The sequence below is a fragment of the Ranitomeya variabilis genome, chromosome 5 (assembly GCF_051348905.1).
Source record: "Ranitomeya variabilis isolate aRanVar5 chromosome 5, aRanVar5.hap1, whole genome shotgun sequence".
Classification (NCBI taxonomy): domain Eukaryota; kingdom Metazoa; phylum Chordata; class Amphibia; order Anura; family Dendrobatidae; genus Ranitomeya; species Ranitomeya variabilis.
In genome coordinates, this window is record NC_135236.1 from 463127290 (window position 1) to 463704005 (window position 576716).

At 44.8% G+C, this 576716-nt stretch overlaps 4 protein-coding genes across 5 annotated transcripts; 2 read left to right on the forward strand and 2 right to left on the reverse strand.

Annotated features, from left to right (window-relative positions):
• Window positions 1-852: 852 nt before the first annotated feature.
• On the reverse strand, window positions 853-151284 carry TMTC3 (transmembrane O-mannosyltransferase targeting cadherins 3). 2 transcript variants are annotated; one of them, XM_077265452.1, is made up of 14 exons: window positions 151064-151284; window positions 95594-95813; window positions 87023-87241; window positions 78681-78780; window positions 68809-68924; window positions 66216-66388; window positions 64429-64681; window positions 53579-53727; window positions 46927-47050; window positions 44970-45081; window positions 13199-13302; window positions 7244-7413; window positions 2490-2716; window positions 853-1882 (listed from the first exon to the last, which is right to left on the reverse strand). In XM_077265452.1, exons 2-14 carry the CDS (start codon window positions 95780-95782, stop codon window positions 1047-1049), a joined length of 2772 nt encoding a protein of 923 aa, XP_077121567.1. In that variant the 5' UTR covers window positions 95783-95813; window positions 151064-151284; the 3' UTR covers window positions 853-1046. The 2 variants fall into 2 exon arrangements, with proteins under 2 accessions (XP_077121567.1, XP_077121568.1); XM_077265453.1 differs by having other exon boundaries at window positions 151053-151211.
• Window positions 151285-151425: 141 nt separating this feature from the next.
• CEP290 (centrosomal protein 290) lies at window positions 151426-436140 on the forward strand. The gene is made up of 53 exons (XM_077265451.1): window positions 151426-151688; window positions 160719-160836; window positions 167754-167831; window positions 169431-169500; window positions 171987-172033; window positions 192481-192624; window positions 194984-195037; window positions 195513-195662; window positions 197595-197777; window positions 208818-208907; window positions 208980-209102; window positions 209183-209306; window positions 209871-210043; window positions 210741-210903; window positions 216407-216507; window positions 216847-216934; window positions 219360-219448; window positions 229981-230065; window positions 231617-231759; window positions 234020-234184; window positions 234949-235098; window positions 250960-251075; window positions 251196-251298; window positions 268078-268308; window positions 268448-268621; window positions 270549-270660; window positions 275880-276085; window positions 291025-291176; window positions 292997-293108; window positions 299555-300010; window positions 305582-305746; window positions 312935-313042; window positions 313121-313255; window positions 314362-314628; window positions 329738-329845; window positions 331843-332042; window positions 342549-342762; window positions 352021-352158; window positions 355439-355660; window positions 365159-365284; window positions 366218-366363; window positions 374600-374755; window positions 385693-385816; window positions 389146-389280; window positions 391364-391450; window positions 394865-395029; window positions 403526-403648; window positions 407129-407301; window positions 421744-421885; window positions 425788-425861; window positions 431254-431333; window positions 433762-433868; window positions 435160-436140. The coding sequence occupies exons 2-53, from the start codon at window positions 160735-160737 to the stop codon at window positions 435334-435336; spliced, it is 7356 nt and encodes a 2451-aa protein (XP_077121566.1). The 5' UTR covers window positions 151426-151688; window positions 160719-160734; the 3' UTR covers window positions 435337-436140.
• Window positions 241778-243440, forward strand: LOC143773739 (uncharacterized). Its single transcript, XM_077261092.1, has 2 exons — window positions 241778-241926; window positions 242046-243440. Exons 1-2 carry the CDS (start codon window positions 241799-241801, stop codon window positions 243277-243279), a joined length of 1362 nt encoding a protein of 453 aa, XP_077117207.1. The 5' UTR covers window positions 241778-241798; the 3' UTR covers window positions 243280-243440.
• A 2082-nt stretch (window positions 436141-438222) lies between the features above and the next one.
• Window positions 438223-464995, reverse strand: RLIG1 (RNA 5'-phosphate and 3'-OH ligase 1). Its single transcript, XM_077265454.1, has 7 exons — window positions 464768-464995; window positions 461193-461310; window positions 458890-458985; window positions 457781-457897; window positions 456950-457147; window positions 447761-447930; window positions 438223-439668 (listed from the first exon to the last, which is right to left on the reverse strand). The coding sequence occupies exons 1-7, from the start codon at window positions 464852-464854 to the stop codon at window positions 439489-439491; spliced, it is 966 nt and encodes a 321-aa protein (XP_077121569.1). The 5' UTR covers window positions 464855-464995; the 3' UTR covers window positions 438223-439488.
• Window positions 464996-576716: the final 111721 nt, after the last annotated feature.

The following is a 576716-nucleotide window of genomic DNA, read 5'->3' on the forward strand; positions in this document are numbered from 1 at the left end:
CATTTGTTTTCCAGAGTGCCCTGCTCCCTTGCCTCCCCACTTCCTGCTTACCAGGAAAAGATGCACCCGGTGGACAAACTGGACCAGCATTTCCCTAAACTCCAGTCATCACGGCCCCCAACAAATCATGTTTTCAAGATTTTCTTGATGGAATTATTATCAAGCCAGAAACTGCCACTGGTTCTCTCCTGTGCAATAATAAGGAAATCCTGAAAACATGAGGTGTTGGGGGCCGTGAGGACTGGAGTTTGGGAAACACTGGTGTGGACCATTAACATGTTGCACTGCTGCCCCGAATTGTGCGCTCTTTTACACTGCAAGGAACATAGGGGCACTGAACATAATTACACGTTGTAGAAAAAGAGCTTATAAGCTGGCGCGCCTTGTCTAGGGGAATGGCCACCTGTAGTAGATTGCAGCAGAGGCTGGTCACTTTACCAACGAGAACTAAAGGATATACAAATAATTTTGTTCCTGAGAATGGAGAGAATTTTCTAATATCAAGTAAATTGCAAAGTTGCTTGGTTTTCTAAGAACTTTGCAAGTTCACTCATTCAATATAAATTAGAATACCACTTCAATCAAATCAGATGAGACGACAGGTCACCACGTAGCACAATCCCAGCACAATTCTGCTGTAAACCTAATGACTCAATGTGTTATTTCTGACCCACACACAACACTCCTTAAAAGATGTCGACAGCCTGTGAGCCCGTGGCCCATATATCAGTGCAACGGCCTTGCTGTAATGGCTACTTGTGTAGGCGCTCACATATCTGGTAGAATTTGGTGATATTGATGAGAAAGTAAAGACTTTTTTTTTTCAAGTACAAAAAGTATACCGTGCCTGTATGTTGTATAATATAAAACTGTATTTGGAGTAGTCAAGGTATTCTGCAATCCTGCTCAGTAGTGTTGAATACCTACAGTTATTTGCTTAACTTGCTTTCATGTTCACCCAGATGTGCTCCTAGCGCTGCAGCGGACAATACATGAAAAGTAAAGTTTTCACACACGCTATTTCAGTCTGACAGATGTTCCCCAGCCTAATCTCCACTCAGTATACGCTCTATCTCCTCTAAGCGCTTCAAAGCAGCAACTCTTTTATTTTCAATGTCTTTGATTTCTTTTGTGGATTTTTTCTTTGTTTCTTTGTCAGCATTTTGCTCTTGTTGACTTTTAGTCTTTACTTGTTCTTTGTTTTTTCTTTTTGTGGATGGATTAATTTTTGGTATATCTTTTTCTTCTTTCAATTTTTCAAACGGAGGTTTTTTTTTGCCTTTCGAGTCATTTTCCTGTCCTTGGGGCAACGACTGGGCATCTGCTTGTGGAGTGGTCTGCCCAGCGGCGTTGAGTGCCATAATCTTACTGCGCACTATGCTGAGATGGCGCTGAATATATTCCTCATGAGGAGCTAAGGCCAAGGTTTCAACAAGGCACCTCTCGGCTCTAAAAAGATCTCGCTCTTCAAAATAAACCACACAAAGGTTATGTTTTCCCTGCACGTTATTGGGATCCATTTCTAAAATTTTTTCAAAACATTTCTTGGCTCCTTTAGTGTCTTTCTTCTGATTCATAAGGATGTCTCCTTTTAGGATAAGGCCTTTAATATGGTCGGGATAGTAGCGCAGTAGCTCCTCCAATACTGGTAAAGCATCCAATTCTCTAGCCGTCTGCGAGTAGAGTAACGCCAGGTTGAACAGGGCACTCCGGAAACCATGCTGTAACTGTATTGCTTTTTTCATCCACTTTTCAGCTTCTAAATCCTTCTTCTCATCCATGGCCAACATGCCCAAATTAAAATACCCATTTGCATCATGTGGCTCCTCTTCAACGTAAGTCAAAAGTCTTCTCTTAGCCTCTGGTCGCAATTTGGGATTGCCTTAAGGAAAATAAAAAGGGTTATACATGATCATTTACATCTAGGAGATAAAAGTCAAGATTAATAGATTATTTAAATTCAGAGATCATGTCAAGTATCAACGTAAATAGTATATTACCATGTATAATAATTGTACAATAGTCTTATAAAAGCAAAAAAAAGTTTTTAAATTGCAACCTCACAGAGGAAAAATAAAGTTTGCTTAAAAAGAAAAACAAAACAATTTAAAATCAGATTGATGGATGTCATTTGAATGCTGCAAGAGAAAAAAAAAAAAAGAAGCAGCATAATGGAAACGTTTGAGACCACAGAAATCAAAATAATCATTAAAGTGTCCACAAAAGAAGTTAAACGACACCGATTTCAGTCATCATCCAAAACCACGGTATGAACAGCTTCATTATGGGATGGAATTTAACATCTGATGCCATACACTGAACATTGGGCAACACTCAAGGATCTTTTCTTTCCTTTTACACATGTACACATGATGACAATCCATTCTGACAGTAAGTGGGATATCCGGCTGCTACATTTATAAGACATTAAGCCAGCTACTGTACTAGTATCTGATTTTTCTAAAATTACAGTGAGACTAGACACATACCAGACTCCTGCATTAGCAGAGCGGAGTTAAACAACGCAAGTTTATGCCGGCGATTCAGTTCCAATGCTTGATTAAAGTTCCTCAAGGCTTCGTTTGGATCCTTTAGCTCAATATAAACTATTGCGAGATTGTACCACAAGTCTGCATTCATCCCATCGAGTTCCAATGCTCTGAGATAAGCTTCTTTAGCTTCTAAAGGTTTATTCATTTTCAGAAGTAACTCTCCCCTATATAACGAGAAACCAGAGATCAACTTTCCTAAATAGTTGCAAATAAGAAATGTATAGAAAACCTGGATAAAAAATAATGGTTCCTTGTAAATCGGTAATAAGCAGATGTCTGAAGAACAAATGCTGTAAGTTCTTGGTGTTGGGTTAAGCCTGAAAGGCAGGGGTGGGAAATCTCAGGCCCGCGTGCCATTTACCGCCCTCAATTACCTTTTATCCACACCCCGGGAAGATTCTCGTGGACTGCAGTGCTTGGGCCAACAGCTGTATTTTGATGGCCACCGGACCATTAACCTCTTCACCTAAGAAGCCTGTTTTCACCTTCATGACCAGGCCAAATTTTACAATTCTGACCAGTGTCACTTGCGTCAACAGATCCCACTTATTCGGAGAAAGTTTTTTTCTTGACATATTGTACTTCATGATAGTGTCAAAATTTGTTCAATATGACTTGTGTTGTGTTGAATTTTTAAAAGGGCTAATATGAAAAATGGACCTCTCGGTTTGTTATGCAAATTCTCCTGAGAACGCCAATACCCTACATGTAATCGGGCACTACTTTTGAGGCACAGTGCAAAACTCAGAAGGGAAGGAGCGCCGTAATTTAGTGCAGATTTTACTGTAATGGTTTGCGGGTGCCATGATCCACTGGGAGAGCTCCCCCATAAGTGACCTCATTTTACAACCTGCACCTCTCAATGAATTCATCTAAGGGTGCAATGATCATATTGACACGTGTCATAGAATTTTATACCATTGGGCAGTGAAGAAAATATAATTACATTTTTACCACACAAGTGTTGCTTTAAACCCAGATTTTACATTTTCACACAAGTGGTGTAAAAATGGCACCAAAATTTATCCCACAATTTTTGCTGAACTTGGAAACAACCCTTATGTGGCTGTACAGTACAGCTTAGACATACGGTTTCAGGAGGGATGGATCGCTATTTGACTCATGGAGCATAGATTTTCCTAGAATAGTTTGCTTAAAAAGAAAAACAATGCAATTTAATATTGGATTGATGGAAGTGATCTGAATGCTGCAGAAAAAAAAAATCAGTAGAGTAATGGAAACTTCTGTGACCACAGAAATTAAAGTAGCCCCAAAAGAAGTTAAATGACATCAATATCAATCATCATCCAAAACCACGGTATGATCAGATTCATTAAGGGATGGAATTTAAAATCTGATGCCATACACTGAACATTGGGCAACACTCAAGGATCTTTTCTCTTTTTTAACATATGTGGCAGTACAGTACTGCTTAGTCGCACGGCGAGACTCGGGAGGACCGGAGAGCTATTTGCCTCCTGGAGCGCAGATTTTCCTAGAATAGTTTGCAGACTCCATATACAAAGCTTTAAAGTGCTAGAAGATAATAATCCTCCTTCAAGTGACCCCATTTTGGAAATTATATCCCTTTGGGAATTTATCTACAGGTGTCGTGATTATTTTGACTCCATTGGTGTTTTCCAGATACAAGCAGCAGTGGATGCTGCTGAGTGAAAATAGCAAATCTGCTATTGTAGTGCACGTACACTGTGGTGCCCAGTACGTTATGCCCAGCTCGTGCTTCTGGAGACATGCATCCGTAAAATTATCGGGTTCTCATTGCTACCGAAATGTCAAACAAGTGGATGCTAAATGTGGTCTAGACACAATGTGGGGCTCAGAAGGGAGGGAGCTTTTGGATTTGGGAGTGGAGAATTTGGTGGATTTCTTTTTGGGGCAAGGAGTCAGAGTTTTTCCAGAGCCTATGTAAAACCAGTAACGGAAATATAGGGGGGCTCCTAAGATAACAGATGATGGACCTGAGTGGGGACTTGTGAGTTTTTTTGCACAGCGAGTTGAAGCTTTTATTAAGAACATTTTACATAACAATTGGGACACACCTTCTCATTTATTCAAGATTTTTCTGTATTTTCATGACTATGAAAATTGTAAATTCACACTGATGGCATCAAAACTATGAATTAACACATGTGGAATTATATACTTAACATAAAAGTGTGAAACAACTGAAAATATGTCTCATATTCTAGGTTCTTCAAAGTAGCCACCTTTTGCTTTGATGACTGCTTTGCACACTCTTGGCATTCTCTTGATGAGCTTAAAGAGATAGTCACCGGAAATGGTCTTCCAACAATCTTTAAGGAGTTCCCAGAGATGCTTAGCACTTGTTGGCCCTTTTGCCTTCACTCTGCGGTCCAGCTCACCCCAAACCATCTCGATTGGGTTCAGGTCTGGTGACTGTGGAGGCCAGGTCATCTGGCGTAGCACCCCATCACTCTCCTTCTTGGTCAAATAGCCCTTACACAGCCTGGAGGTGTTTTGGGGGTCATTGTCCTGTTGAAAAATAAATGATGGTAAAACTAAACGCAAACCGGATGGAATAGCATGCCTCTGCAAGATGCTGTGGTAGCCATGCTGGTTCAGTATGCCTTCAATTTTGAATAAATCCCCAACAGTATCACTAGCAAAGCACTTTCACACCATCACACCTCCTCCTCCATGCTTCACGGTGGGAACCAGACATGTAGAGTCCATCCGTTCACCTTTTCTGCGTTGCACAAAGACACGGTGGTTGGAACCAAAGATCTCAAATTTGGACTCATCAGACCAAAGCACAGATTTCCACTGGTCTAATGTCCATTCCTTGTGTTCTTTAGCCCAAACAAGTCTCTTCTGCTTGTTGCCTGTCCTTAGCAGTGGTTTCCTAGCAGCTATTTTACCATGAAGGCCTGCTGCACAAAGTCTCCTCTTAACAGTTGTTGTAGAGATGTGTCTGCTGCTAGAACTCTGTGTGACATTGACCTGGTCTCTAATCTGAGCTGCTGTTAACCTGCGATTTCTGAGGCTGGTGACTCGGATAAACTTATCCTCAGAAGCAGAGGTGATTCTTGGTCTTCCTTTCCTGGGGCTGTCCTCATGTGAGCCAGTTTCTTTGTAGCGCTTGATGGTTTTTGCATCTGCACTTGGGGTCACTTTCAAAGTTTTCACAATTCTTCGGACTGTCTGACCTTCATTTCTTAAAGTAATGATGGCCACTCGTTTTTCTTTACTTAGCTGCTTTTTTCTTGCCATAATACAAATTCAACAGTCTATTCAGTAGGACTATCAGCTGTGTATCCACCAGACTTCTGCTCAACACAACTGATGGTCCCAACCCCATTTATAAGGCAAGAAAAACCACTTATTAAACCTGACAGGGTACACCTGTGAAGTGAAAACCATTTCCGGTGACTACCTCTTGAAGCTCATCAAGAGAATGCCAAGAGCGTGCAAAGCAGTCATCAAAGCAAAAGGTGGCTACTTTGAAGAACCTAGAATATAAGACATATTTTCAGTTGTTTCACACTTTTTTGTTAAGTATATAATTCCATGTGTTATTTCATAGCTTTGATGCCTTCAGTGTGAATTTACAATTTTCATAGTTATGAAAATACAAAAAAAATCTTTAAATGAGAAGGTGTGTCCAAACTTTTTGGTCTGTACTGTATGTGCATACATACATATAGACACAGGCAGAATGGGGGCTCAGCGGTTATAAAGCCCTGGGGTCCTGGGTTTAAATCCCACCAAGGACAACATCTGTAAGGAGTTTGTATGTTAGCCCACGCAAACACAGGGAGATCTCTTGGGTCTCAGGTTTCCTCTCACACTTCAAAGAGATACAGATAGACAGAGAATCTCTAGATTGTGAGCCCCAATGGAGGCAGTACTGATGATGTCTGTAAAGTGCTGTTCAATTAATGGCGCTGTATAAGTCAATATATTTATTTTAAGAAGAATAAAATTCTGAAGGCAGTGTTTTAACTCTGACTGGAACACAGAGTCTGATACTTTGTAACACAAAGAAGTCGAATGGCCTTGAATTTTTTTTGCTCTATAGGGAACAGAAAAAAAAATGAATTGGAAACTCTGCCGACTGGAAATGTTTCAACATGCGCCAGTATAGACAAGTAGAAGGGAGTAGTAACCCCTATAAATCTTAAAATACTAGTAGCTGTTTTGATCACTGTGACCATTTTTCCTAAGTAAAATACCAGTAAAAAGTGTTAGATGAACATTTTCTGGCAATTACAGAACTTCATTAAAAATATTAAAGTAGCGCTCTAGCGCTTTTTTTTTCCTATATATAGTGCAGCAAAGGCGATTACGATAGAATTATATGGAGTGGCGTTGCACATTGCACTTGGTTTGCACTCAGTTCTATATGGTAGCAGCAAGTGATCGATCTTACAGGCAGAAGATAGAGGATAAAGCGGTGTCTTGTGCAGTGTGAAGAGGCAGCATGGGTCAGCAGAAGCTCAACTGCTAGATCATAATGACAAATTCAGAAAATATGAACACAGCCTATAAACGTTACACAGGTAGAACACTGCAGGTAAGCAAGCATTACATCTGCTACTTTTAGGCTATGTGCACACATCTGCGAAAAAAAAGTTAAAAATCCTGAACGTGTGCACACAGCCTTAGGATGGATCGATTAACTTATACAGTGTTTAAGAAACTATCAATACCTGCTAATGTATGCTTGCTTAAAATCTGGCCTCATACTTATTGCTTGTCTGTACAACTGATCAGCTTCCTCAAGACGAGATTCATTCGCGCGGATCAAGTTCGCAAGGTTTATGTAAACATTCAGGTGATTTGGAGCAACCCGAGCAGCGTATCTTTTTCCAGGAATCACCTTATAAATGGAAAGATAAAAACAAAAATAGAATCAGTTGTTAGCAGTAATTCTTCAAACAATGAAAAGGTGTAGTGCAAAATATGCTGGGGTTAGGTGTAAATTCACTGTATACATGTGCTACAATAAGATTCAGGGTTGAGCATGGGACGTGGAAAGCATCCGGCATGCCAAGCGTCCGATGCCCGGCAGGTATCATGCATGTATGCAGGTCGTTGGACGGTTATCAAGTGTCCACATCGGAGTGTAGCGGCGAAACTATACCGGATGTGAAAAAAGAGGCATTACACTTTATTTCTCACTATGGAACCCCCAATCTTCAGACAGTAGCTCACAGTTTTTGTATACTTGTTTTTAATCTATACTTTCCTATAGCTTTGCATTTTGTGAGGTTGATCCCTTAGACAACTGACAAAGGTTAGGAGCGATTTAGGAATAAATACAACACTATGGAAAAAAAAGGGGCGAACGTTGTCCCACTTTGATTGAAGCATCCTGTTTTAAGCTTTGTGCTACACTGCAAATCCACAGGGAACACAATACTCACACACACAAACCAGACATTCATAAAAACACAGAGTTGCTTAATAGCTAAGGTCTGCCAAGTCATTGTGTTAGGATGGAGCCTTCATAACGTGCTGAGCAGTTACTGGAGAATGCCTGAAGGCCTATACTTGTCACAGAGAGTGTGCTCTGCAAAACAAGGCATGCAGAATATACAGGTCCTTCTCAAAAAATTAGCATATAGTGTTAAATTTCATTATTTACCATAATGTAATGATTACAATTAAACTTTCATATATTATAGATTCATTATCCACCAACTGAAATTTGTCAGGTCTTTTATTGTTTTAATACTGATGATTTTGGCATACAACTCCTGATAACCCAAAAAACCTGTCTCAATAAATTAGCATATTTCACCCGTCCAATCAAATAAAAGTGTTTTTTAATAACAAACAAAAAAACCATCAAATAATAATGTTCAGTTATGCACTCAATACTTGGTCGGGAATCCTTTGGCAGAGATGACTGCTTCAATGCGGCGTGGCATGGAGGCAATCAGCCTGTGACACTGCTGAGATGTTATGGAGGCCCAGGATGCTTCAATAGCGGCCTTAAGCTCATCCAGAGTGTTGCGTCTCTCAACTTTCTCTTCACAATATCCCACAGATTCTCTATGGGGTTCAGGTCAGGAGAGTTGGCAGGCCAATTGAGCACAGTAATACCATGGTCAGTAAACCATTTACCAGTGGTTTTGGCACTGTGAGCAGGTGCCAGGTCGTGCTGAAAAATGAAATCTTCATCTCCATAAAGCATTTCAGCCGATGGAAGCATGAAGTGCTCCAAAATCTCCTGATAGCTAGCTGCATTGACCCTGCCCTTGATGAAACACAGTGGACCAACACCAGCAGCTGACATGGCACCCCACACCATCACTGACTGTGGGTACTTGACACTGGACTTCAGGCATTTTGGCATTTCCTTCTCCCCAGTCTTCCTCCAGACTCTGGCACCTTGATTTCCGAATGACATGCAAAATTTGCTTTCATCAGAAAAAAGTACTTGGGACCACTTAGCAACAGTCCAGTGCTGCTTCTCTGTAGCCCAGGTCAGGCGCTTCTGCCGCTGTTTATGGTTCAAAAGTGGCTTTACCTGGGCAATGCGGCACCTGTAGCCCATTTCCTGCACACGCCTGTGCACGGTGGCTCTGGATGTTTCCACACCAGACTCAGTCCACTGCTTCCTCAGGTTCCCCAAGGTCTGGAATCGGTCCTTCTCCACAATCTTCCTCAGGGTCCGGTCACCTCTTCTCGTTGTACAGCGTTTTCTGCCACATTGTTTCCTTCCAACAGACTTACCATTGAGGTGCCTTGATACAGCACTCTGGGAACAGCCTATTTGTTGAGAAATTTCTTTCTGGGTCTTACCCTCTTGCTTGAGGGTGTCAATGATGGCCTTCTTGACATCTGTCAGGTCGCTAGTCTTACCCATGATGGGGGTTTTGAGTAATGAACCAGGCAGGGAGTTTTTAAAAGCCTCAGGTATCTTTTGCATGTGTTTAGAGTTAATTAGTTGATTCAGAAGATTAGGGTAATAGGTCGTTTAGAGAACCTTTTCTTGATATGCTAATTTATTGAGACAGGTTGTTTGGGTTATCAGGAGTTGTATGCCAAAATCATCAGTATTAAAACAATAAAAGACCTGACAAATTTCAGTTGGTGGATAATGAATCTATAATATATGAAAGTTTAATTGTAATCATTACATTATGGTAAATAATGAAATTTAACACTATATGCTAATTTTTTGAGAAGGACCTGTACACCCCTGACACTACAGCAGTGTATGCATGTCACACTAAGGCCATGTCCACACGTTCTATCTGCCCAGTGCCTTACCTCAGCATTTGTAAGCCAAAACCAGGAGTGGGTGATAAATCCAGAAGTGGTGATGTGTGGCTATTACTCTTTTCCTCTGACTGTTCCACTCCTAGTTTTGGTTTACAAATCCTAAGGTAAAATACTGACCATGTGAATATAGCCTTAGAGGATTTCAAGTAGAGCCACTTATGGTTATTATTCCCTTTAGCATGAAAATGGCTGACTTTACATGGACATAGGTTTTGGAGCACTTGCACCTACAGGAGATTTTATGACTTCTCATTCTAAAACCGATAGGCATTAATATGGAGTTGGCTCCACTTTACAGCTAAAACAGCATTCACTTTTCTGGGAAGGTTTTGGGGTGTGTCTGTGGGACTTCTTGGGTAATAATCCAGATGATCATTTGTTAGGCCAGACAATGATGTTGAAGTAGAGGGTCAGGCTCACAATCTTTGTTCTAGTGTATCCAAAGTGTGTTTATGGCATGAGGTCAGGGCTCTTTGTGGTCTGTCTTGTTCTTCAAAACCAAATTCGCTCAAATTGTCTGGTGCTTGCGTTATGCACCACGGCACAGGGATGCTGGAGCAGAAGAAGTCTGCCCAAACTGCTCCCACAAAGTAGGAAGCATACATACAATTAACTAAAATATCTTGGTATGTTGAAATAGGAAGATTTTACATGACTGGAACAAGCCAACTCCTAAAAAACAAACCCATTGCATTGTGTCAACTGTAACGCTTGGTGGGGGGGAGGGGATGCTATCAAACATTACAGTGTTCCTGGCATTTATCAAATGAAAGCCCATCCATCAGACTACTAGGTTAAGAAGTGTGATCAGTCTCTTCACAGAACATGTTTGTACTGCTTTAAAATCTAATGGTGGTGCGCTTCGCACTACTCCATCTCACACTTGGCATTCTACTTGGGTTATGACTGAATCCTAACACTCACACAGGGACGAACAAACCAGTGGAGATGTTAAACCAGCACATCACTATATAGACTAGGCAATCCCTAACCTGACCAGATTTGTTCCTGTCTGAATACTGAGGTTGGCACCCTAAAACTTCACAAAAGCACCCACACTCAACAACGGCTGACCCCGAGAGTTCTTAACTGAACCCTCAAATATACACAGAGTGTAATCCAATACCACAGGAAATGACGGAGTTCATAAAGACAGAGAGAGGAATAAATATGTGTTCACACAGCCATAAATGAAAAATGGAAAGAAAAGAAAGCAAATCAAAAAGATCTTTGGTATACGTGAAAACCCCCAGACCCCGAATGTAATAAAATGGGAAGAGAGCCGAGAAGGGGAATATGTAAACAAAATGCAGGACAGACAGTACAAAAAACCTCAGCAAGATAATCCTCCACAGCTGGGACTCCGAATATCCATCTAACTTGGAATAAAGCCAGCAAACACTGCATGTGCCAGGAGAGTGTAAATATCCCCTCCCAAGATGTGATAGGACAAACCAAAATGAGGAAGTGAAAACACCTGCATAGAAGCAACAGGATAAAGCAAAGGCAAAAGCATAATCAGCAGTTGGACAGAGACAGCACAGGCTGTGGTCAAACAGAGGGAAATCAATCCACAGCAAGAGATCACCAGACGAGTCGAGACATGACAGCTTGGTAACCTAAGGCCTGCATGCAGCTGCTCTCTGCCATGAAACTCAGCCATAAAGTTCCCTGTACACAGTTTTGTGGTGATGTTAATCCTAGAGAAGGTTAGGATTCTGCAGTTATTGAGCCAACAGGGCATTAGCAACTTATTATGTACTATGTGCTTCGGCGCTTGTTGATCTTGGTCTGTAACGTCACATGGTCTGCCTCTATGTCCGAGTTGTTATGGTTCCTAAATGTGTCCACTTTCAATATTCTTACTCATAGTTGATTATTTAGGAGGGAAGCAATGTCATGAACTGACTTGTTACAATGGTGACATCCTATTACAGGACCACACTCAAATTCAGCGAACTCTTTAGAACAAGCCATTCTTTCACAAATGTTAGTAAAGGCAGACTGCACGGCTACGGGGTCGATTTTATATAATTGTGGGGAGGGGACTGAATCAAAAATGTATTCAATGATTAAAAGATGTGTCCCAATACTATTTATCAACATAGTATATTCTATGGTCAAAATCATTATCCAGCAGTATGTTGTATTCTGAGACATTATAAAGAATAAAGATGCAAATTGTATCTTCAGAGAGGAAGAGAACTAGAACTCTAGTGCCACCTATTGGAAGGTAGCAATCCTACAAGTCAATGTCGACCCTTTAACGAGCCTTGTCACATGACTTAGGATAATAGCCAAATCAATTTGCAGACACTGTTTTGTGGGTACAGCCCCTCGTTAGTGCAAAGTGGAGATCTGGTTTGGCTGTGTGAGGCGTCCGACCGATATCCAAGAAGTATTGTTTCAAACAAAATATAAGCCCTCAAATAGCTCTCTTCTCAGAAAAGTATTACATTTATGGATCTCCCAATATGGTAACACTAAAGTGAGTGATTTATTTTCAAAGTTTTTATTGCATAAGAGAAATATAATGTAAGTAAGAGACGTAACGTTGGTATTGCCATAGTTCTGCGGATCCACAGAAAAAAGTAATCACTTTGTTTGTGAAGGAAATAAAAAGCGTAAAATATATTTCCCATAAAGTTTTAAGTTAGTTATGAGGTTGTGTGTACATCAAAATGGTGCCAGTGACAAATACAATTAGTCTTGCATAATATAAGCCTTCATACAGCTACATACAGTATTTAATAACTTATTATTTGGAGGACTGCCGCAATGAGTTTCTGCAAACACTGTGCTAACATTTACATAGGTTTGTTTTACTATATTTGCACAATAAAAATTTAAGCTGGAGCTGCTCTTTTTTCAGACATCAAACGGGTTTTCCACTACTTATACAACCCCTTTTTGATCTAAATGTTTGGCCCTGATAAAGCTTATACTCCCCTCCCGTGTGGGCGCCGTCGGCACTCTCATTATTATTACACGTGACTCAATCAGCGCTGGTGTCAGTCCCCACCTTTTGTTCAATAGAACATGAAGAGGAAGTCCAGACTGCAGCTGATCCCTGACTTCCTCTTCATGTTCAATTCGACAGAAGGCAGGGACTGACACCAGCGCCAAAGTCACAACATCCACGCAGGACCCCTGCGGAGAGCGAAAGCCAACACCCCACGAACGGCGCCCGCACAGGAGGGAAGTACAGGCTTTTTTATTTTATTGGGGCCAAGCATGGTGTATGAGCAGGAGTTGTCCAAATATTGGACACCTTCTTCAACGTGATTTTCCATATGAGTGAGCACAAGATGAGCAGTGGATATAACATCTGGTCATATCTAACTAATGAAAACACTGTAGCATAAATTTACCTGTGGCATAAGGGACTTTGCAATTAAATACGACTCTTCGGCCTCTTTGCTTCTATTGAGATTCTTGTATGTTCTCCCAACGTTCATATGAGCACCTATGTCATCTGAAGGAGAGTACACATTACATCATCGCAACTATATCTGTAAGGTATAGACAGCTCCCATATGATGACTAGCTACGGTCAGGCATTAAAGTAATGTTAAACATGGCCAGTTTTTACCCATATATTAATCCCACAGCTATCATGAGTATTCTGTGTGTCTTCATGTGTGTGGGTTTTTGTGTGTGTGTGGGTCTTCGTGTGTGTTTGTGTGTATATACTGTATCTAACATATAAAGCTAAATTTGTGTGTGTGTGTGTGTATGTGTGGTATTGGCATCTGCACCATCGTAGCTACAGCCACAAAATTTTGCACAGTCACACGTCTGGACCCCGAGAGCGTCATAGGCTATGTTGTGAGGCGAAATTTTAACCCCGCGCGTTACAATTCACCAAACAATTTTGCCCCTATCTACATAATGGGGAAAAAGTGAAAGGAAAAGTGTTGGAGGCAAATTGACAGCTGCCAGATGTGAACAAGGGGGACTTAGAGAGTGAGAGCGATGGCGCCAAAGAGTATATACCGTACAGTTGCTAAGGTGGGGCCCCGACATGGGATACTCACCACACACGGGGATATGAACACACACACAAAATGCGCCACACACTACCACGTGCTTGAACACATATACCACCCTCAGCACACATTTCACCACACATACACCAACCTCGCCACATAAAAGTCGAAACACAAAAGTCGTCACATGCAAAACTAGGCTCACGCAAAACTCTCCACACGCGGAAAAATTGCCACATGCACAAAAGTTGCAACACATGCAAAAATTGCCTCACACAAAACTTGCACATACTCAAAATGCACCACTCCTAAAACTCGCCACGCGCAAAACTCGCCATGCGCATAACTTGCTGCACACAACTTGCTTCACTAACCTGTCACATGCAACTCGACACACAAAAAGTTGCTACACGCATGTTGCCACACAAAACTCATCTCACAAGTGTCGCTACATGCATGTCGCTACACGCAACTCAACACACACAACTTTACACATGAAACTCGCCCTAAAACACACACAAGTCTGGTATTATCCTTCAAAAATAAAAATCTGATTAATAAGCAGACAAAGTACAAAAGCAACAAATGTATCATTTGGGAAATACGGCAGCTGTCAGTCACATGACCTGTCTATTATTTGTATGTGTGAGCTAATATATACTGCCAGGGGGGAGGGCTTCCTGTTGGCTGGGGATTTATCAGGCTGCCAATAGCAACCAATCACAGCTCAGCTTCTATTTTGCTACAGTTAATTAATCTGAGCTCTGATTGGTTAATATAGGCAACAAAGGACATTCTCAGTATAACAAAGCTTGTGTGAGGTAATAGCATGTCAGTTAGGGTGTGTTGGTGGAAAGGCTGATGTCAGTCACATTACCTCTATGTGAGAGGATATAGAAACTGACAGTTACAGACTATTTTTACCACAATAATGCCTCATATGGCACGAATGTCAGCTGATGCGAAAAGAAAAGCTGCATTACGGGCCAATGATAAATGTGAAGACCGAGAAACAAGGCCGACACACATGAGAACAGCAGCTGCTTCCTCAAGAGCCAATGAACTTTCTGAGCAGAGGGAAGTGAGGCTTGCAGACAAGAGAACAAGAGCTGCTTCCTCAAGAGCCAATGTACTTTCTGAGGAGAGAGAAGCCAGGCTTACAGACATGAAAACAAGAGCTGCTTCCTCAAGAGCCAATGAACTTTCTGAGAGGGAAGCAAGGCTTGCAGACATGAAAACAAGAGTTGCTTCCTCAAGGGCTAATGAACTTTCTGAGGAGAGGGAAGTGAGGCTTGCAGACATGAAAACAAGAGCTGCTTCCTCAAGGGCCAATGAGTCATCTCAGCAGAGAGAAGGCCGACTTGCCACTAAGAGAATTGCTATTTCTTCCACCAGGGCACAGGAAATGGTTGGCGATTTGAAACATGCTGCCTTTTGTTACCAGTCAGACATAAACTATCAGGATAATCCTAAAGTTCAGATAGGAAAAATGGATGTGGTCTGCATGTACTGCAGTGCCCTGAAATGGAAAGATGAACCGCCAGGTTTATGCTGTGCAAATGGCAAGATAAAACTTCCACCTCTCCTGTCACCACCAGATCCCCTAAAGTCTCTGATGACAGATACCAGTACGATATCAAAGTATTTCTTGGACAACATCAGGAAGTACAACTCCTCCTTCCAAATGACAATTTGGTGCAACAAACGAAATGTTTACAACAGGATTTATGCCGACATTTAAAATTCAAGGACAGGTTTACCACTCAATTGGCTCACTGCTTTCATTACAAGGAGAAGAACCTCAATTTCTTCAACTCTTCTTCATGGGAAATGCAGAAGCAGAGGTTCAGCGGAGATGCTCTTTAATTCCTAACACTCGCCTTGATATTGTCACTATTTTGCAGCAGTTCCTTCACTCCAAAAATCCATATGTTCAACTTTTCAAGACTGCTCTTGAATGCATGCCAAATGACGATTACAAGGTTGTCATTCGAGCTGACAAAACACCACAAGGTGAACATCAGCGACGTTTCAATGCTCCCACATTTGGTGAGGTAGCCATCTTGATTGTAGGTAATGATTTTCAAAGCCGTGACTTTGTGCTTCAGAAAAGAAACAATAGTTTGCAACGAGTAGCAGAAACTCACAGGTCCTATGATGGTCTGCAATATCCAATCATCTTTTGGCAGGGACAGGATGGCTATCACTTTGGAATACCTCAGACAGATCCTACAACAGGCAACCCTTCAGGAAAAAAGTGTCTGCCATGTTTTTGCGCAAGCGGTTGACTATTGGAGATGGCAAGGCACCAGTAAACTCAACCACTGGACAGATCACCTTCCCAAGCAACTTTTGTTGCATTGTGACTTCCATTGAGGAGTTGAAAGCAAAGGTTTTTCCAAAGATTCAACTCCACTTCAAAAATTCTGGCTGGCTGTGTGAAAGGGCTATTCTAGCTCCCAAAAATGACAGCGTCAACAAGATCAACCTTCAAATTCTAAATCTCCTTCCAGGTGTGTGCACAACCTACAAGTCAGTGGATACAGTAATAGACCCTGCTCAAGCAATATTTTATCCAACTGAGTTCCTCAATTCCTTGGAGCCACAAGGACTTCCTCCTCACAACCTCTTTCTAAAACCTGGAGCACCTATTCTGCTATTGAGAAATTTGGATCCACCAAAGCTGTGTAATGGAACAAAACTCTTGATTAAGAACCTGTTTCCACATGCAATTGAGGCAACCATTTTGACAGGATGTGCCACTGGAAAAGATGTTTTCATTCCAACAATTCCTCTCATTCCATCTGATTTGCCTTTTGATTTTAAATGCCTCCAGTTTCCTGTTCGACTGGCATTTGCTATGCCCATCAACAAGGCCCAGGGACAGTCCTTGAAAGTAGTTGGAATCGATTTACAATCTTCATGCTTTTCTCATGGTCAACTTTATGTGGCCTGTTCAAGAGTTGGAACAGCCAAAAATCTGTTCGTCTTTGCACCTGAAGGAAAAACTAAGAATGTAGTTTATCAAAAGGCTCTTGAATAAGTAGTAGAAGATTACTTCAGATTACTTGGCCAATTTATTTAAATCTGTGTGGAATATCTCTGGTGTTCAAATATATATTGTGAAATGCTTTTATTAGCTTAGTTTTTGCCTTTTAATAATTACATTTCTATTTGTTTTGTGGCTTTTGCGTGCAGAATAAATTTTTGTTAACACATTCTACTTTGCTAACAGCAGTTATTAACCCGGGCGAAACAGGATAGTACAGTATATATATATATATATATATATATATATACACACACACACATATACAGAGTATATATATATATATATATATATATATATATATATATATATATATATATATATATATATACACATACATACAGTATATATGTGTGTATACACGGTGTTCCAAATTATTATGCAAATAATATTTCCTCATATTTTCTCTAAATTACCTATCTGAATTGCAGTTATTGTTATTTTCCAGTCATCTACTATTCTAGTATAATTGCAATGTTTTGGAACAAACTGCCTATGAAAACAGTATCTTTTAAAAAAAAAATAAACACTCAAAATGCATGTTCCAAATTATTATGCACAGCAGAGTTTTCAACCTTTTTTTTTTTTAATTTTGAACAAAAAAATGGTCAATTGTGAAGTTATAAGCATTATCAGCTTATTACAAAATGAAATCAAACAGTTTTCCAGTGAAAATTTTATTCTAGGTGATGTTACATTTGCACATAGGACCCCTTGTTCGAAAGAAGCTTCTGAACTCTCTCGTCCATTGAATTTGTCAGTTTTTGGATGGTTTCTGCTTCAATTGTTTTGCATGTGGACAGAATACCCTCCCAGAGCTGTTGCTTAGATGTGAACTGCCTCCCGTCATCATGGACACTCCTTTTGATGATGCTCCTGAGATTCTCAATGGGGTTGAGGTCAGGGGAAGATGGTGGCCACTAGGGTTGAGCGACCTTTACTTTTATAGGATCGGGTCGGGTTTCACGAAACCCGACTTTTTCAAAAGTCGGGTCGAGTGAAATCGGCCGATCCTATAAAAAAGTCGGGGTCGGCCGAAACTCGAAACCCAATGCAGTGCATTGGGTTTCCAATGGTTCCCAGGGTCTGAAGGAGCGGAAACTCTCCTTCAGGCCCTGGGATCCATATTTAAGTGTAAAATAAAGAATTAAAATAAAAAATATCGCTATACTTACCCTCTGACAGGCCCTGGTACTAACCGGGAACCTTCCTTCCTTAGAATCAGCCTTCCAGGACCTTGCGGTGACGTCGCGGCTTGTGATTGGTCGCGCGGCCGCCCATGTGACCGCTCGCGCGACCAATCACAAGCCGCGACGTCACCGAAGGTCCTGGAAGGGCTGATTCTTAGGAAGGAAGGCTGCCGGAAAGAAGCAGGGCGTGTCCGAGGGTGAGTATATACCTAATAGGAATATACTCACCCTCGGCTTCGTTCCGGCAGCCTTCCTTCCTAAGAATCAGCCCTTCCAGGGCCTTCGGTGACGTCGCGGCTTGTGATTGGTCGCGCGAGCGGTCACATGGGCGGCCGCGCGACCAATCACAAGCCGCGACGTCACCGCAAGGTCCTGGAAGGCTGATTCTAAGGAAGGAAGGTTCCCGCTTAGTACCAGGGCCCGTCAGAGGGTAAGTATAGCGATATTTTTTATTTTAATTCTTTATTTTACACTTAAATCTGAATTCCGATACCAATTCCCGATATCTTAAACATATCGGGAATCGGTATCGGAATTCCGATTCCAGATTCAGAAGATCGCCGACTTCATGGCCGACCCCACACAGGGGTCGGGTCGGGTTTCATGAAACCCGACTTTGCCAAAAGTCAGCGACTTCTGAAAATTGCCGACCCGTTTCGCTCAACCCTAGTGGCCACACCATAAGTTTGTCCTCTTTTATGCCCATAGCAGCCAGAGATGCAGATGTGTTTTTTGCAGCATGAGACGGTGCATTATCATGCATGAAAATGATCTTGCTGCGGAAAGCACGGTTCTTCCTCTTGAACCATGGCAGGAAGTGTTGTTTTAGAAACTCCACATAGATTATGGAGTTCATCTTTACCCTTTCAGGGTTCATAAAGGGGCCGACAATCTCTCTCCCCATGATTCCAGCCCAAAACATTATTCCACCTCCTCATTGTTGGCGCCTTAGCCGTGTTTTCATGGGGTGTCCATCAACCACCCATCCTCCACTCCATCCATCTGGACCATCGAGCGTTGCACGGCACTCATCAGTGAACAAAACAGTTTGGAAGTCAGTCTTCATGTATCGTTTGGAGCCGTTTCTGCTTGTGTGCAGTGGATAGAGGTGGTCGACAGGATGGCTTAAGCACAGCTGCAAACCTCTGAAGGACCCTGCATCTTGTTGTTCTGGGGATGTTGGAGGCACCAGCAGCTTCAAAAACTTGTCTGCTGCTATGAAAAGGCATTTTTGCAGCTGCTCTTTTAACCTTACGCAATTGCCTGTTGGAAAGAGTCCCCAATTTTTCCTTATCAGCACGCACACGTGTGTGCTGGGAATCAGCTACATACTTCTTGATTGTGCGATGATCACGATGAAGTGTCTTGCCAATGTTGATTGTAGTCATGCCTTGACCTAAATACTCCACAATTTGTTGCTTCTCAGGAGCCAACACATCCTTTTTCTTTCCCATTTTGGCAAAAAATGTAGGCTGCTTAATAATGTGGAACAGCCTTCTTAAGTAGTCTTGCCTTTATTTGGACACACCTGCCAAACTAATGTGCACAAGGTATCTGCAATTGCTTTCAGTGATATAAAGAGCCCTGACACACATCACCATCAATGAGTTTAAATAACAAACAAAAAAATTCTAACCTTATCACTCCTAAACTCTTTGTGAATAATAATTAGGAACACAGTGTATATACTGTATGTATGTGTATATATACGTGTGTGTATATATACTCTGTATATGTATATATATATATATACACGTATATGTATATACATATGTACATGTATATATATATATATATATATATATATATATATATATATATATATATATATATATATATATATATATATATATATACACACACACACACACACACATTCCGTATTTTTCGGACTATAAGACGCACCTGATTATAAGACGCACCCCCAAATTTGGTGAAGAAAAAGAGAAAAAAATAATTTTTTTATGTTAAATGGGGGTGTGTCTTAAAATGCCAGTGTCCGTCTTACAAATCATATGTCCCTCATCCTGGTATCTATATAACCCCCATCCTTGTGCTGGCACATGCCCCCCTGGTCACTATATGCCCCCCTGTGCTGCTGTCAGGCACATGCCCCCCTGGTCACTATATGCCCCCCTGTACTGCTGGCAGACACATGCCCCCCCTGGGTCACTATATGACCCCCTGAACTGCTGGCAGGCACATGTCCCCCAAGTCACAATATGCACCCTTGTGCTGGCAGGGACATGCCCCCCTGTGCTGCTGGTAGGCACATGCCCCCCCCAGTCACAATATGCCCCCCTGTACTGCTGACAGGTACAGCCCCTCGGTCACTATATGTCCCCCAGTGCTGCTGGCAGGTACAGGCCCCCCGGTCACTATATGCCCCCTGTGCTGCTGGCAGACACATGCCCCCCCCTGTGCTGCTGGCAGACACATGCCCCCCCTGTGCTGCTGGCAGACACATGCCCCCCCTGTGCTGCTGGCAGACACATGCCCCCCCCCTGTGCTGCTGGCAGACACATGCCCCCCCCCGTGCTGCTGGCAGACACATGCCCCCCCGTGCTGCTGGCAGACACATGCCCCCCTCTGCTGCTGGCAGACACATGCCCCCCTTTTGCTGCTGGCAGACACATGCCCCCCTGTGCTGCTGGCAAACACATGCCCCCCCTGTGCTGCTGGCAGACACATGCCCCCCAGTGCTGCTGGCAGACACATGCCACCCCCCCTGCTGCTGGCAGACACATGCCCTCCCTGTGCTGCTGGCAGACACATGCCCCCCCCTGTACTGCTGGCAGACACATGCCCCCCCCGTGCTGCTGGCAGGCACATGCCACCCCCCTGCTGCTGGCAGACACATGCCCTCTCTGTGCTGCTGGCAGGAAAATGCCCCCGTGCTGCTGGCAGGCACATGCCCCTCCCTGTGCTGCTGGCAGGCACATGCTCCCCCCCCCCATGCTGCTGGCAGGCACATGATAAAATAACAAACACTTAACTCACCTTTCCCTGATGGCTCCGTGCTCACAGCTCCTCAGTTGCGCTTCCTGTTTCCCAGGCATCGGATCATGTGACCTGGGCACACAGTGATGTCATCACTGTGCTGTCCGATCACATGATCGGATGTCAGCACAGTCACAGGAAGCAACCGAGGAGCTGTGAGCACGGAGCCATCAGGGGAAGGTGAGTTAAGTGTTGGTTATTTTATCATGTGCCTGCCAGCAGCACAGGGGGGGAAGCATGTGCCTGTCAGCAGCACAGGGGGGGCATATAAGAGTGACCGGGGGCCATATCCATGATGGGAGTGGGGGGGAGATGCAGGCACATGTAATATTCGCTGCTCCCCTGTGAATCAACTTGGCACAGGTTCAGCACCGAGGTCATGGACATCAGGTGCAGTGAATATTACATGAGGCTAATGAGCGGGAGCACAGAACCTCCTGCTGTCTCAGCAGCCCACAGCCAGCCCACCCCAGCCCCCTGACCACTCTAGAGCCGCCCCCCTCCTCTACAGCACATCACACAGATTCGGATTATAAGACGCACCCCCCACTTTCCCCCCAAATTTTGGGGAACAAAAGTGCTTCTTATAGTCCGAAAAATACGGTACATACAGTAAATACACACACACATATATACATACAATATATATATATACACACACATATATATAAGTATACAGTATATATACACACATACAGTATATACACACATACAGAATAAAATATATATATATATATATATATATATATATATATATATACTAGACTGTGGCCCGATTCTAATGCATCAGGTATTCTAGAATATGCATGTCCCCGTAGTATATGGACAATGATGATTCCAGAATTCACGGCAGACTGTGCCCGTCGCTGATTGGTCGAGGCAACCTTTATGACATCATCGTCGCCATGGCAACCATTATGACATCTACGTCGATACTGTGCCCGTCGCTGATTGGTCGAGGCGAATTCACGGCAGACTGTGCCCGTCACTGATTGGTCGAGGCAACCTTTATGACATCATCGTCGCCATGCTGTGCCCGTCTCTGATTGGTCGAGCAATCAGAGACGCGGGATTTCCAGGACAGACAGACAGACAGAAAGACAGACAGACAGACGGAAAAACCCTTAGACAATATATATATATATATATATATATATATATATATATATATATATATATATATAAAGTGTGAAACAACTGAAAATATGTCTTATATTCTAGGTTCTTCAAAGTAGCCACCTTTTGCTTAGATGACTGCTTTGCACACTCTTGGCATTCTCTTGATGAGCTTCAAGAGGTAGTCACCGGAAATGGTTTTCACTTCACAGGTGTGCCCTGTCAGGTTTAATAAGTGGGATTTCTTGTCTTATAAATGGGGTTGGGACCATCAGTTGTGTTGTGCAGAAGTCTGGTGGATACACAGCTGATAGTCCTACTGAATAGACTGTTAGAATTTGTATTATGACAAGAAAAAAGCAGCTAAGTAAAGAAAAACGAGTGGCCATCATTACTTTAAGAAATGAAGGTCAGTCAGTCCGAAAAATTGGGAAAACTCTGAAAGTGTCCCCTAGTGCAGTGGCAAATCATCAAGCACTACAAAGAAACTGGCTCACATGAGTTTATCCGAGTCACCAGCCTCAGAAATCACAGGTTAACAGCAGCTCAGATTAGAGACCAGGTCAATGCCACACAGAGTTCTAGCAGCAGACACATCTCTACAACAACTGTTAAGAGGAGACTTTGTGCAGCAGGCCTTCATGGTAAAATAGCTGCTAGGAAACCACTGCTAAGGACAGGCAACAAGCAGAAGAGACTTGTTTGGGCTAAAGAACACAAGGAATGGACATTAGACCAGTGGAAATCTGTGCTTTGGTCTGATGAGTCCAAATTTGAGATCTTTGGTTCCAACCACCGTGTCTTTGTGCAACGCAGAAAAGGTGAACGGATGGACTCTACATGTCTGGTTCCCAGGGCCGGCTCCAGGTTTTTGAGGGCCCCGGGTGAAAAAGTCTCAGTGGCCCCCCCCCCCCCCCTTTAACACAAACCACGATTCATGATGCACAGATACAGCAGAGAAATATAGGTGCAGTACAATGCCAGATTAATAGCCCATGTAGTATATAGCACAGCACACGTAGTATATAGCACAGCCCACATAGTATATAACAGCCCACGTAGTATATAACACCCCACGCAGTATATAACAGCCCACGCAGTATATAACACAGCCCACGTAGTATATAGCACAGCCACGTCCACGTAGTATATAGCACAGCCACATAGTATATAGCACAGCCTGCCACGTAGTATATATCAGCCCACGTAGTATATAGCACAGCCCACGTACTATATAGCACAGCCCACGTACTATATAGCACAGCCTGCCACGTAGTATATAACAGCCCACATAGTATATAGCAGCCCACATAGTAAATAGCACAGCCTGACACGTAGTATATAACAGCCCACATAGTATATAGCAGCCCACATAATATATAGCAGCCCCGTATTATATAGCACAGCCCACGTAGTATATAACAGCCCACATAGTATATAACAGCCCACATAGTATATAACAGCCCACATAGTATATAACAGCCCACATAGCATATAGCACAGCCACGTAGTATATAGCACAGCGCACGTAGTTTATAGCACAGCCCACGTACTATATAGCACAGCCCACATACTATATAGCACAGCCCACATACTATATAGCACAGCCCACATACTATATAGCACAGCCCACGTACTATATAGCACAGCCCACGTACTATATAGCATAGCCCACGTACTATATAGCACAGCCATGTAGTGTAGTATATACAGGCAGTAGTCTACTAGTCCCAGCATCACTCACTCAGATGCCATACTGTAGGTCTGCCTTTGCTCCAGGAAGGAAGACTGCTTCACTTTCACTGTCACGGACACCCACAGGTGCTGCACTGCTGCTCGTCTCTCTGCTTGGCGATGCGCGGCTCATGCTCTGGGCACTGGACGGTCAGACCCCGCGCGCCGCTGGACGATAAGGATTCCCAGGGCAGGACGGACCGCTCTGAGCTCTTAGGATGACGAGCTCGTCCTCACTCTCACCCGGAAGTGACGACACAGACCGGAAGTCACTTTGCATATCCATGGTGAGACTGCTAATCAACGGCGACGCGTCATGGCTCTCCAGCAGCTGCGAAACTCCCAGAGCTCTGGGCCGCCTGCTGCTGGCGATGTGCTCCGAGTCCTGGGAGTTGTACTGTGTATTACAGGGGATGTAGTCAGGCTGTGGGGGCCCCCCAGGAGCCTCAGTGTCATAATGCCCCCTCCCCCCATGGCCCCGGGCACTTGCCCGGGTATGCCTGGTGCTGATGCCGGCCCTGCTGGTTCCCACCGTGAAGTATGGAGGAGGAGGTGTGATGGTGTGGGGGTGTTTTGCTGGTGACACTGTTGGGGATTTATTCAAAATTGAAGGCATTCTGAACCAGCATGGCTACCACAGCATCTTGCAGCGGCATGCTATTCCATCCGGTTTGCGTTTAGTTGGACCATCATTTATTTTTCAACAGGACAATGACCCCAAACACACCTCCAGGCTGTGCAAGGGCTATTTGACCAAAAAGGAGAGTGATGGGGTGCTACGCCTGATGACCTGGCCTCCACAGTCACCAGACCTGAACCCAATCGAGATGGTTTGGGGTGAGCTGGACCTTAGAGTGAAGGCAAAAAGGCCAACAAGGGCTAATCATCTCTGGGAACTCCTTCAAGATTGTTGGAAGACCATTCCTGGTGACTACCTCTTGAAGCTCATCAAGAGAATGCCAAGAGTGTGCAAAGCAGTCATCAAAGCAATGTAGTATATTGCCCGCCACGTAGTATATTGCCCAGCGACGTAGTATATTGCCCAGTTACATTGTATATTGCCTAGTGACGTTGTATATTGCCCAGTAACGTAGTATATTGCCAAGTGACGTAGTATACAGCACAGAGCCACGTAGTATATTGCCCAGCGACGTAGTATATTGCCCAGTTACGTAGTATACAACACAGAGCCACGTAGTATATTGCCCAGCCACGTAGTATATTGGGCAGTCACGTAGTATATTGCCCAGCCACGTAGTATATTGGGCAGTCACGTAGTATATTGCCCAGCTACGTAGTATATTGCCCAGCCACCTATGTCACAGGTTAAAAAAATAAAAAAATAAACATATACTCACCTTCCGCAGGCGCGTTGTGGTTCTGTCGCCTGTGTGGGGTGCAGGCTGGCAGCTTCCGGTCCCAGGTTGTGATGACGTCGCGGTCACGTGACCGTGACGTAATGGCAGGTCCTTCTCGTGCAGGCGTGCAGGACCTGTGATGATGTCGCGGTCATATGACCATGACGTCACGGCAGGTCCTTCTCGCGCAGTACTTGTGATGACGTCGCGGTCACATGACCGTGACGTCATGGCAGGTCCTTCTCCCAGACCATCCTTGCCACCGGAACGTGCCGCTTCCATGGACCGGCCGGAGCATCGCGAGGAGCGGGAAAGGCGGCGGAAGGTGAGTATATAATGATTTTTGATTTTTTTTAAATTATTTTTAACATTAGATGCTTTTACTATTGATGCTGCATAGGCTGCGTCAATAGTAAAAACTTGGTCACACAGGGTTAATAGCGGCAGTAACGGAGTGCGTTACCCGCGGCATAACGCAGTCCGTTACTGCCGGCATTAACCCTGTGTGAGCGGTGACCGGAGCGGTGTATGCGGGCGCCGGGCACTGAGTGCGGGGAGTAAGGAGCGGCCATTTTCTTCCGGACTGTGCACGTCGCTGATTGGTCGTGGCAATGGTCGTGGGCGTTTTGCCACGACCAATCAGCGACTTGAATTCCATGACAGACAGAGGCCGCGACCAATGAATATCCGTGACAGAAAGACAGAAGGACAGAAAGACTGAAGTGACCCTTAGACAATTATATAGTAGATATACATATATATATACATACACATATATATATATATATATATATATATATATATATATATATATATATATATATATATATATACACACACACACACACACACTATATAATCGTCTAATTCTGTCTGTTTGTCTGTACTGGAAATCCCGCTTCGCTGACTGGTTGTGCCGGTCGCCAGCGACCAATCAGCGACAGACGCAGTCAAGCCGCGAATTGGCGCGGGATTTAACCCCCACTCACAGCACGACGTAGTTCACTCACGTTTACTGAACAAGTTCTGTCAGTCACAGTGTGATGTAGTTCAGTCAGGTTTACTGGACAAGTTCTGTCAGTCACAGTGCCACATAGTTCAGTCACGTTTACTGAACAAGTTCTGTCAGTCACAGTGCCACATAGTTCAGTCACGTTTACTTTGTGTGTGTGTGAACAGTGGGGGGAGATAAATATTTGATCCCTATCTGATTTTGTAAGTTTGTCCACTAATAAAGACATGAACAGTCTTATAAGTTTCAGGGCACGTTAATTTTATCACTGAGAGATGGAATATCAAATAATCACATTGTATAAATTATATAAATGTATTTGCATTTTGCAGTGAGAAATAAGTATTTGATCCCTCTGGCAAACAGGACTTACCGTATTTTCCGGCGTATAAGACGACTGGGCGTATAAGACGACCCCCCAACTTTACCAGTTAAAATATAAAATCTTCTTAAAAGTCGGGGGTCTTCTTATACACCCTATGTCGTCTTATAGGGCCGGTGAATATGTGCCTTTTGGGGGGGGGGGGGAGTGATCCTGATGACGAGGGGGCGTCTCACAGGAAAGTGAGTATCCCCCATTACCTTATCGTAGCGGTGCAGCGTGGGGGTCTCAGTGCTGGGAGTGGCGGCGGCGGCTGCTGTGCTCTGGTGCGGCGGCTCCTCTTCTGTGTGGGGCCTCTGTGCTGTGAGGTGGCGGTGGCGGCGGCATATCTTTATCCAGTTGGGGCTCCTCCGGCATCTCCTTAGCCCTGGAGGCCCCGCCGCAACTCCATCGGTGCAATGCAGCGGCCATTTTCCCGGAGGCAGCTCAATAGGTGCGATGCGGTGGCCTCCGGGAAAATGGCCGCTGCTCAGATTCAGATCTCGTCCCGAAATCTCGGGACACGAGATCTGAATCTGAGCAGCGGCCATTTTCCCGGAGGCCACCACATTGCACCGATGGAGTTGCGGCGGGGCCTCCAGGGCTAAGGAGATGCCGGAGGAGCCCCAACTGGATAAAGATACGCCGCTGCCGCCGCCACCTCACAGCACAGAGGCCCCACACAGAAGAGGAGCCGCCGCACCAGAACACAGCCGCTCCCAGCACTGACACCCCCACGCTGCACCGCTAGGATAAGGTAATGGGGATTACTCACTTTCCTGTGAGACGCCCCCTCGTCATCAGGATCACTCCCCCTCCCCACCCACCATATACACCGGCGTACAAGACGATTCCCGGCGTATAAGACGACCCCCGACTTTTAAGAAGATTTTCGGGGGTTAAAAAGTCGTCTTATACGCCGGAAAATACGGTAATACTTGGTGGCAAATCCCTTGTTGGCAAGCACAGCACTAAGACATTTTTTGTAGTTGATGAGATTTTGCACACATGTCAGGAGGAATTATGGTCCACTCCTTGCAGATCATTTCTTAACTAAATCATTAAGATTTTGAGGATGTCACTTGGCAACTCGGAGTTCAACTCCCTCCATCTCCTTCCATAAGTTTTCTATGGGATTAAGGGATGGACACTGGCTAGGCCACTCCATGACCTTAATGTGCTTCTTTTTGAGCCACTCCTTTGTTGCCTTGGCTGTAGGTTTTGGGTCATTGTCTTGCTGGAAGACCCAGCCACGACCCATTTTTGATGTACTGGCGGAGGGAAGTAGGTTGTCACTCAGGATTTTACAGAACATGGCTCCATCCATTCTCCCATTGATGTGGTGAAGTAGTCCTGTGCCCTTAGCAGAGAAACACCCCCAAAACATAATGTTTCCACCTCCATGCTTTACAGTGGGGACGAGTTAACTTAATGCCAAAGACCTTAATTTTTGTCTCATCTGACCACAGCATCTTCTCCCAGTCACTCACAAAATCATCCAGGTGATCATTGGCAAACTTCAGATGGGCATGTGCCTTCTTGAGCAGGGGGACCTTGCGGGCACTGCAGGATTTTAAACCTTTAGGGTACGTGCACACGTTCAGGATTTCTTGCAGAAATTTCCTGACAAAAACCAGACATTTCTGCCAGAAATCGGCATGCCTTTTTTTATGCTTTTTTTCTGTGTTTTTTTCCGGAGCTTTCCCAATGCATTAAATAGTGGGAAAAACACAAAAAATCCGCAAAATTAAAGAACATGCTGCTTTTTTTTACCGCAATGCGCTTCTTTCGCGGAAAAAAACTCATCATGTGCACAAAAATTGCAGAATGCATTCTAAAAGATAGGATGCATATGTATGCGTTTTTATAGCGAATAAAATGAGAAAAATCCTGAACGTCTGCACATACCCTTATGGTGTAATGTTTTACCAATGGTTTTCATGGTGACGGTGGTGCCAGATGCCTTGAGATCATTAACAAGTTTCCCCCATGTAGTTTTAGGCTGATCTCTCACCTTCCTCATGATTAAGGATACCCCACGAGGTGAGATTTTGCATGGTGCCCCAGATCGATGTCAATTGACAGTCATTTTGTATTTCTCCCATTTTCTTACTATTGCACCAACAGTTATCTCCTTCTCACCCACTCTCACTCTTACATATGGTTTTGTTGCCCATTCTAGCTTTGTGCAGGTCTATGATCTTGTCCCTGGCATCCTTATAAAGCTCTTTGGTCTTGCCCATGTTGTAGAGGATAGAGTCTGACTAATAGTCTGTGGACAGGAGTCTTTTATAAAGATGACTATATAATACAGCTGTCTTTAATGCAGGTTATGAGTTGACTAGGAGCGCCTAACTGGTTTGTAGGAGCCAGAACTCTTAATGGTCGGTAGGGGATCAAATACTTATTTCTCACTGCAATATGCAAATAAATGTATATAATTTATACAATCATGTTCTGGATTTTATTTTTGATATTTTATCTCAATGTTAAAATTAACCCACCCCTAAAATTATAGACTGTTCATGTCTGTCAGCTGGCAAACGTACAAAATCAGCAAGGGATCAAATAATTATTTCCTATACATATTTTATACACACACACACACACACACACACACACACACACGTACCTACACATACCTAACTGACTGAACATTCAGTGTCTCCCATTCAAACACCACCTCCTCACCTAGCCCCCTATCTGTCAGAGTCCCGCAAGGTTCAGTTCTAGGGCTCCTGCTCTTCTCCATTTACACCTTTGGCCTGGGACAGCTCATAGACTCTCACGGTTTTCAGTATCCCTATGCTGACAACACACAGATCTACATCTCTGGACCAGATATCACCACCCTACTGACTAGAATCCCTCAATGTCAATCCGCTATTTCATCCTTCTTCTCCGCTCGATTTCTAAAACTTAACATGGACAAAACAGAATTAATTGTCTTTCCCCCATCTCACGCGACCCCCCCCCCCCAACGAGCCTATCCATTACAGTAAACGGCTGCCCACTCTCACCAGTCCCAGAAGCTCGCTGTCTCGGGGTAATACTCGACACTGATCTCTCCTTCAAACCACATATCCAAGCCCTTTCCACTTCCTGCCGCCTTCAACTCAAAAATATTTCAAGGATCCGCACATTCCTAAACCAAGAATCTGCAAAAGCCCTAGTCCATGCCCTCATCATCTCCCGCCTCGACTACTGTAACCTCCTGCTCTGTGGCCTCCCCTCTAACACTCTCGCACCCCTCCAATCTATTCTAAACTCAGCTGCCCGACTAATCCACCTGTCCCCCTGCTATTCCCCGACCTCTCCCCTCTGTCAATCCCTTCACTGGCTCCCAATTACCCAGAGACTCCAGTACAAAAGCCTAACCATGACATACAAAGCCATCCACAACCTGTCTCCTCCATACATCTGTGACCTCGTCTCCCGGTACTTTCCTGCACGAAACCTCCGATCCTCACAAGATCTCCTTCTCTACTCCTCTCTTATCTCCTCTTCCCACAATCGCATACAAGATTTCTCTCGCACATCACCCCTACTCTGGAACTCTCTACCACAACATATTAGATTCTCACCTACCATCGAAACCCTCAAAAAGAACCTGAAGACCTACCTCTTCCGGCAAGCCTACAACCTGCAGTAACCACCGATTGACCAAACCAATGCACGACCAGCTCTACCCTCACCCATCCCTTGTAGATTGTGAGCCCTCGTGGGCAGGGTCCGCTCTCCTCCTGTACCAGTTGCGACTTGTATTGTTCAAGATTATTGTACCTGTCTTTATTAAGTATACCCCTCCTCACATGTAAAGCTCCATGGAATAAATGGCGCTATAATATATATATATGCACACACACACACACACACACACACACAGTATATATATGCATACATATATTATATATATATATATATATATATATATAGGAAAAAAAACCAATCAGCACTCCCAATGTGAACACGTGCAAGCTGCAAACTGCAACACATAGATAAAAAAAAGATCACATCAGCACATGTACATGAATCGGCCATGTGAAAACACAGACAAATATACATTTCTCAAAAAAATTTTCAAAAATTTTTTTTTCATAAAACTTAGTTAAAGATGAAATAGGGATTTTTGTGTACTCACCGTAAAATCCTTTTCTCCGAGCCACTCATTGGGGGACACAGGACCATGGGTGTTATGCTGCTGTCACTAGGAGGCTGACACTAAGTTGAGACAAAAAAAAGTTAGTTCCTCCCCTGCAGTATACACCCTCATGCTGGCTTCCAGAGACCCAGTTCAGTGCAAAAGCAGTAGGAGATTAATAACAATATAATACATGACCTTTTCTGACATGTTATACTCTAATGTTATGTATTATATTGTTATTAATCTCCTACTGCTTTTGCACTGAACTGGGTCTCTGGAAGCCAGCATGAGGGTGTATACTGCAGGGGAGGAACTAACCTTTTTTGTCTCAACTTAGTGTCAGCCTCCTAGTGACAGCAGCAAAACACCCATGGTCCTGTGTCCCCCAATGAGTGGCTCGGAGAAAAGGATTTTACGGTGAGTACACAAAAATCCCTATTTCTACTTCGCCACATTGGGGGACACAGAACCATGGGACGTCCCAAAGCAGTCCCTGGGTGGGTAACAATACAACCAAATAACTCTGTGTACCATCCGACTTATAAATGCACAACGGCCGCCTGCAGAATACGTCTGCCAAGGGCCGCATCCGCGGAAGAATGAGTGTGGACGTTGTAGTGCTTTGCGAAGGTATGCAGGCTAGACCATGTTGCGGCCTTGCAAACCTGCTCTACCGACGCCTGGTGCCGAATGGCCCAGGAGGCACCAACCGACCGAGTAGAGTGAGCCCTAACCCCCGCCGGGATGGGCCTGCCCCTGACCCGATAAACTTCTTGGATAGCCGATCGGATCCATCTGGCTATCGTAGCCTTGGATGCTGCTGAACCCTTCTTGTGACCCTCATGGAGGATAAAGAGGGAATCCGATTTACGGAAAGAGGCAGTCCTAGAGACGTACCTCCTGAGAGCCCGTACCACGTCCAAAGTGTGAAGGGCCTTCTCGACCCTATGTTTTGGCTGTGGGCAGAAGGAGGGAAGAATAATATCTTCGTTGAGGTGAAAAGATGACACCACCTTAGGGAGAAAAGCGGGAGATGGGCGTAAGACTACTTTGTCCTGGTGGAAGGAAAGGAAGGGTGCCCGGCAGGAAAGAGCGGCCAACTCCGAGACGCGCCTGATAGATGTTATTGCCACAAGGAAGGCCACCTTCCAAGAGAGAATAGATAGTGGGACGTCTTGTAGAGGTTCGAACGGAGGTTCCTGAAGGACGCTCAGGACCAAGTTGAGATCCCAGGTCTCTAGTGGCATTCTGTAGGGGGGAACCACGTGGGAGACCCCTTGAATGAAGGTCCTGACTTGCGAGTTAGTAGCGATCTTACGCTGGAACAATACCGATAGCACTGAAATCTGGCCCTTGAGGGAACTGAGGGCTAGGCAGGAATCCAAGCCGGACTGGAGAAATTCCAGAATGAAGGGAATGGAGAAAACGAGAGGGGGACGACCACGGAGTCTGCACCAAGAGAAGAAGGCTTTCCAGGTGCGGTGGTAGATGCGAGCAGAAGACATCTTGCGAGCTCTGATCATGGTGGAAATGACCTGCTGGGAGAAACCGGCTTGAGTTAGGATCCAGGTTTCAACAGCCACGCCGTTAAACGTAGGGCCCCTGAGCTCTGATGGTAAATCGGTCCTTGACGCAGTAGATCTGGGCGGTCTGGTAACCGCCAGGGAACGTCGGATACGAGATGCACTAGTTCCGCGTACCATGCGCGACGCGGCCAATCCAGGGCGATAAGGATCACCGGAATCCCCTCGATCTTGATTTTTCGGATCACCTTCGGTAACAGAGGAAGTGGAGGGAATAAATACGGGAATCGGAACCGGTGCCATGGGAATATCAGAGCATCCACCCCAACGGCCTGGGGATCCCGAGAACGCGTTATGAAGTTGGGGACTTTGGCGTTGAGCCTGGATGCCATCAGATCCACGTCCGGAGTCCCCCAGCGAAGGCAGATTTGATGAAAAACCTCTGGATGGAGCTCCCACTCTCCCGAGGTGAGACCCTGACGGCTGAGAAAGTCCGCCGCCCAGTTCTCGACACCCGGAATGTGTACCGCGGAAATGGTGGAGTGGTTGTCCTCGGCCCAACGGAGGATGTGTGTGACCTCCTGCATCGCTGCCCTGCTGCGAGTGCCCCCTTGGTGGTTTATGTACGCCACAGCTGTGATGTTGTCCGACTGTATTCGGACTGGGTGACCCGCTAGCAGAGGGTGAAAACGTCTCAGGGCAAACCTGATAGCGCGGATCTCCAGAATGTTTATGGGAAGTTTCGACTCCCGCATCGACCAATGCCCCTGGGCAGTGTGGTGGAGAAACACCGCACCCCAGCCGAGGAGACTGGCATCGGTGGTCACCACCAGCCAATGGATCGGAAGAAAAGACCTTCCCTGGTGGAGAGTTGAGTCCAAAGTCCACCACGCGAGCGCCTGCCTGGTCCGCGGGGACAGAGGGCATGGGCGGTCGAGGGTAAAGGGACTCCTGTCCCAGTTGTCCAGAAGAGCCTGTTGTAAAGGACGGAGATGCAGTTGGGCGAAGGGAATCGCCTCCATTGAGGCCACCATCATCCCCAGGATCTTCATGGCAAACCGAATGGACTGCGGGCGAGACAGCGTTCTGGCCCCCTGTTGAAGCGCTTGGGCCTTGGGCCGAGGAAGAAAGATCAGTCCCTTGGACGTGTCTAGGATCATGCCTAGGAAAGAGATCCTTCGAGCTGGAACAGGGGAGGATTTTTCCGGGTTGATTAACCAGCCAAGGTGCGAAAGGGAATCCAACGTAATGCGGACACTTGCTTCGCAGGCATGGAAAGATGGACCTTTGACCAGAAGATCGTCTAAGTATGGCAACACGACCACTCCTCGGGAGTGCAGGATGGCCATGACCGCCGCCATGACCTTCGTGAATACCCTGGGTGCTGTGGCAAGACCGAAGGGCAAGGCCGTGAACTGAAAATGGTCTTCTCGGATGGCGAAGCGGAGGAATCTTTGGTGTGGCGGAAAGATTGGGATGTGAAGATAAGCATCTCTGATGTCTATTGATGCTAGGAACTCGTCTCGCTCCAATGAGGAAATGACCGACCGAAGAGACTCCATCCGGAAGTGTCGTACCTTTACGTGCTTGTTTAGGAGTTTCAAGTCCAAGATGGGGCGCACGGACCCGTCCTTCTTCGGTACGACGAAGAGGTTTGAATAGAAACCTTTGAATCTCTCGTGTTCCGGAACCGGGACGATGACTCCGTTTTGGCGGAGGGAATCGATGGCGCAATGGAGAGCGCGTGACTGAGCTCTTGAACTTGGGAGACGAGAGGGAAAGAAGCGAGCTGGAGGAGAGACGGAAAATTCTATTTTGTAACCAGACGACACCAGGTCTCTGACCCATTCGTCGGGGATGACGGAAAGCCAGGCGTGACGAAAAAGAAGCAGGCGTCCGCCTACCTTGGTGGTGTCGACTGGAATACTCCCCGAGTCATTGTGAAGGGAATCTGGCAGGTCTAGAACCTCTGGTTCTGGGTTGTCTAGGTCTTCCTCTCCATGACGGATTTGGTTTGTAAGAAGGCCGAGAGTCCCCGTCTGTGCGTGTAGATCGTTCTGATCTAGACGATGCAGCGGAGTTGGACCACAAAGGGCCACCTCGAAAGGGGCGAAAACGAAAATACTGTTGGCGCTGAAAAGCAGCTTTTGGTCTGTGTTGAGGGAGGAACTTGCTTTTCCCCCCTGTAGCATCGGAAATAAGTTGGTCCAATTTTTCTCCAAATAGGCGTCCGCCCTGAAAGGGGAGAGAAATCAGAGACTTTTTAGAGGAGGAATCCGCCTGCCACTCTCTAAGCCAGATAGCTCTCCTGATGGTGACGGCGTTTGAAGCCGCTGTAGCCGCACAGTCTGCTGCGTCTAGAGATGCGTACATCACATAATCTGCTGCCATAGCAATTTGTTTGGCGAGGTCCGCCGCTTCAGCCGAATGTGCTAGAGTATCTGCCCAGGAAACCATAGCTTTGGCGACCCAGGCCGCAGCGAAGGAAGGGGATAGGGAGGAACCTGAGGCTTCATGCACTGATCGCGCCAGGGAATCCAACTGGCTCTCTGTGGGACTTTTAATTGATGCACCGTCAGGTACTGATAACAGCGTTTTGGTAGCCAAACGCGACACCGGAGGATCCACCAGCGGTGGCTCTGTCCAATCCTTTACCAGCTCTGAGGAAAAAGGATATTTAGATTCCAGAGCCTTTTTGCCCGTAAAGCGTTTATCCGGTCGCTCCCTGTGCCTCTTAACTATCTCTAGAAAATCCGGAAGGGAGGCGAACACCTTATGGGATCGCTTGTTTCTAGTAAAGGAAACTGCGCGATCCGGAGCTGAATTAGGGTCCTCATTAACCTTTAGCGCATGATTGACAGCCTCAATGAGGAAGTCAACAGTTGAACGGAACTCCGGAGAATCCGGGTCCATGGACGCCTCAGACTTGTACTCAGAGTCGTGATCGCTTCTGGCCCCTGGAGAGGGTGAGCGAGAAGTGGAGCTATTGGAGGCTGAATGGCGCGGTGAATGATCGGGAGAGGTAGTGCGGGCCAGGAGCACTGGGGTTGGTAGCGGTGGAGGGCTCCTGGGCACATTGGGCATCACAGGATGGGCAGAACGGGGAGCTCTGAGGCTTGGGAAAAGGAGCCTGGCAAGTGGTACAAGCGGAGAAAAAGGTGGTATGAACCTTATTGACCTTTTTACCCCTTGACTGGGACATGTTGTACCCCAATGTAATGCACAGGGCTGCTATGAGGAGACAGGGAAGCTGAGGGGTATCGCTGCAGGGAAGCAGATAGAGCCGTCTCCTTACCCTGTCCTGTGCCCCGCAATAGAGTGGAGAAGGAAGATCCTCCATGGGAGTGAGTGGGAAGGCCGGCCGGCGCTGCGTGCTGCAGGAAGATGGCTGCCGAGACCCTGAAGTGAAGTCTCGCAGGGAGCGAGAAGCGCCAGAAGCGTGGGCGGGGCCGTAGAAGTGATGCGTGGAGTGGGCGGAGTCTACCGGAGTGCGGCCTAGCAAGGGGCCGAAGCCGGGGACTAAATTTCTGGCCTCGGCCGGCGCGCACCCGCGCACCGCGGGGAAGAGAATCGCGGCGCTCCGTAATGGTTCTGCCGCTAAGGAGCCCCCAGAAAAGGTGACCGCCATAGAAAAAAAACGACCCCTATGGCCATACACAGTGGTAGGGGCGCACGCCGTCTGCACTTACCCCATAAATGTCAGGGATACAAGGGATGGTGCAGGGTTAGGGGAGCCTCCATCCACCATCCCCATGAAAGGGGGGTGGAGAGGAACCGTCCGCCTCCTTCCATCATCCGCTCTTTTTCAGTGGTGATGCAGTGGGGGCTGCACGGACGCCACAGTGGAATAGTGCCTCTGTACAGCCGAGGGTAAAACCTGGTGGGCAGGGCAGATGTCCGGCAATAAAAGGCCTGGCTGCAGAAGAGGATACTGGAGGAAAACACTAGTGCTCGTCTGTTAGTCGGGGGGAGATCGATGCCCGTGAAAGGGTCCCGTCGCCCAAAAACGTCAGCTCAGGCAGTGGCTTCCCACGTCGCAGGAGAGGATACGGAGAGGTGAAACTCCCGTGCTCGCCTGTTGTTGGTTCGGGGGAGATCAGAACATGAAAGAATCCATCGCCCCCTTCGTCCGGAATAGCAAGGTTTAAATCCAGTGTGCCTCCTACGGACACTAAGCTTGAACTGGGTCTCTGGAAGCCAGCATGAGGGTGTATACTGCAGGGGAGGAGCTAACCTTTTTTGTCTCAACTTAGTGTCAGCCTCCTAGTGACAGCAGCATAACACCCATGGTCCTGTGTCCCCCAATGTGGCGAAGGAGAAATGGAGATTCTTAGGGCATAAATTGACCAATTCATGTGTGCCCATCAACCACGGCAAGGTAATCTCCCCCTGATGGGTCCTACTCTACCATAGATGCCACTCTTGGGCCACCAGCCTACAACTCTGGACAAAACATGTCACTCTGGGCTAAACCTACAATTTATGGGCAGGTAGAGTTGATTACCGGTGGCGGTAATCAACTCTACCTGCCCATAAATTGTAGGTTTAGCCCAGAGTGACATGTTTTGTCCAGAGTTGTAGGCTGGTGGCCCAAGAGTGGCATCTATGGTAGAGTAGGACCCATCAGGGGGAGATCACCTTGCCGTGGTTGATGGGCAAACATGAACTGGCCAATTTATGCGCTAAGAATCTCCATTTTATCTTTAACTAAGTTTTATGAAGAAAATGTTTTTGAAAATTTTTTTATGAAAAAATATTTTTGAGAAATGTATATTTGTCTGTGTTTTCACATGGCTGATTCATGTACATGTGCTGCTGTGATCTTTTTATATATACAGTGGGGCAAAAAAGTATTTAGTCAGTCAGCAATAGTGCAAGTTCCACCACTTAAAAAGATGAGAGGCGTCTGTAATTTACATCATAGGTAGACCTCAACTATGGGAGACAAACTGAGAAAAAAAAATCCAGAAAATCACATTGTCTGTTTTTTTATCATTTTATTTGCATATTCTGGTGGAAAATAAGTATTTGGTCAGAAACAAACAATCAAGATTTCTGGCTCTCACAGACCTGTAACTTCTTCTTTAAGAGTCTCCTCTTTCCTCCACTCATTACCTGTAGTAATGGCACCTGTTTAAACTTGTTATCAGTATAAAAAGACACCTGTGCACACCCTCAAACAGTCTGACTCCAAACTCCACTATGGTGAAGACCAAAGAGATGTCAAAGGACACCAGAAACAAAATTGTAGCCCTGCACCAGGCTGGGAAGACTGAATCTGCAATAGCCAACCAGCTTGGAGTGAAGAAATCAACAGTGGGAGCAATAATTAGAAAATGGAAGACATTCAAGACCACTGATAATCTCCCTCGATCTGGGGCTCCACGCAAAATCCCACCCCGTGGGGTCAGAATGATCACACGAACGGTGAGCAAAAATCCCAGAACCACGCGGGGGGACCTAGTGAATGAACTGCAGAGAGCTGGGACCAATGTAACAAGGCCTACCATAAGTAACACAATACGCCACCATGGACTCAGATCCTGCAGTGCCAGACGTGTCCCACTGCTTAAGCCAGTACATGTCCGGGCCCGTCTGAAGTTTGCTAGAGAGCATTTGGATGATCCATAGGAGTTTTGGGAGAATGTCCTATGGTCTGATGAAACCAAACTGGAACTGTTTGGTAGAAACACAACTTGTCGTGTTGGAGGAAAAAGAATACTGAGTTGCATCCATCAAACACCATACCTACTGTAAAGCATGGTGGTGGAAACATCATGCTTTGGGGCTGTTTCTCTGCAAAGGGGCCAGGACGACTGATCCGGGTACATGAAAGAATGAATGGGGCCATGTATCGTGAGATAGATTTTGAGTGCAAACCTCCTTCCATCAGCAAGGGCATTGAAGATGAAACGTGGCTGGGTCTTTCAACATGACAATGATCCAAAGCACACCGCCAGGGCAACGAAGGAGTGGCTTCGTAAGAAGCATTTGAAAGGTCCTGGAGTGGCCTAGCCAGTCTCCAGATCTCAACCCTATAGAAAACCTTTGGAGGGAGTTGAAAGTCCGTGTTGCCAAGCGAAAAGCCAAAAACATCACTGCTCTAGAGGAGATCTGCATGGAGGAATGGGCCAACATACCAACAACAGTGTGTGGCAACCTTGTGAAGACTTACAGAAAACGTTTGACCTCTGTCATTGCCAACAAAGGATATATTACAAAGTATTGAGATGAAATTTTGTTTCTGACCAAATACTTATTTTCCACCAGAATATGCAAATAAAATGATAAAAAAACAGACAATGTGATTTTCTGGATTTTTTTTTCTCAGTTTGTCTCCCATAGTTGAGGTCTACCTATGATGTAAATTACAGACGCCTCTCATCTTTTTAAGTGGTGGAACTTGCACTATTGCTGAGTGACTAAATACTTTTTTGCCCCACTGTATGTATATATGTATATATATATATATATATATATATATATATATATATATATATATATATATATATATATATATACATACACACACATACATATACAGTATATATCATGAAAACTGAGGAATATACGCCAGACAGGTCAGGAAAAAAGTTGTGGAAAAGAGTAAAGCATGGTTAGGTTATGAAAAAAAATAGCCCAAGAGCTGAACATTTCAAGTATCACTCTTCAATTCATCATACAAAAATGGAAGAAATATGGCACAACTGCAAACCTACCAAGATATGGCTGTCCACCTAAGCATTCCAAGAAAGGAGATCACTAGTTAGAGAAGCTGCCGAGAAACACACGGTCACTCTAGAGGAGCTGCAGAGACCCATAGCTCAGGTGGGAGAATCTGTCCGCAGGATAGCTATTAGTTGTATACTCCACAAATCTGGCCTTTATGAAAGAGTGGCAAGAAGAAAGCCATTTTTGAAAGTTGTATTTGCATTTTGCAAAAAGCCATGTAAGAGACAAAGCTTGCATGTGGAAGAAGGCGCTCTGGCCAGATGAGAACAAAGATGAACTTTTAAGGCCAAATGCAAAACACTATGTGTGGCGGAAAACTGACACTGAACATCACCATGAATACACCTTCCCCACTGTCAAACATGATGGTAGCAGAATCTTACTGTGTGGAAGCTTTTCTTCATTAGGGACAGGGAAACTGTCCAGAATTGATGAGAAGATAAATGGAGCCAAGTACAGGACAATCCTGGAGGAAAACGTGTTAGAGGCTGCATACACACCAGGCACTGTCCTCCCTCCCCACTGCATCTAGTTCACTCTCTGACTTTGAACCAGTTACAGAAGAAGAAGTAAGCAGGCTCCTTGCATCTTCTCGCCCGACCACTTGCACCAGTGACCCCATTCCGTCACATCTCCTCCAGTCCCTTTCCACGGCTGTCACCTCTCACATAACAAAAATATTCAACCTTTCCCTCACTTCCGGTATTTTTCTCTCCTCATTTAAGCATGCCATCATACATCCATTACTTAAAAAACCCTCCCTCGACCAAAACTGTGCCGCTAATTATAGACCTGTCTCTAATCTTCCCTTCATCTCTAAACTCCTGGAACGCCTGGTCCACTCCCGTCTTACCCACTATCTCTCAGATAACTCTCTTCTCGACCCTCTTCAATCTGGCTTCCGCTCTTTACACTCTACTGAAACTGCCCTCACTAAATTCTCTAATTACCTACTAACAGCTAAATCTAATGGTCACTACTCCATGCTAATTCTCTTGGATCTTTCCGCAGCATTCGACACTGTGGATCATCAGCTCCTCCTCACTATGCTCCGCTCCATCGGCATCAAGGACACCGTTCTCTCTTGGTTCTCCTCCTATCTCTCTGACCGATCCTTCACTTTATGTTTTGCTGGTTCCTCCTCCTCTCCCCTTCCCCTTACTGTTGGGGTTCCTCAAGGATCAGTCCTAGGCCCCCTCCTCTTCTCTTTGTATACTGCCCCTATTGGACAAACAATCAGTAGATTTGGTTTCCAGTACCATCTCTATGCTGACGACACCCAATTATACACCTCTTCTCCTGCTTTTACTCCGACCTTCTTAGAAAACACCAGTGATTGTCTTACCGCTGTCTCTAACATCATGTCCTCCCTCTATCTGAAACTGAACCTGTCAAAAACTGAACTCCTCCTGTTCTCTCCCTCTACTAACCTACCTTTGCCTGACATTGCCATCTCCGTGTGCGGTTCCACCATTACTCCCAAGCAACATGCCCGCTGCCTTGGGGTCATCCTTGATTCCGAGCTTTCATTCACCCCCCACATCCGATCACTGGCTCGCTCTTCTTATCTGCATCTCAAAAATATTTCTAGAATTCGCCCGTTTCTTACTTTCGACTCTGCAAAAACTCTTACTGTCTCACTTATTCATTCTCGTCTGGACTATTGTAACTCTCTACTAATCGGCCTCCCTCTTACCAAACTCTCCCCGCTTCAATCTGTCCTGAATGCTGCTGCCAGGATCATATTCCTCACCAACCGTTACACCGATGCCTCTACCTTGTGCCAGTCATTACACTGGCTACCCATCCACTCCAGAATCCAGTACAAAACTACTACCCTCATCCACAAAGCACTCCATGGCTCAGCACCACCCTACATCTCCTCTCTGGTCTCAGTCTACCACCCTACCCATGCCCTCCGCTCCGCTAATGACCTCAGGTTAGCATCCTCAATAATCAGAACCTCCCATTCCCGTCTCCAAGACTTTACATGTGCTGCGCCGATTCTTTGGAATGCACTACCTAGGTTAATACGATTAATCCCCAATCCCCACAGTTTTAAGTGTGCCCTAAAAACGCATTTGTTCAGACTGGCCTACCGCCTCAACGCATTAACCTAACTATCCCTGTGTGGCCTAATGAAAAAAAAAAAAAAACAATCAGGTTCCTCTCATCATGTTCTCATACACTTTATGCAGTTAATAGCCCTCTGTCTGTACTGCTACATACTTAGGCTATTAGGTATGTAGTATGTATTTCATGCAGCTTTACATGAACACCCGAGCCTTACACTATGGCTGGTCCAAATAACTAAAGCAATTGTTACCATCCACCTCTCGTGTCTCCCCTTTTCCTCATAGTTTGTAAGCTTGCGAGCAGGGCCCTCATTCCTCCTGGTATCTGTTTTGAACTGTGATTTCTGTTATGCTGTAATGTCTATTGTCTGTACAAGTCCCCTCTATAAGTTGTAAAGCGCTGCGGAATATGTTGGCGCTATATAAATAAAATTATTATTATTATTATTAAAAGACTTGAGACTGAGGCATAGGCTCAACTTGAAGTAGAACAATAACCCTAAACATACTGCCAGAACTACAATGGGAATGGTTTAGATCATAGCACATTAATGTGTGGTATTGGCCCAGTCACAGACCAGACCTAAATCCCATTGGGAATCTGTGGCAAGAAGTAAAATTGCTGTTCACAGACGTCTCCATCCAATCTCGCTGAGCTAGAGCAGGTTTGCAGAGAAGAATGGGCAAAAATTTCAGCCACTAAATGTGCAAAGCTGGTAAAGACATACCCCAAAAAACTAGCAGCAGTATTTGCAGCGAAAGGTGGAACTACAAAGTATTGACTCGGACTGAATATACTGTAAATGCACGTCACAATTTTCAAATTTATATTTTTAAAATAATGATAAAACCACGTATCATTTCTGTGATGGTGTGATATGTTATGTGGGTATCATTTTGTGTATATTTATTCTTTACTGATTTTCATAGTGTTCTCTTGTTGCCCTGTATCAATCTATGTATTCCCCATATTGTCTAGAGTCTCAATTACCTTCCAAAAGGCTGATAATTGGATTAGCTCACTTAGGGTACCGTCACACAGTGCCATTTTCATCGCTACGACGGCACGATTCGTGACGTTGCAGCGTCGTATGATTATCGCTCCAACGTCGTAGACTGCGGTCACACGTTGCAATACACGGCACTGGAGCGATAATTTCATGACGTATTTGCGATGTAGAAGCCGTTGGTTACTGTGCGCACATCGTATACAACCTGTGTCACACGATGCAATCATGCCGCCACAGCAGGACACTAGACGACGAAAGAAAGTTTCAAACGATCTGCTACGACGTACGATTCTCAGCGTGGTTCCTGATCGCAGTAGCGTGTCAGACACAACGATATCGTAACTATATCGCTAGAACGTCACGAATCGTGCCGTCGTAGCGATGAAAATGGCACTGTGTGACGGTACCCTTAAGGTACCGTCACATTAAGCGACGCTGCAGCGATAACGACAACGATGCCGATCGCTGCAGCGTCGCTGTTTGATCGCTGGAGAGCTGTCACACAGACCGCTCTCCAGCGATCAACGATGCCGAGGTCCCCTGGTAACCAGGGTAAACATCGGGTAACTAAGCGCAGGGCCGCGCTTAGTAACCCGATGTTTACCCTGGTTACCAGCGTAAAATGTAAAAAAAACAAACAGCACATACTTACATTCACGTCCCCCTGCGTCCACTTCCTGACTGACTGAGCGCCGTACAGTGAGAGCAGAGCGGTGACGTCACCGCTGTGCTGCTTTCACTTTCACTTTGCGGCGCTGAGTCAGAGGAGGAAGCAGACTGCAGGGGGACGCAATGTGAGTATGTGCTGTTTGTTTTTTTTACATTTTACGCTGGTAACCAGGGTAAACATCGGGTTACTAAGCGCGGCCCCGCGCTTAGTTACCCGATGTTTACCCTGGTTACCAGTGTAAAATATCGCTGGTATCGTTGCATTTGGTGTCAAACACAACGATACACAGCGATCAAACGACCAAATAAAGTTCTGGACTTTATTCAGCGACCAGCGACATCACAGCAGGATCCTGATCGCTGCTGCGTGTCAAACTAAACGATATCGCTAGCGAGGACGCTGCAACGTCACGGATCGCTAGCGATATCGTTATAAAGTCGTTTAGTGTGACGGTACCTTTACTGTCTGCAGCCTGACTGTATCTATGCCTCTTGATGTACCCCCTGCAGTGCCTTAATGCCCAAGGCACCTTTATCAGGTCTGGGAGGCCTGAAAACCACCCCAACCTGTCTGACTACCCCTGGACATAAGGAGGGGGCTGGGGAGGACAGGAGCAGGGAAGTCCATTCCTGTGTGGTGAGGATTGTGTGAACACAGCATGTCAGAGAGAAAGGGAAGCATATGGATTTTTTATCCTCTGCTGGATTATTGGACTCATCTCCTTGGACATTTTATCCTGTTACTGAACTGCATTCGTGTTCTGGACTATTGTATCTTCAGTGTGGTGGATTCTTTATGGACCTTTTAGTTTTGCCTATAATAAAGGTCTTGGGATTGTTCACACTTCCCTCGTTCTGTTGATTGTGTGATGTCTAAGAAGAACCCCGTGACAATTTCCTTTACACTTTACAAATACTACTTTGCATTGGTATATCGTGTAACGTAAAAAAAAAATGTAGAAAGGTTCACGGGATATGAAAACGCCCTTTTACATACATTTTAAAGAATTTAACTGTTGCCAAGAACAACACTATAAATCCCACAAATTCTACTGACTAAACACAAAGAATTAAGTATTTTCAGAGTAAGCGCTCCTCTATGTTAAGAGCCAGATATGTCTTAAACAACAGAATGCCCTCAAGTTCAATGTATCTGTCATTTTGAGGTCTTTAGTTCACAACAAACAGCCACAATTTATAGAAAACCTTAAGCTTAGAAATATGACTGCTCCCACATTGTTGGTTTTGGGCATGCTGAATACATCTAGTGGTTATATTTATTGGCCAACAGTTAGAAAGTGAACTGAGGCCAGCCTGATCACATCAGACATTAAAGCCCAAGACTTTAAGGGTTATTGGAGATGACATAGCATTACTTTTCACTTCTAGCTAAAAATGACACTCCGTTTTAAAGGAGCCTTAAAAGGTAGCAACAATTTTGGGTCATGTATTAAAGGGGTTGTCCAGGTTTGAGAGTCACGTCTGCAGTCACCCTGCATGGGGGAGTAGGCATTGATCTGTGACAGCGTGTGGTGCACATACTACCATGATTCCTTGATGTTGCCGATGCACACAAGTGGTCATATGCAATTTGGAACCGTTTGCTAACATCGACAATACCGGGGAATCATGACAATGTGCATTGCAACCTGTTCTGATTCAGAAGTCTGCAGTCACAAATGGTGCTGTCAAATCTAGACAACCCCTTTATTCTGTACTTTATGTTCATTTATACATTTGAAACCATAACTCTACAGATAATGCACATCAGTCATAAGCTTACATGGTGCAGCTTCTGTACTGTGCGATCAGATGCAGCTGCCCCACATACACAGCCTGGTTCCTGCTGGTTCCTGCTGTAAATCGTAGAATTGGTGGTCTCGACGAACCTAGCAGTTTAACCCCCCTAATCAGTGTACAGTCACGTGTGTCCATCTTTACCATCAGTGTGTCATCAGTGTACGGTCTGTGTGCCTGTTTTACCATCATGGCGTCATCAGTATTTTTCACGGAAGGACAAATAAATTACAAAACTTTCTTACACTTTGCAATGTTAAATAAAGACAGCACATGGATGCCATACGCGTGCTGTACTTTTTTTTTTTTTTTTAAGGACCCATAGACTTCTATTGGTTCTTTTCATCTATGATACTGGAAAAAAAAAACCATACACCTATTACCTGGCTGCACATGCGTAGCTTGCTTAAAGAAGCTCAAAGCTTTCACATAATTCTTCTCATTCTCCAGAGCATGGCCAACATTATTCCAAAGCTTAGCATTGTTCTTATTCACCTAGTAAAAAGATGGTTAAACATTAACACGCTATTATTGCATTCTCTGCTGAGCCAATACTAAGTATACTACGTATGCTCACACTTAGTACTTTCTGGAAAAATCACAGGAGTTTTTCCCCCAGAAATGGCTAAAGAAGCAACAATCTTTGTTAAAATGTTTTTGTTATTGCCTTGTTTTTTTTAGGAGCCATCATATTTGGGGACTTTTAGAATATTTTAATATTTTACATAATTTCTCTTGCAAGAGATCACAAAAGAGATCTGGAAAACTTTTTTTTTCATTCATTGTTCATTTTTTTCTCATTAACTGGGGCATGTATTTAAGACACATTTACAGGGGGAATAAACCCCCAATATGCCAGACATCACTTGCATTGCTGGTCCGGGTCTGCTTTGCTGGCAGAAACCCGGCAATCATGCGATCTCTGGGTCCTACAGATGCATTGGCAGGGCTTCCGTCTTCTCCTTAGGTCCCCGGCCGGAGACTGGACCTGCTCCTGCAATACTGCAAGAGCGTGAACTGTACATTTACAATAGTGCGGTGTTAAATCACAGTGGCAATGCCTTTACCGGGTCACGGAGTAACCAAACTTATTCTTCTAATTGAGTGCTCTCACCCTTGGAAATAATCAGCTTAATAACCAAAAACATTTTTTTCCCACTATGCTTGTACCCAGGGCTGTGGAGTCGGAGCCCATTTTGGGGGAGTCGGAGTCATGAAAATCGAAGAGTCGGAGTCATAGGTTTGGTTTACTGACTCTACAGCACTGCTTGTACCAGTCAATATGATCAGATTATCCCACCTAAAAACTGCAATTAGTAGTTTTCCAATAAGTTTTTGCACGTGCTGTAGATTCTGCTACGTAAAGCAGGGAAGCTATTCTCCCACGAAGTTACAGCAGTACGTTGGGCAGAAATCGGCTATTCCAAGAGGTGGCAAAGAAACACTCTGCATCTTTTCAATTTTACTTTGAATATAGAGTAGGAGTATTCCCCCAGGTTCAGCCATAGCCCACCATACACCAAACACACCAAGAGAGCTTCCTTTTGTGCTGGGCTGGTACACCATCAAAGCTTTGTAATATTGAGAGTTCCTGCAGATGCTGGAGGATCAGCCGCTTAAGGTACCTTCACACTAAGTGACTTTACAACGAGAACGACAACGATCCGTGACGTTGCAGCGTCCTGGATAGCGATATCGTTGTGTTTGACACGCAGCAGCGATCAGGATCCCGCTGTGAGATCGCTGGTCGTTGCTGAAAGTCCAGAACTTTATTTCGTCGCTGGATCTCCCGCTGACATCGCTGAATCGGTGTGTGTGACACCGATCCAGCGATGTCTTCACTGGTAACCAGGGTAAACATCGGTTACTAAGCGCTGGGCCGCCACCATTGTAAATGTAAAAAAAAAAAACCACATACTCACATTCCGGTGCCCGGCGTCCGCTTCCCTGCACTCCTCCTGCATCCTGTGTAAGTGCCGGCCGTAAAGCAGAGCGGTGACGTCACCGCTCTGCTCTGTGGGAGATGCCGGAGATGTTCGGCGCTGACACAGGATGCAGGAGGAGTGCAGGGAAGCGGACGCCGGGCACCGGAATGTGAGTATGTGGTTTTTTTTTTACTTTTACAATGGTAACCAGGGTAAACATCAGGTTACTAAGCGCGGCCCTGCGCTTAGTAACCCGATGTTTACCCTGGTTACCAGGGGACTTCGGCATCGTTGTCTGTATCGCTGCAGCGTCGCCTAGTGTGAAGGTACCTTAAGTGACTCAGATTACGATGAGGCCGGTCATTTGTGTCTTGGGTACAATAACATATTAGTATAGCCGGAGCTATATACTAACCTTTAAGGCAGACATAAACAGAGTGTATTCCGATTTCCAGTCCCAGTTCCTGCTGAAGGTCTTCACAGAATGAGTGAACAGCACCAACGCCAAGAATATCCAGGATAGCTTTCTCAACCTATTGCTGCCAGAACCAAAAGACAAATAAAAAATTCTGTAAAAAAACGCAGCTATTTTATTACTGCATGTAATTGCAAATAACATTGTGGCTAAGCTTAAAGGGAATCTCTCAGCAGGTTTGTGCTACCAATCTAGGAGTAGCATGATGTAGGGGCAGAGACCCCGATTCCAGCAATGTGTCACTTACTGAGCTGCTTGCTGCTGTTTTGATAAAATCATGGTTTCATCTGTTGCAGATCTTCCAGTTCTCTGAATGCTGAGCTCTGTATAACCCCATCCACACCCCTGATTGGCAACTGTCTAACCTGTGCATAGGCAGAAAGCAGCAAATCAGTGTTGGAGGTGGGGTTATATGATCACATGAATCTGCAGAACTACCTGGCAGCAGGCTTACTAGTCCTCTAGTGATAATAGGCTGCTGATAAAACAGTGATTTTATTAAAACTACAGCAAGCCACCCAGTAAATGACATGGCTGGAATCAGGGTATCTGACCCAAAATCATGCTGCTCTCAGATTAGGTGGCAAAATGCACTCTGAAAGTAGAAACATACATAAAGGTGCTAATATTTTATTTTTTGTGAATGAACCAAGTGTAAAGGGAATGAAGCAATATGGAACACAATCAGACATTAACAAATGGAGTTGAGCAGAAGCAGGAACTAGAACGGAGATCAGTCCAAGCGTCTGGAAGTCGCAATCATACACCAACCACGCTGGGTAGAAAGGCATGCACCCTGCATTCCAGGCCCACCGCACACGTCCTCGAGGCCTGACAGTGACAACAACACAAGCCACAAACCCATGGCCCACCTAGTGTCAGAGCCAATGTACTGTGCAATCACAAATCACGTCTATGCACAACACAACTGCGGGGTTTTCTTTCTGAAACTGTCTTCTATGGTGGTAGGTTCCGTTTTATTTAAGTGGTGGAAAAAAAATGGCGCCATTTAACGAGACCTGTAGCGTCTTCATTTTTTGGGATCTGGGGCTGGGGGAGGGCTTATTCTTTTCACGCCGAACTGATGTTTTTTTTTGTGATTTCGGGGTAGATACGATCTTTAAATCACCAGTTATTGCAGTGTTGCGACAACCCAAAAAACGTAAATTCTGGAGTTTTGAATTTTTTTTTTTCTTGTTATGCCGTTTACCGATTGGATTAATTATTTTTGTACTTTGATAGATCGGGAGATTCTGAACGCAGCGATATCAAATATGTGTATTTTTTATTTATCGCTTTATTTTGCATGGGGCAAAAAGGGGGGGGTGATTAGAACTTTTATATTATTTAAGGATTTTTTAATTTTGCTTGATTCAATAGTTTCCATAGGAGGCTTGACGCTGTGGTCATCTGATCGCTTTAGCCTTGTGTAGAAGAATTGACCATCTGCTATAAACGTCGGCCATGGGGCAGCACTCATAGCAGATCGGCAATGACAACCACAGGGGTCTCCAGCAGACCCCAGGCTGTTATGCCAACATATCAGTGCCCCGCGGTCATGTGACAACGGCGTCATCGGGCGCAGCTAGTGGCACGGTTTAACATGCAGGTGTATTGCGATTGGGCAAGGTTAGCTTTCTGAGCTCTACTACGTTACATCTAAAAACTCAGCACCAGTAATTGAAGAGATACATCACTGGAATCAGGGTCTCTTCCTACATTCTGCTACTCAGATGAGGTAGCAAAAACCTGGCGACACATTCCCTTTCATAAATTTAGCACATCTTCTCAGGCATGTGGCTTCATGTGACTCGCCAGAAACGTTACTCAGTCAGGGACAGACATACCCCACTAAAGTAGCATAACCATATGATAGAGTAGGTGGATAGGCACTGACACCGGCATCCCGCCCATGCTCTACTCACTATATGGAGCCGGTCAGGACTGGTTCACATTGCGTTGAACCCTACGTTACACTGCGGCATAACGCGGTGTAACGTAGTCTGTTAACGCCGCCATTGACTCCAATGTCGGACGCATCACTAGCGCACGCCCACAATGGGCATGCGCTAGCCATGTGCCGTCATTGAGTGACGGACCCCGAGACGCGGGCTGCAGCGTTTCCGGGTCCGTCACTGCTAGCACAGATAGAGCGCTGCCATACCAGCACTTGCGTTTACAGCAGCCCGTTACCGTATGTGTTGAACGGGCTGCTGTAAACGCAATGTGAAACCAGAAAACTAAGTCATGTTGAGCAATACTTTTGCTATTATTTTATGCTATACTACAGAAAACTGGCGTAAACACTAATGAATGGATCCTAAAGTTAAAGAACTATAAAACCAGATGAGAGACAGTAATAGACTAATCCTGCTGCTTGGAAGGGGTTGGGACTGAGATGACAACATGGACGAGAAGGCAAGTTAATTTCTTTAAAGGGAATCTGTCACCCATGGGACATATATGACCTATTAATATGGGCATACAGGTAATAGAAATGGTACACTAGTCCTACCTGTATGCCTCATATTTATGGTCTTGTTGCTGAGAAAGGTTATAGAAATCCCTGCTCCCTGTCTTTATTGTAATACAACTCCCCTCCCATCAGCGGCAGTTACGGCCCGGAATCCTGCACTCCCTCAGAAATACATACCTCATCCTCCTTTCTATGGGCACTGCACTCAGGGATCTTCTGCGCAGGCGACTTCCGCTCCAGTGACCTCGGGTGAGCAGAAATAAGGTGCTCTCCCTACATAGTCATCGCCATGTACACATGGTTCCTAGCGATACCTGTGCAGGGAGGAAGTGGGGAGAACATCTTATCGGCAAGCACACAGGAGGTCACAGTGACTCGCCGGTGCCTGCGCAGAAGATCCCTGAATGCAGCCCCACAGAAAGGAGGATGAGGTATGTATTTCTGAGGCAGTGCTGGGCTCCCATCAGCAGCTGCCTGCTGTCGCTATCACTTGAATGTAACTTAACATTCTCCCCTGCTCATGCTGATCGCCGGCAGAGCAGCCGCGAATGATGAGAGAAGTGATCAGCACCCAGCAGCGGGGATCAGCGCTAACTGTATCCGTGTGTGTCATCCATATGCATGTGTGCAGGACGTTTTGCGGCTATGCTGTTAATAAACAGTTAGCGTGTATCTGGTACGTGTGAAAACTGTCACCACAATGTACCGGACACACGGACGTCTGAAAGAGGTCGAAGATTGACAAACCCTGACCGGTGAGACAGCACATACCAAGAAATCATTATATTTTCCACAGAAAAGTTTTTGCATGGTTTCAGAACTTTGCACATAACGGACTTCAATAATTAACATAAAAACGTATAACCGAAAATGCATCAGAAATGAAGCTTAATGAGCTCATCACCAAAGTGTTCTGAAAGTTTAAACACCGGTTTCCAGCTGAAAGGATGGACACAGGAAACCGATGAAATAATATTCATGTAAGTGGTGAACCATAGCATTTAGCAGGAGGACTGGGGCGGCAGGCGCTGCTGGCTGGAGTGTGTAAATGCATTGCTCAGTCTACTGTTCTCGGTTCTGCCTGATTAATTTTTAATCAAAATAGGAAATTAGTTTATGCTATCTATATAGTAATGATACAAAACAGACAGGATGTAATATTGTTCTTCTGAGCAGATTACATTACGATAACTGATTTATATTAATTAGCATTAGAAAGTTCTATACAGAAAAGTCTACAAATTGAATTTGGAGCTCCTTGTAAGACAGCTGGCCGGGACAAGACAGAAAGTCCTGGCTATAATGAAGACATTTCAGCCTTTTCACCCGCTGACCGGTAATTTCTCAATATAAATCTATCATTAATTCGCTAAGTAACCACAGTCATGCAACGAGCTGCTCAGTCACGCTTCCTTACATTGCTACATGCAGACCCCATCCCACATACAGCCATGGATCTAGGACATAAGCGCCATGTGTACATACGGTAGTATATACGACCCACAGGAGGCAAGAAAGGGAGCGACACATGCAGGAGACAGAATCCAGATTGCTTTACTGTGAAAACGGAGCAGTCATTTCTGCCCATGCTAGGACACTGCCCGTTTTGCTGATTCACTAGAGAAATGCTCAATTATTTGCACATTTCCTCTTTTAGGGTAAGAGACCATTTAGACAGTCGTTTAATGGCCTGTTCAGTGTGGATATAATGTCATGTTATCGACGGCACATAATCCAATTACTCAGGACGATGTGCTGCCGAGAACGATGACTTTTAAGCATGCTTAGAAAATCATCTCACCTGACGAGCAGGCATTTTTGCAATGAAAAGAGTAACATAGTAACATAGTTAGTAAGGCCGAAAAAAGACATTTGTCCATCCAGTTCAGCCTATATTCCTATATTCCATCATAATAAATCCCCAGATCTACATCCTTCTATAGAACCTAATAATTGTATGATACAATATTGTTCTGCTCCAGGAAGACATCCAGGCCTCTCTTGAACTCCTCGACTGAGTTCGCCATCACCACCTCCTCAGGCAAGCAATTCCAGATTCTCACTGCCCTAACAGTAAAGAATCCTCTTCTATGTTGGTGGAAAAACCTTCTTTCCTCCAGACGCAAAGAATGCCCCATTGTGCCCGTCACCTTCCTTGGTATAAATAGATCCTCAGCGAGATATTTGTATTGTCCCCTTATATACTTATACATGGTTATTAGATCGCCCCTCAGTCGTCTTTTTTCTAGACTAAATAATCCTAATTTCGCTAATCTATCTGGGTATTGTAGTTCTCCCATCCCCTTTATTAACTTTGTTGCCCTCCTTTGTACTCTCTCTAGTTCCATTATATCCTTCCTGAGCACCGGTGCCCAAAACTGGACACAGTACTCCATGTGCGGTCTAACTAGGGATTTGTACAGAGGCAGTATAATGCTCTCATCATGTGTATCCAGACCTCTTTTAATGCACCCCATGATCCTGTTTGCCTTGGCAGCTGCTGCCTGGCACTGGCTGCTCCAGATAAGTTTATCATTAACTAGGATCCCCAAGTCCTTCTCCCTGTCAGATTTACCCAGTGGTTTCCCGTTCAGTGTGTAATGGTGATATTGATTCCTTCTTCCCATGTGTATAACCTTACATTTATCATTATTAAACCTCATCTGCCACCTTTCAGCCCAAGTTTCCAACTTATCCAGATCCATCTGTAGCAGAATACTATCTTCTCTTGTATTAACTGCTTTACATAGTTTTGTATCATCTGCAAATATCAATATTTTACTGTGTAAACCTTCTACCAGATCATTAATGAATATGTTGAAGAGAACAGGTCCCAATACCGACCCCTGCGGTACCCCACTGGTCACAGCGACCCAGTTAGAGAAATGTGTAACGATGTACGCAGACGTAAATGCCACTGTGGATATTGTCGTGGGAGGTCTATAGTTATGTCTCATGCAGGGCTGTGGAGTTGGAGTCATAGCCCATTTTGGTGAAGCCAGAGTCAGTGTCATGGAATTTAAGGAGTCGGAGGTTTAGCTTACCGACTCCACAGCCCTATCAGGGTTGTTGAGTCGGAGTTGTGAAGTCGAAGTCGGAGCCCATTTTGGTGAAGTCGGAGTCATGGAAATTGAGGAGTAGGAATCGGAGGTTTGGCTTACTGACTCTACAGCCCTGCTCATGAGAACCTAGTCTTATATGGTAAAGACTCCATGAAAAAGTTGAGGTACCTAATCAAGTAGTGGATTCCTGCATCAAAACCCACATGTATTGCATGTTGTTGGAATATTAAACCCTATGCATTAAGGGTGAAGTCTGCATAAAGGAAATTGCACGCTGCGGATTTTAAAATGCACTCCACGGATACATTTCTGTGCAGAAATATCAGCAACACGTAGATAAGACTGTGAAAATCTCATTAATTTAGGTACTCCATACAAAAAAATCCACACCGTGTGCATTTACCTTTAAATGCTGTTTTGTATGTATTACCTCCGGGCTCCTCTGTGACATAACCATCATAACTTGTCACAAGGTCAGAAAGGGACTAAGGGGCCAGCTTTTGGAAATTCTCTCACTTTCAGACTCATCCAGTGACCATAGAATTATCGACAAGGGGATTGATGATGCCAACTCTATTCATTTCAAGATACATTTTCAGGGGTCACTATAAGGCGCGCCAGCATTTTAATTAATGGTAAGAATTCTTGTATTCCCAATAAAGAAAAGGGCTGGAGCGCCTTATCTTGGCTGCTATCTATAAAAAATAAAAATATATCAATTTTCAGGGACGTATGGCACTCTCACTAAGCACATCAATAAATAGGGCTCTTCCATTTGAAAAGCTATAAAAGTTACAAGCCAAATGGGGACAATAGAAAATACATGTGTTTCAGCTTAAGAAGACCTACAAATTTGTAGAGGAAAACATACATATTATTCTCAGACAATACAACAATATATGTGGGGGTCGAAAATCCATACATAGGATAAAGTAATGGAGCAGAGAGCTCTTAATAGTTAAACCCTCCCCCCCAAACACTGTTAAAAAGGTGGAAACAATGAGTGAATGGCACAACAGGGGGCCACAGAATGACATTTTCTGAAATGTCTTACCTTTTACTTGATAATTTCTTCCAGCCATGAGCTACAAGGATGCAGAATCCCATGCTAGGTACATATAATACTCTCTCTGCGACCACAAATCCAACAGGGAAGAAAAGGTTGGAGGCAGGAATAAAAGGCAGAACCATTAGGCACAGGCCCTGAGAGAAATGGAGAAGGACATGAAATGGTGGAGTCTCGCTTACAGAAAATGATAAAACCAGACCTAACAAATTACAGGAACAGGCAACACCCGCAAAAGTAACCTCATGGAAAGCCATTTCCCCACACTGGATTTTGACACCTCTGGACTGACATAAAAAGGACAATAAAAGGTGCTTAATGAGGAGGAAAACAAATATGGGAAATAGCGAGAAAGCTGCACCCACTCAGAACATACCGTATCACTCTGGAACATTTTCCTAGGTATTGCCACTCTACATAATGGGGGTTTACAATACAACTATTAATAGGTTCAGCACAGATTATGGCAGAAATCAACCTGCTTAAAGAGAATCTGTTAGCAGGTTTTAGCTACCTCATCTGAGAGCAGCCTGGTGTAGGCAAAGAGAAGCTGAATCCAACGATGTATCACTTAGTTTACTGGGTGCAGCCGTTCCGACACAATCAGAGCTTTTAGATTTAGCAATAGAGCAGAGCTGAGGAAGCTAGCCCCGCCCACACCAGGCTCTGTATATACAGTGTCCATAGACAGTGAAGCAGCCATCACAGGAAGTGGCGTGTCACACTAACATGTCCGAACTGCTGTGTCCCAGCAATGATAAGCTCTTGGTTCTAAAACAATCATTGCAAGCAAATAAACCACAGAGCTTGATAACAGAGGTATCACTGAAATCTGTGTTTTAACCTTTACAGCAGGCGGTCTGCAGATTACATAGCAAAGAACTGCTCACAGATTCCCTTTAAAAATAGCGATGTACGAACAAATTTTATTAAAAAGGGATCCCACTAATGGACAACCTCTCATGCAACAATTCAATGCCTCATATAAAATAAATACAATGTACACCCACCTCCCGCAGCAACATTATTCTAGCGATGTCAGCGCTGTTCCCAGTGGGTGTCGTGACATTGTTGTTTCATGTGACCGATGCAGCCTTTACTATTTTATCAGAGCAGACGTCCACTGACAGAATGTTGATGAACTGCCGCCGATCAGTGAGCACATGACAACAATAGTAGCATAAAACCTCTTTTAGGTATTAACACCTTAAGGTCCTGTTCTATTATACCCTTACAGAGGTATACTACTTCAAGAAAAAAATACTGCACAAACTTTTATACACCTAAAATAACAAAAAGTAGGTATTCCCTCTCCTTGAGTCCAGGGCACGCTCTCCACTACACATCACTGATGCAGCCAAGCACTGAACTCAGTGACTCTGCTCATGTATATTGGACAAGCTGCTGAGCTGAGTGATTGGCTGCAGCGGTGATGTCTGGTGGAAATGGACTAAGTTATAATTTTTTTTCTTATGAGCCAAACACTAACAGGCAGGTGGTTGCCAACAGGTTAGCAACTAACTGCTTGTTCAATCCGGCACCGACTCCGAGCTATCACTAACTGACCTTACCTTCGATTTAACTGCTCCACGTCGACAGAGCCGTTGTTCTTCCTGGCTGCTCTGTTGACGGGTGGTGACTGCCAACATCATACTGATTGGCAGCTGGTTTCCACTAGTTTTGACAAAAGCTGTCACACCCTGTCAGAGGTTGTTGCTCTGTTGATGCGACGTCGGTGGAAGCAGCATGATCGTCTGCAAGAGCGGTCAGTGACCATTCTGTGCCGGCAGAGATCTGTCCTAGGAAGAATAGGCAGGTACAGTCCTGCTCATCGTTTTTGGCACCCATAAGTACATAATGTTTCATATCTCCTCAAAAAAATCAACCATGTGAAACATTTTTTTTTTTGGTATAGAGAACTCGTGTTAAATACAAAACAGCAAATGATAAACAATAATTTAAAACAAAAACAATGGGAGGGAAAGATCAAAAAACCTAAAGCTTGCTGTCACCCTGGTATTGGCACCCTTTACATTAACCCCTTAAGCCCAGAGGGTGGTTTGCACGTTAATGACCGGGCCAATTTTTACAATTCTGACCACTGTCTCTTTATGAGGTTATAACTCTGGAACGCTTAAACGGATCTTGGCGATTCTGACATTGTTTTCTCGTGACATATTGTACTTCATGATAGTGGTAAAATTTATTCGATATAACTTGCGTTCATTTGTGAAAAAAATGGAAATTTGGCGAAAATTTTGCAATTTTCCAATGTTGAATTTTTATGCCCTTAAATCACAGAGATATGTCACACAAAATACTTAATAAGTAACATTTCCCACATGTCTACTTTACATCAGCACAATTTTGGAACCAAATTTTTTTTTTGTTAGGGAGTTATAAGGGTTAAAAGTTGACCAGCAATTTCTCATTTTTACAACACCATTTTTTTTTAGGGACCACATCTCATTTTAAGTCATGATAGAAAATACCCAAGTGTGACACCATTCTAAAAACTGCACCCCTCAAGGTGCTGAAAACCACATTCAAGAAGTTTATTAACCCTTCAGGTGTTTCACAGGAATTTTTGGAATGTTTAAATAAAAATCAACATTTAACTTTTTTTCACACAAAATTTATTTCAGCTCCAATTTGTTTTATTTTACCAAGGGTAACAGGAGAAAATGGACCCCAAAAGTTGTTGTGACACCATTTTGGAAAGTAGACCCCCTAAGGAACTTATCTAGATGTGTTTTGTGAGCTTTGAACCCCCAAGTGTTTCACTACAGTTTATAACGCAGAGCCGTGAAAATAACAATTCTTTTTTATTTTTCACAAAAATGATTTATTAGCCCCCAGTTTTGTATTTTCCCAAGGGTAACAGGAGAAATTGGACCCCAAAAGTTGTTGTCCAATTTGTCCTGAGTACGCTGATACCCCGTATGTGGGGGGGAACCACTGTTTGGGCGCATGGCACAGCTCGGAAGGGAAGGAGCGCCATTTGGAATGCAGACTTAGATGGATTGGTGTGCAGGCGTCACGTTGCATTTGCAGAGCCCCTGATGTACCCAAACAGTACAAACCCCCCACAAGTGGCCCCATATTGGAACTTATCTAGATATGTTGTGAGAACTTTGAACCCCCAAGTGTTTCACTACAGTTTACAACGCAGAGCCGTGAAAATAAAAAATCTTTTTTTTCCCACAAAAATGATTTTTAGCCCCCCAAATTTTTATTTTTCCAAGGATAACAAGAGAACTTGGACCCCAAAAGTTGTTGTCCAATTTGTCCTGAGTACGCTGATACCCCATATGTTGGGGTAAACCCCTGTTTGGGCGCACGGGAGAGCTCGGAAGGAGGACTGTTTTACTTTTTCAACGCAGAATTGGCTGGAATTGAGATCGGACGCCATGTCGCGTTTGGAGAGCCCCTGATGTGCCTGAACAGTGGAAACTCCCCAATTCTACCTGAAACCCTAATCCAAACACACCCCAACCCTAATCCCAACGGTAACCATAACCACACCCCTAACCCTGACACACCCCTAACCCTAATCCCAACCGTAAATGTAATCCAAACCCTAACCCTAACTTTAGCCCCAACCCTAACCCTAACTTTAGCCCCAACCCTAACCCTAACTTTAGCTCCAACCCTAGCCCCAACCCTAACCCTAACCCTAACGGGAAAATGGAAATAAATACATTTTTTTTATTTTATTATTTTTCCCTAACTAAGGGGGTGATGATTTACTTTTATAGCGTTTTTTTTATAGCGGATGTTTATGATTGGCAGCTTTCACATACTAAAAGACGCTTTTTATAGCAAAAAAGTTTTTGTGTCTCCACATTTTGAGACCTATAATTTTTCCATATTTTGGTCCACAGAGTCATGTGAGGTCTTGTTTTTTGCGGGACAAGTTGACGTTTTTATTGTTAACATTTTCGGGCACATTTTTTGATCGCTTTTTATTCTGATTTTTGTGAGGCAGAATGACCAAAAACCAGCTATTCATGAATTTCTTTTGGGGGTGGCGTTTATACCATTCCACGTTTGGTAAAATTGATAAAGCAGTTTTATTCGTCGGGTCAGTACGATTACAGCGATATCTCATTTATATTTTTTTTATGTTTTGGCGCTTTTTATACGATAAAAGTTATTTTATAGAAAAAATAATTATTTTGGCATCGCTTTATTCTGAGGACTAACTTTTTTATTTTTTTCCTTATGATGTTGTATGGCGGCTTGTTTTTTGCGGGACAAGATGACGTTTTCAGCGGTACCATGGTTATTTATATCCATCTTTTTGATCGCGTGTTATTCCACTTTTTGTTGAGCGGTATGATAATAAAGCGTTGTTTTTTGGCTCTTTTTTTTTTTTTCTTACGGTGTTCACTGAAGGGGTTAACTAGTGGGACAGTTTTATAGGTTGGGTCGTTATGGACGCGGCGATACTAAATATGTGTACTTTTATTGTTTTTTTTTTTATTTAGATAAAGAAATGTATTTGTGGGAATAATATATATATTTTTTTTCTTTATTTAGGAATTTTTTTTTTTTTTTTTACACGTGTGGAATTTTTTTTTTTTTACTTTTTTACTTTGTCCCAGGGGGGGACATCACAGATCGCTGATCTGACAGTTTGCACAGCACTCTGTCAGATCAGCGATCTGACTGACAGCGCTGCAGGCTTACCAGCGCCTGCACTGGACCCGGAAGAAATCCCTGCAGGACGCAGGCGCGAGCTCTAGGCTTGCTATGTGGATGACGCATCACATCAATCAAAGCAGGAGGACGTGATTAGGAGCAGAGAGGAGGGACGTACGCCACAGCAAAGACGCCCATCGGACCGGACCACTCTTATTTACATACAGCGCGGGAACATATCAAATGGTATTTTTGGGGGCATACACGGGGAGTCAGGAGCTGGCAGACATGTTTGTGGAATGCACCACAGGAGCAGTTAAAGGTAATGGCATTTGTTCATAGGCTCAAAAACTCGTGACAGGTTCCCTTAAATTAGACGGCTGGGGGTTGGTATTCTCAGGCTGGTAAGGGGCCATGGATATTGGCCACCTCCGGCCTAAAAATAGCAGCCCGCAGCTGCCCAGAAAAGTTGCATCTATTAGATGAGCCAATTCTGGCTCTTTTAGGCTATGTGCACACGTTGCGGATTTTGGTGCGTTTCTGGAAGCGAGGAATTGCATTATATCTGCAGGGTAGTGCACAAGCAATGTTAGTCAATGGGAAATTGAGAATTGTTGTCCACATGCTGCGAAAAAATCAGCGCGGATTTGCAGCGTTTTATTTTCCACAGCATGTCAATTCTTTTTGAAGATCTGCAGCGTTTCTGCACCCACTGACTACCACTGAGTCAGGCAAATCCGCAGGTTTAAAAAGATCTGCGGTTTGGCTGCGGAGTTGCGTGCGAGAAACGCTGCAGATCGGGAGGAGGAAGAGTGTGTGGGCGGAGACTGTGTGTGTGGGTGGAGACTTGTGTGTGCGGAAAAGATGTGCGTGGCGGTGTGGGGGTCTGTATGTAGGCAGGCATCGTCCAATGGGACTACTAGTCCCATCTGGCTATGCCTGCTACAGTGACAGCTACCAGATGATGGGACAGTAGTCCCATCATCCGGCTACTGTGTTCAAGTGTAAAAAAACAAAACAAAACACATATACAGTAAATAATCACCTAGTCCCGGACGCGCTAGATCACCTGTAAAAAAAATAAAATAAACCAACAGTATACTCCCTGTTGCGCCATAATCAATTTAATAACGAGTGTCCCACGATGATCTCCCGTGGAGAGCGGTCACATCGATAGACGGGCTCCGGTGAAACAATGACAGGAGATAATCCTCCGCACTGTATCCATCCACCGCCGTGAGTTCAGCAGAGTTCATAATGTCACTTGTGGCACTGCTGCGTGGGAAAATTCTCACGCATCATAAAGTGAGAGCATGAATTCATTGAATCATTGCCTCCTGTCAGTGTCACTGGAGGCCCTGTAGAGCGTTCACATCTCATGAAATGACAGCTCTATAGGGGAGATCGTCGTGGAACACTTGTTATTAAATGGACCACATCAGACAAGGAAATATGTGGTGGTTTATTATTATTATTTATTTTTTGCAGGAGATCGAGGGCATCGCAGGAATTAGGCCTAACAAAGATGGCAAACTGTGTAGTGTTTTATTTAATTAAAATACTTTATTATGGCTGTGTGTGTTATATAACATCTATAGGATTAGTAATGGATAGGTGTCTTATTGACGCCTCTCCATTACTAAGCCAGCTTGATGTCACCTTACAATTCAAAGGTGACATCAACCCCACAAATATTACCCCATATGCCACCGCTACAGGGCAGTGGGAAGAGAGAGGCTAAGGGCCGGAAATGGCGCATCTTAGAGATGGGCCATTTCTGGGGTGGCTGTGTGCTGGTGTTTGTAGCCGGGGGGCCCAATAACCATGATCCCTTCCTAGTCTATAATTATCAGCCCGCAGCTGTCTGCATAGCCTTTTCTGGCTATTAATTATAGGGGACCCCATGTCGTTTTTTTGGGGGGTCCCCCAATTTTAAAAGCCAGTAAAGGCTAAATATACAGCTGCAGGCTGATATTCATAGCCTGGAAGATCCATGGATATTAACCCCTTCTCAGGCTATAAACATCGACCCCAGTCGCTGGCTTTCCTTTTCTGGGGCAGAAAATTGCACAGGAGACCACGCCATTTTCTTTTTTAAATTAAACAGATATTGCATTTAAGGCTGGGGTCACACTTGCGACAAACTCGCACGAGTCTCACACCTCAATATCCGGCAGTGCCACCGGCACTCGAGACCTGAGTGCGCGGCTGCATGTTTTTCTATGCATCTGAAAGTTCCGGTCCCTAGTGGCGGCGGCAGTGCCAGGAACTGAGGCGAAAGACTGGTGCAAGTTTCTCGCAAGTGTGACACTGGCCTAACGCAGATTTTGTGTGTGCGTGTATGTCTTTATTTAACTCTCTATGTACCATTTTATTATGTTTATTACTAAACATCGGGCTTGGTATTATCTATCTATAGATATATCTATCAATATATCTATAAATAGATGGATAGGTATATCTATAGATAGATATATCTATATGTAGATAGCTAGTTCTATAGATAGATCGCTCTATAGAACTAGCTACCTATTGATATATCTATCTGTGTGTGTAAACATTATTCTTAAATGGAGTATGTAAATGAAGGGGTTGGACAAGAAATGACATTACAATTCTTTCGTTTTGTTAAATAAAAGATCTTTATTTAGGTTACAAAAACGCATACAAATACGCATGACAATCCGCATCAAAAACGCGTGGATTTTTACCTGCATTTTCTGCCAAGAGATGCAGAATCTGCGCAGAAAATTCCACAGGCAAATCTGCAACCTGTGCACATACCCTTACCGGTTCTTCCCACTTTCCCTGTAGCGGTTGCCAAGTGGGGTTAATATTTGTATTGTCGGGTGACATCAAGCCCCCAGATTAGTAATAGAGAGGAGTCTATAAGACACCTTTCCATAAGTAATCTTATAGTTGTATGGTAAGCAAAGACACAGTCAGAATAAAGTCCTTTATTTGAAATCAGACAAAAGGTGTTTTTACTTTTTTTTTTTTAAAAACTAACAAAGCACAGTTATACTCACCTAACGCCAATTCCATTGAATCTCTGGTCTCCTGTAATAAAACAAATTAAAAAACAACCATATTCCCCTCAACTGTCCGTCGTTCTGGCTCATGTCATAATCCATGTCTGAAGGAGAAACAGTTTTCAACCTTGACGGTATCAAGATGCGATCGTCCAAGCTGAAAACCAATGGGAAATGAGTGCAGCCTCAGTGACTAGCGGTGACGTCAGTGAGATCACCGATAGCTTAGTGAGAAAAAGTCTAACGGTGCAAAGGCCAGTTTACCACAGTTCAAACTCACCGCAGTGAAATTCTCCCGGTGAACGGCGGTGAACTTGTCTCTGCACCATGAGACTTTTTCTCACTGTGCCATTGGTGCTCTTACCGAGGTCAACACAGATCATTGGCCCAACTGGGAATGCAGCCTCAGTGACTGCCAGTAACCTCGATGACATTACCGCTAGTAACTGATGCTGTGCTTGCAGGAGCTCATTCAACAGTGGCTCTCCGCCTGGACGCATCTAGGCAGCATTCAGGTTGAAAACTGTTTATCCCCAGACATGGATTACGGTGTGGGACAGAACGACAGACAGGTATGTGTATGTTTTTTTATTTTAGTTTTATTACAGAAGATGAGGGCTTCGGTGGATTGGGCGTTAGGCGAGAATATCTGTGTTTGTTATTTTTAAATAAAAATGACAAAGTGTGTTTTGCTTTATTTCAAATAAAGGACTTTATACTTGCTGTGTCTTTATTTACAATACAGCTATAGGATTACTAATGGATAGGTGTCTTATAGACGCCTCTCCATCACTAATCCGTGGGCTTAATGTCACCGGACATACAAAGGTGACATCAACACCACAAATATGATCTCCACTTGCCACCGCTATAGGGCAAGTGGAAAGAGCCAGGCAAAGCGCCAGAACTGGCGCATCTAATAGATGTGCCTTTTCTGGGTGGCTGCAGGCTGCTATTTTTAAGCTGGGGGGGCCACCTGAGAATACCAGTCCCCAGCTGTCTGCTTCAGCAAGGCTGGTTGTCAAAAATGGGGGGGGGGGGGGGGGAAAGAGAACCCCGTGACGAAGTTTTTTTTTACAATATTTATTTAAATAATTTAAGAAATCGGAGTAGGGACCCCTCTACTCTTGATAACCCGCCTTGCTGAAGCTGACCGCTGAGGGTTGCAGCCCTCAGCTGTGAGTTTTGCCTGGTTGGTTATCAAAAATACAGGGGAACCCACGTCAGATTTTTTAAAATTATTTATTTATAGTGCCAGCTGATTAATACTCTCATCAGCAGCTCCTGCTTTTGCTGTGATTAGCAGCAGCAGGCATTGGCTAATGGGACCAAGAGGTAAACTTTATACCTCCGACCACATCTGCGCGTTCACTCTGTCTTTTGACAACGTGAGTGCGCAGCTGTTATTGGAGGTATAAAGTTTACATCCGCTCACTAGGAGGGAACTGTGGCTGTCTGACCGGCGGTGATTATTTTACCGCCGATCAAAAGCGGTATTTTCCATGCTATCATGAAGTGAATGGGGAACCGGGTTTGGGTACTGTTCTGGTACCCGAACTTTTTGCAACTGTTTGGCCGAACCCAAACATCGAGTTGTCCGCCAATCTCTATTTATAGGCGAAGGCCAAGAAAGAAACCTTTGCCAAGAAAAGAAATAAAAAGCAACAACTGAACTTAGCCAAAGAGTACCTTGACAAACCACAATCGTTGTCAGAAAATGTTCTGTGGACAGATGAAACAAAAATAAGAGTATTTTGGCAATGCAAAGGACGGCGCAATGAACCTTATAAGGAAAAGAACACCCTACCAAAAGTTAAGCATGGTGGAGGATCCATAATGCTGTGGGATTGCTATGCTGTGTATGGTACTGGAGGCCTTGACTGTATCAAAGGAATCATGAAATCAGAGAATTAAGAGATTTTAGAGCGAAATGTCCAACTCAGTGTAAGAAAACTTGGTTTGAGTTGAAGATCATGGGTTCTCCAGCAAGAAAATGACCCAAAACACACATGGACTGTTTTAAAATGGCCAGCAATGAGTGCTAATCTCAATCTCATTGAAAATCTTTGTGGTGAGCTGGAATCTGCCATTGGGAAAAAGAACCCTGCAAACATTCAAAAGCTTGAACAAACTGCAAAGGAAGAGTGGGAAAAAATAGCTGAGAAGTGAAAGAAGCTTATACATGGCTACAAGAAATGTTTGGAGGCTGTCATCAATGACAAAGATGTGCAACCAAGTATTAATTAGGGGCGCCTTTATTGCTGCACATGCTGTTTTTTCTGTTTCTTCTTTGAAATTGCAACATGTAAGTTGTAAAAGATTATTTTATTATTATTACTTTGGACCACTATTTTAAAAATCCTGAGGATGTAACTGATACATTTCCATTTATTTCTGAAGATATTGTAAAGTCTATGAAAAAAATGAAGGGGTGCCAATAATGGTGAGCAGTACTGTAGTTTACAGCTACCTGCTTGTTTTTTTAACTGTGGTAATAAAAACAAATATAGACTTGTACAACCTCTAAGTTTTTATAAAGTAGGGGAAAAAACAAACACACCCACACACAAACCGTGATCCAGCCATTGTTTTTCAGCTTTACATGTGGCGCTAACTTTACTCTGTGGTTCAGTACAGTTTATATCGCTGTGTAGAGCATATTTTTTACACGACAAGCTGCAGTTTTAGATACTTTGTCCCCCTTTTATGAGAGACAAAATGAATTAAAAAAATAAATAAATCAGAATTGCTTTTTTTCAGAAGTTAAAGCTTAATTTTTAGTTGAAAAGCGATAACTTTCTTACAAATATGTGTGGGAGGTCATCTATTGCCAAATGTTATTGGTGGCATTTTAGGATACATATACATTTTGGAGGCTGTGTTTAAAAAAATAAAATAAAATCAGGAACGCGTTATTGGACTGAATTTAATTTGGTTGTGAGTGGATTATTGCTTTTTTATTAAAAACACACACTTACAATTAAAGGAGTAATCTGGCTCTGCAGGAACATATACTCTAAACCTGTGGCTCGCAAGCTCATGGTGTGTGGCTCGCGGCTGTCTGCCAGTTTTATGAAAAAGTGCTACGATTAGCAATCAGCTATGAATTTTATCCACATTCATCATTTCAAAAAAGAAAAAGAAAATACATATAAAACTTACCATTAGCACAGTTTTGGATGAATCACCTGAATATCGTACGCTATAGATCACCAAATTTCCGAGAAAACAAAAAAATAACAGTGTAGCCAAATTCCTGGCATCGATGAAACTCTCAATTAGAGGAATAGTTCCCATGGTCCAGTCGCAGCAGAGCTCAGAAGGATTTAGCAGGAGCCAGGCATTGACGGGCAGGAGGTAATTGAAAGTCAGCTGTCTCGCAGGTGTCGCGCTGACGGCGGCGGGGTTGTCAAACCTAGCAAAGAGGAAATGCATTACGTCCAGACTGTTCAGCAGCTGGGCAACAGAAATGGACGTGAACACAAAAACTTGTAGTTTTAGCAGTCATGGAGACAGAACAGATGTACATGGATGTCACCTGCCGGGTGTGGATGTATGCACTGGCCTCAGTAGTGTAGCCTGCACCATACCCGACAGGCGCCAGCTGTGTTACACAGCTGACATCAGCCTCTAATATCAAAGCTCCATTTGCTGCTGTTAACCACTTCACCTTCAGTTAGTGGCGCCAAAATGCTTACACTATTAGTCGCATGCACCTCGCTGTGGCACGTGTAGTCAACACTGTGTCTCATCATCATGCACTAAAGGTTCAAAGGGATGGTCTCCTTTTAGAAAACCCCTGGAGAGCTATAAAACAATAAAATGAGCTTTACTCACCTACCCTGGGTCCAACACAGTCTTCGTCAATGCTTCCAGTTTCTGATAGCACCTGCAGTACTGATATCAAGTCAACAACGCGGCAGCCAATTACTGAGCTCAGCAGCTATGGTGGCAAAGACTGACTACCCGCTCAGATCCACTGAGCTCAGCGATTGGCTGCTGTGCTGTTCACGTGACATGGGCTATGCAGCTGTGATCAGGCACTGAGTGCAGTAGTGGAGGCACAGCGGTCGATTTAGTGACTGAGTATTGCACAGTTGTTCAGGGATTTTCGGAAAGTGTACAACTCCTTTTAAACACAGCTGTCAAACTCTGATGGTGGCAATTATAAAGAATGTCATTTACCTGCAGATAAATAGTGTTACCATGCTGCGAGGCTGGCTTACTGATAGTGTGGCTACCAGAAGAAACCTAACCGCATAGTAAGCAGAGCTGTGAAAGCCCCCAGTACGGAGAGGACTGTGGTAGCCATACTTTCAGGAAGGATGCCAGGCAGCGTGGTAACGATAATTACCACTTCTCAACCAACAGAAGGATGAAGCGGGAACAATAACTGTACACTATCCAGTGCAGATCCGCCCTGTTGGAGCATAATGTTAGCGTTCTGATAAATAATTTTATTATTTTTATTACTAATAATTTAGATCACAAAACACTGCCTATACTGGATACAACTGAATGTATATAAAGGGAGTCTGACAGCACAAAATGACTGTTCAAACCAAGCACAGGCAACAATGCGAGTCATGGTGTGGAAGCTCTGTGCATTTTCCCTCCTACTTTTCCATGAAAAATCAAGTAGGTGGGAAGGTGCGCTGAACTGCTCGGTCACGCCAAGGGTGCATTGAGAACCCATGCTTGGTTTGAACAGTCGTTGTGTGCTGACAGACTCCCCTAAACAGAGAACTATATAAAAATGAGCAACCTGTGAATGTAAATGAAATGGTCATCATTCACTGACAAATAAAATAGCATGAAAACGGAGAGAGCTGGAGTATATTAGAAAGTTGCAGGACTGTTCTTTCCTACGTTGATAATTCTTTATAAGGAGAGCCTTCTAACCGAACATTCTCTAAAATATGCTCCAGTGAGAACTTCAGACTTCTTACCTGGTGAAGACAGGAAGCTGCGACTGGATGACCTGTACACGAATGACAACCAGCAGCAAAGTGCTGAACATCAAAACCACAAGTTTTAGCAACGTCTGAAGTAAGGAATATGGTATGCTGCCTTTACCCAACAGTATCTGGACAGCCGTGTCCCATAACAGTGGTAATGTATACTGCAAAGAGAGCATATACACCGTATAAGCACAAACATTCGTGGTTAAACAAAGCACACAATGGATTGAATGGTAACTGCTCATGTCCAATAACACTATTAACCTGTAGATATATGGTTAATCTGCTGAGCTGGCTTTCAGTCATTGCTGGCCAGACTGCTCAGGCTATTTGAGGGAAGACTCTTCAGGATATGCGAGAGTTCCGATCCTTCTCACTACAGACTGGTCAGGCTATGCAAGAGACCCGATTCTTCCTACTACAGACTGGTCAGGCTATGCGAGAGGCCAGTTTCTACTCAATACAGACTGGTCAGGCTATGCGAGAGGCCAGTTTCTACTCAATACAGACTGGTCAGGCTATGAGAGAGACCCCATTCTTCCTACTACAGACTGGTCAGGCTATGCAAGAGACCAGTTTCTACTCACTACAGACTGGTCAGGCTATGAGAGAGACCCCATTCTTCCTACTACAGACTGGTCAGGCTATGCAAGAGACCAGTTTCTACTCACTACAGACTGGTCAGGCTATGCGAGAGACCCCATTCTTCCTAATACAGACTGGTCAGGCTATGCGAGAGACCAGGTTCTACTCAATACAGACTGGTCAGGATATGCGATAGTCCCAATTCTTCCTAATACAGATTGGTCAGGCTATGGGGAAAGTCCCAATTATTCCCTCAACAGACTGAGTCCAGATACTGGGCCTTGCTTTGGGTAATTTCTGTTACAAGTAGTAAGAGCTTGTACAACTACAGGGACCCTCCACCAGTTCCTCCACACAGAACAACAGAACATAAATCAGTATTCATTTTATCTGCACCACCAGAGAAGCATTACACAGAACCCATTGACCTCTACGGGCTGTTTATGTAATATATGGATGTAACGTGACCTCCACAGAGATGCTTTTCGTATCTGAACTTCAGTCTAACATAGGAAGTTCTGCCCTTGGGACAGGCGTTTTTTAAAGGGTTGGTCCCATCTTTATTCAGATGCGCACTGCTCTCCAGCCTCCTGGCTTCTTTATTGACATCAATTAATCATGAGTGAATGCCTCAGTTTTGCCTCAGCAGCACAGGAAGTGCTGTGGAAGTGAAGCTGGCCATGTTCAGGAGCTAACATCAGGCTCCAGCAATCCTGGGCAGCCGTAGCGCAATGTTAAGCCGTCGCTGCAGTCCTCTTGGCGACAAGAGGTAAACAAAATTAAAAAAGCAAATATTTGGGCAGATCTAGGCCAGATTTTAATGAGTACATTGCTTTTTTTTTTTTTTACAGAAACTTTCCAAATTTAACTTATGGAAATAACCTGTCACGGGGATGCCACGACAAAGTGGGGCCAGAAGATTGCGGCGTCTGTTTACATGTACATCTGTGCTGGTTAGAACTGCTTCTCCTTCCTATTAGGAGTTCAGATTTTTCTTGCTCTGTTCTTGCAAGGGTTAATTAGTCCTGCTTGTCTTAGCTGTTCTGAGTTCATCACTTCCCTCTGGTTTAAAAATACTCTCCTCTAAGCTTCATTTGTTGCTAGTGATAGCTTGCAACTACCTGGTTTGGAGCTGGAGGAGTGAGCTGAGAAAGGAGCAGGCGTTTGAAATGGTTTCAGCAAGAGATATATGCGTGTAGTTTGTTTGCGTGTGTGTCTCCCAATTTCTATTCCTGCCTCACCCTCTCCTTCCCCATAGCCCACTCGATTGTTTGGGAATATTTTTGTATGATTGTGGTTTTCTTTTATCCCTGTCCATTTCCCCTCTATACCTTTATGTTGGAGCAGGACTAGCGTTCCTGCTAGACTCACTAATCAGGATGTTAAGACAGGGATAGTGATTGCTGCATGGGGTGAAAGAACTTGTGTAGGGATGCAAGGAAGCTGAGTGTGGCGCAGGGCAAGTTTCAGGGGTGCCCCTTGTATCCTTCCCCTTCTGTCTTACCATGCACAGTCTTGCTTCGGGTAGAAGTGTGACTTAACTCTTTAATCATGTTCAGGTAAGAAGGTTCTTGAAAATAACCAAATCTATGGAAAATATGGAACGCCTAAAGGCATAACTAGAAAATAACTACATGCACGGGGAACAGTTTTGCCCCCTTCTGTGGGTATGCATTTCTTTACTGATCCTGAGTTACAGAATATATTATCGTCCAGACAAACTCTAGACAGCTACAAAACAAGGAACACATGCAATGATTCTAGATTACCCATGTAAACTGTATAATCTGTCTGAAAACTGAACATAGGATTTTAGTTGCATGGGCTTCGTTACACTCGAAATACAGTATTTCTCATTACTGCCCTAATTATGAGAGGGAAGAGGGGTCCAATCTCTGTAAACATCCCCCCCACTGAGAGCTCACTTTATACACACAATCGGATGACATTTCACATTTTTTCGCCCTGTAAAAGTAAATAAATCAAAGCTTCTTACCCCTTGAGCAATGAAGACTTCATAGACACAACAAATCCCAACAACAGTAATCCCTTGCTCTTTGCACAGAGTTGCAACCGCAACAAGGAACACAGCAGCAGCAATTGGAGTCCACACTATGAAAACAGAAGGAACGATAGAGTTTCACTGTCCATGCCAGTGCAAAGAAAGAATATGCTGGGTAAACACAGGCTCGCAAGCAGAATTACTGATACTGGCAGTGACCTTCCTTACAGCAAGAGCGCAATCTGATCTCAAAATGGAACACTCCGAAGGAACATTTAAAGGGGTTTTCCCAGGAACAAAGTTAATTTCAATCAACATTTTAATTAATAGATCTCTGAATAATATAAAGGTTCCACATTGGATGTGATTAAAAAAATGTTCTTGTGCTGAGAGAATATAATTATCAAAGCAGGGTGTGATTAATAATACAATAAAAATTAACTTTTAATAAATATTATTTAAAAATGGTAACCATTAGTAACCAAACAAAAAAGGGACTCACAAGAAAAAACATCCATAGGATTGCCTATATAAAACACAAACCTCCGAGATATAGTGAGTATATAATCAAAAGATCTCCGTCTTCGGGGAACCAGATCTCTCACCACATGAGATCTTTAGGTATACAATACCCTTCAGTCCTATATTCCATATCAGCAATATACCCAAATTGCAGGAATCACGACCGAAATATAAATTGGAACGATCTCACCTCTTTCTTTTTCCTTCAGTATGGATGAGATCACCTGGCATTGGCACTGTATCCGAGGGGGGGGGCAATTTTCGCCACACACTAACCCACGCTGCCAATGAAAAGATCAACCCCAAAATAGACCATGCATTTCCCTACGCGTTTCGTGTGTCAACTCATCAGGGGAAAAGAAGGGATACAAAAAGAAACCTCCCCAACTTTCTAGGAGGATTTAGCTGCGGGGTACAAAGAAGCTAAATCCTCCTAGAAAGTTGGGGAGGTTTCTTTTTGTATCCCTTCTTTTCCCCTGATGAGTTGACACACGAGGTGATCTCATCCATACTGAAGGAAAAAGAAAGAGGTGAGATCGTTCCAATTTATATTTCAGTCGTGATTCCTGCAATTTGGGTATATTGCTGATATGGAATATAGGACTGAAGGGTATTGTATACCTAAAGATCTCATGTGGTGAGAGATCTGGTTCCCCGAAGACGGAGATCTTTTTATTATATACTCTCTATATCTCGGGGGTTTGTGTTTTATATAGGCAATCCTATGGATGTTTTTTCTTGTGAGTCCCTTTTTTGTTTGGTTACTAATGGTTACCATTTTTAAATAATATTTATTAAAAGTTAATTTTTATTTTATTATTAATCACACCCTGCTTTGATAATTATATCCTATTGATTGGTGCTACTGTTATACTTTTCTTGTGCTGAGAGAATATTAAACATGTTTCCCTGTTATGTAATGTGTAATGGCTGTGCAGAAACATGGTCTGATCGTACCACAGCTACCGGGAGGAAGCAAAAGAGTATACAGTAAGGACAATATGAGATCACAGCCGATTTTTCCTTTAGAGATATAATATCGCTTAAAAAAAGGCAGAGAAGTGTTTTATTTCGCGCACACAAAAAATAAAAAAATATGAGATTTTTGTGTACTCACCGTAAAATCTCTGTCTTAGCCTCTAATTGGGGGGACACAGGACCATGGGTGTTATGCTGCTGTCCACTAGGAGGCGACACTATGCATAATCTGAAAAAGATTAACCGTGGCTCCTCCTCTGCAGTATACAACCCTGGACGGCGTCAGCCTTCTCCAATTTTGTGCAAAAGCAGTAGGAGGAAAGTAACATGAATAACATAGACATGCCTATAAGAAGGCCACTATGTACGAGCTCAGAGAACAATATGAGAACTCAACAGTAACAACGGCCCGAAAAGGGCAACAGGGTGGGAGCTGTGTCCCCCAATTAGAGGCTAAGAGAAAGATTTTACAGTGAGTACACAAAAATCTCCTTTACTCTGTCGCCTCATTGGGGGACACAGGACCATGGGACGTCCCAAAGCAGTCCCTGGGTGGGAAGCAATGGACGAATATTGTGCAGACAGGCCCCTATACTTGGGGCACCGCCGCCTGCAGAACACATCTACCCAGGCTCGCTCCGCTGAGGACTGGGTATGAACCCTGTAGTGTTTAGTAAATGAGTGTGGGCTAGACCACGTGGCCACCTTACACACCTGTTGTGCCGAAGCCTGGAGCCGAACGGCCCAGGAGTCCCCTACCGCCCGTGTAGAGTGTGCCGTAATACCGGTTGGAAGAGAATTCTTAAGGCGGTAGGCCTCTTGTATGGTGGATGTGATCTTCCTGGCAAGGGTAGCTTTGGAAGCTGGCAGACCCTTGCGGCCGCCTTCCGGAAGAAGGAAAAGGGATCAAACCTCCAGAAGGCCGCAGTCCTAGACACATATATACGCAATGCCCTGACAAGGTCAAGCGCATGCAGAGCCTTCTCCACTCTATGAACCGGGACCGGACAAAGGGAAGGCAGAGAAATTTCCTCATTGAGGTGGAAGTTGGACACAACCTTCGGAAGGAAGGATGGGACCGTACAGAGAACTACCTTGTCCTGGTGAAAAACCAGGAAGAGCCGTCTGCAGGGGAGTGCTGTCAGTTCAGACACCCTGCGTAGCGAGAAGATTGACACTAGGAAAAAAACACCTTCTGGGAGAGAAGGCGGAGCGGGAACTCAAGGTGTTCGAAGGGTGGTTCCTGCAATGCTGTCAGGACCAGGTTAAGGTCCCACGTTTCTAGTGGTCGTCTGTAGGGGGGAACCAATCGGGAAACCCCCTGAAGAAAAGTCCTTACTCGCGGCTTGGCAGCAATGCGCCTTTGTAAAAAAGCACTGAGAGGGCTGACACCTGGCTCTTAGGTGAGCCCAGGGACAGCCTGGCCTCCAGACCCGATTGGAGAAAAACCAGGTAGTTTGGGGAGGGAAGAAGGGAATTGGGTCTGGCCGCTATATTCGCACCATGTAAAGAGAACTTTCCAGGTACGGTCATAGAACTTGGCAGAGGTTGGCTTCCGTGCCCTGATCATGGTCCTAATGACGTCCGTCGAGAGCCCTGCCTGGGTTAGAACCCAGGTTTCAAGGGCCACGCCGTCAAATTGAGAGCCCCTGAGTTCTGGTGGTAGAGCAGGCCTTGTGATAGAAGATCCGGGTGGTCGGGGAGGCGCCAGGGGGCGTCTGCTGAAAGTTGTACGTCGGCGTACCATGTACGTCTGGGCCAGACCGGTGCGATTAAGATGGTTGGAACTCCATCTTGCTTGATCTTCCTCACCACTCTGGATAACAGGGGGAGAGATGGAAAAATGTACAGAAGCTGGAACTGGGCCAAGTTCTGAACCAGAGCGTCTGCTCCGAGCGACCGCGGATCGTGTGCTCTGGCCATGAAGTTGGAGACCTTGGCATTGAAGTGAGATGCCATTAGGTCAACATCTGGGGTCCCCCAGCGATGGCAGATCTGGCGAAAAATTTCAGCATGGAGAGACCACTCTCCCGAATCTATACCTTGTCGTCTGAGGAAGTCTGCTTCCCAGTTGTCCACACCCGGAATGTGGACCGCCGAGAGAACCGAGCCTGTGTCCTCCACCCAGTGGAGGATGTGTGACACTTCTCGCATCGCCTGGGTACTGTGGGTCCCCCCTTGGTGATTCACATATGCCACAGTTGTGGCATTGTCCGATTGTATTCTGATGTGAGAGGCTGCCAGTAAGTGATGGAAGGCCCTCAATGCCAGGAGGATGGCACGAATTTCCAGGATGTTGATGGGCATGGTCGCTTCCACTGGGGACCACTTGCCCTGTGGTGTAGGTGCACTGCACCCCAACCCGTCAGGCTCGCATTGGTGGTCAGAACCTTCCATTGTCCTGTGAGAAAGGATTTCCCCTTTGCTAGCGAGGTTGGCTTGAGCAACCAGTGCAGGGACCTCCTGGTTGACGACATTAGCTGGAATTCCCTATCAAGAGGAAAATGGATTCCTGTCCCAGGACTTGAGAATGGCTAGTTGGAGAGACCTGAGGTGAAACTGGGCCAAATGGGACCGCTTCTATTGCTGCCCCCAACCTGCCGAGGACTCTCATGGCAAACCGGAGATCGAGGGGGTTTGCGGAGGAGGATGCGAACTCCTAGGCGGAGAGCCAGTGCCTTGTCCCTGGGAAAGAGCATGAGAGAGACCCCTGGAGGTGTTGTATAGCATTCCCAGGAAGGTCAGAGACTGACTCAGGGTTGGTGATGACCTTTGTAGGTTGACTAACCAGCCCGTGCGACTCAGTGTCGGCTGTGATTGAGACGCTGAGCTCGCAATCCTTGAAGGTAGGAGTCTTGATGAGTAGATCGTCCAGGTATGGAACGACTACTATGCCTCTGGAGTGCAGGACGTCCATGGTGGCTGCCATGACCTTGGTAAACACTCTGGGAGCCGTGGCGAGTCCGAACGGGAGAGCCACGAACTGGTAGTGGTCCTGGTCGATTGCGAATCTGACAAAAAACTATGATGAGCAGGTGCAATCGGTATATGCAGGTATGCGTCTTGTATATCTATTAAGGCGAGATATTCTCCCTTCTCCATGGACGCAATGATGGACTGAAGGGACTCCAGCGGAAGTGTCAAACCCGTACGTATTTGTTGAGTTGTTTTAGGTCCAGTATGGGCCGTACTCTGCCTCCTTTCTTGGGGACTACGAATAGATTGGAGTAGAACCCTCGGAAGCACCCGGCCGCAGGAAACGGTACTATGACTCCTGCTTGAAGAAGCAAGGAAACCACTTGGTGGAAGGCACGAGCCTTGGCTGTCGGTTTTGGGGGAACAGAGAGGAAGAATCGGTTCGGTGGGTTGGAAGTTGAACTCTATCTTGTATCCGGAAGACACTAGTTCCCTGACCCACCTGTCTTCTGTAGTAGGCATCCAGACTTGCTGGAAAGAGCAAAGTCACCTACGGGTGGGATGTCTTCCGGGGTCCATGAGTCATGAGGAGGAAAAAAAGTCTGAGGTTTTCCTCCTTTGGGCTATGACTGGCCTGCTTTTAACTGCCAGGTCTTGTCCGACCTTTGCATCGACCGTGAGTTGTCCCTGTGTGGGAAACGGTTACGTGCTGGATGCGAGACGGACGAGCCCGAGGAATTCCGAAAGGATCGGAATCGGGTTTGTTACACTTCTTGTAAGTGCGTATAGGTTTCAGTTGAGGGAGAGAGGTACTCTTACCCCCGGTGGCGTTGGATATCATTGTGTCCAACTCTTCATCGAAAAAGTCACCCACTGAGATACGGGAGGTGCGTGAGGGACTTCTCTGAGGCTGCGTCCGCTTTCCATTTCGCAGCCAGAGGATATGCCGAATCGTGATGGCGTTTGATGCTATCCCCGCTACGCCCCTTGCTGAATCCAGAGCTGCATGAAGCATGTAATCTGCTACAACTGCTATTTGAACCGCTTGGTCAGACAGCTCTGGAGCAGATGCTTGGAGGCCAGCTTGTAAATTTTTGGCCCAAGCCAGGATGGCCTTGGCAGCCCAAACTGAAGCAAACGCGGGAGCCAGGGAGGCCCCTGCCGCCTAGAAAAATTGAGCGAGCCATGCTTTCTACCTGCCGGTCTGCTGCGTCCCTGAGGGTTGAGCTATCTGGCAGTGAAAAGAGGGTCTGTGCTGCTAGTCTAGAGACTGGGGGGGTCCACTTCGGGTGGATCTGTCCATTCCTTGGTGTCCTTCTGTGGGAAAAGGTACTTTGCCTCCAGATATTTGCTATTAGCGAATTTTTTCTCAGGCTGTGAGAGCTGCTTTTTAAAGGATCGCTTTAAACTCTGGGTGGTAAGAGAAAAACCTTAGGTGGCTTCAGAGGTCCTTCAAAGGAAATCTTGTTCGGGGGCCTCTGGTGGCAGACTAGAAATGTCCAGCGCCCGATGGATGGAAGAGATTATGTCCTCGACTAGCGCTGTATTGCTAGGGGGGATTGGGATCAGGGACCCCTCCATTTCCCTGTCTGAGTCGGAGTCACAGATGCCTTCCGAATCCTGTGTATCACTGAGGCGTCCCCTGCTGGGTGAGCTGGGGAGGCCTTCTCTGGTCGGGGATTGCAGAGATCTGCATTGTCTGCCCCTGGAAGGGGACGGTCTAGATGACCTGGAACTACGGTGTATCTCCCTAGAAGGGGATGACTGTGTGCTATGGGATGATGCAGATGGACTTGACCTATGGGTCCGCTTGCGTCCTGACCTGGACGTGGATGTGCCAGGTCATTCTGTTCCTGAGTCAAGCTCTCCCTTTACTGGGTAACGGTCATAGCCGAGGCATGACTCTGCAGAGCCCGAATCGGCTCTGAACCAGACCCCTCGGATTTAAAGGCAGGATATCGGTGGGGCTAAAAGCGGAAAGGGGGGCCCCCGTGAGGCAGTATAGAGCTGGTGCTGCCGCAGAGACAGGGGCGCAGGGAGCCCTGTGTCTGTATGTGCCATGCCTGCCTGTACTCCCCCCTGGCCCCGACAGGAGCCCTCAGCTAGGCTGGGGTCCCTGGATGCAGGCGCAGTGTGCTGGCCCATTGCTGGGAGCTGTAGAATGCTGCCTACAGGCCCTACCTGAGGTGTCTCTCAGCTTAATGCCCCCAGAGGGGGATTAGGGAGGGTGCTGTGTGACCATCAGGGGGCTTTATCCTCGCCTCGACCTCAACTCAGAAACCAAAAGGAATTGGGGAAGGAGGGGGGGTCTCGACTTCGAACCAGCACCCGAGGGACTGGGGAAGGAGCGACATGGGGAATAGCCATCTCTATTTCAACCAGGCACCCCGTAATAGGGGGCCGAGGAAGGAGCCATGCTGGGAGTCTCACAGGAGACCCACTTTTCTTCATCTGTAATCCGTCGGAAAAAAAAAATCTTAGGTGTGCCTCCTATGCGACACTAAGCAAAAACTGGAGGAGGCTGACGCCATCCAGGGGTGTATACTGCAGAGGAGGAGCCACGGTTAATCTTTTTCAGATTATGCATAGTGTCGCCTCCTAGTGGACAGCAGCATAAGGGTATGTGCACACGCTGCGGATCCGCAGCGGTTTCCCATGCATTTACAGTACCATGTTTTGCACTGCGGATTTATCAAAACCGCTGCGGAAAATTCCGCAATGGAATCCGCAGCGTGTGCACATGGCCTTACACCCATGGTCCTGTGTCCCCCAATGAGGAGACAGAGTAAAAAGAAATCAGCTGTGATCCCATGCTGTCCTGTCTGTATACTCTATTGCTTCCTCCCCTGCCCAGGAGCTGTGGTGTGTGCATTAATACACTCCCAGTGACAGTATTTCTGCCATTTCCAGTCTCTTCTTGCACCACATTTGTGACCTGCTGAATCACACAGTGTCTGTTATGTGGCGTGGACGTCACTTTTTATATTTTCTCGATGTACGTTTTTGAGACTCAGAACAAGGCAAGAGAGCCTCAGACTTGCACTGAGAAAGTATCCGTCACTGCACACCGAAAACACTGGGATTCGGCAAGTTAGAAATGCGGTCACATGGTGCTGGAACAAGCTGGAGGAAATGGCTGAAAGATTGCACCCGGTAAGTGTAATACTGCACTCATTACACACGATTGTTAACAACAGAGGGAAATAAGAAAAAAATAAACGTCCAAGTGCTCTTTTTAAGTGTTACAGTGCACTTTCTATAGCAACTGGACTTAATGTCTTGATCTGCTGGTCTGTAAGATATTTATTTATAAGCCCCCCCCCCCCCCGTATTTGCCAGAGATGTAGCAGAGCAAGGATATATCGTCCCAAATTTAAAGGTTATCAGAAAGCCTCGTTCAGAGGTCGGCCATTCAGAGAAGTCCCATAGACACTGAATGGAGTGGTGGTGCACATATTTGGCTTCCACTCCATTCAAAAGGAGCCTTGCAGAGCCCCATTCTCGAGCTCACTGAAGGTTCCTACGGTAGTAGTCAGCATGTTATCACCTATTCTAGTAGAGGAGATGATTTTCAATCTTCGGAGAGGGAAGGGGAAAAAATAGCTTTAAGGGGGTTATCCAAAATTGTTTACCCAAATCTAACAAAGGTATGAATAAACTAGAGTGTTACCTTACCGATGCTCCTGTGATGCCACTATTCTAGTCTCCCACCAGTAGAGTACAGCGAATGGCTGGAGTAGTCACATGCCAGTGTCAAGGCGTCATTGCTATTGCCCAGTATACAGAGATTGGTGGGAAATCCAGGAAATGGCTGCAAAAAACATTAGTGGCCTTTTCCCCACCCTGGAATGACAACTCTCCTTATATACGCATGCAAGGAGAGACTTGTCACTCAAGGGGAGTGGGTGGGAAGAACCCACCAGAGACCCGCCTATCCGACCAGTCTCTCCCATGTGGTTTGGTCACAGTCATGTTTTTCTCTGACACACCGCAGCATTTATGAGTCAAACATACCTGTCTGACATCATGCAGCCAGTGTCTGATACATGCTGTCCATAAATCTGCCAGCATGTAGCAGGCGTCCGGTTCACTTTTAAGACTGTATGTTCATGTTGAGTTTTTATGTGTTTCCGCCTCGTTTTTTGCCGCAGCGGAAACGCTTAAAAAACGCATTCGCATGCAATCCTATGGGATTCTGCAGTTGCTGTGCCCATGCTGCGGATTTTCCCACTGCGGAATTGCATAGTGGTAAAATCCCCAGCATGTTCATTATTTCTGCGGAATCCGGGCGATTCCGCCGCCATAGGTTTGCACTGAAACGCTCAGTTTACACACGTGCCTATGCCCACCATGCGTAAAGTGAGCGCTTCATGTGCAGATGGTACCCAGGGTTTGGAGTAGAGGAGACTCCCCTCCAGGCCCTGGGTACAATATTCCTGTAAAAATACAAGAATTAAAATAAAAAATAGGGATATACTTACCTTCTGATGGCCCCCGGAGTCCTCCCGCCTCTCAGCGGTGTACGCGGCGGCTTCCGTTCCCAGGGATGCATTGCGCAAATCACCCGAGATGATCTCGTGGTCACGTGACGTCACAAAGGTCCTTCGCGCAAAGCATCCCTGGGAATGGAACGTATCGGGAGCGCCGCTGAGGAGATCGGGGCAGTCGGAAGGTGAGAATAACTATATTTTTTATTATTTTTAACATTCTATCTTTTACTATTGATGATGCATAGGCAGCATCAATAGTAAAAAGTTGGTCACACTTGTCAAACACTATGCTAAGTGTGACCAACCTGTCAACCACTTTTCCAAGTGATGCTTCAAATCGCTTGGAAAACGCAAGCATTCTGCAAGCTAAAAACGCTTGTGTTTTGCGGGAAAATGCATGCGGAATTCCGCATGCGTTTTACCCACGGTAGGGAGTTGCGGAAATGCTGCGGACATTTCCGCAGCATTTCTGCAACGTGGGCACATAGCTTTAAACTTGGATTTTCAACATTAAAAGAAGTCCTATAATTATGCATTAAAAGTTTAATGTAACAGAACCAGTTTTTCTCCAGACGAAGAGTAAAAGTCTGACAGACTGGGGCTTAGCGCTTTGACCCTCCTGAAGCACTTAAGCCTTATTTGCATTTTTTTTTTTTTTAAAAGCTAATTTTCAGACAGGGGATAAGATTGCATCAGTAGTGTCAGTGACCTTTCAGAGAGCTACATGAACGTATCAACAGTTAAGTACTAGGTTATCTTCCAGAAAGACTCCCCTTAAGATGGTCAGTGGGGCTGCAGGAATCTAATACAGATGGGTACTAATGTGTAATAGAAAAAAAGTTGCGTTTCAAAGAGGACACACGACTACAAGACACTCTCCGTGTAATTATTGGCAAGACTTCACTGCTGGCATACCAGTTAACAATCACTTTAAAGACAAAATATCATATCTGTGGTTACCTATGGAGTTGTCCGAGCCCTTAGATTTGGTGTACGATAGAAATGCAGCCAACAGGAAGATGGAGGAAAGAAGTTCTGCCCGGCCAACAACTCCTGTGACCTATAGAGAGAAGCAGAGAGAACCTCAGGGAGCAGGCCAGAGAAGCATGGCTATGCAGATCTTTAGCATTGGGAATGGTCAGGGACACAGACTGTGCAAAGGATGTGGAGTGAACACTAGAAGCTTGTAACATAACAGAAAAGGCAAGAAAGCGGCTGTGGTGTCAGAGCAGGCAAACCCAGCTTTCATTGGAGGCATCTGCGGGTAGACAACTAGTGCTAGACCTCTAATAGCCAGACTTGAGGAAACCACGTCTACAACAGGTGAGACATGATGCAGAGTTTGTGTGTCTGGGCAGTCCTGAGGATTAGCAAGATGTGTCAGGACCTATCGCCTAATGAAGCCTCATTAATAAAGGCTTACGCTAATCGTTTCCAGACGGTCTCCAGGCACCCTCTGCTGGTGAATTCATGGACTAAATAAGCACTTGAAAACTACTGAACACATTTCCTGTATATCATTTACATACAGATTCTAAAAAAGAAAAAGAAACTCGGAATGATTTTGTATCAGTATTTTGACATTGCTTATTAAATTTAAATATGAAAATAATTAATAAATGTAAAACAAGTCATTTTTATAGTTCATTCCTTTTGGAAATTTGGTGTCCAAGTGAAGATTCCAAAATGCCTCTCTGAGGGCTAGCGATTTTTGCCAATTTACTCCACAAATCGGTTGGTTGACTTTTTCCAGTCCAAAAAACCCCCCCAAAATCTGATAAATTCCCTTTATGTATGAGGGTGAAGCATTTTCCTGCTCCGGAATATGTGCTGTTATTTTTTTTTATTTCCTGGTTGTGTATCCAATATACTTAAGGTTACATGCACGGCACTCAGTGCAATAGACAACGTGGTCGGAGTCGCAGTTGATGAATGTATACGTAGTGTGCACTGTGCCTTGTGGAAGGAAATGTTTTGTTCTTGTTTGAGGCAAATTCACGTGTTGCAGCGATCACCCGCACGTTCATAGAATCCTTTGCTGGATAGCCACGTTGGAGAAGATTGTGAGGATCTGGACATACTGGGAGCAAGTACATTTCCAAGTGACATTCCTCTTCTAGCCACACATCTGCAGCCATTGTTGAGAAAGTGGTGTAGTGTATTATCATGGTTTATTATTGGCATGTATGTTAAGAAGATTTTTTTTTATGTCAGTGAACTGTCTGCTGTATGGAGTAGAGAGCGTAATTGGGGCAGTGGAGTCATGCGAGTCAATGTTGTTATTGGTATTTCTGTGTAATAGACACCTCTCGATTTCTGCTTGGGGTCCATAAATGCTTGGTTGATGTTGAATCTCTTCTATCCCCTGTCCATAAGCCTTTTTTGTATGAGGATTCCTTCGAATTGGAAGGTTTCATCATTTGAACAAATCCATCTTGCTCGTGTAAATTCTCCATACGGGATAGCCGGTATTGTATGCTGCGGATGGGAAGATAATCAGATTGCTCCCTGTGTTGTCTTTTCTGTATAATGAGGTACCCACTGTGTGTGAGACAGGATTGCCTGATAGCTTGATGTCTAAAAAAATCATGTGGTTGGAGGGTGTGTTAAGTGCGAGTCACATATTATTGAAATTTATGTAATTTAAGAAGTCTGACACCGGTTTATTATCTCCCCTCCAAACTAACAACAAATCATACGCAAAGCGGCCATACCACATTATATGGGAAATAAATGGGTTGTTTTCAGTGAATATATAACGTTCCTCCCACTATGCCATAAATAATATCGCTAAAGTTCCAACAGGGCACCTTGTGTTTGTAAATAACATTTTTGATTGAAGGTGAAAAATAGGGATTTTGGTGTACTCACCGTAAAATCCTTTTCTCCGAGCCATTCATTGGGGGACACAGACCGTGGGTGTATGCTGCTGCCAATAGGAGGCTGACACTAAGTTATACAAAAAAAGTTAGCTCCTCTCCTGCAGTATACACCTTCCTGCCGGCTCTCAGCTAACCAGTTCGGTGCAAAAGCAGTAGGAGATCAATAACAACATATGAGCGTATAGCATGTAAAAATTATATATGAGAGTATAGCATGTCAAACTATAAAACAAGCAGAAGCTAATAACGGGGTGGGAGCTGTGTCCCCCAATGAATGGCTCGGAGAAAAGGATTTTACGGTGAGTACACAAAAATCCCTATTTCTCCTTCGCCTCATTGGGGGACACAGACCGTGGGACATCCCAAAGCAGTCCCTGGGTGGGTACAACATCAGATCAGGCCCTGTGTAACCGCTACTTACAAGAACACCACCGCGGCCTGCAGAGTCCGCCTGCCCAGACTCACATCTGCGGAAGTCTGGGAATTATAGTGCTTTAAGACTGCATGCGGACTGGACGAACGCGCAAGCTTGCAAGCGTTCTGTGCCGATGCCTGGTGCCTAGAATCCAAGAAACCTCGATCGACAGAGTGGAGTGGAATTAGGCTGACGTCTAACCCGGAAGGACTCCTGGATGGTGTAACGAATACACCAGGTTAACATGGCCGATGAAATGGCTAAACCCTTCCTGTAACCGTCACGAAGCCTCCTCTGACCGTCAGAAAGCCCAAATAAGGTGTCCAACCTTCGGAAGGACGCCGTGCACAACGTACCTACTCAGAGCACTCACTTCGTCCTGAATATAGAGAACCAATCCCGTTTTATGAACTGGTGCCGAAAGAGATGAGGGAAGAACGAAGCCCTCGTAACATTGGGAATACAATACCACCATGGTAACAAGGGACAGGGATGGCCTGAGGACAACCTTGCCCTTATGGTAATAAGGAAAAAAGTCTGAAAGAACAGAGCGTCTAGCCCCGAAGACTTGTCAGGATGACGAGATCGCAGAGAAAAAAGGGGCGACCTTCCCTGATACTAAAATCTGCCCGGATCAAAAGGAGTCTAGTGTAAGACTCCCAGGACCATTTTTTTTTCTTTTTTCGGGCATGCGCAATTTGCGCTGCCCTTCGAACTTACAGCGCAGGTGCCGGGGACCTTCATGAAGGAAATGGAGGCGATGCCTGGCGGCCCTGAGTGATGGCTGGGAGGTGTTTGTGTCAAGGGGGAAAGACATGCCCCCTGACAAATTAGAGGTATGAGGGACAAATTATAAAAACAATTATTTCAGTGTTGGCAGGGACACCAACTAAAAGTGCCACCTTGACAGAATGCAGCATTAGTGCAGCACAAGGTGGCTCCTTCATTTAAAAACTCCTGGGGGGGGTGACAGGTTCCCTTTAAGGTCCTAAACATCTAATAGTATGTGAAAGGGAAGGACCACATGTGAAAACTCCCTGCGAGAAAGTCCCTACTTGCAGTTTCGTTGCAATAAGACGGAAAAGAACTAGCTCACTAGCCACTGGGGCCCTTCCTACTTCCAAACGACTCTCGGAAGTAGGGGAAGGGGGGTTATGGAAACTGGTACCACGGAAGAACCAGTGCATTCACTGCAATGGCTTTTGGATCTTGAGGTCGAACCATGAACACGAGTACATTGGAGTTCAGTCTGGACGCCATCCAATCTACATCTGGAGTGCCCCAGTGAAGGCAGATCTGATGGAAGACTTCCGGGTGAAGTTCCCACTCACTTGAGGCGGGACCCTGATGGCTGAAGAAGTCTACCGCCCAGAGATCTACTTCTAGGATGTGAACTGCCGAGATCACCGAATGATAGATCTCGGACCATCAGAGAATGTGAGGTACCTCGTCCATGATGCCTGACCGTGGGTACCCGCTAGATGATTGACGTATGGCACAGTTGTGGCATTATCCAGTTGAATTCGGATGGGATGACCCGCCAGAAGTCAGAGGACCTGCTGTAGGACTAGCCGTATCGTTTGGATCCCTAGAACAAAGGTCAGGAGAAGAAGGCTGGCATCGGTAGTCACTAATAATCATTGAACCGGAAGGAACTCCCCTGGATTAGGAAGAAGCTCAGAGACTACCCTCTAAAAGCCTGTTTGACCTACAGAAAACAAGCTGAGAGAAGGAAACAGCTTCCATTGCTGTCACCATTTTTCCTCATGACCCTCCCAGCAAATCGAAAGGAATGAGTGATCAAGTGAGTTCTGAGTTGAAGGGCCACGGCCTTGTCTCAAGGGAGAAATACCAACCCTCTGGAAGTGTCCAGGATCATCCTCAAAAAGGATATCTGTTGGGCTGGAGAAGAGGAAAAACCTGTCTAGATGAAGCTGCCAGTCCATGAGAGAGAGGGTATAGCAATTGATATAGACGACTCAGCGTAGTCCTCGAAGAGCGGCTAGAAAGTCGACCGGATAGGGCAGGAAGACCACGCCTCTATGGTGCAAGGGAAACATGACAGCCGCCATGACCCTTGCGAACACTCAGGGTGCGGTAGCAAGGCCGAAGAACAAGGTCGTGACTTGAAAATGCGGTTTGTGAATGGAAAAGCGAAGGAATTTTTGAAGAGGGGAAAACAGGAATTGTGAAGGTAAGCATACTGAATATCGGTGGATGCCAGAAACTCCACCCTTTTTACGTTTAAGTAAAGGCTGAGAGGAGGAACTCCATCCGAAGAAGGAGGACCTTGTCCAGCTTAGTAACAGTTTGAGGTCCAGGATCGGTCTTACTTTTCGGTCCCCTTTTTGGAACCAAGATCCCTTAGATCTAGACCGTCCTGGACAATTCTTCCACTGCTGGTTGGGTCTATAGGGAACATGCAATCCTAGGGAGTGATGTCAGAGGCTTTTTGAACGCAGAGTACGCTTCCATACTCTGAGCTAAAATGCCCTTCTGGGTGTAATGGCATTTGCTGCTGACACTGCCGCGCAACTAGCTGCATCCGAGAGGCGTGAACCAGCTAGTCTCCCGCTCAAGAAATTTGATTGACCAGCTGTACTGTCTTCGGGAAAAGGTTACTGATGTGAATCAAAGTAGTTAAGGTCTCCTACCAGAAGACCATTGCTGTAGCAACTCATGCGGTGGCTAAGGAAAGGTAGAGCACTCAACCCGAGGCTGCAAGATGAAACAAACCAGATTTGCTATCTGACAGTCCATTGTAATTTTAATTGATGACCCATCGGGCAGAAATACTGGTAGACAAACCACAGGAGATTCTACCCGGTTAATCTGCCAAGAGGCAGAATGCGCGGCTGCATCCAGAAGGTAAGGAAAAGCCGTCTCTTGCTACCTCCGCTCTCTTTTGACAGTGCAGAGTTAAAATGATGAACCCTCGACCCACCACCCTCTTAACAGGGAAGTGGAGAGGGATCGTCCGCCTTCTTGCATTATCTGCTAAATAGTGGAGATGCAGAGAGGGGTGCTCGGACGCCAAAAAAAGGTGCCACTGTTCATCCACAGAGTTCAGGTCACCAGGTGGACAGGGCTGGTTCCAGAAGAGTATACATGGAGGCGACACTCCATGTGCTCTTCTATTGATGGTGTGGGGAAATCGGTGCCCTTTAAAAGGACCCGTTGCCTTTAAGAATCAGACTAGGCATGGCATCCCACGTCGTAGGGGGTATACGTGGAGGGGACACCCCACGTGTTAGCATATTGGCTGAAAAAGGATACTGCGCCTGCAGAGGCTTCTGTCCAGTGAATCGCTTATCCGGATGCTCCCTGTCCGGGTGAATGACAAATACTCTGCGAGGGAGTTTAGTCTCCTTATGAGGGACACTGCGTGATCTAGAGTAGAACCGTACCCCTCATCAATGTACAGAGATTGGTTGATGATATAAATAGGCGAATCCATCCTTTTCTGAAGCTCTGGCGAGTCCAGATCCAAGGCAGTATCCGATCCATATCAGAGTCTTGTTCTCAGCAAATCATTGGTGAGCGAGATTAGGAAAAGAGGCTTCCATTTTCTAGACGCCTGTACGTTTCTAGAATACTTGCGGCCCCTGCTAGCCGATGGCTCCCATGTAGGAGAGGAACCATATATATCGGTCCTGCGAGCACTCCGAGCCACAAAGGGTTCACGGAGGGCTTCAATCTCTTGATCAGAGAAGCCATGGGATGTGGCAGTGATGAAGCCCACTCAGGGGAACTAGGTACTCTGGGATAAGCTGGGATTGGCGGCAGAGGGTTCCTGAGTTCATTTAGGGTGACTGGCTTCGGACTGGTCATGTGCCTTTAAGACAAGGGAATACTAGCATGTGCCTTTAAGATCAGGTAATACTGGTCATGTGCCTTTAAGACCAGGGAATGCTAGTCAAATGCCTTTAAAACCAGGAAATGCTGGTCATGTGCCTTTTGATGTGATGTGGGTGGAGCCTCGTGACTTCAATGAATAGGCCCAAGCCGGGGCCTAAATTTCTGCAGCCGGCGGGAGCAATACCAGAGGTAGAATAGAGAGGCATTAGGCCAAGAAAAGTGAACGCTCCCGTGCCAGACAGAAAACGCCAGAAAAGATGTCGGAGCCGCCATAGTGCGGGCGCGACTTTCGGGATGCGGCCTACACATCGGCCGAAGCCGGGGGCTAAATTTTTGCAGCCGGCAGGAGCGTTACCTTAGTGAGGTGGGCCACAGGGAAGCCATGTTAATATCCCACTGCAGGAGACCATCGCCGACTAGATCCACTCACCACTGGTGCGCGTCCCGGCATTGGAGCCGCCGCAGATGACTGGGTTTCAGCCCGAGGAAAGCGCGCACAGTGCTGTTCTGCTTCAGGTCAGGTATTGCAGCGTGGACGGTGTAGGGATAAAGTGATAACCCTCAATCCACCATCCCTTTGTTAGGGAGGTGGAGAGGAACCGTCCGCCTCCTTGTGCCATCCGCTTTAACAGTGGTGGGACAGTGGGGGCTGCTCTGACGCCAAAGAGAAGGAGCTGCTGTACATCCACGGAGTTCAAGCCCCCAGGTGGACTGGGCAAGTTGTCCGGCAATAGGTCTGGCTCCAGGAGAGGATACATAGAGGCGACACTCCATGTGCCTCGCCCGTTGCTGGTGTGGGGAGATCGGGACCCGTAGGAACCGTCGCCCCTAAAGTGAGCTCAGGTATGGCTTCCCATGTCACAGGAGAGGGTACGGGGAGGCGACACTCCGCGTTCTAGCCTGTTAATGGTTCGGGGGAGATAGGAACCTTGAAAGGATCCGTCGCCCCCTTCACTCCGTTAATTAAAAAATAAAAAAATAAAATAAAAACGATGGGGTCTGAACCAGACCCATGTGCCTCCTACAGACATTAAGCAAGAACTGGTTAGCTGAGAGCCGGCAAAAAGGTGTATACTGCAGGGGAGGAGCTAACTTTTTTTTGTATAACTTCGTGTCAGCCTCCTATTGGCAGCAGCATACACCCACGGTCTGTGTCCCCAAATGAGGCGAAGGAGAAAAATTGTGATTAGAGTTGAGTGAATTTGTCACAGTCACAGCACATGCACGGAGAGCCAAGCAAACACGACTCATGAAGAAGACATTACGAAACGTGCGTTGGGGTGGAGGGAAGCACGGTCAGATCCCGCTATTACACGCTGGACTTCATACTGGGATTCCCCTCTCAATAGGTAATACTTGTTTTCATCTTCTCTTTACACTAGATAAAGATTGTTCGGCAGTTTCTTAATATTAAATTCGTTTGGGCACTTGTACCCTGTGTCCTAAGAGTCAAATTTGGATTTATTTGATATATGAACATATTGATATTTTAAATGGACATTGTACAGCATAAATCCACAAGGGTATCGCTATTATCTTCCTAATATACGTGCGGCTACATCTGGCAGGCCTCCCTTACACAAGAGGCATCTTGTTAACCTTTCTAATTAAAAAATATGTGTTTTAAGAATGTTTAATAAAGTTATGTAATTTTTACAACAAACATATTGTTCTGTAAGTGGTTATTTTTGTATGTTCCTATCAATATTATTGATGGACATTTTGATCTTTTTATATGACCACAATTAATTTTTGTTGGACTTTGCTTGATAACTGGATAGGTCATCAATGTCTAATTGGCCAGGGTCTGAAACCTGGCATCCCCGCCGATTAGCTGTTATGGGCGGTGTCTGCTGGCCGGAAACACTCACTTGCTTAGTACTGCACATATGCCTCCTATTCAAATTAATAGGAGGCCGAAGCCACCAATAACAACTGATCGGTGTGGTACCGGGTGTCAGACTCCCTGCCAAATATATATTGGGGACTCATCCTATGGATAGGTTAGCAATGAAAAAGTAGAGGACAACCTCTTTAAAAAGAAATATTTTTAAAGGGTATTATAGGTATCAGACAGCCTCCTTTAACACAAGCCTAAAACACCACTGACATTAACATGGAAAAGCTCATTTTCTTCTCATACTTACAGCCTCAGTATGTATTGGATGTACAGCAAATAGCAAGGCAGCGATCAGGCTGGTTCGGTTGTCCAGGAAAAGTTTGCAAACTTTAAGAAAAATCACACACACCACAGCATGGAGAAGAAGGTTTAGAAGATGGTAAGAAACTGCATTTAGCTCAGTGAACAGATAGTTGAAGCGAAACGTCAGGACTGTAAGAGGACGATAGGATTTATGACTTCTCTCCTAAAAAAGAAAAGAAACAATTAAATTGATGCCAAAAGAATTGTGTCATCCTGTACACACTACAGATAGTCAAGAAATATACAGTTCGCTTCATATATCTGATTTGGCAGGTGAAAGGTGGGGTAGATCGGTGGATTAGTGGGTTCATATCCCACCAAGGACAACATCTGCCAGGAGTTTGTGTGTTCTCCCCGTATTTGCATGGGTTTCCTCCGGGTACTCTGGTTTCCTCCCACACTCCAAAGACATACTGATAGGGAATGTAGATTGAGAGCCCCAATGGGGACAGCGATGATGACTGTAAAGTACTGTGGAATTAATGGTGTTGGAAAAGTGAAATAAAACATACGGTATATATACATATATATATATATACACACATATATATATATATATATATATATATATATATATATATATATATATATATATATATATATATATATATATATATATATATATATGTTTCAAGTAGAAATATCAACTACGTCCATAAACATATTAAAAGTTAGTATTAATGATACGTGGACGAGGGGTACAACAACAATCAGCTGACACGCCCAAAGATTAGATAATATAATATGAATATTTACTGACCAGTTCATAAAACAAAGGAATGGATGGTAGGTAATCAGTGTATAAGTAACATACAATGACAGCAGTTACTCTCTATAACACCGACTTAGTGTACGAACAAAATACAAAGATTAAACCATTCTATGCATAAATCAATAAAACGAAGTGTGTTGCCAGTACTTCAGTAATCGCCTACAAGGAGCAGTGTTCAAAGTGTCTCTTACAGAATAGGCCTTTTCTCCTATCTATAAGGCTATTTATATATGTGCATATATATTCAGATGTAAGATGGTACTGGTACATTCTGAAACTGAAGTAGAAGGGTCCTTGCTGGGCTGAGTACTGAATTATCAGAAAAGCCACCTTGAAGCTCTTAGGGAATGCCAATCTCTCCAACACAGGGCTTCCCTAAGGGTACTGTCACACTAAACGATTTACCAACGATCACGACCAGCGATACGACCTGGCCGTGATCGTTGGTAAGTGGTTGTGTGGTCGCTGGGGAGCTGTCACACAGACAGCTCTCCAGCGACCAACGATGCCGAAGTCCCCGGGTAACCAGGGTAAACATCGGGTTACTAAGCGCAGGGCCGCGCTTAGTAACCCGATGTTTACCGTGGTTACCAGCGTAACAGTAAAAAAAAAACAAACAGTACATACTCACATTCCGGTGTCTGTCCCCCGGCGTTCTGCTTCTCTGCACTGTGTCTGCCAGCCGGAAAGCACAGCGGTGACGTCACCGCTGTGCTCGCTTTCCGGCCGACGCTCACAGTGCAGAGAAGCAGAACGCCGGGGGACAGACACCGGAATGTGAGTAAGTACTGTTTGTTTTTTTTTTACTTTTACGCTGGTAACCACGGTAAACATCGGGTTACTAAGCGCGGCCCTGCGCTTAGTAACCCGATGTTTACCCTGGTTACAAGCGAACGCATCGCTGGATCGCTGTCACACACACCGATCCAGCGATGACAGCGGGAGATCCAGCGACGAAATAAAGTTCCAAACGATCTGCTACGACGTACGATTCTCAGCAGGATCCGATCGCTGCTGCGTGTCTGGCATAGCGATATCGTATGGATATCGCTGGAACGTCACGGATAGTACCGTCGTAGCGATCAAAGTGCCAATGTGTGACAGTACCCTTAGTCCTTAGAGATAAGGCCTCACGTGGCGCAGCCCAAGATGCAGTGTACTTAGTTGTCCTCATTGAGCTGGCTCATGGAAAGCCGAACAACGCTTCCCAGAGTCACCAACAACAGATCCAACTTCCTCCAAGGATACGCAGCTTCACTTCTCCCAACCACTATAAACCCCCACACTCTGAGTCCAGACTCTCACTGCTGCCATCTACTGGCCAGAGCAAATATTACCTCACAAATTTCCAACAATAGTAAAATGTGATTAACCCTTATATTAATGCTGAAGGCAAGAGGCAACAAGATTTTTTTTTTTTTTTTTTACAACCATGGTTTGAGAAGTCTGTACATGACAGAGATGGTAGAACAGCTACCAGAGAATCAGGGTATGTGAACTAACGGAATATATTAGGTTAAATAACCATGCTAGGGATCAAGCACAAATGGCATTACAAAGTATTAAAAGAATATTAGATTTGGCTAACCAAACAAACGTGTCCCATTTTAACATCTGAAACTGCTCTGTAAAGGTCAGAGGGTATGAGAATGTTGTCGAGCCCAAGTTCTTTACGAATCCTCTGGCTAGAAGAATTTGCCAATTTAAGTTTGCAGATTAAAGGTTTAATATTAAACATAGTCCCTATTGAGCAGAAATACCACTGAATTATTGTCACTTCATAAGAATTTTTGGGCTTCAAATTAGTCTTTAGTCCTTAAAAAATGAAAGTGTTCATTAAAGACAAGTATTAAATGTTTAATTGTTTATTTCATCCTACGCCACTAAATAAATCAATATAACTGAACAGGGCACCAAACAGGTAAAGGGTGGTAAAAACTAAGGAGAATTGTTCCATCAAGGTTTATTAAAGGGGTTGTCCACTACTTTCAATTAACCCCCCAATGTATCACCCGGGGCCCCTAATGAATTTTGTAAATACCTTCTGTTGCTGATACTGGCTGTGAGCGGTGCTATTCCGGCAGCTGATTGCGGGTCACATGAACCCCAGGCTGCGGGCTATGCCTGCTACATTATCAGTGAGTGACACATTAGCCTATTATGGGACAGTAGTAGTCCCATCATCCGGCTAATGTGGTGAATGTAAAAAAAACCCCCACCATACAGAACATACATATAACATACAACACAACATAGATTACATACTTACCAATCACTTAATTCCCTGAAGCCCTCGTCTCCTTTAATAAAAATAAAATGATAAACCAACCTATACTTACCTTTCCGCTGTAGTCCAATTAATAACGAGTGTCCCACGACGATCTCCCGTGTAAAACACTGACATCGGGTGATGTCAGTGCTCTACAGGGGCTCCAGCGATGAAATGACAGGCGGAGGATTACTCCGCTGTGTATCCCTCCGGTGCCGAGAAAGAGGTACCGTAACCCTAACCCTAATTATCACGCAGCATTGTTGTAAAGTGAGAGCCTGAACTCAGGTAACCTCAGTGATGCACTGGAGGAGCCATTGTCTCCTGTCAGTTCATCACTGGGAGGCCCTATAGAGCACGACAATTTCCCCTATAGAACAGTGATATTGTCACCTGATGTCACTGTTCTATAGGGGAAATCGTCGTGGGACACTCGTTATTAATTGGACTGCGTCAGACAGGGAGTATGTGGTTGGCTTATGTTTTTTACTTTTTATTATAGGAGACAGAGGGTGTCGCTTGGATCTGGGCGTGCAATAAAAATATGAAAACCGTGTTGTGTTTTATTTCATTAAAATACTTTAGTCTTAGGCTGCTGTCACACTAGCAGTATTTGGTCAGTATTTTACATCAGTAGTTGTAAGGCAAAACCAGGAGTGGGTGATAAATTCAGAAGTGGTGCATGTGTTTCTATTATACTTTTCCTCTATTTGTTCGACTCCTGGTTTTGGCTTACAAATACTGATATAAAATACTGACCAAATACTGCTAGTGTGACGGCAGCCTAAGACATTGACCCCTTATTACCCCATATTCCACCGCTACGAAGGAGTGGGAAGAGAAGGGCTAAGTGCCAGATTTGGCGCATTTTAGAGATGCGCCATTTCTGGGGTGGCTGCGGGCTGGTGATTGTAGCCAAAGGGGGGGGGCAATATCAGTGGATGGATATGGATATATCTATGGATATATGTACAGACAGATATATCTGTATGTATCTATCCATCCCATATCTATCTACTATCCCACCATGGTTGTGCAGTCCTTGAGCTTGTGACCCTGATGTGACCTCTCCCCATCAACCTAGGTGCTTGCAATGTGTTAAGATGCTTTATATTGAAGATAGAGGAAGGAGGGGTTTGGGTGTGTTTTGGAGTGGGTGTGCTAGGTGCTGGCTTACAGGCCAGTGCAATGCATCATGGAACTTAGACAACCTCCTTTCTCCTGACTTATTTTTCTCTATTAACCCATGAGAGCTGGAGCCAGAACTGAGGATGTGCTGCTACCGCATGAGGTAATATTGCTAAAATAAACGCAGTGGATGTTTTGAGTGGCACATAATAGCAAGATTTATGAAAATAAAGTTATAGTACTGGACAACTTCTTTAAGCCTTTTCCGACATAGTCAGTAATAATACGTCCATGCACCCTGGTACTTATTGACGCTTGACGAATTATTACGTCATTTTTTTAATGACAAAACCCCGATTCATCATTTTTTTCATCATTTTTTAACTGGACTCCTGTAGGCGCAGTTGAAACTACAAAGTTTTGGGGCATGGTCCTTCATGTGGGGATCCTGAAGAAGCTAGAACTTCGGCAATATTGGCGTGGTGATATATTATATAACATCCTACTGTTACGAATGGCCATAACCAGGAAACATTTTGAGGCCATCCACAAAATCCTGCATTATAATAATAATGCATTGTGTCCTCCCAGAGATGACCCCAACTTTGACCGTCTGTTCAAAGATCGGCCAGTCATCGAACACTTAAACAAAACGTTTGCTGAAGTGAACGTGTGCCAAAGTGACATCTGTGTGGAATCCATTTCAAGGGGAGGCTCGAATTCCGTCAGCACCTGCCCAGCAAGAGGGCCAAGTACAGACCTAAACTCTTTAAGCTGTGTGACAGTACCTCAGGGTACACTCACAGGTTTACAGTTTACAAAGGGAAGGAAACCAGGATTGAACCCCCTGTCCTGGGAGTGAGAGGGAAAATTGTGTGGGATTTGGTGCACCCACTGCTGGATCAAGGTCATAACCTCTATGTGGATAACTTATATACCAGCATCCCACTCTTCAAGTCCCTCTCTGCGCAAGATACCGCAGCCTGAGGTACTGTCAGCAAAAATCAGAGAGGCCTCCTGAAACCGCTAATTGGGCAAATATCCACAAGGGGTGACAGCAGAGCCCAATGTAGCGACCACCTGCTGGTCGTCAAGTACAAGAGGGATGTCTTTTTGTTGACCATCATACATGGTGATGGCAGCACCCTCAGCAATATACAGGGTACCTCTACACAGCTCTGCAAACCGGACTGTGAAATGGGGTACAACAAAAAACATGGGGGCCGTTGATCTTTCTGATCAAGTCCTTCAGCAGAAAGGCCAAGGTGTGGTACAAGAAGCTGGCAGTGCACATTGTACATATGGCAAGGCACAACGCTTTCCTGCTGTCACGATGGGCAGACCAGACCGCTATGTTGTACCTTCAGTTCCAGGAGGTAGTGATTAAGGCCCAGATATTTGGCACTCAGGAAGGAGCGGGCTCCAGTACTTCCGGAACTGAAGGTGCTCGTATCGTACCAGTTCAACGTTTCCTGGAGGAGGTCTATAAAGGAGCAAAAAAAGGTAAGTCGCAAAAGAGGTGCTGAACGTGTTACAGGGGAGTACGCAAGAGAACACTATTTATCAATGCAACATCTGCCCTGAAAAACCTGGCCTGTGTATGAAAGAATGCTTCAGACTGTACCACACGTCCATGGATCGCTAAATTCATTTCTGACTGACACAACTGACATAAGGCAACCTGACAAACACTATACAACTCACGTATGCCACTACATTATACACTTCACATACCAGGAAACAGTAGATCTGTTCCAAAATGGGGGCACATGTTGGGCACTGCCACTGTTTAGGTACATCAGGGGCTCTGCAAATGTGAAATGAAGCCCACAGACCATTTCAACGAAGTCTTCATTCCAAAACGCCACCCCTTCCCTTCTGAACCCTCCAGTGCGCCCAAACAATGGTTTTCTCCCACATATGGGGTGTCGGCATGCTCAGGAGAAATTGCACAACAACTTTTGGTGTCCAATTTCTCCTGTTACCCTTGTAAAAATAAAAAAATTGGGGCAAAACTATTTTTGTGCAAAATTTTTTTTTTCCTTTCACAGCTCAACCCTATAAAAGTTATGTGAAGAACCTGAGGGTTCAAGACGCACACGTCTAGATAAGTTCCTTAAGTTGTCTAGTTTCCAAAATGGGGTCACTTGTTGGGGGGGGGGGGGGGGGCGCACATCAGGGGCTCTCCAAACACAACATGGCGTCTGCTAATTATTCCAGGAAATTTTACATTAAAAAAGTCAAACTATGCTCCTTCCCTTACGAGATCTTCCGTGTGCCTAAACAGTGGTTTTCCCCACATATGGGGTATCGGGAGTATTCAGGAGAAATTGCGTTTCAAATTTTGAGGTTCATTTTATCCTGTTACCCTTAAAAAAAAAAGTCTAAAGTTACATTTTAGTGGAAAAAAAAGTTAAACACTTCACTCCAAAGCCTGCTTTCACATTCCTGACCAGGACAATTTTTACAATTCAGACCACTTTATGTAATAACTCTGGAATGTTTCAATGGATCTCATTGAGTGTTTTCTCATGACAATTAGTACTTCATAATAGTAGTAAAATTTCTTTGATATGACTTGCATTTATTTATGAAAAAACTTTAATTTGGTGAAAATGTTGCAATTTTCAAACTTTTAATTTTTAGGCCATTAAATCAGTCATATCACACAAAATAGTTAATAAACAACATTTCCCACATGTCTACTTTACATCAGTACAATTTTTTAAACAATAATTTTTTGTTAGGAAGTTATAAGGGTTAAAAGTTGACCAGCGATTTCTCATTTTTTACAACAAAATTTGCAAAACCATCTTTTTTAGGGACCACCTCACATTTGAAGTGACTTTGAGGGGCCTATATGACAGAAAATACCCAATAATAATAATATACGGGAATATATACAAATAAGAAAACAAAAAAAATTGTAATCAAAACACAGTGCAAATACTAATATGAGCACACATATATATCAATGTGTAGCTAATCAGAACATGTGTAAAACATAGAAAATGTAAAAATCAATAATAGAAGAAAAAATAAAATAAATTACATACAGTAACTGAAAAGATAAATAAGTGAATATATGTGCACATATTGCGAAGTAAAGTCCTTAGTGACATAGTAGTATGATTTGATGGGGAAAAAAAACCTGTGGTTTATTCAAAAAGGGCAAGCAAAGCCAATAAACAGTTATGTGGCCAAAAGAAACAAGATGAATAAACACAGGTAGTGTTATTGTGAATTGGGAGACACACACCCACTACATAAAGCTATAAGAATATGACACAGAGGAAGAGAGGGGATGTGAGAGTGGGTGAAGTGAAAGGGAGGAATACAATCAACTGATATAGTAAACCATATAGTAAACCATAATAACACCCACAGATGCCAGTGATGATGTGTCACTTACTGGGCTGTTTACTGTAGTTTTGTTAAAATCACTACATTATTAGCAGAAGATTAATTGATTACAAAAAATACGGAATGGGGACGCGCTGCTAACCAACTTTGCTGAGGGTTGCAGCACCTAGCTGTGAGTTTTGCGTGGTTGGTTATCAGAAATAAGGGCGAACCCACGCCAGTTTTTTATTCTTTATTTACAATTAAAAAGCTGGCTGAGGAATACTCCCATCAGCCGCTCCTGCTCTCGCTGTTATTAGTGGCAGCAGGTGTCGGATGATGGGAGCAGTAGTCCCATAAGCTGACACCAGAGACTGGAGGGAAAGTTTATACCTCCGATCACAGCTAAGCGCTCATGCTGTCTTGACAGTGTGGGAAAAGTGGCTCTCTGACTGGCGGTGATCATCTTACCGATGATCAGAAGAGGTGTTTGCTGCGCTGTCATACACATGACAACATGGCAAACACTGGATGTTGGGGCCCCCCATTCAAGTGAATGGGGTCGGGGTACTGTTCTGGTACCCAAACTTCTGTATCTTTTCGGCCGAACCAGCCGATGTCGAACATCCAGATGTCCACCCTTCTCTACTTAAACATTTATGATCTACACATTTTTCTCACAGATTACTAGACATGATAGAGTATTATGGAGATATTCTTCTGGAGGCATCACTTTATATCACACAGAAAGCCATAAGAGTCACTCAGCCCTGAGGCCTCATTCACAGTACTGCGACTAGCCATTAGTACATGGAACTTTACTTTGCCTCAACATCAGGCTCAGATTCTATATGGATCCAACTGATGATGGGTGGTAGAATCCTGTGGCATGAGCCATCAGATATCTAGTGAACGGAGTAACGGGTCATCTTATAGTGAAGACCTCGGGGTTGACATTCAGACACTTGACCAAGTATTTTAATGGGAAGTACATTCACACTAACCTCAGACATTGGTGTTCCCCAAAAGTCATTTTGGAAAAGCTTCTTAATGGGTGTAGTAGGATGCAAATCTTTATTGTCCAAAATTGCTGACACATCATCAAAGACAAATCCACAGAAGAGACTGTTCCAATAACATAATACGACAACACATGTCAACACTCCTATTTCTTTTAGGGTAATGTCAGCCATCTTCTTCAGAGCTTTCTTGAGACCCAAGTCACTAAAGGGGACATAAAAAAAACAACAAGTTATAAACCGTATTATCCATATAATTATTAAAACTTTTCAATTCAGAGTTCAAGGACTAATGCAACCTAAATTGTTGGGGGTCTGAATTGTGAAACTTCAACTGATCACTAGAACATGGGATCCTGCATCTTTTGTAAAGTCTAAAGTTAATTGTGGGTACAGAAACCCACAGGAATCACATCAAAAAGATGTCCGGCTACAGAAAAGAAGCAAGCGGCAAATTAACAGGCTGAAGAGTCATTACAGATGAGAAGGGACAAGTCATAAAGGGCCCGAAATCAGTTACGGGTTTAGTGTCTAAATGAGCTGATTACTGCCCAGTCACCATACATGTGTCAGCTAGCCTATTCACATACTAAGAGATGGAAAACTAATGATATATATGATATCAACAAGAATCCTGAACAAGCGTACGGGAAGTAGGCAGACTGTAGTGATGAAGCAAACCTTGGCAATTAGGAGTTAGGAAAAGTAATAATGTGCAGTATCCACCCCTACAAGCATTGCTTACAGCATGGTCCTCCCCCGTAGAGGAAGCACATGGACGGACTGCCACTACAGGCGCCATCTTACAGGAAATGATAGGTCTATACATGGTTGGCAAAGTCCACAAGAAGCTCTTTATAAATTTGATTATATAGTCATTAACAGGGCTGTGGAGTTGGAGTTGTGGAGTCGGAGCCCATTTTGGTGGACTTGGAGTTGGTGTCATAGAAATTGAGGAGTCGGAGGTTTGGCTTACCGACTCCACAGCCCTGGTAATTAAAAGGATTATCCCATGAAATGAATTACCATCAGCCTATCGGGGGTCCCACCCCTGAAACCCCCAATGAACATTAAAACATCACTGAGCACAGGTCTTGAAAGATTGGCTTGGATGACCTCTGGAGCTCCATTCAGTATCTATGGAACAGATGGCTACAGCAGAGTACAGCGCTCGGTTATGTAAGACCACCAGACACAACAGAGCAGTAGCGCTCATCTACAAGTATGCTATACATTCAATTCCGACCACAGCAATAGCAACCAAAAATATAAGGCAGACTGGGAACTTCCCAGGGGAGGGGTCAGATACTGGACAACACCAGCATTTCGGCACCCTCTATAGCACACACCTGGAAACAGTGGTCTACCTTTACATTAATGCAGTGGAGCCTGTCAAATTAAGTTGTATAGCAGAAGTTTTAACTCCTTAAGAATGATTAGTCCACCATACATCACTAAGGCTGGGTTCACATTACGTTATATTCATCCGTAAGGCTACGTTCACATTTGCGTTGTTGTGTGTTGCGTTGGCGACGCAACGCACAACGCATGCAAAACACATTGTTTTGTGACGCATGCGTCCTTTTTTTGCTTGATTTTGGACGCACAAAAAATGCAACTTGCTGCATCCTCTGCACCCTGACGCATGCGCCGCAGTGACGCATGCGTCACAAAACTCAAGTGCAACGCATGTCCATGCGCCCCCATGTTAAATATAGGGTCGCCCGACGCTGCGTCGCACGCTAATTTGAACGTAGCCTTAGACGGACTACGTTACACAGCGGCATAACGCGGTGTAACGTAGTCCGTTAACGCCGTCATTTAGTTCAATGTCGGACGCATCGCTAGCGCACGCCCACAATGGGCGTGCGCTAGCCATGTGCCGTCATTGAGTGACGGACCCTGAAACGCGGGCTGCAGCGTTTCCGGGTCCGTCACTGCTAGTGCAGATAGAGCTAGCAGATGCTCTATCTGCGCTAGCGCGCTGCCATACCGGCACTTGCGTTAACAGCAGCCCGTTAACGTATGTGTTGAACGGGCTGCTGTTAATGCAGTGTGAACCTAGCCTAAGGGGTTTATGCCAGAATTGTGGCGCAAAATACCTTAAGTCGTAAGGTTTTTGAACGACTCGAAAGTTGCTCAAAAATATTTGGCGTTTTCATATCAGTCTCAGCCTGCCTGTCAAAATCATTAAATACTATGCCACATTAGCAGGCTAACTTACTTGAGAAATGTACTTCATTTAGTGACTGGAGTATATTTCCAGCGAGGAGCACGCCAGTTACAGCGAGACTGATGCATTAAAGAGGTGACTTATCCTTAGAATAGATCATCAATGTGTGATCAGTAAGGGTCCAACCCCCGCCGATCAGCTGTTATCAGTGTGGAAGGCCAGAAATATGAACATGTAGTGGTTTAACGAGATGCAACTAGATTGAAGTCAGTAGGAGACGGAGTGCAGTACCCAGCCGCTGCCAGTGATGATCTCCTAGTGATAAAACCTTCATTGTATGTAAACACACAGCCTAATAAGTGACACATCACTGAAATCTGTGCCTCAGCCCTACCTCATGCTGTCTTCATATAGCAATCTGCTGACAGATTTGCTTTAATGAATTAAACACATCTTACTGCAGCAGCCCAGTTTATAAAGATTCGTGGGCATTCTTGTAGGGTACAGAAAAATGACTAATTGTCAGTCTTTTCATGTTTAGGTTGTGCAAAGTTCTCTCGGTAATGAATACAGAGGCTGTATTTTAGCATCATTTTCTAATAACTCTGTCTAATAATTTAGAGATATTGATTTTGTTCTACGTGTAAATTAAAGTTTTCCATGTGGGGACAAACCTTTTGTTAGACTGGAGAGTAAAGGTACCTTCACACTGAACAACTTTCCAACGAGAACGACAACGATCCGTGAAGTTGCAGCGTCCTGGATAGCGATCTCGTTGTGTTTGACACGCAGCAGCGATCTGGATCCCGCTGTGATATCGTTGGTCGGAGCTAGAAGGCCAGCACCTTATTTCGTCGTTAGGTCGGTGTGTATCGTTGTGTTTGACAGCAAAAGCAACAATGCCTGCAATGTTTTACAATGGTAACCAGGGTAAATATTGGGTTACTAAGCACAGGGCCGCGCTTAGTAACCCGATATTTACCCTGGTTACCATTGTAAAAGTAAAAAAAAAAACCACTACATACTCACCTTCTGATGTCTGTCACGTCCCCCGCCGGCGGCTTCCCTGCACTGAATGTGTCAGCGCTGGCCGGCCGTAAAGCAGAGCACAGCGGTGACGTCACCGCTGTTACTGCCGGCGCCGCTGACACATTCAGTGCAGGGAAGCCGCCGGCGGGGCACGTGACAGACATCAGAATGTGAGTATGTAGTGTTTTTTTTTTACTTTTACAATGGTAACCAGGGTAAATATCGGGTTACTAAGCGTGGCCCTGCACTTAGTAACCCGATGTTTACCCTGGTTACCCGGGTGCTGCAGGGGGACTTCGGCATCGTTGAAGACAGTTTCAACGATGCCGAAGTCGTTCCCCTGATCGTTGGTCGCTGGAGAGAGCTGTCTGTGTGACAGCTCCCCAGCGACCTAAACAGCGACGCTGCAGCGATCGGCTCGTTGTCTATATCGCTGCAGCGTCGCTGAGTGTGACGGTACCCTAAGGCTATGTGCGCACGTCGAGTATCTGCTTGCAGAAATTTCTGCATCTCTTGGCAGGAAAATCGCTATGGCAAAAATGCACGTTTTGCACAGCAATGAAGGTTTTTTTTTTTAGGTAAATAAAGATGTGTGTGTGTGTGTATATATATAGAATGTTTTTTAAAGTTTTGTAATGTAATTTCTTGGTACAACACCACCTTCTTCATGCTGAGGCAGTCCCATCAGGGTAATGGGATTAGGTATTGATGTAATCAGCCATCACTGACACCTAGCTCTGGGCTTAAGGCCCCGTCTCACATAGCGAGATCGCTAGCGAGATCGCTGCTGAGTCACAAGTTTTGTGACGCAACAGCGACCTCAGTAGAGATCTCGCTATGTGTGACACGTACCAGCGATCAGGCCCCTGCTGTGAGATCGCTGGTCGTGTCGGAATGGCCTGGACCTTTTTTTGGTCGTTGAGGTCCCGCTGACATCGCTGAATCGGTGTGTGTGACACCGATCCAGCGATGTCTTCACTGGTAACCAGGGTAAACATCGGGTTACTAAGCGCAGGGCCACGCTTAGTAACCCGATGTTTACCCTGCTTACCAGCGTAAATGTAAAAAAAAAAAAAAAACAGTACATACTCACCATCTGTTGCCCGTCAGGTCCCTTGGCGTCTGCTTCCTGCTCTGACTGAGCCGCCGTAAAGTGAGAGCACAGCGGTGACGTCACTGCTGTGATCTGCTCTCACTGTATGGCGGCTCAGTCAGAGCAGGAAGCAGACGGCAAGGGACCTGACGGGCAACAGATGGTGAGTATGTACTGTTTGTTTTTTTTTACATTTACGCTGGTAACCAGGGTAAACATCGGGTTACTAAGCGCGGCCCTGCGCTTAGTAACCCGATGTTTACCCTGGTTACCCGGGTGCTGCAGGGGGACTTCGGCATCGTTGAAGACAGTTTCAACGATGCCGAAGTCGTTCCCCTGATCGTTGGTCGCTGGAGAGAGCTGTCTGTGTGATAGCTCCCCAGCGACCACACAGCGACGCTGCAGCGATCAGCATCGTTGTCTGTATCGCTGCAGCGTCGCTGTGTGAGACGGGACCTTTAGTAATAAAAAGGTGTCAGCCCCACACCATCATTATTAAGCTGATAAGTAAACACAAACAGAGACACACACAGTGTCACCAGCCTATATAGGACAGTTAACAGAACAAACATACATAGGCTGTAAACAAACAGCAACTGTTCCATTTTAAAGGGAAAAAAAAAAGTGTGAGCTCCCGCGTAAATTTTAATATTTTAATAACCAGCAGGGGGAAAGCCAACGGCTGAGGGCTGATGTTTGTATTCAAGGAAGGAGACAAAAGCCATAAAGGTTCCCAGGCTATTAATATCAGCTCACAGGTGTTTGCTTAGCCTTTACTGGCTAGTTTACAGGTAGACCCAAGAAAATTTCTTTTACATAGGGTCCCCCTATAAAATTCTAACCAGCAAATACTAGGAAGACAGCTGCGGGCTTATATTAATAGCCTAGGAAGGGGTCATGGATACTGGTTCCTCCCAGACTAAAAACATCAGCTTTCAGCCACCCCAGAAAAGGCACATCTATAAGATGCACTAAATCTGGCGCTTAGCCTTGCTCTTCCCACTTGCCCTGTAGCGGTGGCAAGTGGAGTTCATAATTGTCGGATTGATGTCACCTTTGTATTGTCAGGTGACATCAAGACCACAGGAGAGAATCCTTTAAGACACCTATCCATTAGTAACCCCATAGTGATATTGTATATAATAAAACAAACAAAAAAAATACCACACGACACAGACTCCTATAATGAATCTTCATTAAACCATACTCACTGAATGCCTAATCCACCGAAGCCATCGTTTCCTGCAAAAATAAAATAATAAATCAAATATTCCTCACCTGTCCGCAGAGAAGATAATCAATACTGTCCCACGACGATCCTGATCACTTTGAGAGCAGTCACTGATGTGACTGCTCTCAATGACAGCCGGCGATGCACTGACAGGAGGCAATCGCTCCCGCAGTGTATCGCTGAGCTGCCGTGAGAGTTCACCGGAGTTCATCAGCTGATCAGCTCCGGTGATCTCCCTTACAGCACCACTGATGTGAGAGAGTTCTCACGCAGCAGTGCCGTAATTGAGACCACCGGAGCTAATGAACTCCGGTGAACTCTCACGGCAGCTCAGTGATACCCTGCGGGAGCGATTACCTCCTGTCAGTGTATCGCCGACAGCCGTGTACAGCGGTCACATCTCTCGATATTACTGTTCTACACGTGAGACCGCTGTGGGACACTCAAGATTATGTGCACTACAGCCTGCAGGTGATTATATGTTGGTTTATTATTTTACATTATTTCTAGGAGGCGAGGGAGTCGGGGATTGGGCGTTAACGTGAGTATAATAGGTTTTTATTTTTACTTGAATGTAATTATTTATTTTTAAACAGTGAGCACAGGTGCCGACAGATGAAACTACATCTCCCATCAGCGGCACCTGCTGTCACTGTTATCAGTGACAGCAGGCGAAGCCCGATGGGAGCAGTAGTTTCATCAGCCCACGTCTGCTGACCTGCTTCAAGCTTTTTACCGCAAGTCAGTCACAGCTGCGGGGTCATGCTGACATCATGACCCCGCAGCACTCTGACCGATGGCCTTACCGGCGGTAACATTACTGCCTTTAACTACCACACCGGTGTTTCCCACACTGTCACACAGATGACAATGTGGGAAACGCCATAGGAAGCCGGTAAAACGAAAACAAAAACTCAGCAAATCCGCAAACATTTTTTATACCTGCGGTTTTGCTGAGAATTTGACTGACTCAAATGAAGTCAATCGGTGAAGAACGCTGCAGAAACGTGCAAAGAATTGACATGCTGCAGAAAAAAACAAAACGCACTGCAAATACTCAAGGAAACTTACTGATCATGTGCACAACACTTCAAGATTGTCATTGAATTAGCTTGCATAAGGATTCCATAGAGGTCTTGGCCCATTTCCACGCGGAAAAAACGCACTGTGCGCACACAGCCTCAAAGTTACATATGTGAATATAGGAGTCATGGCAAAGAAAAACAAAACACACCAAGAAGATTGCTTTTAGAACTTTTTCCACCTTTAATGTCACCAATAATCTGTACTACGGAAATCTTTTTGGACGTATAAAGAAAAATAAAGAAGTAAAATAACGAGATTGTATAAATATGCACAGCAGTGAACTAATACTTTGTTGAAGTACTCTTTGAATTTATGACAGCATTCAGTTTTTTGTGTAGGAGTCTATCAGCATAGCAACACACATTTTCTATTGTATTCTGGTCTGGGTGCTAGCTGGGCCATTCCAAAACTTTGATCTTTTGGCAAAGGCATTCTTATGTGGCTTTGGTGGTTGGTTTAGTGCTGTGCTGAATTAATCTTCAGCTTTTTAGCAGATCTAAAAGGTTTTGTTGCAAAATTAACTGATATTTGAAATGGTTCATTATTCCGTCCACTTTGACTAACTCCCCAGTTACAGCTGCTGAGAAACAACCCCAAAACAAAATGCTGCCTCCACCATGCTTCACTGTGAATGTCAGGGCTGTGGAGTCGGTAAGCCAAACCTCCTACTCCTCAATTTCCCTGACTCCACAGCACTGCCTCACTACAGGAACAGAACAGACATTTATAGGACATTTTATAACTTTCCCACATTCTTATGAATACATTTACAGCACATCCTGCACTGAGCTACTGAACCCAATTTATTATACAGTACAGACCAAAAGTTTGGACACACCTCATTTAAAGATTTTTCTGCATTTTCATGACTATGAAAATTGTACATTCACGCTGAAGGCATCAAAACTATGAATTAACACATCTGGAATTATATACTTAACAAAAAAGTGTAAAAACAACTGAAATTATGTCTTATACTGTATTCTAGGTTCTTCAAAGTAGCCACCTTTTGATTTGATGACTGCTTTGCACACTCGTGGCATTCTCTTGATGAGCTTCAAGAGGTAGTTACCGGGAATGGTTTTCACTTCACAGGTGTGCCCTGTCAGGTTTAATAAGTGGGATTTCTTGCCTTATAAATGGTGTTGGGACCATCAGTTGTGTTGAGCAGAAGTCTGGTGGATACACAGCTGATAGTCCTACTGAATAGACTGTTAGAATTTGTATTACGGCAAGAAAAAAACAGCTAAGTAAAGAAAAACGAGTGGCTATCATAACTTTAAGAAATGAAGGTCAGTCAGCCTGAACAATTGGGAAAACTTTGAAAGTGTCCTCAAGTGCAGTGGCAAAAACCATCAAGCGCTACAAAGAAACTGGCTCACATGAGGACCGCTCCAGGAAAGGAAGACCAAGAGTCACCTCTGCTTCTGAGGATAAGTTTATCCGAGTCACCAGCCTCAGAAATCACAGGTTAACAGCAGCTCAGATGAGACCAGGTCAATGCCATACAGAGTTCTAGCAGCAGACCCATCTCTACAACAACTGTTAAGAGGAGACTTTGTGCAGCAGGCCTTCATGGTAAAATAGCCACTAGGAAACCACTGCTAAAGGACAGGCAACAAGCTGAAGAGACTTGTTTGGGCTAAAGAACACAAGGAATGGACATTAAACCAGTGGAAATCTTTGCTTTAGTCTGACGAGTCCAAATTTGAGATCTTTGGTTCCAACCACCGTGTCTTTGTGCAACGCAGAAAAGGTGAACGGATGGACTCTACATGCCTGGTTCCCACAGTGAAGCATGGTGGAGGAGGTGTGATGGTGTGGGGGTGCTTTGCTGGTGACACTGTTGGGGATTTATTCAAAATTGAAGGCATACTGAACGAGGATGGCTACCACAACATCTTGCAGTGGCATGCTATTCCATCCGGTTTGTGTTTAGTTGGACCATCATTTATTTTTCAACAGGACAATGACCCCAAACACACCTCCAGGCTGTGTAATGGCTATTTGACCAAGACGAAGAGTGATGGGGTGCTACGCCAGATGACCTGGCCTCCACAGTCACCAGACCTGAACCTAATCGAGATGGTTTGTGGTGAGCTGGACTACAGAGTGAAGGCAAAAGAGCCAACAAGTGCTAAGCATCTCTGGGAACTCCTTCAAGATTGTTGGAAGACCATTCCCGGTGACTACCTCTTGAAGCTTATCAAGAGACTGCCAAGAGTGTGCAAAGCAGTCATCAAAGCAAAAAGTGGCTACTTTGAAGAACCTACAATATGACATATTTTCAGTTGTTTCACACTTTTTTGTTAAGTATATAATTCCACATGTGTTAATTCATAGTTTTGATGCCTTCAGTGTGAATGTACAATTTTCATAGTCATGAAAATACAGAAAAATCTTTAAATGAGGTGTGTGCAAACTTTTGGTCTGTACTGTATATTTTAGGAGTCCGAGTCTGTCAATTTTATACCGACTCCATCAAAATGGGCACAGACTCCCAACTCCACAGCCCTGGTGGATGCTGTTTGCGACAATCATAGCATTGGCAAACCGCATCTAGACTTAAATGTTTTTCTTTGAAATAGGCATCAGTATTGACAACCTACCCCACAGGATAAACATATGAAGAATATGGAAGATTGTTGTCACATACAATACACAATCTGCTAGAAATTCTTGCAGCTCTTTTAGGGTAAGTTCACACAGGGCGTTTTTTATGCTAATTTTCAGCTGCTTTTTATAGTACCAGCAAAGCCTTTCAGAAATCTCATGCACACACTGTTTTTTTGTGATCAGTATTTTGTGCTTTGCAGCGTTTTTTTGACATAGGGCATGTCACTTCATTCAGCGATTTTCCACCAATTGACTTGAATGGGTGGTGAAAAAACGCCGCAAATACGCAAGGTTGACTTTTGTTGCAGCGTATTCGCTGCAGTAAAGTCAAGCACAGCCAGATGTAACCTCACTCTGCTCTCCTACATCTAGATGGCAGGCTGCATGATGCGTTCATGCAGCCTGTCAACTAGCAGAGCGGACCTGATCCCCATTCACTTGAATGAGGGGCCCGACGTTACAGTCTTTGACATGCTGTCATATCCATGACAGTGCGGCAAACACAGCTTCTGATCGGCGGAGAAATCCTCCCCGCCGGTCACAGAGCCGTGGTTCCCACGCTGTCAGAAGACAGGGGGAGCGCTCAGCTGTGATGGGAGGTGTAAACTTCACCTCCAATCACTGGTGTCAGCTGATGGGACTACTGATTCCATCATCTGACACCTACAACCGCTAATTAAAGTGAGTGCAGGAGCGGCGGATGGGAGTTTTCATCTGCTGCTCCTGCGCTATAAATAATTAAAAAAAATAAAAAAAACACCGGCTGCAACCCTCAGCTGTCAGCAAGGCTAGTTATCAAGAATAGAGAGGTTCTCACGCTTTTTTAAATTATTTAAATAATTAAAAAATAGATAATTAAAAAAAAAAAAAGTGCCCCCCCCCATTTTTGACAACCAGCCTTGCTAAAGCATTGATATAGGCTCCCCCAGCCTAAAAATAGCAGCCGCAGCTGCCCAGAAAAGGCACATTATTAGATGTGCCAATTTTGGCGCTTTGCCCAGCTATTCCCACGTGCCCTGTAGGGGTGGCAAGCTGGGTAATGAGGGGTTAATGTCACCTTCCTATTTTAAGGGCACATTAAGCCGGCTTAGTAATGGAGAGGCGTCAATAAGATACCTATCCATTACTAATCCTATAGTAATTAAAGGGTTAAACACACACACGCGCAGAAAAGTCTTTTAATGAAATAAAAACACAGGTTTTGACAATCTTTTTATTGTTCTGCCATTCCAAAAGGGACGCCATCGATCCTCTGTAATAAAAATAAAATAAAAAAGCAAAAGTATACTCCCTGATCCGTCGTAGTCCGATATAACGAGTGTCCCACGTAGTATCTGGGGGAGATAAAGCTTACAACTGGGAGTGCTGCTAATGCCACCGCTCCCGGCTGTAAGCGACTGGGGAATTAATGAGATGCAGCAGGCTCAGTAACTGCAAAGATGATCAGGTTTTGCAGCAGAAAAAAAAAAATGCAGCAATAACGCCCTGTGTGAACTTACCCTTAATGTTGCTGTAAGCCTGCCAGACCAATTTTCTTCCAATGTCCATCTCTAATGCGTGGAATTTTTTTGCACCCTTCTCTTAACTGAAGTTTTTTAAAAAAGATCCCTCTGCTGTGTTGTAAGCAGTTTATGATCATGGTATTTGCTTCAAAATGCAACTAAGAAAATGTCAGGAAAATCCTACTGGAACAGTTTAACCCCATATACAGTTTATCAGAATCAATGTAAATTATGATAGCTGTGTAATCACTTTTTAACAGGACTTTAAAAGCAGCTGGCTAGTTCTAAACACAACCACATCCCCAGTTATAAACTTATGCAACCAAACTATTTTAGTTTTGTTATTTTCCCCCTAAAAATAATATTTGTTACTCAGTGGAATTGTACAGATGACAAAGGTGGAGAAAGTTGTAAAATTATTCTTCTTGGTATGATTTATTTGCACTGTTTCTGAGCAGTGTGAGAGGAGGTAGAGAATACAATATGGCAACACTGTCCTACTATGGTCTGAAACTTCATGCCATTATGAATGGGTAATGCAAGATGGATTTCCTTGTATTATAAAGCAAGAGGAAACAGCAACTAAGGTTCATCCAGTCACAGCGTCTTGTGGGCCATCTGTGTGCAAAACGTAGAGACTCAAATTAACCTATGGAGGCAGCAGGTTAGCTCTTCACACAAAGCAACCCTTTTGAAACAACAGTGTCCTTGTCCTCGAATGGGGCTGCATGATACGCAGGGACATCTTATTACATGGTCGCTAAATAACATTCAGTAAAGTTTGAGTTTCGGGCAAAATGTGCAGAAAATCTTTGGAAAGTTTGTGTTTTGCAGATTCACTGCCATTCGGAATTATAGTGCTTTGTACTCACTCAGCTGCGGTTGAGGTAGGCACAGGAAGGGGTTTCATTAAAATGTCCAGACAGGTTTATTAAAACTCCATAAACCAGCTTAAGCAAACAAAAGATAGCCTTTTCCGGCACAGAGTGAAAACACAAAGCAAAAAGTCCATACAATATTGAAGGCTCGCCCGGTTCTTAAGGCCTTAGCACAGACCAACACACAAGAGAGCTACACATCTCCAGCTCCAGACACTGAATGACACTCGGCCTCCATTATATCTGCCAAACCATACTCCAGGTGTGGGGATACGTGAGCAGTCACTCCCACCCATCTCTTGACTGGTTGTAAAACCCTGGAATGATCTAATAACTCTTTCAGCACTATTTGTGACAGTCCCGAGCTCCCATCATAGAAGCTACTAACCTCAATGATACATATCTCCCCTCACAGACTTGTCCAGCGGACATCTTACAGAATGCACAGAAGAACTAATTCACCATGTTAGCAAACTGCAGCCTCTGTCATCTGCCGATTCTAAGGATAGGGTCTCTATAAAAACTTTGAATGTGTTATGAGATTTATGCAGGATACAGTGTGCTCTTTTAATTCTCCATGCCAATACACAGGAATGCTTTAAGGGTACAGCCCCTTTGTTTTTTCTCCAAGGCCAGTCTCACACGTCCAGATAATTCCGGTACCGGAAAAATCGGTACCGGAATTATCCGTGTCCCCGTGCGTCAGTGTGGCACGTCAGTGTGGCACGTCAGTGTGGCACACGTGTGCCGACTGGGTACCACACGCACCGTGCAGGAGACAGCGCTAGAGATAAGCGCTGCCCCCCCCCCACGTGGTGCTGAAGCCGCCATTCATATCTTCTCTGCAGCAGCGTTTGCTGTAGAGAAGATATGAATAATCCTTTTTTTTTTTTTCTTTGTTTGTTTCTGGTGTTTAACATATAGATCCATGTCCCCACCCCCTGTGCGCCCGCCCGCTGTTATTAAAATACTTACCCGGCTCCCTCGCTGGCGCTGCTTCCTGTCCTGGCCGCACCTTCTACTGTATGAGCGGTCACGTGGGGCCGCCGATTACAGTCATGAATATGCGGCTCCACCTCCCATAGGGGTGGAGCTGCATATTCATTTCTGTAATGGGCGGCCCCACGTGACCGCATACAGGAGAAGCTGCGGCCAGGACAGGACACTGCGAGGGAGGCGAGTATTTTAATAACAGCGGGGGGGGGGCGCACAGGGGGTGGGAGGGGGGTGGGGACATGGATCTTTATGTTAAACACGAGAAAAACAAAAAAAAGGATTATTCATATCTTCTCTACAGCAAACGCTGCTGCAGAGAAGATATGAATGGCGGCTTCAGCACCATGTGGGGGGGACAGCGCTTACTGTAGCGCTGTCTCCTGCACGGCACACGGACTGCACACGGACAACGTCCGTGTGCGGTACGTGTTTTACACGGACCCATTGACTTTAATGGGTCCGTGTAATACTTGCGCTCCCACGAACACTGACATGTCTCCGTGTTTGGCACACGGAGACACGGTCTGCAAAAAATCAATGACATCTGCACAGATGCATTGATTTCAATGTGTCCACGTGTGTCAGTGGCTCCGGTACGTGAGGAAACTGTCACCTCACATACCGGAGCCACTGACGTGTGAAACCGGCCTAAGACACAGTTGTATGAAAAAGTGTTTGCCCCTTCCCGATTTCTCATTCTTTTGCAGCTTTATCATACTTAACCCCTTCCCGACCTTTGACGCATACGCTGCGTCATGAAAGTCGGTGCCTTCCCGACCTGTGACGCAGCGTATGCGTCATGGAGGGATCGCGCTCCTGCAGATCGGGTGAAAGGGTTAACTCCAATTTCACCCGATTTCCAGGAACAGGGGGAGTGGTGCTTCAGCCCAGGGGGGGTGGCTTCACCCCCCCGTGGCTACGATCGCTCTGATTGGCTGTTGAAAGTGAAACTGCCAATCAGAGCGATTTGTAATATTTCACCCAAAAAAACGGTGAAATATTACAATCCAGCCATGGCCGATGCTGCAATATCATCGGCCATGGCTGGAAAACCTAATCTGCCCCCACCCCACCGATCGCCCCCCCAGTGCTCCGGTGCGCGGTCCGCCCCCCTAATTCGTTCTGTCCGCTCCTCCGTCCTCCTGTCCGCTGCCCCCGTGCTCCGGTGCCCCCTCCCTGTGCTCCGGTCCCCCCCCCTGTGCTCCGGTCCCCCCCCCGTGATCCGATCACCCCCCCTTCATACTTACCGGGCCTCCCGATGTCCGTCCGGCTTCTCCATGGGCGCCGCCATCTTCCAATATGGCGGGCGCATGCGCACTGCGCCCGCAGAGTCTGCCGGCTGGCAGATTCATTTCAGAAGTATTTTGATCACTGCGATATAGCCTATCGCAGTGATCAAAATGAAAAAAAAGTAAATGACCCCCCTTTATCACCCCCATAGGGACAATAATAAAAATAAATAAAATATATATTTTTTTTTTCTGCTAGGGTTAGGGTTAGAACTAGGGTTAGAATTAGGGTTAGAATTAGGGGTAGGGTTAGGGTTAGGGGTAGGGATAGGGCATGTGCACACAGTGCGGATTTGGCTGCGAATCCGCAGCGGATCGGCCGCGGATCCACCGCGGATTGGCCGCGGATCCGCAGCGGATTGGCCGCTGCGAATTCATAGCAGTTTTCCATCAGGTTTACAGTACCATGTACACCTATGGAAAACCAAATCTGCTGTGCCCATGGTGCGGAAAATACCGTGCGGAAACGCTGTGTATTTTCCGCAGCATGTCAATTTTGTGCGGATTCCGCAGCGTTTTACACCTGTTCCTCAATAGGAATCCGCAGGTGAAATCCGCACAAAAAAAACACTGGAAATCCGCTGTAAATCCGTAGGTAAAACGCAGTGCCTTTTACCTGCGGATTTTTCAAAAATGGTGCGGAAAAATCTCACACGAATCCGCAAAGTGGGCACATAGCCTTAGGGTTAGGGTTGGAATTAGAGTTAGGGTACCGTCTCACAGTGGCACTTTGATCGCTACGACGGTACGATCTGTGACGTTCCAGGGATATCCATACGATATCGCTGTGTCTGACACGCAGCAGCGATCAGGGACCCTGCTGAGAATCGTACGTCGTAGCAGATCGTTTGGAACTTTCTTTCGTCGCTGGATCTCCCGCTGTCATCGCTGGATCGTTGTGTGTGACAGCTATCCAGCGATGCGTTCACTTGTAACCAGGGTAAACATCGGGTTACTAAGCGCAGGGCCGCGCTTAGTAACTCGATGTTTACCGTGGTTACCAGCGTAAAAGTAAAAAAAAAAAAAAACGTACACACTCACATTTCGGTGTCCTTCAGGTCCCTTGCCGTCTGCTTCCCGCTCTGACTGTCTGTCGGCCGGCAAGTGAGAGCAGAGCGCAGCGGTGACGTCACCGCTGTGCTGTGCTCTCACTGTACGGCGGCGCTCAGTCAGAGCGGGAAGCAGACGGCAAGGGACCTGAAGGACACCAAAATGTGAGTATGTACGTTTTTTTTTTTTACTTTTACGCTGGTAACCACGGTAAACATCGGGTTACTAAGCGCGGCCCTGCGCTTAGTAACCCGATGTTTACCCTGGTTACCCGGGACCTTGGCATCGTTGGTCGCTGGAGAGCGGTCTGTGTGACAGCTCCCCAGCGACCACACAATGACTTTCCAACGATCACGGCCAGGTCGTATCGCTGGTCGTGATCGTTGGTAAATCGTTATGTGAGACGGTACCCTTAGGGTTGGAATTAGGGCTAGGGTTGGAAATAGGGTTAAGATTAGGCTTGTGGTTAGGGTTAAGGTTAGGGTTAGGGTTGTGTTGGGGTTACAGTTGTGGGTAGGGTTGGGATTAGGGTTAGGATTAGGGTTGGATTTAGGGTTACGGGTGTGTTGGGGTTAGGGTTGTGGTTAGGGGTGTGTTGGGGTTAGGGTTGTGATTAGGGTTATGGCTACAGTTGGGATTAGGGTTAGGGGTGTGTTGGGGTTAGTGTTGAAGTTAGAATTGAGGGGTTTCCACTGTTTAGGCACATCAGGGGTCTCCAAACGCAACATGGCGCCACCAATGATTCCAGCCAATCTTGCGTTTAAAAAGTCAAATGGTGCGCCCTCCCTTCCAAACCCCGACGTGCGCCCAAACAGTGGTTTACCCCCACATATGGGATACCAGCGTACTCAGGACAAACTGGGCAACAACTATTGGGGTCCAATTTCTCCTGTTACCCTTGCAAAAATAAAAAATTACTTGCTAAAACATAATTTTGAGGAAAGAATCTAGATAAGATCCTTTTGGGGTCTAGTTTCCAAAATGGGGTCACTTGTGGGGTGTTTCTACTGTTTAGGCACATCAGGGGCTCTGCAAATGCAACGTGACGCCCGCAGACCATTCCATCAAAGTCTGCATTCCAAATCGTCACTACTTCCCTTCCGAGCCCCGCCATGTGCCCAAACAGTGGTTTACCCCCACATATGGGGTATCAGCGTACTCAGGAGAAACTGGACAACAACTTTTGGGGTCAAATTTTTCCTGTTACCCTTGGGAAAATTAAAAAATTCTGGGCTAAAAAAATATTTTTGAGGAAAGAAAACACATTTTTTATTTTCACGTCTCTGCGTTATAAACTTCTGTGAAGCACTTGGGGGTTCAAAGTGCTCACCACACATCTAGATAAGTTCCCTTGGGGGTCTAGTTTCCAAAGTGGGGTCAATTGTGGGGAGTTCCTACTGTTTAGGCACATCAGGGGCTCTGCAAACGCAACGTGACGCCCGCAGAGAATTCCATTAAAGTCTGCATTTCAAAACGTCACTACTTCCCTTCCGCTCCCCGACGTGTGCCAAAACAGTGGTTTACCCCCACATATGGGGTATCAGCGTACTCAGGAGAAACTGCACAACGACTTTTGGGGTCCAATTTCTCCTGTTACCCTTGGGAAAATAAAAAATTGTGGGCTAAAAATCATTTTTGAGGAAAGAAAAATATTTTTTTATTTTCATGGCTCTGCGTTATAAACTTCTGTGAAGCACCTGGGGGTTTTAAGTGCTCACTATACATCTAGATTAGTTCCTTGGGGGGGTCTAGTTTCCAAAATGGGGTCACTTGTAGGGGAGCTCTAATGTTTAGGCACACAGGGGCTCTCCGAACGCAACATGGTGTCCACTAACGATTGGAGCTAATTTTCCATTGAAAAAGTCAAATGGCGCGCCTTCCCTTCCAAGCCTTGCCGTGCACCCAAACAGTGGTTTACCCCCACATATGAGGTATCGGCGTACTCAGGAGAAATTGCCCAACAAATTTTAGGATCCATTTTATCCTGTTGCCCATGTGAAAATGAAAAAATTGAGGCTAAAAAATTTTTTTTGTGAAAAAAAAGTACTTTTTCATTTTTTACGGATCAATTTGTGAAGCACCTGAGAGTTTAAAGTGCTCACTATGCATCTAGATAAGTTCCTTGGGGGGTCTAGTTTCCAAAATGGGGTCACATGTGGGGGAGCTTCAATGTTTAGGCACACAGGGTCTCTCCAAACGCGACATGGTGTCCGCTAACGATGGAGATAATTTTTCATTCAAAAAGTCAAATGGCGCGCCTTCCCTTCCGAGCCTTGCCGTGCACCCAAACAGTGGTTTACCCCCACATATGAGGTATCAACGTACTCAGGACAAATTGGACAACAACTTTTGTGGTCCAGTTTCTCCTTTTACCCTTGGGAAAATAAAAAAATTGTTGCTAAAAGATCATTTTTGTGACTAAAAAGTTAAATGTTCACTTTTTCCTTCAATGTTGCTTCTGCTGTTGTGAAACACCTGAAGGGTTAATAAACTTCTTGAATGTGGTTTTGAGCACCTTGAGGGGTGCAGTTTTTAGAATGGTGTCACTTTTGGGTATTTTCAGCCATATAGAACCCTCAAACTGACTTCAAATGTGAGGTGGTCCCTAAAAAAAATGGTTTTGTAAATTTTGTTGTAAAAATGAGAAATCACTGGTCAAATTTTAACCCTTATAACTTCCTAGCAAAAAAAAAATTTCTTTCCAAAATTGTGCTGATGTAAAGTAGACATGTGGGAAATGTTATTTATTAACTATTTTGTGTCACATAACTCTCTGGTTTAACAGAATAAAAATTCAAAATGTGAAAATTGCGAAATTTTCAAAATTTTCGCCAAATTTCCGTTTTTTTCACAAATAAACTCAGAAATTATCGACCTAAATTTACCACTAACATGAAGCCCAATATGTCACGAAAAAACAATCTCAGAACCGCAAGGATCCGTTGAAGCGTTCCTGAGTTATTACCTCATAAAGGGACACTGGTCAGAATTGCAAAAAATGGCAAGGTCATTAAGGCCAAAATAGGCTGGGTCATGAAGGGGTTAACACCTTAGTGACGGAGCCAAATTTTTGAAATCTGACCAGTGTTACTTTATGTGGTAATAACTCTGCAACGCTTCAACAAATCCCAGTGATTTTGAGACTGTTTTTTCGTGACACATTATACTTTATGATAATGGTAAATTTAGGTCAATATGTTTTGTGTTTATTTATAAAAAAAATCAAAAATTTGAGAAAAATGTAAAAAAATTAGCAATTTTCAAAATTTGAATGATTATCCCTTTAATCCAGATGGTCATACCACAGCAAACCATTAATAAATAACATTTCCCACATGTCTGCTTTACATCAGCATCATTCGTAAAATGTTATTTTATTTTGTTAGCATTTTAGGAGGTTTAAAAATGTAGCAGCAATTTTTCATTTTTTCAAGGAAATTTACAAACTTTATTTTTTTAGGGACTTATCCATGTTTGAAGTGACTTTAGAGGTCTCATATATTGGGAAAACCCCAAACATGATACCATTTTAAAAACAGCACCCCCTGACATATCGAAAACTGCTGTCAGGTAGTTTTTTAACCCTTCAGGTGCTTTACAGAAATTAATGCAAAGTGGTATGACAAATGAAAAAGTATTTTTACCACCTAAATACCTCTAACTTCTGAACAGATTACTACAGCCGTCAGACTCTAAGGGTACCGTCACACAGTGCCATTTTGATCGCTACGACGGCACGATCCGTGACGTCGCAGCGATCGTATGATTATCGCTCCAGCGTCGTAGACTGCGGTCACACGTTGCAATCACGGCGCTGGAGCGATGCCGAAGTCCCCGGGTAACCAGGGTAAACATCGGGTTACTAAGCGCAGGGCCGCGCTTAGTAACCCGATGTTTACCCTGGTTACCAGCGTAAACGTAAAAAAAAAACAAACAGTACATACTCACATTCCGGTGTCTGTCCTCCGGCGTCTCAGCTTCTCTGCACTGTGTAAGCATAGCGGCCGGAAAGGAGAGCGGTGACGTCAGACGTCACCGCTGTGCTCGCTTTCTGGCTGGCCGGCGCTCACAGTGCAGAGAAGCTGAGACGCCCCCTCATCAGGGGCTAACACCCCGAAACAGCTGTCTGTGGATGGATACCATGCTTGGCATAGGTGGTTTTCCTGTATTGGATGTTTTCCTTTATAGGATGCTGCCCTTCCCGTGGTTGTTCCTTCCCGGGGAAAGGTCTGGCTATTCACTGCTTGCGTTGAGAAACACGTGATGGTGTCTCCGCAGCTATCCTACATGCATTCAGCAAGGACGGCGCGAGGAGGGCGAGTATGACGGGGGAGCTCAGCCATGCATACAAGATGGGACAGGGGGAGCCATGCATACAGTGAGGGGACCGGGGGAGAAATGCATATGACGGGGAGCCATGCAGAGCAGGACAGGACGGGGGAACCACACATACCGGGACACGAATGAGGGGACAATACATACCCAGCTTATACTCAAGTCAATAAGTTTACCCAGTTATCCGTGGCAAAACTAGGTGCATCGGCTTATACTCGGGTCGGCTTATACTCGAGTATATACAGCAATTTAAATGAATTTAAATCTCCGAGTCCAGATGAATTACCTCCTAGGGTACTGAAAGAGTTAGCAGAGGAAATTGCAGAAACACTAGACAGAATCTTTGAAAAATCCTGGAGAATAGGAGAAGTACCAGAAGATTGGAGAAAGGCAAATGTTTTCCCCATCTTCAAAAAAAGGAAAAAACTGAGCCGGGGAATTACAGGCCAGTGAGCCTTACTTCTATACTAGGAAAGATCTATGAACAAATTATTAAACAACATGTACGTAAGTACTTGGATAATAATACAGTAATTAACCAGAGCCAGCATGGGTTTGTAGCCAACAAGTCATGCCAGACTAACTAATTTGCTTCTATGACGGAATCAATGACTGGGTACATCAGGGAAATGCGGTAGTTATAGTATATCTCGACTTCAGCAAAGCATTTGATTAAGTATCTCATACTATCCTTATTGAAAAAAATGACCAAGTATAAGATTAACAAACTATGGTTAGGTGGATTCATAACTGGCTTAGTGATAGTACTCAAAGAATGGTAATAAATGGTTGCACATCTAATTGGAAGACTGTTTCAAATGGGGGTACCACAAGGCCGTGTCATGGAGTAAGTTCAGAGAAGAGCTACAAGGATGGTGAGCAGAATGCAAACTATGTCCTACGAAGAATAGTTAAAGAATTTGGGAAAGTTTAGCTTGAAAAAAAGAAGGCCTAGAGGAGACTTCATAGCTGTCTACAAACACTGGTGCTTCTCACAAAATTAGAATATCATCAAAAAGTTAATTTATTTATTTTAGTTCTTTAATACAAAAAGTGAAACTCACTATGTAGAGTCATTACAAAGAGTGATCTATTTCAAGTGGTTATTTCTGTTAATGTTGATGATTATAACTTACAGACAATGAAAACCTAAAAGTCATTATGCCAGTAAATTAGAATAATTAACAAAAACACCTGCAAAGGCTTCCTAAGCACATAAAAAGGGCTCTTAGTCTGTTTCAGTAGGCTCCTCAATCATGGAGACAACAGCTGACTTGACAGATGTCCAGAAGGCAGTCAGTGACACACTCCACAAGGAGGGTAAGCCACAAAAGGTTATTGCTAAAGAAGCTGGCTGTTCATAGAGGGTTGCATCCAAGCATATTGATGGAAAGTTGAGTGGAAGGAAAATGTGTTGTAGAAAAAGGTGGCACAAGCAACTTGGATAACCCCAGCCTTGAAAGCATTGTTAAGAAAAATGTGGAGTCATTGCTTCAAGAGCCATCACACACAGACATATCCAGGACATGGGCTACAAATGTCACATTCCTAGTGTGAAGCCACTGATGACCAATAGACAATGCCAGAAGCATCTTACCTGCGCCAAGGAGAAAAAGAAATGAAAAGTTGCTCAGTGTTCCAAGGTGTTGTTTTCAGATGAAAGTAAATATTGCATTTCATTTGGAAATCAAGGTCCCAGAGTCTGGAGGAAGCGTGGAGAGGCACACGATCCAAGCTGCTTGAGATCTAGTGTGAAGTTTCCACAATCAGTTATGGTTTGGGGAGCCATGTCATCTGCTGGTGTAGGTCCGCTGTGTTTTATCAAGAGCAAACTTGGAGCTGTCGTCTACCAGGAAATTTTAGAGCACTTCATGCTTCCTCTGCCGACAAGCTTTTTGGAGATGGAAATTTCATTCTCCAGCAGGACTTGGCACCTGTCCACACTAGCAAAAGTATCAATACCTGGTTTAAAAACAACAGCATCACTGTGCTTGATTGGCCAGCAAACTCGCCTGACCTTAACCCCATAGAGAGTCTGTAGGGTATTGTCAAGAGGAAGATGAGACACCAGAGCCAACAATGCAGACGAGCTGAAGGCTGCTATCAAAGCAACCTGGGCTTCCATAACACCTCAGCAGTGCCACAGGCTGATCGCCTCCATGCCACGCTGCATTGATGCAGTAATTAAAGCAAAAGGAGCCCCAACCAAGTATTGAGTGCATTTACCGAACATACATTTCAGTAGGCCAACATTTCAGATTTTAAAATCATTTTTCAAGCTGGTGTTACAAAGTATCCTAATTTACTGAGATAATGACTATTGGGTTTTCATTGGCTGTAAGCCATAATCATCATCATTAACAGAAATAAACACTTGAAATATATAACTCTGAATCACTTTTTGTGTTAAAGAACTGAAATTAACTTTTTGATGATTTTATAATTTTGTGGTGAGAAGCACCGGTATCTGAAAGGATGTCACAGTGTAGAGGGATCATCTTTATTCTTATTTGCACATGGAAGCACGAGAAGCAATGGAATGAAACTGAAAGGGAGAAGATACAGATTAGGCTAGGTTCACATTGCGTTAGTGGGTGATCGCTAACGGACAGCGTTGCACGGTGAAAATGTCGCAATTAACGCCGTGCAACGGGTCCGTTAGCGCACCCATTGACAGCAATGTTGTTTCTGCCTGAAGCGCATCGCTAGCGCGTGCCTTTTTCGGCTCGCGCTTGCGATGTGCCGTTCTTTTGTGGCGCGCCTCGGACGCTGCTTGCAGCGTCCGCGGCGCGCCCGAGGTCCGTTCCCCGCTCTCGCAGATCGGGGATCTGCGAGAGCGGGGACGTTAACGCGACCCCTAAACACGACCCCTACAAATACATTGCGTTAGCGCAATCCGCTAGCGCTAAACGGATTGCCCTAACGCAATGTGAACCTAGCCTTAGATATTAAAAAAAACTGACAGTGAGGCTGGTCAATGAGTGGATATATGCTCAGCAATATTGTGAAAAATCAGATCACAGCAACAATGCTCTTGGGGTCACAGAATGAGTATAGCTAGGAGAGTATCCTTCAAATAAAACATAACTTTTACTATAACATTAAAATCAGGACAAAAACAAGACACAAATAAACCTGTGTATAAAGTGCTCGTGCATACAGTGCTCAATTTAAAAAATGGTTTGGTCTCACCATTGTAGAGGATATGCTTTCACATGGGGTCCATCAATTCCTGGGCATGGGAAGGACCTGACAGGGCAATGGTTTCTAACTCCCTGTCGTGCCCTTGCATAGCTCCTGTCCTTACAAGGACAGGCCCCAAGTGTGCCCTTCTATGGACATCCCACCATCCACAAATTGTGCTTCCCTACGCGTTTCCTCCCTGCTCCTGGGGACTCATTAGGGGAACAAATAGTTCTTGTGCAGAATTTTAACTGTCTATCCTCAATGTAGGGACCCGCAGTGGCAGGAGCTCCCTAGAGCCAGTATGGCCGTCTGTGTCAGCCTACATGGGGGCAATTAGCATAGGGGAGAGCCCTTTTCCGCTCCTTTTATATGTACATCTCTCCATTGAGGTACACACCCGGCATGTGACCTCTTCCTAATTGCCGTCCCCCCACGTTTGTACTCACATTTCATTGGGGGGGGGGGGGGGGTTTAAAATTTAGCGCTTTCACTCCTTTTCTTTTTTTTCCACATGTCTACCAAGATGGCCTGCCATTGCTTCAATGTCCGACCGGGGTCGGAGCCAGTGGACTCATTGTGTTCCAACTCATGGAGCGCACCCGGAAGTAGCCGCGAGCGTCATATCCTGTACTGAAGCCGGTAAATTCCTGAGTTCCACCCCGTGGAACGCAACCGGAAGTGGCCGCGTGCATCACTTCCGTTACCGTCGTACCACCACAGTGTGTAATTTGTTTTAGCAGTGAGACACAGAACAAGTCTAGGCTGCAGTTATTACCAGGACCGGACCATTATTCTGCTAATTTTTCTACTGGAATATTAACGCATTATCAGCCTTAACACATAACCCTTACTGGATTTCACCTTTAAAGGTATATATGTTACCTGCATTCAGGGGCCAAATTATATACCATCAAATGTGGGGGAGTTATTGTTCATATATATAGCTTATCTGCCCATCCTTATAGTCTTCAAATGTCCAATAGAAGGTGCCCCTGTATATAAATGGATCCCTGAATTTTTTTATCCCTAAATAGGGGACCAAGGTTATAATCTTTTCACAGGGCACCAGTGCGTATAGGGAATCAATGATCCCTTCCTTGGGATAAATTATCTATCATAGCAGACAGCCATTACTGTTTTCTTTGGCAGTCCCGTTTATAGTACCCGTCAACAAATCATGTATAAGGAAGGTGTTCTCTTGATGTAGTATGGAGAAAAAGAAGAGGAAAACGGGGCGTTAAATGAAGGAGGGAGAGGAGACAGTGAGTGACATAAGCCTTGTTGTTGAGATCCCTTGTGGGGTTATAATTGCATCTCCATCCCAATCAAGAGATACCTGGAGGTACCCTAGGGATTACAATAGGGGGTTAGTCTCTTATAAAAAAACATCCAAAGTTCAATTGCTCATTCAGTCCCTGGGGGTGGCAGGTGTCCGATCTAAATATCAATTTTGCTTCCCTTTGCAACAGCATCTTATCATAATGAGTGGAACAGGCTGCCACTAGAGGTGTTGAGCTCTCCCTCAATGGATGTTTTCAAACAGAGGCTGGACAGACATCTGTCTGAGATGGTTTAGTGCAGAGGTGTCAAACTGCATTCCTCGAGGGCCGCCAACAGGTCATGTTTTCAGGATTTCCTTGTATTGCACAGGTGATAATTTAATCACCTGCACAGAATGATTCCAGCACCTTGTGGAATGCTAAGGAAATCCTGAAAACATGACCTGTTGGCGGCCCTTGATGAATGCAGTTTGACACCTCTGGTTTAGAGAATCCTGCATTGAGCAGGGTGTTGGACACAATAACCCTTGCGGTCCCTTCCAACTCTTAACATTCTAGAATTTAATAAATCTATGATCTTTTGGTCCATTTCACTTTATCAGGCAGGTCCTATTTAAGTGTTTTCTTGATTGAGAACAGGTGCAGCAGTAAATCAGGCCTGCGTGTGGCTAGGGAATATGAATTCTGCCCTTTTTCACACAGGGCCCTGTAGGTCTGATTTATTTTTCCTTTAATAAAAGACTCATTTAATTTTGGTGATCTGAAACATTTAGTTGTGACAATCATGCAAAAGAAAAGGAGATCAAGAAAGGGCAAACACTTTTTCCACACAACTGTATATCATCCGTGTGTTTTCTTGGTAACCTAGGTACTGAAGAGGTTAAGTTAATTTCCATTGCTCATACTCAATGATTTCTAGCAGCCCCTTGGTCATCAAGTGTACCAATCAAGGTGTTCTATCTATTACAGTTCTCAAGGCCACTGAGAATATTGATGAAGAGGAGTTATCTACAGGGTGGGCATTTATATGGATACACCTAAAAAAAATGGGAATGATTGGTGATATCAACTTCCTGTTTGTGGCACATTAGTATATGGAAGGGAGAAAACTTTTAAAGATGGGCGGTGACCATGGCGGCCATTTTGAAGTCGGCCATTTTGGATGCAACATTCCAATGGGAAGAGGGTCATGTGACATCAAACTTATTGCGAATTTCACAAAAAAAACTAAAACAAATAAACAATGGTGTGCTTGGTTTTAAGGTAACTTTATCCTTTCATGAGTTATTTACAAGTTTATGACCACTTATAAAATGTGTTCAAAGTGCTGCCCATTGTGTTGGATTGTCAATGCAACCCTCTTGTCACACTCTTGACACACTGATATCAACACCACAGAAGAAATGCTAGCACAGGCTTCCAGTATCCGTTGTTCCAGATGACGCACATCTCGTATCTTCACAGCATACCCAATTGCCTTCACATGACCCCAAAGATAAAAGTCTAAGGGGGTCAGATCGGGAGACCTTGGTGACCATTCAACTGGCCCACGACGACCAATTCACTTTCCAGGAAACTGTTCATCTAGGAATGCTCGGACCTGACACCCAAAATGTGGTGGTGCACCATCTTGCTGGAAAAACTTAGGGAACGTGCCATCTTCAGTGCATAAAGAGGGCAACACATCATCATGATAGTCATCGTGGGCCAGTTGAATGACCACCAAGGTCTCCCGATGTGACTTTTATAAGTGGCCATAAACTTGCAAAATAACTCATGAAAGCATAAAGTTATGTTAAAACCAAGCACACCATTGTTTTTCATGTGCAATTCTCATTAAGTTTGATGTGTCACATGACCCTCTACCCATTAGAAAAATAGGCCAACTTCAAAATGGCCACCACCCATCTTGAAAAGTTTTCCCCCTCCCATATACTAATGTGCCACAAACAGAAGGTTCATATCAACAACCATTCCCATTTTATTTAGGTGTATCCATATAAATGGCCCACCCTTTATTCTATTTCAAGCATGGTATGGCAGCTGGCACTTTTACACTGTTTACGGGCTAAATTTTGAAGGCTCAAAAAAAAAAAAAAAAAGTTAGAATCATCTTTAAAAGGGTGGAAAGTCAGCTTGTGATAGGCATGATGCCACGGCAAAGCAAGATCTGTTCACGGAAACACAATGTGATAACCATTTGAGCCATTATTCGAAGTTCACCAATCAAAAACAAAGCACAGTGTAGTGTGCAAAGTTCGGCCAGTTGTTTTCTGAGTAAACTAGAATGCTATAAGGATGGAGGTTTTGCACATAGCCCTTGACGAAAGGGCCTATAGCCAGCGTCCAATGGTTGGTCCTCAGAAGCGACTCCCCCAGGGATTGCAAAAAGACTATGGCCAATTCACTCACCATAGACTTTGCTGCTATAACCCATGAGCCCGCACCTTTCTAGGCACATGACAGATGATCTATACAGCAGACATGTTCCCGAAACTGCCGCGGGTGGAATCACGATCCACACGCGGATGTTAACTAGTTAAATGCCGCTGTCCATCTCTGATAGTGCTGTTAATTCTGCCCAAAATGCCAGAATTATGTTTTTTTTTGGTCGCCACTACAGTGCAATAAAATGCAATAACAGGGGATGAAAAGAACGTATCCGCACCAAAATCATATCAATAAAAAAGTCATATCGGCGCACAAAAAATAAGCCCTCACCTAACCCAAGATCATGAAAAATGGAGACGTACAGGTCTCGGAAAATGGTGCATTTTTTTTTTTTAAACAAAGTTTGGAGTTTTTTTTCCACCACCTAAATATAGAAGAACCTAGACATGTTTGGTCTCTGAACTCGTAATGACCTGGAGTGGAGAATCATAATGGCAGGTCAGTTTTAGCATTTAATGAACATGGGGGAATAAAAAACAAACAAAAAAAACCCAAAAAACCACACAACACTGGGAATGCACCTTTTTGCAATTTTACCGCAATTGGAATTTTCTTCCCGTTTTCCAGTACACGATATGTTAAAAGCAACGGTGTTGTTCAAAAGTGCAACTCGTCCCACAAAAAAAAACAAAAAAAAAACCCACATGGCCATATTGATGGAAAAAAAAAAAGTTATAGCTCTCGGAAGAACAGGAGGAAAAAAACAGAAATAATAATAAAAAAAACCCCAAAAAACGGTTTACTTACCGGTAATACTCTTTTAAAGAGCCACGACAGCATCCACTTGAGAGGGGATCCACCCCTAGGAACAGGAAACCCTATGGAGAGATAAAAGGGGCGGTCCCCCTCACTCCCACAGTTGGGTTACAGAGAATGAGAGGAACCACCCACCAGTATTAGCAGGCAATCCAAATGTATTATTTATATTTAGTTAACTTAAATATGAGTAACTAAGAAACTATTCACCCTTAAAAGTGCAAAATAACTATTAGGGAGGGAAGTGAAGGGGTGCTGTCGTGTCTCTATAAAAGAGTATTACCGGTAAGTAATCCGTTTTTTTCTCTTCGCCACGACAGCACCCACTTGAGTGGGTGGAGTGTGCCTTTACGGTCTCAGGCGGATTCTCCCCTTTTGGTGAATAGGCCAGGCATATTGCATCCTGAATCCACCAAGATAATGTACCTTTCGTGACTCCAGATCCTTTCTTATGACCCTGGAAAGAAACAAAAGAGAGCCCTGCTCTTCCTCCAGAGGCTAGTTCTGTCTAGGTAAGCTATTCTGGCCCTTCTTACGTCTAATGTATGGTATTTTTCCTCTTCCTGATTTGCAGGGTTACTATAGAAGGAAGGAAGGAAAATTTCTTGAGATCTATGGAATTTGGTACATACCCACTTGTCTCCTGCAATATTGTGACTATATAAGGCTCCTAAGGCAGAAACCTGTACTTTCAAAGTACTGACTGATAGGCCTAAATCACGCCCCCTTTGGAGAAATTCTAAAATAGCGGAGATGGGAATTTCGTTTGACAGAGCTGTTGGGTAGAAACTTAGAAATTTCTTCCACACCCTTACATATATAGATGTGGTAGATCATTTCCTGCTTAGTAGAAGGGTATCAATTACTTTATCTGAAAAGCCTCTTAGTTTTAGAAGCTGCCTCTCAAATTCCAGGCTGTCAACCGTAGGCCCTTCACATGAGGGTGGTTGAAGGGACCCTGGAAGAGAAGATCCTGAACCTCTGGGAGAATCCATGGATCCGAGATTGACATGGCTCTGAGCCAGGAAAACTATGGTCTCTTGGGCTAAAACGAAGCTATTAGAATCACATTTGCTCTGTCCTCCCTCATCTTCCTGATCACGGTTGGAAGAAGTATCAATGGGGGAAAGGCATATGTGTCATGATCTCTGCAGGCAGAGATCATAGCAAGCCTATAGAGGGACAAGCTCTCGGAAGATGGAACTATACTGACCATGAACTAAGCCTGCCGCGCAACTAGAAATAGCCAGGTAGCATTTCCTATTTATCGCTAGATGCCCAGCTCTGGCCTAAGACCTAAATAGCTAGCAGAGGGAAATATAAGACCTGGCTCACCTCTAGAGAAATATTCCAAAGAAGACAGTAGCCCCCCACATATAATGACGGTGAGTTCAGATGAAACAACAAACGCAGCAGGAAAATAGTCTTAGCAAATTTGAGGTCCGCTTACTAGATAGCAGAAGACAGATAGTATACTTTCATGGTCAGCAGAAAAACACTAACAAAACACCATCCAGAGATTACCTTAAACTCTGGCATTAACTCATAACGCCAGAGTAGCAATCCCTGATCAACGAGAGCTTTCCAGACACAGTAACAAAACTTCAGCTGTGAACTGGAACAAATAGGCAAAACGAAACATGGACAAAAGTCCAACTTATCTAGTAGTTGTCTAGAAGCAGGAACAAGCACTGAGAGGCATCAGATAACATTGATGACCGGCAAGAAACCACCAGAGAAATGAGCTTAAATAGCGACACCCACTACTGATGGAACCAGGTGAAACAGGAAAGAGGATGACAAGTCCAATTCCACAAGCGGCCACCGGGGGAGCCCAGAATCCAAATTCACAACAGTACCCCCCCCTCAAGGAGGGGGCACCGAACCCTCACCAGATCCACCAGGGCGACCAGGATGAGCCCTATGGAAGGCACGAACAAGATCAGAAGCATGAACATCAGATGCATTGACCCAAGAATTATCCTCCTGGCCGTAACCCTTCCAGTTGACCAGATACTGGAGTCTCCGTCTGGAAACACGAGAGTCCAAAATTTTCTCCACAACGTACTCCAACTCACCCTCAACCAACACCGGAGCAGGAGGCTCAACTGAAGGTACAACAGGTACCTCATACCTGCGCAATAACGACCGATGAAAAACGTTATGAATGGAAAAGGACGCAGGGAGGTCCAAACGGAAAGAAACAGGATTAAGAATCTCCAATATTCTATAAGGGCCGATGAACCGAGGTTTAAACTTAGGAGAAGAGACCCTCATAGGGACAAAACGAGAAGACAACCACACCAAATCTCCAACACAAAGCCGAGAACCAACACGACGATGACGGTTGGCAAAACGCTGAGTCTTCTCCTGGGACAACTTCAAATTGTCCATAACCTGCCCCCAGATGTGATGCAATCTCTCCACCACCGCATCCACTCCAGGACAATCCGAGGATTCCACCTGACCGGAGGAAAATCGAGGGTGAAACCCCGAATTACAGAAAAACGGGGACACCAAGGTGGAAGAGCTGGCCCGATTATTGAGGGCGAACTCTGCCAATGGCAAAAAAGCAACCCAATCATCCTGGTCAGCAGAGACAAAACACCTCAGATATGTCTCCAGGGTCTGATTAGTCCGCTCGGTCTGGCCATTAGTCTGAGGGTGAAAAGCAGATGAAAAAGACAAATCTATGCCCATCCTAGCACAGAATGCCCGCCAAAATCTAGACACAAATTGGGTACCTCTGTCAGAAACAATATTCTCAGGAATACCGTGCAATCGGACAACATTCTGAAAAAACAGAGGAACCAACTCAGAAGAAGAAGGCAACTTGGGCAGAGGAACCAAATGGACCATTTTAGAGAAACGGTCACAGACCACCCAGATGACAGACATCTTCTGGGAAACAGGCAGATCTGAAATAAAATCCATCGAGATGTGTGTCCAAGGCCTCTTAGGAATAGGCAAGGGCAACAGCAGTCCGCTAGCCCGAGAACTACAAGACTTGGCCCGAGCACAAACGTCACATGACTGCACAAAGACTCGCACATCTCGTGACAGGGAAGGCCACCAGAAGGATCTTGCCACCAAATCCCTGGTACCAAAAATTCCGGGATGACCTGCCAATGCAGAAGAATGTACCTCAGAGATGACTCTGCTGGTCCAATCATCCGGAACAAACAGTCTATCAGGCGGACAACGATCCGGTCTATCCGCCTGAAACTCTTGCAAGGACCGCCGCAGATCAGGAGAAACGGCCGACAAAATTACTCCCTCCCTAAGGATACCTGTGGGTTCAGAATTACCAGGAGAGTCCGGGTCAAAACTCCTAGAAAGGGCATCTGCCTTAACATTCTTAGAACCCGGTAGGTATGACACCACAAAATTAAAGCGAGAAAAAAATAAAGACCAGCGCGCCTGTCTAGGATTCAGGCGTCTGGCAGTCTCAAGATAAATCAAATTTTTGTGGTCAGTCAATACCACCACCTGATGCCTAGCCCCCTCGAGCCAATGGCGCCACTCCTCAAACGCCCACTTCATGGCCAAAAGCTCCCGATTCCCAACATCATAATTCCGCTCTGCGGGCGAAAATTTGCGAGAAAAGAAGGCACAAGGCCTAATGACGGAGCAGTCGGAACCTTTCTGCGACAACACTGCCCCAGCTCCGATCTCCGAAGCGTCAACCTCAACCTGAAAAGGCAGATTCACATCAGGCTGACGCAACACAGGGGCAGAGGCAAAACGGCGCTTAAGCTCCTGAAAGGCCTCTACAGCATGAGGGGACCAATTAGCAACATCAGCGCCTTGTCTGGTCAAATCAGTCAGTGGTTTAACGACATCCGAAAAACCAGCAATAAATCGGCGGTAAAAGTTGGCAAAGCCCAAAAATCTCTGAAGACCCTTAAGAGAGGAGGGCTGAGTCCAGTCACAAATAGCTTGCACCTTGACGGGATCCATCTCAATGGAAGAGGGAGAAAAAATATACCCCAAAAAGGAAATTTTCTGGACCCCAAAAACGCACTTAGACCCCTTCACACATAAAGAATTAGACCGCAGAACCTGAAAAACTCTCCTGACCTGCTGGACATGAGAGTCCCAGTCATCAGAAAAAATCAGAATATCATCCAGATATATTATCATAAATTTATCCAGAAAATCGCGGAAAATATCATGCATAAAAGACTGGAAAACTGAAGGGGCATTAGAAAGACCAAAAGGCATGACCAAATACTCAAAGTGGCCCTCGGGCGTATTAAATGCGGTCTTCCACTCATCCCCCTGCCTGATCCGCACCAAATTATACGCCCCACGAAGATCAATTTTAGAGAACCACTTAGCACCCTCTATACGAGCAAACAAATCAGTAAGCAATGGCAATGGGTATTGATACTTAACAGTGATCTTATTCAGAAGCCGATAATCAATACATGGTCTCAAAGAGCCGTCTTTTTTTGAGACAAAGAAAAACCCAGCTCCCAAGGGAGAAGAAGATGGACGAATATGTCCCTTTTCCAAAGACTCCTTTATATATTCCCGCATAGCAGCATGTTCCGGCACAGACAGATTAAACAAACGACCCTTTGGATATTTACAACCCGGTATCAAATCTATGGCACAATCGCACTCACGGTGCGGAGGTAACGACCCAAGCTTGGGTTCGTCAAAGACGTCTTGATAATCAGAGAGGAACTCAGGGACTTCAGAGGGAATGGACGACGAAATAGAAACCAAAGGTAAGTCCCCATGAATACCCTTACATCCCCAGCTCAACACAGACATTGCTCTCCAGTCCAAGACTGGGTTGTGAGACTGCAACCATGGCAATCCCAGTACCAAATCGTCATGTAAATTATACAGCACCAGGAAACGAATAATCTCCTGGTGATCCGGATTGATACGCATGGTTACTTGTGTCCAGTATTGTGGTTTATTATTAGCCAATGGGGTGGAGTCAATCCCCTTCAGAGGAATAAGAGTCTCCAAAGGCTCTAAATCAAAACCACAACGATTGGCAAAGGACCAATCCATAAGACTCAGAGCGGCGCCAGAGTCAACATAGGCGTCCGTGGCAATGGATGACAAAGAGCAAATCAGGGTTACAGACAAAATAAACTTAGACTGAATGGTGCCAATGGAAACAGACTTATCAAGCTTCTTTGTACGCCTAGAGCATGCTGATATAACATGAGTAGAATCCCCACAATAGAAACACAATCCATTCTTCCGTCTAAAATTCTGTCGCTCGCTCCTGGACAGAATTCTATCACACTGCATACTTTCTGGCGTCTTTTCCATAGACACCGCCAGATGGTGCACCGGTTTGCGCTCCCGCAGGCGCCTATCAATCTGAATAGCCATTGTCATGGACTCATTCAGACCTGCAGGCACAGGGAACCCCACCATAACATCCTTAACGGCATCAGAGAGACCTTCTCTGAAAGTTGCCGCCAAGGCGCACTCATTCCACTGAGTAAGCACAGACCATTTACGGAATTTTTGGCAGAAAACTTCAGCTTCGTCTTGCCCCTGAGATAGTGCCATCAAAGTTTTTTCTGCCTGAAGTTCCAAATGAGGTTCCTCATAAAGCAAGCCCAAGGCCAGAAAAAACGCATCCACATCGCGTAACGCAGGATCCCCTGCTGGCAATGAGAAGGCCCAATCTTGAGGGTCACCCCTGAGCAAGGAAATCACAATCCTAACCTGCTGAGCAGGGTCTCCAGCTGAACGAGACTTCAGGGACAAATAAAGCTTACAATTATTTCGGAAATTCTGGAAGCTAGCTCTATTCCCTGTGAAGAACTCCGGCAAAGGAATTCTCGGGTCAGATACCGGAGCATGTACCACAAAATCTTGTAAATTTTGTACTTTCGTGATGAGATTATTCAAACCCGCAGTTACACTCTGGAGATCCATTATTGTCAGGTGCACACAGAGCCATACAGAGATTAGGAGGAGAGAGAGAAAAAAGACTGCAGCAAGGCAGACTGGAGGGAAAAAAAAAAAAAAAAAAAATTTCCAGCAGACTTCTTATAACTCTCCTTTCTCAACCTGGGTCTTTAACACTTTATTGGCCGGTCAAACTGTCATGATCTCTGCAGGCAGAGATCATAGCAAGCCTATAGAGGGACAAGCTCTCGGAAGATGGAACTATACTGACCATGAACTAAGCCTGCCGCGCAACTAGAAATAGCCAGGTAGCATTTCCTATTTATCGCTAGATGCCCAGCTCTGGCCTAAGACCTAAATAGCTAGCAGAGGGAAATATAAGACCTGGCTCACCTCTAGAGAAATATTCCAAAGAAGACAGTAGCCCCCCACATATAATGACGGTGAGTTCAGATGAAACAACAAACGCAGCAGGAAAATAGTCTTAGCAAATTTGAGGTCCGCTTACTAGATAGCAGAAGACAGATAGTATACTTTCATGGTCAGCAGAAAAACACTAACAAAACACCATCCAGAGATTACCTTAAACTCTGGCATTAACTCATAACGCCAGAGTAGCAATCCCTGATCAACGAGAGCTTTCCAGACACAGTAACAAAACTTCAGCTGTGAACTGGAACAAATAGGCAAAACGAAACATGGACAAAAGTCCAACTTATCTAGTAGTTGTCTAGAAGCAGGAACAAGCACTGAGAGGCATCAGATAACATTGATGACCGGCAAGAAACCACCAGAGAAATGAGCTTAAATAGCGACACCCACTACTGATGGAACCAGGTGAAACAGGAAAGAGGATGACAAGTCCAATTCCACAAGCGGCCACCGGGGGAGCCCAGAATCCAAATTCACAACACATATGCTTTTCGGAATGTCCAATGAACTTGGAGGGCATCGTAAATATTGGGATAGTCGGTCAAAAATAGTGAAGCAAAGTTTTTTACTTGTCTGCTTGTAGCAAAAAGATCCATTTCGGGTATGCCCCATTTCTCGGTTATCATTGAGAAGATATAACGGATGAGAACCCACTCTCCTGGGTGGAGGGTGTGACGGCTGAGAAAATCCGCCTTTGAATTCTCTACTCCTTTGACATGCAGTGCCGATAAGGATAGAAGATATTTCTCGGCCATAGCTAGGATGTCGTCGGCTAAAGACATGAGAGCTCCTGATCTTGTTCCTCCTTGATTTATGTATGCGACTGACGTCATGTTGTCTGACAATATTCTTGTATGTGTTCCGGGTAGCTGCGGAAGGAATTTACACAAGGCATGATAGATAGCTTTTAGCTCCCTTTCATTAGATGAATCGTTTGACTCCCTAATAGACCACTGACATTGGACTATCTGATCTCTAAGGTGTGCTCCCCAACCACTAGGACTAGCATCAGTAAAAAAAATTTTTTGAGGGTTTAACCACCCAGGGGACCCCACTGACAAGGAGATTCGGCTCTAGCCACCAGGTTAGGGATTGGATTACTTCTGTTTGTTGATAGGGATAATTAACCATCTAAATGACCCTGTAATCTTTCTTCTTCCTGTAAAATTGTATATTGTAATTGCAGAGTATGGAATGGAGTCCATGGGACAGCCGGAATGCATGATGTGAAAGAACCAAGAAGGGACATGCCTTCTCTTAGGGAAATTATGGGGTTATTAACCACCAGTTGTACTGTGTTTCTAATTGTTAACTGTTTAGATTCTGGATGAAAACATCTCTGGCTTACGGAGTCTAAGATAAGACTTAGGAATGTTTGGCGAGTTGTTGGAGACAATCTGGATTTTTCCCAATTAATTAACCACCCCAATTCCTGCAGGGATGAAATTATATCAAACAGGCGTTGCTGACACTGAAGGGGAATTTCCCACCACTAAGGCTACGTTCACATTTGCGTTGTGTGCCGCAGCGTCGGCGCCGCAACGCACAACACAAACAAAAACGCAGCAAAACGCATGCACAACGCTGCGTTTTGCGCCGCATGCGTCCTTTTTTTCATTGATTTTGGACGCAGCAAAAATGCAACTTGCTGCGTCCTCTGCGCCCGGACGTGTGCGCCGCAGTGACGCATGCGGCGCAAAACGCAAGTGCGACGCATGTCCATGCGCCCCCATGTTAAATATAGGGACGCATGCGGCGACGCTGCGGCGCCCGACGCTGCGGCGCAGACCGCAAATGTGAACGTAGACTAACAGGTTATCTAAGTATGGTACTATGAGGGTGTCTTTTAACCTTAAATATGACATTACTGCTAACATTAATTTGGTGAAGACTATGGGAGCTATTGACAGTCCAAAGGGCATTGCTGCATATTGAAAATGACGTACTTGTCCCTTCATTATGATCGCCACACGCAGATATTGCTGATGTTCGATAAAGATTGGTAGATGGTAATACGCATCTTTTAGGTCCTAAGACTGCCATAAAGCAATGGGGAAACAGAAGTTTTACAGTGGATCGGATAGACTCCATTTTGAAGGTTTGATTTTCTAAGAAGATATTTAATCTCTTAAGGTTTATTATAGTTCCGTATGACCCGTCTGGTTTTGGGACCAAAAATAAAGGGGGATAAAATCCCTTCCCTTCTGATGAAACGGGACTTCCACTAATACCCCTTTGGAAAGGAGATTTATTATTTCCTGCTCCAAAGCCTCCTGTTGAGATTGAGACTTTAAAGAAGTCAATGGAAATGAGTACTCGGGCAAATTATAATTTTAGGCCATAAGTTATGAGGCTAGTTGCTCAAGAGTTGGAAGTTATTATTTGCCATTGTCTGGAGAAAAAGACAATCTACCACCTACGGGTAGATCTGTTCTAACAGGGTTTGTCTTCTGTTTTAAATGGGCGCTTTCCAAAAAATGCACCTTTTTGTTTGGTGTCTCTACTGGCCCAGCAGTCCTGGTTTTTAAAATCCTTTCTTTTATTAAATACGGGCTTCTGGAATGCTCTCCTATAAGATGGAAAATTATTATTAGGGAATCCCTTTTTCCTCTCACCCGCTTTAGTTAGGATTTCATCTAATTTTGTACCAAACAGGTACTCACCCTGGCATGGAAGGCCAGAGTTTACATTTTGTTTGGGGATCTCCTTTCCAACCGTTAAAAGAGCTTGGCGTGCTGCGTTAGTCAGGCCAGCTGATTTAGCCGCTAACCGAACGGAGTCAGCAGATGAATCCGCCAAGAAGGCTGTAGCACCTCTGATAAAGGGTATAGAGATCAGTTTATCTCTGGAGAGCCCGCTTTTTAAACCCTCCTCTAGGTCGTTTAACCAGACTAACATGAATCTTGCCATACATGTAGCTGATATGGCCGATTTAAATGGCCCTGTACATGATTCCCATGCCCTCTTTAAGAGGGAGTCAACTTTACAGTCCAGTGGGTCTTGTAAAGAACCTGAATCCTCTACTGGCAGCAAGGTTTTTCTAGACGTGGATGCTACCGCCGCATCCACCTTTGGGGCTTTTGTCCATGTGGATATTTCTTCATCATTAAAGGGATAGCGTCTTTTTGATGATGATAGTAACCCTCTTTGCCCCTGGCTCTCCCATTCTTTTTTAACCAAATTTTTAATTGCTGCTATTACTGGAAAAGTTGGTCTTTTCCTTTCTGATAAGCCAGCAAACATTAGGTCCTGTGGCGTTTTAGGGTCTTTAGTGTCTTCAATGCCCATGGTGTTACAGACAGATTTAACAAGATTATCAATGCTTTCTGTCGGAAAGCACATGTCTTGTTCACCCCTCTGAGGAAATGTATTCCTGGGAAATGTAAATATCTCTATCCTCAACATCAGTAGACTGGTCAGATTTTGGCGAGTCATACTTCCTCCTATTTTTTACTTTCAGGAATACTCTCGGAACCTCGTAAGGCTCGTAACTCATCTCTATTCATTTTTCTAATGTCTTCCGACCTTACTGAGGATTCTTCACGTAAGGTGGATTCAATGCATGTGCGACACAATCTTTTTTATGAGTATCCTGGAGGGGCTAGGAACATAAAGCACATTGTTTGTGTTTCGTTTTTTCGGTTCTTTTGCCTAGGGTGCACAGAAGAAGAGGGAACAATAATCAACTTAATAGGATGGAATACATACTCACCCCAGTGAAGCTATATGCCAAGGTACCGGCTGAAGAGGAGGAGACGGAAACACAGGCTGAGGAAAAGATCGGTCCGATCTCTCATCCTTAGTACTCTTTGTGGAGGACCTGCTTTGTTTGGAGCATTCGCTGCTGCTCGTACGGCTGCCAGGCGTTTTTGCTGTGACTTCTAATAAAGGCACCACAGGGTCCTGAGGGGATGCCATGTTGGACGCCGAAGTATCAGCGCCGGTGTCCTTTTGATAATGGGGGCCGCAATCTTCTTTCTGTTACACCCGGAAGTCTTTGTCACTTCCGGATCACGGCCATACTGTGTGCACCTGCGCACTACCCCCAGTGCAGGCGCCGTCCACCCTCCTGGTTCACCCCGGAAGTTTTTGCTTCACTTCCAGGGGAAGATACACTGGGGCCCAACGCCGCTCGTGCGCCCGCCGAGGACACGCTTAGGCTTCTTTCACACTTCCGTCTTCCAAATCTGCACAGGATCCGTCAAGACGTTGAAATGACGGATCCTGTGTAGATTGTGGAAAACGTGTGCACTGGGCCCGTCTTTCTGACGGACCTGTCGAGCCTATGTGCACCTGTTGTGTAAGCATCTTCGCAGCGGTTTTCCGCTGCGAAAACGCATACACAACACAAACCAGGTAAAAAAAAATTAAACAATCATCGCAGTATTCTCACCTACCGACGTCCAGCGCAGCGATGCTACCGGCAGCTAGCTTTCCTAGTAATACACGAGATTTTGCAATGTATTACTAGGAACGCTAGCTGCTGGGAGCATCGGTGACGCTGCGCGGGAATGCCGCTAGGTGAGAATATTGCATTTTTTTTATTATTTTTAACATTATACAGTACAGACCAAAAGTTTGGACACACCTCATTTAAAGATTTTTCTGTATTTTCATGACTATGAAAATTGTACATTCACAATGAAAGCACCAAAACTATGAATTAACACATGTGGAATTATGTACTTAACAAAAAAGTGTGAAACAACTGAAATTATGTCTTATATTCCAGGTTCTTCAAAGTAGCCACCTTTTGCTTTTTTCACGTTTTCACTTCACAGGTGTGCCCTGTCAGGTTTAATAAGTGGGATTTCTTGCCTTATAAAAGGGGCTGGGACCATCAGTTGTGTTGTGCAGAAGTCTGGTGGATACACAGCTGATAGTCCTACTGAATAGACTGTTAGAATTTGTATTATGGCAAGAAAAAAGCAGCTAAGTAAAGAAAAACGAGTGGCCATCATTACTTTAAGAAATGAAGGTCAGTCAGTCTGAAAAATTGGGAAAACTTTGAAAGTGTCCCCAAATGCAGTGGCAAAAACCATCAAGCGCTACAAAGAAACTGGCTCACATGAGGACCTCCCCAGGAAAGGAAGACCAAGAGTCACCTCTGTTTCTGAGGATAAGTTTATCCGAGTCACCAGCCTCATCGCAGGTTAACAGCAGCTCTGATTAGAGACCAGGTCAATGCCACACAGAGTTCTAGCAGCAGACACATCTCTACAACAACTGTTAAGAGGAGACTTTGTGCAGCAGGCCTTCATGGTATAATAGCTGCTAGGAAACCACTGCTAAGGACAGGCAACAAGCAGAAGAGAATTTTTTTGGCTAAAGAACACAAGGAATGGACATTAGACGAGTGGAAATCTGTGCTTTGGTCTGATGAGTCCAAATTTGAGATCTTTGGTTCCAACCACCGTGTCTTTGTGCGACGCAGAAAAGGTGAACGGATGGACTCTACATGCCTGGTTCCCACAGTGAAGCATGGTAGAGGAGGTGTGATGGTGTGAAAGTGCTTTGCTAGTGATACTGTTGGGGATTGTTGACTGGGCAACAGTACGCGTCACATCCGGGGGCGTGTATGTCACATCCGGCCGCACGGTATCCACGCGGCGGCCGGTGACTATTTAACAGGAAGACCAGGGATGTGTGTATGTGCGGCCCCTTGAGAAAGGTGACCGAAACGCGCGTCGGGGCGGACGCGCTACCGCAGGATTGACAACAATTCCCCCACCATTTGGAGCAGGTAATTATGTGTGTTTAGGCATGTTTTGAGCTATTTAGCCGTGTGTATTATAACTATGGGGGTGTGGGGAACACGCTTGACTACAAGACTTAATGGATAGGAGGTCTGTTGTACGGATATATATATCCTACATGAGGTAGTGAGGTTCCCTGTGGGCTATGACCAGGTTTGACGTCATTATGGACGTATATTAGTGCCATTTGGCAGTGTGTATACCTGTATTGTCCCAATATACCACTGTATGTTGTCACATGTATCCTGTGGGTGTGCGTATTATGTATGATTGTTTCTTTTGGGTAGGTGTGCTTTCCCTGTATTTTACACCATGATCATATGCTTTTATGTGTATTATTGAATAAAGTTTGGTAATTTTTCATATTTTGGCCTTTTGATCATCCTTTTTTGTCTGCTATATAGTAATTGATGATAGGCTCTATTGTCCTATTAATGTTGGTATGGTATATGATTTGGTATCTAGTGATTTATTTTTGATGATTGTATTACCATGTCTATGTGTCATATTTATCTTTGCATATATTTCACTGTGTTCTGCACAGGTCATACATATGACATGGACTTTCAAGCCAAAGAAAAGAATTGGCTTTCGCATATTGACCAGGTGTTCGGGGGTAATGGATCCAACTGTCAGGTTGACAGTGATATGAAATGGGAGGAACAAACTACGGTATTACAACGGATGGTGGTCAAAAGGACTAAGTTATGGTGGAACCGTACATTCCTTGACAAATACCTTACCAAAAAAATGATCCCCAGAGGCCTTCGTGTGAGGGTGATTCCCACATTTCCGGTGGAGGACGGGGGTTTTGTTTCCCGGTGGGAGGAGGCGTGCAACGCATGTTCACAGACTTTTATGCAGCTCTTAAGTGAGCATAATCACAATGTAATCTCCCAATTGGATATTAATATTGGGAAAATGGAAGATGAACTAAAATCTTTAGGTACAATGGAGAAAGTAAATGCATTCCATAGTCAGTTGGATAAAACTTTGGAGGCAGTGGTCAAAAATATTCAGACCACCCAAATTAAGAAACTAAATAGAGATCGTAAAGACTATGAGAATCAGACAGTCTATTTATGGCGGAAATCCCAAACACAGGGCCCTCGTGTGGCCCGCACCCCATCATTGACATCCATGTCATCAGCGAGCGATGTATCTGAAGCGTCTGGGTCATCTATAGCCACCAGATCAGGATTTAACAGACAGAATCAGAGGGATCACATATTCCATCCATATAAACGTCGTGATCGGTCCCCGGTGGCTACCAGATACAAAAATAAGGTAATTAATCTGAGTAAACATAATTTCTCAGATATTGATTTAAATATCTTAGAAAAGGGCTTACGGTATCTTTCCCTCCAGCAGCTAGTTTTGATGCATTTGCTGCTGTAAAAGATTTGCATTTGTTCGCCCGCTCTTTAGTTTTTAAGAAACACTTCTTTGATGGCAACCTCTCCCAACGTTTTCCAACAGAAGAAGAACAAGTAGCGTTACGTATATTGGAGGAATTAGCCATTGAGCACAATACTCCGGAAGGAGGTAAAGTACCAACATCGATACGTATAAAATCTAAGAAATTTCCTCCTTTTTCTTCATGCTCTAACGTAGATCTGTTCGTTCAAATTGTTTCAAAGGAATTTATGAATATCCCACGATACGTGTATAAGGACAACCTTACCGGGGAGGAAAGGGGGCGTCTGCGCGTCCTTCAGGGATTAGAGGATGTGGTATACAAACCAGCTGATAAGGGGGGCAATGTGGTGGTTTGGCCAAAGGTACTCTATGAAAAGGAGGCCTTTCGCCAACTAAATAATACCACATGTTATAAAAAACTAACATTTAACCCATTGTCCTCCTTTACTACACAGCTGCATTTGATTATAAACCAAGCGAGGGAACAGGGTACCATAACCAAGGAATTGGCTACTGCATTGGTGGTGCCCGAACCAACTATCCCTACGCTTTATTTGTTACCGAAAATCCATAAGGATGCGCAGACTCCCCCTGGACGCCCAATTATTTCTGGAAGGGGTAATTATCTCGAACACGTAAATCGTTGGATAGATTCCAAGTTACAACCCATTGTGGAGGGGTTGCCATCATTTCTAAAAGATACGGGTGAACTGTTGAGGAGAGTAGATGGCCTACAGCTCAATGATGATATGGTGTTTGTGACTGGGGATGTTGAATCCTTATATACGAGCATTAGGCATGTGGATGGGATCCATGCCACGGAAGTCTTCCTCAGTATGTCCAATCTTCCAATGGACATCCAGAGATTGGTGGTTGAATTGTTAAAATTTACGTTGACACACAATTTTTTTGTGTTCAAGGGGTCTTTCTTCCTTCAGCTCCAGGGAACAGCCATGGGGGCGTCCTTTGCTCCGGCTTACGCCAACCTGTTCCTGGGGCTGTGGGAGAGGGACCTCTCCCTGCCGGATCAGTCGTCGCCGATGTGCCGTGTCCTCTCGTGGACGCGGTACATCGACGATATTTTGCTGATCTGGCAGGGGTCTACTGATGACTTGAAGAAGTTCATGTCATCATTAAATGATAATCAGTTGAACATATTTATCACGTATAAATACGATTCCAAAACCATTGAATTTCTGGATGTCCTACTCTCTAAAGATGTGAAGGGGGAGGTGCAAACAAGTATATATCGTAAGCCCACCTCTACGAACATGCTGTTGCATGCCACTTCCTCCCATCCGGGTCACATGATCCAGTCTGTTCCCACCGGACAATTTCTTCGCTTACGTAGACTGTGCTCAAATAATGAAGAATTTTATACACAAGCTGAAGATCTTAAGCGGAGACTACAGGAACGTGGGTTTAGTAACCGAATGATCAAGAAGGCCTATAATAGGGCTAAATATTCGTCTAGGGACGTATTATTGTATGGCCCTAAACAGATAAATAGGGAGGATCAGGATCGAGTTAGGTTTGTAACGGACTACCATTCTCAATTTGGTCGTATGAGAGAAATACTAAATAAATCTTGGCATATTTTGAAAGCGGACCCAGTGATCTCTAGATTTATACCTGAAAAGGCAGCGATAGCAGCTAGAAGATCAAGAAATTTGAGGGATCATCTGGTCCGCAGCCACTACACCGGACTACCCGGGAGCACGTTTTTGGATCAGGTCAGGGTACCGAATGGGTGTTTCCCATGTGGCCGGTGTGTAGCATGCATTAATATTGATCGAATTGACCATTTTGAGAATCAGGCAGGGTCACGAAGGTTCTCTATTAAAAAACGGATCACGTGTAATAGTAGATATGTGGTCTATTATGCAGTGTGCCCCTGCCAGAAAATATATGTGGGTATGACCACCAGACCATTAAAGATAAGGATCCGTGAGCACGTGTTAGGTATTACGGCGGCGGCTAGTGCGGAGGATGTCACGGCACTCAAAACGATCCCACGTCATTTCAGACAGTACCATGATTGTAATGGGGACCTCTTGAGGTGTAGGGGGATCGACATGCTAGATATGAATATTCGTGGTGGTGATATGACTAGGAGGTTGGCTCAGCTGGAGTCCAGGTGGATATGGACCCTTGACACGGTCCATCCATCTGGACTCAATGAAAATATTAGTTATGCCTGCTTCCTATAGCCACGATACCGCCGATACCCATTTGATACCATATTTTACATATTTTTAAAGGTATTTTAATATGTTTTATTCTATATATTTCAGTTTTGATCGCTCATGCACACTGTGGTGATCTATGCGGAAGTGGTGAGCAACACAAGTATTGGACATACACACTGGAGTATTCGCATCGGACAGATTATACATGCAACAATGGAGTTATATTGTATACCCTATGCGGCGTGATGTTCTTATTGGAGGACTCGTGTTGTTATGATTATTATGCATTGTCCTATTTGTCTATAAATATCTCCAGATATTATCTATGTTGTGTAGTATTGTGTTATGTTCTACCACAGTTGTTATTATTAATTTCACATGTTTGGTGAAGGTAGGGTAATTGGATGTGTGGCATGTTGCTTATCCCAAGTCCTCCCCCTGACGCGTGCTGTGTCCATTCGCCGCTACGCTTGCCTGCTTTCGGCGTCTCTACATGAGTGCCGGGTCCGTCCCGCCCCTCATGTGACGCCGACGCTGGCCGGCGTCGCTCGTTGACTGGGCAACAGTACGCGTCACATCCGGGGGCGTGTATGTCACATCCGGCCGCACGGTATCCACGCGGCGGCCGGTGACTATTTAACAGGAAGACCAGGGATGTGTGTATGTGCGGCCCCTTGAGAAAGGTGACCGAAACGCGCGTCGGGGCGGACGCGCTACCGCAGGATTGACAACAATTCCCCCACCATTTGGAGCAGGTAATTATGTGTGTTTAGGCATGTTTTGAGCTATTTAGCCGTGTGTATTATAACTATGGGGGTGTGGGGAACACGCTTGACTACAAGACTTAATGGATAGGAGGTCTGTTGTACGGATATATATATCCTACATGAGGTAGTGAGGTTCCCTGTGGGCTATGACCAGGTTTGACGTCATTATGGACGTATATTAGTGCCATTTGGCAGTGTGTATACCTGTATTGTCCCAATATACCACTGTATGTTGTCACATGTATCCTGTGGGTGCGCGTACTATGTATGATGGTTTCTTTTGGGTAGGTGTGCTTTCCCTGTATTTTACACCATGATCATATGCTTTTATGTGTATTATTGAATAAAGTTTGGTAATTTTTCATATTTTGGCCTTTTGATCATCCTTTTTTGTCTGCTATATAGTAATTGATGATAGGCTCAATTGTCCTATTAATGTTGGCATGGTATATGATTTGGTATCTAGTGATTTATTTTTGATGATTGTATTACCATGTCTATGTGTCATATTTATCTTTGCAGAAAAGGTGAACGGATGGACTCTACATGCCTGGTTCCCACAGTGAAGCATGGTGGAGGAGGTGTGATGGTGTGAAAGTGCTTTGCTAGTGATACTGTTGGGGATTTATTCAAAATTGAAGGCATACTGAACCAGCATGGCTACCACAGCATCTTGCAGCAGTATGCTATTCTATCCGGTTTGCGTTTAGGCTACGTTCACATTTGCGTTGTGCGCCGCAGCGTCGGCGCCGCAACGCACAACGCAAACAAAAACGCAGCAAAACGCATGCACAACGCTGCGTTTTGCGCCGCATGCGTCCTTTTTTTCATTGATTTTGGACGCAGCAAAAATGCAACTTGCTGCGTCCTCTGCGCCCGGACGCGGGCGCCGCAGGGACGCATGCGGCGCAAAACGCAAGTGCGACGCATGTCCATACGCCCCCATGTTAAATATAGGGGAGCATGACGCATGCGGCGACGCTGTGGCGCCCGACGCTGCGGCGCCGACCGCAAATGTGAACGTAGTTTTAGTTGGACCATCACTTATTATTAAACAGGACAATGACCCCAAACACACCTCCAGGCTGTATAAGGGCTATTTGACCACGAAGGAGAGTGATGGGGTGCTACGCCAGATGACCTGGCCTCCACAGTCACCAGACCTGAACCCAATCGAGATGGTTTGGGGTGAGCTGTACCGCAGAGTGAAGGAAAAAGGGACAACTCCTTCAAAATTGTTGGAAGACCATTCCCGGTGACTACCTCTTGAAGCTCATCAAGAGAATGCCAAGAGTGTGCAAAGCAGTCATCAAAGCAAAAGGCGGCTACTTTGAAGAACCTAGAATATAAGACATATTTTCAGTTGCTACACACTTTTTTGTTAAGTATATAATTCCATATGTGTTAATTCATATTTTGATGCCTTCAGTGTGAATGTACAATTTTCATAGTCATGAAAATACAGAAACACCAAGGTTACTTACTGGTAGCCGGTTTTTCCGGAACCCATGACGGCACACCTGAGAGAGGGGATCCGCCCAGCCAGGACAGGAAACCCTACTGAAAATAAAAGGGCGGTACCTCTCTGTCGCTTCAGTTGATTTTTAGAGCATGAGAGGCCCCCCCCCCTGGTTAGTACACATGGCAATCCAACACCCAAAACAATAGTGCACACCGAAGGGGTGATAAAGGGGGGGGAATATACGGGTGCCGTCATGGGTTCCGGAAAAACCGGCTACCAGTAAGTAACCTTGGTGTTTTCCCTTCCCCCATGACGGCACACCTGAGAGACTTTTGTAGAAAGAAAAACCCTTAGGGAGGGACCAACGCTTGGAGTACCCTTCTACCAAAGGTTAGGTCAGCAGAGGAGGAAAGGTCTAGCCAGTAGTGTTTGAAAAAAGTTGAGGGTGAGGACCAGGTAGCGGCCTTGCAAATTTGGTCAATCGATACCTCAGCCTTCTCTGCCCAGTAGGTAGCCACAGCTCTGGTGGAGTGAGCCTTGATGCCGTCAGGAACCGGAGTGCCACTTGCAGAATAGGACAGACTAATGGCCTCCCTGATACATCTAGCAATGGTACTTTTAGCTACCCCACATCCCTTTTTACTACCTTGAAAGGCTACAAATAGGGTTTGATCTTTCCTCCACTGACTAGTCATGGTTATATATTGTAACATGGATCTCCTTACATCTAGCATATGGAACTTTTGTTCCCCCGGATTTTTACAAAATGATGGTAATGTAATCTCCTGACTCCTATGAAATTTTTGGACTACTTTGGGGAGATACGCTGGATCTGGTCTTAAGATTATCCTGTCATCAAAAACCTGAGTGTAAGGAGGGCATATTGATAGAGCTTGTAAATCACCTACCCTACGGGCCAATGTTAGGGCTACTAGTAGGACTGTTTTCAGGGTGAGTAATTTAGGTGATAACTCCTGCAAAGGCTCAAAAGGATCTTTGGTTAAAGCCTCCAAAACTAGATTTAGATCCCAAGGAGGGATTTTGGGGATAATAACTGGTCTAGACCTGCCACAGGATTTTATAAATCGTGAAACCCATCTATTAGATGCTAGGTTGCAATTATATAGGGCCCCTAAGGCTGAAACTTGAACCTTAAGGGTGCTAGTTGCTAATCCTAGTTGCAAGCCTGCTTGTAGAAATTCTAGGATGGGACCCACTGGAGCAACATCCCCTAACGGTTCACCTAAGAAGTCTAAAAATTTCTTCCAGGTCCTACCGTAGATTCTAGATGTTATAGGCTTTCTGCTTTTTAACAGGGTGGAGACTAACCCTGGAGAGAATCCTTGGCGACTCAGTAGCACCAGGCTGCCAGATGGAAGCCCTTCACCTGAGAGTGGGTCACTGGCCCCTGGGTTAACAAGTCCGGCACATCTGGCAGAATCCATGGGTCTGTTAATGACATCTGCCTTAGAAGGGAGAACCATGGTCTTCTTGGCCAGAATGGAGCTATGAGTATTATTTTTGCTCGGTCTGCTCTGATTTTCCAGACAACAGTTGGAATCATCACAATCGGGGGAAATGAGTAAGCCAGAGAGAATTTCCATGGTATTAGTAGGGCATCTACTGCGAAAGGATGTTCCTTTGGGTTCAGTGAGCAAAATTCTCACTTTTTTGTTGTGTGAGGTGGCAAACAAGTCTATCTCTGGTGTACCCCAGGCCTGTATTATTCGCTGGAACACCTCGGGATTCAGTGATCATTCCCCTTGTCTCAGAGTTCTGCGACTCAGAAAGTCTGCCTGTGAGTTTCCAACACCTCTTATGTGTAGTGCTGTTAGGGAAGACAGGTGTTGTTCTGCCCAATGAAATAGTAAGTTTGACACCTCCATGAGGTTCCAAGACCTTGTCCCCCCCTGGTGATTGATATAGGCCACTACTGCTCGATTGTCCGTCATGACTCGAGCATGGCGGCCCTGGAGCAGGGGAAGAAAAGGTTTCAAGGACTTTACTACTGCCCATAGTTCTTTTACATTCGAGCCATAGCTCTTTTCTTGGGGGGGACCAAGTTCCTTGAATTGAATGGGATCTTAAGTGAGCTCCCCAACCTATGCTGCTTGCGTCAGTCGTGATGATGTCCTCGACCGGTTTCTTCCATTGGACTCCCATAGTGAGATGTTCCTCTACGGTCCACCAAATTAAGGAATTTCTTACATCCTGGGGAAGACAGATTTCCTTCCAAATGCCCTCTTAACAGTCTCTGAGCTGACAGAACTTCCCACTGCAGTTGTCTCAGGTGGAATTGTGTCCATCCTTACCACCGGAATGCAGGACGTTAATGAGCCTAGTAGGGACATCGCTTTCCTTAGGGTCATCGCTGGTTGATGTATCACTGCAGTGGTCAAGTTGATTATTTTGGCTACTTTGTTCTCCAGGAGGAGGCAGAGCTGACGTTCCGAATCTAGTATCAAATCCAGGAAGGACTGCACCTTTACTGGAACTAACTTCGATTTGGGGACATTAATTAACCAACCGAGCTCTATTAGAGTTGATATCACTACCGTTATCTGATGGGAGCAATTGGCCTCTGTCTTCCCTATCACAAGAAAATCGTCCAAGTATGGGACAATTACGATATTCCGGGAACGGAGATATGACATTACCTCTGCCATCACCTTGGTGAAGACCCTGGGAGCTGTAGATAGGCCGAATGGAAGGGCTGTGTATTGGTAATGTTTCACTTGGTTTTGTATGTAGAGTGCCACTCTCAAGTATCTCCAGTATTTGCGATGTATTGGAATATGGTAATATGCCTCTTTTAAAGTCTATTACTGCCATGAAGCAGTGAGGAAACAGAAGTTTTGTGGTTGCATTGATGGACTCCATCTTGAAGGAGTGGTTGTCTATTGAAAGGTTGAGTTTTCTTAGGTTGATTATGGTCCTCCAAGAGCCATCGGGTTTTTGTATTAGAAAGAGGGGGAGGAAAACCCCCTTCCTAACTCCTGAACCGGGACTTCTTGCAAGACATTTTTTTTAATCAGCCTGAGGACTTCCGTTTCTAGAGCTAATTGTTCCTGCCGGGCTTTCCTCCGGGGAGTTATTACGAAATTGTGCCCGGGTGGACGGATAAATTTTATTTTTAGGCCTTCTTTTATGATATTTAAAACCCAGATGCTCGGGGAGATGTTTATCCAGGCTGGATAGAAGAGGGAGAGCCTTCCTCCAACCTCTGATGTAATGTCATTGGGGGGACTTTTTGGCTGATGTAGAGGGCCCTTTGAACATATAGCCCGATTTCCTTTTATCTTTGAAGTCCCAATTTCTTCTATCTCCTGGAGGTCGGCCTCTGTTAAATCTCCTCCGATAAAAGGTTTTTTTAGGATCTTTCGGGAAGGTTGGAAAGGCTTTCTTTTTGTCTCCTGCCTGTTCCAAGATCTCCTCTAACTTTTTCCCAAAGAGGAGTTGACCGTTGTATGGGATGGAGAATAGCCTATGTTTAGATGGCAAATCTCCCGGACAACCTTTAAGCCATAGGGCTCTTCTGGCCGCATTGGACAGGCCCGCTGCTCTAGCTGTTAATCTCGCGGAGTCCACAGAGGAATCCGCCAGAAATGCTGCTGCCCCTTGAACTAGGGATATATTTGCAAGAATGTCATTCCTAGGGACTTTATCCCTTAGCTGGTCTTCTATCTGTTGTAACCAGACCATAAAGGCGCGAGCTGTACATGTCCCAGCTGTTTCAAGCCCCCTGCCGCTGCTTCCCAGATGTGCCTCAAAAACCCGTCTGCTTTTTTGTCCAGTGGATCTTTTAGGACCCCTGAATCTTCTAAAGGAAGGGATGATTTTTTCAAAGATTTGGCTACCGCACCATCAATCTTAGGGATTTTCTCCCAGGATTCGGAGTCTTTTTCTTCAAAAGGATATCTTCTTTTTGATGTAGAAGGTAAGGTACCCATTTTTTAGGGTTTTTTTCCCATTCTTTTTCGATCAATGCTTTAATTTTTGCATTGACCGGAAATGTCAGTTTTCTTTTTTTCCTCTAAACCGCCAAACATGACATCCTCAAGTGACCTAGGTGTCTTTTCCTCTTTAAGACCCATTGCAGTTCTGACTGCTTTGACTAACTTTTCTACGTCCTCAGTTGGGAAACACGGGCGACCCCCTGTATCACTATCTGAGGAGGAATCTGAGGACTGAATAGAGGCGGAGGAGGTAGAGGGAGAACGGGATGATTTTTTACTCTCCTGTTTCTGAGAGGCCTCCGAATCTGTAGACACTTTACGGCTTTTCCTCCCTGATTTTTTAAGGGCCAGTTTTAAGGAGTTTTTTTATTTCTGCCTGTATTATGGCTTTGAGGCTAGTGGGGAAATTAGGAGTCTCATCTTGTATGGTTTTTTGAATGCAGTCAGAGCAGAGGTCCTTCTGCCACTGAACTGCAAGCGGGGCTTTACAAAGGGCACATTCGCGGTTCTTTGTTTTGCCGCTAGATTTCCTCGGCCCCTAGTGATCAAACAGAAAAAATGGACCCTGTTACCATAAGGGTGACATTCACGAAGATCACTCACCACCGCCGACAGTCAAGGGTACCGGTTTTGGAGGCTGGACAGATGCACGGGCAGTGTCCCTTCTGGATGCTGAAGAGTCTTGCCGGACAGGACGGCTGCTGCTCCTACCACTTGAGCAACTGCTCCTGTGCTGGTGGCTCGGCAAGGCATCTGGCGAGAGCTCCTGACACTGCTGCTGCTGCGATGGCAGCGGCTGCTGCTCCGGTTGTCCCACTTCCATGCTGAAGCTTTTGGACATGAGCGCGTCTTCTGTGGTCAGGCACCCATTTATTGGGGACCACTGCACTCCCCGCCTCCTCCGGTGCCCAATAGTGGCCCCTCCTCTCCTCTGCCGCGCCGCCGGAGTCCTTTTCCACCGGCCGGCGTTACTTCACGGGCGCCGCCATCTTGGATCCGGAGCCCGCCCCCGACATCACGCTGGCACGCCCATTCCCAGCGTGCCTTGCGCGTGACGTCAGACGGGCGACCCGGAAGCGGCCACCGCACCTGGATGTCGGCAGAGGGAGGAGGGCGCGTGGCAGCCACGGAAGGAGCTGGGATATCCGACCGTGTTGCACCAACGCCCGCTTGGACGCAGAGACCCGGGGGACCTGCGGACGGCGCTTCCAGACTCCCGAGCACCGACGCACAGGCGCCGCCTGTTCTTCCATGCCGGGACGGGACCTGGGTAAGTGGAATCACTGCCGTGTTCAGCACGAGGGTCCCTGTCAGGACAGGAAACCCAACTGAAGCGACAGAGGTACCGCCCTTTTATTTTCAGTAGGGTTTCCTGTCCTGGCTGGGCGGATCCCCTCTCTCAGGTGTGCCTTCATGGGGGAAGGGAAAAAATCTTTAAATGAGAAGGTGTGTCCAAACTTTTGGTCTGTACTGTATCTTGTTACTATTGATGCTGCATAGGCCGCATCAAAAGTAAAAAGAGAGAGAGCGAGAGAGAATTTCCCTGATGTGAAATTCTTCCACGCATGCCCAGTTTGAAAAGACAGGACCTGTCGCTGGATTCCTGCTTTTCACAGTCAGCGATGCATCCTGCGCCCATAGGCTTCCATTGTAGCCAGTGACGGACAGCGCAGGATGCGTTGCTGACCGATTTTCCGACGTGCAGAAAAAACGTTCCTCTGAACGTTTTCTCTGCCCGACGGACCGTTTTTTTACGCAGGATCCAGTGCACGACGGATGAAACAGATTGCCATCCGTCACAATCCGTTGCTAATACAAGTCTATGAGAAAATGCAGGATCCTGCAAATTTTTTTTGCAGGATTCTGCATTCTCAAAAAAAAAAAAAAAAAAAAAAAAAAAAAAAAAAAAAAAAAAAAAAAAAAAAAATCGATGGATTGTGACGGGAGCTGAAAGACGGAAGTGTGAAAGAGGCCTTAGGCTACTTTCACACTAGTCCATCGGTACGGGCCGTCGCAAACCGTCGGCCTGACGGACAGTGTGTTAAGTAGCACAACGGGGGCAGCGGATACAGTTTTTCAACGCATCCGCTGCCCCATTGTAATGTCCGAGGAGGAGGGGGCGGAGTTTCGTCCGCGCATGCGCGGACGAAAATGGCGGACACGACGCACAAAAAAGTTACATGTAACGTTTTTTTGTGCCGACGGTCCGCCAAAACACGACGCAACAATCGCACGACGGTTGCGACGTGTGGCACTCCGTCGCTAATGAAAGTCTATGGAGAAAAAAAACACATCCTATGGGCAACTTTGCAGGATGCGTCTTTTCTACATGACGACGCATTGCGACGTGCGTCGAACGACGCTAATGTTAAAGTAGCCTTACCTGTGAGCGCTTTGCTCCCCGCAGGCCACGTGAAGATGATGAACCTCCGTGAGCCAGGCGATTCCCCCGGCCTGGCCTCACTGCGCCTGCCAGCAGAGGGGGGAGCTGACGAAAGGACCCCTGACTCTGCTTCCAGCTCTGGAGCCCTTGCCGCCCTCAAGGTAAACTGCGCAAGCGGCATCCAGGCTAGGCATCCTCCTCTCTCCATGAGTTCCCTTAGGAACAGGAAACCAACAGTGGGAGGGAGGGGGACCGCCCCTTTTATCTCTCCATAGGGTTTCCTGTTCTTAGGGGCGGATCCCCTCTCTCAAGTGGGTGATGTCGTGGCGAAGAGAAAAAATGAAATACTGCTGGTTATTAAGGGGTCAATATAAAAGATGACCTATTGTTTAATAGAGGATTTTGAGTAACACACATTTTAATTTGTGGTAATTTGTTTCCTTACTTATCACCATAATCTGTATGAAAATAGTGATCTTGCAATTTCATACTGGCCACAGAAGCTTTTTTTAGAAAAATGTTCTGTTTCAGGAAACAACACATGTATATAGCCACAATGGTCAGATCCCAACCCTATCTTTTGTATTGAATAGTCTAATGAGCAGGTGCGAAAGTCACTGTGAAGGGAGGGGGAGCTGTGACGTCACCTATTTTAATTAGTGGATTCATTGTTATCAGCTGTGTGTAGAGATGATTACTGAAAGTACATGAAGTATGAGTCTGAATAAGGCCAAGTTTTTATCACCGGTCTGGCTGTGATAATATGAGCCTAGCGCCAACCCCACTGCACATATGCCTGGTCTGGCGGTGATACTAGGAGCCCACTGCCCATATGCCCGGTCTGGCTGTGATACTAGGAGCCCCCTGCCCATATGCCCGGTGATACTAGGAGCCCCCTGCCCATATGCCCAGTCTGGCTGTGATACTAAGAGCCCCCTGCCCATATGCCCGGTCTGGCGGTGATACTAGGAGCCCCCTGCCCATATGCCCAGTCTGGCTGTGATACTAAGAGCCCCCTGCCCATATGCCTGGTCTGGCGGTGATACTAGGAGCCCCCTGCCCATATACCCGGTCTGGCTGTGATACTAGGAGCCCCCTGCCCATATGCCCGGTGATACTAGGAGCCCCCTGACCATATGCCCAGTCTGGCTGTGATACTAAGAGCCCCCTGCCCATATGCCCGGTCTGGCGGTGATACTAGGAGCCCCCTGCCCATATGCCCGGTCTGGCGGTGATACTAGGAGCCCACTGCCCATATGCCCCATCTGGCGGTGATACTAGGAGCCCACTGCCCATATGCCCGGTCTGGCGGTGATACTAGGAGCACATATGCCCGGTCTGGCGGTGATACTAGGAGCCCACCGCCCATATGCCCGGTCTGGCGGTGATACTAGGAGCCCACTGCCCATATGCCCGGTCTGGCGGTGATACTAGGAGCCCTTATGCCCGGTCTGGCGGTGATACTAGGAGCCCTTATGCCCGGTCTGGCGGTGATACTAGGAGCACATATGCCCGGTCTGGCGGTGATACTAGGAGCACATATGCCCGGTCTGGCGGTGATACTAGGAGCACATATGCCCGGTCTGGCGGTGATACTAGGAGCACATATGCCCGGTCTGGCGGTGATACTAGGAGCACATATGCCCGGTCTGGAAGTGATACTAGGAGCCCACTGCCCATATGCCCGGTCTGGCTGTGATACTAGGAGCCCCCTGCCCATATGCCTGGTCTGGTGGCGATACTAGGAGCCCCCTGCCCATATGCCCGGTCTGGCTGTGATACTAGGAGCCCCCTGCCCATATGCCTGGTCTGGTGGGGATACTAGGAGCCCCCTGCCCATATGCCCGGTCTGGCGGTGATACTAGGAGCCCCCTGCCCATATGCCCGGTCTGGCTGTGATACTAGGAGCCCCCTGCCCATATGCCCGGTCTGGCTGTGATACTAGGAGCCCACCGCCCATATGCCCGGTCTGGCGGTGATACTAGGAGCCCACCGCCCATATGCCCGGTCTGGCGGTGATACTAGGAGCCCACCGCCCATATGCCCGGTCTGGCGGTGATATTAGGAGCCCACTGCCCATATGCCCGGTCTGGCGGTGATACTAGGAGCCCATATGCCCGGTCTGGCGGTGATACTAGGAGCCCCCTGCCCATATGCCCGGTCTGGCGGTGATACTAGGAGCCCCCTGCCCATATGCCCGGTCTGGCTGTGATACTAGGAGCCCACCGCCCATATGCCCGGTCTGGCGGTGATACTAGGAGCCCACCGCCCATATGCCCGGTCTGGCGGTGATACTAGGAGCCCACCGCCCATATGCCCGGTCTGGCGGTGATATTAGGAGCCCACTGCCCATATGCCTGGTCTGGCGGTGATACTAGGAGCCCATATGCCCGGTCAGGCGGTGATATGAGCCCAGTACCAGCCTCACTGCCCATATGCCCGGTCTGGCGGTGATATTAGGAGCCCACTGCCCATATGCCCGGTCTGGCGGTGATACTAGGAGCCCACCGCCCATATGCCCGGTCTGGCGGTGATATTAGGAGCCCCCTGCCCATATGCCTGGTCTGGCGGTGATACTAGGAGCCCATATGCCCGGTCAGGCGGTGATATGAGCCCAGTACCAGCCTCACTGCCCATATGCCCGGTCTGGCGGTGATACTAGGAGCCCACTGCCCATATGCCCGGTCTGGCGGTGATACTAGGAGCCCACTGCCCATATGCCCGGTCTGGCGGTGATACTAGGAGCCCCCTGCCCATATGCCCGGTCTGGCGGTGATACTAGGAGCCCACCGCCCATATGCCCCGTCTGGCGGTGATACTAGGAGCCCACTGCCCATATGCCCGGTCTGGCGGTGATACTAGGAGCACATATGTCCGGTCTGGCGGTGATACTAGGAGCCCACCGCCCATATGCCCGGTCTGGCGGTGATACTAGGAGCCCACCGCCCATATGCCCGGTCTGGCGGTGATATTAGGAGCCCACTGCCCATATGCCCGGTCTGGCGGTGATACTAGGAGCCCATATGCCCGGTCTGGCGGTGATACTAGGAGCCCCCTGCCCATATGCCCGGTCTGGCGGTGATACTAGGAGCCCACCGCCCATATGCCCCGTCTGGCGGTGATACTAGGAGCCCACTGCCCATATGCCCGGTCTGGCGGTGATACTAGGAGCACATATGTCCGGTCTGGCGGTGATACTAGGAGCCCACCGCCCATATGCCCGGTCTGGCGGTGATACTAGGAGCCCACCGCCCATATGCCCGGTCTGGCGGTGATATTAGGAGCCCACTGCCCATATGCCCGGTCTGGCGGTGATACTAGGAGCCCATATGCCCGGTCTGGCGGTGATACTAGGAGCCCCCTGCCCATATGCCCGGTCTGGCGGTGATACTAGGAGCCCCCTGCCCATATGCCCGGTCTGGCTGTGATACTAGGAGCCCACCGCCCATATGCCCGGTCTGGCGGTGATACTAGGAGCCCACCGCCCATATGCCCGGTCTGGCGGTGATACTAGGAGCCCACCGCCCATATGCCCGGTCTGGCGGTGATACTAGGAGCCCACCGCCCATATGCCCGGTCTGGCGGTGATATTAGGAGCCCACTGCCCATATGCCTGGTCTGGCGGTGATACTAGGAGCCCATATGCCCGGTCAGGCGGTGATATGAGCCCAGTACCAGCCTCACTGCCCATATGCCCGGTCTGGCGGTGATATTAGGAGCCCACTGCCCATATGCCCGGTCTGGCGGTGATACTAGGAGCCCACCGCCCATATGCCCGGTCTGGCGGTGATATTAGGAGCCCCCTGCCCATATGCCTGGTCTGGCGGTGATACTAGGAGCCCATATGCCCGGTCAGGCGGTGATATGAGCCCAGTACCAGCCTCACTGCCCATATGCCCGGTCTGGCGGTGATACTAGGAGCCCCCTGCCCATATGCCCGGTCTGGCGGTGATACTAGGAGCCCACTGCCCATATGCCCGGTCTGGCGGTGATACTAGGAGCCCATATGCCCCGTCTGGCGGTGATATGAGCCCAGTACCAGCCTCACTGCCCATATGCCCGGTCTGGCGGTGATACTAGGAGCCCCCTGCCCATATGCCCGGTCTGGCGGTGATACTAGGAGCCCACTGCCCATATGCCCGGTCTGGCGGTGATACTAGGAGCCCATATGCCCCGTCTGGCGGTGATATGAGCCCAGTACCAGCCTCACTGCCCATATGCCCGCGGTGATCACACGCACCCGTCACTTACTCGCTCAGCACCCGCTATGGCCGCCGTGTCCGGGCTCCCTGCTGCAGTCGTTATCTGCACACACTGCTCGGTTCTGTCATACGCGGGAGCATCAATGGGTTTCTCTCCGAGCTGTGAGAGCCGCCATGACAGGGAAGGCCGGCAGCTCCACCCCGGGCTTCACACACCCGGAAGTGACCACATGGAGCTGCTATGGAAGCGGCACCGGAGCTGCTGGGAATACCGCCATGATTCACTAACCCTCGCCTTATAGACTGGTGCTGAGGGGAGCAGCACCGGGGCCAGAGGGAAATAGGGGTATTCACAAGACATAAGACCCCAGTCCCTTCCCTGAGGGCGTGGCTACAGAGCCATAACGAGGCGTGACACGCAGGCCGTCACCGTTAGCACGTAGGGGAGGGGCTCCTTGGAGTCTGCTGTTTAATGCGTCTCTTAGCAACGCGCGTCAGGCTTCTATTTTCCCGGCTTCCTCCGCGGTGACGCTCCAGGGCTGGATTAATGGTATAAGGGTCCCGCAGTGTTTAGGGGGATCCGCGCCCACAGTCACAGGCCAGGGGCCCAGTAACCATGGAGAAGTGACATGCCGGCGGCCATCTCTTCTTCTCGGGCGTAGGAGACACTATTGGTGAGTGCATGGGGCAGGATTGGGGCAGTGCGGTCACTGTGTAATCAGTGTGTGCAGACATGTTTCTCTGACCGGACAGCAGCGGAGGTATTCTGCCATTCTTGTCTTGTATGTCCCATTTATAGTCCTAGGGACCCCCCAAACCTCGGGGTGAGTGGTCTTGTCTCTTCACATTCGGCTCCTGCACTTGCACACAGGCTGTATCACTGGACCTACGGCGTGCCCTCCCCACAGCGTCCCCTATGTGCCCTCCCACTGTGTGCCCCCATACCATCCCCTGTATGGTGTCCTGTGGGGGGCTTGTCGCCCCTACACACCATGCTCAGCATGGACGGACAGAAGCCCCCTGTGCCCAGGCCACACTCTGACCAGCACACTGTGATAAGGGGCCGGCGGTCCAGCTTCTGGGTAACACGAACAATCTAATCCGCTCATGTAAAGCTCTATTCCATGCTGCACGAAGCAGAAAGACGGGGAGAATGTGCCCCGTTACTACCGCCGTCCTGTCCGGGCGTCATGTGAGCAGTTTCCCCCCCGCCCTATTATCCCGATGGACGGACCACATCATATACTACTTAAAGTGCAATTTTAAAAAGTAAGAAAATAAGAACAAAGTAAGAAAGTGAAACGGGAAAAACAAACAAAAAACAAACATAAGTAGTAAGTAAACCTGAGTTCTAGGAGCGGGTTATTGATCCATCAGGAAACCAAGATCCGAGATTGAAGATCCAGAAGGTTTCTCTTCCTCCCAGCCATCCCCTCGTGTCCCCTCCATGCCTGGGTCTGCCGACCAGTTAGAGTCCGAGTGCCTGAATAGAAGACGCTGGTGGCGAGAGATGAAGCGTTTACCGGCAGGAGCGATCCGTCTGTCGGCACTATTAATATTGGAAGTGATAAGGTGCTCAGTTATACGGACTCTTTGTTTACACAGAACACATCCAATATTATGGTTATCAGATAAGGTGCTGTCAATAATGTATATTATGTTTTGGGATTTACAATTAATATTGGTTATTATTATAAAACTGAGAATTATTCTGATTAGAAAGTCGAGTGCACTGACATGTATGTTTCAGGTTTTACAACATCCAGCCCTTTATGGCAAAGCCAGGTCATACTTCAATTATCCACAATATATTATTCAGTAAACTCATCTTGTTATCACACATAATATATTTGATGAAGTACAAAAAAGTCCTTTACAGCGTGAAAGGAGTCTCAATGGGCACAAACGTCTCTCGGTCTTTAGCCAATGTGGTCACGTTGTTTTGGAAAGGACAATGTCTATAGACAGTACACAATCCATCTTCTGAGTGCGTTATTTGGTGCAGCAGGTATATAGATGACTTGTTATTCATTTGGCGTGGTGAAGAATCCAATATTTCAGAGTTTAGTCAATACAATAACTCCAGTAGTTATAATTTGGAATTCACTACTTCTTATCATTCATCCATGATTCATTTTCTATAGTGACAGCTCACAGGCATTCCAGATGACATTGCCACCATGTCAGATCTTTTGGATCGAGAGGAAAGACGCGGAAGTGGCGGAGACACAGGTGGAGTGACAGTGACTGAAACACAGAGTGGACTGGATATGGCGGACGCCCAGGACAGACAGGGTATGGCGGAGACACAGGACGGGCAGGATATGGCGGACAGACTGGATATGGCGGAGACACTGGACAAGCAGGATATGGCGGACAGACTGGATATGGCGGAAACACAGGACAAGCAGGGTATGACGGAGACACTGGACAAGCAGGGTATGACGGAGACACTGGACAAGCAGGATATGGCGGACAGACTGGATATGGCGGAAACACAGGACAAGCAGGGTATGACGGAGACACTGGACAAGCAGGATATGACAGAGACACTGGACAAGCAGGATATGGCGAATGCCCAGGACATACTAGATATGGCAAGACACAGGACGGACAGGGTATGGCGGACAGTCTGGATATGGTGGAGACACTGAACAAGCAGGATATGGCGGATGGCCAGGACTGACAGGATAGGGCGTAGACACAGAACGGACAGAGTATCGCACTGGAGAGAACAAAGCACAGAGGGACCTGGGTCAAGTGAGGACAAATGGCAATCAGGCAAGGAGCAGAGGAAGGAGATACGTTAAATAGACCGAGTGCTGCAGAACTTCCGGGTCGAGATCCTCCAGAGTCAGAGAGAGGAGGAACGGAGCGTCTGCAGAGCAGAGGAAGCAAGTGCGTGTGCGCAGAAGGAGTTGGAGAGAGGAGTGCGCACGCGCACCCGACGGGAGCCTGGGACCGGCGGCGAGACTGGAGGAGTAGAGACCGGAAGGCGCGCCTACACCGCAGGAGCGCGCCGGGTAAGGTAAGTATGTCGGCGAACAGAAAGGTGAGTGGCAGGTGCGGCGGCAGAAGCGGCGGCGCGTAGAGGCGCCGTGACACACCACCTCCATGTAAGGAAACCACTTAAGGTAAATACTGTTAGCCATGCCTGAAGAAAAAAACAAAAAAAAAACCCTGGCAATTCCATAGCGGTTTTGTCTGTACAGTATAGCCCCCAATTCAATTCAGACAAATAATAAAAAATCACCTGTATTATGTGAAGATGATACTTAATTTTAGCTTCTGTATTAGTCGGGCTACAATATTGTGGCTACAAAAGCTCCGACCTTGTGAAATATCTGCTCCCCAAGTTTTGTTAGATCCTGTCATTGGAAAACAACCTGGCTTCGCCATAACTGTTTTTTTTTTATTGTAAAACCTGTAAGCATGCATTTCAATGTGCTCCATTTTCTAATTCTAATCATTCTTCGTTTTATATTAACCAGTACATTAATTGTAATTCCCAATCCGTAATATACCCTATTGTATGCTCCCTATCTCATAACATTATAAGGACAAACCGAGAGTCCATATAACTCAGCACCGTATCACTTCCAATATTAATAGTGCCGACAGACGGATCGCTCCTGCAGGTAAACGCTTCATCTCTCGCCAACAGCGACCGGCGTCTTCTATTCAGGCACTCGGACTCTAACTGATGGGCAGACCCAGGCATGGGGGGGATACAAGGAGACGGCTGGGAGGAAGAGAAACCTTCTGGATCTTCAATCTCAGAACTTGGTTTTCTGATGGATCAATAAACCCGCTCCAAGAAGTCAGGTTTCGTTACTAATCATGGTTTATTTGGTTTGTTTCTTGTTTGTTTTTCCTTTTTCCCATTCTTATTTCTTACTTTTTAATATTGTACTATATATAATTAGTATATCATGTGAGCCTTGTCCCCCTTTGGATTCATCCATCTGGAGAGTTAGGGCTGCTGGGAACATTTTCCCATCAAGCTTTGACAAAAAACAGAGGACAGTGTACAAAACACATCCTTTTTCTGCTTTGTGCATTATGGAATTGAGTTTTAAATGATCTAATACAATTGAACTTTTTAGCCAGAAGCTGGAACACCAACCTTTTTTGGGCATCGGGCATTTTTTTCAGTTGGAATTGTACTAATCTAGCATGCAAGCAGAGGGCATGTTCTCCCTGTGTTTGTGTGGGCTTCCTCCGGGGTCTCTGGTTTCCTCCAGCACTCCAAGACATACTGATTGGGAATATACCGGTAGATGGTGAGCCCCAATGGGGACAGTGATGATGTATGTAAAGCACTGTGGAATTAATGGCACTGTATAATTTAGCATAATACAGAAAACAATCTGTATTTGTCCATATGTAATATTATTGTTTTACTCAATTATATAGTGCCAGTAGTTCCACAGAACTTTACAGACATGGATATTGCTGTCCCCATAAGGATTTAGCTTGTGAGCCTCATAAGTATGTCTTTGGAGTGTGGGAGGAAACCGGAGTACCCGGAGGAAGCCCACACGCACGGGGAGAACATACAATCTCCTTGTACAGGAGATGTTGTCCTTAGTTGAATTTGAGCCCAGGAAGTTTATATTGGTCCAGAAAATGCCCCATTCCTGTCCTAGTACAGCTCTGTATAATCCGGACTTGTGAAATACTGACCAGAATGCTTCTATGTGACAAGTTTGTCCAACCCCATGAATTTTTCACTAACTCCTGCTATTGCTTAGGGTAGGTTCACACAACATTATACAAAAATTGTCAGTTTCATTCAGAACATCCAGAATTTTGTCCGACTCATTTTTTTGGGTTGTGTGTGAAATTTTGTCCAATTTGCCTTTGTTCATTTGTTTTTTTTTGTTGTTCTAATACACACAAAACGAGTGTGTGTGTATAACAAAATGTGTAATTGCAATAACTTAATTTTCTGGAACGATTTCAAGGGTGCCAACACTTTTGGCCATGACTGTAGGTAAATTGATTATCCATTATGTAATACAATCAGGGATGCATCTAAATGGCTACAAATATATTCTGCTTCAGGACAAAGGCCCGACATACAGCCAATGTCATTAAAGTGGTTGTCCCCATTCAATTACATTTCACCTGTGAGTGCAGTTTGTTTAACTCCCTAATGACCACCAGTACGTATTAAAATGGCGGCCGCTAAGGGGACTTATTCCCTCATCTAACGGGAATAAGGGTATAGCACCCCTCACAGTCCAGAAATCTTCGGGGTCTCAGCTAGGGGTGGTAGCTGAGACCCTGGAGAACACAATCACTGCTGGATTTTCCAGTCCCCTGTCACGTGATTGTCGTCAATCAGTGAATAATGGCAATCACGTAAAAATAAGTGTGCCCACTATTCAATACATTGCTCTCTCTTCTGACATGATATACCTTACATGTCAGAGGAGAGAGAAATGATGTCCCTAAGCTTCCCCCGGTACCTCCGCCAACCACCTGTCCCTCCTGCTCCGTCACCCGGCCCTCCACCTCCTCTTAGTGAAAGAAATGGCAGACTTATGCACAGTGCACCCACCAAGATCTGTCAGCCAGCACCCAGCAACAGATCCTATCACAGTGATCAAAAACCAATAAATTAGTATGTCATTCTCCCCCATGTCATCCACTAAGATTATTTTATCATTTTTATTTATTTCCGTCTTTGCCGTTAGGGTTGAGGGTTAGGGTTGGACTTATTGTTAGGGTTGTTTTTTTTTCAAAAGTTTAAACGGAATGACAACTAGTGTTCAGCGTAGTGTTGAGCGCAAGTGCTTACTACTCGAGTTTGCATTGTTGTTCTTGGGTGTGCACCAAGTATCACAGATGCTCAAGTTTCAGCCCGCATGTTTTTCTGCTGTTCGATAACCAAAAAACATGTTATACACATGCAATCCCTGCATTTTTTTTTGTGGGTGTCTAGCAGCCGCAAAACATCCGGGGTGGATAGTTGAGCATGTTGCTTGAGCATCCCGTGATACTTTGTTCATAGCCGAGCACCCAGTGCAAACTCGAGTAGCGAGCCGTTGCGCTCAACACTAATGACGACATATTCAATATGATGACCTAATGTTATTAAATTCTATGTTGTACTTTTGGGTTCAAATTCCTCACTATACCCCTGGATGAAATCTTCTAGGGCTGTAGTTTCCAAAATGCTCTCTATTCCAGCTTTTTTTGCGTTAAAGTCAAAAGGTGCTGTTTTCCTTTTGAGCCTTTCTGTGTGTCCAAACAGTAGTTTTCCCCCACTTATGGGGTATTTGCATTCTCAGGAGAAATTTCACAACAAATTTTGTGTCTCATTCTCTTCTGTTACCCTTGTGAAAGTAAAAAAATGTAGGGCTAAAGTAAAATTTTTATGAAAAAGGTATAATGTTCATTTTTTCCTTCCACATTGCATTAATTCTTGTGACGCACCTGATGGGTTAATAAACTTCTTGAATGTGGTTTTGAGGACTTTGGGGGTGCAGTTTTCAGAATGGTGTTACTTTTGGGTATTTTCTGTCATATAGGCCCCTCAAAGTCACTTAAAATGTGATGTGGTCCCTAAATAATTGGTTTTGTAAATTTTGTTGAAATTTTTTTTGAAATTGCTAATCAAATTTGAAACCTTATAACGGCCTAACGAAAAAAACAATTGTTTAATAAAATGATGGAGATGTAAAGTAGACATGTGGGAAATGTTGTTTATTAACTGTTTTGTGCACTGTATCTATCTGATTTAAGGGCATAAATCTTTGAAGTTTGAAAATTGCAAATTTAAAAAAAAATTGGCACATTTTCGATATTTTCATAAATACGGTATACGCAAATCATATAAACTTCAATTTACCACAAACATAAAATACAATATGTTATGAAAAAACAGTCTTGCAATCACTGGGGTCCGTTGAAGCGTTCCAGAGTTATTGACACATAAATTGACAGTAGTCAGAATTGTAAAATTTGGCCTGGTCATTAAGTTCAAAATTAGCTCCATTACTCAGGGGTTATAAAACAAACAAACCATGCTGTAGTGGCTTTCCTTGGGTTCACCAGCACTGAGTCTCTGCCGCTGTTTTTTTATTTTTCATAAACTTTGCTTCTTCAGAGATTTTAGATACCGTATTTTTTTTTTTTTTTTTTTGCAAATGTTTTTATGGTCACACAACAGCACAATTATAAGTGTTTTAAAAGTTTTTACACTTTCATCAAGTTTAAGTCTCAATATTTACAGTGTTGACCCTTATTTTTCAAGCCTTCTGCCACTTGCCCTGACATGCTTGATATCACAGGCCATATCCTGACTGAGGACACCCCTTTCTTGTCTTATCAGTGCTTGGAGTTCATCACGAGTTCTGTGTTTTTGTTTATCCATTGCTTTTTGAGGATTGACCACAGGTTCTCCATGGGATTGAGATCTGGGGAGTTACCTGGCCATAGCCAAAAGTTCAAAGTTTTGTTTACTAGGCCATTTGGTTATCACTTTTGCCTTGTGACGTGGTGCTCAATTTTGCTGGAAAAAGCATTGTTCTTTATCAGATTGCTCCTGTATGGTTGGGAGAAATTGTTCTTGGAGGATAATAAGATACCACTCTTTATTCATGGTAGTGTTCTTAGGCAAACTGTAAGTGAGCCCACTCCCTGGGAAGAAAACAACCTCACGTGAATGGACGAAGGATGCTTTACGGTGTACTGGTATTTCACAAGTCTCGTGGTAGAGCACACTTTTCGTTCTCTGATCAATAATTCTTCCAGATGGCCCAAGCAGCCTGAAGGGGCTTCATTAGAGGAAATAACTCTACCACAGCTCTCTGCAGTGCAATCTCTATACTTCCTGTAAAGTTATTTTCTGTGATGAAGCATGTCCGGGTGAAATACTGAAGTCTTGAAAAATTAGGGTCAACACTGTTTCTATATATTACTTGATGTATTTGTCAAACAAAGAATAAAAACGTATGAAATGCGGTAAATTGTACTTCAATAACCATCGAGACATGTGACTAGAATACTGAAGTAGCAAACTTTTTGTTTTATGGACTGACGTGGGTTGGAGTAGTGGTATTGCAACCACTAGCGGCAGCAATGGCATGTTGCATAGTCAGGAATAGCCAGAGGTTGGTAAACTGGATGAAGCTGTAGGTGAAAGGAAAGCTTGACTAAAGGCTGTGAGCTCAATAAGCTCGCAATGAAGGACGTGCAATTCCAGGTTTAAGTAGGGTGTTCAATCAGGAGATTATTTGTGAATTGCACAGGTAGTAGTATCTGGGTTAGCAAGGAACTGTCCAGCGAGCTGAAATAGCTCAAAGTGAAGAGTTGGGACCTGGTGCACCAGAGCTGCTGGGTTTGAGTTCTGACTTTGTGTTAAAGGGAATCTATCACCTTCTTGGACATGCCTAAGCTATTAATATGGGCATACAGGTACTAGAATACTTAACATAGTCATACCTGTATGCCTCATATCTGCGGTCTTGGCCGTCAGAAATCATCTTTTAATCCTTTATGATAATCCCTTTTTCCAGGCTTTGCGGCGTGTGGTGTCGGGAAGAAAACTCTGCCCCCTGTCTTCATTTGTCTTCATTTGCGTGCCTGTTGTTTCCCATCAGCATCACGGGGCCTTGTGACGTCTAGTGGTTGTCCCACGCTTGCGCCCTGAAGTAGCGATAGTCCGCCCTCGCTATTGTAGGGCGTAGGCGCGTGGAGCGCGGGATAACCACTAGTCGTCACAGGGATGTGTGACGCTGATGGGAGACGACAGGCATGGAAATGAAGACTGGAGGCAAAGTTTTCTTCCCAACACCATACGCCCCAAAGCCTGGAAGAACGGATTAACATAAAGGATTAAAAGATGATTTCTGAAAAACAAGACCGCAGATCTGAGGCATACAGGTATGACTATGTTAAGTATTCAAGTACCTGTTTGCCCATATTAATAGCTTAGGTGCATCCAAGGGGGTGACGGATTTCCTATAACCAAACTTTGTGTTCATCTTAAAACATTTGACCAGAATTGTACACTGGCTGGGCCGCTGATTTCACTGATTGCCCGCAGCAGTGTCGATATGATGTCAATGTCAGTGCCAGAGAGTGGGAGTAGAGGCGGAGATACTGGAAGGGGGGTACAGTGCAGTTTATTTTATACTAACTGTGTTCAGGGACAAAATTTACTTTCCCAAGTGTGAATGTTCTGTAAGTTTGAGCTACATTCCTTTTAGGGTGGCTATACACCTCAGCTGGCTGTCTTCAAAGGTCCTTTCAGCCAACAATTATTCTTCCTGACTACCTGAAGTACTATTATTCTAAGCCAAGAGTGCACTTTTTCTTAATAGTGAGGTTTCAGGCATTTGCATATTTCTCACAAGAACTGAGGGTCAGGCATGTTGAACATGTTCAACATGCACAATACTTCTTCCCCCTTACATCTGCCACTGGATGGCTGGCTGGTCCCACTCCGATCATTGGTTCTCGCCTATGTTCATTTGATGTGCATGATCACCTTTAGATGAGCACTAAAGTGATAGACTCTGAAAAGCACTGCCCCCCATCCCCCCTCATGTTCTTAGTATAAACAAAAATTACTTCAGGACATGTACAAATGCCACCTTCTGTCATTTATTAAAGTTGCCTTATTAACCTTTTGCTCCATCCTTTAGTCACATGATGATAATAAAATATGTAATGGTAATTATTTGTCATAGACATTAGCCTATCAAGATGGCACCAACTCTAGATTGGGGAAAGCTGATGAAGGTCGATCCTGACCGGCTTCCTAATGAAGAAAGGTTAGCAGAGAAGATGCAGAAGATGTTGGTTCAGGTAAGTGCCTCTTTCTCAGTCCCGTGTTTGACAAGTTGGCGGAATGCTTAGTTGGTGTAGTTCTTCCCTGTTGTGCTAGTATATTGATGCCCACATGTGTATTTCTGTCCAGTTATCTTGAAAGGGAATCTGACACCTGGGTTTTACTACCCCAACTGAGAGCAGCATGATGGAGAGGCAGAGACCCCATTCCAATGATATGTCACTTACTGGGATGCTTTCTGTAGTTTTGATGAAATCAGTTTTTTAATCTGTCTTCCATGTCAGCACCACAAGAGAGGGGATTCACCCTTCAAGGTCAGGAAACCTACAGACATAAAAGTGTGGCATCTCTCCCACGCACCAGTTGGTTTCCTGTCCTTGCCGGGTGAACCTCTTCAGACATACCTGTGAAGGTAAATGATTTATCGGATTCCCAGGCCCGGCCGGTCTGTTCAGGCAGCGGGGGTCCCCTGCCTCAGGAAAGTGTGGGGTCGTGGAAGCACCACAGTTGGTCCTGGGTGCACCGCACAATAGTGAGTGGATCAGGTGGAGCAGTGTCTGGGGAGGATTACCAGCTCCGGATGGTCGACGCCTGAAGACAGGTGAGTATACCTGGAGCTTGCCAGTGGTGTCTCCTGTGTGTGGTGCTCTGGAGCAACTGGCCCTGATGTCGTGCGGCAAGTCCTGTAGTACTTCCGGCCCGGTGGCATGTCCAGAGATGTTTGGGGCGGAGCTGCAGGGTGTGTCTGGTGCCATAGCCAGGGCGTGCCATGATGGCGCGGCTATAGGGTTCCGTGGTGACGTTGCCGGGGCACAGTGGTGTCGCATCTGGGGGCGGGCACTGTGGCGTAGCCAGGATGTCAGGATCCGTCGGCATAATGACCAGCGGTCTTCGGGGGGGCGGGGCACTCCGGGGGCACTACTGGTGAGCCCTGGGGAAGGGTTCCAAAATGGCGCTTTGGACCAGGGGACCTGCTGACCCCGGATTTCCGGGGGTATCGGATGGGGGATGTGCCCAGCATTTAAAAAGTGCACATGCACAGACCTCTGGGCCTAATCCTTGTTCTGAAAGGATGGCGTTAGGTGAGCTGCAGATCCTGTATAGTAGCAGCGGCTGCTCGGTCAGAAGCCCCGTGCATCCCGGCGACGACCCCGTGATGTGTGGGAAGTGGCCGTGTAAGTGAGAGTCTAGACTCTGCAGAAAGGTCCAGTCTGAAGAGCTCCAGCAGAGCGGACAATCGTGGACAGCAGCCTCCAAGGGAAAGTCCTTCGGCTGAGATGTGTCCCAACCTCCTTAATCCAGTACCTATTCATTTGATTTTCACTGGTAAGTGATCTTTGTGAAAGTTCACTTGGTGATGTAGTCTTCCCCTTTTTCTCCTGATTCTGCCAGGTAAAGAAGTGAACAAAATAATGTGCACTTTGCAGGTCTTCCCTCTATCCAAAGAGGTTATGTCAGTTTTTGTATCCAGCAGACGATAGCAGAGGAGACACCTAATTTTTGCTACAAGTCTAAGGGAAATTATTAGGACGGAGGTGTAGGAGTCCATGATGTCCCTGTCCCAAGGAGAGACCTATAAGGGGAAAGGAAAAAAGAAGGAAGACTAGGTACCCGGAATCGGACGCTGCTACTGACTTTATTAGGGGCTAGAATTCTACCAGGTCATCTTCACCATCGTCTTCTTCCATCGGAGGATGACTCTGGCTGCTTCAGTTTCCCCATAGATCGGGTGGATAAATTGGTGAAAGCGGTCAGAAATACTATGGGGATAGAGACAAAACCTGAGTGATCTGTTCAGGATGTTATGTTTGTGGGACTAGACCAGAGGAAGCGCAGATCCTTCCCCTTGAATGATAAAATCCACTCTCTGGTCCGACGGGAGTGGAAGAGACCAGAGAGATAAGGTCCCTTCCTCCAGCGTTTAAAAGCAGATATCCCTTTGGCGACCCAGTGTCAACTTCTTGGGATAAGTCCCCGAAACTTGATGCAGCCAAGGCCAAGGCATCAAAAAAAAATCCTCTCTACCCTTTGAGGACATGGGAACTTTAAAGGACCCGCTGGATAAAAAGGCAGACACCTTCCTTAAAGGCACCTGGGACATGTCGGCAGGAGCTCTAAGGCCAGCGGTAGCGTCTACATGTACGGCTAGGTCTATGATGATCATGAGTCATGAGTAAAACTGCCTAGTGCAGTCAAAACGCTTCGACTGGGTCATGTCAACCATGTAAATTTTTCTTATGTATGCACCATATTTTCTTTTGAAAAATAAATAGAAAAAGAAAAGGAAATTCAGTCCGGTTGAGCTGGACTCCAATTTTTTTCTATTTTCCTTGATGTGAAACCAGGGTGAAGCCGGTGTCTGAACCCCAGGTGGATAAGCATAGAGCAACTGGGTGAGCTGGAATCAAGTTTTTATAACTATGATGATCTGGTTGGATCAGTTAGAGACTCAATTGAAGATTAAGACTTCTAGAGAGACTATTCTGGATTAATTATCAATGATACAGGGTGCCGCAGCGTTCTTATTAGATGCCTCAACTGACTTGGTCAGGTTGGCAACAAAATCTGCGGCCCTCTCAAATGCAGCCAGGAGAGCATTGTGGCTGAAATGCTGGCCCGGGGACATTCAGGCCAGGTCTAAATTTTGCACTATACCATCCGAGGGGAGTACCTGTTTGGACTGGTCCTAAACGAGCCTCTTGGAGACGGCATGGGACGATAAAAAAGAAATTTCCCAGTCTGTCGATTCCCTCCTACAGGTGTCCATTCAGTAGGAGAAAATTTAACCGTGGAAAGCCTTCCAGGGATTGAGCCAAGTGGCATGATAGAAGGAGGAAAGATAGGGTTTGGGAGCTCCTCGTGGGAGCATAAAAATCCACCCCAATGATTTTCGACCTTCTACCCTGCCTAGAGTGGAATATCCAATAGTGACTGGGTTCGTTGCCTGATAACATCAGGGCTTAAGATAGTCTCTTTCAATCCCACTGGACAGATTCATGACAAACTCTTCTCGGTCTTCCTCCACGGAACAACAAGCCCTGGAAGCAGAGGTCCTGGAGCTGTTGCGTAAAGCTGTCCTGGCTGGGGTTCCCTTACCTGAAGGGGGTAAAGGGTTTTATTTCCCCCTTCTTCTGATTCGGAGGTCAGACGTCTCCTTTAGAACTATTATTAACCTGAAAGCTCTAAGTCAGTTCTTCAAGGTACGCCCCTTCAAAATGGAGTCAACTAGATCAGCAATAAAGCTTATCTTTGAAAACTGTTTCATAGTACGCATCCTTGAGATCCAATATCATGTGCCCGTACTTGTGGAACTGTGGAACACCAGTGTTTCCTCAGGGTGGCGGTGGTCATAGAAGGCACAATTAGGCCTTTTCAGTTCAGAGCTCTCCCCTTTGGTCTGGCCATTGCCCTTCGGGTCTTCACGAAAGTGGTAGCAGAGGTCATGGCTCATCTTTATGAAACCAATGCGTTGATTATTCCCTACCTGAATGATTTTCTTATTGCAGGTATGTCAGCTGATCATTGCTCGACGCAATTAAAAAAAAAAATAATAATGGCAACCTTGGAACGCTTGGGGTTGCTTTTGAACATTAAGAAATTGTGCCTAAAGCCCCTTAACGTGCATGAATTCCTAGGGCTAATTCTAGATTCAGAGATTCACGAGAGTTTTCTTCCATCCAGTAAATTAGATAACCTTCAACATCAGGGTCATCATGTCAGTCCTCCACGACAATCAAAGTGATGGTGGCCTACATCAGCCACCATGGGGGAATCTGGTCCAGACCCTTAATGGAGGTGGCAGATCGATTATTTCAAGTAGGGGAAAACTATTTTCTATCACTTACTGCTCTTCACATAAAAGAAAATATCAGAGCAGACTTTTTGAGCCGCAACCTATTCAGGCAGGGAGAGTAGGTACTGAATGGTTCTATCTTCGAGAAGATTGTGCGGATGTGGGATTGTCTGGACATAAACCTCTTCGACACCAAAAAGAACAGAAAGGTGAAGCATTTCTGTTCTCTCAAGCCCAGAGAAAAACCACTGGTGGTGAATGTCTTCCTGATCAGGTGGAACTTCGAGCTAGTTTAGGCTTTTCCCCCTTTCTTCTGTTGCCACAGGGTAGTGAGAAAGGTCAGAGAAGACAGGGCAAGGATTATTGTTGTTGCCCCGTTTTGCCCAGAAGGGCATGATTTTCATGGCTAATGACCATGTTGATCACCGAGCCTTGGGTGCTACTGGAGCTCCCGGATCTCCTCTCACCGTGGCCAGTCTGCATCCATGAGTGACGGGGCTTCAGCTGATGGCGTGGAATTTGAAAGGTCATTGCGGAGGAGGAAAAAGGGTTTTCTCCTAATTTGATAGCCACTCTTCTAAAGAGTAGGAAGGTGGTCACAACCAAAATATACACCAGAACCTGGAAAATGTTTTTGTCCACCTCAAATTGTGACATCGGGGGGAGGGTACTGATGGGTCAGATTTTAGAGTTCCGTTAGAAAGGACTTGAAATGTGTCTATCCACGAGTACTCTTAAAGTCCAGGTGTTAGCCCTGGGGGCCCTGTTTAGCTATGATCTCGCGGGGAGTTACTGGATAGCTAGATTTATTAAGGCATCAAGTAGATCTAGGTCCATCCTTAAAGGGAACCTGTCACCCCGTTTTTTCAATATGAGATAAAAATACCGTTAAATAGGGCCTGAGCTGTGCCTTACAATAGTGTATTTTTTGTCCCGATTCCCCACCTATGCTGCCGAAATACCTTGCTAAAGTCGCCGTTTTCCCTTTAAGGAGAAAATAATGCCGTGGGACCTGAACTTCGTCCTGACAGCTATGACAGGTTTCCCTTTGAGCCCATTAAATCTGCCCCAATAAAAGTGCTTTCCCTTAAAGTAGCTCTCCTGGTAGCATTAACATCTGCCGGAAGGGTGAGTGACATTCAGGCTCTTTCTAGGCTACCACCATATACCCAGTTCCTAAAGGATAGGGTTATCCTAAAGCTAGATCTATCTTAATTGCCAAAGGTAGCCTCCAAATTTCATAGACTGCAGGAAGTAGTTCTCCTTTCCTATTTTCCCTATCCTAAGAACTAAAAATAATTAAAGCTTCATACACTTGATGTTAGAAAGTGCCTGTTAGAGTATGTGTCAGTCACTCATCCTTGGAAAAAGGATAATTCCTTATTTATGTCCTTCCAGGGGGCTAGAAAGGGTCTTAGGGTGTCAAAAAGCACTTTATCTAGCTTAATTAGGGAGGCTGTATTGTTAGCTTATATGTCAAGTGACAAGACATTGCCAGGAGGTCTGAAGGCTCACTCCACACTGGCAATGGCAGCCTCCTTGGCGGAAAGATCGGAGGTCTCGATTGAGCAGATACATGGTCTTCCCTTTCCAACTTTTATAAGCATTATAGGCTGGATATGGGTGCCTCTTCCGATCTCACATTTGGGTTAAGGGTGCTTCAAGCTGTAGTCTCTCCCTGAATTTCTTACCTCTCTGTAATTCTCTCGTGGTGCTGTCATGGGAGACCAAATAAAGTCTTAGTTACTTACAGATAACGTTATTTTTCAGAGCCCATGACCACACTCCCTTCACGTGTGTGTGTGTGAGCACTTCTTCCCCTTTTTAAGTATTCACGATTGTGTAATCATCTGGTGTTAGGTGTATTGTATGCCAACAACCTTGGGAGGTCCTCTCGTGCTCTGTAATCCAACTGATGCGTGGTAGAGGTGCCGCCCTTTTATGTCTGTAGGTTTCCTGTCCTTGAAGGGTGGATCCCCTCTCTCGTGGTGCTGTCATGGGCTCTGAAAAACACTGTTACCGGTAAGTAACTAGGACTTTTCTGCTGCAGATCTTTCAGTGCTCAGCTCTGTATAATCCCGCCCACAGCACTGATTGTCATCTAGATAGAAGGGAGATGGGGACTATAGCTCTTCAATATACATACAATTATATCAATAGCAGCAGCTATCTCCTAACTCAGTAATGGGTGCGCCTGTCTTCACAGAATACAGATTTTTACCTCAGAATTGAAAATTTTGATAACGACGGATCAGTCCTGGCAGAGAAAGAAGCAGATGTCTTTGATAAGATATATTACAAAGTTGCTTATTTTCATGTGTAATATTTATGAAATAAAAATTAAAATGACAGTTACGCTTTAAAGCAGGGGTCCCCAACCTGTAGCTCGGGGGCCACATGTAGCTCGGGGTCCCATGAATTGTGGCTCGCGGCTGTCTGCCAGCTTGGTGCATTAGCTCCAGTTCTAGCAAACAGTTATGAAGAGCACATCTGAAAATGGTGAATTTTGTGATCAGCCCTGCACAGAAGAGCAGATCTGGATGAACATGTACTGGTCTTAGGGGTTTTGAGATGATTTAAGTATGGTACGCTGGAGACGAGTTGACACCACCTGTCAGAGGAGTTGCTTGAAGCTGGATGTGACTGTCTTGGGAGTGCTTTATAGGAGAATACTGAATGGGGGTATTGTAGGAACCCCTAGATCTTTGTAAACTGCTTTGGTGTGATTGATTTTTGTGGAAAAACTTTGGTTACCATTATGCCTGTATTGGGGGCTTTGGTTGCCACTAGTGTGAGGGGAGTGGGACCTGGATGTGGCTCGTGACCATCTCTCAAGGCTGGATGTGGCTCGCGACCTTCTCTCAGAGCTGAATGTGGCTCTCAAAGTCAGAAATGCCACCCAGTCGACAGAGCAGAATGGAAGAGAAGGAACTGCTCTATTGATGTGACGTTACAGGAAGCAGGAAAATCGTCATCAAGAACAGTCCACGACCGCTCTGAGCTAAAAGAAATTGCCGACAAACAGGACAGGCAGGTAGCTTACCTGAAAGTTCAAAGCCTCATAGATAAAAAAAAAAAAATAAATGTCCTGGATAAACCCTTTTAAGTATTACATATTCAATTTCCTTTGTCTTATTACAGGTAAACAGCAGCAATTTAAAAGGAGAAACCAATGAGAATTTGATCCAGCTTTTCCGAATCACACAGTCCTTAATGAAGGTTTGAAGACACCATTGTCCTGCCATGTACTATATTACACAACCACACATTCTTGCCACTTTTGGATTACACATTTAAATGGGGTTTTTGATTTTAGGTTAAGAAAGTTTAGCCATGAAAGTTCTGTAGGGTTTTTATTATACCTTCCGGTCCTCAGACGTTAGTAAGTGAATGAGAACACAAACATTTTTTATCATTTTATAAGCCAATGTATAGCTCTGACTACCTCATAGGCAGTAGACTACACTCTGTAGCACCATCTGCTTGAGGTCCTATTTTAATAATGTATTTGGAATAATAGCTATTTTCTCTGCGGTTAGGTTCAGATGGTGCAGGTGGAGGGATAGGTCACAACAATCACCAATGACTGTCACCAATCACTCAAGGTGGCGACATTTTCATGGTATTTGATGTCAATATGCCACTTAGTGTATTGGAAGCTTTAGCGTGGTTTCAGTGATTGCCCACAAATATTTTACTCTATTGTAAAAATGGGGCCCTCCTAGCTCCCGTCTTCTCAGGCTCTTGCTGCAAAAGTTATCTCCCAGTTTGAAACTGGACTAGATGGAAGCCACGCTACAAAAGGATCCATGCACACAATTTTCAGTACTCTCCGTGAACATCTTACTCTTGTCCAGAACCAAGTTGTTTGCATGCAGAGGCTGGACAGCGGTGTATAGCTTGCCCTACTCAGACTTGTCTGGATACAAATTTAGTTCTGAATAGTGGCCTAACTGGAATTTCCCCTGAGGAACAAGCTGTAAAACAGTGTTCCTACCTTTTGTAGACTTCATCATTGATGACTTTTCCTTAGGAGAGGTCATCAATGTCTGATAATTCAGGGTCCGACACCCGGCACCCCCGACCGATCTGCTGTTCTCGGTTGATTTGAATAGGAGGCGGATGTGCAGTACCCAGTCTCAGCCACTCAGAAGACAGAGCAGCTCTGCAATTGAGCGTTTACGGCCGGCGGCTGCCTACAGTGACAGCAGCTGATCTGCTGGGGTGTTGGGTGTCGGACCCTGACCAATCAGACAATGATGACCTAACTTAAAGATAGGTCAATGATAAAGTGGTGGGCAACCTCTTTAAAGCCTATTTGCAGATATATCTCATCCTCGAGACCCACATCCATCTCTAGAATAGGGTTCCTTCTTGTTTCTCTGTTTTTTGTGCTGAGACATCCTAGGTCCTGCTTGGCCACCTCTCCATTCACTCTTCGCCTGCATGTGGTGGCTGCTTCACCAGGTGGAACCAAGATGGCTACTATTTTCTCTTAAGATTCAGCCATATTAGATGAGTAGTCAAAGGGGCACCGAAATTTCATAGCAATGCTACTGCTATGTTCTAGTGATTAGTGAGGGTCCTAAAAATTAGAAAATATATCATGTTAATACAGAACTAATACTTATATACCATTTCGAGGGTCATCTATATGTAATAATACATATGCAATGTCCTCTCAATTCCGTCTTAAATCCTGTCCCCTTAACTTGCCTTCCTAAATCTAATATTTGCAAATCTGTGCTTTTTGCAATAACACAGTAATAGACATTTTTCCCTTTTTTTGTAATTTAATTTACTTTTTCTTTTCTATAGATAAAATCTCAGGAGGTTGAATTTGTATTAGAAGAAGCTGGAAAAGCAGCAGAGGAGCAAGCCAAGACCGGTAACTAGCCAGGGACTTGTATGTGTGTTTTCATAGTTCTGGGAAACGGAGAGTAAGAGCACAGGTTTAGCACATCTCCGTTCATGTTTAGGATTGGGGAGCTGTGAGGTCACAGAAAATGGACTCCTGATCTACCACTTATCACCTATTCAGTGTCATAGGGAAACTGTTAACTACTCTTCGCACAAACCTTAAGGCGCCGTCACACTAGCAGTATTTGGTCAGTTTTTTACATCAGTAGTTGTAAGGCAAAACCAGGAGTGGGTGATAAATACAGAAGTGGTGCATGTGTTTCTATTATACTTTTCCTCTATTTGTTCCACTCCTGGTTTTGGCTTACAAATACTGATGTAAAATACTGACCAAATACTGCTAGTGTGACGGCAGCCTAAAAGGGTAATCTGGTGGAAAACTGACAGCCAAAACCTCGCCCAGATATGGTGGCTAATGCCTGCACAATGTTGCTGGTAAAACTGTGGAATTACTTGCAAAATTGTTCTTTCATTGGTCACCGTGCACAGACAGTGCTTTGGATGTATGGATACTAAGGCCATGTTCACACTTTGCGGTTTTTACCGCGGAACCGCCGCGATTTTGATGCTGTGGGTCCGCAGCAGTTTCCATTAACATGTAAACCCTATGGAAACCGCAAACTGCTGTGCACATGCTGCAGGAAAAACCGTGCAGAAACGCAGCGGTTTACAACCCGCAGCATGTCACTTCTTTGTGCAGAATCGCTGCGATTCTGCACCCATAGGAATGCATTGAACCGCTTACTTCCCGCATGGGGCTGTGCCCACGTTGCGGGAAGTAAGCGGATAATGTGCGGGTGGTACCCGGGGTGGAGGAGAGGAGACTCTCCTCCAGGCCCTAGGAACCATATTTGGGTGTAAAAAAAAGAATTAAAATAAAAAATCATGTTATACTCACCTCTCAGCGCTGCCCACGGCGTCCGGTCTGGGTTGATGTGCGAATAGGACCTGCGGTGACGTCGCGGTCACATGACCGTGACGTCACGAAGGGTCCTTCTCGCACATCATCTTTGGAAGCGGACCGCCGAGTGCAGAGCCGAGGAGATCGAGACGTCAGAGGGTGAGTATAACCAATTTTTATTATTTTAACATTATACTATTGATGCTGCATATTGCTGCATATGCAGCATCAATAGTATAGGCGGAAACCCGCAGCGGAAACCGCGGAACAAGCCGCGATAAATCTGCAGGGATAACCGCAGCGGGTTTGCCCTGCAGATTTATCAATTCCGCTGCGGGAGAACCCACAGAGCACACCGCAAAGTGTGCACATAGCCTAAGCCTTGGGTTCAGGCTTCCATCTATACACTGGCTACAGTATTTGCTTTTTCAGTTAAAAGCCTCATGCCGGGTTTTTTTTTTTTTACAAAGTAAATAGTTTGTTTCAGTTTAATGTATAAAAAGAGGTAGGTTAGTAAAATTGATCCCGCAGGGTTTCCACAGTCTTGATCACCCAGGGCTGTTACAGCATAACCAGAGGTTTTTCCTGTGAATCATAGCAAAAATATGTGCTAGAAAATGTAGTTGGGCTTATTTCTATAACAGTATTTTCAGAATTGATGGGGGATAACATAGTGATACTGACCCAACCACTGAGACCCCAGTGATCTCCAGAAAGGGGCTCTGTGTCCCAATAAGGTGGCTCTGCAGAGGCCAATCCTGAATGGGGCACATGCTCCATTTCAGCTCTACTGTCAATCGCTTTTACAAAAAGCAGCGTTTTTAGTGGAGAAATAGTTTTCCATTATTTTTTCATATTTTTTTACGTAGTCTCTACTTGGAACTTTAACTTATTAGATCAGTGATCAGGTATTAGATCTGTCAGGTTTACACTGACACTTCACCGCATAGATCTTGCTTTAGGCCTCAGAGTCCAATTTTTCCATATACAGGTAAACCAGACCGATTATTCTGATCTTACTTTGGACTCATGCAGACATCTGTGCAAATCGGTCCGATCTTGGACCACAATGCAGAAACGCTGTGGAAAAATCAGCATAAAATACACAATGTGCAAACACAGCCTTAAAGGGGTTTTCTTCCCTTTTAAAAGGGTATCTTCCAGCAGACTTTTGTTATATAATGTGACAGCAGCATGAGGTAGGGTCTGAGACCGTGATTCCAGCGATGTATCACTTAGCTTACTGGGTGCAGTAATTGTGAAAATCATACCGTTTTCTCTGCTGCAGATTTAGCAGAGCTCAATTGTGCTGGGTTTAGCCTCACACACTAGTTCTTTTTAGAAAGAGGGGTTGCTTGTATGATAGAGGTGCAAAAAAGTCTGTACCATGAAATCCTGCCACTGCTTCTGATGGGCGGCTAATAGCTATTATACACATAAAGCGCATAACTTCAAAAAAGGTCAATGTTGGTAATCTATTATAGTGTCTACAGTGTATTCTGCAGATTACCAACGTCTTTACTTCACCCTGATACATTCTTTTCTTTTACTAGAAAACCAACTGAGAAATAAAATGAAACAACTGGAAAATGAAATGGAGGTAAGGTTCACGATTTATTTAACACTGTTTGCCTATTTGATTTTCTCAATTTTAGCAATATTGCTTCAACTTTTACTGCAGTAAATCTTTATCTTCTCATATATGTTCATGATGCATACCGTATTATTCAGACTATAAGACTCACTGGACCATAAGACATCCCTAGGTTTTACAGGAGGAAAAATAGAAAAAAATTGCAGCAAAAAATTGTGGTCATGACACAGTTATGGGGGAATCCTTTGCTGACACTGTTATAGGGGTAATGTCCCCCAATTCTGTACTAATGTCCACCATCCTGGTATACTGTATATGATCCCTACCTTGGTATATATTCTCCCCCATCTTGATATGTATGATCCCCATCCAATCCTGGTATACATGACCCCCTTTCCAGGTATACATGGCCCCTCATCCTGATATACATGGTCCCCCATCCTGGTATATATCACCCCCATCATGCTGTACACACAAAAAAAAATACAACTCAATTCTACTCGGTTTGCCTCCCCTCCCTCACAGTGCGGCATCCTGTTCTGATGCCGGTAGCTGACTTGAGCTTGTAAGTATCACATGATGTTACTGCCATACGCCCTCACACGCCGATGTCAGCTGCTGGAATATTCATTGCTTCCCAGTGGTGAGCAGTCTATATGTAACTCTCACAGTACCTGCAATCCAATGTGTCACCGGAGGTGCTCCTTACCCCTCCACCTTCCATCTGGGACATAACGTCACACATCATGGGGAGTTGCCTGGTCTGGCTTTTAGTACCAGCGAGCTCCCCTGATAATCTTCTTCACTGTAGACTGAGATGAGGGGGCATGGCCTGTTCCCACCTTCTAGTAGCAGCAACCCCCCTGATAATGTCGCCTTCACTGCAGTCTGAGATGAGGGGGCATGGCCTGTTTTTGCCTTTTAGTAGCAGCACTGTCCCTGATAATCTCTCCTTCGCTGCAGTCTGAGATGAAGGGGTATGGTGGGTGTATGGTCGGCTTCTAGTAGCGGCACTGTCCCTGATAATGTCTCTGTCATGTCGGACGCTGTTCACACTAGGGCGTCCGACAGACAGCGGTAATTCCACATACGTCCACTACACGCTCAGTGGCGTCTGCTAGACTTTATCCAGCTTGCTCGGGGTTAATCTAGCTGGTAATTTGGTTGGAGGCTGGGTCACGCCCACGGCCTTTAAATAGTCGTGCTGGACTTTGGGCGTTGCCGATTATAGCTTGTGCTTTGTGCCTAGTGATTCCGGTCTGGAGTGGTGGTCTTGTTGGAGGAATATCGTATCTGGTGGTGTATTATCCTTTGTCATATTCCTCCTTCCTATATTTGTATTTGTTTTGCCCTGTGCACACTATAGTGTATTCCTGTGTGTCTGTGGCGTGGTGCGTTTTTCAGTTTTCCCTGTCTGTGCTTTCTGTGGGGATTGGTGTGTGGTCTCTTCACTGGGTGGCGGGTGGTGGTTTCAGCTTAGGGCTGAAACAGGAGACAGGGTCAGGCCTGGTGGCCCAGACATGCACACCTTAAGTGTAACTTCTGGGAAAGGGACAGACAGGGTTTCCCTAGCCTAAGGGAAATCGCAGGGGCCCGGGTAACCAACCTTAGTCTACTCAGTACTCCCGTGACAGTCTCCTTCGCTGCAGTCTGAAATGAGGAGGCCTGTTCCCCCCTTTTAGTAGCAGCACTGCCCCTGATAATGTCTCCTTCTCTGCAGTCTGAGATGAGTGGGCATGGCCTGTTCCCCCCTTTTAGTAGCAGCACTCCCCTGATAATGTCTCCTTCGCTGCAGTCTGAGATGAGGAGGCCTGTTCCCCCCTTTTAGTAGCAGCACTGCCCCTGATAATGTCTCCTTCACTTCAGTCTGAGATGAGTGGGCATGGCCTGTTCCCGCCTTTTAGTAGCAGCACTGTCCCTGATAATGTCTCCTTCACTGCAGTCTGAGATGAGGGGGCATGGCCTGTTCCCGCCTTTTAGTAGCAGCACTGTCCCTGATAATGTCTCCTTCACTGCAGTCTGAGATGAGGGGGCATGGCCTGTTCCCGCCTTTTAGTAGCAGCACTGCCCCTGATAAGGTCTCCTTCACTGCAGTCTGAGATGAGGGGGCATGGCGGGTGTGTGGCCGGCTTCTAGTAGCAGCACTGCCCCTGATAATGTCTCCTTCACTGCAGTCTGAGATGAGGGGGCATGGCCTGTTCCCGCCTTTTAGTAGCAGCACTGCCCCTGATAATGTCTCCTTCGCTGCAGTCTGAGATGAGGGGGCATGGTGGGTGTGTGGCCGGCTTCTAGTAGCAGCGCTGCCCCTGATAATGTCTCCTTCACTGCAGTCTGAGATGAGGGGGCATGGCCTGTTCCCGCCTTTTAGTAGCAGCACTGCCCCTGATAATGTCTCCTTCGCTGCAGTCTGAGATGAGGGGGCATGGCGGGTGTGTGGCCGGCTTCTAGTAGCAGCACTGCCCCTGATAATGTCTCCTTCACTGCAGTCTGAGATGAGGGGGCATGGTGGGTGTGTGGCCGGCTTCTAGTAGCAGCGCTGCCCCTGATAATGTCTCCTTCACTGCAGTCTGAGATGAGGGGGCATGGCCTGTTCCCGCCTTTTAGTAGCAGCACTGCCCCTGATAATGTCTCCTTCACTGCAGTCTGAGATGAGGGGGCATGGTGGGTGTGTGGCCGGCTTCTAGTAGCAGCACTGCCCCTGATAATGTCTCCTTCACTGCAGTTTGAGATGAGCGGGCATGTTGAGGATTGGCTTGCTCCCTGCTAGTAACAGCCTGTCTATTTTTGCTCTGCCTATCCTTGCCTCTCTTTCCACTCCAGAACTATGCCTGTACACCTTCTTCATGATTATTTATGCTCCTGGGCATGTCATAAAGAAGTTGCAAAAATATGCTGTGATCCACTTCTGTACCAGCCAAGTTCTCTGATTTGACAGTCCAGGTCTCTGCTCTGAAACTTGGAAAATGCCTTTAAGGGGTTCTGACAAACCTAATCCCTTCCTTTTGATCACTTAGTTGTTTTGGTCACTGTTAACAGCGATCTCAAATAGTTAGATAGACCACGTGATGTGGGCACAGATGCAGTAGCGCTGACACTCTGATGGCACAATACGCCCATGAAAAAAGGATGGGAGAAAGCCACTTATATTTTTATTAAAATTATTTGTTTATATATCTACTATATAATTGTCTAAGGGTCACTTCCGTCTGTCTGTCTGTCCTTCTGTCCGTCTGTCTGTCATGGATATTCATTGGTCGCGGCCTCTGTCATGGAAATCCAAGTCGCTGATTGGTCGCGGCAAAACGGCCATGACCAATTAGCGACGGGCACAGTCCGGCGGCAAAATGGCGCTCCTTACTCCCCGAAGTCAGTGCCCTGCGCCCGCTCCATACTCCCCTCCAGTCACCGCTCACACAGGGTTAATGGCAGCGGTAACGGACCGCGTGATGCCGCGGGTAACGCACTCCGTTACCGCTGCTATTAACCCTGTGTGACCAACTTTGTACTATTGATGCTGCCTATGCGGAATCAATAGTAAAAAGATCTAATGTTAAAAATAATAAAAAACAGTTATATACTCACCGTCCGTCGGCCCCTCGAATCCAGAACCGGCCTTTCCCGCTCCTCGCGACGCTCCGGTGACCGCTCCATGCATTGCGGTCTCGCGAGATGATGACGTAGCGGTCTCGCGAGACCGCACGTCATCATCTCGCGAGACCGCAATGCACTCTTGGGACCGGAGCGCGCGAGGAGCATCGGTAAACACTTCGCCTGGATCCGGGGCCAACGGAAGGTGAGTATATAACTATTTTTTATTATAATTCTTTTTTTTAACAGGGATGCCCACATTGCTATATACTGCGTGGGCTGTGCAATGTACTATGTGGGCTGTGCAATGTACTGCGTGGACTGTGCTATATCCTACGTGGGCTGTGCAATATACTGCTTGGGCTGTGCAATGTACTGCGTGGGCTGTGCAATGTACTGCGTGAGCTGTGCAATGTACTGCGTGGGCTGTGCAATGTACTGTGTGGGCTGTGCAATATACTAAGTGGGCTGTGCAATATACTACGTGGGCGGTGCAATGTACTATGTAGGCTGTGCAATATACTGCGTGGGCTGTGTTATACACTACGTGGCCTGTGTTATACACTATGTGGCCTGTGTTATACACTATGTGGCCTGTGTTATACACTATGTGGCCTGTGTTATACACTACATGGGCTGTGCAATGTACTACGTGGGCTGTGCAATGTACTACGTGGGCTGTGCAATGTACTGCGTGGGCTGTGCAATGTACTGCGTGGGCTGTGCAATATACTGCGTGGGCTGTACTATATACTACGTGGGCTGTGCAATATACTACGTGGCCTGTGCAATATACTACGTGGCCTGTGTTATACACTACGTGGGCTGTGTTATACACTACGTGGGCTGTGTTATACCCTACGTGGGCTGTGTTACACCCTACGTGGCCTGGGTTATACACTACGTGGCCTGTGTTATACTTTACGTGGGATGTGTTATACATTACGTGGGCTGTGTTATATACTACGTGAGCTGTGTTATATGCTACGTGGGCTGTTATAAACTACGTGGCTGTGTTATATGCTATGTGGGCTGTTATACACTCCGTGGGCTGTGTTATATACTATGTGGCTGTGCTATATACTATGTGGCTGTGCTATATACTACGTGGCTGTGCTATATACTACGTGGCTGTGCAATATACTACGTGGCTGTGCTATTTACTATGTGGGCTGTTATACTACATGGCCGGCCGGTGTTGTGCATGCCAGTCTTAGTGAAGGACTCGCTGTAGTAACATATGCATGCCACTTAAGGGGTGGTTCAGTCTTAAGGTATAAGTCTGCAGTCATTCTATGTGACTGCAGACTTGTGAATCCTCGCAACGCTCTCTCTGTGAGGTTTAAGGATTCTCTGGTGTCGGGAGAGGACGGTCATGTGACCGAAAATATGTGATATGCATACTCCCGGCCACATTCCAACTAGACTGTGTCTGGTCTCACCAAATACACGGAGCGAGGCCACACCTATCTAGGTGCTGCATGTGATGTGAGGATTCACAAATCTGTAGGTACAGGGTGACTGCAGACTTGTAGTTTAAAACCGAACATCCCCTTTAATGATTTTTTTTTCTGTGGTGTTATTGATTGGAGTAGCATTTCTGTCATGAGAAACGCTGCCACTTTTAATGAATTTGACATGGGCTCCGTCCTGCCCTGGTTCCTCCCTAACACTGCCCATTTGGCAAAGCTAGTTACAATTTTAGTGAAAACGCCCCCAAAAAGTCACAACTAGGGTTGAGCGAAACGGGTCGATCATTTTCAAAAGTCGCCGACTTTTGGCTAAGTCGGCGTCTCATGAAACCCGATCCGACCCCTGTGCTTGTCGGCCATGCGGTACGCGACTTTCGCGCCAAAGTCGCGTTTCAATGACGCGAAAAGCGCCATTTCTCAGCCAATGAAGGTGAACGCAGAGTGTGGGCAGCGTGATGACATAGATCCTGGTCCCCACCATCTTAGAGAAGGGCATTGCAGTGATTGGCTTGCTGTCTGCGGCGTCACAGGGGCTATAAAGGGGCGTTCCCGCCGACCGCCATCTTACTGCTGCTGATCTGAGCTTAGGGACAGGTTGCTGCCGCTTCATCAGAAGCAGGGAGAGCGTTAGGCAGGGTCCACTAACCACCAAACCGCTTGTGCTGCAGCGATTTCCACTGTCCAACACCACCTTCGGTGTGCAGGAACAGTGGAAGCTATTTTTTTTTTTTTTTCCCCTCAGCGCTGTAGCTCATTGGGCTGCCCTAGAAGGCTCCGTGATAGCTGTATTGCTGTGTGTACGCCACTGTGGAAACCAACTGCTTTTTTCAAAGCACATATCCTCTTGTTCCTTCCTTTCTGCACAGCTATCTTTTTTGTTTGTCCACACTTTTTATTTAATTTGTGCATCAGTCCACTCCTATTGCTGCCTGCCATACCTGGCTTACATTACTGCAGGGAGATAGTAATTGTAGGACAGTTTTTTTTTTTTTTTTTGTTTTTTTTTTGTGGGAGATTAAGATTGGCATTTCTGCTACAGTGCCATCCCTGTGTGTGCCATCTCTCACTGAGTGGGCCATAGAAAGCCTATTTATTTTTTCCGTGATTTGTGTTCTAAAATCTACCTCAACACAGAAACACTACATCAATCAGTGGGAGAAAAATATTGGCCTCAGTCAGGGCTTGTGTGCCACTGCTGTGTGTGCGCTATCTCTCATTCAGTGGGCTATAGCAAGCCTATATTTTTTTTTTTTTTTTTTTTTTAATATTATTTGGTTTCAAAAGTCTCCCTGAAAAAAAAAAAAAACCTAAAAAAACAGTGGGAGAGTAATATTGCCCTTTCAGCTTGTGTGCCAGTCTTGACTCCTGGGTGTGCCACCTCTCTCCCTCTCATTCAGTGGGCCATAGAAAGCCTATTTATTTTTTTTTTTAAATATTATTGGGTTTCTAAAGTCTCCCTGAAAAAAACAAAAAATACATAAAAAAACAGTGGGAGAGTAATATTGCCCTTTCAGCTTGTGTGCCAGTCTTGACTCCTGGGTGTGCCACCTCTCTCCCTTTCATTCAGTGGGCCATAGAAAGCCTATTTTTTTTTTTTTAATATTATTTGGTTTCTAATTCTCCCTGAAAAAAAAAAAAAAACCTAAAAAAACAGTGGGAGAGTAATATTGCCCTTTCAGCTTGTGTGCCAGTCTTGACTCCTGGGTGTGCCACCTCTCTCCCTCTCATTCAGTGGGCCATAGAAAGCCTATTTATTTTTTTTTTTAAATATTATTGGGTTTCTAAAGTCTCCCTGAAAAAACAAAAAATACATAAAAAAACAGTGGGAGAGTAATATTGCCCTTTCAGCTTGTGTGCCAGTCTTGACTCCTGGGTGTGCCACCTCTCTCCCTTTCATTCAGTGGGCCATAGAAAGCCTATTTATTTTTTCCGTGATTTGTGTTCTAAATTCTACCTCAACACAAAAACACTACATCAATCAGTGGGAGAAAAATATTGGCCTCAGTAAGGGCTTGTGTGCCACTGCTGTGTGTGCTATCTCTCATTCAGTGGGCTATAGCAAGCCTATTTTTTTTTTTTTTTTTTTTTTTTTAATATTATTTGGTTTCTAAAGTCTCCCTGAAAAAAAAAAAAAACCTAAAAAAACAGTGGGAGAGTAATATTGCCCTTTCAGCTTGTGTGCCAGTCTTGACTCCTGGGTGTGCCACCTCTCTCCCTCTCATTCAGTGGGCCATAGAAAGCCTATTTATTTTTTTTTTAAAATATTATTGGGTTTCTAATTCTCCCTGAAAAAAAAAAAAAAACCTAAAAAAACAGTGGGAGAGTAATATTGCCCTTTCAGCTTGTGTGCCAGTCTTGACTCCTGGGTGTGTCACCTCTCTCCCTCTCATTCAGTGGGCCATAGAAAGCCTATTTATTTTTTTTTTTAAATATTATTGGGTTTCTAAAGTCTCCCTGAAAAAACAAAAAATACATAAAAAAACAGTGGGAGAGTAATATTGCCCTTTCAGCTTGTGTGCCAGTCTTGACTCCTGGGTGTGCCACCTCTCTCCCTTTCATTCAGTGGGCCATAGAAAGCCTATTTTTTTTTTTTTTAATATTATTTGGTTTCTAATTCTCCCTGAAAAAAAAAAAAAAACCTAAAAAAACAGTGGGAGAGTAATATTGCCCTTTCAGCTTGTGTGCCAGTCTTGACTCCTGGGTGTGCCACCTCTCTCCCTCTCATTCAGTGGGCCATAGAAAGCCTATTTATTTTTTTTTTTAAATATTATTGGGTTTCTAAAGTCTCCCTGAAAAAACAAAAAATACATAAAAAAACAGTGGGAGAGTAATATTGCCCTTTCAGCTTGTGTGCCAGTCTTGACTCCTGGGTGTGCCACCTCTCTCCCTTTCATTCAGTGGGCCATAGAAAGCCTATTTTTTTTTTTTTTTTAATATTATTTGGTTTCTAATTCTCCCTGAAAAAAAAAAAAAAACCTAAAAAAACAGTGGGAGAGTAATATTGCCCTTTCAGCTTGTGTGCCAGTCTTGACTCCTGGGTGTGTCACCTCTCTCCCTCTCATTCAGTGGGCCATAGAAAGCCTATTTATTTTTTTTTTTAAATATTATTGGGTTTCTAAAGTCTCCCTGAAAAAACAAAAAATACATAAAAAAACAGTGGGAGAGTAATATTGCCCTTTCAGCTTGTGTGCCAGTCTTGACTCCTGGGTGTGCCACCTCTCTCCCTCTCATTCAGTGGGCCATAGAAAGCCTTTTTTTTTTTTGGTTTTTTTAATATTATTTGGTTTCTAAAGTCTCCCTGAAAAAAACAAAAAAAACATAAAAAACAGTGGGAGAGTAATATTGCCCTTTCAGCTTGTGCGCCAGTCTTGACTCCTGGTTGTGCCACCTCTCTCTCTCTAATTGTGGGCCATAGAAAGCCTTTTTTTTTTTTTTTTTTAATATTATTTGGTTTCTAAAGTCTCCCTGAGAAAAAAAAAATAAATAAATTAGGTGGGAGATTAATATTGACATTAGTGCTTGAGTGACAGTCCTGCGTGTGTGTCATCTCTGTGATTTTGTGCCACAGAAAACAGAGTGTGTAACATTGTGCCTGATTTTCCTTGTGGTCTCACCAACCTGTTAAGGGATATTGAAATCATACTGAAGTTATAGCTCACCGTGTAAGTTGTTTGATAGCAACAAATAAAGTTACTTTGGTTAAGATTTTAAAACAATGAGGAAGTCTGGTGCAAGAGGTCGTCGTGGGCGTTCATTGTCAGCTGGTAATGATGGTAGTGGTAGTGGAGCATCAGGTGGTCGTGGGGATAAAAATATTCCACCTAAGTCTGGAGCTGTGGAGCCAGTTTCGTCGTCAGGCTACACAAGGCCTCGAACGCTCTCTTTTCTGGGAGTAGGAAAACCGCTTTTAAAGGCGGAGCAGCAACAGCAAGTTTTGGCTTACATTGCAGACTCAGCCTCTAGCTCTTTTGCCTCCTCTTCCGAAACTGGTAAATGTAAAAGCAGCGCGTCGCTTGTGGATGTTCACGGTCAGGGACAAGTCGCTTCCTTGTCCTCCTCAGCAAAAACTACAACAAGAGAGAAGGATGCAGCAGGCGACACAACGGGTCACTCCATGGAGCTCTTTACACATACCGTCCCTGGCTTAGAAAGTGAAACATTTAACAGGCCATGCCCATTACAAGTATATTCTGACATGGAGTGCACTGATGCACAGCCACAGCCAGAGTACTATGCTGCTCCTTTGACTCAGACCACCACATTGCCCTCTCAGGGTACAGATCCACAATCAGACCCTGATGAGACTATGTTGCCCCGCCACGAACGCTATACCACCGACCGACACAGTGACACAGACGAAGTTGCACACGAGCTCGAAGAGGAGGTAATAGATGACCCAGTTATTGACCCCGATTGGCAGCCATTGGGGGAACAGGGTGCAGGCGGCAGTAGTTCAGAAGCGGAGGTGGAGGAGGGGCCGCAGCAGGCATCAACATCGCAACAGGTTCCATCTGCCGGGCCCGTATCTGGACCAAAACGCGTGTCAAAGCCAAAACCTGTTGGAGCACAGCGTTGCCATCCGGTTAAAGCTCAGTCTGCAATCCCTGAAAAGGGATCAGAGTCTAGGAAGAGTGCAGTCTGGCATTTTTTTAAACAACATCCAACTGATCAGCGCAAAGTCATCTGTCAAAAATGTTCAACTAGCTTAAGCAGAGGTCAGAATCTGAAAAGTCTAAATACTAGTTGCATGCATAGACACTTAACCACCATGCATTCTCAAGCCTGGACTAACTACCAAACGTCCCTCAAGGTTGTAGCACCCTCGGCCAATGAAGCTAGTCAGCAACGCAACATCCCTTCCGTCACTGTAAGGCCACCATTTTCCGCACCACCGGCAGTATCTGTGCAGGTTTCTTTGCCAGCCAAAAGCAGTCAGGGTCAGGGAATCACCAGTTTTGTAGGAGGAAATATTGCATGTAGGGCACCGGCGGAAACAATACCGTCTCCAACCGTCTCTCAGTCTGCCATGTCCACCGGCACACCCGAAAGTTCCACGATCTACAGCTCTCCAGTCCAGCTCACCCTACATGAGACTCTGGTTAGAAAAAGGAAGTACTTATCCTCGCATCCGCGTACACAGGGTTTTAACGCCCACATAGCTAGACTAATCTCGTTAGAGATGATGCCCTACCGGTTAGTTGAAAGCGAAGCTTTCAAAGCCCTGATGGAGTACGCTGAACCACGATACGAGCTACCCAGTCGACACTTTTTTTCCAGAAAAGCCATCCCAGCCCTGCACCAGCATGTTAAACAGCGCATCGTCCATGCACTCAGGCAATCTGTGAGTACAAAGGTGCACCTGACTACAGATGCATGGACCAGTAGGCATGGCCAGGGACGTTATGTGTCCATCACGGCACACTGGGTGAATGTGGTGGATGCAGGGTCCACAGGCGACATCAATTTAGGGACAGTTGTGCCTAGCCCACGGTCTAGGAAACAGTTGGCTGTAGGCGTTCGCACCCCCTCCTCCTCCTCCTCGTCCTCCTGCAGAAGCTACAGCTCTTCCACAGAACGCAGTCGGCCAACCACTCCATCGGCAGATGACACTGTTGCACACCAGTTGTCCCATTATGGGCCAGCTACTGCCAAGCGTCAGCAGGCTGTATTGGCTATGAAGTGTTTGGGCGACAACAGACACACCGCGGAAGTTCTGTCCGAGTTCTTGCAACAAGAAACGCAGTCGTGGCTGGGCACAGTAGATCTTGAGGCAGGCAAGGTAGTGAGTGATAACGGAAGGAATTTCATGGCTGCCATCTCCCTTTCCCAACTGAAACACATTCCTTGCCTGGCTCACACCTTAAACCTGGTGGTGCAGTGCTTATTGAAAACTTATCCTGGGTTCTCCGACCTGCTCCTCAAAGTGCGTGCACTTTGCTCACATATCCGACGTTCGCCTGTACACGCCAGCCGTATGCAGACCTATCAGCGGTCTTTGAACCTTCCCCAGCATCGCCTAATCATAGACGTTGCAACAAGGTGGAACTCAACACTGCACATGCTTCAGAGACTGTGCGAACAGAGGCGTGCTGTTATTTATTTGTGGGAGGATACACGGGCAGGCAGTAGGATGGCAGACATGGAGTTGTCAGGTGTGCAGTGGTCGAAGATACAAGACATGTGTCAAGTCCTTCAGTGTTTTGAGGAATGCACACGGCTGGTTAGTGCAGACAACGCCGTAATAAGCATGAGCATCCCCCTAATGCGTCTGCTGATGCAAAGTTTGACGCACATAAAGGAGCAGGCGTCTGCACCAGAGGAAGAGGGAAGCCTTGATGACAGTCAGCCATTGTCTGGTCAGGGCAGTGTACAGGACGAGGTAGCGGGCGAAGAGGAGGTGGAGGACGAGGAGGATGATGGGGATGAGTATATTTTTAATGCGGAAACTTTCACGGGGGCACAGGAAATTGGTTGCGTGTCACGGCCGGGTTCTGGTTTTTTGAGGGACACAAGTGACGTAGATTTGCCTGCAACTGCCCCTCAACCAATCACAACCGGAGATTTGACAAGTGGAACTTTGGCCCACATGGCGGATTATGCCTTACGTATCCTACAAAGGGACACACGCATTACGAAAATGATGAACGATGACGATTACTGGTTGGCCTGCCTCCTTGATCCACGCTATAAAGGCAAATTGCAAAATATTATGCCACATGAGAACTTGGAACTAATATTAGCAACCAAACAATCAACTCTTGTTGACCGTTTGCTTCAGGCATTCCCAGCACACAGCGCACGTGATCGTTCTCACACGAGCTCCAGGGGGCAGCAGACTAGGAGTGTTAGGGGTGCACACATCAGAAGTGGCGTTGGACAGAGGGGTTTTCTGACCAGGTTGTGGAGTGATTTTGCTATGACCGCAGACAGGACAGGTACTGCTGCATCAATTGAAAGTGACAGGAGACAACATTTGTCCAGTATGGTTACTAACTATTTTTCATCCCTTATCGATGTTCTCCCTCAACCGTCATTCCCATTTGATTACTGGGCCTCCAAATTAGACACCTGGCCAGAATTGGCAGAATATGCATTGCAGGAGCTTGCTTGCCCGGCAGCAAGTGTCCTATCAGAAAGAGTATTCAGTGCTGCAGGGTCAATATTAACCGAAAAAAGGACTCGTCTGGCTACCCAAAATGTTGACGATCTAACATTCATTAAAATGAACCACAACTGGATTTCAAAATCTTTTGCCCCACCTTGCCCGGCCGACACCTAGCTTTCCTATGAAAAGCTCTTGCCTGTGAATTACTTTTCTAATGTCTAATTTGCTGCTGCAGATTGTACAGCATACGACATGTTTACACCTCCCTAAATGGCCAAACTCCCCACACGGGGCCGTGGTATCGCGACTTGGCGCAAGCACCCGTGAGACTGCTGTTTGTCTGAAGAGGTGGGTGTGCTCGCTTTTGGTTGACGGCATTGCTACTGGGTCCCTCATAGTACAATGTAGTGTCTCTGGCGGTGGTGGTGCGCACCCAACGTCAGACACACCGTTGTAACATGAGTGGCCCTGGGGCGGTCCCGCCGGCCTCAAGAGAGTTCCCCCCTACCCCAGCTCAAACTGGGCTCTACTACGTGCAAAATTATGTCGCACAGCTCCACCAATCTTTAGTCTATTCGCTGACATCATTCAATGTCTGGCACTGACAATACAAATTTGTAGACATCTATGATGCAACTTAAAGTAGTCTGTGTCTGTGTCCTATATTGGCACCATTAAATAGTTACTGCCAAATTACTATGTCAGAAACACAGCAGATGAGCCCACCCCTGTACCTAAGTATGCCATCTTTTTTTTTGTTTTGGTTGTTTTGCGAGACATTAACATCTATTTATATTTTGGGAGTACTGGGACAGACACTCCTTGCACTACTCCTCCACTCAGCACCAAGCTGCCTGCCCGTGTATCCATGTAACCGCTGTAAAACTGCCATGAGCCTATTGTTTGTTATTTTAGGCCTTTGATAGCCTGTCTGCGGTCCCTACTCCTCCACTGACCACCAAGCTGCCTGCCCGTGTATCCATGTAACCGCTGTAAAACTGCCATGAGCCTATTGTTTGTTATTTTAGGCCTTTGAAGCCTTTCTGCGCTCCCTCCTTCCACTAGTCCTCCACTGACCAGACCACTGCTGCCCGTGTACCCCTGGAACCAATTTTAAAGTGCCTACAGCCAGCCCATTTTATTGTGTTAGGCCTTCGAAGCCTGTCTGCGGTCCCTCCTTCCACTAGGCCTCCACTGACCAGACCACTGCTGCCCGTGTACCCCTGGAACCAATTTTAAAGTGCCTACAGCCAGCCCATTTTATTGTGTTAGGCCTTCGAAGCCTGTCTGCGGTCCATACTTCCACTAGTCCTCCACTGACCAGACCACTGCTGCCCGTGTACCCCTGGAACCAATTTTAAAGTGCCTACAGCCAGCCCATTTTATTGTGTTAGGCCTTCGAAGCCTGTCTGCGGTCCCTCCTTCCACTAGGCCTCCACTGACCAGACCACTGCTGCCCGTGTACCCCTGGAACCAATTTTAAAGTGCCTACAGCCAGCCCATTTTATTGTGTTAGGCCTTCGAAGCCTGTCTGCGGTCCATACTTCCACTAGGCCTCCACTGACCAGACCACTGCTGCCCGTGTACCCCTGGAACCAATTTTAAAGTGCCTACAGCCAGCCCATTTTATTGTGTTAGGCCTTCGAAGCCTGTCTGCGGTCCATACTTCCACTAGTCCTCCACTGACCAGACCACTGCTGCCCGTGTACCCCTGGAACCAATTTTAAAGTGCCTACAGTCAGCCCATTTTATTGTGTTAGGCCTTCGAAGCCTGTCTGCGGTCCATACTTCCACTAGGCCTCCACTGACCAGACCACTGCTGCCCGTGTACCCCTGGAACCAATTTTAAAGTGCCTACAGCCAGCCCATTTTATTGTGTTAGGCCTTCGAAGCCTGTCTGCGGTCCATACTTCCACTAGTCCTCCACTGACCAGACCACTGCTGCCCGTGTACCCCTGGAACCAATTTTAAAGTGCCTACAGCCAGCCCATTTTATTGTGTTAGGCCTTCGAAGCCTGTCTGCGGTCCATACTTCCACTAGGCCTCCACTGACCAGACCACTGCTGCCCGTGTACCCCTGGAACCAATTTTAAAGTGCCTACAGCCAGCCCATTTTATTGTGTTAGGCCTTCGAAGCCTGTCTGCGGTCCATACTTCCACTAGTCCTCCACTGACCAGACCACTGCTGCCCGTGTACCCCTGGAACCAATTTTAAAGTGCCTACAGCCAGCCCATTTTATTGTGTTAGGCCTTCGAAGCCTGTCTGCGGTCCATACTTCCACTAGGCCTCCACTGACCAGACCACTGCTGCCCGTGTACCCCTGGAACCAATTTTAAAGTGCCTACAGCCAGCCCATTTTATTGTGTTAGGCCTTCGAAGCCTGTCTGCGGTCCATACTTCCACTAGTCCTCCACTGACCAGACCACTGCTGCCCGTGTACCCCTGGAACCAATTTTAAAGTGCCTACAGCCAGCCCATTTTATTGTGTTAGGCCTTCGAAGCCTGTCTGCGGTCCATACTTCCACTAGGCCTCCACTGACCAGACCACTGCTGCCCGTGTACCCCTGGAACCAATTTTAAAGTGCCTACAGCCAGCCCATTTTATTGTGTTAGGCCTTCGAAGCCTGTCTGCGGTCCATACTTCCACTAGTCCTCCACTGACCAGACCACTGCTGCCCGTGTACCCCTGGAACCAATTTTAAAGTGCCTACAGCCAGCCCATTTTATTGTGTTAGGCCTTCGAAGCCTGTCTGCGGTCCATACTTCCACTAGGCCTCCACTGACCAGACCACTGCTGCCCGTGTACCCCTGGAACCAATTTTAAAGTGCCTACAGCCAGCCCATTTTATTGTGTTAGGCCTTCGAAGCCTGTCTGCGGTCCATACTTCCACTAGGCCTCCACTGACCAGACCACTGCTGCCCGTGTACCCCTGGAACCAATTTTAAAGTGCCTACAGCCAGCCCATTTTATTGTGTTAGGCCTTCGAAGCCTGTCTGCGGTCCCTCCTTCCACTAGGCCTCCACTGACCAGACCACTGCTGCCCGTGTACCCCTGGAACCAATTTTAAAGTGCCTACAGCCAGCCCATTTTATTGTGTTAGGCCTTCGAAGCCTGTCTGCGGTCCATACTTCCACTAGGCCTCCACTGACCAGACCACTGCTGCCCGTGTACCCCTGGAACCAATTTTAAAGTGCCTACAGCCAGCCCATTTTATTGTGTTAGGCCTTCGAAGCCTGTCTGCGGTCCATACTTTAAATACTCCTCCACTCACCACCAAGCTGCCTGCCCGTGTATCCATGTAACCGCTGTAAAACTGCCATGAGCCTATTGTTTGTTATGTTAGGCCTTTGATAGCCTGTCTGCGGTCCTTACTTTAAATACTCCTCCACTCACCACCTAGCTGCCTGTGTATCCATGTAACCGATGTAAAACTGCCATGACTGCCTACTGTTTGTTATTTTAGGCCTTTGATAGCCTGTCTGCGGCCCCTACTTGCAATACTCCTCCACTGACCACAATGCTGCCTGGAGTGCCTGCCTGTGTATCCATGTAACCGATGTAAAACTGCCATGACTGCCTACTGTTTGTTATTTTAGGCCTTTGATAGCCTGTCTGCGGCCCCTACTTGCAATACTCCTCCACTGAGCACAATGCTGCCTGGAGTGCCTGCCTGTGTATCCATGTAACCGATGTAAAACTGCCATGACTGCCTACTGTTTGTTATTTTAGGCCTTTGATAGCCTGTCTGCAGCCCCTACTTGCAATACTCCTCCACTGACCACACCAATGCTGCCCGTGTACCCCTGGAACCTATTTAAAAGTTCATAGAGCCTAGTTATATATTTTATTTACTATTAATAAGGCCATGATGGACTACGCTGTACCACGCTACAAGCTAACCAGTCGACACTTCTTTTGCGAGAAAAGCCATCCCAACCCTCCACCAGCATGTAGAAGACCGCATTGTCCATGCACTCTGGCAATCTGTGAGTACAAAGGTGCACCTGACAACAGACGCATGGACCTGTAGGCATGGCCACGGAAGATTACGTGTCCATTACGGCGCAATGGGTTAATGTGGTGGATGCATGGTCCACAGGGGACAGCCTACTAAGTCTGTCTGCAGTCCCTAATTCAAATTGTCCTCCACTGTCTAAATCGGAACTTCCACCTTCTGGCTTTCGGCCTATAGTATCAGAAATTAAACTGCATTTGGCCTTCAACTTTGGTTAGGGCCTACTAACGGCTTCTGCCCCTCCCTGGTGTTGCCCTCAACTAAATAAAGCTGAGCTTCAACCTTCCGGCTCTCATTATGTGGTTTTAAAAAAAAAAATGGTGGTTAGGGCCTACTAACGGCTTCTGCCCCTCCCTGGTGTTGTCCTCAACTAAATAAAGCTGAGCTTCAACCTTCCGGCTCTCATTAAGTGGTTTTTAAAAAAAAATGGTGGTTAGGGCCTACTAACGGCTTCTGCCCCTCCCTGGTGTTGTCCTCCACTAAATAAAGCTGAGCTTCAACCTTCCGGCTCTCATTAAGTGGTTTTAAAAAAAAAAAAATTGGTGGTTAGGGCCTACTAACGGCTTCTGCCCCTCCCTGGTGTTGTCCTCAACTAAATAAAGCTGAGCTTCAACCTTCCGGCTCTCATTATGTGGTTTAAAAAAAAAAAATGGTGGTTAGGGCCTACTAACGGCTTCTGCCCCTCCCTGGTGTTGTCCTCAACTAAATAAAGCTGAGCTTCAACCTTCCGGCTCTCATTAAGTGGTTTTAAAAAAAAAATGGTGGTTAGGGCCTACTAACGGCTTCTGCCCCTCCCTGGTGTTGTCCTCAACTAAATAAAGCTGAGCTTCAACCTTCCGGCTCTCATTAAGTGGTTTTAAAAAAATAATGGTGGTTAGGGCCTACTAACGGCTTCTGCCCCTCCCTGGTGTTGTCCTCAACTAAATAAAGCTGAGCTTCAACCTTCCGGCTCTCATTATGTGGTTTTAAAAAAAAAAAAAATGGTGGTTAGGGCCTACTAACGGCTTCTGCCCCTCCCTGGTGTTGTCCTCAACTAAATAAAGCTGAGCTTCAACCTTCCGGCTCTCATTAAGTGGTTTTAAAAAAAAAATGGTGGTTAGGGCCTACTAACGGCTTCTGCCCCTCCCTGGTGTTGTCCTCAACTAAATAAAGCTGAGCTTCAACCTTCCGGCTCTCATTATGTGGTTTTAAAAAAAAAATGGTGGTTAGGGCCTACTAACGGCTTCTGCCCCTCCCTGGTGTTGTCCTCAACTAAATAAAGCTGAGCTTCAACCTTCCGGCTCTCATTAAGTGGTTTTAAAAAAAAAAAAAATGGTGGTTAGGGCCTACTAACGGCTTCTGCCCCTCCCTGGTGTTGCCCTCAACTAAATAAAGCTGAGCTTCAACCTTCTGCTCCAAATTACCATTTTAAAAAATGCAATAGGCTTTTCCGGCCTACTAAAGGTGTCTGCCCCTCCCTGGTGTTGTCCTCAACTGAACAAAGCTGAGCTTCCACATTCTGGCTTTCGCCCTATACTATCAGATATTAAACTGCATTTGGCCTACTAGTGTGGTTAGGCCCTTGAAACAGTGTCTGCTGCTCTTGGGTTTGCTACTCCACTGAACAAAGCAATGCCGCCTGTTTAGTCCTGTTACCAATTTTGAACTGCATGTAGCCTACTTTATTCTTTGGCCCTATATCTGTTTCCTCCTCATCCTGCCCATTGCCCAGCCACTGCTAAATGAGTCTGCTGGTACATTGACCTAGACCACTACATTCCCCTTGTACTCTACACAGCCAGAATCTGTCCCTGCTGAAAGTAAGGTTCCCCTTCCCGCATGTTATACCACCTTACACAGGGACAAAGAGGAAGGTGCAGATGAAAGTGCAGGTTCCTTCATCAGGTGGGGGGGCATACTCGTTGGCGACGTCACTGGCACAGGGCCCCTCAGAGTACGCAAAAGTGTCGCTGCTGGTGGGAGGCGCCCCCGCCATGCAAACACACCGCCGTACTTTGAGGGGCCCTGTGCCAGTGGCAATGCGAACGAGTGGGCCCCCCCTGCTTGCTCAGGATCACAGCACTTGCAACTTTTAAATACTTACCTTTCCCTGCAACACCGCCGTGACGTAGTCCGCATTTCCTGGGCCCACGAAAAACTTGAGCCAGCCCTACTCCCCCCACAACTTTCCCCCAATTCCCTATGCCCAACTATTATTATACAGTTAATTAAGATTGGCAAGCTTCAGAAACAAGAATGGATGTTTTTGGCATTAAAATGGGCACTGTAGGTGTTTTCCTGGCCTCCACTCACTGCCGACTATGCTTCCCCATTGACTTGCATTGGGTTTCGTGTTTCGGTCGATCCCCGACTTTTAGCGATAATCGGCCGACTGCACTCGACTCGACTCTGGACAAAATCGGGTTTCCCAAAACCCTACTCGATCTTAAAAAAATGAAAGTCGCTCAACCCTAGTCACAACCTTTTTCTAGCATAAAAGCTTTGATGAATCGGCTCCTAGCACCGCATTTACACTAGCCGGATATTGTGAATGAATGGGGACATCATTTCCTGATAATCATTGGGGAACAATTTTTGTTGAGTAAGATTTTTCTTCTGATTTAAAAATTTAGTTTTCTTCTGTCACATCAGTTTTTTATCTACAGCTTCTCTTATTGTGATTTCTGTCAGCTGGATGGAGGGTAGCACTAGTAATCTATTGGGCGAGCGCGACCTCAAATGGGAAGGGGAGGAGGACACCGATGGCGACTGGCAACAGGTTGTTCTTTGTCTAGGCTGTTCAGTTACACGTGAGACACGAGGTTGTGTGCCGCTCTATATGGTGACACTTATTCCGAAAGTCTGTATACAAGGGGTTAGCAGAATTTATTTCTTTACACACTTAATTCCTTTCTTTTCGATCATGTCCGTCTGCTATTTCTTGCCATAAGTGCCTTTTGTTAGATCTGTGGCAGCTTCACTATTCCCAGACAAAGGCCGAACATCAGCGCATTAGTCTACTAGTTTGCGGCATGGTGCATGGGAGAATGACCTGAATCACGGACACATTATGGATTGAATTGAATCGGGCCAAACATTAGTTGGTAGAATTCTACTGTAGACAGAAGTTCCAGCTCATGTGGTGTATGTCGTACAGGCCAAGAGTACGTCTGGTATTTCAGCTCATTGCCTTTGAAGTGAGCAGAGCTGCTACTACATACAGGCAGTGGATAATTGTGGCAGTATGTCCATAAGTAGTAGGGTATGTGCACACGTTGTGTTTTTCCGCAGGTTTGTCACAAAGCCTGCGAGATTTCCTAGTACCAGTGAGATTTCTGAGCCTCATGCACACGCTGCCTATTTTTACTTTGCAGATTTATATCTGTAGGACATCAATTCTTTCAGTGATTTTATTGCAGATCTCACACATGCTAATGAGTTTGGAAAAATCTGCAGCAGAAAATGCAAGTAAAAATACGTGAGTGATTTATGCAGCGGTATTCCTGCTAACACATGAGGATTTGCAGCAGAATTTCGTGCTGTAAACCCTGAACATGTGCACATACTGTTAGTGTCAATATATGGACTCCCCTTATGTATATGTGGCATTGTATATGACCCCTAACGCGGACAGGGGTTACCGAAATCACACAGCGCACCACCCGCATTCCCAGAGCTTTTTTTCTTGGATTTTCTTTATTGGATTCTAGTGTGAATAGTTTTTCTGCTTACTGCTTTCTGGCCTCTCATAGCGAACAATGGGGTAAAATAATGAAATCACATGTAACTCACGTTCCTTGGTGATGTGATCGTCACCGCTGCAGCTAATCGCTGAGCTCAGCTGCTTGTGCCACCTACATCTGTATAGCCGCTGAGATCACTGATTGACTGCAGTGGTGAAGTGCACTCTAGTCTTGATGCCAACTCTGCAGCCTGTAACCATTAGAGGCCAGAAAGCTATAAATGTGAGACCTCATTAAGCTGCTATTGCTCTAAGTGAGTGTCGGCGCTCACAGTGGAAGAGGGGTTCGGCACTTTTTCCATGTGGGAGGATGGAGAATGTCCTGGCATGTATATTGAGAAGTTGCCGATAGTCTTTTATGCTGCAGCAACCTGACCGCAATGTCATTTCTCCGAACTATAAAGGAAACTATTAAAAAATGCATCCTGTTTAATGTTCATTCGTTTTCCAAATATTATGTAGATCTTTTTTCCCTGCACATCTTCACTTCTGGTTTCCACATTTCCCATCTGCTAACGTTCTGCCTCCCATGGCTTTCTATTGAATGCAGATGGCACAGCTGTCCACGGGTACCAGAGACTCACGTTTTTTACGGGAAGAAATTCGCCAGCTAGAAGAACAGCTGGGTCAGAAAGAGCGTGAACTGAAAGACACAAGAAAGGAGCTAGAAAAGGAGAAACAAGTGAACGAACGTGTAAGTGTCATGTCGGCCATTGTTGGCACAACTGATGAATTTCTCATGGCTTTTCCAGCTATATAATGTCTACAAGGACAAGGAGATCCCACCTGAATGTCTTTTCTTAGGGTAGGAAAACTGATTAGCCACATTTGATTTTCTTCTGCTTTTCCCCTCTCCGTCCAAATAGAAGTATGCTTAATAGCTTTATAAGGTGATAAATACTGGCTAAAGATCCGTCAACCAGTTCTCAAAAGTCTACTTTCTCGAATATGTATTGGTGACAAGTATGGCCTCACTTCCTGCTGTCACTTTTCCAAACATGGCCTTCACATCACAGCAGAAAACTGAGGTTGATGGCCCACGCAGGAGGTAGATCTTCTGAAATCCTGATGTTATAAGTGTCCTAAGAGAATTACCAGCCTGGGCATGAAACGACCTTGTATGAGTAAATATATGAAACAAACTTGGCACTCAATGTTTTCTGAAGAAGAATAGGGCAATTTATTTCACATCCTGACAAACAAATTAATTGCTGAACGTTTTCGGTCCAACACGGACCTTCCTCAGAGCAATAAAGTTTATCTTCAATGTATATAGTTAGCCAATTTGCCCTTCAAATCGCATATACGATAGCCCATAAATTGCTGTAACAACAGAATGGCTGTGTACAGGTGAAGGTTTGTGCCGCTATTGGATGCGGTCTGGATGCACTGTGCACGGTATGTAGCTGCGGCTCTGGTGGCGTCCTATGCCGCTGGGGAGAGCGCTACATTGCTTGTATGAGTAAAGCCCCAGTGTTGGGTAATTAGGTTTGTTTTGCTTGGAAACTTACATAGGGAAGTATGGTTTCCGCATTGTTCTTGCTAGTGTAAGGAGGTTGTAAAAAGCTAAAGCTTTCTCTGGCCAGCTTCACATCTGTATTGTCAATTTTGTTGTTCAGTTTCATCATAAAAATACTAACAAAAGAGGACATTTACGGAGTGCCAGACATGCTTCACAACAGACACCATGTGTGCCTGACTGACCCCATTATAAGTCATTGGGTTCCGTTGCAATTTCCATAAGTTTGACCGGAAGAATAGCGCTGCATTCTGTTAAAGAGGTTGATTCACAGAAGGCATTTTGAGCAAATCTGTAACCGAAACCATAGAAGTTTCACGTCTGTACGTGGACATGGCACATACATCGACTCTCTCCATTCATTGCTATGGGTGTTACCAGTAGAGCGGAGGCGGAATACATTTGTTCCCATAGTCATGAATAGACCAAGTCAGTACATGTCTTCACCTCTACGCTCAACGGTTGTTGGCTGGAACAGTGAATCGGGCCCCCCAATCTGTACATAGCTCTGGGTTCTAGATGTGGGACCTGGAGCCATCAGATCTTTATGGCATTGGCCATAAATGTCTTTCGTAAGACTATCCTTTTAAATATGATGGAATCTGCAATAGAAGCTGCTGGCAGATCCTCTGACTCAGATGTGAACAGAGTTCCTATTCTAGGGAATGTAGTGCCCTTACTTTGCTCCTTCAGTTAAACAGATACCCAAAGTAATACACTTAAAGACTCCCCCTTAGCAGTCTGCTTCTGTGCAGGCCCAAGTGCTCTCCTGGATGGAGGGGGAGGCTTCTGGTTTTATGCTTGTTCCCTCATATTTAAACTGTGATTTTGGCCTTACTTTCCATGTACGTTATGATGGGACTAAAGGTTTTGACGTACTAGTGATTATGCAAGTTTTACAGCAGTTATTGTCTATTTTAGCGATTCACGTGTTATTGGTTTATTGCAAAAGACCTATATATTTTGTCATTTTCGTGGCTCTACATGTTGCATATTGATATGGCCACTGATCTACATATTGTGTTTTATTAGGGAACCAGAAAAGACAGTCATGCTGCCTAAACCACGGGCAGTATAAATTAGACTCTGGCTGTGTTATTGCAACCTTGTGTGCTTTACTCTGCACATTGTGGCATCTCGGAGAAAACCTACTTTGACAAGCCGTTAGTGGACTGTGCATTTCATATGACTATATCCGATGCAGGTCCCCAGTGACTTCTCCTTGCCCCACTATCCTAGACTGATGGTTGTCTCTCAATATGTGTGTGCTTAGAGTCCTCTCAATCATGGGGATGGCAGGGAGAAGCCATTGGGGACTAGCCCTCTTGGACTAGTCACCAGAGATGCCTATCCCCAGCAGCTTTTCAGCAGTGTGCTTTTTCTGCGACACTGCAGTGTTTTCTGAGTAAAACCTACATGTCTGTAATAAAACCCAGTAACGCAGATGATGCCCATTGTTCAGGCAGCATTAATCTCCTGTCTGGTTCCATTTAATTTTAATAAATATTTATGCGTCTTTAATTATCTATTGTAGCTTGCACTCCGAAATGAAGAGACTGATAATGAAAACAGCAAGCTTCGGCGAGAGGTTGGTCTTAACCCCATTGTCTGTACATACCAAGGCTAACATGGCCGGTATTTTTCATCTCGTCATTTTCTAATCTTTTTTAATCCTAGCTGTTTTGTGAGGTCGTGTTCACATGATTTGGATTCTGCCTAGATTTAGGCACCTATTCTGAGCTATAGGGACAGAATCTGAATGTTTTCACTAGCACTGCGTGTGATTGTGGTATTTTCTGCTATAGCATTTTTATTTTTTTATGTTCTATTTTGTTGCTCTATTTTTCTCCTTCCTTCTCGTTACCATGTTGTATCATTCTTTCAGCTAATACTATATGTTGCTTTTCCCTTAACCATTTCTTAATTTTGGAGAAAAAAACACTTAAGAAAAAGGTGAGGTGTGTAGCAGTAATTAGGCGAAGTCTTACCGGCAGTGTTAATAAAGTAGATTAGAAATTGTCCTCGTCTTTGTAGACTAATGTCACATCTCTTTGGTAAAACAGAACGAACAACTGCGTCAAGATGTCATTGATTACCAGAGGCAGCTTGACTCCCAAAGAGAAACGCTTCTAACACGGGGCGAGGGGCAGGACTACAAGACTGTGCTATCAAAGAAGAACATGGAGCTGGTGCAATATCTTGATGAAATTCAGGTAAAGCTATCGTAGTCTTCTCCTCTCATCCCTAGGTTCCTCTCCCCAGCATGTCCTGGGATCCTGGAATTTTAAATTGCAAGAATAAAATAACGTATCCATAGAACATTGAAGTATAAATTACAGGGTTCTCTCAAGTTAAGTCAAGTGGCCTTAGAATACAATATTTTCAGGTTACAATGGTCTTTCCAGGTCTAATGTAACTCGAAACCACATCCTCATACACCAAAATGCCACAGGCAGTCCGGATCTACTGCACATACTGATACATGTATTACTGGAGCGTATGCTCTGATTGGCTGTCGACAATCACTTTTTACAGTACACTGCGGTACTGCAGGCTTTGTCCTGCTCTTTACCAGTACCGGGATGCTCCTCGGGACACTAAGTGATGGCTCCATGTCCTCATTACTGTATACAGTGTGCACTGTATGGGAATCTGCGGAAGCTCCTGTCCTCACCAAAAGTGATTTATAGTTTGGAGCCACACTTTGAAACTCTTCTTATATAAGAAATTTGTCCATATTATTGGTTATTTGCTTATTTTTCTTTAGGCTATGTGCACACGTCCGGAATTGCCGCGGAAATTTCCGTGGCAATTCCGGAACTCCCTGCCGTGGGAAAAACGCATGCATGAATTGGCGTGCGTTTTCCCGCTAAACACTAGCGTTTTACAAGCATAATTAGCTTGCAGAATGCTAGCATTTTACAAGCGATCTGTAGCATCGCTTGGAAAACTGACAGGTTGATCACACTTGTCAAACATAGTGTTTGACAAGTGTGACCAACTTTTTACTATTGATGCTGCCTAAGCAGCATCAATAGTAAAAGATAGAGTGTTAAAAATAATAAAAAAAATAAAAATAAAAAATCATGATATTCTCGCCTTCCGGCGTCCCCCGGCAGGCTTCACGCTCCTCGCGATGCTCCAGTCCCAGTAATGCTTTGCAGCATGACCCCAGATGATGCAGCGGTCTCGCAAGACTGCTACGTCATCACAGATCATTTTCGCAATGCATTACTGGGACCGGAGCGTATATATAGCAAAAAAAAGTGCAAAAATTCCTGAGCGTGTGCACACAGCCTTAGTGTTCGCTTTTTTTATTTTTTAAAGGTAATCTGTCAGCATAATTTCACACCTCAAACTATTTATATGCGCATGTAGCTCTGTCAAACACAGGTCCAGCAATACCTTTACATGTTCAGTGCATTCCTCAGTTACTGAGAAATCAGTGTTTGAATTGATATGCAAATGAAGCTGTAAATCTGAAGCTTCTGTCACTCCAGCTCTATTCCCTACCCATCTCCACGTCCTCCTACTTGAGTGACTGCTCCTTTGCCTGGAATCACACAGCATAGTGGCTTTCAATCAAGCAGAATGAGGCAGCGTTGAGCGAAGAATAGAGCTGGACTGACAGAGGCTTCAGATCTACAAATAGTTATTCAGCCTCATTTATATATCCATTCAAATGTTGATTTCTCAGTAATGGAGGAAGTTACTTTACTTTAACTTACAATGTTTGTTCCAGAATAAGTATTTTATTTTGAAACATAAATGGCCACTGCTGTCTCCTGTAGTGTCTCCTGTCTGCACTGAGAAGGGATTGGGCTGGTCACAATAGTGATTGGTGGGGACAACACCAATCAGAAATGTATCATCTAACCCAGTGTTTCCCAAACTCCAGTCCTCACGGACCCCACGGGTCATGTTTTCAGGATTTCCTTAGTATTGCGCAAGTAGTGGAAGTATCATCAAGGCATCGGGAATTGTCTCACCTGTGCAACACTATGGAAATCCTGAAAACATGACCCGTGGGGTCCATGAGGACTGGAGTTAAAATTTCACTTTAATTCCAGGCCAGTGTAGTAGTTTTGGAACACCTTATTATAGGTGCACACAGCTACATAGTACATATTTTTTTTCTAATGCAGAGCTTGAGTGAGGCTAATGAGAGGTTGGAAGCCCAGAACCTGGAAATGACAAAGAATCTGGAAGAATCTGTCCAGGAAATGGAGAAAATGACTGATGAGTACAGCAAAATGAAGCTTATGGTGCAGCACAGTGACAGTGCTATGGACCAGCTAAGGAAGGAGAAGGATCACTACAAACTTCAGGTGTGTTGTTCACATCTCTGACACTTTCCCTGTCAATTCAATGCACTATAATAATACTATTTTGTCCATTTGTAAAGTATTTTGTAATGCTTGGCTGCATATAATGAAATGAGTAGAGATGGGCGGACACCTGGATATTCGGATTTTGCCAAACAGTTACAAAATTTCAGGTACCAGAACTGTACCCGAACCCGGACCCCATTCACTTGAATGGGGGGCCCAAACATCCAGTGTTTGCCACGTTGTCATGTGCTTGACAGTGCAGCTAACACCGCTTCTGATCGGCGGTGAAATCATTGCCGCCGATCAGACAACCGTGGTTCCCACGCTGTCAAAAGACAGCGTGAGCCTGCAGCTGTGATCGGAGGTATAAAGTTTACCTCCGGTTACTGGACTACTGCTCCCATCAGCCGACGCCTTCTGCCGCGATAACAGTGAGGCCAGGAGCAGCTGATGGGAGTATTCAGCATCCGGCACCTGCACTGTAAATAAATAAATAAATGCGGCATGGGTTCCCCTGTATTTTTGATAACCAGCTAGGCAAAACTCACAGCTGGGGGCTGCAACCCTCAGCTGTCAGCTTCAGCAAGGCTGGTTATCAAGAACAGTGGTGTCCCCACGCCATATTTTTAAATTATTTAAGCAAATATTGATATGGATATGGATATTCCCTCCCGCCCAGCCTAAAAATAGCAACCTGCAGTCACCTATAAAAGGCACATCTATTAGATGCTCCAATCCTGTAGCTTTGCCAGACTCTTACCACTTGCCCTGTAGCGGTGGCAAGTGGGGCTCATATTTGTGGTGTTGATGTCACCATTGTATTGTCAGGTGACATCAAGCCCCGAGGTTAGTAATGGAGAGCCGTCAAAAAGACGCCCCCTTTACTATCCCCATAGTCAAACTATATGAAAACACAGACACCAAGAATAAAGTCCTTTGATTGAAAAAATGACAAACTCCTTTAATAATCTCAATTAAACCAATTAAACCATACTTCCGATCTCGCCTAATTCCTCTGAAGCCCTCATTCACCAAAAATAAAATACAATATTCCTCACCTGTCAGTCGTTTTGTCCCACACCGTAATCCATGTCTGGGGGGAAAAACAGTTTTCAGCCTGGACGCTGCCAATATGCGACCGTCCAGGCTGAGAACCACTGGTGACTAAACTGCTGCAAGTGGAGCATCAGTGACTGGAGGTGACGTCCTCAAGGTTACCTCCGGTCACTGAGGCTTTGTTTCCAGCCTATCTGAACTGCCGTGACCTCGGTGACATCCTCGCAAGCATCGTGAGTTATCAAGTTATTGTTGATAACTAGCCTAGCTGAAGCTGACAGCTGAGGGTTGCAGCCCCCAGCTGTGAGTTTTGCCTGGCTGGTTAACAAAAATACAGGGGGACCCACGCCATATATATATATATATATATTTTTTTTAATTATTTATTTACAGCATAGGAGTGGCTGATGAATACTCCCATCTGCTGCTCCTGCTCTCGCTGTTATTAGCGGCAGCAGGTGTCGGATGATGGGAGCAGTAGTCCCATCAGCTGACACCAGTGACCGGTGGTAAACGTTATACCTCTGATCACAGCTGAACGCTCACACTGTCTTTTGATCGCATGGAAACCGCAGCTTTCTGGCCGGGGATGGTTTCGCCGCTGATCTGAAGCGGTGTTTGTTGCGCTGTCATGCACATAACAGCGCAGCAAACACTGGATGTTCGGGTCCCCATTCAAGCGAATGGGGTCCGGGTTCGGGTCCAGCTACTGTTCTGGTACCTTAACCTGAACTTTTTGTAACTGTTCAGCCGAGCCCGCCGGACCCAAACATCCAGGTTTCCGCCCTTCTCTAGCAGTGGCGTCATCGAGGTCACTGCTGGTCACCGACCCAGTGGTCGGCTCTCATATCATGTGAGTAATTTTGCTATATGGAGGCGATCTGATCATCGCCCTCTATGTAGCAGAGGCGATCGGGTTGTGGCAGCTTCTAGTTTCCTATAGAGACTATTGAAGCATGGCAAATCTAAAAAAAAAAAAAAAAAAAAAAAAAATTAAAATATAAAAAAGATAAAGAAAATACAAAAGTTCCAATCACCCCCTTTCGCCCTATTCAAAATAAAACAATTAAAAAAAAAAGCAAACCTACACATATTTGGTATCCCCGCGTTCAGAATCGCCCGATCTATCAATAAAAAAAAGGATTAACCTGATCGCTTAACGGCATAACGAGAAAAAGTCAAAATGACAGAATTACTTTTTTTTTGGTTGCCGCAACATTGCATTAAAATGCAATAACGGGCGATCAAAAGATCATATCTACATCAAAATGGCTTCATTAAAAACATCAGCTCGGCACGCAAAAAATAAGCCCTCCCTCAACCCCAGATCACGAAAAATGGAGACACTACGGGGATCGGAAAATGATGCAATGTTTTTTCTCCAAAGTTTGAAATTTTTTTTCACCAACTACCGTATATACCCGAGTATAAGCCGACCCGAGTATAAGCCGACCCCCCTAATTTCGCCACAAAAAAACTGGGAAAACTTATTGACTCGAGTATAAGCCTAGGGTGGAAAATGCAGCAGCTACCGGTGAATTTCAAAAATAAAAATAGATGCTCCATACCGTTCATTATGGCCCCATAGATGCTCCATATAAAGCTGTGCCACATATAATGCTCTGCACCGTTCATTATGGCCCCATAGATGCTCCTTATAAAGCTGTACCATATATAATGCTCTGCACCATTCAGTATGGCCCCATAGATGCTTCACATAAAGCTGTGCCATATATAATGCTCTGCACTGTTCATTATGGCCCCATAGATGCTCCACATAAAGCTGTGCCATATATAATGCTCTGCACCGTTCATTATAGCCCCATAGATGCTCAATATAAAGCTGCCCCATATATAATGCTCTGCACCGTTCATTATGGCCCCATAGATGCTCCACATAAGGCTGTGCCATATATAATGCTCTGCACCGTTCAGTATGGCCCCATAGATGCTCCATATAAAGATGTGCCATATATAATGCTCTGCACTGTTCATTATGGCCCCATAGATGCTCCATAGAAAGCTGTGCCATATATAATGCTCTGCACCGTTCATTATGGCCCCATAGATGCTCCATATAAAGCTGTGCCATATATAATGCTCTGCACCGTTCATTATGGCCCCATAGATGCTCCATATAAAGCTGTGCCATATATAATGCTCTGCACCGTTCAGTATGGCCCCATAGATGCTCCATATAAAGATGTGCCATATACAGGTCCTTCTCAAAAAATTAGCATATAGTGTTAAATTTCATTATTTACCATAATGTAATGATTACAATTAAACTTTCATATATTATAGATTCATTATCCACCAACTGAAATTTGTCAGGTCTTTTATTGTTTTAATACTGATGATTTTGGCATACAACTCCTGATAACCTAAAAAACCTGTCTCAATAAATTAGCATATCAAGAAAAGGTTCTCTAAACCAGAGGTCCCCAACCTTTTTTGCACCAGGGACCGGCTTTAAGCAAGACCAGTTTTCCATGGCCCGGTGGGGGTGGGGCAGGGGCGGGGCTTTGGTCATATGGGGGTGGGGTTATGGAGGGATGGAGCTTAGTGCATACTTATCATATAATTATGACATTTATAATGAGAATGTGATTCAACTTACCATAGGTTCAGAATGAGTGGGAGCACCATGCTTGTTTCCCTGGTGCTTTGCACCATTATTGCCCCATAGCTGTGCCATATAGTGCTCTGCACCATTATTGCCCCATAGCTGTGCCATACAGTGCTCTGCACCGTTTATTATTGCCCCATAGCTGTGCCATACAGTGCTCTGCACCGTTCATAATTGCCCCATAGCTGTGCCATATAGTGCTCTGCACCGTTCATAATTGCCCCATAGCTGTGCCATATAGTGCTCTGCACCATTGCCCCATAGCTGTGCCATACAGTGCTCTGCACCATTCATAATTGCCCCATAGCTGTGCCATACAGTGCTCTGCACCATTATTGCCCCATAGCTGTGCCATATAGTGCTCTGCACCATTATTGCCCCATAGCTGTGCCATATAGTGCTCTGCACCATTGCCCCATAGCTGTGCCATACAGTGCTCTGCACCATTATTGCCCCATAGCTGTGCCATATAGTGCTCTGCACCATTATTGCCCCATAGCTGTGCCATATAGTGCTCTGCACCATTATTGCCCCATAGCTGTGCCATACAGTGCTCTGCACCATTGCCCCATAGCTGTGCCATATAGTGCTCTGCACCATTATTGCCCCATAGCTGTGCCATATAGTGCTCTGCACCATTGCCCCATAGCTGTGCCATACAGTGCTCTGCACCATTATTGCCCCATAGCTGTGCCATATAGTGCTCTGCACCATTATTGCCCCATAGCTGTGCCATATAGTGCTCTGCACCATTATTGCCCCATAGCTGTGCCATACAGTGCTCTGCACCATTGCCCCATAGCTGTGCCATATAGTGCTCTGCACCATTGCCCCATAGCTGTGCCATACAGTGCTCTGCACCATTGCCCCATAGCTGTGCCATATAGTGCTCTGCACCATTATTGCCCCATAGCTGTGCCATATAGTGCTCTGCACCATTATTGCCCCATAGCTGTGCCATACAGTGCTCTGCACCATTGCCCCATAGCTGTGCCATATAGTGCTCTGCACCATTATTGCCCCATAGCTGTGCCATATAGTGCTCTGCACCGTCCATTATTGCCCCATAGCTGTGCTGCTGCTGCTGCAATAAAAATAATAAAACACATACTCACCTGTCTTGCTTGCAGCTCCTCGGCGCCATCTTCCCGGCGTCTCTCTGCACTGACTGATCAGGCAGAGGGCGGCGCGCACACTATATGCGTCATCGCGCCCTCTGCCTGCAGTCAGTGAGGAGAGACGCCGGGAAGATGGAGACAGCGCCCGGCGTGTGGAACGAGGACACGTAAATATGCGATACTTACCTGCTCCCGGCGTCCCGCTCCTTCCCCCGGACAGCTGGTCTTCGGTGCCGCAGCCTCTTCCTCTGTCAGCGGTCACCGGCACCGCTGATTAGAGAAATGAATTATGCGGCTCCGCCCCTATGGGAGGTGGAGCCGCCTATTCATTTCTCTAATGAGCGGTCCCACGTGACCGCTGAACAGGGGCGCCGCGGACCGGCTGAAAAACCCCAACGGCCCGGTCCTGGTCCGCGGACCGGCGGTTGGGGACCTCTGCTCTAAACGACCTATTACCCTAATCTTCTGAATCAACTAATTAACTCTAAACACATGCAAAAGATACCTGAGGCTTTTAAAAGCTCCCTGCCTGGTTCATTACTCAAAACCCCCATCATGGGTAAGACTAGCGACCTGACAGATGTCAAGAAGGCCATCATTGACACCCTCAAGCAAGAGGGTAAGACCCAGAAAGAAATTTCTCAACAAATAGGCTGTTCCCAGAGTGCTGTATCAAGGCACCTCAATGGTAAGTCTGTTGGAAGGAAACAATGTGGCAGAAAACGCTGTACAACGAGAAGAGGTGACCGGACCCTGAGGAAGATTGTGGAGAAGGACCGATTCCAGACCTTGGGGAACCTGAGGAAGCAGTGGACTGAGTCTGGTGTGGAAACATCCAGAGCCACCGTGCATTCCCCAGGTAAAGCCACTTTTGAACCATAAACAGCGGCAGAAGCGCCTGACCTGGGCTACAGAGAAGCAGCACTGGACTGTTGCTAAGTGGTCCCAAGTACTTTTTTCTGATGAAAGCAAATTTTGCATATCATTCGGAAATCAAGGTGCCAGAGTCTGGAGGAAGACTGGGGAGAAGGAAATGCCAAAATGCCTGAAGTCCAGTGTCAAGTACCCACAGTCAGTGATGGTGTGGGGTGCCATGTCAGCTGCTGGTGTTGGTCCACTGTGTTTCATCAAGGGCAGGGTCAATGCAGCTAGCTATCAGGAGATTTTGGAGCACTTCATGCTTCCATCGGCTGAAATGCTTTATGGAGATGAAGATTTCATTTTTCAGCACGACCTGGCACCTGCTCACAGTGCCAAAACCACTGGTAAATGGTTTACTGACCATGGTATTACTGTGCTCAATTGGCCTGCCAACTCTCCTGACCTGAACCCCATAGAGAATCTGTGGGATATTGTGAAGAGAAAGTTGAGAGACGCAAGACCCAACACTCTGGATGAGCTTAAGGCCGCTATTGAAGCATCCTGGGCCTCCATAACATCTCAGCAGTGTCACAGGCTGATTGCCTCCATGCCACGCCGCACTGAAGCAGTCATTTCTGCCAAAGGATTCCCGACCAAGTATTGAGTGCATAACTGAACATTATTATTTGATGGTTTTTTTGTTTGTTATTAAAAAACACTTTTATTTGATTGGACGGGTGAAATATGCTAATTTATTGAGACAGGTTTTTTGGGTTATCAGGAGTTGTATGCCAAAATCATCAGTATTAAAACAATAAAAGACCTGACAAATTTCAGTTGGTGGATAATGAATCTATAATATATGAAAGTTTAATTGTAATCATTACATTATGGTAAATAATGAAATTTAACACTATATGCTAATTTTTTGAGAAGGACCTGTATAATGCTCTGCACTGTTCATTATGGCCCCATAGATGCTCCATAGAAAGCTGTGCCATATATAATGCTCTGCACCGTTCATTATGGCCCCATAGATGCTCCATAGAAAGCTGTGCCATATATAATGCTCTGCACTGTTCATTATGGCCCCATAGATGATCCATATATAGCTGTGCCATATATAATGCTCTGCACCGTTCAGTATGGCCCCATAGATGCTCCACATAAAGCTGTACCATATATAATGCTCTGCACCGTTCAGTATGGTCCCATAGATGCTCCTTATAAATTTGTACCATATATAATGCTCTGCACCGTTCAGTATGGCCCCATAGATGCTCCACATAAAGCTGTGCCATATATAATGCTCTGTACCGTTCAGTATGGTCCCATAGATGCTCCACATAAAGCTGTGCCACATATAATGCTCTGCACTGTTCATTATAGCCCCATAGATGCTCCACATAAAGCTGTGCCATATATAATGCTCTGCACCGTTCATTATGGTCCCATAGAAGCTCCACATAAAGCTGTGCCATATATAATGCTCTGCACCGTTCAATATGGCCCCATAGATGCTCCATATAAAGATTTGCCATATATAATGCTCTGCACTGTTCATTATGGCCCCATAGATGCTCCACACAAAGCTGTGCCATATAGAATGCTCTGCACCGTTCAGTATGGCCCCATAGATGCTCTACATAAAGCTGTACCATATATAATACTCTGCACCGTTCATTATGGCCCCATAGATGATCCATATAAAGCTGCGCCACATATATAATGCTCTGCACCGTTCATTATGGCCCCATATATGCTCCACATAAAGCTGTGCCATATATAATGCTCTGCACCGTTCAGTATGGCCCCATAGATGATCCATATATAGCTGTGCCATATATAATGCTCTGTGCCGTTCAGTATGGCCCCATAGATGATCCATATATAGCTGTGCCATATATAATGCTCTGCACCGTTCATTATGGCCCCATAGATGCTCCACATAAAGCTGTGCCATATATAATGCTCTGCACCGTTCAGTATGGCCCCATAGATGATCCATATATAGCTGTGCCATATATAATGCTCTGCGCCGTTCATTATGGCCCCATAGATGATCCATATATAGCTGTGCCATATATAATGCTCTGCACCGGTCATTATGGCCCCATAGATGCTCCTTATAAATTTGTACCATATATAATGCTCTGCACCGTTCAGTATGGCCCCATAGATGCTCCACATAAAGCTGTGCCATATATAATGCTCTGCACCGTTCATTATGGCCCCATAGATGCTCCTTATAAATTTGTACCATATATAATGCTCTGCACCGTTCAGTATGGCCCCATAGATGCTCCACATAAAGCTGTGCCATATATAATGCTCTGCACCGTTCAGTATGGCCCCAGAGATGCTCCACATAAAGCTGTGCCATATATAATGCTCTGCACCGTTCAGTATGGTCCCATAGATGCTCCTTATAAATTTGTACCATATATAATGCTCTGCACCATTCAGTATGGCCCCATAGATGCTCCACATAAAGCTGTGCCACATATAATGCTCTGCACCGTTCATTATGGTCCCATAGAAGCTCCACATAAAGATTTGCCATATATAATGCTCTGCACTGTTCATTATGGCCCCATAGATGCTCCACACAAAGCTGTGCCATATAGAATGCTCTGCACCGTTCAGTATGGCCCCATAGATGCTCTACATAAAGCTGTACCATATATAATACTCTGCACCGTTCATTATGGCCCCATAGATGATCCATATAAAGCTGCGCCACATATATAATGCTCTGCACCGTTCATTATGGCCCCATATATGCTCCACATAAAGCTGTGCCATATATAATGCTCTGCACCGTTCAGTATGGCCCCATAGATGATCCATATATAGCTGTGCCATATATAATGCTCTGCGCTGTTCAGTATGGCCCCATAGATGATCCATATATAGCTGTGCCATATATAATGCTCTGCACCGTTCATTATGGCCCCATAGATGCTCCACATAAAGCTGTGCCGTATATAATGCTCTGCACCGTTCATTATGGCCCCATAGATGATCCATATATAGCTGTGCCATATATAATGCTCTGCACCGTTCATTATGGCCCCATAGATGCTCCTTATAAATTTGTACCATATATAATGCTCTGCACCGTTCAGTATGGCCCCATAGATGCTCCACATAAAGCTGTACCATATATAATGCTCTGCACCGTTCAGTATGGCCCCATAGATGTTCCACATAAAGCTGTACCACATATAATGCTCTGCACCGTTCATTATGGTCCCATAGAAGCTCCACATAAAGCTGTGCCATATATAATGCTCTGCACCGTTCATTATGGTCCCATAGAAGCTCCACATAAAGCTGTGCCATATATAATGCTCTGCACTGTTCATTATAGCCCAATAGATGCTCCATATAAAGCTGCCCCATATATAATGCTCTGCACCGTTCATTATGGTCCCATAGATGCTCCACATAAAGCTGTGCCCCATATAGAATGCTCTGCACTGTTCAGTATGGACCCATAGATGCTCCATAGAAGGCTGTGCCATATATAATGCTCTGCACCGTTCATTATGGTCCCATAGATGCTCCACATAAAGCTGTGCCATATATAATGCTCTGCACCGTTCAGTATGGCCCTATAGATGATCCATATATAGCTGTGCCATATATAATGCTCTGCGCCGTTCATTATGGCCCCATAGATGATCCATATATAGCTGTGCCATATATAATGCTCTGCACCGTTCATTATGGTCCCATAGATGATCCATATATAGCTGTGCCATATATAATGCTCTGCATCGTTCAGTATGGCCCCATAGATGCTCCACATAAAGCTGTGCCATATATAATGCTCTGCACCGTTCAGTATGGCCCCATAGATGCTCCATAGAAAGCTGTGCCATATAGAATGCTCTGCACCGTTCAGTATGGCCCCATAGATGTTCCATAGAAAGCTGTGCCATATAGAATGCTCTGCACCGTTCATTATGGTCCCATAGATGCTCCATATAAAGCTGTGCCATATATAATGCTCTGCACCGTTCATTATGGTCCCATAGATGCTCCACATAAAGCTGTGCCACATATAATGCTCTGCACCGTTCAGTATGGCCCCATAGATGCTCCACATAAAGCTGTGCCATATAGAATGCTCTGCACCGTTCATTATTGCCCCATAGATGCTCCACATAAATCTGTGCAATATATAATGCTGCTGCTGCAATAAAAAAAAAATGACATACCTCTCTTGCCCGCAGCTCCTCAGCGTCCCGTCTCGGCGTCTCTCCGCACTGACTGTTCAGGCAGAGGGCGGCGCGCACAATAGTACGTCATCGCGCCCTCTGACCTGAACAGTCAGAGCAAGAGGACGCGAAGACAGAGCGGCGCCCGGCGGGTGGAATGTGGACAGGTGACTATGAGATACTTACCTGCTCCCGGCGTCCCTGGCTCCTTATCCCGGACAGATGATCTCCGGGTGCCACAGCCTCTTCCTCTGTCAGCTGTCACCGTTACCGCTCATTAGAGAAATTAATATGCGGCTCCACCCCTATGGGAGTGGAGTCCATATTCATAACTTTAATGAGCGGTACCATGTGACCGCTGAACAGGGGAAGAGCTGCCGCACCGAAGACCGTGGGACGGGCAGGGGGAGCGCCGGGACTAGGTGAGTATGCGACAGTCCTCTCTCCCCCTCACCCCCCGACCCCACCGCCGTCCGTGACTCGAGTATAAGCCGAGAGGGGCACTTTCAGCCCAAAAATTTTGGCTGAAAATCTCGGCTTATACTCGAGTATATACGGTAGATCAAAAAGAACCTAGACATGTTTTTCCCATTTTCTAGTACAAGACATGGTAAAACCAATGGTATCGTTCAAAAGTGCAACTCATCACGCAAAAAACAAGCCCTCACATGGCCATATTGACAGAAAAATAAAAAGTTATGGCTCTGGGAAGGAGGGGAGCGAAAAACGAAAACGCAAAACCGAGAAAAGCTCCAGGGATGAAGGGCAATACCAGTATATGAGTCAGGGTAGTTGACAACCTCTTATAAGTGTAAAAAGTCATGAAACATGTACAACCCCTTTTATGTATTCAAACAGCATTCTGTGTTATAAGGTAATGAGTTGCCGTTAACAGCTGCTGCATCTGCATTATATTTTTGCAATCTAATGAATAGGAGACCACTTTCTAAAAAATCTTAATTGTCGCTTTCTTTGGCTACCCATGCGATGGTTCGGTTCAGGCATGAGACTTTTCAGGCCTGTAATGCTTATAAAAAGTCTCTTTATTCAGCATAGCCGTCGAATGTGTGAGACTACACAAGGAGGTTCCAGTAAGCATTTTATGCGGTTTTGGATGTCACTGAGAATTGTTACATCTGTTATTCAGGTTACGGAGCTGACAGATCAGTTAAAAGCAAAAAATGAAGAAGATGACCCAGTTATGGTAGCAGTAAATCTGAAAGTGGAAGAATGGAAGGTATGGACAGGTGTATAAAGAATAGCTTGACGTTTCTTCTTGCGGGTTGTGTATTGACTCCTTGTCTTGTAGGGCATTCTGGCATCCAAGGATGAAGCGATGCTGGAGTACCAACAAATGGTGCACAACTTGAGAGAGAAACTAAAAGTTGCAGAGTTAGATGCAGATAAGAGCAGTGTATTGGCTCTCCAGCAGGTAAGTTCCCCCGAATACTGATCTTGTACAGTTTACCTTGTATTTTTGGTTTGTTTTCTTCCCTTTTTCCTGTATTTTAGGGCTTACAAGAGAGGGATAATCACATCAAGTTGTTAACCGAGCAATTGGAACAGCACACTAAAGACATGGAGTCCTATTCACTTCACATTGAAGATCTAAAACGGCAATTGCAGGCAGAAAAAGGTATATTAATTAATATTCGGCCATTTTGCCTACCTGGTTTGCTATTCACTTATTACAGGAATTATGGGTGCATTTTTCATACTCTGTGAATTCCAGTAATATAATATATACTACTTAAAGGGAATCTGTCAGGAGGATTTTTCTATGTAATCTGAAGGCATCAGGAGGTAGTGGATACAAACACAGATTTCAGCCATGTCTCGTTTATCAAGCTCTGAGGTTTTGTTTTCTTACAATGATTGTTTTAGCACCAGTAGATTATCATTGCTGTAACTAGCTGTTCACATGACCATAGTGTGACACGCCCTTCCTGTGATAAACAGCTCACTGTCTACGGACGTTTTATATACAGAGCCTGGTGTGGGAGGGGTTAGCTTCCTCAGCTCTGCTTCTTTGCTAAATCTAAAAGTTCTTATGGTGTCAGAACAGCTGCACCCAGTAAACTAAGTGATACATCATTGGATTCCTCTTTTCATTGCCTACGTCATGCTGTTCTCAGATGAGGTATCTGAAACCTAACAACAGAGTACCTTTTTAAATCATCTTGTAACCTGTCTACCGTAGGTGACTCAAGTTATGCACAGCATAATCGGGCTGAGAGGCTTGAAGCAGTGGTACAGCTCACTGAACAAAGACTTAGGGAGGCAGAACGTATTGCAGAATTGGCTGAGGATGATGCACGGCAAAAGGATAAGGACCTGATTGATGCTGTTAGGAGAATGAAAGAGTATGAGACGGTAAGCAGGGGCTCTTCATGGGATGCAAACTTTAAAGGGGATGAACAACTCCTTTTAAATGTCCACAATATACTGAAGTAAAAAAAAAAATCAACTTGCACCCCACTTTTCTGCTTTGAGCCATAAAGCCCACGACGATCTCATGACATGCACAATATCATCTAAGCGCTGCATCCCATCAGCAATCGCCCATCTAAAGATGATGGGTTGGAGGGATATCTGGGAAGAAGGTATTCGGGTGTTTGTTTGTTTTTTTTTCAATGTATATATTTTGAAGGGTTTTTGCAAATAAAAGTTTACCCTTATTTTACTATTGTACTGTTTAAGTACACAATTAATCCACACACAGAGTTGAGTAACTTTAATATACTTTGTATTTCATATTTGGAACTGCTTCTGAGATTCTGCCTGTATAATCTAAAGCTTCATTCATAATTCTGCAGGCTTCAAAGCTGGATTTTCTAAGCTTTATTGTAATGGCACCAAACATTATAGTAATAGCAAGCAGAAAAAAGAAAACCAGTATTAATGCTGTACAGGAAATCAGCTCGGCTATTGAGGATCTGTCTCTAGTTTTCTATCCCGACTGACAACTATAACATTTTGCTTTATTTTAATTTGTTTGTAAGATAGAATGTGCATGTATATGCGTATATTATATTCTTTATATAACTAATATTCCATGTGTTTGCTGAAGGGAATCTATGGTCTCGAGGAAGCAGTTGCTGAGATTAAAGAACTGAAGACCCATCTACAGATAAGAGATCATGAAATTGAGACACTTACAACAGATATTAACAAACTAGAGCTGAAAATAAATGATATTCTCGATGAAAATGAAGATCTCCGGGAACGTCTAGGTACAATTTTAATTATCAAAAACAAATGTATTTCACAAACGCCATAATCCCTAGAATGATAGAACAGTCAGTAATTGAGTACAGCAGAAAAAGCGTCCGTAAGGGTCACACCCTCTAATCAATGACCATGAGCATTGTAAGGATTCACTTCCTCTGGTAGGCATTAAGCCTTAGATAATGTTTACACAGATAATGCAGTTTTGGTCTAAACATGTGGAGTTTATATTGCTTTCCTCAGGTTGCACAGCACCAAAACAACAAAACCATAAACATAAATCCCTAGCCTGGTCCAGGAAAGATATAAAACTTTGTACCGTGTTAGCCAGTAGATAGAAAAATATTAAGATTTGAGAGTTCTCAGTATCTTTTTAATGGCTAACTGAAAAGATTGTAACAAATTGCAAGCTTTCGAGACTACTCGGGTCTCTTCTTCAAGCATGGAATAACACAAAATCTGAAGACTCGCATATTTAAGCACAACAGGGCACTGAAATAATGCAATAGATAAGACAAGTGACATGAAGCAGAACTATCTTTATAGGAGAGGGATAAACAGTTGTGGCTGTAAATATTAGAACAATTCATAGATAAGGACTGAACATTTTATTGTCCTGTGATTGAGGTCTGGTTCATCGTCCTGATGTCCCCTAAATGGTCTGAAAAGCACATTCATTAGTTGATGTAGAAAGACATAACGTAAATCCATGTGACACATTCATTCCAGCACTGAGTGTGTCAAAGGTTGCCATAAGTTTACACTACCAGACCCTTCTGTCTCTCTGATACTTGAAGTTACCTTTTTAGTACAAGTAATTGCATGTCCATGGTGCTGTGATCGGGATAAAAATATGTAAGATTTGAGAGTCCTCAGTCGTTGATACCTGATACTGGTGCACACGGCTTGTGCATACTCTTCTCAAAGAGAGAATGGCTTGTATCTCTCTTCAACTTCAAGACTCATCCAGTTTGCTCAGCCTCCCCAGCAGACTGACTTAGAAGAACACCTAGCCTGGTTATATGCAGAGCCAGCCAGGTGTAATCAAAGCCTGCAGAGCTAGGATTTAACCCTAACCCACCTGGCATTGCTACAGGATATAATGAAAAAATACTTTCTGCTCACTTAAAAAAACGACTGTTCTCCTAGCAAAACGCTATAATGCAATTAAACATGGATAACGAAAGAGGAACACAGACATTAATATCAAAACTGATACAGTTATTGTGCTTCTCTTGTATCCTCTCTGAGGGGGCTCATCATATGTATGATTTTGCAAAATGTTTATATTTTGTACTGATTACTATTTGCACGGCTGCATTATTATTATTATTATTATTATTATTATTATTTATATAACACCATTGATTCCATAGTGCTGTACATGAGAAGGGGTTACATGCAAATTACAGATATCACTTGCAGTAAGCAAACTAACAATGACAGACTGATACAGAGGGGCGAGGACACTGCCCTTGCGGGCTTACATTCTACAGGATGGTGTGGAAGGAGACAATAGGTTGAGGGTTGCAGGAGCTCCGGTGTTGGTGACGCGGTAGCTTCGGTAGTGGTGAGGAGACAGCGGGTTAGTGCAGCCTGTAGGCTTTCCTGAAGAGGTGGGTTTTCAGGTTCCGTCTGAAGGATCCGAATGTGGTTGATAGTCAGAAGTGTTGGGGCAAAGAATTCCAAAGGATGGGGATATTCGGGAGAAGTCTTGGAGGCGGTTGGATAAGGAGCGAATAAGTCTGGAGAGAAGGAGGTCTTGGGAGGACCGGAGATTACGTGAGGGAAGATATTGGGAGATTAGTTTAGAGATATATGGAGGAGACAGGTTATGGATGGTTTTGTAGGTTAGTATTAGTAATTTGAACTGGAACTGGATACCCTGAGGGAATGGGAGCCAGTGAAGAGATTTGCAGAGGGGGGAAACGGAGGAGTAGCGAGGAGAGAGGTGAATTAGTCGGGCAGCAGAGTTAAGGATGGACTGGAGAGGTGCAAGTCTGTTAGCAGGGAGGCCACAGAAAAGGATGTTGCAGTAGTCAAGGCGGGAGATGATGAGGGCATGCACAAGCATTTTAGTAGATTGACGGTTGAGAAAAGGACGGATTCTGGAGATATTTTTGAGCTGGAGGCGAAGGAAAGAGCTTGGATGTGTGGTTTGAAGGACAGGGCAGAGTCAAGGGTTACTCTGAGTCAGCGGACTTCCGGTACGGGGGAAAGCGTGATGTCGTTAATTGCGATAGATAGGTCAGGTGAGGAAGATCTATGAGATGGAGGAAAGATGATGAGTTCAGATTTGTCCACATTGAGTTTGAGAAAGCGAGAGGAGAAGAAGGTGGATATGGCTAATAGACACTCCGGGATTCTGGACAGCAGAGCAGTGACGTCTGGGCCAGAAAGGTAGATCTGAGTGTCATCAGCATAAAGGTGGTACTGGAATCCATGGGACTTTGAGTTGTCCCAGGCCAAGTGTATAGATTGAGAAGAGTAGTGGTCCTAGAACAGAGCCTTGGGGGGACTCCAACAGAGAAGGGGGTGGGATGAGGAGGTAGCGTGTGAGTGGGAGACGCTGAATGTGCGGTTGGAAAGGTATGAGGAGATCCAGGATAGGACGAGGTCTTTTATGCCAAAGGAGGAGAGGATCTGTATTAGGAGGCAGTGGTCAACTCTGTCGAAAGCAGAGGACAGGTCTAGAAGGAGGAGTACAGAGTATTGTCCGTTAGCTTTGGCAGTAAGTAGGTCATTAGTAATTTTGGTCAGGGCTGTCTCAGTTGAGTGATGGGGGTGGAAACCACATTGTAGATTGTCAAAGAGCAAGTTAGATGAGAGGTAGCAGGAAAGTTCAGCGTGGACGTGCTGCTCCAGGAGTTTGGAAGCGAATGGGAGCTGGACATAGCAGTTAGCTTTTTAAGGATAGGCGTGATTGTGGCATATTTGAAAGCAGAAGGGAAGGTGCCAGAAGTTAGTGAAAGGTTGAAGAGGTGGGTTAGGGATGGGATAAGAGTGGTGGTGAGTTTGGGGAGGAGGTGGGATGGGGTCATGCGCACAGGTGGTGAGGTGCGATTTGGAGACACTTAAGCCCCTCTTCAGTAATGTTGGATAGAGAGGTTATGGGGTTTGGGCATTGGTCTGGTGTACAAAGTTGTGGTGGTTGAACAATGAAGACTTTCCTTGTCTGGTCGATCTTATTTTTAAAGTGTGTGGCAAAGTCCTCAGCAGAGATGAGGGAGGTTGGAGGGGGCAGTGGGGGGCGGAGGAGGGAGTTAAAGGTTTTGAATAACTGTTTGGGGTTGTAGGACAGGGAAGATACGAGGGTTGTGAAGTAGGCCTGTTTAGCAGAGGTTAGAGCAGATTTAAAAGTGGGGGTTGCCTGTTTGAATGCAGTGAAGTCGTCTTGTGAATGTGTTTTCTTCCAATGCCGCTCTGCAGCACTGGACACTTGCCGGAGCTTTTTAGTGGTGTTAAAGCCAGGGTTTTCTATTGATACATCGCACTCTGCCATGAACGAGAGGTGCAACCGTGTCAATAGCTGATTCGAGAGTGGCATTGTAGAAAGCAGTGGCACTGTCTGTGTCGTGGAGTGAGGATATGGATGCCAGTGGTAGGATAGAGTCAGAGAGTGTGTGGGTGTCTAGGTGTTCAAAGTTTCTGCGGGGGTGCGCATGTTGCTGGACATGGGTGACCGGTGAGGGGGACAGGGACTAGAAAGTGAGCAGATGGTGGTTGGATAGAGGGAGAGGGGAGGTGGTGAAGATAGATAGAAAGCAGAGACGGGTGAAGACCAGACAATTTTTTCTTGTCGTTATACTCTGTACACCCCCCCATCCTCCTATTTCACCATTTTTGCTTTAATGCAAGACAATAAATTATGATGTTTAAATGTTGAGTATATTGAATATTTCAAAATCTTTTTTTTCTTTTAAATACCCGGTTAGTACATTTGGTGCTAACAAAGAGTATCTCACTGTGGCCCAAAGGCTGAACAGTGCATGAATCAAATCAATGTCACCCTCTTTAGAGTACACAGCATACCCTTCTAGGGTAGGAAAAGCAAGGCTGCTTTCTTTCACAAGCCTCGTCACTCTTGTCCACTGGTGATACACGACTTGAATCACAGCATCATGCCTTCTGATGGAGGCCAGCTACGATGTAAGACAACCAATGGACAGATGTAATGTTGTTTATGGGAGAAGGCAGACATGTTGTTTTGATGCTTAACAAAGTCAAAAGAATTACCGTATTTTTCCGGATTATAAAACGCACTTTTTCCCCAAAAATTTTTGGGGAAAATGAGGGTGCGTCTTATAATGCGGATACACCATACCGGTGCTGTTGCTGCAGGCTGGGATGAGGGGGTGTCCGGTGGTGCTGCGGTGGTGTCTCAGCTCTGAGATCTCATCTCCTGAGATCTTGGTGGCGAGATCTCCATCTCCTCATGCGCCGCCCCCGGCGGCTATTTTCCCGGAGTCCACTGCACAGGAAACCACGGAATTGCAGACACTCTGGCCTTTCACAAAATGTCAGCAGAGCTCCCGCAGCGCCAGACACTCGCAGCAGCACCACCGAACACCTGTAGCAGTGCGCCACACAACTGAACACCTCCTCATCCCCGCCTGCGGCCTGCAGCATCACCCCACTCCTGCCTCCTCCAGCAGCGACCCTGGAACCCTGCTTCACCTCAGCCACCACCCCCGGTAAGCAATAAGACGCATGGATTATAAGAAGCACCACCATTTTATTGAAAAATATATATTTTTTCCTATTTTTCTCCACAAAATTTGGGGTGCATCTTATAATCCGGAGCGTCTTATAATCCGAAAAATAAAGTAAGTGTAAAAAATAAAAGTGTAAAACTTCTATGCTATGATCATTTCAGCATTTTTTCCATTAAATAAATACATGCTATTTCAGAATAAGCTGTCTTGTGTGTGCTCATGAGAAATAGCACTATTTTTAGTCATTAAATTACTTGGCCCTTTTTCTTTTTTATACACCATTTTCTGAAGGCCCTATCTCTGATTTCAGTTGTCTATGTTGTTGGAGATTAGCTACTATGATGTCCCCAATACAGATTAATACAGAGAGATTCTTTATCTTTTATCCCTGAGCACACCTACAGAAGATGCTTTAAGGACATTATACAGCAGTACTAAGCGGTGTAACTGTGAACTCAGCACTGAAGTGAGATAAAAGCACTTGCTAGAAACTGCTGCACAAACTATGTGGCTGCCAGTGCCTTTTCCATTCCTATAAAGCATAATAGGAGGTTTAACCAGACTCCTCATTATATTGGCAGTTCATCTTGCTTTGACCATGATGAAGTTGAGCTGTTCTTTGAGAGTGGATGATGAGTTTAGTAGATGGGAGGAGGGGAAGTGGGCCATAAGTGGGGAAAGTATTTGGTTTCTTCTCCGATAGTTTCTTCTATCCCCCTGTATTATTCATTTATGCCAATTTTGTAGAAACATTAGTATTTGTTTGAGACGTATTCTGCATCTTGTATAACAGGACTTGACCCCAAAACTGTCATCGATCTGACTGAATTTAAAAATGTGAAGGCTCTCAAGCAGCAGCAGTACAGAGCCGAAAACCAGGTCCTTTTAAAGGAGGTAAGGCTTGTTTCTAAGATTCGATGTTAGTTTACGTCAGCCTTGATTTCTCTACCTTTACATTTTTCTGGTGGCGTAGGGGTAGATTTCATTATTTTCCTTTGTTTTTTGTTGTTTCACTGTGTTTGATTGTATGGACACCATAGAAATAATAGTAAGGATTTTAAGCAATATTGAGGCGGTCCAATATACCGATCGGTATACTTTAGCTTTGAATATGATTATCTGTAGTGTGTAGAGCAAGGTTCACAGAACATGTCTTCTTTTGGATCGCTCTGGTCGAAACAGATACACATTTCTGGGCTTGATAATAATAAAGTTTATGTTGTAACTATACAGATTGAGCGGCTAGAAGAGGAAAGACTTGAACTTAAAAAACAAGTTCGCAAGCTGGCTCAAGAAAAAGGGAAAAAGTCTGCAACTCTTGGTAAGAGACATTTTTATGTTTTGCTTTTTCATAGTTTTTGTTTTTTTTAACCACACTATGAGTTTACTGTATAAATCGCCGCTATTGAAAGGACTAGTTACACAAGCTTAAAACCATTGGCAAATGTAGGCTTGGGCTGTTTAACTCTGTCGGGAGGGAATCCCGTCACATATGTAGTACTCATAGCCCAGCATACAAGGTTTTTGCTGTCTACACTTATTTGGCATATTGTCCTTTGATGAATGGCCTTCTATTGGGAGGTATGCCAAATGGTATCTGTTGGTCTACTAGAGGTATGGATATATTCTGATTATACTATAAAGCGACAGTCTTTTGCTGACAAAACTATCACCTCTTTAATAACCACAAAACATTATTTTTTAACACATCCAATTGTGGAAATTATTATTATTCCAAGATCTATTCCATAAAATGTAATTTGCTCGTGGGAAAACTCTTGTAAGGAGCTGTTCTCAATGTCAGGCTACAGCTGCAAAAGCAAACAAGATTTTAGGGTGTATAAAAGAGAGATAAAATCGTATAATCCAAATGTATATTTCCCCTTTTATAACTCCCTTGTAAGGCCACATCTGGAATATGGCATCCAGTTTTAGAGGTCCACATTGTAGATAGGATATTTTTTTGTGTTATGCTTACTTACATAGCGCCATTAATTTCCACAGTTCTTTACAGATCATCACTGTCCCCATTGGGGCTCACAATCTAAATTGGGACATTAGAGTCACTTAAAAGGCAGGCAAGCAAGCAGATTATTATATGGGATAAGACCTTAGAAAAGTGGGACTTGTTTAGCTAAGAAAAGAGACGCCTCCGAGGAGATCTCATTTATAAGTATTAACACTGTGCGATCAGTACCAGGACTTGCACATGAATAATTTCTCTTAAGACATTGCAAAGGACGAGGAGACATTCATTATGATATTCCGGCATCTAAATGGAAATGGGTTCTTTACAGTTAGAGCAGTAAGCTAATGGAATGCCGACTACAAGAGGTAGTAATGGCAGTTAATATAACAGCATTTTAATAAGGACCAGATATTTTTCTCACAACAAATGGCATTGTGGGTTAGAAATAATGTAGTGACAGAGACTGTATAACTGGTTCACAGTGAACATTTCAATAGGCTAGGCTTACTAATGTCATACTGGTCCCACTCTGCAGTTCTGCTTACTCGGAAACCATTGGCTTCAACAGCCGTGTAACGTGAGAACATAGCATAGTGAGTGTAGCGCATGAATGATGCAACATTGATTACTAAGGTTTTTAAGACTTCTATAGAGCACCATATAATAGTTTTATTTTATATAGTGCTGACTTAAGCAGGGACATGTACAGACGTTAAATTCAATGCAAGAGTAGACAGTTTAACCCCTTTGTGACAGTGCCCTGGGCCTATTTGACCATCGATGGAATATTAAGTCATCGCGATCGGCCGCACACCCGGGGGTGTGCGGGCGATCGCCGCCGGGTGTCAGCTGATTCTGACAGCTGACACCTAGCACTAGGTGCCAGTAGCGGTCACAAACTGCTCCCGGCACTTTAAACTCCGAAATGCTGCAATTGAACACCATCGCAGCATTCTGGAACCGGACAAAGGGCTGACAGCCCCTCTGCCTTTGGATCAGAGACCCCGCGGCGTGACCTATGGGCCATGGGCCCGGCCGAGACTTCTCAGTTTTGCCCGGCCGAGACTTCTCAGTTGGGCCAGGCCGAGACTTTTCAGTTGGGCCCGGCCGAGACTTTTCAGTTGGGCCCGGCCGAGACTTTTCAGTTGGGCCCGGCCGAGACTTTTCAGTTGGGCCCGGCCGAGACTTTTCAGTTGGGCCCGGCCGAGACTTTTCAGTTGGGCCCGGCCGAGACTTCTCAGTTGGGCCCGGCCGAGACTTCTCAGTTGGGCCCGGCCGAGACTTCTCAGTTGGGCCCGGCCGAGACTTCTCAGTTGGGCCCGGCCGAGACTTCTCAGTTGGGCCCGGCCGAGACTTCTCAGTTGGGCCCGGCCGAGACTTCTCAGTTGGGCCCGGCCGAGACTTCTCAGTTGGGCCCGGCCGAGACTTCTCAGTTGGGCCCGGCCGAGACTTCTCAGTTGGGCCCGGCCGAGACTTGTCAGCTGGGCCTGGCTGAGACTTCTCAGACATCAATGAATCTCCAAGAAATGTAAATTCAACAGGCCGGATTCTTTTCTTCCCTGACATCATCTGAAAAGAGAAAGTCCGGAGGCCTTCATACACAGAAGACTGACTGTAGCCTAATGTGTATTGATTATATAAGTGCCATCCATTGTGGTCCTCTTCTTACTCAGAATTGATGGTGTTTAGTCTTTAGAGGACATACAGATATCATCTGAAATTACTGCCACTGGATTTAATTTCTTTTTTCCCTTTTGACACTCTGTTTGTGTTCCAGGATTGGTGGATGATGACCTGAATCAGAACACTCTCGGAGAATTGGCATCAAAACAGAAAGGTCCCAGTGCGGAAGAAATTAGGGGAAGGGTAAGAGGAATGGATCACTGTGATTATGCAGTGCATATTTCTGCAGCAATGGAAACTAGCATATTCATTTCGGTGGGAGATACAATCACAGTATCGCTCAGCCACACTTGGCTGTTTCCATGGCTCTGTGGTCGGAGCCTGAACAGTTATCGTGTCTCAGCCATGAAAAACTGACATGAAAATAAATTATACCTTTTCTGGTAAGGTCCAGATTTTTTATTTTTATAGTTGTTTATAGAAAGAATATGTAAAAGTTCATGAAATAAATATTCGATTTTTCTGTCCTTTTCTTAAAAAAAAAAAAAAAAAGTTCACAATAGGAACAGAATAGCTATATTATGTATCCATTGTTTAACCATTAGTGATTAGCGAATGTGATTGGATAAGGTGCTATCCGAGCATGCTCAGGTGCTAACTGAGTGACTTCGGTGTGCTCGAATAATATGTTCGAGTCCCCGCGACTGCATGTCTCGTGGTTGTTCGACAGTTGTGACACTTGCAATGATTGCCTGTTTGTTAGGAAATCCCTGCATGTGTTTTGGCGGTCGAACAGCTGCAAGACATGCAGTCGCCAGGACTCAAACATATTATTCGAGCACACCAAGTCACTGGATTAGCACCCGAGCATGCTCGGATAACACCTTATCCAAGGCGAGAGCATCGGAGGCGATATGCTAATTACATTTACCTCAAACTCTGCCTCGAGGGTGAGCCGAATGTCATGTCCTTTTACTGTGATCCGATCCTCTCGCATACAACCGTTTTCAACCTGGACAGTGCCAAGATGTGACTGTCCAGGCTGGGAACTGCTGGAGAATGATCTGCTGTGAGCGCAGCATCCATGACTAGTGTTGACCTCATTGAGGTTACTGCCGGTCGCTGAGGCTGCATTCCCAGCCGGGCTGATCTGCATTGAGCTCGGTGAGATCCCCGCTAGCACCGTGAGAAAGTCTGACAGCGCAGAAGCGAGTTCACCGCAGTTCATGTTCAATGCAGTGAAATTCTCCCGGTGAACTTCGGAGAAATTCACTGCATTGATTTTGAACTGCGGTGAACCTGCCTCTGCACTGTCAGACTCTCACGGTGCAAGCGGGGATGTCACTCCATATCGAACACCGCATTTAGAAGTGAGGGAGCTCCTCTCCCCTCCGATCGACATCGCGAGGACCCAATTGATGCCATGGTGACCCGAGGTCATCATGTGCAGAGCATGGTCTAAGGGGCTTGTGTCAGTGCAGCGCTTTGTTATAAACTATTACAATGCTTTAAAACAGCTATCAGGCTGCTGAAAATGAAATTCCCATAGAGGGAAAAAGTAGAAAAAAATTGCATAAACATTTTTAAAAAAAATCACAAAATAATGATAAAAAAATACAAAATACATTTGTATTTTTATGTAAAAAAAATAAAATAAAATACCCGTTTGGAATTGCTGCGTCCGGAACTCACCTCTCCATAAGGCTACTTTCACACTAGCGTCGGGCTCGGCCCGTCGCAGTGTGTCGGGCCGAGGTCACCGACGCTAACGTTGTCTCCGCCGCACAATGGGGGCAGCGGATGCATTTTTCCAGCGCATCCGCTGCCCAATTGTGAGGTGCGGGGAGGTGGGGGCGGAGTTCCGGCCGCGCATGCGCGGTCGGAAAAAGCGGACCGTTGGGAGCAAAAAACGTTACATGTAAACGTTTTTTGCTCCCGGTGGTCCGCCACAACATGGCGCTACGGTCTCACGACGGTTGCGACGTGTGGCAATCCGTCGCAATGCGTCGCTAATGTTAGTCAATGGAGAAAAAACGCATCCTGCAAGCACTTTTGCAGGATGCGTTTTTTCTGCAAAACGACGCATTGTGACGGATTGCAGTTAACGCTAGTGTGAAAGTAGCCTTAAACTGTCGCACTCCTTCAGTGAACACATTTTTTCGCTGCCATACAGCTCTTGTCTGCAGAAAAATAAAAAAAAGTTATAGTTGTCAGAATAAAGCTATGCAAAAATGATTTTTTTTATATAAAATATTTGTATTGTGCAAAAGCTAAAACATAAAAAATTATTATAAATGTGGTATCCCTGTAATCGTACTGACCTCAAAAATAAAGCTGCTGTATCAATGTTATCACACGCAGAACGGCATAAAAAAAAACCCCATAAAAATTTTGAATTGCGGGTTTTTGTTCATTCTGCCTCCCAAAAATTGGAATAGAAAGCGATCAAAAAACTTTGTGCCCAAAAATGGTACCAATGTCATCTCATCAAGCAAAAAATTGAGCCGCCACATGGCGCTTTTTTTAAAGCGTTTTTAGGGTATGACAGCAGCCTAACATAAAAACCCGATATAAAACTGTTCTCGGTGTTATCGCACATCCACAAAGAATAAAGTCGCCTAATCACTTATACCGCATGAGGAACGGCATAAAAAAATAAATGAAACCAATTCTTCACCTACGCTTTTGTTCATTCTGCCTCCCAAAGATTGCAGTAAGGCTCGGCGTACATTTATCCTGCATTCGACTTTGAGTGCTTACAGTGGGGTTTCCGTGTAAATCTCTGAATTACTTGATTCAGACAGGACCCCCAGCGGAAAATTCCCTATAATGGGTCAGGTGGGGTCACTGAACATGGTCTGGCCTGTGATCTGGCGGTGTCTGTCTTTTTAGCCGTGCATAAAAACGCTGTCCGCCACAGTTTTGTGCACTTCTGAAAAGGACACCGCTGAACAGAGGCCAGACGGAGTCCAGAGTAACTCTGCTGCCTCATTATAGTGAATGGATCCATCGGAGGTTTCATCTGAATCACGTCACTCAGAGATTTAGATGGATACCCCCAAAGTAAGCATTTTGTGTACATCGCAGGATAAATGTGATCCAAAATGTTATGTAAAATAATCGTAACAAAACCTTAAAGTCAATCCGCAAAAAAAACCAAGTCCTTACTCAGGTCCGTCATGTGTTAACGGAAATATAGGGGGCTTCCACGTTACTGGTAGCACAAAGGCTCTGGAAAAGGGAAATGGCTCCTCACCTGCCAAAAGAAATTCTGCACATTTTGTGCTCCCAAATCTCAATGCCCCTTCTCTTCTGAGCCCCAGTGTGCCTAAACCACATTTTGCGTCCACATGTTTGAGATTTCTGTAGCGATGAGAGTCCGTCTAATTTACAAGTTCATGTCTCCAAAAGCACAAGCTGGGCACTGCAACATACAGGTGACTACAACGTACTGGTCACTAGAATGGCAGTTTGCAATTTTCACTTGGCAAGATCCACTGCCCCTTGTTTCTGGAAAACACCCATGGAGTCAAAATCACTACAACTGAGCTAAATTCCCAAAGGGGTATAATTTTCAAAATTGGGTCCCTTGAAGGGTGGGTGGGGAGGGGTATTCTGCTCTTCTTGAACTTAAAGGCTCTGTATACGGAGTCCGTAAACTATTCTACAATAATTTGTTCTCCCAAGAATAGCGCTCCGGTCCTCCCAAATCTCTCCATATGGCTAAGCAGTACTGTACAGCCACAGTTTTGTGGGACACATTTTGGTGCCATTTCTCCCCATTTCTCAGTATGACAGTGTCAAATTTGTGGCAAACACACAATCTTGGTGGTAAATATGTATTTATTTTTTTGTAATTTTTTTTTCTCCTACGTATCATTGGGGGACACAGGACGAATGGGTGTTATGCTGCTGCCACCAGGAGGACACTAAGTTAAACACACACAAAAGATTAACTCCTCCCCTGCAGTATACACCCACGGGCTGGAGAATCCGGACCCAGTTCTTACTTAGTGTCTCAGGAGGCACTTGGGTCCTCAGGACCCCACCAATTTTTAATTTAACGGAGAGAAGGGGGCGACAGGCAAATTTTCAGCTCTGATCTCCCCCGCACCAACAACGGGCAAGTACATGGAGCGTTCCTCCTGTATCCTTTCCCGCGACGATGGATGCCAGCCCTGGCTCACTTTTCAGTGTGGCGACGGTTCCTTAGCGTTCCGATCTCCCTCCCTCCCTCTCAGGCGACCACGGGGACTAATCATCCACCTAAGTTTCCTGGAGCCAGGGCACAGCCGGACAGAATGACATGGCGTCCGTGCAGCCGCCCACTGCATCACCACTGAATATAGCGGACGACGCATGGCGGCAGAAGCTCTCCACCCTCTCCCTACCAAGGTGAAGGTGGATGGAGCATTGGTTCCATCGCACAGGGTAAGTGCGGGGGCCGACGAGCTGACAGGGGGGGGCCCCTTACTCTCTTACTAATGCGGCTCTGCAGCCGCGGGGCAGCGTTATAATTCTGAGGGGGCACGGCGGTCTTTCCGGCGCTCCGTTGGTGCGGTGGCACCTCGGCCCGGTCCGGACTCCAGCGCCCGCCTACATGCACGCCTACGTCCGCCCAAGACACGCCCCCTCCCTGGGCGCTTCTCGCTCCCGAGAAGCGCCCTTCTCACATCTCGGCGGCCATCTTGGACCAGGAAGTGCGCTGGCGGCTTTGCAGCAACGCAGTGCACAGGACATCAGGATCTCCCTGCCAGGCCACCGCAGAACTTTGGTGAGACGCACTCAGTAGGATTGTCTCCCCCCCTGCCAGTACGCTCACTTAATCACAAATATGTCACAGTCTAAGCAAAAACGGACTGGAAAGACCCACTCCGTTATTTTTGCTGTGTGCACCTCCTGCAAGGTATCTCTGCCCCGAGGTCACACTGACCCGCTGTGCACCGCCTGCGAAATGTCGGCGGCTCAGGTTACTCCGGCCTCTGACCCGGAATGTAGCGAGCCTAGTACCCCCGCATGGGCGTCCTCCCTCGCTCGATCTGTGGCATCCTTGGAAAGGACAATACAGTCTCTCCGTGAGCCGTCCCTTAGCCAGGGCACTTCCACGGATGATATAACGCGGTCTAAGAACCCCTCTCGGCCTAGAGGTCGTACCGTTTCCAGAAGCCCTCACTCATCCAAAAAGAGGTCCAGGGTAATATCTCCGGTCCGGGATCAGCCTTCCGGCTCATAGAGCGAAGTCTCTCGTCACTCATCCCCGACTCATAGCAGGGAATCCCTCCTGGACGACGCGTCCAACGCGTCCTGTTCCCCAGAGTATCATCACGATCAAGAGACTTTAGATTCTCTCATAGACTCTGTAAGTCAGACACTACAGTTAGAGGAGGAAACCCCGTCCAAGGCGGTTCATCCCGTATCATTCGGGCGAACCACAAAGGCTCATAAATTTTTTCCTACGCACCCTCAATTCAAGGACATAGTCGATCACCATAGAGTCCGTCCGGATAAACGTTTCTCAGGACAGAAGGCTATGCAATTGAAGTATCCGTTTGCTCAGGACCTAGCTAGGGACTGGTCTCAGTCACCCTCCGTGGACCCGCCAGTGTCGCGGCTAGCCACCAAGGCGGTTCTATCCTCCTCTGAGGGTGCGTCCATCAAGCATCCCACTGATAGACAAATTGAACAGATGGCTCGCTCGGCCTTTGAAGCCTCCTCGGCTTCTCTCTTTCCCTCTTTTGCCGTCACGTGGGTTGCAAAAGCTATGTCCCATTGGGCCGAGTCTTTATCCTCTACAGCACTACGTGCCGACTTACCCCCAGAAATTTCACACCTGGCCACTCAGATCGCTAGAGCGGGGGACTTCGTAGTTTCCGCATCCTTAGACGCGGCCAACTGTGCCTCACAGGCAGCGGCCAATGCTGTCACGATCCGCAGATCCCTTTGGCTCAGGGACTGGAAAGCGGACTCGGGATCCAAAAAATCCCTCACGTCTCTTCCATACCAGGGCGAATGCCTATTTGGGGACAAACTAGACAAAATAATTGCAGACTCCACAGGAGGAAAGAGCAAATTCCTTCCCCAGCAACGAACTTTTCGTCCCTTTCGCAACCAACAGGGCCGAGGCCAATATTTCCGTTTCGGCTCCAATTGGTCCAATCCCTCCTCCGCGCCACCCGGCGTCGGGAGAGGTCAGCGCAAGGACAGAGCCTCCCAGCCGTCTTACAAACCTTCTCCCACTTGGAGAGGCAGACCCAGACAACAGGGATTCCGAGGGTCCAGACCTAACAGGTCTCCACCTCAATGACTCTTGGCAAACGCCGAAGGACACCGACAGAGTAGGCGGCCGCCTACTCTTCTTTCGGGACGCGTGGCTCTCGGTAGTTCCCGACCGATGGGTCCGCGACCTAGTGTCCTCCGGTTACAAGATAGAGTTTGTCTCTCTTCCCCCATCTCGTTTCTTCCAGTCCCCTCCTCCCAGAGCAAGGGTCTGTCAGTACTTCCAGGCCATAAGGTCGCTATGGGAAGACGGGGTCATCATCCCGGTACCTCAGAACGAGAGGTACCAAGGTTTCTATTCCAATCTTTTCATCGTACCAAAAAAGGACGGCTCAGTACGTCCAATATTAGACCTCAAGCTTCTCAACAAGTACGTCCGCGTACATCGATTCCGTATGGAGTCCCTCCGCTCGGTAATTGCCTCTCTGGAAGAGGGCGAGTTCCTTGCATCTCTGGATGTTCAGGACGCTTACCTGCACATTCCCATCCTACCGTCTCATCAGCGTTTCCTCCGCTTCGCGGTCCAGGGGCACCATTTCCAGTTTGTCGCCCTACCCTTCGGGCTGGCCACCGCTCCTCGGGTATTCACCAAGGTCATGGCAGCTGCCGTGGCCATTCTCCATGCTCGAGGCATAGTGGTGTTGCCCTACTTGGACGACATTCTCATAAAAGGCTCCTCTTTTCGATCCTGCTCAGAAGCAGTAGACGTCACCATAAATACCTTTTTGCGCCTGGGTTGGAAAATCAACTTCAAGAAATCTTCCCCAGTCCCGGCTCAAACCATATCCTACCTGGGGATGATCCTAGACTCTTCTCAGGGTCTAGTACTCCTACCTCCGGAAAAGGTATCCACGCTACAGAGAGAAGTCCGAAAGCTTACCCAACCTCGCCCTCACTCCCTACGCTTCTCCATGAGGGTACTCGGCAGGATGGTGGCAGCAATGGAGGCAGTGCCTTTTGCTGTATTTCACCTCCGTCCCCTACAGCACGCCCTTCTAGCAGTATGGGACAGGAATCCTGCCTCGCTCGACCGCCGTCTCCTGCTCTCTCGCCCAATCAGGCAGTCCCTCAGGTGGTGGACCAAGAGGTCCTCCCTGACTCGGGGGAAGTCTTTCCTTCCGGTGCACTGGCTGGTTGTCACAACGGACGCCAGTCTCTTCGGCTGGGGTGCTGTGTTCCAGCGCCACTCGACTCAGGGTCGCTGGTCCCCGCAGGAATCCCAGCTGCCCATCAACATCCTAGAGATTCGGGCAATCAGACTGGCACTCCGCCATTTTCATCCGTTTCTTTCCGGCCGCGCGGTCAGAGTCCAGTCCGACAACGCCACTGCGGTAGCCTACATCAACCGCCAAGGGGGCACTCGCAGCAAAGCGGCCATGGTCGAGGTAACGCTCATTCTCCGCTGGGCCGAGACCAACCACTCCATACTCTCAGCAGTTTACATCCCAGGCGTGGAAAACTGGGAAGCGGACTTTCTCAGTCGCCACAGCCTCGATCCCGGAGAGTGGTCTCTTCATCCCGCAATCTTTCACCAGATATGCTCTCGATGGGGGACTCCGGACGTGGATCTAATGGCATCTCGCCTCAATTGCCAGGTTCCCGTCTTCATGGCCAGGTCTCACGACCCCTCAGCCTTCGGAGCCGATGCTCTCGTCCTCTCATGGCAGGGTTTCAGACTCCCATACATCTTTCCCCCAATTCCCCTTCTGGCAAAGGTAATCAGGAAGGTCAGGGCAGAACGGATTTCAGTAATTCTCATCGCTCCGGACTGGCCGCGCAGGACATGGTACGCCGAGATGGTGCAACTGGTCTCAGACGTACCTTGGAGGCTGCCGAGCCGCGCAGACCTCCTGTCTCAAGGGCCCATTTACCACCCGAACTCAGAGGCCCTGTGTTTAACGGCGTGGCCGTTGAGTCCTGGGTACTGAGGCAGAAGGGTCTGCCCCAGACGGTTATATCTACCATGCTCCGCGCACGCAAGTCTTCTTCCATGCGCATCTACCACCGCGCCTGGAAGGTATACTTCGCCTGGTGCAGGGATCGGGGACGTTTCCCCCTCCAATTTTCTATTCCTCACATTTTGGAATTCCTCCAATCAGGCGTAGACTTGGGCCTTGCCCTCAGTTCTCTTAAGGGCCAAATTTCTGCTCTCTCGGTTCTTTTCCAGAGAAGGATTGCAAACAGACTGCAAGTCAAGACTTTCATCCAGGGAGTTTCTCATATGGTTCCGCCTTACAGAATGCCCTTGGAACCATGGGACCTGAATCTGGTCCTCTGTGCTCTTCAAGAGCCCCCTTTTGAGCCCTTGCATGAGGTGTCCTTGCTGCTCTTGTCGTGGAAAGTTGCCTTCCTCGTGGCTGTCACGTCTATTAGACGTGTCTCTGAGCTGGCAGCTCTGTCTTGCCAACCTCCTTTCCTCGTGTTCCACCAGGACAAGGTAGTTCTACGGACATGTCCGTCTTTTCTTCCGAAGGTCGTTTCCTCCTTCCATCTTAATGAGGAGATTGTCCTTCCCTCACTGTGCCCTGCTCCTTCTCACCGCACGGAAAGGGCTCTCCACACTCTGGACTTAGTGAGGGGTCTCAGACGTTATGTCTCCAGAACTGCGTCTCTCCGTAGGTCAGACGCCTTGTTCGTTCTTCCGGAAGGGCCACGGAAGGGACTTCCCGCTTCCAAGGCCTCCATTGCCAAGTGGATTCGTTCCGCCATCCAAGAGTCCTACCGTGTCAAGGGTCACGCCGCACCTCCGGGGATCAAGGCTCATTCTACCCGGTCAGTCGGCGCGTCCTGGGCCATCCGGCACCAGGCATCGGCAGCGCAGGTCTGCAAGGCTGCTACATGGTCCAGCCTGCATACATTCACGAAGCACTACCATGTGCACTCTCAGGCCTCGGCAGACGCGTCCGTCGGTAGGCGAATCCTACAAGCGGCAGTGTCTCATCTGTAGCTCGTAGGCACGCACAGCATTTATAACTTCTTGTTCCCACCCAGGGACTGCTTTGGGACGTCCCATTCGTCCTGTGTCCCCCAATGATACGTAGGAGAAAAGGAGATTTTTGTGTACTCACCGTAAAATCTTTTTCTCCGAGTCAATCATTGGGGGACACAGCACCCTCCCTGTTAGCCTAGTTTGGCTCGGTTATTCTTTTCAGTCGGTGTTTTGACTGTAACATGTTTACTGTTATTATCTGGTTTACTCCTACTGCTTTGTTACCGAACTGGCTCCGGATTCTCCAGCCCGTGGGTGTATACTGCAGGGGAGGAGTTAATCTTTTGTGTGTGTTTAACTTAGTGTCCTCCTGGTGGCAGCAGCATAACACCCATTCGTCCTGTGTCCCCCAATGATTGACTCGGAGAAAAAGATTTTACGGTGAGTACACAAAAATCTCCTTTTTCCACTGCCCATTGCTATAAAATTCTGTGAGGCACATGTGCTGTTAATATATTCACTGCACCCCTAAATGAATTCATTGAGAGATGTAGTTTGTAAAATGGGGTCACCTTATCGGGGGTTCTGATGTTCTGACACCTCAGCAAATATGTTAATTTTTCCCTACCACATTGCTTCAGTTCCTGCGGAGCACCTGAAGGGTTAATAAACTTCTTGACTGTGGTTTTGAGCACCTTAAGGGGTGCAGTTTTTAGAATGGTGTCACTTTTGGGTATTTTCTGCCATATAGGCCTCTCAAAGTCACTTCAAATGTGATGTGGTCCCTAAAAAAATGGTTTTGTAAATTTTGTTTGAAAAATTGGAACTCACTGGTCAACTTTTAACCCTTATAACTTGGTAACAAAAAAAAATGTTTAAAAAATCGTGCTAATGTAAAGTATACATATGGGAAATGTTATTTATTAACTATTTTGTGACACCACTCTCTGATTTAAGGGCATAAAAATTAGAAGTTTGAAAATTGCAAAAGTTAAACAATTTTTGACAAATTTTCGATTCTTTTCACAAATAAACGCAAGTCATATCGAAGAAATGTTCCCACTACCACAAAGTACAATTTGTCAGGAAACACAATCTCAGAATCAGTGGGATCCGTTGAAGCGTTCCAGAGCTATAACCTTATAAAGTGACAGTGGTCAGAACAGGCTTGGAGACACAGGGGGTTAACATTATAGGACAGGCTTCTGCAAGTGTAACAAGGTGGCAGCCATTTTTATTCTTTTGTGAATAGCTCCCTAAAACAATTGTAATTTTTCATGGTATTTAGGAATTCATTTAAAATGACATTTTTTAGTTATATATTTTTTCTAATGCCAGAGAACCACTTAAAGTAGTCAAATCCATGTTGATCACGAAGGAATGGCTTACCCTAGTGATATGCCAGCACTTAAATTACTGGAAAAACTCCTTTAAGGCTTGAAATGTTCAAGTTTTAAAGTGGTTGATGATGTGTTTTGATTTTGTGTTTGTTTAATCAATCTACTAATGTTTCATTTCTGAAGATCAGATTTTGTATGCCATCCATTTTTTGTAATTTTTTTTTTTAAAGAATGAACATTTGTCAAGACAGTTGAATGACAAGGAGAGAGACCTGGAGCGAAACCGAACAGTTTTAGCAGAGTTAAAGTCTAAATGTAAGTGGTCCTCTCCATATTGTCTCTAAGTATTTTTCATGTTGTGTGCCCTAACCTGTTATTGATAATATCACCAATTCATTTTTTATGAATATTATCTGCATTTTTGCAGGACAGTACATCCATTGATATGGGGCCAATGTCTTGTCCGCCGAATGTATAGTCAGGTGTATATATAACAGATCAGGGCAAATAAATAAATAATACTTATCTGTGCATATTCTTCAAAATTAGCCTCAACGCATTTCCCCAGCAGGTTCGTCAGGAGGCCGATTCTCAGGTATGGTAGCGTTCCCAGCACGGTAGGCCTGACTGAGAAAATGTCCACGTTAAATAGCCCACCTTAATTGTTTGTACCACCCATCACTAACTAGATTACACTTAGTCCTTATAATGTGCAATGCATGTAGTGGACACTCAGTGTCTTTATTCCTATAGTGCGAACGCGCCCCAAAATAGCTAAAAATGGTATAAAATAGAGTGAATGAGGAGCTGGGGTGCCATTGTCGGCTACAAATACAGTGCCAACCTCTGCGGATAGGCAGCTAGCACTAACAAATACAACAAAAAGTGAAAAAAAAAAGTTTTTAAAACTATGAAAAAAAAAAATACAAAAGTTCAAATAACCTCCTTTTGCCCAAATAAAAGTAAGACAATTAAAAATACCAAATATGTGTATCCCTGTGTTCATAAAAGTCCATTCTATCAAAATATTATTTAAATAAATCCAATTGGTAAACTGCGTAATGAGAGGGGAAAAAAATCAAACCCCCAGAACTTTTGGGGGCTGCCGCAGCATTGCATTAAGAGGCGAATAAAACATGAGATCAGTAAAAACGTTATCCCTGACCCAGCCCCATAGCCTGAAAATTTAAACCGTTATGGGTCTCGAAAAACGGCGAAAAAGCAAATATTTTTATTGTTATGGTTTTTTTTGTTTTTTTTTTTACAAATTTGCGGATTTTTTTCACCACTTAAATTAAAAAAACAACAACCCAGTACCTGTTTGATATCCATGTGATCGTACTGACCTAGAGAATCATATTGGCAGGTCAGTTTTACATGGTAAATTGCACTTTTTTTTTGCATTTTTAGAGCATTTGTAAACATTTTTCCCACTTTTCAGTGCATCACATGATAAAATGAATGGTGCCATTCAAAAGTACAACTCGTCTAGCAAAAAGCAAACCTCATACTGCTAAACATTATGGTTCTTGGAAGAAAGATAGGAGAAAATGACAAAAAATAAAACCGGAAGATAACCCATTTATAAAGGGGATCAGTGGGCTGTTTGGAGGACATGATGTTTTTGTGATGACTGTAAAATTTAAAGCTCACAAAATAGACAACGCCTGTGTAATGTATACAAATGTCCTTTCTTTCTCTGTTTACTGTATTCATCTGTAATTAATTTCTCTACAACTGAAGGTAAAAATGAAGAAACTGCTTGCAGGCTAACGATTTTTTGGACTTTCTTTACCCACTGAGCAAAATTTACAGCAAGCGATAACATGACGGTAATTCGCCTTATATGATTTTTTTCCCCCTCAGTAAAGGGACTTTCTGAAGAAAATAAGCAGTTACAGCAAGGAATGGGAGAAATACTTCAAGCCATTAAGGATTCCCAGAAAGACTCCAACCTTAAAGGGAGTGAAGCAACTCTAATCATTCCTAGTCTGGAGAGACTGGTTCATGTGAGTTGATGGAAACTATGAGTCTGAGCAAAACGCTTTATGTTCACATATCAGATTCTTGTATCCATAAATAAGATTGCCAGAATTATCCAAAGGTGGTCATAGACATCTTTAGGGTTTTCATTAGTGCTATTTTGTGCTCCCTGATAATGTTAGGCTTAATCCAGGTCTTAAATTCTTTTCAAACCAAATTGGATTTTATGTTGTTTTGGTCCCAAAGCTGTGGAAATGTCATCAAAACAGAAATGGTCAAAATAAAAAGCTTAAGAGAGGTTGTCAACTACTAGGCCAACCCCTTCTCATTCTGAATGTTTGCTCCGGTTAAAATGAAAACAACCCTACTCCCCTCCCGTTCCAGCGGTGTCGGCACTTATTCCCTGGGCTCACGTGAGTCTGTTATGTCACGTGATCCCTGTGCCCAATTAGCGCTGGTGTCACTGTCCCCGCCTTCAGACGTATACGTAATCGAGAGGAAATGAGCGGCCAATCGCAGCTGTCATTTCCTCCTGATGACTCATAAGTCCGAAGGCGGGGACAGTGACACCAGCGCTAATTGGGCCCAGGGAATGCGGAGAAGGGAGGAGTTATCCTGGTAGTGGACAACCACTTTAAGGCTAAGTTCACAAGCTGCGCCTGTGCTGTGTGGTTTTTTTTTTTTTTTCACCCCAAGTGGTGATTGGCCAAATTCACAGTGTTTACAAGCTTCTCTCTTGAGCTTGTATGCACTGCAGTGATTGGCCAGATTCACAGTGTTTACAAGCTTCTCTATTGAGCTGGTAAGCACTGCAATGATGATTGGCCAGATTCACAGTGTTTACAAGCTTCTCTATTAAGCTTGTATGCACTGCAGTGATGATTGGCCAGATTCACAGTGTTTACAAGCTTCTCTATTGAGCTCGTAAGCACTGCAGTGGTGATTGGCCAGATTCACAGTGTTTACAAGCTTCTCTATTGAGCTTGTATGCACTGCAGTGATGATTGGCCAAATTCACAGTGTTTACAAGCTTCTCTATTGAGCTCGTAAGCACTGCAGTGGTGATTGGCCAGATTCGCAGTGTTTACAAGCTTCTCTATTGAGCTGGTAAGCACTGCAGTGGTGATTGGCCAGATTCACAGTGTTTACAAGCTTCTCTATTGAGCTTGTATGCACTGCAGTGATTATTGGCCAAATTCACAGTGTTTACAAGCTTCTCTATTGAGCTCGTAAGCACTGCAGTGGTGATTGGCCAGATCACTGTTGGCTCATGATCCCGGTCAGATTCATTGCTGATTCTAGAGAGGTAAGCCTGCCGCGTATGGCAACATTTGAGAGTGCACCGTTCAGGTCAGCGGTGCAACAATATTTCTGGTCCTCGGCAACCCGTGAAGCATTCATGATAAGAAATGATTAGACCTATGCTATTAGTCGAGTTCCACGCCAAGTAAAGTCTGACAGAGCAGGAAATAATACATGCACGTAGCGGGATGAGTTTTGGCTCCTGCTCTGCTGCCTTCACCGACAATTCTGTATGAGGAAATCTGGAGCTGGACCAGAGACAATGTATCCACCAGCTGAGATACCCTGTCCGCTCTAGCCGTCAGTGTAACATAGGTAGACGTATCAGGAGTGAGGAGGGCCAAGATGCAGGCTGCAGTGGGAGACATTTTCTAGCATTGTGTACTGTGTATAAAAGTATGGTTATATTATAAACCTGAATTAAATAATAATTAGTTTTATGATAATGTGGATGTTTTTGCCCTGAAACGCATCAGAGTGAGATAAGGAAACTTACATTGCCCTGCTAACCGAGTCAAAGGAAAATTCTGCTAAAAGGGGTTGTCCATACTTACAGTACAAGTCTGTGGTCACTCTATGTGCCTGCGGACTTGTGAATCCTCACATCGCGCTCACTGCACTCTGTGGGGATCCGCCAGGCCCAGGAGCAGTGAGCAATGTGACCACAAGTATGTGATTTACATACATGCTGTCGTGTGCAGACTAGACGTATGCGGCCTCGCTCACTACAAGCAATGCCAAGCACATGTATGCATGTAAATTGTATACCTCCGGCCACAGAACCGCCCGCTCCCAGCCCCAGAGAATCCCACGTAGAGTGACCGCGGACCTGTACTTGAAGGCCGGACAATCCATTTAAAAAGGCAGCATTTTGTATGTGAATGAATTCTAGTAGGTCGTTGTATGAAGCCTTTTCCCCCAGAAACGTACAATTAGGGTTCAGATCATCAGTATTATGATTGACAGCAAATTCTATGTGTTTAGGCCTTCGAGATGAAGAATACCACGGGCGCATTTGATGTTGGTGTACATCTGAAAGCCCAAGTTGATCAACTCACTGGCAGAAATGAGGAGTTAAGGCAAGAGCTGAAGGGATCAAGGAAAGAAGCTGCACATTTGTCAAGCCAAGTAGCTAAGGCTAATGAGAAGGTAGGTGCGCCTGTACACCGGAAGTAAAAAGCCGTAATGTTTAAAGGTTTATTGATGACCTATCCTCATCAGAGTGGTAGAGGGTCTGACACTCGACACCCTCACTGATCTGTTGTTACGTGGAGCTACATGTTGTACGAAGCCCACAGCACCTTCACTGTGTAGTGGACTCGTGGGTACCAAAGATCAGCTTTTTTATGTGAATGGAAGCTGAGCTGGGGGTGCCAGGTGTCAGATCCCCACTGAGCTGATAATAACGATGGTCCTAAGGATGGCTCCATTTCAGACAATCACTTTGAAGCCATGGGGTCTAAAGCTTTTATGTTTTATTTTCTATGGTACAGCTCAGTGTTTCTTAGGGAACCAAAGTGGTGTCCTGTTGTCACAGGAGAGTAATTTTAACTTCTAAAGTAGCGTTTTGTGTGTTTTCGTACTTTGTGTGATCGTAACCAAGAACATGATACAGTTACTTAATGCCTGCAAACTCATCAGATACACACAGGAGCTAATTATAAGCTTTACGGCTTAGAACACCTCACATTTTAGCAGAACTAACCATTTCGACTTTTTGTGTTTTTACACCAATCCTTTTAGAAATCTGTGGGGGCTTAGCATGAGATTTATTCGATTAGAATAAATCTTACAGTAATAGTGTTTTGATCAAGACCGGCTTGTGAGATTGCAACTTTTATGAATTCCCCTGTGTCATTTTGGAAAAAAAGTGTGCAATGTAGTGAAAGTCTGTTTTTTTTTTCCTTTCATAGATTACACACCTTGAAAAAGAAGTTTGTCTTTCCCGTCAGTCAGAAGGTGCAAACATCGTGTTTAAGGCTATAAACCTTCCTGAAGGAATGTCTCTGTCCAGCAGCAATCTCATCAACTCTATGAATGAGTATCTCTTGCATCTCCTGCAGGTATTCTGAATGTTTTGCACTGGTCTTTGTGTCTTTTTTTTAATAGAAAATGGGTGTAATATAGCTGTATCATGTGTGTAATATTTTGATTTCAGTTATACTTTTTAAAGAGAATCTGTCACCAAGTTTTCACAACTTAATCTGAAAGCAGCATGATGTACGAGAAAGAGAGCCTGATTCCAGCCATGTCTCACTTACTGAACTGCTTTTTGTAGTTTTGATAATCTCCTGCTGATAAAACAGGAATTTTTATTGCTGGAGGACTGGTAAAACTACTCCCATACAGTCCTCACAGTCTTGAGCTCTGTATAACTTTCACCTTCACCACTGACTGACAGCTTTCTTCCTATGCACAGCGTGAAAGGGATCAGTCCGTGAGGGTGTGGCTATAAAAAGCTCAGCAATCAGAGTCCTGATAGATCTGCAGTAGATATAACAGGCATTTTAACAAAGCTGCAACTCAGTAAATTACACACCACTGGAATCTGGTTCTGTGCCCCAACATCATGCCGCTCTCAGATGGGGTTAGCAAAATCCTGATGACAAATTCCATTTAAGAGAGAGTACAGCTGGAAATGGTTTGCTGTTATTTCATAGTTGTGAATTCGGTGTCCATTTTGGTGGAATTTATGCACTATCTTAGGGTTGTATTAGGACAGCTCTTTTTCTTAAAAGTAGCCAGATCAACATATTTTATAAATGTATTCCTCTGTTCAATCCTTTTGTTACTACTTTTTACTTTCTGAATGGCAGGTGGACATTTAACCTGTTTCCATGTCTGGGTTTGACAATTAATTTTCCCAATTTAATTGTTACCCCTTGCCGTAGATCGGCTCACTTGGCTCTACACAGAGGTAGAAATGCAACACTGTCTCTTTAAGAACATGTTTGGTTTATTAAGTGCAACATAAACCAAGCTGTAAAAAAGTAAACACGGTCCTCTGGGCAAAACAAAACCCAGTCCTTCTTCTAGTGGGGATCAGCCCGCTCAGAGTTAGCAAACAAAGGCACAAACACTTCCCTGTAGTGCTTCCTCTCCAGACACTGAGCACTGATGCCTTTGGAGGCCAGCTACTTAAGCCCCAGACCACATCCTGGGGTGGAGATAAGGTAGACATCCTCCCACCCGCTCTATGGATGTCCACATAACAAACAGCCCATTATGCAACTTGGCTTAACCTCTCACAACACTTAATGTGCTGGAGGAAAAACTCTAGGTTTTATATTACGGACGCCATTAGACGCAGTGAAACATATCCCCCTTCTATCACCTTATCAGTGACTTTGTCACACCCTCTATTAATAACTTGTGATGCCATATTTAGAATATGGGATCCAGTTTTGGGCTCCACATTTAAAAGTATATTAGTAAGTTAGGAGGGCACCTATATTATTAAGTCAGATTTATGTAAGCATATTAGAGGAATAAAATAAAACTTTCATTAATCCATTAAAATAGTTTGTATATACAAAAGTTTACATTAAAAAATAAATAAGCAACACGTGAACAGGTTGGGTATAAAGAAACTCTACAAACTATACACCATCACTGTTTGCAACTTCAGCAAGTGTATCAAATAAGCGACCGAACGGACAATCCCAGAAACTCCAAGATATAACTTATTAAGTTATAATCTAGTGTAAGTGCAGGTAATGAAAAGATACAGCATAGGTCAAAGGCTAACTACCCCCAAAAATGGATTCTTGTACTCTCGCTCTCCTAACCATCGGGAAAACCCCTGGTAACCTCACACCTCAAGTTTTTAAGGTTTTTTGATGCAAGGGTGCTGCTAAATAATACAAGCATAAAATTAATACTGACCCATGTAAAAAAAAAAAAACCTATGAAATGAATTGGTCTGTCATCTGTCAGATATCCTGCATCCAGCTAGGAGTCTGTCATATAATTAAGGAACAGTTTTCCCCTTTCACCGTGATTTTCTACTAGATCCATGGTCTTCGGTCACTCCATTGGGTAGTCATTGTTACATCTCAAGATGATGTTGTGGCTCCTCATGCCACCCTATGGACAGTTGTCAGATCTATAAAGTAGAAAGGCTGCCAATCTACTGTATCTACAAACGATGACTCTTTTATACTTCCTGCTCTGGTGTCACATTTGCCATGGCGTCTGACATCATATCCAGTCTGTGAGATGCATATCCGGCTACTGGCACGCAGGAAGAGATGGGCAGGCAGCACACTTCCTCATGGGGCCATGTGTGTAGGGATTCCCCAAATCACCGTACCGCGTAACTTACACCTGTAGGCCACGCAGGCAGATAGAGAGAATGTGCAGGGAATTCTCCCAGGTCATTAAAAATCAGAATTCTCAGGGAAGTACCGGACAGATCAGTCAGTCAATTATATTATGTAGGTTTATGGTAGAGGGTAAGATGGTGATATGTGTGACACATCGGGAGAGTTGGCCAAAAAGGAGGGGGGAATAGGTTTGGGTCAAAATAAGGGAAAGGAGAGGACCAAATTAACCATTTCTACTGGTATATCCCTGCCTAACAGCGGAGGTTGGCACCCTATAGACCTGCGTAATGGCGCCCCTACTCGACGATGACTAAAGGAACAGAATGACAATTGTTCATTTAAACCCAATGGAGAGATATTCAGACAAAATATCCATTTGAATTCAGTTTGAAAAATCCTTTTGTCCCAATCTCCTCCTCTGGGCGAGACCTCCATTTTGTCTATTCCCATAAATTTGACTAGATTAATGTGTCCTTGGTGTCCATCATTTACATGTTTTGCTATCGGTGTCTCTTGTTTGTCTCTCAGATGTTATTCAACTCATTTACAAAAGTCTCTTTTGTAATAAACAGTTTAATTTGGTATCTATTGCCTGTTACATTGCCAGTAAAATCTTTTCCTGATGTTACCGCATTGCAAAAACTGCAATTACCACATCTGTAGCTTCCCTTTATCCTTCTATTCTCAAGCCAAGTAGGCCACTTGCCTGCAGAGTAATGGCTGTGGACCAACCTCTCCCGGAGGGACCTGCATTTCTTGTATGTGATCCGAGGAAAAGTTTTAATCTGATCTCCGATGTCTTCATCCACTACTAGGATGGGCCAATGGTTTTTAAGAATATCAATAATCTCCTTGGTTCCATTAGAGTAGGTGGTGATAAATCGAAGTGAGGACTCACCTTCCTCCTTTGGTTTGTGGGTCAAGAGGAGACTGCGATTCTTCCTGATTGTCACCTTATATGCTTTAATCAATACTTTTTTTATCATTGCCTCTTTCTATAAATCTCTTTTTGAGGTTGTTGGCCTGTTTTTCAAAAGATTGAGAATGTGAACAATTTTGTGTGTTCCTAATGTATTGACATCCAAGAAAGGCAGGCCCTCCTGGATAGGTTGGTCCACAACCATTACTCTCCAGGCAAGGTGCCTACTTGGCTTGAGAGTAGAAGGATAAATGGAAGCTACAGATTTGGTAATTGCAGTTTTTGCAATGCGATCACACAAGGAAAAGAATTTACTAGCAATGTAACAGTCACTGCATGTCAAATAAACAGTTTATCAAAAAGAACTCATCCAGCACATGAATGGCAGCACTTCCCAGGACTCACATCCAAAGATGATGTTTTAAGTTTTTTTATTTGTTAGGAGGAGATACAACACGTTTCGGATACAGTATCTTCTTCAGGTATTAGTCTTCCACCAAGTGAGTGCAAGAAGTTGTGCACCTATCAAAGATTTTAACATTGTGTTTTAAGCACTTAGGGTGCCGCGATTTGTCTATTCTTCTCTCCCAAACAGGTTTTTTTTTTTTTTTGTAAATTAAAGGGCCACTGTCACCCCCCTCCAGCCGTTATAAACTAAAAGAGCCACCTTGTGCAGCAGTAATGCTGCATTCTAACAAGGTGGCTCTTTTAGTTTTAGGTTCAAGTATACCCCAAATATGTATTTTTTCCTTTTTCTTAGGTGGTTTTTTTTCTATTGGTTCTGTATTGATGTTTTTAACTCTCATGTTTTTATATAACTATTACTCACATAATATGTGCTGTTTGGATCTGTATTAATAAACTTTTTCTATGTATCATCATATATAGGGTGTTCCCCATGATTTGGTATGTCTCTTCTCTCTTGTTGGTTCATGTATTTGTTTGACATACCTTTGGGTAGATCCCCTAACTAATCTGGTCATTATGGTTGATGGTGCCCTCCTTTTCTGTTTGTAAATATACCCCAAATAAAGCGTTTTTATACTTAACCACAATTCCTGTCTCTAGCCAGGTAGGCGGGTCCTCACTCCCCAGCTTGGCCAGCTCCTCTGCCGTCACTCCAATCTTCCTGCGATTTCGGCGCCGCCCCCTCAGCGCTGTTATCGTTTCAAAACCAGCGCCTGCGCTGTGTACTGGTGTCCTGCGCAGACGCAGTAAGCTCTGGCCGTCTGACGTCCCAGCCAGGCTTGCACACTGCGCCTGCGAGGGCATTGCGGCCAGCCACCTTTGGAATCCCCGCCCCGCACTGTGTTATGCATTATGCACAGTGCGGGGCGGGGATTCCAAAGGTTCCACCTATACAGAATATTCCGTGTAATGGCTGATACCAGAGAACAAAAGACATCCACAGAACACCAGGATGGATCGCTGCACAGCAAATAGCTGTAGGACCTGCGATGACGTCACTGCCATGTGATTGCCCTAATCACATGGCAGTGATGTCATCGCAGGTCCTACAGCTATTTGCTGTGCAGCAGATCCATCCTGGTGTTCTGTGGATGTCTTTTGTTCTCTGGTATCAGCCATTACACGGAATATTCTGTATAGGTGAAACATAAATATATACTGATAAGAAGACGTTTTCCGGGGATTCCAAAGGTGGCTGGCCGGCGGCCGCAATGCCCGCGCAGGCGCAGTGTGCAAGCCTGGCTGGGACATCAGACGGCCAGAGCTTACTGCGTCTGCGCAGGACACCAGTGCACAGCGCAGGCGCCGGTTTTGAAACGATAACAGCGCTGAGGGAGCGGCGCCGAAAACGCAGGAAGATGTGAGTGACGGCAGAGGAGCTGGCCAAGCTGGGGAGTGAGGACCCGCCTACCTGGCTAGAGACAGGAATTGTGGCTAAGTATAAAAACGCTTTATTTGGGGTATACTTGAACCTAAAACTAAAAGAGCCACCTTGTTAGAATGCAGCATTACTGCTGCACATGGTGGCTCTTTTAGTTTATAACGGCTGGAGGGGGGTGACAGTGGCCCTTTAAGCAGTTTATTATTGGACGGTCAAAAGGCATTGTCTATAAGGCTACATGTATTTGGTGGGTAGAATATGTGGTAGAATATGTATGGAAGATGAAAAGTAGTTTTGTAAGGCTGGTTTCACATTTGCGTTTGTTGCCGCAGCGTTTGTACCGCATATAAACGCATGCGTCGTTTTTTCCTATATTTAACATTAAAAATGCATGCGTTTTTTTTTGTTTGCGTTTTGCCGCGTTTGACGACGCATGCGTCGTCTCGTCTTTTGCGGCTTCGCGCGCAAATGCAACATGTAGTAATTTCTAGAGGCGTCTATTTGCCGCCAGGAAACGCATGCGGTCGATTGCGCAAGGATTGCGACAAAAAAACACATGGCTGTCTATGTAAACGCATGCGTTTTTTTACACATGCGTTTGGTTGCGTTTTTGAACGCATGCGTTTCAATTGAGAAAAACATGTCTAGACACTGATAAGCCACCCCCCACCATCAAGGTGATAAAAGGGAGGGTGTGGACAGTTGCAGGTCACTTCTCAGCAGACAGCCAAGCAGAGCAGACGGACCACAGCACCTTGGAGCAAACAAGCCTCAGAACAATGTGAGTATATCCTAGCCAATGCCTTTATTTTCTATTTTCTATTTTCTGTCTCTACATGTCCTAATTTCTTGCATTTCCTTCTTTCTACATGCATCAGAATGTCTTCTTCGGATTCTTCTTCTGGTGAGGAGTTTCGGCCAGGACAGTCGGAAGTGGAGCATGTCAGTGAGGTGAGTACTTGCCTCGTCAGATTGGTACGTATTCACTGTCACATCGACACATGTGACAATTTTAATTTTTCTTTTAGAGCTCTTCTACTGCGGCAGAGACAGGGCAGGAGCAGCGGAGTCAAGGTCCAGTGGCAAGACGGCAGCGGGTACGTATACAAGGCTGACTGTCCTCCGTGTAATATTCTTGAATCTTCCTTTCTTTCCATTCTTATTTCTTTACTTTTTTCTTGTGGAATCCTTTTGTATGTTGACTTTACTTTTCATGCCATTTCTCAGCATCTTTTTTTCTTTCTTTTCCTTCTGTTAATTGAGCAAACTGTAATGACTTTCTTTAATTTTTAGGTTTCACAATGGGAGGATGATCTGATCGAGAATGACCTCCTCATCCCCCTGGTCCAGGAGAGAGTCCTGTTGTGGGACACCCGGGATCCACTGCACTCAAACAACGTCACGATCCGGCGGTTATGGAATGAGGTGGCCCAAGCGATGTGGGATGGCTGGAACAACGCCCCGACACGGGTCCGAGCTGCATTTGGTAAGTATTGCACTGCAGTGTGAAGCAGCAGAGACCTTGGCCGTGCTCACTTGACTGTGTGTGATGAAAGAAACTTTCTGGAGTTTCTCTCATCACACACAGTTGTGTGAGCACGGCCAAAAGTACTTTTTCTGACCAACATTTTTTTTAAACAGTATCCAAAGTCAAAACACGTTGGCGTTCGATGAAGGACCGCTTCAACAAGGACCTGCGTCAAGAGAGCTGTGTTCCCAGTGGTTCAGGAGCAAGGATCAGACGCTACAAATACCATCGCGTTCTGTCATTTTTAAGACCGGTCCTTGCCCAGAGAACGTAAGTATTTATCACGTGCATTAGGTTGTATTGTATTGCCATAATCTGTATTTTTACATTCCACAGGATTTTGCGTCTGTTAAATTTTTGATAGTAATTTCTTTTTCCTTTTTTCACAGCACATACAGCACTACTGTTGGCCCAGGTTCTGGAGCGGTTCTTCATCCGACAGCCACGGACCCGTCCCAGCCATCAAGCAGCGCAGCAGCAAGTGGGCCTTCCACACTAACTGGAGACCAGGGAGCTGGTCCATCAGGTCTTCCCCTTTCGCAGTCCTCTTCCACTGCCCCCCTTTTTTTGGGCTCCTCCCGGCAGCGGCAGAGGGCTTCGGACAGGTCACTCATGCCCGAGTTTTTGCACTTGAGCTCGGTTTTACACGAAGCAATCAAGGCTTTGGGTGACCGAATGGATGTTTCACATAGCCTCTTGAATGCACGTATCAAGGAGGTCAGCAAAAGCCTTGATCAAGTGAAAGCCGACCTCCAGAGGCCAGCACATCATTTTTTTAATCAAATTGAGCAGGGCATGTCGGAACACCTTACTCCTGATCTCCAGCTGAGTGTCATGCAGGCCTGCAATGCTGCTTACGTGCAGGCTATGCAGCAGAGTCGGTATTTCCAGCAGACAGTGGGGGCATATCCACCTGTGCCTTCACTGTCACGATTGTCCTCAATGCCGACTTCTGCTGCATCCCACTGCACGGCCACCTCAATTCCTTCCACAGCCGGACACCACTACAGCACCACCACCATGCCGAGTGCAGTTGGACATCCCACCGCCACCACCATGACAACCGCTGCAACTGCTTGGACCTCCTCCACTGACACCACGATGCAGCAGGACCCTGGCATGGCCTTTCGTACCGCCACCTCCACAATGCAGCAGGACCCTGGCATGGCCTTCCGTACCGCCACCTCCACGATGCAGCAGGACCCTGGCATGGCCTTCCGTACCGCCACCTCCACGATGCAGCAGGACCCTGGCATGGCCTTCCGTACCGCCACCTCCACGATGCAGCAGGACCCTGGCATGGCCTTCCGTACCGCCACCTCCACGATGCAGCAGGACCCTGGCATGGCCTTCCATACCGCCACCTCCACGATGCAGCACGACCCTGGCATGGCCTTCCGCTCTATAAGCGCTATGGACTCTGGCATGGCTGCACGCTCTACGAGCGCTATGGACTCTGGCATGGCTGCATGCTCTACGAGCACTATGGACTCTGACACAGTGCAGCCAGACCCTGACAGGTCACCCGCCACCACGCCACGCCATATGAGCCCACCAAGACCTCCCACAACCAGGCAAACCCAAAAAAACAACAGAAAAAAAAAAACAACAGAGGACTCTTAGCATTCCTCCCCCTTCACCTCCCAATGTGTCTGTAATGTCAGGTTTGTCTCACCCTTCCAGTGCGTCTGAAGCCTCTCATGTGCCAAGCCCCATCCCCGAACTTCCAGACCCTTCTAGTTTCATTGCCCCTTCTCCTGCCACCTCTGCGTCGTCCACGGTTAGCCAGGCCTCAGTTCTTCACACCCCCCGTTTACATTACTCTACCCCAAGCCGGCGCAGTAAAAAATAATTTTTTGAGTTGTTAACAAAATAAAGTTTGATTTGCCACAATTATGTTTGGTTTATTGTGTCTTCCGCCGCTGGCAACACAAACCGTGCGCCAACTAAGAAACTTTGCCACACACTTACTTTTTGGGCCACATCATATCTCCACTAGTTAAAAATAAAAAGACTGCAGCTTTGTGTGTCTTTAGTATACAGATATGAGGTGGCCCAAAAAATATTACATGTACCTCCATAATCTCTTTTTGTCTGTGCCTAGTGTGGCAGTCTGAAGAGAAAATCGTGGCAATACAGTGCAGACCTCTACTGAACAGGTCAGGTGTCAATAAACTCATTAGTTAGGACACCTGACCTGTTGAGTAGAGAACTGCCTTGTATAACCACCATTTTCTCTTCTTTATACATAATCTATTACACACAAATTGAGGGGACAATGGTGGTCACACACTACATATCTATGCTCACCTGCACAGGTGTCAGAAATGGTGAATTCATGAGCCTGTATATGTTTATCATGAATTCATTATTTCTGACACCTGACTTGATGAGTATAGATAGTGTGACAGTGATTGTCTTTTCAGTTTGTGTCCAATGGATACAGGAGAAGAGAATCATGACGCAATGACGTCAACAAGCTTACCAATAAAGCAACATGGCTGCCATTACTAGCAGTATGTGGCCAGCAGTTTCTGTAAGCCAAAACAAGGAGTGGAACAATTAGAGGTAAATTATTATATTAACATAATAACTAGCGCCTATGCTTTGATCACCCACTCCTGGTTTTGGATTACAAAACCTGATATTAAATACAGATCAAATACTGCCAGTTTTTGGACAGCCTTGGTTTGTAGAGGAAAAAGATAGGAGACAAGGTCAACACAACCAAAACTAAAGTTTATTAATGAGAAATATTATTATCATTGTAGAAAATTACTGGTACAGATGTAATTACAACAGGACATTTACACAACATTGTCCTGCCATGACACACGTCCAATATCTGAATCAAAAAAGGCAGCAAATTGGCCCCGCATGTGACCAACTGCTGCAGTTGACCGCAGCGGGTGATGCTGGAAATCGGGCAGTGGGTGTGCAACTGGTTCATCCAGTTCAATGTTGGGTTGCTCCTTAACCATTATATAATTGTGCAGAACCACACAGGCTTTGACCACCTCGTCGACTGTTTCCACTTTTACATTTATGGCTGATGCAAGAATGCGCCATTTAGCGACCAGAATGCCAAAGGTACACTCTACAGTTCTTCGGGCCCTGGTCAGTCTGTAGTTAAAGATCCTTCTAGTGTGGTTCAAGTCCCGACTGGAATAGGGCTTCAGTAGGTTTTCACACATCTGAAAGGCCTCATCCCCAACCATAACAAATGGCATCGGTGGACCTTGAGTGTTGGGGAGAGGTTGTGGCGGGGGAAAATTGAAATTGTTGCCATACACACGGCGGCCCATATCCGAGTTCTTGAAAGTCTGGGAATCGTTGCCACATTCAAAAAATCCAATGTCCATGGCGATGAAACGACAGTTCGCATCAGCTATTGCCATGAGCACAACAGAAAAATATTTTTTGTAATTGAAGTGCTCCGATCCTGTTCTGGCTGGTTTGATAATGCGGATGTGCTTTCCATCCACCTCTCCTAAACAGTTGGGGAAATCACACACACTCCAGAATTTCTCCGCAATTTCTAGCCACATGTCGACGGTGGGTAGGGGTATAAACTCATCCTGGAGTACATTCCACAAAGCCCGACAGGTGTCCACAACTATTCCGGACAGGGTGGATATTCCAAGCCGGTATTGGAAGTAGAGGGATGATAAACTCTCTCCGGTGGCCAGAAATCTGGAAGAAAAACAAACACAAAAAACATTACAATCTATTCCTTTTATGGTGTGGTTACGCTAAAGAAACAAAGGAAAATACCCAAAAAATACATGTCAGAAAACACTAAATTTGGACTGTCATTGGTGTAGATTTTGAACGTACCTTAATGTAACCAGCAGACGTTCCTCGGGTGGAATCGCTCTACGGAGCTGGGTGTCCTGTCGCCGTATGGCTCCTTGGACACGAGAAAGCAAATCCCGGAACGAGTCTTGCGACATTCGTGTGTATTCCTGGAATTTCTCCGGGTTGGCATTAAGCTCGGCATAGAGCGTGTGGTAGGCTCCACAGCTCTCACGTAGTTCGATAATGGGGTGCCTCCAAAAAGCCTACGTTGTCTCCTTCTCCATCTTTGGCGATTTCTGTCTTGCTCCCAAGCAAAAGCACAGGCAAGAAACAGTTTGAAGCTGAAATTCAGGTTGAAATAAAAGCGCTCCATGCGAAGATCCATCATGACACAGGATACAGTAGCAAACTGTTAAAATTTCAGTAGCCCTAGGGTCTATATATAGAGATTCCATAATACACACCCTCTGTAGTCCCATTGGCGTTGTCTGGTTATCTAGATTTTTCTCTTGTGAAATTTCTCATCATGCGCACCAAAAACGCAAACGCAGGAAAAAACGCATGTAAACGCGTACAATCGCGGTGTTTTTTTAACCACATGCGTAAAAAAACCGCCACGTTTGTACGCGTTTACATGCGTTTTTTCCACCACTTGCGGATGCGTTTTAAACGGTGCGGATTTAAACGCAAATGTGAAACTAGCCTAAACGAGTTGGAGAACATCTATGAGAGAAACAAAAGAGAGACACGAGTAGCAAAACCGTGTAAATGTTGTACACCGAGGAAACACCGTGTAATCAAATTTATGGGAGTAGACAAAATTGAGGTCTATTCCAGAGGAGGAGATTGGGACAAAGGGATTTTACAAACTGAATCCAAATGGATATTTCATCTGAACACCATCTTTCCATTGGGTTTAAACAAGCAATTGTCATTCTGATCTTTTTTTTGTAAGTGTAGGGCATTAATAGGATGCAGCTATTGGGAATAGTCAAGTGGGGGCGCCATTGCACAGGTCTATAGGGTGTCAACCTCCGCTGTTAGGCAGGGATGTACCAGTAGAAAGGCTTAATGCGGTCCCCTTCTCACCCCCCACCGCCCTTCCCTTATCTTGTCCCAAACGTATCCTCACCCTCCCTTTTGCTCTACCCTCAGGTTGTGTCAGGCTTATCACCTTTTACCCTCTACCATAAACCTACATAATATAATTGACTGACTGATCTGCCCAGTACTTCCCTGAGATTTATGATTTTTAATGACCTGGGAGAATTCCCTGACCATTCTCTTTAACTGACTGCGTGGCCTATAGGTTTAAGCTATGCAGTACATTATGGCAGCACGCTTCATTTTGGGAATCCCTATACATATGGCCACATGATGAAGCGTGCTGCTCGATATATGAAAAATATTTAGAATTGAGAGTCCTTAGTGGTTGATACCTTTTAATGACGAACTAAAAAGTTGGTAACAAATTGCAAGCTTTCGAGACTATTCAGGTCCCTTCATTAGGCATTAGCCATTAAAAGGTATCAACCACTGAGGACTTTCAATTCTAAATATTTTTCTATCCACTGGCTAACATGGCACCAAGATATATATGATTTCTGGCTCAATATATGAGCGTCATGTCACTGCACTAGCCTGCCTTCTCAGTAGTTAGGTTTCTGGTTTAAATGTCCCTCCTTCTTCCAAGAGATCGTGACGTCCCTTAGGCATATCTTACTGGATCCAGACTGGCAGGCCCCCAGAAGTTACGGACGTGTACCAAGGCCGTCTTCCTGCTTGCCAGTAGCCGGATATGTGTCTCACAGACCAGATATGACGTCAGACGCCATGGCATGTGTGACACCATAGCGGTAACTATTAAAGAGTAATCGTTTGTAGATAGATTGGCAGCCTTTTTACTTTATATGTCTGATAACTGTCCATAAGGGGGCATGATGAGCCACAACATCACTTTATCCTCCCCTGATGATTCTAGGAGATGAAATGTGTTGGGTGATAGAACATAAGGAACAATGACTACCCAACGGAGTGACCCAAGACAATGGATCTAGTAGAAAACCATGTTGAAAGGGTAAAACTGTTCTGTAACTATATGACTGAATCTTAGCTGGTTGCAGGATATCTGACAGATGACCGACCGATTTATTTCATAGCTGGGCTTTCTTCACATGGGTTAATATTAGGTTTATCCTTAGATTATTTAGTAGCACCATTGCACCCAAAAACCTTAAAAATTTAGTGTCAGGTTACCAGGCGTTTTCATAGTGGTTAGGAGTGCGAGATTACAAGAATCCATTTTGTTTGGTATTTAACCTTTGACTTAGGCTATATCCTTTCATTACCTTCACTTATAATCTAGTGTAACTTAATAAGTAATATTAAGTTTCTGGGATTGTCCGTTCGGTCACTTATTTGATATAATTGCTGAAATTGCCAAAGATGATGTATAGTTTGTAGCGTTGTTGGACTTGTTTAGCTTAGAAAAAAGATGCATCACAGGAGATCTCATTTACATGCATAAAATACATCTGTGGTCAATACAAAGGACTGGTACATGTCTTATTCCTTCCTAAAACCTTAGACAGCTCCATTTATTACATATCGAGGAAAGGTGATTCCTGCAGGTAAATGGGAAAGGATTCTTTACAGTTAGAGCAGTCAGACTGTGGAATGCCTTACCATAAGAGACTGTAATGGCAAACACTATAGCAGCAATTCTAAAAGAGCTGGATGCATTTCTCACAACAAATGGCATTGTGGGTTATAAATAATCTAGTGACAGAGCATGCATAACTGGTGGATAAAGATTAAACTTAATACACCTGTGGCTTTTTTCAACCGAAAAACTACATGCAAGGCGCTATATCAGAGATTGTCACTGTTGTGCAGTGTCGAACCATCAGGGTGTACTGGATTTTCTCAATATTATTATTATTAGTATTATTTAGTGACGTAACCGTCAAGTGGGTTCACCTTCTCCGAGATAAAAGGTCTAGTGTAGCCTGCTTGTAGCGCACAGTGAAGACTCTGGAAGCCATAAAACCAGGTGTCTGTGTCAGTTTATTTCTAATGGTTGCCCAGCACAGAAAAAAAAAACCATAAACACAAAATCCCTAGTCTTGTCCAGGCACTAACTAAACAATATGTCCCTGACTACTCTATTCTTACACATTCACACAGTATGCAATCTGACATACAGCATAAACCTACTCTGTCTCCCAAAAGAAGCAGACCGTTCTCTGTAGTCTAACTTGTTTATTTGTCAACCCATGGTTTTATAGAACTGAAATATATGTGAGGTAAAACTATAAGAATACAGTAACCGGTATAAGTATTGAGCTTAAACTATCACTTAACTATGACATTTACAATCAACAGTGAAAGCACACAGCAAGATGGAGCTTGTACATGTGAGCACATGACCTGGTAATGATCTCCATCTGATTTACCAACAGTTAGCAGTTCTGTATAACACAATGCCACAGAACAGAGATTGTTACTTTACCAGATATACTTTGCCCACAATAGTGGCGTTCTGTATCAAAAGGACCTTTAGCCAGCATGCTTAGGGCTTTCCCACAATGCAGCTTACTGCTTTACAGGAAAAAACATGTAATACAATTAAACATCCCCAGATGGTGCTTTAACAAATTAGACATCACTAACAGAGTATTACAGCTTATTAAAGTGACAACAGTAATTTACAGGTGATATCTGGGACTTTTAAAAAAACAAAAAAAGGTGCCTAAGCACTAACAGCTAGGTAATATTGCAGCTTACCTGCCTGTTGTGCACGGCATCGTTATTCCCTGCACAGAGCGGTCACAGACACTCCTGCCGGGGATCCAGAAGCCTCTGACGTTATGTCTACAGAGCGGAAGCTTCTTTTCCAGTAAGCAGCTTTGTATATGGCACATCAGTGGAATCGGAGTCTCTGCCTCTACATCATCTTGTTCTCGATTGGAATTTGTCATCAGATTTTTACAACCTAATCTAAGACTATTGGCTATCTGACACTGCTAATACATGTTACGGTAAGGCTTAACATGTTACCAATAGCAAGTAATCAAAAAATCATACCAAATGCTGCTATTTATAAAATGTATAAATTTTGCTGTTTGTTTTTCAACTCTAAGTATAAAGAAGTATTGAGGTACCTTGATCAACAGTTCCCCCACTCAGTATGATGCCCCCACTGCTCCATATACAGTATGATTCCCCCACACAGTATATTGACCCCCACAATCCTCACATGCACAAAGTATGGTGCTCCAAAAGCTCAACACAGAATACGATACCCTACTGCCCCTCACACACATTAGGACACTCCCTCTGCCCCCCACCCACACAGCTATATTATGCCCCCACAGCCCTTTCCCTTCTCCACCCGTATAGTATGGTATCCCCACAAGTACTGCCTGACAAAAAAAAAAAGCCTGTCTCTCCTGTAATGCCCTGCTCCACTCTGTGCAGTAGCTACGATTTATTAACCCTCCTGCACGGAGACTCTGACGCACGGACTGAATGGTGGACTAGGGAGCCAGTGTTTTCCTGTTCCACCATGGTGTTCAGCTGTGTTTACATACTGAGGCTGCAGATAAGGTGAAATCCAGACGCCAGGCATGTGGTTTGGGGTAGGGTATGTGGCCATATAGTTATGCCTTCGTATTCAGGACTTTTACTTAGCTGTTACTGCCCTTCCACAGACCGGACAAGGGGCAGATGTGGCCCATGAGCTGCAGTTTGCCCAGGTCTGCTCTCTGTGTATCCTGGGTAGTGGTTTCTGAAGTGCATCTCATACTTTATTATAGCACGTACAACTTCATAATGTAGGTGTTATCTCATGGCATATCTGCCACTATATTTCTAATCACGGACAGTAAGTAGTAAGTGGCACAAATTTTAGTTACAGAATAATTAAGCTTTATTAAAGAAGCACTCGAGTCAAAGTTTTTATCTTCTTAGTATATTGCAGTCATCATATTATATAGCACTGTGCTCTCACAATTGCTCATTTTGCCTTTCTACCCAGCTAATTCTTCTCCTTTTTCTATTATGTGTAAAAAATAGGAAATCTCTTGTTCCCTCCGTTGTCATTCACCTCCTGACCTAGCTGTCACATCGCCCTGCCAGGGACTGCAGTAATGACTCATGCAGTAAAAATTGACCTCCTGTTTCTACATAGAACTTGGAAGAATTCAGCTAGTCAGTTTTTAATCATGTGATGTCATACATCTAACAGAAGAGAATAATTAGCTGGGTAGAAAGGCAAAATGAGCAACTGTAAGTACACAGTGCCATATAACATGATGGCTGCAATTTATTAAGAGGTTAACAATTTTGACAGCAGTGCTTCTTTAAAACTGCAAAATTGCTGAAAGCGGCACGTGTTTTCCCTTGTATTTCTCATGTAACGCATGTTGCACCTGTATTACCACAAAATATAAAGAAATGCAGTGAACTACTTAGTATCCTGATACATGTATGTATATTTTTTAGGAGGTCGAGTCTAAAGAAAAGTCAGTTGTGACATTGGAAGAAGCACTAGAAGAACATAAGAGAAAGCTAGCAGTGCTGCGTCACCAGCAGGGGCTCATCTACAAGGAATATCAGAGGTAAGTGTAATATAATGCAACCCATGGAGCATGGTCGTGCTGTGTAACATCCATCCATGCATGTGTGCAAGTGTGTATATGGCTGTACTTTAAAATAATATATGTATATTTTTGGTGCAGTGATAGAGAGTCTTGGCAGATGGACATAAAAAGACTGAAGGAAGACATTTCTAAATTAGAAGGCGAAAAAGAACAGGATGCGGTACAAATAAAGGAATTTATGGTAAGTCTTGTTCTCTTCTGCTAATGTGCATTATCAATGATTTGTGACTGTAGTGGTTACAGTATGCATTCGTTATACCGACACGTCTCTTATCACTGCCACTATTTAAGGATCTGTGATGTACATTTCATATTTTAGGGAACATTCTTGTACAATATCAATGATGCGGTGTTAAAGGGAATCTGTCATTAGGACCCACCCTCCTAAGTTTATATGGGCATGTAGGTCATAGGAAGCTGATTAAAATCTTACTCTACTGAAATTTACATTTTTCTTTTATGTACACGAGTTCTTAAGATCTGTGGGCAGGACATAGATCTTCCTGAGAATCTACCTCCAAGACTTATTTTAAATAAAAGGAGACTAGTTCTGTAATCTTCCATTTTGTTTTCCTAAATACCCATAGGATAAGTCATCCGTATCAGATTAGTAGGGGTCCGCCAACCTGCTCCCCACTGATAAGCTGTTATTGCCACCAGTAGCATGCAGGTGTAAACAGACTACAGAGCGCAACACCACAGCTCCATCACACTGTAGTGGTTGCTGCCGGGTGCTGCAGATAAGCTTTGGTTTTTAGTCGCTGCTCATGCAATATTTTGCCAGTATTACTGTAATATTCTTCCAAACTATTTGTTTTAATTATTTAGAAAATTAAAAACAAATAGCAACATGGAAAACATGGCGTACATGGTACAGAATCGCCGTACATACGGTCATCGTTCACAGTTATGGTATGAGCCTCATTGCCTACTACAATAAATGTGTTTACTTGGAACCGTTAGTCTTAAGTCATGGAGAGAGGGTACATTTGGAGACAGACAAGATCTAGAACTTAGGGAATTTATGATGTCTTCTATTCTTTATGGCGATTCTTTTATACAACATGATCATATTATGGAACGCCAATTACAAGCCAAAGGCTCAACAGATCAGCAGGAAATTAACCTGTGTTCTCTGCAGGATGCCTACACCACTCTTGTTTTGTAGCAGATAAACACATACGTTAAAAACACTCAAAAAGCCAAATAGCTATCAAATATAAATCAGATAAACCCATTATAGAGATTACATCTGCGCTATCTGTCAGTTTGATAAACATTAGCACGTAATATGGCGTTAATAGAAGTACTTGGATAGGAAAGTGCTGGATGTTGAAAACTAGAATGAAAAGTGAAATAGCTCCCTAAATGGAAAGTAAACATGTCATGTCGGACGCTGTTCAGACTAGGTCGTCCGACAGACAGCGGTAATTCCGCTGTTGACCACTATTTGCTCATTGGCGTCTGCTAGATTTTGTCTAGCTGTTCTGGGGTTAATTTACCTGATCCTCGGATTGGAAGCTGGGCCATTCCCATGGCCTTTAAAGGGAACCTATCACCCCGTTTTTTTCGGTATGAGATAAAAATACTGTTAAATATGGCCTGAGCTGTGCATTACAATAGTGTAGTTTGTGGACCCCGATTCCCCACCTATGCTGCCGAAATACGTTACCAAAGTAGTCATTTTCGCCTGTCAATCAGGCTGGTCAGGTCGGATGGGCGTGGCTTCTTCCCCCAGATATTGCGTAGTTTTCCGTTGGTGGCGTAGTGGTGTGCGCATGTCCAACGTCCCCAATCCTGCACGGGGGGGGTGAAAATAGCAGCGATGTCCGTTATTCCATTGGTGGTCGGTGGGCGCGGCCATCTTCCTTTGGCCGCGCGTGCGCAGAAGCGGCGCTCTGCTGGCCGCGGCTTCAGGAAAATGGCCGTCGCGATCTCCATCTGCGCACGCGCGGCATCCCGCGGCCATTTTCCTGAAGCCGCGGCCAGCAGAGCGCCGCTTCTGCGCACGCGCGGCCAAAGGAAGATGGCCGCGCCCACCGACCACCAATGGAATAACGGACATCGCTGCTATTTTCACCCCCCCGTGCAGGATTGGGGACCTTGGACATGCGCACACCACTACGCCACCAACGGAAAACTACGCAATATCTGGGGGAAGAAGCCACGCCCATCCGACCTGACCAGCCTGATTGACAGGCGAAAATGACTACTTTGGTAACGTATTTCGGCAGCATAGGTGGGGAATCGGGGTCCACAAACTACACTATTGTAATGCACAGCTCAGGCCCTATTTAACAGTATTTTTATCTCATACCGAAAAAAACGGGGTGATAGGTTCCCTTTAAATAGTTCTCCTGTTCATTGGGCGTCGCCGATTATAGCTTCTGTCTTGTGCGTTGTTATCTCGGTCTGGAGTGGAGAGCTGGTTGTTGGAGAATCGTTGCTGGTGGTGTTTTTTCCTCTGTCTTATTTACTCCTTCCTATATTTGTATTTATTTTGCCCTGCACATTTATAGTGTATTCCTGAGTGACTGCGGCGTGGTGTATATTTTCCTTTATCCTTGTCTGTTCTATCTGTGGGTATTGGAATATTACCTCTTCACTGGGTGGAGGGCGGAGGTATCAGCCTAGGTTTATTACAGGAGTTAGGGTGAGGTTCGAGGCCTGGACATGCACACCATCAGTGTAAACTCCAGGTAGAGGGTCAGTCAGGATTTCCCTAGTCTGAGGGAAACTGCAGGGGCCCGGGTATTTAGCTCTCACTCACCTAGTCTTCCCGTGACATTATAATCGGCCCAACAACAACAAAAAAAAAGGGGGTCCTTTTTTTTTTTTTTTTTTTTGTCTCGTCATGGATCCCATGACTTCCATAACCCGCCAGTTGGAGGCGCTGTCCCTACAGGTCACTGAGTTGAGGGGGGCAGTGCAGCAACAGGGACTAGCAGTAGCTAATGTGCAGGCTGGAGCGACAGGAATAGTTGCTGAGCCTAAATTTCCTTTGCCTGAAAGATTTGCTGGGAAACGCAGTAAATTTGTTTCTTTTCGTGAAGCTTGCAAACTATATTTCCGCATGCGCCCGATCTCCTCGGGTAATGAGGCTCAGCGTGTGGGCCTGGTGTCATTGTTAAGCGGGGATCCCCAAGCGTGGGCGTTTTCTTTGCCATCTGATTCTGTTGCATTTGACTCTGTGGAGAGTTTTTTTTCTTCTCTTGGGACAGTCTACGATGAACCTGACAGAATGGCTCTAGCAGAATCTAAGATACGCACTATTCGCCAGGGGGAGCGAGTTGCAGAGGATTACTGTTCTGAATTTCGTCGCTGGGCGATCGATACACAGTGGAATGATCCAGCATTGCGGAGTCAGTTTATACATGGGATTTCTGGAAGGGTTAAAAAAGCCCTTCTGATGTACGAGACTCCTGCGTCTCTAGATTCCGCCATGAGTCTGGTTGTCCGCATAGATCGTCGTTTGCGTCAGGGGGAGCATGAGACGCCGCCTGTGGGAGAAGGTTTAGGTTCACGTGAGGTTGCTGCAGGTGAGCCCACGGAACCTATGCAAATCGCAGGGGTGTCACATGTCAAGCGTCAAGCTCCTGAGCTCAGGAAGCAGGGAGCCTGTTTTTACTGTGGTAAAACTGGTCATTTTATTAACATCTGTCCTCTGCTGACTAAGAAAAACGCAACGGCGGAAAACTGCTAGGCTCAGAGGGTGTGGAGAAGTCCAATCTGAGCTTATGTATATCCTCCATGGTGGTTTCTCAATGCATGCTCCCTGCTAAGGTTTTTATTGCTGGCAGTGAGCTGCCAATTACTGTTTTTGTGGATAGTGGTTCAGCCACAAATCTCATTGATGAGGAGTTTGCGCGCACAGCAGGTTTTAGGATTGAAAAACTGTCTCATCCTATCCGCGTGGTCACCATCAATGCTGCTCCTCTCAGGGGGAGATAACTGAATTTGTGGCTGAGGTGAAACTCCACATAGGAGTTCTACATTCCGAGCGGGTTACATGTAAGGTGCTCAGGAATCTTCCTGCTCAGGTGGTTTTGGGTTTTCCTTGGTTGTCTATGCACAACCCGGTAATTGACTGGAAAACTCAGGACATAATTCGGTGGAGCGAGTTCTGCCAGGAGAATTGCCTGGCAACATGTGTGGCTGCGGTGACTTCAAGCGTTCCGGAGTCACTTCTGGATTTTGTGGATGTGTTCTCTGAGAAGGGTTGTTCAGAGTTGCCGCCACATCGTCCCTATGACTGTTCTATCAGGTTTAAACCAGGGGCCAAATTGCCTAAAGCAAGGATGTTTAACATCTCCGGTCCGGAGAGACAAGCGTTAAAAGATTACATTGCTGAAAGCTTGAGCAAAGGGCACATCAGGCCGTCATCCTCGCCGGTGGCAGCAGGGTTCTTCTTCGTGAAGAAGAAAGATGGCGGATTACGCCCGTGTTTGGATTTCAGGGAGTTGAACCAGATTACGGTTCGTGATCCATACCCTATGCCTCTGATACCAGATTTGTTCAACCAGGTGGCAGGTGCTAAGTGGTTTACCAAGCTTGACCTCAGGGGGGCGTACAACCTCATAAGAGTCCGTCAAGGTGATGAGTGGAAGACGGCTTTTAATACCCCTGAGGGTCATTTTGAAAATTTGGTGATGCCGTTTGGGTTGACTAACGCACCTGCAGTGTTCCAACATTTCATCAATGATGTGTTCTCGCATGTTTTGGGGAAATTCGTTATCGTGTATCTAGATGACATTCTCATATATTCTTGCGACCGTGATGCTCATTTAGATCATGTCAGGCAGGTGTTACAGCTTCTGAGAGAGAATAAGCTGTATGCTAAACTTGAGAAATGTGTATTTTCTGTTCAAGAGTTGCCTTTCTTGGGTTATATTGTGTCTGCTTCTGGGTTTAAAATGGACGCCGCTAAGATGCAGGCGGTGTTGCATTGGGAACGTCCTGATAACCTGAAAGCACTTCAGCGGTTCCTTGGGTTTTCTAATTACTATAGGAAATTTATCAAGGATTTTTCCATCATTGCTAAACCGCTAACTGACATGACTAAAAAGGGTACCAATTTCTCCATTTGGCCTGAGGCTGCTGTGCGCGCATTTGAATTTCTTAAGAACAGTTTTGTTTCAGCCACCATTCTTGTGCAGCCAGATGTATCTAAACCCTTTGTTGTGGAAGTTGATGCGTCTGAGGTTGGTGTGGGGGCGGTACTATCTCTAGGCTCATCTTTGAGTGGTTTGCGTCCGTGCGCCTATTTCTCCAAGAAACTGTCGTCCGCCGAACGTAACTATGATATCGGCAACAGGGAGTTGTTGGCAATTAAGTTGGCCTTTGAGGAATGGCGACACTTCTTGGAGGGGTCGGTACATCAGGTTACTGTTATTACCGATCATAAGAATTTGCTGTATTTGGAGTCAGCCAAGCGTCTGTCCCCCAGGCAGGCTCGCTGGGCATTGTTTTTCACGCGGTTCAATTTTGTGGTCACGTACAGACCGGGGTCTAAAAACACTAAGGCGGATGCTCTGTCCAGGTGTTTTCCGGGGGAGAACCTCGGGAGGATCCAGTACCCATCGTCCAAAAGGGTGTTGTGGTTTCGGCTCTCGCTACCGAGGTTGAGGCTGAGATTGCCGAGGCTCAGGAGGAGGTACCATCTGAGCTTCCCGTCAACAAATCTTTTGTACCGCTTCATCTCCGCCTAAAGGTTTTGGCGGAGCATCATGATGCTGTCCTGGCTGGCCACCCAGGGGTTAGAGGTACCTTGGAGTTGGTGTCACGTCGGTTTTGGTGGCCCAAGATCCGACAGGACGTGGTCTCATATGTGTCAGCTTGTACCACGTGCGCTAGGGCTAAGACTCCTCGCTCCCGTCCTGTTGGCACACTACTTCCTTGGACGGAAATCTCCATGGATTTCATCACTGATTTGCCCTCATCAGCTGGGAACACGGTCATCTTGGTGATTGTTGATCGATTTTCAAAAATGTCGCACTTTGTGTCTTTGCCTTCGTTGCCTAACGCTAAAACTCTGGCTCAGGTATTTGTGCAGGAGGTGGTCAGACTTCATGGGGTTCCGTCTGACATTGTGTCTGATAGGGGGTCTCAGTTTGTGGCAAAATTTTGGAGATCATTTTGCGCACGTCTGGGGATCAAGTTATCTCATTCTTCGGCGTTTCATCCTCAGTCAAATGGTCAGACTGAGCGTATGAACCAAAATTTGGAACAGTACTTACGGTGTTTTGTCTCTGATAACCAGGAGGAGTGGTCTACCTTTCTTCCTTTGGCTGAGTTTGCCATCAATAATCACCGCCAGGAGTCATCTGGGGAGTCTCCGTTTTTTTGTCTTTACGGGCTACATCCTCAATTTTGTACCTTGAGTCAGAGGGGCTCTTCCGGCGTTCCGGAGGAGGACCAGTTGGGATCACAATTGTCATCAGTCTGGAGGAGAGTTAAGCCGCGCCTGTTGAGTGTAGGTGCTAGGTACAAGCGTGTGGCTGACAGTAGGCGTGTGCCAGGTCCGGACCTGAGTGTGGATGACTGGGTGTGGTTATCCACAAAAAACATAAGACTCAAAATACCATCCCTTAAATTGGGTCCACGGTTTATTGGTCCATTTATGGTCACCGCCGTCATTAACCCAGTAGCGTACCGATTGGAGCTCCCTACGGTGTATAAGATACACAACGTGTTCCACAGGTCTCTTCTAAAGAAGGTGGTGGGTTCTGTGGACGCGGCGCCTATGCCACCTCCAGTCTTGGTGGATGGTAATTTGGAGTTTGAAGTCTCCAAGGTGGTTGACTCTCGTGTAGTGCGTCGCACTTTACAGTACTTGGTACACTGGCGTGGTTATGGGCCTAAGGAGAGGTCCTGGGTACCAGCCTCGGACATTCATGCGGATCGGCTGGTCAGGTTTTTTCATCGTCGGCATCCAGACAAGCCGGGTACTATAAGCCGTGAGGGCCCTGGGGTCCCTCGTAGAAGGCGGGGTACTGTCATGTCGGACGCTGTTCAGACTAGGTCGTCCGACAGACAGCGGTAATTCCGCTGTTGACCACTATTTGCTCATTGGCGTCTGCTAGACTTTGTCTAGCTGTTTCGGGGTTAATTTACCTGATCCTCGGATTGGAAGCTGGGCCATTCCCATGGCCTTTAAATAGTTCTCCTGTTCATTGGGCGTCGCCGATTATAGCTTCTGTCTTGTGCATTGTTATCTCGGTCTGGAGTGGAGAGCTGGTTTGGAGATGCGTTGCTGGTGGTGTATTTTCCTCTGTCTTATTTACTCCTTCCTATATTTGTATTTATTTTGCCCTGCACATTTATAGTGTATTCCTGAGTGACTGCGGCGTGGTGTATATTTTCCTTTATCCTTGTCTGTTCTATCTGTGGGTATTGGAATATTACCTCTTCACTGGGTGGAGGGCGAAGGTATCAGCCTAGGGTTATTACAGGAGTTAAGGTGAGGTTCGAGGCCTGGACATGCACACCATCAGTGTAAACTCCAGGTAGAGGGTCAGTCAGGATTTCCCTAGTCTGAGGGAAATTGCAGGGGCCCGGGTATTTAGCTCTCGCTCACCTAGTTTCCCCGTTACAAAACAGGAGATACAAAGCAATGGTTTGGAAATTGCAACAACCATAACTATCAATAGAGAATAAATTAGCAGATGAAATAAAGTGCACCACAAACTATAAAAGGGTACTACTAAAGGAAAAAGATTGAAATCAAACCAAAGGAAGTACATAAAATACAAATAACCTTATAAAATAACGAGTAATACCTCCAGCACAACCAGAAAAAATCCAAGTCAGCAAATATAAAAAATAAAGCCTGCTGCAGAATCCTGTATTATGAAGAATGCATCAATAGGGGAACAAGAAACTTATCATATTGGGTATATAATTGTTAATTAATTTGTTACCAGTTATGGGAGATGACATCGTTGGAGTAGAGGTGTTTGCCCGCATCTGTAAGAACATGGGTCAATAAAGTTGAATGAAAGTAAATAGTGCTCATCGGAAGTAAAGGAACAGGTCTTACATTCCTGTAGTGGCGCTTTCGCAGAAATCAATTATAAATATTAAATATGCGCAAACACAGTCCTAGACGACGAACAGAGGATCGGCCTGACGAAAAGAGGCAGTTCTGGCGAGGTACATCCGGATAGCCCTGACCACATCCAACTTGTTTAGAGATTTCTCCAAGGGATGAACCGTTGAAGGGCAAAAGGAAGGGAGGACAATGTCCTCATTGATGTGAAAAGATGAGACTACCTTCGGTAAGAAGGAAGGAACCGGACGAAGAACCACTTCGTCCTGATGTAGGACTAGAAAGGGAGAACGACATGATAATGCCGCCAGCTCCGACACTCTTCTAATGGAGGTGATGGCGACCAAGAAGGCTACCTTCCAGGATAGAAGTGAGAAGGAAACGTCCTGAAGCGGTTCAAAAGGCGCACGCTGGAGGGTGTCTAAGACGAGGTTGAGATCCCAAGGCTCGACAGGAGAACGATAAGGGGGAGCTATATGAGCCACCCCCTGGATGAAGGTCCTCACCTGAGGCAGGGAGGCCAGGTCTCTTTGAAAAAGAAGGGATAGAGCGGAGATCTGACCCTTCAAGGTGCTAAGGGAAAGACCCGAATCTAGACCCGTTTGAAGGAAGCTGAGAAGGGAAGGAAGGGAAAAGGTCATAGGAAGCAGATTGTTGTTCTGACACCACCGGAAAAAGGCCTTCCAACATCTGTGGTAAATACGCGAGGAAGCCGGTTTTCTCGCTCTTATCATAGTCTGGATGACGCTATGAGAAAAACCCGCGTTCTTCAGGACCGCGGCCTCAACGGCCATACCGTTAAATTCAGAGACCGAGAATTCGGGTGGAAGAGAGGCCCCTTCGAAGGAAGGTCCGGAAGATCCGGAAGTCTCCACGGAACGTCCGATAGCATGTTCACCTGTTCCGCATACCAGGCCCTGCTAGGCCAATCTGGAGCTACCAAGAGTACAAAGACCACTTCTGTCTTGATCTTCTTTACGAGTCTTGGGATCAAGGGGAAAGGTGGGAACAGATAGGGCATCTGGAACTGGGCCCACGAGAGCGTCACATCCGGCGGCCATTGGATCCCGAGACCTGGAGACGTACTGGGGAACCTTGCGGTTTGCCCGGGAGGCCATCAAGTCGACGTCTGGAACGCCCCACCTCTGGCAAATCTGGCTGAAGATTGCGGGAAGAAACCACTCGCCTGCCACGATGCCCTGGCGACTTAGAAAGTCGGCTTCCCAATTGTCCACCCCTGGGATGTGGACGGCTGACAGAGAGGGAATGTGACTCTCCGCCCAACGGAGAATTTTTGCCACTTCCATCATGACTTGATCGCTGTGAGTCCCTCCCTGATGGTTTATGTATGCCACAGCCGTGGCGTTGTCCGACTGAATGCGAACCGGCTTTCCCGAGAGGAGAGACTCCCAGCGGATGAGGGCTAGGAAAATGGCTCTGATTTCCAAGAGGTTGATAGGGAGGCACGACTCCTGAGCAGTCCAGCGGCCCTGGGCTGTGAGATGGAGAAAGACCGCTCCCCAACCCTGAAGACTGGCATCGGTGGTGATCACCTGCCAGCGGGGAGGGAGAAATGACCTCCCGCGCAGAATGGAGGTGGACAACGTCCACCAAGAGAGACTGCTTCACCTTGGAAGAGAGGCGAAACGGACGGTACAGGGACAGGGGGTTCCTGTCCCAGGCAGACAGAAGGGCCAGCTGGAGGGGAAGAGAGTGGAACTGAGCATAGGGGACTGCTTCCATAGAAGCGACCATCTTCCCCAGAACCCTCATGGCGAGACGGAGGGACAGAGGGTTCGGACCTTTTAGCGCTCTGACACCCCGGTGAAGAGAAAGAAACTTCTCCTTGGGGAGGAAGACCTGAGCCCGAAAGGTGTCGAATTCCATGCCTAGGAACTCCAGACGCTGTGTTGGAATCAAGGAAGACTTCTGGTAGTTGATTATCCAGCCGAGGTGAACTAGCGTGTCCAGAGTAAGCTGGAGGCTCTGGCTGCAATCCCGACGGAATGAGCCCTTGATCAAGAGGTCGTCGAGGTATGGGATTACCAAAATCCCTTTTGAGCGGAGAATGGCCATGAACGCTGCCATGACCTTCGTAAAGACCCTGGGGGCGGACGCCAGCCCTAAAGGGAGGGCCGTGAAATGGTAATGGTGCTCTTGGATCTCGAACCGGAGGAACCTCTGATGCTGTACGCAAATCGGAACTTGAAGGTACGCATCCTGAATGTCCACGGAGCATAGAAACTCTCCCGGTTCCATGGACGCGATCACCGAGCGCAGAGATTCTATTCTGAAGTGCCGAATCCGTAGATGGCGGTTCAATGGCTTGAGATCCAAAATCGGATGGAGAGAGCCGTCCTTTTTTGGAACCACGAACAGGTTTGAGTAAAAACCCGAAAACTGCTTGCGAAAAGGCATCGGAACTACGACTCCCGAAGCGAGGAGCGAATCGACGGCCTGGAGAAGCCCTGGGAGATGGGAGGACTGTTTGGGAGGACTAGAGAGGAGGAAACGACTTCCTGGGGGCGAAGAAAATTCTATTTTGTAGCCTGACATAATGATCTCCCTGACCCAGGCGTCGTCGACTACTGAAAGCCAAGCCTCTGAGAACAGAAGAAGGCGGCCTCCCACCCTGGAAGGATTTCCAGGTGGGGGTGACCCGTCATTTATTAGAAAACCTGTGGCCCCGAGATCCAGACTATTTTGCGGGGTGGCTCTTAGCTCTCCAGCGTGGCGGAGGCCTGAAGGAAGGTTTTCTTCGGTCCCCTTGTGAGGAGGAACGGTCCTGGTTGTGGTTTCCTGAGGAGGTAAGGGACGAAAGGACTGGGGACCCCTCCTGTTGAAGGGACGTTTCGGCTTGGACTGGGGTAAGGAGGTACTCTTACCACCCGTAGCGTCCGAGACCATTTGATCTTGTTGCGTGCCGAAGAGTCTGGAACCCTGGAAGGGCAGACCAGTGAGTGATTTCTTAGAGGCGGGGTCAGCGTTCCACGCCTTTAGCCAGAGAATAAGGCGAATGGCCATAATGTTGCCGTTAGCCCTTGTGGAGCAGGCCGCCGCATCAAAGGAGGCATTCATGAGGTATTTTCCTGCCAGAGAAATCTGATCCGCCAAATCGGACAGTTCCTCAGCAGGAGCAGAAGCTAAAATGCCCCTGCGCAGGGTCTTGGCCCAGGCTGAAACAGCCTTGGCTACCCATGACGAGGCGAAAGTAGGGCAAAGGGAGGCTCCGGAAGCCTCAAATGCCGACTTTGCCAGAGCCTCGATCTTTCTGTCCGTGGGGTCCTTAAGGGAAGCCGCGTCCGGGATAGAAAGAACTGTCTGTGAGGATAGCCTGGACACAGGCGGGTCGAACTTAGGAGACTCGGACCATTTGGAGACCAGGTCAGAGTGAAAGGGGTATAACACGTCTAGCCGTTTCCTGCCAGGGAAACCGTTACCAGGGTTTTCCCAGTGAGTGGAGGTAGTGTTGTCAAACTCCCTGTGATTAGAAAAAACCCTAGAGGGGCGTTTAATCCGTTTAAACGCAACGGAGACGTCCTGAGATCTTGCCTCATCCTCCTTAAGATCAAGGGTCTGAATGATAGCTGTAATAAGGCTATCGACCATGTCCTGTGTTCCAGAAGTCTGATCTGCATCAGAGTCAGATTCTGACTGAGCGGTTACGTCAGACCCGAGGTCCGCCTGTGAGGAAGGGGAACGGGCAGCAAGGGGAATCCCGATGTAGTCTGGGGAACTGGAGGAGGATCTAGATAAGGTCCTTTTTCTGTCTCTTTTGTCCAGTCTGCCTCTGTGAGGGTCTTGGACAGGTGCGAGCGAATCGCCGTGTGAGGCATTCGTGGCACTGGTGGCATTAGAGAGAAGCGGGATACGTTCAAGTGCCTGGACCAGGGACTGAGACACCTTAGTCAGGTCAGACACTGATTGAGACATTGCAACAGCCCACTCCGGGGGAGGGGGTGTGCACTCATCCCGGGACCTAGGAGCTTCCAGGGGAGCTGACATAGTGGGAGGAACGCAGGACGGGCAGAAAGGGGAAGACTGACCTGAGGCCCACTTTTTCTTGCAGATGGCACAGGCGTAATGGATGGCCGTAGTGGCAAAGGCCGGAGTGGGGTCGGACATAGGTGGATATTACCTTGTCCAGAAGAGGAGGAATACTGCCGGGAGTAGAGCAGTACCGCTGAGCCGACAGCCTTATTCGCAGAAGTCTGTGATCCCCCGGGATTCTGTGTCCCCAGCGTGTGACAGGAAGCAGGAAGGCAGGAAAAAAGCGCAAAGACAGTGCGACGCTGTGAGCATATACAAGCGCTAAGGGGGAGAAGCCTAAGGAACGCCCCCAAGCGCTGAGTTCCCGGCCGCAATATTGCCGGCCGACACAGGAGGGCGCGCAAGTGCCGAATGCAGGAGAAGAAAGCCAGGAGAAACAGAAAAAAATGGCGGGCGTGCGTTCCCGCAGTTTGAATGGAGAGGAGGGAAATAGCCGGCGTCGCTGACCGTGATCCACGGCAATTGCCCCGAAAACTGTAGCCCCCTTCCTTATACATGGGACCTTTATAAGGGAATGAAACATCCAGCAGGGTAAGATCAGGGAAATCGGATTGCCGGGTGGGGTGGGGGGGACGATTATTGATTGAAGGCTCCCTACCTGGAGAAGAGGAACGCATCAGGATCCCTGGACAAGTAGAGGGTCCTGGAAGAAGTCCTCCTTCCCGCGCCGCTAGACTCGGCGCAGAAGACGGCGTTGGCCCCTAACCAGGGGGAGAGGGTCACTAGAAGTGACCGCCGTCTTCCTCTCAGCCCTCTCCGAGGAGAGGGATGAGGAGGGGAAACGGGCAGGACTGGCCACCGAGAAGAAGGTCACCCTGAACACCCGAAAGGGTGACAGGGGACAAAGTCCTGCCCAGCGGGTCCGAGAGGGTGCGATGTGGATGATACCACACTGCTCTCTCGGTCGCTCAAAGTGGGGAAAACAGGGTGAGAAAAACTGCACCCTGTTACCCTAAAGAAAGAGTCTGAAAAAGAAAGGGAAAAAGGTTAATACACACAGCAAATCCTTGTAAAAGAAAATGCGGATCTGGTGTTAGATCCAGGTCCGCCTCCTACAGACACTAAGCGAAAACTGAGTTGCCTGGTGGTGCCTGTCGGAGGGTGTATACTGCCGGGGAGGAGCTACTTCTTCTTATTTGCATAGTGTCAGCCTCCTAGTGACAGCAGCATACACCCATGGTTACCTGTGTCCCCCAATGAAGCGAGAAAGAAAAATACATGCAAGAGAATAATACATTGTGTGTGTGCGTGTGTGTGTGTGTGTGTGTGTGTGTGTATGTATGTATTATAATGTATGAGATCGCAAATGATCTTATCAAATGCTAACCAGACATTAGACATGGATTATACGCGACCTTTATAAATGGGGGTGCTATATAGCAGAGGCCCAGATAGACCCGAAAGTAGTTATTACACCCTACTTTGTATCCTCCTAGCCTTCCCTATATCTCTGGGAAGAAATCTAAGATGAGCATTGATCAGGAATGGACAATTAATTTTCCCAAGGAACAACGTCCGAGACCATGACTGCTGGGGGGGCCGAACCAATAGGCGTAAATTAATTCTGCAAAATTTTGATATTCACATTAAATATAATTGGTGTTTTATATTAATTGTATAGCTTGCAATTGCGTAGAATTAACCAGGGCTGTGGAGTCAGTAAGCCAAACCTCTGACCCCGACTCCTCAGCACTGATCACTACTGAGCCATGTACATCTCATCTCCACTAACAGCCCAGATCCTTAGATCAGGAACAGAACAGGCATTTATAGGACAGGACATTTTACACCTTTCCCAAATTATTATGAAAACCTGTGCAGCACCTACTGCAGTGTACACAATTTATTATATATTTTACGAGTCCGAGTCAGTCCATTTTATACTGACTCCAACTCCATCTCCAGCCTTGGAATTAACTATGCTGATGCAGCGCCCCAGAGTCCTGGTCGTTGCAGTACTGTCGCTCCGCCACTAAGGGGAGTGATGGTACGTCTGATGGCACTAAAGGAGTTCACCTGACCAGGTATCACAGTCACACACTACACTTCACACTCCGGCCACCAGGGGGAGCAAAGGGTTCTATGTATTAGGCCACTCCTCACACTTTGGTAAAACTGGGGGCTGGATAGGAAGTTAGGCAGAAAGCTGACTGGGTTTTGCCCAGGCAACACCTAGTGAGAGAAGAGGTTGCTTGGGAAGATTCAGGGGGGTCCCTGTCAGGGGTGGGATCCTGACAGTGGCCTAGCAAAGGACAGATCGTTATGGAGCCGCGCCTGCACTTCATTGCGGCGGTATCTTAAGAAAGGACAAGAAGCGAGGTTTATTGTGGAGAAGTGAGAAACGAGATCACAGCACAAAGGCGATAGAACCAGTAGGAGTCGTGCCCTGAGATCGGCAACATCCTGCTGAGGCGTGTAGCCGGTGGCTGGAACGCCGAGGAAGTATTGGGCTCCACGCATTACTTCAAACCAACGGCAGGGCAGTTAATTTTAGGTTGGCTGTCTCACCTAAATCACCTAATGAAGACAACGGAGGCAATTGTGGGAGAGGGGCGTCTCTAGGGTCCCAGAATAACTCCAGGCCTACCCCGTCATACGGGTGCGTCCTATCCATATCATCTGGGGGACGGAGAGAAAGAACAGAAACATACACGACATTTGTGAGGACTATCCCGTGGTGCTCAGCAGGGAAGTACTACAACACCCAGGCGCTAGTAGGTAGGCACTGATTTCCACCTGCAAAGGGAACTCTGGATGTGCCTTCGGACCGGCCGGTCTCAGCCAGCCCTGTTAGCAGTGCTCTGGATTGCGGATGCCGAAACCTTCAGTAAAGAGGTAAAGAGACTGCAACCTTGTGTCCTCGTCATTTACTGCGACCTACACCACCACCTACACCTTTTATTGGGCGCCCCTTAGCAGGACCACGGACCGGGTCAGGCCACGGTGACATCCCCAAAACAGAGAGACCCGGATCCGAGTACCCCGCTGCCCTGCGTCTGGGGGCCGCTCCACTGACACCCCCACTATATATAATATGAGCCTACACAAAGCCCCCAGTATATATTGTATGATCCCACACACGGCCCTCTCTATATACAGTATGAGCCCTCCTACAGCTCCCTCTATACACAGCATGTACCCCAGCCCTCCTCTAGAGCCCGCACACAGCCTTCCTATATAGTATGAGACCCTACACAGTCCCTCTATATACAGTAGGAGACCAAACACAGCCCCCTATATACTGCATGAGCCCCCGCACAGCCCATATATACAGTATGTGTAGTAAATCATAGCCCTCTATGTACAGAATGATCCACACACACTGGACCTGATATACAACATGAGCTCACACACAGGTCTCCCCCCTTATATGCAGTATGAGCCCATAGACATTCACACATATTAACCCCTTAATGAGGGTTAATACATACCTTAATACATTTTTTTACTGACCTGAGATATAAGAGAATAGCCTCCCCATACAGGTAACAATCCAGCAGCTGTCGGCTGTCCACTATAGCTGACAACTTGCTGAATCAGCCACAATCAGTGTTGTCACCGTCCATATCTGTTTAACCCCTTAGATGCTGCTGTCAATGGTGACTACACCATATAAATGGTTAACAGAGTGTGTGGGCTTCCTCTTTATCCCAATTGGTGCCCTCAGGTCATGATTGTGTGGTCCTGATGTTTGCCATGGCAATTCATGCCAAATAGCGGCCTCAGAGTCTGACAGCTGTTGTAACCTGTTCAGATGTTAGAGGCATTTAGGTGGTAAAAGTACACATTTTCATTTCTGTCATGGCACTTTGCATTAATTCCTGAAAAGCACCCAAAGGGTTAATAAACTACCTGACAGCAGTTTTCAATATGTTGAGGGGTGCTGTTTTTAAAATGGTATCACTTTTGAGGTTTTTCCAATGTATAGGACCCCCAAAGTCACTTCAAACCTGGATAGGTCACTCAAAAAAATACATTTTATAAAATGTCCTTGAAAAATTTAAAAATTGCTGCTACATTCTTAACACTCCAAAAATGCTAACAAAGTGAAATAACATTTTACAAATGGTGCTGATGTAAATCAGACATGTGGGAAATGTTATTTATTAATGTTTTTCTGTGGTATGACCATCTGGATTAACTGGATAATCAGTCAAAGTTTTGAAAATTGCTAATATTTTTACATTTCTGACAAATTTCTGGTATTTTTTTAATAAATAAATACTAAACATATCTCCCTAAATTTACCATTATCATAAATTATAATGTGCCACAAAAAAACAGTCTTCGAATCGGTCGGATTTGTTGAAGCGTTCCAGAGTTTTTCAGACAAAGAGACACTGGTCAGATTTAAAAAATTTGGCTTGGTCACTAAGTGGTTAAAAAAGCATAAAAAGCAAAAATTCACTTTGCTCACAATTTCCCGGTGCTCTACTCTGGTCTTTGCTTTGTGCTCTGGCGTTTTGCGCAGCAGACGCGATGTTCTGATGTAATTGCGCCTCCTGTCTTGGTCGCTTTATGCTGAATGGTGGAAGATGGAGCTGGCGGCTCACCCCCCCACCATTGTATTCTCCGCCATCTGTATCCATAGGAAGCAGACAGTGGTGAAACGAGACTCCGGCCTGAGAGCGCGGCCCCATGGTGCGACCCATGGTCCAGTGTGGGCCGGATGAGGAATGTGACATTCCCTCCTACCTCCTTTCTCAAAGGGTAAATCAAAGCTGAAACTCAGAATTTTAAAGTGGTAAAATCACAATGAACCATGAATCCCATCCTAATACAACAGGCTCATGGTTTTGTGTCCCACATTTTTTGGACAAAGAATCCATAAACTTAATAAGTTGCTTCTATTTTATGCTGCAGAATTTGGTAGAAACGCTCAAGATGTCGCCAGATGAAATAAAAAACCTTCTGTCAGAAAACTTCCGAAAAATGACTGTTCTGCGGGTGAATGAGAAGTCGCTGACCAGGAGGTACACTACGTTATTGGAAATGGAACAGCATTTGCGGAAAGAGAATGATAAACTGAGGAGTGAGGTGTCGGATATGGAGGTCGCTGTGGGAGAAAGGATTGGCTATCTGCAGAGATATAAGGTAATGAGCTCCACAGCCCGATGGCTTGCTCCCTTGTGCTTTCTTCAGATGTGAGGAAATAGTTGGGGGGGATGCATACTCCTGCCGATTACATTCTCCCACCGTGGGGATTTAGTAGCTTCTTCTCTCTCCCGTACAGGATATTGCTGCTTTTAAAGTGGCATCTTTACAGAAAGCTCTGGATGGCAGCATTCCTTTCTCCGAGCTGGAAACGGCCAACAAGCAATATAACGAGCTTACTGCCAAGTACCGGGACATGCTGCAGAAGGATAATTGGCTGGTGCAGCGGGCCGCCAACCTAGAGCACTTAGAGGTATAGTATATGGATGTGCTGTTGGAAGTCCGTCTCTGCAGGGAAAGAAAGCAAATGGTTTCTGGAAAAGCTTTGACATTACAATGATTTCTCTAAACATTGGAAATGAAGTTTAGAAATGCCGAGGTTTTGTGAACTATAGAAAAGCACATAAGTATTCTTTCCAGTTAAAAAAAACAAAACCTGATGGTCTCATTATAAATAAATAGGATAACATGGTAACATATAAAGGTTTTTTTAGAAAAAAGAAAACCTGTGCTTTACCCATCCTCCCCTCATCAAGCGCTGAGTCTCTGCTTCAGTTCCAGATGTCTTATTGTTTGCAGTGCTGAAGTCATACAACAGCGCTACAACCGTTCAGCTGCTCTTGCTCATCTGTCTATTCGGGCAGTGTCCCTGAGCTCGCTGATTGTCTGCAGTGCTAGCGAGATGACATAACCACTGCAGACAATAACCTCCACCATCTCCAATATGGGTTCTGTAAAAATCCAAGCCTTGTGCCAGTGGGAATAGCGCTTAAGCTTAATACTGACAAACCAGTGGATCTTGTATCACTTCAGTACATGAGCTTGTGACTGACTGCAGCTATGACTAGAGGGAGGATCTCTACTGAAAATGGATTTTCTTATTGAATTCATCATATCGTGCTCTTCTGTCCTCATCCAGACCTTTGCAATTATGTACAGTGGCACCAGGGGAAAACTGTATTTGGTAAAATGTCTGGTACATGGTCCTTTTTCAATAAATTCCTATGGCTGACGAATCCACGACCGTTAGTTAACCACATCCTTTGTGGACATTCACGACGTACGCATCTAATAAAAGGAAAAATTGGATGTGAAAAGAGCTCATCTGTATGACTGAAGGTTGGAAAGCAGAGGACTTGGAGCTTTGTATCCAAGACTGGCCACAAACCTTAAATAGACATTCTGCAGCCTCTCTGTATCATCTCAGACTGCCTAATTGTGACAGTCTGCCATGCACGTGTATTTGCAGCGAAGGTGCTCACTGCACACTGTCATGATTTGGTTACAGACTTGTCTAATCATAAAATCAGCATAGGATTTTGGACTGTGTTCACACTGGCTTTATGGCATCCATTTATAACAGAAACCACGGTTATTGTTTAGTTTTCACATGAATCCATACTGTCCTAAAAAATTATTTTATAGGTTTCCGTTTAATCCTCTGACAACGAAAAAGGATATGTTATTGCATTACTAAATTAATTCTTAGGAGTTGTCCATTTTAAAGATTTTCTGCACTTTAGGGCTGCAGAGATCTAAAATAACAAACTAAGGGGTAACTGATCCTTGTCCAACAGTTCCTCTCTGCTGCTGCTCCAGTCTTTGTTGATCAGCTGCAGTGGTGACATCTTGTCCACAGTGCTGAAGCCAATCAATTGGCTCTGTGGCTTGTGACATCTACCTGCCATCTCTGCTGAGTGCAGGGATTGTCTGCAGCAGATTTGAGCGGTGAAGATGTGATGTCATTGCTGCAGCAGATCAACAAAGATTGGAGCAGAGGAGGAGAGGCAACCTTATCATGGAAGAACATTGTTAAAGTGTCCATAAAGGGACAAAACGTTGTCAACCATTAAAAGCCTCATTGATAGTATGCCAAGGTGTGTAAGTGCAGGGATTTCCGCACATGACACTTACACTCGATACTAAATACATTGAGATGTTTAGACAGCTCTGTTTCCTTTTCTTCTCATCAGTTTTCTTGGTGTTGTAATTCTATGGTTGAGAAGTGTATATCCCTCTCTGTGGCCTACAAACCAAACATATACATTTCAGTGTAGCCGGCTAAGCACTTGTTACGTTACGTTTCAGGCAGGATGTGGAGTCAATTTAAATAAAAATGGCATATTTTGTAAAAATAAAAAATAATTATTTGTTTTTTTTCCGGCTATGCTATGAACTAGCTTGAGAATACGTCACTGAAATCGCAGATGACTTCTTATATGAAAGAACTGGAAATTGCTAAAGAAAAGCTTAACACTTTGGAGCAAGCCTGGGATCACATCGGTGCTTTAGGTAGGCACTGCTTTTTACAACCATGCATTACTGTGACCACATTCACAATTCCTGGGAAAGCTTTTGGCAGATGTATCCATAACCTATCATTGGGTTGGTATGTCTGTTGTAAAGATGGGTGACTTTTCTAAAAACTTGTTTCGGGCAGATTGGATTTAGTCCGATTCAAAATTGCCCCTATTGCCATGAGAGGACCCGAGTTATGTTCTCAGACCTCTCAAGACCCCAAAGCATAATAAACAGTGGCAAGAGAAGGAATTCAAAATAATATGATAAAAAAACATTATAGTCGCCCATCCTTATGCTGCCACCACCATAGCTCTCCGGTCATCCATGACATGCTTCGTCCCTCTTTTCTGATGCTGTGGCCAGTGATTGGCCTCCTTCACTCACTTGGAGGGCCTGCCACCGGATCAGTGTCAGAACGGTTAGGAGAAATATGAACAGAGCTTTTATTTGGTTATATCTGCAGTACTTAGAAGAAGCTTTTATCCTTTTCCAGATGGCCTGTAGCGTTATATGATCATTTCTTCTCTGCAATATGAGATAAAAGGAGCACAAAGCATAGTTTCAGTTATTGCTGCATTTCTAAGCAGTGGAGGTTGTGAAATACCCATAGATGCCATCTATGCGAAATTCATATTCTTAACCCATTCCTGCTTACGGAAGTTAGTGTAAAAATAAATACTCCATCCTGTAAGCCACAAGAAGCTCATCCTTAATAGGTAAACTTCAAGGATTTGTGACTATTGTCTTTAAAATCTAGCTATGGCTGAAGATGTTGGTGCAGGGGACAGGGATTTTTATTCTCCTCATTTTACAGCATCCAGTAAATCATAATAATAGGTACAAATCAGTTTTGAGAAATTTATTTTTTACTTAAATTATATAGTTGCAAGCAAAATTATTCACCCCATTGCAAATTTGTTTTACTAGTAAAACGTACACATTTTATTCTGTTTGCAATGAGTTAAACCAGAACAATTTATGTAGCTCACCACAACTGATAGAACTACTGGTTATCCCAAGTTCATCACAAAATGCCACATTTAATGATTAATGCACTCTTAGATTTATTTCCTCCCTTTATGACAACAGTCTTTAGGCTGTGTGCACACATCGCGTTTTTTTTTCGCATTTTTTCGCTATAAAAACGCATAAAAACCGCATACATATGCATCCCATCAATTAGAATGCATTCTGCAATTTTTGTGCACATGATGCTTTTTTTTCCACGAAAGAAACGCATCGTGGTAAAAAACGCAGCATGTTCATTAATTTTGCGGATTAATGAACGCACAAAAAACGCGTCAAAAACGCATGTGGATTTCTTGCAGAAAATGTCCAATTTTCTTCAGGAATTTTCTGCAAGAAATCCTGGCGTGTACACATACCTTAAGTGTTTAAAAAGAAGCACACAAATTGAGCTGGAGAGTGAGCTGGTATACACTCAACATATAAATGCATGTTCACATTAGCCATTAAACAGACAAAACTAACAAGAAATAAAATGAGCTTAAACCGTGCTGTAACTAAATACGGTAGGTAAAAAGCAAATGTGCATTTAAATACAGTGCCTTGCGAAAGTATTCGGCCCCCTGGAACATAAAGATACCAAATGTAAATTTTTGGTGAAGAATCAACAACAAGTGGAACACAATTGTGAAGTTGAACGAAATTTATTGGTTATTTAAAATTTTTGTGGAAATTCAAAAACTGAGAAGTGGAGCATGCAATATTATTTGGCCCCTTTACTTTCAGTGCAGCAAACTCACTCCAGAAGTTCATTGTGGATCTCTGAATGATCCAATGTTGTCCTAAATGCCGAATGATGATAATTATAATCCACCTGTGTGTAATCAAGTCTCCGTATAAATGCACAGAGAGCATCATGAAGACCAAGGAACACAACAGGCAGGTCCGTGATACTGTTGTGGAGAAGTTTAAAGCCGAATTTGGATACAAAATGATTTCCAAAACTTTAAACATCCCAAGGAGCACTGTGCAAGCGATCATATTGAAATGGAAGGAGTATCCTACCACTGCAGATCTACCACGACCCGGCCGTCCCTCTTAACTTTCATCTCAAAGAAGGAGAAGACTGATCAGAGATGCAGCCAAGAGGCCCATGATCACTCTGGATGAACTGCAGAGATCTACAGCTGAGGTGGGACATTTCTCGAAGATATCCATAAAAAGTGTCATTTAAAGTTTGCAACAAGCCACCTGGGAGACACACCAAACATGTGGAAGAAGATGCTCTGGTCAGATGAAACCAAAATCAAACTTTTTGGCAACAATGCCAAGCGATACATTTGGCGTAAAGGCAACGCAGCTCATCACCCTGAACACACCATCCCCACTGTCAAACATTGTGGTGGCAGCATCATGGTTTGGGCCTGTTTTTCTTCAGTATGGACAGGGAAGATGGTTAAAATTGATGGGAAGATGGATGGAGCCAAATACAGGACCATTCTTGAAGAAAACCTGTTGGACTCTGCAAAAGACCTGAGACTCTGCAAAAGACCTGAGACTCTGATGGAGATTTGTCTTCCAACAAGACAATGATCCCAAACATAAAGCAAAATCTACAATGGAATGGTTCACAAATAAACGTATCCAGGTGTTAGAATGGCCAAGTCAAAGTCCAGACCTCAATCCAATCGAGAATCTGTGGAAAGAGCTGAAAACTGCTGTTCACAAACGATCTCCATCAAACCTCACTGAGCTCGAGCTGTTTGCCAAGGAAGAATGGGCAAGAATTTCAGTCTCTCTATGTACAAAACGGATAGTGACATACCCCAAGCTACTTGCAGCTGTAATTGCAGCAAAAGGTGGCACAACAAAGTATTAAGTTAAAGGGGCCGAATAATATTGCACGCCCCACTTTTCAGTTTTTGAATTTCCGCAAAATTTTTAAATAAGCAATACATTTCGCTCAACTTCACAATTGTGTTCCACTTGTTGTTGATTCTTCACAAAAAATTTACATTTGGTATCTTTATGTTTGAAGCATGATATGTGGGAAAAGGTTGAAAAGTTCCAGGGGGCCGAATACTTTCGCAAGGTACTGTAACAAAGTTCTTGGTAACACTGTTTTTGATAAAAAATAAAAATAGAGCATAAAAGCAGTCCCACCATCCGCAAGGTGACCTTATTCGAGACGGTCCTACACTGTCTAATATTAAAACCTTTCCATGTGTTAGAAGTGACCTGTGTGAATAAGGGCAGACAAAGGCCTAGGTCCCAACCTCAGCCGTTGGGAAGCCTAATACAGTGTGGAAAATAATTATTTTATACACTGCTGATTTAGCAAATTTTCGCACCTACAAAGAATGGAGAGTTCTGTAATTTTATCGTAGGTACACTTCAACTGTGAGAGACAGAATCTAAAAATAAATAAACAAAAATCACATTGTCTGATTTTTAAATAATTAAATTGCATTTTATTGCATGAATTAAGTATTTAATCACCTACGAACCAGGAAGAATTCTGGCTCTCACAGACCTGTTAGTTTTTCTTTAAGAAGCCCTCCTACTCTGCACTCATTACCTGTATTAATTGCACCTGTTTGAACTCGTTACTTGTATGAAAGACACCTGTCTACACACTCGCTCACACTCCATCCTCCACCATGGCCAAGACCAAATAGCTAAGGACACCAGGGACAAAATTGTAGACCTGCACAAGGCTGAGATGGGCTACAGGACAATATGCCAAAAAAAATTGAGCTTGGGTTTAAGTCATTATACATGCAGCACATAAACACATGTTCACTTTGGCCATAAAGCATACAAAGCCTACAAGAAGAAAAATAAACAGAAACCCTGCCTTAACTAAATAAGTAAAAAGCAAAAGTGCGTTTAAATAATACAGGGTTCTTAGTAACACTGTTTTTGATCAAAAATAGCCTAAAATCCATCCCACCGTAGGCAAGGTGACCCTGATTGTCCCGGTCCTATGCTGTCTAATATTAAAAACCTTACCATGTTCAGAGTTGACCTCAGTGTGTGAACAGGGGCAGACCGGGTCCCGACCTGTGGACGCCAGCTTAGGGAAGCTTTTAAATGTAATTTCCAGCTCAAGGGAGGGAGGCCACACCCCGGCTTGTACAAAATGCAAAAATACAAAGAAAAAACACAAAAATTGAGCTTGGCTTAAGTAGGTATACATGCAGCACATAAACGCATCTTCACTTTGGTCATAAAGCGTAGAAAACCGACAAGAAGAAAAATTAATATAAACTCTACTGTAACAAAATAAATAAAAAATCAAAAGTGCATTTAAATAAGAGTTCTTTGTAATACTGTTTTTGATAAAAAATAGCATAAAAGCCATCCCACCGCGACAAGGTGAGGTCAACTCTGACACATGGTAAGGTTTTTAATATTAGACAGCAAAAGACCATCTCACTCAGGGTCACCTTGCCTACGGTGGGATGGCTTTTATGCTGTTTTTGGTCAAAAACAGTGTTACAGAGACCCCTGTGTTATTTAAAGTGAACCTGTCATTCGGCCATCACCTTTCAGGGACTGTATACAGCATTCTATAATGCGGTATATAAGCTCCCAACCCGACCTGGAAGAAGTGAAAAATAACTTCTATTATACTTACCTGCAGGGCGCTCCGGTCCGATGGGTGTCGCTGGTCTTGGTCCGGCGCCTCCCATCTTCTTATGATCACCAGCCTCCTGCTTGCTTCTTGTGGATGACGCTACCCTGCGTCATCCACACAGGCTCCCTGGCATCGTGCTCCTGCGCAGGTGTACTTCTCTGCCTTGGTGAGGGCAGAGCAAAGTACTGCAGTGTGCAGGTGCTAGAAAAGGTCAAAGAGCCCTGGCATCTGCGTACTGCAGTACTTTGCATATATGTATATTGATAGGATATGCAATACATGTTTCCTTCAGGTGATTCCATCCTCTCTAACCTCTAAGTAGAGGCTGCCTGAAGAATGGTCAGGTCACATCTTTTAGTTTCTTCATGGCTTTGAGAGCTTGAAGTGGTTAAAAGACAGAAAGTCGTTTTGACATTAGTGTTGACATGTTTATTTAATGTTTTATTGAGCTTTTTGGGGGATGATCCAAACGCAATCCATCTGAAATAGACGCCATGTGCATATTCCCAAAGACTGCTACTTTGTACAACATGTAAAATAAATATAGGAATTTTCAATGGTTGTTTTTATGAATAGACATTTGAACCTCTCTTTTTTAATCTAGGTGGTAACTCTGCAATGGACAAAGCTACAAAAGCCATAACAAATAACGAAATAATTTCCATTTCCAAAAAGATAACAATGTTGGAAATGAAAGAGCTAAATGAAAGACAAAGAGCTGAACATTCTCAGAAAATGTATGAACATTTACGAATCACATTGAAACAAGTAGAGGAAAGAAATTTTGAACTTGAGTCCAAGTTTGCTGAGGCAAGTATAAATGTTATATATGTGGATTTATTGATTTTTGAATTGACCTTATTCCTAACCTTATGTATTTGAAATGCCCTATACAACAACAGAGATTAATAGATGTAAGTTGCTGTTGGTTATTGCCCATCTCCAGTTAAAATGAATCTGTCGGTAGGATAAACCCTCCTAAGCCGTCTCTATGGGCCACATTTTTCTTATAAGTTAATGAGCTGTTCCAGGCTATAAGCCGGACACTTTTCTGCATGAGAATCTCCCCCCCGCAAGGCTTGCTTTACATGAATGGGTGGTTAAGTGTGATGGTTACCAGTGTGATGTGTCATGGCTACGCTCTGGAATAAGAGGAAGGGTTATATCTGTTTTACAGTGATTTTATTTAATTCCCGAAAGTCGAGGTACAGCAGCAATCCATCATATTTCTTTTTACCAAAAAAAAAAAAAACCCGCCGCCACAGGTGCCACAGAAGGCCTAATATGCCCCTTGTGGAGACTTTCGGAAATATAGTCCTTCATAGCTTGGCGCTCAGGCCCAGACAAATTAAACAGGCGAGCCTTGGGCAATTTGTCTCCTGGGATTAAATCAATGGCACAATGAAAAGGTCTATGTGGTGGAAGCGCATCTGCCTTGCTTTCGGAAAACACGTCTTCAAAGTCAGGTATTCTGGAATACCCTCCAGACCGACAGACGACACTGAAACAGATTTCACAGGAGTGATAGTAGATACTACATTACAACACAGGCTGTTAGCCTTAAGGCCCCGTCTCACATAGCGAGATCGCTAGCGAGATCGCTGCTGAGTCACAAGTTTTGTGACGCAACAGCGACCTCAGTAGCGATCTCGCTATGTGTGACACGTACCAGCGATCAGGCCCCTGCTGCGAGATCGCTGGTCGTGTCAGAATGGCCTGGACCTTTTTTTGGTCGTTGAGGTCCCGCTGACATCGCTGAATCGGTGTGTGTGACACCGATCCAGCGATGTCTTCACTGGTAACCAGGGTAAACATCGGGTTACTAAGCGCAGGGCCGCGCTTAGTAACCCGATGTTTACCCTGGTTACCAGCGTAAATGTAAAAAAAACCAAACACTACATACTCACCATCTGTTGCCCGTCAGGTCCCTTGGCGTCTGCTTCCTGCCTTGACTGAGCCGCCGTAAAGTGAGAGCACAGCAGTGCGCTCTGCTCTCACTGTACGGCGGCTCAGTCAGAGCAGGAAGCAGACGCCAAGGGACCTGACTGACATCAGATGGTGAGCATGTACCGTTTGTTTTTTTTTACATTTACGCTGGTAACCAGGGTAAACATCGGGTTACTAAGCGCGGCCCTGCGCTTAGTAACCCGATGTTTACCCTGGTTACCCGGGTGCTGCAGGGGGACTTCGGCATCGTTGAAGACAGTTTCAACGATGCCGAAGTCGTTCCCCTGATCGTTGGTCGCTGGAGAGAGCTGTCTGTGTGACAGCTCCCCAGCGACCACACAGCGACGCTGCAGCGATCAGCATCGTTGTCTGTATCGCTGCAGCGTCGCTGTGTGAGACGGGGCCTTTACATCCCCACCTGGTTATTTCTCCAGAAACCCAATCAATAATAGGGCTGTGACGTTGAAGCCAAGGCATCTCTAACAACAAACCTGCCGACAAATTATAGAAACATTTTAATCTTTCAACGTGAGCTGGACCCACCCTCAGGGAAAAAAACTAAGAAATGAAACAAATTCCACCTTTGGTGAGAGCAGAGGAGGCAATAGCCACTACCTTGACTGGAGTCCCAAGCTTGACTGTCCCTGTCTTAAGAGACACCACACGAGTGTCCATTAGATTGATAGTAGAACCACAGTCAACAAAAGCGGTAGTCACCACGGGACTACCAGAAAGATCCAACTCCACCTGGAGAAGGATCTTAGAGAGGGAGGACAAAAATACCTGGGAGTCTTGGCAACCTCCCTGATCGTTACCCAGACTTAGTCGTTTCCCGAAGTCTTCAACGATGACGGACTAGAAGGACAGTCTTTTCCAATGTCCAGATTCTCCACAATAGAAGCACAACTGCTTCTCACTTTGGCGTCTCCTTTCTTTTTCCTTAAGCGTGATGGCGTCAATCTCCATAGGCTCAGATGTAGGACTGGCTCCCCTTCCACTGGTTAACAACTGGGTCTCAAATTGCATCACCCCTCTCACCCGCAGCCTGTGATCCACCCGGACGGCCTGGGTTATGGCGTCCTCCAGAGAATCAGGTGGAGGGTGAAGTGCCAGGGCATCTTTCAGACGTTCAGACAGACCTCTACGGAACAATCCCCAGAGGGCGGCATCATTCCAAGATACCTCAGCGGTCCATCATCTGATTTCTGAATAGAACGACTCGGCCGAGTGCTTCACCTGACACACACTCGATCAGGCTCATCGTAGATATGCCCCAGGGCCTCAAAAAATGCATCCACAGTCACTCTCTCAGGGGCCGTAGAAGGAAGGGAAAAAGCCCAAGCCTGAGGGACTCCCCTAAGCAGAGACATAATGACTCCCACCCTCTGACTTTCATCCCCATAAGAGTGGGGTCTTAATGAGAAAAAAAAAGCTTACAACCCTCCTTAAAAACTTTAAATCCCTTTTTATCTCCGGAAAAGGTATCTGGTAGCTTAACCGGAGATTCGGGGGAAACTATTGTAACATCCCGAGACCCTGCCCCCCTGAGCACCAGACGACAAAGCCCCCTGCATAGTGTCAGCTATCCGCTGCTGGGATTGAGCCAGAGCTCATTGCTCCACGTTTAATTTCTCGAACATCTGAGTGAGGTGCTCAACCTGCTCAGAAAGAGCGTACATTGGATCCATAATAATGAAGGACCTACAAAATCCCCCCTTTGTTTTGGTCAGTTATAGTGTCATGCACTACACACGGTACTTACAGACTAGCGCGGTGCGAGTGCCCTGAATGGCAGATTCCGGGGTAGTTTAGGATCCCAGAAATGTGGAGCGGCGGTGGCAAAGAGATGTGCTTCAGGCGTGCAGGACTTGAAGCACGTGACCGCCGGAGGGAATGGCCGGGGGCGGAGACCACTGCTGGAGCTCCGGAGAGCTAGGCTGCGACGGGGAAAGAAGGAGAGCTGATAGACAGGCGGGGGTCACAACTAGGGAAAGACACAGTTACCAGAAGGGACAGTCAGTGATGTAATCAGGGCCAGGCCGGGGTCAGAACCATAGATATTGTCGCGGTACCAGAGGGGAAAGACAGAACGGGGAGTCAAAAAGTCAGGCAGGAGTCAATATGCCAAACAAACAAGCAAACCGTGCCGAGACAGAATATCATATCACAACAAAGGGACAAGCCGGGTAAGAGCCAAAAGAGCAGGCACAAAGCACAGGCACACGAGGGTCAGCACACTCAGCCAAGAGCGTAAGTATAACTGACAGGGAACCTAAGCCTGGTGTGGATATATATGTCCCTCCCAGATCCAAAAGGAGGCCAAAAACACTTAACCCTATGAGGACCGGGAGAGAACCCAGACCACAACCATGACAGATTGCTTTACATTTACCCTTAGCAATCTCCTGTCTGGCCCTAGGTTTACATAAGATCTAGCCTGCTCATCTTCCTCTGCTTACTGTCACTGAATGGAAACATTGATTCTTGAGGATGAAATGACGAGAAAGCAAATCACTAATAAAAGACAACAAGAAAATATCTAATAAAATACAACAATATCGACGCAACCTGTGCTCCGTGCTGGAAAAAGCTTCTATCTTTTAGAGATGTGGACTCCGCTCTACGTCCATTTGTTTTATAGTCTTTAGTAAGTGGCCATATGCTCACAGATGAGTAATCTAATCCTAAAAGATTTTTCTACTCTTTTTGTAAGTTTTATGTACCAAAGTAATGCAACTTTAACTGTTAAACTGTATGGACAAGTCATTAAATCCATAGAAAAAAAGTTAATACAAATATTTTAAATGTGTAGTTGATGTACTTATACAGTCATAAAGGTTTCGCAGAAGGTGCAAAGCCAGACCAATTGAGGATGGTCATCAATAGACCCCTGAAAGGCAACAAGTGGCTGTCCTCATTATTATCATTATTATGTGCTGCTGTCATCTGGTGGTGTGGAAAAGTGTAAGCTAAGCCAGGCTTTGTTAATTTTAAGAGAGTTAGTGTGTCTGCGTACTCTTTTGACAGGCAAAAACGCCTGTCTGTTATGACACCCCCCCCCCCCCCCGGTGGCACTGAAAACCTGCTCAGACAAGATGCTAATGGCAGGGCAGCACAACACCTCCAAGGTATAGAGGGACACCTCATGCCAGGTGTCCAGCTTTGAGAACCAATAGTTGAGATATGCAGAGGAATCAGGTAGTACGCTAGGTTTTGCTTGATCATCTTTAAAAACTTTTCCCTCCTTGTCAAAAATGCCTGGTCATCAGGTCATGGGCACTTGGCTGGTGTCATGAACTTGGCCCACGTCTTTGACAATGTGCCCCTGCCTCTGCTGTGTGTCTTCCTGGCCTCTCCTCCTTGGTTAGCCAAGGAAGCTTGCCCCCTGCAGCTAGCGTTTGTCTGATGGGAATTTTTTCAACATGTTTTGCATATGGCCTACTGGTATAGTACCATTTTTGAAGACCTCTCCACCTCAGGAAGAGGAGATGCAAAGTTTTCCTTGTATAGTGGGTTTAGCAGAGTGAACAACCAGTACTTTTTGGGGGGGCAAAAATGAATGAATGAATGAAACGCGAGGGTCACTGGAAACGCAGCAGTACATAAAGTCAGCCATATGTGCCAAGTTCCATACAGCCGATGGAAGAAAAAGAAAACAGAACATGCCCACAGAATGGGAACACCCGTAACAGGTAAAAGACATACTTTATTATCCCAAAAATTCACAATTCAAACAATTTTGAACAGGACACAGCAACAACAGTGTTAAAAACATTTAAAAACCATCAAAGATGCATGTGCTAGTCATGCCTTGTGGTAATGACAATGACAACCCACAAAACAACCCCTCACAGCATAATGATATAATATGGCTCACAAAAAGGATAGATTAGATGATAGCAATATAATGCTACGCAAATTTAAGGCACGGTCAAGTAAACATATGAAAAACCGTGCTTATTCACAGTACCATATTGGAAATAGAAAGGGGAGTTGCCATTCCTTTTCTGATAGTAAGAAAAAGAAAGAAACAGAAACCCAAATACTCAGACCAAAAGATATGGGAATCCTCAAGTCCTGGATGGAGCCATAGGAGCTGGGAGGGTAGAGAGTGTGGGATAGACAACATTTCCATGTCTCCACCATAATGAAGACTCTCCATCTCCTCCTCCCTCTCTTCCTCCTCATTCCCATCTTCAGCCTATCCACGTACGAGGGACAGGATGAAGGTTGTGTAGCTACTAGCCTCTGTTGCTCTAGCCGCCAGCCCCTGTTCCTCCTTTTCTTCCTCCCCAGCATCCACCTCATCATTGATACTCAATCCGCACTGAGCAGATGAGATGAGGCTGGGGTGGTTACAATCTCTTTGCGTTATGTGTTCCTCCATCCCCACCTTGTCCGCATGCAAAGCTTCATGTTTAATTGTGAGCAACAAAGGTTTAAGTAGTCACAGATGCCGGGTAGTTTGGCTGACTATGGCATCATCGCCGCTGAACATGTTTGTGGAGAACTCAGTCTTGGAGAACCACACAAATGTCAAACATCCCTGCCCACTCTTGAGGTTTTATGTGCGGAGGCTGACCAGAATACCGATGGGCATGTTGTAGCTGGTACTCAACCACTGGCCTCTTCTGCTCACAAAGCCTCGCCACCATGTGCAGTGTGTAGTTCCAGTGCATGGTGACGTAGCACACCAGTGGTTGAGCTGCACTTTCACATTGGTGATGGTGCTTTGACATTGCATTCTGTGTCCCAGTCGGGGCATACGTCCGAAATCCCACTCAAAACTAAGTCAGAAGACATGCGCCGATGGGGTCACAGACTAATGGTCCCCTCAGAGCGAACGTGAACTCTGCCAATTTTTCGAGAGTGAACACCTACAGAAGGTAGAAACTCAGTCGGTCACAGTCTACTACGTCTGAGTGTCCACCTCTTGCAGGCATACACTCTCGAAAATGATGCATGACAGAGCGTACGTTCGCTCTGCTGTCACTGTTACGGTCCTGTCGGCGAATGTGTCCAGACCCCGTTTTACGGGGGATTTCAGACATTTGCCCCAACGGGAAACAGCACAATGTGAAAGCGCCCTAAGGCTTCATACTAAATACTGACTGTATGGCCGAACTTCAAGACGTACACCTGTACTGACCCAAAACTAGAAGAAAAGTCAGCTCCAGTATAAACAAAACCATATAAATAAGCCGCAGAAGTTTTGGGATTCTGATTTGTAGAGATTAAACAAAATTGGAACTTTTCGGGCCTGTGTACCAGTGGTATGTCTGGAGGAGGAAACATGAAGCATTTTCTAAAAATGACACCCTGCCTACAGTAAGTCAATGCTGTGGCTCTGTGATGCTGTGGGACTGTTTTACTTCCTTTTGCACTGGAAACCTGCAGCATGTGGAGATAAATATATCATCAATTAAGTATCAGGAAATGCTAGGAGAAAACATGATGTCCTCTATGAAGAAACTGATGCTTGGGTGTAAATGGACCTGCCAACAGTGTAATAATCCCAAGCATGCCTCTCAGTCCACCAAGGCTTGCTTTTCAGAAGATATACTGAAAGAACCTGGAGTGTCCATCAGTCGAACCACCATAGGATTTGAAGAAGGCAGTATGCACATCCAAGAATATTAGTGAATTGGAAGCTATTGCCCATGAGGATTAGGCTAGGTTTCTTCAGAAACTCTGCCATAAACTGGTGTCTGGCTATGCATAATGTTTTCATCATGTCATAACAGCCAAAGGGTGCTTTACTATGTACTGAACACGTTTGTCATGAATGGGTTTAAGAATTCTGAGACTACAATGGACATTAACAGGAATCTGTGAGAAGGATCCACCCTCCTAATCCACCTACAGTGGGTATGGGAAGTATTCAGACCCCTTTAAATTTTTCAGTTTGTTTCATTGCAGCCATTTGGTAAAATGAAAAAAGTTTTTATTTTCTCATTAATGTACACTGCACCCCATCTTGACTGAAAAAAAACAAATGTAGAAATTTTTGCAAATTTATTAAAAAAGAAAAACTGAACTATCACATGGTCATAAGTATTCAGACCTTTTGCTCAGACACTCATATTTAAGTCACATGCTGTCCATTTCCTTGTGATCCTCCTTGAGATGGTTCTACTCCTTCATTGGAGTCTATCTGTGTTTAATTAAACTGATAGGATTTGATTTGGAAAGGCACACACCTGTCTATAGCAGACCTTACAGCTCACAGTGCATGCCAGACCAAATGAGAATCATGAACTCAAAGGAACTGGCCAAGGAGCTCAGAGACAGAGTTGTTGCAAGGCACAGCTCTGGCCAAGATTACAAAAGAATTTCTGCAGTACTCAAGGTTCCTAAGAGCACAGTGTCCTCCATAATCCTTAACTGGAAGAAGTTTGGGACCACCAGAAGTCTTCCGAGACCTGGCCGTCCAGCCAAAATGAGCAATCGTGGGAGAAGAGCCTTGTGAGAGAGGTGTTATGACCCCAATGGCGAGGGTCTCAGAGGAACGTGGAAGTCTGCAGAATACAAAAATCCAGCTCATAGGGTAGTGGTAACTGGGTTGACCATATATCTACTCCTAACGCCAACACTAGAAGTAGCCGGGGATCATTCCTACGTTGATTCTAGATGACACGCGCCAGCCGGAGAATCTAGCTACCCCTAGTAGAGGAAAACAAAGACCTTTCTTGCCTCCAGAGAAGGGGACCCCAAAGCTGGATAGAAGCCCCCCACAAATAATGACGGTGAGGTAAGAGGAAATGACAAACACAGAAATGAACCAGGTTTAGCACAGAGAGGCCCGCTTACTGATAGCAGAATAAAGAAAGGTAACTTATATGGTCAACAAAAACCCTATCAAAATCCACACTGGAAATTCAAGAACCCCCGAACCGTCTAACGGTCCGGGGGGAGAACACCAGCCCCCCTAGAGCTTCCAGCAAAGGTCAGGATATAGATTTGGAACAAGCTGGACAAAAATACAAAACCAAAACAAATAGCAAAAAGCAAAAGGCAGACTTAGCTGATATAACTGGAACCAGGATCAGTAGACAAGAGCACAGCAGACTAGCTCTGATAACTACGTTGCCAGGCATAGAACTGAAGGTCCAGGGAGCTTATATAGCAACACCCCTAACTAACGACCCAGGTGCGGATAAAAGGAATGACAGAAAAACCAGAGTCAAAAAACTAGTAACCACTAGAGGGAGCAAAAAGCAAATTCACAACAGTACCCCCCCCTTAGTGAGGGGTCACCGAACCCTCACCACGACCACCAGGGCGATCAGGATGAGCGGCATGAAAGGCACGAACTAAATCGGCCGCATGAACATCAGAGGCGACCACCCAGGAATTATCCTCCTGACCATAGCCCTTCCACTTGACCAGGTACTGAAGCCTCCGCCTGGAGAGGCGAGAATCCAAGATCTTCTCCACCACGTACTCCAACTCGCCCTCAACCAACACCGGAGCAGGAGGCTCAGCAGAAGGAAATACAGGCACAATGTACCGCCGCAACAAGGACCTATGAAATACATTGTGAATAGCAAACGACACAGGAAGATCCAGACGAAAAGATACAGGATTAAGGATTTCCAATATCTTGTAAGGCCCAATAAAACGAGGTTTAAATTTGGGAGAGGAGACCTTCATAGGAACAAAGCGGGAAGAAAGCCATACCAAATCCCCAACGCGTAGTCGGGGACCCACACCGCGGCGGCGGTTGGCAAAGCGCTGAGCCTTCTCCTGTGACAACTTCAAGTTGTCCACCACATGATTCCAGATCTGCTGCAACCTATCCACCACAGAATCCACCCCAGGACAGTCAGAAGGCTCCACATGACCCGAAGAAAAGCGAGGATGGAAACCAGAGTTGCAGAAAAAAGGCGAAACCAAGGTGGCGGAACTAGCCCGATTATTAAGGGCAAACTCAGCCAACGGCAAGAATGTCACCCAATCGTCCTGATCAGCAGAGACAAAACACCTCAAATAAGCCTCCAAAGTCTGATTGGTTCGCTCCGTCTGTCCATTAGTCTGAGGATGGAAAGCAGACGAAAACGACAAATCAATGCCCATCCTACTACAAAAGGATCGCCAGAACCTGGAAACGAACTGGGATCCTCTGTCTGACACAATATTCTCAGGGATGCCGTGCAAACGAACCACGTTCTGGAAAAACACAGGAACCAGATCGGAAGAGGAAGGCAGCTTAGGCAAAGGAACCAAATGGACCATCTTGGAGAAGCGATCACATATCACCCAGATAACGGACATGCCCTGAGATAGCGGAAGATCAGAAATGAAATCCATGGAGATATGTGTCCAAGGTCTCTTCGGGACAGGCAAGGGCAAGAGCAAACCGCTGGCACGAGAACAGCAAGGCTTAGCTCGAGCACAAGTCCCACAGGACTGCACAAATGACCGCACATCCCTTGACAAGGAAGGCCACCAAAAGGACCTGGCCACCAGATCTCTGGTGCCAAAAATTCCCGGGTGACCTGCCAACACCGAGGAATGAACCTCGGAAATGACTCTGCTGGTCCACTTATCCGGGACAAACAGTCTGTCAGGTGGACAAGACTCAGGCCTATCAGCCTGAAATCTCTGCAACACACGTCGCAGATCCGGAGAAATAGCTGACAAGATAACTCCATCTTTAAGAATACCAACAGGATCAGCGACTCCAGGAGCATCAGGCACAAAGCTCCTAGAAAGAGCATCGGCCTTCACATTCTTTGAACCTGGTAAATACGAGACAACAAAATCAAAGCGGGAGAAAAACAATGACCAGCGGGCCTGTCTCGGATTAAGGCGTTTAGCAGACTCGAGATACATCAGATTTTTGTGATCAGTCAAGACCACCACACGATGCTTAGCACCCTCGAGCCAATGACGCCACTCCTCAAATGCCCATTTCATGGCCAACAACTCCCGATTGCCCACATCATAATTTCGCTCGGCAGGCGAAAACTTCCTAGAGAAAAAGGCACAAGGCTTCATAACAGAGCAACCAGGGCCTCTCTGCGACAAAACGGCCCCTGCCCCAATCTCCGAAGCATCCACCTCAACCTGAAAGGGAAGTGAGACGTCAGGCTGGCACAAAACAGGCGCCGAAGTAAACCGGCGTTTCAACTCCTGGAAAGCCTCCACGGCAGCAGGAGCCCAGTTAGCTACATCGGAGCCCTTCTTGGTCATATCCGTCAAAGGTTTCACAATGCTAGAAAAGTTAGCGATAAAACGACGGTAGAAGTTAGCGAAGCCCAAGAACTTCTGAAGACTCTTAACTGACGAGGGCTGAGTCCAATCAAGAATAGCTCGGACCTTGACTGGGTCCATCTCCACAGCAGAAGGGGAAAAAATGAATCCCAAAAAGGGAACCTTCTGTACACCAAAGAGACACTTTGAGCCCTTGACAAACAAAGAATTTTCACGCAAAATTTTAAAGACCAACCTGACCTGCTCCACATGCGAATCCCAATTATCAGAAAAAAACAAAATATCATCCAGATAAACAATCAAAAATTTATCCAGATACTTCCGGAAAATGTCATGCATAAAGGACTGAAAAACTGAAGGCGCATTGGAGAGCCCAAAAGGCATCACCAAGTACTCAAAATGACCTTCGGGCGTATTGAATGCGGTTTTCCATTCATCACCCTGCTTAATGCGCACAAGGTTGTACGCACCACGAAGGTCTATCTTGGTGAACCACTTGGCACCCTTAATCCGGGCAAACAAGTCAGACAACAGCGGTAAAGGATACTGAAATTTGACAGTGATCTTATTTAAAAGCCGATAATCAATACAAGGTCTCAAAGATCCGTCCTTTTTTGCCACAAAAAAGAATCCCGCACCAAGAGGGGAAGAAGACGGACGAATATGTCCTTTCTCCAGAGACTCCTTGATATATGAACGCATAGCGGTATGTTCAGGTACCGACAGATTAAACAGTCTTCCCTTAGGAAATTTACTGCCTGGGATCAAATCTATAGCACAGTCACAGTCCCTATGAGGAGGCAGTGCACTGGACTCAGACTCACTGAAGACATCCTGATAATCAGACAAATACTCCGGAACTTCCGAAGGCGTAGAAGAAGCAATAGACACAGGCAGGGAATCCCCATGAATACCACGACAGCCCCAACTTGAGACTGACATAGCCTTCCAGTCCAGGACTGGATTATGGGTCTGTAACCATGGCAGCCCTAAAACAACCAAATCATGCATTTTATGTAAAACCAGGAAACGTATCACCTCGCGGTGTTCAGGAGTCATGCACATGGTAACCTGTGTCCAATACTGCGGTTTATTAGCTGCCAATGGTGTAGCATCAATACCCCTAAGAGGTATAGGATTTTCTAATGGTTCAAGAGTAAAACCACAGCGCTTAGCAAATGAGAGATCCATGAGACTCAGGGCAGCACCTGAATCTACAAACGCCATGACAGGATAAGATGACAGTGAGCAAATCAAAGTTACAGACAGAATAAATTTAGGTTGCAAATTACCAACGGTGACAGGACTAACAACCTTAGCTATACGTTTAGAGCATGCTGAGATAACATGTGTAGAATCACCACAGTAGTAGCACAAGCCATTCCGGCGTCTATGAATTTTCCGCTCATTTCTAGTCAGGATTCTATCACATTGCATTAAATCAGGTGTCTGTTCAGACAACACCATGAGGGAATTTGCGGTTTTGCGCTCCCGCAACCGCCGGTCAATTTGAATAGCCAGTGCCATAGTATCATTCAGACCTGTGGGAATGGGAAAACCCACCATAACATTCTTAATGGCTTCAGAAAGGCCATTTCTAAAATTAGCGGCCAGTGCACACTCGTTCCAATGTGTCAGCACGGACCATTTCCGAAATTTTTGGCAATACACTTCAGCCTCGTCCTGCCCCTGAGACATAGCCAGCAAGGCCTTTTCTGCCTGAATCTCAAGATTGGGTTCCTCATAAAGTAAACCGAGCGCCAGAAAAAACGCATCAAGATCAGCCAATGCCGGATCTCCTGGCGCCAGCGAAAAAGCCCAATCCTGAGGGTCGCCCCGTAAGAACGAAATAACAATTTTTACTTGCTGAGCAGAATCTCCAGATGAACAGGGTCTCAGGGACAAAAACAATTTACAATTATTCACGAAATTCCTAAACTTAAACCTGTCTCCGGAAAACAGTTCAGGAATAGGTATTTTAGGTTCTGACCTAGGATTTCTGATAACATAGTCTTGTATGCCCTGCACACGAGTAGCCAGCTGGTCCACACTTGTAATCAAGGTCTGGACATTCATGTCTGCAGCAAGCATAGCCACTCTGAGGTAAAGGGGAAAAAGAAAAAAAAAACTCAGAATCTTCTTTCTTATAATCCCTCTTCTGCAATGCATTAAACATTTAATATTGGCCTGGCAAACTGTTATGACCCCAATGGCGAGGGTCTCAGAGGAACGTGGAAGTCTGCAGAATACAAAAATCCAGCTCATAGGGTAGTGGTAACTGGGTTGACCATATATCTACTCCTAACGCCAACACTAGAAGTAGCCGGGGATCATTCCTACGTTGATTCTAGATGACACGCGCCAGCCGGAGAATCTAGCTACCCCTAGTAGAGGAAAACAAAGACCTTTCTTGCCTCCAGAGAAGGGGACCCCAAAGCTGGATAGAAGCCCCCCACAAATAATGACGGTGAGGTAAGAGGAAATGACAAACACAGAAATGAACCAGGTTTAGCACAGAGAGGCCCGCTTACTGATAGCAGAATAAAGAAAGGTAACTTATATGGTCAACAAAAACCCTATCAAAATCCACACTGGAAATTCAAGAACCCCCGAACCGTCTAACGGTCCGGGGGGAGAACACCAGCCCCCCTAGAGCTTCCAGCAAAGGTCAGGATATAGATTTGGAACAAGCTGGACAAAAATACAAAACCAAAACAAATAGCAAAAAGCAAAAGGCAGACTTAGCTGATATAACTGGAACCAGGATCAGTAGACAAGAGCACAGCAGACTAGCTCTGATAACTACGTTGCCAGGCATAGAACTGAAGGTCCAGGGAGCTTATATAGCAACACCCCTAACTAACGACCCAGGTGCGGATAAAAGGAATGACAGAAAAACCAGAGTCAAAAAACTAGTAACCACTAGAGGGAGCAAAAAGCAAATTCACAACAGAGAGGTAAAGAAGAACCCCAAGATCACTGTGGCTGAGCTCCAGAGATGCAGCAGGGAGATGGGAGAAAGTTCCACAAAGTCAACTATCACTGCAGCCCTCCACCAGTCGGGCCTTTATGGCAGAGTGGCCCAACAGAAACCTCTCCTCAGTGCAAGACATATGAAAGCCCGCATAGTTTGCTAAGAAACACATGAAGGACTCCCATGCTTTGAGAAATAAGATTCTCTGGTCTGATGAGTCAAAGATAGACGTTTTTGGTGATAATTGTAAGTGGTATGTGTGGAGAAAACCAGGCACTGCTCATCACCTGCCCAATACAATCCCAACAGTGAAACATGGTGATGGCAGCATCATGTTATGGGGGTGTTTTTCAGCTGCAGGGACAGGATGACGACTGGTTGCCATTGAAGGAAACATGAATGTGGCCAAGTACAGAGAGATCCTGGAAGAAAACCTTTTCTAGAGTGCTCTGGACCTCACACTTGGCCGAATGTTTACCTTCCAACAATACAGTGACCATAAGCATATAGCTAAAATGCAAAGGAGCGGCATCAGAACAAGTCTGTGACCATTCCTAACTGGTCCAGTCAGAGCCCTGACCTAAACCCAATTGATCATCTCTGGAGAGACCTCAAAATAGCTATTCACCAATGTTCACCATCCAACCTGACGGAACTGGAGAGGATCTGCAAGGAAGAATGGCAGAGGAACCCCACATGCAGGTGTGATAAACTTGTTGCATCATTCCCAAGACGACTCATGGCTGTACTAGCTCAAAAGGGTGCTTCTACTCAATACTGAGCAAAGGGTCTGAATACTTATCACCATGTGATATTTCTGATTTTCTTTTTTAATAAATTTTCAAAAATTTCTACATTTCTGTTTTTTTCAGTCACGTTGGGGTGCAGAGTGTACATTAATGAGAAAAGATGAACTTATTTGAATTTACCAAATGGTTGCAATGAAACAAAAAGTGAAAAATTTAAAGGGGTCTGAATACTTTCCGTACCCACTGTATGTAAGCATGTAGGTCATATGAAAATGAGCTGTTAAGATTTATGGGCTGAATACAGATCTCTGTGAGAATTTGCCTACAGCGCTTATTTTAAATGAAGTGGGGGCGTTAGCAGTGTGAGACATGTAGTGACTGACAGTCTGCTCTCCTGAGGTTACTGCTCTTCTTCAGTGTGAGGGGTTCATCTTAATAGCTCATTTATATATTAAGAAAAAAAGTGGATTTCTGTGGAATAAGACATCAGATCGCAGATATCAAGGTACCATTTTTGTCAGCTTCCTATGACCTAGATGCCAATATAAACGGCTTAGGAGGGTTGATCCTACTGACTAAATCCCTCTAAAAGTGGTATTTTATGTTGAATTTAGAAAAATGTATAGTATTTGCATTGAGCTATTTTTTCAAAATCTACCTAATTTACAAGGGGAGTGTCAATAATATTGTTTGCAATAGTACATGGACTTGTAGAGCTTTCAATAGCCACTTTATCATTGATTTGATTTCACTGTCTACGTATAGATGGATCCAGTAATAGGCTCTGCTGTTTTCTTTGACCTTGGCGTAAAATATTTCTATTTCCTTTATTGTCATATCAGTTATATGTTTTGCTTTCTCAGCTTACTAAAGTCAACCTTGAAGCACAAAAGGTAGAACAAGCATTAAGGGATGAGCTTGCAGACAGTGTAAGTAAAGAAGTGTCTGATGCCGATCGAAGAAGAATTATGGAACTGGAAAAAAGTGAAGCAGAGCTCGCAGTCGAAGTCTCAAAGTAAGTATGAGGTTAGCTGGATTATTGTGTGCTTTCAATCATTTATTACTTTGTTCTTATGTATCTTTCAATATTGTGCAATAATAAAATGTTATTGCACATGTACACCCCCTTCCTGGTATACATGGCCCCCTCCATCCGCATCCTGGTATACATGGCCCCCATCCCCATCCTGGTTTACATGGTCATCATCACACTGTACAGACAAAAAAATAAACAATTCTACTTACCTTCCCTCCACCCCCTCACAGCGGCGTCCTGTTCTGATGTCTGCAACGTGTAAGCAGCACATGTTGTCACCGTCTTGCACCCTCACATGCTGAGGTCATCTGCCAGAATATTCACTGCAGTATTTATATTATCAAATCTCATAGGACAAGATTACACAAGTTGTACACCACCAGTAGACTGTAAATATTAGATAGCGAAAGAAAGGCAATGTGTAAAACGCCGGCATACTGGCAAACGCACGTCAGGGACACATGTCCTGGTGCACAAGCCATAGAGTCTGTACAATTGGTTGACATAAGGAAAGGGAATCCTGGTGTGCCGCTACAGCTCAGCGCTGTGAGTCCGCTCCAACTCGTGTGATAGCCAGCTCACCCACCTACGTGTGGTCTGATGAGGGGACACGATGCTTCAATATATCAGCATGTGATCACCTCCGCCGCCTGTGCTCAATTACCTATTGACAGTGGCGCGTTCTGAGGAGCTATAGTAGCAACCTGTCATTTCATCTAAACCGCGTGTATCTACTTGAATTGGTGTGTCCTACATTTGATAATGCGAGACTATATGTGAAGGTGCCGCAATGGCAAGCAGTCATCTCTTATAACTGCACACACAAATCAAGTTGGTGTCCCTAGTGACAGTGTGTCTATCTACAAGCACTATTACTGATATACACACATCATATTGGTTAGAATATTATTATTAATATTGTTTCCTACCCAATTGTCCTAAAACTCGGCACCTTATACAATATGGGAATTAACTTGACTAATAAATTAAAGTGACAATGGTCAAGAATCCCAATTGATTCAATTTGATTTTTCTACATCTACCACTAACTGGGATTTAGTGGGTCCCACTGGTTGTAACATCACACTTTGACCCAACGTACATTCTTAAATTTGTATGGAATAATAGGTACATTTTAATTACACATTCCTTTTCTTTCTCTATAAAAAATTCACTGCTCTCCACGCCCCGAAATATCCTCAGGGACAAATATAAGGTAAATCCAGACAATATGACGTATCCCCTTATATAGTCTGAAAAATATGGTACTTTGTATGTAGTGGTTTTTACAGTATAGCCGCTGTAGTACTGAAAGAATATTCCTTTGAGCTTATCAATATAGTATATAATCATTGCAGAGAATACAGGCTGCAACAAATGCACCATTTCCTGATGTTTTTCATTGGACAACCATTTCAGAGCTTGTTGCTACCTTTCAGGACAGTCTCTGTAAAGAGATACACCCACGCAAACACAGGGAGAACATACAAACTCCTTGCAGATGTTGTCCTTGGTGGCATTTGAACCCAGGACCCCAGCGTTGCAAGGCTGCAGTGCAAACCACTGAGACATCGTGCTGCTCCATGAAGTAATACCATTTTACTTGTAGGTTAAAATAATCTTTATCTACAATGTCATCCATGATGTTAAAATTGGGGTATCCGATCATCTTCTAAACTATAGAAGCTTTATTAAAAGCCGCTTAGTATACTTTTGATAGTTTGTGACATCTGGCTTGATTAGAAATTCTGACCAAACCGTCCTTTTGATGATTTTTGTTGCTATCTTGTTTGCATTAGATTACGCAGTGTTTCTGACATAGCCAAAGCTCAAGTTTCAACACTAGTTTGTAGACAGCAGTCAAGAGAAAAAGAAGTGGAGTCCCTCCGGAAACAAGTTTTGGATTTTCAGGTGTGTAGTATAAATCATGTGCAACTTCTCCGTGAAGGGATTTCCCAAGTTCTGGTATATTCTGCACACAGGCACCATTACTGCTAAAACCAAGCAATATTCACCCTCCATTCCAATGTTGTATGTATACTATACAGCCCAAGTACACCGAGGCCAGTGATTGGCTGCAGATGTCACATGTGGTGTACAGGCGGTGATGCCTGCGGCCAATGTAAACTGCATACCGGCAGTACGATGTGCTAGATCAGACGTTAATTATTATTTTTTTGATTTATCCATAATGCTGCTTCAGTGCAGCATTTTCCATAACTTAGGAAACCTCTTTAAAACAGCTTATGTTAAGGTTTTTGGATTGGACTATTTCCCGAAAACTGTAACTCCTTTAACTTTGGTTCACTTTGTATTGACTTCTGCAGCTGTCTAATATTAGGGTGCTTTAAAACAGAATTTATGTTTCATAAAATCTGTGCAGTGCATTCTCACTTCATTGATTTGTGTTTTTTTATTGATACTCACCTCACATAGTTGGCAGACCATAAAAGCATGAAGATATGTGGAGCATTATTATATTTCCTATATTTACCATTTAATTACACTTCTTAAAAAGCAAAACATATCTCCTTTTACGATCTGATTAATGTGCAATAGATTAACAAGTACATGGCATCGATTCAATGCAAATAAAATGTGTTGTTTCCATAGATGGGCACGACAAAAGTTTATTATTTGAAAGAAGACGCCAGTTCTTATTATTATTAAGCGCCAAATAAATATAGCTCAGGTTTTACAGATTTTTTTTTTGTTTCTTACATAAACAGACAATCCTTTGTCTAAAGACAGATGCCCGGTGTGGTTATGGCGCCTGGGATGCCAGTGGCAGTAATATTTTATTCAGCCTTGCAATTACTTTTAATAACTTTGGTGCTATGTGATGGAGTGGGAGCTGCTTTTATTTAGCGGTTCCTCTCTCTTGACTGTAATAGTAATAGGGGGTCCAGTGTTAGAGACTGCCCTGCATCTGCTTCATTTTGTATGCAAAAGCTTTGCAGCTAAAAATGATCAATACTTTGAATCATAAAAAAATAACTAAACAAGGAATGGCTCTATGTAACTGATGATTATTTCTGTTTTCACATCTGCTTACTGGTTTCATATCCCGTCACTCCGTTGCGGGTTGAAGTAGGCACAGGAAGCGGTTTTCTTAAAAAAAAAAAAAAAAATGTCCAGTCAACTTTATTAGCTCCATAAACTTCCTTAAGCACAAGCAAACAGCCTAAATGAGACACTTGGTCTCCATTTTATCTGCCAAACCACGCCCCTGGGGTGGGGTTATGTGCGCAGTCATTCCCTCTCATCTCTTATGACTGCTTGTAAAACCCGGCCCTGGAATGCCCTAATAACTCTCTCTCAGCGCAATATGTGCAGGAGTGAGCTTGGAAAGCATGCATCACCGAAGTTACCAACCTCGATGACACATATCACCCTTCAAAGACCCTTCGGACTATAAGATGCACTTTTTTTCTCCAAAAAATTGGAGGAAAATGGGAAGTGTGTCTTATAGTCCAGATGTACCGGCTGTAGATGGAGAGGTGGGGGAGCGGCAGTGGCCGATGAGAGGGTCACAGGAGCAGGAGAGGCAAGTAGAATGTTTTGGATATTTTTATACATCATGCAACAATTCAGCTTGCCATCTAGCTGTAGCAGAGCCAGACCCGTCGTGGGCTTATTGGATTATTATCTTCCCGTCAGACAGGTGAGAGATATGGTTGTTAATTATTTTAATTCTTTTACAAAGGACATTGGCTTCAGTGGATTGGGCGTAAAGTGAGTATAAGCGATTTTAGTTAATATATAGTCAATAAAGGAGTATGTGGCATTTGTTCAAATAAAGAACTTTATTCTGGGTGTTTTTTGACAATTTGACTACTGGGTTAGTAGTGGGGACTTCTTATAGACTCCTTTTCAATTACTAACCCCTAGCTTGATGTCACCTGACAATAGAAAGGTGACATCAACCCAAATACTATCACCCCACTTGCCACCGCGCCAGGCAAGCAAGGCTAAGTGCCAGATATGGCACATCTTGAGGATGCTCAATTTCTGGGGTGACTGAGAGCTGATGGTTTTAGTCCGGGATGGGGCCAATATCCATGGCTATTAATATCAGCCCGCAGCTGTCTGCCTAACCTTTGCTGGTTATTAATCATAGGGAGACCCTACTTAATTTTTTTTGGGGGGGTTCCTGCATTTTAATGACCAGTAAAGGCATAGGCTATAAACATCAGCCCAAAGCTGTCCACTTTCCCTCTGCTGATTAATAAAATTTTGCGGGATCCAACGCCATATTTTTTCTGAAATTTTTTTAAGTAATAAAATGCCGTATATACTCGAGTATAAGCCGACCCCCCTAATTTTGCCACAAAAAAACTGGGAAAACTTAATGACTCGAGTATAAGCCTAGGGTGGGAAATGCAGCAGCTACCGGTAAATGTCAAAAGTAAAAATAGATACCAATAAAAGTAAAATTAATTGAGACATCAGTAGGTTAAGTGTTTTTGAATATCCATATTGAATCAGGAGCCCCATATAATGCTCCATAAAGTTTATGATGGCCCCATAAGATGCTCCATATTAAAATATGCCCCATATAATCCTGCATAAAGGTTAATAATGGCCCCATAAGATGCTCCATAGACAAATTTGCCCAATATAATGCTGCACAAACATTGATTATGGCTCCTTAAGATACTCCATACAGACATTTGCCCCCGTACAATGCTGCACAAACGTTAATTATGGCCCCATAAGATGCTCCATAAAGATATTTGCTCCATATAGTGCTGCACAAACGCTGATTATGGCCCCATAAGATGCTCCATACAGACACTTGCCCCGTTTGTTGTTGCTGCGATAAAAAAAAAAAAAATCACATACTCACCTCTCCGTCGCTCAGGCCCCCGGCACTTTCAATATTTACCTGCTCCACGTTCTGGCGCCACTCCATCTTCAGCGTCTTCTGCACTGACGTTCAGGCAGAGGGCACGCACTAACCACGTCACAGCGCCCTCTGACCTGAGCGTCACTGCAGAAGACGCTGAAGAAAGAGCGGCGCCCGGAACGAGGAGCAGGTGAATATCGTGCAGCGCTCCCCTCCCCATTATACTCACCTGCTCCTGGCGCTGTGCAGTCCCTGCTTCCCCGGCGCTGCAGCTTCTAACTGTACTGAGCGGTCACCGATACCGCGCATGACAGTAATGAATATGCGGCTCCACCCCTATGGGAGGTGGATCCGCATATTAATTACTGTAATGAGCGGTACCATGTGACTGCTCAGTACAGGAAGAAGCTGCGGCGCCGGGGAAGCAGGGACCGTGCCAGGAGCATGTGAGTATAATTAGACAGCCCCCGCTCCCCCTCTCCTGCCGACCCCTGGGAATGACTCTAGTATAAGCCGAGAGGGGGACTTTCAGCCCCAAAAAATGGGCTGAAAATCTCGGCTTATGCTCGAGTATATACGGTACATGTACAGTAAGCTACACAAGCACTATACTAATTATATATGTGACAGATCTTTAGATCTATGTATTCTATGTGTATATATCTATTCTATTCTGTTTGGTCATGCTGTGATTTTACTGTACTCGGCTGATGAAATTTTGGGTTTTCAAGAACATGGGTGTGTAAAAATTGGACGGCACTAGCATGGTTCTAGTGCTGTGCGATTATTTTTATTTATTTATTTTTTTTAATAAATATATCACACCTATTGACTTGCATTGGTGAGTCTTTTTGTCTTTTTCTTGTTTTGAGATACAAGGACAGTTAAAGCACGCTACGATTTTTTTTTCTCAGCCTGATCTGAGCTGAGAAAAAAATTGCAGGTGAGAAGGGAATCCTAGAATAACATTGGTCAGAGTGCACTGGGATTTTTTATCAGATTTGTTTTAAAATTAACTATTTATTGTTAAGTGAAATTAATTCACTGGTTGCTGCAACCCCAAATTTTCAATGTGTCACCTCATAAAATTCTATTTACCTGAATATATAGGGTTTTTCTGCAGGTTAATAACATTACAATACTATTATTATTATTATTATTATTATTATTATTATTAATATTTATTTATATAGCACCATTAATTCCACGGTGCTGTACATGAGAAAGGGGTTACATACAGGGTTAGAGATATCACTTACAGTAAACAGGTTTACAGTGACACACTGGTACAGAGGGGAGAGGACCATGTCCTTGCGGACTTACAGTCTATGGGATAGTGGGGAAGAGACAGAAGGTCGGGGTGAGGCGGCGGCGGCTCTGGCGGTGGTGAGGTGGCGGCTCGGTTATTGTAGGCTGTAGGCTTTCCTGAAGAGATGGGTTTTCAGGTTCCGTCTGAAGGATCCGAGGGTGGTGGATAATCGGACGTGTTGAGGCATGGAATTCCAGAGGATGGGGGATATTCGGGAGAAATCTTGGAGGCGGTTGTGTGAGGAACGAATAAGTGTGGAGGAGAGTAGGAGGTCTTGGGACCTACTACTCAGATACTGTATTGAAAGTGCAGCTGCCTGGAGAAAGTAATGTTCTTCTCATCTGGGAGCCACCTGTGTTCAGTCATGGAGGCTTGCACGGAGGAATTACAGCCACCACTCACAGCACATCCCAGCTCATTGACAAGCAACATTGCATAGATTCGCTGCAGCATGATCTGTGTGCTGGGGCGTTCTTACAGTGCACACCTGTATGACTGAAATCCGGCGGCTCCCAGGAAGATCAACGTTAGTTTTCTCCCCTTTGCCCCACTTTCAGTAAATTGGCTGGGCAGCATTGCAACACTATTTATCTGCAGATGAACTCTATATAAGCAGGGAAATGGGGGTTTTCGAGACGATAGGTTCCTTTTAACCCCTTCACGACCTTGGAATTTTCAGTTTTTGGCATTTTTGTTTTTTGTTTCTTCCCAGAGCCGTGACCTTTTTATTTTTCCGTCACTATGGCTGTGTGAAGGCTTGTTGTTTTTTTTTGTGGGATGAGTTGTGCTTTTGAACAACACCATTTACCTTACCATATAGTGTACTGAAAAACGAGAAAAAAATTCCAATTATGGTGAAATTGCCTAAAAAAAAAAAAAAAAAAAGGTCAGTTCTACATTTGTATTTTGGGTTTATTTACCATGTTCAATTAATTCTAAAACTGACCTGCCATTATTTCATTCCAGGTCATTACGAGTTCATGAATACCAAACATGTTTAGGTTCTTTTTTATCAAGTGGCGAAAGAAAAATGACGTTTCTTAAAAAAAACAAAAAAAAAAACGCCGTATTCAGAGACCCGTAGCGTCTCCATTTTTTTGCGATCTGGGGCTTGGTGAGGGCTTTATTGGTACCATTTTGGGGTAGTTACAGTGTTTTGATCAACTGTTATTGCATTTTATTCCAATGTTGCGGTGACCAAATAAATGTAATTCTGGCTCTTTGATTTTTTTTTTCTCTTAATGGCGTTTACCAACCAGATTAATTTAGTTTATATTTTGATACCAAATATATGTATTTATTTTTGGTTTCATTTTGAATGTGGCAAAAGGGGGGTGATTTGAACATATCTAAACAAATTTTTATTATTATTACTTTTTAAAAATTGTCATTTCAACTTTTTACTTGCTTCTATAGTTCCTTTTGGAGACTTGAAGCCTGATCGCTTGTGCTACTCACAGCAGGGCTTCGGCCCTGCTATGTACAGCGAAAAATAAAAATTTTTGTGATGCACTTCCAGCGCAATCGTGTTATATGCTGCTGTTAGAGATTGACAGCGGAATTTAACATGTTAACAGCCGCAGGTGGATCGCGATTCCACCCGCGGCTGTTAGGGGCTCAGGGCAGCTAATAAAATTAGCTGTCGTGCTGGAAAAGATATGGGCTCGACGCTGTCATCAAATGTCAGGACAGGAACTATGACATACCTATGCGTCTTAGTTCGTGAAAGGGGTTAATGTGAGGATGGCGGAATGCGGATAATGGAAATGTTATTATTAGATTCTTCTTTAATTTAGACTCTTTGTACTCTAAATAAAACATAATAGTATATTAAGCAGAATGGTGGCTCACACGCATGTTCGTGGCTAATAAAGCCACAGTGTGCTGTTTTATAATGACCACATGGCAATGGATGTAACTACATGCTGTCTCTCACCCACTGAGACGTAGGGAAAAACAAAGCTTACATTCAGCTTGTACTGATCCAAGGAGACCCAGTGAAAGTTCTGTCGCCATCATTGATTCCCATTAGGTGCACGCAAACCAGGATTTCCTTATGTTGGGATTGAAGAACAGTTTTTTTTGTTTTTGTGTATCTCTTTGTAATACACTGTAAAATCAGTGTACAACTACTTTGTCTTCTGCTCCGTTCTGCTTCATTTTACTCACTTCATTAATTTCTGTTTGCTTGATATGTAGGATCAGACTGATGAAAAAGCATTGATTGCGAAATTACACCAGCAGATTGTAGCTCTTCAGATCAGTGAATCTACAGCTGTAGCCAAGCTAGAAGCCACCACATGCAAACTCCAGAAAATGGAGGCCTACAGCTTACGTTTAGAGCAGAAGATTGACGATAAGGAGCAGGCGCTGTATTATGCCCGCTTGGAAGGAAGGAATCGGGCCAAACACCTCCGTCATACCATTCAGACCTTGAGGAGACAGTTCAGCGGGGCTCTCCCATTACCCCAGCAGGAGAAGTTTTCAAAGACACTGATGGAACTTCAGAAGGACAAGTTAAAGACAACCCAAGAAATGCAACTAGTTCAACAACAGCGCAAAGATACAGAAATCCGAGCCCTCGAGCTAGAGCTGAAACTGAAGGGTTTAGAGGAACTCATCAGTACTCTTAAGGATACCAGGGGAGCACAAAAGGTTGGTCAGATATGGTTTACTGTAAAAGTATGGATAGGAGAGCATGAAGAACTGTGTTCATATTTGTATGTGGACAGGGATTATGACGTTGTCATGGCTGAAATATTTATTGTTACCTTTGTAATTGCATTAGTACATTTATAGTGCATCTCCAACTGAATAGAGAAGCATAGGAACCGATTCATTATTACATTTGCGCTTCCTTTTTTGTTTTGTTTGCGTCAAATTCATCTTTCCTCTTTGTTTTTTTTAAGTACTGATTCATCATTTGGGACTTTGTGAAAGTCACAGAATTTGTAGCCTTTGTACTCTAGTGTCTCGGCCTGTCCACCCCAAGATCTGAGTCATTTTATGTTAGTCTGTTATTTTCATGTAGTTTCCTCCATTTGGCAAAAATTAAAAAAAAAAAGATAAAGCCAAAGAAATATTTTGTCAGTTTTGACTAATGAACTTTTGAAGACTTTGGCTCAAAAAAAGTCAACGAATACCTCAAGACAAAAAAAAGTGACATAAAACCCCCCACAAATGATTAATCGGGGTTATTGTGCTTTATCACCTAGTCTCTTGTGTCTATTTAGAACATAATGTGATTCCACAGCCCTGGCTGCCATATTGGTTACAAGACCTTGGGAGGACTATTCTAGTCCACACGCCTATTTTTTGTATACAAATGGAGTTTCTCCTAAAAGGGGTTGTGATAGCTTTCTGATAGCTGGGTATCTAACATTGGGACCCACAACATTGTTGGAATGAAGTACTTGTATACACATCACCGCTCGCTTTGTTGTCTATCAGTCTGCCAGAGAGGGCGGGGTACAGCACCACTTTTTCTGGCAATCCCATAGACAACGAAGTGAGTAGTGGTGCTCATGGCCATTGAGACATTCTAGTGGAGCATCATTTTCAGGATTGTTGGGAGTCCCAGAGGTCGGGCCCCCACCGTCCAGCAAGTTACCTCCTATCTTCTGGATGGGTGATACCTTTCTGAGTTGGGACTACCCTTCTCTTTAAGAGCAGTGTGAACTTGAATCCAGTAAATCCTGTGTTATTCCTGCAGCCATGTATTCCAATTCCTCTATCTTACCCCTCTTCTATTATCTGCGGATGGAAAAGAATAGTCCTAATGGAGTGGTATAACACATGACTAAGGGTAAGTTCACACTAGGTGTTTTTTCAGCATTTTTTTTTCCTGCAGCAAAACCTGACCTCTTTGAAGGAAAGAAGCTGCAGAAAAAAAAGCAGATTTTGCTTTATTTTTCTTGTGTTTTTTTGCTGTGTTTTTGGCATGCTAGATTTGTATCTTGTGCATGCAGTTTAGCGCAAAAAAAAATACAATTCTACAGAATTGGGTTTTGGCGCAAAAACCGCAGCAAAACATGATACCTGCATTTTTTGCTGCAAATTTTCAGCATTTTTTCACCACCCATTCATTTCAATGGGTGAAAATCGTTGATAAAAAAAATGAAAAACATGAAAGTGACATGGACTGTTGTGAAAAAAACATACAAAGCACAAGCACAAAGCTGTGTGCATGAGATTTCTGAAATCTCATTGACTTTGCTGGTACTGCAACCCCCCCCAAAAAAAACGCTGAAAAAAAGCCTAGTGTGAACTTACCCTAAAGGAACATACCCAAGGTCTGCAGCAACATCTGCTTAGGAGCTATGGACACAAAATCATACACTATTTTTAACCGAGTTCCCTCATTTTAAATTTTATTTTTAGTGCATCGGTGAATGAAAAAGTGATCGAAACATAAAGTTTATACTGAATGCCATATTTCCGAAGGCATTCCTAGCGCAGAACCATACATAGTTGATTCAATAGAGGGAATCCGTCACACCCAAAATGCTTAGCATTGATTAAGCGAGTGCTCCATCAGCGGCTCTGCACGGACCTTGCAGGCAGGCCAACATGGTGTTATTGCTGGCGCTCACCGCTCGCTACTAACGGTGGCCGCAGGAGCTCGTGATGAGAGCCGCCATGACACCGTGTGTGCGTGGCTGCAGTGTCCATGCTAAGCATCTGATCGCGTTTAGGCAGCGTTTGCTTGAGTGTCGCCAGTCTAGAGCCAAGGTATGACCGCGCTCTGTATGCAAACTGAGGGGGCATAATGGTGCACTGAATTCTTGGCCATGCCAAGGGTGCCCTGCAGCCCCCTCATTTACATGTCAGATAAATTATTTTATATGCGAACTTACCCACTGAAAGCTGTACTACCCACTGAAAGCTGTACTACCCACTGAAAGCTATACTACAGGTATGGGTTTTAGCTTGGCACATTTCCCTACATACCCGTAAAGGTGGTTTAGTTATCATTTTGGGGGTGACAGACTCAATTTAAATTGTAAAAATTGGCGCCAATCAGCTCTAGATAAAACCTACAAGCTCTTGGGGCAGTATACCAGGGCTAATCGATCGTTCCCTTGTATGGAAAGCTGTTTGGGGATTTATGGTAAAGAAAACGAATAGTTGTGATAGGATCTGAAGTGTTGGAACTCTATAGACTGTGCACATTGGTAAAATGATACAAGTGCTTCGCACAAAATTAGAATATCATCAAAAAGTTAATTTATTTCAGTTCTTCGATACAAAAAGTGACACACGTATTATATAGAGTCATTACAAGCAGAGTGATCTATTTTGTGTGTTTATTTCTGTTAATGTTGATGATTATGGCTTTCACTTGTATATCCCTAAAATCTGCAACACCGCCATGTCTTACTGATCACACACTCAAAGACTGTACAATTTTTTTTTTGTCCTTCAGGTATGTTTTTTTTCTTGTTTTTTGCTTTACAGTAAGAGTAAAGATGCGAACCACATGTGCCTCACATCATCGCACTTTACTGTGAGCTACAGATTCTGTGAGATAAAGACGTAATAGAAAACAGGTGTATTTCCTAGTACACCTTGTTCCTAGGAAATTGAAACCAGGGTCCACAGTGTATGTTTTGTTAACTGTCTACGGATTTCATGTTTCCCTTACAGCAACCCTGTATTATATGACTAGCTCAGGCAGGTTAGACAGTGCACTTTGGACACGAGTCCTAGTAACCTCTGTTATGGCCGTCTCTATGGGATGGTTGAAAGTGTCTCAAAGCCACTTCATCAGCACTGCTATAGTACTGCCTAAGAGTACTAATATATATATATATATGATCATATATTGCTACTTAAAATGGTATTCCCATCTCCAAGATCCTATTCCAGTATGTAAATCTAAAGGTGTGCTCAAAAGTTTACATACCCTGGCAGAATTTTTGCTTTCTTGGCCTTTTTTCAGAGAATATGAATGAGAACACCAATACCTTTTCTCCACTCATAGTGGTTGGGTGAAGCCATTTATTGTCAGATTACTGTGTTTTCTATTTTTAAATCCTAATGAAAACCCAAAACATCCAAATGAACCTGATCAAAAGTTCACATACCTCATTTCTTAATACCGTGTATTGCCCCCTCTAACATCAGTGACCGCTTGCAGTCTTTTGTGGTAGTTGTGGATAAGGTTCTTTGTTTTCTCAGATGCTAAAGCTGCCCACTCTTCTTGGCAAAAAGCCTCCAGTTCCTGTAAATTCCTGGGCTGTCTAGCATGAACTGCGCGCTTGAGATCTGCCCAGTGGCTCAATGATATTTAGGTCAGGAGACTGAGATGGCCACCCAGAACCTTCACTTTGTTCTGCTGTAGCCAAAGACAGGTTGACTTGGCCTTATGTTTTGGATGGTTGTCCTGTTGGAACGTCCAATTACATCCCATGCGCAGCTTCCAGGCTGATGAGTGCAAATTTGCCTCCAGTATTTGCTGATAACATGCTGCATTCATCTTTCCTTCAATTTTGATCAAGTTTCCTGTGCATTTGTAGCTCACACATCCCCAAAATATCAGCGATCCACCTCCGTGCTTTACAGTAGTAATGGTGTTCCTTTCATCATAGGCCTTGTTGACCTCTCTCCAAATTTAACGTTTATAGTTGTGGCCAAAAAGTTCGGTTTTGGTCGCATCACTCGAAATTACCTTGTTCCAGAAGTTTTGAGGCTTGTCTCTGTGCTGTTTTGCATACTATAGGTGAGATGCTTTGTGGCATTTGCGCAGAAATGGCTTTCTTCTGGCGACTCGACCATGAAGCCCATTTTTCTTCAAGGTCCTCCTTATTGTGTATCTTGAAACAGCCACACCGCTAGTTTTCATAGAGTCCAGTATTTCAGCTGATGTTATTTGTGGGTTTTTCTTTGCATCCCGAACAATTTTCCTGGCAGCTGTGGACAACATTTTTGTTGGTCTACCTGACCGTGGTTTTGTTTTTACAAAGCCCCTGATTTTCCATTTGTTAATCACAGTTTTAACACTGCTGACTGGCATTATCAATTCCTTGGATATCTTTTTGTATTCCTTTCCTGTTTTATACCATTCAACTACCTTTTCCCGTAGATCCGTTGACAATTCTTTTGCTTTCCCCATGACTCACAATCCAGAAACAACAGTGGCTGGATGAAAGATGCAAGAGTCTGTCTGGATCCCAGAAACTCACTCAGCTTTTATGCACACACACTGATTGCAAGAAAACAGTTCACAGGTGAGGATCTTACCTTTAGGAGCCATTCAAACCCATTTGTGTCAACTTCTGTGTATGTTATCAGGCCAAAATCACCAGAGTATGTAAACTTTTCATCAGGGTCATTTGGATGTTTTGGGTTGTCATAATGATTTAAAAAGAGAAAACACAGTAGTTTGACAATAAATGGCTTCACCCAACCACTAACCATGAGCGGAGATAACATTTTGGTATTATCATTCATATTCTCTGAAAAAAGGCCAAGGAAGCAAAAATTCTGCCGGGGTATGTAAACTTTTGAGCACAACTGTATCTCGCTAACCCCATGTGCAGGGCATTGCAATTTCTTAGGTATCTATGGTTATGACCACTAACAACTAACTGTCCCTATATGAGTGGTTGTAAGCATGGATACCTAAGCTACTGCATTGCCCTGCGCATACGGTGAGCGGCATAGCTTATCAAAAGAACTACACAATATTTCTAATTGGAGGTATTTGCTAATAGTATTTTTATACTACTACACATTGAGATAGGATTTTGGAGATGGGAATACCCCTTTAAGCAAGTACAGTTGTCAAAAGTGGATTTTTATTGGCAAAATGTTCACTGACCCACCACATGTGGGAAGCCTGGCGTCTGCTTTTTATTTTGGACACCTCATTAGTTGTGGTTTCCCTGTTTCTTCAGCCTATTAATGGTATAGCTGTAAATATTACTTGTCAAGTTTTTTTTACACAGTGCTACTCCAAACTTGGACTTTTTCTAGTTTTATTAGTAGTTCTCTTTTGTCATAATTGGGGAGGGAATAAGTATTATCCTAAGTGTATGTCTTTATTCCCCACAAGAGCTTGCCGATAAATTGTCAAGCCAAGATATTTTCATTTATCAATATGCAATGTCACTTTGATTTATGAATCGTCCTACTTTTAAGCTACAACTTGCGTAGTTTATATGAAAGTGTGTCCTTTAGGATCTAAGAAAATGTAATGAAATCGTCTAAATGAACTACTTGCAGGTAACAGAATGGCACCAGAAAATGGAAGAATTGCGTCTCCAGGACATGAAATTGACCCGTGAGTTAAACCAGAAGAAAGAAGAGATTAAGTATTTGAGTAACATCATCTCTGAACAGGAACGCACAATCAATAATCTGGAGGAAGAGCTCGTACAGCAACGCAAAGTTAGTATTAACAGACTCTGGCAATTATACTTTTGACAGCATGTAGATATCTGAATGAAATGGAAAACATGAAGGAACTATAAATCTCCATGATCTAGCTAGTAAACATTTTGAGTCTGTTAGTCCACAAATTGCCCAATAGAAAGAAATTTAAAAATAAATAGCCTCCACTGTGACAAATAGGAAAACAAATTTTTCCTTATTGGCAAAAGGGGGGTGATAGCCAGAAGAAAAGTTCCCAATTCAGTCCCTTGTCTTAAAGCTCTACAGAGAGTTGCTATACGCTATCTTGCTGATGTCTCTTACAGCTTCCATCCTTCCTCATGCATCTATACATATATTAAATGGGTATTCCCATCTTCAAGATCCTATCCCAAGATGTAGTAGATGTAATAATAATATCTTTATAACCTCATTGGGGGACACAGGCAACTATGGGTATATGCTGCTGTTGCTAGGAGGCTGACACTAGGCAAAAAATAATTAGCTCTTCTTCAGCAGTATACACCCACTAACCGGCACAAAGTTTGTCAGTTTAAGCTTAGTGTCTGTAGGAGACAGATCTGGATCTGATCCCAGATCTGTCTTTTCCTCTTTAGGTCATGTTGTGTCATATTTTTTCACTTTCTGTTTTAGGTTCTTCAAGGCCAGCAAGGTGTAATGTTTCTCCCTGCCATCCCACACATGAGCAACCAAGAGAACAGTGTGGTATCACCCACACTGTCCACGCTTGGCTCACCAGACATGACCTTATCCCCTGTAACTTTTAGTGCTCATGGTGATTTATGGTGGTCAGTCCTTTCCTTATTTCCCACCCCAGCCCCCTACTGGGAGCGAGTCGGGAGGAAGACGGTGGTCCCTGTCTCCTGTAACCTTCCCCCTTTCTTTAGGCGTCAACACAGTCTTCTGCACCGTCAAGGATCATGACAGTGCAGGAAGGAGGATGCCTTGTCAGTACCAGGAAGCTCCCCTTTTTCAAGGGGAGCCCCTGATGTCATCCTCAAAAGACTGTGAAGAAGGAATCGAGACTCTCTTCAAAAGTTACTGTCCCTTTTCTTCCACTCAGTTGCCCAGCCACGGGGGTGCATCAGTGATCCTTCCGATGCTCTGAGTACGGGCGCCATCTTCAAATGCCCCCTTGCTCAACCGCGGCATTTAGTGTGCCTTTTCCCATTTGGGCACGCTCTCCCTCCTGCTCAACTTTCTGCACGCTTCTTTTTAAATGTACCTATTAACGCTCAGATAACATTTCCCAGGCATCAGTGCACACACCCCGGCCAGACTGGCAATCGTCAGCAAGACTTCAACACGCCTCTTCTTCTCTTCCTCCTATTGTAGGTGTCGGCTCATACACTAACCATCTCGGCGCGGACTGCTCTTCCCTCCCCTTCCTCTTCCACGCTCTGTCCTGTCAGGCAGTTGGCAGGGTGCCAGTCTCGGCTACGGTCCTCTCCCTTTAGCACGCCTCTTAACTGCACCGACCAGGATCTTCTGTTTATCGCTCAGCCTGCAGAAGATTCACCCACAGCCCAAAACCTTTGACTACAGCATTTCTCTGCATGGTGCCGATTAAAGGACCACCTTAACAATGCTTCTCCAGGACCAGGTAGGCTCTGTTCAGGCTGTAGTTTTTTTTTCCTGCTAGGCGCCCTCAGCAGTATTCCCCAGGCCTTCACATATGCCCAGACCTAGGGAGCTGCTCTCCCGCCCCACCCCCCACTATTATTCATTACGCCTGCGCCATTTGTAAAATGAATTGGCCTTAAATTATGCAACTGAGGCGATGAAAACTATATCTCCGAGCAATAACAAATACTTGAAGGTCACCCGAACGTGCTTGGGAAAACCCGGGCAACGAGTACACTCGCTCATCACTAGTGTCTACACATTCTGACTTGTGTGCCGCATCAGAGATTCCTCAGATTTGCGGTTCAGGTAAGACACTATCAATTAACAGCTCTCCACTTTGGCCTGGGCTCTGCTCCCAGAGTGTTCACGAAGGTGATGTCATCGGTCATTGCCATTGTGAGATCCAAGGAGATTGTGATTATCCTTTATTTAGATGATCTTTTAATGATAGGGTCATCTTTGCGAGACTGTCGCCAGAGTCTTCAGTTCACCCTGGACACTCTTACCCATCTCGGCTGGATAGTCAACAAGCAAAGTCATCACTAATTCCAACTCAACAAAAGTTTGATACCTTCCATGCCAAGGTCTTTCTCCCTAAAGAGAAGGTCTTGGCTCTCCGCCTGGAGATCTGCTCTTTGAAACGCCCATCTTCTCATCCCCTTCGGCTCTGCATGACTGTGCTGGGTAAGGGGATTGCAGCCATGGGTGCCGTGCTCTTTTCCCAGTTGCATACACGTTCTCTTCATCTGGCCCTCTTGTCAGCATGGAGCAAGAAAATGTCATCCTTGAACCATCCCATTCTCCTACCTCCTTGAGTGCGGCAGTCAGAGTCCACCTCTTCCCTCCTTCATTCGTCTCGGGAGATCATTTCTTCCCCTCCATTGGAAAGTCATCACAACCAATGCCAGCCTTCTCGGATGGGGAGCGGTCTTCCTGCATCACAGCCTGGGGTTGCTGGAGCTGTTAAGAACTTAAACTGCCACTCAATTTTCTGGAGATCAGTTTGATCTACCTCTCCCATCTTCACTGTCAGGATCTCCTCTTAGGCCATCTGGTTCGCATTCAGTCAGACAATTCCATGGCTGTGGCGTACATAAACCACCAGGGCGGAACATGCAGCAGATCCGTTCTGGTGGAGGTCTCCAGGATACTAGTTTGGGCTGAGAAACACGTAACGGCAATCTCGGTGGTTCACATTCCAGGGGTGGAAAACTGGGCCGCCGACTTTCTAAGTCGACAGGTCCTCGCCTCGGGCGAGTGGTCACTCAAGTCCAACGTATTTAATCAGATTTGTCAGAGATGGGGCGCCCCGGACGTCGATCTGATGGGTTCTTAAATGAATGCCAAGGTGCCTCGCTTTGTAGCCATGTCCCGCAGCCCTCTGGCGATCAGTCAGGATGCCCTTGTCCTGTGTAGGTATCCTTTTCCCCTTCCATACCTCTTCCTGCCTCTCCCTTTGATTCTGAGAGTCGTCAAGAAGATCAAGTCAGAAGACGTCTTCTCACGTTTATCATTGAACCTGAAAGGCCTATTTTCGCTAGTGTGAGGACAATCGGTCTGCTCCCATGTCTTTTTCACTTCCATCAATTCTGGCTTTTCTCCAGTCTGGCCTCGATTCCAATCTTTCCCTCAGTGCTCTCAAGGGCCAGGTCCCCGCGCTCACAATTCTATTTCAAACAGATTTTTCTTCTCGACCCCAGGTCAAGACCTTCCTCAAGAGTGTTGCTCATCTGCCCCACTTTATCTCACTCCAGTATATCCTTGGGATCTTATCAGCAATCTGTTTGATCCCATCCACAACATTACTACTTCCGTTCTTTCCTGGAATGTTGCATTTTTAATGGCTATCCATTCTATTAGACGAGTCTCGGAACTAGTGCCTCTCTTGTCGTACTCCTTTTCTCGTTCTCCATCAGGACAAAGTGTGGTCCTCAGACCAGTTCCTTAGTTCCTCCCTAAGATGGTCTCCTCTTTCCACATCACTGAAGATATTGTTTTTCCTTCCTTTTGCCTTTCCCTGGAAAGTTCACTTCACAAGCTGGACCTAGTCAGAGCTCTTTGCTCCTACCTCTCTAGGACCTCTCCTTTCCAGCGCACTGACTCTTTGTTTGTCATCCCTGAGGGTCGTCGTAGGGGTCATCCTGCATCAACATCTACCATCGCTTGCTGGATTCGCTCAGCTATCATGGAAGCATATCTGCTTAAGGGCAAACCACCCCCTTGGGTGTAAAGGCTCACTCCACCCAGGCAGTGGGGGCCTCCTGGGCTGTTCATCACCAGGCTTTTCAATCTTGAATTTGCAATACAGCTAGCTGGTCTTCCCTTCATACTTTTGCAAGGTTTTACCGAATACATACCTGCGCTTCAGCTGATGCCACCCTGGGAAGAAAGGTTCTGCAGACAGCAGTCGTCCGCTGTCTGACCTGAATTCGCCCAGTTATTCTTTTCCCTCCCTTGGGACTGCTTTAGGACGTCCCATGGCTACCTATGTCCCTCAATGAAGCAATAAAGAAAAATGGATTGTTGGTACTCACTAAATCTCTTTCTTAGAGCCTTCATTGGGGTACGTAGCACCCTCACTGCTTTGTGCCTATGTGGGGGCTATGTGCCTTTAGTTGGGCCTGTACATAGTTGTGTTATTGTTTGCTTTTCCTACTGCTTTTTCTCTGACAAGCTTTATGCCCAACAGTGGGTGTATAGTGCCTCCTAGCGACAGCAGCATACACCCATGGTTACCTGTGTCCCCCAATGAAGGCTCCAAGAAAGATTTTACGGTGAGTACCAAAATTCCATCTACAACCCCTGGAAAAAAATATGAAGTCACCTGCCTTGGAGGATGTTCATTCAGTTGTTTAATTTTGTAGAAAAAAGCAGATCACAGACATGGCACAAAACTAAAGTCATTTCAAATGGTAACTTTCTGGCTTTAAGAAACAGTAAAAGAAATCAAGAACAAAAAATGTGGGAGTCAGTAATGGTTACTTTTTTTAACCAAGCATAGGGAAAAAAATTATGAAATCACTCAATTCTGAGGAAAAAATTATGGAATCATGAAAAATAAACATACAAAAAAAAAAAAACACTCCAACACATCACTAGTATTTTGTTGCACCACCTCTGGCTTTTATAACAGCTTTCAGTCTCTGAGGCATGGACTTAATGAGTGTCAAACAGTGCTCTTCATCAATCTGGCTCCAACTTTCTCTGATTGCTGTTGCCAGATCAGCTTTGCAGGTTGGAGCCTTGTCATGGACCATTTTCTTCAACTTCCACCAAAGATTTTCAATTGGATTGAGATCTGGACTATTTGCAGGCCATGACATTGACCTTATGTGTCTTTTTTCAAGGAATGTTTGCACAGTTTTTGCTCTATGGCAGGATGCATTATCATCTTGAAAAATGATTTCATCATCCCCAAACATCCTTTCAGTTGATGGGATAAGAAAAGTGTCCAAAATATCAACATAAACTTGTGCATTTATTGAAGATGTAGTGACAGCCATCTCCCCAATGCCTTTACCTGACATGCAGCCACATATCATCAATGACTGTGGAAATTTTCATGTTCTCTTCAGGCAGTCATCTTTATAAATCTCATTGGAACGGCTCCAAACAAAAGTTCCAGCATCATCACCTTGCCCAATGCAGATTCGCGATTCATCACTGAATATGACTTTCATCCAGTCATCCACAGTCCACGATTGCTTTTCCTTCGCCCATTGTAACCTTGTTTTTTTTCTGTTTAGGTGTTAATGATGGCTTTCGTTTAGCTTTTCTGTATGTAAATCCCATTTCCTTTAGGCGGTTTCTTACACTTTGGTCACAGACGTTGACTCCAGTTTCCACCCATTCATTTCTTATTTGTTTTGTTGTGCATTTCCAGTTTTGGAGACATATTGCTTTAAGTTTCCAGTCTTGACGCTTTGATGTCTTCCTTGGTCTACTAGTATGTTTGCCTTTAACAACCTTCCCATGTTGTTTGTATTTGGTCCAGATTTTAGACACAGCTGACTGTGAACAACAAACATCTTTTGCAACATTGTGTGATGATTTACCCTCTTTTAAGAATTTGATAATCCTCTCCTTTGTTTCAATTGACATCTCTCGTGTTGGAGCCATGATTCATGTCAGTCCACTTGGTGCAACATCTCTCCAAGGTGTGATCATTCCTTTTTAGATGCAGAGTAACGAGCAGATCTAATTTAATGCAGGTGTTATTTTGGGGTATGAAAATTTACAAGGTGATTCCATAATTTTTTTCCTCAAAATTGAGGGATTCCATATTTTTTTCCCTATGCTTGGTTAAAAAAGTAAGGATTACTGACTACCACATTTTTTGTTCTTGATTTCTTTTAGGCTATGTGCACACGTTCAGAATTTCTTGCAGAAATTTCCTGAGCAAAGCCGGACATTTTCTGCAAGAAATATGCATGCATATTTTTTTGCGTTTTTTGCACGGTTTTGACGCTTTTTTGCACGTTTTTTGTGCGTTTTTGACGCGTCTTTTTCCAGAGCTTCCCAATGCATTATATAGCGGGAAAAACGCAAAAAATCCGCAAAATTAATGAACATGCTGCGTTTTTTACCATGATGCTTTTTTTTTTGCGGAAAAAAAACGCATCATGTGCACAAAAATTGCGGAATGCATTCTAAATGATGGGATGCATAATGTATGCGTTTTTATAGCGAAAAAACACGAAAAAAACGCAACGTGTGCACACAGCCTTAGTGTTTCTTAAAGCCAGAAAGTTGCCATTTGAAATTACTTTAGCTTTGTGCCATGTCTGTGATCTGCTTTTTATCTCAAAATTAAACCACTGAATGAACATCCTCCAAGGCCGGTGATTCCATATTTTTTGCCAGGGGTTGTATTAGATAAAATCTCCAATTAGAAATGTATTATAGTTCTTCTGATTTGCTATGTCAGTGCATTGCAGTGCTTGGGTATCCATGGTTACGACCACTAAAAGCCCTGCATAGTGGGTAAGCGGCATATCAAATCAGAAGAACTATACTACATTTTTAATTGGAGGTATTTGCTAATATTATTAGTACACCTACTACATATTGGGATGGGCCACTGAGGATTGTCCTTTTTGACTAGTTATCTGTGCGACCCTGTTCCCGTGTTGCTTTTAATGTATGTTTTCTCTATGCTGCTTCTGGTTCGAGTAGGGGACACATGGAAGGCAGCTTGGCTGCGCTGACATGCTATTATTGGCTTTGCCAAGATACCAGGAAAGGTGGATTTGGTCTGCGCTGCTGATTGTTAGTCAAGGATTCAATGACTAAGCTGCAGCAGCGGATAATAAATGCCATATTGTGGTTGTGGCGGCATATATCTTCATGTTTACCTGTCCTGTATAACTGGAATAAGACCTTATTTGCGCTTTATGCTTCTTTTAGCATCATTCTATTGACGTTGATTCAACTAAAGTCTAGCAGATGGGAATCTATAAGGAATAGAAATCAAGCTTGTAGCGTTTGGGACTTGATGATTAAACAATGTGATGTGTTGCATGCTGTAACTCGCGCATTTTACATATGTCTATTTCACAGTTTCATGAAGATCGTCAAATGTCCTGGGATCAGAGAGAAGTAGAACTTGAACGCCAGCTGGATATGTACGAGCAGCAGCAACATGAAGTCCTCAGCACTGCTCGGAAGGTACGTGCGCACTTATTAGTAATGGGCTTTTATGTAACATGCAGCAACATAATCTATCAAAAAAATATTGAATTCTAGTTTGAAGAGGCCACTGGTGACGAGCCCGATGCCAGTCTACCATTACCTCAGCAGCTTGACATAGCACTGCGCAAAATAAAGGAACATGTGCGGACCATATTGGAAACTAAATCTATATGTAGGACACTGGAAGAGGTGAGTCTGGTTATTTAAATATAGAGGCTCAGACTGCAAAAATGACTACAGCCCCCATTCTGATGCTTACTTGGACCCTGCTTGTTTCTACTTTCTGGCCCTACATTGACACACTAGCTATTGCATGAATTGCCCTCTTAGCCAAGCACTGTCAGACAAATTGGTTCTGTGGTCACTGATTGCCCGAGTGGGCATTTTCGGCCATGTCTGGTGTGTAGAAGTCGTACCAGATAGTAGAAACTAGCAGGACCAGGAAAATGTCATGCTAGGGATTGGTAAAGGTGAGGATTACTACTTTTATTTTTTTTAAGCAGTTCGAGACTAGTGATGTGCGAGTGTACTTGTTGCTCTGATTTTCCAGAGCACGCTCGGGTGGTCTCCGAGTATTTGTAAGGCAGGGTTCACATTGCGTTAACAGCAGCTGGTTCAACACATACGTTAACGGGCTGCTGTTAACGCAAGTGCCGGTATGGCAGCGCGCTAGCGCAGATAGAGCATCTGCTAGCTCTATCTGCGCTAGCGGTGACGGACCCGGAAATGCTGCAGCCCGCGTCTCTGGGTCCGTCACTCAATGACGGCACATCGCTAGCGCATGCCCATTGTGGGCGTGCGCTAGCGATGCGTCCGATATTGGATTCAATGGCGGCGTTAACGGACTGCGTTACACCTCGTTATGCCGCGGTGTAACGTAGTCCGTCTAACGGACGGGTTTAACACAATGTGAACCCAGCGTAACTGCTCGGAGATGTCGTTTTTGTTGAGGAACCTGCATGATTTACAGCTGTTAGCCAGCCTGAGTACATGTGGGGGTTGCCTGGTTGCTAGGTAATCCCCACATGTAATCAAGCTGTCTATCAGCTGTAAATCATGCAGCTGAGGCAACGAAAACTAAATCTCCGAGCACTAACAAATACTCGGAGACCACCGGAGCGTGCTCGGGAAAACCCGAGCAATGAGTATATTCGCTCCTCACTATTCGAGACCTTTTAAAAAATATGCATCCGCTGGAAAATGCATTTAATATTTTCTATACTTCACCTATAATGTCCTTTTAAACAATTGAATTCAATAGTTGCTGCTATAATGGGTTTTTGTGTCTTCCATAGAAACTTAAAGAGAAGGAAAGTCTGCTCTGGACCACCAAGCAAAATGTGTTGAGCAGAGATAAAGTTATAAATGAGCTGAGACTTCGTTTACCTGCGGTTGTAGACAGAGAAAAACTAATGTCTGAGTTTAACCAAAGAGAAGAAGATTCAGAGATGAGACAAGCCTTGAAAGTAGCTCATCAGACAATTGAAAACATGCAAGCTCGCCTTAATCAAAAAGAAGACGTGGTGAAAAAATACCAACATCTCCTGGCCAAAGCAAGAGAGGTATCTCTAGTTATTCTAGGCCTTGAATGATATTGAATACCAAAGTTAGATGCTTTCCACTTACTCCTCTTGCCTACACATTATAGTTATGGCCATGTGTAGTCAGTGGGAAAGTGTTTTGTTTCGCTTTCGCTCTTGGCTACCTAGAGCTGCGATGGGCTAAGTTTCCACGAGTACTAGAAGTAAAGGTGAACATCAAATTGCTACCAAATGTTTTTTTGTCTTTTTCTAATGCTTTCATAAGAAGCCTTAACTGTTTTATATTGGAATGGAGCTGAAAATGTATTTTTTATTAACCCCTTAGTGACCTGGCCAAATTTTTTTAAAATCTGACCATTGTCAGTTTATGTGGTAATAACTCTGGAACACTTAAACATAGCTCAGTGATTTTGAAATTGTTTTTCTGTGACACATTATACTTTATGATCATGGTAAATTTAGGTCAATATGTTTTGTGTTTATTTATGAAAAAAAAATCAGAAATTTGACAAAACTATAAAAAAAAAATAGCAATTTTCAAACTTTGAATGATTATCTTTTTAATCCAGATAGTCATACCATAGGAAAACATTAAAGGGAACCTGTCACCCCCCCAGGCGTTTGTAACTAAAAGAGCCCCCTTGTGCAGCAGTAATGCTGCATTCTGATAAGGTGGCTCTTTTAGTTCTGGTCCCTGGCACTGCTGCAATAATCGCTTTTGAAATGTGTCCCTCATACCGTGAAATCGCCAGGGGGGCAGGTCTTTCCCCCCTAATCCAGATGCCTCACAGCCGTCAGTCATGGCCTCTGCGTGCCGGGCACCGCCTCCTCTTGCTTCATCAGCGTCCCCGGCGCCTGCGCTGTAAGTTCGAAGGGCAGCGCAACTGCGCATTCCCGAAAAAAAAAAAACAGCGCAGTCGCCTGGGACGTTAATGAAGGAAGCGGAGGCGGCGCCTGGCATGCAGAGGCCATGAGTGACGGCTGTGGTGCGTCTGGATTAGGGGAGAAAGACCTGCCCCCCTGGCGATTTCGAGGTATGAGGGTCAAATTTCAAAAGCGATTATTGCAGCAGTGCCAGGAACAAGAACGAAAAGAGCCACCTTGTCAGAATGCAGCATTACTGCTGCACAAGGGGGCTCTTTTAGTTACAAACGCCTGGGGGGGTGACAGGTTCCCTTTAATAAATAACATTTCCCTCATGTCTGCTTTACATCGGCACCATTTGTAAAATGTTATTTTATTTTGTTAGCATTTTAGGAGGTTTAAAAATGTAGCTGCAATTTTTCCTTTTTCCAAGGAAATGTACAAAAAATGTTTTTTAGTGACCTATCCAGGTTGTATGTGACTTTGGGGGTCCAATATATTGGAAACCCCCAAAAGTGATACCATTTTAAATACAGCACCCCTTGACATATTGAAAACTGTTGTCAGGTAGTTTATTAATGCAAAGTGACATGACAGGAATGAAAAAGTGTATTTTTAGCACCTAAATGTCACTGTCTGAACATGTTACTATATCCAGTAGACTCTAAGGACTCTATTTGGTCATGAATTGCCATGGCAAACATCAGGACCACACAATCATGATCTCAGGGTGCCAGTGGAGATAAAGAGGAAGCCCCCACACTTTGTTAATCATTTATATGATGTTCTGTATGTACTCGTGTACAAATAGATCCCAGTATAAGCCGAGGCACCTAATTTTGCCTCGAAAAACTGGGAAAATGTATTGACTCGAATATAAGCCGGGTATGCATTCTCCCCTAATCCCTATTCTGGCATGCATGGTTCCTTATTCCCATCCTTGTATGCATGGCTCCTTATTCCCATCCTTGTATGCATGGCTCCTTATCCCCATCCATGAGAAAAGCATTAAAAAAATCTTACTTACCTTCTCTGCGCGCCCTCGCAGCATCTTGCTCTGTTGCCAGCAGCTCTTGCGGCCGGGCAATCACATGTCACTGCTCATTAAGATAATTAATATTCACCTCTCCACTTCCATAGGCGTGGAGTGGAATGAATAATCATTCCCTTAATGAGCAGTGACAAATGATCGCCGGCCGCAGGAGCTGCTGGAAGCTTAAACGAGATGCTGCGAGGGCGAGCAGGGAAGGTAAGTAGGATGGGGTTTTTTTTGTTTTTTTTATACAGGAAGCCAGTGGCTGCGGATGTGTCTGTGCGCACTCTAAGATAAATGAATATTCATTGCCAGTGCAGTGAATATTCACTTATCTTTAGCAGCGGGCACAGGCTTTAGCCGCCGGCTCCTGCCTCCTGTGACCCGCCGCCCCCCCTCCCCTGCTGTAAACTGGGACAATGATACGTGTATAAGCCCGAAGGGGGCATTTTCAGCACAAAAAAATGTGCTGAAAAACTCGTCTTATACACAAGTAGATACGGTAATCACTATTGACAGCAGCATCTAAGGGGTTAAACAGATATGGACGGTGCCAACATTGATCGTGGTTAATGCAGCAAGTTGTCAGCTATAGTGTACAGCTGACAGCTGCTGGATTGTCACCTGTATGGGGATGCTGTTCTCTTATATCTCAGGTCAGTAAAAAGACGTATTGGCGGTCATTAAGGCGTTAAACGTAAAAAAAAAAAAATGTGAAAATGTTGGCATGTTTCTTTGAAACCTATTATAACTAATCTGAATTTTTTTTAAAAAAAATCAATGTCTCAAGAGAAACCATACTACAGTTCATTTATAATACATGAAAACTGAATGCCAAATACGCTGGAAGGTGTCCAGAAAGTACAGGATACAAGCTGGCTCTGTATGCTGTGAAATTTGCAGCTGCTCTACATACACTGTTAACTAGTGCGGCAGCTGTCACACATTTTACATATTCACTGTGATAAATGTATTAATAAGCTTGGCGTATCACATGGGATACCAGTAATGGAGCATTATGGCACTTTAGTAAGGAGAAGGCCTTATCGGCTACTCGCAAGTCTAACAGTCCATTTCAGTGTCAATGTAAATCTCTGTGAATGAGAAGCCTTTGTTCCTTTGAGAAGTACGGTATTGCACCAAGAAGCAAAGTGCAGCCACAACAAGAAACCTTACACATACAGAATTTCAGCTTGATCTACCCACAAACTGTTTTACATGGTCATGTTGATCTGTAAAGATAATGTTCATACCTTTGTTTCTGCAATTCCTAACTGTAAAATTGCAGCTTTAATTAATTTACAAGGCATGAGGGTTAACAATATTGGAGTATACCTGGTTTGTTATTTTTAAGTTTTTTGGTGAGGTTGGACTACCCTTTTAATGAGTGACAGACTGATCCCTTGGGATACAGGATTGCGTTAATAGGTCATCATTTACTAAGTCCTGAACAAACACTCTAACATCTCACACTTCATACAGCTCAAAGTTTGCTTAGAGAATATTGTAGAGAACTGTGTTAAGTCAAACAGTGCATTTTTTAACTCAACAATTTCGATTTCGGGCCATATTTTTCCTCATGGCTGTGAAGTCAGTAAGCCAAACCTTGCGCTCCTACTCCCTAGTTTCCCTGACTCCAACTCCCTCATACATGGCTTATGTTTAAGTGATAAATTTACTGTAATAAAATGGTAACATCAGGGTTTTCATCACCATTATAATTCAATAGTCAAGCTATGGACTTGCCTTAACCCCTTACCAACCTCCGCTGTACTAGTACTGCGGAGGTTGTACCTCTTCCTTTGATGCGGGCTCCGGCAGTGAGCCCGCATCAAAGCCGGGACATGTCAGCTGTTTTGAACATCGCGATCCACCCGCCGCTATTAACTAGCGCTTCCGGCCATCGGGCCAGAAATGAGTGCATCGCTGACCTCCGTCACGTGATCGGGAGTCAGCAATACATTGGCATAACAACCAGAGGTCTCCTTGAGACCTCTATGGTTGTTGATGCCGGATTGCTGTGAGCGCCACCTTGTGGTCGGCACTCATAGTAATGCAGTAAATCTACTACATAGGGGCAATCTGAGCTTCGCTCCTATGTAGCAGAGTCGATCGAGTTGTGCCAGCTTCTAGCCTCCCACGCAGGCTATTGAAGCATGGCAAAAGTAAAAAAAAAAAAAAAAAGTTTTAAAAACTAAAAAAAAATATAAAAGTTTAAATCACCCCCTTTTCGCCCCATTCAAAATAAAACAATAAAAAAAAGTCAAACCTACACATTTTTGGTATTGCCGCGTTCAGAATCACCCGATCTATCAATAAAAAAAGGATTAACCTGATCGCTAACGGTGTAGGGAGAAAAAAAATTTAAATGCCATTAAAATGCAATAACGGGTGATCAAAAGAACGTATCTGCACCAAAATGGTATAATTAAAAACATCAGCTCGGCACGCAAAAAATAAGCCCTCACTCAACCCGAGATCACGAAAAATGGAGACGCTACGGGTATCGGAAAATTGTGCAAATTTATTTTTCTCCGTCGCCACATTGGGGGACACAGGGGACCATGGGTGTTATGCTGCTGTCTCTAGGAGGCTGACACTAAGTTGAGACAAAAAAAGGTTAGCTCCTCCCCTGCAGTATACACCCTCATGCTGGCTTCCAGAGACCCAGTTCAAGCTTAGTGTCCGTAGGAGGCACACTGGATTTAAACCTTTTTCATATCCGGACGAAGGGGCGACGGATTCTTTCATGTTCCGATCTCCCCGAACCAACAACAGGCGAGCACGGGAGTTTTACCTCTCCGTACCCTCTCCTGCGACGTGGGATGCCACTGCCTGAGCTGATTTTAGGGGCGACGGGCCCCTTCAAGGGCACCGATCTCCCCCCTCCCTTTTCAGACGAGCACTGCAGTGTCACCTCCAGTATCCTCTTCTGCAGCCAGGCCTATTGCCGGACATTCTGCCCTGCCCACCAGGTTTTCCCTCGGCTGTTCAGAGGCACCTTGCATTGTGACGTCCGTGCAGCCCCCACTGCATCACCACTGAGAAAGCGGATGATGGAAGGAGACGGACGGTTCCTCTCCACCCCCCTTTTATGGGGATGGTGGATAGAGGCTTCCCCCAACCCTGCACCGTCCTAATTACCCCGGGCACAGCTCACCTGCAGCAAGCTTCTCTGCGTTCCCCCTCTATTCGGGGTAAGTGCCATAACATGTGGGGGGGGGGTCGGTCGTCCCAGCGGTTCCGGAGGGCTCCTTCACCTTTTTTTCAGGGTCTCCCCTAGGCGCCGGCGCTCTGCGGCCGCGCACCGGGCCGAAGCCGCAAATTTAGTCCCCGGCTTCGGCCTAGCACAGGCCGCATTCCGATAGGCTCCGCACCCTTTTCGCGTCATTCTGCGGCTCCGCCCCCCGGTCCTGGCGCTTCTCGCTCTCTGCGAGATTACCCTCCCAACCCCCGGCGGCCATATTTCTCCTCTCTGCACGCCGCAGCTCCAGCTCCTCCACGTGCAGCGCTCTGAACGCCGGCTGTCGCTCCTCCTGCACCGCCGCTGCTTCTCTCCCTCTCTCTGCGGTACACAGGACCACGGGTAAGGAGACCACATTAGGTTCTCCCTTGCAGCGTCGCCCTCGCTTCCATAGCCTTTAGACCCTGAGCACTATCTCTTACATTAGAGTACACCATGTCCCAGTCAAGGACCAAAAAGACCACCAAGGTGCATTCTACCTTTTTTACTGCGTGTACCACCTGCCAGGCTCCACTTCCTCGGCCTCAGAGTTCCCCCCTCTGCTCAGCCTGCGATGTCCCAGGTGCCCAGGAGCCCTCCGCCGCCACCGACCCCAGTGTATCTAGTCCCCCTGAGTGGGTCGCGTCACTGTCACAGTCCATGGATTCTTTAGCCAAAGCGATTAAATCCCTTCAGGACCCCTCTGGGGAGCGGGGCTCTCTTTTTCCTGGGTTAAGAGATCCCTCCGTAACAGGGGAATCGTCGGCCAGCAGGGGCCGCTCTCACCGGAAGGAGGCACTGTCATCCAGAAAACGGATCCGCACTACCTCCCCTGAGCACTCACCACGCCAGTCAGCCTCTGGTAGTTCCACTTCTCGCTCACCCTCTCTAGGGGCCCTTAGCGATCACGACTCTGAATATGAGTCTGATGCATCCTTAGACCCGGATGCTCCGGAGTTTAGGTCTACTGTCGACTCCCTCATCGAGGCAGTCAATCATGCACTAAAAGTGGACGATGACTCTAATTCTGCTCCGGACCATTCCGTTTCCTTTACGAGAAACAAGCGTTCCCATAAGACGTTCGCCTCTCACCCAGATTTCCTGGATATAGTCAGGTGACACAGGGAGCGTCCGGATAGGCGTTTTACGGGCAAAAAGGCCCTGGAATCGAAGTATCCCTTTTCCGCAGATCTTGTTGAAGATTGGACGGAATCTCCACTAGTAGATCCTCCGGTTTCACGCTTGGCAACCAAAACTCTCTTATCCGTTCCTGATGGTGCTTCAATTAAGAATCCCACTGAACGCCAGCTAGGTTCCCTAGCTCGCTCAGTGTACGAAGCCTCAGGTTCCTCTCTATCTCCCTCCTTCGCTGCGGCTTGGGTTGCCAAGGCAATGCTTTACTGGGCAGATGCCCTCGCGAAATCCATTCAGGAACAGGAACTTCCGTCTGAGGTGGCGGACCTGGCCAAACAAATTGCCATGGCTGGAGATTATGTGATGTATGCGTCCCTCGACGCAGCGGACTGTGCAGCAACTGCGGCTTCGAACGCCATCACCATTAGGAGAGCTATCTGGCTCAGAGTGGCGTGCAGATTCCGCCTCAAAAAAGTCTCTGATTTCCCTTCCTTTTCAGAGCGGGCGTCTTTTTGGAGAAAAGCTAGACCAGCTTATTTCCGACGCTACAGGAGGAAAGAGCAAGTTCCTCCCGCAACACAGGCCCAAAGCTGCTTTTCAGCGACAACAATATTTTCGCTTTCGGCCCTTTCGCAGTAGCCCATTCTGGTCCAATTCTGCCCCCTCATCCAGATCAGAACGATCCGCACGCTCAGACAGAGACTCTCGACCTTCTTTCAGGCCGAATCAGTCCTGGCTAGGAAAGCCTAGGCAACCCAGAACCAGAGGGTCCAGGCCTGCCAGATTCCCTTCGCAATGAATCGGGGACTATTCCAGTTGACACCTCCAAAGTAGGCGGACATCTGCTTCTTTTTCAACAAGTCTGGCTCTCCGTCGTCCACGACGAATGGGTCAGGGATCTTGTGTCTTCTGGCTACAAAATAGAATTCTCCGCCTCCCCTCCAGCATGGTTTTTTCCTTCTCATCTCCCGAGTTCGGGAGCTCAGTCTCGCGCCCTTCTCTGCGCCATCGAATCCCTCCGCCAAAGCGGGGTCATCGTTCCGGTTCCGGAACACGAGAGATTCAGAGGTTTCTACTCAAACCTCTTCGTCGTCCCAAAAAAGGATGGGACGGTTCGCCTCATCTTGGACCTGGAGCTCCTAAACAAGTACGTAAAAGTACGGCATTTCAGAATGGAATCTCTCCGTCAGTCATCTCTTCGATGGAGAGAGGGGAGTTCCTAGCATCGATTGACATCAAAGATGCTTACCTTCATATCCCAATCTTTCCGCCACATCAAAGGTTCCTCCGTTTTGCCATCCTAGAGGACCATTTTCAATTCATGGCCCTACCCTTCGGTCTTGCCACGGCGCCCAGGGTGTTCACAAAAGTCATGGCGGCTGTCATGGCCATTCTTCATTCTCGAGGAGTGGTCGTGTTGCCATACTTGGACGACCTCCTCATAAAAGGTTCGTCTTATCAGGCCTGCGAAGCAAGCGTCCGCATTACCTTGGATTCTCTTTCGCGCCTGCCCTGGTTAATCAACTCGGACAAGTCTTCTCCCATTCCTGCCCGACGGATCTCCTTCCTAGGCATGATCCTGGACACATCAAGGGGACTGGTCTTGCTTCCTCGGTCTAAGGCCCAAGAGCTTCAGCAGGGAGTTCGGACTCTGTCATCCTCGCCCACGGTCCATCTGGTTTGCCATGAAGATCCTGGGAAAGATGGTGGCCGCAATAGAAGCGGTCCCCTTCGCTCAACTCCATCTCCGCCCCTTACAACAGGCTCTGCTGGACAACTGGGACAGGAGTCCCTTATCCCTCGATCGGCCATGCCCTTTGCCCCCACGGATCAGGCAAGCCCTCACATAGTGGACTCTGGGATCATCTCTCCTCCAGGGGAAGTCTTTTCTCCCAAACCGCTGGCTAGTGGTAACTACCGATGCCAGTCTCCTCGGTTGGGGAGCGGTGTTTCTTCACCACTCTGCCCAGGGGCGGTGGACAATTTGGGAGTCGAGGCTCCCTATAAACATCCTGGAGATTTGTGCAATCAGACTCGCCCTGAGACGTTTTCACTCCCTGCTCGCGGGTCACCCAATTCGAGTCCAATCGGACGTCACAGCGGTGGCGTATATAAACCATCAGGGGGGTACCCGCAGCAGGGCGGCGTTGCAGGAGGTTTCCCACATTCTCCGTTGGGCCGAGGCCAACCACTCCACCATTTCCGCAGTGCACATTCAAGGCGTCGAGAACTGGGCGGCGGACTTTCTCAGCCGTCAAGGTCTTGCCTCGAGGGAGTGGGAACTTTATCCAGAGGTTTTCCGGCAAATCTGCATTCGCTTTGGAACCCCGGACGTGGATCTGATGGCGTCCAGACTGAACGCCAAAGTTCACAACTTCATGGCACGTTCTCGGGATCCCCAGGCCATCGGAGTGGACGCACTGATATCCCCGTGGCATCAGTTCCAACTCCCATATGTGTTTCCTCCACTTCCCTTACTGCCGAAAGTGATCCGGAAAATAAAGACGGAAGGGGTTCCGGTCATCCTTGTCGCCCCGGATTAGCCCCGTCGCGCATGGTATGCGGAGCTCGTTCAGCCCGTATCCGATGTTCCCTGGCGGTTACCAGATCGACCAGATCTGCTTCGCCAAGGGCCGATCTACCACCAGAACTCAGGGGCCCTACATTTAACGGCGTGGCTGTTGAAACCTGGATCCTAACTCGAGCTGGTTTCTCCCAGCAGGTAATTCCCACCATGATAAGCGCTCGCAAAGCGTCTTCCTCTTGCATCTATCACCGCACCTGGAAAACCTTCTTCTCATGGTGCAGGTTCCGAGGTCGCCCTCCGCTTGTTTTCTCAATTCCTACCATTTTGGATTTTCTCCAGTCCGGCTTGGACTCCGGCCTGGCACTCAGTTCCCTCAAGGGTCAGATCTCAGCGTTATCCGTGTTGTTCCAACGTAAGATTGCTGCCAACTTGCAAGTCAGGACCTTCATTCATGGGGTCTCCCATGTGGCACCCCCCTACAGAATGCCGTTAGAAACCTGGGATCTCAATTTGGTTCTCAGCGCTCTTCAGGAACCTCCATTTGAACCTCTTCAGGACGTTCCGCTAACTGTCCTCTCCTGGAAGGTTGCCTTCCTCGTAGCAGTGACGTCTATCAGACGGGTCTCAGAATTGGCCGCTTTATCCTGCCGGGCGCCCTTTCTTGCCTTCCACCAGGACAAGGTAGTCTTACGCCCATCTCCGGCTTTTCTCCCTAAGGTGGACTCATCTTTTCACCTTAATGAGGACATCATTCTTCCCTCTTTCTGCCTACAGCCAAAACACATGGTCGACAAGGCCCTTCATACCTTGGACGTGCTGCAGGCCCTTAGAAGGTACACTTCCAGAACTGCTCATTTCTGCAAATCGGACTCCCTCTTTGTTCTCCCGGTGGGTCACAGAAAGGGTTTGGCTGCGTCTAAGGCCACGATAGCCAGATGGATTTGATCTGCTATCCAAGAATCCTATCGGGTCAGGGGCAGTCCTATCCCGGCGGGGATTAGAGCACACTCCACTCGGTCGATGGGTGCTTCCTGGGCCATCCGACACCAGGCAACGGCGGAGCAGGTTTGCAAGGCCGCAACATGGTCCAGCCTGCATACTTTCACAAAGCACTACAATGTCCACATTCATTCTTCTGCGGATGCGGCCCTTGGCAGACGTATTCTGCAAGCGGCCGTCGTGCATTTATAGTCAGATGGTACACAGAGTTATTTGGTTGTATTGTTACCCACCCAGGGACTGCTTTGGGACGTCCCATGGTCCTGTGTCCCCCAATGTGGCGACGGAGAAATAGGGATTTTTGTGTACTCACCGTAAAATCCTTTTCTCCGAGGCACTCATTGGGGGACACAGCACCCACCCTGTTAGCCTGTTTCGGCTCGTTACCTTTTTCGGTTTTTGACTTTCTTTGACTTGTTATATTCTACTGTTACGTGATATATTATTGTTATTCTCCTACTGCTTTTTCACTGAACTGGGTCTCTGGAAGCCAGCATGAGGGTGTATACTGCAGGGGAGGAGCTAACCTTTATTTGCCTCAACTTAGTGTCAGCCTCCTAGAGACAGCAGCATAACACCCATGGTCCTGTGTCCCCCAATGAGTGGCTCGGAGAAAAGGATTTTACGGTGAGTACACAAAAATCCCTATATTTATTTATTTTTTAGCAAACTTTGGAATTTTTTTTTTACCACTTAGATAAAAGAATCCTAGACATGTTTGGTGTCTATGAACTAGTAATGGAGAATCAAAATGGCAGGCCAGTTTTAGTATCTAGTGAACCTAGCAAAAAAGCCAAACAAAAAACAAGTGTGGCATTGCACTTTTTTTGCAATTTCACGGCACTTGGAATTTTTTTCCCGTTTTCTAGTACACGACATGGTAAAACCAATGATGTCATTCAAAACTACAACTTGTCCTGCAAAAAACAAGCCCTCACATGGCCATATTGACAGAAAAATAAAAAAGTTATGACTCTGGGAAGGAGGGGAGCGAAAGACAAAAATGCAAAAATGGAAAAGGGCAAGGTCTTGAAAGGGGTTAATCCTGTATTCTGTTCACTCTAGCAGTTCTGAGATGAGTGTAGGGGTACAGGAATTCCTTCTCAGTGCCTTTTTCCTTATGGCCTGTAGAAGGAGGTTTACTACTGAGCATGTACATAAAGTGCAGCACAGATTCATCACCACTAACAGCCGAGATCCTTAGATCAGGAGCAGAACAGACATTTTTAAGACATTTCACAACTTTCCCAAATTTTTATGACACCACTAACCACATATACTACATTGTACTACTGTACCCAATTTGTTATATATTTTAGGATTCGAAGTTGGTCTTATTTATACTGACTCTACCAAAATGGACACCAGCTCCAAGATTCTGACTGCACAGCCCTGTTTTACCTATTGGATACTGTTAATAAAACAATTGTGGTAGTACTATTGCACACTGTGAATGGGGAACTTGTTTAAAATGAGTGGTCTATGTAAAAATGTTTATTTTTTTTGTTTTGTTTTTTAGCTTGGCTGTAAGAGCCTTTACTCGTACTATCCATGTGGGAGCACAGGACCATGGGTTATAGTTGGGTGCCACTAAGTATTTGCTCAATTTTTTAGTTAAGTGGTTTACTCCTCTGGCAGCCACTAAACTAATCAGTTTGTAAATTAGCAGTAGAATAAGCAATAGCACATTAAAGGGAACCTGTCACCAGGAATAGAGCTGTTAACCTGCAGATATTGGGTTAATCTGCAGGTTAACAGCATTAGGATGCTGTCCGGCGCTTGCACACAGCCGAAGTCAATGGGGAGAAAGTGATCTTTAGGGTAAGTTCACACAGGGCATTTTTGCTGCGTATTTTTGCTGGGGGTTTTTATGCTAATTTTCATCTGCTTTTTACAATACCAGCAAAGCCTATCTCTGAAATCTCATGCACACACATTGTTTTTTGTGTGATCAGTGTTTTGTGCTTTGCAGCATTTTTTGGACATAGGGCATGTCACTTCCTTCAGCGTTTTTCACCCATTGACTTGAATGGATGGTGAAAAAACGCTGCAAATATGCAGGTTGACTTTTCTTGCAGCGTATTTGCTGCAGAAAAGTCAAGGACAGCCGGATGTGACGTCACACTCTGCTCTCCTACATCTAGATGGCAGGCTGCATGATGCGTCCATACAGCAGAGCGGACCTGATCCCCATTCACTTGAATGAGGGGTCCAACATTACAGTGTTTGACACGGTGTCATATCCATGACAGTGCGGCAAACACAGCTTCTGATCGGCAGAGAAATCCTCCCCGCCGGTCAGAGAGCCGCGGCTCCCACGCTGTCAGAAGACAGGGGGAGCGCTCAGCTGTGATTGGAGGTGTAAACTTTACCTCCTGTCACTGGTGTCAGCTGATGGGACTACTGCTCCCATCATCTGACACCTACAACCGCTAATTACAGTGAGAGCAGGAGCAGCGGATGTTACTTTTCTCCTAATCTGTGGGAGATGAAGCTTACAACTGGTAGTGCTGCTAATGCGACTGCTCCCGGCTGTAAGCTACTGGGGAATGAATGACGCAGCGGGCACAGGCTCAGTAACTAGCAGTGACGTCACCGAGCCTGCGCCCCCTCACAGCCTCACCTGAGGTAACCTCTGGACCGTGGGAAAATGCCAGTGAAAAGGTTACCGCAGGTAATCTATCTATCTATTCTATCAATCTATTATTCTATTATCTATCTATTAATTCTATTTATTCATTCTATCTACACAAAGGTTTTTTTTTCTCTGGGGTCACTCAACTTTATTGGCATGCACAAAGAGAAAAAAAAACGCATGAAAAAAACACACCAAAAACGCGACGAAAAGCGCACCAAAAAAACGCACCTAAGCCTTGACGCAGCTTCTTTCCTGCCAAGAAGATCAGGTTTTGCTGCAGAAAAAAAAGCATCAAAAACGCCCTGAGTGAACTTACCCTTGTTATCCCCACCAGCATTCGGTATTCAGTCAAGGAGGTGGGGTCAGCGCTAGTTCAGTCACCGCTCTGAGTATACAGAGCGGCCGCTGTAACCGCACCCCGGCCCTGACTGACCCTGACAGCCGTCCCCAATGTAGGGCCAGTCAGGGCTGGGGGCACGGTTACATCGGCCACTGTATAATCAGAGCGGTGACTGAACTAGCGCTGAGCCCGCATCCATGACTGAACACCGTGTGCTGGCGGGGAGAATAAAGATCATTTTCTCCCCACTGCATGCAGGCATCGGAAAGCATCATAGCGCTGTTATCCTGCAGGTTAACAGCGTATATTCCTGGTGACAGCTCTCCTTTAATGGACAATATAAGCAACCTCAACTATTAAAGTTCTAGGGTAACACGGAAGCACTTGTAGAGCACGGTCACAACTGTAGAAATAAAGGATGCCATTGGGTTCATGGTGTGCATACCAGTGGACACTAGGAGAAAAGGCTTTTATGGGTAAGTAACAGACCATTTTCTCATTTGTGCCATTGGGAAGGCATAGGAGTATGAGACAGTACAGTGTGGTCTCTTGGAGTAGGACAACAATGAAAAAGAGGCCTAGTTTATTGATCTGCGGTCTACAGAACTTTTTTTTCCCAAGCATAGATTCTTTGAATGCAAAGATAATCACTTGTATGATTTGGCAAAAGCGTTAAGCAACAACCTTTTCCCCGTTTTTGAAATTTGTAGGACAGAAGCTTTGTGATGAATAGCCTGTGACTCGTTTAAGGTTGATCAGATGCAAAGGGTTATTTTTTGCTTTTGATGCAAGTAGACCTCACATTGCCCTCTGGAAGAATGAAAAATTGTGCACATCTATATGTACAAAAACTAATATTATTCATAAAACAACTAGTATTGTGACCAGGTGTAAATCCCATACAATTGGATAAAACAGGGGAAAAAGACCCTACTAAATATAGAAAACCATCATGAATGATATATAATAGCACAAATAAGGAGGGTCAGACCCTATATTGTTTGTCTCAAAATATAACATTCAAACACAATACAAAAATATGGAAATAGAGCCAAAATAATGACCAATGAAATAGTAGTGATAAAAAAAATTAGGCCAAATGCAAAATGTTATACGAAGAGGCTATAGCATAGTTATAAAAATAAGTCCTATACACCACATATACCAGTGCATGTAATAATGGTAATATATGTTATAGAAACTCTTAGAACCGTATAACCATGTATACAAAGGTCACAGTATGATAGAATAAAGTGCAAATGTAGATGCATTGTAAAAAAAATATATATATAAAAGAGAGAGAGAGGCAATATGGGAAGATAAATAAATAAAGGATATCGGACCATAAGATATGGAATCCAAACTCAGCTTGTATGTCACTGACATGATTTAGATGGAGCTCACAGGACTGGGGAGGTAGCAGAAACACTCCTGTGATAAAACAGACAGGGAAATGTATTATCTTACAAAGCAGCACCTGCAAGCCTCTGCTGTTTGATCAGTATACTCGCTTATCATAGGAGACTTGTGTTTCCTCCTAGCCAAGAGCTGTGGTATGTGCCAGCCATAAACTGGAGCAGCTCTACAGGGTCAGACACGGCCATTACACAGTACACAGCAGGGACACATGTATAAGATTATCTCAGCACAGGAACATTTTTTTTAACATATCCAATTGTGGAACTTATTTTTAAGATCTATTAGTTAAAATGTACTTTGTTCATGGCACAAACTCTTTAGTGAGTGTGGCCCGTGTTATTCCAGCGCACCTTAATATCAAGACTGGTGTACACAATACAAGTCTTGATGAATCAAGGCTTCTAGCTTCTAAATTATGAGTCCTTTAGTTATCTTGATCATTGAATATTTTTTACTATTGTCATGTAACTTTCATAAATGTTAGTAGTAGAATTATTACCGGTTTATTCTATTACTCTCATGTAATGAATGAAACCTTTTCATGTCTGCTATGAATAATATTCGGCTGCTCTGACGTGCTCAGTCACCTGCTGTCATCTGAATGGCAGATGTTCAGAGATCCACATAAAGCCGAATTACAAGTTTCTATAGAGACACCGCAAGTAAACACTTACGTGTGAAGAACAGTTCATCAGTCTCATTTGTGTTGGCAGAGCCGAGATGTCCCACTTCTAGAGGTGCCATGTGAGCACCAGATCCTCCATTCTCCCCTGATTGCCTTATTTGTGTCACTGTATAGAGCAGCAGTTTATGGATCACATCGTCTGATTTCTGCCTAATATCTCAAAAATCTCATTCAGCAGTTCAGTCACTGGGCAGACTCATTTTATCCCTTAATGTCTTTTAAAGTGTTTTCCTATATGTCACATTCTGTATTTATCTTCATTTTCCAGGAGCAGCAAGAGAGCGCCAAAAAGCATGCGGAGGATCTCCGAGCGTTACATCAGAAGTTGGATCTGCATTCAGATGCCTCCGTTACCAAATTTAAAGAAGCTGCTCTGGTTCGTAGGTTTTATTTGCCACTTTTGACCCCCAGTTTATTGTTCAGATTTGTATATTTGTCTAAGATAAGTGTAAGAGTATTAGATGGGGTTTTTCGGATGATGCACATTTATCATATATTCTAAAAATTGGGCATAAATGTCCTTATTTCTGGGCTCACTACCAAGAAGTATTGAATGTCACTGTGGTCGAGCATACATGGTGCCAGTTCATTCAAAGTCTATGGGAATGATCAAAAACCGCGGAGTACGTCGCTTGTAGCTCTGTAGACGTTGGCAGGGCACATGCTCAACTACAACTTCTATTAAGCTCCTGCTCCTGGGTTGTGCAGCGAGGAGGAACAAGGGGCCCTCAGATCTGAGCCGTTTATCACTTATGAATACCAATCGCGATGTTCCATCGTCCTGCAACATCTAGCGCCCTCACCATCCCATGAGTTCTTCAGACCGCGGCGGTGTGGAAAGACATTCACTACTTACAGAATTTTTTTTTGCTTTTCGTAAGGGAGAGACCCATCAAGAACGTCCTTTCATCTCCTTTCCTGCACTGATTATTGTGCTTCATGTACAGATCTCGGCATTACAAGTCTATATGAAGAATCTGACCGGTTTTCAGAAAGCACAGAAATTTGTCCGTGCTGCTCCAAGAACGTGGCCCTACCAGGACCTGTCAATCACGCAGCACTCTATTTGGGATTTTACTTGTGAGTAGAGATGAGCGAACTTGTCGGAAAACAGTTGCCAAATCCGAATGTGCCATATTTGTGCCGAATTTGTTTGGCGACATTTTCCGAACATATTCGCTCATGCAACTTGTGGACATTTTTCTTAGGCGTGTTAAAGGCAGTGGGTTCTTTTCTTTAAAGACTAACCATTGTTTTAATTCTAATTTCATATCTCATTAATACATATGAAAATAAGCAACTTTGTAATAAGTGTGAGAAATCTGCGTCTTTCTCTGCCAGGACGGATGATCATTACTCACATGGGAGATGGAAGGAGGGGAGGAGATGGAGGTAGAGCCCCTTCTCCCCTCCGGTTTACATAGACTCTCATTAGATGCAACCGTCCTCTCCCATGTGAGTAATGTAACCGTCTGTCTTCACTGAATACAGATTGTACTTGTGAATTTGGAACTTTGAAAATAAATGATCAGTCCTGGCAGAGAAAGAAGCAGATTTCTCTGATGATATATATTACAAAGTGTCTTATTTTCATTTGTGCTATTCATTTCTGAAAAAAAAAATTAAAACGGCGGTTACTCTTTAAGCTGTTTTCTTTTTCCAGTTAGTATTTACACATCACGGGGCAGCACAGATACTAAAGTGCATCCATATGTTCTCACCAGTCTAAGATGGTCACACTGTAGTAAGCCTGTTTTCAATACCTTTTGCTTTAAAAAAAAAAGTCTAATAATTTAATATCAAACATACATATTTTCAGTACCAATGGAACCTTCTATTTTTCAGTAGCATGTATTCTCAGTTGCTTTTAAAGGGAATATGTCACCAGGTTTTTCCGACCCCATCTGAGAGCATCATATTGTAGGGCCAGAGATCCTGATTCCAGCAATGTGTCGCTTATTGAGCTGCTTGCAGTCATTTTGATAAAATCCCAGTTTTTTCTGCTGCAGATCTAGCAGTTCTCTGAATTCTGAGCCCGTAAAACCCCGCCCACACCACTGATTGGCAGCTGTGTGTACAGTGTACACAGAAAGCTACCAATCAGTGGTGGGAGCGAGGTTGTATAGGCTCATGAATATGGAAGACCACCTAGCAGCAGGTTTACTAGTCCTCTAGTGATAATCTCCTGCTACTCATTTCATCAAAACTACACTAAGCAGCCCAGTAAGTGACACATCACTGGAATCCGGGTCTGTCTCTACATCATGCTGCTTGCAGATTAGGTGGCAAAATCCCAGTAAACAGATTTCCTTTAATAGAGTGGATTCTGTATGTTGACTTCTAATGTGGAATATTGATCCTGCTTTCTTCTAGGAGCTGATGAAGAAGCCCACTCTGCAAGTTGCACCCAGTGCACATCTAGTGCGTATGGCAGAGATGGAGCAGACAGTGGCCGAGCAAGACTCTACATTGTCTACTCTTACCAGCAAGCTGAAGAACGTAACTGCGGAACTGGAGAGGCAGAAGCATAGCCACGTGGTGAAAGTGAATGAGCTGGAAAACAGTAGGGCCAGGTAGATTAAACTTGCATTGCTTGTTGGTGTTATTATTTAACATTCAAAGGGGTATTCCAGCCAAAAGCATTCAACACGTAGCCAATATGTGATCGCCGCTAGTCACTGAGCCACAGAACCACAGCCGGAAGGCAGTAAAATGAAGCACTGGTCAAGCATGCACCTTGGCGCTTCAAGTCATGCTCTTTGTCACTGGTGGAGACAGCTGACTGTGGTTGGCATCTGCGGGGCACAGTAGGTTAGCCTGTGGGAAGGAGATCCGTATGGCAACCATCAATAAGTTTCTATGGCAGTTAGGTGTTTAATAAAGGCCTTGAAGCCTGCAGTGGCTTTATGTTTCAGTATCCTGAGTATACCAAAGCACTAGATCAGAAGATCGTTAAGTCCCCAAAAGGGGTCTATAACGATTAGGTTTAAAGGCTTTTTTCCTACTTGGCAAATCATCACCTATTCAAGGAATAGGTGAAAACTTACTGAGCTGGGGGTCCAACCAGGAGACATTCACACAACAGGAGAACTTGGCCTTGAGATGCCCATTAGGGTACCGTCACACAGTGCCATTTTGATCGCTACAACGGCACGATCCGTGACGTCACAGCGATCGTATGATTATCGCTCCAGCGTCGTAGACTGCGGTCACACGTTGCAATCACGGCGCTGGAGCGATGCCGAAGTCCCCGGGTAACCAGGGTAAACATCGGGTTACTAAGCGCAGGGCCGCGCTTAGTAACCCGATGTTTACCCTGGTTACCAGCGTAAACGTAAAAAAAACAAACAGTACATGCTTACATTCCGGTGTCTGTCCCCCGGCGTCTCAGCTTCTCTGCACTGTGTAAGCACAGCGGCCGGAAAGCACAGCGGTGACGTCAGACGTCACCGCTGTGCTCGCTTTCTGGCTGGCCGGCGCTCACAGTGCAGAGAAGCTGATGAGACGCCGGAGGACAGACACCGGAATGTGAGTATGTACTGTTTGTTTTTTTTACGTTTACGCTGGTAACCACGGTAAACATCGGGTTACTAAGCGCGGCCCTGCGCTTAGTTACCCGATGTTTACCCTGGTTACAAGCGAACACATCGCTGGATCGCTGTCACACACAACGATCCAGCGATGTCAGCGGGTGATCAAGCGACGAAAGAAAGTTCCATACGATCTGCTACGACGTACGATTCTCAGCAGGGTCCCTGATCGCTGCTGCGTGTCAGACACTGCGATATCGTATGGATATCGCTGGAACGTCACGGATCGTACCGTCGTAGCGATCAAAGTGTGACTGTTTGACAGTACCCTTACACTAGAGTGGTGGTCAAGCATGTGCCCCACTGCTCTCTTCATGGTCTTTGGGAGTATCCGATTACAGTGCTTATCCAGTAATCATTGTAGAGCCCCATTCTCCGTATCAGTAGGACCCTAGTGGTCAGGTTCCAACCATCAGCAACTTATCACGTATCCTGTAGGTACAGTTGCAATCAAAATTATTGGAACTTCCATTGCAAATTAGGTGTTTAGCCAAATTGAAAGCTTTCGGCTGTTTGCAAAAAAACAATGAAAGAAAAACAAATGAAATAGCTCAACACAACGAATATGACAAGTGGTTTCTCTAAACTAAATACAAAAAGCCACTTTTTAATCACTCCTGCAGTCTCATAATTATTCAACCCCTTCATGACAATCATCTTTAGTACTTAGTGTACCATCTTTGGCTGTTATGACTTTCTGCAGATGAAATGTATAAGCCAGACACCGGTTTCTGGCAGCAGTCCTAAGAAATCGTAGCCTAGTCCTCATGGGAAACCACCTCCAGTTCACTAATATTCTTAGCTTTTCATGCTTGGGGTCATTATCCTGTCGGAAGATCTCGTGACACCCTAGCTTCAGTTTCCTCAGGCATGATGTTTTCTTCTAGGACTTCCTGACATGAACTGAATCCCAAACCTCGTGTAGCTTTTGTACATATTTGAGCTGGCTTTTGGGTCACTAGAGGTGTAGATCTTCAAGTTTAGGCTTGGAGATCCTGAATGTTTAGTTTGCTCCTTATTGTGCAATGTGTAGGCTCGGCGCCTGCTGCCACCGTATCTTGCTGCAGGCCTTTTGCAGTCTCTTGAGGGGTTTTGACCACCTGCCTCTTCAGCAGTCTGGTGGCAGCCGGTGTTAGTTTCCTCTTTCAACTATCAGGTATTGTAACCTGTGTTCCTTTTGAACCCTTCCCTTTGTTTTTTTCTACCCCTTTTCCCAAGAGTGATATCATTGTAATTTTTTTCTTCAACTTTGTCAGACGAGTTCTTGTGTTTTGTGGGAATACCTATCTTCTATAATGTTTACTTTTAAGTGTTGCAAAGAAAATTTGGAATTTTTTTTGTCAATGGCACTGTATGAAATTTAATTTTTTGCATGGCAAGCTGACGTTATTATTGATACAATTTCTAGTGTAGACATGATGTTTTGACTGATACTTATTGCATTTTTTCGAGGAGGTGCAGTGACCCCCAAGAAAACCACAATTTTGTCTTTAACAATTTTTTGTTTTCTCTTTATGACTTTTACCATACAGGTTAAATAATTTTATAGATTGCGATAGCCTGCAGGGACGTACACTACTCACAAAAAGCTAGTGATATTTGGCTTTCGGGCGAAAGGTCACGCTACAGTGGTATTTTATCATGAAAGTAGGGCATTTAAGTAGAATCATGCAATGGTGATTTCCTCATCTCAAACAATTTATTGAAACACAAGGCAACAGCAGTGGTAGGTATACCCCCCAAAACTGTAAATGTCTCAATAACTTGTCATGTGGCTTTGAGCATCAGTTACAGCTTGACAACGACGTCTCATGCAGTTGACAAGTCGAGTTATTGTCTGCTGAGGCATGGCTTCCCACTTTTCTTGAAGGGTGACCCTTAGGTCATTGGGGTTCTGGGGTACAGGGTTAGGAGCCTCTACACGGTGACTCAGATGATCCCGTAGGTTTTCTGAGAGATTCAAGTCTGGATAAAGTGCAGGCCACTCCATTTGAGGTACCCCAGTCTCCAGCAGCCTTTCCCTATTGATGTGACCTCGATGTGCTGGGGAATTGTCGTCCATGAAGATGTAATTAGGCCTGTGTTGCTTGTGCAGAGGCATAATGACTGGATTAATGATGTTATTCAAGTGTTAGGGGCTTGTCATAAAGTGTAGGGAAGATCGGTATTGACTAAAGACACCTTCACTCACTGAAACACCACCAGTACTTAAATAAGGTTTGTCTGGTGACAACAGGACAACAGTGGCTGATGTACAGTGCTCTCCTTGGCATCTCCAAAATTTTTGGCAGCCATCAATCCTGCTCAGCATATATCAACTTTCATCAGTGAAAAGCACTGAGGCCCACTGGTCCCTCGTCCAGCGTAGATGCTCCCTGGACCGTGCAAGACGGTGACACCTGTGCCTGATGGTGTGGTCAGGTACTCTTGCAGGTCGTCTAGCACACAGACGACGTTGATGTAATCTGTTTTGAATGGCCTGATGTGACTCTTCGGTCCCTGTCGTCTCTTTTAAATGTGCCTTGAGTTGTGTGGCATTTATCATCTGGTTCTGAAGGGCATTGTTCACAATGAAGATGTCATCAGTGTGGGATGTGGCCAAAGGACGTCCACTTCTCTGCCTTTCTGTGACTCTTCCAGTCTCTCTGTTGCAACCTGCTGATGATACGCTGTGACACTAAGCCCAGTGGCCACTTCCATCTGAGAACATACTGCTTGAAGCCTCACAATGGCGAGGTACTGTTGATCAATTGTTAGGTATTGTCTTGGTTTCGTGAGGTCAAAATCTGAACAGCATGATGAGGAGGGCTGTTTAATTACCAATTATAAGTGAATCCTGAATTGTATTGGCCAATTCATGGATCAAGCATGTCTTGTGAATTTTGCCATTAAGCTTCTTGTTAGAGAGCAGCAAGTTGTGCAAAAAGTACTGAAACATTGGACAGATGGATATGAGCATCCAAATGTTTAGAGTTACATCAAGTTCAGGTGAAAAGGTGAGTGCATTTTGGGTTCATCCTGAATTTTCCCGGAAAAGCCAAATATTCCTTACTTTTTGTGAGTAGTGTGTATCCGCTCAGGACACCTTCCATGTCTTTAACATAGATCTTTCTTATGATTGGACATTTGGCATGATTTGGCAGCTAGGTATTAAAGGGAATCTGTCAGCAATATCCCCCCCCCCCCCCCAAGCTATTTATATGCGCATGTGGGTCCAGCAACATCTTTATCTAGCCATTCTGTTCCTCCATTACTGGGAAATCAGTGCTGCTTTATGCTTGACTGATAGCTCTTTTGCTATGTGACTTCAGGAAAAGAGACTGGCAATAAAGCAGGAGAAGGTGGCGGCGCTGGGTGGGGAATAGAGCTGGAGTGACAGAGGCTTGGGAAGAGCTTCTGTGTTCCAAAGGCACTTCAACCTCCTTTGCATCAGACACTGATTTTCATTAACGGAAGATCGACATGACCATGTAAAGGTATTGCTGGACTTGTCTTTGAAAGAGCTACATGCTAGTTTGATGGGTTAAATCCTGCTGATAGATTCCCTTTAAATGACTTCTTGATATAATTTCTGATGAATAGACTCTGGCTACATAAGTAATTTTCTTCTTGCTGCCTGACAGCTGTATTTTATAATGGCATATAAGCGCTATCCTTGATTATTTACTATTATTAATTACTGTGGCCTTATTGACCCCAATATAATGTTACATTTGACTATTTATTAATGCAAAAATACCCAGACTCGTATTGTTCAGTATGCCAAGCAATTAAGGCCTAGCTACTTACATACCACTCCATGATAATTATATTCAAAAAGGAGAAACACTGGAGTTTTTGGCAACATTTCTATAACAACCTTTATTGAAACAGACCATCAAACATATATTAACAAACAAGATTTAAAAGATATGATTAAAAAGGACACTAACACTGGCCGCACTCAGTACTGAATGTAATACTAAAGGGCTTCAATCAACATGATATTTCAAGGACCCCATCACCTACAATGTCCATCCACCTTCTCCCAAAGGAGGACATTAATCAATATAGCCCAGTGGCTGTTGTAGAATCTTCTCTGGGGATTCCTCTCCCATACTGCCCCCTTTAATACATATGGTCACAAAAATCAATTTATGCTAAGTTGAATAAAAGGGTCATCTTACCCAGACTGAGGCACACCGCTGGACGCACCGCGACGCATGTTTTGCCGCTCTATAGCCTTGCTTTCTCAAGGGGAGGTGTGTTAATGGTCTCCTACAGGACCTTTGATATCGATGGTAACCGGTCATGTGTGTATCACATGACCGGCCACCGCTGGACTGTGTATACACGGCGCATGTGGCCGCGGCCGGCCGCACCATACCCACGTGACCCAGCACATCGCCGTCCAACATCCGAGTCAGACGCTAGTGACAAATGAACGCCGGATGACGCGGGGCAGCAACGGACGGCAAGCCGGTGCACGCGCACCACAACCGCAGCGGTCAGATAGAAAAAACACATAACCCAATAAAGATATTGTAATGTGCATGCATCAAATAAATATTACAAAAATTTAGCAAAAATGTATTTATTTATTTATTTTTACATGCTTTTAAGATCATAACAACAATAGATGATAATACAAGAAATGGGATTTTTTCCATATCTTTGTGGTCCCATTCCGCAAAAGAATGATTTCTTCATAGGGCATTCCACGGAAGTAACGAGGTCAGCGATATGACAATCAGGTAAAGTCCATCATACCGCAGAAGAAAGACTAAAATTTAAAACTATACAAGAAAAAACAATAATTAAACTAAAATTCAAAACACACAAAATCCAGTTAAAACATATAGCCAGAAGGGATTGGATGCAGGAGAGATATGAATTATATATAAATCCTTTTACAATTTATAAAAACGTCGCAAAGTTCAAAGAGTCATTTAGCCCAAATGGTTTCATGGTCCCCAATGTAGCGATCCTCTTCAGTTCTTGTTGTGCCAACAATTTTTTAACATTGCCTCCCCTTATGCCTGTTTGGACAACATCAATCCCCCTTATCATAAGTCCTCTAGGGTCATAATTGTGAGCCAACCTAAAGTGCCGCGGGATTGTTTTTAATTCTGAAGGGTCCTCCACCGACCGGGCTGCGCCAATATCCCGCATGTGCACCCTCACTCTTATCCTTAGTTCTTTCGATGTCAACCCTATATAAACCAATGAGCAAGCTACATGTGGCATAATATATCACATTAACACTACCACAGTTGATATATTCTTTAATTTGGAATTGCTTTTTACCATCTACCGAACAGAACGAGGAGCTGCGGAGGGCATTGGCGCAAGCCACACAATGACCACAAGTGTAGCATCCTTTAATTGGTTTGGTTGCTCCAAATGGACTTTTACTCGGCGCTACATAATGACTTCCGATTAGGAGATTCTTCAAATTTTTTGCCCTACGGGAGGTCATAAGGGGACGGTCACTAAGATATGGTCCCAGGGAGGGTTCTGTGCTCAAAATCGGCCAATGTTTGGTCAAGATGGCCCTCATGCTTAAACACTGAAATAAATCGGATGCTTTCATCTCCCTTCTTTTTCCTTTTATTCTGATATAACAGCATGTTACGGGGGGTAGACTTGGCTCTATTATAGCCCAATTTCACGCTCCTTTTACTATAACCCCGCTGGTCAAACCGTGTTCTCAGATCTGCAGCTTGCATTTCAAATTTTTCCTCCATCGAGCAGATCCGCCTCATCCTCAGGAACTGTCCAACCGGGACGGCCCTCACGGTGGCTTGGCTGTGTGCAGTAGTGGCGTGAATTAAAGCATTCACTGCCGTCATTTTACGAAAGACATCAGTCTGGATGGTCGATGAAGCATCCACCTCCAGACTGATGTCCAAAAAGTCAATTTTAGTTAGATCATATCTATATGTTTATCTGATGTTGTAACAAATGAAATTCAACACAGCCATAAAATCCTCAAGCTGCTGCACCGTCCCACGGCAAAGTAAAAAAATATCTATATAACGCATCCAGCTTAGCACATGGTCTGCGGCTCCAGCTCCCGCGTCACCAAAAACCAACCTCTCCCAGTACCCTGGAAAGAGGTTGGCGTACGTGGGCGCACAGGCCGCACCCATCGAGAGAAACGGTATCGAGAGAAAATGGACCACAAAATTTGTTGGCAACAACTGACTTTTTGAACTCAAAATTGGCTGAAATTGATGGCGGGCACCATGTCGAGTTTAGAGAGCCCCTGATGTGGCTAAACAGTAGAAACCCCCCAATTCTAACTCCAACCCTAACACAGCCCTAACCCCAACACCGCCCTAACCCCAACACCGCCCTAACCCCAACACCGCCCTAACCCCAACACAGCCCTAACCTCAACATAACCCTAACCCTAAGCGCAACCCTACTCACAACCCTAACCCCAACCATAACACAACCCTAATCCCAACACCACAATCGTAACCCCAACATAACCGTAACCCAAACCCTAACATCACCCCCAACCCTAACCCTAGCCGCAAGCCTAACTAGCCCCAACCCTAACCCTAACTGCAAAGAATGTGAAAAACATTACATTTATCTCTCCTCTGCTATGCTAAATCATTTTTTTCGTGTGGAATCACATAACTGGGGACATTAAAAACTGACCCGAATCATGTTCTCCTGGGTCTCAGCTAGCCCCAGTAGTAGAGACCAAGTAGATTTTCCGATGCTGAGGGATGCTATACACTTAATTCTAATATGTAGTGCCAACTGTGTTGTTTATGCTGCATAAACTTACCAGCGTGACCTTATGTGTGGATTTTCCCAATAAATTGCATTAGAGGCAGAAAAGCTGTAGGTAAAAAACAAATATGCACTTTTAGGGCAAGTTCACACCACTAGGCGTTTTTTCAGCATGTTTTCCTTGCTTTTTTTAAAGTTTTTTTTTCATGCTTTTATTGTGCGTTTTTGATGCGGTTATGGCATGCTAGATTTCTCTCTTGTGAGAGAGCTATAGCCTCATAAAGTGACAGTGGTCAGAATAGTAAAAATTGGCTTGGTCACTAAGGGGTTAAAAGCCGCTTCTCCCCGCTTGCTGCCAGTGACTGGTTAGTCTCGCCCTATGCACACCTTCAGGGATAGACCTGTCACTCCAGGGTAGTGGGCAGGAGAAGTGCCATTTTGTCAACTCTCGTGCTCCCCACTAGTCTGACGCTCCTGAAGAAGGTAGATAGTTCAGTGCTCTGGTTCGGCTGCCACTGTATGACTACAGTTCTGCAAATCATTTTGCATAATTCTTTGACTTTTTTTGTTTAATGTTTGCATATTTGTCGTACTGACCATACAACTATTGCATATTTATTGGCCAATATATTTAGTTAAAGGCAGTGTATTTTGTGCATGGAACAATCTTGTGTTTGACCAAAGCTTCTTGTAGTTCTCCACTGTCTGGTTAGGTAGTAGGCCATCACTCATACCTCCTCCGTAACACACTTGTAGTAATGATATGTACTGTGAATTCTTTAGTTATGCCCTGGTGTATGTAATTTGCCATAGTTTGTCTCTTCCTGGGTAGTGGAGCGCTTTGTTAGAGCCTTTTCTAAGAAACCATTTTTCTGTTATCTAATTAAACTGTTAGGGACAACAGCATTCATCATGTGAATAAAGCCAGTGAGAACGGCTTTTGGAAAGGAAGGTAAATGAGCTGAGCAGACCCCCGCAGAAGCCCCTTACCACACTTTGTACTGGATTCTTTGCTCATAGCTTTCATGTGCGAGGCTGATGATTGTACCTCATGGGGCCTCCTATACATCTCACAAATGAGGAAATCGGCACTTTCATTTTCTCTTTTCTATCTCCCCTAATTCTCTGTGGGATACCATTAATAACTTTCCGGCATTACTGGCTCTGGACGTCTTTCGTTCGTTCATGGCTTCTTATCTAAAACGCAGAAAAAGAGAAATAATATTAAATTAGTGTCCTGGGGATGGATCCAAACTAACAGATATTGAACTGTAATATGTTTTGATTAAATACAGTGACGTTCATGAGACAGAAATGTTAGATATATTGGTGCACGCGATTATGAAGATTCCCGGAAACTTCCCCGCTGACACAGGTTGTCTGCTTCTCCATACACAAAATAATGGCTGCGGTTAATCCAGGCCTACATTGTGTTAGTTAAAGCCATGTCACAATGTGAGGCCTGTTTCACCCCACGTTTTTTGTCATTTTTAGCAGCCTCGGGTTTTTATATTGTAAGCAAATCATCTGTTGTAAATCAGATGCATTTCAAAGGGATTGTCCGGCCTTAGGCTACAAGTCTGCAGTCACTTCATGTTACTACAGACTTGTGAATCCTCACATTGCTCACACTGCACGATTTGAGGATTCTCCGGCGGTGGGCGCGAGGCCCCAACTTTGTGATATGCTACTAATGGTCACATGCCAACTAGATATGCGCGGTCTCTCTCAATTCATGTGTATTGAGTGAGGCCAGATACAGTCTAGTCGGAATGTGGCCACAAGTATGTAAATCCCATAGTTGTGGTCACATGACCGCCTGCTCCTGGTGCCAAAGAATAATCCCAGCAGGCAGAACGCGCAATGTGAGGATTCAGAAGTCTGCAGTCACAAGGAGTGACTGCAGACTAGTAGCCTAAGGCCAGACAACCCCTTTAAACAAAGTATATCCATATTTTTAACACTTATTATTATTATTATTATTATTTATTTTTTTTTTTTTATATATATAGGAAGAGAAAGCAAAACATTGCGTTTCTTTCATCCTGTAAAATAAAAAATGAACATGTGCACAAATGGATGTCCATTTAACATGCCTAGAAAACAGTAGGAAAATAAAGTAAATACAGGTTATCTATTTTAGTATGTTTTTTATGGTACGGATGTATACTACAAAAACGTGGTGTGAAAGAGGTCTAACAGGCCACATACTTTGTGGTGTACTTGTGTTTATCCTAAAGCATATTCAAACGGATACAATTTTAGTTTCATCTTAATATATACTTACCTTGTAATGTCTTCACATCCTGTTCCGTCCAGATGTGTCCGGATCCCAGAATTCCAAGCGGCGGGAGGTTCAGCAACCTCCATATTAGGACACCCAAGTGATGAGTGTCTCAATATGGAAACTGCTGGTGGTACCAGCCTCTTGCGCAGTACCACCAGCAGAACACCGTCGTATCACACACAAACATTTTATATGTTTTTGCTATAGGCCCAAAAACAGTCCTGGATAAGGTCTTTAATTTTTAGTATGCAGTGAATAACTCCTCTTTAGATAAACCAGAAACCACTTTGTTTTATTCAGTCCTCACCACTATACTATGAATATTAGTTGGATATTGCCTGGTCGGCTACACATTTGCTTTAGTAATTAACGTTTTGCCCTTGTAAATTGCCAGGAGAGGATAGTCATGTGGTGGTGGCTGGAGTATTCCGGGGACGGCCATACTCTGGGCTGATTTCTTTGATTTGACCTAGGCTTGAAGAGAATTCTGTGTTAGAAGTGAAGAGGCATAAGAGTGAAGCTGAGGAGCTGAGGGGTCGCCTCTCCGAGAAGGAAAAGGAACTAAATTATCTTAATGCTGAGCTTGAAGTGCAGAAAGAGGCAAACACCAGAGCTCCTACTGCAACTATGAAAAATCTGGTGGAACGACTGAAAGGCCAAGTATCCCACAAGGAAAAGCAGCAAAAGGTATTTTGTTTAATACTTGTTATATCAAAAAGATAAATTCTTTAATGGGAACATGTTTCTTAAGTGTATACTGAATAAACCCTGTGCACATCAAGGATGAGATGTTCTGCATTGCTGAATAGTCAGATCCTTCATGTACATGTATGTCGGATAGCTATGTACAGGTGAAAAAAAAGGTCATGTAATTCTTGGGACAAATCCTATTGATTGAACCCACTGCCTTAGAAAACTATCTCAAAATAAGTGTAGTGTATCCTATCGTCAGGATAGCTCATCGTTCTCAAACCATTGGGGTCCATTCCTTCATCCCAACAATCGGCATCAATCAGTTGTAGTGAGTGTAACTGGTGTTCACACCCTGAACAGCACATCTCCGTACATTGTGTAGCGGCCATTCTAGGGTACTGCTGTTCAGCTCCTAGTAACGTGAATATTAGCCGAGTTGCAGTCCTCTGGATGGGCAGGGTACGGAGCTGTGCTGTTCTGGCTCCATACACTCCTTATACTTGGCCTCAAATAGAGCTGAGAACAGCTGATTAGCGGGTTTGCTATCAGTATCAGTCTAGACAATCACTTTGAACGGAGGCCAATCATATAAAGGGGTGGTGCTACCATAAAAGATACATTTAAGTTAGCAGAAAATGTGTAAATAAATGTTTTTGCAATTTAAAATTATTAAAATCCCTAGTTAGACCGCACATGGAGTACTGTGTCCAGTTTTGGGCACCGGTGTTCAGAAAGGATATAATGGAACTAGAGAGAGTACAAAGGAGGGCAACAAAGTTAATAAAGGGGATGGGAGAACTACAATACCCAGATAGATTAGCGAAATTAGGATTATTTAGTCTAGAAAAAAGACGACTGAGGGGCGATCTAATAACCATGTATAAGTATATAAGGGGACAATGCAAATATCTCGCTGAGGATCTGTTTATACCAAGGAAGGTGACGGGCACAAGGGGGCATTCTTTGCGTCTGGAGGAGAGAAGGTTTTTCCACCAACATAGAAGAGGATTCTTTACTGTTAGGGCAGTGAGAATCTGGAATTGCTTGCCTGAGGAGGTGGTGATGGCGAACTCAGTCGAGGGGTTCAAGAGAGGCCTGGATGTCTTCCTGGAGCAGAACAATATTGTATCATACAATTATTAGGTTCTGTAGAAGGACGTAGATCTGGGGATTTATTATAATGGCACATAGGCTGAACTGGATGGACAAATGTCTTTTTTCGGCCTTACTAACTATGTTACTATGTTAAAGATGATGCTATGTTCAAAAAATAGGAAACTTTCATCTTCTGAAATGGTCCCCCTAGCGTTATTCCGTCTGCGAGCTTTATCCGTCCATCTCAATGGCCGATCAGCTAGCCGCGCTTGTGCAATTCGGCAAAATATGTGAGAAGCTCCCTGCGCTCACAGAATGCTGGGACGTGTGTGCAATGATTGCAGACAGACGCTCCCAATACTCACACAGGTCTGACAGTGCACGCAGGATGCAGAATGCTGGGACATGTGTGTGTAGTGATGGCAGACAGACGCTCCTTGTACTCACACAGGTCTGACAGTGCACGCAGGATGCAGAATGCTGGGACGTGTGTGTAGTGATGGCAGACAGACGCTCCTTGTACTCACACGGCTCTGACAGTGCACGCAGGATGCAGAATGCTGGGACGTGTGTGTGTAGTGATGGCAGAAAGACACTCCTTGTACTCACACAGGTCTGACAGTGCACGCAGGATGCAGAATGCTGGGACGTGTGTGTAATGATGGCAGACAGATGCTCCCAGTACTCACACAGGTCTGACAGTGCACGCAGGATGCAGAATGCTGGGACGTTTGTGCAGTGATTGCAGACAGATGCTCCTTGTACTCACACAGCTCTGACAGTGCACGCAGGATGCAGAATGCTGGGACGTGTGTGCAGTGATGGCAGACAGACGCTCCCCGCGCTCACACAGCTCTGACAGTGCACGCAGGATGCAGAATGCTGGGACGTGTGTGCAGTGATGGCAGACAGACGCTCCCCACGCTCTCACAGCTCTGACAGTGCACGCAGGATGCAGAATGCTGGGACGTGTGTGCAGTGATTGCAGACAGACGCTCCCCGCGCTCACACAGCTCTGACAGTGCACGCAGGATGCAGAATGCTGGGACGTGTGTGCAGTGATGGCAGACAGACGCTCCCCACGCTCACACAGCTCTGACAGTGCACGCAGGATGCAGAATGCTGGGGCGTGTGTGCAGTGATTGCAGACAGACGCTCCTTGTACTCACACAGCTCTGACAGTGCACGCAGGATGCAGAATGCTGGGACGTGTGTGCAGTGATGGCAGACAGATGCTCCCAGTACTCACACAGGTCTGACGGTGCACGCAGGATGCAGAATGCTGGGACGTGTGTGTAGTGATGGCAGACAGACGCTCCCCGCGCTCACACAGCTCTGACAGTGCACGCAGGATGCAGAATGCTGGGACGTGTGTGCAGTGATTTCAGACAGACGCTCCTTGTACTCACACAGCTCTGACAGTGCACGCAGGATGCAGAATGCTGGGACGTGTGTGCAGTGATGGCAGACAGATGCTCCCAGTACTCACACAGGTCTGACAGTGCACGCAGGATGCAGAATGCTGGGACGTGTGTGCAGTGATTGCAGACAGACGCTCCTTGTACTCACACAGCTCTGACAGTGCACGCAGGATGCAGAATGCTGGGATGTGTGTGCAGTGATTGCAGAAAGACACTCCTTGTACTCACACAGCTCTGACAGTGCACGCAGGATGCAGAATGCTGGGACGTGTGTGCAGTGATGGCAAACAGACGCTCCCCGCGCTCACACAGCTCTGACAGTGCACGCAGGATGCAGAATGCTGGGACGTGTGTGTAGTGATGGCAGACAGACGCTCCCCGCGCTCACACAGCTCTGACAGTGCACGCAGGATGCAGAATGCTGGGATGTGTGTGCAGTGATTGCAGAAAGACACTCCTTGTACTCACACAGCTCTGACAGTGCACGCAGGATGCAGAATGCTGGGACGTGTGTGCAGTGATGGCAGACAGACGCTCCCCACGCTCACACAGCTCTGACAGTGCACGCAGGATGCAGAATGCTGGGACGTGTGTGCAGTGATGGCAGACAGACGCTCCCCGCGCTCACACAGCTCTGACAGTGCACGCAGGATGCAGAATGCTGGGACGTGTGTGCAGTGATGGCAGACAGACGCTCCCCACGCTCTCACAGCTCTGACAGTGCACGCAGGATGCAGAATGCTGGGACGTGTGTGCAGTGATTGCAGACAGACGCTCCCCGCGCTCACACAGCTCTGACAGTGCACGCAGGATGCAGAATGCTGGGACGTGTGTGCAGTGATTGCAGACAGACGCTCCCCGCGCTCACACAGCTCTGACAGTGCACGCAGGATGCAGAATGCTGGGACGTGTGTGCAGTGATGACAGACAGACGCTCCCCACGCTCACACAGCTCTGACAGTGCACGCAGGATGCAGAATGCTGGGACGTGTGTGCAGTGATTGCAGACAGACGCTCCTTGTACTCACACAGCTCTGACAGTGCACGCAGGATGCAGAATGCTGGGACGTGTGTGCAGTGATGGCAGACAGATGCTCCCAGTACTCACACAGCTCTGACAGTGCACGCAGGATGCAGAATGCTGGGACGTGTGTGCAGTGATGGCAGACAGACGCTCCCCACGCTCTCACAGCTCTGACAGTGCACGCAGGATGCAGAATGCTGGGACGTGTGTGCAGTGATTGCAGACAGACGCTCCCCGCGCTCACACAGCTCTGACAGTGCACGCAGGATGCAGAATGCTGGGACGTGTGTGCAGTGATGGCAGACAGACGCTCCCCACGCTCACACAGCTCTGACAGTGCACGCAGGATGCAGAATGCTGGGACGTGTGTGCAGTGATTGCAGACAGACGCTCCTTGTACTCACACAGCTCTGACAGTGCACGCAGGATGCAGAATGCTGGGACGTGTGTGCAGTGATGGCAGACAGATGCTCCCAGTACTCACACAGGTCTGACAGTGCACGCAGGATGCAGAATGCTGGGACGTGTGTGCAGTGATGGCAGACAGACGCTCCCCGCGCTCACACAGCTCTGACAGCTGGGTGAGATCATTCAGCATTCTGTGAGCACAGGTAGCGTCTCACATACATTCTGCTGGAGGTGGAGGATTTTTTATTTGATGACGGGAACCGCACATGCGCGGCCAGCTGATTGGCCACTGGGATAGTCAGATACAGCTCTCAGACAGAATAGTGCCAGGGGCCCCATTTCAGAAGATGAAAGGTTCCGATCTTTTGAACAGAGCATAATTTTTAATAACTGTAGATTGCAAAAACATTTACATACACATTTCCTGCTAAATTAAATGTATCCTTTATGGTGACACAACCCCTTTGAATACACTTTAGCGCCTGCTTGGTTTCCATTTGTCTCCCCCTTCTCTGCCTCTGTGAAGCCAGAGCTGTCAATCAAAGAAGAGGTGGTGATGTAGATAAAGGGAAAATAAAGAGGTGGGAAGGTGTATTTAAATGATTGGCCCCACCGTGAAGCCCCGAGCAGCGAGACTTTGCCAGCACAGAATTTTAAGGGGGCTTTTCGACCTAATCTGAGAACAGGATAATGTAGAGATAAAGACCCTGATCCCAGCGATGTGTCGCTGACTGGGCTGCTTAGTGTAGTTTTCATATAATCGCGATTTTATCAACATTAGGACTAGTAAACCTACTTCCATGGAGTCCTCCATATTCATGAGCTCTGTATAACCATGCCCCCATCACTGATTGACCTCTTTCTGCCCATGCACAGTGTACACAGAAAGCTGCCAATCGGGTGTTGACGAGGTTTTATATAGCTCTGCAATCCGAGATCTGGTAGATCTGCAACAGATAAAACTGTGATTTTATCAAAACTGCAGCAAGCAACACAGTAATTGACACATCACTGGAAACCGGTTATCTGCCCCTACATCATGCTGCCCTCAGATGTGGTAGCAAAAACCTGGTGACAGATTCCCTTTTAGGCTATGTGCGCACGTTGCGGATTTGCTTGTGTAAAATTCTGCGCAGTTTCTGCCTCTCTTGGCAGATTTTCATGAGGATTTTCATGAGGATTTTCATGAGGATTTTCATGCGGATTTTCATACTTTTTGGTAAATCCATAGAGCTAAATAAAGATATATTATTAAAAAAAAAAAAAAAAAAGAAATTGTGATGTCATTTTTTTGTTCAACCTCTTCAGCCAGATACCCTCATTTATATTTAATAGAGACACATACACCAGCCTATGTAGGAGCATTAACTCAATTAACCTACATATGCTGTAACAAAAAAGCAACTGTCAGAAATATGCATGAAATGCAATATCTGTTAATTTTTCATAGAATTTAAAAAAATAATTGCGTGGGCTCCCGCATAATTTTAATAACCAACAGAGTGAAAGCCGACGGCTGAGGGCAAATATTAATATTCTTGGAAGGAGCCAATAGCCATAAAGGTTCCCCGGCTATTAATATCAGCTCACAGCTGTTTGCTTAGCCTTTACTGGCTAGTTCACAGGGGAACCCCAGAAAATAAATTTACATGGGGATTCCCCCTATAAAATCGAACCAGCAAAGGCTAGGCAGACAGCTGTGGGCTGATATTAATAGCTTGGGAAGGGGCCATGGATATTGGCACCCCCGCTGGCTAAAAAAATCAGTTCTCAGCCGTCCCAGAAATGGCGCATCTTTATAGATACACCAATTCTGGCACTCAGCCTTGCTCTTCCCACTTGCCCTGTACCTGTGGCAAGTGGGGTTCATATTTGTGGGGTTGATGTCACCTTTGTATTGTCAGGTGACATCAAGCCCACAGGTTAGTAATGGAGAGGTGTCTATAAGACGTCTATCCATTACTAACCCCATAGTTACATGGTAAATAAAGACACGGCCAGAATATAGTCCTTTAATTGAAATAATCACACAGACTCCTTTATTGAATCTTAAATTACCATAGTTACTGAATGCCTAATCCCCGACGCCCTAGTTTCCTGCAACAAAAATAAAATAATAAACCAACATATAATACTCCCTGTCTGACGTAGTCCATTACCGAGTGTCCCATGATTATCTCACATGTAGAGAAATTAGACGTGAGCACTATTCTTAAAGGGTGCATAGGTAGGTTCCCACACCGTGCGTACTAGATACAAAAGAACCTGACAGGTTCTTTTGTATCTATCTCACATGTAGAACATGTCACATCAGTTGAGACCGCTCTACCCAGCCTCTGGCGATACACTGACAGGAGATAATCGCTCCCGCAGTGTATCACTGAGAGTTCACCGGAGTTCATCAGCTCCGGTGCTGTCACTTACGGCACCACTGCTTGAGAATTTTCTCACGCTGCGGTGCCGCAAGTGAGAGCATCGGAGCTGATCAGCTGATGAACTCTGGTGAACTCTCGCGGCGAGTGATCTTCTCTACCGGAGGCCTGGTAAAGCGGTCACATTTCCCGATGTGACTGTTCTACACGTGAGATCACAGTGGGACACTCATTATTCAATGGACTGCGGCGGAAGGTAAGTATATGTTGGTTTATTATTTTTATTGCTTGAAGGAGACGAGGGCGTTGGGGATTAGTTGTTTTGTGAGTATGTATTGTGTATGTAAATGTTTTTTTTTGTTTGTTTGTTTTTTTACAATTGAACACAGGCGCCATCATCGGCTCATGGTGTCACTGTTATATGTGACAGCAGACATAGCCAGATGAGAGTAGTAGTCCCATCAGATGACGCCTGGGTATACACACACACACACACACACACACACACACACACACACACACACACACACACACACACACACGCAGACAGATACATACATACCCGAAGACACACACACACCCACAGACGCAGACAGATGCACACACAGACAACCGCAGACAGACACACATACACCGCAGACAGATGCACACACACCCGTAGACAGACACGCAGACACACACCCGCAGACAGACATGCACGTATTCTCCGCCCACACACACATTCTGCGCCCACACACTCTACTTGGCAGTGTTTACACTAGTCCTATGGGTAGGGTACCATTACAAACAACATAGCAGTGATTATACTAGTCCTGTGGGTAGGGTAGCAGCACAAACAGCATGGCAGTGATTATACTAGTCCTATGGGTAGGGTAGCAACACAAACAACATGGCAGTGATTATACTAATCCTATGGGTAGGGTAGCATCACAAACAACATGGCAGTGTTTACACTAGTCCTATGGGTAGGGTACCATTACAAACAACATAGCAGTGATTATACTAGTCCTATGGGTAGGGTAGCATCACAAACAACATGGCAGTGTTTACACTAGTCCTATGGGTAGGGTAACATCACAAGCAACATAGCAGTGATTATACTAGTCCTATGGGTAGGGTAACATCACAAGCAACATGGCAGTGATTATACTAGTGCTGTGGGTAGGGTAGCAACACAAACAACATGGCAGTGATTATACTAGTCCTATGGGTAGGGTAGCAACACAAACAACATGGCAGTGATTATACTAGTCCTATGGGTAGGGTAACATCACAAGCAACATGGCAGTGATTATACTAGTGCTGTGGGTAGGGTAGTAACACAAACAACATGGCAGTGATTATACTAGTCCTATGGGTAGGGTAGCAACACAAACAACATGGCAGTGATTATACTAGTCCTATGGGTAGGGTAGCAACACAAACAACATGGCAGTGATTATACTAGTCCTATGGGTAGGGTAGCATCACAAACAACATGGCAGTGATTATACTAGTCCTATGGGTAGGGTAGCAACACAAACAACATGGCAGTGATTATACTAGTCCTATGGGTAGGGTAGCATCACAATCAACATGGCAGTGATTATACTAGTCCTATGGGTAGGGTAGCATCACAAACAACATGGCAATGATTATACTAGTCCTATAGGTAGGGTAGCATCACAAACAACATGGCAGTGATTATACTAGTCCTATGGGTAGGGTAGCATCACAAACAACATGACAGTAATTATACTAGTCCTATGGGTAGGGTAGCATCACAAACAACATGGCAGTGATTATACTAGTCCTATGGGTAGGACAGCATCACAAACAACATGGCAGTGATTATACTAATCCTATGGGTAGGGTAGCAACACAAGCAACATGGCAGTGATTATACTAGTCCTATGGGTAGGGTAGCATCACAAACAACATGGCAGTGATTATACTAGTCCTATGGGTAGGACAGCATCACAAACAACATGGCAGTGATTATACTAATCCTATGGGTAGGGTAGCATCACAAACAACATGGCAGTGATTATACTAGTCCTATGGGTAGGACAGCATCACAAACAACATGGCAGTGATTATACTAATCCTATGGGTAGGGTAGCAACACAAGCAACATGGCAGTGATTATACTAGTCCTATGGGTAGGGTAGCATCACAAACAACATAGCAGTGATTATACTAGTCCTATGGGTAGGACAGCATCACAAACAACATGGCAGTGATTATACTAGTCCTATGGGTAGGGTAGCAACACAAACAACATGGCAGTGATTATACTAGTCCTATGGGTAGGGTAGCATCACAAACAACATGGCAGTGATTATACTAGTCCTATGGGTAGGACAGCATCACAAACAACATGGCAGTGATTATACTAGTCCCATGGGTAGGGTAGCATCACTACCAACATGGCAGTGATTATACTAGTCCTATGGGTAGGACAGCATCACAAACAACATGGCAGTGATTATACTAGTCCTATGGGTAGGGTAGCATCACAAACAACATGGCAGTGATTATACTAGTCCTATGGGTAGGGTAGCATCACTACCAACATGGCAGTGATTATACTAGTCCTATGGGTAGGGTAGCATCACAAACAACATGGCAGTGATTATACTAGTCCTATGGGTAGGGTAGCATCACTACCAACATGGCAGTGATTATACTAGTCCTATGGGTAGGGTAGCATCACAAACAACATGGCAGTGATTATACTAGATGTATGTGTATGGTAGCATCACAGACCCATGCATGTATTCAGTCCAGATACCCTTTTTGTGTTGCATGTGAAATGAAGAAAGCTTGCTCTGTTTTGCATATATCTTTTTGTGCATTACTTATACATACAGCCAATGTTTCTTCGTTAACCATGGAATCTCTCTAGAAGCAGAAGAATATTTTTTAAATGCTCCACATTGTATTTTCTCAGGCTTTAAGTAAAGCTCTGCTAGCTCTAAGGGCAGAAATGACCGCTCATGCCGAACAGCAGATTATTTCCGCAGCAGCACAAAAGGAGGAGAACTTAAACATTCAGCAAATTGTCGATAGACAGACCAAAGATTTAAAGGTGAGAATGTGACATTTTATGTCAGGGTTTTTTCTCATATCTGAGTAGCGTTGCAATATATATTACAAAATTCTGTTTTGTGTGTGTGTGTGTGTGTGTGTGTGTGTGTGTGTGTGTGTGTGTGTGTGTATACACTCCTCAACCTTGAAATTGCTACACCAAAAATGAAAATTATGGAAATTTCAGAATCAATAGTTAATTGTTAATGATATGCAAATGATTACTAATGGATACTTATTTTTCTAAACCTCTCTATTTCTTCATATCAAGTATGAGTGCAGAAATACTTACACGTACTCGCCTTGGCATGCTATCACTGAGGTCATTAATGGTTGTCTGAGCAAGGTTCTGCCACACAATTCGCTTGGTCACACAAAATCATCAAGATCCACTGCTGGTGGCTCACTTTGAAATAGCCAACCAATGATGTCTCAGATATTCTTGATGGAAGAAAAGTCTGGAGACGCTCTAGGTCAGGATAGCACATTCAGGACATGATAGCATGTTTACACCATGCAGGCTTCTTACAGTAGCACAAGAAACATGTAGCCTGGTGTTGTTGAGTTGAAAAATGCCTCCTGGGAAACTGTGGAGAAATGGTTGTACTGCTGATTCAACATCCAAATCAGTGTAACACCGAGCTGTTAGTGTACCTGGAATGAAGGCTAGAGGGTTCTGACTACTGTACATTATGCCACCGCACACCATAATCCTGGGAGTAGGACCAATGTGACGTTTCCTCATGAAGGCATCTTCATGGCGTTGCCAATGTGATCTCCAGCTACTCTGCATTCAAGACAAAAGCAGTAATCATCACTGAAGAAGATAGACTTCCATTCCAGTCTCCATTGCCCTATTCCAGCCTCCAATCTCAATCTGGAAACCACATGCAAAATCCCATGAAAAAGCCTTCACTGCTCCTATTCAATGGATGATGGTGTGGGGTAGCATAATGTCCGGAGCTGGACTCCTCAAGTTTTCATTCCAGGTACGCTTAGTTTGGTGTTACATTGTTAAGGTTGCAGAACCAGTGTTTTCGTCATTTCTCCTAAGTGTCCCAGGAGGTGGTTTTCAACATAACAATGCTAGGCCATATGTTGCTCACAGTGAACAGCCTGCATGGTCTAAATGTGCTAGCATGGCTGCAACGTCTCCGCACTTGTCTACTATTGAGCACATCTGCAACATCTTTGGTCAATAATTGCAAAGAGAGCTGCCAGCAGCGGATCTTGATTTGTGTGCCTAAATGAATCCAGCTTGGCAGCACCCAAGGCATGTAAGTGAATGTCTTTTTGCGTGTGCCTCTTATTCTCAGTACTGAATAAATTGACGTGTTTGGAAAATTCTGTTTCCATTTTTTCATCATATGCATATCATTAACATGTCTATTCATTCTGTGATTTCCATAATTCCATGCTTTTCCTTCTTAAAGGGAACCTGTCACCCCCAAAATCAAAATCGAAGGTGAGCTAAGCCCACCGGCATCAGGGGCTTATCTACAGCATTCTGGAATGCCATAGATAAGCCCTCGATGTATCCTGAAAGATGAGAAAAAGAGGTTAGATTATACTCACCTGGGCGGGTGGTCCCGGTCCGGTTCTGGTCTGATGGGTGCTGCGGTCCAGGGCCTCCCATCTTCTTACAATGATGTCCTCTTCTTGTCTTCTTGCTGCGGCTCCGGCGCAGGCGTACTTTGTCTGCCCTGTTGAAGGCAGAGCAAAGTACTGCAGTGCGCAGGCGCCGGGAAAGGTCAGAGAGGCCCAGCGCCTGCGCACGACAGTACTCTGCTCTACCCTCAACAGCTCAACAGGGCAAACAAAGTACGCCTGTGCCGGAGCCGCAGCATGAAGACAAGAAGAGGATATCACCGTAAGAAGATAGGAGGCCCCACACCGGACCGCGACGCCCATCGGATCGGACCGCCCGCCCACCCAGGTGAGTATAATCTAACCTCTTTTTCTTCTCTTTCAGGATACATCGGGGGCTTATCTACAGCATTACAGAATGCTGTAGATAAGCCCCTGATGACGGTGAGCTTTTATGTATGTGTGTGTGTGTGTGTGTGTGTGTGTGTGTGTGTGTGTGTGTGTGTGTGTGTGTGTGTGTGTGTGTGTGTGTATGTATTTGTGTATGTCTGCGTATTTATGTATTTGTGTGTACAGTATGTGTATGTATTTATGTGTCTGTATTTGTGTGTGTGTACAGTATGTGTATGTATTTGTGTATGTCTGCATATTTATGTATGTATTTGTGTACAGTATGTGTGTACAGTATGTATATGTATTTGTGTATGTCTGTGTATTTGTGTGTTCACAGTATGTGTATGTATTTTATGTATGTGCATTTATTTATGTATGTATATGTGTACAATATGTATGTATGTGTATTTATGTACAGATTTATGTATGGGTATGTATGTGTGTACAGTATTTGTATATGTATGTGTATTTATGTATGTGTGCCTGTATTTATGTCATGCAATACCTGTGCAAGCCTGCAGATGGCACTGTTATAGTAATTCTAACACTACAGCCTAGCTGCCAGATCCAGTGTTGTAATCAGACATTGGTGCACAGTTGTGTTAGTGTGTAGCGGTGTCTGCTGTATACAATGCCGTTATGTGTAGTGGCGTATATTTATCTGGAAACATTTAAAGCAAGTAGATCCAATTCTCCACTGCACAACTGCTTGTGGCTCTGTAGCTGGAGGATTGAGAGGGGAGATAGTTTGTTTTCTGTCTGTCATAGAGTCCCATATCAGGAAGGGTAAGAAACGAGTCCGTCCGCCATTGATCCTGCTCATGTGTTTCCATATAAATGTACAGTCCCAAGCGCTGGATTATTATTCTCTCTAACAAATTGTGTATTCATGGCACAAATCCTTTTTGGCATTGGCAGCTTAGGCACTTATGTCATAAAGCGACGTTGCATTTTTCCATGCTTTTGCTATCTGACATTGTATTGATCGCGGAGTCAATAAGGCAGACTGAGGTGAGTTAACACTGAAAACATTGCCGTAACCCCTGTTGTCTGGCTTGTTTTATTGATATTCCTTCCGTGGGTACTAGAGCTAAATAATTCATTTGAAGCAAATTCTCTCATTAAGCGTCTACTTGCAAATGACGTCCCCTGGTGCTCGGGTTGGTTGCAGATGCAAATTGTTACATTATCCTTTCTTAACTTAAAAGCTGATTACAGAGTTTTAATCCAGAGCCTAATTCATTAGTGGTATTTTAAGTAGGCAAATTTAATTGTGAAGAAACATGATATTATCGTTACAGGCGCGAAACGAAGATTTACATGAGCAGCTACTAAAGCTTAAAGAGACCCTGAGAAGTAGCAAGGCGAGGGAGAACAGCCTGACGGAGGACCTTGGAAACCTGAGCCAGGAGATGCGAGGAAAGCAGAAAATCCTTAATAAGCTTCACAAGGAGAAAGAGGAAGCCGATAAGGAGAATGAGGAGATGAAGAAAAGGCTGAAGCGGCTCGTGAGCAGTGCCCAGGTAAGAGGGATACGGCTGGCCTTCAGGAAAATGGGGCATACTGTCCTCACATGAAGAGGGATACAGACTGCTGACAATGTCTGCCAAATGTTACATCGCTTCATCACTTTATTCGCTCAGGTATCATAAGCCTGGACAACCCCTTAAAGGAAACCTGTCACCAGGTTTGGCCAATACAAGTTACGGCCACCGCCTTTCAGGGCTTATATAAAGCTGTATATCTGCCCCCAACCCGACCTGTAAGAGAAGAAAAATAACTTTCATTATACTCACCTGCGGGGCGGTCCGGTCCGAGGGGCGTCGCTGGTCTTCTTACGGTCCCCGTCCTCCTGCTTACTTCATGTGGATGACACGTCCCTCCATCATCCACACAGTCTACTCGCTCCTGCACAGGCGTAATTCTCTGCCCTGTTGAGGGCAGAGCAAAGTCCTGCAGTGCGCAGGCACCGGGAAAGGTCAGAGGCCCGGCGCACACATACACTCACACTCACACACATACACTCACACACATGCACTCACACACACGCACTCACACACACACACACATATATACACTCACACATACACACACATATATACACTCACATATACACACACATACACACACATATACACACACACACATATACATACACACACACACATATACACACACATACACTCACATACACACACACATATACATACACACACACACATGCACACACACATATATACACACACACACACACACACATATATACACACACATATACACATACACACACATATACATACACACACACATGCACACACACATATATACACACATACCCTCACACACACACACATATATACACACACATATACACATACACACACACATATATATATATATACTGTACACACACATATATATATACACACATATACACACACACACACACACACACATATATATATATACTGTACACACACATATATACATACACACACGTATACATACTGTAAGAATCATGTCGGTCTGGTAGTCGGGGGCAGGTATATCTCACCCAGGTATTTGTCCTATGTGAATTAGGCCGCTCAGTATCTTCAGGATAATGATGGGTTAATGAGTGCGGGAATAAAGGATGACCAGCTGAGGGTTTCCGGGGTCAGCCTGGGGCACACAGATTGCCTGTCTGTGTGAGACAAACGTGAGTGAGAGCTGTGCTCAAGGACTGTGTGTTGTTAGCTGGGAGGGAGAAGCCCCCCCAGTTGTTGAGATAGCAACGTATCTGTTAGTTAGTGCCGGACAGGCTAGGATTTATTTTTATGCTTTGTTTTTTCTATGTTACTTTCACGTTAATAAACCTGACCTGAAGTCAGCTTGCTAAGAAACCTGCTGTCGCCTCAGAATTCAATGCACAAACCACGTGACCTTTGACCCCAGCAAAGGCGATCCCGGAGTGTTTTGTCACATTGTGGTGGAGAACGCGGGCAATTACGTGGCACAGGCGACAGTATGGAAGACGTGGTGAAAGCCCTAGTACAGTCCACTGCCGTACAGCAGCAGGCCACTGCCGCACAGCATGAAGCTAATCGCTTGATGGCCGCACAGCTGAAGGAGTTAATGGACATGACGGTTGCAGACCGCCAGCTTCTCCAACAGGTGGCGCAGCGCCTGGTGAGCATGCCTGAGGCAGACCCGGAAACAGAGTCCAGAAGGATCCATGTGAGTCGATACTGGCAAAAGTTGACTGCAGAAGATGACGTTGAGGCATACCTGACAACGTTTGAGCGGACGGCATTGAGGGAGAAGTGGCCGAAGGCACGATGGGCCGATTTGATTGCTCCGTTTCTCTCCGGCGAGGCCCAAAAAGCTTACCATGACTTGGACCCGGAAGTCGCTCAGGACTTTGAGAAGCTGAAAGTTGAGATCCTGGCCCGGCTGGGTGTAACGACGGCTGTCCGTGCACAGAGGGTACACCAGTGGACATACCAGCAAGATAAACCGGCGCGGTCTCAGATGTTCGACCTGATCTGCTTGACAAAGAAATGGCTGCAACCCGAGGTACTGACAACACCCGAAATAATCCAGCGGATTGTCTTGGACAAGTACCTGAGAGTACTACCCCCAGCGCTGAAAAGGTGGGTAAGCCAAGGAAATCCCATGACACCGGATCAACTTGTGGAGCTGGTCGAGCGTTATTCCGTGGCAGAAGGACTTCCCGACGAAACCACTGGCACCCGGTCCGTGCCTCCTCCTCGTGGAACCGGTAAGACTGTTCCAGCGGCTACGGGTGAAGGAAAATTGCCAAAAACTGTGGGGGAGGAACACGGGACTGCTCGCACTCCGAGACCGAGAGTGTTGGACGGTGGTCTCAGTAGGGGGCCTGTTAGGTGTTTCCGCTGCAGTGAGAAGGGCCATATTTCTGCGAACTGTCCTGTTACCACTGAACCCATGCAGTGCGATGTTACAGACTCTAAGAAACGCATGTCTTTGGTTACTCGGCTAGTAAATGTGAATGCGGGTCAAAATGATATAGCGAAACACCTGTGTGAATTATCTGTGGATGGGAAAAATGTTGTGGCATTACTAGACTCTGGAAGTGTGGTGACTCTGGTGAAAGCTAGTCTGGTGACACTTCCATCTGGTTCGTCTGACAAATTTTCTGTAACATGTGTGCATGGTGACACCTGCTCGTACCTAACAGCGGTCATATCGATTTCCACTCCCTATGGGTCAGTGCAACACAAAGTGGGACACGTTCCCGCATTGTTACAGGATGTAATCCTGGGCAGGGATTTTCCCCATTTCTGGCAGTTGTGGGAGAATCAGTTGCTCCTTCACGGTAGCTGTGAGTCTTTTCCTATGCCATCTGGAGGTCCCGAACTCCTAGAGGAGGTCCCACAGGAAGACGTTGCTGGGGAGGTTATTGAAACTAACCTTCAGTTCCCCTTCTCAGTTCTGGCGGGGGAAACTGAGGAAACTCAGCGAGAGGCGGAGGCAGACAGCCATCCAGCACCCTGCCTGCCAGATTTGGGAGTCCAGTTGGATGACTTCCACAGCGAGCAAATGAAAGATCCTACCCTGACTTCGGCTAGGAAAAATGTAAAAATGATAGATGGGGTACCCGTAGAACCTGACACTAGGCTAGCGTACCCGTACATGGTTCTTGAAAATGATTTGCTCTACCAGGTAGAGAAAAAGGGAGAAGACACTGTGCAACAGTTAGTGGTACCCAAACCTTATCGGCGGAAGGTACTGGACCTGGCCCACGGACATATAATGGGGGGACATCTGGGGGTACAGAAAACCACAGAAAGGATATCGCATTGTTTTGTGTGGCCTGGAATACATAGTGATGTACGTAACTATTGTGAGTCCTGTCCAGAGTGCCAAATCTCTGCGCCTAAAACTCGGTTCTGTAGCCCTTTGGTACCCCTCCCTATCATTGGAGTCCCTTTTGAGAGAATTGGGATGGATCTGGTTGGGCCCCTTCCCCGGTCTGCACGTGGGCACCAACATATCCTCGTCATCATGGACTATGCCACTCGTTACCCAGAAGCCATCCCTTTGCGTAACACTGCTACCAAAACGATCGCCAAAGAGTTGGTACAAGTGTTTAGTCGGGTGGGAATTCCAAAACAGATACTCACCGACCAGGGGACTCCCTTTATGTCGAGGGTGATGAAGGAGCTCTGCAGACTCTTACAAATAGACCAGTTGCGTACGTCTGTCTACCACCCTCAAACAGATGGCCTGGTTGAGCGGTTCAACAAAACCTTAAAACAGATGCTCCGGAAGGCGATAGACAAAGATGGGAAGAACTGGGATTACTTGCTACCCTATTTGCTGTTTGCCATTAGGGAAGTTCCCCAGTCTTCCACAGGGTTTTCGCCTTTCGAACTGTCGTACGCCCGCCGTCCCCGGGGACTGTTGGACGTCGCAAAAGAAACCTGGGAAGGTCAAGTTACTCCCTTTAAAACGGTGATCGACCATGTAACACAAATGCAGGACCGTATTGCCGCGGTCATGCCCGTTGTTAGGGACCATATGTTACAGGCCCAGGGAGCCCAGAGGCAAAGTTATGATAGAGGTGCTAAGGTCCGTACGTTTGCATCCGGGGATAGGGTGTTGGTCCTAATCCCTACAGTGGATAGTAAATTTCTGGCGAAATGGCAGGGCCCCTTTGAGGTCAAGGAAAGAGTTGGTGAAGTGAACTATAAAGTGTACCAGCCCGGTAAGAGAAAACCAGAACAGATTTATCATGTGAATCTGATAAAACCCTGGAAAGACCGCTCTGCCCTAACGGCGGAGCTGCCTCGTCCGGTTTGCGCACCTACCGTACCGGAGGTGCAGATTGCCGAGACTCTCTCGGAACAACAAAAATCTGAGGTTAAGCAGTTTTTGTTACAGAACCGACAATTTTTCGCGGAAAAACCTGGCCGGACTAAGCTGGTGAAACATGAGATTGTTACAGAGCCTGGTGTCACAGTTCATGTGAAGCCATACCGGATTCCGGAAGCACGCCGTGAAGCCGTCTCCCGGGAGGTGGTGGCAATGTTGGACTTAGGAGTCATTGAGGAGTCACACAGCGCCTGGTCCAGTCCAATCGTGTTGATACCTAAGCTGGATGGCTCCATTCGGTTTTGTAATGACTTTAGGAAACTGAATGCGGCTTTTAAATTTGATGCGTACCCTATGCCTCGGGTCGATGAGTTAATCGACCGGCTGGGTAAAGCCCGATACATTATGACCCTGGATCTAACAAAGGGGTACTGGCAGATCCCCCTGGCCGAGGCGGCCAGGGAGAAGACGGCATTTGCTACACCGGAAGGTCTGTTCCAGTATGTCTACATGCCGTTTGGACTTCACGGAGCTCCAGCAACGTTCCAGAGGTTGATGGATCAAGTCTTGAGGCCCCACAGGCAGTACGCTTCGGCCTACCTGGATGACATCGTAATTTACAGCTTGGACTGGGAAACTCACCTCCGGAAGGTACAGGCGGTGATTGATGACCTACGAGATGCAGGCCTAACGGCAAACCCCAAGAAATGCCACATCGGGCTTGAAGAAGCCCGATACTTGGGATACGTGATTGGCAGAGGAGTGGTTAAACCACAGATTGACAAAATACAGGCCATTCAGGGCTGGCCGCAACCAGTGAACAAGAAACAAGTACAAGCTTTCCTGGGGATCGCCGGCTATTATCGCCGGTTCATACCCAATTTTGCAGCCATGGCTACCCCCTTGACGGATCTTACCAAAGGGAAGGGTTCCGTCATGGTAAAATGGACCTCAGCGGCTGGAGAGGCCTTCCACAGCCTGAAGCGAGCTTTGTGCTCTCAGCCCGTACTAGTGACTCCTGATTTCAGCAGCGAGTTTGTGGTCCAAACTGATGCTTCTGATACTGGGGTCGGAGCTGTACTTTCCCAGGTGAGGGACGGAGTTGAACACCCGGTCCTTTACCTCAGCCGGAAACTGAATGTACATGAGCAGAGGTATGCCGTGGTTGAAAAAGAGTGCCTAGCCATTAAATGGGCTCTCGACTCCCTCAAGTATTACCTGGCAGGTAGGAAGTTTAAGCTGGTCACGGACCATGCCCCTCTCAAGTGGATGCACCTCCACAAAGACCGTAATAGTCGGGTAACCCGGTGGTTCCTTGCCCTGCAGGCTTACTCTTTCACGGTGGAGCACCGCCCCGGGGTGCAGATGGGGAACGCTGATGCCCTGTTCCGAGTGCACTGTTTCGAGAGTGTTCTTGCTCGACCTGAGTGGTCTGAGCAGGGGGGGAGGATATGTAAGAATCATGTCGGTCTGGTAGTTGGGGGCAGGTATATCTCACCCAGGTATTTGTCCTATGTGAATTAGGCCGCTCAGTGTCTTCAGGATAATGATGGGTTAATGAGTGCGGGAATAAAGGATGACCAGCTGGAGGTTTCCATGGTCAGCCTGGGGCACACAGATTGCCTGTCTGTGTGAGACAAACGTGAGTGAGAGCTGTGCTCAAGGACTGTGTGTTAGCTGGGAGGGAGAAGCCCCCCCAGTTGTTGAGATAGCTACGTATCTGTTAGTTAGTGCCGGACAGGCTAGGATTTATTTTTATGCTTTGTTTTTTTCTATGTTACTTTCACATTAATAAACCTGACCTGAAGTCAGCTTGCTAAGAAACCTGCTGTCGCCTCAGAATTCAATGCACAAACCACGTGACCTTTGACCCCAGCAAAGGCGATCCCGGAGTGTTTTGTCACAATACATAAACACACCATTTTGCACTTTTTCCTCTATGCATTGTTAGGGATATACAGTGCTGGCTTGATCTTACTTTTATTCTAATTTGTGTGAATAGCTATGGTGGGGTGTCTCATTAGTCACATATAGAAATATAAATAAATATATATATATATATATATATATATATATATATATATATATATATATATATATATATATATATATATATATATATTCATCTGAGCTGGAGCTTCATTTTTGAGAACTTTCCTAAAGGTACCTTCACACGAAGCGACGCTGCAGCGATAGCGACAACGATGCCGATCGCTGCAGCGTCGCTGTTTGATCGCTGGAGAGCTGTCACACAGACCGCTCTCCAGCGACCAACGATGCCGAGGTCCCCGGGTAACCAGGGTAAACATCGGGTTGCTAAGCGCAGGGCCGCGCTTAGTGACCCGATGTTTACCCTGGTTACCAGCGTAAAAGTTAAAAAAACAAACAGCACATACTCACCAGCGCGTCCCCCAGCCTCTGCTTCCTGCACTGACTGAGCTCCGGCCCTAACAGCACAGCGGTGACGTCACCGCTGTGCTTTCACTTTCACTTTAGGGACCGGAGCTCAGTCAGTGTGATGAAGCAGACGCTGGAGGACGCATGTGAGTATGTACTGTTTGTTTTTTTTACTTTTACGCTGGTAACCAGGGTAAACATCGGGTTACTAAGCGCGGCCCTGCGCTTAGTAACCCGATGTTTACCCTGGTTACCAGTGTAAAACATCGCTGGTATCGTTGCTTTTGGTGTCAAACACAACGATACACGGCGATCGGACGACCAAATAAAGTTCTGGACTTTATTCAGCGACCAGCGACATCACAGCAGGATCCTGATCGCTGCTGCGTGTCAAACGAAACGATATCGCTAGCGAGGACGCTGCAACGTCACGGATTGCTAGCGATGTCGTTTCGTGTGAAGGTACCTTAACAAGTGTCATTTATGTCATATTGGTTAGATATTGCATAACTCATTGATTTTTTAGAGAGTGAAACCTAAAAATAATTCTCACTTCGGCCCTGTCCCCTGCAGCGGGTTTCCAGCATAGTGTTGTCACTGCCAACATCAAATAACAGTGCTTGTCATCATCACACTCCAAGGAACACAAAAATGGGGTGGGGTACAGGAGACAAGAGGCGGGGGATGGGGAAGAATCATTGGAAAGCTCATTTTTATGTTTAAAGCCCAGAATAAGATTGCTCAGATTCTCTGAAAACAACAATACAAGTGATTTGTTTTGGTCCAAAAAAAGCTGGTGAGAATGTTCTTGGCTCTAATTAGTTATACACCACATACAGTTTTACCTAATAATGTTCTATTTAAAGGGGTTGTCTCAAAGTGTGAATTGCAAAGTGCATGTAATGATAAGCAAATTTGCAATTTACTTGTAATTAATTATCCGCTCTTTTTTCAATGATGGAGGGATTTGTAATTTTATCCTGTAGACTACAAGCCCGCAAGGGCAGGGCCATCTGTCTGTACACGTCTGTCATTGTTATTTGTTCACCGTATTGTATGTAACCCCCTTGTCACGTCCAGCACCATGGAATCAATGGTGCTCTGAATAAAATAATTTTATAATTTATTGCTCAATGCCTAGGTTACCGGCCACCACTGCATTGTATCAGAGGTGTCGGACACCTAGCCAAGGGGCGCTGTGCTTGTAAGTACTGCTCTGAAGCTGGATCCTGACGGCTTCATTGACCCTGCGCTCCTCCGATCCTCCAAAGGTTAAGCGGTCATTGCTTACAGCATGGGAGAGATCAGGCCAGATGCTCAGTGGTCCACACTGTCAAGCATTCAGGAGGACAGTGATCCCACCCCACACCTCTCCCTCCGGCAAGAAGCTGGGAGCTGTGTGCTTCTCGAGATGTAGCTTAACTTGCAAGATATGTTATATATTCCCATGTCTGACTTGGTCAATAACCTTTAAAATTCCCTAAAATAGTTGTGTAGTAAAATAGAAAAATGTGATATTCTTCATCTATACAGTGCAGTAATATACCCAATCCCACTGTGACCCTATTGCTAGGCAGCACAGCTGATCAGAGCGGGTTTATTGCATAGCCTTTCATTCTGTCCCTTTGTGTAGAGCTACATTGTTCTGTTTTGACAGTCTTCCCCTCGCAGCACAACCACGTGCGCATTTGACTCGTGGTAATCTATTCATAAAACATTGGTTCACCTCTGACCGTCATCTAAGTACAGGCTCTGTGGGTAAAATAATACAATTTACCCTTTTAACTCTTAAAGATTGTTTTGATGGAGAAGAGCTAATTGCAGATGACACCCAATGTGAGCACTTAGAATCCAGAAAAAGAAAATCGTATGTACTTCCAATATTTTTAATGTACACTTATTTAAAGGTGCTATTAGTACATATCCTTGCAATAAATCTATGGATCCTCCGAACCTGATAGTCCCCTGGTGGTCAGGGTAGCTAAAAGTAGGTAATTTTCTTAGACAGGGTCAGATTTCTGAGATAAGCTTTTACTTCATTATTTTCTAGAAGTTAATAACCTTTTAAAGGGAATGTGTCAGCAGGATTGTGCTATGTTATCTGAATACAGCATGAGGTAGGGGTTAAAACATAGATTTCAGTGATGCCTCTGTTATCAAGCTTGTGGTTTTGTTTGGTTACAGTGATTAATTTAGCACCAGTGGCATAACATTGCTTTGACTAGCCTCCTGGTCTGACACGCCCCCTCCTGTGATAAGCAGCTCACTGTCTATGGACTTTATACATGGAGAGCCTTCTGTGGGCGGGGTTAGCTTCCTCAGCTCTGCTTCATTCTAAATCTAAAAGCTCTGATTGTGTCAGAACGGCTGCACCCAGTAATCTAAGTGATATATCATTGGATTCAGCTTCTCTTTGCCTAGACCAGGCTGCTCTCAGATGAGGTAGCATAAACCTGTTGACCGATTCCCGTTAAGCACACTACAGTGCTTTATACTTCTGTAATTGGACTAGTCCTTCAGAAAGAAAGCATATATTAGTGTTGCAGTGTTGTCTGTGACAATTAATGAGTCCTTCTCTACCAATTGATAAAATGGCTGACTCTTAATAGCTGCATGTTCATTTATTCAGTTGCATAAACAGCCCTTTGCCTACATAAAGTGCCTGTTCCAGCCTGTGCTGCGTTTTATGTACAGCCGTTCTCGAGGAGACATCAAACAAGTCTATTTCGTTTTTTAAGCTATCTCATGATGTTAATATTAAAGCTGGATTCCGAATATCTATTTTTCAGAGTAAGTCAGATGTGGAAAGTAAACAGAGCCTGATAGATGAACTTCACAGGAAAGTTAAAAGACTAGAAGTGGAGCTGGAGAAAAAGACCGAAGAAGCCGAGCGAAAGCCTGCACAGGAAGATAAGGTGTGATCACAACGTATGTTACTCTGGATATAGTGACTGCTGTAGGGTGTACGACTGAACCGCGCTGACCTCCGAATGAATATATATACAGTATAATATATATCTATATTATAAATAAATATAAATACATACATATAAATATAGAATTAGAGAATGTAGTCCATAAATCGGTTTTACAATTTAGATCTATATATTGTAAACCCAATTTTTGCAGTACATATGTCCTGGGCCAAAGCTTACGGATACTGTGTGGGGCGGGATAATCTAGTCTCTGAATGCAGGATGCATATTTTGTAATGTGCTCGGGGTCTAAATATATGACTGGTTCCTAACAGGGTATTCTGGTTTCACCAAATAAAAGTAAGATCTGTCTTGGTTAGGAAACGCATAGGCGCTGCTGCCATTATAAGACACCTCTCTGGTTCTTGTACTGTACTCCGACTGTAAGAAGCTGTGCATGTGTGTGTCCATCATGTAACATGGAGAGGTTTTTTAATGGTTTATTGCTACATGGATGCATAGTGACTGCTGCAGTTTTGACCCTCCCGAACAGGGCTTGGGAATTGAAAGATATTGTCTCACTAGAGACATTTATGACATATCCAAAAGATGGCTGCGAGTCCCACGTCTGGGACATGCCCATATCTCCAGAACGGGAATCCTCTGATCCGCCGTCTCTGCCAGTGTCGGAGCACCAGTGACTGGAGAGGTGGCTGCCCATGTCCCAGCTCTCCCTAATCATTGCGGTAGGAGTTCTAATTGCTCTCATAGCAGTAAATGGAGAGAGCCAGCACACTAGTTGTCCAACGTTAGCCAGGATGGAGGATCACGGTTGTGGAGATAGGTGCCAGTGCCACCTCTGGGACCCCCCATTATACGACCATCCAGAATTCCTTTTGTAACTACAGATTAATATTTATTTTTCTACTTTAGAGTGCCAAACAAGAAATCATAAGGTGGGAAGAAGGCAAAAAATGGCAAAGTAAGATAGAAGGAATTCGCGCCAAGCTTAGAGAAAAAGAGAAGGAAGTGGAGACTCTAACAAAACAGCTGACAACTCTCAAAGACCTCTACTCCAAGTGAGTTCTGGGGACAGGATTATTGCACTGCATATAGAAGGGCTGTGACAAAGTATCTCCCACTTTCCAAATTTCCTCCTTGTACAGTGCCTTGTGAAAGTATTCGGCTCCCTGGAGCTTTTCAACCTTTTCCCACATATCATGCTTCAAACATAAAGATACCAAATGTAAATTTTTGGTGAAGAATCAACAACAAGTGGAACACAATTGTGAAGTTGAACGAAATTGATTGTTTATTTTAAATTTTTGTGGAAATTCAAAAACTGAAAAGTGGGGCGTGCAATATTATACCCCGCCCCTTTACTTTCAGTGCAGCAAACTCACTCCAGAAGTTCATTGTGGATCTCTGAATGATCCAATGTTGTCCTAAATGCCTAATGGTGATAAATATAATCCGCCTGTGTGTAATCAAGTCTTCGTATAAATGCACCTGCTCTGTGATAGTCTCAGGGTTCTGTTTGAAGCACAGAGAACATCATGAAGACCAAGGAACACAACAGGCAGGTCTGTGATACTGTTGTGGAGAAGTTTAAAGCCGGATTTGGATACAAAATGAATTCCAAAACTTTAAACATCCCAAGGAGCACTGTACAAGCGATCATATTGAAATGGAAGGAGTATCATACCGCTGCAAATCTACCAAGACCCGGCCGTCCCTCTAAACTTTCATCTCAAACAAGGAGAAGACTGATCAGAGATGCAGCCAAGAGGCCCATGATCAGTCTGGATGAACTGCAGAGATCTACAGCTGAGGTGGGACAGTCTGTCCATAGGACAACAATCAGTTGTACACTGCACAAATCTGGCCTTTATGGAAGAGTGGCAAGAAGAAAGCTATTTCTCAAAGATATCCATAAAAAGTGTTGTTTAAAGTTTGCAACAAGCCACCTGGGAGACACACCAAACATGTGGAAGAAGGTGCTCTGGTCAGATGAAACCAAAATCGAACTTTTTGGCAACAATGCCAAACGATATGTTTGGCGTAAAGGCAACACCGCTCATCTCCCTGAACACGCCATCCCCACTGCCAATCATGGTGGTGGCAACATCATGGTTTGGGCCTACTTTTCTTCAGCAGGGACAGGGAAGATGGTTAAAATTGATGGGAAGATGGATGGAGCAAATACAGGACCATTCTTGAAGAAAACCTGTTGGAGTCTGCAAAAGACCTGAGACTGGGACGGAGATTTGTCTTCCAACAAGACAATGATCCCAAACATAAAGCAAAATCTACAATGGAATGGTTCACAAATAAACGTATCAAGGTGTTAGAATGGCCAAGTCAAAGTCCAGACCTCAATCCAATCGAGAATCTGTGGAAAGAGCTGAAAACTGCTCTTCACAAACGATCACCATCAAACCTCGCCGAGCTCGAGCTGTTTGCCAAGGAAGAATGGGCAAGAATTTCAGTCTCTCGATGTACAAAAGTGATAGTGACATACCCCAAACGACTTGCAGCTGTAATCGCAGCAAAAGGTGGCACAACAAAGTATTAAGGTAAAGGGGCCGAATAATATTGCACGCCCCACTTTTCAGTTTTTGAATTTCCACAAAAATGTAAAATAACGGATAAATTTCGTTCAACTTCACAATTGTGTTCCTCTTGTTGTTGATTCTTCAGCAAAAATTTACATTTAGTATCTTTATGTTTGAAGCATGATATGTGGGAAAAGGTTGAAAAGTTCCAGGGGGCCGAATACTTTCGCAAGGCACTGTATATGTCTCATACTGAACGGTTTATGCCATCTTGAAAAGAAATGCCAGCTTCTGAACACACCGTTTCCGCTTCATTCCTTTTACAAAGAAATCAGGCCAAGATGCACATTTTCTTACCAGCAGTTACATCAGTGCCTCAGTCAAGGGTTTCCGGAGTCAGTCATTCAGTCGGTGCACTAACACCAATTTTACTTTCCAGAAAACAAGTGATAGATGCCCTTACTTACAGGGTGTATTTCCCCTCTATAAACATCTCTGCAACATGGTTTTGTTTTGTTTTTCGCTCCAATATAAAATAATCTGTTGGAATGTGAGCCACATAAGCTAACCTATGTGCACCATGAGTGATCACTAAATCAAGAAGAAATGCAATACTCGCTAAAATACCAGTTCCCAGCAGAATGCAAACACGCATAATAATATATGTGGACGGTCGCATAATTACAAGATACTAATGAACACCCACATATATATGCCTACCGTTCATGAGAGGGTGGCAGCCAGGGCTGTGGAGTCGGTAAGCCAAACCTCCGACTCCTCAATTTCCATGACACTGACTCCACCAAAATGGGCTCCGACTCCACAGCCCAGGTGGCAGCTCAGTATTAGACTTGCACATAGATAAGGCTTCTATAGGTGTGCCTGTCACACAGTGACATTTAGTGCACCTTGCCAATTAACAGTATAATAGACATGCCCATTTTTAAATTAGGCAGTCTTCCTGACACCTCCTGCGGACATTCCACAAAGTGATGACACCCTGTTTTATCCCAACATTACAAGACCAATCTACATTTTGCAAAAAAATGATAATCATGAGGTATTAGCTGATATTGTGGCTAACATACACCAGCCGTAACACAAGTCAAGAGTCCTTATCGAATTGTGAGTCCCTACACTAAACTAAAAAGCAAATTAGTGAAGCATATTAGAGGAGAGAGAAATGTGATCCCCGAACCACCCCAATACCTCCACCATCCCCATACCCTCGTGCTCCGTCCCCCGGCCCTCCACGTCATCCTCCTGGAAGAAAATGGCAGGCGCATGCCAAAATCTGGCGGCTGGTACCCAGCAACAAAAGGAAATTTTTCCTATTACATACTATCACAGTGATCAATATAAAAAAATTGTCGTAAATTAAAGCCCTTAGTTACATAAAAATGATAAAATATATATAGTTTTTCCATTCTTTGCGGTTAGGGTTGGCTTTAGGGTTGTGTTAGGGTAAGGGTTGGGGTTAGGGTTGGAGTTAGAATTGGAGTTTTTTTCAAAAGTAAAAAAAATGAAGATATGACGGCTTGTATTGAGCGCAAGTACTCGCTACTCGTGTTTGCATCAGGTGCTGTGGTATGCAACGAGTATCGCAGATCTCCACATGTGTTTTTTGGGGGTGTCTAACAGCCATGAAACATGCAGGGCAGGGACTCGAGCAGAGCACCCAATGCAAACTGGAGTAGTGAGTACTTGCGCTCAACAGTAATGAAGACATATTCAATATGACAACCTAATGTTTGCAAATTCTTTGTAGTACTTGTGGGTTCAAAATGCTCACTATAACCCTGGATAAAATCCTTGAGGGGTGTTGTTTCCAAAATGGGGTCACTTATGGGGGGTTTCCATTGTTTAGGCACAATGGGGGCTCTCCAAACGCAACATAGTGCCCGCCATCGATTCCAGCCAATTTTGCATTCAAAAAGTTAAACGGTGCTCCTTCCCTTCCGAGCTCTGCCATGCGCCTAAATGGTAGTACTCCCCCACATATGGGGTATGTGCCTACTCAGGAGAAATTGCACATCAAATTTTTTGGTCCATTTTTTCCTGTTACCCTTGTGAAAAGTAAATTTTGTGAAAAAAGTAAAATGTTTGTTTTTTCCTTCCACATTGCTTCAATTCTCGTGAAGCACTTGAAGGGTTAACAACCTTCTTGAATGTGGTTTTAGCACCTTGAGGGGTGCAGTTTAGAATTGTGTCATGTTTGGGTATTTTCTGTCATATAGGCCTCTCAAAGTCACTCCAAATGTGAGGTAGTTTATAAAAAAAAAAAAATAGAGAATGTTTTTGTAAATTGTGCTGACGTAAAGTAGACATGTGGAAAATGTTAATTATTAACTATTCTGTGTGACATGACTCTCTGAGTTAAGGGCACAATAATTAAAAGTTTGAAAATTGCAAAATGTCAACATTTTTGACAAATTTTCATTTTTTTCATAAAAGCAAGTCATATCGAAGAAATTTTATCATTATCATGAAGTACAATATGTCACAAAAATCAATCTCAGAATCAGTGGGATCCGTTGAAGTGTTCCAGAGTTTTTACCATTTAAAGTGACAGTGGTCAGAATTGCAAAAATTGGCCTGGTCATTAATGTCAAAATTGGCTCAGTCACTAAGGGGTTAAATAAGTCAGTGCCCTTCTGCGATTATTTTCTCAACTTGAGTCGGACTGAGGAAAACATTGCATGTTGCTATAGTCTGTGAGAATAGGATCACACTCGCCAATGCAAGTCAGTGGGTGCAAGGAACAAATCGGATGGCCATGGACCATGCGTCTGCCATCCAAGTTTTACTCGCCTATCTCAAGGGAAACCTGATATTTCATCAACCAAGTACAGTAAATTCCCAGCTTGAGCTGTCATAATAGAATAGATAGAATATGTATATAGATAGATAGAAAGATGTCAGTGATATACTGTATATCACGGCAGCCATGGTGAGCGGTTACATTACTGTCCGTGCTCATCACAGCCTCCTGATGTAGCAGTCTGGGATGGCTGTGGGACATCCATATTATGTATTTACAGTGGACCTCTGTGGATTATTTTATTTTTTTTATGCTAATAAATGGGTAAGGCTTCTTTTACACTTGCCAGGTTTTAAGCGGGCCTTATCGCCGCAATTTTCACGGTCTGCCGCAATAACGGACCGCAAAAAACTTGCAGATCGCTGTTTTTCGGGTTTCCCATACTATGGAAAAAGTATTAGAAATAAAAACGGCGTTCTACAAAACCGGAAGTCACGGTGCACCACAAAAACAAGCTTCCGTAAGTCGTGAAAAAGATCGAGCAGGCTCGATCTTTTTTAACGTCCATAAATACAGCCATACGGCGCACGGCTCACTATGGAATTATTGCGCACCATTTTTGCGGCCCCATAGAAATGTATTGGGGATGCAAAAACGGGATGCAAAACCACGGTTACTGTATAAGAAGCCTAAAAGAGGGTAATTGTCAGGGAGTGCTTTTTACAATTAAAGTATTTTTCTGTGTGTGTGTTTCTCTTTTGACTATGCAGTTAGTAATGGGGATATCTGACAGACACCTGTTCATTACTAACATCTGGGCTTGATGTCAGCAGGCATTACACAGCTGACATCAACCCCCAAACCATTACCATGATTGCCACTGCATCCGGGCAAATGAGAAGAGCTTAGGCTAAATGCCAAAATTGGCGCATCTAATGTATGTGCCATTTCTGGGGCAGCTGAGGTCTGATGTTATTAGTGTGGGAAGAAGTCAATATCAATGGCCCCTTTCCAGCCTATTAATATCAGTCCGCAGCTGTCTGCTTAACCATTGTTGGCAGTGGTTACTAAAAATAGGGGGGACCCCATCTCATATTTTTGGGGGCTCTCCCCTTTTTAGTTACCAGCAAAAGGCTAAGCAGACAGCTGTGAGCTGATATTAATAGGCTGGGAAGCTCCATGGTTATTGTCCCCTTCCCAGAAAAATAACACCAGCTCCCAACTGTCTACTTTCCCTTAGCTGGTTATTAATTAAATTGGTCCCCACACCATTTATTTTCTTTTATTAGCTAAAAACAAACACAGGAAAGTACACACGCAAAGCACTGACTAAATATATCACTGCCATCTATCTACATGTATATAAGATTGTTTTATTAGTTAGAAAACTAGCTCCTTGAAATAACACAAAGAATTAAGGTACGGTATGTAAAAGATGTGAAAAACGCATTGCGTACAGTTTGCATAAGCATGTCATACGCATTCTAGCTGAGAAAAATCATATTGTAATCACATGACCCTCGTCCTACTTTTCTGGATCAACATCGGACTGATTTTTCTATACGCTAGTGTGACTCCAGCCTTTAGAGGTAGTTACCTTGGTATTATGGTTTCACACATAAGAATTGTAAAAGTTGCCAGTACACTGTACCTTGTAGTGCTCCATACTGACTAACAGCATATTTGTCAAGTTGATACTGCTAGATCAAGCAATCTGCCCAGTGCCTGATGAGTACATCCCACTAAGTACTGACTCCCTCATATAACATTGTGGCTAGTAAATGTTGCACCATGGTTACCCAACTACCAACAAAGCCTATGTTTAGTCTCGTGCATTAAGTTGTTACTCCTTTACTCCTGAGCACTGTAGAGGACCAGCACTCCCGAGCACTCAGAGCAGGTCAGTATTATTTCTCTGATATGCATTTTTTTTACAGAATCTTTAGTTTGCAGAGAAATGTCAGTGCGAGAAGCACAATGAAGTGGGAAAAGGAGAGACTGTGCAAGACAGGAAATATTCACTGAGCTCTGAACTTGCCTGTTTATCAGCAATCATAGAGAAACATCAGCAATACATTATAATTAGTGCATCATGGCCCTCTGCGGGAACAGACATCATGAAATACCTATTAAATCGAAAATGAAGCAATAACTGCAATACATGACATATACCTTATATATATATATATATATATATATATATATATATATATATATATATATATATATATATATATATATATATATTCTTGATGAAATAGAAGTGCTAATTGTTTATTTTAGTCAATTAACAAAATGGAAAGTGAAAAAAGAGAAATACAAGTCAAATCAATGTTTGATGTGCCCACACTTTGCCTTCGAAAGCAGCATCAATTCTTATAGGCACACTCGGCAGGGAGATTGTTTCAAACATCTTGAAGAACTTACGACAGATCTTTTGTGGACATGATGACAATTCCAGTTCACCGTTGGTATTCCCATTCGAAGCACGGACTCTGGCTCTGCCACGGCCCAGAAGATGCAAATACAAAGGGAAGGAGTCCAACTCAATGAACAGGTTCTTCTTTATTCAGATAAAATGTATACATAGGACATCTGGCAAGATGATGGCCAATGAATTAGCTCTAGGCTAGCTCTAATGTATTCGCCATCATCTTACCAGATGTCATTTGTATGAATTTTATCTGAATAAAGAACCACCTGTTTGTTGAGTTGGACTCCTTCCCTTTGTATTTGCATCTTCTGTCAGTGCAGGCTTGTTCAAGTCCTTCTGTCTCTCCCTGTGATCCTAGACAAACTTGATGATGTTGAGAACGGGGTTCTGTTGGGGCCAGATCATCACTTCCAGGTCTCCTTAATCTTACTGTTGCTGAATAACATTGGCTGTATGTTTGGGGTTGTTTCTCTTGGAGAATAAATTTGGAGCCAATCAGATGCCACCCTGATGGTATTGCCTGATGGATATGTATGTACCTGGATTTCTCCGCATTGATAATACTATTGATCCTGACCAAACTTCTCATTTCATTTGCTAAATTTCAGTCCAAAATGTTACTGTTGCCTGCATACACTCATTGTAGTGCTCAGCATCCCTTTAATAGTGAACAACTGCCATCTGTTACAGCTAAATATTTCACATTTTTACACGAGTCCAGTGCATCGGTTGACATTTTTCTGCACCCCAGTTCCTATTTTTTCCACACGTAGTTGAGTCACATGGACTTGTTTCCTTGTCGAGGGTATGGTTTTTGTGAAGTCCACTTCTGGCCAGACATCACCGACCAGTAGATGAGTGTAGCTGGGATTCACTGGTTACTGCCAGTTTTTAGCTGCAGATGACAGACATATCCTGCTTACTTCCCTTTAAAATCTGAAGATGTCCAGCAGTGCCAAGTTTCTTTGGCCAAACACGGCATCTACAGTCGTCAACATTGCCCATTTCCTGATGTCCTTGTGTCCTCAATACTGATACTGATCCATCGTGCAATAATAGCACTAGGAAGCATTTGATTGTTTCCAAATTTATTCTGCAGCAGAACAACGATCCCAAACATACAACCAATGTCATTAAGAACTATCTTCTGGGTAAATGTATTTTCTAAAAGATGTGATGCCGGCAATGGAACCATCAATTCCAGTGAACGGGGTCCACATCTCCCAATAGGTCTAGAAATATGAGCGTAGAGTGCAAGAACCACTGGTTGATGCAGTTAGCTGGCTATGGCAAATGACATTACTAAGGATGTTGTCACCTAGGGCTGCAGGTTGAGTTGATTAGATTTCTCTTTTCTTCATTCACTTTGCATTTTGTTTAGTGGTAAGTCCTGTTTTTGGAAGTTTTTTTTTCTTTTTCAGCACACCTGTCTAAAACTTTTGCACACTAATACATATTGATCTGTCTGTCAGTCTATGTAGATTTATATACTCATACACACAAACACACACTGTCTATATTTTTTCTTTTTAGTGCTGATAATTGTATGTCTTCTTTGTTTCTAGAGCTGACCAGGAGAAAATAGTTTTACAAAAGAAACTGAAATCTCGTGGTGTAACTGCGGACCAAGTAGTTGGAATAAGAGCTGTGGAGTCTGAAAAAGAAATTGAAGAACTCAGGAAAAAGAATACTGAATTAGAAAATGAGATCTCTTACATGAAGTATGGGCTATTTCTATTTCCAGACGTTTCAATAATTGATAATGGATAATCAAGTCCAGCAGTTATCTAGTTGATTTATTATTACATCAGCCGAGCTTTATATTCTCTATGAACTAGCCATGCAATTTTATATTGAGGATGTAAAATTCATACCGTACAATTAACTTTATACTCCTGTTTAATACCACCACGGTCTAGAATCAACACCCCACTTTCTCCCAGAAGAGACGATACATCACAAGACCACATGGCGCAAGAATAAATGTATTTAATTAAATATATATATACAATCATGGCCGAAAGTGTTGGCGCCCTTAAAATTATTCACTATAGCACATGTTATAGATATCTTTGAGGGAATATTAAAAATGTGTACGTTACCCTTAAAAACAATATGTGTATTAAATTTAAAAAGACACCAAGAAATACACCCCGTGCAAGGTAATAGGAACACTATGTCTGGATTTTCAAAGCTGTACAAACAGATAATCAGCAATATACATAATTAAAGCATCGATGAGACGGAGCTGCTTAAATAATTATTCAACCGTGTATTCAGACATAAATAGATTGTCGACCCCACAATAACCAGATAGTGTGTATATATATATATAAATCCCCTATTTACTGTATATAGGTTTGATACAAGTTGCCTACACAATAGGGGTACCACAGTATGATTATGGTTCAACAAACTATATCCCAGGTCATAACACAATGTGGCCTATGAGACCCTAGGATATCCGCTAGGCCATTTCTACCTAGCGGCGAACATTGGCACCCTAGATGTACAGGATTTGGGGCCCCCGCACCACGACGGCTCTCCCTCTGTCACCCTAGTTGTCCCTGTATACTATATTGATAATTAGGGATACTTCAATTCTATAGGGGAAGCTCAGACAAACAATCATGAACAGATACTGATAGCTTATCCTTTTAGTTCCCTTCTATAAGTCACTTGTCAGAATGAGTGCCTCTCCGCCTCAATGAGTTTCCCCATATGTAGGTTTATCAGGAGGCCCGGTTTCAAGTTCATCAGAGGTGAAATATCTGTACCGATAGAGGATAATTGTAAGCCCATTGTGGCATCTCTGACACATCGATGCTTTAATGATGTATATTGCTGAATATCTGTTTGAAAAGCTTTGAATATCAGGACATAGTGTTCTTATTACCTTGTATAGAGATCTTTTCTTTGTGTCTTTTTAAATTTAATATGAATCAATATTGTTTTTCAAGGTTACATGTTGTACACCCTTGAAATTGTTACAGAAAATGAAATATTTTTCCAGCAAAATTATTGGAATTACACATATTTTGTTACACATGTTAATTTCCTTTGTGTGTATTGGAACAACACCAAAATCTGAAAAAAGGCATATTGGACAAAATTTCACAAAAACAAAACAAAAATGTGTTGGGCAAAATTGTGGCACCCTCAACTTATTTGATTCCACATCCTTTGGAGTAAATACCGTATTTTTCGGACTATAAGACGCACTTTTTTCCTCCAAAAATGTGGAATAAAATATGGGGTGCATCTTATAGTCCGGATGTACCTGCTCTGGCTGAGGTGGGAAAGCGGCAGCAGTGGCGCAGCGGGTAACAGGAGGCAGGAGCTGGCGGCTGCAGCTTACTCACGTGCCTGCTGCTAAAGAGAAATTAATATTCACTGCATTCCATGCCCATGGGCGTCGAGGGCCGTGAATATTCATTCCTGTTTAATAGCATCCTGGTATGCATGGCCCCATCCTTATCTTAATATAATTGGCCACCATCCCCGTCCTGGTATGCATAGTGAAGTATATCGTGGCACTACTGTGTTGGTGCACAAGGTAGGTTCCCCAAACCAGTAGACGTAAATAAAGTAAAGAAACTTGGCACTCAACTTGGTTATGTAGGTAGTATTGAATATGCTTTTTATTTCAAATAGCAGTCCCAATATAATAAACGTTTCGGTCTGCCATAGACCTTCTTCAGTAGACCGACTGCTCAAGAGATAGGTGTGAGAGGTGTCTCAGGATATAGCGTAGATCCTTGTATGTAGGAATACTTGTGGATCAAAAAGAGGACTGTAATGGTCGCTCAGATTTAGTTTAGAGGATAGTATTGTTTATAGGTGATAGATTTCCAATTATGGTATGGCGTGGCTATTGGCAGTAACAATCTGTAGATTAATATGCGACAGGTTTATACATCTAATGTAGATGGAGTAGGATAGGGTAACCCTGAGGGTGAAGGCTTCACCATGTATAATGTATAAATTATGGCCACAAGATGAGATATGCATCAATAGTACTGCGATCCCCAGAATACTGTGGAGTATGAGTGGGACGTGCCATAAAGGAGGCGTACCTATGTGTTAGGAGTTGTGAACGCCACACAACGCGGTGTCCGCCGCTAGTTACGGCGGGCTATGCATGGCCCCATCGTTATCCTGGTATGATTGGCCACATCTCCATCCTGGTATGCAAGGCCCCATCATAAAAACATAAAAAAAAAATCAAACCATTACACTTATGTTCCTCCTCTCCCTCGCAGCGACTTGTTCCAGTGCCAGCAGCTACTTTATGCTTGTAAGCAGGGCATGGCAGGGACATCATGCGCTGCTTACAAGCTGAAGGACAGCTGCCGGAATACTCATTGCTCCCCATGCCGGGACTATGTGTGAGGAGGGCAGTGAGTGTTGTGAATTCTGTTCTGGAGCTCCCTCCTGTGGTTGCTAATGGTATTTTTGTGAGTTCTGCCCTTGGGCTCCCTCTGGTGGTTTCGAGTGGAACTGCTGCTCCTTTGGGTAGCTGTGGCAGCTGCCTTCACTAATCGCCTTGCCTGGGTTGTTATTTAAACCTGCTCTGGGCTTTAGTTCATGCCAGCTGTCAATGTCCTTGGCTTGGATTTGGTTCTCTCCTTGGATTTCTCATATGGCCTGTCCTTGTCAGCAAAAGATAAGTTTTTGCTAGTCCTTGTTTGTCCATTTGTTTGGACTCTATTGCTCTGCAAATTTCTCTTTTTGTCCAGCTTGTCACTATGTCATATTCAGGCTAGCTGGAAGCTTTGGGAAAGCAGATTTGCCCCTCCACAACGTGAGTCGGTGTGGAGTTCATTTTTGTAAACTCTGCGTGGATTTTGTAGTTTTTAATACTGACCGCACAGTATCCTTTTCTCTCTGTCTATCAAGTTTAGTGTTGGCCTCCTTTGCTGAAATCTGATTTCATTTCTGTGTACGTCATTTCCCTCTTCACTCACAGCCAATATTTGTGGGGGGCTATCTTTCCTTTTGGGGTTTTCTCTGAGGCAAGATAGCTTTCTATTTCCTTCTTTATGGGTAGTTAGTTCTTAGGCTGTGAAGAGGTGTCTAGGGAGAGTTAGGAACATCCCACGGCTATTACTAGTGTTGTTGTTAGGATTAGGGACTGCGGTCAGTAGAGATACCACCTTCTCAGAGCTCGTCCCATGTTGCGTTTTAGCCACCAGGTCATATCAGTGTGGCCTCTTAACCACCAGGTCATAACAGTACAGCTGGCCAGTAATGTGTTAAATCTCAAAAGAGGGAAAAGAAAGTTCTGAGACATTTTCTTTTCCTTTGCAGCTTGTTTTGTCTTTTTTTTCCCCTTAATCTCTGGGTGGTTCAGGATTTTGGTGCTGATATGGAGGTTCAGGGTCTGTCCTTGCGCGTGGATCAACTTGCTGCAAGGGTACAGAGTATCCAAGATTATGTTGTCCAGACTCCGGTATTAGAGCCTAGAATTCCTATTCCTGATTTGTTTTCTGGGGATAGATCTAAATTTTTGAATTTTAAAAATAATTGCAGTTTGTTTTTTGCTCTGAGACCCCGTTCCTCTGGTGACCCCATTCAGCAGGTGAAGATTGTTATTTCTTTGCTTCGTGGCGACCCGCAGGACTGGGCATTCTCCCTTGAGCCAGGAAATCCTGCATTGCTTAATATTGACGCATTTTTTCAAGCGCTCGGATTGCTGTATGACGAGCCTAATTCTGTGGATCAGGCAGAAAAAACTTTGCTGGCTCTGTCAGGGTCAGGAAGCAGCAGAAGTATACTGCCAGAGATTTAGAAAGTGGTCTGTGCTCACAAAATGGAATGAGTATGCCCTGGCAGCGATTTTTAGAAAGGGTCTTTCTGAAGCCCTTAAAGATGTTATGGTGGGGTTTCCTACGCCTGCTGGTCTGAATGAGTCAATGTCTTTGGCCATTCAGATTGATCGGCGCTTGCGCGAGCGCAAGGTTGTGCACCATATGGCAGTGTCCTCTGAGCAGAGTCCTGAGCCTATGCAATGTGATAGGATTTTGACTAGAGCAGAAAGGCAGAAATTCAGACGTCAGAATGGCCTGTGTTTTTACTGTGGTGATTCTGCTCATGCTATTTCTGATTGCCCTAAGCGTACTAAGAGGTCCCTAGGTCTGTTACCATTAGTACTGTACAGCCTAAATTTCTCTTGTCTGTTACCCTGATTTGCTCATTGTCGTCCTTTTCTGTTATGGCATTTGTGGACTCTGGCGCTGCCCTGAACTTAATGGACTTAGAATTTGCCAAATGCTGTGGTTTTTCCTTGGAGCCTTTGCAGAGTCTTATTCCCTTAAGGGGGATTGATGCTACGCCATTGGCCAAGAAAAAACCTCAGTACTGGACACAGTTAACCATGTACATGGCTCCAGCACATCAGGAAAATATTCGCTTTTTGGTGTTGCATAATTTGCATGATGTTGTTGTGCTGGGTTTTCCATGGTTACAGGTACATAATCCAGTGCTGGATTGGAGATCTATGTCTGTAACTGGTTGGGGTTGTCAGGGGATACATAGTGATATTCCTTTGATGTCCATTTCCTCGTCCCCTTCTTCTGAAGTTCCTGAGTTTTTGTCGGATTTCCAGGATATATTTGATGAGCCCAAGTCCAGTTCCCTGCCTCCTCATAGGGACTGCGATTGTGCCATTAATTTGATTCCTGGCTGTAAGTTCCCTAAGGGCCGACTTTTCAATCTGTCTGTGCCAGAGCATGCCGCTATGCGGAGTTATGTAAAGGAATCCTTGGAGAAGGGGCATATTCGCCCGTCTTCGTCACCATTGGGAGCGGGATTTTTTTTTGTTGCCAAGAAGGATGGCTCCTTGAGACCTTGTATAGATTATCGCCTTCTCAATAAGATCACTGTCAAGTTCTAGTACCCTTTACCTTTACTTTCTGATTTGTTTGCTCGGATTAAGGGTGCCAGTTGGTTTACTAAGATTGACCTTCGAGGGGCGTATAATCTCGTGTGTATTAAACAAGGTGATGAATGGAAAACAGCATTTAATACGCCCGAAGGCCATTTTGAATATCTTGTGATGCCATTCGGGCTTTCTAATGCTCCATCGGTATTTCAGTCCTTTATGCATGATATCTTCCGGAATTATCTGGATAAATTCATGATTGTGTATTTGGACGATATTTTGGTTTTCTCCGATGATTGGGAGTCTCATGTGAGGCAGGTTAGGATGGTATTTCAGGTCCTTCGTGCTAATGCGTTGTTTGTGAAGGGGTCTAAGTGCCTCTTTGGAGTTCAGAAGGTTTCTTCTTTGGGTTTCATTTTTTCTCCCTCGGCTATTGAAATGGACCCTGTTAAAGTCCAGGCCATTCATGATTGGACTCAACCTACATCTGTAAAGAGCCTTCAGAAATTTTTGGGCTTTGCCAATTTTTATCGCCGCTTTATTGCTAATTTTTCTAGTGTGGTGAAGCCTCTGACCGATTTGACGAGGAAGGGCGCTGATGTGATGAATTGGTCCTCTGCGGCTGTTGAAGCCTTTCAGGAGCTTAAACATCGTTTTACTTCTGCCCCTGTGTTGCGTCAGCCAGATGTTTCTCTCCCTTTTCAGGTTGAGGTTGATGCTTCTGAGATTGGGGCAGGGGCCGTTTTGTCTCAGAGAAATTCTGATGGCTCTTTGATGAAACCGTGTGCTTTCTTCTCCAGAAAGTTTTCGCCTGCTGAGCGTAATTATGATGTCGGCAATCGTGAGTTGTTGGCTATGAAGTGGGCATTTGAGGAGTGGCGACATTGGCTTGAGGGAGCCAAGCATCGCGTGGTGGTCTTGACTGATCATAAGAATCTGATTTACCTCGAGTCTGCTAAGCGGTTAAATCCTAGACAGGCTCGGTGGTCTCTGTTTTTCTCATGTTTTGATTTTGTGGTCTCGTATATTCCGGGATCTAAGAATGTGAAGGCTGATGCCCTTTCTAGGAGTTTTTTGCCTGATTCTCCGGGAGTTCTTGAGCCGGCTGGGATCCTCAAGGAGGGGGTGATTCTTTCTGCCATCTCCCCTGATTTGCGGCGGGTACTTCAGGAGTTTCAGGCTGATAAACCTGACCGCTGTCCTGTGGGGAAACGGTTTGTTCCTGATAGATGGACTAGCAGGGTAATTTCTGAGGTTCATTGTTCGGTGTTGGCTGGTCACCCTGGGATTTTCGGTACCAGAGATTTGGTGGCTAGGTCCTTTTGGTGGCCTTCCTTGTCGCGGGATGTGCGTTCGTTTGTGCAGTCCTGTGGGACCTGTGCTCGGGCTAAGCCTTGCTGTTCCCGTGCCAGTGGGTTGCTTTTGCCTTTGCCTATTCCTGAGAGGCCCTGGACGCATATTTCCATGGATTTTATTTCTGATCTTCCTGTTTCTCAGAAGATGTCTGTCATCTGGGTGGTTTGTGACCGGTTTTCTAAGATGGTCCATTTGGTACCGTTGCCTAAGTTGCCTTCCTCCTCTGATTTAGTTCCATTATTTTTTCAGCATGTGGTTCGTTTCCATGGTATTCCGGAGAATATTGTGTCTGACAGAGGTTCCCAGTTCGTTTCCAGGTTTTGGCGGTCCTTTTGTGCTAGAATGGGCATTGATTTGTCTTTTTCTTCAGCATTCCATCCTCAGACAAATGGCCAAACGGAGCGAACCAATCAGACCTTGGAAACCTATTTGAGATGCTTCGTGTCTGCTGATCAGGATGATTGGGTGACCTTTTTGCCGTTGGCCGAGTTTGCCCTTAATAATTGGGCTAGTTCAGCTACCTTGGTTTTGCCTTTCTTTTGTAATTTTGGTTTTCATCCTCGTTTTTCTTCAGGGCAGCTTGAGCTTTCTGACTGTCCTGGTGTGGATTCTGTGGTGGACAGGTTGCAGCAAATTTGGACTCATGTGGTGGACAATTTGACGTTGTCTCAGGAAAAGGCTCAACGTTTTGCTAACCGTCGTCGGTGTGTTGGTCCCCGGCTTCGTGTTGGGGATTTGGTCTGGTTGTCTTCTCGTCATGTTCTTATGAAGGTTTCTTCCCCTAAGTTCAAGCCTCGCTTTATTGGGCCTTATAAGATTTCTGAAATTATTAATCCTGTGTCTTTTCGTTTGGCCCTTCCAGCTTCCTTTTCCATTCATAATGTGTTCCATAGTTCCTTGTTGCGGAGATATGTGGTACCTACGGTTCCCTCCGTTGATCCTCCTGCTCCGGTGTTGGTTGAGGGGGAATTGGAATATGTGGTGGAGAAGATTTTGGATTCTCGTTTTTCGAGGCGGAAGCTTCAGTATCTGGTCAAGTGGAAGGGTTATGGCCAGGAGGATAATTCTTGGGTTGTGGCCTCCGATGTTCATGCTGCCGATTTGGTTCGTGCTTTCCATTTGGCTCGTCCTGATCGGCCTGGGAGCTCTGGTGAGGGTTCGGTGACCCCTCCTCAAGGGGGGGGGGGTACTGTTGTGAATTCCGTTCTGGAGCTCCCTCCTGTGGTTGCTAATGGTATTTTTGTGAGTTCTGCCCTTGGGCTCCCTCTGGTGGTTTCGAGTGGAACTGCTGCTCCTTTGGGTAGCTGTGGCAGCTGCCTTCACTAATCGCCTTGCCTGGGTTGTTATTTAAACCTGCTCTGGGCTTTAGTTCATGCCGGCTGTCAATGTCCTTGGCTTGGATTTGGTTCTCTCCTTGGATTTCTCATATGGCCTGTCCTTGTCAGCAAAAGATAAGTTTTTGCTAGTCCTTGTTTGTCCATTTGTTTGGACTCTATTGCTCTGCAAATTTCTCTTTTTGTCCAGCTTGTCACTATGTCATATTCAGGCTAGCTGGAAGCTCTGGGAAAGCAGATTTGCCCCTCCACAACGTGAGTCGGTGTGGAGTTCATTTTTGTAAACTCTGCGTGGATTTTGTAGTTTTTAATACTGACCGCACAGTATCCTTTTCTCTCTATCAAGTTTAGTGTTGGCCTCCTTTGCTGAAATCTGATTTCATTTCTGTGTACGTCATTTCCCTCTTCACTCACAGCCAATATTTGTGGGGGGCTATCTTTCCTTTTGGGGTTTTCTCTGAGGCAAGATAGCTTTCTATTTCCTTCTTTATGGGTAGTTAGTTCTTAGGCTGTGAAGAGGTGTCTTGGGAGAGTTAGGAACATCCCACGGCTATTACTAGTGTTGTTGTTAGGATTAGGGACTGCGGTCAGTAGAGATACCACCTTCTCAGAGCTCGTCCCATGTTGCGTTTTAGCCACCAGGTCATATCAGTGTGGCCTCTTAACCACCAGGTCATAACAAGTGAGTATTGATATTGTTGATATTGCCCGCACCTGTTACTTGCCACAGGTGAGTTTGAATGAGCATCACATGAAGGATTGTGCCTATAATGTCTTGTTGGCATTGCATTTTTCACCGCACACTAGGAATCTATTGTGAAAGGAGCATAAATATTTGTCCATATTGGCATCCATTAATCACTGGTTTGGGGCATTTTGTCTGTTAGTGGAAACCATCTGATACCCCTCATCAAAGTGCATCTGATATGGTCTCACATCCCTAACCATAAATGGCAGATGTGTACCAATGTTATATAATGAGAAGTTGTGATTTTCATAAACGGAATACATAAAGATAATAGGCGTCATCTGGAAATGCCATGACCTGTATGAAAGAGCATGGATTGCTACTTTGAACTTTTATATTCCTTGGTGCGTTGTATGATCTTTACATCTTACAGTAGACATGCATTACCCTACATATTTTTCCTTTTAATGAGCAATTGTACCAACGGAGAAGTATGGCGCAGGGCAGAGTTCATTCAGTCATTGAATGAAATCCACCACGATGACATTTGGAAATCTAGATGTAGATGTATCAGCGGTGTGCAATGGTTTTAGTCCCATTGTAAGTCTTTTCTCTAGTAACGCTCACATGCTCCTCTTGCAGATAGGAAGCACTTGCGAAGTCTGGATAAATTGGTCTCATTGAAAGTTTATTGTTTTTTTCTGGAATCTTGGCATCTTTCTAGGTGTTTTGCAGAAATGATTAATTTAAAAAATGTGTTTTCTAAAAGCTGTGGTAACATCAAGACCGGTAAACACGTGTCCGGGGCCAGTATCTCCCCACAATAGGTCTGGAAATGTCAGTGTATAGTCCAAGAGCCATTGATGTAGTTAGCTGGCTATAACAAGTGATATTGTCACCTGCGGCTACAGGGTCCAATGTAAAAAAATATATATATATATATATATTTTAGTAGACACCATAATATCCCTAATCTAGCGTGTATATTTCCCATCTAAAAGTGACAGTGAATTAAGTGTGTGATTATTGACCCTCCCATGAAGTCACTGCACACATTATACACATTGTAAAAAAAAATGTGGCTTTCTCCTTGTAATTGGTTTAGTAGTAACAGCTTCACTGCATCAGTGGAATTAATTTGCCAGGTTAATGTCTGAAGAATAGAGGGTACTGGAGACTCTCAAGATAATTAGAGGCATTACACATGGATGCACAATGTAATCATTTGGTTGGGAAGGCCTAACCTCTGCAGACAGGCAGGGAAATGTATTATTGCTAACCTTGTAGCAAAGGCTGAAGAAAAATAATGCTCAAGCAGGACTACAACGTTTCAAATGTGGATGGAGGGGTTTTTACATTTTATACATGGCTAAAGTTCATGAAGGTATTGAGCAAAGGCGAAAAACTGTCAGGAAACTAATGCAAAATAATGACTAGGGCTTGGATATTTCTTAGAAATAAAGAACTACTAAAACATTTTGGGTGAAAATTCTCTAAAAGTTGGTTCCACGATGTCTGTTCAGGAGCGGACCTCTCCCCAGCCAGCTGCCTTCCTGATTGCTGGGGGCAGTGCTCTCTTTCTTGATTGACAGTTTGGACCGGCGACATCATTTAGCTGTTGCCTCTGAAGCATTGGGAGCACAGTGGACTGTAAGTGGCCGAGCTCGGAAGCTAACAGTACGCTTCAGCAATACTCGACAGCTTCAGTTCAGTACAAGCTCTCTCGACAGCTTCAGTGCTTACAAGCTCTTTCCGTTGGAAAGAGCTTGTAAGCACTGTGCATTCTTGGCCACTACTGCTATATTGCAACAGTCAATAGTTAACCAGAAAAACACTCTGAAAAGTAAAATTCTAACTAGCAGGGAAATGGAGGGATATATATGTGTATATATATATATATATATATATATATATATATATATATATATATATATATATATATATATATATATATATATATATATATATATATATATATATATATATATATATATTTATATGGTATATATATATATATATATATATATATATATATATATATATATAGTTAAAAAAAAAAAAGGTAATACAAGCACTTTCCAACATACATAATAAAATAACATACCGTAAGACATATGTCCATCCAGTTCAGCCTGCATTCCATCAGAATAAATCCCCAGATCTACGTCCTTCTAAAGAACCGAATAACAATAATAACAGTACCATTTGATGAAGATGCAAATAACCTTTTAATGTGTTGATATATTCACCATTCTCTGTAATCCAATGTACAAATTATCATTTTGGTTTACAAAGAATAAAGTGTTAATCTTCTCTACCTTGATAACAGTTTGGATCTCATCTTTTATTCTCTTTCTTGTTATGTAAATTTTTTGAAAATGTATTTTTTTTTCATAGAACAAAGCAAGCTTTACCTCGAGATTCTGTGGTGGATGAACTGTACTTAAAAAATCAATATCTGCAAGAAAAGCTCCAGGTATTGGAACGGCAGCTTTCAAGGGACAACCTATCAAGGCCTTCTGTAAGTGCTGATACATATCACTTGAAACTGCTGTAATGGTTTAGATACTCCTTGGGAACTGTTTTGTTAAGTGTTTTCCATCTACTTTTGCTGAGCATGGGGTGATACTATAACGTCTGTGTATACCTGCTAGGAAAAAAATGTATGAGATTTATCAAACTTTGCTTAAAAGTGAAGTGAAGGCGTTGCCTGTAGTTTATCTATCTATCTATCTATCTATCTATCTATCTATCTATCTATCTATCTATCTATCTATCTATCTCAATCTATCCATCCCATATCTATCTATCTATTATTATTTATTATTATAGCGCCATTTATTCCGTGGTGCTTTTACATGTGAGGAGGGGTATACATAATAAAAACAAGTACAATAATCTTAATACAAGTCATGACTGGCACAGGAGGAAAGAGGACCCTGCCTGCGAGGGCTCACAATCTACAAGGGATGGGTGAGGATACAGGGAGAGTTGAGCTGGTTGTCCAGCGGTTTGGCGGTTACTGCAGGTTGTAGGCTTGCCGGAAGAGGTAGGTCTTCAGGTTCTTTTTGAAGGTTTCGATGGTAGGTGAGAGTCTGATGTGTTGTGGTAGAGGGTTCCAGAGTAGGGGTGATGCGCGAGAGAAATCTTGTATGCGATTGTGGGAAGAGGAGATAAGAGGGGAGTAGAGAAGGAGATCTTGTGAGGATCGGAGGTTGCGTGCAGGTAAGTACCGGGAGACGAGGTCACAGATGTATGGAGGAGACAGGGTGTGGATGGCTTTGTATGTCATGGTTAGGCTTTTGTACGGGAGTCTGTGGGTAATGGGGAGCCAGTGAAGGGATTGACAGAGAGGAGAGGCCGGGGAATAGCGGGGGGACAGGTGGATTAGTCGGGCAGCAGAGTTTAGGATAGATTGGAGGGGTGCGAGAGTGTTAGAGAGGAGGCCACAGAGCAGGATAGATATATATCTTTCCCATATCTATCTATCTAAAAAGCCAAGATGTGGTACAAGAAGCTGGCCGTGCACATAATTCAGATGGCAATGTACAATGCTTACATGCTATCACGATGCGCAGGCCAGACTGGTATGTACCTTCAGTTCCAGGAGGTAGTAATCAAGGCCTAATCTTTGGAGTTCAGGTAGGAGCGGCCCTCAGTATTTCTGGAACTGAAGGTGCTCGTATCGTACCAGGCCAACATTTCCCCGTGAAGGTCCCTCAAACCACAAAGAAAGGAAGGTCGCAAAAATGGTGCCAAGTGTGATACAGAAGGAGGACACCACTTACGAAATGCCACACCTGTCCTGACCATCCTGGACTGTGTATAAAAGAATGCTTCAAACTGTTCCACACGTCCATGAACTACTAAATTATTTTCTGACTTGCACAACTCACGTATGCCAACCTGACGTACACAAAGTCAAATGGCGCTCGTTTCCTAACAAGCCCTGCCATGCTCTCAAACAGTGGTTTTACCCCACATATTGTATATTGGCATGTTCAGGAGAAATTGGTTCTAAAGTTAAATTTTTTTGTGAAAAAAAAGTTAAATGTTCATTTTTTCCTTCCACATTGCTTTATTTCCTGTGAAACACCTGAAGGGTCAATAAACCTCTTGAATGTGGTTGTGAGTACCTTGAGGGGTGCAGTTTTTAGAATGGTGTCACTTTGGGGTATTTTCTGTCATATAGACCCCCTCAAAGTGACTTCAAATGTGAGATGGTCCCTAAAAAGAAATGGTTTTATACATTTTGTTGGCAAAATGAGAAATCGCTGGTCAATTTTTAACCCTTATAACTTCCTAACAAAAAAAAATATATGTTTCAAAAATTGTGCTGATGTAAAGTGCACATGTGGGAAATGTTATTTATTAACTATTTTGTGTGACATATCTCTCTCTGGTTTAAGGGCTTAAAAATTAAGTTTTAAAATTGCTAAATTTTCAACTTTTTCGCCAAATTTCTGAAGGGGTTAAAGGGAATGTGTTCTAAGGTTCTTGATACCACATCTTAGAGCAGCATGTTGTAGGGGCCAAGACCTGATTCTAATGATTTATCATTTACTGGACCTTTTGCTGCAATTTTGATAAAATCATTGTGAACAAATGTACTGCAATGAAACAGAAATGACACCGCATTGTAAACTGTACATTTTCTATACAATTAGCCATTGCTTCCCCAGCACCGCACAAGCCCACACATCACATGCCGTCATTAACCCAATCATTCTCATGGTAGATGCAGACAGCGAATATGGAGGCAAGCATCCTATCATGTCCATGTTCCTTAATCTCTCTTCTCTTTGTGCACTATGTTAATTTATGTCACACCCCAGAATATGGAGGAAGATCCAGAAAAGATTACTTTTTCAAGTAAAGCCAAAAGTGCAGTGTCTCCGATGACAAAGAGGAGCCTTTTTAAAAGAACAAAGGAGAAGAAAACGTTTATGTTAGAAGAGGATCTGGATGAGCATATGGAAATGTTGTCCTGCTATACAACACCGTACACAGAAACCATTGCGGAAGATAATGAGGATGTCCTGAATCATGGCCTCACCGTACCTGACCCAAATAATGCCACAGCAGGAAGTGAAACGGCATCCTATTTGGGCGATGAAGTGTGCCGAGCAGAAAACGCAACAAGTCCTGGAACCCCAGGGACAACCCCACCCGCCAGCAATACACCTTCACCAAGATCATGTGACGCATCGGTGTCCGCCAGTGTGGCACACTCTTCTAAACCGGGGGACATATCACTTCCAGTTAGCACAACAGCCACCCCTGGGCTGGGTGACGAATCTGTTGGAGGCACCCAAGCTATTGATGAGATTGGAGACGTGGATTGTCAGAATACCTTCACAACACCATACAGTAAACCCAGCAGGACAAGCCGCCATTGCAATGAAGGATGGTTGGGTACAAATGGAGGGATTGGGGAGAAAGGACTGATGGAGCCGAATTCTGGAAATCCAATAAGTTCTAATACCGACTGTCCCACTGCTTCAGATGATGGCCAGCAGAATTCTTACACCGACGCGCAGGAAAATAAATGCGATATGGGTGGAAAGGACGTATTTGAAAATGACTGTGCTAATAAATTGGATACGAGTTCAGACCTAAATCCTCTGTACCAGGTGTGAGCGTCTTACGTACCCAAGCCTCCCCTACATGATCCTGTTTTTTATTTAAAAAAAAAGTAGTTGTCGTCCTTAGTTTATCCTTTAGCAGTAGGTAGGACTTTAGCAATGCTTTACTAGGCTTGTCCGTAACATATCTCAACTCCAATGCATTATGTAGCTGCATAGTGAAAAAACAAATTTACTGTAAAATAGTTTCTTTTTTTCCCACTAGACATCAGGTGTCGGATCAGAGGATCCAACTAGCAGAGAAATAGAACTGCAGAAAGAGAATTTGAGACTATCGGCTGAAAATATTGAGCTACAGTTTCAACTGGAGCAGGCTAATAAAGATTTGCCACGCTTAAAGGTAGAATGGTTATTTTACAGTCGTGAATTAAGTGTATTCATGCTTATACTTGCATGATTTTATTTCTCTTTCATAACCCTTTTTTGTATAATATAAAGTAGATCTATCATTAGTTTACACAGTACTATTTAGTCAGGTACTTGAAAGTCTAGCCTTAATGAGGCTGGTGTATTTACTGTGAAAAAAAAAACATATATACATACACACGCGCGCACACATGTGCTTCTCACAAAATTAGAATATCATCAAAAAGTTTATTTATTTCAGAAATAAAAAGCTCATATATTATATAGAATCAATACAAACAGAGTGATCTATTTCAAGTGTTTATTTCTGTTAATGTTGATGATTATGGCTTACAGCTAATGTAAACCCAAAAATTATTTTAAAATCCGAAATGTTGGCCTACTGGAATGAATGTATGTTCAGTAAATGCACTCAATACTTGGTCGGGGCTTGTTTTGCATCAATGCGGCGTGGCATGGAGGCGATCAGCCTGTGACACTGCTGAGGTGTTATGGAAGGCCAGGTTGCTTTGATGGCAGCCTCTACTTGTCTGCATTGTTGGCTCTGGTGTCTCTCATCTTCCTCTTGACAATACCCTACAGATTCTCTATGGGGTTAAGGTCAGGCGAGTTTGCTGGCCAATCAAGCACAGTGATACTGTTGTTTTTAAACCAGGTATTGGTACTTTTGGCAGTGTGGACAGGTGCCAAGTCTTGCTGGAGAATGAAATTTCCATCTCCAAAAAGCTTGTCAGCAGAGGAAGCATAAAGTGCTCTAAAATTTCCTGGCAGATGACTGTGCTGACTTTGGTCTTGATAAAACACAGCGGACCTACACCAGCAGATGAGAAGGCTCCTCAAACCATCACTGATTGTGGAAACTTCACACTATAGATCTCAAGCAGCTTGGATTGTGTGCCTCTCCACTCTTCCTCCAGACTCTGGGACCTTGATTTCCAAATGAAATGCAAAATTTACTTTAATCTGAAAACAATACTTGGGCCACTGAGCAACAGTCCAGTTGTTTTTCTAATAGAGGAGAAAATCCAGCTTCCAAAAATATCAAAATTTATTAAAGATAAAATCCAAAGTCCAAAAACATGGTTCACAGGAGAAGAAATAGCAGCAAGCTACATGTTTCGAACAATAAGTTCTTTTTCAAAGCTCTGAAAAAGAACTTATTGTTCGAAACATGTAGCTTGCTGCTATTTCTTCTCCTGTGAACCATGTTTTTGGACTTTGGATTTTATCTTTAATAAATTTTGATATTTTTGGAAGCTGGATTTTCTCCTCTATTTGTTCTATTGCCTCACGTGAAGACTGCACGTCATCCGGGCTTCCCCACAACAAATGCCTAGTAGGTGAGCTGGTTTTGTCTCATTTTTTTTTTTTTCTTCAGTTGTTTTTCTCCTTGGCCCAGGTAAGACGCTTCTGGCGTTGACTATTGGTCATGAGTGGCTTGACACAAGGAATACAACACTTGTAGCCCATGTCCTGGATACGTCTGTGTGTGGTGGCTGTTGAAGCATTGACTTCAGCAGCAGTCCACTCCTTGTGAATCTCCCACAAATTTTTGAATGGCCTTTTCTTAACAATCCTTTCAAGGCTGCGGTTATCCCGGTTGCTTGTGCACCTTTTTCTACCACACTTTTTCCTTCCACTCAAGATTCCATTCATATGCTTGGATACAGCACTCTGTGAACAGCCAGCTTCTTTAGCAATGACCTTTTGTAACTGACCCTCCTTGTTCAGTGTGTCAATGGCTGCCTTCTGGACATGTGTCAAGTCAGCAGTCTTCCTCATGATTATGGAGTCTACTGAAACAGACTAAGGGACCTTTTTAAACTCTTAGGAAGCCTTTACAGGTGTTTTTTGTTAATTTATTGAGATAATGACTTTTGAGTTTTCATTGGCTGTAAGCCATAATCATCAACATTAACAGAAATAAACACTTGAAATACATCAGTCTGTTTGTAATGACTATGTAATATATGATCTTCACTTTTGAAAATTTAAAATACAAACTTGTTGCGCACTATTCTGATGCAGTGTATGTACATTTTCCACTTTTCTATTAGGATCAAATAGCCAACTTAAAAGAAATGTGTGATCTTCTCAGAAAAGATAAACTGGAAGCAGAACGTAAACTTGGAAATGTCAGAGGGGTGAGTGCCGATGCCTTGTGTAATTCTGTGAAAAAAGTATTGGTCCCTTTTGATTATAGAAGGCATTTACTTTACTCGTTTATATAGCGCTATCATATTTCACAGCGCTTTACAGACCTTATCATCACTGTCCCCGACGATGCTCACAATCTAAATTCCCTATCAGTAGGTCTTTGGAGTATGGGGGGAAACCGGAGAACCTGGATGTAAAACAAACAGATGGAGAAGAAGCATACTTTTTGCAGTTGTTGTTTTTGTGCTGCAAAACTACAGTGGTAACCACTGAGCCACTATGCTGCTGACGGATGAGTTTAAACCCTTCAGGTCATTAACACACTCTAGTGATAAGCGAATATACTCGTTACTCGAGATTTCCTGAGCACGCTCGGGTGTCCTCCTAGTATTTTTTAGTGCTCGGAGATTTAGTTTTTCTTGCCGCAGCTGAATGATTTACATCTGATAGCCAGCATAAGTACTTGTGGGGGTTGCCTGGTTGCTAGGGAATCCCCACATGTTCTTATGCTGGCTAACAGATGTAAATCATTCAGCTGCGGCAAGAAAAACTAAATCTCTGAGTACTAAAAATACTCGGAGGACGCCCGAGCATGCTCGAGAAATCTCGAGTAACGAGTATATTCACTCATCACTACACATTACCCAATTACCATCACACCAAATAATTTATTCTTAAAGGGAACCTGTCATATATGGTTTGGGGGAAGAGGGGAGTGAATAAACGATTCTGACTGTGTAGCCCTTTTAGAAGAGAAGTAAGTCGATCCCTTTGTTGATCCGAAAGTGCTGCTCCAGCAGCGAGAAATTGAGTTTTGAAGTTCTATATCCATGAATGTAGAAGTGCATTGGGGCATGATGATGCACGTGCAGCTCCTCAGCGTCACGCTGTACTCTTTGCCTAGCAATGACCTCCTCTCTTTATTATGTCGTTTGCTAATGTACCAGAGCCAATGAAGCGTCAATTAACCAGTGCTGTGCAGAGAATGGAGCACAATGCCATGGAGTTGTTGTACTGTTTTATTGTGTTTTTGTTTTTTCTTCTTCATCCAAGGCCCATAAGTGTTTTCGTTTTCTGACCTTGAAGCCACGTGAAGAGTTGTTTCTTTGCTGGCGTAGTTGTACTTTTGAACTCTCAGTTTGTTACCATCCAATGTGCTGAAAAAATAGGTAAAAAAAAATTCCAAGTGAAATTGCACAAAAAAATCCCATTATTCTGTAATAGTTTTTTAGCGTTTTGTTTTTATGCTGCAAATTACGTAACAATATCATTCTTCAGGTGAGTGCAATTATGGGGATACAAAACAATTTTTTTGTTTTTTGTTTTTCAGTGGTAAAAAAATTTTTAGGGAAATTTAGTTAAAAAAAATTAAAATAAAACCTGTTTCTCCATTTTCTGAAATCCGTAATGTTTAAATTTTTTGAGCACTGGAGGAGGGCTTGTTTTTTGCAATCTGATGTTTTTATTGACACCATTTTATTATGATGTTTTTATTGCTTAGTATTGCATTTTTTACAGTGTTGTGATGACCAGAAAACACACCAATTTTTTTGGGGTTTACTGCATTTACTGATCAGGATAATTCATTTTATAATTAGTTCGGACTTTTATGGCTATATATTATGGCTATATGACTTTTATAGCACATATGTTTTTTTTTTTGTTTGTTTGTTTTTTTTAAATAAGGGAAAATGATGAATTAAGTTTTTATTATTGTAGTTATTCTCTGTATTTGTAATAATATTTAATATATTATAGTTATTTTTTTTTGCTTTATTTTTCAATATCTTCAGTGGAATTTAACCTGCGATCAACCACTTGCTTACACTGTATACTGCAATACCAAAGTACCGCAGTATATAATTAAAATCACGGTCTCCTATCAATGCCATCCATAGGCAGGAGCACCGTCATGGCAAGCGGTTCAGCAGACTCCTATTTGTCATGGCAATGTGATTGCAGGGTGCTGATGGGCTCGTGGGACACAGTGTCCCTCGGACCACAGTGTTTTAATGTCACTGTCGAGATTGACATAGGCATGTAAAGAGTTAACAGCAGTGAGCAGAGCTCCGCTCCACTCACTGCTGTTAGAGGTCGATGCTGACTGTGTAACACAACTAGCATGCAGCACTAAACATGCAGCCTCAGCTCCTGGGCATGCGTCAAAAATGCGGACCTAACATATGTTGGGAATTAGTTGAAAAAAAATATTCACAGGAAACCCGGGCAGCAACAAAGTAGGGAATACCTGGGCTTAATAAACTGTCCGCAAAGTGTAGTTATCTAAGCCTCATAAGAAAAATATGTTTAATATTTATTGTTTAGTGTGCCTGATGTGGCACATTTTGAGATTTCTGTACTATTCTACCTTTAATAATATGAAAAACTTCATCTCATACTTTATAAAGCATCCCACAGTGAGGAAAGATTATTGAAAATAACAATTTCAATAATTTATGAACGCTACAATAAAGAAAAGCCTCACTAGCTTTTGTATCGATGTGTCTGCCACCCACATACATAGCAGGCTTGTTCTCTGCAGTTTTTTAGATCAATACATTTATCATTAATGCCAAAAAATGAACATTTCTGATAATAATCGTCATCTATTTACACAATAGCTATTGTATGCCTATATCATCAAAGGGAACAGAACTTACCATGATAAACTGTGCCACTTCTCTGCAGGGTATAGCTCTCCTGTGGACACTGGGCGCTTCTTTACGCTCCCCTCCTTCTTACTGAAAGAGTAAACTTGGCAATTGTTCTGAGTTGAAACATAGGGGACTCCTATCAGTGGGAAGTATTCCTAGGAGAGAAGTACCCGTGTGTTGCTCCTTATATTTAGAGTTGGTAAATGTAAAGGGTTTTTTTCAGTAATAAATCTAATAATAATGTTTACTAGTATATGTATATGTGGGTTTCCTCCGGGTTCTCCGGTTTCCTCCAGCACTCCAAAGACCTACTGATAGGGAATTTAGATTGTGATCCCTAATGGGGCAATATCTTCAAAGCATTGTGGCATATGATGGCGCTATATAAGTGAGTAAAATTAATAACTGTCTTATTGTGGTGTCACCAATGACAGAACGTGAAATATACTTAGTATAGTAAAAATTGGAGGACTTTAATTTCATGCCTTCAAAGGTCCAACTGTTGGATATTTTTAGGTATGACTGTTGTCTATTACATTCTGATCTATGACCTTTTGAAAACTTGTAATGTATACATACATTATACTGTATAATAGTCTTATATCTGACTGATACTGCCTTGTAGTTTGGAAGGGGTATCGCTTTTCTTGCATTGCATGTAAAGTAATCTATACGTTGGGTCGCGGACAACTCTTGATCATAACCATCTGCTATTAAACTTCTACATGTTCATAAATGGTTGTACAGTCTGGAAGGAGTGGAAAGACTGTTCCAGAACTGGAGAAGACGATAGGGCTGATGAAACGAGTGGTTGAACGAGTTCAGAGAGAAAATGAGGAACTTAAGAAAGCTCCAGGAGTAGTGGCTAATGAAAAGATATCCAACCTGGAACTGCAAAATGAAAAGCTTAAGGTAAGCCTTTACCTTGGTGCGGATGAGAAGATGGGTGAAAGCTCCTTGCTCTTGGACATCATTATTATGCTCCTGAATGGCTTTGTTGTCTGCCATCTTGCACTGCCCAGAATAGTCTGATATATTACCCTTGACCAGTTTACTGTTTGGCAGAACCTGAGAGCAGGGGACATGGAACATTCATTGAGCATCACTTGGATGATTTTTGATGGACGAGACAATTGTACATCTTACATTTAAACCTGGCATCTCCAAGCAGTTATTCTACCTATAGGACAAGTAGGGGCATTTTCTTATTTTGATTTGCTCCAATTATTTTGTGACCAGTGACGTAGTTAAATAAATATACTGCCAATTTTACATCATAGGTCATTTTATTGGTTGAAGTTACAGATACAAATCCTAGGCATCTCTATTGGGATTCTTCATTAATAGCTAGAATATCCTATCTAGTTGGAATGGCGGCAGTGATGAGCTGTTTATGTGTCTAGCAACATCAGTGTATTTGGTTATTTGAAACCTCAGTCTCTGTGACATTTCATGTTCCGGATTCTGAAGGGGACTTGTTGCCATCAGCATCTTTCAGTAGTGCATTCTCAGACTCAAAGCCTAAGATACAATGATAACATAAGACACAATGATAACATAAGACACGGAGTCTGATGTCTTCATTCATCAAAACTGTCCAACAGTTTGACTGTCTTTATTTCCCAAAGCAACCAATCGGAGCTCAGCGTTCTGTTTTTCCAGAGAAGTTTGAGAAATGAAAGCTGAATGTTGATTGGCTGTTAGTAGGCAACTAGGACCATCTTACGGTTATAGAAAAAAGGAAATGGCTTCACAGGAGCACCAAGCTGGTGTTAGGGGTGGTTAAACGGAAGATACGCTGCAGCTCCAGCCGGATGCCTCGCAGGAGGCTCAAACAAGAAGGGACAAAAAAACGGTCATAGGAGCACATGCGAGATGGTGAGTTGATATAAAATCTTCATTTATTAGTTTCCACAACACGTTTCAACGGATTTGCTCCGTCTTCCTCAGGTGGCAGTTATCTGCGCTCCTATGACCGTTTTTTGTCCTTTCTCATCTTATGGTTATGGCTTATTTATCAAAACTGACAGAAAAAACATAGAATGACATCTAAGGCTATGTATATATCATATTTAGTGTATATGCTTGGACATACAGAGCAATTGGATGCCTCCGTCACATACCACACATACTCAAAGGAATCCATTGTAAAGCAGCCTATATGTATAAGGTGTAGCAAAGCCAGGTAGGCTAGAGTAAGTCCTAGCTCTGCAGGCTCTGCTCAGGTGCACCTGGCCGGCTCTGCATATAACCAGGCTAGGTGATCATCTTAGTCAGTCTGCTGGGGAGGCTGACCAGAGTGGATGGTGTTGGCGCTAAAGAGTGAGACAAGCCAGAATCTCTCTGAGAAGAAACTACACAGGCCATGTGCACCAAACTGCAAGCATCAGTTGTTACGATGGACTAGCTCAACCTTGTCTGAAGTAGCCAGGGTCTATATTATTTAACTAGTGTCTGGACAAGGCTAGGGATTTATGTTTATGGTTCTGTTTGGTTTGTGCAACCAGTTACAGTGTACAACCAGTTACAGTGTATCCAGTGCCTGTGTGAACAGTAGGTGGGGTGCAGGTGCAGACGGCCGTTTTCTCCACATCCGAGAAAATCGGTCCAATTTATGCTGATCAACTTGTGATCAGCGTGTGATCCAGTTGTAAGGAAGGTGGAAAAGGAAAAAAAAAATTCCCACCTTCTTTATAATGTCTGTGAAAAGCGGACTGTGCTCGGATGTCGACGTTTGTTTGTTTGTTTGTTTGTTTTTTCCCACGGACCCATAGAGTAGAATGGGCGAGTGTCATCCAATTCTCAGAGACAAATGACGTATGCTGTGTTTTTTTTCCTCGGATTGACTTAGTCCGAGGAAAAAATCAGACATATGCATTGCCCCATAGAATAACATGGGATTGAGTGCTATGTATCAAAATGACGGGTAGCACTTTTCCACGTTATACGGTTGTCTGCACTAGTCCTACCTTATAGGATTTTTTTTCTGGGATACTTTTCATTGGAGTAACACAACATTTACTAAAGAACTGTAAAACGCATTCGTTAAATGCACTCAGGATTCTTAGTGTGATGGATGGCACTGTGTTGCATCTGTTTAACGCATGCATCTGTGTATATATGATAAAAATAAGTGTTAAATGTGATGTGTGAACAGCTTAAACGCACTAGTTTGAGTCTTATAGTTTATGTACGATGTTGTGTATTTGTGATTTACCATTACTATTTTTTCCAAAATAGTAATGTTTCCCTATAAAAATGAAGTGCTATTCAAAGAAGGTAAAGGAGGTTCTCGATTTGTTTTGTCATTGAATAAAAAAAATAAAGTATGACAATAAGACCTGCAACCACATTGTACAAAGTGCTTTTTTATGTTTAAAGGGCTTGTCCACTATATGTTGTTACAACTGTATTGAGGAGATGATTTTGTGACTCTAATATGTTGTCTCCCCTATTTCCTTATAGAGTGTAAGCTTGCGAGCAGGGCCCTCATTCCCCTTGGCATCTGTTGCTTAGGTGATTATTGTTATGCTGTAATGTCTTATTGTCTGTACAAGTCCCCTATAAAATGTAAAGTGCTGCGGAATATGTTGGTGCTATAGAAATAAAATTATTGTTATTATTTAGGATATGTGCACTCAAACATCTTTTTCAGGTGGGTCCTCATCTAAACTCCCCTTGAAAAATCGCTCAGGAAGCATTCAAAAGAATGAACATATATACATTGCTATGTAAAAACAACTTGCTGTTTATATGTTCAGTTCAGCCTTTTCAGCGTTTTTTAACCGTTTCCAAAGACACCAAGCGGTTAACCTCTTCATGACTTTTGACATACCTATACATCATGGTCAGGAAAGAGTTTCCGACCCGTGACATATAGGTACGTCATGGTGTTTGTACGCGGAGTTGTAGCCACTAGATCACCGTCGGAAGCTCAACTTACGTGATAGCCGAGCCCAGGCTGTCACAGCCAGGAATGGTGCCTGCACCGTCCTCCGCTGTTTAACCCTCTAAATGCCGCAATCTATCTTGATCGCAGCATTTGGGAGACTGAGAGGAAGAGTGCTCCCTCTCCCACCCAGTCGACACTCCACATCAAGTGACCAAAAACTATGCTTTTTCATCATACTGCTGAATAAAAAGTGGAATATAACGGCATGAAAAAGTTTAATGTAAACAGGAATGAAAACGTCATCTCGTCCTGCAAAAAACAAGACACCATACAGCTCAGTCAGATGATAAATAACAAAAATGTAGCTTTCAGATTACAGCGTTTCAAAAACAATAATTTTTTCTATAATTTTTTTTTTTATGTAAAAGCACCAAAACATGAAGAAAAAAAAGGAGAGAAATGTGGTATCACTGTAATCGTACTAGCCACAAGAAGAAAGCCATATTATTACTTTTACCACAGGGTAAACAGCATAAAGAAACCCTTCCCCCAAAAAAAAAAACTGTTCCTGAATTGCTGGTTTTTGTTCATCCTACCTCCAAAAAATCTGAATAGAAAGCGATCAAAAACTGGTATGTGCCTAAAAATGGTACCAATAAAAACATCAACTTGTCGCGCAAAAAACACGCCCCTATGTGATTCTGTCAGCAGAAATATAGAAAAATTATAGCTCTCAAAATATGGAGATCCAAAAACTTTTCTTTTTTTTATTGCAAAAAAATAGTGTATGATAGCAGCCAAACATTAAAAAAATATAAATCTGGTATTGCTGTAATCGCACCTACCCGAAGAATAAAGCCATCTATTCAGTTGTACCGCATGAGGAATGGCATAAAAAATACATTAAAGAAATTCTTGACTTGATGTTTATTGCAGTAAGGCTCGGCTCACATTTATCCTGCTCTCTGCAGTGAGCGCTTCGACCTGGGTTTCCATGTAAATTTCTGAAATACATGTTTCAGACCGAACCACGATGGAAGATTCCCTATGAGACAGATGGAGGCATTGTGGACACTGTCTGTTGTCCGCGCTGTTATGCATGCCTAAAAAGATGGTCAACCACAGTTTTGTGCTCCTCTAAAAAGAAGGACCCTGCTGAATAGAGGCTAGACAGAGTCCAGAGTAACTCTGCTGCCTTATTATAGTGAATGGATCCATTGGAAGTTTCATCTGAGTAAAGTAATTTGGATATTTAGATTGAAACTCCGATGTAAGTGCTCAGCTTAGAGCGCAGGATAACCGTAATCCAAAATGTTATATAAAATATTCCCAATAGCTGCTTGAACTCCGTCCCCCAAGAAACTAAGTCCCCACTCGGTCCGTCATCTGTTATCTGTTATATAAGAGGCTTTGTTGTTACTGGTAGCACAGAGGGCTCTGTAAAAGTGCAATTGCTCGTCGTCCCCTCCCCAACAGAAAAAAGTTAAACTCTAGCGAATTTTGCGCTCCGAAATTCAAATGCTCCTCTCCCTTTTGAGCCCCCAGTTAGGATCTATGTTTAGCATTTCTGTAGCTATGAGAGCCCATCTAATTTACGGGTGCGTGTCTCCAGAAGCACGAGCTGGACATTATGTACTGGCACTACAATGTGCTGGGCACTACACTGTCGGATTTGCAGTTTTCACGGCTTCTGGTTTCTGGAAAACACCCATGGAGTCAAAATTGTCACTACACCTGTAGACAAATTCCCAGAGGTAGGATTCTGCTCTTCTGTCACTTAGGGGCTCTGTTTATGGAGTCCGCTAACTATTCTAGATTTTGTTCTCCAAAAGTCAGATAGCGCTCCTTCCCTCCCAGGTGTCGTCATGTGGCTAAGCAGTGCTTGTACAGCCACATATGGGGTATTGCCACGTTCAGCAGATATTGTGTGACAAATTTTGGTGCCATTTTGTACGCATCGCCCCGTGTAACAATGTAAAATCTGGGGCTAAAACTAATTTTTTATGATAAAAATGTAATTATTATTCTCCACTGCCCAGTAGTATAACATTTTGTGGCATTTTTTCCTATTAGCAATCACAAAAAATAAAAATTTGGGGCTAAAACAACATTTTAGTGTTTAAATAAATTAATCATTCATTTTTCAGCAATGGCATAAAATCCTGTAACATGCTTACTGCGCTGCTTCCCTTCTGAGCTTCCCACTGTGCCTGAACAGTTGTTTTTTACCATATATAGGGTATCTGCGTGCTCAAGAGAAATTGAAAACTTAAGAGGTCAAATCAACATTTTAATAGAAAAAATAGTAATTTTCCAATGACTCAGCCCAATGTTATACAATTCTGTGACTCACCTGAAGTTTAAAATGCTCTCTACACCCATAGATGAATTCCTCAAGAAGTGGGGTTTCCAAAACTAGGTCACTTGAGGGAATTCCTGCTGATTTAGGATGTTAGAGGTGTCCGCTATCTATCCAGCCAATTTTGTGCTCCAAAAGTCAATTCCCAGCCCTGCGGTGCACAGTAGTTTTCCACAACATATGGGGTATTCGGTGTACTCAAAAGAAATCACAGAACAAATTGTACTGTCCATGTTCTCCCCTCTCCTGACCTGAGCATGGAAATACATGGTGCCACACACAGGTCTGGAGAGCTGACGGCCAGTCCGAGCATTGCGATGCGATTATCACACTAGGAATTCGTCCGTCTTACTGCGCCCACAATAAAAATGCCAGTATTTCCAGAAGCATCTTCCTTCAGAAAAAATTAGAATCTGTTGTGTGCACATACCCTTATGCATTTTCTCATCCTGAATATTATTAGCACAGCCTTTCTTATAGTACAGCTCTCCTGTCCACAGAATGGCTTCTGATGGATGAACATGTGACTAGACCTGTTCATCAGCCTCCACGAATTGAAAAACACTACTCAAGAGGAAGCTGCTTTTCTATTGGAGGAGGCTGATGGACTGATTTGGCCACATGTTCCTCCATCAGCAGCCATTTTGTGGACATGTGACGGGCTATGCAGTCTGTGAGGAAGGTTGTACAACGTATTGGGGACCTTTAATACTCCTGTCACTATCAAAAAATCATGTCCACAGCAAATAGGTTAATATAAGGTTTATGAGAATCTGTCAATACAAAATGACCGTAGTATTCAAACAAAGTACAGGCGCCTGGTGCACCCTAGGTGTGGCCAACCAGCTCAGTGTACCTTTTTCATATATCTCTGACCCTTCTCTGGCTCCTAAGAAGTCAGAGCTCTCAAAGAGGAGTGAAGGGGGCAACTAGGTAGGATGGTAAACTGAGCTGCTTGGCCACACTGAGGGTACACCGAGCTCCTGTGCTTGTTTTTAACAGTAACTTTATGCTGACATATTCTCTTTAAAGGGAAGGTACCGCGTTTGTAGATCATTAATAAATCACTGTAATGTAGCATAACATGCTGCTATATCCACGTTTTAAATGCATGTGAAACAGGTTTCGTGTGTTATATGAGTTTAAAGAAGGCACTGGGGGCTGACATCTTGGTTTCACAGCAGTAGCAGGACACTATCACTGTCATTTTACGGCACCCCATGGACATAGGGTCAGCGCCGGTCTATTATCTCCTATCTCTTAACATTGCAGCAGCATTAGCAGTGAGCTGGGCACAACTCTGTGGGCTGCACAATTCACTGCTGTAGGTGTGACTGGCTGCCATTTTATTATAGCCCAGTGCTATCTGCCGAGCTCCACTTACTCTCTATCACAGGAGAGAAGCTGCTCCATACATACACACCACATGTCTTCACTCTTCCTCCAGTCCACCATGCTGCTGAGCCCACTGTGTTCTGCTCTTCTGTAAACTCTGTAGCTGTGTTTCTGATGCAGTAACTGCTGGTGATAGCAGATCACAGAACAGTCACACACAAAATGGCGCTGCCCTGTGATGCTGCTCTTCATTCTGCCCCAGGGATACTAGACCACCCAAAAGGGAAGGGAAATGGAAATGTCAGCAGTTACTGCCCCAATTTTCCAGCTAACAGTAAAGCTGGTAAGTCTCACTATAGCTGCTTGAGGTCTAAAACGGAAAATGCTCCCCCTAGTGGTCAATATATATATTTGTAAGAAAATAAATAATATTTTTCATATAGAAATGTTTGCAAACAGTGCAAACATTGCATTAATACATTTTATTTACTATTTTAAGCTTAATTTCACAAAAAACAAACTACAAAAAAACTGGTGGCACCTTCCCTTTAAAGAGGCACTTCCATCAAAGTTTTTAACCTCTTAATAGATTGCAGTCATCATGTTATATAGCACTGTGCACTTACAATTGCTCATTTTGCCTTTCTACCCAGCTAATTCTTCTCTTTTCCATTAGGGCTATGACATCAAATGATTAAAAACTGACTAGCTGGATCCTTCTAAGCTCTATGTAGAACCAGGAGGTCAATTTTCACTGCATCAGTCATGAGTGACTGCTAAAGTCTATGGCAGGGGAGAAGCTGTGCAGCTGTGTCAGGAGGTGAATAGAGGGATAAATACAGGGACACGAGACTTTTCTTTTCTGTGCACTATGTAGAAACTGGGAGAATTAGTTGGGTAGAAAGGCAAAATGAGCAATTATAAGTGCACAGTGCTATAACATGTGATGACTGCAATATATTAAGAGGATAACATATTTGATGGGAGGAGTGCTTCTTTAAGGGCATGTGCATGCAATGTTTTTTCAGGCAGTTGCACCTGAAAAAGCACAAAAAAAAAAAAAACCTCCTACAAGAATGAACAAATTCACATCAATGTTCTATCTTTTGTAACTTCTTTTAACCCGCTTCAGACTTTGAAAGCCATTAAGTGGCTGAAAGGAGTGACCCATCCATGCTTCTGGTGGCTTCCACTTGGAACTCGCCACCATCTTATCTTATATATGAACATTTTTTTTTTAAATCCAGCAGGACATCAGATAAGATTCGCTGGTGGCATTTTCCAGAAGCGTTTTCTGCTCAAAAATAGATCACCGTCTAAAAGATGCCGTGTGCATATACCCAATAACGGATACCCATGTATCCTGCAAGTGTTGATTGCACAAATGAAGCAAGTAGAGAAATTGTGCAGGATTAGCTGGCGGCCATTCTTATGGACGACTGTCCTCGTAACTCGTGTGTGCCGTGGCGTGTGCTGGTGTTCCTCTAGTGAGGCTCAGCGGGAGAGGTCGCACCCCAGGGCCCCCGATACGCATCTGTATCCCTAATAGGGATGGAGTAAAGCTCTTCCTGCCCAGATAAAGCAGGAAGACTATTTGAGGAATTGGCTATTTACAACCTTTTCCCACAAACTACAGAGTCCTTGTCATATGGCCGGGGACACGCAGTGATCATATTCTTCTCCTTTTAGGTAAGGCGCATTCATTGTGAAGTACAACTCTGCATTATTCTCGCCTCGCTTCTGTTCAGAGCCACATTAATACAAGTCTGCGTGTTGTAAGAGATCGGTACTTCATAATCATTTTTCTTTATTGCCCACCTAGTCAGAACTTGAAAAGCTGCAGCTGCATGTGGGTGGACAGCTAAGTATGAGATATGAAGCAAAGACAAAAGGCCTGGAGAAAGTAATTGCTGAAAATGAGAGACTTCGGAAAGAACTCAAGTCGGTAAGAAAAGAATAGCCATGCTCGGCATCACTTTAGAAGCGCAGCCATCATGTATGATTAAACCAATCAGACAGTGTGCAGTGTAAACATCGTTTTCCAGGATCCCATGACGGCTAACTCTGCCGGTGCTGATTGGATGTAATTGCTGGATTATTATATTCTCCCACACTTTCCCTGTTTGTAATGGGAAAATGGTTTCTTTCTCAGATGATCTGCGCATTTCTACTCCTGGGGAACCTTTTAGTCTATAACCACCTTTTCTACAAACGTAATTGTCTCTTTTGCTATCTGTACAAAAATTTGTGTTGCTTTTTGTATGCAAAAATCTTTTCTTTTTCCTATGGTGCCGATTTGATGGCAAGCATGAAGGAGAACATAACGTTAGAAGAGAGGAAAAAAGGCAATTATTTTTACTCTGTAACTGATCACCATAAAGTTACATGTCTTTTCCTATTATTCTTTTTATCAGTACGATGTTTGTTTTGTCTTCTTTCATATGAAGCTCTACTGTAGTGATGATATGACAAAGGTTGACAGCCATTCTCCTGGGCAATGGCTGGGATCAAAGAAGGCTCTGATCCTGGCTGTATAACCCTGAAACTGCTGCCGGGCACATGATGCATCTCATACATTGGCATTTCTAAAGTCACAATATTATTCCAGTGTCCTACTTGGCTGAGCGTCTGATTTCTCGGATACTGCTATTGCACACACCATACAGAATTTACATGTATGGCCAACTTTAATGTGCACGTTCACCTTCACAGTATGTGTACATAAGTCGTATGAGCTGCAGAAAGAGCAGTGACAAAAAATGCTGCAAATTGGAAAATCTGCTACATACAGTGGGTACGGAAAGTATTCAGACCCCTTTACATTTTTTCACTCTTTGTTTCATTGCAGCCATTTGGTAAATTCAAAAAAGTTTTTTTTTTTCTCATTAATGTACACTCTGCACCCCATCTTGTCTGAAAAAAACAGAAATGTAGTAATTTTCCAGAAGGATGGAACTGGAGAGGATCTGCAAGGAAGAATGGCAGAGGATCCCCAAATCCAGGTGTGAAAACTTGTTACATCATTCCCAAGAAGACTCATGGCTGTACTAGCTCAAAAGGGTGCTTCTACTCAACACTGAGCAAAGGGTCTGAATAGTTATCACCATGTGATATTTCAGTTTTTCTTTTTTATTAAATTTGCAAAAATGTCTACATTTCTGTTCTTTTTCAGTCAAGATGGGGTGCAGAGTGTACATTAATGTTGAAAAAGTGAACTTTTTTTCATTTACCAAATGGCTGCAATGAAACAAATAGTGAAATATTTAAAGGGGTCTGAATACTTTCCGTACCAACTGTATTTATAGGAGTAACCTGACTCTGCTTGCTTCTGTCTCGGGTGGTGAGTGGGGCTGTACCTCACCAATACATATCTGCCAGCTTATCAGCGCAAGTAGCAGGTATCATAGAATATTAGAGTTGAAAGGGACCTCCAGTGCCATTGTGTCCAACTCCCTGCTCAATGCAGGATTCACTAAACCATCTCAGACAGATGTCTGTCCAGCATATGCTTGAAGACTTCCATTGATGGAGGACTCACCACCTCTTGTGGCAGCCTGTTCCACTTATTGATCACCCTCACTGTCAAAAAGTTTTTCTAATATCTAGTTTGTGTCTTCTCCCTTTCAGTTTAATTCCATGGCTTCTCGTGTTTCCATGTGTAAATGAGAATAAGGATGATCCATCTACACTGTGACATCTCTTCAGATATTTGTAGACAGCTATTAAGTCTCTTAGGCTTCTTTTTTGGAATCTAAACATTCCCAGATCCTTTAACTGTTGCTTGTAGGACATACGTTACATGAACCTATCCTATTCTAATAGGACCATTGCAGGATGCCTGCCACTTACTAATGGCAGATATCTGTAGAAATGATGTCACCAGCCCCGCTCACCGCTCAGTGCAGGATTGAGCAGGCCTACTCCTTTAGTCCTGAGAATGGGAGGTTTGAGGAGCCTCAGAAGCTTGAAATGATGAGGAGAAAAGGTTGTGTGTCTGTGTGAGATTGTGCTCTTCTACAAGGAGTGTGTAGTATGCAGTTTGTTGTATGACCCTGATAACACAACAGGAAAAAGTGAACATTTGCAGTTTGTTTCACTAAGAATGAATGCTGAGAACTGTTTATATAAAAAAAAAAATAATAATAATAATAAAAATAATAATAATAAAATGCATGACCAACTAAGATTTGAGTCTTTAGGCTTCTCTGCGTAATTATTTTGGGAAAGGCCTTAAATGTTATCGCCAAATAAAAAGACCTCCATCTCTGGAGCTGTATGGTGGATTCAAAAAAGTATTGAATACTCAGGAGAGCAGAAAGGAAAAAAGATTAAGAGTGACAACTGGCCACTTTTGACCTGATGACAGGTTTTCTTTAAATTGAACCTGTTATGCTGAAAATGGTATCTGATCTGCAGGCAGGATGTCATAGAGCAGGACAAGCTGATCTGATTGATATACATTTGTGTGGGAAAGTTATCAGTAACTTAATTTTATTCATTGAAATCCCAGAATTTGCGTTCAGTGGGCGGTCGTATTCAGTGATTGACATTCTTCCCCTGTATGACTGCATGCAGAGATGGCTATCAATCACGCAGTAGGAATCCTAAACATGCAAACACCAGGGACTTAAGTTAAGACATTTACAAGTTATACTAAATCTTTTCCACCAAGCCTATATATCAGTCTCCTTTTCTATACCATGCTGTTTGCAGATCCAACTGCATGCACAGGTTCCCTTAAAACCTTGCAACTACTCTGTTAGTGCTGCCTTATTCATAATATAGTTTTTCTCAAATTATTTCTTTAAAGTTTTCCACTATTTTTTTTTTTTATGAATGGCCCATCTTTATGATAGTCATAGCAATAGCTAATCAGTTTCTACTACACCCGGCACCAATTGAATAAGGGGTGGATCTGCAGTACCCAACTGCGGCCACTATAGACATGATGGAGCTGCCACGTTCAGGTAGCATCCGAGAACAGCTGACTGGTTCCTGTAACAGCTGTCGCACTCCCACCGATCAGATATTAAGAAGGGTCAACCTGTTGCCTGCTCTAATGGTCAATATAAGGGAGAAATGTTTGGAGATTTATTTTTTAGTGTGGATGGTTAATTTAATAAAAATAGAAAAAAGGCTGCTTGAAATGAGTGTTAAAAAAATGTTTATAAAAAAAAACTTGATTTCAATGTTAGAATTTTCAGATAATATATTCCCTCTAAAGAGAGTTTCTCCAATTGTAATGTGATAACCATTGCTCCAGGGAAGCAAAAGAAAATTTTCAGCAGTGAGTGTTCTCATTGGCTGGCCCTATTTGTGACCAGTTCTCCTTCTAATGAGGTGCATATCACCGGTAACTATGTGGTCCTAGCCTTGGAGGACACAAATTGTAAGCTGTTGTTTTGTTGTTGCTTCGTACATGCAGGAAACTGACACTTCAGAAAAATTGAGAATTTCAAAACGGAACTTGGAGGTTGTAAATGAAAAATTGTCAGCAAACTTAGAAGAAACCCGAAATAAACTAAGTGTCGCCGAAAGCAGGGGACCCCAACTGGAAGGAGCAGATGGCAAAGCCTGGAAGTCTGTAGTTGTAAGCAAGTAAGTGTAGTTGTCTTCTCAATCTTTGTCTAAAATTTTCTTTTCATATGAAGGTGTTCTTAAAGGGAACCTGTCACCCCCAAAATCGATGGTGAGGTAAGCCCACCGTCATCAGGGGCTTATCTACAGCATTCTGTAATGATGTAGATAAGCCCCTGATGTTACCTAAAAGAGGAGAAAAAGAGGTTAGATTATACTCACCCAGGGGCAGTCCCGCTGCGGTCCGGGTCACATGGGTGTCTCAGGTCCGGTCCGGAGCCTCCCATCTTCATTCCATGACGTCCTCTTCTGGTCTTCACGCCGCGGCGCATGCGTACTTTGTCTGCCCTGTTGAGGGCAGAGCAAAGTACTGCAGTGCGCAGGCGCCGGGACAGGTCAAAGAGGCACAGGGAGCACAAGCCTCATAAGCTGAGTGTACGTCTGGCAGACACAGCTCAGTTAAGTAGCATGGCAATCACCTGGAATAATGAACACTTGGAGACAGCCAACAACTCCCAGTCTCAGATTGGATAGTCGAGCTGTCAATCAACACACTGACAGCTCAGCACGCCCATGTACCAGATTGGATGGCCGAGCTGTCAGTAACTGCATCCCCGAGACACTGAGGGGTGGAACCGTGACAGTGATCTGGCAGAAGGAGCACTGCAATAATGAAATGGTCGCAGGGCTTGGCTACGCATTGCAAAGCCTTTTAAACAGAAAAATTACGGTAACTCCCATGTTTGGATATTGATGGCTAATCTTCGTCCTAAGCCATGATAATGAAGGTTATCTAGCCTTTAAAAAATGATGGCTTATTTGTGGAATAAGCCATGAATATAAGATCTCTGAGAGTGAACTATTGGCACCCTTCCCAGTTTGAAGTATTGTTCCATCGACGCAAATAGACAAGACTGCAATATCTTGAACAGCTGCTATAAAAATACAGGTATAACCTATCTTGCAGCCGATCTAAACATTGAAGCCTCTACAACAGCCAAGGTTCCAGAAGTTGGATCCCACTGATCTAACATTGATGATTTACCTTAAGAATAAGCCATTCATTTTTAAAAGAGTGGGTACACAATTAATGGTTGTAAGTAAACCATGACAATGCTGATTATGCAATGACATCTACAAATTTCTAATATGCTTTGTGTTTAAAATCCCCTCCAGTTTTAAGATCTGCTTGCTGTCAGTGGATGTAAAAATTCCTGTTCATATCCAAAGGCCTGTGCAGGTGTAGGAAAGATCATGGTCTGTTGACTACTATGTCCCAACACACATGAATTCACGGCCAGGCTTGTTCGTTTCCGAGGATGAACGGGAAGAGGGAGACCTCTCCCTGGCAGAAACCTCCTCTTCCATAAGAAAAAAAACAGGCTTTATTGAATTCCATCATGCTCAAGCTGTAGCCTCACATCGACATCAGAGCAGCATAACTGAACATGACGTCTCACAATGGTCTGTTGGTACAGATGTGTCCAGTGTCAGCAATCCTAGGCGGTGTTGGTAGCTTTCTGTAGCATATCATTGGAAGTAAACTGTATCAGAGTGGTATGCAGTTGAAATAGATTCCCTTTAATCCAAGCTATCAGCAGGTTTTTGCTATTTAATCTGGCTGCAGCATGATGTGGGCGCTGAGAGCCTCATTACAGGGATGTGTCATTTATTAGGCTGTGTGCTGTAGTTTCAACACAAGCTGTGTTTTATTATCAATTATCAATAGAGGACTAAGGGTACCGTCTCACAGTGGCACTTTTGTCGCTACGACGGTACGATCCGTGACGTTCCAGCGATATCCATACGATATCGCTGTGTCTGACACGCAGCAGCGATCAGGGACCCCGCTGAGAATCGTACGTCGTAGCAGATCGTTTGGAACTTTATTTCGTCGCTGGATCTCCCGCTGTCATCGCTGGATCGGTGTGTGTGACACCGATCCAGCGATGCGTTCGCTTGTAACCAGGGTAAACATCGGGTTACTAAGCGCAGGGCCGCGCTTAGTAACCCGATGTTTACCCTGGTTACCATCGTAAATGTAAAAAAAAAAAAAACAGTACATACTCACATTCCGGTGTCCGTCAGGTCCCTTGCCGTCTGCTTCCCGCACTGACTGACTGCCGGCCGGAAAGTAAAAGCAGAGCACAGCGGTGACGTCACCGCTGTGCTCTGCTTTCACTTTACGGCCGACACTCAGTCAGTGCGGGAAGCAGACGGCTAGGGACCTGATGGACACCGGAATGTAAGTATGTACTGTTTTGTTTTTTTTTTTTACATTGACGATGGTAACCAGGGTAAACATCGGGTTACTAAGCGCGGCCCTGCGCTTAGTAACCTGATGTTTACCCTGGTTACCCGGGGACTCCGGCATCGTTGGTCGCTGGAGAGCTGTCTGTGTGACAGCTCTCCAGCGACCACACAACGACTTACAACAATCACGGCCAGGTCGTATCGCTGGTCGTGATCGTTGGTAAATCGTTTTGTGTAACGGTACCCTAAGTCTAGCCTGCAAGCAAGTCAGGTTAATCTGTGTAACCGCATCACTGATTGCAGCTTGCTGACAATGCACAGTGTGTACACAAAGTTATCAGTCAGGGGTGAGACAGATTATACACAGTCCTGAAGTCTTGGCTCTGCTGTATCAACAGCAGAGAAAACGGGGATTCTATTAAAGTGACACCAAGCAGCCCAGTAAGGGTACTGTCACACAGTGGCACTTTGATCGCTACGACGGTACGATCCGTGACGTTCCAGCGATATCCATATTATATCGCTGTGTCTGACACGCAGCAGCGATCAGGGACCCTGCTGAGAATCGTACGTCGTAGCAGATCGTTTGGAACATTCTTTCGTCGCTGGATCTCCCGCTGTCATCGCTGGATCGGTGTGTGTGACAGCGATCCAGCGATGCGTTCGCTTGTAACCAGGGTAAACATCGGGTTACTAAGCGCAGGGCCGCGCTTAGTAACCCGATGTTTACCGTGGTTACCAGCGTAAAAGTAAAAAAAAAAAACCGTACATACTCACATTCCGGTGTCCTTCAGGTCCCTTGCCGTCTGCTTCCCGCTCTTACTGACTCCCGGCCGGAAAGTAAGAGCAGATCACAGCGGTGACGTCACCGCTGTGATCTGCTTTCACTTTACGGCGGCACTCAGTCAGAGCGGGAAGCAGACGGCAAGGAACCTGAAGGACACCGGAATGTGAGTATGTACTGTTTGTTTTTTTTTACTTTTATGCTGGTAACCACGGTAAACATCGGGTTACTAAGCGCGGCCCTGCGCTTAGTAACCCGATGTTTACCCTGGTTACCCGGGACCTCGGCATCGTTGGTCGCTGGAGAGTGGTCTGTGTGACAGCTCTCCAGCGACCACACAACGACTTTCCAACGATCACAGCCAGGTCGTATCGCTGGTCGTGATCGTTGGAAAGTTGCAGAGTGTGACAGTACCCTAAGACATTGCTGGAATCAGAGTCTCTATCTCTACATTATGCTGTTAGCAGATTCCATAGCAAAAACCTGCTGCCAGATTCCCTTTAAAGTGTAGCATGCATTATGGGAGTGTACAAGTATATTTTCTCTCTTACCCATGACAGCACCATGGAGAGAGGGGATCTGCCCTTCAAGGACCGGAAACCTGCAGAATAAAAGGATTGTACCTCTCCCTTTGTTGGTTTCCTGTCCTTGATGGGGGAACCTTTCAGTGGGCATACCTGGAGAAAAGATGATGGACGTCAGGATTTTTCCAGGTGTATTCAGGCAGCAGGGTTGCCCCTGCCTCGCCTGCTTCGGGATCCTGAAGTGCCACTGTTGTGTCTAAGGGGTCACATAGGTGAGCGGAAGGAGTGCAACCGCAGTGCCACAATCGGTTGGCGGCTTCCCCACGTCCTCTTCTGCGAATGTGCGGGGATGCGCTTTCCATATAGTGCAGGCACCAGGGTCAGGTGACTGGAAGTAATTTCCGGGGATAGAGCCAGAGGACACTGGGAGGGACATGCTGTGGGCTGGTCCCGCTTTTGAAAAGCGGTTAGAACGCAAGGAAAGCGTTCTGTATAGTCCAGCGGGGTCCCTTCAGGCAAAATGCTGGAGTCTTAAGGAGCCAGAACAACAACAGCAGCAGCATGAAGATTCCCAGATGACTTCACTGTGGCTTATATTTGATAAGAAAGAGGAGACACAATAGGGTCTTATCTCACAAAAGGAATAGAGGAATCACCAAGAAAATCGCTCACCTGGTGAAACGGATAGCAGGCTTGTAAAGATTTCGACTCCTGCAGATCCACAGGCCGGTCACAGACCATGTGAAGCAATACACTGGATAGGTAATGTGGATTAGATCTGTGCTGTCGTAATATAATAATGAGGTTCCAGTTAATAGTAGAATTAAAACAGTGGTTTATTCAACTCGTTTCAAGGCTCCTATGGACCCTTCAAGAATTACCACATACAACAATTATTACGGCAGCGCGGATCTAATCCACATTACCTATCCAGTATATTGCGTCTTGAGCTTGGCAGTGGATGTTCAGATGGAAGAAGCAGCAGGTCCACTCAGCAGATCAGAGGCTCCAGCAAGATAGATGAATCTAAGGAGGGTCTATCTGCTAATATGATCCCTCCTCCAAATCTGATACCCCAAGTTGCTTAGTGGTAAGTAATCTTCGTGAAAGGGGTTCCCTTTCTTCTCATTTTTTCTTAGAGAAGAAAATGTGTACTGAAGGCCAAGCACAGGGATTATGCACTCTGGCACAGCGTTTTCTCCCAGGTAGCGGGCAACTCTTCCCCATGCATTGAACAAATGTTGTGTGAAGAAGCCCCTAACTTCACCTATAAATTAAGATCGATAATTAGAAAGGAGGTTAAAAATTCCATGATATCTGTGACCCAGGGGGAGGGTAATAGGGCTAAAAAAAAGACAAGAAATCTAGGAAGTTGTGCCCAGAGTCTGATATTTCTGATAGTTCAGAGGAAGAAGGTGAAGAGAGGGACATAGATTCATCCACTTCAACCTTGTCATCAGATGAATACATGGGAGGGCGCAACTGCTTTCCGATGGAAGAGACAGATATACTATTTAAGGATGATAGATCCACAATGGGAGTAGTAGATCCATAACAGGAAAGGTCTGTGCAAGACAATGTTCGGTGGTCTAAAGCAAAGAAATCGCCGATTATTTTCACTGAATGAGAAAATCCAGTTACTAATTAAAAGAGAATAGAAAAAAAAAAACGAAAGAAAAAAATCCCTCTCTTACATCTTTCAAAAGGATGTATCCTTTTGATACATCTTCATCATCCTGGGACAAAGCCCTGAAATTAGACCTGTCAATAGCTAAGGCCTCTAAAAAGTTTGCCCTTCCCTTTGAGGGCATGGGGATGTTGAGAGATCCCTGGGATAAAAAGGCAGATACTTTCCTTAAAAGTTCCTGGGAATCCTCAAATGGGGGTAAAAAGCCAGCGGCAGGAGCAACATGCATGGCAAGATCATTTAATGATCTGGTTAGATCATGTGGAGAAACAGTTCAGAGACAAAGTACCAAGGGACAATATGTTAGCTACCATTCCTTTGATGTGGGGGGCAGCTGCATTTCTCGCAGATGCCTCTGATGATTCAGTTAAGCTGGCAGCCAGGTCAGCAGCGTTTTTTAATGTGTTTCGTAACTCCCTCTGGCTGAAATGTTGGCCAGGGGACCTTCAAGCAAAATGTATACTCTGCTCTATTCCCTGTGAGTGCGAATATTTGTTTGGGGCTGCATTGGATGATATTTTTTAAAAGGCAGGCGATAGTAAGAAGGGATTCCCCAACCTCTCCATCACATCTTATAAGAAGTCCTTTTGGAGCAGAAGATTTAATCAGCAAAGACCCCCCTCCCCCCAAAAGATAAGGACAAAAGGAAGGATAAAAGTAAGAAGGGTGGGCTTTCTATTTGGAGCCTCCCCCCTACCATCCATGACAGTAAAAAAAAACCTCCCAGTGATGTATTTCCCCAGGTGGGGGGAAGACTACCCCTCCTCTTCCTCCCTGCCTGGGAAAAGATTTCCAGAAGCAATTGGCTTAATAAAGACAGGCCTAAAGATGGAGTTCCAGACAGTTACCCAATCAAACTTCACCTTGACTCCCCTGCGGTCTTCATCAGAAGAACAGCTGGCCTTAGAGTCCGAAGTTCTGGACTTGGTAAGAAAACAGTCCTTTGGGAGGTTCCATTTCAGGAGAAAGGGAAAAAAATTATTTCCCTTTATTTCTGGTGAAAAAGCAGGATGGAGCTTTCAGGATGATTGTCAACCTGAAAAAGCTAAACAAATTCCTGAGGATTCACACTTTCAAAATGGAGTTAATAAAGACGACTGTAAAAATTATCTTCCCGAATTATTTTATGATTGTCTTAGACCTGAAGGATGCTTATTATCCTGTTCCCATACACAGGGATCACCAAAAGATCCTCTGGGTAGCCGTTTCCATAAATGGGAGGATTAGGCACTTTCAGTAGGTAAGCCCCTCCGTTCAGCCTACCAATAGCCACCAGGTATTTACCAAACTGATTGTGGAGGTAATGGCACACCTGTAGGAGAAGGACAGAAGATCATAGGCAACTCAGTCCAGCACTGCAGAATGCAGTTGGAAGGGGTCATGAATTCCTTAGAAGACTTAGGGAGGGTCTTAAATTACTAGAGGCAAAAAACGGGAGTTTCTTGTACTCCAGCAAATGGAAATGTCATATTGGACTCCAACAAATGGGAATGTCACGTGCCACAAAAAAAATGGAAAGGTTTGTTGGTCAGTTATCATGGGTGTTGAAAACGCTCTCCATGTCCCTGAGGAAAGCCATGTACCTTCTGGGTTCCTTGACTGCTTGTATCCTGGAGCTAATGTGGACCCAGTTTCACACGAGGGAACCACAATGAGAAGTCTTGAGTAATGAAATTTACCTGGGAGGACATCTTGAGGGGCAGATGACACTATCTCCAGAGACCACTCATTCCCTGGGTTAAAAACCCAAAGGTATGAAATGGCATATAAACTGGTGTGCATGCAGCATGTAAGCGCATGTTCACACTAGCCACTGAACAGAAAAAAATAAAGACCGAAACATAATGATTAAATACCCTGCAGTAAATACATAAATAGAATAGTGCATGAAAATAATATACGCTACTTAGTTAACATGTTTTTATCAAAACTAAGTACCATATATTATTTTCATCAGTCTGTTTTTTTCTGTTTAGTGGCAGTGTGAACATGAACTTACACGCTACATGCACACCAGTTTATATCCCAGTTCATACCCTTTGTGTTTTTCTCTGTCTGTTTGCATCATGTGCATATAAAGGTGTGACCTGCCTTTCCTTTGAGCTGAGCATTATATTGATGTGGTCTCCCATGGCTGTGTGTCCACTAGTTGGGCCCAGTCTTTCTAAGCCCTTATCCTGATGAATGTCAATTTAACAAACGGTAAGGTTTTTAATATTAGAGTTAGGACTGTCCCAGTTAATGGTCACCGTGGAGTGGTGGCATGACTTTCGCATTTTTTTTAATCAAAAACATGTTAACTAAGTACCGTATATTATCTTAATGCACTATGCTATTTCTTTATTTACTGCAGGGTATTTAATCATTATGTTTGTCTTTGGTTCATTCCCTTTTTTCGTGGCTAAGGGTACTGTCACACAGTACCATTTTAATCGCTACGACGGCACGATCCGTGACGTCGCAGCGATCGTATGAATATCGCTCCAGCGTCGTAGACTGCGGTCACACTTTGCAATCACGGCGCTGGAGCGATGCCGAAGTCCCCGGTAACCAGGGTAAACATCGGGTAACTAAGCGCAGGGCCGCGCTTAGTAACCCGATGTTTACCGTGGTTACCAGCGTAAACGTAAAAAAACCAAACAGTACATACTTACATTCCGGTGTCTGTCCCCGGCGTTCTGCTTCTCTCCACTGTGTAAGCGCCATAGCCGGAAAGCAGAGCGGTGACGTCACCGCTGTGCTCGCTTTCTGGCTGGCCGGCGCTTACACAGTGGAGAGAAGCAGAACGCCGGGGACAGACACCGGAATGTGAGTATGTACTGTTTGTTTTTTTTACGTTTACGCTGGTAACCACGGTAAACATCGGGTTACTAAGCGCGGCCCTGCGCTTAGTTACCCGATGTTTACCCTGGTTACAAGCGAACACATCGCTGGATCGCTGTCACACACAACGATCCAGTAATGTCAGCGGGTGATCAAGCGACGAAAGAAAGTTCCATACGATCTGCTACGACGTACGATTCTCAGCAGGGTCCCTGATCGCTGCTGCGTGTCAGACACTGCGATATCGTAACGATATCGCTAGAACGTCACGAATCGTACCGTCGTAGCGATCAAAATGGTACTGTGTGACAGTACCCTAAGTGTAGAAAAAGCTAGCCAGGGGAGTACCTTGGTTAAACAGGATTACTCGCATGGTGAGTACAGATGCAAGCCCCAGGAATAGGGGGTGGCTCATCTAAAAGATATCATAGTCCAGGGGATTTGGACAAGAGATCAGATAGTAGTCTCATGGAACATGAGAGCAGTTGCCAGTAGAACAAAGATATAGGAACGCTCTTATTTTCCCTTCAGGGCCACCATGTGAGACTGTTTTCGGACAATCAAATAGTGGTAGCTTATCCAAACCATCAGGACGGAACCCGGTCCAGGCCCTTGATGGAAGTAGCAGGCTGCATCTTTCAGCACTCAACGTAAAAGGAAAAGAAAATTACAGAGTGGATTTTCTGAGCCGAAACCAGTTAAGGCAGGGAGAATGGGTACTGAAACAATCAGGATTCAACCAGATTGTGAATATGTGGGGCCTCCCAGACGTAGACCTATTTGCGAACAGTCCGAACAAAAGAGTGAGAGAGTATTGTTCCATAAATCCCAGAGGGAGCTCTGGACGCCTTCCTGATTTCTTGGGATCACAGTCTGGCTTATGCATATCCACCAGTGATTTTGATTCCTGCTGTCCTAAGAAAGATCAGGAAGGACAGAGAGAGAGTTATACTAATCGCCCCTTGTTGGCCGAAAATGACGTGGTTCTCCTGGTTAAGCTCTTGGTTAAGGTCACCGATCCCTGGATGCTCCTGGAGGTTCTGAATCTTCTCTCCCAGGGGCCTGTATATAATCCCCAGGTAGCCAATCTGCATTTGATAGCTTGGAATTTGAGAGGGTGCTTCTAAGGGACAAAGGATTCTCTCCTAATCTGATTTCTGTCCTATTTCAGAGTAGGAGGAGGCTGTCACCACTAAGGCTTATGGTAAAACCTGGAAAAAGTTTCTCTCCACCTCGGGGGCCAAGGTGCAGGAAGGGGTATTAGTTATTGCCCTTCTACCAGTATTCTTAAGGTCCAGGTTTCTGCGCTGGGAGCCCTTTATAATTATGACCTAGCAGATGATCGTTGGATCTCCCAGTTTATTAGGGCCTCCACTAGATCTAGGCCCATTTTGGGGGAAATCCCCCCCCCCCCCCACCGGGACTTGAATTTCATTCTGACAGCTCTGACCAACTGTCCAATTGAACCCTTAGATTCAACATCACTTAAGATCCTCTCACTTAAGACTCCTTTAGTAGTGGCATTATCATGAACTTGCAGGGTTAGTGACAGTGAGGCCCTGTCTGCAGGCCCTCCGTTCACACAAATCCTAGATGATAGTCACACTTAGCTCATACTCACACTTAGCTCATACTCACTTGCGAGAAAAATGGACGCGTGCAGTCTGATAAAAAATCGGATTGCACTCTGAGAAAAAAATCCAGCATGCTGCGATTTGCCGCGTATCTTGGACGAGACTCGCCAATGCAAGCCTATGGATACGAGGAAAAAATCACACAGCACTTGGATCATGCGCGCCTCCCGAAGAAGCATTGCGAAACACGCGTCAAGGCAGAGGGACACCAGAGATCCCCACGCGGCCGACATTAGATAATGTGCCATTCACATTTAACTTTTTTTGCGGTATCATCGAACCCATGTTGATCTGACATTGTGTTAGGGGTTTATTTCCCATAGATTGTTTTCCCAGTAAGGACAAGTATGCTAATGCAGCTAATATTTAGTTGAAACATATGGGGCATGATTGGGAATTTTTCCTTTTGTTGTGCATTAGTGCTATTTATGTGAATAGGCCTCTGAAATGAATTACTATTGCACCTTTCCATAGGTGTTCATTCTATATATGGCTACTGGTTTGGAATATTCCATGGCATTTAAGTCCCTCTTTATTTGGATCTAGCACCTTTTTCTTATTGTATGTCTTTTAACTACTTTGTTAATAAAAATTAAATTTTATACCAAGTACCACTTTATTTGGGTTCATTTAATTCTGGTCGCCAAAACAGTGAAATATAGATAAACAGATGTCCGAAACACATACAGTTAATACAGTGTGTGTGCAGGCTATGTGACGTCAGCGTGAGCGCTGTGGGAAATTTTCCCACCGCGCTCGTGCTGACGTCAGAAAGGTGAAGTGATTTAATTGGCTGTGAACTCCCAGGACCTATCTGACGGCACCGCAAGCAGAAGAACGTTCTCACGCTCGTGGTGCCATCAGACAGGTAATCGTTCACAGGGAGACACTGAGTACATTCTGCTCAGTGTCTCTGCTAGATAACAGGCTGTATGATCGCATCATGCAGCCTGCCATCTAGATGTAGCAGAGCTAGACCCGTCGTGGGACAGATGGATTATCATCTCTGTGAAAAGGTGAGGAATATGGTTGTTGTTTTTTTTATTTTTATTTTTTTTTTACTCTTTTGAGAAGACCATGGCGTCTGTGGAATGAGAGAAGTTGTAAGTATAGTTTAATTAAGATTTATTAAAGGAGTCTTTGTCATTCTTTCAATTTAAAGGCCTTTTTTCTGGGTGTGTTTTTATACAACATGACTATGGGGTTAGTAATGGGGGCATCTTATTGAAGGCCTCTCCATTACTAACCTTGGGGCTTGATGTTACCTGACAATACAAAGGTGACATCAACTCCTTTCCCTCACTATCACCTCACTTGCCACCATTACAGGGCAAGTGGGAAGAGCGAGGCTACTTGCCAGAATTGGCACACCTTATAGATGCGCCTTTTCTGGGGTGGCTGAGAGCTGATGATTTTAGTCTGGGCGGGTCCAGTATCCATGGCCCCTTCCTAGGCTATTAATATCAGCCCGCAGCTGTTTGCATAGCCTTTGCTGGTTATTATAAGGGAACCCTTTGTAATTTTTTAGGGTCCTACATTTTAGTATCCAGTAAATGCTAAGTATACAGGTGTGAGCTGATAGTAATAGCCTGAGAAGCTCCATGGGTATTACTCCCTTCCCAGGCTATAAACATCTGCCCCCAGCCATTTGCTTTCCCTCTGCTGGTTACAAAAATTACACGGGAACCCATGCCATTTTTTTCAGAAAAATAATCTGTTGAATACATGTACGGTAAGCTGCACACACACACTGTACTAATTGTATGTCACTGCCAGCTATATATCTATTCTATGTGTATTTACTGTATGTAATCCATCTATTCTAATCTGTCACTTAGTGATTTTACTGTACGTGGCAGACGAATTGACGGCTTCTATTCTATCTATCTGTGCTTTGAAGAATATTTCCTTTGTAAACGATGTGTAAAATGACAGAGAATTTCTCTATGTAAAAGCTGATGTTAAAATCGCATTGCAGTCATATAGCAATCGCACTGCATTTGGATGTAAATCAGATGCTAGGTGTGAAAATCGCATGACACTCGTCCATTTTTTCGGTCCTGATATTGGAGCTTTTTTTTTAAACATATGAGTATGAGCCCTTAAACCAGACCCGACCTATCTGTCTAAAGTTGCTTCCCGTTTTCATAGGTCTCAGGAAGTAGTCCTTCCATCTTTTTGTACCAACTCTAAAAATCCTATGGAAGGGAAGCTTCATGCATTACATATAAAGAGGTGTCTGGTTCAGTATCTGTCAGCCACACAGGCTTTGAGAAAGGATAGGTCTCTCTTTGTTTGTTTTCATGGAACTAGGAAGAGGCTCAAAGCCTCAAAATGCACAATAGTGAGATGGATTAGGGAGGATATTACTCTAGCCTACTCATCAGGTAGAAATGTTGTTCCAGAAGGATTAATAGCTCACTTCACAAGGGCAGTGGCAACCTCCTAGGCTGAAAAGTCAGATGTTTCCATAGAGCAAATCTATAAGGCTGAAACATGGTCTTCTCCCTCAAATTTCTACAAGAACTATATGTTGGACCTGGCCTCTTCCTCTGATCTCACCTTTGAGATAAGGGTTCTGTAGGCTGTGTTCACTCCCTGAATCATAGTTCTCTGTAATTCTCTCCATGGCGCTGTCATGGGTGAAAGAGAAAGACGTAATTACTTACTAGTAACAGGATTTCTCGGAGCCCATGACAGCACCACTTATATTCACTTCCTTCATGTGTGGGTGAGCACACTTTGGGTGTTTAAGTGCATTAGGATATTGATGTTTGTATTGTGGTAATAACCAGTGGAGGTCCTCCCATGCTCTGTAACCCAACAGATGCAAGGGAGAGTTACCGCCCTTTTATTCTGTAGGTTTCCTGTTTTTAAAAGGAGGATCCCCTCTCTTCATGGTGCTGTTATGGGCTCCGAAAAATCCCGTTACTGGAAATTAGCTAACTACGTCTTTTGTATATAAGACATACTGGGCATGTGTGTAAGGTGAAATGCAAAAAACATCAGAAAGATGTAGAACAGTTCCTCTGCAAAGACTAAAAAAGTTGTTCATGATATGGCGATGGCCGTGTATTACACAGAGGTCCGCCCGCAATTGTTAACCTGTTAAATTCTGCTGTCAGTCTCTGACCGCGGTATTTAACATGCACCGATACGCTTGCGTGTCATTACCTTCCCCCATTGACACGCCCCCCGTGATGTGATCGGGGGTCGCCAATAGATTGTCATGACAGCCGGGGGTCAGCTGATGATCGCTGTGTCTGTCATTACGGATCTCCTTTGAAACCCCAAGGTGACTGATTTCTGCTGTATGCAGCGTTGCTGTGGCATCGCTGCATATAGCACAAGCAATCGGACAATCACATCTTCAAGCTCCCTAAGAGGGGTAAACAAGATCAGCAAAAAGTTTAAAAAAAAGTTTTAAAAATATTTAAAAAAACTAATAGTTCAAGCCACCCTTACCCATTGAAAATGAAGATATTAAAAAAATACACATGTGGTATCGCAGCATTCATGAAAGTCCGATCTATCAAAATATCAAAACAATTAACTCAATTGGTAAACACCGTAAACAGAAAAAATTCAAGCGCCAAAATTTACCAGGTTTTTTGGTCACCACAAATCCACAAAATATACTATAATAAGCAATCAAAAAAGTAAAGTCACGTCTATCCCAACATGGTACTAATAAAAACATCTCACCCTGCAAAAACTTTGACGGGTCTAGGAAAATGGCGACACAACTTCAGCTTTTTTTTTTTGCAAACTTCAAATTTTTTTCACTACTAAAATAATGTAAAAAAACACAAACTGGACATGTTTGGTATCACGTAATCATATTGATTAGGAGAATCACTTTTACCGCAAAATGTACACCATAAAAACAATTCCCAACAAAGTAGTGTCAGAATAGTGTTTTTGTTTTTTCACAATTTCACTGCTCTTGGCATTGCTTTCTCGTTGTCCAGTACACTACGTGGTAAAATGAATGGTATCATTCAGAAGAACAACTTATCCAGCAAAAAACAAGCCCTCTTATGTCTGTGGATAGAAAAATCTGAGTTATGGCTCTGGGAAGAAGGGGAAGACAAAAACACAAATGAAAAAACGAAACTGGGCTGTGGGGTAAAAGGGTTAATGTTATTTTCAGGAATCACCATCTTTTTATTAATAAACCCATGAAATAGCTGTTCTATTATATAAATATGAACACAATAGCCTGCTCTAGCGGTTTAATAAAAGAGGGAGGTTCTATACGAGAGATACTTGAAGGCATTCATCCTTTGTGTGTACCAAACACAAAAGGGAAATGAAAACATCAGGAAAGCATTGTGTAACGTACCGCTTGGTAACACAGGCCCGCATTACATTTCAAGATGCTAGAAGGAATCTGAAGGTGGCATAATTTGTTCTGTAGGAACGGCTTTAACAGCCATACCCGCCAGTGAATTCAGACCAGATACAATTAATAACCCTTGAAGCTCAAGGATTTTACAAAAGCTCCAGTTGTTCTGCTTTGTGAGGAATAGATGTGTCTCCATTGAAGCCCGTTGCACATAAGAACGATATTTTCATACATTCTTCGCAGGAGATTAAATGCTTCAGAGTACCGTCACAGACTTTGAATAAAACTTGAGTATTAGATGCACACCTTCTTTTTCTTTAGTTTGATCTTATGCATTTTCTTACTTTGTCATTGACACTTTATTTTTTAACAAAATAACCAGATAAAAGGCTCCTTTTTAAACTTGTCAGATTGTATGAAACGAAGATGAAGGAGATGGAAGCCGAGCTTCTAAAGAGAAACGACAGCATTGTTGATCTAAAAAGGCTATTGAAAGAAGCAACCGAGCGTGAACAGAAAACCGAACAAACAATTCAGCACCTAAGAGATGAAGTAAGTAACTGAGGATCTGGATAAAATAAGTGAAACCATCTTAGTGCCGCATCGTATACCTGGTTTGGCTTGAATTGGTATCATTTCTGTATTACTAAAAACATATAAGACAATATTTTGAAGAGTATTGTTTAACGATTCATTAGGTTTTGTGGCAGCAGATGCATTGCTGCATGTAATGTGTCAAAATCGGCCCTAACAAACCGATGAATTTATATTTTTGGGGAGACATTTCACTTCCAACCAACTTACTGTAATTTTGTATGCAGTGACTGGTACACTTGTAACACAAATGTGTAAAGGAAGGCTTTAAAGGGGCGGTCGTGTACAAGTTGCATCTCCGATATTGTTTCCTCAAATGGACTCTGGTAGCAGCATTTAGCAATCTAGGTGTTATCCACGTAAAGCAGTGCCCCCGTCTCCCTGATAGCTGGCTGTAGTAGAATCTTCCTTTCTCCCCGATAACTGGCTGCAGCCGAATCTTCCCCGTCTCCCTGATAGCTGGCTGCAGCGGAATCTTCCCCATCTCCCCTAGAGCTGGTTGCAGCACAATCTTCCCCTTCCCCCCCGATAGCTGGCTACAGAAAAATATTCCCCTACTCCCCAATAGCTGGCTGCAGCGAAATCTTCCCCATCTCGATAGCTGGGTGCAGCGGAATCTTCCCCACCTCCCCGATAGCTGGCTGCAGCGGAATCTTCCCCGCCTCCCTGATAGCTGGCTGCAGCAAAACCTTCCCCGTCTCCTCGATGGCTGGGTGCAGCGGAATCTTCCCCACCTCCCCGATAGCTGGCTGCAGCGGAATCTTCCCCGCCTCCCTGATAGCTGGCTGCAGCAAAATCTTCCCCGTCTCCTCGATGGCTGGGTGCAGCGGAATCCTCCCCCATCTCCCCGATAGCTGGCTGCAGCAAAATCTTCCCCATCTCCTTGATGGCTGGGTGCAGCGGAATCTTCCCCCATCTCCCCGATAGCTGGCTGCAGCGTAATCTTCCCTGTCTCCTCGATAGCTGGCTGCAGCAGAATCTTCCCCCATCTCCCAGATAGCTGGCTGCAGCGTAATCTTCCCCGTCTCCCGATAGCTGGCTGCAGTGAAATCTTCCCCGTCTCCCCAATAGCTGGCTGCAGCGAAATCTTTCCCTCTCTTCCCAATAGCTGGCTGCAGCATAATCTTCCCCGTCTTCCTGATAGCTGGCTGCAGCGGAATCTTCCCCCATCTCCCCTATAGCTGGCTGCAGCGGAATCTTCCCCGTCTCCCCGATAGCTGGCTGCAGCAGAATTTTCCCCTTCTCCCCAATAGCTGGCTCCAGTTTAATCTTCCCTGTCTCCCCGATAGCTGACTGCAGCGGAATCTTCCCCTTTCCCTGCAATAGCTGGCTCCAGTGTAGATGAATAAAGTCATCTAATCGCTTATACTGCACAAGGAACGGTGTAAAGATTAAATAAAACAAATTCTTCACCTGCTGTTGATTTAGTTCCATCCTTCCTCCAAAAGATCGCAGTAAGGCTCGGTGCACATTTATCCTGTGCTCTGTGCTGAGCGGCTTACACCGGGTTTCTGTGTAAATCTCTGAAATACGCAATTCAGACAGAACCACCACGTGTTTGCCATCACAGCCCGCCTAATTTACAGGTGATGAGCTGGACACTACAGCGTACTGGTCACTACAATGGCAGTTTGCAATTTTCACATGGCAACATCCACTGCTGCTTGTTTTTGAAAAACTCCCATGGAGTCAAAATCGTTACTACAACTGTAGATAAATTCCCAAAAGAGTTTAGTTTCCACAATGGGGTCAATTGAGAGGGATTATGCTCTTCTGGCACTTCGGACCTTATATACAGAGCCCCTCAAACTATTCTAGGAAATTCTGTGCTCCAGGATGCCTCCTGTATAACACTACTGCTTAGCCATACAGCAAGACTTGGGAGGGACGGAGCACTATTTGCCAATTGCGTTCCATCCCTCCTGAGTCTCTCCGTATGGCTAAGCAGTACTGTACAGCCACAGTTGGGGTATTTCTACATTCATCAGAAATTGTGGGACACATTTTGGTGCCATTTTTATCCATTTCCCAGTGTAAAAATGTAAAATCTGCGACTAAAACTAAATTTTGTTACTAAAAACATTTTTGTTTTCTTCATTGCCCAATGGTATAAAATTTTATGACACACCTGTGGTGTCAATATGATCACTGCACCTCTAGATGAATTCATTGAGAGGTGAAGTTTGTAAAATGGGGTCACTTATGGGGGGCTCTTCTGTTCTGATACCCCAGGAGCTCTGCCAATGTGACATTGCACCCTTAAACCAGTACAGCAAAATCTGAACTCCAATATGGCACTTCTTCCCTTCTGAGCTTTGCACTGTGCCTCAAAAGTAGTTTCCTACCACATATGGGGTATCGGCGTACTCAGGAGCAATTGCACAACAAATTTTGAGGTCAATTTTCTCCTATCCTTGTAAAAATAAAAAAAATGGGGCTAAAATAACATTTTTGTGTGAAAATTTTTTTTCATTATTTTCACTGCTTTACGTTGGGAAGCAGCTGGGATTTCAAGGTTTCACAACACATCTAGATGCAGGAGGGATCTAGCTTCCAAAATGGTGTCACTTGTCGGGGTTTTCAGCTGTTTAGGCACATCAGGGACTCTCGAAAGTCTGCATTCAAAAACGTCTCTCCTTTTCTGAGACCTGCCTTGAGCCTAAACAGTATTTTACCCCCACATATAGGGTATCTCAGAGTAGCACAATTTCTCCTGCAATTTCTCCTGTTACCATTGTGAAAATGCTAAATTTGGGTTTAAAAAAATAAAATTGTGGGGGGGAAAATGTGATTTTTTTTTTTTATTATTTATTTTTTTTAGCATTTTCATGGTTTAAGGTTATAAAATTCTGTGAAGCACCTGGTGTTTGGTTCAAGGTATTCAAAACACATCTAGATGAATCTAAGAAACATCAAAAATAGAACACGGAAGAAAAAAGCCATAAAATACATAATTTTTATTTGAACAAATGTTTTAAAACTTTTTTAAAAAGTATAGTCATTGGTACAAAATGGGGATGCAAATATGCAAAAAAGAAAAAAAACACCAAATGAAGGCAACGGATTGTTAATAATTTTATGGAAAATAGAAAAATTATTTTTAAAATATTGTTATTTAATAAGGCAATAGGGGCCTGTTGTGCAAAGAGTAAAAGGGGAGCCAAAATCAAGACTTCCCAATAAACACATTTTTGAAGCCCAAAGGAAAAAAAAAAAAAGTTATATTTGTATATCCCTAGCATATGCCTTGATTTAACATGTTTACCAAAAAGTATGTATATATATTAATGAAGGATTCCTACAAAAAAACTGCAAAAAGTAGTAAAAAGGTTCTTTCAGGCAAGTGTGTGAACTTTGCCTTTAAGAGGATTGCTAGCTTTGGGAGAATTTAAATAAGTAAGACCAAGTGGACTAGTAACAAATAGAGAATTTGCCGATATGTCACCTAAATCATTCAGATGTAAATATAGTATTAAGGAAACATGTTGGGACATTACCTTTAAGAGGTGGCGGCACCCCGACGCGTGTTTCGCGTGTAGCTTCGTCTCAGGGAAAGTGCGCAGGAGGGGTTATACGGGGCTCAGTATTCAGAGGACTGCTAGATCTGCAGCAGAGAAATCCGCTGCTTGCTTTCATTGTGATAAATCACTGGAATCAGTGTCTCTGGTCATAAATTATGCTGCGCATACGGGGTTGTAAAGAAAAGACTGGTGACCAATATCTTTTAAATCAATTAGTTTTATTCTGATGTACTTATTCCTATTGTAGGGATTCAGGAACAGATTTCAGAATTAGTTTTATTCTAAAGCAACTTAGCTTCAGTATACTGCTTAGTAATTAAACCTTTTTTCTTGACCAAGGTTGACGTCCTTAAGCATTTCCCTGAAGATGCCAAGACGGACCAAGGACTTTCCAGAGAATTTCAGATACTTCGGTAATTATAGACAAAACATAATAGTTTTAAAGTTTGGGTTTTTTTTACCTTGTTCAAAGCACTTGCTCTAAGGAATTCTACTTATTGCCTCTGAACAGTTTTACTTCTGTCTGGCTGTCCCTTGTAAGTTCTATGGTACCATATTGTATACATTGTAACCCTGTAAGATCGCTTTCAATGCCCCCTTCCAAAGAGTGGGAAGCATCAGTGCCTCTCTCCTGTACTCTGCATAGAGATCAATACTTTGTATTAGGCTGCCGTCACACTAGCAGTATTTGATCAGTATTTTACATCAGTATAAGGCCGGCGTCACACTAGCGTGTTTTACGGACGTATGAGAGGCGCAGAAAATACGGATTGCATACGGTACAATGATTCTCTATGGCCCTGCTCCTATCTACCGTATTTTACTGATCCGTATTATACTGATCCGTATTATACGGTCTTGTACGGCCGTAGAAAATCGCAACATGCTGCGTTTGTCACCGTATTGCGCAAAAAAAATCGCCAATGAAAGTCTATGGGGGCGAGAAAAATACGGATTACACACGGACCAGCAGTGTGATTTGCGAGAAATACGCACCGGTGTTCTCTAGAAAAGCCGGCAATTCAGTGCGGTGTACAGTAAAATCACACTGACAGAACAGAATAGGTAGAATAAATGTCTACACATTATATATATATATATATATATATATATATATACCTATTCTATCAGTGAGACACTTTTCCCAGGCTCAAGTTCATGAGTTCATCCAGCAGAGGGCGCATCAGCGCGAATCAAGGTAACTACAGAACATTCCCCTGCACTCCATTCATTCACAACATTTTACAGACAGGAGCACACATGCTTTACCATAGCTCCTGGCTGTAAAATGATTTAACCCCTTCAGATGGATTTACATCGTGGGACGTTCCAGAACTACGGAAGGTATGGGATATTGTTGATTTTTTATTTTTCCTTTATTACAGAACGAGGATCTTCAGGTGGATTAACCCCTTTCTGCCATTGGACGTACTATTCCGTCCATGTGGGGTGCGCCCTAATTCCCAAGGACGGAATAGTAAGTCCAGCGCGATCGGCCGCGCTCACGGGGGGAGCGCGGCCAATTGCGGCCGGGTGTCAGCTGCCTGTCGCAGCTGACATCCCGCACTATGTGCAAGGAGCGGTCACGGACCGCCCCCGGCACATTAACCCCCGGCACACCGCGATCAAACATGATCGCGGTGTGCCGGCGGTACAGGGAAGCATCGCGCAGGGAGGGGGCTCCCTACGTGCTTCCCTGAGACCCCCGGAGCAACGCGATGTGATCACGTTGCTGCGAGGGTCTCTTACCTCCTATCCCTGCAGGCCCCGGATCCAAAATGGCCGCGGGGCTGCATCCGGGTCCTGCAGGGATTACTTCCGGGTGCAGACCAGGCTCTGGTAAGCCTGCAGCACTGGAACTCAGATCGGTGATCTGACAGAGTGCTGTGCAAACTGTCAGATCAGCGATCTGTGATGTCCCCCCGGGACAAAGTAAAAAAGTTAAAAAAAAAAAAAAATCCTAAATAACGAAAAAAAGGAAAATATTATTCCCATAAATACATTTATTTATCTAAATAAATAAAAAAATCAAACAATAAAAGTACATATTTAGTATCGCCGCGTCCGTAACGACCCCACCTATAAAACTATATCACTAATTAACCCCTTCAGTGAACACCGTAAAAAAAAAAAAAAAAAAAAAAAAAAAAAACGCGGCAAAAAACAACGCTTTATTCTCATACCGCCAAACAAAAAGTGGAATAACACGCGATCAAAAAGACGGATACAAATAACCATGGTACCGCTGAAAACGTCATCTTCTCCCGCAAAAAACGAGCCGCCATACAGCATCATCAGCGAAAAGATAAAAAAGTTATAGTCCTCAGAATAAAGCGATGCCAAAATAATTATTTTTTCTATAAAATAGTTTTTATCATATAAAAGCGCCAAAACATAAAAAAATGATATAAATGAGGTATCTCTGTAATCGTACTGACCCGAAGAATAAAACTGCTTTATCAATTTTACCAAACGCGGAACGGTATAAACGCCTCCCCCAAAAGAAATTCATGAATAGCTGGTTTTTGGTCATTCTGCCTCACAAAAATCGGAATAAAAAGCGATCAAAAAATCTCCCGTGCCTGAACATGTTACCAATAAAAACGTCAACTCGTCCCGCAAAAAAAAAAGACCTCACATGACTCTGTGGACCAAAATATGGAAAAATTATAGCTCTCAAAATGTGGTAACGCAAAAAATATTTTTTGCAATAAAAAGCGTCTTAGTGTGTGACGGCTGACAATCATAAAAACGCGCTATAAAAGTAAATGAAACCCCCCTTCATCACCCGCTTAGTTAGGGAAAAATTAAAACATTTAAAAAATGTATTTATTTCCATTTTCCGGTTAGGGTTAGGGCTAGGGTTGGGGCTAGGGTTAGGGTTAGGGTTTGGATTACATTTACGGTTGGGAATAGGGTTGGGATTAGGGTTAGGGGTGTGTCTGGGTTAGAGGTGTGGTTAGGGTTACCGTTGGGATTAGGGTTAGGGGTGTGTTTGGATTTGGGTTTCAGTTATAATTGGGGGGTTTCCACTGTTTAGGCACATCAGAGGCTCTCCAAACGCGACATGGCGTCCGATCTCAATTCCAGCCAATTCTGCCTTGAAAAAGTAAAACAGTGCTCCTTCCCTTCCGAGCTCTCCCGTGCGCCCAAACAGGGGTTTACCCCAACATATGGGGTATCAGCGTACTCGGAACACATTGGAGAACAACTTTTTGGGTCCAATTTCTCCTGTTACCCTTGGGAAAATACAAAACTGGGGCCTAAAAAATAATTTTTGTGGAAAAAAAATATTTTTTATTTGCACGGCTCTGCGTTATAAACTGTAGTGAAACACTTGGGGGTTCAAAGCTCTCACAACACATCTAGATGAGTTCCTTAGGGGGTCTACTTTCCAAAATGGTGTCACTTGTGGGGGGTTTCAATGTTTAGGCACATCAGGGCTCTCCAAACGCAACATGGTGTCCCATCTCAATTCCAGTCAATTTTGCATTGAAAAGTCAAATGGCGCTCCTTCCCTTCCGAGCTCTGTCATGCGCCCAAACAGTGGTTTACCCCCACATCTAAGGTATCAGCGTACTCAGGACAATTTGTACAACAACTTTTGAGGTCCAATTTCTTCTCTTACCCTTCGGAAAATAAAAAATTGGGGGCGAAAAGATAATTTTGGTGAAAAAATATGATTTTTTATTTTTGCGGTTCTGCATTATAAACTTCTGTGAAGCACTTGGTGGGTCAAAGTGCTCACCACACCTCTAGATAAGTTCCTTAGGGGGTCTACTTTCCAAAATGGTGTCACTTGTGGGGGGTTTCAATGTTTAGGCACATCAGGACTCTCCAAACGCAACATGATGTCCCATCTCAATTCCAGTCAATTTTGCATTGAAAAGTCAAATGGCGCTCCTTCCCTTCCGAGCTCTGTCATGCGCCCAAACAGTGGTTTACCCCCCACATATGGGGTATCAGCGTACTCAGGACAAATTGTACAACATCTATCGGGGTCCATTTTCTCATGTTACCCTTGGTAAAATAAAACAAATTGGAGCTGAAGTAAATTTTGTGTGAAAAAAGTTAAATGTTCATTTCTATTTAAACATTCCAAAAATTCCTGTGAAACACCTGAAGGGTTAATAAACTTCTTGAATGTGGTTTTGAGCACCTTGAGAGGTGCAGTTTTTAGAATGGTGTCACACTTGGGTAGTTTCTATCATATAGACCCCTCAAAATGACTTCAAATGAGATGTGGTCTCTAAAAAAAAATGATGTTGTAAAAATGAGAAATTGCTGGTCAACTTTTAACCCTTATAACTCCCTAACAAAAGACATGTGGGAAATGTTACTTATTAAGTATTTTGTGTGACATATCACTGTGATTTAATTACATAAAAATTCAAAGTTGGAAAATGGCAAAATTTTCGCCAAGTTTCCGTTTTTTTCATTAATGAACGCAGGTAATATCAAAGAAATTTTACCACTATCATGAAGTACAATATGTCACGAGAAAACAATGTCAGAATCACCAGGATCCGTTGAAGCGTTCCAGAGTTATAACCTCATAAAGGGACAGTGGTCAGAATTGTAAAAATTGGCCTGGTCATTAAACGTGCAAACCACCCTTGGGGGTGAAGGGGTTAAGAGTCTAATAAAATATTACAACACCCTGTGTCTTTATTTCATTAAAGTACTTGGTTAATAAAACACACACACATTATTACAATTTCGTACTATTGGATTAATAATGGATAGGTGACATAATTGACACCTCTCCATTATTAATCTGGCTTAATGTCACCTTACAATAGCAAGGTGACATTAACCCTTCATTACCCCATATCCCACCGCTACACGGGAGTGGGAAGAGAGTGGCCAAGTGCCAGAATAGGCGCATCTTACAGATGTGCCTTTTCTGGGGTGGCTGGGGGCAGATGTTTGTAGCCAGGGGGGGCCAATAACCATGGACCCTCTCCTGGCTATTAATATCTGCCCTCAGTCACTGGCTTTACCATTCTGGCGGAGAAAATTGCGCGGGAGCCCACGCCAATTTTTTCCGCGATTTAACCGTTTATTTTAGCAGCTACAGCGCCCAAATTTTGCACATACACACTACTAACATTAGTAGTGTGGAATATGCAAAAAAAAAAGGGATATGAGATGGTTTACTGTATGTAAACCATGTCTCATATCATGTCGGGTTTGTGAAGGAGAAATGAGAAGCCGGCAATTGAATTACCGGCTTTTAGGATATCTAGCGCTGAATTAAATATAAATACAGTATGTATATATATATATATATATATATATATATATATATATATATATATATATATATATATATAAAATATATCAATTACATATATATACTGTATATATGTTTTAACGAACATTTGAGCAGAAAAATCCACTAGATGTCGGTTTTGCAAGCCTGCGCGAAAATCTCGCAGTACGGATGCCATACAGATTACATACGGAGGATGCCATGCACAAAATACGCTGACACACCCTGCCTACGGATGACATACGGATCACTATTTTGGGAACATTTCTGCGTATTACGGCCGTAAAATACGGACCGTATTTTCATACGCTGAGTGTGACGCCGGCCAAAGCCAAACCAGGAGTGGAACAATCGGAGGAAAAGTATAAAACAAACACCACCACTTCTGGATTTATCACCCAGTCCTGGTTTTGGCTTACACATACTGACCAAATACTGAGCATGTGACCGTGGCCTCAAAGTGATCATTGATTTCCTTTGAATTGGGCCTGGCTTTATTTGGTATAATATCAATATGCCATGTGTTTCAGGCTGACCAATAATCGCTTAGAAAATGAAAAGGCGGAGTTGCTTCACCAGCTACAAGTATACAAACAATCTGCTACATTTGGTATGTATTATTAGTAATCTGTCCCTTTGAAATAAGCATTTTGTCTATATGTATAACCTTATATAACCATATCTAATTTAGACAAAATATTGCAATTTAAAAAAAAAAAAAAAACCTGCCTCATGAATGTTTATTTTTCTCACTTCTCTAACTCCATTAATTCCACAGCGCTTTAGACATCTTAACCCCGGAGCTTTTTTCAGTTTTTCGCTCTCCTCCTTCCCAGAGCCATAACTTTTTTTTATTCTTTTTATCAATATGGCCATGTGAGGGTTTATTTTTTGTGGGACGAGTTGCACTTTTGTACGACACCATTGGTTTTACCATGTCGTGTACTAGAAAACGGGAAAAAAAAATCCGAGTGCAGTGAAATTGCAAAAAAAGTATCTCACACGTTTTTTGGTTGGCTTTTTTGCTAGGTTCACTAAATGCTAAAACTGACCTGCTATAATGATTCTCCAGGTCATTACGAGTTCATAGACACCAAACATGTCTAGGTTCTTTTTTATCTAAGTAGTGAAAAAAAATTCCAAATTTGCTAATGAAAAAAATGTGCACTTTCCGTTCCCCATAGTGTCTCCATTTTTCGGGATCTGGGGTCGAGTGAGGGCTTATTTTTTGCGTGCCGAGCTGATGTTTTTAATGATACCATTTTGATCGCCCATTATTTCATTTTAATGCAATGTCGCGGCTACTAAAAAACGTAATTCTGGCGTTTTGATTTTTTTCTCGTTATGCCATTTAGCGATCAGGTTAATTGATAGATCGAGCGATTCTGAACACGGCGATACCAAATATGTGTAGGTTTGATTTTTCTTTTATTTTGAATGGGCAAAAGGGGGGTGATTTCAACTTATATATTTTTTTTTCATACTTTTAAAAACACTTTTTTTTACTATTAGCATGCTTCAATAGCCTCCATGAGAGGCTAGAAGCTGCTACAACTTGATCGGCTCTGCTACATAGGAGCGATACTCAGATCGCCCCTATGTAGCTGAATTACAGCATTGCTATGAGCGCTGACCACAAGGTGGCGCTCACAGCAATCTGGCATCAACAACCATAGAGGCCTCTGGTTGTCATGCCGACGCACCGATGACCCCTGATCATGTGACGGGAGTCACCGGTGCGCATTTCCAGCCGGATGCTCTTGTTAATTTAACTAGCTAATAGGCGCGGGTGGATCGCGATTCCACCCGCGCTTATTGCAGGCACGTCAGCTGTTCAAAACAGAGCGTCTCTATTTTCCTGGTCGGGGGAGGGCTTATTTTTTGCGTGCCAAGCTGACGTTTTTAATGATACCATTTTTGATACAATCTTTTGATCGTCCGTTATTGCATTTCAATGTAATGTCTCGGTGACCAAACAAACTTAATTCTGGAGTTTAGACTTTTTTTCTCGCTACGTCGTTTAGCGATCAGGTTAATCTTTTTTTTTTTTTTTTTTTTAATTGATCAGGCGATTCTGAACACGGCGATACCAAATATGTGTAGGTTTGATTTTATTTTGAATGGGGCGATTTGAACTTTTATATATTTTTTTAATATATTTTAAAACTTTTTTTTACTTTTGGCATGCTTCAATAGTCTCCATTGGAGACTAGAAGCTGCCACAACCCGATCGCCTCTATATAGTACTCACTTACTTGCCATGAGCGCCGTCCACTAGGGGGGGTGCTCATAACAAGCTGGCACTGACAATCATAGAGGTCTCCAGACCTCAGGTTGTCATGCCAACACACAGGTGACCCTCGATCATGTGACGGGGGGGTTATCGGTGTGCGTATTTCCAGCGCGATTTAAATGCCGCTGTAAGTTTGACAGCGGTATTTAACTGGTTAATACCCGCGGCTATTGCAGTCACATTTCAGCTGTTCAAAACAGCTGAAAGGTCCCCAGAAAGATGTGGGCTAACCGCCGGAGCCCATATCAAATGGAGGGAGTCCAACATTGGCGATCTATTGTGCCCGATGTCGGAAAGGGGTTAAAACTAGCCTACCCTTAAAATTATAGACTGTTCAGGTCTTTGTCAGTGGGCAAACTTACAAAATCAGCAAGGGATCAAATACTTATTTCCCCCACTGTATTCCAATTCATTGAACGCTGTAAAAACAAGCAAAAAACAATTGCAGAATTCAGTTTTATTCCCCAATTCATAACACTTGCAATTTTTCACCTTGTTTCAGGACATTATATGGTAAAATGAATGGTATCATTCAAAAATATGACTTGTACTGCAAGAAACAAGCCCTCGTACATCTATGTTGACTGATAAATTTAAAAAAAAAAAAAAAAAAAAGTGGTGTGACTCTTGAAAGAAGGCAAGGAAAAAAAGTGCAAAAAAACCTAAAAATTCCCTTGTCCTTAAAGGTTTAGATAGGGTTTTCTCTGGACTAGCATTACAATCATACTTTTATATTGTCTTATAGGCTCTCAGGTTCTTGAAAATGACAGCAAATGCAACAAGTTGATGGAAGAAGTAGTGGACCTTCAAACACATATTAAAACCTCTGATCTTGAGAAACTACATTTGAAGGTAATTGCCTGGTAAAGTTCTCTTTGCATGTATGTTTTAGTAAATACATGTATTCCCCATCAATGTTCTGCTCCTCCTCCCAGAAATGCATTGGAGGAGATGGTGTTACCATGCCTCTTTGTAAAGGTATGCATCTCTACAAAGACTTGTGTTGCTTTCACACATTGGTGTCACGATCCAAGATTCCTGGGCCTGGATCAGGTATCCAGACCCAAACCCAACAGCCTCTGGTCAGGAGAACGATAGCTGGTCAATGCATTGTGGTCTAAACTCAAATGGCGATATATGGAAGTGTGAATCCTACATGAGGCTGAAGTCAACGTTGGTAGTCATCTGTAGTTGCCGCTAAACCTACTGCCCACAGCTGCCACATGGGAACCCAGCCCGATTCTTTAAGCACTGACTGAACTGTGCAAAACTATTTAGGGATGCTTTAATGACAAAAGCGTGCACAGTAGGGTGACCCTATTGGAGGAGAAAAAAAAACCTGAAAAAAAGGTATTCACCATTCTAGGATAACTACCATAAATCATAATCGCTGCTGCCAGTAGGGGGAAAGGCACTCTGAAACTAGGAGGCGCAGCAGGAGGAAACCAGTTCTTGCAGTGGTCAGTGTGGAAACAACGTGTTTCAACGCCAAACTGGCATTTTTTTCAAGTTCAAAAATCTAACCAGTGGCACGTTGCTTCATGAACTAAGAGCGTCTTGACTCCACCACACACCCTGATAATAATATAACACCCTCATCAAGACCAGCAGGAAAAATCATATTAATCATTCTAAACAAAATGAAGTTGTGCTATATTCTTATTTGCTGTTGGTAAGCCAACAGTGCTCTATTTTTGTACATTTTACACTTCCCTCTGGTAGGTTTCCTCTATATTTAGGTCCTTTCATCTGAAGTTTAACACCTACCTGCTTTAGATTACTGTACAGGAAAGATATATATCTTGGTACCATGTTAGCCAGTAGATAGAAAAATATTTAGAATTGAGAGTCCTCAGTGGTTGATACCTTTTAATGGCTAACTGAAAAGATGGTAACAAATTGCAAGCTTTCCAGACTACACAGGTCTCTTCATCAGGCAGACTAAAAGAAATTCTGAAGTATCACATATTTATGCACAACACATCACGGAGAAGAAAAAATTTTTAGATTACTGTAGAAGTTGCTATGTCTCTTATTTGGAGTGGTAGCTTCTTAGTAATCCATACAATTTCCTCTTCACTACGTAGACTCTAGATTGACTGTACATTACTTGCATTCTTCACATTGTTTTTCTTATTTACAGGAAGAAATCAGAAGGTTGAAGCAGGAACTAGAAAACTTTGATCCCATGTTTTTTGAAGAGATTGAGGATCTGAAATACAACTACAATGAAGAAGTTAAAAAGAATATACTACTTGAAGAAAAGCTGAAAGCCCTATCTCAGCAATTTGGTGTCCATATAGATCTTCCCACCCACTGAATGAGTTTGACAGATCCATCAGAACCTACATGACTTATTATGGTGGCATCACACATTGCATACGTAGTGGAATCCATCCTTAAATTCCATAAACTACAATGTTTAGCCACCATGATTTCCTTCTAACTTAAAGGGGGAAAAAAAGACTCAGTGGACTGTAACATGCTGCAGATTTCCCCACAAATTCCACAGAATTACTATGCAGTTTTCATTCTGTAACTCCATTGCTTACCATTATGAATGAAATTATGCATGTGAATTTTGATACAAGTTTTTAGGCAAAATTCACATTGAATAAAAAACCCATTTATATGCACACAATGTTAGGTACACATTAGCAGCCCATTTCATTTATTCTGCCATATCAGAGAACCCTGTGCCAGAGAAAACAGGATGGCTGCCCCTCCGCAGCATGGAGATGAAGCTTGGATTTTTAAAGGATGGTCCTAGAAAAGACTTGTGATATCATCCTGATAGTGCACCAAAACTACATGACTTTATAAAAATTCTGCTGAACCATTAACTCGGTCCATATACTTTCAGCAAATGTGAGCGCTTACTGTAGAGTAAAATAATTTCTATATTATATAAAGAATAATTGCACTTTTATCGAAGGAAATACTTTATACAATGTAGATTTAAATTCCCTTTTCCCATGCCAAATTACAGGGACAGTTTTACACTTAATGTAGTTTATTAAATCTGTAAATACAGAATGTAAACAGTTGTTTCTTTTCTGATAAAGAGCTGTATGTTTTGTAGAAATTGTAAATTTTTAATTTTCAATAAAGCTATCAAATTTGAGCAGTTGAGGCGTTCTTTATCAAATCTTAGTCCAGCACCAGGACATTGTAGCTCTTCTCACTTGTTTGTACATTCTTTACTTTCTTAAATATGCTGAGGATTTTTTTTTCTTAAAACGTTGCAGTGTCATTCCTTCAAGAAATGTCTGAATGCAATGATAACGCTATGTGGCCCTTCTTAATAGATTGGGTATTATCGGTGCAGGTACAGACACAATCAGTGCTTGCCGTATTATAGCAAGAATATACCGTACACGTTATGACAAGGGGAATCAAAACCTTGTTGTTATAGCAGTTATTACAAGGAGGAACACATGAACGAAACAGTGTAAAGTTTAAGAGTTCACATGTTCCTTTTAAAATGTTATTGCTACTAGAAAGACATGCAAAACTTTAAAAAGTAAACTTTATTTTTTTTAATTGCTTTCCATGCTGGACAAAGTTATTAAATCACTATTAGGGAAATTGTCTTTATTCCCGAAAAAAAAAAAAGTGTTTAAATGGCTTCTAATCCCCTGCTTTTCTCCAGTCTATTTACCTGTATTTAATTGCATAGATCTCAGAATTACTTATTTGCAGTGAATGGGTCGGATCAGCATTAGTGATGAGCGAGTATACTCGCTCGAGATTTCCTGAGCATGCTCGGGGGTCCTCCGAGTATTTGTAAGTGCTCGGAGATTTAGTTTTTGTTGCCGCAGCTGAATGATTTTCATCTGTTAGCCAGCATAAGTACATGTGGGGGTCGCCTGGTTGCTAGGGAATCCCCACATGTAATCAAGCTGGCTAACAGATGTAAATCATTCATCTGCGGTGATGAAAACAATGCTCGAGAAATCTCAAGTAACGAGTATATTCGTTCATCACTAGTCAGCATCTGTCTCACTAAGGCTACTTTCACACTAGCGTCGGGCCGACGTTCCCGACGCTAGCGTGGTCTCCGCCGCACAACAGGGGCAGCGGATGCATTTTTCCCACGCATCTGCTGCCCCATTGTGAGGTGCGGGGAGGTGGGGGCGGAGTTCCGGCCGCACCTGCGCGGTCGGAAAAAGCGGACCGTCGGGAGCAAAAAACGTTACATGTAATGTTTTTTTCTCCCGACGGTCCGCTACCACACGCCCAAGCGTCACAAAACGGACGCAACGTTTGGCAATGCGTCGCAAATGCGTCGCTAATGTTAGTCTATGACGAAAAAACGTATCCAGCAAGAACTTTTGCTGGATGCGTATTTTCGGCAAAACGACGCATTTGCGACGTATTGCAGTTAACGCTAGTGTGAAAGTAGCCTAAGGCCTCATGCAGATGTCCGTGAGACACTTCTGCTATCTCTATCCTTTGTTGTCACAGCTAGAACATGTACCCATTAAAGAGAACCGGTCACCAGTTTTTCATGTGTGAACAAATACCATCACTTTGATTAACACCTGTGCTGCATTCCACAAAGTTGTATATTGTCCCCCGATTCCCTCCCTAAAAACCATTTTGAACCCCTCCCACGCTGTATGCAAATTTGGACGTTCTGGTCTCAGGGGGTTATTGCTGCAGAGTCTGTCCCTCCTCTCCGCTCGGAATCGGCATCGGCATCCTCCTGCTCTGACTGATGTGGATGACGAGTCCTGCGTCATCCATATAGCCAAAGAAAATCTTGCGGTGACACAGCCAGCTAGTGCAAATGCACTTGGCTCTGCCCTACTGCGGGCAGAACCTAAAACATAACTACGTTTTAAGGTAGCTGTATGAAAACCAATTGCACACAAGTGTCACACAGTCTTAAACAAAAGCTGATGGCACATAAAGGAAAATTAGAAAAAAGTCTTTCAGTTCAAACTCAGACGATTTTTCATACGTTCGTCTTTAGGCACCCTAAATGAAAGGAAGGAGGTGTTAACATTGCAAAACAGTCTGTTCTCCTGATCTATATGTCAATTCTTCCATGTTTTAGACAGGTAATACCCTCTTATTTAAAATAGGCTTTGGCGGCAGATTTTCAGGAAGGTCTGTGTCCAGACCATAGATCTAGAGTTCATTTAAATATTAGGGGAAAAAAATGTAGATTTCTCTGTAACTAAACATTAGATCGCAGATGTCAAGGTGTCGTTTTACGCAGCCTTTTCTGACCTGCATGCCCATATAGACTGCTTAAGCCATTAGCCTTAATTTCTGTAAATACATAATCTCAGAACATGGAGATGCTAAAGCTTTTTTTTGTGTGTTTCTCAGCAGCCAAACATAAAATAACTATATAAATCTGATATTGCTGTAATTGCATGAGGAACGGTGTAACAAAATAAAAAAACAAACAATTCTTGACCTAATACTGATTGGTTCCTTCTGCGTCCCAAAGATTGCAGTAAGGCTCAGCTCACATTTATCCTGCGCACTACACTGAGCATTTACACCGGGATTTCCGTGCAAATCTATGAAATACATTATTCAGACAAACCCCTGGCAAAAGATTCCCTATAATGACATGAAGATGGAGGCACTGTAGACTGTCTGGCCTGTGATCCAGCAGTTATGTACTTCTGAAAAGGACACTGCTGAATAGAGGCCAGACGGAGTCCAGAGTAACTCTGCTGCCTCATTATAGTGATTGGATCCCTCAGGAGTTTCATCTGAATCGTAATTCAGAGATTTAGATGGAAACCCCAAAGTAAGTGCTCAGCGTAGAGCGCAGGATAAATGGTATACAACATGTTATATAAAATGTTCCTATTTTATCTGTTAACCTTTACTGGTAGTACAATGCCTCACGAAAAGCGCTATGGCCCCTCACCCCACCAACAAAAAAAAAAAAATCCAGGAAATTCTGCAGTCCCAAATCCTAATGACAATCCCCCCCTTCCCTTCTGAGCTCCACAGTGTGCATAAACCGCAGTTGGCAAATCTGCAGTTAGTGCCCAGTACATTGTGCCATGTTCACTAAGCAACACTCATGGAGTCAAAATTGTCACTCACTTGTAGATAAATGCGCAGTGACACTGGTCAGAATGGTAAGAATTGGACTGGTTAAGGTGGTGAAATAGGCTGGGGTGTAAAGGGAGTCTGTCGGTAGGATTAACTCTCCCAATAAAATGATTTGCAAACTTTAATAACTTTCCATGCTGGACAAAATTATTTAAATGAGAAACTAATGTATTAATGTTTCCATCTCCCAGGATTGTGACTATAAATGTGGCCAGTCATTTGTGAGTGAGAACATTCAGCAGCCTTATGTGATGCTGGTACCATGTGGACATCTGTTCTGTTGACCAAGCAGAAGGTGCCATATGGTTAAAATGTAGACGTTCCACAGTAGTCGCCTTCAGGCTTCATGAGTAGTCACTTGTTTTTCCTTCACAAGGTGCTGTTTTCAGTCTAACAAGATGTCTTTTAATTTGTCATAACACCAAGTGTCTTTTTTTGAAAGTTGACCCAATAATGTGCTTGAATCTGCTTCATATTTGCATAAATCCAGTCTAATGGAAACGGACTTGGAATTTAGACGCGTGCTGTTGAGTGGCCATTGTAATCCAAGATGATGGCGATGAAGCTAGAACACAAAAAAAAGATTCCTCAATTATGTCAGTTCCATCACCGATCTACATACATGAAAAACACAACACTTGCATTACACTCGTCCAACTTTGCAGGAGCAAAATTGGTCCGATTTTAAAATTGCTAGTGTGACTCTAGCCTAAAATGGATTTCAAGAAAGTTGTGTCCTTTAGGAGTAATAATGTAGAAGGAAAAGCAAACTGTACTTTACTCACCCCTCCGAGTTTAGCGCAAAGTCTCCACCGCTGCTCTCAGTACTTGTTAATGTCTACCGCCCAGACATCACATCCGTATCGCTGAAGCCAATGACAAACACCATGAGCAGCAGCGAAAACATAAAAAGGGCGCGTAAAGTACAGGTTTTTGTGGGTTTTCATACACTTTACAACAAACTGCGCCTTGGGACAAAACTCTTAAGTCCCCTTCCTTCCCTTTTATTGGAATGGTAGAGGTTAGAATAGCTGTCTCCTACTGCAAATACTGCAGTGGATGACTATCCCTGCACAGCCAGTTACCCTGCAGACAGGTTTGTGAGAAAGCGAGAAACATGGCTGTTCTCCTGGGAGACAGATTTGTACTTGTGGCTTACACGCCAGTACATGCTGCAATGTATTACATAATTGTGGGAAGAAAGGAAAATATGCAAGTGGTTTACGAACAGGCTCAGTTATAGGAAATAGTCACAAGTGGTTGTAAAGAGTGCAGGGGCATACATAGAAATCATGGGGCCACATAGCACTGTACAGTATAATGCATTCACACACACCCCTCCCCCTGGTCCTCTGTGCAATTTAATGTACCCGCTGCAGGCGCTGACACCGGGCCACTCATGGTCCCTATAGTCGTGTGGCTTGTCACAAGCTGAGCCTGCCTCATACGTGGCAGATAATTTCTGTATCTGCCTCTACCAGTTACAGGGGGAGCCAAGCTCTGCCCGCATCTGCATTAACAGTATGCCTGCACGGGGCAAGCCATTCTACATGCCCACTGCCCCCTCCACCCTGCAACATGATCGTGGGGCGCAAATGGGTTGCTATGGTAGTTGGGGTTCAGTTGAAGACCCTCTTGCCTGCCATCAGAGGGGCTTCAAAAGGAGACTGATTTTTTACTATATACATCAATTTAAAGTGGCAAACAAAGTCTTATCCAAGGACCAGATGTTATGAAAAAAATCTCAGCAATTATTACAGCAGTAGTGTGAGTCAAATTAAAACTTAACTTTTAATCTCAATATGAAAAAAAGCCTCAATTATTATTATTTCATAACACTAGCAACAAGCAAGGAGTAATGTTCCACTAATGATTGCAGTATTCGGGGATAAATCTACCTTCACAGCATATCATTTTAATTCATTCAAAAGTGAAGGAACTCTCTCACCCATCTTCCTCATGCAGTCAGGGGTCCTCAGTGGTGTAAGGGATTTGATTAGGAGGGGTGATTAGGAGGGGTCATTAGGAAGAGCAAAATGCTCAGTTCTCCCTGCAGGAACTCAGCACTTGGAACATAGTTTTGCCGATATACAAGTCACTAGTGTGACCACACGTGGAATACTGTGTACAGTTCTGGTTTCCAGTGTAGAGAGACATAAGAGACATATCTGAACTAGAGCGGGTGACCAAGGCTATTAAGGAAATAGGTGAACTGCAATACCAAGAGAAGTTCCTAAACTTGGGGTTATTCAGCTAGGGAAAACAAAGGCTTAGAGGCGATATTATAAAACTCTCATAACTAGGCCTGCAACTGTGACCAGGTGACTACACTTAGAAGAAGTAAGGTCTAATCATTTTCACAGTGATTCTTTAGTGTAAGAGCTGCGAGACTTAGGAACTCTCCGCCAGATCATGCAGTAATGGTTGATTCAGTAAACAAAGTACAAGGAAGTCTAAGATGCCTCTCTTGAAAGATATTTCAGGTTATAAGCACTAGATTCGGTAATCTGACGTTGGTCCAGAGAACTAGTCTGATTGCCGTATGTGGAGTCAAAAGGGAATTTTCCCTTAACATGGGAGAAATGGTATCTGCCTCATAGGGATTTTGCCTTGCTCCGGACCAAACCGTTATTTTCAGGTGGAGTTCAGCCTATAACCCATTTTACAATGCTGGCACTGTAATATTAGACATAATAGGCTCACAGAAAAGGAGAAGGGAACTGCTGGGAAATTTACTTTAGGCTAGGTGTATTTTCTACATTTAGCTCTTCCCTAATGTAGTGTCATCAGATGACCTTTGTGCTAAGGCATCAGGATGTCCGATCCCAATCACAGAAGAGGACCTTTCAAATTTTTCACGTTGAACTGGGCAAAGGATGTAATAGTGGCTGCAGAGCAGAATTTGTTTTTTTTATTTGACCTTTCCTTTGCAAAGATATTGGCACAGTATTTGACCCCTAGAGAGTTCATTTTCATTATGCCAAGTGGATGTCATCAGCCAGCTTTCAATGGGGGCATGTACTTTCCCCTGAATGTCACGGACCAATCATAAGCAGGGAGCAACACTCAAAAGGAAAGAACACTCTCCCACCATCGGTTAGGGCAGGTTTTGAGATATATCACATACAGCCCTAATCTCCACCATAAGTCAGTGCATAAGGGAGGGACAGTGCAGCTGAGTTTCGGTGTGTCACATTACAAACTCTCATCCTTTCATAGCCTGGTCACTTCTACTGTATTGCCCCTCCCCACCACACTGCCTATCTTAGAGCTGAGATTTCAAAGTGTAAGCATCCCATTTAGGGCTTCATTTGTCAACAGGAAAACCAGCTTTGTTGCCCGTAGCAACAGTTATTATTATTCTTACTTATACATTACAATCATATTCCACAGCCCTTTACAGATATAGCTATCTCTGTCCCTATTGGGGAACACAATCGATTGTACTCACTTTTATAGCTCCATTAATTTCACAGCGGTTTACCAACATCCGCTTCACAGTACCCAATGGAGCGCACAATCTAAATTCCTTATCCATCTAATACGTGGAGAACATACAAACTCCTAGCAAATGTTGTCCTTTGTGGAATTTGAACCAATGTATCCCAACACTGCAAAATCAACAGTGTTAACCACTGAGCTAAGCTGCTGCCCACATTTTATAATTATGCACCTTAATGTCCGTTTTGCTCAACTTGTAATAGCTCTGTAGCGAGGTCAGAGAAGGATGTCATTACTTTAGAATACAGGATGTGTCCAGAACAGGTAGGTTACTCCTGTGTGACACATAATGACAGCCTATTCTTGCTGCATAGCGATTACAAATTGCTTGACTACAGCAGACATAAGTGTTATTCACACTCGCACATTGAGTAATAGAGTTGATAGAGGACTTCGTAATGCGACACATCTAAACTCAGCTGCACTGCCCCTTTCCCACAGTGGCTCATTCAGGTCAGACCAGGAGATGAAAAATGTCTGCCATTATAAATCTCACACACTAATAAAACCTGGTCTAAGCTGTGGTGGGAACGGGTTCTTCTTTACCAAGAATATTGATAATATCTCTGCAATGTAGAGGAAAAAAAAAAAAGAAAAATTTGTTATAATGGTCTTGAAATGTGGAGAAGTAGAGAGAAGAACACAAAGGGCACTATTGTAGGTGTTTACTATAGGCGACCTGGATAGACTGAAGATATGGATGAACTCTTTTTACATCAGATGTCTATGTTCTCAAGAAAGTAGGACATGGTGATCATGGGAGATTTTATCTATCCAGATATTTGTTGGGAATGTCCCTCAGACAAAGGTAATAGGGTCCCGAAAATTCTTATCTTCTCTTGCTGACTTTATCTTTCAAAAAGGTAGAAGAGAGAACAAGAGAATCTGCAATCTTGGCCCTAATTCTTAAGGTACCGTCACACTAGGCGATATCGCCAGCGATCCGTGACGTTGCAGCGTCCTGCATAGCGATATCGCTATGTTTGGCACGCAGCAGCGATCTGGATCCTGCTGGGATATCGCTGGTTGCAGGGAGAGTGGACGAACTTTCTTTCGTCGCAACTCTCCCGCTGACACCGCTGGATCGCCGTGTGTGACGCCGATCCAGCGATGTCTTCACTGGTATCCATGGTAAACATCGGGTTACTAAGCGCAGGGCCGCGCTTAGTAACCCGATATTTACCATGGATACCATGGTAAAAGTAAAAAAAAAAAAAACACTACATACTCACCGTCTGTTGTCCGTCACGTCCCCTGGAGCTTGTCGTACTGACTGTCTCAGCGCCGTCCGGCCGTAAAGCAGAGCCCAGCGGTGAACCTGCAGTAACAGCGGTTCACCGCTGGGCACCGCTGTTACGGCCGGCCGGCGCTGAGACACAGTCAGTGCGGCAAGCGCCGAGGGACATGAAGGACGACAGAAGGTGCGTATGTAGTGTTCTTTTTTTTTTTTTACATGGGGACTTCGGCATCGCTGAAGACAGTTTCAGCGATGCCGAAGTCGCTTGGTCGCTGGAGAGAGCTGTCTGTGTGACAGCTCCCCAGCGACCACACAGCAACTTACCAGCGATCACGTCGCTGGTCGCGATCGCTGGTAAGTTGCTTAGTGTAACGGCACCTTTACCAACAAAGAGGAAACTGTTGAGGAAGTAAAGGTGGCTGGAAATTTAGGAGGCAGCGATCCTCGAATTTTGGATTACAAGAGGAGGAAGACCAAGCGAGGACTCAGACTTTAAGGTTGGACTTCAGAAAGCAGATTTTTATTGGCTCAGAAAGAGGGTAGGAAAGGCCCAATGGCTGGATGTTCTAAAGGATAGAAATTTCTAAGTAGGATGGGTGATTTTGCTAAATGAAATTCTCACTGCACAATCCCAACATGGCATTCACAATCTATTCCTGACAAATTTACGCTCCACAAATCAAATAGTGCCATTTCCTTTCCGAGCCCTGCATGTGCCCAAACAGCAGTTTTTGACCACATATGGGGAATCTTCGTGTTCAGCAGAAATTGCATAACAAATTATAGTTTCCGTTTTTTCCTATTATCCACTGTGAAAATTACAAATTTAGGGCTAAACATTTTGGCAGGAAAAACAATTTTCGTTTCCACATTTTAAAAATTTCTCTGATGCACCTACAGGTTAAAAAAGCTTGAGGGGGGGGTCAATATTCATGGCTGTTTACCAGCTTGAAAATACCAACTCCCAGCTGTCTCCTTTAACAAGGCCGGTTGTCAAATGGGGAGGCCCCCCCTCACTTTTTTTTTTTTCCCATCATCAGTTTAAATAGTTAAAATAGAAAAAAAAAAAAAAAAAAAAAGCATGGGGACGCCTCTATTCTTGATAACCAACTTTGCTAACGCTGACAGCTGAGGGTTGGAGCCCCCAGCTGACAGTTTTGCCTGGCTGGTTATCAAAAATACAGTGAAATTAGAGCGCAGGCTGATGAATACTCCAGTCAGCTGCCGCCTGCTTATTGTTATTAGAGGCAGCAGGCGTAGTCTGGGGCAGTACTCCCACCCACCCCAGTGACAGAAAGTAAACCTTATACCTCCGATCAGAGCTGCAGGTTCACACGGTCATTTGACAGTGTGGGAAAAGCAGCTGTCTGAATGGCGGTAATGATTTTACCGTCGATCAGAAGCAGTATTTGCCGCTGGATGTTCGAGCCCAGGTACATAAACTTTTTTTTTTTTTTTTTTTTTATTGGTTTGTTAACTATTTGACCAAACCCACCAGACCTGAATATCCAGGGGTCCACCCATCTCTAGTTACAATCTATTTAAACCAAATTTGTGATCAAAAATGTAAATGGCGCTCCTTCCCTTCTAAACCCTGACATTTGTCCAAACAGAAGTTTCGGACCACAAAGGGGGGTATCAGTGCACTCAGAAGAAACTAGTTATCACATTGTGGGGTCCATTTTCTTATGGTATTCCTTGTAAAAGAGAGAAAAAAAAAAAAAAAAAAAATCGGGATAAAGCAATATTTGAGTAAAAATTACATTTTTTTTTTTTTAATTAGAATTTGCATTAAATCCGCTGTAGTACCTGAACAGTTAAACAATTTCCTGACAACAGTTTTGAAGTTTTTAAAATGATATCACTTTTGAGGAGTTTCCAATATACAGGCCCCTCAAAGTCCATTCAATTCTCAATAGGTCCATAAAGAAACAGGTTTTGTACATTTCTTGAAAAAATTAGGAATTGGTACTAAACTTTTAACATCCTAACTAGAGATAGGCGAGCCCCCCAAACACTGGGAGTTTGTAGCATCACGCTATCATGCGCGTGACAGAGCGGTAAATATTGCTTCTGATGATTTTACCACCAGTCAGACGGACGTGGTTCCCACGCTGTCAAATGAAAGTGTGAGCAAGCAGCTGCGATCGGAGGTAAATAGTTTACCTCCGGTCACTGGCGTCGGCTTACTAGAGTACTGCTCCCATCAGCCTTTGTCTGCTGCCGTTGATAGGAGTATTCATCAGCCAGCGCCTGCACTCTAAATAAATAATGTGCAAAAAAAAAACCGTCGTGAGTTCCCCTGTATTTTTGATAACCAACTAAACTAAATACTAAAGCAGACAGCTGGAGGCTGGTATTCTCAGGCTGGTAGGGGGCAATTGATATTGACCCCCCCAGCTTAAAAATAGCAGCCCGCAGCTGCCCAGAAAAGGCACATCTATTGAATGCACCAATACCGGTGCTTTGCCCGACTCTTCCCACTCGCCCTGTAGCGGTGGAAAGTGGGGTTCATATTGTGGAGTTGATGTCACCTTTGTATTGTCTGGTGACATCAAGCCCACGGCTTAGTAATGGAGAGGCATCTATAAGATAGAGGTGCCTATTCTGGGTGGCTGCGGCTGCTGTTTTTAGGTTGGAGGGGGTCATTGTCCATGACCCCTTACCAGCCTGACAATACCAACACCCAGCTGTCTGCTTTAGCTTGGTTAGTTGTGAAAAATGAGGGGGACCCCATGCCATTTTTTAAATTATTTATTTAAATAATTTTAAAAAATTGCAGTGGGGACTCTTCTATTCTTTATAACCAGCCTTGCTATCGCTGACTCCGTGTTTTTTTAATTATCTATTTAGAGCGCAGGCACTGGCTGATGAATTTTCCTATCAACCGCCGCCTGCTTTCACTGTTATTAGTGACAGCAGGTGTAGATTGATGGGAGCAGTAGCTGCGAGCTCAAGCGGTCATTTGACAGTGTGGGAACTGCGGCTGTCTGAAAGGCGGTAATTTTACCGCTGACCAGAAGCAGTGTTTGCTGCTCTGCCATGCACATGACAGCGTGGCAGACACTGGATGTTCGGGCCCCCCAGTTAAGTGAATAGGGTCTGGGTTCGGGTACTCAAAAAAATAAAATAAAATGTAACTGTTCGGCTGAACCTGCCAGATCTGAACATCCAGGGATCCACCCAATCTCTAGTCCTAACAATAAAATGATGTTTCAAAAATAATGCAGAACTAGACATATGGGAAATGTTTATTAATCACTTTGTACATGACTGACTGGTTTAAGGATATGAATATTGAAAGTTTTAAAATTGTAAATTTTTCTACATTTTCGCAAAAATTCTCATAATTTTCAGAAATAAATGCAAAACCTACCAAGCTAAATTTACAACCAGCAAAATACAATATCCCCCCCCCAAAAAAAAACACAATCTCAAAATCAGTGGCTTACGTTTAAGCATTCCAGAGTTGTTACCACATTAAGTGACTCTGATCAGATTTAAAAAAAATTTGGCCTGGTCATGAAGGTGAAAATTGGCTCTGTCACTAAGGGGTTAAGTGATCTACCTTTATTTACATGAAAATTGAAATGTCCTTGAAATTTGCCATTGCGTCCTTTAATAATAATAATAATCTTTATTTTTATATAGCGCTAACATGTTCCGCAGCGCTTTACAGTTTGCACATATTATCGCTGTCCCCATTGGGGCTCACAATCTAAATTCCCTATCAGTATGTTTTTGGAATGTGGGAGGAAACCGGAGTACCTGGAAGAAACCCATGCAAACACGGGGAGAACATACAAACTCCTTGCAGATGTTGTCCTTTTGTGGGATTCGAACCCAGCACTCCAGCGCGGCAGTGCTAACCACTGAGCCACCATGCTGCCCCGAAATGCTAAAGCTCTTCTAGTCTTACCTTGAATAGAGATCCATCCTTGCAGTGCCACACTATGCCTTCTACTTTCCCCTCTTGAGAATGTTGAAACCAAGACATGAGGCTGTTGTGATCAAGGGCTTCTAGATCCTTTATGAGAAAAGTGCCATGAGGAACCAGGAGATGAAGTGGATTTTTCTTATTACCAATACCTAGATAATAATAATTTTATTTATATAGTGCCAACATATTCTGCAGCAGTTAAAAGTTAATCACCTGGAAAACAAAGTTTTAAATATACTGAGAACTACAATATAATGCATTGCTTGACTCCCCACCAAGAACTTACTAGACCTTGACTCTCCCTCAACACATGATTTTGTAGAGAGAAGGATACAGCCATTGGTATGCCAATGGCTGAACCTGTTACTCAGGGGGAAGATAAGACTCCGTTCTCAGGTTCTGAGAACACAGGAACGTCTGAGCCAAATATTTGTGTATGTGAGAGAGAGCCATCAGATGAATGGTTCATTGGCCAACAGCAATCTAATGTGTATGGGGGCCTTAAGTTTACACTATTACACAGAATTTGTAAATTCGTCCCCATGTGTCTGCTCTTTGCTGACACTTTAGAGATCATAAAGGGCAGAGATGATACAATTTAGTTGAACTAGTGACACTGAGACCAAGAAAACCTGGAGACATCAGATACCTGCACTCCTGTTTCTAACCTGACTGGACTATTCAACCATTAGGAAATAACTGTCCATGTGTTTTGACCCCATTTACCCATTCCATGTCTGGATCATTTCCTCCTCTTCCTTACTATACACATTTTCGGGTTTTAAATTTCGATGAGATTTTAATTGCTCTAAATAATTCTCATTCGGATATTCAAATAATGTTTGCTTCCATATTCCACAATTCAATGGGGGTTTATTTTATTTCGTATATTGCGAGAGAGGGAAAAAGAAAAAAAATAGGGGAAACCTGTGTCTTTTTCACATTTAACAACCACAAGGAGTAACGCTAAGAACATTTTAAATTGTGCTCTCTTTGTTTTTGTTTTTTTTGCAAATTGGATTTGTTTTCTTTTACAAATGCAATACCGATTGGAAAGGTTTGTTTATATTTGATTTTTATTTTGCATACTGTGCTGCCCATAAGGGGGAATTATACATTCTTTATATTGCTGATTGGTTGGCAATAGCTCCACCCACAGGAAGATTTCTGCCTCCTGCTTGCACAGTAGAGCTGACCAGGACACCCAGCAGCTCATGTTCTATCCCTAAACCCAGCAATCACATGACCCCTGGGTCAGGGGAAGAAAACAGACTCATCCCAATCTGTATACACAAGCACTGGTTCAGTAAACATAGTAATAAACCATGGTCACCTTGTCTGCGGGGAATCTGGCTGTGTCTGATAGCTGAGCCCACAGCTGCAGGATCTCTGGGCAAGCTGTTTACAATGGAACTATGGTATTTACTTACTGACTACAGGGCATCTACCCATTTTTATTCTAGGTTTTGTTCGTGCACCTACACGTTACTCACATACATTTTCTGACCCATGGTTTTGGTTTTGCTTTAATTTCTTGTACTTGGTACAATTGATGAAGGGGCCACTTGCCTATGGGTTGTGCATTTTGTCTATTTGGCTTTCCACAGGCAGGTGTAAAAACCGTTAGATCTAGGTCCTGCTCTGCCCCATCTACTTTGAAGAACAATAGTACTAAAGCAGAAAACATAGTACAGTAACCATGTATTTGGGAACAACAGTAAGACAGATTGTCTAGACTGACCCCATGCTAAGGACACTCCATATATGCAATAGAAAACACTGGAGTAGTAGTCCAAAAAAATGACAATTTATTAATACAAAGATGCAAGTCAAAACAATGACTGAAAAATCCAATACACGTATAAACTAGGTGACAAAAGAGGGCATAGTAAGAACAAAAACAGCAGCTCATCAATTGAAACGCCGGCTACGTCAGCTCATCTGAGTGGTACTATTATGGGTAAGAGCCTAGATTAGGTTATTTAATGCTTCTTGGCAGCACATTTATGTTAATAGGGGTAGTGGGATATCCACTATATACTCTGGGACATTGGTGCTTATTAAATGGATATTGATTAAATCATCCCCTAACAACATTATGCGGGAATGTTCGGGGCTGCTAGATACATTTGCACTTTATTACAGGCAATCTTTTAACATTTTGTGAATGTACTTGCTAGTGTGTGCTTCCCATATTCACTTTACATTTCAATTGGTGAGCTGCTGTTTTTGTTCTTACTATGCCTTTTTTGTCATCTAGCTTATAGGTGTATATTGCATTTTTCAGTCATTGTTTTGACTTATGTATTTTTGTATTAATAAATTGTGACATTTTTTGAACTACTACTGCAGTTTTTTCTGTTTCCCATCTATTTTGAAGCCTGCTGTCACATAGCGAGGTGAGATACTGTTGTGGTGGGATGGCTTTTATGCTTCTAATAAAAATAGTGTCAACTAAGTACCCTATGCTATTTATATGTATCATTACCAATTATCTAATGACACTGCAGGGCTTCTACTCATATTTTTTCTAGGTTTTGTCTGTTAATGGCCACAGTATGAATGTGCGCCTATACATTGCACTTCTGAGGTTAGGTTCTCACAAGGATATAAAATGTCAGTTTCATCCAGAAAAAAAAGGAGAAATAAAGAGTTTCTTTCACTTTTCATCCATATGCAATTATGCAATTTTTTTTTTCTTTTTAACCCCTTCACCCCCAAGGGTGGTTTGCACGTTAATGACCGGGCCAATTTTTACAATTCTGACCACTGTCCCTTTATGAGGCTATAACTCTGGAACGCTTTGACGGATCTTGGCGATTCTGACATTGTTTTCTCGTGACATATTGTACTTCATGTTAGTGGTAAAATTTATTCGATATAACTTGCGTTTATTTGTGAAAAAAAAGGAAATTTGGCGAAAATTTTGAAAATTTTGCAATTTTCCAACTTTGAATTTTTATGCCCTTAAATCACAGACATATGTCACGCAAAATACTTAATAAGTAACATTTCCCACATGTCTACTTTACATCAGTACAATTTTGGAACCAAAATTTTTTTTTGTGACGGAGTTATAAGGGTTAAAAGTTGACCAGCAATTTCTCATTTTTACGACACCATTTTTTTTTAGGGACCACATCTCATTTGAAGTCATTTTGAGGGGTCTATATGATAGAAAATACTCAAGTGTGACACCATTCTAAAAACTGCACCCCTCAAGGTGCTCAAAACCACATTCAAGAAGTTTATTAACCCTTCAGGTGTTTCACAGGAATTTTTGGAATGTTTAAATAAAAATGAACATTTAACTTTTTTTCACACAAAATTTATTTCAGCTCCAATTTGTTTTATTTTACCAAGGGTAACAGGAGAAAATGGACCCCCAAAGTTGTTGTACAATTTGTCCTGAGTACGCTGATACCCCATATGTGGGGGTAAACCACTGTTTGGGCGTATGGCAGAGCTCGGAAGGAAAGGAGCGCCATTTGACTTTTCAATGCAAAATTGACTGGAATTGAGATGGGACGCCATGTTGCGTTTGGAGAGCCCCTGATGTGCCTAAACACTGAAACCCCCTACAAGTGACACCATTTTGGAAAGTAGACCCCCTAAGGAACTTATCTTGATGTGTGGTGAGCACTTTGACCCACCAAGTGCTTCACAGAAGTTTATAATGCAGAGCCGTAAAAATAAAAAATCATATTTTTTCACAAAAATGATCTTTTCGCCCCCAATTTTTTATTTTCCCAAGGGTAAGAGAAGAAATTGGACCCCAAAAAATGTTGTGCAATTTGTCCTGAGTACGCTGATACCCCATATGTGGGTGTAAACCATTGTTTGGGCGCATGGCAGAGCTTGGAAGGGAAGGAGCGCCATTTGACTTTTCAATGCAAAATTGACTGGAATTGAGATGGGACGCCATGTTGCGTTTGGAGAGCCCCTGATGTGCCTAAACATTGAAACTCCCTACAAGTGACACCATTTTGGAAAGTAGACCCCCTAAGGAACTTATCTAGATGTGTGGTGAGCACTTTGACCCACCAAGTGCTTCACAGAAGTTTATAATGCAGAGCCGTAAAAATAAAAAATCATATTTTTTCACAAATATGATCTTTTCGCCCCCAATTTTTTATTTTCCCAAGGGTAAGAGAAGAAATTGGACCCCAAAAAATGTTGTGCAATTTGTCCTGAGTACGATGATACCCCATATGTGGGTGTAAACCATTGTTTGGGCGCATGGCAGAGCTTGGAAGGGAAGGAGCGCCATTTGACTTTTCAATGCAAAATTGACTGGAATTGAGATGGGACGCCATGTTGCGTTTGGAGAGCCCCTGATGTGCCTAAACATTGAAACTCCCTACAAGTGACACCATTTTGGAAAGTAGACCCCCTAAGGAACTTATCTAGATGTGTTTTGAGAGCTTTGAACCCCCAAGTGTTTCACTACAGATTATAACGCAGAGCCGTGAAAATATTTTTTTTTTTTTCTCAAAAATGATTTTTTAGCCCCCAGCTTTGTATTTTTACAAGGGTAACAGAATAAATTGGACCCCAAAATTTGTTTTCCAATTTGTCCTGAGTACGCTGATACCCCATATGTGGGGGGGAACCACTGTTTGGGCGCATGACAGAGCTCGGAAGGGAAGGAGCGCCATTTGGAATGCAGACTTAAATGGATTGGTCAGCAGCCGTCACGTTGCATTTGCAGAGCCCCTGATGTACCCAAACAGTACAAACCCCCCACAAGTGACCCCATATTGGAAACTAGACCTCCCAAGGAACTTATCTAGATGTGTTTTGAGAACTTTGAACCCCCAAGTGTTTCACTAAAGTTTATAGCGCAAATCCGTGAAAATAAAAATTCTTTTTTTTTTTTCACAAAAATGATTTTTTAGCCCCCAGTTTTGTATTTTCACAAGGGTAACAGGATAAATTGGACCCCAAAAGTTGTTGTCCAATTTGTCCTGAGTACGCTGATACCCCATATGTGGGGGGGAACCACTGTTTGGGTGCATGACAGAGCTCGGAAGGGAAGGAGCGCCATTTGGAATGCAGCCTTAAATGGATTGGTCTGCAGGCGTCACGTTGCATTTGCAGAGCCCCTGATGTACCCAAACAGTACAAACCCCCCACAAGTGACCCCATATTGGAAACTAGACCTCCCAAGGAACTTATCTAGATGTGTTGTGAGAACTTTGAACCCCCAAGTGTTTCACTACAATTTATAACGCAGAGCCGTGAAAATAAAACATCTTTTTTTTCCCACAAAAATGATTTTTAGCCCCCCAAATTTTTATTTTCCTAAGGATAACAAGAGAGCTTGGACCCCAGAAGTTGTTGTTCAATTTGTCCCGAGTACGCTGATAACACATATGTTGGGGTAAACCCCTTTTTGGGCGCACGGGAGAGCTCGGAAGGGAAGGAGCACTGTTTTACTTTTTCAACGCAGAATTGGCTGGAATTGAGATTGGACGCCATGTCGCGCTTGGAGAGCCCCTGATGTGCCTGGACAGTGGAAACTCCCCAATTCTACCTGAAACCCTAACCCAAACACACCCCTAACCCTAATCCCAACGGTAACCCTAACCACACCCCTAGCCCTGACACACCCATAATTCTAATCCCAACCCTAATCCAAACGTAAATGTAATCCAAACCCTAACTTTAGCCCCAACCCTAACTTTAGCCCCAACCCTAACTTTACCTCCAACCCTAGCCCTAACCCTAACCCTACCCCTAACCCTAACCCTAAACGTGACTGAAATACGTGGCACTGAAATACGTGGCACTGAAATACGTGGCACTGAAATACGTGGCACTGAAATACGTGGCACTGAAATACGTGGCACTTAAATACGTGGCACTTAAATACGTGGCACTTAAATACGTGGCACTTAAATACGTGGCACTTAAATACGTGGCACTTAAATACGTGGCACTTAAATACGTGGCACTTAAATACGTGGCACTTAAATACGTGGCACTTAAATACGTGGCACTTAAATACGTGGCACTTAAATACGTGGCACTTAAATACGTGGCACTTAAATACGTGGCACTTAAATACGTGGCACTTAAATACGTGGCACTTAAATACGTGGCACTGAAATATGTGATACGTGGCACTGAAACACGTGGCACTGAAATACGTGATACGTGGCACTGAAATACGTGGCACTGAAATACGTGGCACTGAAATATGTGATACGTGGCACTTAAATACGTGGCACTGAAATACATGGCACTGAAATACGTGGCACTTAAATACGTGGCACTTAAATACGTGGCACTGAAATATGTGATACGTGGCACTTAAATACGTGGCACTGAAATACGTGGCACTGAAATACGTGGCACTGAAATACGTGGCACTGAAATACGTGGCACTTAAATATGTGATACGTGGCACTTAAATACGTGGCACTGAAATACGTGATACGTGGCACTGAAATACGTGGCACTGAAATACGTGGCACTGAAATACGTGGCACTGAAATACGTGGCACTGAAATACGTGGCACTGAAATACGTGGCACTGAAATACGTGGCACTGAAATACGTGGCACTGAAACACGTGCAACTGAAATACGTGGTACTAAAATATGTGGCACTGAAATACGTGATACGTGGCACTGAAATACGTGATACGTGGCACTGAAATACGTGGCACTGAAACACGTGGCACTGAAATACGTGATACGTTGCCCTGAAATACATGGCACTGAAATACGTGGCACTGAAATACGTGGCACTGAAATACGTGGCACTGAAATACGTGGCACTATGACTGTCAGAAAATGTTCATTAAACGGTTAGGGGTGAGGTTAGGGGTAGAGTTAGGGTTAGGGTTTGGATCCCTTTATCACCTTGATGGTGGTGGGTGGCTTTTCAGTGTGTTTTCTGTTTTTTTTCGATTAAAAATGCATGCGTTTTTAACGCAAACAAACGCATGTGCTTAAAAACACCAAGAAAATACTGCAGGTTGTATTTCTGAAAATTAACGCATGCAGAAAAAAACCGCATGCGTTTGAAAACGCGACCAAACGTGTACAAAAAAAACGCATGCGTTTTCAATGTTAAATATAGGGAAAAAACGCATGCGTTTTTTTGTGCAAAAAACGCTGCAGACAAAAACGCAAGTGTGAAACCAGCGACGCTTTTTATAGCAAAAAAGTTTTTGCGTCTCCACATTTTGAGAGCTATAATTTTTCCACATTTTGCTCCACAGAGTCATGTGAGGTCTTGTTTTTTGCGGGACGAGTTGACGTTTTTATTGGTAACATTTTCGGACACGTGACCGTTTTTGATCGCTTTTTATTCCGATTTTTGTGAGGCAGAATGACCAAAAACCAGCAATTCCTGAATTTCTTTTGGGAGAGGCGTTTATACCGTTCCGCGTTTGGTAAAATTGATAAAGCAGTTTTATTCGTCGGGTCAGTATGATTACAGCGATATCTCATTTATATCATTTTTTTTATGTTTTGGCGCTTTTATACGATAAAAACTATTTTATAGAAAAAATAATTATTTTGGTATCGCTTTTTTCTCAGGACTATAACTTTTTTATTTTTTTGCTGATGATGCTGTATGGCGGCTTGTTTTTTGCGGGACAAGATGACGTTTTCAGCGGTACCATGGATATTTATATCAGTCTTTTTGATCGCGTGTTATTCCACTTTTTGTTCGGCGGTATGGTAATAAAGCGTTGTTTTTTGCCTCGTTTTTTTTTTTTTTTTCTTACGGTGTTTACTGAAGGGGTTAACTAGTGGGGCAGTTTTATAGGTGGGGTCGTTACGGACGCGGCGATACTAAATATGTGTACTTTTATTGTTTTTTTTTTTATTTAGATAAAGAAATGTATTTATGGGAATAATATATATATTTTTTTTTTTCATTATTTTGGAATATTTTTTTTTATTTTTTTTTACACATTTGGAAATTTTTTTTTTTACTTTTTTACTTTGCCCCAGGGGGGGACAATACAGATCGGTGATCTGCCAGTTTGCATAGCACTCTGACAGATCACCGATCTGATTGAAGTGCAGGCTGCTTCACAGTGCCTGCTCTGAGCAGGCGTCTGTGAAGCCACCTCCCTCCCTGCAGGACCCGGATCCGCGGCCATCTTGGATCCGGGTCTGGAGCAGGCAGGGAGGGAGGTAAGACCCTCGCAGCAACGCGATCACATCGCGTTGCTGCGGGGGGCTCAGGGAAGCCCGCAGGGAGCCCCCTCCCTGCGCGATGCTTCCCTGCACCGCCGGCACATCGCGATCATGTTTGATCGCGGTGTGCCGGGGGTTAATGTGCCGGGAGCGGTCCGTGACCGCTCCTGGCACATAGTGCCGGATGTCAGCTGCGATATGCAGCCGACACCCGGCCGCGATCGGCCGCGCTCCCCCCGTGAGCGCGGCCGATCGGCTATGACGTACTATCCCGTCGGCGGTCATACGGGCCCACCCCACCTCGACGGGATAGTACGTCGGATGTCAGGAAGGGGTTAACAACAGTAGCTATGAGTCACAAGACCATTTACAGTTTCCAGTGTTACAGAATTGCAATTTTTCTGTAAATATCGGATGCTATCCTGTGACGCCATATGGCATCCGATTGTTTTTGCGCACAAGTAGACTTGAATGTGTGAGTCTCATCCAATTTCTTGAAGAAACTAGTGCACGCTTGTGCTTCTGTTCACACATAAGGTTCGGCAAGTGTCAAAATAAATAAATCACTTATCTTCACTGCCATGTTGAACAACATCCATTTTTTCCAAGAACAGCACTTGGAATGAAATTATGGTTGTGTGAACGAGCACCAACATGTGTGTTGGCCTAGGATTTCGGTTTTGCTATGGTAATAAACCATGTTTGTATTCTCCTTGGGGAGTCTGGCTGTGTCTGACAGCCGGCTCCCAGCCCCCACAACTGCATGATCTCTTGCAAGTGGCTTACACTTTACTGACAATTTAGAATGTCGATGCAAAGAACGTGTGTGGACTGTATTCATAGTTCATGTCGTTAAACCATGTCTTTTGATGCAAAGAATGCAGTTTGGGGGCGAGCTTATAGCAAGAAGAAATGTGACCTTCCTGCTCCATCTAAATAATCTGATATCTTGTGTATGTAACTTAGGGTTCTTTCAAACAAACTAGCTATTTCTCAGATCACTTACCATATGGGTTTCCATTTATATTGGTTCCAATGAGTTCCAGTGTTTGTTCAAGAAGATCTGACAAATGTACCAGACAAATTTCCAAAGATCCAGGATCCTCTGTCTTGGGTTTTAATACTATGGCTACTCCCAATGCATAATTTACTACACAAGAATGCCAGCAATACTGCTTATTGCCATTTTCCACAGGCACCCAACCTGACAAGGTAGGAAAAAAGGTTTAGAGAAAAATGTTCTGGGGACAATGAGAAGATAAATCGCGTGCGAAAACAAATGCTCATAGAAAGGTCCACCCTCTCCCACCTATCCAGATGCTGAAAGGACAACAGTACGGCTCGGTTTACATGGACAGATCTCTGGCCATAACGAGTCTTCAACATTGCAAGTCGATTTCTGCTGGCTTAAGACCTTTTTACACAAGTTAATGGAAATGGTCTGAGGACTGAACAATTCCACACACATTTGTTCAACAGATTACTGCTTGAGTAAAGGGGCCTCCAGCTGGGATGATCATAGAGTGTACTGCAGTCATAATGTTGGAAAAATCTGAGGATAACAAATTCTTCATGATTTACTGCAGAATAATTAGGCATATGTTTTAGTTTGGCAAATGAGACATTACAGAAATCGTTATCCTCAGCACAATGATGTAAAGTTCATATTACTTGGACTTAGGAACCAGGATAGGACCATCTAGGCTATGGTCTAAATTTTCATGGGTCATGACTGGATCTAGATATATAAACAAAAACGTTTTACAAAATAAAATGGCTCAAGAGATGATCCTTCATAAAGCAATGATATGCAATGCAAGAGATTTTCCATAGCTACCTGGTATATGGCCATTTTCATCAGGGTATGGTTTGCCATTAGAATGGCTCACACCCTTTGCTGGAATCCAAAAATCTGGAACAACTTTGAAATCGTCATCAATATTCCAAACAAAATCTAAAATAAAAAAAATGAAATCCTTATCACTTGTACACAGCTGCTACATGTCATCTATACAAATTGTGGATTTTAAAATACTAGTTAAGCTCTTAGGAATCATAAAGGAAAAATGATGGGGGTAAACTAATTTTATAACTTTTTATGTCAGAAAACTGGAGATGCAATTTTTTGAGCAATTACATATTGGCAACATTTGCAGTCTCCTATGCCAGCTGACAATTTTGGGGGAAAGTGAGCGGAGCTTAGCAGAAAGAAGGGGTTGGGTGCTGTTATATGGATGAGGCTGGAGAGCGGAGCCATCTCAATACATAGCGGGTGTCGGCTCCCACACGGTGGGTGTTGTCAAACATCTGGCAATCCCGCTTATAGAAATAAGCAATAAAATGCACATAGGTTCACGTTTCCTAGGAAGACTAAAGAAAAGTCTGAATCATCCTATTTTCCCAGTTTAAAAATTAAAGGGGCTTTTATATTGATGGTTTATCCTTAATATAGAACATCAATATCATATCGGCACCCCCTTCAGTCAGCTGATCCCGGAGGTGGCAGTGGCCAAATGTGATCAGTTGCGGAGCTATGTAGCAAAGCTCTGTCTTCTGTATAGTGGCTGCATTTGAATGAATAAAGGTGAATCAGCAGTGCCCTGTTCGGTCCACTATGCTGTTGATGACGCTCAGATGCTGTGATCCACAAGAGATCACATCCAGCAGCATTGGGAACAGCTGATTAGTGGGGCGGGATGTGTGTCACACTCCTTCCCACCACTAACAACTGTCACTATGAGTGGTCACAACCATGGATACCTAAGCTCCTGCAATACCCTGCACTAGGGTTAAGCAACATAGCTTATCAGAAGAACTATATTACATATCCAGTTGGAGGCATTTGCTAATATTATTACATCTACTTCACATTAGGATAGGATCTACACTCCTGTAATGGTACCCGACATAACATAATATTTCCAATGTTAAATCGACGGCACAAACCTTTGGAGTTTCCTTTTGAATAGATAAATTTTCTAAACCTCTTTTCTGCCTGTTTTGTTGGCTTCCTATCATACCGCGCCCACAGGTATGGGAGACCTGTCGAGTATACATTGTGGAAAAGAAATGAGCAACACAAGGATTTCACATAAACTAAGCAAACAATGCAGTGTACAATGAACATGGCTTTGATCCGTTTCGCCTGAAGCACCTCAGTCTACAATCTTACAGATCGTTTCTCTATCCCGGCTCCTCTCTTTAGGAGATCTCATGTAAAAAAAAATAAATAAATAAAAAAAATAAAAATCAGTGCGAGACCCAGTATCAGTCTGAGCAAATGGACCCTAATGTTTCTAATTTTCCCGACTACTTACAATATCTGCTGTCTGCCCAAAAGGACCACGTCACATTGCACAAGTAGAGCCATTTGTGACCAGCATGGTTTAGAGCCTTAGGAGCAGCGCAGAAAGCAGTAACCTTAAACCTCTGCCCTTTGGGTTTAGGAGTGCTGTCAGTGGAGCTAATCAATGTCACTTACAGGTGCATCTCACAAAATTAGACTATCATCAAAAAGTTAATTTATATCAGTTCTTCAATACAAAAAGTGAAACATTATATAGAGTCATTACAAACAGAGTGATGTATTTCAAGTGTTTATTTCTGTTAATGTTGACGATTATGGCTTACAGCCAATGAAAACCCAAAAGTCATTATCTCAGCAAATTTGAATACTTTATAACACCAGCTTGAAAAATTATTTTAAAATCAGAAATGTTGGCCTACTGAAATGTATGTTCAGTAAATGCACTCAATACTTGGTCGGGGCTCCTTTTGAATCAATTACTGCATCAATGCGGCGTGACATGGAGGCGATCAGCCTGTGACACTGCTGAGGTGTTATGGAAGCCCAGGTTGCTTTGATAGCAGCCTTCAGCTCGTCTACATTGTTGGGTCTGGTGTCTCATCTTCCTCTTGACAATACCCTACAGATTCTCTATGGGGATAAGGTCATGTGAGTTTGCTGGCCAATCAAGCACAGTGATACTGTTGTTTTTAAACCAGGTATTGGTACTTTTGACAGTGTGGACAGGTGCCAAGTCCTGCTGGAGAATGAAATTTCCATCTCCAAAAAGCTTGTCGTCAGAGGGAAGCATGAAGTGCTCTAAACTTTACTGGTAGACGGCTGCGCTGACTTTGGTCTTGATAAACACAGTGGACCTACACCAGCAGATGACATGGCTCCCCAAACCATCACTGACTGTGGAAACTTCACACTAGACCTTGGAAATCAACATCCCAGAGTCTGGAGGAAGAGTGGAGAGACAGACAATCCAAGCTGCTTGTGAGATGCACCTGTATGTCTGTAGCACACTAAAAAATAAAACATACACATTAGACGAAAGTTGGCTGAACCCGCTGATACTATCGGGATCGGTTGTTAGTCTAGTGTGTATGGGGCCTTCTGACTACCCCGACAGATAATATCATTGCAGGAAGGGTTTGGCAGAATGTTTTGTTCAGCAGGGAGATAAACCACTGACAGAGGATTCTGGCAGCAGCTCTCTGCAAAGGATTTTAGCCCCAAGCATTTAGGTAATAAAAAAGTCCCAAAGGTAATCAACCCATTGTAAGTCTAATCCCAATTACCACCTCCAAAAATAAAAACGCGTCCTCCAGGTCAGACACCACGCAGAACATGATTTTTATTCACATAGCATCATTAAGGGGGCAGAAATGGTATAGTATATACAGTAAGAGACCGAACTTTGACGTTTCGACTCTCCCGAGTCTTACTCAAAGTTGCTGTAAAAATGGTATACTATGTAAATTTGCATAGATCTCTTATGGGATATGGGGGTTGCTGGTAAGTAGTAACAGAGGTTATAGATAGATAGATTTGGACAGTGTCCAGTCAGGTTGGGGACCTGATAAATGATGTGTCTCAGCGGCGCTCCCGTGCCTAGTAGCACGCCACCAGCAGCTAGGAACGGGAGCGCCGCTGAGACACATCATTTATCAGGTCCCCAACCTGACTGGACACTGTCCAAATCTATCTATAACCTCCGTTACTACTTACCAGCATGCCTTCCCTGCAAGTTACACTCCTAGATGTTTGTGATCTACTTTTAGCAAAGACAGCGACACACCAAGTGAAATCTATGGGCTGCACGATCCACACATTGGATTAGGTTTGCTCCATCTGATAATGTGAACAAAAGGAAAAGCATTCTACAGCATATTTGGCCTAGAACATGATTCCATTGGTACCATACGCAAAGTAGGTACAGCCAGATTTGGATACCCGCCTTTGTGTGCCGTCACATAGCAGCACGTGCCATCTACCTTCTCTGTAGCCAGTGCATTGTCAATAGCGGCACTCACTGCCAGGGGGCTCAGTGTTTCTGTAGCCAGAACTTTGTACATCTAAAAATACAAAAAATATATAAATATATGTTAGTGGTGCAAAGGTGTGCATCTGCCTGATAGAGAAATTGTCTGATACTCAGAAACACCCCTTCTATTACAAACGGCTGAGAACATGCTCGATAGTCATCACATTTGTCATCATGTTACATTATACGCCTGAATACAAATAAGAAAGATTCGGTCGACTAAAAGAAAAAGGGTCAGAGGATGTTGGAGGGGACACATCTGCCAGAGCCTAGCATTTCACATAGAGACTAAGGTTTGCGTTATAATACATGTGGTGATATGCACTCAGTATATTTTTTATTATGTTATGCAGAAAAGTAGAAATGGTCACCCGAGCTCCCCTACATGCTTTTTTTTTTTGGCTTTCAGCTACCCCTCTTCCGATCCCCCCCCCCCCCCCATATACATGCCCCACATTTGGTTGGCAGCTTTCTCCCAATTCCCCCCCATATACAGTGCAGACCCAAAGTTTGGACACACCTTCTCATTTACAGATTTTTTTGTATTTTCATGACTATGAAAATTGTACATTCACACTGAAGGCATCAAAACTACGAATTAACACGTGTGGAATTATACACTTAACAAAACAGTGTGAAACAACTGAAATTATGTCTTATATTCTAGCTTCAGGCAAGCCAAAAAATACAAGATGTATGCAATCAGGACACTTCAAAAGTTCTCTAGTAAACAGTATATAGATAGCCAAGAGAATACCTTATGAATAAAGTTAAAACATAACCTTTAATGCTATTAGTATAAAAACGTTTTTATGGACAGTAACTGTGATAAAGTGCAAACAGTGCATAAATACCAGTGCTCACTAAAAAAATGGTTTTGTCTCACCAAATCGGTTGTTTGTTCCTGGCAGGAGCTTGCTGATGCTTGGAAGGGGGAGGGGGAAATGGTTACTATTCTACCCCAGTCGTGCCCCTGTGTTGCTCCTGCCCTGACAAGGGCAGTCCCCAAGTCAGGCTAAGTATTTGTACCCACCACAAAAAGAATTATGCTTCCCATAATTCTTTTTGTGGTGGGTACAAATACTTAGCCTGACTTGGGGACTGCCCTTGTCAGGGCAGGAGCAACACAGGGGCACGACTGGGGTAGAATAGTAACCATTTCCCCCTCCCCCTTCCAAGCATCAGCAAGCTCCTGCCAGGAACAAACAACCGATTTGGTGAGACAAAACCATTTTTTTAGTGAGCACTGGTATTTATGCACTGTTTGCACTTTATCACAGTTACTGTCCATAAAAACGTTTTTATACTAATAGCATTAAAGGTTATGTTTTAACTTTATTCATAAGGTATTCTCTTGGCTATCTATATATTATATTCTAGGTTCTTCACAGTAACCACCTTTTACTTTGATGACTGCTTTCCACACTCTTGGCATTATCTTGATAAGCTTCAAGAGGTAGTCACCGGGAATGGTCTTCCAACAATCTTGAAGGAGTTCCCAGAGATGCTTTGCACTTGTTGGCCCTTTTGCCTTCACTCTGCAGTCCAGCTCATCCCAAACCATCTCGATTGGATTCAGATCTGGTGACTGTGGAGGTCAGGTCATCTGGCGTAGCACCCCATCACTCTCCTTCTTGGTCAAATAGCCCTTACACAGCCTGGAGGTGTGATTGGGGTCAATGTCCTGTTGAAAAATAAATGATGGTCCAACTAAACGCAACCGCATGGAATAGCATGCCGCTGCAAGATGCTGTGGTAGCCATGCTGGTTCAGTATGCCTTCAATTTTTAATAAATCCCCAACAGTGTCACCAGCAAAGCACCCCCACACCATCACACCTCCTCCTCCATGCTTCACGGTGGGAACCAGGCATGTAGAGTCCATCCGTTCACCTTTTCTGCGTCGCACAAAGAAATGGTGGTTGGAACCAAAGATCACAAATTTGGACTCATCAGACCAAAGCACAGATTTCCACTGGTCTAATGTCCATTCCTTGTGTTCTTTAGCCCAAACAAGTCTCTTCTGCTTGTTGCCTGTCCTTCGCAGTGGTTTCCTGGCAGCTATTTTACCATGAAGGCCTGCTGCACAAAGTCTCCACTTAACAGTTGTAGAGATGTGTCTGCTGCTAGAACTCTGTGTGGCATTGACCTGGTCTCTAATCTGAGCTGCTGTTAACCTGCGATTTCTGAGGCTGGTGACTCGGATAAACTTATCCTCAGAAGCAGAGGTGACTCTTGGTCTTCCTTTCCTGGGTCGGTCCTCATGTGAGCCAGTTTCTTTGTAGCGCTTGATGGTTTTTGCCACTGCACTTGGGGACACTTTCAAAGTTTTCCCAATTTTTCGGACTGACCTTCATTTCTTAAAGTAATGATGGCCACTCGTTTTTCTTTACTTAGCTGCTTTTTTCTTGCCATAATACAAATTCTAACAGTCTATTCAGTAGGACTATCAGCTGTGTATTCACCTGACTTCTGCACAACACAACTGATGGTCCCAACCCCATTTATAAGGCAAGAAATCCCACTTATTAAACCTGACAGGGCACACCTATGAAGTGAAAACCATTCCCGGTGACTACCTCTTGATGCTCATCAATAGAATGCCAAGAGTGTGCAAAGCAGTCATCAAAGCAAAAGGTGGCTACTTTGAAAAACCTAGAAAATAAGACATATTTTCAGTTGTTTCACACTTTTTTGTTAAGTATATAATTCCACATGTGTTAATTCATAGTTTTGATGCCTTCAGTGTGAATGTACAATTTTCATAGTCATAAAAATACAGAAAGATCGTTAAATGAGAAGGTGTGTCCAAACTTTTGGTCTGTACTGTACATGCCCCACATTTGGCTGGCAGCTTCCTCCTGACCCCCCATATGCATGAATGCTAAGCGTAGAGCTCGTGTGTTCTCCACAGAGAGTAAGCCTGTAGAAAAATATAAAAATTGTGAAAAAAGTTAAAACCACCGAATCCACATCTCCAGCACCTTGGTCTGCGGAGAGTCCGCATGCCCCCGTAAACAGAGCAGCGCAGGTTTCGCACCTACATGGTGTCAGTCCTCTGTCATAGCAGACAGACCCCCTCACTGGGACTCCCCACTGCCATGGTCCCACAGTCACTTTAACCCTTTCCATGCAGCGCCTGCCCACAGGTACAGGCTTTAGCTGATGGATCCATAGCGATGCGGATTACGGTGGGTCCACATACAGGTCGGGGTCAGCAGATGGCCGCCCCTCTGGGGAAAGGCTTCTCCGTGCAGTACAGGTATATGGATACAAATCATCGGCGTCTGGGGGCCCGAGTGCATCAGTGCAGTGTGGTTTCTGCTTATCGTGTCACATGTGGATTCCCACTCACTAGTGGGGTCTGTGTGGACTGTGAGCTCAGAGCTGCCGTCAGTGCCAGACCACGGGACATTCGGCGCATGACATTATTCCAGCCAGGGATGCAGCCACGAGTGGAGGGAAGAAGCGGCGGCTGCGTGTCATCACCTGGTGCTCCCGCTTGGAGGACGGCTCATCCTTCACCTCAGTGACGAACACACAGGAGATCTTCTGCTGCACTGACCCGCGCTGCATCCTGCTCCACCGCCGCCTCACAGCTAGCCGCAGCCGCAGCACTTCCGCCCTCTCCACCGCCAGCCAATCAGCTGCAGGCTTTACGGTCACGCTGCTGCTGGGCGAAGCAGTGGGTAATGGGAAATGTAGTTCCACGTGTAAGAGGCCAGGTTTCTGGGGAGCATTTTTGGGTTATGGTAAAGCACACCACAGGGGGCGCTCTCCTGTACTTCTGCTTCTAGCTTATTAATCATATTTAGCGGAAAGGAAATGTGAATAAAGACATATGAATCACAGCTATTCAAACTTATTGAAAGTAAGGATGTTACAAGCAAGAATAGATAGAGAGATAGATGGATGGATGGATAGATAGATGATAGATAGATAATAATAATAATAATTTTATTTATATAGCGCCAACATATTCCGCAGCGCTTTACAACTTATAGAGGGGACTTATACAGACAATAGACATTACAGCATAACAGAAATCACAGTTCAAAACAGATACCAGTAGGAATGAGGGCCCTGCTCGCAAGCTTACAATCTATGAGTATAGATAGATAGATAGAGAGAGAGAGAGAGAGATAGATAGATAGATAGATAGAGAGAGAGAGAGAGATAGATAGATATGGGATAGATAGATAGATAGAGAGAGAGAGAGATAGATAGATAGATAGATATGGGATAGACACATTTATTTCTAGTCTTGCTTGTAGCACCATAGATATGTCTGTATCATCCCCAGGGCCGGCTCCAGGTTTTTCTTGGCCCCGGGTGAAAGAGTCTCAGTGGGCCCCTTTAACACTTACCACAAATAATGATCAACTGATAAGGCAGCGAAATATAGGCGTAGGGCAATGCTAAAGATTTCACTTACTTCTTACATTACATGAGTGATATCTATTGTAAATTGTACAATAGCTCAGAAACCAGCCAGTATAGTCCTCCATACAGTATTAAGAGCACCACATAGTGCTCCATACAGAATAATGAGCCCCATATATTGCTCCATACAGAATAATGGACCCCATATATTGCTCAATACAGAATGAGCCAATATGTTGCTTCATACATAATAATGAGCCCCATATATATTGCTCAATACAGAATGAGCCCCATATCTTGCTTCATACATAATAATGAGCCCCATATATTGCTCCATACAGAATAATGGACCCCATATATTACTCCATAAAGAATAATGGACCCCTCCGGCGTGTCACTTCACTCACCCGCGCTGCGGTCGGTTCTCCCCTTTCTCGTGCTCCGCATGCTTCCAGCATGGCCTCTAGCCATGTCCTTAGAGTACGCGCATGCACGCTCCCACCCTCTTAAAGGGCCATCGCGTGCACTTGCTATTTCCTCCCCAGCCAATGGCTATGGGGCAGTGTGTATATATTGCTTCCTCCCCACTGGGGAGGTGCCTGAGCAACCTTCCTGTTCTGCAGTCTAACTTGCATAAGGTTGCGTACCAGGCCTTGCTGCACTCTGGTGCAGATCCTGCCTGCTGCACTCTGGTGCAGATCCTGCCTGCTGCACTCTGGTGCAGATCCTGCCTGCTGTACTCTGATATGAACTCTGCCTGCTGCACCACCTAGTCTGTCCTTCCGGGACCAGCTGCCGAATGTCCATTGGTCTGTCCTGGAGTGGCACCTGGTGTGCATTGGGAGCCAAGCCTAACCTCACCATCAGAGGCTCTAGTGAACAGTCCGGTGCTCGCTTAGGCTGGTTTCACATTTGCGGTTGTGTCCGCAGCGTTTGTACCGCATATATCCACATGCGTTGTGTATTCCTATATTTAACATTAGGGACGCATGCGTTCTTGTTTGTTCGCGTTTTGCCTCGTTTGACGACGCATGCGTCGTATCGTCGCTTGCGGCTTGGCGCGGAAATGCAACATGTAGTAATTTTTAGAGGCGTCAATTTGCCGCCTGGAAACGCATGCGGTCGATTGCGACAAAAAAACGCATTGCTGTCTATATGAATGCATGCATTTAGAAGCACATGCGTTTGCTTGCGTTCATGTTGTGAACTATACTTTTTGGCTCCCTCTTGTGGTCTCTTGTGGTTTGGCACTTGGATTGTCTTTTCCCAGGTTGGTACTCACCTGCTTCGTTAGGCCTGGGGTGTTGCTATTTAAACTTCCTGGATTCTCAGTCCAGTGCCTGGCATCGTTGTAATCAGTTCATTTCTGTTTGCGCCTGTCTTCAGGTCCTGGTTCTTTGCAAGATAAGCTAAGTTCTGCTTTCTTACTTTTGTTTATTTGCATTGTTCTTATTTTTGTCCAGCTTGTATAAAATGTGATTCCTGATATCGCTGGAAGCTCTAGGGGGCTGATATTCTCCCCCCTCACCGTTAGTCGGTTTGGGGGTTCTTGGATATTCAGCGTGGATATTTTGCAGGGTTTTTTGCTGACCATATAAGTCATCTTACTATCTTCTGCTATTTAGTCAGTGGGCCTCTCTTTGCTAAAATCTAGTTCATTCTTACGTTTGTCTTTTCTTCTTGCTTCACCTTTATTATTTGTTGGGGGCTTGTATTTCTTTGGGGTCTTTTCTCTGGAGGCAAGAAAGGTCTTATTTTCCCTGATAGGGTTAGTTAGTTCTCCGGCTGGCGCGAGACGTCTAGGATCAACGTAGGCACGTTCCCCGGCTACTGTTAGTGTTTGTGCTAGGATCAGCTATATGGTCAGCCTAGTTACCACTTCCCTATGAGCTGGTATTTATGTTTGCAGACTTTGCTTTAATCTCTGAGATCCCTTGCCATTGGGATCATAACAGTATGCCAGGCCATTAATGCATTGCTGAAGTGGGATTAAAAGAAAAGAAGTTCTGAGTTTTTTTTTTTTTTCCCTTTCTTCCTCCCCTTTATCTCTGAGTGGCTTGAAGCTTTGCTGCAGACATGAATGTTCAGACCTTGATTACTAGTGTGGATCAGCTTGCTGCACGAGTGCAGGGCATTCAGGATTTTGTTGTTAGCAGTCCTATGTCAGAGCCTAAGATACCTATTCCTGAGCTGTTCTCTGGAGATCGATTTAAATTTAGGAATTTTTGGAATAATTGTAAATTGTTTCTATCTTTGAAACCTCGTTCGTCTGGAGATTCAGCTCAGCAAGTTAAAATTGTTATCTCCTTCTTACGTGGCGACCCTCAGGATTGGGCTTTCTCGTTGGCGCCAGGAGATCCGGCATTGGCGGATGTTGATGAGTTTTTTCTGGTGCTCGGATTGCTTTATGAGGAGCCTAATCTTGAAATTCAGGCAGAAAAAGCTCTACTGGCTATCTCTCAGGGCCAGGATGAAGCTGAGGTGTACTGCCAAAAATTTCGGAAATGGTCCGTGCTTACTCAATGGAATGAATGTGCTCTGGCCGCAAATTTCAGAAATGGCCTTTCTGAAGCCATTAAGAATGTGATGGTGGGTTTTCCAATTCCTACAAGTCTGAATGATTCTATGGCGCTGGCTATTCAGATTGATCGGCGTTTGCGGGAGCGCAAATCCGCTAATCCTCTCGCGGTGTTGTCTGAACGGACACCTGTCTCAATGCAATGTGACAGAATCCTGACTAGAACCGAACGACAAAATCATAGACGTCAGAATGGGTTGTGTTTTTACTGTGGTGATTCTACACATGTTATATCAGCATGCTCTAAACGCCTAACCAAGGTGGTCAGTCCTGTCACCATTGGTAATTTGCAGCCTAAATTTATTTTGTCTGTGACTTTAATTTGTTCATTGTCTTCCTACCCTGTTATGGCATTTGTGGATTCAGGTGCTGCCCTGAGTCTTATGGACTTTTCGTTTGCCAAGCGCTGTGGTTTTGTTTTGGAGCCTTTAAAAGTTCCTATTCCTCTCAGAGGAATTGATGCTACGCCACTGGCGGAAAATAAACCGCAGTATTGGACACAAGTGACCATGTGCATGACTCCTGAACATCGGGAGGTGATTCGTTTTCTTGTTCTGCATAAAATGAATGATTTGGTCGTTTTAGGTCTGCCATGGTTACAGACCCATAATCCTGTTTTGGATTGGAAGGCCATGTCTGTGTCGAGTTGGGGTTGTCAGGGAATTCATTGCGATTCTCCGCCGGTGTCTATTGCTACTTCTACTCCTTCAGAAGTTCCTGAGTATTTGTGTGACTATCAGGATGTATTCAGTGAGTCCAGGTCCAGTGCTCTTCCTCCTCATAGGGACTGCGACTGCGCTATAGATTTGATTCCTGGCAGTAAATTTCCTAAGGGACGATTATTTAATTTGTCAGTACCCGAGCATGCCGCGATGCGTTCTTATGTCAAGGAGTCTTTGGAGAAGGGGCATATTCGTCCATCCTCTTCCCCTCTTGGTGCGGGATTCTTTTTTGTGGCCAAGAAAGACGGGTCTTTGAGACCTTGTATAGACTATCGGCTTCTGAATAAAATCACTGTTAAGTTTCAGTATCCTTTGCCACTATTGTCAGACTTGTTTGCTCGGATTAAGGGTGCCAAGTGGTTCACCAAGATAGATCTTCGTGGTGCGTACAACCTTGTGCGCATTAGGCAGGGAGATGAATGGAAAACTGCATTCAATACGCCCGAAGGTCATTTTGAATACTTGGTGATGCCCTTTGGGCTCTCTAATGCCCCTTCAGTGTTTCAGTCCTTTATGCATGATATCTTCCGGAAGTATCTGGATAAATTTATGATCGTTTATCTGGATGATATTCTGTTTTTTTCTGATGATTGGGATTCTCATGTAAAGCAGGTCAGGATGGTGTTTCAGGTTTTGCGTGATAATGCTTTGTTTGAGAAGGGCTCAAAGTGTCTCTTTGGAGTGCAGAAGGTTTCCTTTTTGGGTTTTATTTTCTCCCCTTCTGCTGTGGAGATGGACCCAGTCAAGGTCCGAGCTATTCATGATTGGACTCAACCCACGTCTGTTAAGAGTCTTCAGAAGTTCTTGGGGTTTGCTAATTTCTACCGTCGCTTTATCGCTAACTTTTCTAGTGTTGTTAAACCTTTGACGGATATGACCAAGAAAGGTTCTGATGTGGCTAATTGGGCTCCTGCAGCTGTGGAGGCCTTCCAGGAGCTGAAGCGCCGGTTTACTTCGGCGCCTGTTTTGTGCCAGCCTGATGTCGCACTACCCTTTCAGGTTGAAGTGGATGCTTCTGAGATCGGTGCTGGGGCTGTTTTGTCGCAGAGAGGCTCTGGTTGCTCTGTGATGAGACCATGTGCCTTTTTCTCTAGGAAGTTTTCGCCTGCTGAGCGGAACTATGATGTTGGTAATCGGGAGTTGTTGGCCATGAAGTGGGCATTTGAGGAGTGGCGTCATTGGCTCGAGGGTGCTAAGCATCGTGTGGTGGTCTTGACTGATCACAAAAATCTGATGTATCTCGAGTCTGCTAAGCGCCTGAATCCTAGACAGGCTCGTTGGTCATTGTTTTTCTCTCGTTTTGACTTTGTGGTCTCATACCTGCCTGGTTCGAAGAATGTTAAGGCTGATGCTCTTTCTAGGAGCTTTGTGCCTGACTCTCCTGGAGTCTCGGAGCCAGCTGGTATTCTTAAAGAGGGAGTAATCGTGTCAGCCATATCTCCTGATTTGCGACGTGTGTTGCAGAGATTTCAGGCTGGTAGACCTGACTCTTGTCCACCCGACAGACTGTTTGTTCCTGATAAATGGACCAGCAGAGTCATTTCCTTTTGGTGGCCTTCCTTGTCACGGGATGTGCGGTCATTTGTGCAGTCCTGTGGGACTTGTGCTCGGGCTAAGCCTTGTTGTTCTCGTGCTAGCGGGTTGCTTTTGCCCTTGCCTGTCCCAAAGAGGCCTTGGACACACATTTCCATGGATTTCATTTCTGATCTGCCGGTGTCTCAAGGAATGTCTGTCATCTGGGTGGTGTGTGATCATTTTTCCAAGATGGTCCATTTGGTACCCTTGCCTAAGTTGCCTTCCTCTTCCGATCTGGTTCCTTTGTTTTTTCAGAATGTGGTTCGTTTACACGGCATTCCGGAGAATATCGTGTCCGACAGAGGATCCCAGTTTGTGTCCAGATTCTGGCGATCTTTTTGTGCTAAAATGGGCATTGATTTGTCGTTTTCATCTGCCTTTCATCCTCAGACTAATGGTCAAACGGAGCGAACTAATCAGACACTGGAGGCTTATTTGAGATGTTTTGTTTCTGCGGACCAGGATGATTGGGTGACCTTCTTGCCATTGGCTGAGTTTGCCCTTAATAATCGGGCTAGTTCCGCTACTTTGGTTTCGCCATTCTTCTGCAACTCTGGTTTTCATCCTCGTTTCTCCTCGGGTCATGTTGAGTCTTCTGACTGCCCTGGGGTGGATTCCGTGGTGGATAGGTTGCAGCGGATTTGGAATCATGTGGTGGACAACTTGAAGTTGTCACAGGAGAAGGCTCAGCGTTTTGCCAACCGCCGCCGCGGTGTGGGTCCCCGACTTCGTGTTGGGGAGTTGGTTTGGTTGTCTTCTCGGTATGTCCCTCTGAAGGTCTCCTCTCCTAAGTTTAAGCCTCGCTTTATTGGTCCTTATAAAATTTTGGAAGTTCTTAACCCGGTTTCTTTTTGTTTGGATCTTCCTGTGTCGTTTGCCATTCACAACGTGTTCCATAGGTCTTTGTTGCGGTGGTACGTTGTGCCTGTGGTTCCTGCTGTTGAGCCTCCTGCTCCGGTGTTGGTTGAGGGCGAGTTGGAGTACGTGGTGGAAAAGATCTTGGATTCTCGTCTCTCTAGACGGAGGCTTCAGTATTTGGTCAAATGGAAGGGCTATGGTCAGGAGGATAATTCCTGGGTGGTCGCCTCGGATGTTCATGCAGCCGATTTGGTTCGTGCCTTCCACGCTGCTCATCCTGATCGCCCTGGTGGTCTTGGTGAGGGTTCGGTGACCCCTCCTTAAAGGGGGGGTACTGTTGTGAACTATACTTTTTGGCTCCCTCTTGTGGTCTCTTGTGGTTTGGCACTTGGATTGTCTTTTCCCAGGTTGGTACTCACCTGCTTCGTTAGGCCTGGGGTGTTGCTATTTAAACTTCCTGGATTCTCAGTCCAGTGCCTGGCATCATTGTAATCAGTTCATTTCTGTTTGCTCCTGTCTTCAGGTCCTGGTTCTTTGCAAGATAAGCTAAGTCCTGCTTTCTTACTTTTGTTTATTTGCATTGTTCTTATTTTTGTCCAGCTTGTATAAAATGTGATTCCTGATATTGCTGGAAGCTCTAGGGGGCTGATATTCTCCCCCCTCACCGTTAGTCGGTTTGGGGGTTCTTGGATATTCAGCGTGGTTATTTTGCAGGGTTTTTTGCTGACCATATAAGTCATCTTACTATCTTCTGCTATTTAGTCAGTGGGCCTCTCTTTGCTAAAATCTAGTTCATTCTTACGTTTGTCTTTTCTTCTTGCCTCACCGTTATTATTTGTTGGGGGCTTGTATTTCTTTGGGGTCTTTTCTCTGGAGGCAAGAGAGGTCTTATTTTCCCTGATAGGGTTAGTTAGTTCTCCGGCTGGCGCGAGACATCTAGGATCAACGTAGGCACGTTCCCCGGCTACTGTTAGTGTTTGTGCTAGGATCAGCTATATGGTCAGCCAAGTTACCACTTCCCTATGAGCTGGTATTTATGTTTGCAGACTTTGCTTTAATCTCTGAGATCCCTTGCCATTGGGATCATAACAGTTCATGAACGCATGCGTTCCACAAGAGAAAAACATGTCTAGACTCTGATAAGCCACCCCCCACCATCAAGGTGATAAAGGGAGGGTGTGGACATTTGCAGGTCACAACCCAGCAGACAGCCAAGCAGAGCATACAGACCACAGCAGACAGCCAACCAGAGCCTACAGACCACAGCACCTTGGAGCCAACAAGCCTCTGAACAATGTGAGTATATCCTAGCCAATGCCTTTATTTTCTATTTTCTTTCTCTACATGTCCGAATTTCTGCCATTTCTTTCTTTCTACATGCATCAGAATGTCTTCTTCGGATTCTTCTCATGAGGAGTTTCTTCCAGGGCCGTCTGAAGTCGAGCATGTCAGTGAGGTGAGTACTTGCCTCGTCAGATTGGTAAGTATTCACTGTCACATCTACACATGTGACAATTTGAATTTTTCTTTTTTTTAGAGCTCTTCTACTGCGGCAGAGACAGGGCAGGAGCAGCAGAGTCAAGGTCCGGTGGAAAGACGGCAGCGGGTACGTATACAAGGCTGACTGTTTTATGTATCCTCAGTGTAATATTCTTGAATCTTCCTTTCTTTCCATTTGTATTTCTTTACTTTTTTCTTCTGGAATCCTTATGTATGTTGACTGTCCTATTCATGCCATTTCTCAGCATCTTTTTTCTTTCTTTTCCTTATGTTAATTGAGCAAACTTTAATGACTTTATTTACTTTTTAGGTTTCACGACGGGAGGATGATCTAATTGAGAATGACCTCCTCATCTCCCTGGTCCAGGAGCGAGTCCCGTTGTGGGACACCCGGGATCCACTGCACTCAAACAACGTCACGATCCAGTGCTTATGGAATGAGGTGGCCAAAGAAATGTGGGATAGCTGGGACAACGCCCCGACACAGGTCCGAAATGCATTTGGTAAGTATTGCACTGCAGTGTGAAGCAGCAGAGACCTTGGCCGTGCTCACTCGACTGTGTGTGATGAAAGAAACTCTCAGGAGTTTTTGTCATCACACACAGTTGTGTGAGCACGGCCAAAAGTCCTTTTTCTGACCACAATTTTTTTTTTTTAACAGTGGCCAAAGTCAAAACACGTTGGCGTTCAATGAAGGACCGCTTCAACAAGGACCTGCGTCAAGAGAGCCGTGTTCCCAGTGGTTCAGGAGCAAGTTCTGCAGCATTCTCTTTTCCCTTGAGAAAGCGGGGTCTTGTTACCCGCCAAACGCGCGTCGGGGCACTCACACCCGGTCCAGGACTCCAGAATCCCTGCCCTCGGTAAGCAATCTATTCCCCGTGTTTTTTACTTGTTGACACAATGTCTGTGACAGTGATTATGGGGTGAATAGGCTTGCTGCCCATGTGCGACTCTGGTATTGCACTTGCACCTTATTTAAATGCAGTTTTTTGCACAAAGTGGCCAGGTATAAATTGTGGACCCCTTTTCCTCTATGGTGTTCCTTCCTGCATCCAATTTTGTGACTTGTTGTTGTTACGTAGTATTAAATCTGTGTGGAGTTTGTATTAATACATTTTCTATTTTTATTATACCTGATTGCTCTTTTTTCTCCATTTTTGAAATATACAACTTAGAGCGGGTTTGTTTTGGTCTGTTGTTATATTGGCTAATGGCATAGCCCTATATGTGACATTTATACAATATCATTGAGGTTTTTTTGCTTATTTGTTGTATATAGTGTATATATAGGATATGTATATATGTCAATGTATTATATTTCTCGCGCAGTTTTGGTTTTTTTGCGTTAACATCACATCTCATTCCATCTGCTCAGCATTGTGATGATTGTATATGGCTTTTGTACAGTATGTTACACATATATAATATCTAATTTACTGTGTCTTTATTGTTTTTTTCAGCGAGGTTTGACAAAGGCCTATTACGGGGCCGAAACGTTACCTCAACAATCCTTGTTTTTTTCCACTGTGGTGAATAAAATTAATCAACTTTTGCATTTGAAAATCCATATTATGAGTGCGGCTGTTATTCTATAAATTTATGGTCTAACTGGACTTGATCCAGGTTCAGCCTGCACCTGTGCCTCCCTCTTGACAGAGTGCACGCCATTCTATTTCTATGACATCCAGACATAGCAGAGCTTGCAGATGACCACCTTATCTCCGGCTGTCACCTACACTCTAGCTCTCGCGGTCAGCTGACCGTGAGAACTAGCCTAGGGTGACCGGAGATAATGTGCACGGCCATTCTCGCGGTAAACTAAGTTATGCGAGAACTACAGTGGACTCGGACTTCCAGCCGTGTGACAGGTAAGACCATATTTAAATTAGTAGACATGTGTAGTAAGCAGCGTTTACGCAGTTATTACGCATGTGACTCATCATTAGATGCGGTTTTACCACATCTAATGATAGTCTATGGTAAATTTACGGAACGGTGACGGAGCCGCGCCGCATTGTAAACAGACATGCTGCATTCTGAAAAGACGCACTGCATGTCCGTTTACGCGGGTCTGCCGCCTGAGTCTTAGTGACGGAGCCAAATTTTTGAAATCTGACCAGTGTCACTTTATGTGGTAATAACTCTGCAACGCTTTAACAAATCCCAGTGATTTTGAGATTGTTTTTTCGTGACACATTATATTTTATGATAACGGTAAATTTAAGTCAATATGTTTTGTGTTTATTTATAAAAAATATAAAAAATTTGAGAAAAATGTTAAAAAATTTGCAATTTTCTAAATTTGAATGATTATCCCTTTAATCCAGATGGTCATACCACAGCCAACCATTAATAAATAACATTTCCCACATGTCGGCTTTACATCAGCACCATTTGTAAAATGTTATTTTATTTTGTTAGCATTTTAGGAGGTTTAAAAATGTAGCAGCAATTTTTTATTTTTTCAAGGGAATTTACAAAATTTATTTTTTTAGGGACTTATCCATGTTGGAAGTGACTTTAGGGGTTTCATATATTGGGAAACCCCCAAACGTGATACCATTTTAAAAACAGCACCCCCTGACATATTGAAAACTGCTATCAGGCAGTTTATTAACCCCTCAGGTGCTTTACAGGAATTAATGCAAAGTGGTATGACAGAAATGAAAATGTGTATTTTTACTACCTAAATGTCTCTAACTTCTGGACTAGATTACTAGAGCTGTCAGACTGTAAGGCCGCTATTTGGTTGTGAATTGCCATCGCAAACATTAGGACCACAAAATAATGATCTGAGGGCACCAGTTTGGATAAAGATGAAGCCCCCACACTCTGTTAACCATTTATAATGATGTAGTCACTATTGACAGCAGCATCTAAGGGGTTAAACAGATTTGGATGGTGCAAACACTGATTGTGGCTGATAGAGCAAGTTGTCAGCTATAGTGTACAGTTAACAGCTGCTGGATTGTCACCTGTATGGGGAGGCTAGTCTCTTATATCTCAGGTCAGTTAAAAGACGTATTGGCTGTCATTAAGGGCTTAACGCATAGTGGAGACGGGATTTCATGAAATCCCCTCCACTATGCTGTAACATTTGGACGCTGCATGTTTGATGCTGCGGCTGTACGCAGCGTCAAACACGCAGCGTTCCCTGACCGTGGAAACATACCCTTACGGGTAATTTGGCAGCATCTGACTGCAGATCAATACTGATTTGCCATTTTACATTTTAAATGGCTATGACGGGTTAACTCTAACATTATCTATGCAAGATCCCTGTTCGCTTAACTTTCACTGACCAACCCAACCAAATCACATGAAAGCCATTTAATTTCTTTATCTTTCTACCCCTTACATTTTTAGAAATACAACTATGAGAGAGTGTTATTTTATGCATCAAAAAAAGCATCACAACTGCATTAGAAAACACATAATAAAAATGCACATCAGGCATGTGATATCTGCTTTGAGGGACTTCAAACTTTAGTGTATAGTGATTTACAGGTCTCTCCCATGTGTACAATGTGTGAATCCCCTGGAGCAGGGTATGGAGAAGCCTCTCGGGGCAGCGCCCAACTTCCCATGTCTCTCTTTGGTACCCTGTCGGTTTTTTAAACAAAGATTTCTCTGAAATGCCAGATCATTTCAGAAAAGGACATAGCCGGCTGCATTCATGCAGCCAGGCACTGGTTAATGGTGCCTGTAATTCAGGAATAAATAATAAATCTAGTGACAGGTTCCCTTTAACACTATTATATAGTAATGCATTATATTATTGATATTCTCTCACATAATTATAATGTTTAGTTGCAGTGTTACCTCACATCATGTAGAAATAAAATTAAAAAACAAAAATAGCAGTTTACATTATGATTAAATATCTGATAATATTCATCATTTTTCATCTTGTTATATTCTAAATTCAATATAGGAACTTAACCCCTAGTTTATGAGTCACAGTCGTCTGTGTAGCACTGTCCTTTTTAAAAAAAATTAAAAAATACGTCAGACGTTATCCAGACATAACATTCAATTAGCAATACTTTCTTATGGGAGTTACAAACTGAATAATACATAATCTGACTTTTTCTACAGACAGATTTAATCCTATTTATTATACATTCATCTAACATGTTTTTCAGCTGCAAGACTGATATGATGAGCAGTAGACATCTGCTCATTATAAATTGCCTCAAGAGTGCCAAATATTCTTCTTTTACTTCTCAGAGACTTTGTGCACATGTTGCCTAGGAGTCAGAATAAGATCATATACTCTGGCACTGATTCATCATGTTGTTTATGCCACATTTCTGGTGTAAAACTACTTTAACTGTTGTAACATTTTTGTGCAACATAAAGTTGGTCAAAAGGTTTGCAACATTTCTCAGTTTTGGGCAACTCTGTCAAACCAGGAAGTGCTGGGGAGGAGCTAGGGTGGTACTGGATGTGGTGGTGGCATTCCTTACACCAGAAATGTTACTCCAATAAAGCGCTAGTCTTAATGAATTCGGCCTATGATATTCAATGAAATGGTTATGCACTTCTTGCCTTCATGGTGATTGTCCACAGCTGAAGATGTCAAGGTTTCGGAAAAAAATACATTTTGTGCAATCTAATTGACTTATGCATGACCTGACCTTAATTTTAACCATGTTTATGGATTTTTCCTTTATCTTGATTCTTTGTATGTTTTACCCTTTACTTGAAGTTTTTTTTTCTACATTTTCAACTCTCTCACATCAAATTACAAAATGGAAAATGGACTGATGCAAAAGCTTGGGCACCCTTGTAGATTTATGTGCTCAGACAACTTTGACCGAGGTTTCATACCTTAATTAGCCTGTTAAAAGTTATGGCTTGCTCACTGTCATTGTTAGGAAAGGCCAAGTGATACAAATTTCCCAGCTTTATCAAAACCCAGCTTCCTCTGACCTTGTACCAAAAAACAGAAGCTATGGGTTCTTCTGTCTAGGACTCTGAAAATAAAAATGGTATAGCTAAGCAGGAGGAGGCTATAAGAAGTTGCCCGTTCCTCATTTCAAAAATAAGAAATAGCAGTTAACAAGAACAGTGGAGGTCAGGATAAGATCTGAAAGTTCAAGCAAAATTTCAGTGAGAGCTGCTCGTAGGATTGCTAGAGAGGCAAATCAGAACCCCCACTTGACTGCAAAAGACCTTCAAAAGATTTAACACACAGGGGTTATGGTACATTGTTCTACTGTTCACAGTAGACACACCTGTACAATTAAAGCCTTCATGGAAGAATCATCAGAAGAAAACCCTCTCCTGTGTCCTTACAATAAAATGCAGCATCAGAAGTATGGAAAAGAACATCTAACCAAGCCTGATGCATTTTGGAAGTCATGTGGACCAATGCGGTTGAAATAGAACTCATTGGCCACAATGATCAAAGGTATGTGTGGACAAAAAAGGGCACCGAATTTCAGGAAAAGATCATCTTGCCAACCATTAAGCATGAGGGTTTATCAATCATGTTTTGGGGTTGTGTTGTAGCCAATGGCATGGGGAACATTTCATAGGTAGACAGAAGAACGGATTTAATTAAATTTCAACAAATTCTCGAAGCAAACATAACACCATCTGTAATAAAGCTGAAGCTGAAAAGAGGATGGCATCAACAAAAGGGTAATGATCCTAAGCACACATTAGAATCCACAATATACTACCTCAAAAAGCACAAGCTGAAGATTTTACAATGACCCTCACAGTCCCCTGATCTGAATGTCATTGAAAATCTGTGACTAGACCTCAAAATATCAGTGCATGCAAGAAGACCCAGGAATCTCACAGATCTGCAAGAATTTTCCAAGTACGAATGGATGAAAATCTCTCTAACAAGAATTGCAAGACTTTTGGCTGGCTATAAAAAGTGTTTTCAAGCTGTGATACTTTCAAAAGAGGGTGCCAATAGATACTAATCATGCAGGGTGCCCAACAATTTACATTGGTCCAATTTCCTTTTTGTAATTTTTAATGTGTAAAAAATGACTATATATTTATTTATTTTGACCAAGGGTGTCCCAGCTTTTACATGCCACTGTATCTGTCTGCCTCATCTATCTGTCTGTTTCTCTCTCTATTTGTCTATCTATCTATCTATCTATCGCCGTCATAACCCCTACACTAAAAAGAAACATTCCTCGACTATGACCTGTCTCTAATCTATCCTTCATCTCTAAACTCCTGGAATGCTTGTTTCACTCTCATCTAATCCACTGTCTCTCAGATAACTCTCTTATTGATCCGTTGCTATTCGGTTTCTGCTCTTTATACTGCACTGAAACGGCCCTCACTAAAGTATCTAATGATATACTAACAGCTAAATTGAATGGTCACTACTACCTGCTGATTCTCCTGGATCTCCCTGCAGCATTTGACACTCTGGTTCACCAGCTCCAACTCACTATGCTCCGCTCTATGGGCCTCATGGATACCCTTCCCTCCTGGTTCTCTCCCTGCCTCTCTAACCGCTCCTTCATTGTATCTTTTGCTGACTCTTATTCCTCAAATCTTCCTCTTACTATCGGGGTTCCTCAAGGCTCAGTACTAGGTCCCCTACTCTTCTCTCTATATACTGCTCCTATTGGACAAATCATCAGATTTTATTTCCAGTACCATCTATATGCTGATGACACCCAATTATACACATCTTCTAGTGACATCACCCCCACCTTAATAGAAAATACCAAGGATTAACCCTAAGGTAAAAATAAAATGAACATAAACCTTGCTGTAAGTATGTAAAAAACAATAGTGTATAAAAATAACATAGGGTGTTTAAAGGGAATCTATCACCTAATTTTGGCCCTATAAGCTTCGGCCACCGCCATCAGGGGCTTATTTACAGCATTCTGTAATTTTGTAGATAAGCCCCCGATGTAACCTGAAAGATAAGAAAAACAAGATTATACTCACCTGGGGGGCGGTCCGATGCGGTCCTGTCCGATGGGCGTCACAGGTCCGAGTCCGGCGCCTCCCATCTTCATATGATGTCATCCTCTTCCTTGCTGCTGTCGCGGCTCCTGCACAGGTGTAATTCTCTGCCCTGTTGAGGGCAGAGCAAAGTACTGGAGTGCGCAGGTGCCGGGAAAGGTAAGAGAGGCCCAGCGCATGCGCACTGCAGTACTTTACGCTGCCCTCAACAGGGCAAATCAGTACTCCTGCACAGGAGCCACAACAGAAGCAAGAATAATGACGACATCATATGAAGATGGGAGGCGCCGGACCCAGACCTGCGATGCCCATCGGACCGGACCACACTGGACCGCCCCCCAGGTAAGTATAATTTAACTTATTTTTCTTCTCTTTCAGGTTACATCGGGGGCTTATCTACAGCATTACAAAATGCTGTAGATAAGCCCTGATGGTGGTGGCCGAAGCTTATAGGGCCAAAATTAGGTGACAGATTCCCTTTAATAAACATTATATTTGATCAAAAAACCATAAAATCCGTGCCACCAACACCAAACTTTGCTTTCTAGCGCCTTGTGCTGAATTGGAGATCGTTGTTGCTACTGGAGATTGTTGCATTCTGTTTTTGGGTGTATGCTTTACTCATTGTCCTATTCCCATTAACTTGGTACATTCCTATCCTCCTATCCTTCCCTACATAGCTCTCTACCTTTGGTGAGTGTTTGTTGCTTTCTGTTATCCCTGTCTGTCTTCCGTGTTGATGCACTAACATTTCTGTCCCAGGCCTCCTGGGGTAGGGAAAGGGGGCAGCTTAGGGAACAACAAGAGAACAGTAAAACTGGTGACCCAAACCTCCTCACCTTTAGAGGTACCTATGGGAGCAGGGAAAGTCCTAGAGATGGTTGAGAGCCCTTTTCCCTAATCGCGAACAGTCACAGTGTGATAGCCGAGCAGGACACGGACCCAACTATTGACACCCAGCGATTGGAAGCTATATAAACATAATACCCAGCTCAAGGAAAGGGAGGCTACTGGAGCCCCCAGCCAGGTACATGGGGATACTCGGTACCGGACCGGTTCTTAAAGGGATGTGTCACAGCAGCAGTGACCCGGTCCATGGCCCTGGTCATTCAATAAAAGAGTGATGATGAAAAAGGGAATAAAGTTTATGGGAAAAAGGGAACTGTTCGTGACACCACCTGTTGTATTCGGCAAATAGAAGATGTTAGCCGACGCTGCTTGAAGAGACCGCTGGGGCTGATGGTGATGCAGCAGTGCTGTTACAGCTCTCCACAGCTAGAGCTACACCCCAGGGCAGTGATGGTGTTAAAGGGTGACGATGGTGGTTGTAATGCAGGGCAGGTGACACAGTAATAATTCAGAGGACACAGCAGGGTGCAGTTTCCACACGTTTACTCACAGTTCTTAGTTGTAGCCCTCAGCCGGAATGCTGTGTCTTCTGGGTCTGTGGTCCAGCCAGCTCTCAAGTAAATTGGGTGCACCTTCCAGAACCCCCATTCTATTTTCCTTTTCTGGCCGTCTTGCTGCGCTGGCTCTCACCCTTCTGCCCTGCGCCTTCACACAGTGTCCCAATCCGGCAGCCTCAGATCTTGTCGGGCGACACTCTCTGTTGGTTCTCTGGATCCTATGTGGCTGCCTTTTCAGTGAATGTGTAGGTGGGGCTGCAACACATGCATATGCTGCAGCCTTCAGCTGGCTAGCTGAGTCTTGTAGTCCTCCATTAGTCTTGGGAGCTGGTTCCCCACTGCGACCTGGTCCCTCCACTTAGCGATAGCGTGGATGCGGGCCCCACGGATGGATTGCTCACTACCCGTGCCCCTAGGACCCCTTCTCTATCTCTTCTTTCCATCAGGAGCTTCTCTCTCCCTCTATCTCCCTCTCACAGGGAGCTCCTTCTCAGCACATCTCACTCCATCTCTTCCTCTTCACTGACTGACTACTTTTCCTTCTACTTAGCTCCTCCCCTAACTATTCAATTCACCCACAACCTCTACCTAGTAACCCTCGCCAAAAAGAGAAAAATTCAGAGCAATGATTTATAAAACAAACTTTAATTGCCATAAATAGTACAAAAATATATATCAAAACATTACATTATTTAATGACTAGAGCACAGGATGAATGTCCCAGGAATGCTGGAAAAGCACCCATCCCCCCACTCCCCCAGATGTAAATACCCTTGTAATGGTATGCATAAGGAAAAGCACCTACACTATCCAACCAAAGTCACCCCAAAACAGTGGGATTCTATAGTAATGCCATTAAGTATGGTGGTGGAAAGAGGGTGCTAGCACTTACCACTACACAGAGGTAGGAGGGGGCGGTCGGGCGATGGTCCCCAACGCACGTTTCGTGGCCACCAGTGCCATTTCCTCGGGATAACCATATACTGCCTAACAGGACCTTAAAATAGCCCTTGGCCCCGGTCACATGGTACACAGCAGCCAATCACAGTGGCGCCATCGGCACATACGCACTGTGTCTGGCAGGTCCCGGCGGCAGTTTTTTTTGGGACTCGTACTTTTTAAAAACAACATTGATTTTACCACCGAGTGTTCTGACACATGGCAAAAAATTCCAAGTGCAAAGACATTGCAAACAAAGTGCAATTCCACAATTGTTTTTTAGGTTTTTTTATTTACTATGTTCAATATATTGTAAAACTACCCTGGCAATGTGATTCTCCAGGTCTGTATAAGTACGCAGATACCAAACATGTGTAAGTTCATTGTCATTTAAATGGTGAAAAAAAAATCTGAAATTTGAATGAAAAAAAGTTTTCGCATTTGTAGCCATTTCTGAGGCCAGCAGCATTTCCATTTTTTGGGAGCTGGCGCTGAGTGATGGCTTATTTTTTGCAGCTTGATCTGACATTTTTATTGATGCTATTTTGGTGTAGATACAATGTTTTGATCACCTCTTAGTGCATTTTATTGCAATATGAAGGCAACCAATTAAATGCAATTCTGGCATTTTGATTTTTTTTTCTCGTTACGCCGTTAACCGATCAGATTCATTTAATTTATATTTTCATAGATCGTACATTTCTGATTGCAGCGATACCAAATATGTGTATTTTTTTTTTTACTTTTAATGGGGCAAAAGGGAGTGATTTGAACCTTTTTTCCATTTTTAAAATAATTTTTTTTTACTGTTTACTGTGTTCAGTAGTTCCCTTAGCAATCTTGTAGCTGCGATCGTGTGATCGCTTGTGCTATACAAAGAAATGCTTCAGCACTGCTATTTATAGCGAAAATCACAATCTCCTATGAGATGGCCAGCGTTCACAGGAGGATCGTGATGACAGGAAGGGGGGTCTTCTACAGATGGATGTGATGACAACCCATTGGCACCCCATGATTATTTGACAGGGGTGCCAATGGGCTTGACTTGTCACCAGCCAGCGAGTGTTAAATGCAGCTGTCAGTGACTGACAGTGGCATTTAATTGGTTAACAGCCTTGGATGGCATCGGATCCACCTGCGGCTGTTAGAGGCACTTGATGGCTGAATCAGTAGTATCAGCAAAGGGTATAGAAAATTCAAAAATTTTACTTATAATAGGTAATTTAAAAAAATGTATATATAACATTCAATACTTAAAGTACAGAAGACCTTTTCTCATCAAAAAGGGTTATGCCCGTTGTGAGAAAGAACAAGCTTCTGTTCAGGGCAAATGGAAAACCAGCATATTAGAATAAAATAGGAGGAATAAAGTTGCCAGGATTAACAAATTAAGGAGTGTTTCACACAGGGCCCTGTAGGTTTGAATTTGTTTTCCGCTTAATATTAAAGACCTTCATTTAAAAGCTGTATTTTGTGTTTACTTGTGTTATCTTTGTCTAATACTTAAATTTGTTTGGGGTTCTGAAACATTTAAGTGTGATAAACCTGCAAAAGAATAGGAAATCAGGAAGAGGGCAAACACTTTTTCACACCACTGTATCTCCTGACCAATTAAACTAAAGTATTTACAGTAATAATGCTTATATAATTATATGGAGGTGTCCATTGATTGGTGCTGATTTAACATAATAATCTGGATGTAAATGATGTACCTCCCTCTGGTCAGGGTTGTTAAGCTAAGGGACCTCTCACACTGCTGGCCACCATCTCTCCCTGTTCAAATACTGGAGATAATTTGGGCGCTGAGGTGAAAAGAGGCTGCTCACACTACTGCTCATCCATTCTTTATAAAATATTACTGGAAATTTCAGTCATGAAAAGGTTGCTCACACTACTGTTCACACTGGAGATGCCATGGGTGTTGAGGTAAGACGATGCTGCTCACACTGCTATCCACCTTGTCTTTCTAATAAATGTTCTTATACTGGAGATGCCATGGGTGTTGACTAGTGATGAGCGAATACACTCGTTACTCGAGATTTCCTGAGCACGCTCGGGTGTCCTCCGAGTATTTTTTAGTGCTCGTAGATTTAGTTTTTCTTGCCACAGCTGAATGATTTACATCTGTTAGCCAGCATAAGTACATGTGGGGGTTGCCTGGTTGCTAGGGAATGTAACAGATGAGAAACATTCAGCTGCGACAATAAAAACTAAATTTCTGAGCACTAAAATATACTAGGAGGACACCCGAGCGCGCTCGGGAAATCTCAAGTAAAGAGTATATTCGCTCATCACTAGTGTTGACGTAAGAAGATGCTGCTCACACTGCTATCTACCTTGTCTTTCTAATAAATGTTCTTATACTGGAGATGTTATGGGTGTTGACATAAGAAGATGCTGCCCACACTGCTATCCACCTCGTCTTTCTAATAAATGTTCTTATACTGGAGATGTCATGGGTGTTGACATAAGAAAATGCTGCTCACACTGCTGTCTACCTTTACTTTTTGAATTCTAAATATCTATGGTGACCTGGCTATAGCTTGACAGTATAGATTATCTCCAGGTTACAGCAGCCGAACTTCCTACTGCACATGCTCACAGGTACCTGTCCTAGTACTTTTCTAGGACAAGTTTCTGTCAGTGTAACAATATGATAGCCATTTTAATTATACAGAGATTTCTTTCCTAGATTAAACAAGTATGATTTGCTTATTAAAGGGATTTAGAAAATCATTTATAAAGACATGTGCTTACATTATATTTTTTTTTATTTTCAGACAACCCTTTTAACAAGATTGTATGATTCTGTCTCATTTATTTAATATTTTTATAATATTGGATATTTAGGACATATTATTATTACTTAAAAACATTTTTCAAATTAGTCTAAAATGATTCCAGCTACACAAAGTTAAATCTATTACTTTCCCATTACTTGGATGACAGCCAAGACAATACTTAGATCTCATCTGCAAGCTTCAGTTTGTATGAAAATACTTTGTCAGTTCTTATCATAAAATGATCATAGAAGATGTGTGAAGGGCCTATGAGAATCCCTAAGGTGCTCTATGCGAGAGGAAGTAGATGCTGGAATAAACATTACTGTTGGGTATGTCTGAAAGAAACTGGCATGACATTTTTGCTAAGGTGGAATAATATTATTTCTTTTATGCAAATCCTGCTATGTAGAATGACAAAATTCAAATTGAAAATATAATTAAGCACTAATTGTAATAATTTTATCGAAGTAATGGGTTTTTAACAATAGTTTTCAAAGAGATTATACTGTATAATTTATTGATTTACATGTTTTCCTCTTTTTTTTCTTTTTATTTATACTGTAGGTTCTGTTTACAAAATTTTTTATTTCTTAAGAATTCTGTGTGTGACAAAAATGAAGAAAGTATGATTCATTCACTGTGGGAATATTGGATATAGCTAAGTACCTCTGTAATTTAGTAACTGGTGGAACATAATATTATATATATTTGTTTGTACTTCTCAGTTATTGATGTGAGAACAAGTAATAAGTAGAATTGAATAAAAGAAAAATTATATAATCCACATAAGAAAATATTAACTTAGAGATTAAAAAAAATAAAGTTAGCCTGTGACCCTATGGCTCCTTGGACCGCATAATATGTCTCTGCTACATCAAAGAGTAATGCAGTTGAATGGGGCCATATTGCGACCCTTTGAGGAATTTGACAATGACAATCAAATTGCAAAAGGTTGACCTAAGCAGATTTTTTGCAACTTGATTGTCACAGTCGTGGTATCTTGTGGGACACGATATGAACTCATTCACCTACATCACTGTTGCTAGTGATCTTTAACCTCATGGCCAAAAGTCGCTTAATAGCAACCGAATTAAGCACACAAAGTTCAAAGAGTAAATCTGTTCACTTCTGACACAACCCCATTTATTTTTACACAGTTTTGATTTTTTTTAAGTAAAATATCAACATATACATATCATTTATAAAACAAACATACACCATTAAAAAAATAAAGGGAACACTAAAATACGACATCCTAGATATCACTGAATGAAATATTCCAGTTTAAAATCTTTATTCATTACATAGTGGAACATAAAATGATCAATGTAAATCAAAATTAAAATCCCATGGAGGTCTGTATTTGGAATAATACTCAAAATCAAAGTGGAAAATCAAATTACAGACTGATCCAACTTCAGTGGGAAAGCCTCAAGGCAAGGAAATGATGCTCAGTAGTGTGTGTGGCCTCCACGTGCCTGTATGACCTCCCTACAACGCCTGGGCATGCTCCTGATGAGGTGGTGGATGTTCTCCAGAGGGATCTCCTCCCAGACCTGGATTAAATCATCAATGAACTCCTGAACAGTCTTTAGTGCAATGCGATATTGGTGGATGAAATAAAACATGTCCTAGATGTGCTCAACAGGATTCAGGTCTAGGGAATTGGCAGGCCAGTCCATAGCATCAATACCTTATCATGCAGGAAATGCCAACACATTTCAGCCACATGAGACCTAGCATTGTCATGCATCAGAAGGAACCCTTGGCCCACTGCACCTGCATATGATTTCACAATGGGTTTGAGGATCTCTCGTTCCCATACCTAATGGCAGTCAGGTTACCTCTGGCTAACATATGGAGGGCTGTGAAGCCCTGCAAAGAAATTCCTCCCCACAACATTGCTGATCAAGTGCTAAACTGGTCACGCTGGAGGATGTTGCAGGCAGCAGAATGTTCTCCACGAATACTCAAGACTGTCACTTGTGCTCAGTGTGAACCTGCTCTCATCCGTGAAGAGCACAGGGCGCCAATGTTGAATCTGCCAATCTTTGTGTTCACTGGCAAATGCCAATTAGCAAGCACTCTTGGGCTGTAAGCACAACACCCACTTGTGGACATTGGGCACTCAAACCACCCTCATGGAGTCTGTGTCTGACAGTTTGAGCAGACACATGGATGTTAGTGGCCTGATGGAGGTCTTTTTACAGGGCTCAGACACTGCTTCTCCTGTTCCTCTTTGCACACACGAGGTGGTAGTGGTCCTGATGCTGGGCTGTTGCCCTCTTATGACCCTCTCCATGTCTACTGGTATACTGGCCTGCCTCCTGGTATCTGCTTCATTCTCGACACGGTGCTGACTGACATAGCTACTTTTTTTTGCCACCGATTGCATTGATGTGCCATCCTAGATGAGCTGCACTACCTGAGTAACTTTTGTGGGTTGTACTGCAGACATTGCCTCATGCTACTGTACCTCAATGTAATAATTATAGGGGATAACTCAGGAGACTCTTTGCGTGGAACAAGACAACTACAGGACACAGTTTTATAAGTGGTAAAGTCTATATTATCACACGGTGATTCAAACAGGTGCAGAGAGAAACTCAAGTTCACAACACTTGGTGCAAATAATAAATGCAGCTTAGCAGTCTATAGGAAACTTCAGAGAAAAATGCAATCAAGCAGAAAGTCTATGAAGCACAGTTATTCTTGAGGATACTTGACACAAATAAATCCTTGTCTTAGTCCAGGCACAGATAGATATGCTTATTAGGCAGTTAAATCATATCTTAGCTCAACCAGGGAGGCCTGGTTAATAGTCTCAGGTTATTGCAAAGCAGAAACAGCTTACATGTCCAGCAAATGCAGATAGAAGTAAACACGAACAGCAGATGAAGGAGGATTACTGAAAACTTGTGTATGCAGCAGGAACTCAGAGCTGAGTAGCAGGATCACCACACAGGTTCACAGGAGCAGGTGTATAGCCAGTGAGTAATCAGAGGTCAGGAGCTGGATGCAAGGCAGAATACTCTAGCACAGACTGAAGGCTGGGGTGGAGTTTTATAGCAGGAAGACACAGTGCACATGAGACCAAAGACGCCATCTTGGAAAAGGGCAGTAATGCACAAAAGGTAAAAAATGTTCAGAGTCCTGACATTACTCCCTCCTTAGAAGCGGCCTCAGGACGATCCTGGACCTGGTTTCTCAGGGAATCTCTGATGAAAACGAGAAATCTTCTGTTGGGCATTGATGTTTTCCACAGGTTCCCAAAAGTCTTCCTCAGGGGGATATCCCTGCCATCTTATCAGATATTGGAGCCGATTCCTGCGAATCCTGGAATCAATAATTTCCTCCACCACGAAGTGTTCTTGCCCATCAATCACTACAGGCTGTGGAGGTGGCACAACATGTCCCTGGAAGGTATTAGGAGATACAGGCTTTAGTAAAGATACATGAAAAACTGGGTGTACCTTCATTGTCCTAGGCAGCTTCAGCCGGCAGGCCACAGAACTCACAATACCGTTGATCTTGAAAGGGCCAATGAATTTCTGTCCAAGTTTTTGTGAAGGAACGTTTAACTTCAGATTCTTAGTTGCTTACCACACGGAATCTCCTACCTTGAACATGGGTGCAGGTTTACGGAATCTATCAGCCAATCTCTTATAACGTTCTTGAGCTGTGGTCGGGGATTCTTTCAGAACCTCCAGATTCTGTCTCATCGCATTCAACCTTTCCTCCACTGCCGGAACCGGAGAATTAATTGGAGACCTAGGTAAAATACACGGATGATAACCCAGATTGGCAAAGAAAGGTGTAAATTTAGTGGAGGCGCTCTGAGAATTATTATATGAAAATTCGGCTAATGGCAACAACTCCAACCAATCATCCTGGAGATGGCTGACATAACATCTTAGATATTGTTCCAGCATCTGGTTGGTACGCTCAGTCTGACCATTTGTCTGGGGATGGTAAGCAGAAGAGAGACAGACATTAATATTGAGTGCAGAGCAAAACCCCTTCCAGAATCTTGAAGTGAACTGTACTCCACGGTCAGAGATGATCTCATCCGGAACCCCGTGCAACCGAAAGACATTCTGTATAAACAAGTTCACTGTATCTTTAGCTAAGGGGAGGCCGGTGCACGGAACAAAATGAGCAGCTTTAGTCAGGCGATCAACTACCACCATGATTGTATTCATGCCCCCCGATGTAGGCATCTCCACAATAAAGTCCATTGATATAGACCCCCAAGGGCGGGACGGAACAGGTAATGGTTGTAGAAGGTCCGTAGGTGCCACATGAGGAGTCTTGTAGTATCCTTCAGGCAAGTTGGCCACCAGAAGAATCGGCTCAGGAACTCTTGTGTCTTCTGTACCCCCCTGTGACCAGCCAACTTGGAGTCATGTACCAACTTGAAGATCTGCAGACGGACAACCTCCGGGACGTAGATACGTCGATCTCTGAACCACATGCCACCCTTAAAAACAAGATTAATATCCACAGGTGGGTTGGCCAGAAATACATCACCTTAATAGGCTTCCCTGCACTCCTTCCACAAGTCCTGATCGTGCATAACTCCAATGAAATTGGCATCAGATAGAATGGCCTTGGACGGGGCTCCAGGTACGGAATCCGCAGCATGGATTCGGGATAAAGCATCAGCCTTCCCATTACGAGAACCTGGATGGTACGAGATAACAAAGTTAAATTGATTTAAAAATAAGTTCCAACGAGCCTGACGAGGAGAAAGACATCTAGCGGATCTAGATTGCAATGGTCAGTTAGCACTATGATCTGTTGTGCAGCTCCTTGCATATGATTCCTCCATTCTTTGAAAGCCTCAATAATAGCCAGCAATTCCTTGTCTCCCACGTCAAAATTCTTCTCTGCTGAGGTTAGTCTACGGGAAAAGAAAGCACAAGGATGTAGCAGACTCTTCTCTCCAGTTCTTTGGGAGAGAATAGCCCCCAAAGCATTATCAGAAGCGTCCACCTCCACAATGAAAGGAAGTGTTGGATCTGGGTGTATCAACAGCGGTGCTGATGTGAAACAGATCTTAAGCCGATCAAAAGCTTCTTGAGCCTGTGATGACCACTTAAAGGGCTTTTCCTTCTTTGTCAAGGAAGTAATGGGACAGACAATATCAGAAAAATTTCGAATGAAGCGTCTGTAGAAATTTGCAAAACCAATAAAACGTTGGACCTCCTTAACATTCTTGGGTACCGGCCAGTCAAGAATAGCCTGAATCTTACCAGTTTCCATGTTCAGCCCCTGGGGAGAGATGATATAACCTAAGAACTGTATCTCAGAACGATAGAACTCGCATTTCTCCGGCTTAATATACAGATGGTTCTCTTTCAGACGTCTTAAAACAGTTTTGACATGTTCTTCATGTTCCTGTAGAGAGTCAAAAAAGATTAGTATATCGTCCAAATCGATCACTACAAACTGGTCCAACAAATCTCTGAAAATGTCATTAGCAAGGTGTTGAAATGTTGCAGGGGCGTTACATAGCCCGAAGGGCATCACAAGAGATTCAAAGTTTCCATAACGGCATCTGAATGCTGTCTTCCACTCATCCCCTGGACAAATACGCACCAAATTATAAGCCCCATGAAGATCCAGTTTAGAGAACACCTTAGCATGGCGGACTCTTTCCAGTAATTTGGGAATCAGAGGCAAAGGGTAACGGTTTCGTACGGTTACCTTATTGAGTTCTCGATAGTCAACACAGGGTCTCAGGGTCCCATCCTTCTTCTTTACAAAAAAGATAGGTGCCCCTGCTGGTGAGGAAGAAGGACGTATGAAGCCTTTGGCCAGATTTTCATCAATATACTCTTTTAAGGCTTGAAGCTCAGGTGCTGCCAAAGGGTATACATTACCAAAAGGAATGGCTGCCCCGGGAAGCAGCTCAATGGGACAGTCATAATGCCTTTGTGGAGAAAGCTGATCTGCATTCTTCTTGTCACAGATATCAGAGAACTCTTTACAAGCTGGAGGTAAAGAAAGTACCTGTACATGTGGTTCCGTAGCCGTGGACTCAGGGACAGCTTCTGTTAACGCTGAGTTGCTCCTTGTTGGGAAGATAATCTCCTTGGTAGTGTTGAGCATTCCGATACCGCAAGTATCGGGTATCGGCCGATACTTGCGGTATCGGAATTCCGATACCGAGATCCGATACTTTTGTGGTATCGGGAATCGGAATCGGAAGTTTCCAGTGTATGGTTCCCAGGGTCTGAAGGAGAGGAAACTCTCCTTCAGGCCCTGGGATCCATATGAATGTGTAAAATAAAGAATTAAAATAAAAAATATTGATATACTCACCTGTTCGGAGGCCCCTGGACCTCACCGCTGGTAACCGGCAGCCTTCTTTGTTTAAAATGAGCGCGTTCAGCACCTTCCATGACGTCACGGCTTCTGATTGGTCGCGTGCCGCTCATGTGACTGCCACGAGACCAATCACAAGCCGCGACATCATCCCTCAGGTCCTAAATTCCCTTCTAGGAATTTAGGACCTGAGGGATGACGTCTGTTGTGAACTCAACACGTCTACCTTGAACTGTCCTCCCATCTCTCTTCTTGCTCCCTCTTTGACCGCTTACAATCTGGCTTCCGGCCACACCATTCCACTGAAACTGCCCTGACTAAGGTCACCACTGACCTTTTAACCGCCAAGAGCAAGCGACACTACTCTGTTCTCCTCCTCCTCGACCTGTCGGCTGCCTTTGACACAGTGGACCATTCCCTATTATTACAGACCCTCTCATCCCTTGGCATCACAGACTTGGCCCTATCCTGGATCTCATCATACCTAACAGACCGGACATTCAGCGTCTCCCACTCACACACCACCTCCTCACCTCGCCCCCTCTCTGTCGGAGTCCCACAAGGTTCAGTCCTTGGGCCCCTGCTCTTCTCCATTTACACCTTTGGCCTGGGACAGCTCATAGAATCTCATGGCTTTCAGTATCACCTCTATGCTGATGACACACAGATCTACATCTCTGGACCAGATATCACCTCCCTACTAACCAGAATCCCTCAATGTCTGTCCACTATTTCATCCTTCTTCTCCGCTAAATTTCTGAAACTTAACATGGACAAAACAGAATTCATCATCTTTCCCCCATCTCACGTGACCCCCCCAACGAACCTATCCATTACAGTAAATGGCTGCCCACTCTCCCCAGTCCCACAAGCTCGCTGCCTCGGGGTTATCCTTGACGCTGATCTCTCCTTCAAACCACATATCCAAGCCCTTTCCACTTCCTGCCGACTTCAACTCAAAAATATTGCACGAATCCGTTCATTCCTCAACCAAGAATCTGCAAAAACCCTAGTCCATGCCCTCATCATCTCTCGTCTTGACTACTGCAACCTCCTGCTCTGTGGCCTCCCCTCAAACACTCTCGCACCCCTCCAATCTATTCTAAACTCTGCTGCCCGACTAATCCACCTGTCCCCCCGCTATTCTCCGGCCTCTCCCCTCTGTCAATCCCTTCACTGGCTCCCCATTGCCCAGAGACTCCAGTACAAAACCCTAACCATGACGTACAAAGCCATCCACAACCTGTCTCCTCCTTACATCTGTGACCTCATCTCCCGGTACTTTCCTACACGCAACCTCCGATCCTCACAAGATCTCCTTCTCTACTCCCCTCTTATCTCCTCTTCCCACAATCGTATACAAGATTTCTCTCGCGTATCACCCCTACTCTGGAACCCTCTACCACAACACATCAGACTCTCGCCCACCATCGAAACCTTCAAAAAGAATCTGAAGACCCACCTCTTCCGACAAGCCTACAACCTGCAGTAACCACCGATCAACCAACCGCTGCACGATCAGCTCTATCCTCACCTACTGTATTCTCACCCATCCCTTGTAGATTGTGAGCCCTCGCGGGCAGGGTCCTCACTCCTCCTGTACCAGTTATGACTTGTATTGTTCAAGATTATTGTACTTGTTTTTATTATGTATACCCCTCCTCACTTGTAAAGCGCCATGGAATAAATGGCGCTATAACAATAAATAATAATAATAATAATAATAATAATAACTCTGTTTTTGGGCTCCCTCTTGTGGTCACAAGTGGTACTGTGTGAGTGTTGTCTTTGGGCTCCCTCTGGTGGCTCTTTGTGTCATTCTGCAGGTCTGAGGTTGGATCAGCTGTCTCGTTAGCTGGTTCCTATTTAGCTCACCTGGACTATCAGTTGTTGCCTGCTGTCGTTGTATTCAGTGCTATTCTGTTTGCTCCTGTCTACATCCGTTACCAGTCTCTCCAAGAGAAGCTAAGTTCTGTTTGCTTATTCTTGCTCATCTGTGTTCAATATGTTCCTAGAATATTATGAGTTTTGTCCAGCTTGCTAATATGTGATTTCTCTGCTTGCTGGTAGCTCTGGGGTGCTGAGTTGCTCCCCCCACATCGTTAGTTGGTGTGGGGGTTCTCGCATTCTCTGCGTGGATATTTTTGTATAGGGTTTTTTACTGACCGCACAGATCCCTTGCTATTTTCTGCTATCTAGTGTTAGCGGGCCTCATTTGCTGAACCTGTTTCATCTCTGCGTTTGTCTTTTCCTCTTAACTCACCGTTATTATTTGTGGGGGGCTGTTCTATTTCTTTGGGGTTATTTCTCTGAGGCAAGTGAGGTCTTTACTTTCTCTTTAGGGGTAGTCAGTTTCTCAGGCCGTGAAGAGACGTCTAGGATTTCAGGAAACGTTCCACGGCTACCTTTAGTGTGTTTGGTTAGGATCAGCTTTGCGGTCAGTCCAGTTACCACATCCCCAGAGCTCGTTCTATTGTCTCTGACTTAGCTGGTTAGATTTGTGATCCTAAGCCACTGGGATCACAACAGTACAGCAGGCCTGAAAAGTGTTTAATGCATCGCAGAAGTGGGATAAGAGAAGTCCTGAGTACAATTTTTTTTTCCTCTCCCTTTGCTGCAGTCTGTCCAGCTTCTCTCATCCCCTTAATCTCTGGGTGGCTTTGAGTTCAGCTGCAGACATGGATATTCAGAGTCTGACTTCTAGTGTGGATCATCTTGCTGCAAGAGTGCAAAGCATTCAGGATTTTGTTGTTCACAGTCCTATGTCTGAGCCAAAAGTACCTATTCCTGAGTTGTTTTCTGGAGATAGATCTGGGTTTCTGAATTTTAAGAATAATTGTGAATTATTTCTTTCTTTGAGACCTCGTTCCTCTGGTGATTCCGCTCAGCAAGTTCAAATTGTTATCTCCTTGTTACGTGGCGACCCTCAAGATTGGGCTTTCTCCCTGGCGCCAGGAGATCCTGCATTGCTGAATGTGGATGCGTTTTTTCTGGCGCTTGGACTGCTTTGTGAGGAACCTAATCTTGAGAACCAGGCAGAAAAGGCCTTGCTGGCTCTCTCTCAGGGCCAGGATGAAGCTGAGGTGTATTGTCAAAAATTTCGGAAATGGTCGGTGCTTACGCAATGGAATGAGTGTGCCCTGGCTGCAAATTTCAGAGAAGGTCTTTCTGAAGCCATTAAGAATGTTATGGTGGGGTTCCCTACGCCTGCAAGTCTGAATGACTCAATGGCTTTGGCCATTCAGAATGATCGGCGTTTGCGGGAGCGCAAATCTACGCACCATCTGGCGGTGTTTTCTGAAGAGAGACCTGAGTCTGTGCAATGTGACCGAATTCTGACCAGAATTGAGCAGCAAAATCATAGACGTCAAAATGGGTTGTGCTTTTACTGTGGTGATTCAACTCATGTTATCTCAGCATGCTCTAAGCGCGTAAAAAAAATCGCTAAATCTGTCACCGTTGGTACTATACAGCCTAAATTCATTTTGTCTGTTACTTTAATTTGTTCTTTGTCATCCTACTCGGTTATGGCTTTTGTGGATTCGGGTGCTGCCCTGAACCTGATGGATGTGTCGTTTGCCAGGCGCTGTGGTTTTGTCCTGGAGCCTTTGGAATTCCCTATTCCACTGAGGGGTATTGATGCTACACCATTGGCTGAGAATAAGCCTCAGTATTGGACTCAAGTGACCATGTGCATGACTCCTGTACATCTGGAGGTGATTTGCTTTCTTGTGCTGCATAATCTGCATGATGTTGTCGTTTTGGGTCTGCCATGGCTGCAGGCCCATAATCCAGTTCTGGATTGGAAAGCTATGTCTGTTTCAAGTTGGGGTTGCCAGGGGATTCATGGCGATGCTCCTTTGGTGTCAATTGCTTCTTCCACTCCTTCTGAGGTCCCTGAGTTTTTGTCGGACTACCAGGATGTATTTGATGAGCCCAGATGCGGTGCCCTGCCTCCTCACAGGGATTGTGATTGTGCTATAAATTTGATTCCTGGTAGTAAGTTCCCCAAGGGACGACTTTTTAATTTGTCTGTACCAGAACATGCCACAATGTGGAGTTATATAAAGGAGTCTTTAGAGAAGGGACATATTCGCCCATCCTCCTCCCCTCTTGGTGCAGGATTCTTTTTTGTGGCCAAGAAGGATGGTTCTCTGAGACCTTGTATAGATTATCGTCTTCTAAATAAAATCAGGGTCAAATTTCAGTATCCTTTGCCATTATTATCTGATCTGTTTGCTCAGATTAAGGGGTCCAGTTGGTTCACCAAGATAGATCTTCGTGGTGCGTATAACCTTGTGCGTATTAAGCAGGGGGATGAATGGAAAACAGCATTTAATACGCCCGAGGGCCATTTTGAGTACTTGGTGATGCCTTTTGGACTCTCTAATGCTCCTTCTGTGTTCCAGTCCTTCATGCATGACATCTTCCGAGAATATCTGGATAAATTTATGATTGTGTATCTGGATGACATTTTGGTCTTTTCTGAGGACTGGGAGTCCCATGTGAAGCAGGTCAGGATGGTATTTCAGGTCCTGCGTGCTAATGCCTTATTTGTGAAGGGCTCAAAATGTCTCTTCGGAGTACAGAAGGTTTCCTTTTTGGGTTTTATTTTTTCTCCTTCTACTATTGAGATGGACCCAGTCAAGGTCCAGGCTATTCATGACTGGACTCAGCCTACATCTGTTAAGAGTCTTCAGAAGTTCTTGGGTTTTGCTAATTTTTACCGTCGCTTCATTGCTAATTTTTCTGGCGTGGTTAAACCCTTGACGGATTTGACCAAGAAGGGTTCTGATGTGACTAATTGGTCTCCTGCGGCCGTGGAAGCCTTTCGGGAGCTGAAGCGCCGGTTTTCTTCGGCTCCAGTTTTGTGTCAGCCTGATGTCTCTCTTCCTTTTCAGGTCGAGGTTGATGCTTCTGAGATTGGAGCAGGGGCTGTTTTGTCGCAGAGAAGCTCTGATAGCTCTGTGATGAAGCCTTGTGCTTTCTTTTCAAGAAAGTTTTCGCCTGCCGAGCGGAATTATGATGTTGGTAATCGGGAGTTGTTGGCTATGAAGTGGGCATTTGAGGAGTGGCGACATTGGCTCGAGGGAGCTAAGCATCGTGTGGTGGTCTTGACTGTTCACAAAAATCTGATTTATCTCGAGTCTGCCAAGCGGCTGAATCCTAGAAAGGCTCGTTGGTCGTTGTTTTTCTCCCGTTTCGATTTCGTGGTCTCGTACCTGCCTGGTTCGAAGAACGTGAAGGCTGATGCTCTTTCTAGGAGTTTTGTGCCTGACTCTCTGGGGGTTTCAGAGCCGGCTGGTATCCTCAGAGAGGGAGTGATTTTGTCTGCCATTTCACCAGATTTGCGACGAGTGCTGCAGAAATTTCAGGCGGATAAACCTGACCGTTGCCCACCAGAGAGACTGTTTGTCTCAGATAGATGGACCAGCAGAGTTATTTCCGAGGTTCATTCTTCGGTGTTGGTGGGCCATCCTGGGATTTTTGGTACCAGGGATTTGGTGGCTAGGTCCTTCTGGTGGCCTTCCTTGTCGCGGGATGTGCGTTCCTTTGTGCAGTCCTGTGGGATTTGTGCTCGGGCTAAGCCTTGCTGTTCTCGTGCCAGCGGTTTGCTTTTGCCTTTGCCTGTCCCGAAGAGGCCTTGGACGCACATTTCCATGGATTTTATTTCGGATCTTCCAGTCTCTCAGAGAATGTCTGTCATCTGGGTGGTGTGTGATCGTTTTTCCAAAATGGTCCATTTGGTGCCCTTGCCTAAGTTGCCTTCCTCCTCTGATTTGGTTCCTCTATTTTTTCAGAATGTGGTTCGCTTGCACGGCTGTTGTGATTCGGTTTGTGGGCTCCCCCGGTGGTCTCTTGTGGTACTGGTGTCCTGCAAGCTTTGCCTTCTCAGTTCACCTGTTCCTATCAGGATGTGGGAGTATCCTATTTAACCTTGCTCCTCAGTCATTCTAATGCTGGCCATCAATGTATCCAGAGTGATTCTGTTGCATGTTCCTGCTCCCAGTTTTCTGCTCAGCTAAGTTGGACACTTTAGTCCTTAAGTCTATTTTTGTATGTTTTGTCCAGTTTGCACTTATGTGAATCTCTGCAGCTGGAAGCTCTTGTTGGGCTGAAATTACCACTCCAGTGGCATGAGTTGTCACATGAGTTAAGGTAATTTCAGGATGGTGTTTTGAAGGGTTTTGCAGCTGACCGCGAAGTCCTCTGTTGTATCTTTCTGCTATTTAGTTAGCGGGCCTCTCTGTGCTAAATCTGCTTTCATACTACGTGTGTCTTTTCATCTGCTCTCACCGTTATTATATGTGGGGGGCTGCTATCTCCTGTGGGGACATTCTCTGGAGGCAAGCCAGGACTGTGTTTTCTTCTACCAGGGGTAGTTAGTTCTCCGGCTGGCGCGCGGCATCTAGAGACAACGCAGGAATGCCCCCTGGCTACTTCTAGTGTGGTGTGTAGGTTTAGCATCGCGGTCAGCTCTAGTTTCCATCACCCGAGAGCTTGTCCGTTTATTCTATGCTTCTGATGTTTCCTTGCCATTGGAAACCATAACAGTATGGCCAGCCCAAATGTTTAATCTATAGGCTGAAGCAGGAGAGAAAAGGAACTGTGTGAAACCTTTTTTTTTCTTTTTTTTTTCCTTCCTCTGAAGTTGCACTCCAGCTCTAATTGCAGTCTCCTGTTTTCCTCTCCTCTTAACCCCTGAATGGCTCAGACTTTATCTGTTGAAATATGGATCCCCAGAGTCTGGCTACCAATTTGAATAATCTTGCCTCTAAAGTTCAGAATATACAAGATTTTTTGTTACATGCTCCTCGGTCTGAACCTAAAATTCCTATACCGGAGTTTTTTTCTGGAGATCGATCTTGTTTTCTAAATTTTAAATACAATTGTAAATTGTTTCTTTCGCTGAGATCTCATTCTGCTGGAGATCCTGCCCAGCAAGTAAAAATTGTTATTTCTTTACTGCGGGGTGACCCCCAAAATTGGGCATTTTCATTGGCACCAAGGGATCCTGCGTTGCTCAATGTGGATGCGTTTTTTCTGGCTTTGGGGTTGCTTTATGAGGAACCAAATTTGGAGATTCAGGCTGAGAAAGCCCTAATAGCCCTCTCTCAGGGGCAAGATGAAGCCGAAATATATTGCCAAAAATTTCGAAAATGGTCTGTGCTTACTCAGTGGAATGAGTGCGCTCTGGCGGCAATTTTCAGAGAAGGTCTCTCTGATGCTGTAAAAGACGTCATGGTGGGGTTTCCTGCGCCTACTGGTCTGAATGAGTCCATGACAATGGCAATTCAGATTGATCGGCGTTTACGGGAACGCAAACCTGTGCACCAGTTGGCGGTGTCTTCTGAAGAGGCACCACAGAGTATGCAATGTGATAGCTTTCTGGCCAGAAGCGAACGACAGATTTATAGGCGCAAAAATCATTTGTGCTTCTATTGTGGAAATTCTACTCATGTTATATCAGCATGCTCTAAACGAACAAAGAAAGTTGATAAATCCTCTGCTATTGGCACTTTGCAGTCCAAGTTTATTTTGTCTGTAACTCTAATTTGTTCGTTATCTTCTATTGTTGCGGATACGTATGTGGATTCTGGCGCCGCTTTGAGTCTTATGGATTGGTCCTTTGCCAGGCGCTGTGGGTTTGATCTAGAGCCTCTGGAAGTTCCTATACCTTTAAAGGGTATTGATTCTACACCATTGGCTAGTAATAAACCACAATACTGGACACAAGTGACTATGCGTATGACTCCAGACCATCAAGAGGTGATTCGCTTCCTTGTACTGTATATCTACATGATGTGTTGGTGCTGGGATTGCCATGGTTGCAAACTCATAACCCAGTCCTTGACTGGAAAACAATGTCTGTACTAAGCTGGGGATGTCAGGGAAATCATGGGGACACATCTTTGGTCTCCATTGCTTCATCTATTACCTCTGAAATTCCTGAGTTTTTGTCTGATTATCGTGAGGTTTTTGAGGAATCTACTCTTAATTCTCTTCCTCCTCACAGAGATTGCGATTGCGCCATAGATTTGATCCCTGGCAGTAAATTTCCTAAGGGTCGTCTATTCAATCTGTCTGTACCTGAACATGCTGCCATGCGAGAGTATATTAGGGAGTCCTTGGAAAAGGGACATATTCGTCCTTCTTCGTCTCCTCTTGGAGCGGGGTTCTTTTTCGTAGCTAAAAGCGATGGTTCTTTGAGACCTTGTATTGATTATAGACTCTTGAATAAGATCACAGTCAAGTATCAGTATCCTTTGCCATTGCTGACAGATTTATTTGCTCGCATTGAGGGGGCGAAGTGGTTCTCTAAGATTGATCTTCGCGGTGCGTATAATTTGGTGCGAATTAAGCAGGGGGATGAGTGGAAAACCGCATTTAATACGCCCGAGGGCCATTTTGAGTATTTGGTGATGCCTTTTGGTCTGTCAAATGCCCCTTCGGTCTTTCAGTCTTTTATGCACAATATTTTCCGTGAATATCTGGATAAATTTATGATTGTGTATTTGGACGATATCTTGATTTTTTCGGATGACTGGGAATCTCATGTTCAACAAGTTAGGAGGGTTTTTCAGGTTTTGCGGACCAATTCTCTGTTTGTTAAAGGTTCAAAGTGTGTTTTTGGGGTTCAGAAGATTTCTTTTTTGGGGTACATTTTTTCCCCTTCTTCTATTGAGATGGATCCTGTGAAGGTTCGGGCTATTTGTGACTGGACGCAACCGACTTCTCTTAAGGGCCTTCAGAAATTTTTGGGCTTTGCTAACTTTTATCGTCGATTCATAATTGGTTTTTCTAGCGTTGTCAGGCCTTTGACTGATTTGACTAAAAAGGGTGCTGATGTTGCAGATTGGTCTCCTGCTGCTGTGGAGGCCTTTCGGGAGCTTAAGCGCCGTTTTTCTTCTGCTCCGGTGTTGTGCCAGCCTGATGTTTCTCTTCCTTTTCAGGTGGAAGTTGATGCTTCCGAGATCGGAGCGGGGGCGGTTTTGTCGCAGAAAAGTTCAGATTGTTCAGTGATGAGACCTTGTGCGTTCTTTTCTCGAAAATTTTCGCCCGCCGAGCGAAATTATGACGTCGGTAATCGGGAGCTTTTGGCGATGAAGTGGGCATTCGAGGAGTGGCGTCATTGGCTTGAGGGTGCTAAACATCAGGTGGTGGTCTTGACTGATCACAAAAATTTGATTTATCTTGAGTCGGCCAGACGTCTGAATCCTAGACAGGCGCGCTGGTCGTTGTTTTTCTCCCGGTTTAATTTTGTGGTTTCGTATCTGCCAGGTACTAAGAATGTGAAGGCGGATGCCCTTTCTAGGAGTTTTGAACCTGATTCCCCTGGTGATTCTAAACCTACGGGTATACTTAAGGATGGGGTGATATTGTCTGCTGTCTTCCCAGACCTGCGACGTGCTTTACAAGAGTTTCAGGCGGATCGGCCTGATCGTTGTCCGTCTGGTAGATTGTTTGTGCCGGATGAGTGGACCAATAGAGTCATCTCGGAGGTTCATTCTTCTGCGTTGGCAGGTCATCCGGGAATTTTTGGTATCAGAGATTTGGTGGCTAGGTCCTTCTGGTGGCCTTCCCTATCTCGGGACATGCGTACTTTTGTGCAGTCTTGCGATGTTTGTGCTCGGGCCAAGCCTTGTTGTTCTCGGGCTAGTGGGTTGTTGTTGCCCTTGCCTGTTCCTAAGAGGCCTTGGACACACATCTCTATGGATTTTATTTCTGATCTCCCTGTTTCTCAGAAGATGTCCGTCATTTGGGTGGTGTGTGACCGCTTTTCTAAGATGGTTCATTTGGTGCCCTTGCCCAAGCTGCCTTCCTCATCTGAGTTGGTGCCCCTGTTTTTTCAGAATGTGGTTCGGCTGCATGGTATTCCGGAGAATATCGTTTCCGACAGGGGATCCCAGTTTGTGTCCAGATTTTGGCGGGCGTTTTGTGCCAGGATGGGCATTGATTTGTCTTTTTCGTCTGCATTTCATCCCCAGACAAATGGCCAGACGGAACGTACTAATCAGACCTTGGAGACTTATTTGAGGTGTTTCGTGTCTGCTGATCAGGATGACTGGGTCTCCTTTTTGCCGTTGGCTGAGTTTGCCCTTAATAATCGGGCCAGTTCTGCCACTTTGGTCTCCCCTTTCTTTTGCAATTCAGGGTTCCATCCTCGTTTTTCATCTGGTCAGGTGGAGTCTTCGGATTGTCCTGGAGTGGATACCATGGTGGATAGGTTGCATCGTATTTGGGGGCAGGTGGTGGACAATTTGGAGTTGTCCCAGGAGAGGACTCAACGTTTTGCTAATCGCCATCGTCGTGTTGGTCCTCGTCTTCGTGTTGGGGACTTGGTGTGGTTGTCCTCCCGTTTTGTCCCTATGAGGGTCTCTTCTCCTAAGTTTAAGCCTCGGTTCATCGGTCCTTATAAGATTTTGGAAATTCTTAACCCTGTGTCTTTTCGTTTGGACCTCCCAGCATCCTTTGCTATCCATAATGTCTTCCATCGGTCATTATTGCGGAGGTATGAGGTACCACTTGTGCCTTCTGTTGAGCCTCCTGCTCCTGTGCTGGTTGAGGGTGAATTGGAGTACGTGGTGGAGAAAATCTTGGACTCCCGTGTTTCCAGACGGAGACTTCAATATCTGGTGAAATGGAAGGGCTACGGTCAAGAGGATAATTCTTGGGTTACAGCTTCTGATGTTCATGCTTCTGATTTGGTCCGTGCCTTTCATAGGGCTCATCCAGATCGCCCTGGTGGTTCTTGTGAGGGTTCGGTGCCCCCTCCTTAAGGGGGGGTACTGTTGTGATTCGGTTCGTGGGCTCCCCCGGTGGTCTCTTGTGGTACTGGTGTCCTGCAAGCTTTGCCTTCTCAGTTCACCTGTTCCTATCAGGATGTGGGAGTATCCTATTTAACCTTGCTCCTCAGTCATTCTAATGCTGGCCATCAATGTATCCAGAGTGATTCTGTTGCATGTTCCTGCTCCCAGTTTTCTGCTCAGCTAAGTTGGACACTTTAGTCCTTAAGTCTATTTTTGTATGTTTTGTCCAGTTTGCACTTATGTGAATCTCTGCAGCTGGAAGCTCTTGTTGGGCTGAAATTACCACTCCAGTGGCATGAGTTGTCACATGAGTTAAGGTAATTTCAGGATGGTGTTTTGAAGGGTTTTGCAGCTGACCGCGAAGTCCTCTGTTGTATCTTTCTGCTATTTAGTTAGCGGGCCTCTCTGTGCTAAATCTGCTTTCATACTACGTGTGTCTTTTCATCTGCTCTCACCGTTATTATATGTGGGGGGCTGCTATCTCCTGTGGGGACATTCTCTGGAGGCAAGCCAGGACTGTGTTTTCTTCTACCAGGGGTAGTTAGTTCTCCGGCTGGCGCGCGGCATCTAGAGACAACGCAGGAATGCCCCCTGGCTACTTCTAGTGTGGTGTGTAGGTTTAGCATCGCGGTCAGCTCTAGTTTCCATCACCCAAGAGCTTGTCCGTTTATTCTATGCTTCTGATGTTTCCTTGCCATTGGAAACCATAACACACGGCATCCCTGAAAATATTGTGTCTGACAGAGGATCCCAGTTTGTGTCCAGATTTTGGTGGATCTTTTGTGCTAAGATGGGCATTGATTTGTCTTTTTCGTCGGCCTTCCATCCTCAGACGAATGGCCATACCGAGCGAACTAATCAGACCTTGGAAACTTATTTAAGATGTTTTGTTTCTGCTGATCAGGATGATTGGGTGACTTTTTTGCCATTGGCCGAGTTTGCCCTTAATAATCGGGCTAGTTCTGCTACTTTGGTTTCGCCTTTTTTCTGCAATTCTGGTTTTCATCCTCGTTTTTCCTCGGGTCAGGTTGAACCTTCTGACTGTCCTGGGGTGGATTCTGTGGTGGATAGATTGCAGCAGATTTGGAACCATGTGGTGGACAATTTGAAGTTGTCACAGGAGAAGGCTCAGCGCTTTGCCAACCGCCGTCGCGGTGTGGGTCCCCGACTTTGTGTTGGGGATTTGGTATGGCTGTCTTCTCGGTATGTTCCTATGAAGGTTTCCTCTCCTAAATTCAAGCCTCGCTTCATCGGTCCTTATAAGATTTTGGAAATCCTTAACCCGGTGTCATTTCATTTGGACCTCCCAGGTCTTTGTTGCGGAGGTATGTGGTGCCTGTGGTTCCTTCTGTTGAGCCCCCTGCCCCGGTGCTGGTGGAGGGAGAATTGGAGTACGTGGTGGAGAAGATCTTGGATTCTCGTATTTCTAGACGGAGGCTTCAGTATTTGGTTAAGTGGAAGGGCTATGGTCAGGAGGATAATTCCTGGGTTGTCGCCTCTGATGTTCATGCGGCCGATTTGGTTCGTGCCTTCCATGTGGCTCATCCTGATCGCCCTGGGGGTTTTGATGAGGGTTCGGTGACCCCTCCTCAAGGGGGGGGGTACTGTTGTGAACTCTGTTTTTGGGCTCCCTCTTGTGGTCACAAGTGGTACTGTGTGAGTGTTGTCTTTGGGCTCCCTCTGGTGGCTCTTTGTGTCATTCTGCAGGTCTGAGGTTGGATCAGCTGTCTCGTTAGCTGGTTCCTATTTAGCTCACCTGGACTATCAGTTGTTGCCTGCTGTCGTTGTATTCAGTGCTATTCTGTTTGCTCCTGTCTATATCCGTTACCAGTCTCTCCAAAAGAAGCTAAGTTCTGTTTGCTTATTCTTGCTCATCTGTGTTCAATATGTTCCTAGAATATTATGAGTTTTGTCCAGCTTGCTAATATGTGATTTCTCTGCTTGCTGGTAGCTCTGGGGTGCTGAGTTGCTCCCCCCACATCGTTAGTTGGTGTGGGGGTTCTCGCATTCTCTGCGTGGATATTTTTGTATAGGGTTTTTTACTGACCGCACAGATCCCTTGCTATTTTCTGCTATCTAGTGTTAGCGGGCCTCATTTGCTGAACCTGTTTCATCTCTGCGTTTGTCTTTTCCTCTTAACTCACCGTTATTATTTGTGAGGGGCTGTTCTATTTCTTTGGGGTTATTTCTCTGAGGCAAGTGAGGTCTTTACTTTCTCTTTAGGGGTAGTCAGTTTCTCAGGCCGTGAAGAGACGTCTAGGATTTCAGGAATTGTTCCACGGCTACCTTTAGTGTGTTTGGTTAGGATCAGCTTTGCGGTCGGTCCAGTTACCACATCCCCAGAGCTCGTCCTATTGTCTCTGACTTAGCTGGTTAGATTTGTGATCCTAAGCCACTGGGATCATAACAGACGTCATGGCTTCTGATTGGTCGCGTGGCGGTCACATGAGCGGCACGCGACCAATCAGAAGCCATGACATCATGGAAGGTGCTGAACGCGCTCATTTTAAGCAAAGAAGGCTGCCGGTTCACAGCGGTAAGGTCCAGGCTACGTCGGAGAGGTGAGTATATCAATATTTTTTATTTTAATTCTTTATTTTACACATTAATATGGATCCCAGGGCCTGAAGGAGAGTTTCCTCTCCTTCAGACCCTGGGAACCATCAGGGATACCTTCCGATACTTGAGTCCCATTGACTTGTATTGGTATCGGGTATCGGTATCGGATCAGATCCGATACTTTGCCGGTATCGGCCGATACTTTCCGATACCGATACTTTCAAGTTCCTTGTACCATGTTCCTTGGCAAATGCGATATCCATGAAATTGCCACATGCCCCAGAGTCAATCATAGCTGAACTGGAAATCCACTGTCCTGAACACAGGATCTTAATAGGGAGAGAACAGTGAGAATTCTTTTCCTTCAGCTCCTTGGGGGGTGAAGTCATAGAAAGTGAATGGAATACAGCGTTTAAAGGCAGGCTACATTCAGAGATGTCAGATTCATCATCACAGTTGTCATACTCCCCTATTGCTGCTAGCACCTTGTTAGGCAGTCTGGGACACTTAGGACAATTGATCAAGAAGTGGTCAGACTGGCCGCAGTAGAAACATAGACTTTCACGGAGGCGATGCTCCCGGCGCTCATTGATCTCGCGCCTCTGAATGGAATTAATTTGCATGGGCACCTCCTCCACCTCCCGAGAGGTTTTACCTGCAGGCTCTTCGGAAGGAAGGGAAAAGTTAGAAACACGGTTATATGCAGCAAATTTCTCCTGCCTACGCTCAGTAAGGCGAATGTCTATGCGCACCCAATGCTGTATAAATGTCTCTAGCTCTTGTGGTGACTCAGAGCGGGCTAGTTCATCCTTTACAATACTAGACAGACCCCTTTTAAAAATAGGCAATTGTGCATAACTGTCCCAATTGGTATCTACCGCCAATCTCCTGAATTCAGTGGCATACTCAATAACAGAACGTTTAGCCTGGCGTAAAGACAACAAAGCAGATTCAGCGGTTGCACGGCGATTAGGGTCATCAAACATTAATGCCATAGTGGCCAAGAAATCATCCAAGTCATTTAACCGTGGGTCACGAGACTCAATCATCAGATTCGCCCAGGCGAGCGCTCGTGAGGTCAGTAGCATTATTACACACAATACTTTGGATCTATCAGTAGGAAAACGGTCAGCATGCACATCAAAATATAGCATACATTGATTCACAAAGACACGAAATTTGTCGCGATCACCATTAAAACTGAATGGGGGCAACTTAGGTGGGCCAGCTGGTGGCGGTTGCCCAAAGGGTAAAGTCACTTGTGAAGCTATTTGCGTGCTTATGTCCTGAAAAGCCCATCCATACTGGGACTCTATGCCAGCAAGTTTGTTTTCCTGGGCTGCCATGCGGTTGCTCAAGTCCTGCAAAGTTTGTCCAAACACTTGTTGATTGTGTTCAAAGCTTCCAAACTTCTTTTGCAGACCTTCCACATCTTTCTGCAGTGATCTAATTATGGAAAACACCTGCTCTAATTTGCTTTCTGCAGTCATTGTTCCAGCAGTCTCCTTTTTTTTTAGGCTAGAGTATTCTGTAATAATTATAGGAGATAACTCAGGAGACTCTTTGCGTGGAACAAGACAACTACAGGACACAGTTTTATAAGTGGTAAAGTCTATATTATCACACGGTGATTCAAACAGGTGCAGAGAGAAACTCATGTCCACAACACTTGGTGCAAGTAATAAACGCAGCTTAGCAGTCTATAGGAAACTTCAGAGGAAAATGCAATCAAGCAGAAAGTCTATGAAGCACAGTTATTCTTGAGGATACTTGACACGAATAAATCCTTGTCTTAGTCCAGGCACAGATAGATATGTTTATTAGGCAGTTCAAATCATATCTTAGCTCAACCAGGGAGGCCTGGTTAATAGTCTCAGGTTATTGCAAAGCAGAAACAGCTTACATGTCCAGCAAATGCAGATGGAAGTAAACACGAACAGCAGATGAAGGAGGATTACTGGAAACTTGTGCATGCAGCAGGAACTCAGCAGAGTAGCAGGATCACCACACAGGTTCACAGGAGCAGGTGTATAGCCAGGGAGTAATCAGAGGTCAGGAGCTGGATGCAAGGCAGAATACTCTATTACAGACTGAAGGCTGGGGTGGAGTTTTATAGCAGGAAGACACAGTGCACATGAGACCAAAGACGCCATCTTGGAAAAGGGCAGTAATGCACAAAAGGTAAAAAATGTTCAGAGTCCTGACACTCGCACAACAGAAATTTGATCAAGGTCTCCCTCATCTGATGAGTCTTCCATGCCCAGCGCCAGTTCGTCCTCCACTTCTTCCTCGCCTCCTGCACCTTCCTCAACAGTTTGGCTGCTACCATGCGCCCTTGGTAATCCCTCTCCCCAGCCTCCAATGCCAGCCGCCTTGGTGCTGCCAACATTCTTGACCTTGGAGATATTATCCCTTCCGCATACGACTCCTCCTGTTCCTCCTCCTCCTCTTGTTCCACCACCTGACTCCGAACACTGTGTAAGGTGTGCTCCAGCATGTAAATCACCTGAATGGTCATGCTGAAAATGGCATCGTCAGCACTAAACATCTTCGTTGCTATTTCAAAACTGCAGAAGGGTGCATAGGTCCCTGATCTGAGACCACTCCTGCAGCATGATTTGCATCACCTCTTGAGCTCGTTGGCCCAGGCTATACGTCATAACGTATTGCACCAGGGCTCGTCGGACAGTGCAGACACTGCTCCTAGGCCCAAAACTGTTAACTGGATTAGATGCAGTAAAAATTAAGATACACAGGCGGTATAGTTTGTTTCACAGGCGGGCTACTCTGCTGACGTGCAGACAATGCTACTAGGCCCAAAACAAATTAACTGGATTAGATGCAGTAAAAATTGAGATACACAGGCGGTATAGTTTGTTTCACAGGCTGGCTACTCTGCTGACGTGCAGACACTGCTCCTAGGCCCTAAACTATTAACTGGATTAGATTCAGTAAAAATTGAGATACACAGGCGGTATAGTTTGATTCACAGGCTGGCTACTCTGCTCAGATGCAGACACTGCTCCTAGGCCCAAAACTATTAACTGGATTAGATGCAGTAAAAATTGAGATACACAGGCGGTATAGTTTGTTTCACAGGTGGGCTACTCTGCTGACGTGCAGACAATGCTACTAGGCCCAAAACCCCAAAACGATTTACTGGGTTAGATGCAGTAAAAATTGAGATACACAGGCGGTGTAGCTAGCTTCACAGGCGGGCTACTCTGCTGACGTGCAGACACTGCTACTAAGCCCAAAACCCCAAAACAATTTACTGGGTTAGATGCAGTAAAAATTGAGATACACAGGCGGTGTAGCTTGATTCACAGGCGGGCTACTCTGCTGACGTGCAGACACTGCTCCTAGGCCCAAAACTATTAACTGGATTAGATGCAGTGAAAATAGAGATACACAGGCGGTGTAGTTAGTTTCACAGGCGGGCTACTCTGCTGACGTGCAGACACTGCTCCTAGGCCCAAAACTATTAACTGGATTAGATGCAGTGAAAATTGAGATACACAGGCGGTATAGTTTGTTTCATAGGCGGGCTACTCAGCTGACGTGCAGACAATGCTACTAGGCCCAAAACCCCAAAACGATTTACTGGGTTAGATGCCGTAAAAATTGAGATAACAGGCGGTGTAGCTAGCTTCACAGGCGGGCTATTCTGCTGACGTGCAGACAATGCTACTAGGCCCAAAACTATCAACTGGATTAGATGCAGTGAAAATAGAGATACACAGGCGGTATAGTTTGTTTCACAGGCGGGCTACTCAGCTGACGTGCAGACACTGCTCCTAGGCCCAAAACCCCAAAACGATTTACTGGGTTAGATGCAGTAAAAATTGAGATACACAGGCGGTGTAGCTAGCTTCACAGGCGGGCTACTCTGCTGACGTGCAGACACTGCTACTAAGCCCAAAACCCCAAAACGATTTACTGGGTTAGATGCAGTAAAAATTGAGATACACAGGCGGTGTAGCTAGCTTCACAGGCGGGCTACTCTGCTGACGTGCAGACACTGTTGCTAAGCCCAAAACCCCCAAACTATTAACAGGGTTAGATGCAGTAAAAATTGAGATACACAGGCTGTGTAGCTAGCTTCACAGGCGGGCTACTCAGATGACTATCAGACAATGCTACTAGCCCAAAAGGATTGGCTGAGCTAGACTACACCAAATGCTGTGACTAAAGGCCCCGTCACACATAGCGATTTACCAACGATCACGACCAGCGATACGACCTGGCCGTGATCGTTGGTAAGTCGTTGTGTGGTCGCTGAGGAGCTGTCACACAGACAGCTCTCTCCAGCGACCAACGATCAGGGGAACGACTTCGGCATCGTTGAAACTGTCTTCAACGATGCCGAAGTCCCCCTGCAGCACCCGGGTAACCAGGGTAAACATCGGGTTACTAAGCGCAGGGCCGCGCTTAGTAACCCGATGTTTACCCTGGTTACCAAAAAAAACAAACAGTACATACTCACCATCTGATGTCCGTCAGGTCCCTTGCCGTCCGCTTCCTGCTCTGACTGAGTGCCGCCGTACAGTGAGAGCAGAGCGCAGCGGTGACGTCACTGCTGTGCTGTGCTCTCACTGTACGGCGGCACTCAGTCAGAGCAGGAAGCGGACGGCAAGGGACCTGACGGACATCAGATGGTGAGTATGTACTGTTTGTTTTTTTTTACATTTACGCTGGTAACCAGGGTAAACATCGGGTTACTAAGCGCGGCCCTGCGCTTAGTAACCCGATGTTTACCCTGGTTACCAGTGAAGACATCGCTGGATCGGTGTCACACACACCGATTCAGCGATGTCAGCGGGACCTCAATGACCAAAAAAAGGTCCAGGCCATTCCGACACGACCAGCGATCTCGCAGCAGGGGCCTGATCGCTGGTACGTGTCACACATAGCGAGATCGCTACTGAGGTCGCTGTTGCGTCACAAAACTTGTGACTCAGCAGCGATCTCGCTAGCGATCTCGCTATGTGTGACGGGGCTTTAACACTTGCACAGCACAGGCTCAGACCTGCCTGGCAAACAGTGCTATGAACTGCTGTAACCTACCCTGAAAAGGGCTGATATTACAACTAGTCCCAACTCCCGACTCCCTAAACCTATCTCTCAGAAAATTCGCTGGCAAAAAAAGACTCTTTGACTGTATAGCGCCCACAGCAGCAGCGGTGCCGTCTAACACTAAGCTGCAGCAGTGAGGAAATGGTGACGACGGGGCAAATGGCTGGTTCTCATTGGGCAAGGAGTGACATGTGACATACACAGCCAATGACACATGCCCTTGCTTGTCTGCATCACATGCACATTGCTGTGTGTGGTGAAGAACAAGACGTGCACTCTCGCTAATACTGGTGCAGACTGAACATGGAGGGGTACTCCAGAATATAGTCATGAACATCAACAGTCGCACTCAAGAAAGATGTCTTCAGATTATTGTTAGCCAAATACGTGGTTTCTTTATTGTTTTGAAAAAACACCAAAAATAGAGGTATCACCGCAGTGTTGCAAGGTAAGGTTACTTACTGAAACAAAAACAAATGTACAAGGTATCACTAAAACATAAACCAATAACACATTACAATGGATTTGTATATTTACATATTTACAAGTATAAAGTCCCTATGCAATGGAGATCATGCCTTGTCAGCAGGGGCTGGCTGGCAATTTTCAGCCTGGGGGGCAATCACAAGGCAGTGGCCCTCGAGTTGCGGTGGCCCTCCTTTTCCCTGCTTATATCTGGCCACTGCATTAAAATAGCAGAGATAACAGGCTTTAAAAACAAGCTGGTACACAGATATGGGAACTGAACGGAGCTTGCTGAATAGATATAGGAGCAGAATCGAGCTTACTCCAGAGATATGGGAACAGAACGGAGCTTACTACAGAGATATATGAGCAGAACAGAGCTTACTACAGAGATATGGGAACAGAACAGAGCTTACTATAGAGATATGGGAGCAGAACCGAACTTACAAGATTCAGAGATATGGGAGCCGAATCGAGCTTACTGCAAAGATATGGGAGCAGAAACGAGCTTACTACAGAGATATGGGAGCAGAACGGAGCTTACTACAGAGATAAGGGAGCAGAACGGAGCTTACTATAGAGATATGGGAGCAGAACTGAGCTTACTACAGAGATATGGGAGCAGAACCGAGCTTACTGCAAAGATATGGGAGCAGAACCGAGCTTACTACAGAGATATGGGAGCAGAACCAAGCTTACTGCAAGGATATGGGAGCAGAACCGAGCTTACTGCAGAGATATGAGAGCAGAACAGGGCTTACTACAGAGATATGGCAGCAGAAACGAGCTTACTACAGACATAAGGGAGCAGAACCAAGCTTACTACAGAGATAGGGGAACAGAACCGAGCTTACTACAGAGATATGGGAGCAGAACCGAGCTTACTGCAAAGATATGGGAGCAGAACCAAGCTTACTACAGAGATATGGGAGCAGAACCGAGCTTAGTGCAGAGAAATGGGAGCAGAACCGAGCTTACTGCAGAGATATGGGAACAGAATCGAGCTTACTACAGAGATATGGGAGCAGAACCAAACTTACTACAGAGATATGGGAGCAGAACCTAGCATACTACAGAGATAAGGGAGCAGAACCGAGCTTACTAGAGAGATAAGGGAGCAGAACCGAGCTTACTGCAGAGATATGGGAGCAGAACCGAGCTTACTGCAGAGATATGGGAGCAGAACCGAGCTTACTACAGAGATAAGGCAGCAGAACCGAGCTTAATACGTCTACTACATGGAACCAAGTCTGCTACATAGAAACTGGAGCAGAACTGAGATTACGACATACATACAGTACCATAATCTACATTAATACATTGATAGAGTACCAGAACCAAGCTTGCTGCTTAGATATGGTGCCATAATGGAGCTTACTTACAAACATACACACAACAATACAGCTACACAGTGCCTAGTACTATCACCACTACACAGAGAATACATAATATTATAATATCACCATGACCTCTACATGAAACTACACTCTATACAAAGACCAATGATGCCACCATACACTCCCTGACACAAGTTATGTCGCTTATTCATGTTATGTAAATAAAAGCTTATAACCTGACGTTAAATTCATCCATTGGTTGTATAAGTTATTCTTTTGAAAGCTGAAACCCTCCAAAATGTGGTTTAGGTTAAGAAAATAAATTGTTATTAAAGCAGATATATTGATCAGTTAATGGACACAGAATGGTCAGATTTTGGCAAGACAAAATTTTTGTTGCCCACAGACAAATAATTAACTTAAAATACAAATATATGTTGCATAACATTGGTGAATGAAGTTGTGGTGCTCCTCTAGATTCTTTGGTTTTGTCTTCCAAGCTTCCTCTTTCATCCTACCCCAAACATGCTCAATGATGTTCATGTCTGGTGACTGGGCTGGCCAGTCCTTGAGCACCTTGATCTTTTTTGCCTGGAGGAACTTTGTTGTAGAGATGGATGTATGAGATGGAGCACCATCCTGCTGCAGAACGACCTCTTTTATGATTTGGAATATAAGAGGTAGCTAATACTTCTTGATATTTTAGGCTATTGATATTGCCTTCCACCTTGCAAATGTTTCGCACACCCCTATACTGAATGTAACTCCAGACCATGATCTTTCCACCACCAAATTTAACTGTCTTCTGGGTGTATTTTGGATCCATACGGGCTCCAGTACGTCTCCTGCCGTGTTTGTGGCAGCTGTGGTGTAATTCTACTGAAGAGAAATCCACCTTCTGCCACTTTTCCAGTGTCCATCTATTTAGCAGGCTGTGGGAGTTTGCAGATGCCACACGGTTTTTTATTTGCCTTTTGTTTAGTGCTGGCTTCTGGGCACTGATTCGACCATGGAGGCCATTTTGAGACAGAATCCTAGAAACTGTTCTAGTTGACACAGGGACTTGAGGTGACCAGACCTGTTGGAGCTCTGCTGCTGTGGAAGAGGGGCTTGCTTTGGATTTTCTAACCAACAAATGTTCCTCCTGAGCAGTTGTCTTGCGGGGTCTGCCAGACCTGGGCTAGTCAAACACATCTCCAGTCTCTTCAAATCTTTTTTTTAATTCTTTGTACTTGACGCTGAGACACATTAAAGGTGCCTGCCACCTCTGCAGTGGATCTGGTCTTCAGCCTCTTGATAATCCAGGCTTTGGTCGCAGGGTGGATTTTTGGCATGTTGTCAGAGCTTAAGTTGCAGTTCAAGTGAAGGTCTGGGGAGCGGGGTTTCTTTTTATACACACACACTAAATAACTGATCATTTACTGAGCACAGGTGAGGATGTAAACTAGGATTGGGTGCATTATATGACCAGGCGACAAAACTTTTGTCTTGCTAAAATCTGACCATTCTGTGTCCATTAACTAATCAATATTTCTGCATTGATGTCAATTTATTTTCTTAACCTAAACCACATTTTGGAAGGTTTCAGCTTTCAAAAGAATAATTTATACAACCAATGGATGAATTTAACATCAGGTTATAAGCTTTTATTTATATAACATGGATAAGCGACATTACTTCTGTCAGGGAGTGTACACCTTTCACTACTTGTATACTACAATACTGATCATTAATTTTAAAAAAGCACAATACTAAGTGCCATTGTATACAGGAACTCTGTATTTACGGTCAGTGTAAAGATACTACAGTGATCACTGGTGACATTATACACAGGAGATCTGTATAAGGTGTCAGTGTACAGGTAATACAGTGATCACCACTGCCAGTGACATTATACACAGGAGCTTTGTATATAGTATACAGTGTATAGTGTCAGTGTACAGGTAATACACTGACTCACTAGTGACGTCTCTAGCTGAAGTCCTTCATCTTTGCTTTTCATTTTCATCCAGCACAGACTGCCGTCACTTCTTCCAGCCAGGACTCATCTCTGCATAAAATAACACAGTTACCTAGGCCTCCAGACCACATTCCCCACTTTTTCCCTTTCTTCTACACCATGTTCCAAATTATTATGCAAATTATATTTTTCTCAGATTTTCCTAAATGATCGGTGCAAATGACAGTCAGTCTAATAAAAGTCATCACCCGTTAGATTATACATCAAATTTTATTGAAGAAACCTCCCAATGATAACAGTATAATCTCCAAAATGAATAAAAACTCAAAATGCACTGTTCCAAATTATTAGGCACAGTAGAATTTCTACACATTTGATCTGTTTTAAAGAACTGAAAATGCTCATTTGTGGAATTTGCAGCATTAGGAGGTCACATTCACTGAACAAAAAAGCTATTTAACGCCAAAACATCCTAACAGGCCAAGTCACATGTTACCATAGGAACCCTTCTTTGTTATCACCTTCACAGTTCTCGCCTCCATTGAACTTGTGAGTATTTGGAGAGTTTCTGCTTGTATTTCTTTGCATGAAGTCAGAATAGCCTCCCAGAGCTGCTGCTTTGATGTGAACTGCCTCCCACCCTCATAGATCTTTTGCTTGATGATACTCCAAAGGTTCTGTATAGGGTTGAGGTCAGGGGAAGATGGTGGCAATACCAAGAGTTTATCTCCTTTTATGCCCATAGTAGCCAATGACTCAGAGATATTCTTTGCAGCATGAGATGGTGCATTGACATGCATGAAGATGATTTTGCTCCTGAAGGCACAATTCTGATTTTTATACCATGGAAGAAAGTTGTCAGTCAGAAACTCTATATACTTTGCCGAGGTCATTTTCACACCTTCAGGAACCTTAAAGGGCCCTACAAGCTGTTTCCCCATGATTCTGGCCCAAACATGACTCCTCCATCTCCTTGCTGACGTTGCAGCCTTGTTGGGACATGGTGGCCATCCACCAACCATCCACTACTCCATCCATCTGGACCACCCATTGTTGCTCGACACTCATCAGTAAACAAGACTGTTTGGAAATCAGTCTTCATGTGTGTCTGGGCCCACTGCAACCGTTTCTGCTTGTGAACACTGTTTAGGGGTGGCCGAATAGTAGGCTTATGCACCACAGCAAGCCTTTGAAGGATCCTACACCTTGAGGTTCGAGGGACTCCAGAGGCACCAGCAGCTTCAAATAACTGTTTGCTGCTTTGTAATGTTATTTTGGCAGCTGCTCTCTTTATCCAATGAATTTGTCTGGCAGAAACCTTCCTCATTATGCCTTTATCTGCATGAACTATGTATGTGCTCTGTTTCAGTCACAAATCTCTTCACAGTATGATGATCACTCTTAAGTTTTCGTGAAATATCTAATGTTTTCATACCTTGATCAAGGCATTGCACTATTTAATGCTTTTCAGCAGCAGAGAGATCCTTTTTATTTCCCATATTGCTTGAAACCTGTGGTCTGCTTAATAATGTGGAACATCATTTTTAAGTAGTTTTCCTTTAATTAGAATCACCTGGAAAACTAATGATCACATGTGTTTAAGATTGATTTTAGTGATCCATTGAGCCCTGAGACACAATACCATCCACGAGTTTATTTGAAAAACAAAACAATTAAATCTTTATGACACTTAAATCCAATTTGCATAATAATTTGGAACATGGTGTACACTAGACATCTGAATACAGAGGTGCACCCACAAACAATATATAATTGGTTGTTATTAGTGTTGAGCATTCCGATACTGCAAGTATCGGGTATCGGCCGATACTTGCTGTATCGGAATTCCGATACCGAGATCCGATATTTTTGTGATATCGGGTATCGGTATCGAAACAACATTAATGTAAAAATGTGTAAAAGAGAGAATTAAAATAAAAAATATTGCTATACTCACCTCTCCGACGCAGCCTGCACCTTACCGAGGGAAGCGGCAGCGTTCTTTGTTTAAAATTCGCGCTTTTCTTTCCTTTACGTGAGTCCCGGCTTGTGATTGGTTGCGTGCCGCCCATGTGACCGGGACGCAACCAATCACAGCAAGCCGTGACGTAATTTCAGGTCCTTCAGGATTTTAAAATTACGTTCCGGCGTTGTGATTGGTTGCGTCGCAGTCACATGGGCGACGCAACCAATCACAGCAAGCCGTGACGTAATTTCAGGTCCTTAAGGATTTTAAAATTACGTCCCGGCTTTGTGATTGGTTGCGTCGCAGTCACATGGGAGACGCAACCAATCACAAGCCGTGACGTCACGGGAGGCTGGACACGCGCGCATTTTAAAAAGCGCGCGTGTCCAGCCTCCCGTGACGTCACGGCTTGTGATTGGTTAATGGCGGCCATGTTGCCGGGACGCGGACCAATCACAGCAAGCCGTGACGTAATTTCGTCACGACTTGCTGTGATTGGTCCGCGTCCCGGCAACATGGCGCCGTGACCAATCATAAGCCGGGACGTCACTGGAGGCTGGACACGCGCGCTTTTTAAAAAGCGCGCGTGTCCAGCCTCCCGTGACGTCACGGCTTGTGATTGGTTAATGGCGGCCATGTTGCCGGGACGCGGACCAATCACAGCAAGCCGTGACGTAATTTCGTCACGGCTTGCTGTGATTGGTCCGCGTCCCGGCAACATGGCCGCCCTGACCAATCACAAGCCGGGACTTCACGTAACCAAGTAAAAGCGCGAATTTTAAACAAACAACGCTGCCGGTTCCCTCGCTGAGGTCCAGGCTGCTTCGGACAGGTGAGTATAGCGATATTTTTTATTTTAATTCTTTCTTTTACACATTTATATGGATCCCAGGGCCTGAAGGAGAGTTTCCTCTCCTTCAGACCCTGGGAACCATCAGGAATACCGTCCGATACTTGAGTCCCATTGACTTGTATTGGTATCGGGTATCGGTATCGGATTGGATCCGATACTTTGCCGGTATCGGCCGATACTTTCCGATACCGATACTTTCAAGTATCGGACGGTATCGCTCAACACTAGTTATTATGCAACCTCATAGATTGTAAGCTGCGAGCAGGGCCCTCATTCCTTTTGGTATCTGTTGATCTATGTGTTTACTGTTATGCTTAACGCCCATTGTCTGTACAAGTCCCCTCTAAAATGTAAAGTGTTGGCACTATAGAAATAAAATTATTATAATTATTATTATTAACCGACCATTCCCAATATAAATTATAATCCACCACTGTGCACCCACTAACTATAAATAGCCACTTTCCCCATTTAATATATAAATTAATTAGCACCTGTACTCTTTCCCCCAATTCATTACCAGTCACTAGTGTTGAGCGATACCGTCCGATACTTGAAAGTATCGGTATCGGAAAGTATCGGCCGATACCGGCAAAGTATCGGATCTAATCCGATACCGATACCCGATACCAATACAAGTCAATGGGACTCAAGTATCGGACGGTATCCCTGATGGTTGCCAGGGTCTGAAGGAGAGGAAACTCTCCTTCAGGTCCTGGGATCCATATTAATGTGTAAAAGAAAGAATTAAAATAAAAAAATATTGATATACTCACCTCTCCGACGCAGCCTGCACTTTACCGAGGGAACCGGCAGCCTTCTTTGCTTAAAATGCGCGCGTTTACTGCCTTCCGTGACGTCACGGCTTGTGATTGGTTGCGTGCCGCCCATGTGGCCGCGACGCGACCAATCACAGCAAGCCGTGACATAATTTTCAGGTCCTGAATGCCTAATTCTAGGCATTCAGGATTTGAAAATTACGTTACAGCTTGTGATTGGTCGCGTCGCGGTCACATGGGCGACGCGACCAATCACAAGCTGTGACGTCACGGGAGGCAGGAAACGCGCGCATTTGAAAATTACGTCACGGCTTGTGATTGGTTGCGTGCCGCCCATGTGACCGCGACGCGACCAATCACAGCAAGCCGTGACGTAATTTTCAGGTCCTGAATGCAGAATTAGGCATTCAGGACCTGAAATTACGTCACGGCTTGCTGTGATTGGTCGCGTCGCGGTCACATGGGCGGCACGCAACCAATCACAAGCCGTGACGTAATTTTCAAATGCGCGCGTTTCCTGCCTCCCGTGACGTCACGGCTTGTGATTGGTCGCGTCGCCCATGTGATCGCGACGCGACCAATCACAAGCCGTAACGTAATTTTCAAATCCTGAATGCCTAGAATTAGGCATTCAGGACCTGAAAATTACGTCACGGCTTGCTGTGATTGGTCGCGTCGCGGCCACATGGGCGGCACGCGACCAATCACAAGCCATGACGTCACGGAAGGCAGTAAACGCGCGCATTTTAAGCAAAGAAGGCTGCCGGTTCCCTCGGTAAGGTGCAGGCTGCGTCGGAGAGGTGAGTATATCCCTATTTTTTATTTTAATTCTTTATTTTACACATTAATGTTGTTTCGATACCGATACCCGATACCACAAAAGTATCGGATCTCGGTATCGGAATTCCGATACCCGCAAGTATCGGCCGATACCCGATACTTGCGGTATCGGAATGCTCAACACTACCAGTCACTTCATCCTCAACGCCCCCCACTATGTACCTACCATTCTAACCCTAACTCCGATTCATTATAGTTACATGCCCCTCCCGCCCCAATTCATTGTCATGTCTTTCTCTCTCACCCTCTATTCATTATCAACTGCTCTACCCCACATTCAATACATCATTTACTCCCCCACCCTTAAAATTAATTATTTATTCTTCCCCTAGATCATCATTTGCTCTCCCCACCCCCTCTTCAATTGATCATTTGCTCTCCCCACCCCCTCTTCAATTGATCATTTGCTCTCCCCACCCCCACATTCAATTAAATTGCTGTCCCCTGTCCCTCACACTGAATTTATCATTTTGAAGTCCCCCCACTTTAATTTGAAGTCCCCTTACTTCATTCATTGCAGTCCCCTATCACCCCCTCACTTCATCTGCAGTGCCCCTTCATCATTTGCAGCCCCCTATCCCCCTTCCATTTCATCATGAGCAGTCCCACATCAGACACACTTCATCATGTGCAGCCCTGCAGTCCAATTTTCCCACTTCATCATGTGCAGTCCCCTTACCCCCCACTTCATCATGTGCAGTCACCCTTACCCCCCACTTCATGTGCAGTCCATCTTACACTCCACTTTATCATGTGCAGTCTCCATTACCCCCCACTTCATGTGCAGATTACCTTACCCCCCACTTCATCATGTGCAGTCCCCTTTAACCCCCACTTCATCATGTGCAGTCCCCCTTACCCCCCAATTCGTCATGTGCAGTCCCCCTTACCCCCACTTCATGTGCAGCCCCACTCCCCCTTCATCATGCACAATCCCCCTTACCCCCACATCATCATGTGCAGCCCCATTCCATCATACAGCCCCACTCTCCCCACTTCATCATGTGCAGTCTCCTTTATCCACTAAACTATCATGTGCAGCCCCACTCCATCATGTACAGCCCCACTCAACCTTCATCATGTGCAGCCCCACTTACCCCCCTCACTCCATCATGTGCAGTCTCCTTTAACCCCCAAATTCCACAAATTCCATCATGTGCAGTCTCCTTACACCTCCCACTTCATCACTTGCAGTTACCCACCATTAAATTTATTTATTTTATTAACAAAAAAGTTCTTCATACTTACCTCACCAGTCGCTCCCCTGCAGTGCCTCTCTGCTTCTAGCATCCGGGTCATGTCGGCGCGTGCGTGAGGATGCCATCGCGCATGCCCAGCACCTAACCTGGAAGTATAGAGAACATGAAGGGAGCAGTATCTGTGCAGCCGTCAAGGTGACAGCCAAGCATAGCTCCTGGCCCCAGCGCAGGCGTGTGCGCTGACTGTGATGCGGCTGTGTCTGCTGCCGGCCACGTCACAGTACAGCAGACATGGCTGCCCACAATTTGCTGTGTGGCTGTAGCCACCACCAGGCAGCCGGCCCTGAACAGCAGCTGGGGGAGCGGCCCGGGGGGCATTTGCCTCTTTGCCACCTGGGCCAGTCAGCCCCTGCTTGTCAGAATGATAGTGGATAAGGCGACAGTATAGCAGGACCCATCAGGTTGCTTGAGAAGTGTCATAGTAGAACACATCAGGGTTGCTGTCGGACGTTCGCTATCAAGTTTATTCGTAGGGGTGTAATAGACCGTAGAGCGCCTAAAGGGCATTAGTGTACCAAGGCCTGCAAAGGCGGGGAGCACCGCCGAGGCAATATCATAGGGAGACACAAAATATTGTGTAATCAACCAATATCAAGAACACTGAGCCGTATCATGGAATAACTGTACCATGCAGTAGTATTCTGTAAAAGACAATCTCATGAATAAAGCAATATCATACCGGAACAGTATCACGATGTAGCAGCACAAATAAAAATAATAATAATAATAAAAATAAGAGGTACCCAGGTGGTGGACACTGGAAGCAGTATAGTAATATAGTAAAGAGTTAGAAACTGACCTTCCAATGATAGATATGGAGAGGAGGGCACAGATCCCTGGAGGGGTGCAGGAGTCCCGTTAGGGGCTGTGGGAAGGAAGGCCAGAGCAGTAAATACACTGAAATGGGCTAAAAGTCAGAGAGCAGGAGGGCAGTGGGTATAGTTACCTATCACTTTGTAGCTTCAGGTGTCTGCGGTGGTGGTGTGTATGGGACCAGGGAGATGAGCGCCCTTTATGCTGGGCGGCAGGAAGTGTGGAGCGCCGGGTGGAGCGCACTGAATAGCGGCCAGGAAGAGGCTTGGTACGCTTTGGGGAAAGAGCTCCAAATGGCGCTTGCGCAGTGTAAAGTCGAGTACGCTGAGAGAGGTGTGCGATGATCACAATGGGCGCAGAGTGCGCAGGCGCACAGGCTAGCGGCTTGTGGGAAACTAAGGGCGCTCAGAGGACCAGGCTGGTGCAAGCGCATTATGAGTGGAGGGACGCTGTGTGCGAAGACCACTATAGTAGGAAGCTGTGGAAAAGATAAAAGGGAAGGAATCCCTGGAAAAAAGTGTACTGTAAGCGCTAATGGCCCATAGTAATGAAACCGGAAAGATACTGCTAAGGATTAATAAACAGAATACACAGACTGTAGAGACTGGCCCAGTGTGTAGACAGGTTATGTGGAGAACAATAGGAAAGCTAAGGGGAAGTAGGTAACGTTGGGCAGAAATTGTATTTTGTTGTTGAGGAAGAAAACGAACACTTATGCAAAGAAAATAAAAATGAAAAAAATATTGATAAAAATAAATATACATATAAAAATAAAAAATAAAATAATAAAAAAGATACAGAAAATTAAATAATAAAAGGAGAAAAAGGTAAAAAATTAAAAAATAATAAAAAAAATAATAAAAAATAATAAGGAAATAATAATAAAAATAAAAATAATGAGAGAAATAAATAAATGGTGAAATAAATGGAAAAAAATGATGGAAGAAAGAATGAAAATTAAAAAATGAAAATTTAAAAAATGAAATTTTTTTTTTTTTTCCAGATGTTACAGCATAGTGGAGGGGGTTTTATGAAATCCCGTCTCCACTATGCGATGTAACACGCACCCGGCGGCCCTGCGATTACGGACATGCGTCGCGTCTTTTTAGATCGCAGCATGTCCGTGTACCTTGCGGCGCCGCTGTGCTGCCACAAGGTAAATCACAGAGCCCTATGTGTGGGGTGCGATGATGCCGGATGTGTGCAATGAACACATCCGGCATCATCGCGTCTCCAGAAGGGGGCAGAGCAAGTTGCCGCTCCGTCCAAACCGCCGGCCATCCTGAAAGTGGACACATACCCTAATAGTTTTTGGATGACTAATCAAATTCAGAAATATTATTCACCTTTTTTATGGAGTGCTGTATACTATAAAACTTAACAGAGAGCACCTAATACTGTATGGATGACTAAATGACTTTTAGTCAACTGAAATGTCACAGAAAGCACCAAATACTGTATGGTTGACTAATTAAATACAGAAAACTTTTTCAATGCTTTTTTGGACTGTTATATAACACTGAAATGTATAACAGACCACATAATGGTATACTGATTAACTTTTTTTGATTGAGTTGAGACTTTTATTGGGAACATTTTACCGACTGTCTTACCGGCAGTAGCGTTACAGCTGATAAGAACCTCTGTGCCATTGTTACCCATGCTGTCACAAAGATTACAGCGTGGGAAACACCATAGGAAGTATGTGAAAAAGCAAACAAAAACTCAGCAAATCTTCAGAAAATCCAAAAAGCATTTTTATTCCTGTGTTTTTGCTGCGGACTTGACTGACACACAAACACACAAAGAACTGACATGCTGCAGAAAAAACGCACTGCAAATACTTAAAGGAAATTTACTGATCATGTGAACAACACTTCAGGATTGTCATTGAATTAGCTTGCATAAGGATTCCATAGCGTTTTTGGCTCATTTTTAAGTGGAAAAACTGTTGTGAAAACGCATAAAAAACGCACAGTGTGCACACAGCCTAAAATTAGCACTACAATATGGCGTTCCTTCCCTTCTGAGCTTTGCATTGTGCCTGAAAAGTAGTTTTCAACCACATGGGGTATTGGCACACTCAGTAGAAATTGAACAGCAAATTTTGGAGTAAATTTTCTCCTGTAACCCTTGTGAAAATAAAAAATTTGGGACTAAAATAATTTTTTTGTGGAAAAATGTGATATTTTAATTTTTACGGCTCTATGTTATAAACTTCTGTTAAGCAACTGAGGGTTCAAGGTGCTCACCACACATCTATATACAGTCCTTGAGGGGTTGACATGCCGTCCGATCTCAATTTCAGGCATTTTTTAGTTAAAAAAATTAAAAAATTCAAACTGTGCTCCTTCCATTGCGAGCCATGCCATGGGCCCACACAGTAGTTTTTCCCCTTGTACTCATGAGAAATTACACAGCAAATATTGGGGTCCATTTTCTCCTGTTACCATTATGAAAATAAAAAAAAGGGGGCTAAAGTTACATTTTTGTAAAAATGTTTAGTTTTTCCAAATTTCATTCATTTCTGTGAAGTACTTGAAGGGTTAATAAACTTCTTGAATGTGGTTTTGAGAACATTGAGGGATGCAGCTTGTAGAATGGTGTCACTTTTTGGGTATTTTCTGTCATATAGGCCCTCCAAAGTCACTTCAAATACATTGTGGTCCTGAAAAAAAATGGTTTTGTAAATTTTGTTGAAAAAATGAGAAATTTCTCATCAACTTTTAACCCTTCTAAGTTTCTACCAAAAAAAATTGTTTCAAAAATTGTGCTAATGTAAAGTAGACATGTGAGACATGTGGAAATGCTATTTATTAACTACTAGCTGTACTACCCGGCTTCGCCCGGGTTAATGACTGCTGTTAGCAAAATAGAATGTGTTAACAAAAATTTATTCTGCACACAAAAACCACAAAACAAATAGATAGAAATGTAATTATTAAAAGGCAAAAACTAAGCAAATAGAAGCATTTCACAACATATATTAGCTTTGTTATACTGAGAATGTCTTTGTTGCCTATATTAACCAATCAGAGCTCAGGTTAATTAACTGTAGCAAAATAGAAGCTGAGCTGTGATTGGTTGCTATTGGCAGCCTGATAAATCCCCAGCCAACAGGAAGCCCTCCCCCCTGGCAGTATATATTAGCTCACACATACACATAATAGACAGGTCATGTGACTGACAGCTGCCGTATTTCCTATATGGTACATTTGTTGCTCTTGTAGTTTGCTTATTAATCAGATTTTTATTTTTGAAGGACAATACCAGACTTGTGTGTGTTTTAGGGTGAGTTTTATGTGTCAAGTTGTGTGTGTTGAGTTGCGTGTGGCGACATGCATGTAGCGACTTTTGTGAGATGAGTTTTGTGTGGCGACATGCGTGTAGCAACATTTTGTGTGTTGAGTTGCATGTGACAGGTTAGTGTAGCAAGTTGTGTGCAGCAAGATTTGTGCATGGCGAGTTTTGCGCGTGGCGAGTTTTATGTGTGGTGCATTTTGAGTATGTGCAAGTTTTGTGTGAGGCAACTTTTGCATGTGGTGCAACTTTTGTACATGTGGCAATTTTTCTGTGTGTGCAAGTTTTGCATGAGGTGAGTTTTCCATGAGGTGAGTTTTGAACGTGTGGCGAGTTTTGCGTGAGCCTAGTTTTGCATATGGCGAGTTTTGCATGTAGCGAGTTTTGAGTGGTGACTTTTGTGTTTCGACTTTTATGTGGCGAGGTTGGTGTGTGTGTGTGGTGAAATGTGTGCTGAGGGTGGTATATGTGTTCAAGCACGTGGTAGTGTGTGGCGCATTTTGTGTTTGTGTTCATATCCCCGTGTGTGGTGAGTATCCCATGTCGGGGCCCCACCTTAGCAACTGTACGGTATATACTCTTTGTCGCCATCGCTCTCATTCTTTAAGTCCTCATTGTTCACATCTGGCAGCTGTCAATTTTCCTCCAACACTTTTCCCTTCACTTTTTCCCCATTATGTAGATAGGAGCAAAATTGTTTGGTGAATTGGAACGCGCGGGGTTAAAATTTCACCTCACAACATAGCCTATGACGCTCTCGGGGTCCAGACGTGTGACTGTGCAAAATTTTGTGGCTGTAGCTGCGACGGTACAGATGCCAATCCCGGACATACACACATACATACATACACACATTCAGCTTTATATATTAGATATACCTGTATGTAATCTCCTGTATATAGTATATACCTGTGTGTCATCTCACCTATATATAGTATATATCTGTGTGTCATCTCCTGTATATAGTATATACCTGTATGTCATCTCCTCCTATACATAGCATATACCTGTGTCATCTCCTCCTGTATATACTATATACCTGTAGGTAATCTGCTCCTGTATATAGTATATACCTGTGTGTCATCTCCTCCTGTATATAGTATATACCTGTATGTCATCTCCTCCTGTATGTAGTATGTACCTGTATGTCATCTCCTCCTCTATATAGTATATACCTGTGTGTCATCTCTCCTGTATATAGTATATATCTGTGTGTCATCTCCTCCTGTATATAGTATATACCTGTGTGTCATCTCCCCTGTAAATAGTATATACCTGTGTGTCATCTCCTGTATATAGTATATAGCTGTATGCCATCTCCTCCTGTATTAGCCCTCGTTCACACGTTATTTGGTCAGTATTTTTACCTCAGTATTTGTAAGCTAAAATGGCAGCCTGATAAATCCCCAGCCAACAGTAAGCCCACCCCCTGGCAGTATATATTAGCTCACACATACACATAATAGACTGGTCATGTGACTGACAGCTGCCGGATTCCTATATGGTACATTTGTTGCTCTTGTAGTTTGTCTGCTTATTAATCAGATTTTTATTTTTGAAGGATACCAGACTTGTGTGTGTTTTAGGGCGAGTTTCGTGTGTCAAGTTGTGTGTGTTGAGTTGCGTGTGGCGACATGCATGTAGGGACTTTTGTGAGATGAGTTTTGTGTGGCGACATGCGTGTAGCAACTTTTTGTGTGTCGAGTTGCATGTGACAGGTTAGTGTAGCAAGTTGTGTGCAGCAAGTTTTGCGCATGGCGAGTTTTGCGCGTGGCGAGTTTTATGTGTGGTGCCTTTTGAGTATGTGCAAGTTTTGTGTGAGGCAACTTTTGCATGTGTTGCAACTTTTGTGCATGTGGCAATTTTTCTGCGTGTGGCAATTTTTCTGCGTGTGCAAGTTTTGCGTGTGGCGAGTTTTGCACGTGTGGCGAGTTTTGCATGTGGAGAGTTTTGCGCGTGGCGAGTTTTGAGCGGCGACTTTTGTGTTTCTACTTTTATGTGGCGAGGTTGGTGTATGTGTGGTGAAATGTGCACTGAGGGTGGTATATGTGTTCGAGCACGTGGTAGTGTGTGGCGCATTTTGTGTGTGTGTTCATATCCCCGTGGTGGTGTGATTATCCCATGTTGGGGCCCCACCTTAGCAACTGTACAGTATATACTCTTTGGTGCCATCGCTGTCATTCTTTAAGTCCCCCTTGTTCACATCTGGCAGCTGTTAATTTGCCTCCAACACTTTTCCTTTCATTTTTTCCCCATTATGTAGATAGGGGCAAAATTGTTTGGTGACTTGGAAAGCGCGGGGTTAAAATTTCACCTCACAATATAGCTTTGACGCTCTCAGGGTCCAGACGTGTGACTGTGCAAAATTTTGTGCCTGTAGCTGCGACGCCTCCAACACTTTTCCTTTCACTTTTTCCCCATTATGTAGATAGGGGCAAAATTGTTTGGTGAATTGGAAAGCGCGGGGTTAAAATTTCACCTCACAACATAGCCTATGACGCTCTCGGGGTCCAGACGTGTGACTGTGCAAAAAGTTTGTGGCTGTAGCTGCTACGGTTCAGATGCCAATCCCGGACATACATACATACATACATACATACACACACACACACATTCAGCTTTATATATTAGATTTTGTGCTTCTGATTTCTGACAAATTTCTGATATTTTCACAAATAAATGCAAGTCATATCTAGCAAATTTTACCACTATCAAGAAGTACAATATATAGTGATGAGCGAGTGTACTCGTTGCTCTGGTTTTTCCGAGCACGCTTGGGTGATCTCCGAGTATTTGTAAGTGCTCGGAGATTTAGTTTTTGTTGCCTCAGCTGCATGATTTACAGTTGCTAGACAGGCTGAATACATGTGAGGAATGCCTGGTTGCTAGGGAATCCCCACATGTATTCAAGCTGTTGTGATGCAGCGGCAGGACCATATGCAGTGAAATGGAAGTGACCCAAGCAAGTTCAAACAAAACGTTTCTTTATTGTGTTACTTCACACAGTCTTTTAGCAATACATAGTAAATGGCTTCTTCATCCAGGCCAAAGGAAAATACACAGTACACGGCTTCTTCACACAGTCCATCAAAAATACACAGTAACCGGCTTTACCTTTGCAGTCCCTACACAGGCCAGACTTCCCTTTGTCCAGTTTCCCTGAGGCGACCGCCCGCCGATACCAAGTCTCTTTACTCACGCCGTGCACATCACGCTATCCACCAGATTGCAGCCTGGCAACACAAGATAGCCCGGGATGCAGGGTGTCAGTTCCTTTTGCCCCTGTGTTGCTCCACACACAGAGAGAGCTCTGCAGACAATTGCTCTGTCTGCTTCCAAACCAACCCTGACACACCGTCCCCTCTACTACAGGGCTTTTAATCAGTCACTGCTTCACTATTCTAATTACAGCCACACCTGTGTCTGCAGTACGCCCTCATGGCCTCACTACGCTTCCATGCACAATCTTATAGAGTACATACGGCGCCCCCTAGCTGTAACAGGAGTCACTGCCTCACACTGTGTAGTAGATGTAAATCATTCAGCTGAGGTGATGAAAACTAAATCTCCGAGCACTTACAAATACTTGTAGATCACCCGAGCGTGCTCGGGAAAACCCAAGTAATGGGTATAGTTGCTTATCACTAACAATATATCTAGAAAAAAAACATTCTCAGAATCAGTGGGATCCATTGAAGCATTCCAGCGTTATTTCCCCATAAAGTGACACTGGTCAAATTTTAAAACATGAATCTTGGTTATTAACCTACAAACTCTTCGATCCTGGGAACTATTTCTGAATACCTTTGGTCCAAGATACTGGTATTGACCACAGTGCAGATTGATTGACAATGACAATCTATTGAGGGTCTGCAGCAGCTGAATTTTCAAAAATGCTATTACTGTTGTGGTCACACACCTGAATGAGGTGAGCAATTCCTGTTTTTTTTTCATCTCTTTAATTGGATAAGACTCTATTTGAACTAATTGTTTTTCCAGCAATGTTTACCTCAACAGACTAGTCATGGCTCTTTAGCATACATCAAGGTTCTGTATATTATTTCATTTTATTCTAATCTAATCTATGCAGTTCCATAAAGCAATAAAAATATTACTAAAATACCTGAATAAAGGACTTAAAGGTCATGGGCTCAGTTTAAAAATGTTGAAGGACCTAACAGATTCTTTTTAAAAATATTTTTTGCACATTATATGACAAATTGAATGATTTCATTTAAAACTACAAAAATGCCCTACAAAAACAAAGCCCTTATAGAGTTTTGCTGAAGATAAAAAAAGATTATGGATCTTGGAAATATAGGGAAAAATTAAAAGTATCCCCATCAGGAGAGGATTAACATTCTTGTTTCTTATATTTATGTTAGATACAGTACACTTTTTAAACTATTATTATTAATATGTTACCCATGTTACCATTAATTTTCTTGAAGTGAAAAACAAACAAATAAAAAAAACTTTTTGCTGTATGAAAGCTGAGGTATATAGAGGATATGCATGGAGCCATAAACTTCTATGGATGCCATATTATGAGTGTAATGGAGAGAAGGCTAGGAGACAAAAAGCGCAATAGGGTCTTATCCGATGGTACGGAGAAAATAGAAATGTGAGACCACTCACCTGACAAGGTTGCTGACTAGCAACATAAAAAAGGCATATGTAACAGCTGCTGCAGGACATCAGTCAGAAATACCACAGAAAAAACGATGTGCAAAAGGTGGTGTCATTCAGTTGCGCAGCTGATAAAAGCTCGATGGCTGAGATGAAATCAAAGGAATTTAATAGTACAGGTTTTAAAAGTCAACGCGTTTAAAGGTTCTGCACGACCTCTTCATCAGGACAAAAAGGTGCCGAAGCTGTCAGTGCTTTGATTGACAGCTCAGTCATCCAGTCTGGTACAGTGGCATGCTGAGCTGTCAGTATGTTGATTGACTGCTTGATTTTCCAATCTGAGACTGGGAGGCACTGGCTGTCTCCAAGTGTTTATTATTCCAGGTTATTGCCATGCTACTTAACTGAACTGTTTATGCCAGACTTCTGCCAGATGTACATTCAGCTAAGTGTGGTTTCTTCCCCTGTGCCTTGCGTTCTGTATGATGATCTTTCATTGCTTGACCTTGGACCTCATTCTGACCATCCATTTGTTTAACCCCTTCTGCTCTGAGCCGCTATCTTCCTGGTATTCTGACCTCAGAATGTGACCTGACTACGCTTTTATCTCTTCCTTCTGTTTATGATGTACCCTCCTGTCTTCTAACCTTGGACTCCTTGACTATTCTGATTCACGGCTTGACTGTGAGAAGTGTCTAGTGTCACAATATCCCTGTGTAATTCAGACCTTTTGAAATATTAAGATCTTAGATTAGAACCCTTAAATTCATACAATAAAACATTGGTTTAAGGGGAAGCATTTGTCCTTATCATCACTCCCAGAATCCATCTATGAGACCAGGAGACAATAATTAACTTGGTGCCTGTGCTTTGGTAGACAAATCTGAATCTAATAGGCATATTGGACAGCCATGAACCTTTGAGTCTTTGTAGTACCCCACATTAGCCATACTATAATCCATGACTGTGCCTCATGGCTTTTTTGACAATCATATCTTGTAAGCGCTTACACTGGTGTAATGATATGTGAGCCCTTACAATGATGAAGTGGAGTCCTTTCACCCACCTACCCTTGAAATGGAAATACTTTATTGTCTTAACACTTGCCTATTGTCCTGGCCCTTGTGACCACTTTTATGAATCAATAATAAGTATTGCTTTCTCCCACACTTGTGTTAGTAAATCATGCAAAATGTCATATTCATCTAGTGTTACATTCATTTATGTGATCCATGAAGCTTGATAAACATAGAATGCAGAATCATAAAAATACCAGCAAAGTGTATGCCCCTGGCGATGTGTGTATCCTTATACTCAGATATTTGCTAAGGATAAGGTGCTGTGTTTTTATTACTAAGAGTTTGCTGCAGTATGTGTGCCTGGTAAATGTTTCCTTTGCCTTCAGTTAAAATAAAACACAATCTACATCGCTAGCATTACATTACATATTTGTCTGCAGGCCCTCATGTACCATAATTGTACAGAGCAGCAGCACTCTCAAATATATCTATGATATCTAAAGCATCAGAAAAAACAGTTATCTGTCCAAGGCACATATTAACACGGGTGTCACCAAAACCACAAGACTCACGCTTTAGAAAAAGGTTAACAAGTAGAATATTATCTTCAGCTCTGTGTGCTGTAGTCCAGTAAATACCTCCAGGCCACAGATAAGTGATGTTTTCATTTATCTATTTGTTTATGGGTTTTTTCCAGTTTTATTATCATTGCAGAATTTTTATGTTGCTGTTTACTTCCTCTTGGCAGTTTATGTCACTTATGGTGGAAATTCTAGTTTCTAACATATGCAGGCATTTTAGGTTTAGTGCAGCATTGTATAATGAAGGATGTGGAGGTTAAAAAGAGCTCCTGTACACAGTTATACTTAGTAAATCTTTTGCTATACACTAATATAGATTGCACCTTTTGAAGCATGCATATATACAGGGGATGGACAAAATAATGGAAACACCTAACGTTTTGGCATCAATCTTTGAACATGTGATAAACATGCAAACCGTGACATATGGTAATGTTTTGTAGTTGATTATTTGTGTTATGTGATATGTGTATGTAAATTAACTGTTTTGCATAATTGTAAGAACATTGATGAGAACCTGATACCAATGGCAGACCTCTCGGATTTTCAAAGAGGCCAAATTGTTGGTGCTCATATGGCAGGCGCTAGTGTAACAGAAAGTGCCCAAATGCTTGGCGTGTCAAGAGGTAATGTCTCCAAAATAATGACTGTGTTTGAAAGAGAAGTAAAAGCGTCTGCAGCAAAGCACAGGTCCGGCCAAAAGTCGAAGTTGACTGAGAGAGACCGTTGGACTCTAAAGCGAATTGTGAGAGAGGATCGCAAGACCACAGCTCCGAAAATCACTGCTGAGCTCAATGAACACCTACAGAACCCAGTTTCCACGAGAACTGTTCGTCGGGAGCTGCACAAATCTGTATTCCACAGAAGAGCTGCAACTACAAAACCACTGCTCTCAATGACAAATGTTTCCAAGCATTTAGAGTGGTGTAGAAACCTCCAGAATTGGTCCCTCGAGCAGTGGAAACGTGATATTCTCAGACGAATCATCGTTTACCCTATTTCCGACCTCCGGCCGAGTGTAAGTTTGGAGACAGCCGAAAGAAGCATTCCATCCAGACTGCCTTCTCCCAACTGTAAAACATGGCGGAGGTTCTGTGATGATCTGAGGTGCTATTTCGTGGAGATCCACAGGGCCAATGATATCCCTTCATGGAAGAATTAACAGCCGAGATTATTTAGGCATTTTGGGCGACCAAGTGCATCCAATGGTTCAAGCACTGTTCCCGGAGGGGAACGCCATCTTTCAGGATGATAATGAACCAATTCATACAGCTAGAATCGTTAAAGCATGGCACGAGGAACATTCTAATGAAGTTGAGCATCTCATCTGGCCCCCACGATCCCCTGACCTCAACATTATAGAGCATTTATGGTCGATTTTAGAGAATCAAGTTAGACGTCGATTTTCGCAGCCATCGTCGCTCAATGAACTGGAGGGTGTTTTAACTGCAGAATGGGCTAAAATTTCTTTGGAAACAATTCACACCTTGTATGAATCCATACCTCGGAGAATTGAGGCTGTAATCGCCGCAAAAGGTGGACCTACACCAGATTCAACTAACTTTTGTTGATGTTTCCAGGTGTTTCCATTATTTGGTCCAACCCCTGAATATTTGTTGTAGCACATAATTAGCACCTATTTTTAAATTGAAGCCCTATTCAATTCACAGGATCATGAACACTGCAAGTAAAGCCACACCATCTGACCCTACACAATATTACAGACATGCTAACTTTTTTGCACCAAGCAAAAAATTAACTAGCACATCCAAACACCGCTGGTTAATATGCAAGTGAATGTTATTGTGGCTACAATACAAAAACACTATCACAACACATGCATCGGCACACTCCATGCATAAAACATATGTAAACTTAATACTGATCAAATTGTGTGAGTTCATTTGCCATCGTCCAGTTGACCACTTCAGATGGCAACCAACACTAAACAGACTCACCTAGGCCTCCACAAAGAAGTCTGTTTGGCATATGGTCCTTTTTGAAGGATTTTACCTTGTTGGTAACAGGTGAGCTGCTACAATTTGATCGAAATGTCGTGATAAGCCTCAAATTTCTATGTGTAGTAAATATAGCAGAAATGTGCCCAGCAACCTGTTGTAAATTACATTAAATTCTGGCAGTAAATGTTACATATCTTTGCTGTAACACCACAGGGAATCATTTATGCTGAAATCAACCAACTGTCAATGTAAATACATGGGCATGAAGGGTCCTCTTCAAAATCAAACTAAGAAACATGAGGAAGGTCTAAACACATCAGTGTTCCTTACAGCATAGATGCACACTGTGATGGACTTTTTGTTTAAAGGGGTTTTCCCGTGAACAGAATACATTTACTCCCCCACCCCACCATCCAGGAGCTGTCCTATGATCTGACCATATTCCTGTACGGTCAGACACGGCCATTACACAGTACACAGCAGGGGCACATTTATAAGATTATCTCAGAACAGGAACATTTTATTTAAACATATACAATTGTGGCTGCTTTTTGGTTGGTGGTTTTGAGTCGCTTGGAAGGAGCTTATAGATGTGTGGTACCAAGGGAACCGGTGTTTTTTTTTGCTGGGTTATGTAGAAGAAATTAAAGTGGATAATACCCTGAAAATACCAATCGCTAGATTAAAGGGAACCTATCACCCCGTTTTTTTCGGTATGAGATAAAAATACTGTTAAATAGGGCCTGAGCTGTGCATTACAATAGTGTAGTTTGTGGACCCCGATTCCCCACCTATGCTGCCGAAATACGTTACCAAAGTAGTCATTTTCGCCTGTCAATCAGGCTGGTCAGGTCGGATGGGCGTGGCTTCTTCCCCCAGATATTGCGTAGTTTTCCGTTGGTGGCGTAGTGGTGTGCGCATGTCCAAGGTCCCCAATCCTGCACGGGGGGGTGAAAATAGCAGCGATGTCCGTTATTCCATTGGTGGTCGGTGGGCGCGGCCATCTTCCTTTGGCCGCGCGTGCGCAGAAGCGGCACTCTGCTGGCCGCGGCTTCAGGAAAATGGCCGCGGGATGCCGCGCGTGCGCAGATGGAGATCGCGGCGGCCATTTTCCTGAAGCCGCGGCCAGCAGAGCGCCGCTTCTGCGCACGCGCGGCCAAAGGAAGATGGCCGCGCCCACCGACCACCAATGGAATAACGGACATCGCTGCTATTTTCACCCCCCCCGTGCAGGATTGGGGACCTTGGACATGCGCACACCACTACGCCACCAACGGAAAACTACGCAATATCTGGGGGAAGAAGCCACGCCCATCCGACCTGACCAGCCTGATTGACAGGCGAAAATGACTACTTTGGTAACGTATTTCGGCAGCATAGGTGGGGAATCGGGGTCAACAAACTACACTATTGTAATGCACAGCTCAGGCCATATTTAACAGTATTTTTATCTCATACCGAAAAAAACGGGGTGATAGGTTCCCTTTAATATATATGGCTCGAAAGGTAATAGCGAGGAATTGGATAAATGAGGAACCGCCTTCAAGAGGAGAATACCTTAAATATGTGAAGCATGGTCTTGCTTTGGAAATAGGGGTTTATAAGAAAAGGGGGAAAATGGGGGTGTTTGACAAATTGTGGACTCCTTGGCTGGAAATGGACTAAAAGGTGGATAAGAGGGGAAAGGCTTTGGGGGCCTTTATCTGGAGGAAATATTGGTTACACGGTTATGGTTTGGGATAATGGTTAATATGCATCTTTGGAGGATATGTTAATGTAAGAGGGTGAGGTGTCTAAATGGGATGGGGGGTGGGGGGGATAAGTTGGTGATGTTGGGGTTTGTTACTGTTAAAATCTAAAATGAAAGTACCGTATGTTCTGGTGTATAAGACGACTGGGCGTATAAGACGACCCCCAACTTTTCCATATAAAATATGGAATTTGGGATATGCCCGCTGTATAAGACGGGGGTCATCTTATACGCCCAGTCATCTTATACGGCATGTGGTTCCCAGGGTCTGGAGGAGAGGAGACTCTCCTTCAGGCCCTGGGATCCATATTCATGTAAAAAATAAAGAATAAAAATAAAAAATATGGATATACTCACCCCTCCGAGAAGCCTGGCTGTCACCACTGCAAGCGTCTGCCTCCGTTCCTAAGAATTGCAGAGCGTGAAGGACCTACGATGACATCACGGTCTTGTGATTGGTCCGTGACTGCTCATGTGACCGGTCACCTGACCGCGACGTCATTGAAGGTCCTTCACGCTCTGCAATTCTTAGGAACGGAGGCAGACGCTTGCACCGGTGACAGCCAGGCTTCTCGGAGGGGTGAGTATATCCATATTTTTTATTTTTATTCTTTATTTTTTACATGAATATGGATCCCAGGGCCTGAAGGAGAGTCTCCTCTCCTTCAGACCCTGGGAACATCCAGGATCGCTCCCTGCACATGCCGTCCCCGGCGTATAAGACGACCCCCGACTTTTGGAACCATTTTTAGGGGTTAAAAAGTCGTCTTATACGCCGGAAAATACGGTATTATTGTATTATGAATACTGTCATATTATTCTTAATAAAAATCTATTTGAATTAAAAAAAATATCCAATTGTGGAAATTATTATTATTCCAAGAGGTATTGATTAAAATGTACTTTGTTCGTGGGAAAACTTCTTTAATAAGGATACCTTGCAGTGGGTGCAAGCCTTTTTGCATTCCTTTTACAAAACAGGGATGATTAATTGCTATTTACTAAAGTTGATAAATAAGGAACATTGACAAACAATTCCTGTATATTCACAAAGTGACAAAGTGCCCTAATAGGGTATCCAGAAATCATATTTCTAAGCCAGCCATCCCAATAAATATGACATCTAGTGAAGTATGCCACATTTATAATTAGATAACTACAGAGCTACAGAATGTGCCCATAGCGAACTAATGGTATCAAAGGAAGCCCTATGTTACAGCCTTCTAGAATGCTGTCTATATGTCACCAAAGTGCTACGTAGAACACAAAAATAGCTTTTATTATACTCACCTTCAGTGCAGTCTGGTCCGATTGGCATCACTGGTCTGGATCTGGAGCCTCTCCTTACGATCGCCGTCCTTCTTGCTTCGTGTGGATGACTTGTCCTACGTCATCCACACAGTGTTCTCCAATGCTCTCCAGTGCGGGCACACGTTTCTCTGTCCTTCTCAAATTTGTGTTTAGTATTATCTTTAAAAAATGTGTTTAAATTTGTGGAGATAGTAGAACCCAGTAATCAATGGGAATTATATCCCCAAAAATGTCAACATCATATAATTTTTTTGTATACCATGTACATATAGACCAACCTTAACATTTTGACGTTTACTTCTTCAAGCTATACAATTAGAATTTTATCAAACTATTTGTTTCCCCATATCAAGCAATTCTTATTATAAAGGCCTGTTATCATTAATATGCAATTTAGGTACATCGAAGCTCATTTTTAGTGTTGGTCCCTTAACCCCTTCCACACTTTCGCCGTACATACAGTATACTGCTATGCAGGAGCTGCGTTCCCGCAAACTGTAGTATATGTACGGCGACATGATCGTGCGAGCTCATGCTGAGTGCCGCTGCAATTGGTTCGGGTGTCAGCTTTGTGTGAGAGCTGATACCCTGCAGCAATACCCACGATTGGTGCTAGCACTTAACCCCTCCGATGCCTCTGTCAGTAGTGACAGCAACATAGAAGAGCATCGCGCAGGATATCAGTTCCCTGCGTGCTTCCATCATGACAATGCGACGTGATCGCATTGTCCTCATGGTGTCCATGGAGACCCCTGGCCGCAAGATGGCCACGGGGTCCTTCGGTGGTCCTTCAGGGACGGTGGCTTGTGAGCACCTGCTGAGAGCATTCACTGACATACCTCCTTCCCTGCTTCCCTGCCTGTCAGATGCTGATATGATACTCAAAAAAAAACAATATAAAAAGCATATTTTTGTATGTGACAGCAGCTAACTCTGGTATATACATATATTTTTACCTTTTGTTTTTTATTTTAATTACCTCAATAAAAATATTCTTTTAATACATTCCATTTGTAATTTGGTTTATTTACACCTCTTTCTTTGATATGATTTCTATATTTCTGGTGTAGAACCTATCATTGTCCTTCATTGCTCCTTGTGGAGTTTCACTTCATATATTTCATATGATGTTTTTCTTTGCCTACCACATGAGGAATGGAGTAAAAAAATAAATAAAACCAATTCTTCACATGCTGTTGATTTTTTCATTCTGCCTCCCAAAGATCGCAGTAAGGCTCGGCGCACATTTATCCTGCGCGCTACACTGAGCGCTTACAATGGAGTTTCTGGGTAAATCACTGAAATATGTGATTTAGACAGAACCCCGGCAGAAGATTACCTATAATAAGGTAGATGGAGGCACCGTGGACACCATAGGACCTGTGAACCGGTGGTGTCCATCTTTTTAAGATTACATAAAAGTGCCGTCGGCCACAGTTTTGTGCACTTCTGAAAAGAAGGACACCACTGAACAGAAGCCAGATGGAGTCCAGAGTAACTCTGTTGCTTCATCATAGTGAATGGAACAACAGGGGTTTCATCTGTCACGTCACTCAGAGATTTAGATGGAAAGCCCAAAGTAAGTGGTCAGCATAGAGCGCCAGATAAATGTGATCCCAAACGTTAGGTAAAATGATCCCAATAAAAGCTTCAACTCAATACACAAAAAAGCAAGCCCTCACTCATGTCCATCATCTGTTAACGGAAATGTAGTGGGTTTCCACGTCACTGGTAGCACAAAGGCTCTGGAAAAGCTAAATGGCTCCTCGCCCTCCAAAATAAATTCAGCAAATTATCCACTCCCAAATCCCAATGCCCCCCTCACCTCTAAGCCCCAGTGTGCCTAAACCATATTTAGCACCCACATGTTTGTTATTTCTGTAGTGATGAGAGCCCGCCTAATTTACAGATGCGCGTACCTATAAGCAAGGGTGAGAATAATGTACTGGTGACTGCAACGGCACCCATGGAGTCAAAATTGTCACTACATCTGTAGATAAGTTCCGAAAGGGTTATAATTTCCAAAATGGGGTCACTTGAGGGGGGAGTCTGCTTTTCTATCACTTAAGGGCTATTTATATGGAATCCTCAAACTATTCTAGGAAAATCTGTGTTTCAGGAGGCAAATAACGTTCCGTCCTTCCCGAGTCTCTATGTATGGCTAAGTAGTACTGTACAGTCACATGCAGGTGCTTCTCACTAAATTAGAATATCATTAAAAAGTTAATTTATTTCAGTTCTTCAATACAAAAAGTGAAACTAATATATTATATAGAGTCATTACAAACAGAGTGATCTATTTCAACTGTTTATTTCTGTTAATGTTGATGATTGTGAATTACAGCCAATGAAAACCCAAAAGTCATTATCTCAGGAAATTAGAATACTTTATAACACCAGCTTGAAAAATGATTTTAAAATCTCAAATGTTGGCCTACTGAAATGAATGTTCAGTAAATGCACTCAATACTTGGTCGGGGTTCCTTTTTCATCAATTACTGCATCAATTTGGCATGGCATGGAGGCAATCAGTCTGTGGTACTGCTGAGGTGTTATGGAAGCACAGGTTGCTTTGATAGCAACCTTCAGCTCGTCTACATTTTTGGGCCTGGTTTCTCTTTTCTTCCTCTTGACAATACCCCATAGATTCTCTATGTGATTAAGGTCAGGTGAGTTTGCTGGCCAATCAAGCACAGTGATACTGTTGTTTTTAAACCAGGTATTGGTACTTTTGGCAGTGTGGACAGGTTCCAAGTCCTGCTGGAGAATTAAATTTCCATCTCAAAAAAGCTTGTCGGCAGAGGGAAGCATGAAGTGCTCTAAAATTTTCTGGTAGACAGCTGAGCTGACTTTGGTCTTGATAAAACACAGTGGACCTACATCAGCAGATGACATCGCTCCCTAAACCATCACTGATTGTGGAATCTTCACACTAGACCTCAATCAGCTTGGATTGTGTGCCTCTTCACTCTTCCTCCAGACTCTGGTACCTTGATTTTTAAATGAAATGCAAAACTTTCTTTAATTTGAAAACAACACTTTAGATCACTGAGCAACAGTCCAGTTCTTTATCTCCTTGGCCCAGATAAGATGCTTCTGGCGTTGACTTTTTGGTCATGAGTTGCTTGACACAAGGAATGTGACACTTGTAGCCCATGTACTGGATACGTCTGTGTGTGGTGGCTCTTGAAGCAATGACCCCAGCAGCAGTCCACTCCTTGTGAATCTCCCACAAATTTTTGAATGGCTTTTTCTTAACAATCCTTTCAAGGCTACAGTTATCCCGGTTGCTTATGCACCTTTTTCTACCACACTTTTTCCTTCCACTCAAACTTACATTAATATGCTTGCACTCTGTGAACAGCCAGCTTGTTTAGCAATGACTTTTGTGGCTTACCCTCCTTGTGGAGTGTGTCAATGACTGCCTTCTGGACATCTGTCAAGTCAGCAGTCTTCTCCATGAGTGTGGAGCCAACTGAAGCAGACTAAGGGACATTTTTAAATGTTTAGGAAGCCTTTGCAGGTGTTTTTTTGTTAATTATTCTAATTTACTGAAATAATGACTTTTAAGTTTTCATTAGCTGTAAGCCATAATCATCAACATTAACTGAAAAAACACTTGAAATAGATCAGTCTGTATATAATATATGAGTTTCACTTTTTGTATTGAAGAACTGAAATAAATGAACTTTTTGATGACAATCTAATTTTGTGAGAAGCACCTGTATGGGGTATTGGCATGTTTTGTAGAAATTGTGGGACAAATGTTGGTGCCATTTTTACTCATTTCCCATTGAAAATGTAAAACTTCACACACAATCTTAACCCCTTAACGACCGCCGATACGCCTTTTAACGGCGGCCGCTAAGGGTACTTAAACCACAGCGCCGTTAATTAACGGCGCTGTGGAAAAAGTGAATAGCGCCCCCCAGAGTCGGATTTTCTCTGGGGTCTCGGTTGCCGAGGGTAGCCGAGACCCCAGAGAACATGATTCGGGGGGTTTTTACCGACCCCCGAGTTGCGATCGCCGGTAATTAACCGTTTACCGGCGGTCGCAACAAAAAAAAAAAAAAACGCGATTTGCCGTTTAATTTCTCTGTCCTCCGATGTGATCGCACATCGGAGGACAGAGAAATGTGGTCCCCGATGGCCCCCAATAGCCCCCCGATACTTACCTACCTCCCCCGGTGCTCCTCGCGGCTCCCGATGGGCGCCGCCATCTTTTTTCTGGGAAAAAATGGCGGGCGCACGCGCAGTGCGCCCGCCGCCCGGCACCCGGAAGATCTTTGGGGTCTCGGCTGCCGGGGGTAGCCGAGACCCCAAAGAACATGATCGGGGTCGGTTTGCACCGACCCCTGTTTTGCGATCGCCGGTAATTAACAGTTTACCGGCGACCGCAAAAAAAAAAAAAAAAAAGCGATCTGTAATTCTCTGTCCTCTGATGTGATCGCACATCAGAGGACAGAGAAATAGGGGGATTCGGGGACCCTAACATACTCACCCGGTGTCCCTGGGTCCTCTTCTGTCTTCTCCTGCCAGCCGGCTTTTCCATCATGGCGGGCGCATGCGCAGTGCGCCCGCCATCTGCTGCCATCTGCCGGCCGGCAGGAGAAGACGAGTTGGGGCTAAAATTAGGGTTAGGGTTAGGGTTAGGGTTAGAGTTAGGGTTAGGGTTAGAGTTAGGGTTAGGGTTAGGGTTAGAGTTAGGGTTAGGGTTGGGGCTACATTTAGGGTTAGGGTTAGGGCTAGGGTTAGGGTTAGGCTACTTTCACACTAGCGTTTTTTGGCTTCCGTCGCAATGCGTCGTTGGAGAAAAAACGCATCCTGCAAAAGTGCTTGCAGGATGCGTTTTTTCTCCATTGGCTTGCATTAGCGACGCATTGCGACGGATTGCCACATGTCGCATCCGTCGTGCGATGGATGCGTCGTGCTTTGGCGGACCGTCGGCACAAAAAAAGCTACATGTAACTTTTTTGTGCGACATGTCCGCCATTTCTGACCGCGCATGCGTGGCCGGAACTCCCCCCCGCCTCCCCGCACCTCACAATGGGGCAGCGGATGCGTTGAAAAAACAGCATCCGCTGCACCCGTTGTGCGGCGCTTACAACGCTAGCGTCGGTACGTCGGCCCGACACACTGCGATGGGCTGAGTACGACGCTAGTGTGAAAGTAGCCTTAGGCTTCTTTCACACTTGCGTCGGTACGGGGCGGTCGCAATGCGTCGGCCCGACGTACCGACGCACGTTGTGAAAATTGTGCACAACGTGGGCAGCGGATGCAGTTTTTCAACGCATCCGCTGCCCAGTCTATGTCCTGGGGAGGAGGGGGCAGAGTTACGGCCACGCATGCGCGGAAATGGCGGACGCGACGTACAAAAAAAAGGTTACATTGAACTTTTTTTGTGACGACGGGGGCTAAAGTTATGGTTAGGGTTGGGGCTAAAGTTAGGGTTAGGGTTGGGGCTAAAGTTAGGGTTAGAGTTGGGATTAGGGTTAGGGTTTGGATTAGGGTTGGGATTAGTGTTACGTTTGGGATTAGGGTTGGGATTAGGGTTAGGGTTGGGATTAGGGTTAGGGGTGTGTTGGATTTAGGGTTTTGATTAGGGTTATGGTTAGGGTTGAGATTAGGATTTAGGGTTTTGGGGTTAGGGTTGTGATTATCGTTAGGGTTGTGATTAGGATTATGGATCGGGTTGAGATTAGGGTTACGGGTGTGTTGGAGTTAGGGTTGGAGTTATAATTTGGGGGTTTCCACTGTTTAGGTACATCAGGGGGTCTCCAAACACGACAGCCAATTTTGCGCTAAAAAAGTCAAATGGTACTCCCTCCCTTCTGAGCTCTGCCGTGCGCCCAGTGTTTTACCCCCACATATGGGGCATCAGCGTACTCGGGATAAATTTGGTGTCCAATTTCTCCTGTTACCCTTGTGAAAATAAAAACTTGGGGGCTAAAAATCTTTTTTGTTGGAAAAAAAAATATTTTTTTATTTTCACTACTCTGCATTATAAACTTCTGTGAAGCACTTGAGCTTTCAAAGTTCTCACTACATATCTAGATAAGTTCCTTAGGGGGTCTAGTTTCCAAAATTTGGTCACTTGTGGGGGTTTCTACTGTTTAGGTACATCAGGGGCTCTGCAAACGCAACATAACACCCACAGACAATTCTATCAAAGTCTGAATTCCAAAATGGCGCTCCTTCTCTTCCGAGCTCTGCCGTGTGCCAAAACAGTGGTTTACCCCCACATATGGGGTACCAGAATACTCAGGACAAATTGGAGAACAAATATTGGCATCCAATTTCTCTTGTTACCTTTGTGAAAATAAAAATTTGGAGGCTAAAAAAATCTTTTTTGTGGGAAAAAAAATATTTTTTATTTTCACTACTCTGCATTATAAACTTCTGTGAAGCACTTGGGCATTCAAAGTTCTCACCACATATCTAGATAAGTTCCTTGGGGGGTCTATTTTCCAAAATGGGGTCACTTGTTGGGGGTTTCTACTGTTTAGGTACATTAGGGGTCTGCAAACGCAACATAACGCCCGCAGGCAATTCTATCAAAGTCTGCATTCCAAAATGGCGCTCCTTCCCTTCCGAGCTCTGCCGTGCGCCCAAACAGTGGTTTACCCCCACATATGGGGTACCAGCATTCTCAGGACAAATTGGACAACAACTTTTGGGGTCCAATTTCTCTTGTTACCCTTGTGAAAATAAAAAATTGGGGGCTAAAAAAATCTTTTTTGTGGGAAAAAAAATATTTTTTATTTTCACTACTCTGCATTATAAACTTCTGTGAAGCACTTGGGCATTCAAAGTTCTCACCACATATCTAGATAAGTTCCTTGGGGGGTCTATTTTCCAAAATGGGGTCAATTGTTGGGGGTTTTGGGGGTTTCTACTGTTTAGGTACATTAGGGGTCTGCAAACGCAACATAACGCCCGCAGACAATTCTATCAAAGTCTGCATTCCAAAATGGCGCTCCTTCCCTTCCGAGCTCTGCCGTGCACCCAAACAGTGGTTTACCCCCACATATGGGGTACCAGCATTCTCAGGACAAATTGGACAACAACTTTTGGGGTCCAATTTCTCTTCTTACCCTTGTGAAAATAAAAATTTGGGGGCTAAAAAAATCTTTTTTGTGGGAAAAATTTTTTTTTTTATTTTCACTACTCTGCATTATAAACTTCTGTGAAGCACTTGGGCATTCAAAGTTCTCACCACATATCTAGATAAGTTCCTTGGGGGGTCTATTTTCCAAAATGGGGTCACTTGTTGGGGGTTTCTACTGTTTAGGTACATTAGGGGTCTGCAAACGCAACATAACGCCCGCAGACAATTCTATCAAAGTCTGCATTCCAAAATGGCGCTCCTTCCCTTCCGAGCTCTGCCGTGCGCCCAAACAGTGGTTTACCCCCACATATGGGGTACCAGCATACTCAGGACAAATTGGACAACAACTTTTGGGGTCCAATTTCTCTTGTTACCCTTGTGAAAATAAAAACTTGGGGGCTAAAAAATCTTTATTGTTAAAAAATATATATTTTTTATTTTCACGACTCTGCATTATAAACTTCTGTGATGCACTTGGGCATTCAAAGTTCTCACTACACATCTAGATAAGTTCCTTGGGGGGTCTAGTTTCCAAAATGGGGTCACTTTTGGGGGGTTTCTACTGTTTAGGCACATCAGGGGCTCTCCAAACGCGACATGGCGTCCGATCTCAATTCCAGTCAATTTTGCATTGAAAAGTCAAATGGCGCTCCTTTGCTTCCGAGCTCAGCCATGTGCCCAAACAGTGGTTTACCCCCACATATGGGGTGTCGGCGTACTCAAGACAAATTGTACAACAACTTCTGGGGTCCATTTTCTCCTGTTACTCTTGGTAAAATAAAAATTTGGATGCAAAAAGATCAATTTTGTAGAAAAAATGCGATTTTTTTATTTTCACGGCTCTACGTTATAAACTTCTGTGAAGCACCTGGGGGTTTAAAGTGCTCACCACACATCTAGATAAGTTCTGTAAGGGGTCTAGTTTCCAAAATGGTGTCATATGTGGGGGGTCTCCACTGTTTAGGCACATCAGCGGCTCTCCAAACGTGACATGGCGTCCGATCTCAATTCCAGCCAATTCTACATTGAAAAAGTAAAACGACACTCCTTCTCTTCCAAGCTCTGCGGTGCGCCCAAACAGTGGTTTACCCCCATATATGGGGTATCGACGTACTCAGGAGAAATTGCACAACAACTTTTGTGGTCTAATTTCTCCTGTTACCCTTGTGAAAATAAAAATTTGGGGGCAAAAAGATCATTTTTGTAGAAAAAATGAGATTTTTTATTTTCACGGCTCTACGTTATAAACTTCTGTGAAGCACTTGGGGGTTCAAAGTGCTCACCACACATCTAGGTAAGTTCCTTAAGGGGTCTAGTTTCCAAAATGGTATCACTTGTGGGGGGTTTCCACTGTTTAGGCACATCAGGGACTCTCCAAACGCGACATGGCATCCGATCTCAATTCCAGCCAATTCTGCATTGAAAAAGTCAAACGGTGCTCCTTCACTTCCAAGCTCTGCGGTGCGCCCAAACAGTGGTTTACCTCCACATATGGGGTATCGACGTACTCAGGAGAAATTGCACAACAACTTTTGTGGTCTAATTTCTCCTGTTACCCTTGTGAAAATAAGAATTTGTGGGCGAAAAAATCATTTTTGTGAAAACAAATGCGATTTTTTATTTTCACGGCTCTACATTATAAACTTCTGTGAAGCACTTGGGGGTTCAAAATGCTCACCACACATCTAGATAAGTTCCTTGGGGGGTCTAGTTTCCAAAATGGTGTCACTTGTGGGGGGTTTCCACTGTTTAGGCACATTAGGAGCTCTCCAAACACGACATGGCGTCCGATCTCAATTCCAGCCAATTCTGCATTGAAACAGTCAAACGGTGCTCCTTCACTTCCAAGCTCTGCGGTGCGCCCAAACAGTGGTTTACCTCCACATATGGGGTATCGGCGTACTCAGGAAAAATTGCACAATAAAATTTGTGGTTAAATTTCTGTTTTTACACTTGTGAAAATTAAAAAAATGGTTCTGAAGTAAAATGTTTGCAAAAAAAAGTTAAATGTTCATTTTTTTCTTCCACATTGTTTTAGTTCCTGTGAAGTATGTAAAGGGTTAATAAACTTCTTGAATGTGGTTTTGAGCAGCTTGAGGGGTGCAGTTTTTAGAATGGTGTCACACTTGGTTATTTTCTATCATATAGACCCCTCAAAATCACTTCAAAGGTGATGTGGTCCCTAAAAAAAACATGGTGTTGTAAAAATGAGAAATTGCTGGTCAACTTTTAACCCTTATAACTCCCAAAAAAAAAAATTGTTTCCAAAATTGTGCTGATGTAAAGTAGACATGTGAGAAATGTTATTTATTAACTATTTTTTTGTGACATATCTCTCTGATTTAAGGGCATAAAAATACAAAGTTTGAAAATTGCTATTGAGTAATATCGAAGAAATGTTACCACTATCTTGAAGTACAACATGTCACGAAAAAACAATCTCAGAATCAGCGGGATCCGATAAAGCGTTCCAGAGTTATAACCTCATAAAGTGACACTGGTCAGAATTGTAAAAATTGGCTCGGTCATTAAGTACCAAATTGGCTCTGTCACTAAGGGGTTAATGGTAAAAATGTAAATTATTTTATCTTCACTGCCCAATTGTATTAAAGTCTTTCACACATCTGTAGTGTCGATATAATCACTGTGTCACTAAATGAACTCATTGAGAGTTTGTAAAATGGAGTCAATTATGGGGGGTTCTACCTCAGGGGCTATGCCAATGTGACATGGCACCCTCAAACAAGTGCAGCAAGATCTGTGCCATAATATGGAGTTTTTTTCCTTCCAAGCCTTGCCGTGCGCCCAAACAGTTGTTTTCCTCCACATATTGGGTATTAGCATACAACAAATTTTATGGAGCAGTTTCTCCTGTTACCTTTATGAAAATGCAAAATTTGGAACGTAAAAAGATTTATTTGGAAAAAATGTGATTTTTTTATTTTCATGGCTCTACGTTATAAACTTTTGTGAAGCACCTCTGTGGGTTCAAGGTGCTCAATACACATCTAGATAAGTTCCCTAAGGGGTCTAGTTTCCAAAATAGTGTCACTTGTTGGGGGTTTCCCTTGTTTAGGCACATCAGGGGCTCTACAATAGTGACATGGTGTCCGCTAATTATATAATAAATATTATATTCAAAAAGTGAAATGTTGCTCTTTCCCTTCCGAGCCCTGCCATGTGCCCAAACAGTAGGTTTCTCCTACAAATGGGATATCAGCATGCTCAGGATAAATTGCACAACAAATTTATTGGTCCATTTTCTCCTGTAACCCTTGAGAAAGTAAAAAAAAATAGGTCTAAAGGAAAATTGTTGTGAAAGAAAATTAAATGTTTATTTTTTCCTTCCACATTCCAAAAATTCTGGTGAAGCACCTGAAGGGTTAATAAACTTATTAAATGTGGTTTTGAGTACCCTGAGGGGTGCAGTTTTTAGAATGGTGTCACCTTTGGGTATTTTCTGTATATAAGCCCCTCAAAGTCACTTCAAATATGAGGTAGTCTCTAAAAAAATAGTTTTGCTAAATTTGTTGTAAAAATGAGAAATTGCCTGTCACTTTTATAACCTCCTAACAAAAAAAAAATTATGTTTAAAAAATTGTGCTGATGAAGAGTAGATACGTGGCAAATAATATTTATTAACTATTATGTGCGATATGACTTTCTGATTTAGGCTGCGTGTCCACGATCAGGATGGTCGGCGGTATTGCCGGAGCGGCGAAGCCGCTCGGCGCTAAGCCCCGCCCCCTTTCTGGGACGCGATGATGCCGGATGTGTACTGTACACATCCGGGATCATCGCACCCCACGCCATAGGGCCCTGTGATATTACCTGCGGTGACGCAGCGTCGCCGCAGGTAGCACGGACATGCTGCGATCTGAAAAGCAAAAAGAAACAGTACATACTCACCTTCTGCTGTCTGTCACACGTCCCTCGCCGTCTGCTTCCTGCACTGACTGTGAGCTCACAGTCAGTGCGGGAAGCAGACGGCGAGGGACCTGTGACAGACAGCAGAAGGTGAGTATGTACTGTTTGTTTTTTTACATTTACAATGGTAACCAGGGTAAACATCGGGTTACTAAGCGCGGCCCTGCGCTTAGTAACCCGATATTTACCCTGGTTACCACTGTAAAACATCGCTGGTATCGTTGCTTTGGCTGTCAAACACGACGATACACGCCGATCTGATGACCAAGTAAAGTTCTGAACTTTCAGCAACGACCAGCGATATCACAGCAGGATCCTGATCGCTGCTGCGTGTCAAACACAACGATATCGCTATCCAGGACGCTGCAACGTCACGGATCGCTATCGTTATCGCTGCAAAGTCGTTTAGTGTGAAGGTACCTTAACTACTAGATTCAGGCAATGGTAATGAAGGCTTGAATGAGGCAGATTCACTACCTAAGATATAAGGCTGTTTTTATCTTTATTCCCCATGAGACCTTAGTTTGCATCTTACATTAATCTGCGCTTCTTCCCTTCTTATTTCAGTTGGTTTCACAATTAGCTTTGAAATAGATCTGTCCATTATGTGTATCCATGTTGCTGTCAACATGTCACTGTAGATGTAAACAATCACTTGAGCTGCAAGATAACTGAAGATACTGTAAGGCTGTGTGCACACGTTCTGGATTTTTTTGCGATAAAACCGCAAAAAAAGCCTACATTGAGCATCCTATTATTAGAATGCAATCCGCAATTTTTGTGCACATGCTGCGTTTTTTTCCGGAGCAGAAACACATTCTGGAAAAAAACGCAGCATGTTCATTCATTTTGCGGAATCGTGGGGATTCTGCACACATAGGAATGCATTGATCCGCTTACTCCCCGCATGGGGTTATGCCCACCATGCGGGAAGTAAGCAGATCATGTACAGATGGTACCCAGGGTGGAGGAGACTCTCCTCCACGGACTGGGCACCATATCCCTGTTAAAAAAGTAATTACAATAACAAAATAGTGATATACTTACTTTCCGATGGCCCGCGGAGTCCTACCGCCTCTGAGCGGTGCACGCGGTGGCTTCCTTTCCCAGGGATGCTTTGCGCGAAGGACCTGGGATGACGTCGCGGTCACGTGACTGTGACATCACAAAGGTCCTTCGTGCAGAGTATCCATGGGAACAGAAGCTGCCACGTGCACCGCTGAGGAGATCGGGGGCCGTCGGAAGGTGAGAATAACCATTTTTTTGTTAAATTATTTTTAACATTATATCTTTTACTATTGATGCTGCATAGGCAACATCAATAGTAAAAAGTTGGTCACACTTGTCAAGCACTATGTTTGGCAAGTGTGACCAATCTGTCAATCAGTTTTCCAAGCGATGCTACAGATCGCTTGGAAAATGCTAGCATTCTGCAAACTAAAAACGCTTGCAAAGTGTTTAGCGGGAAAACGCATGCCAATTCCGCATGCGTATTTCCCTCTGCAGGGAGTTCCGGAATTGCAGCGGAAATTTCTGTGACTATTCCGGACATGTGCACATAGCCTTATAGTGCAAACTACAATAGCATTGTGAGCAAAACCAATGCTTACCAAAGTTCGTATGAATTTATATACCTCTACTAATTGACTAATATTGCGTGAGCCATCTTTTGCTTCCAAAACAGCTCTTACTTATTAGTAGTGTTGAGCGATACCTTCCGATATCGGAAAGTATCGGTATCGGAAAGTATCGGCCGATACCGTCAAAATATCGGATCTAATCCGATACCGATACCCGATCCCAATGCAAGTCAATGGGACGAAAATATCGGAATTAAAATAAACCCTTTCTAAACTTGTAGGTTCATTCTACATGAAGGAAAACAACTAAGAATAATGTAGGATGTATTGGGGGACGTGGCGGAGACATTAAAGGCACAGAGGTTTAGCCCAATGTAATAGAATAGCAGGATTTGGGGGTTTTTTTTATGACGTTCGGCGTTAGAAAGATTTTGACTATGTTAATTTTTTTTTTATTTTGTCAGATATTGATGTTTCACTACTTCCACGCCCTTCACCTTCTTTTTTACTTCTCCCACACTTTCTTCTTCATTATCCTCATCATCAGCTTCTTTGACATCAACTTCTTCACCTTATTCATCTTCTTCTTCATCTTCTACCTATTATTTTTTTGGTTACATTGTTCATATTCTTTTTATTTTACTATTATCTTCATCATATTCTACTTCTTCATCATATTCTTATTTGTGACAGGCATTCCCGTAGTTGTTATCTATAAAAGTTTGAAGATTACACCTTCCGTTCTGCCTGTCACAAAACAGTTACATTTGTCCGCGTTCAGTTTGGCCTGCAGCATCAGGCTTTATCCAGGGGCACCACGAGGAGGAACGGACTCACCCCCATACACTGCTTAGTCTTCTTCTGCTTATAATTTAGATAATATTTTTTGCTCTGATATTTAGTGTTATGCTTAATGTTCTTCTGCTCTTTGTTCTGCAGCCTCTTGTTCTTCTGCTTCTCGGTCTTCCAGGTCGTCGTCGTCTCCAGGGTCGTCGTCTCCGGGGTCGTCGTCATCGGGGTGGTCTTCAGGGTCGTCATCTCCGGGGTCGTCGTCATCGGGGTGGTCTTCAGGGTCATCGTCTCCAGGGTCGTCGTCATCACGGTGGTTGTCGTCTCTGGTGTCGTCGTCATCTTAGGGGTGGTCTTCCGGGTCATCGTGTTTAGTCTCTTGAACTTGGAAATGTAGCAGAAGGTACAAGAAGGCTGAGAAAATGCCGAGAACCAGCTGATGGAACTGGAACTCGGATGGCTACCCGAAGGTCCAAGAGCCAATGGAACTACCGAGGACCAGCTGACGTTACTGGAACCCGGTTACTAAGCAGGAGGTACCCGTGCCTGAAAGCACTACCAAGGACCACCTGACGTTGGTGGAACTCGGATACCCAGAGGGAGGCACCTAAGCCAAAGGCTCTGCCCGGAACCAGCTGACGGTACTGGAACCAGGATGGGGAGCAGAAGGTACAACAGCAAAAGACACTGCCGAGAACCAGCTGACGGTGCTGGAACCCGGATGGGTAGCCGAAGGTCCAAGAGCCAATGGAACTACCGAGGACCAGCTGACGTTACTGGAACCCGGTTACTAAGCAGGAGGTACCCGTGCCTGAAAGCACTACCAAGGACCACCTGACGTTGGTGGAACTCGGATACCCAGAGGGAGGCACCTAAGCCAAAGGCTCTGCCCGGAACCAGCTGACGGTACTGGAACCAGGATGGTGAGCAGAAGGTACAAGAGCAAGTGTCTGCGTGGCTTTTGCAGGACACGATGCCGGCTGCACAGCAGGGGAACAGCTGGCGGTGCTGAACCCCACTGACACATTGGCTGGTGTTTTTCTCTGTGCAGCTAGCAGTACCGGGCCCCAACTGGCGGTGTTAGAGCCCGGGGTCAGCAGGAGGAGGAGAGGGAGCAGAGTGTAGGCCGAAGCCTGCACTGGCGGCAGCTTTGGGTCTGTTGTGCCTGCGTGGCAGTTGCAGGACACGTTGCCGGCTGCACAGCAGGGGAACAGCTGGCGGTGCTGAACCTCACTGACACATTGGCTGGTGTTTTTCTCTGTGCAGCTAGCAGTACCGGGCCCCAACTGGCGGTGTTGGAGCCCGGGCTCTGCAGGGGGAGCAGAGTGTAGGCCGAAGCCTAATTGAACCAATTTCAAAGGTAACCTTTAACCCCCCCTCAGGGGTTACAAAGTAGAAGAGCCACAGCTTATGCAGCAGTAGTGCTGCACAAGTCAAAGGTTGCTCTTTTAATTTTGCTCCTTGCACACGCTGAATGAAACACGTATAACATTTAGCCCTTTATACAGTCAAACTGTGTTGGAGGCGCGAGTTCCCTTTGTAATGAGACGCAGCACAGATGTCAAGAATCCCACCTTGGTGCTGGGTGCAGCCTCCTGAGCGTTGTTATTTGCTGTACAGGAGTCTGCGCTGTCGTGTTATCCCCTGGCCTAGCGCTGTTAGCGCTGCCCATCTTCTGACATCATTTAATGTCGGCCGGTGCGGTTCGCGATGACCATGAATCCCAGCCCCGCAGTGTCTTAACATTGTTAAAACACTGCGGGGCTGGGATTCATGGCCTGGCGCAGCACATATGTTCGCCTCTCACACTCGGGTCCTTACACCCGCTTCAGACTGTGCGGCGTCAGCTGATCCCTTATCGCATGCCACGGCCATGAAGCCGCACAGTCTGAAGAAGGCGGAAGGAGATGAGGGACAGGCGAACTGATGCACTGATCATGCCCATCAATCACACCCTCGCAGTCCCAATAAATAAGACACCGAGGGGCGTTGTGTGGGTCAGGGCGGCCGCAGAGGCGCAGGCAGCCAAACAATGATGCCAGAAGACGGGCAGAGCTACCAAGGGGGTTGCAGCGTGTCATTACAAAGGAAAGTCACACCACCGGGACGGTTAAATGGTCACACAGAGGACACATTTTAGACGTGTTTTCAGTTCCACATGTGCGAGGAGAATACGTTTATGAGCCACCTTGCACACATGCAGCATTACCGCTGTACAAGGTGGCTGTAAAACGTACAAACGCCTGGGGGAGGGGGGACAGGTTCCCTTCAATTTCAGTTCTGGTGTCTGCGTGGCTTTTGCAGGACACGATGCCGGCTGCACAGCAGGGGAACAGCTGGCGTTGCTGAACCCCACTGACACATTGGCTGGTGTTTTTCTCTGTGCAGCTAGTGGAGCGCCCCCACACCGCCGCAGGGCCGAGGGGTACCCGGAGCCGGGCCTCTAGGTCTCAGTCCTGGGGTTGTCACGGTGGCTAGACCCGGTCCGTGGCCCTGTCCGTCAGTGGGGGACGTCCGGTGCAATAAGTGGTAGTAATGGTAGCGATGGAGCGGTACGGTTGTGGGGTGTAAGTCGCGGTAAATAACGAGGACACCAGGTTGCAGTCTCTTTACCTCTTTACTGGAGATCTCTGAGTCCTCAGTCCGGAACACGGTTCACCAGGCTACGCAAGGCCGGCCGGTCCAATGGCACCTCCAGAGTTCTCCTCTCAGGTGGAAATCTGTGCCTTCCTTCTAGCGCTATGTGTTGTAGTCCTTCCCTGCTGTGCTCACGGAAAGTAACCCCACAACGGTTGTGTCTGTTTCTTAAGTTCCCTCACAACTCGATTTGATGTTCCTCTGTAATCCACCCCTTCCCTGTATTCAGGTTGGAATGGCACCCGTTTGTCAGGTAGGCCTGGAGTTCTTCCGGGACCCTAGAGTCGCCCCTCTCCCGCAATTGCCCCCCAAGACTTCATAGGTGATATGTGGTAGACAGCCCGCCTGAGACCGACTGTCCTGCCGCTGTTTGGAGTATGGCTTGAAGCTGTATTCTAATCCACTCCCTCGGCGTTCCGGCCACCGGTATTGCGCCTCAGCAGGGTGCTGCCTCTTTCAGCACAACCCCTGCTGGTATTCTCCTTCTGCTTGATCTCGTTTCTCACTCAGCACAATCTATCTCGCTTCTAATCCTTTCTTGAGTCCCGCCGCTTCCAGGAGCCTGCGCGGACCCGTTACGTTCTTTCAATGCCAAGCCTCTGCCAGGATCCCACCCCTGGCAGAGACCCTACAGTCTCTCCCTTCACAACACCCCCTGCCACAGGGTGTTGCTCCGTTCAATCCCGTCAGCGTTCTCTTCTAACTTCCTGCCTGACCCCCAGTTTACCCACTATGGTGGGGAGTGGCCTAATGAATAGCACCCTTAGCTCCCCCCGGAGGCCCAGCTGTGAAACATATTGGTGTCTGTGATACCTGATTGGAGGAACTCCTTCGGTGCCATCGAACGTACCATGGCTCCCCTTAGCGGCGAAGCCACAGCACTGCAACGACCAGAACTCTGGGGCGCTGCACTCCCCCCTGGTTAAACACAGTACTCCGGGACTGGGAAGAAAAACAACAATACAGATTAGCAAAAAGACATACAATTTTGTTGAGTGCAAAACGATAAGTATACTTGAACAAGCTTCCCTTTATGGGAGGTGAGGACACTTTTAACGTTACAAACATGGTCAACATTATAAATTACAGGCTATACATAACTCCTGTTACCCAACCGGGTATTCTACTTAGTGCAAATTCTGGAACAATAAATTAACATTGCCTTTAAGAAACATACACTCTTAGTTTACCAAAGGCCTTCCTATAATCACATTACAGGGTAAGGTAACTTCACATTCTCCTACTTTGAACCTGCAGGACCGCCTGTCCCTATGGCACCAGACCTACTGCCTCTCCTTTCTTTTACAGGACCGCCCCGTTCAGCCAGGGCCTACTGCCTTTCGCTACTATACATAGTATAGACATAACATTCCTTTCGTTTAAAGAACTCTGAGCCCGCTCTACTCGGCTCCTTTAAGGACTCACTCTCTAACCCCTACGGGTTCGCCTTCTGTCCTTAGTAACAAAGTAACTTTCTATGGGGACGCAGGGTTGACCTTCTATCCTCACCTTCATCATTACTTCCTTACTTTCAACTATGCAGACCTCTACATCTACCCCTACGGGCTCTCTGCATCTTTTCTTTCTGCTAAACATTATTTAGATTTCACATTTCAACAAGTTCAACACATATAACTTAGCATGTAAAACAGTTACATTTCTTTTCAAGGCATCATTATGGCATTACTGTTCTGCAACAGTATCTCTCACGTTCAGTTTCTCACATCCCCTTTAAGAGGGGACCAAGTCTTTCCGAGGTAGCTCGTCTTCTCAGCCTACCAGCCCATGCAAAGGTTCCGGTATGGTATCTTCGCAAAGTGTCTTTAACTAGAACCGGTAGGAAAGGTATCTTCACAAAGTGTCTTTGGCTCAAACCAATAGGGCAAATATCTTCGCAAAGTGTCTTTGGCTAAAACCAGTAGGGAGCACCTTTAAGAAGGTGCAAACTATTTACAAAAGAAAGTTCGAATCATGCACAGTCCATGATTTCTGCAGTTTGTGTAACTTGGTGCAAAAAACTTCAAGAAAAAGAAAAACAAACAAAGGGGATCCCAGGTCAACAAAGGGATCCATTAACCCTTGACAGGTTTAGCAGCAACTTTAAAAGAACAAACAGTAACTATTTACATTTTCACAAACATTGAAAGCTATATCTTACTGAGGTTCTGCGGAAGGTGATCTCTTTTCTGGCCTCACCAGACCAACAGATCGGCCCGGTGAGCCAGGACGCCGTTCTGATCCCAGTAAAGATAGAATCCCTCTCCGGGAGGTCCTTCTCGTCGGTAGGCGTACCCGCCTCTCCGGGGCGCGGTGAGGTCGAACTTCCCCTGGTTCCGCGGGGTCAGGTCCCGCTGCCTTTCCTCCAGGACTATCCTCTTCTGGTGTCCCAGCAGCAGCCTGGAGGGCGACACATCGTTGGACCCCCCGGGCAAACCAGCCCGTCTCACTGGTGTTCTTTCTCCACCTCGTATAGGTGACGGCGTCCCCCGGCTTCAGGTTACAATCAAACCGCCTGCCAGAAGGTTCCACCTCTTCTCGGTCCACCCGGACCTGGATCGGCTCCCCGATCTCCTGTATGACCCCTCTCCCTTGCTGGGGATGGAAGGCCACCACAACACCCCAGTGTGAGGGCGGAATCTCGGGGACACTAACCAAGTCCGCTTGTTCTGCAGGCTGGGGCCGGCTCCGCCACTCTGCCATAAGGCGCCGTAAGTGCTCCGCATCCGGCATGATCTTCAGACCCGGTGCAGGTAGGGTGCTTTCAGCCGGGCCCGGGTAAGGAGCAATGGGAGACAGCTTAATCTCGGTGGGTTGGCCCACCCGGGTGAGCACGCGGGCATCGGCCCTCAGTCGGCGGGTCAGCTGGCGGGCCTCGGCCGCAGCCACACGTTCCTCCGATAACGGCGTCGGAGGTCGGCCCATCAGGGACTCGGTAAGGGTCAGACCTCCCAGCAGCGGTGCCTCGGAGCCTATCTCGGACGCCGCGGCCTCAGACTGAGCCGACTCAGCTCCGCGTGGTGCTTCTGGTGCCGCCATTTCTTGCTCTTTTCCCGTGTCCCCTTCCCGCGGTCTCTTCCGTGGGCGGCCCCGTCCCCATGGTCTCCACCCTCCGACCAAGATCAGAAGGCGTACCTCAGCTGTTGACGGGCACGTCCTCAGGACACAGAAATACTTAGACTGGGCGGCCATTACTGTTCGCGCTCTCCAGCTCGTCTACGCCCACTCCACGCCCCTCTTCTCTTCCTGCGCTCTCCTCAGCGCTGCAATGGCGGCGGATTTTGGCGGCAAATGGCACAGCACACAGTCTTGCAATAAAGTACAGTCCAAGCACAACAAATCACAGTCTCTAGGCACACATGACCTGATTCTTCAGGCTTAAGTAGATCCTGTTCGTGACGCCAAGTTGGAGCGCCCCCACACCGCCGCAGGGCCGAGGGGTACCCGGAGCCGGGCCTCTAGGTCTCAGTCCTGGGGTTGTCACGGTGGCTAGACCCGGTCCGTGGCCCTGTCCGTCAGTGGGGGACGTCCGGTGCAATAAGTGGTAGTAATGGTAGCGATGGAGCGGTACGGTTGTGGGGTGTAAGTCGCGGTAAATAACGAGGACACCAGGTTGCAGTCTCTTTACCTCTTTACTGGAGATCTCTGAGTCCTCAGTCCGGAACACGGTTCACCAGGCTACGCAAGGCCGGCCGGTCCAATGGCACCTCCAGAGTTCTCCTCTCAGGTGGAAATCTGTGCCTTCCTTCTAGCGCTATGTGTTGTAGTCCTTCCCTGCTGTGCTCACGGAAAGTAACCCCACAACGGTTGTGTCTGTTTCTTAAGTTCCCTCACAACTCGATTTGATGTTCCTCTGTAATCCACCCCTTCCCTGTATTCAGGTTGGAATGGCACCCGTTTGTCAGGTAGGCCTGGAGTTCTTCCGGGACCCTAGAGTCGCCCCTCTCCCGCAATTGCCCCCCAAGACTTCATAGGTGATATGTGGTAGACAGCCCGCCTGAGACCGACTGTCCTGCCGCTGTTTGGAGTATGGCTTGAAGCTGTATTCTAATCCACTCCCTCGGCGTTCCGGCCACCGGTATTGCGCCTCAGCAGGGTGCTGCCTCTTTCAGCACAACCCCTGCTGGTATTCTCCTTCTGCTTGATCTCGTTTCTCACTCAGCACAATCTATCTCGCTTCTAATCCTTTCTTGAGTCCCGCCGCTTCCAGGAGCCTGCGCGGACCCGTTACGTTCTTTCAATGCCAAGCCTCTGCCAGGATCCCACCCCTGGCAGAGACCCTACAGTCTCTCCCTTCACAACACCCCCTGCCACAGGGTGTTGCTCCGTTCAATCCCGTCAGCGTTCTCTTCTAACTTCCTGCCTGACCCCCAGTTTACCCACTATGGTGGGGAGTGGCCTAATGAATAGCACCCTTAGCTCCCCCCGGAGGCCCAGCTGTGAAACATATTGGTGTCTGTGATACCTGATTGGAGGAACTCCTTCGGTGCCATCGAACGTACCATGGCTCCCCTTAGCGGCGAAGCCACAGCACTGCAACGACCAGAACTCTGGGGCGCTGCACTAGCAGTACCGGGCCCCAACTGGCGGTGTTAGAGCCCGGGGTCAGCAGAAGGAGGAGAGGGAGCAGAGTGTAGGCCAAAGCCTGCACTGGCGGCAACTTTGGGTCTGTTGTGCCTGCGTGGCAGTTGCAGGACACGTTGCCGGCTGCACAGCAGGGGAACAGCTGGCGGTGCTGAACCCCACTGACACATTGGCTGGTGTTTTTCTCTGTGCAGCTAGCAGTACCGGGCCCCAACTGGCGGTGTTGGAGCCCGGGCTCTGCAGGGGGAGCAGAGTGTAGGCCGAAGCCTAATTGAACCAATTTCAAAGGTAACCTTTAACCCCCCCTCAGGGGTTACAAAGTAGAAGAGCCACAGCTTATGCAGCAGTAGTGCTGCACAAGTCAAAGGTTGCTCTTTTAATTTTGCTCCTTGCACACGCTGAATGAAACACGTATAACATTTAGCCCTTTATACAGTCAAACTGTGTTGGAGGCGCGAGTTCCCTTTGTAATGAGATGCAGCACAGATGTCAAGAATCCCACCTTGGTGCTGGGTGCAGCCTCCTGAGCGTTGTTATTTGCTGTACAGGAGTCTGCGCTGTCGTGTTATCCCCTGGCCTAGCGCTGTTAGCGCTGCCCATCTTCTGACATCATTTAATGTTGGCCGGTGCGGTTCGCGATGACCATGAATCCCAGCCCCGCAGTGTCTTAACATTGTTAAAACACTGCGGGGCTGGGATTCATGGCCTGGCGCAGCACATATGTTCGCCTCTCACACTCGGGTCCTTACACCCGCTTCAGACTGTGCGGCGTCAGCTGATCCCTTATCGCATGCCACGGCCATGAAGCCGCACAGTCTGAAGAAGGCGGAAGGAGATGAGGGACAGGCGAACTGATGCACTGATCATGCCCATCAATCACACCCTCGCAGTCCCAATAAATAAGACACCGAGGGGCGTTGTGTGGGTCAGGGCGGCCGCAGAGGCGCAGGCAGCCAAACAATGATGCCAGAAGACGGGCAGCGCTACCAAGGGGGTTGCAGCGTGTCATTACAAAGGAAAGTCACACCACCGGGACGGTTAAATGGTCACACAGAGGACACATTTTAGACGTGTTTTCAGTTCCACATGTGCGAGGAGAATACGTTTATGAGCCACCTTGCACACATGCAGCATTACCGCTGTACAAGGTGGCTGTAAAACGTACAAACGCCTGGGGGAGGGGGGACAGGTTCCCTTCAATTTCAGTTCTGGTGTCTGCGTGGCTTTTGCAGGACACGATGCCGGCTGCACAGCAGGGGAACAGCTGGCGTTGCTGAACCCCACTGACACATTGGCTGGTGTTTTTCTCTGTGCAGCTAGCAGTACCGGGCCCCAACTGGCGGTGTTAGAGCCCGGGGTCAGCAGGAGGAGGAGAGGAAGCAGAGTGTAGGCCGAAGCCTGCACTGGCGGCAGCTTTGGGTCTGTTGTGCCTGCGTGGCAGTTGCAGGACACGTTGCCGGCTGCACAGCAGGGGAACAGCTGGCGGTGCTGAACCCCACTGACACATTGGCTGGTGTTTTTCTCTGTGCAGCTAGCAGTACCGGGCCCCAACTGGCGGTGTTGGAGCCCGGGCTCTGCAGGGGGAGCAGAGTGTAGGCCGAAGCCTAATTGAACCAATTTCAAAGGTAACCTTTAACCCCCCCTCAGGGGTTACAAAGTAGAAGAGCCACAGCTTATGCAGCAGTAGTGCTGCACAAGTCAAAGGTTGCTCTTTTAATTTTGCTCCTTGCACACGCTGAATGAAACACGTATAACATTTAGCCCTTTATACAGTCAAACTGTGTTGGAGGCGCGAGTTCCCTTTGTAATGAGACGCAGCACAGATGTCAAGAATCCCACCTTGGTGCTGGGTGCAGCCTCCTGAGCGTTGTTATTTGCTGTACAGGAGTCTGCGCTGTCGTGTTATCCCCTGGCCTAGCGCTGTTAGCGCTGCCCATCTTCTGACATCATTTAATGTTGGCCGGTGCGGTTCGCGATGACCATGAATCCCAGCCCCGCAGTGTTGTGAAATTGGATTTTGGGCTCCCCCGGTGGCCACTGGTGGAATTGAACTGGTGTGCATCATCCCCTCTGTTCACCTGTTTCCATCAGGATGTGGGAGTCGCTATTTAACCTTGCTCCTCTGTCACTTCCATGCCGGTCATCATTGTAATCAGAAGCCTTTCTGTGCATGTTCCTGCTGCTAGACAACTCCCAGCTAAGTTGGACTTTAGTCCTCGTTTGTTTTTGCATTTTGTTCCAGTTCACAGCTGTAGTTTCGTTTCCGTGTCTGGAAAGCTCTTGTGATCTGAAATTGCCACTCTGATGTTATGAGTTAATACTAGAGTCTTAAAGTAATTTCAGGATGGTATTTTGATAGGGTTTTCAGCTGACCATGAAAGTGCCCTTTCTGTCTTCCTGCTATCTAGTAAGCGGACCTCAATTTTGCTAAACCTATTTTCATACTACGTTTGTCATTTCATCTAAAATCACCGCCAATATATGTGGGGGCCTCTGTCTGCCTATCGGGGAAATTTCTCTAGAGGTGAGCCAGGACTATATTTTCCTCTGCCAGGATTAGTTAGTCCTCCGGCCGGCGCTGGGCGTCTAGGGATAAAAAACGTAGGCAACGCTACCCGGCTACTGTTAGTTGTGCGGCAGGTTTAGTTCATGGTCAGTTTAGTTTCCATCCTTCCAAGAGCTAGTACTTAACTCATAACATCAGAGTGGCAATTTCAGATCACAAGAGCTTTCCAGACACAGAAACGAAACTACAGCTGTGAACTGGAACAAAATGCAAAAACAAACGAGGACTAAAGTCCAACTTAGCTGGGAGTTGTCTAGCAGCAGGAACATGCACAGAAAGGCTTCTGATTACAATGATGACCGGCATGGAAGTGACAGAGGAGCAAGGTTAAATAGCAACTCCCACATCCTGATGGAAACAGGTGAACAGAGGGGATGATGCACACCAGTTCAATTCCACCAGTGGCCACCGGGGGAGCCCAAAATCCAATTTCACAACACCGCAGTGTCTTAACATTGTTAAAACACTGCGGGGCTGGGATTCATGGCCTGGCGCAGCACATATGTTCGCCTCTCACACTCGGGTCCTTACACCCGCTTCAGACTGTGCGGCGTCAGCTGATCCCTTATCGCATGCCACGGCCATGAAGCCGCACAGTCTGAAGAAGGCGGAAGGAGATGAGGGACAGGCGAACTGATGCACTGATCATGCCCATCAATCACACCCTCGCAGTCCCAATAAATAAGACACCGAGGGGCGTTGTGTGGGTCAGGGCGGCCGCAGAGGCGCAGGCAGCCAAACAATGATGCCAGAAGACGGGCAGCGCTACCAAGGGGGTTGCAGCGTGTCATTACAAAGGAAAGTCACACCACCGGGACGGTTAAATGGTCACACAGAGGACACATTTTAGACGTGTTTTCAGTTCCACATGTGCGAGGAGAATACGTTTATGAGCCACCTTGCACACATGCAGCATTACCACTGTACAAGGTGGCTGTAAAACGTACAAACGCCTGGGGGAGGGGGGACAGGTTCCCTTCAATTTCAGTTCTGGTGTCTGCGTGGCTTTTGCAGGACACGATGCCGGCTGCACAGCAGGGGAACAGCTGGCGTTGCTGAACCCCACTGACACATTGGCTGGTGTTTTTCTCTGTGCAGCTAGCAGTACCGGGCCCCAACTGGCGGTGTTAGAGCCCGGGGTCAGCAGGAGGAGGAGAGGAAGCAGAGTGTAGGCCGAAGCCTGCACTGGCGGCAGCTTTGGGTCTGTTGTGCCTGCGTGGCAGTTGCAGGACACGTTGCCGGCTGCACAGCAGGGGAACAGCTGGCGGTGCTGAACCCCACTGACACATTGGCTGGTGTTTTTCTCTGTGCAGCTAGCAGTACCGGGCCCCAACTGGCGGTGTTGGAGCCCGGGCTCTGCAGGGGGAGCAGAGTGTAGGCCGAAGCCTAATTGAACCAATTTCAAAGGTAACCTTTAACCCCCCCTCAGGGGTTACAAAGTAGAAGAGCCACAGCTTATGCAGCAGTAGTGCTGCACAAGTCAAAGGTTGCTCTTTTAATTTTGCTCCTTGCACACGCTGAATGAAACACGTATAACATTTAGCCCTTTATACAGTCAAACTGTGTTGGAGGCGCGAGTTCCCTTTGTAATGAGACGCAGCACAGATGTCAAGAATCCCACCTTGGTGCTGGGTGCAGCCTCCTGAGCGTTGTTATTTGCTGTACAGGAGTCTGCGCTGTCGTGTTATCCCCTGGCCTAGCGCTGTTAGCGCTGCCCATCTTCTGACATCATTTAATGTTGGCCGGTGCGGTTCGCGATGACCATGAATCCCAGCCCCGCAGTGTTGTGAAATTGGATTTTGGGCTCCCCCGGTGGCCACTGGTGGAATTGAACTGGTGTGCATCATCCCCTCTGTTCACCTGTTTCCATCAGGATGTGGGAGTCGCTATTTAACCTTGCTCCTCTGTCACTTCCATGCCGGTCATCATTGTAATCAGAAGCCTTTCTGTGCATGTTCCTGCTGCTAGACAACTCCCAGCTAAGTTGGACTTTAGTCCTCGTTTGTTTTTGCATTTTGTTCCAGTTCACAGCTGTAGTTTCGTTTCTGTGTCTGGAAAGCTCTTGTGATCTGAAATTGCCACTCTGATGTTATGAGTTAATACTAGAGTCTTAAAGTAATTTCAGGATGGTATTTTGATAGGGTTTTCAGCTGACCATGAAAGTGCCCTTTCTGTCTTCCTGCTATCTAGTAAGCGGACCTCAATTTTGCTAAACCTATTTTCATACTACGTTTGTCATTTCATCTAAAATCACCGCCAATATATGTGGGGGCCTCTGTCTGCCTATCGGGGAAATTTCTCTAGAGGTGAGCCAGGACTATATTTTCCTCTGCCAGGATTAGTTAGTCCTCCGGCCGGCGCTGGGCGTCTAGGGATAAAAAACGTAGGCAACGCTACCCGGCTACTGTTAGTTGTGCGGCAGGTTTAGTTCATGGTCAGTTTAGTTTCCATCCTTCCAAGAGCTAGTACTTAACTCATAACATCAGAGTGGCAATTTCAGATCACAAGAGCTTTCCAGACACAGAAACGAAACTACAGCTGTGAACTGGAACAAAATGCAAAAACAAACGAGGACTAAAGTCCAACTTAGCTGGGAGTTGTCTAGCAGCAGGAACATGCACAGAAAGGCTTCTGATTACAATGATGACCGGCATGGAAGTGACAGAGGAGCAAGGTTAAATAGCAACTCCCACATCCTGATGGAAACAGGTGAACAGAGGGGATGATGCACACCAGTTCAATTCCACCAGTGGCCACCGGGGGAGCCCAAAATCCAATTTCACAACACCGCAGTGTCTTAACATTGTTAAAACACTGCGGGGCTGGGATTCATGGCCTGGCGCAGCACATATGTTCGCCTCTCACACTCGGGTCCTTACACCCGCTTCAGACTGTGCGGCGTCAGCTGATCCCTTATCGCATGCCACGGCCATGAAGCCGCACAGTCTGAAGAAGGCGGAAGGAGATGAGGGACAGGCGAACTGATGCACTGATCATGCCCATCAATCACACCCTCGCAGTCCCAATAAATAAGACACCGAGGGGCGTTGTGTGGGTCAGGGCGGCCGCAGAGGCGCAGGCAGCCAAACAATGATGCCAGAAGACGGGCAGCGCTACCAAGGGGGTTGCAGCGTGTCATTACAAAGGAAAGTCACACCACCGGGACGGTTAAATGGTCACACAGAGGACACATTTTAGACGTGTTTTCAGTTCCACATGTGCGAGGAGAATACGTTTATGAGCCACCTTGCACACATGCAGCATTACCGCTGTACAAGGTGGCTGTAAAACGTACAAACGCCTGGGGGAGGGGGGACAGGTTCCCTTCAATTTCAGTTCTGGTGTCTGCGTGGCTTTTGCAGGACATGATGCCGGCTGCACAGCAGGGGAACAGCTGGCGGTGCTGAACCCCACTGACACATTGGCTGGTGTTTTTCTCTGTGCAGCTAGCAGTACCGGGCCCCAACTGGCGGTGTTAGAGCCCGGGGTCAGCGGGAGGAGGAGAGGGAGCAGAGTGTAGGCCGAAGCCTGCACTGGCGGCAGCTTTGGGTCTGTTGTGCCTGCGTGGCAGTTGCAGGACACGTTGCCGGCTGCACAGCAGGGGAACAGCTGGCGGTGCTGAACCCCACTGACACATTGGCTGGTGTTTTTCTCTGTGCAGCTAGCAGTACCGGGCCCCAACTGGCGGTGTTAGAGCCCGGGGTCAGCAGGAGGAGGAGAGGGAGCAGAGTGTAGGCCGAAGCCTGCACTGGCGGCAGCTTTGGGTCTGTTGTGCCTGCGTGGCTGTTGCAGGACACGTTGCCGGCTACACAGCAGGGGAACAGCTGGCAGTGCTGAACCCCACTGACACATTGGCGAGGTGTTTGGCTCTGTGCAGCCAGCACTTCCGGACAGCAACTGGCGGTGTTGGAGCCCGGGCTCTGCAGGCGGAGCAGAGTGTAGGCCGAAGCCTAATTGAACCGATTTTAAAAGTAACCTTTAACCCCCCCTCAGGGGTGAAAAACTACAAGAGCCACAGCTTGGGCAGCAGTAATGCTGCACAAGTGAAAGGTTGCTCTTTTAATTTTGCTCCTTGCACACGCTGAAAGGAACACGTACAACATTTAGGCCCTTACACAGTCAAACTGTTTTGGATGCGTGAGTTCCCCTCGTAAGGAGATGCAGCACAGCTTGCAAAAATGCCAACTTGGTGCTTTGCGCGGCCTCCTGAGCATCGTTATTTGTTGCACAGGAGTCTGCGCTGTCGTGTTATCCCTTGGCCTTGCGCTGTTAGTGCTGCCCGTCCTGTTGTGAATTTGGTTTTTGGGCTCCCCCGGTGGTCACTGGTGGTACTGGACTTGTGTGCTTCACTTTCTCTGTTCACCTGTTTCCATCAGGATATGGGAGTATCCTATTTAGCCTTGCTGCTCAGTTATTCTAGTGCCGGCCATCAATGTAACCAGAGCCTTTCTGTTGCATGTTCCTGCTTCTAGACTACTATCAGCTAAGTTGGACTCTTAGTCCTAAGTTTGTTTTGCATTTTTGTTCCAGTTCACAGTTATGTTATTTTTCTGTAGCTGGAAGCTCTTGTGGGCCGAAATTGCCACTCCGGTGTCATGAGTTGACACATGAGTCTTAAAGTAATTTCGGGATGGTATTTTAATAGGGTTTTCAGCTGACCGTGAAGTTCCCTATTGTATCTTCTTGCTATCTAGTAAGCGGACCTCGCTTTGCTGAACCTACCTTCATACTACGTATGTCTTTTCCTCTGAACTCACCGTCAATATATGTGGGGGGCTTCTGTCTCCTTTTTGGGGGAATTTCCCTAGAGGTAAGCCAGGTCTGTCTTTTCCTCTATTAGGGTTAGTTAGTCCTCCGGCTGGCGCTGGGCGTCTAGGGATAAAACGTAGGTATGTCACCCGGCCACTGTTAGTTGTGTGATAGGTTTAGCTCATGGTCAGCTCGAGATTCCATCACCCAAGAGCTGTTCTGTTATTTATGTTCTCTGACTTTCCCTTGCCATTGGGAACCATGACAGTATGGCCGGCCAAGGGTTAAAACCATTGGCAGAAGAAAGGAGAGAAAAAGAAGTCTGCAGATTTTTTTTTTTTTTTTTTTCCTTCTGAGCTTGCTTTTTAGTTGACTCAGTTGCATTTCTGCTCTAATTGCAGCCTTTGTCTCTCTCTCTCCTTCTAATCCTTGAATGGCTCTGATCTCACCTGATTAAAATGGATCCTCAGAGTGTGGCTACAGGTTTGAATAATCTTGCTATGAAGGTTCAAAATTTACAGGATTTTGTTATTCATGCTCCTATATCTGAACCTAGAATTCCTATACCAGAATTTTTCTCCGGGGATAGATCTCGTTTCCTGAATTTCAAAAATAATTGTAAATTATTTCTTTCCCTGAGATCTCGCTCCGCTGGAGATCCCGCACAGCAGGTTAAGATAGTAATTTCCTTGCTGCGGGGCGACCCTCAAGACTGGGCATTTGCATTGGCACCCGGGGATCCTGCGTTGCTCAATGTGGATGCGTTTTTTCTGGCTTTGGGGTTGCTTTATGAGGAACCTAACTTAGAGATTCAGGCTGAAAAAGCCTTGATGGCCCTATCTCAAGGGCAAGATGAAGCTGAAATATACTGCCAAAAATTTCGTAAATGGTCTGTGCTTACTCAGTGGAATGAGTGCGCCCTGGTGGCGAATTTCAGAGAGGGTCTCTCTGATGCCATTAAAGATGTTATGGTGGGGTTCCCTGCACCTACAGGTCTGAATGAGTCCATGACAATGGCTATTCAGATTGATCGGCGTTTGCGGGAGCGCAAACCTGTGCACCATTTAGCGGTGTCTTCTGAGAAGGCTCCAGAAAATATGCAATGTGATAGAATTCTGTCCAGAAGTGAGCGGCAGAATTTTAGGCGAAAAAATGGGTTGTGCTTCTATTGTGGTGATTCAACTCATGTTATATCAGCATGCTCTAAACGTACAAAAAAGGTTGATAAGTCTATTTCAATTGGCACCTTACAGTCTAAGTTTATTCTGTCTGTGACCTTGATTTGTTCATTATCGTCTATTACCGCGGATGCCTATGTCGACTCTGGCGCCGCTTTGAGTCTAATGGATTGGTCCTTTGCCAGGCGCTGTGGGTTTGATCTAGAGCCTCTGGAAGTTCCTATACCTCTGAAGGGTATTGACTCTACACCATTGGCTAGTAATAAACCACAATACTGGACACAAGTGACTATGCGTATGAATCCAGACCATCAGGAGATGATTCGCTTCCTTGTGTTGTACAATCTACATGACGTTTTGGTGCTCGGATTACCATGGTTACAATCTCATAACCCAGTCCTTGACTGGAAAGCAATGTCTGTGTTAAGCTGGGGATGTCAGGGGGCTCATGGGGACGTACCTTTGGTTTCCATTTCGTCATCTATTCCCTCTGAGATTCCGGAATTTTTATCTGATTATCGTGATGTTTTTGAGGAGCCTAAGCTTGGTTCACTACCTCCTCACAGAGATTGCGATTGTGCCATAGATCTGATTCCGGGCAGTAAATTTCCAAAGGGTCGTTTATTTAATCTATCTGTACCTGAACATGCTGCTATGCGAGAATATATTAAGGAGTCCCTGGAAAAGGGACATATTCGTCCTTCTTCATCTCCCTTAGGAGCCGGTTTTTTCTTTGTATCTAAAAAAGATGGCTCTTTGAGGCCGTGTATTGATTATCGACTCTTGAATAAAATTACAGTCAAATATCAGTATCCTTTGCCACTGCTTACTGATTTGTTTGCTCGAATAAAAGGGGCTAAGTGGTTCTCTAAGATTGATCTCCGTGGGGCGTATAATTTGGTGCGAATTAAGCAGGGGGATGAGTGGAAAACCGCATTTAATACGCCCGAGGGCCATTTTGAGTATTTAGTAATGCCTTTTGGTCTTTCAAATGCCCCTTCAGTCTTTCAGTCCTTTATGCATGACATTTTCCGTGAATATTTGGATAAATTTATGATCGTGTATCTGGATGATATTTTGATTTTTTCGGATGACTGGGATTCTCATGTCCAACAGGTCAGGAGGGTTTTTCAGGTTTTGCGGGCTAATTCCTTGTGTGTGAAGGGTTCTAAGTGTATTTTTGGGGTTCAAAAGATTTCTTTTTTGGGGTACATTTTTTCCCCCTCTTCCATTGAGATGGATCCTGTCAAGGTTCGGGCTATTTGTGATTGGACGCAACCTTCTTCTCTTAAGAGCCTTCAGAAATTTTTGGGCTTTGCTAATTTTTATCGTCGATTTATAACTGGTTTTTCTGATGTTGCTAAACCTTTGACTGATTTGACCAAAAAGGGTGCTGATGTTGCTGATTGGTCCCCTGCTGCTGTGGAGGCCTTTCGGGAGCTTAAGCGCCGCTTTTCTTCCGCCCCTGTGTTGCGTCAGCCTGATGTTACTCTTCCTTTTCAGGTTGAGGTCGATGCTTCCGAGATCGGAGCTTGGGCGGTCTTGTCGCAGAAAAGTTCCGACTGCTCCGTGATGAGACCTTGTGCGTTCTTTTCTCGAAAATTTTCGCCCGCCGAGCGAAATTATGATATTGGTAATCGGGAGCTTTTGGCTATGAAGTGGGCTTTTGAGGAGTGGCGTCATTGGCTTGAGGGGGCCAGACATCAGGTGGTGGTATTGACCGATCACAAGAATTTGATTTATCTTGAGTCTGCCAGGCGTTTGAATCCTAGACAGGCGCGCTGGTCGTTGTTTTTCTCTCGGTTTAATTTTGTGGTCTCATACTTACCGGGTTCTAAAAATGTGAAGGCGGATGCCCTTTCTAGGAGTTTTGAGCCTGATTCCCCTGGTGATTCTGAACCTACAGGTATCCTTAAGGATGGGGTGATATTATCTGCTGTTTCCCCAGACCTGCGACGGGCTTTGCAGGAGTTTCAGGCGGATAGACCTGATCGTTGCCCGCCTGGTAGACTGTTTGTTCCTGATGATTGGACCAGTAGAGTCATCTCGGAGGTTCATTCTTCTGTGTTGGCAGGTCATCCCGGGATCTTTGGTACCAGGGATTTGGTGGCTAGGTCCTTCTGGTGGCCTTCCCTGTCTCGAGATGTACGAGTTTTTGTGCAGTCTTGTGATGTTTGTGCTCGGGCCAAACCTTGTTGTTCTCGGGCTAGCGGATTGTTGTTATCTTTGCCTATTCCGAAGAGGCCTTGGACTCACATCTCTATGGATTTTATTTCTGATCTCCCTGTTTCTCAGAAAATGTCTGTCATCTGGGTGGTGTGTGACCGTTTTTCAAAGATGGTTCATTTGGTGCCCTTGCCTAAGTTGCCTTCCTCATCCGAGTTGGTTCCTCTGTTTTTTCAAAATGTGGTTCGCTTGCATGGTATTCCGGAGAATATCGTTTCTGACAGGGGGACCCAGTTCGTGTCTAGATTTTGGCGGGCGTTATGTGCTAGGATGGGCATTGATTTGTCTTTTTCGTCTGCGTTCCATCCTCAGACTAATGGCCAGACTGAGCGAACTAATCAGACCTTGGAGACTTATTTGAGGTGTTTTGTGTCTGCAGATCAGGATGACTGGGTTGCCTTTTTGCCGTTGGCGGAGTTTGCCCTCAATAATCGGGCTAGTTCTGCCACTTTGGTTTCTCCTTTTTTTTTGCAATTCGGGGTTTCATCCTCGTTTTTCTTCCGGTCAGGTGGAGTCTTCGGATTGTCCTGGAGTGGATACTGTGGTGGATAGGTTGCATCGGATTTGGGGACAGGTGGTGGACAATTTGGAGTTGTCCCAGGAAAAGACTCGGCATTTTGCTAACCGCCGTCGTCGTGTTGGTCCTCGTCTTCGTGTTGGGGACTTGGTGTGGTTGTCTTCTCGTTTTGTCCCTATGAGGGTTTCTTCTCCTAAGTTTAAGCCTCGGTTCATCGGCCCGTATAAGATTTTGGAGATTCTTAACCCCGTGTCCTTTCGATTGGACCTCCCAGCATCTTTTTCTATCCATAATGTCTTCCATCGGTCATTATTGCGCAGGTATGAGGTACCGGTTGTGCCTTCCGTTGAGCCTCCCGCTCCGGTGTTGGTTGAGGGTGAATTGGAGTACGTTGTGGAGAAGATCTTGGACTCCCGTGTTTCCAGACGGAAACTTCAGTATCTGGTCAAGTGGAAGGGCTACGGTCAGGAGGATAATTCTTGGGTGACAGCCTCTGATGTTCATGCCTCTGATTTGGTCCGTGCCTTTCATAGGGCTCATCCTGATCGCCCTGGTGGTTCTTGTGAGGGTTCGGTGCCCCCTCCTTGAGGGGGGGGTACTGTTGTGAATTTGGTTTTTGGGCTCCCCCGGTGGTCACTGGTGGTACTGGACTTGTGTGCTTCACTTTCTCTGTTCACCTGTTTCCATCAGGATATGGGAGTATCCTATTTAGCCTTGCTGCTCAGTTATTCTAGTGCCGGCCATCAATGTAACCAGAGCCTTTCTGTTGCATGTTCCTGCTTCTAGACTACTATCAGCTAAGTTGGACTCTTAGTCCTAAGTTTGTTTTGCATTTTTGTTCCAGTTCACAGTTATGTTATTTTTCTGTAGCTGGAAGCTCTTGTGGGCCGAAATTGCCACTCCGGTGTCATGAGTTGACACATGAGTCTTAAAGTAATTTCGGGATGGTATTTTAATAGGGTTTTCAGCTGACCGTGAAGTTCCCTATTGTATCTTCTTGCTATCTAGTAAGCGGACCTCGCTTTGCTGAACCTACCTTCATACTACGTATGTCTTTTCCTCTGAACTCACCGTCAATATATGTGGGGGGCTTCTGTCTCCTTTTTGGGGGAATTTCCCTAGAGGTAAGCCAGGTCTGTCTTTTCCTCTATTAGGGTTAGTTAGTCCTCCGGCTGGCGCTGGGCGTCTAGGGATAAAACGTAGGTACGTCACCCGGCCACTGTTAGTTGTGTGATAGGTTTAGCTCATGGTCAGCTCGAGATTCCATCACCCAAGAGCTGTTCTGTTATTTATGTTCTCTGACTTTCCCTTGCCATTGGGAACCATGACACCGTCCTCTGACATCATTTGATGTCGGCCGGTGTGGTTCGCGATGCCCATGAATCCCAGCCCCGCAGTGTCTTGACATAGTTAAAACACTGCGGGGCTGGGATTAATGGCCTGGCGCAGCACATATGTTCGCCTCTCACACTCGGGTCCTTACACCTGCTTCAGACTATGCGGCGTCAGCTGATCCCTTATCGCATGCCACGGCCATGAAGCCGCACAGTCCGAAGAAGGCGGAAGGAGATGAGGGACAGGCGAAGAAATGCACCGTTCATGACCGTCAATCACACCCTCGCAGTCAAAATAAATAAGACACCGAGGGGCGTTGTGTGGGGCAAGGCGGCCGCAGAGGCGCACCCAGCCAAACAATGATGCCAGAAGACGGGCAGCGTTACCAAGGAGCTTGTTGCGTGTCAATACAAAGGAAAATCACACCTGAGGGATGTTTTAATGGTCACAGAGGACACTTTTTAGATGTGTTCAGTTCCACGAGTGCAAGGAGAATAAGTTTCTGAGCCACCTTGCACACATGCAGAATTACTGCTGTACAAGGTGGCTGTAAAACATAGAAACACCTGGGGGAGGGGGGACAGGTTCCCTTCAATTTCAGTTCTTGTGTCTGCGTGGCGGTCGCAGGACACGTTGCCGGCTACACAGCAGGGGAACAGCTGGCGGTGCTGAACCCCACTGACACATTGGCTGGTGTTTTTCTCTGTGCAGCTAGCACATCTGGGCCAAAACTGGCGGTGTTAGAGCCCAGGGTCAGCAGGAGGAGCAGGGGGAGCGGAGTGTAGGCCGAAGCCTGCACTGGAGCAAGTTGAAAGGAAACCTTTAACCCCCCCCCCAGGCGTTTGTAGCTGAAAGAGCCATTGTGTACAGTACTAATGCTGGAAAAGGTAAACTTAGATCTTTTAATTATGGTCCTTGCACATGCTGAACCTAACACTTATGAAATGTGTCCCCTCACAGCGTTAAACCGTTTTGCAGGTGGAACTTTCCTTTGTCGTGTGACGCAGCACAGCCATCATTTTTACCCCCTTGGCGCCGTGTGCCGCCTCCTCAGCGTTGTTTGAATCTGTCCCGGAGCCTGCGCTGTTAGGTTAGCCCTTGGCCATGCCACATGTTGCGCTGCCCGTCTTCTGACATCATTTGGTGTCAGGCTGGCTGCGCCTGTGCGGGTGCGCTGGCCGAGATCCCGCCTCGCAGTGTCGTCTAATGTAATCCCACCGCGGGCCTGGGATCCGTGGCCATGCGCAGTGCATATCCTCGCCTCTCACTCCCCTCCCTACGGCTTCTTCAGACTGTGCGGTGTCACGGCCGTGGCATGCTATTAGGGATCAGCTGACACCTCACAGTCTGAAGAAGCCGTAGGGAGGGGAGTGAGAGGCGAGGATATGCACTGCGCATGGCCACGGATCCCAGGCCCGCGGTGGGATTACATTAGACGACACTGCGAGGCGGGATCTCGGCCAGCGCACCCGCACAGGCGCAGCCAGCCTGACACCAAATGATGTCAGAAGACGGGCAGCGCAACATGTGTGCATGGCCAAGGGCTAACCTAACAGCGCAGGCTCCGGGACAGATTCAAACAACGCTGAGGAGGCGGCGCACGGCGCCAAGGGGGTAAAAATGATGGCTGTGCTGCGTCACACGACAAAGGAAAGTTCCACCTACCGGACGGTTTAACGGTGTGTGGGGACACATTTGATAAGTGTTAGGTTCAGCATGTGCAAGGAGCACCACGAAAAGAGGCACTTTTTCCCTTTGCATCATTACTGCTGCACAAGGTGGCTCCTTCAGTAACAAACGCCTGGGGGGGGGGGACAGGTTCCCTTAAATTTAACTTGTTGTGCCTGCGTGGCGGTCGCAGTACACGTTGCCGTATACACAGCAGGGGAACAGCTGGCGGTGCTGAACCCCACTAACACATTGGCGAGGTGTTTGGCTCTGTGCGTACAGCACTTCTGGACGGCAACTAGCGGTGTTGGAGCCCAGGGACAGGTGGAGGAGGAGGAGGTAGGATGAGGTAGGAGGGATTGCCAAACACACAGCAGGGGAACAGCTGACGTTACTGAACCCCAATAACAGAGGAGGGACTGTTGACTGTGCGTACAGCACTACTGGACGGCAACTAGCAGTGTTGGAGCCCAGGGACAGGTGGAGGAGGAGGAGGTGGAGGAGGTAGGAGGGATTGCCACACACACAGCTGGGGAACAGCTGACGTTACTGAACCCCAATAACAGAGGAGGGACTGTTGACTGTGCGTACAGCACTTCTGGACGGCAACTAGCGGTGTTGGAGCCCAGGGACAGGTGGAGGAGGAGGAGGTGGAGGAGGTAGGAGGGATTGCCACACACACAGCAGGGGAACAGCTGACGTTACTGAACCCCAATAACAGAGGAGGGACTGTTGACTGTGCGTACAGCACTACTGGACGGCAACTAGCGGTGTTGGAGCCCAGGGACAGGTGGAGGAGGAGGAGGTGGAGGAGGTAGGAGGGATTGCCACACACACAGCTGGGGAACAGCTGACGTTACTGAACCCCAATAACAGAGGAGCGACTGTTGGGACTGTGCGTACAGCACTTCTGGACGGCAACTAGCGGTGTTGGAGCCCAGGGACAGGTGGAGGAGGAGGAGGTGGAGGAGGTAGGAGGGATTGCCACACACACAGCTGGGGAACAGCTGACGTTACTGAACCCCAATAACAGAGGAGGGACTGTTGACTGTGCGTACAGCACTACTGGACGGCAACTAGCGGTGTTGGAGCCCAGGGACAGGTGGAGGAGGAGGAGGTGGAGGAGGTAGGAGGGATTGCCACACACACAGCTGGGGAACAGCTGACGTTACTGAACCCCAATAACAGAGGAGGGACTGTTGACTGTGCGTACAGCACTACTGGACGGCAACTAGCGGTGTTGGAGCCCAGGGACAGGTGGAGGAGGAGGAGGTGGAGGAGGTAGGAGGGATTGCCACACACACAGCTGGGGAACAGCTGACGTTACTGAACCCCAATAACAGAGGAGGGACTGTTGACTGTGCGTACAGCACTTCTGGACGGCAACTAGCGGTGTTGGAGCCCAGGGACAGGTGGAGGAGGAGGAGGTGGAGGAGGTAGGAGGGATTGCCACACACACAGCTGGGGAACAGCTGACATTACTGAACCCCAATAACAGAGGAGGGACTGTTGACTGTGCGTACAGCACTACTGGACGGCAACTAGCGGTGTTGGAGCCCAGGGACAGGTGGAGGAGGAGGAGGTGGAGGAGGTAGGAGGGATTGCCACACACACAGCTGGGGAACAGCTGACGTTACTGAACCCCAATAACAGAGGAGGGACTGTTGACTGTGCGTACAGCACTACTGGACGGCAACTAGCGGTGTTGGAGCCCAGGGACAGGTGGAGGAGGAGGAGGTGGAGGAGGTAGGAGGGATTGCCACACACACAGCTGGGGAACAGCTGACGTTACTGAACCCCAATAACAGAGGAGGGACTGTTGACTGTGCGTACAGCATTACTGGACGGCAACTAGCGGTGTTGGAGCCCAGGGACAGGTGGAGGAGGAGGAGGTGGAGGAGGTAGGAGGGATTGCCACACACACAGCTGGGGAACAGCTGACGTTACTGAACCCCAATAACAGAGGAGCGACTGTTGGGACTGTGCGGACAGCACTTCTGGACGGCAACTAGCGGTGTTGGAGCCCAGGGACAGGTGGAGGAGGAGGAGGTGGAGGAGGTAGGAGGGATTGCCACACACACAGCAGGGGAACAGCTGACGTTACTGAACCCCAATAACAGAGGAGGGACTGTTGACTGTGCGTACAGCACTACTGGACGGCAACTAGCGGTGTTGGAGCCCAGGGACAGGTGGAGGAGGAGGAGGTGGAGGAGGTAGGAGGGATTGCCACACACACAGCTGGGGAACAGCTGACGTTACTGAACCCCAATAACAGAGGAGCGACTGTTGGGACTGTGCGTACAGCACTTCTGGACGGCAACTAGCGGTGTTGGAGCCCAGGGACAGGTGGAGGAGGAGGAGGTGGAGGAGGTAGGAGGGATTGCCACACACACAGCAGGGGAACAGCTGACGTTACTGAACCCCAATAACAGAGGAGGGACTGTTGACTGTGCGTACAGCACTACTGGACGGCAACTAGCGGTGTTGGAGCCCAGGGACAGGTGGAGGAGGAGGAGGTGGAGGAGGTAGGAGGGATTGCCACACACACAGCTGGGGAACAGCTGACGTTACTGAACCCCAATAACAGAGGAGCGACTGTTGGGACTGTGCGTACAGCACTTCTGGACGGCAACTAGCGGTGTTGGAGCCCAGGGACAGGTGGAAAAGCAGAGGAACACAATGTAGGCCGAAGCCTGAGAAAGTCGAAAGGGAACCTTTAACCCCCCCCAAGGCGTTTGTAGCTGAAAGAGCCAGCTTGTGCAGCACAAAAGATGCAAAAGGAAAAGGTGGCTCTTTTCATCATGCTCCTTGCAAACACAGAACTAAACACTTATAAAATGTGTCCCCTGAAACCGTGAAACCGTCCCGGAGGTGGGACTTTCCTTTGTAATATGACGCAGCACAGCCGTCATTCCTACCCCCCCGGCGCCGTGCCCCGGCTCCTCAGCGTTGTTTGATTCCGTCCCGGAGCCTGCGCTGTTATGTTATCCCGTGGCCAGGCACACTTAGCGCTGCCCATCTTCTGACATCATTTGGTGTCAGGCTGGCTGCGCCTGTGCGGCCGCGCTGGCCGAGAGCCCGCCTCGCAGTGTCTTCTGATTTAATCCCACTGGGGGCCTGGGATCCATGGCCATGCGCAGTGCATATCCTCGCCTCTCACTCCCCTCCCTACGGCTTCTTAAGACTGTGCGGTGTCACGGCCGTGGCATGCTATTAGGGACCAGCTGACACCGAACAGTCTGAAGAAGCCATAGGGAGATGAGTGAGAGGTGGAGGTTCAGATATGCACTGCGCATGTCCATGGATCCCAGGCCCACAGTGGGATTACATCAGAAGACACTGCGAGGCGGGCTCTCGGCCAGCGCGGCCGCACAGGCGCAGCCAGCCTGACACCAAATGATGCCAGAAGATGGGCAGCGCTAAGTGTGCCTGGCCACGGAATAACATAACAGCGCAGGCTCCGGGACGGAATCAAACAACGCTGAGGAGCCGGGGCACGGCGCCGGGGGGGTAGGAATGACGGCTGTGCTGCGTCATATTACGAAGGAAAGTCCCACCTCCGGGACGGTTTTACGGTATCAGTGGACACATTTTATAAGTGTTAAGTTCTGCGTGTGCAAGGAGCTAAACAAAAATAGCTACCTTTTCCTTGTGCAGCATTACTGCTGCACAAGGTGGCTCTTTCAGTAACAAACGCCTTGGGGGGGGGGGACAGATTCCCTTACATTTCAGTTGTTGTGTCAGCGTGGCGGTCGCAGGACACATTGCCGGCTACACAGCTGGGGATCAGCTGACGTTACTGAAACCCAATAACACTGGGTCGTATGTTTTGACTGTGCAGACGGCACTTCTGAGCCTCAACTGGCGGTGTTGGAGCCCAGGAATTTAAGTTCAGGTGGTAGAAAGATGAACACAACAGGAGACCTGGATAACCTATACAGTGACCTAATTATTTAATCAGGAAGAGGAGTGGCAAATTCCTGCGAGATCCAGGCCTTGTTCATTTTCAGGAAAGTAAGCCGGTCAACGTTATCGGAGGATAGTCGCATGCGACGGTCAGTTAGTACACCACCTGCAGCACTAAAGACACGTTCCGATAATACACTGGCCGCAGGGCAAGACAGCACCTCCAATGCATACTGGCTTAGCTCTGGCCATGTATCCAGCTTTGAGACCCAAAACTTGAAAGGGGAAGAGCCGTCTGGGAGTACAGCAAGAGGGCAAGACATGTAGTCTGTCACCATCTGACGGAACCGTTGCCTCCTGCTGACTGGAGCCGTCTGTGATGGTGTAGACTTTTGTGGGGGGCACAGAAAACTGTGCCACAGTTGGGCCATACTGGTCTTGCCTTGGGCAGAGGCACTGCTTCTGCTCCCTCTTTGTGCAGAGCCTCCACCACTGCCTGGACGCACTGAGCTGCTTTGGAATGCACTAGCAGCACTTCTCTCAGTTGGAATGGAAAGATGATGGAATTGACCAGTGTGTCTTGGTACTCCCGCATTTTTCGCTCCCGGTTCAATGGTGTGATGAGGCTTTCTACGTTGTCCCGGTAGCGAGGATCGAGGAGGGTGAACACCCAATAATCAGACATGTTGAGAATGTGGGCGATGCGGCGGTCGTTTCTCAGGCACTGCAGCATGTAATCCACCATGTGCTGCAGACTGCCAACTGCCCAAGAAACGCTGTCCCCTGCTGGAGGCGTGATCTCTGCCCGCTCGTCATCACCCCACCCTCGCTGTACACACTGAGTACTGGACAATTGTGTAACTCCCTCCTCTGGACGGATGTCTTCCTCCTCCATTGACTCCTCCTCATCCTCCTCACAAACTGTCCCCTGCCTACGCGTTTGTGAGGAACCACGTGGCGCTGACTGTCCAGAAGATGATGGAAATGGTGAATCCTCATCCTCCACCTCTTCCACAACATCATCCCTTAGCGCTTGCAGTGATTTTTCAAGCAGGCAGATAAGGGGGACAGTCATGCTGACTAGTGCATCATCTGCACTCGCCATCCGCGTGGAATAATCAAAGGGACGCAAAACCTGGCAGACGTCATTCATAGTGGCCCACTCTGTGGTTGTGAAGTCTGTACGGCGCTGACTGCGACTTCTTTGCGCCTGAAGCAGCTGGTACTCCATTACAGCTTGCTGCTGCTCACACAATCGCTCCAACATATGTAACGTGGAATTCCACCTGGTAGGTAGGTCACATATGATGCGATGTTCCGGCAGGCGGTGTCGGCGCTGCAGAGCCGCAATGCGCGCTTTTGCCGTGCTGGAACGCCGCAAGTGAGCACACTCCAGGCGGACCTTGTGCAGCAGTGCATCAAGATCCGGATAGTCCCTCAAAAAGCTCTGCACGACCAAATTGAGCACATGTGCCAGACATGGGATGTGAGTGAGGTTGCCGAGGCCAAGAGCTGCCACCAGATTTCGGCCATTATCACACACTACCATGCCTGGCTGGAGATTCGCTGGCACAAACCACACATCGCTCTCCTGTTTGATGGCATTCCAGAGCTCCTGCGCTGTGTGGCTACGATTCCCCAAAAAAATTAATTTCAAGACGGCCTGTTGACGTTTGGCCACGGCTGTGCTCATGTCGGTCGTAACAGGTACACGTTCATCACGGGTCCATGTGGAGGTGGACTGTGACGGCTCCTGCAGCGATGATTCTGAGGAACTGGTGTAAGAGGAGGAGTCAATGCGTACAGAATGGATTCCTGCAATCCTTGGAGTGGGCAGGACACGTCCTGCGCCACTCGCACGGTCTGTACCCGGCTCAACGACATTAACCCAATGGGCAGTGAGGGAAAGGTATCGCCCCTGTCCATGTTGACTGGTCCACGCATCGGTGGTGAGGTGGACCTTGCTACTGACGGCGTTCAGTAGCGCGTGTTTTATGTGTCCCTCCACATGCTTGTGCAGGGCAGGGACGGCTTGCCTGCTGAAGTAAAAGCAGCTGGGCACATTGTACTGTGGGACTGCCAATGACATCAAGTCACGGAAGCTGTCAGTCTCCACCAGCCTGAATGACAGCATTTCCAGTGACAGAAGTTTGGCAATGCCTGCAGTCAGAGCCTGTGCTCGTGGGTGGTTTGACGAGAAAGGCCGCCTTTTCTCCCATGCCTGTACTACCGATGGCTGTAGACTGGGCTGGGAGTGTGTGGATGACTGGGAAAGTGGTGCTGCGGGTGGAATTACAGCGGGTCTCTGGACAACAGGGCCAGAGGTTCTTCCACGGCCGGCGATCCTGGGAGGAAGCCGAACCAGCTGCGTGTGAGCTGGAGGAAGAGGCAACACGAGCTGAAGGGGTGGTAGCTGCCGCTGTTGGTTGGCCTAGCTCTTCAGTGTGTTTTTGTAACTCCGCCGGGTGCCTGGTGCGCACATGTTTCCACATGTTGGAGGTATTGAGGTTGCTGACATTTTTCCCTCTTTTGACTTTTTGATGACACACCTTGCATCTGACATAGCAAATGTCATCTGCAACTGTGTCAAAAAAGGACCAGGCACTGCAAGTCTTGGGAGCGCCCTTTTTGGCTTTTGGAAGAGACATGCTCCTAACGGGTGCCAAAGCGGAGGCTGCAGGATCCGCAGTCTTCCCCCTCCCTCTCCCTCTTTGGGCCGTACGGGGAATCTCTTCCTCAGAGCTGCTCCCACCACCTTCCTGTCCCTCACGCCAAGATGGGTCAAGGACCTCATCATCTACACTACCCTCTGCCCCCAACTGCTCCTCCTGGGTAGTCTCAGCAGCAGAGCACGCACCAGTAAGTGGCACCTGAGTGTCATCATCAGCTGATGCGGCCTGCGATGTGGTGACCGGAGCCACTGGCCCACCCGCCTCTTCAGAGGAAGAGAGAAAAAGCTGTTGGGCATCACTGCACCCTGCCTCTTCTTCCATTTCTCCAATGCTGCTTGGCTGGCCCCCTGTTTCCAAGCCAAGATATTCAGAGAACAGAAGTAGAGACGGCTCCTGTCCTGGGCTCTCTGTCTGCCTGGGCAATTTGGCATGTGGTGAAGAGACAGATGGCTGCTCTCCAGTGCTCTGTGTCTGAGAGGATGTGGCACTAATTGAAGTTGATGCATTAGCTGCCATCCATCCGACAACGGCTTCAATTTGTTCTTCACGCAGCAGCGGTGTACGGCGCTCTGACACAAAGCTGCGCATGAATGACTGTTGCCTGGTGAAAGTGGGTGCTGATGAGTCACCGGTGCCCGCAGCAGGCACAGAATCCCCACGTCCCCTCCCTGCTCCGCGCCCACGCCCACGCCCACGTGC

Bases quoted from the DNA above. Each gene is read 5' to 3' on its own strand.
- CEP290 (XM_077265451.1), top strand. From the start codon at position 160,735: ATGGCACCAACTCTAGATTGGGGAAAGCTGATGAAGGTCGATCCTGAC. The intron at 230,066-231,616 runs GTAAGTGGTCCT...TTTCCCCCTCAG, and splicing joins AGCAGAGTTAAAGTCTAAAT to TAAAGGGACTTTCTGAAGAA. The intron at 395,030-403,525 runs GTAAGCCTTTAC...TTGCCCACCTAG, and splicing joins TGCAAAATGAAAAGCTTAAG to TCAGAACTTGAAAAGCTGCA.
- LOC143773739 (XM_077261092.1), top strand. From the start codon at position 241,799: ATGAAGGACCGCTTCAACAAGGACCTGCGTCAAGAGAGCTGTGTTCCC. The intron at 241,927-242,045 runs GTAAGTATTTAT...CTTTTTTCACAG, and splicing joins CCGGTCCTTGCCCAGAGAAC to CACATACAGCACTACTGTTG.
- TMTC3 (XM_077265452.1), bottom strand. From the start codon at position 95,782: ATGGCTGACATTACCCTAAAAGAAATAGGAGTGTTGACATGTGTTGTC. The intron at 87,242-95,593 runs GTTAGTGTGAAT...TTTCTTTTTTAG, and splicing joins GGGGAACACCAATGTCTGAG to GAGAGAAGTCATAAATCCTA. The intron at 45,082-46,926 runs GTTAGTATATAG...TCTTTTTACTAG, and splicing joins TGTTTATGTCTGCCTTAAAG to GTGAATAAGAACAATGCTAA.
- RLIG1 (XM_077265454.1), bottom strand. From the start codon at position 464,854: ATGCAGCGCGGGTCAGTGCAGCAGAAGATCTCCTGTGTGTTCGTCACT. The intron at 458,986-461,192 runs GCGGGTATCCAA...TATACTCGACAG, and splicing joins CTATGTGACGGCACACAAAG to GTCTCCCATACCTGTGGGCG. The intron at 457,148-457,780 runs GTAGCTATGGAA...CTACCTTGTCAG, and splicing joins TGAAAATGGCCATATACCAG to GTTGGGTGCCTGTGGAAAAT.